General features: G+C 33.7%; 2 protein-coding genes and 1 non-coding gene across 6 annotated transcripts; 2 read left to right on the top strand and 1 right to left on the bottom strand.

The window, feature by feature from the left end:
• Positions 1–826: 826 nt before the first annotated feature.
• AASS (aminoadipate-semialdehyde synthase) lies at positions 827–71,855 on the top strand. The gene is made up of 24 exons (XM_052000171.1): positions 827–987; positions 13,044–13,271; positions 17,371–17,547; positions 19,902–19,986; positions 23,242–23,309; positions 23,407–23,553; positions 25,061–25,139; positions 25,736–25,863; positions 27,494–27,642; positions 29,455–29,577; positions 30,211–30,322; positions 32,590–32,649; positions 32,769–32,836; positions 47,759–47,880; positions 48,129–48,255; positions 50,751–50,861; positions 50,965–51,073; positions 53,015–53,155; positions 56,386–56,550; positions 59,709–59,804; positions 63,237–63,352; positions 64,820–64,908; positions 68,277–68,453; positions 69,622–71,855. The coding sequence occupies exons 2-24, from the start codon at positions 13,059–13,061 to the stop codon at positions 69,738–69,740; spliced, it is 2,781 nt and encodes a 926-aa protein (XP_051856131.1). The 5' UTR covers positions 827–987; positions 13,044–13,058; the 3' UTR covers positions 69,741–71,855.
• Positions 71,856–85,570: 13,715 nt separating this feature from the next.
• On the bottom strand, positions 85,571–331,932 carry PTPRZ1 (protein tyrosine phosphatase receptor type Z1). Of its 4 annotated transcripts, none has more exons than XM_051963555.1 (30): positions 330,687–331,932; positions 272,187–272,249; positions 198,375–198,554; positions 190,714–190,865; positions 188,019–188,114; positions 187,075–187,141; positions 185,070–185,227; positions 184,095–184,245; positions 170,655–170,839; positions 166,972–167,098; positions 157,535–157,578; positions 147,166–150,700; positions 141,893–142,037; positions 127,042–127,133; positions 120,878–120,963; positions 117,666–117,686; positions 117,367–117,463; positions 112,837–112,919; positions 111,655–111,789; positions 110,690–110,824; positions 106,919–107,082; positions 104,658–104,793; positions 97,660–97,806; positions 94,497–94,590; positions 94,103–94,176; positions 93,020–93,148; positions 91,212–91,358; positions 88,877–89,019; positions 87,917–88,052; positions 85,571–86,473 (listed from the first exon to the last, which is right to left on the bottom strand). In XM_051963555.1, the coding sequence occupies exons 1-30, from the start codon at positions 330,742–330,744 to the stop codon at positions 86,333–86,335; spliced, it is 6,921 nt and encodes a 2,306-aa protein (XP_051819515.1). In that variant the 5' UTR covers positions 330,745–331,932; the 3' UTR covers positions 85,571–86,332. The 4 variants fall into 4 exon arrangements, with proteins under 4 accessions (XP_051819515.1, XP_051819517.1, XP_051819516.1 ...); XM_051963557.1 differs by having other exon boundaries at positions 149,746–150,700; positions 330,687–331,915; XM_051963556.1 differs by lacking the exon at positions 117,666–117,686.
• LOC127539548 (U6 spliceosomal RNA) lies at positions 116,003–116,105 on the top strand. The gene has a single exon (XR_007947976.1). It is a non-coding gene; the product is annotated as a U6 spliceosomal RNA (small nuclear RNA).
• Positions 331,933–576,716: the final 244,784 nt, after the last annotated feature.

Genomic DNA, 576,716 nt, shown 5'->3' on the forward strand with positions numbered 1-576,716 from the left:
TGATCTCCCACTGCAGCCAGGGCCATCTCTAGTCATCCTGATCTATATCTAGCTACTAAAGGCAAATGTCTGTGGAGGATAGAGTGAGGCTGGTAACCTTGCATAACAACAATTAAAAACAACAACAGATAGTATAAAAACTAAGTTTCTAGGCCCTACCAAACTTCACTTTCCCATCTGCAATTATCTAAAGCTCTTAGTCTAGTCACAAAGGATACCTGGGGTATGAGCTGGTGTTCTTTATAATTCATTTTCCCTTGGGCATATGCATAGAATCACAGATCTAGAAAGGATCTTAAAATGAAGGTTCAGTGGCATTTCTATTTTGAGGTGAGTTCAGGTAGATCATGATTTCCTCAATCAAAACAATCCCAGGTCAGGAGCTAAGGCCTTCTCTCTGCCATTCCAGGGTCCTAACTCCGACAGCTTGTGGCGTCTCTAAACACTAGGAACTCTCTTGCGCCCGCAGCATGTTGAAGGTAATGGTCAGGGAACAAACTTTTGGAATTGACAGTAAAGAGTAATATTTATGCAAATATGCGTACATTTTCTTCAAGTTACTAGGGACTGCGTTTTTTGAGTTCATTTCTACTAACGTCATTCCCAGAGTCTTGTTTCACTGTGCCAGGGACTGTAACAAATCTGATCAATAAGAGCTGTGTCCCCTAAGAACAGCGACCCTGGGAGCAAAGCCCGCTGGTCACAGATCCAGAAACCGGGAGGGTATGACATAACACCTGGTAGTGCCTCCAATTGGTGGAGGAGGAAGGTTGTTCCCTTACTGTGAGAGTCGATTGGTCGTGGGAGCAAGAGGCGTGGCGTCCCACAAAAGTTCAGCAAACATCTCCTCCTATCCTTTTCCCTCCCTCCTCTCAACTCCCCCCCCCAAATTTGTTTCTTTGAATTCCAAGCTTTCAAGGCAGAGATTAGAAACTACCGCGGGGGCTCCCAGTGCACGCCCCAAAGTCTCGAAGTTCCCAAAGCAAGGTAAGGAAGAGATGGTCCCTGAAACAGGGACAGGATCGGGATGAGGACGGGGTCGGCCTTGGGGATGCGCTCTGAACCTCAAGATGAATGTTCCAACTACAGCCCTAGGAGAGGGAGCTGGAAAGTTTAAGAGTGGCTACTTCCAGTCTGCCCTATGTTAGCCCCCAGTTCAAGGTATCCAAAGGGGCGCGCTCTTCCTTTTCACTTTATCCCTATAGAAGGAAGTGATCGGAGAAGAGGGGAGATGTGTCGATAACACGTGGCCTGTTTTCTACTTCGAATATTGTATGTGTGTTTGTGTGTGTGTGTGTGTGTGTGTGTGTGTGTGTGTGTGTCTGTGAGAGAGACACAGAGAGAGAGACAGAGACCGAGAGAGACAGGGAGGGCGAGAGAATAGGCACTGTGTGAGAGAGACATGGGGAAGGCTAGTGAGTGCACTTCCTCCATCTCAGTCTTGGTTATTTTATTTCTTTTGTTTCTTATTGGGCTGAAAATAACTTTTTTCTCTCGTGACAGTGTCTTTCCTCTTGCCTTTTTGCTTTAACTTCTTATCGGGAACATCCTGCCCATTTTGGATTCATCCATTCTTTTCGGAGGCAGGGGAGGAAATCTGGTCCCTGTTCTTTCTTATTTTTTCTCCCCTACCCCACTCCATGCTTCACTTCCCTTTCCTTTCCCTGTCCTGTGCCCAGACCCAGGCCAAGGAGTGAAGAGGTGGAGAATAAATTCCCAATCGGATGAACGGAATTATATCACTTATGCTAGGATGGATGAGGTCAAGACTTTCTTATTAGGACCGAATGGCTTTTAAGGGTTTCAAAGGTGCTCTGTTCCTAAAAGGGTTTTTTTTTTTTTTTTATCCTTTTTATTTACCAGGATAAATTGGAAATTGATTGAATTGATCTCTCTCCCCTTTTTCCCCCCTCCCCCCATCCATGCTTCACAAAGCTGCGAGACAAATTCTACGGAAGCACAGCTGGAAACTTGCCAGACTCCTTTGCTCCCAAACTTCCTGAATTCTTTATTGCCTCTAGAATTCATAGGATCATGAATTTAGACCTGGGAGGAATTTTAGAAGTAATCCTCCTCAATCACTTCATCTTGCAAAGAGGTCAAAGCAAAATACAAACTTCTTAATCTGACATTGAAAGCTTTCCACAGTATGACTCAAAATTACCTTTTAAAACCTGCGCTAGCAATCCCTCTCCTTACACGCGGTTTACTTGCAGAACCAGCTCATTGTGTTCACCAAACTCACTCAGCATTTATCTCCTATCCATTTTACTTAGAATCCACTCCTTTTCAGAATCTTTAATGTTTTTCAGGATTCCATTTCCTATATAAAACCTTTCCTGATCCTACTTGGTTCTTAGTGCAGTGTCCTGTTTTGTGTTATCTTAAATTCACATATTTGTATGATACAGAATCAAGGAATCTGGATTCGATACCTAACTTTACCACTTACTCTCTGTATGGTCTTGGATAAATTAGTTAGCCTCTGTGACTTCCATTTTCCTCTTCCATAAAATGAAGAATCAGGCATAGATGACCTTCAAATTTCTTTCAAGCTAAGAATATATATTTGCATTAGAATTTAATTCCTTTGAGGGCAGAGACTTTTCTGTTTTTTTTTTTTTTTTTTTTCCTATTTAAATGCACAGTTCTTTGCATGTAACTGGTGGTTAACAAATGTTAATTGGACTGAATTAAGTTTTCAATTGTATTTCCCTAGTTCATTTGAGGACACTTCTTTCAGGTGCAGAGTTACTCCTCTGGCAGTTGGTATTATGAGCTGAGTAATTTCATTCTGACTGAGAAAATTTCCAACTGTTATTGTCATCTTTTGCTATCATCAGACACAACAAAAGGAAACCACCCAGAGTTCTATTCTGGATAGTGGAGGCTTCTTGCATAATTTTATTTCTCCTTTCTTTTTCTGAAGTATTAACAATGATTTTTTTTGTATTTATATTACATACATTTCTGAACATATCCTATTTCTTTTCCCTTACTCATTATTCCCTTCTTTGTCACAAAAATAAAAGTTCAGAAAAACAATCAACACAAAAAATTGTATGTAATATACTCAACCTATAGTTTCTCATCTTTGCAATGGAAAAAAGGAAGTATATTTTCATGTCCTCTCTTGGACAAAGCTTATTCAATATAATGACACAAACATTTAGTTGTCTATTATTGCTCTTTGTTTAAATTGTTGCAGCCATTACAGATATTATTTTCTTGTGTTCTGTTGTCATTACCCTGAAACAGTCTGTGTAAATCTCATATTTTTTCTTCGTTCTTCATATCCATTCTCTCTTTCACTCTAGGAATATTCTATTACATTCTTTACCATAGTTTGTTCAGCTATTTCCCAGACTATGGATGAGATGGGGAGAGGAACAAAAGCTGACACTATAAACCTCCTTGCAGAGGGAGACAAACAAGCTGGACTGCATGCTAACTCCCTTCTCTTTACTCCTTACACAGGAATGTCCTTCTATTTCGAAGTTATCCATCTCTGGCCAGAGATAGATGGAATCAGCTTTTGTCGAGCTTCCTCTTTCATCCACATATCAGTCCCAGTAGTTTTTTACTGGAGCATGCATTTGGAACTGATAGAGACCTTTTCATCCCTACCTCCTAGATGGCTCACCTACCCTAACCTCTAATTGAGAATTTTGCCTCGTATTTTACTGGGGGAAAATTGAGACCATTTGCTAAAAGTTTCATCTTTTCTCCTCCTTATCTCAAACCATGCAGATGATATCTTCCATTATCTCCTCCTTCACTACTATTTCACATCATGATGTAGCCTTTCTTTTTGCCAAGGCAAAGCCCTCATGATGGTACAAATTATCTCATTCCATCCCATCTTCTCTGTCACATTGTTCTCTTTATCATCCCCATTCTCTCAAATATTTTCAGTCTTTCCCTATCTGCTCGCTGCTTTCTAACTGTCTACAACTAAGTTCATGTCTCCCCCATCCTCAAAAAACTCACAATAGTTATCATCAGTTATGTTTCCCCCCTTTGGTAACTAAACTCTTTGAGAAAACAATCTACAGTAGGTTTTTTCACTTCCTTTCTTTTTATTCTTTTCTTAACTACAGACAAACTTCCAATCTTGTGGTTCTACGGAAACTGTTTTAATTCTATCAGTGATTCCAATGTTACCCAAACTCATGGACTTTTCTCAGTCCCTTTCTTTGACTTCTATGCAGGTTCTGATACTTTTGATCACCCTTTTCTCTGATGCTCTCCAGGTTTTAGTGATGCTATTACTCTCTCCTAGTACTCCTTTAGCTATCTGATCTTTCTTCTTTCTATTTCACTATATCTTTATTCAGAGTCTGCTTGCTGTGTGTGTCCCATGAGGTTTTTTCTTGGGCCATCTTTTTTTCTTCCTCTATGCAATTTCCTTTGGTAATGACATCTGCTCTAATAGGTTCAGTTATCATTCCTATGCTGATGATTTTTCAGATCTACTTATCCAGTTCTAATATCTATCACAATATTCAACCTTCAACCTACAATTAATTATTAGGCATATTGAACTGGATGTCCTATAGACATCTTAAATGCAAGATGTCCAAAATTGCACTCCTCTACCCCTCAAAAAATCCTCCCCTTAATGCTAACTTCACTATACTATTGAGGCTGTTATCCTCTTCCACAGTCATCTAGATTCAAAACCTAGGTTGCATATTCAACTCTTCATTCTCTCTCACCACCCATATCCAATCCACCATAAAGTGATGTGTTATTATAGTTAAGATGCAAATTTGGGATGAAACTAGAGAATAAGTGAGATTTTGGGGACCAAAATTTACTTTGGAAGTTAATGTGGGTGATGGCACAGACAGTAAGAATATATATCAATAAAACAAGTATTTTTGAAGAATATAGAATGTCAGAGACAGTTTTCTAGCAAAAGCTTGAAGCTAAGAATGCCAGAAATCAAATCCTACCTCCGAAATATATTGACAGCATAACTATGGACAGGCCATCAAACCTCTCAGCTCTATAGACAAATCTCTAAATCTCAGAAAAGCAGATCTGCACTGGCCCTCTCTCAGCCAAAGGCTGAGGAAATTCAGAATCTCTTCTCATTGGGTTGTACTTGCCTTTCTCATTGCTATTGGTTATGTTTGTAGGTAATGAATTAATGGCAGCTGGCCATGTAATAACATTTTAAATAGCACAGAAACCGAAAGTAGAAAGCTTGTACATTCTGGCTGCTTTAACTAGATCTCAAGAAGAGACAACAAGTAGGTATGTCTTTGGGGAAAGGTGATGAATTTTCTCAATTCATCTTGTCCCTGTTTTTCCCTTCCTACTTGCCCCTCACCCCGGCCAAGTCACTCTTCTTGATCATCTCTGCTGAGGCTTCTTAGCACCTTTGGTCTGATCTCTGGCCCCAGAATTCTCAAGATTTGGGAAGGGTCTTATAGCAGTATAGATGTTGAGCAGTTATCTTCCTTTCCCCATCTGTTTTACCTAACCACATAGGCTTCTTTAAGGAAGTCCCCACTCTCTCTAAACTAATGGGAATGGAAGAAACACCAAGCTCTTTAGACTTTTAAATCCTCTAATTTTGTTATCTGGAGAGGGTACTATATAATATGTATTTATTTATATAGATAGATAAATAACTATTACAAAATAAGTTGTGAGGTTGAGTTTGAAAGTGGAACACAATAAGAAATGAGGGAGGACAATCAGAAAATCCTCATTAAGAGATATCACTTGGGCTGAGCCTTGAAAAGAGAATGTTTCAAGCTTAGGAACATCATGTGAAAAAAAAAATGAAGAGGAGATGGACTCTCCCATGGAAGGACAGCACAAAGGCCAATTTGGATAGAATATAGAATGCTAGAGGGGTAGTGAAATTAGCCTAGAAAGAATATGTTTGAAATAGATCGCAAAGAGTTTAAATATCAAACCACAAATTGCCTCTTATATTTCAGGTTAATTTGGAGCCATTGAAGCTCGTGAAAGCTCCTTGAAAGGATCCATGTATTAAGAATATCAAATAGTTTATTGTCATCATAGATCTTGAGTAGCATCTCTCTTATAAACCACCCTTTTGCTTCTGATACTGCAACCACCCTGGTGCAGGCCCTCATGGCTTCTATTTTGACTATTGCAATACCCTGCTAGTTGGTCTTGCTTCTTAAAATCTATTCACATTCTTAATTCATCCTCCACCCAGCTATCAAATTCTTCTTCCTAGAGATCAAGTCTAGCTACATTAACTCCAGACTCTATAAAGTAAACTTCAGTGGATTTCCATTGTCTCCAGAATCATTTGTTAACTCCTCTCTTTGGTTGGAAAGCCCATCATAACCTGCCTATTTTTCCAGTCTGCCTACATTGCATTCCACAAACTCTCTAATTTCTTTGCTATCCTTCCATGTCAATCCAACAGTTATGAAACACCTACTGTGTGCCAGGCACACATTAAACCCTGAAGATACAAAGCTAGGAATGACAGAATTCAAATCCTGCCTCTGAAATATATTGGCAATATAGCCATTAAACCTCTCAGCTCTATAGACAAATCTCTAAATCTCAGACTGAGATTGATTTTTAGGAATTTACAATCTAAGTGGGGATACAACAAGCAAATATAGACAAAGCTAGCTACATGTGGGATAAATACGGCCTAATTATCAGAAACTAACACTGAAATTAAAAGGAAGACTTCCTGTAGGGGGGATTTTAGTTGGGATTTAAAGAAAGCTTGAGAGTAGAAGTGGAGAAAGGAAAGCATTCCAGGCTGGGGGGACAGCCAGAGGCAATGCCTGGAGCCAAGAGAGGGAGCTTTTTGTTCCTGGAATAGCCAGAAAGATTAGTTTCACTGGATTAAAGAATGTTTGTTGGGGAGTCAGGTCTAGGAAGACTGGACATCTATGAGGGAGGTTATGAAAAGTTTTAAATGTCAAACAGAACATTTTGTATTTACTCCTGGACACAATAGGAAGCTAATGGAGTTTATTGAGTAGGAGATGATATGATTAGACCTATATTTTAAGAAAATCACTTTAGGGACTAAATGGAGAATGGATTGGAGTGAAGAGAGATTTGAGGAAGGCTACTGGAATAATACAGGTGTAAAGTGATGAGGACCTATACTAAAGCGGTGGCAGTTATCAGAGGAGAGAAGGGGATGCATCTAAGAGGTGATCTTGGCTGCCTTACTAGTACTCCTTGAACTTTCACTGACTATCCCCCACATCTGCAACTTGCACCCTTCTTATTTCTGTCTCCTGATTTCTCATTTCCTTTAAATCTTAAGCAAAATCTACCTTTTGTAAGAAGCCTTACCTAGACCTCCATAATGTTAAAGTCTTCCTTTTGATATTACTCCACATTTATTTGTGTGTGTGTGTGTGTGTGTATTATACATAAGTTGTTTGCATACTTTCTTCTCCCTAAATTGTGAGCTCCCTGTGAGGTCATGGATTGCTTTTTTTTTTTTTTTTAACTTTTCTCTCTCTCTCTCTCTCTCTCTCTCTCTCTCTCTCTCTCTCTCTCTCTCTCTCTCCTCTCTCTCTCTCTCTCTTTCTCTCCTCTTCCTCCTCCTCCTCCTCCTCCTCCTCCTCCTCCTCCTCTTCCTCCTCCTCCTCCTCTTTCTTCTTCTTCCTTGTTCTTCTTCTTCCTTCTTCTCACAGTGCATAATAAATTATAGCTTGCTATACTCCGTTAGTAAGTAAATTAATTAGTAAGTTACTAATGGAGTATAGCAAGATCTAAAATGAGATAAAATATGCAGAGGCACTTTAAAATTGATTAATTATACAAGTATCGCATCCCTCCCTCTTCCCCCCCCCCCCCCCGCCATACATATTTAAACCTATGCCTAAAAAGTGGTATTGAAAGAATCCCAGGTTCATTTGTTTTGTGAGTTTATCAATGTATTTGTTCACAAAATAAAATCCCATCATTTGAGAAGGGAAAAAAATTCATACTGTACAATAAAAAGATGAATGTAAGGCAAAACTTAACATTTTCAAAACCAGTCTTAGCAAGTTTTGGAATGTGGATATGATTTGGACAAGTTTCTGGTCATCACTATGCTCTCTGAATGGGGTGGAATTGGGAGTGGGGGTGGGGAAGCTGCATGATTTGAAAAGCTTTTGACTACTGTCCTTTCAAGGGTAAAACTTTCACATCTCAATTGCCTCCTCATCTATAAAATAAGAGGTGGTCTAGATTATTTCTAAACTATCCCTCCCATTTTGTAGGTGAGGAAACTGATTTTTTTGGGAGATCCTGTCAGTCCAGCAGGTGGGATTTGAACACCATATTCGGCATAATTGATTCCTAGGATGGATACTATTTCCACTATCTCAGATGCATCTTTTGCTATAAAAGACTCTTCTCACAGGGCAATTTATATGAGCATATATGACAAGCTTTGAGAATGGATCTTTTTGAAAAAAAGAGAGCACTAAAGAGGAAATAAATAATAGTATAGTAGAGATATTCATGCTATTCAAAAAAAAAAAAAAAGGGAAACCATTATATTGAGGCTTTCTTATGTATTCTTTGCAGTTCCTAGGTGTTTTTATCTGATTGTGCCTGCCGGAGTAGGCCCTCCAGCAGGTCGTAGATTAGCATCTAAAGCCTAAGGTGTAGGTGGTTTCCTGAGGCATATAGAGACTAATTTCCTTCATTCCACAAACAGTGGTTAAGCACTTTTCAGAATGAAAAGAAAGACAAAACAAAACAAACAGTCTCTACTCTCCAAAAGTTTACTTTTCACAAAGGGAAAAGAGATTACTATTCAACTAAAGCTATTCCTTTGAGATGGAGTTCTCCTGACTCCAAGTTCAGTGTTTTATTAATCATGTAAACCTGACTTGATATTTTCTTCAAGAAAATGCCCTGAAGTTTTTGTTTTTTGTTTTGGGGGGTGGGGGTGGTCAAAGCAACACTTTGATACTATTTCTTGGAAAATTATCTTTGATAATCTGCTGAATTAATTCTTACAGAAGAATACAATTTGGATTTATAACACCCTTTCTATCTGCTGTCTCAGCTGATATCCCTGTCTAATATTTCACTAAGGGGTGGGGTGGGGGGGAGAGGGATGTTGGAGGTGGCAGTGGGAGGGCAAAGGATATTTATTTTTGAAGAAAGTTTCATAATGCCTAACCCGTCCACCAGGTCATCAAAGTGTGGGTCCTGAGGCTGGATATTTGTCTGTGAGGCTATTGCCTGAAAAGGGATGGGGTTAGAAATGAGGAGGGAGACCAGTTGAGGTGGAGCAAAGTCTCAGTTTAATGAATGAAGAGGGTCTAATTAAATATGATTTCTGAGTGGGGGGTTGCAATGTAAAGAATGTCAGACCACAGGTGTGGCAGACATCCTGGGGTATACTGTTATCTAGATCCTGGGCGGAGATGACCGATTTCTTGGGACACACATTATCTTATCTCAGGAATTTAGGGTGTTTGCTAACCGTAGTTACGTTCTTCTTAGCTCTTTGTCTCCTGTCTCCAAGGACATGGTCTCTGGCAAATGCCCTCAGCAGCCACTGAAATATATAGGACTGCTTGCATCTATTCTACGTTGCAATAGACTACTTAAAAAGATACACATCGTATTAAAAAATACCAAACAGATTTCCCAGCTTCTCCATCCTTAGCAACTCTTACTTTTTTTAATTGATATATTTTGTTTTACAATTATCTTTATTTGTGTATATATCCCTTGGTCTTCTCTAACCAGAGTCATAACACAGACGTAAAACTATAGGAAATAGTTCAGCAAACCAACTAACATTTTAATCTTCTTTGAGAGAATGAGCAATATCCCACATTTGGAGTCCCCCATCTCTACAGAAACAGCGATTAGCATATACAGTTTTCCCTTCCACATTACTTCTTTCCCAAATTAAGTTTTGATACATCACAGCTTAGCATAAGAAATAAAATGGGAATTTTAGGGGAGTTTTGTGGGAGTGGAGGATGATATGTGATGGCCAATAGACAATGCAGAAAAAGTTTACAAACTCAAAACTATATAAATATATATGTATGGAATTGTATAATAACACATTTTATCTTTTAACACCAATTTAGACTTCTCTGGTACAAAAGGGGAGCCAAAACTTTTTATGAATATTTTCTGGATCGTGGGGAATCCCATCCACACTCCTAAGCTCTGCAATGTGGAAAGGGATAATTGTACTTTCTCAACTTTTTGTGTATAGCTAAGCATGGTCATTAAAACTATAAAGTGCTCAGTCTTTCCATTTATATTGCTGTAATCATTGTACAAATTGTCTGTTTATTTGTTTGCTTCTTTTCATGCTTCTCTGAATTTTTCACATTTTGTAGAACCATGACTTTTTTGTTTTTGTTTTTTATTTTTCTTTTTAAAAGTTTTATTCATATCTTTTTGTTTTTGTACCATAGTCATTTAGCAAAATGTTTATCCTTCTTTTTTAAAAAAAAAAATCTTCTGAATGTATGTTTATCCTTCCTTAGGTTCCTATGGAACCCTTCCTTGCAACAAACTAAAACATTTAAACAAAAGCAACTAACATAGTTGCCATAACTGGCAACATATGCAACATTTGATATCTCTAGTACTCCCTACTGATAGGAAGACATTGGGTTTCACCATTCTCCTTGAGCTTGAAATTGGTCATCATAAACAGAGTTCCAAGTCTTTCATTTTAAAAGGGAAGGAGTTGGGTGATGATGATAACAACTAACATTTATATAGTACTTTAATGTCTGTGAGGGGCTTACTACATTATCTCATTGGATTCTCACTATGGACTTGTCTATGGCCGTAAGTTAAGGAACTGTATCCTATAATTCAATTCTTCTAGCTTATAAGCCAATGCATTTTTTCATTACTTGTTATTTTTCTTAATAGTATTTCTCCCTCCCGCCTCATACAACATTCATTTTTGTAAGACTCCATAGAATCATATTTTTTGGCCACTTTTTTATTGAAGGTCATTCATTTCTTTTCTGGTTTCTACACCAGATAGTATCGCTATGAGTGCTTTGGTGAGTTTTGATCTCCTTAGATTTTATGCATAGCAGTGAGATCTCTTGGCTCTACTTTTATATGGGCATTTTAGTTTTCCTGGATCCTTGAAGACTATGCCAACAGAAGGCCAATGCTGGTACTAGAATCTATCATAGTAGGACTTTGCGTACAGACCCAGTGCTGATCAGTATTATTCCCTGTCCTATCCCCCAAGAAGTAGTTTAGCTAATTATGGAGAGCTTTTTCACAATGGGGGTAGGGAATGGAGAAGGGAGGAAGAGAGAGAATCTGGAAATCAAAGTTTTATTTATTTTTAATTTTTATTTGTGTGTGTTTTCTTTTTCTTTTTTATTGAAGTTTTTATTTTCACAACATATACACAAGTAAGTTTTCAACATTGATCCTTGCAAAGCCCTGTATTCCAAATTTTCCTCTCCTTCCCCCCTACCCCCTCCTCTAGATGGCAAGCAATTCAATATATATCATACATGTTAAAATACATGTTAAATCCCATATATGTAAATATATTTATACAATTCTCTTGCTATCCAAGAAAAATCAGATAAAAAAGGAAAGAAAATGATTAAGAAAACAAAATGCAAGGGAACAACAAAAAGAGTGAGAATGTTATGTTGTGATCCACACTCAATTCCCACAGTTCTCTCAGCGTGTAGATGGTTCTCTTCATCACTAGATCATTGGAACTGGTCTAAATCATCTCATTGTTGGAAAGAGTCACATCTATCAGAATTAATCGCTGTATAATATTGCTGTTGCTGTGTACAATGTGGAAATCAAAATTTTAAAAGCAAATGTTAATAATTATTTTTTTACATGTAAAAATATTGACTTAATAGCTTTATTTTTTAAGGGGGGTGCCTTTTAGTTCATATCCCATTGACTTCTGGATATGTCTTCCTCTTCATCTCTCCATTAAATTATGCCTTTTAACAGAAAGAACAAACAATAGAGGGAGGGAAGCAATTTAGCAAAACCAGCCAATACATCAACCTCATCTAAGAGTGTAATGTAATATTTCATATAAAGAGTGCTTCATTTCTGCAATAAAGAGGAGGAATATTTTCTTAACTCTGGGTCTTAACTTGTTTATTATAATACAGGGTTATTATCTTTATATCATATTTTAGCTGACCTACTTTGACTTGTTATTTAATGGAACTAAGAAAATTAGCTCTTACAGTTTTTTGTCTTTTATAAAATTTTTAAAGGGTCCATCCTATATAAAATCTTAAGCTGCTATGATTATGTATATGATGAAATCTTTTCATTGGCTTTAAAAATAATCATTTAAAAGGAATATTTAGTCATTTACATATCAAAGTTGTGTGATTTCAGTCCCTACTCCCTCCTCCTCTTCCCACTGCAGTCAAAGATATCTGTGGTTTATTATAAACTGATTAGATTTGGGATTTTTAGAACTGATTCTTTTTATTAGAGTCTCCAGATACTGATTTTAGTTGTGCTTAAGATAATTAACATCTTGGATTATTTTGTTTTACGGCTTCTTAATGTTTTTCTATAACTTCTGTCTTTAATTCATTGAAACTGTTTAATGGCTATTTGTTTTCTTATATGTTATAACCAACAGTTTAAAGCAATTGTTTTTGGGTGTGCCACTCTAAACTACAAAAGTTTAAGGTTTTCTTAGACTTCATGATGACTGTAAAAAGTAGTATCCAAAATTTATTTGGTAAAACGGTTACTGATGAATGGAAGCTAATTATATCACTAATACATTCCTCTGCTTTGATGGACACATCCCCTATATTAAATATTTAGGAGTATATTAGGTTGTCGGACTTGACAACCAGGCTTGATATGTAGAAGGCAATTAATAAATACTTAATGACTGAGTTCTGTTTGGATAAACTTGACAGTCTAAATCCAATAAATACACATTGATCAATTTTGTCATCATGAGTTTGTTTTATTTTACTGCTAATTTCAAAGGTTATTACAATTGATTGGTAGCTGCTTTTTCCTGTTCACTTTTATGCTAATATATTTACAATCATTAGGTTTCCTCAAGTTTTATGATGTTTCGAGTACTCAGGAGCAGACGATGTAGGTTGAGCATCATCCACTTAAAACGCCTTCATCATAAGGCTGTGCTAGCACTCAGACGAGAAGATGTAAATGCATGGGAAAGGAGAGCACCTCTAGCCCCAAAGCACATTAAAGGGATCACCAATTTGGGATATAAGGTGCTTGTTCAACCTTCGAATCGAAGAGCCATCCATGATAAGGTAAATATTAATATAACTATAATGATAGCTCACAATTGTTTGGTACTTTTGATTTTGTGATAAGCCTCCTGTAAATTATCTCATTTGATCATCACAACTTCTTTATCAAGAACATACTACAAGTGTTATCTCTATTTTAGAGATAAATTGAGATTCAGAGTGTTTAAGTGACTTGCCTGTGGCTTTGCTGCTAGTGAGATCAGAATCTAGGTATCTTCCTGAACATATTTAGAATTTCAGTCACTTTCTATATGATGCACTATGATAGGGACTAGTGATATACAGAAAAAAATGAAAATCTCTGCCTTCAAGGAGATTAAATGATTTTCTTTTGAAAAAGTGCAGATGAAAGAACTAACAGAATCTGAGTAAAACAATGATTTAAAAATAATAATATTTTCTACAATCTGAAATTATTCCCTTGCTTTAATTAACAATAATAAGATTTAACACTTATATAGCACTTTAAAGCTTAAAAAGATCTAAAATTGTATGTTATTCTATTTAACTTTAATATATGATTATCTGTAATATAATATTGTATATTATATATAAATATAACATTTTATGTATAATTATCAACAATATATAGCATAAATTATATGCTATAATTATGTATAAATCAAATTATATATAATTCTATTTAAAATTCTATGTGATTGTGACTAGAGTCCATGATTTCATGAGAATTTGTCAGAATACTATTCTTTTCATCCTATCTAGTCTTACTTTTTAGCACAGTAGCAAGGTGCTATAGATTCTTGAATAAAGGTGACATAGATGCTTACTATTTATTCATCATGCCCTTTTGAGAGTGCTTTTTGAGTACTGGGGATGGATTCATTTTGAGCTATCAACACTTTCTTGCCTGTTTCATTAGTGGTGTATGGCTCATATTTGCAAAATTGCTATTCTATGGCCTAGAAATAATAAAGCCAGCAAACTTAAATGGAGATCTAATATGTGACCTTGGTCTCTTTAGGACCCTGTTCTAACCACAGATGATCAAATATTAGGATTTCCTATGATTTCCTTGATGTAAGGAACTTCTGAGTAAGGAATCCTCTCCCTCAAGGTCAATTGGCATCGTTTCTGCAACTTAAAGGAGGTGTCTAGCAGGGCTTCTTAAACTTTTTCCATTCACAACTCCTTTTCATCTGAGAAATTTTTACATCACCCAGATGACACAGGTATAAAAATAGCTATGCAAATCAAACATTTACTGATAACTAATCATAATTTCATGACCCCCACATTCAGATATGTAACTCCATATGGGGTTGTGATCCACAGTTTAAGAAACTTAAGTCTAGCATGGAAGTTGTGACTTGTTTATAACTGCATAGTCAGTATGTATCAGTAGTATTCGACCCCAAGTCTTTCTGGTTTTGAGTCCAGCTGTTTAGCCACTATATATTCCATGTGTCCTCTTAAATAAGTAATGTATTGGAATAAAGAAGAATAAAAAGAAACACAGTATGTGAAAATGTGACCTTAAAATAGATAATAAAGAAGTGGTAATCACATAGCTCAAAAGCAGTTTTCTATTTAGAAAAAAAAGGTTTTACAAAGTGACATTCTCTGCTCATAGAAAAATATGATATGCTCCACTAATGAATCTTTAATTTGATTTCTGCAACAATTTAGTTTATTTGCAACTTTTAAAGAATGTACATTTATGTAGCTAGAAAAAAAAACAAACTAGTTAACCTTTGTGAATTAGAGTTGAAAATAAAATATTTTTGCACATTATATACATAAATATATGTACATGTGTGTAAAAATATATTTGTATATGTGCCTGTGTATAAATATATGTTTGAATATATATTTGAATATATGTATATATATCAGTATATATATATGTGTATGTGTGTGTACTTATGTATGAACAGATTTTTCATTTTTTTTTGTCTCTGAACTTATAAATCTTGAACCTAAAAATGTCTAAAGATTTCTGTTTAATTGCAATGTTGAAATCAATCATTATGAACAGTCTACTGAGTGTTTATAAAACATTTGATGCAAGAAAATATAAAGTATAAAACAGTCTTGGGTCTCAAGTAGCTGATGATACAGAAGCAATTAATGATACCAGGTAGTATCACATGGGATGCTTTGGGATGTCTTTTGTGTTTATAGTTTTCTTTCCATTTCTACTGTTAATATTCTTCTGGCCTTCAAAATTTTTGCATCTCCAATCCATTCTGCATAAAGTTCTCAGATTGTTCTGCCTAACTAAATCCCTGAGGAGACAGGTAAGAATAAAAGCTTCAGTAAATTACCATTACTTGCTTGATGAGCTAAAAAAACATTAGAACATTCAATTTGACTCCAACTTACTTTTCCACTCTTACTTCCTTCAAATTCCAACAAATTGAATTATTTGCCTTTCCCAAATATATCTTGTGTTTGGCCTTTGTATATACTGTTCCCTTCTGCTTGGACTACTCTCCTCAGCCATCTTTCCCTTTCAAAGGCTTACTTGTTCTCTGTGTTTCAACTCAAATGTCACCTCCTTCATAAAGGCATTTCTGATCATCCTAACCACAATGACTCTCTCTATCTTCTGAATTCCCATAATAAAAATGGAACTACATTTCAGAGTAAAAACATGCTACTCTTGGGAAGGACACATTTGTTGGAAGTTAAAAGCCACAAACCTTGCTGCTTCCCACTCAATGAAAGATATGGACTCTTCAGCACACATACAGGAAGACAATTTATTCTAAAAGGAAGCAGTAGAAATGCTCAGATCTGTTGATGACAAGAATTAAGATCTTTGTTCAGAATTAAAAAAAATGAGAAATGTTTCCCTTTAAAAGAATAAACATTAGCCTTATGGCATGATTAATATGATGACTCATATTCTAGCATTTCTTCACATGACCTGTCACATTCAATCTAGTATATTATAAATTCCTTAAAAGGAGGACCATGTCTGATTTGTCTTTGGAGAACTGGCCAAGTCTAATAAAAGAGTGCTGGGTGAAATGGCTTTGCTACTAATTAGCAGTGAGAACTTAACAAATTCCCTCTCTGGACTTCAGTTTCTTCATCTGCAAAATAAAAAAAAATTGGGAATAATTATGTCTAAGTTTATTTTGAGATCTATAGGACTTTGTGGTTTATATTTCACACATTGCTTAAGCACAATTTCTTGCACCTAGTAAGTCCATAGCAAATATTTGAAGAAGTGAAACAGTTGTTAATTATCTATATCAAGAAATTGCTTAAAATCTCCCTGGGCCTCACATCTTTCATTTTTAAAATGGGGAGAGTTGTGTTAGATAATCATTGAGGCTCTTTCCCATTCTAAAGTATATGCTGCAGACAATGAACTTCCTTTCCCTAGGAAGAAAGTAGAAGTAAGATTTCCTGATTCCAGGTTTAGCATTGAACCGCCTAGTGATTCCTAGCTTCAAGCTTGATCAAGGTAGAGTCATTTCTTTGTATTAAATAAAACTGCAAATATTGTTCCTTTTGTCTTTCACTACTACATCTAAGTGTCACAATAATAACCACAATTAATAACTGATTCACATAAGAGAGAGACTCAGTTTTAATGCTTTTATGGACTAAAAGTTACAATCACATTAAGCCCTTCTTAAATTGCACAATCAATTTAATTCTTCATAACAATGACAGTGAGGTATCATATTTGCACATCTGAAATTTACATAAAACATATTTCCTCCTTAACACTTTGTGAGATAGGTAGAATAGCAGTACATTTGACAGCTAAGCTAAACACTGAGGCACAGAAGGTAAAATGATTTATCCAAGATCACATATCTATCATGTGTTAGAGTGAGAATGTGATTCCAAGAAAATCTGACTCTAATTGACTTTAAAAAGGACATCATTTTGCCTTTCACTACTGAGAGTAATGAAACATTTATGGACATAGCATTATTTCTTGCTTTACCTAACAACCTAAGAAATAGTTATTATGCCACTTATTTTAATCCCCTTGAATCAATAAATCTTAACATTTCTACTGCTTCAGTGATAAAAACTTTTGATTTTCACCCTGATTAAGGAAAAAATTGCATGCAACAAAGAAATGTAATATATTTTCCCCAAAATTTTTTCACAGGAATATGTCAAAGCTGGTGGCATTCTTCAGGAAGATATTTCTGAGGCATGCCTCATTGTGGGAGTTAAGAGACCTCCAGAAGAAAAATTAATTCCTAGGAAGACTTATGCATTCTTCTCTCATACAATAAAAGCTCAGGAAGCAAATATGAACTTGTTGGATGAGATTCTAAGACAGGTAATTAGTAATTCAAACAGACAAATCTTTTTTTTTAAATGTTATTGATATCTTTTTTATATTACCTAAATATATTGTACTGTCATCTTTTTAGATTGCCTAAATCAGTTTTAGAGCAGCCAGGAAGCACAGTGCCTAGAATGCTGGACTTGGAGGCAAGAAGATTTCCTAAGTTTAAATCTGGTCTTAGATATTTCTTATCTGTAGATCTCTGGGCAAGCCACTTAACCCTGTTTGCTTCAGTTTCCTTATCTGTAAAATGAGTTGGAGAAGGAAATGGCAAACCACTTCAGTATCTTTGCCAAGAAAACCACAAACAGAGTCATCAAGAGTTGGACATGGCTGAAAAAATGTCTAAACAACAACAAAAAATAAATTTAATGAAAAAAATTTTACCTTGCTTAAATTGCTCCCAATCTTTCTCCCCTCTCCTTTGAGAAATTCAATCCATATACCCAAGAATATGTTTTTTTTTTTTTAAACAAAAAAGAGGAAAAAGAGAAAAATATTAGTAAAATCTGTCAAAACCCTGAAAAAGTTTGACAATATATGCATTGTTCCACACTGAGGATCTCTAATCACTGTAAAAAAGTTGGAAGAGGTATTTTCTCATATTTCTTCCTTAAGGTCATGCTTATTCTTTGTAATTCTGAAGCATTTACTTTGGATTTAAGAAAAAGTAAATCTTAATATTACATGCTAATTTGAGCTCCTTGGTACACCTAGGAATTTTTTTTTTTAATTTATAGAAAAAAAGATATATCTATTCCTAATATCCTAGAATATATTCTAAGTTATTTTTTTCTTGGAGTAAGGATTTATCACAATGTTAAAAAGCACAAGAAGGTTTATTGCTTTCTTATCTTTGTAGTGATTATAGAAAAGAATGATAATTACTTTTATGGCCAACTTCCATAGTCTACTGATTAAGTATTAGTAGTTAAAAATCTTAGAATTATAGAGCTTTGATTGGTCTTAGAACTCAATTATTTTTCTTTTCTGGATGAATAAACTGAGATCCAGAAAGATACCACTTTGTATGTCATTGTTAAAGGTGAAAAGTACAGCATTTCTGCCTCAAATTCTCCATTTATTGGGGTGATAGAAAAATGTAAAAGCCATTTAAAATGTGCATATATTATTATCTGAAAATAAATTGGAGTTGGGCAAGCATAAGAATTAGTAAAATCAAATACATATATATATATATATATATATATATATGGTTTTATGTGTGTATGTGTATGTTTGGGTGTGTGATATCTACACAAGGAGAATAGGAAGAACTTATAATAACTATTAATTAAAATTTCATTCATGGGAAATTCAAGGATCTGGTTATTTTTTACTTGTGGCTGAGTCTTAATTTGGGATTTTCTTGGCAAATATACTGAAGTATCTTAGAGATAGTAAAGTAATAAAAGACAAGGAAGAAAGTTTGGGGATAGAAAACACTTCTTCATATTCCATGCTATTGCTATTGAAATTATTTGGAAAGATCATGGGATGATCAATTGTAATGGACATGGCTCTTCTCAGCAGTATGGTGATTCAAGACAATTTCAATAAATTTGAGATTCCATTCAGGTCCACATGGGAACTAAGGAGACTGAATGTCAATCAAAGTATAATATTTTCACCTTTGTTTATTTGTTTAGCTTTTTAAAAAAATTTCTCCTGGGTTTTTTCCCCTTTGGGTCTGATTTTTCTTCTACAATATGACAAATATGGAGATATGTTTTAAAGGACTGTACATATTTAACTATATCAAGTTGTTTGCTGTCTTGATGAGGAGGAAATAAGAGGAGAGAGAAAAATTTGCAACATCAAATCTTATAAAAGAAATGTTGGAAACTATATGTGTATTTGGAAAAATTACTCTTGAGGAAACAAAGAAATTATATACCATTTGATATTATGAGACTAGTGACTTAATCATATTATCTGGTGAGACTTTGTTTGGGACATTTTTTATTATTCTTTCTTTATGTTAAGATAAGTAATGTTAGCTATTTCCTACTTTGGTTAATGAACTTAGGAAGAACATTCCTTTTCTGATTGACTTGGTTATTGGAATGCCCACTACTGAGATGTCACTTTTAGAATCATTATCTCTTCTTGTATCATGTGGGTGCCATTTATCACATTTAGGCTGACTCATGGTCTCTTGCTATGGTTGTATCGTGACTTGGTACTTTCTAAAATCCTTTCTTGAAACCAACTTGACTAAGAAATTTATATTAATAGGCCCAGAAATATTTTTTGAGGAAAAAATAAACTGTTGACTTATCCACTTGTATGGCATGGCCATTAAATTTGAACTCAGAGGATCTGACTAGTTATTTTTTTCTTAGGAAATACGGCTTATTGATTATGAGAAAATGGTTGATCATAAAGGAACACGTGTGGTGGCCTTTGGACAATGGGCAGGTGTGGCAGGTATGTATACTAGGATTTTCAGGCACATTTGATACATTCTATATTGATGAATGTGAATGTGCATGTTTTTCAACAGTTCAACAAGCATCTTAATAAGCACCCAGCATGCTGTACAGTAGGTACAATGCTAAGCCCTTTTGCTTATAATCTAATAAGTGAGAAAACATGCAAACAACTGTGTACAAATATATGTAAAATATAATAAATAAATTTATATAGTATAATAAATAAAAATAAAATATAAAATCTATGTAAAGATATCTATAACAATCTATAGATTAGATATAAATCTCTATAAAAACAGAAATTTACATCTATTTATAGATTAGTAGAAATCTACATAAGATAGAAATCTATATCTCTATATATCATCTATCATATATTCAATATGAATCGGAAACAACCTTGGATAGGAGACATTAGCATTTAGGGTAACTAAGAAAGCCATTTTGCTGAGATTTTAGCAGAGGTTCAGAAAAACCCAGGGAAGCCAGAAGATAGAGATTAGAGAGGAGAGAAATAAAAGTATGGGGATATCCGTGAAAACAGAACCTGGAGATGAAGTGTCATGTGGGAGAAACATCAAACAGGTTAATACCATAGGATCTTAGAAAAAGGTAGAGGAGACTAAAGTGTGAAAAGACTGGAGAAGTTACTTGACAAAAATTGCTGGGAAAAACTGGAAATTAGTATGGCAGAAACTAGGCATTGACCAATATTTAACACCGTACACCAAGATAAGGTCAAAATGGGTTCATGACCTAGGCATAAAGAATGAGATTATAAATAAATTGGAAGAGCATAGGATAGTTTACCTCTCAGACCTATGGAAGAGGGAGGAATTTATGACCAAAGAAGAACTAGAGATCACTATTGACCACAAAATAGAAAATTTTGATTATATCAAATTGAAAAGTTTTTGTACAAACAAAACAAATGCAGACAAGATTAGAAGGGAAACAATAAACTGGGAAAACATTTTTACAATCAAAGGTTCTGATAAAGGCCTCATTTCCAAAATATATAGAGAATTGACTCTAATTTATAAGAAATCAAACCATTCTCCAATTGATAAATGGTCAAAGGATATGAACAGACAATTCTCAGACGAAGAAATTGAAACTATTTATAGACATATGAAAATATGCTCCAAATCATTATTAATCAGAGAAATGCAAATTAAGACAACTCTGAGATACCACTACACACCTGTCAGATTGGCTAGAGTGACAGGGAAAGATAATGTGGGATGTTGGAGGGGATGTGGGAAAACAGGGACACTGATACATTATTGGTGGAATTGTGAACATATCCAGCCATTCTGGAGAGCAATCTGGAATTATGTTCAAAAAGTTATCAAACTGTGCATACCCTTTGATCCAGCAGTGTTTCTACTGGGCTTATACCCCAAAGAGATCTTAAAGAAGGGAAAGAGATCCATATGTGCAAAGATGTTTGTGGCAGCCCTGTTTGTAGTGGCTAGAAGCTGGAAAATGAATGGATGCCCATCCATTGGAGAATGGTTGAGTAAATTGTGGTATATGAACGTTATGGAATATTATTTTTCTGTAAGGAATGACCAGTAGGATGAATACAGAGAGAACTGGCGAGACTTACATGAACTGATACTAAGTGAAATGAGCAGAACCAGGAGATCATTATATACCTCAACAATGATATTGTTTGAGGATGTATTCTGATGGAAGTGGATCTCTTCAATAAAGAGAGCTAATTCAGTTTCAATTGATCAAAGATGGGCAGGAGCAGCTACACCCAAAGAAAGAACACTGGGAAATGAATATAAACTGCTTGCATTTTTGTTTTTCTTCCCGGATTATTTATACCTTCTGAATTCAATTCTCCCTGTGCAACAAGAAAACTGTTCAGTTCTGCACACGTATATTGTATCCAGGATATACTGTTACCTATTCAACATGTAAAGGACTGTTTGCCATCTGGGGGAGGGGGTGGAGGGAGGGAGGGGAAAAATCGGAACAGAAGTGAATGCAAGGGATAATGTTGTAAAAAATTACCCTGGCATGAGTTCTATCAATAAAAAGTTATTAAAAAAAGACTGGAGAAGTAAGGGGAGGTCAGGTTACTAAAAGTGAGAGGATTTTCTTTTTGATCCTTGAGGTTTAAGGAAATATTAGAGTTTATTAAATGGGTGATGGAGGATTGGGAATGTGACGTGGTCAGACCTGTACTTAGGGAATATCATTTTGATAGCTGAGTAGAGAATAGACTGTAGTAGGGAGAGCTTTGAAGCACAGAGATCAACCAAAAGGCTATTGCAACAGTGCAGTGGTGAGAAGTGTGTGTGTGTGTGTGTGTGTGTGTGTGTGTGTGTAAGTGTAATATTCATGTTTCAGAATTGTCCCCAAAATTGCTTGGGATTGTGTTGTTGCTTGCAATGTTGAAAGTGATGAGTAAAGCTTTTATATAAAAGCCCATGTTTCAATGGGAAAAATGAAAGAATAGCAGTGACTATTTGATAGCTTTGGGTGAGCTCAGCTAAAGAGGCTTCAGCTTGCTCATTTCTAATGCAAGTTCTTAAGAAGAGTTCTCATTTTGAATGCAAATAGGAATGAAGGGATGTATAGTTTATGGGAAGGAACATACAAGAGTGGTTCAAAGAAGCCCCTATATTTAAGAACACAGAAGTTAAATATTTGCATCCTTTGGGCTTAACACATTGTGTTAACCCCAATGTGTTCAGTGATAGTCTCATGATATTATTACAACTTGAAGTTCAATAATAAAAGAATCTTGTTTCTTTCAAATTAGTAATGTTCTCATGAAATCTGTTGGCTGCATTTTTATACTTGTTACAATAGAAATGGAATATTTTCTCTTTACTATACTTATCTTATTGTTTTAAAACCTATAGTCTTCTCTTTTCACACTTCTGCCTCTTGTAAATGGCCTCACGCTTTGTGAATGGCCTCACATTTAGGAAACTACCTTTTTAAGCATGAAGGGCAAACTTCTATTATGATCATAACTAACTAACCATTAAAATTATTTTACTTTACTGAAATTTGATCAAATGAATGCATGAATGAATGAATATTGGGTTTGTAGTGGATCCAGTATTTTTTCTAAATTTTGAATTTGTAATGAAAATGAAATTCAGTTCAACAGACATTTATTAAACACTTCATATAAAACATTATGCCAGGAGTTAGAGGAGAAAACTACACTGTTTCAAAAAATAATTTCCCCATCTTTTTTATTGATCTTACTCCAAAATAGGGATGATCAACATTTTACATGGAATGGGCTTAAGGTTTCTCGCCCTGGGACATCACACACCTTTTATGGTGAGTTCTTTTCTTCTTCAAAAACCTTTTTTATACTTTGTGAAAATAAAATGTTTCAGTGTATAGACTAATGTGAATCATATATATTTATTTTCAGCATATTGGTATGGCCCATAACTACAGGAATAGCAGTCAAGCTGTACAAGCTGTACGTGATGCTGGCTATGAAATTTCTCTGGGATTGATGCCCAAATCAATAGGACCTTTAACATTTGTGTTCACTGGCACTGGTAATGTGTCTAAGGTAAATTCTAAGACTTTTTTTTTGCAGCAAAATATAGTTGGAATATATCTTAATGTCCTTAGCTAGTCTTACCTTATGTATTTGGTTGAGGCAGTGGATAGAGCAGCAGGCCTGGAATCAGGAAGGTCTAAGTTCATATGCAGCCTCAAACATTTACTAATCAGGTGATCTTGGGCAAGGCACTTACCTGCCCCAGTTTCCTCAAATGTAAAATGTGAATGATAATAGCATCTACCTCCCAGAGTTGTTGTGAGGATAAAATAATGTAATAAATTATTATAAAGCATAGAACCTGGAATGTAATAAGTACTATATAAATTTTATTATTATTATTATTGTTCATTATTAGTGGCTTAGATAATTATATTGCAGGGAAACCAGAGGATTCTACTCTCTCATTTTCCCCATGATTCTAGTATTCTTTTACAAATATTTTACAATTTTGAAGATCAATGATTCAACCCTATTCAAAGTTCTTCCTGATTTTGTCAAAAGATTCCAAGATTCTTGCGGGTTATATTACATTACAATATTAGTATGACAGTCTTTCTAGTTGGTCTATCATATCAGTAACATTGTTAAAAGTTACATTGAGGCACTCATTTCCAAAGGCTACAATCTGACAATACAATTCCAGAGAAGACCATCTATCTCATTAGAGTCAAGGGTGATTCTTGTGATATTTAAGTACGTATTTCTCCTCTGGGAAATAGTATTAATAATTTTTCTCTTTCATAAGTGTTTTAAAAGAAAACGTGTACAGAAGGGATTTGAGATTTCCCAGGAAAAGTCTAATCTATAATTTTGCTAATTACAAGTAGAACTTTTTTCAAATAAACACATAGTTTTTTTTTTTTTTTTTTTTATTATGACATCACTGTTTTTCTACGAGGTAATTACGAAAGCCTTGCTATTTCTACTGGGGGAAAAAGCAACATTAAATGGGGAATTAATAGAAGTTATTTATTGTACTCATTCACCTCAGAATCTCTATGACTATCATAAAATACTTGAGGCATGTTTTTGACCAGAACAGAATGAAATCTGGTGTTCACTCTTTATCAAATAAAATATTATTGATTGCATCATAGGCTAGTATTAAAGCTTGCAAAGATTTCATTTGATCCTCATGGGAACTTCAGGAAATACTTTTAGTTTTATTCTCATTTTGCAGATGAGGAAACTGAGGCAAAAGTTAAGTGACTTTTTCAAGGTTACCCAGCAAGCTAATATCTGAGCAGGATTTGAATTTAGGTCTTTGTGACGCCAGATCCACTGCTTTTATTCATTACGCCATTTAGCTGCCATGTTGTAGTTTAGGTTTCAGAGATGGAAAAGAAATATTCATGGAACCAAAAAAAAAAAAAAAGTATTCATGGAACAAAACTGACTTACCTTTGTATGTTTTTTGTTTTTTTTGGGGGGGTAGTTCTGGAACCTTGGATTTTCATTGCTAGTTTTAAACCTTTTTGGCTTATCTGATTGATGCTCATGTTGTCACTGACAGGGTGCACAGGAAATCTTCAATGAACTCCCTTGTGAGTTTGTGGAGCCACATGAGTTAAGAGAAGTTTCCCAAAGTGGAGGTAATGGAGAGTTATTCCTCCTTCTCTTCCTCTTCTTCTTTCTCTTTCTCTTCCTCATTCTTCTCTCCTCTTTGTCTTTCTCCTTCTCCTCCCCCTCCTCCTCTTCCTTCTCTATCCTCTTCCTCCTTCTCCTCCTCCTCTTCCTTTTCTTCTTCTTCCTTCTTCCTTCTTTCTTTTTCATCTTTCTTCTCCTTCTCCTCCTCTTATTCCTCCCATAAATCCCCTTGCACTCTATATTCAACATGAAAGAAAAAAAATTCTGAACCTTATCATGCATTTAAAAATTAAGTTAAAGATTAATTTTTATAAGGAAAACATTCAGTATACAACTTTTGTACCCAAAACTTGTTTTCTTGCTTTTACACATTTAAAAAAAAATTACTATAGGAATATTTTAATATGTTAATATAATCATTTACTGAATATTCCTCATAATCCTTTAACAGATTTTTCTCCATATTTGGCACCTCTGTACTATACCATGCAAATATACTTTGTGTATATTTATTTTTTTATTGTGTACATCCTCCCATTTTACTGTTATAAGTCATTGTCCCACTATTATTATTTTTTTACGTTTTTCCCTCCTCTGCCAGATCTCAGGAAAGTGTATGGGACAGTGTTAAGTCGACATCATCACCTTGTCAGGAAAAGAGATGGGGTATATGACCCTGTAGAGTATGACAAACATCCTCACCTCTATACATCTCGCTTTAACACTGATGTGAGTATTCTTGGCTCTGTTCTTTCTTGGCTCTGCAGATATTTTGTTTTTGCTACGAGGTAGGTAGTTTTAGGTGAGAACAGTTAGGATTATATCAGTTTGTCCAGATTATCAATTAATTAAAATATGATGACTCTTGAGTCCTTTAGAATTAGCCAGTTAGCATTAGGAATCCTGAAATTTTCTTTGGTATAGTTTCTGAAGCTTCTGTCTGCAGGACTCTGTCAAAATTATTTGATTCAGTCTTTCTACCTCAAGATCATCCCATTGTATTGTACAGCCTTCTGTAGTCTGTTTGGGCTGGGTAATTTTAAGCATGGTATTGATGATACAATCTGTCATGCATTCTTCTGCAGATACATCTATTCCATAGTTGCAAACTATATTCCTAATTCAAGTCAGCCATGTCATCAATTATGTGGTGCACTGAATTAAAAATAATGAATGTAGGCCAGTGTAAACCCATTTGTAACAAAGGGAATTTTACAAAATTCCCCAATTTGAAATGCATGATAGCAAGAAACTAGCAGCATCTTCATGTAAGAAGACTTGTTTTTATATTTGTGACCAATGACAAGAAAGGATTGTGTGAGCAAGTTTTAGCAGTCTTGTGTTTATAGAAAGAGGAAAAAAAATATTCAGTTGAGGGATCTTGTAGAGAAAAGCTCATTTTGAGCTTTGTTGAGCTGTGCTTGAGATGTTAAATTCTTGAGTTATTATCCAAGTCATGTAGGATATGACACCAAATTCAATTTCTAAATGAAAGCGTTTGGAACTGAAATATTCTAAGGTCAGACTATTACCTCCCTTTAATGATGATTGAGTGAATATGGAATTTTCTGATTGTAAATATTATGTATGCATGCATCTAGCACCTTTCTCTGTGGAGCTCACAGTGCTTACAGTTGTTATCTGATTTAATCTTCACAGCATCCCTGTGAGGAATGGGGTACATATTATCCCCATCTTGCAGGTAAGCAAAATGGAGCCCAGAGAAGTTGAGTAGTACGATTAAAACTACATATTCTGTGGCATTACAGGCAGAAATACAATACCAGGCTCTTTATGTAAAGGCTTGTTCTTTGCCTACTAAATTACAAAATGAAAAAGGACCCCAAAACTTAATTTCATGGGGACCTCCTTTTGCCATCTGGGATACGATAGACCCTATGTAGTTTATTGTCTGTTACTATGAAGGAATGACCAATGATCTATCAAAACTAAAGAGGCGTTAAGAAATAATGTCAATAGTTATATTATCTAGTTTAATTCTGGAGAAGAATTGGGAATATGTATTCCTCTCCCTTTTTTGAAAAGATGGGAGATTTTGGATGTGGCATTTTGCGTACATTGTCATACAACTGATGTTGATTGCTTTTGTTAAACCACTTGTTTCTTTCTTGAAAAAAAAATTTTTTTTGTTATGAAGAATGACCCTTGAGAATGGGAGGGATAAGAGATATATTTGCAAATGAAGGTGATATGAAAACAGAAGATGTCAACAAAAATAATTTAAAAATAATTCTTAAAAACTAGTTCCTGAATATATTAATAGTTTGCATCTAGCATAATCCTATGAGTATAGATTACCTTTTATATCTCATAGAGTCTTTTGGGATTTACTTTATAGATTGCCCCATACACTACTTGTTTAATTAATGGAATCTATTGGGAGCAAGATACTCCTCGGTTATTGAGCCGGCAAGATGCCCAGAAGCTCCTTGCACCAGTTAAATCCTCAGTTATTTCTGTTGAAGGTTGTCCTTCCTTGCCCCATAAGTAAGTATATATTTTTTGTTTTTTATTGTTGGTTTTTTATTTCTGTGAACTAAATTTACAAACTGTTTTAAAAATGTTTTATTTTTAATTTATAATCCTCCTTCTTCCTCCCTTCCCCAGAAAGTATAAGGATCTTTTTATACTGCAGAGCTAATGATTTTCTCATTTTAGCTTTCATTGTTTACTACTTAATAGTAGACAGGACCTTGGATCCTCTAGCTCTTCAATTTACAGGTAAAGACATTGAGGTCCATGTATTTAAAAAATGATTTGCCTATGACAATGAAAGTGAAAAACAGCAGAACTTCCACTGAGTTCCATCTTCTATCTTCAAATTTATATAGTATGACTATGAACCTAGGGCTAAATTATTTTAATAAATGTTTATTAAATATTCACAGTGTCTAAGATCTATTTTAGATAATCATGTTACTTGACTTCTCTGGGATCCACAGTTTATAATAATAATGATAATAACTAATAGCTATTCTTGTGCCATTCTAGGTACTTTAAGGGATAAAACAATACAAGATAGGATCCCTGCCCTTAGGGAAAGTGAAACCGACATCCGCCTCCAAAAAAATAACTAGCACAACATTATGGCCAATATTAAATCCTAAATGAGTTGTTTATAATATAAAAGTTAATGCTATAAAATAATAATAATAATAATGATAAATGCTATAAAAGATAAAAAGGGAAGTGGCTTGTAGACTGGACTGCTTTGAGAAGACATCATGGTATAGTTAGAAAATGATTTGGGTCTTAGTGGAAGTTGGTTTGACATAAGGGTGAAGGAGACTCCTGAAGAGTGAGGGGCCACTGTGAGCAAAGATGTGGAAGTAAGAAAAATAAAATGGGTTCTAAGAATGCTAGATAGACTGATTGAAAGAAGGATTGCATAAGGGAATTGTGGGACATAAAGCTCAGAGGACCAGGTTTCATTTTCTTTTTTTTTATAATACACTAAACCAGATAGAAGGGTTCTTAAATGACCCAACTGACGTGGATATCAGGGTCAATGGGTCAGAGAGATAGATAAAAGGAGACACTAAAGGGGAGGAACAAAGAAAGAGATAGAGAAGAAAAGAGGAAATAACAGTAAGGAGAGAAGAAAATAGAAGGAGAGAAAGAAGGAGGGAGAGAGACAGACAAACAGAGACAGAATGACAGAGACAGAGAGACTACAGGGAGAGACAGAGACACAGGGAGACACAGAGACAGAGAAAGGGACAGAGAGACAGAGAGAGACTGAGACAGAGAGAAAGAGAAATAGAGAAGAGACAGAGGTCTGTTAGAAGGCTTTCCCTACTAGTGTATATGTAAATCATTCTTCATTGAACCCACATTACCAATAGGACATGAAGATGTGATGAGAATGTTTTATCAAGATGATTTGGGTAGTGGTGAGCAATATAGCTTAAAGAGTCAGGTATCTCACAACCAGCACCTAGCACAGTATCTGGCACGTAATTGCTTGTTAAATCCCTTTTTGATTGATCTAAAGAAGTATGGCTAGGAACTGTTCTTTTCTTAAAGTTAATTCTAAGGGAAGGCATGATTCAGTTCTCATTCATTTTGGTTTTTATGAGGCAGAATCTCCCAGTAATCTTTTCTTCAGTTAGTTTTTTTTGTTTGCTTGTTGATTGGTTGGTTAATTGGTTTTTTGTTCTCCTCAGTATTAAGTGGAAAGGATTGGGAAACATTAGAAGTTATCTAACTCTTTGCTTTTGTTGTTCTTATTAATTTTTTGTTTTGATGACAACTTTCAGATGATAATACAGTAAAACTTATGGACATCCTCTATTTCAGACTTGTGGCCATATGTGACATCTCAGCTGACACAGGAGGGTCTATAGAATTTATGACAGAATGTACGACAATAGATAGTCCCTTTTGTATGTATGATGCTGACCAGCATATTATTCATGATAGGTGAGTTTATTTAAAATCTTTTGAATTGGTGAAGGGAGTGTGGGCATATATTTAAAACATTTCATTTAGGTTATTAAAACACAAAGAGAAAATCATCCAAGTGCACATCATAGCACTTGTTAGTGTTGATGTGTGTTCCTTTGATGACTAAAGGCTGTGAGAGTTTAAGAGGTAGTAATTTACATTTATTCAGTGCTTTTAAGATTTAAAATTTGAAACACTTTTTAACCTTGTGAGTTAGATTAGAGGAAATTGAGGTTCAAACAAAAAAATAATTTACAGGTATCATCACATGGCCAGTAAGTGCTGGGTCTGGGATATTAATCTAGATCTTCTTATTTCAGGTCCAATGTTCTCTATGCCAAATCATGCTGACTTTTCTGATATTCATCCATATATGTAAATATCAGGTTATCAAAAATGCAATCCTTTCAACTTTTAAATACATAAGCAATGGGAGATTGTTGTATTTGTTATTTGTAGTGGATGATACTACTTACTTTTATTTTTGTGCACCATATACATAGTTTTGTGCTAGGACAATATATTATGGTATTCATACTAATGTGAGGAGTGTGATAGAGTATGTTGGTCAATTTTGCATATATAAATTAGTCAATTTGCTTCTTCTAGCGTTGAAGGCTCTGGTATACTTATGTGTTCCATTGACAATTTACCAGCTCAGCTCCCAATTGAAGCTACGGAATATTTTGGAGACATGCTTTTTCCATATGTTGAAGAAATGGTAAGCAGAATGGTAAACTCAACAGTGAAAATATCAATTTTGAGTGGAAACCTGAGATAATGATTATGGTCCCTTTTTCCATCTAAGAACAATTCTGTAATTCTCCTTTCTCTTTTCCACTTTTGCTTGCAGACATTGACATTAGTAATCTTCTATTTTAATTGTTTTACTATTGATATGATCATCTTTGTTTTCAGAAGTTGTTTTTCTCTGATGAAGAATGTACCTTTGATCTACAAAAGTCTCTCTCTCTCTCTCAATCCTCTTTCTGTCTCTGTTTCACTCTGTGTGTCTCTTTGTCTGTCTCTTTCTCTATCTCCCTCTTTCCCTCCTCCCTTCTTTTCCTCTCTCCTTCTTTCTCTCCTTTGACCTTTCTCTCTCCCTACTCTCATTATCTCTTTCCCTCACTACCTCTCCTCCTGTTCCTGCCCTCTCACTTCTCCTTTTCTCCCTTTGACCCATTGGCCCTAGTATCCAGGCCAGCTGGGTCATATAAGAACCCTTTTTATCTGGTTTAGTGTACTATAAAGAAAGAAAATAAAATTGCATCTTTTTCCTTAGTAATTCATTAAGTGACCTTAGTAAATAGTTGGCAGAGATTTTATACCTTTGTTAGTGGACAGTGTCTGGAATATCATAATAATGCATAAACATTTATTTTGGCTAGAAATATCCTTACCACCTCCCAACCCTATCTATTTTTATGTTAAAATTTGACAATAATAGTTGTAAATGTTTTCTGGTAGAACTTTGTCTCTGGCAATAATATACTGAGATTCTTAACCTCAGAAGGTAAAGAAGTTTTTCCTTAAATATTGGGTATTTTTTCATTTGAGCTGTAGCTCTTGGGACCTACCATTTTAAAATGGCAGAGTGTTAGTAACAAAGCTAAACTTGCAGCTTGTGTCCTTCCTTCTTTCTATCAAATATATATTTTCTCCCCTTAAAAAAAAAAAAACTCTCAATATGCTTTACATGTACAAAAATATTAAATAGAGATCTGGGTAGGATTTATATGATTAAAAATATGTTCTTATGGTGGCATTGGAAAAATGGAAGGGGAGTGACTAAGGTCTATTAGCTAGATAGGATATCATCAGAATGACATGGTGGTCATTTGTTTCTTCTCAGCTTTGCCTTTCTTTTTACTGAAGTTCTCCTACATACTAGGCAAACTCTTCTTTGCCTCAAATTTTCTTACCTTCTTTCTCTGTCCAATAAAAATTTCCATTTTCTTGGAATAGACATCTGAGATATATATTCTAAAATAATTGGTTATAGAAAGAGTGCTTGTTCAGACTTGTGTTTCTATGTCTTTTTTTTTTTTTAATATTAATGTAAAATGGACAGCATATCTTATTTTTTCCATTATTCATTTAACTTAAAAATTAAGTTAAAAATTAAGATTGTATTGTTTCTTCCCCAAAGCTGTTCACCACCTCTCAACTCTTTATCACCCCCCCAATTTGGGAGGTATTACAAAATTAGATCTTAATATGGGTTGCGGGAATACAAGAAGGCCTCCTTTTCTCTATACATTAACTATATAGTTAGTGCACTATTTACTCCCAATTCTTGAGGATAGAGTGCTTAGGATTTAAGTAGCTAAGATTTTTGGATTCAACTTGAAGCTGGAATAAGTTGAGAGAGATAGATTTGGGGGCTGTAGTTTTGTTTTCTGAATCTTTCTTGCCAGTTTTTAGGAAGGAAGTGTATAACTACCTACCCACAATGCATTAGTCCTATGGCACTAGGTCAAGAATTCCATTATTTGGTTGAAGTATAACCTTATTAAAGCATTTAATCCTTTCCTGATGTCCTATTTGTATCTGTCTAGGAGTGGAAAAGAAGCAGGGCATTTGGAATATTTAAACTGCCTGATTGGCTGTTCTCTGTACTAGAAAGGAATAAAGCTGGCAAATAGTGACTATTGGCTGGACGAAGCAGTAGCCAAGATAAGTCCTGTGCTGCTATTTTTAACAAGCTTAGCGTAGCTCATTTAACCAGTCGAGGATATTTTTTTTTACTGTAAACTCTGCCTAGAATGGAGGCTGTGAAATTACCATAGTTTCAGCTGGTAGTTTAAATTTTGGAATTTATGCTGAAACTACATCTTCTTTAAGGCAAAGTTGAATGTTCTTAGGAGTCAGAACATTCTGTGCTCTTTAGAAAACATGCTTTTCCAAATTCCTTTCTTCTTTGACAGATATTTCTGTGCACATGCCAACACAAGGAAACCTTCTTACCAGTTTCATTTGGCCTTTCAGATATTATCAGATGCGACTCAGCCTCTTGAAAGTCAGAATTTCTCTCCTGTTGTCCGAGATGTAAGTTGTGCAAATGTCTTTTTTCCCAACTGAAACTCCTTCACTCCTTATCTAAACTAGTCTAATATTTTAAAGACCAATTATCCTGAAATAATTACATATTTTTTATATTCTTTTAGGCAGTGATTGCATCAAATGGATCATTGCCTGATAAATATAAATATATTTTGAAACTACGGGAGAGCAGGTAAAGTATTGTCCAGAGCCTCTTCTTTTTTCGTCTTATATTTTAGATTTATTGACAACTTCTACTTTTATGGGAGAAATAGTTTGACACAGGAGAAAAAAGAAGGTTGAATTTGGATTCAGGAAGGATATGGGCTCAATCTTGCCTCTTCTCCAAAAAACAGAACCGTGGAAAAATTATTTAGCCTTTAATAACTTAACATGCATTTCTTCATATATAAAGCTGGGCTTAAAACCTGTATCATCTATTTCAAAGGGTTACTTGGAGGCTTAAAAACAGTAATGTACATAAAGCACTTTAAAAAAAATTATACTTTATTTTCCCCTAATTATATGTAAAAACAATTTTAACATGTATTTTGTTTATTTTGACTTTTAAATTGTATCTTTCCTTCTCTCTGTTACTCCTTCCCTGAAATGATAAGCAACCTGATATAGGTTATAGATGTGCAATCATGTTATACCTTTTTTTGGAGAAAACTCAAATGAGAAAGAGAGAAAGAGTGAGAAATTGAAAATGAAAGAAAGAGAGAGAGAGAAATTGAAAAATAGTGTACTTCAGCCTGTGTGCCATAATGCCATCTTAATTCTTTCTCTGGAAGCAGATAGAATTTTCATTATGAATTCTTTGGAATTGTCTTGGATCATTCAGCATCAGTTCATATAAGTCTTTCCAGGTTTTTCTGCAATCATCCTACTCATCATTTATTTAAAGCAAAATAATATTCTATTAAAGTCATATAACACAACTTATTTACCCAACTGATGGGCAGTCCCTAAATTTCTAATCCTTTGTTACCACAAAAAACCTGCTATAAAATTTTTGTACAAATAGGATTTTTTTCCTCCAGCGATACTACTACTAGATCTATATCTCAAAGAGAATTCATAAAAAGGGCAAATTCATGATCCTGAATTTTGAAAGAAAAGATTAATTTTTTCCTATCAAGATACTAAAACTTAAAAAAAGCCAAATCAATTAGAATATTTTTTATCATGAAACATTACCTTTAGTTTTATTGCATACTATAAAACCAGACAAATTAAAGCAAAGGGAGGAAATCAAATGCATAAAGAAATAAATGACTTAAACTATATTTGGTATTGGCCATCCATGTTATTTTCTTGGATTCATGCTCATATTTTTTACTCTATCTCTTTCATTCATGTGCCACTGTAGGAACTGATTTATTAGTCTAAATCCTAACTCCCATACCTTCTCATTTGGTGACATTTTAAAGCCTGTTTTCATTTCTTTTTTTTTTTTTCAACACTTATAATTTCTCTGAGGTCTGAGCACACATCCTATGTACTATAATATAATGAGAAATATGTATGTTGCTTAATGTTCTTATTTAGTAATGTTATAAGTTTTTAGTTCTAAATTCAAGTTGGTTAAATTTTATTTTTCCTTTTATCTATTATTTTCTTATCTTTCTCTCAGATTTGACTAGCTCTGAGAGAACATTAAGATCATCTATCATTGTGTGTTAGTGTTTTTCTAATTCTCTCCCTTCCTTTACCCACTAAAAAGGCAAGAAATACAATATTCATTACCAGTGCATTAGTGTACCTGTTTTCTTATATCCCCTCCAACATTTCTTATTTTTTTTTCTGACATCTTAGCCAAACTGATGGGTTTAAAGTGGTGCCTTAGAATTGTTTAATGTGCATTTTGCTAATTATTAGTGATATAGAGATATATTTATATGATTAATGGTAGCTTTGATTTATTCTTCTGAAAACTGCCTATTCATATCTTTTTGACAATTTATCGATTAAAGAATGACTCCTATTTTAATAAATTGACTCACTTCTTTATGTGAAACCTTTAACCTAAAAACTTGTGCAAAATTTTTATTCCCAGCTTCTGACTTTTCTTTTAATTTGGTTGCATTGATTTTGTTTAAAATAAAATTTTTTTCAATCAAAATTATTCATTTTACCTCTTGACAACCTCTATATGTCTTACTTAGTCATGAATTCGTCATCTATCCATGTATTGGATAGGTAGTTACTTTTATATTCCACTAATTTGTTTTTTATGTCACCCTTCTGGTCTAAGATGTACTCATTTTGAGCTTATTTTGCATTGTTGTATGCTTAATTTTTGCCAGATTATATTCCAGTTTTCCCAGCAGTTTTTTGTCAAATAATGAGCACTTGTTCTAATAGTTGGGATCTTGGGATTTGTCAAATATTGTTATAGTGCTCATTTGCTTATATTGTGTACCTGATTTATACCATTTATCAACCACTTTATTTCTTATCTGATAGTATCAAAATGTTTTGATAACTCCTGCTTTGTAGTATAGTTTGAGATATGGTACTACTAGGCTCCCTGCTCCACATTTTTTCCCCATTGATTTTTTAAGTTATCCTGACCTTTTCCCCCCACTCTAGATGAATTTTGCTGTTATTTTTTCTATCTGTTTATATTTATTTAATTGGGATGACACTGAATAAGTAAGCTAATTTAGGTAGTACTGTCATTTTATTTTATTTGTTTGCCTTATCCATGAGCAATTAATATTTTTCTAAATTATTTAGTGCTTTCTTTATTTGTGTGAAGTATTTTATAATTCTGTTCACATAATTCTTGGATATGTCTCAGTAAGTAGCCTCCTAAGTATTTTATAGTATCTGCAGTTATTTTAAATGGGATTTCTCTTTCTAGCTCTTATTGCTGAACTTTGTTGATAATATAAAGAAAGGCTGATGATTTGTATGAGTTTATTTTTTACCCTGATAATTTACTGAAGTTGCTAATTATTTTTTTTTTTTAGTTGCTAATTATTTAAACTAGTTTTTTAGGTGGCTTTCTAAGTCATTCTAAGCAAACCATCATATCACTTGCAAAAAGACACAGTTTTGTTTCTCCATTGTCTATGTTTTTTCTTAAATTTATTTTTTATCTTATTGCTATCTCTAGTATTTCTAGTACAATATTAAATAATAATATTAGTAATCATATCAGTATCCTGTTATCACCTATGATTTAATTAGAAATGCTTCTAGTTTTACAATGTTTTTGGTTTTAGATAAGTAGTGCTTTTCATTTGAAGAAAGGCTTCATTGATTCCTATGCTTTCTAGTGATTTTAATAGGAATGGGTGTTGTGTTTTATCAGAAGCTTTTTATTTATCTATTGAAATAATCTTTTTTTTGTTGTTGTTATCGCTCTTAATATTGCCAATTATGCTTATTTTCTTAATATTGAATCCATCACGCAGTAATGGTATAAATTTAGTTTGGTCACATTGTTTGATCCTTGTGGTAAATAGTAATGTCCTTTTTAAGTATTTTATTTAGAAATTTTTGCATCAGTATTCATTAGGAATAGATTTTATTCCCTGTTTTTTTTTTTTTCAAACAGCTTATATAGTATTAGAACTAATTGTTCTTTAAATATTTGGTAAAATTTAGTTGTAAATACAACATGTCCCAAAGATTTTTTTTTTAGGATATTTATTTGTGACTTGTATGTGTTATTTTTCCTAAGTCAGGATTATTTAAATATTCTATTGCTTCTTCTGTTAATCCTGTTAATTTCATATTTTTATAAATATTAGTTAATTTTATTAGGATTGTCAGTTTTATTTGCAAATAGTTGGGCAGAATATCTTCTATAATTGCTTAAATTTCATCTTCAGTGCATTCAATCATTTCTTTTTTGATACTGGTAATTTGTTTTTTTATCTTTCTTTTAAAAAATCAAATTAGTCAGTGATTTATCTATTTTATTATTTGTTTTTCCTCCATAAAACAAACTGTTGACTTTATTTATTAATGCTAATATTTTAAAAAATTCAATTTTATTAATCTCTTTTGATTTTCAAGATTTCTATTTTGGTGATTTGTTGTTTTTTCCTACTACTCTTCCCCACCCTACTTACATGTTCCTTTCTCTTTCTCTTTTATTGATATGTTTAGAGATATAAGTTTTACCGTCAATATTGCTTTGATTGAATCTCAGATTTTTTTGTTGTTGCTTCATCGTTGTCATTGCCTTTGTGAAATTATTGATTATTTTTATGATTTGTCCTTGACTACTCATTGTGTAGGATTAGGCTATTTATTTTATAAATTTTAATCAATGCTTAAAGTCCCTTGTTTGAGTATAACTTTTATTACATCATGACTAGAAGTATGCATTTAAAATTTCTGCTCTTCTGCCTTTGTGAGATTTTTTATGGTCTAATACATAGTGAGTTTTTGTGAAGTTGCTATGTACAAATGAGAATTAGGTATAATCTTTTATATGCCCATCTATTATTTTCCAGAGATCTATTATATTCAACTTTTCTAAAATTCTATTCATCTTCTTAACTTTTTTCTTGTTTGCTTTGTGATTATGAATGAAGATATGCTTAATTTTTTTTGGAGATCCTTCCAATATATTGACTCACTTCCATGTGTTCTGTTTGTGTAAACTCCTTTCAATTGCCCTAATAATGATAAATAATGATAAAATTCTTAGGAGTTATGTATATCATCTTCCTATTCAGTAATGTAAGCGGTTTAATCTTGTTTAATGCCTCATTCACTGTTTCCCTTTTTATGCTTCTTTTAGAGCCTTGTGTTTGAATATCAAATTTTCTGTTCTGCTCTTTTTTTCTTCCAACAGGAATGCTTGAAAGTTCTCTGTTTTACTAAATGTACAATATACATTTTCCCCTGTAGGATTATATTTAATTTTGTTAGGTGGGTTACTTTTAGTACCTGAGCTCCTTTGCTTTCTGTAATATCATAGTCCAAGTCCTCAACTTCTTTATAGCATTAGCTGCTAAGTTTTATGGATTCTGACCTTAGCTTCACAGTATTTGAATTGTTTCTTTTTGATTAATGGCAGTATTTTCTCCTTAAGTTGGGAGCTCTGAATTGTATCCTGAGAGTTTTCATTTGAGAATTTCTTTCAGAAGGTGACTGATGAATTCTTTCAATTTCTACTTTGCTTTCTGATGCTAAGATACCTAGGCAATTCTCTTTATTATTTTTAAAAATATGATGTGTAAATTGTTCATACTTTTCGTTTTCACTTGCAAAAAGACACAGTTTTGTTTCTCCATTGTCTGTTTTTTCTTTTCTTTTCTTTTTTTTTTTTAATATCTTTTTATTGATAGAACGCATGCCAGGGTAATTTTTTACAGCATTATCCCTTGCATTCATTTCTGTTCCGATTTTTCCCCTCCCTCCCTCCACCCCTTCCCCCAGATGGCAAGCAGTCCTTTATATGTTGAATAGGTTACAGTATATCCTGGATACAATATATGTGTGCAGAACCGAACAGTTTTCTTGTTGCACAGGTAGAATTGAATTCAGAAGGTATAAATAACCCGGGAAGAAAAACAAAAATGCAAGCAGTTTATATTCATTTCCCAGTGTTCTTTCTCTGGGTGTAGCTGCTTCTGTCCATCTTTGATCAATTAAGGCTCTCTTTATCGAAGAGATCCACTTCCATCAGAATACATCCTCAAACAGTATCGTTGTTGAGGTATATAATGATCTCCTGGTCCTGCTCATTTCACTCAGCATCAGTTCATGTAAGTCTTGCCAGTCCTCTCTGTATTCATCCTGCTGGTCATTCCTTACAGAACAATAATATTCCATAACATTCATATACCACAATTTACTCAACCATTCTCCATTTGATGGACATCCTTTCATTTTCCAGCTTCTAGCCACTACAAACAGGGCTGCCACAAACATTTTGGCACATACAGGTCCCTTTCCTTTCTTTAGTATCTCTTTGGGGTATAAGCCCAGTAGAAACACTGCTGGATCAAAGGGTATGCGCAGTTTGATAACTTTTTGAGCATAGTTCCAAATTGCTCTCCAGAATGGCTGGATGTGTTCACAATTCCACCAACAATGTATCAATGTCCCTGTTTTCCCACATCCCCTCCAACATTCCACATTATCTTTCCCTGTCATTCTAGCCAATCTGACAGGTGTGTAGTGGTATCTCAGAGTTGTTTTAATTTGCATTTCTCTGATTAATAATGATTTGGAGCATATTTTCATATGTCTATAAATAGTTTCAATTTCTTCATCTGAGAATTGTCTGTTCATATTCTTTGACCATTTATCAATTGGAGAATGGTTTGATTTCTTATAAATTAGAGTCAATTCTCTATATATTTTGGAAATGAGGCCTTTATCAGAACCTTTGATTGTAAAAATGTTTTCCCAGTTTATTGTTTACCTTCTAATCTTAAAGATTGCATTTGTTTTGTTTGTACAAAAACTTTTCAATTTGATATAATCAAAATTTTCTATGTTGTGGTCAATAGTGATCTCTAGTTCTTCTTTGGTCATAAATTCCTCCCTCTTCCACAGGTCTGAGAGGTAAACTATCCTATGCTCTTCCAATTTATTTATAAACTCATTCTTTATGCCTAGGTCATGAACCCATTTTGACCGTATCTTGGTGTACGGTGTTAAGTGTGGGTCAATGCCTAGTTTCTGCCATACTGATTTCCAATTTTCCCAGCAATTTTTGTCAAATAATGCATTCTTATCCCAGAAACTGGTGTCTTTGGGTTTGTCAAACACTATATTATTAAAGTTATTGGCTGTTTTGTCCTTTGAACCTAACCTATTCCATTGATCAACTAGTCTATTTCTTAGCTAATACCAGATGGTTTTAGTAACTGCTGCTTTATAATATAATTTTAGATCTGGTACAGCTAGGCCACCTTCATTGGATTTTTTTTTTCATTAATTCCCTTGAAATTCTTGACCTTTTGTTTTTCCATATGAACTTTGTTGTTATTTTTTCTAATTCATCAAAGTAGTTTTTTGGGAGTCTGATTGGTATAGCACTAAATAAGTAGATTAATTTAGGTAGTATTGTCATCTTTATTATATTTGCTCGCCCAATCCAAGAGCATTTAATATTTTTCCAGTTGATTAGATCAGACTTAATTTGTGTGGAAAGTGTTTTGTAGTTTTGCTCATAAAGTTTCTGATTTTCCCTTGGCAGATAGATTCCTAAATATTTTATACAATCAGTAGTTACTTTAAATGGAATTTCTTTTTGTAACTCTAACTGTTGGGTTTTGTTAGTGATATATAAGAATGCTGATGACTTATGTGGGTTTATTTTATATCCTGCAACTTTGCTGAAGGTGTAGTTTGTTTCTAATAACTTTTTGGTAAAATCTCTGGGGTTTTCTAAGTATACCATCATATCATCAGCAAAGAGTGATAATTTTGGTTTCTTCATTGCCTATTCTTATTCCTTTAATCTCTTTCTCAACTCTTATTGCCAAAGCTAGCATTTCTAATACAATATTAAATAGTAACGGTGATAGTGGGCAACCTTGTTTTACTCCTGATCTTATTGGGGATGGTTGCAGTTTGTCCCCGTTACATATGATGCATACTGCTGGTTTTAAATAGATGCTACTGATTATTTTAAGGAAAAGTCCATTTATTCCTATACTCTCAAGAGTTTTTAATAGGAATGGATGTTGGATTTTATCAAATGCTTTTTCTGCATCTATTGAGATGATCATATGGTTTTTGTTAATTTGATTATTAATATGGCCAATTATATTGATAGTTTTCCTAATATTGAACCAGCCCTGCATTCCTGGTATAAATCCTACTTGATCATGATGTATTATCCTGGGGATGATTTTCTGTAGTCTTTTTGCTAATATCTTATTTAAGATTTTAGCATCAATATTCATTAGGGAGATTGGTCTATAATTTTCTTTCTCTGTTTTCAACCTACCTGGTTTAGGTATCAGTACCATGTCTGTGTCATAAAAGGAGTTTGGTAGGACTCCTTCATTCCCTATTTTTTCAAATAGTTTATAAAGCATTGGGGCTAATTGTTCTTTGAATGTTTGGTAGAATTCACATGTAAATCCATCTGGTCCTGGGGATTTTTTTTTAGGGAGTTGATTAATAGCTTGTTCTATTTCTTTTTCTGAAATGGGACTATTTAAGCAATTTACTTCCTCCTCTGATAATCTGGGAAGCCTATATTTTTGGAGGTAGTCATCCATTTCGGAATATCTGGTTCCAGGCCCTTTGATCCTTTAATGTTGAGGCAGCCAGATCTTGCGTGACCCTTATTGTTGCATCTTGGTATTTGAACTGTTTTTTCCTGGCTGCTTGTAAAATTTTTTCTTTAGTCTGGAAATTCTGAAGTTTGGCCACAATATTCCTTGGAGTCTTTATTTTAGGGTCTTTTTCAGAAGGTGTTCAATGAATTCTTTCAACGCCTATTTTACCTTCTGGTTCTATTACTTCTGGGCAGTTCTCTTTGATGATTTCCTGTAAAATAGTATCTAGGCTCTTTTTTTCATCATAATTTTCGGGTATCCAGATCTGTTGTTTTTCCCAGTAAACTGCCCCTGCAAAAGCCCCGAACTGCCTGATGTGGCCACAGGGCTAAGGTAAACTCTGCCTGAGTCACTTCCGGGTTTGAGGGGTTACAGTCAGATCTCGTTAGGTTCTGGCATATTTTAGAGTATCCTCTGTTTTAGGAGTTAATTTCTCTGCCAGTTTACTGCTGTGTAATCAAGGCAGAGCAGTCAGCCTATAGCAGAGTCGTCCCTATAACTTCTCTAGCCACAGAGATCATCCCCGCCCCTGGTCTGCTCAGTACGCTAGCCTCTCCCTGCCTGTGCTAATCTGTTCCTGGCCCCTCAGGACAAACCTTTCCTGGCGAGCTTCCGAATCGGCTGGTAAGTTGTAGTGCTTCTTATCTTCATGAATTTAAGCAGTGAAGAGTTATTTTTGAGGCTGGATTAAATAGTTGGTTATGAGGGTAATGAGAGGAGCTAAGAGAGTCGTGTGTGCCTGCTCCACCATCTTGGCTCCGCCCTATGTTTTTTCTTAAATTTATTTTTTATCTTATTGCTATCTCTAGTATTTCTAGTACAATGTTAAATAATAATATTAGTAATCATATCAGTATTCTGTTTTCACCTATGATTTAATTAGAAATGCTTCTAGTTTTACAATGTGTTTGGTTTTCGATAAGTAGTGCTTTTCATTTGAAGAAAGGCTTCATTGATTCCTATGCTTTCTAGTGATTTTAATAGGAATGGGTGTTGTGTTTTATCAGAAGCTTTTTATTTATCTATTGAAATAATCTTTTTTTGTTGTTGTTATCGCTCTTAATATTGCCAATTATGCTTATTTTCTTAATATTGAATCCATCACGCAGTAATGGTATAAATTTAGTTTGGTCACATTGTTTGATCTTTGTGGTAAATAGTAATGTCCTTTTTAAGTATTTTATTTAGAAATTTTTGCATCAGTATTCATTAGGAATAGATCTCCTGGTTCTGCTCATTTCACTTATCGCTCTCCTTTTATTTTTAGTATCTTCCTTTTGCTGTGCCTTTTTTTTTCTCCACAAAAATGTCTTTTTACCCTTTCTAAGGGAAAACCTACTCCTAATGTGCAAATTCTGCCCAGACAAAATCTATTATAAAATTTTGTATCTTACCGCAGATATAGATTCCCTCTTGCATGGAAATGTTCATTCTTGTTTGTCCATAAATTCTCACACAGCTGGGAAGTGTCAAGTATCTGAGACCAGATTTGAACTCATGTCCTACTGAAGTCAGGGCTGGTGCTCTATCTACTGTGCCATCCAGCTGCCCCTATTATTTCTATTATTGAAAATTCTTAATAAGTAATTTTTACCAGTGGCAACGAGCAGTTAGTGCTAGTGTGAATAAATAAATGAAAAAGTATTTATTAAGCACTTACTATGTGTCAAACACCATGCCGTATGTTGAGGACATGGAAAAAATATTATAGTCTCTGATTAATGTTCACACTATGTTAGTAGGAAATAACACATAAAAGAAAATTTAGCTATAGGGTAGGTAAAAATGCACAGGAGTACTAAAGGTTCAGTGGTGGGCCAGATGTTCAACCCAGAACTACTTAAGTAAAAGTTTATATCTATCTATCTATCTCTACACACACACACACAAACACACACACACGTATATATGTGTGTGTGTGTGTGTGATAACAATAATAGCTAACATTTATGTAGTACATATTGTGTGCCAGATATTGTAATAAATGTCCAACAATTTGTTTCTCACAACCTTGGAAGATTAGCCCTGTCATTTTCCCCACTTTACACATGAGCAAACTGAGGCAGACACAAATTGAGTAACTTTTTCAGGATCTCACAGTTAGGGGGTTTCTGAGGCTAGATTTAGAACAGAGCTCTTCCTAATTCTAAACCCAGCACTCTATCCACTGCACCGCCTAGCTGAGTAATTAAGATGATACTGCCTATGGCCCACAGAATATAGAAGCAGGGAAGAAGGTAAGACTTAGAGGTTCTAGGAAGCAATGGCAGGACACATGAAAAGGTCTCTTGATTCTCCACCTCAGTAGGAGTAGTGTTGATAACTGCCATCTTACCCAAACCCTGGGGCAAGTGAAGTATTCAGAGTAAAGGGGAAAGGAAAACAAGGTGACTTCCTTCAGTGATGGTAGGTCTTCCTATGGCCAGGTCTTCTTGGATGGGTTCCAGTTATAGTAGGAGATTGGGGAGGAAGCCAAGCAGGACAGAGCAGCCTTGACTTGGGGCCCTTCCAGAACCATTCAGAATGGACTCCTTGTTAAAAGCAAGATTATGGCTACACAGGACTATTAAATTAACACAGGATTGTGGTCAAATTCTGCCTAAGACCTCTTCTACTGGAAAGGAACTTGCATAATAGTTCAAATTTCCTCAATGCTGATTTTAGGAATCAAAAGAATTAAGAAGAATAACTCAAAAAAAGCACTTTTTTTATTGGTGAACCGATCTGGCTTGTTAAGTGAGTTCACTTTCCCTTATATGGTTATCTTTTTCTCTATCTTGGTAGCTCTTAACCATATATGGTTTAATAAGTAGATTTGTGCTCTCAGGAAACAGAAATATTAAAATCGATTTTCTTCGCTAACTGCTGTCTGCAGTTAATGGATAAATAACTCTTTACTAGGCTAATTTATAAAAGCAAATACAGTCTATATCTTGGAAATATTGTGGCTTTGGTTCCAGATAATAAAGTAAATACCTCAATAAAATCACATGATTTTTTAAAATTTTGATTTCCCAATGCATGTAAAAGTTTTGTGTGTAATGGTATTATTTCTAAAAACAATTTACATATTCTAATTTAAAATATTTTATTACTAAAAAAATGCTGCCCATAATCTGAACCTTCAGTGAGCTACATAATCTTTTTGCTAGTCAATGGTCTAACTTCAATATTGATGGCTGCTGACTGATCAATGCGTTGGTTGCTAAAGGGTGGAGTGACTGTGATGACTTCTTAAAATAACATCACAATGAAGTTTGCCACATCAGTTGCCTTGTCCTTTCCCTTGAACTCTTATAGGTCATTGAAGGGTTATTAATTGGTCTATTTTTAATATTATGTCTCAGGAAATAGAGAGGAGAGAGACGAGGAGGGCAGGCTAGTAAAGAAATAAAACATACAGATTTATCAGTTAAGTTCACCATTTTATATGAGTGTGGTTAGTGTTGCCCCCAAATAATTACTGTAGAAACATTAAAGATCATTGATCACAGATTACCATAACAGATATAATATTGAAAAAATGGAATATTTGTGAGAATTACCAAAATGTGAGACACAATATGAGCACGTACATGCTGTTGAAAAAATGGTGTCCATAGACTTACATGACACAGGATTGCTGCAAATCTTCAATATGTAAAAAAAAAAAAAAAATGCAACATGCACAAAACTCAATGAAAAGAGGTATGTCTGCAGTAATTTTCATGCTTAGATTGCAGCCTGATCTTTTCGCAAAGTTATGAGCAAAGTTATGACACTTTGTCTTGAATTCTGGCTCCACTATTATGACTTCAGCGGTATGACTTCTGTCTATACTATTTAACCGTAGGAGATGCAGTGATTTAACTTGTATAAACTATACACTGGTAGGAGAGTTAGTGGCTAGAGCACCAGACCTGGAGTCACAAAGACTTGAGTTCAAATGTGACCTTAAATACTTACTAGCTGTATGACCCTGGACAAATCACTTTGCCTCAGTTTCCTTATATGTAAAAACGAGTATGATAATAATTAATTGTAAAGTGATTAACACAATTTTTGGCCATGGTAATTGCCATGTAAATTTAGCTATTATCATCATTGGTAGTAGTAATAGTATTTGCTTTACTTATTTCACAGGGCTTTGAAAATCAAATTAAATTCTTTGTGTGTGTGTGTGTGTGTGTGTGTGTGTGTGTGTGTGTGTGTGTGTATGTGTGTGTGTATGGATATGTGTATCTATACCCAGATCTATATGCAAAAAATGATGTGATTTTAAGTAGTTATTATTACTGGATGTTATTATCATTGTGTGATTCTAAGTTGCTATTATAATCCCTGAATGTTATCACCATTGTGGTGGACTGACACTACTTGTTAGGTGTTACATAAGGCATGTAGTTGTATAATATTTGTGAAAAAGTAGCTTCATGCTGATCCTTTTCCAAGATCAGAAGAACAAAGATTTCCCATTGCACAGTATTTTCTTCTATGAATTATACTCATCAACACTGACTGTAATATCTTCTAAACCAATTGCATATTCAATGTGACCAGTTTTTTTGAAGTGCCTATGTCCCTGGACATGTATATTATTAATACAAGAACAAATCTGGTTTCTAGCTCTTCTCATCATCTTTATGTAGTTGAATTTTGATATATCCATGGGTTGAATTTGGAAAAGAATTTACTGAATACAAGAGTTAGTAGAAAACTCTTTGGTTGAAATTGCATATTAATGTTAAAATAATTAATGATGCTGTATTCTTGACTTGAAAATTGCAGATATTGTCATTTTTATGTATAGCAAAATATATTTCTAAGTATTGGGTGGCTGCTTCTTCCCCCACTAAACTCATTCTGTGTTCTTATGATCCTATTATTAATAGTTCTTTTTCTGGAAAAGCTTTACAATTATCCCTTCTACATCATGACTTTCCCCATTGCAATTTCTGTATATTGTGAGTTGACATGAGAAATTAAATGGGAATCTTTTAGTGATTTTATGGAAGTCACAGACAACATGTGAAAACCAGTAGACAACACAATTTAAGTTTATAAACTCAGAAATGTACATAATATATGTATCATAAAATATCAACTAAATTTTACAAGATCCCATAAAGAATAAAAATAACAAGAAATAAAAGAAAATCATAAAATAATATTGTAAATAAAATAAAAAAATCAGAATTCCTTTCTGATGAAAGGAAGGTGAAGAATTTCATACAGAGTTTCCAAATCACATCACTACCTACATAGAGTTCTGGACTTGGAATCCAGAAGTGCTTTGGACATTTACTAGCCATGTGACACAGGGCAAATTACTTGTCTTTCTCTCTTCTATCTGTAAATGGGGTTGACGATAATAATAATGTACCTCCTATGGTTATTGTGAGGATTTAGTGTGTTAATATTTATAAAGTGTCATATAAGTGCCAGCTATTATTATTATCATTAATGGTATTCTGAGATATCTAGAAATAGACAAACAATGGGAGAGCTGGCCAGGAGCTAATGATCTATTGTTTCTGGATCTGTGGATTTTTTCTGGATAGGCAAAGATTACTTAAAGAATTCACATAGGTTCTGTCAAATTTCCAAAAGGTATGAGTAGATTTTTAGAGGCAAAGACTACTTTGAAAGACTTAAAAATGGTATTATCCTTGATAGTGTGTTACCCTTCCAAAGAATTTTGGATAAATGCCTGAAAAGGGGGAGAGCATTGCTTTCATAGCTTAGTTACAATGATAAGATGGGCTTCAAAGAAGCCTTATTGTTACAGCACAATGTAGATCCTGAATTAGGAATTAACAGAGAAAGGAATTTCTGCTGCTGGCTTTGGGGTAATAATAAAACCTCACCTTAAAACAGCTGAATGGTTTAAAACAAAATTTGATGTAAATGACTCCTCTTTGAAGAATGAAAATAATAGCTAACATTTATGTTATCTCAATTGATCCCATTGTAACCTTGTGAGGTGAGTGATATTAGTATCTCCTGTTTAAAGATGAGCAAAATAAAGCTGAGAGTGAATAAGTGGCTTGCCCAGATTGCATAATTTATAAATAGCCAGGGCAGGTTGCAAATTTGGGTCTTCCAGTGCTCTATGAGTTGCACCACCTACCTATCTCGGATTGTCAATAGACAAGAAACCAAATGTTTGTCTAAGGGTAGCTGAGAACTTTTGAGAGAAATTAATATTATTATATTACATTAATAATTAATTATTAATGTTTAAATCCATACATTTCCTTCTATTTGTACTAAGACCCAAGTCCTAAAAAGGTCAGGGAGTTTTAGAAGAGTGTAAGAGTAAGTTAATCTTCCTTCCTACCTGGGCAGGGACCCTTATTTTTGCCCAGTCTGTAAACAAAAGCTAGCCTCAGCTACATTTTCCCCCTGGACACATCTCCTAATCCATGATCTACTCCATTAGAATTTAGAGCAATCTAACTCATAAAAAGAGAAAACTAACCAAAAAGGTCTAGGTAGAAATGGTTTCTTTCTCCAGATTTCTGGGGGCTACTGAGTCTCATGATCAAACCATTTTCTTAGAGAAAGTGAAGACCTTGAGCTCACCTCTGCATTAAATATCCCCCATTAAAAGTTGAGTTTGACTTGTTAGGAGAGCTAGAAGAAACACATCTGATTTAAGGCATTTCTTCCCTGAGGTCTTTGATTACTAAGAGAAACTACTGACTCTCAACTTATCAATTATTAACTAGCCTAATTAATAGATTATTAATTACCTGGAAATTCTCTCTTGATGATTTTATTCACTCTATAATTCTAATCTGAAAGTGTTCTTCTCATTTGAGTTTAATAAACTTTCTTTCTTCTTCTTTTTTTTTTTTCCCCAGGGAGCGTGCACAGTTGCTTTCAATGGACAGCAAAAAGAAAGTTTTGCTTCTTGGAACTGGTTATGTGTCTGAGCCACTATTAGAATACCTTTCTAGAGATGACAGCATTGAAATAACAGTGGGTAAATAAACATTCCCTTTTACTTTTGATAATTTCTTATCACATATATATTATATGAATCCATATACATGTACAATATGTATATGTGCGTATGTATATGTGTTTGTATATACTAAATGTGTGTACACATATGTGTGTATATGTGAATTCCTACTACTTAAACATTTTTTTGAGAAGTCACAATGAATTTTATGAGAGGAAAACAACTAATCAAAAGAAATATCTTGAAATGTTTTGTTTATCAAATAGGCTCAGATATGAAGAATCAACTTGAGCATTTGACCAAGAATTACAAAATTAACCCTATTGTTTTGGACATTGGCAAGCATGAGGAGAGATTGGCCAGCTTGGTGAAAAAACAGGACCTTGTGATCAGGTAGTATCCACAAACAAATAAGGAAATAACTCCATACTTTTTTTTTTTTTTTTTGCTGAGGCATGTGGGATCACACAGCCAGAAGTGTTAAGTGTCTGAAATCAGATTCGAACTCAGGTCCTCCTAACTTCAGGAATGGTGCTCTATCCACTGCACCACCTAGCTGCCCCTCCATAGATTTTAATAGTTTGTTTCTCTTTTTGCTCAGAGAGGTTGGATGGAAATACAATAGAGCTGGATTTGAGAATCTCAAACCTTCAGGGTATTGTAAGGGTTTTTATAACACTATAAATTGTAAATAATTATTGTTATATTTATATTGAATGCTTAATATTCTGTTTAAGCTCAAAATTACAGAATGAGAATCTGAAAGGGATATTAACCAAATAATCAGCATTTATTAAATACTTATTATATGTCAGGCATTGTGTTTAATTTTGAGGTTATGATGGAAAAGGAAAAGAAAGACACTGTCCTCAAAAAAGCTTGCATTCTAATGAGGAAGACAACATGTATATAAGACATATACCAAAAAAAACAAAAATAGAAGGAACATCACTTTAGAGGAGAAAGCCCTAACAATTCAAGGGATGGGGAAAGCTTTCTGCAGAAAGTGGTGTTTGAGCTGAATCTTTAAGGAAGCCAGAGATTGTAAGAGGCAGAAGTAAGGAGAGAGCACATCAGATTTTAGAGATAATCAAAATCCACCCTTATTTTTAACAACCTAGATAACTGAGGTCCCAAAAAGCTCAAATATTTTGTTTAGATTCACATAATCAGGATTAGAATCTGGATTTTTGAGTTCCTACCTTGAATTCTTTCCAAAATATCATGCTGCTTTTATTGCATTCCTCCTAGATGGTAAGAACTGTAGAAAGTTAATTGTGCTCAGATCTTAGCTTAAAAATAAAACTGAGTAGAATGAAGTAATGTAAATTAGCTATCGGCCAACAGTGTTGTTGTTCAGTCATTTCTAGACATATTCTACTTTTTGTGACCTTGTTTAGGGTTTGTCATTTCCTTCTCCAACTCATTTTACAGAAGAGGAAACTGAGGCAAACAGGGAGAAGTGACTTGCCCAATAAGTGTCTGAGGCTGCATTTGAACTCAGGAAGATGAGTAAACCTGACTCCAAGCCCGACACTTTGTTTACTACACTTCCTCACTGCCCCTGTTTTTCAATAAGCTGAGACTGTTTGGGATGTTCAACATTTTTCCTCTACACAACTGCCACACTGATATCCAATTTTCAGTAGCTTTCTGTTGACTCCTTTTGTATATTCAGTATTCTAGGATATATATATATGAAATCTAGTTTAAAATACAATAATCCTCATTCTGGCAGATAAAACTCTGCAATATGTGAATGCCACTTACATAGCTTTCTTCCATTCACTCTCCATTCTTGTCAAGCCAGACTAATACCTCTTTCCAACATATGTCACTATCACTTCTTTCAGTGCTCTTTACAGCAGGTCCAGCACTCTTTCTTGCCCCTGTTTCTTAGAAATTAACACCTTCCTTCAAAACTAACAGATCAGAATTCATCTTCTACATGAAACCTCTCCTGATCCCCATCAATTAACAGTACTCTTTCTCTTGGAAATCAGTAATAATAGCTTATATTTAAATTTTCATTATTTTATTTTACAAATTTATTTTATTTTTACAAATATTTTTACACTTTTTTTTTTGTAAAATTGCAAAAATTTTACAAATATTGCCTCATTCAAAGCTAAAAGCAACTCTATGAGACCTTAGGAGCTGTCATCTTTATTTTACAGATAAGTAAATTGAGGCTGAGAGAGGTTGAATGACTTGCTACTTGCATAAGTGTCTGAGACAGGATTTGAATTGGGGTCTTTTTGAGCATTCTATCCACCATAACACTTACCTGACAAAGAATTAGATTACTTGGTATTTATTGATCTTTGTGCATACTCTTCCACCTTCTCCAAGGACAGTTAGTTTATTTGGTATTTACTGATCTTTGTATATATATATCCCCACATCTTCTCCAAGGACAATTTTGTTTTTGTCTTTGCATTCTCAAAAGTTAGTTTGGTACTTTGCACAGAGAAGTATTTAATAAATGTTTGAATTATTAAGTACTAAAGGAGGAAGAAATTGCATGCTGGCCTGTGGTACTTGCCTAGAAGCAAATAAAATCTTTGCTTTGGGACATGTCAACAACGTAAGAATCACATCTTTGAAGCAAGTACCATTGGATCTGTATTTGTTGGAAAACATAAAGTTTTTGGTAAAATCTCTTAATTCAGAAAGATTAAAAAAAAAAAAACCCTCCACTGTCTATTACTCTTAAAACTTGAATATTTGGAACAAATCTTTTTTTTTTTTTATTCATAACATTTCATGAATCTCTAAGTTCTATAAATAAGGTGTCCAGTAATTAGAAGGTAGAGTGCTAATTTCTAATGAAGAAAGCTGTTGCAATATCATAATCAGGTATTTTCCCCTCCTCTTTCCTTTTGAAGCTTGCTACCCTATGTATTACATCCTGTTGTGGCCAAAGCATGTATTGCCGGCAAAGTGAATATGGTCACTGCTAGCTACATTACACCAGCCATGAAAGAATTGGAGAAAAGGTAAGTTTCCCAAGTATTCACTAAAATGGGTAGCCTGTGGCCCCACTGAAGTATTTTTATATTACCAACATTTTTTCATTTCTTGTTTTTCCAATTCTTTTAGTGTGAATGATGCCGGCATCATATTACTTGGAGAGCTGGGATTGGATCCTGGCCTTGATCATATGTTGGCCCTGGAAACAATTGATAAAGCTAAAGAAGTAGGAGCCACGGTAAGTTTTATACCTCTAAGATTTATTTAGGAACCTTAACTGACTTTGTTTCTTTCATGTAAAAAATACCCCAAGATGATGATATGCTTTTCTATGATATTATCATGTGGGATAGATTTTATGAGGCTAGATTTTCAGATAAAGTGGGGCTGGGGTTAGTATATCTAATTGGAACTAAACTGGTGCTCTGTTTAGCTTTGGGATTAACATATGACTAAATAGTTGTATTTTTGTAGAGCACAATCGAATATGATGAATATGTTGACATATATAGGAAGAAATCTCCATAATTTATTTCATTTAGCTTTAAAACATTTAAAGTTAAGGTATATGGAAACAGAAAGAGAAAACATGTGGCAGTGGAGTGAATAGCAAGAAGTGAATAGAATTTCTTCTTAGGAACCTTCAGAGTATAGTAGAAAAATCACTGAATTTAGAGTTATAAGACCTAGATATTCATCCCTGTTCTGTTTGTCTAGTTTTAGTCAAGCCATTCTTTGATTTTTCTGGGCCTCATTTATCTTTAAAATTAGGGGAGTGGACTAGATGATCTATAAGAACACTTCTTTCTTTAATAGTCTCTAGATAGGATATTTAGCTGCTGAAGGTGGTATATGTAACTTCTCATTACTTTGTTTATGAGGTAACATGATGATGGATAATTTAGATTAATATTTGTAGTCTTTTGATAAACTCTAAAAATAACATCACCTTTATATATCACTTTAAGTTTTGCAAACACTTTCTTTTCAGTAACTCTACAATATTGATAGTGTATTAAAACCATTTTCCAGATGATGGAAAGGAATGAAAATTAGAAAATTATTGGCCCACAGTCAAATTGTTACTGAGTTTTATCAAAACTTAAACTCAGAATATCTGAATCTAGCCCTTTATACAATAATGCATTTATATTTCTGCCTCCAGGTCTAGCGCTCTATCAACTGATCTACCTAACTGTCTCTTAAAGTTATCTCAGGACAAAATTTCCATCTGACCTTCCAGTAGCTGTATTTCATTAATTGTGGGCAAATTCATAGAAATTTTTTTCAGTATATAATCTGGAAATTTGGAGATTTGTAGAACTAGGTTCATGCTGGAATGTGTGATTATTAAAGTGATTTTATTCCTGATAGCACCAGTACCAGAATAGATCAAAATTATAAAAGTGAACATAAATGTAACAAACACAGGCTTTGATTAGACATAGTCAATTGAATCCTACAAGAGCAAAAAATTCTATGAAAAGAAAATTGTGTTAGGAAGTGGTATAGTGGAAAGAAAGCTAGATTTGAGACAAAGAACCTATATTAAATACTGGCACGTACTTATGTCCTGTATGACCTTTCTGATTAGTTTCTTCATCAGTAAAATAGGTAGAATACTTTCCAAAGTCCCTTTTAGCCTGGAGTCTATTCTCCTTGGAATCCAAGATGATCAAATCCCAGGCAATGAACCATTTGTAGAGAAATATATTTTCCAACAATTTTTTGGTGCAATGGAATAGTTTAGAAGGAAGTGGGCTAATGTTTGATATACATGAGAAAAAACTTTTTGATAGACCAAATCTATCAAGTGCCTTCTGGCTTTCATGTACTAATTATATTATTTTTGGTCAGAGTTTTAGACAAACACTATTTAAAGATGATTAATCAGTTCTCAAGATCATGATGTATTTATAAAGATGAGATATATTGTAGAATTTTACCCCAATCATTATTCTTTGTACTCAAGACTTATCTGCTCTTATAGAATACCTTTCTTTTACCTATGATGGTGACAAATCAAACTGAGTATGAATTGACCTAAGGTAGGTATTTCTGAATAGATAAGACACAAGCTCAATAGCTTATTTTGTTTTGGTTTAATTGGAATTGTTTCTGCAATACAATTATTTTATTTAACTTGCTGATAATGCGATTTATGTAAATTCACTTACAGATTGAATCTTACGTCTCCTTTTGTGGTGGTTTGCCAGCCCCAGAGCATTCTGACAATCCTTTGAGATACAAATTCAGCTGGAGCCCAGTTGGAGTCTTAATGAACATCCTACAACCTGCTAAATATCTGCTTAATGGAGAGGTGAATCAATACTGTTAAAGAGGTCAAAATATCAATTGATTGAGTTGCATTAGCCTACCAGTTGATTTTCTGCCCCCCAAGCTTTTCAATGGAAGTTTTATTATTTAGTATATTAAGGCAATTAGGGAGGATCCTTAGTCATGAATGCTAAAGAATATTCAAATGGATTAGTTTCTCAACTTGGGAGCAATGTCCTGTGAACAATCCATTTAGCCTTAATAGATATATTACATATATATAGCTGTTTAAATGTTACCTTCCCCATTAGAATAGGGATTACTATACTTACGGTATTTAGTACAGTACCTGGTACATATTAAATATTTAACAAATGCTTTTTGATTTGACCCAACTTCACTAAATTGCTTAATTTAATTTACATGAATGTAAACCCAAATCACAAGCATATAGTCAAAATTCAGAGAGCATCATAACCAAATACTTGTTTGCTCTAGGTAATGAAGATCATTTCTTTTCTTTTTTTTTTTTCTTCAGCCAGTGAAACTGGCTTTTGCAGCAATTGCAATTGCAGATAACAATCCCTCCATAATTAAGTTAGTAGATAAATCTAAAGTCAGCTAGGTCACACAGTGGATAGAGTGCTGGGTCAGGAGACAGAAAGACTCATTTTCTTGAGTTCAAATCTGGTCTCAGACACTTACTGTGTGTAAGTCACTTAATTGTATTTGCCTTAGCTCCTCATCTATAAAATGAACTGGAGAAAAATGGCAAAGCACTCCATTATCTTTGCCAAATCAAGCCCAAATGAGATCACAAAGAGTCATTCATAAACACACACACACACACACACACACACACACACACACACCCCACACACAATTGCCTAAGGCATCCTGAAATTAAGTGGCTTGCAGTATCAGAGATGCTGAAATTTGAATCTAAATCAAGATTAGCATTCTACCCATTATTCTAAGGAATTTAGGACTAAATAATGTTCCACGACTTTATTTTTATCCTACTCCCTCCCCTTTTACTTCTTAAATCTGAAAGAACATTTGCATTTGAATATTTAAAGTATCCATGGATGTGCCGCTATATAAATATTTCCTACTCCACTATTTTAATTGATGATTCCATTCAAACCTAGTTCAACAAAACAGCTTATAATATCTTCTGAATTTTGGTTGGATGCTTGTGATTGGGTTTGCATTCATGTAAATTAAATTAAGCCATTTAGTCAAGTTGGGTAAAGTCAAAAAGCATTTGTTAAGCACTTAATATGTATCAGATACTATACTAAGCACTAAAAGTATAGTAATCCCCACTCTAATGGAGAAGAAAACATTCTAACAGCTATATATATGTACACATATACATATATATGTAACATATTTTAATGGGAAATAATCTCAAGAGTTAAGGCACTAGCTAAAATTGAGGAAGAATGGTCATTTATAGAAGATAGGATTTAAGCTAAGATTTAAAGGAAGGCACAGATAAGGCAGAGCTAAGGAGAGAGAGAATTCTAAATATTAGAGAAAATTAGTGAAAAGGCATGGTCTGCAGAGATGAGAAGTTGCATCCAAGGGATAGTGACTTTAGAGCATCAAGTGCCTGGTGTGTGTCCTGCTCTGGAGTGAGACTGCGGAGGATATAAAAGTGTATGGCTTTGTTTCCATTTTCCAGGATTTTACAATTTTCTTGAGGGTAGAGGATATACTTATGCCTATGAAATTGCTTTGTGTGTCGTAGTTTTTCATTATACATTTGACAGGGCTGATGATTGATTCTGGAACTTTGAAAATGTAGGGGTTAATTTAAATGTCTGACAATTGGGGAATGACCAAAATGATTGGTGATTGTGTCAGTATCCTAAAATACTAAAATGCAATTAAAAAGGACACCTGTGAGACATGAAAAATATCAACAAATTAATTAAACACATAATGTTTATAAGGCACTATGGTAAATGCTAGAAGCATAAAGATGAAAAATAATAATCCCTACCTTGAAGGAGCTTGTAATCTAATGAAAAGATATATGAAATCATATGAAGTTATTCTGCTTTATTCATGCAGAACTAGAAGATCATCATAAAAATTGACTATGATTATTCAGAAAGATAATCATATGGATATAAATGAAGCTGGATAAACAAAAAAGATGGAAAGGATCCCAGAAGGAATGACTAACTGATAAACTGTTAGACCCATCTGTACATTGAGGTCTACCTATAATTTAATTAGTTTTATGTGAAAGATTAATTAGTTTTGGAGTTGAAAATTGTTCACAATCAATTGCTTTGGAAATTAACTACAAATGCTTTAGATGCAATTAATCTCAATGGAAAGTGCTCTGGATCTGGAAATAAAAGACGAGTTCCAATTCCATTTCTGCCATTTACTATCTCAATAGTTTAAATCAGGCAATTTGGACTTTATTTTCCTCATCTGGAAGGTGAGGGCTCTATTATCATTTAATGTTCCTTTGATCCCTCAATTTATGGTTCTGTATTGTAAATCCCAACTGTATAGTGGGATTTGGACCTATCTGCACATTGAAATCTGTCTTTATAATTTTGTTTCATATAAAAGATTAATTTGTTTTGTTATTGAAAATTGATTACAATTACTTTTGAAGTTAATTATAATTAATTGCTTTAGTTATTTTAAAAAATCAAGTTATAATAAATTTCAGTGGAAAGAGCATTAGATTTGGAAATAGAATTCTATTTCTGACATTTACTATCTCAGTAGTTAGGGGCGAGTTATCTGAACTTTATTTTCCTTATCTGGAAAGTGAGAACTTAATGTCGCTTGATCACCCAATTTATGGTCCTATCATCATTTAGTTGTAAAACTCAACTGTCAGTGGGATTTAGAATGACCACCATTAATGTGACTGTGGGAAAGGAAAAGTGATAGCAGAACCCTGGTAAGAGAAATATTGTTATAATGGAAAAAGCCTTTAAGAGGAGCCAAGAGAATCCTGAGTTTGAATAATAATTCAGATACTTGCTAATTGGGTGACATTTGGGAAATCTTTTCACATCTCTAAATCTTCAATTCTTTATTTGTAAAATGGAGACTATTATTGTAATATCTAAGTCTCAGGATTGTTGTGAGGAAAGCACTTTGTAAAACTTAAAACCTGTTACAAATAATGTGTTTTTGTTCGTAAAGAATGTGACTTTAAAATAGCTTGTCAAATTTAATGGATTTGTTAATGGTATTTTTGGTACTGACTTATCCATTTTTAATTTTCATCAGGTGATTGAAACTGGTGGATCATCTTTTCTTGATTATGTTACCTCCATGGATTTTTTCCCAGGATTAAATTTGGAAGGCTATCCTAATAGAGATAGTACCAAGTATGCTGAGATATATGATATTCAGTCTGCTCATACTTTATTGCGTGGGACTCTAAGATATAAAGTAAGCATGTTTTTTTAGTGTTCAAAAATGTCTAATTGTTACTTATATATATTTTGCCATTGGTGATGCATTAACATATGTTATCTACATATGACATAGTGGATCGAGAGCCAGTTTGGAAGGCAGGAAGGCCTGGCTTCTAGTCCTGCCTCATGCATATACTGGCTGTGACTTTGGCCAAGTCATAAATTCTAAGTCTCTGAGAAAAATAAATCATAGGGAGGACGCCAATCTATTTTGGTAGAAGGAATTTCTTTCTGTGGCAGTTCCTTAAAATAAATTTTCCTGATTCTATCCACTATCCAACTAGTGGCCCTTTTCTTTTTTAATAGGAGAATCCTGAAGTTTAATTTCAATAACCATTTTTAAAGGGGCAGCTTGGTGGTTCAGTGAATACAGTGCTGAGCCTGAAGTCAAAGACTCCTCTTCATGAATTTAAATCTGGTCTCAGACATTATCTGTGTGACTCTGGACAAATCACTTGATCCTGTTTGCTTCAGTTTCCTCATCTGGAAAAGGAAATGGAAAACTATTCTAGTATCTTTCCTACAAAAACTCAAATGGGGTCCCAAAGACTCAAATATGACTGAACAAAAAAACCAAACCCTTTTGAAGACTATTAAAATATAAACATTTTTTAACTTGGCGAAAAGTGGATATTTATTAGTAGTAAAGAAACTCCACAAAAAGCAACTCTACAGTGTTCATCTCCAAAAAATGGATGTCTCCTTTTGTGATTTGTGTGAACACCTCTCTGCAGGGATTATATATGCTTCACATTTCTGATTTTTTAGTCCCATTTATGTCTTTTATGTCATTTCTCAAACATATTAATACTGCAGGTTTCTTATACTTACAGGTAGCACAGACTGGGCAATTTTACTCCTGTGTAAACCGTCCATTCCTGCTCCTGTCCAGAGACAAAAATAAAAAAATTTCCTCCTTGAGGCCTTTTATAAGAATCATCATTTTATCTGCAGTACAAGATGGTGGTCTTTCTTTTTGTGCAGCTGGATTAGGATCTAGTTTCATAAATACCAGTCATGAGTTAACAAAAGTGACTATTTTCAAATCAATTCAATTTGAGAGACATTCTATTAAGCACCTACAATGAACAAACCTAGCCACGATCTCAAAGAATTTTATATTAAAGGTCAAAGGGGAAGGGAGAGAAGAGGTAGCCTGGGGTTCTTAAGCCTGTTTTCTTTCATGGACTCTGTTAGCCATCAACCTATAGACCTCTTCTAAGAATGTTTTAAATGCATAAATAAAATACTGTAATCCTCTGTAATTCTACAGAGGAAGCCAATTATATTGAAATACAATTGCTGCGTGTGTGTGTGTGTGTGTGTGTGTGTGTGTGTGTGTGAAAGTTCATAGTCCTTGGGTTAAGAACTCCCAACAAAAACAAAAAAGAGATAATTTCAGGAAGGAAAGAATGTACTTTGGGAAATAATCAGGTGGCACTTCTCAGATGAGGTGACACATGGTCAGAAACACTTCACAATCTTTCTCTAGGCAGAATTTTCAAATTTACTCTAAGGGAAAAAAGGACAGGAACAAGCACGGAGGCAGCGCTACTATGTGCCAGGTACTTTGTAAGACATTTGCAAATGTTATCTCATTTGAAATAACAAGACTTGTAATATTGGTGCTTTTATTATCCCTATTTTATAGTTAAGAAAATTGAAGCAAGCAAAGTTAAATGACTTGCTCAGAGCAATACAATTAGTGCCTGAGGCTTCATTTGAACTTGTCTTCCTAATTGCAAGCCTAGTTCTCTATCCGGGATGCCATCTTGTACTATAGATAAAATGTTGATTTTTATAAAAGGTCTCAAGGAAGAAGTCCTTGATCTTTGTCTCTGAGCATCTAAGGGTGGGTGAGGTAGGGAGAACAAATGGACTATTTGCACAGAAATGAAATTGTCCAGTCTGTTCTACTTGATAAAAGACGGATAGTAGGTATAAGAAACAGTAGCATTAATATGTTTGAGAAATGACACAAAAGACAGGCATGGGATAAAAAAAAATCAGAAATGTGAAGTATATAACCTATATAGCAAGGTGATATACACAAGTCACAGACGGAAACTTCTATTTTTTAAAAAGATAAACACAAGTGGTCCCTTTAATTCATATCACACATTTACCAAACTGATAAGTTTGCTTTCTTAAACCTGGCATTACATCTTCTAAATATGTACAAGCTATTCTACATGCCTGGAATTTGCTCCCACTTTGCCTTAAAATTCCTAACTTCTGAGCTTCAGTTTAGATGCCCCAACTTAAGAAGGAATGAAAAAGGTGTTTATTAAGCATTTACTATGTATCAAGTAGGTACAAATAGAAAAATTGAGACAATCCCTCCCAAGAAGACAATACATAAAAGAAAGTTCAATGGCAGAGCAGATGGAAAGGGCTGCAAGTCCTAAGGGGCACCTGTTGGTGAGTTGGCCAGATCCACATTGGGTCTTTAGCTAGTTAATATCACAGTGCATGGGGACATCAGAGCAGAGAAGCAAGGCAGATCGAAGGATCTAACAGTTTTCCATTTCATCAGAAGGCATGAAGTTGTTGAATTCCATCTCAAAACTGTTGAGACAAAAGGGGGAAGGCAGGAGAGGAGAGAGCACTTTCAGTGGTAGGGGCTCTTTCTTGGATGGATCAGAGAAATGCTCCAAAGAATAGGGAACCCTTCCATGGTAGTTCTTTCCACTACTCAGCTATCTTATGGGCAGCCTTTGCAGGTTTTGTTCTATTTAGTTCTGTTTGATTCAGTTATGTTGCACCCATTTATGTAAAGGTTGCTTCTCTATCCCAGTCCCAACTCCTATCCCAAGTAGAAAGCAAGCTTCTGGACAGGGATTGTACTTTTGATTTTTCTTTGTACATCCAGCACCTGTGACAATGTCTTACACATAAGAGAAGCTTGTTCTTTTTGAAGAATGAAAATAAAGATTCTGAGAGAAAGGGATTGGGAGAGAGAACATTCTTGAGAGCTGAGACTTGTGCACTTACAAGGACATCAGAAGCTGGACACAGTTCATTCAGGAGTGTTGATTTTTTGTTTAACAAGTTTGGCAATTTCTTCAAATAATGATTTTTTTTCTTTTAAGGAGAAGCATATCATACGTAACTTACTCTGTTTTGTTTCAGGGATATGCCAAAGCTTTGAGTGGATTTGTAAAATTGGGCCTAATAAATAGAGATGTATACCCTGCCCTTAGTCCTGAAGCCTCACCTATCACCTGGGTAAGTATCTGGTAAGTTGTGTATAGTCTACAATGGCTGAGTCACACTTATTTATGTTCCATAAATGTTTGTCTTTCCTTTTTATTGACAATGAATTCAAAACTGAAATCAAACCAGGTGGGAGAGAGGGGTAAGATGGGAACAATGCTTCAAAAAAAAAGTAGAAAAAGTGGAAAATTAACCTCGCATATTTAGTGTTGATATCCAACTTTCTCCATTGACATTAGGGGAGGATGCTTGTTAGTCTTTGTAAATTCTAATGTGCCATGTTGCTCCTAACATGGTTCCTGTGTAATCTCCAATTAGTTCTAATGTCTTTCTGGATGAGAGGTGAGGAACCTCATATAGTTGGAAACAAATATCTTCCAGGATTTCAGTGATAGACAGGCAGAGCTAAATCCTTTTTGCAGTTATGGTTGATCATGGAGCCAAAGACATTGTAGTTCAATTTAATGAACTAGGTCTGCAGAAAATGAGGCACACAGTTGGGATTAAAGCATTATTTTTTCTTCTTGACTTCCCTTTCTTATTTTCAAAGCAAATTGATTGGGCCCATGGACACATCATAAGAAAGCATTTGTTGAAATACACTTTCTGAAAAATGGATACTAATATGACCAAGGTCAACATTTTTCTTATTGTGGTCTATTTAATTCCCAAGGTTAAATTTTTATAACCCAGTCTGGCCTTAGTTTCAAGTGACATAGCCATTTCTTTTGAGATTCAATTTTTGTTGTGTTTCCAGTTCTTTTAAAAGTCTAGATTTTTTTCTTTCTTTCCTTTAAAAAAGTAATGCCTTTGATTTTTATGACATGCTTTTTTAAAAATAAATCTTTCTATGAACTCCATTTCCTTAATTAAAAAATGATGGCCTAGTTAAGGAAATGGAGTCCTAGAGACAAAACTGATTTATTTCATTGATTTATGTTATCTTTTCATCAATTTCCTCTCATCACTTTTCCATAGCTAGATCTTCTTTTGAGTTTTGGGTTTGTTTTTATTTTGTTTTGTTTTTTTGGTGGACTAAATATGTACTTTCTGTTCATAGTCAATTGCAGCCTAAGAGACGATTTCCCTGGGGGTAGGGGAGGAAAAGAGAGATGTTAAGCTTAATAAGTTGTTGAAGAGCTATGAATATTACTTATTCTTTCTAATCTTTTACCATTTTTTGATTTTTTGACCTTCATTTTCAAATATATCTCTCTCTACTTGTAAAAAAAATTAAAGGGGAAAAAATTATTCAGCAAAATGAACTAATGCGTTGTTTGTGTCTGCTATTGTATACAGTATATGAAAATACTTTTCCTCTCCTACCTCTGCAGAGAAGAGACAGAGAAGTGTATTTCCACAGCTGGACTAACAATCATCCTTATGTTGAAAATTCACTTTTACTTTTTTTATTTTTTGTGGTTACATTGCTGTAGTCATTATGTGTATTGTTTTTTGTTTTATTATCTTTATTCTAAATTTAATCAACTGGGCTATTCCTACTTTTTTCTTATTAATATTTTTTAAAAGATGAACTTAAACTTATATATTCAGAACATAAAAGAATTCCAAATGAAACCATGAACTTCCATTTCATACTGCTAGATTTCAGAAAAGACTGTAATAAATTTTACTCATTGCTTTCACCTCTCACTTAGATGTGCTTCCTTCTGAATTTCTTTCTGTCCTGTTTTGAACACTTAAAAAAAAAAAGTTACTGTACTCTAACCCCTTTTTTGGTCATGATTATTACAAATCCTCCCCTCCTTAGATTCCCTTTCCTCATCTAAAAATCAAGTGAAAGTTTAAAAAGAAAAACTTAACAGCTTGTAACAAATATAGACACTAAGCAAAATAAATTCACACAGTGACCATGTCCAAAAATATATCTCTTTCTGAAACTTGAACTCATTATCAGTATGTCTAGGGAAGGGTAACATGCTTTATCATAGGTCTTCTGAAGAGATGATTGGACATTGTATCATTCAGAGGTGTAATGACCGCGTATTTAAAATCAGCCGGAGTTAGGAATTCAGGTTAAGGGGAAAAATCTTCAATCTTTATTGAAGTGAAGAGGTGAATAAGGATTGCGATAGCAATATGGGCAGCTGCGACAGGAAGCCAACTAACAGAGGGGGATCTGAGCTGAAGGGGTCTTTCCAATGGCAATGCAATCAGTCTCTCCTTCCCCTTCCTCTTCCACTCCCCTGCCTCCATCCACCAAAATCGTCATTTCCTATACAACACATCAGGACTTACACAAAGAGTGGGCGGGGGCCATTCTTTCTCCAAGCTTATATATTACAAGAGTATGGTCCAATTACTATTTAGCCTCATGTGCTTGGGACCTCAAGCCTCAGCCCATTACACAGAGGTGTCTTTTTTTAATGCTCAATTTAAGTTTTTAAAATTCCAAATTCTCTCCCTCCCTCCTACCCATTGAGAAGGCAAGCAATATAATACCTCTCATACATGTGAAGTCAAACAAAACATGTTTCTATATTAGTTATGGAGTTCTTATGTTTTTCAAAATTTTTATTTTACAAAATTGCTATCCTTTTATAAATTGCTCTTCTAGTACTAGTCACTTTAATCTGGGTCATTTCTACAAAAAATTCTCTGAAATCATCTAAAATAGTTTCTGATGGCATAATAAGGTTCTGTTACATTCATATGCCATAATTTATTCAGCCATTCCTTAGTCATCTAAGAGACAATTTAAGATATCCTTTTAAATTGTAATTCTGTTATTTTATTTTTGTTACCCTTTTAATACCATTTTCATGATCAGAAAGTATATTTTGCTCATGTATTCCTACCTTTTCAACAAGACTGGGCCTTTTCAACCAACCTGGCCTTTACTGCTGGCTAATAATAGCAGCAACTTTCTACTGTCCTTGCTCAAAAGAGGGGATATAGGAATATAGGAAATGTAGGAATGTAGGAAATGTAGGAAATATTTGAGAGGAAACATGACATAGATGAGGGAGTCATATTTTGGAGCGAGAAGTCCTGGGCTCTAGTTCTGAGGCCTTGCATAAATTATAATTATTAAATTTTCAAGACTTCTGTTTTATTAACTGGAAAAGGCAAATAATAATAACCACTCTACCTACTTCAAAGGATTATTGTGAAAAAAAAATAAGATTTTTATTATATGTCATCTGCTTTATTAATGGTAAAGTGCTGTACAAATGTATATTATCATAGCAATTAAAATTCATGGTATTTTTTCTTCACAAGTTATTTTTTTAAAAACAAGAAATAGTAATCATTTTTTGTTATACAGATTTTAAGAATTGTATGTTTTTTGTATATAAATACATGGTGAGACTTGTTTTTTTTGAAATGTAACTGACAGAAAGTGCTTGGAATAATTAATCATTCAAATTTTTCTAAACTTAAACATTAATTTAAAACATATATGCTTATTTTTGTAATCAGAAAGAACTGCTCTGTGAATTGGTTGGCATTTCACCTTCCTCCTCTCATGATGTACTAAAGGAAGCTGTGTACAAGAAACTGGATGGGGATGACTTGCAGCTGCAGGCAGTAGAATGGTAAAAGGCTTTCTGTGCTCTCTTTTGGTGTTGGCATTCTTTGGTGTTAGCAAAGAATTTGAGACATTTATTTTCCCTTTGGATTTGTTGTTCCAATATTAGGAGGCTTCCCTTGGTCTACCACATTTCATCTCATGATAAATTTGAAGCAAAAAAACAAAAGAAGAGAAATGTCTGCCATGTGGTTTCCTATGTAGTTTCTGAAAAATATCAGCTGAATTAATTTTCATTTTGATTTATTTCCCTAAATATTTGCTGGTGGCAAATTATGTGCAAGGGCCTTTGTTGTCTTCTCCCAAATGACTTTCTTTAGTGTTTATTGGCATATATCTTAGTTAAAATTTTAGGACAGTACAACTTAGCAACTATGTCTAATATAGTCTATCCAAATTCTTAAGATGTCTTTATGTGAATGTTGGATTCAATTTGCGCCAACTTTCCTTCCAGCCCTAAACTGTATGAGTTTACAAATCTCCAAACAATATACAGCTAGTATTCCTTATTTGTATTCAAGGAGGTTCTGAGGAGGCAAATTCTGTTTTGAACAAACTGATTTCTTCAATTTGGCAAAAGATTTTTAAAAAGCAATGTCATCTTGTAACTTTTTCCACTCAACATAAAAATCAATCAATTCAGTCCAATATTCTATAGTTTGGGTGGAATTGAAAGGTGCTATGACATAGTAGATGGAGCACTACACTTAGAAATCAGAAGCAATAGAAAATGTGGGATTGTATTCCACATCTGACCTCCAAATATCATTTAAGTTGACTTTCTTAGTTTCAAGCTTCCTCACTGGTAAAATGAAACAATAACATCTCCTTCCTAGAGTCATTGTGAAGATCAAAGAAAATAAATGATGTAAATCTTAAAGAATTTTATTTTTTCAATTCAAACCTGATTTCATTGGTGGGGGAATTCCCTCTACCAAATGAACACTGGCAACCATTGCAGAAGTTATGTCTTAAAGAGTTCTCTGGAACACTTAAGAAATTAAGTGACTTGTCTAGAATCACACAAACACTCGGTGTCATTTGTGTTTAGTCATTTTATTTCATGTCTGACTCTTTGTGACCTCATGTGAAGTTTTTTTGTCAAAGATACTAGAATAGTTTGCTATTTCCTTTTCCAGCTCATTTTATGTTTGAGGAAACTGACCAAACGGGATTAAATAACTTATCAGGGTCAGCCAGCTAGTAAGTGTTCCAGGTCAAATTTGAACTTTCTTAGTCCAGGCTGGACTTACTTTTCACTGTGCAATCTAGCATCCCACTATATGTCACAGGAGAAACTTAAACCCATGTATTATTGACTCCAAGACTGATTCTATCCACTAGACTATGCTGCCTCTCAAAGAGCTATTTACATATTTGTTATTGCTGTTGTTGATGATGGATGTGATTAGAGGAATCTTAGTAGATGTAATTTTGAAAATGAACTGAAGAAGTTTTCTTTCTTTTCACACAGGTTTGGGTTACTTGGAGATGAACAAGTCCCTAAAGCAGGGTCTCTTGTGGATGCATTCTCTAAACATTTAGTGATGAAACTTTCCTATGGTATGCAATATCATGCTTCCTAAATATTTGAAAATGTAGGATCAGTTAGTCAATAAATATTTACTGAACACCTGTTATCTTCCAGGCCCTGAAGAAAGCACTGGGGATACAAAAAGAAAGTTCCTTTCCCCAACATTACAATCTAATGAAGGAGGCAAGAAAACACATATGTGCAAATAAGTTATTTATAGAATAAATAGGAAATAATTAAGAAGAAAAAGAAACTAGAATTAAAAGGGATCTTCCTATATAAGATAGGATTTTATCCTGTCAGTACCCAGAGAAGGAACTGATCAAGTCTGAATACAGATCAAAGCATTCTCTCTCTCTCTCTCTCTCTCTCTCTATTTTTAACTTAATTTTTTCTTGAGGGTTTTTATTTTCATTAGGGTGGGAATCTATGTGTTCTTTTACAACTTGACTTTTATGGAAATGTTTTGCCTAACTTCATATATGGTTTCTTAATTGTGAGTGGGGATAAGAGAAAGAACCTAGAATTCAAATCTTAAAAACAAATGTAAAAAAATTGTTTTGAATGTATCTGGGGAAAATATTAAGTAAATAAAATTTTTAAAGAAGATAGGATTTTAGTTGGGACTTGGTGGAAGTTAGGAAGCAGAGATGAAAGAAAGGAATCCTTTCCTGGCATGGGGGGTCATCAGTGAAAATGGCCAGAGGTAAGAAATGGATTGTTTGTGGAGCAGCAAGAAGGGTATGTAGTGGGAAGTGAGGTGAAAAAGACCTGGAAAGTGGAAGAGGGGAGACATGTAAGAAGGACTTTGAATGCCCAATATAGGATTTTGAATTAAATCTTAGAGGCAATAGGAAGCCATTACATTTTATGCAGTAGGGAAATGATATGGTTGAACCAGTGCTTTAGGAAAATCACTTTAGCAAGTAATGGAGGATGAATTAGAGTTGAAGATACTTGAGAAAAGAAGAACTACTAACAAGGGTGTTGAAGCTTGCACAGGGGTAAGTATAAGAAAAAGGAAGAGGATGTATTCAAGAGATATTGCAAAGGTGAAATCAGCAGGTTTTGGTAAACGATTGGAGATGGGGGTGGAGTAAGAGATAGTGAGGAGTTATAGATGGCATTTATGTTGTGAATTTGAGGAACTGGAAGCTTAATATTCCCCTTGATAATTATAGGGAAGTTGGGAGGAAGAGGAGATATAGGGAGAAAGATAATGAGCTCACTTTTGAACATATGAAGTTTAAGATGTTTACTGGTCATTCATTTCAAGACAATTGGAGATGTGAGAATAAAAGGTCAACAGAGAAATTGCAGCAGTATAAGGAGATTTAAGAACTATTAGTATAAAGATAGTAAAACAATCCATGGGAGCTAATGAAATCACTAAGTAAAGAAGTATAGAGGGAAAAGATGTGAGGGCCCAGGAATGCATTCTCTGTGCAATGCTTATGGTTATGAAGTATTACCTAGATGAAAATCCAGCAAAGGTGTCTGAGAAGAAGCAATCTGATATATAGGAGGAAAATCAGGAGAGAGTACTGTTTTGAAAACCAAGAGATAAGAAACTCTCAAGAGAAGATGATCAACAATATCAAAAGGTGCAGAGGGGTAAAGAAGAACGAGAACTGAGACAAGATCATTGGATCTGGCAATTAAAAGATAATTTTGGAGAAAGCAGTTTCAGTAGAATTATCAATTAGGTGTTGGATTGCAAGGGTTAAAAAATGAGTAAGAGGAGAGAAATTAGAAATACATTTATCCCTTCCACATCATGGAGTTTAGAGCCATGGTGCCCCTGTGAACTGAAAAATCTTAGTAAAATTTTTTGGTCCTCCTTTTGTACCTGAGAAGAAATCTGAATTTTTTCTTTTTCTTTTATAGGATATATACAGTATCTTTTTGTAAAACTTGGGTTAAGTATTTGTTCATTGGCTCTGTGTAATCTTCTGGCCTTTACATATTGACTATAGCTTCCACAAAACTTTTTTAAAAATCCCATTTAATTTCTTATGTCAACCTGCTTTATATTGAAACCGCAATGGGAAAAGTCACAATGTGCAAGAGCTAACTCTATCTCTTGTAGACAGCATTTTCAAAGAGTTTAGCAACAAAGAGAAGAGGAGATATAGGACAATAGTGGGAATTGAAATATCAAACATGGACTTTATATGTTAGACTACAAAGCTTACAAAAATCAGGGACTGGATTAAAAGGTTGGACTGAGGTAAGAAGAATAAAGGGGTTCATATAAGGGGGGAAGTGATTCAGGTTATTTTTTAAAAGGAGAAAAAGAAAGCAAAAGTATAAAAGAGTTGAACTTGTGATATGAAATATATGATTAGAATAAAGATATTTATAATCTTATTGTATTCAGCCTTGGCCAGACAACATCTAGAGTACTTTGTTCATTTGCACTTCATTTTAAGAAGGGATAATGATGAGCTAGAGCATATCTAAAAAAGAGAACTCGGGAGGGAAAGGATCCTCAGAATAATTTCATGTAAGTTGAAGAAATTGATTTTGTTTAGTGTGAAAAAGAGAAGACCTCATTGGAATAACTGCCTTTAAACATATGGAGGTTTGTGTTGGGAAAGAGATTTGATTTATTCTGTGCGACTCCCAAAGGATAGATTTAGGATCAACAAGTCAAAACTATAAGGAGGTAAATTTAATTAAGGTATGAGGAAGAAATTCCTAATTATAGCTTTTTGAAAATAGAATGATTTTCTTTGTGAGGTAGGGTGCTCCCTGTGATGGAATGTACACAAACGGAGGTATTGGAGGTATTGTAATTTTTGCCTTGAATATGACTTTCTTAAGATTTTCACTGTCTCTGAAATGTCAATTTATTCACCAATAACAACTATTTATTAGGCTCCTATTAAATTCAGTCATTATGTTAAGTGCTAAAGGTAAAAAAATTAAATATGAAACATTCCATGTCCTTGAGTTTAAATAGTAACGAAGCAGAAGGAAATGCAATATGTACACTGATACATAAATATGAAGCATATATAAAGTCTATATAAGTTATTTTGTGATTGGGAATAAAGATCTGAAACAGAATATCATTAATTCAACATACCTGTTAGAGAGTCACTCAAAAGGGTATTAACAAAAGTCTTTTTGAATTTGTGGCTATGCTGTTCTGATATTGATTTGATTGTCTTCTTTGGATAAAATTAAATGAATGGAAAATTAGTTTTTACTTCTTTATTGGGCTAAAACATCAACATAAATATTTGTTGAGGTAGAAAGTGTCTGAAAGAGAAGGGAAGTGAAAAAAGGAAAGACAAACTGCCCACCCATTGAATCCCTTATAAAACTGCTCAAGTTAAGCTGTGAAATGAAAGCTATAGAAGATTTGAATGGGATTTTTGTTGTTTTTAAGGTCCTGGAGAAAAAGATATGATTGTAATGAGGGACAGTTTTGGAATACGACATCCTTCTGGTCATTTAGAACACAAAACTGTTGATCTTGTGGTATATGGTGAAGTCAATGGATTTTCAGCTATGGCTAAGACTGTTGGTTTGCCAGCAGCCATGGCTGCCAAGATGATCCTGAATGGTAAGCAGTATTCATTGTATGCTTGAATCAGATGTAACATCTTTTTTTCTTTTCTTTTTTTCTTTTCTTTTTTTTTTTTAACACTATTTTATGTTACTCATTTGTTGGGCACATGTCCATTATTTACCAGATAGAACACCAAAGTTACACATTCAAATTACTGAAGAATTTCAGGACAGTCGAGAATTATATAATTAGATGATTTTTTTGTCATAGTTGCCTGCTTTATCAACTCTGGGGATTAGTGACTGAAAAATCACAACTATAGATATTAATATTTCCTTTCCTTTCATTATATTGGTTAGTTTTGCTGAATAGTTCCTCCCCTTTTTATTCCTTGTTATAATGCATATTTTCATTTATTTTGATTTTAGAGGGGAGAAGAAAATTATGGTAAATAATATAAAAACAAAAAATACCAACAACCACAAGATTCTAATTATCTTTTTACTTCACTCCTGAACAAGATCATTCAACTAGCTAAGCATTTGTGAATCGAATATCTATTATATAATAAAAATAACTCATTTATATAATGCTTTAAGGTTTACAAAGCATTTTCTTCATGACTTACTTATAGATGAGACATCATATTGTTTATCTGGATTTGTTGTGAGTTTTTTTTTTTTTATAGATAAGGAAACTGAATCTTCAAAAGGTTGAGTTATTTGTTCATGGGTATATAGCTAAAATAAAGTAAAATTGATTTTCCCCCCAAGCTGAGTAGAGAATTGCTTAATGATGTATGGAGTCATTGAAAGTTATTCTGAAAGGGACCAAAAGAATCAGACTGATTATATCATTAGTATAGTGCCTAACACATAGATATTTGATATATGCTTATTTCCTTTTCTCTCTTTTTTTTCCTTTTTCTGTATGGATCATCCTAAGAAGTACTTATGATTGATCAGAGAGTGAGTGATACTGTCAGTAGCTAACTTTAACTTATCACTGCTCTGCCTAGTCATATGATTAGGTTCAGCCAAAAGTTCTATTACCTGAAACAAGTTTCCTGAAAGTCTTAGTATTTAATTTGCCACTGTGGAATTTTCTTTAATCATCAGGCATCCAATAGTTCAACTTAAGTTTTAGTAGAAATGTGCTTTGTTTATACAGTTTCTTGCCCCTGTTTCCAAAATATTTATTACACTTTTTTTTTTCCTTTCAGGTGAAATTAAAGCAAAAGGCTTGATAGGGCCTTTTACAAAGGAGATCTATGGACCAATACTGGAGCGTATTAAAGCAGAAGGCATTATCTATACAACTCAAAGCACCATTAAGCAGTGATTGGGAATAACCATGTAATTATATCTATCAGACATCAAAACTTGCCAAAGGGCTCCAAACTTTTTTCTCTTTTAAATAGTATTTTTTCCCAATTAAATACCAAGACAATTTTTAGCATGTCCCTACCAAGACAATTTTTAGCATGTCCCTTTTATAAGATTTTAAGTTCCAAATTTTTGTCCCTTTCTCTGCTCCCCTCTTTCTAAAATGGTGGGCAATTTGATATAGATTATGCATGTGCTATCATGTAAAACATATTTCCATATTAATCATAGTTGTGAAATAAGAAATAGATCAAAAGGAAAAAAAAACCACACAAAAATAATGTAAGAGAAAAAAAAGTATGCTTCTATCTGCATTCGGAGAGCATTAGTTCTTTATCTGGATATAGATAGCATTTTCAAAGGGTCCCAAACTTTTGAGCCATAACCACACTTCCCAATGTATTATTTTTTGGTATAATGCACCATCACATATTTTTGATTGAGTGAAATGAATAATATTTATGAAAATGTAATTCTATTTTTCATAATAATTCTTTGGTACATGAGTCTACTAATTGTAAAGGAATTTAATTTTTTAACCACATATTGTTCCTGTATATATATAAAAGTGAAGATAAATGGACTCTTTATTAATTTATTGTACATTTTTCTTAATATCTTAGGAATTCATTTCTCTAAGTATGTGACCATTAGAATTTTTAGCCAGAAAATGTTCCCTGTTTGCAAGCATATTTTTATATATATTTTTTCAAGTCTACAGAGTTGGCTTTAGATTGCTTTACCTGTACCTATCAATGAAACTTTTAGATAATAGAAGTCAATCTTTCTTTTAAAATTTTATATTCTCAGTATAAACAACCCCTGAAAAGAAAGGTACACAGAAAGATCAGGGGATTTCTCACAGTCAAACAATCATTTAGTAGCAGAGTCATGCTACAATTCATGTCTTATAACTTCTAGTCCCTACTTTTTCCTTTCCTCCATTATGCCTACTTCTGAAATGTTTCACTTTGGGCAATTCTCTGTTGAGTTTAATTTCTAATGCAACTATGAATATTTACATGTTATTATTTGGCCATTGTACAGTAAAGATGCGGTAAAGAGAGCATTCTAAGACACAAATTCAGCTGTCCAAGAAATTGAAGTTTTCATTTTGTGGCTTTTCATCTCTCCTTCCTTCTCAGTGATGGGACATCCTATTTTAATTACTATTAACATACTTTTTTCCTTCTCTTAATGCTGTGCATTAATTTTAAGAAGAGGCTTTGGCCTAATTTTAAGCTCTGGATCAAGCTTATTTTTGTGGAATGTGTGTAATTAGTTGCCAATTGGTTGTAACTTTCTTTACTTTTTTATCCTATGGTGGAAGATTTCTTTGGACCTCTTGGGTGATTTCATTCCTCATTAAAAAATATTAGCACCTAAGTTTGCATGGATGGAAAGCCAAAGATAAACATGGAAAAATATATTAAATGTAAAATAATGAAGAAAGAATGATTTGTTTAATAGGTCTGTTTCTTATTTACATACTTATTTGATTTAGATTTAAAAAGTAAAGTTATACTTTTGGATCACTAATTTTAATTTTCAGAATTTCTATGTTCATTTTAGTATTTAGTATAATTGCATTTTAATCAATTTTTTTCTAGATATACTTAGATTAGTTAGATATGTCATTGTTACTAAGGGAAATCATGTCTCTCATGTTTTGGAATATTTAAAACCATATCCATCAATGAAACATTTTTTTAAAAATGAAGTTTAGTTCCTTTATTCTCAAATTCAAATACCTTATAAGGGTGTAGGGTGGGGTGTGGCTTATTGATTTCTTTTCCCCTTAGGTAAAAATGTTAGTTTTCTCTTCTAAACTATAGGCATAAACACAACTTTATATCTGCTCACTCAAAACCCAACAAAAGTACTGATTTTTAAAAACTTTTTAGTTGATTATTTGAATTTGTCCAAGAAAGTGTCCAACTCTTTTAAAACAGAGTACTATTTGTTGATGTCATCCAGCATTTGTTTTAAGAGACAATCCACATGAATGAAACCTGTAAAGATAATGATGAGACTGTACTTTGCATGGAAAATAAATGTCTTTAAAATTTAATACATGCTTGAGTTATCTTTTGTTTCTCAAAATTATTGATTGTTTGAGTAAAAGTTTCTAGGAGAGTTTTGATGGAAAATGTTTGTTTGAATTGTGATTGTTAAAGTATATACTACATGAAATGGCACAAAAAAGAAAAAAATATTCCTAAATGCAGCTCTTCATGTGAGCTGTGAAATACAAACATTTTAGTAGTTTGACAGCCTTAGATGCTAATCCACTAAAACTTGCTAATTGCAAAAATTCTTCAGAATACTATTTTTCCAATCCAAATTACATTGAGCAATGGTAAAATATGTTTATATCAGATTGATAAGAATTAAAAACCAGGGAGGATCGTATTGTAAGGAAGGTGACTCAGCATATAGATTTTAAAGAGAGAAGCCCTTTGGAAGTAAAATTTTACCATTGAGGTAGTTGGAAAACTGTTCTAGAACTAATTTGATTTTTCAAACTGTAAAAGAACTGCATTGAAAGCATTACATAATTGTAAAATTCTTGGGGAAAGATGATGTTACCTATGTATTTGTTAATCCATTGCATTAATAAAATTCAGGAAAGATGATGTTACCTATGTATTTGTTAATCCATTGCAGTGTTTAATAAAATTCAGTGTTTCCTTTATAGCAAAGTCTTTGGGCCTTCCAAACTCTTTTAATATAATGGAATTTTATTTTAATAAATACATTGTCAGAAACAGAGTGCCTAGTCTAGCACAGTGCCTGGCACATAACAGACACTTAAATACTTATTAATTGATTGAAATGACATTTCTTAGTTTCATGACAGAATACTGCTGACTCCCAGCTTCTGTAGAGCAAATTAGCAAGGGAAAAGAAAAGCTGTCATAGACACACTTTCACTAACACATCTGCCCTCTCCTAAGTATGTGTTGTTGTTATTTTATAAACTCTCTTCTATAGTACACAATGAAGTAAATTTTCAGTTTCTTTAAAATTTTTGTATGTCTTAGACTCAATGAACCTTCTTCCCCTTCTCAATATTTTTGCCACCATCACTGATGAAGTTAAAGTTCTGCAGGGCTGAGAACTATTTTATATAAATTTATTTCAGAGATTCTTTGTGAGTGATTTGGCAGTATATGTGGAGTTTTCTATAGAGCAGACAAGAATGGTTACGAACTTAGAGGAAAGAGAGGAATTGAAGGGTAAATTCTTTTATTAAGTCATGTCATATCTTGATGACTTTCATTTGCCTTAAAAACAGTTTTGTTGTGGCTATTCTTGTTTTTAAACCTGAATTATCTGTTTCAAAGATTGTTTTAGAGGAAATCTCTTTTTGTGTTTGTAGATCTTAAAGTACCATATAAACACAAAATTTCAAATTTTAAGTCCTTAAACTTTATCCCCAACCTCTGTTCTTTACCACCCACATATTCTATAATGCCCTCACAACTTTTCTACTGAAGTTTTCTTTGGGTTTCAGCCAAGTAATTGACAAATCTGCACCATCCCCTTCATACCCCTAGTTTTTATCCCTTTGTATCCCTGCATCATTCAACTCTTTATCACCCCTAGCTTGACATTTTCTCCCGTGCCTTCTGTTATGCTTACACTATACTGGTTTTCACCCAAACCCCTTATCCTGAATTATTCTTCCTCCTTTGGAAGCTTTTCTTCACTCTGCCTTTCTACTCACTCACTCTTGATGTCCCCCAAAATTCTCTTCTTGATTTTTTGCTTTTTTCTCCATTTAGTCTCAGTTGTCATTTGTTGATCTGGCTTTGATGTTATGTGCATCTCTGGTATTAACCCCTCTGCCAAACTCCAGTCCTACTTGTCAAAATTCTCTTAAACAGCACCATCACTTTATTGATTTTTAAAAAAATTTTCCTTAACCATGCCTTTTAAAAATTATAGCTTTTTATTTACAAGACATATGCATGGGTAATTTTTCAGCATTGACCTTTGCAAAAGCTTCCATTCCAACTTTTCCTCTCCTTCCCACCACCCTGACTCCTAGATGGCAGGAAGACCAATACATGTTAAATATGTTAAAGTATATGTTAAATGCAATATATGCATATATATTTATGCATTATCTTGCTGCACAAGAAAAATCAGATTTAGAAATAAGGTAAAAATAACCTGAGAAGAAAAACAAAAATGGCAAGCGGACAAAAATAGGAGTGGAAATGCTATATTGTGGTCCACACTCATTTCCCATAATTCTTTTACTGGGTGTAGCTGTTTCTCTTCATTATTGAACAATTGAAACTGATTTGGTTCATCTCATTGTTGAAGAGAGCCACTTCCATCAGAATTGATCATCATATAGTATTGTTGTTTAAGTATATAATGATCTCCTGGTCCTGCTCATTTCACTCAGCATCAGTTCATGTAAGTCTCCCCAGGCTTTTCTGAAATCATTCTGCTGTTCATTTCTTACAGAACAATAACATTCCATAACATTCATATGCCACAGTTTATTCAGCCCTTCTCCAATTGATGGGCATCCATTTGATTTCCAGTTTCTAGCCACTACAAAAAGGGCTGCCACAAACATTTTTGCACATACGGATGCCTTTCCCTTCTTTAAGATATATTGAGGATATAAGCCAAATCTGCATGAAAGCTCTTTTTGGATGTAAGCCCAGTAGTAACACCGCTGGGTTAAAGGGTATGCACAGTTTGATATCTTTTGGAGCATAGTGCTAAATTTCTCTCTAGAATGGTTGGATGCATTTACAATTCCACCAACAATGTATCAGTGTTCCAGTTTTCCTACACCCCCTCTAACATTCATCATTATCTTTTCCTGTCATCCTAACCAATCTGAAAGGAATGTAATGGTATCTCAGAGTTGTCTTAATTTGTGTTTCTTTGATCAATAATGATTTGGAGCATCTTTTCATATGGCTAGAAATAGTTTCCATTTCTTCATTTGAAAATTGTCTGTTCATATCCTTTGATCATTTATCAATTAGAGAATGGCTTGATTTCTTATAAATTAGAGTCAATTCTCTAGATATTTTGGAAATGAAGCCTTTATCAGGATCTTTGACTGTAAATTTTTTTCCTAGTTTATTGCTTCCCTTCTAATTTTGTCTGCTTTGTTTGTACAAAACTTTTTAACTTGATATAATCAAATTTTTCTATTTTGTGATCAATAATGATCTCTAGTTCTTTGGTCACAAATTCCTTTCTCTTCCACAGGTCTGAGAGTTAAACTACCCTATGTTCCTCTAATTTATTTATAATCTCATTCTTTATGCCTAGATAATGAATCCATTTTGATCTTATCTTGGTGTACGGTGTTAAGTGCAGCACCATCACTTTAACATTCAACTCAATATGTCTAAAATTGATCATTTCATCCCAATCTGTTTTCTCACCCTAAATTTCCTCTTCTAGTTAATATCACCTTTCTTTCAATTACTCAATTTTGAAACCTTGAACCCTTCTTCACCTTGCCTTCAATGCTTTATTTCTACAACATGAAAAGTATTTAATTAAGATATCTAAATAGTGAAAAACAAGATAATTGAGTAATAGAGTTATTCTGTGTTCCATATATATGCACAGATGTAAATACTTTTAAGGCTTATGGGGGAATAAGACTTATGAGAGTATATATATATACACACACACACATACATTTGTTTCATATACTGACACTCTGGTCCCCTAGTGGCTAATCTTTTAAAATGTTTCTTTGATCATGTTAGTCCCTTGTTTAAAACAAAACAAAACTTTAATCCTCCCCTCTCTCCTTTCGTGCAACATAAAGAAGAAATTCCTTAGCCAAGCTTTCAAGGGATATAGAATATACCCTTATATATAGAATATAATTCCACAAAGAATTTTTCATTCAACATACATTTATTGAGCACCTGCTACTTTGTTCAAGGTCCTATATGTCATGCAAGGTGAATGTCTTTTCTTGAACTTAAAAGTATGGAAGCTAGGATAATTTTATAAATAGCAATAAGAAAAGGCCCAGTGTAAAAAAAAAAAAAAATTGAAGTTATAGACAAGTTACTGGAAGAGAAATCATTCCTAAGTAGAATTCCTAAGTATGATGAAAGTTTTCATAGAAATAAAAGAATCTAAGATTTAGAATTGTAAGAGATTTTAAGGGTAGCTAGGTGGCAGTGAACACAGTACCTGGCCTGGAGACAGGAAGACCTGAATTCAAATCTGGTCTGTATGATCCTGGGAAAAGTCACTTACCCTTTTAGCTTCAGTTTCCTCATACATAAAATAAGCTGGGAAAGAAAGTGGCAAGCCACTTCAGTGTCTTTGCCAAGAAAACACCAAAAATGGTCACAAAGAGTCAGAAGAAATTGAAATGACTAAACAACAATCAACAATAATGTTAGAAATCATGTAGTAGCCAAGTTCAGTGCCCTTTCCACTGCAACAGGCTGCTTCACTATTGTTGTTTAAAGCTGAATCCTGAAGGAAGGCAAAGGTATGAGGGGGTCTACCATAAAGGCTAGAAAAGGCCAGGTTTAGGAAGTGGCACTCCTGGATTAGATGGGAAGGGATCTTGGGAAGGAAAAATAGGACTTGGAAGAGAATTTAGGAAAGACATAACCAAAGCAAACAGGTTCCAGTGAAGAGGCTGTCCAAGTGCTAGGAGATAATCAAGAGAATCCAGTGCCCCTGGATAATAAAATATTCAGAAAGATAAAAGTGGTGATGCTCTTTTGTTTTGAATGTGTTTTTAAATAACATATTATTGGACTTTGTTTTTTAATCAACTCCATTTTATGGGTAAATCTATCCCATATGTACTTGTGTTTTTCCTTTTATTCTGTTATCTAGTACTTTTTCTTCTCTATATTGCTCACTCTCTTTATAGCAGGTTCTTCTGCTTTATTTTTTTTTAAATTCCTCCTTTTCACTTTCTCTTTAACCTTAGAGTTTGTTTTGTTTATTAAGAAGATCTCTCTAAATCTACTTTTACTTTTATACTCTCCTCTCTCCTTTTTAAAAAAATTTCTATCTCTGTTGAATTGAATGAATTCTGACACTAAACTATGTGTGTATGATCAATCAATTAATAAACATTTAGTTAGTGTCTATTATGTACCAGACAGTGTGCTAAATACTGGAGATACAAAAAGAGGCAAAAGATAGTCCCTGTAAGGAACTTATAATCTAATGGGGAATACAACACTGACAGATAGATAGATACATACATACATGCATAGATACAGTAGATAGATTTAGATAAATACATAAATAGATACATACATATATATACACACACACACACACACACACACACACACACACACACTTCCACATAAGCAAGCTATATGTGGGAAAAAATGGAACAATTAATAAAAGAAAGGCACTGAAATTAAGAAGGATTGGAGAAGACTTCCTGTACAAAGTGGAGTTTTACTCAAAAGAATTCAAGGAGTTCAGTAAGTGGAGTGAAGGAGGGACAGCATTCCAAATGGCCAGAGAGAATATCTGTGGCCAAGAGATTCATGGAGCATCAAGGAAGCTAGCATCACTGGATCAAATAGTGTTGAAGAGTAAGATGTAAAAAGACTGGAAAGGTAAGAAGCAGTTAGGTTATAAAGGGCTTTGAATGCCAAAGAGAGTATTTTGTACTTGCTCCTGGAGGCAATAAGAAACTATTAGAATTTATCGAGTAATGGGAGTGACATGATTGGACCTGAGTTTTAGGAAAATCATTTAGTAGCATGTATGTGTTCTACCTTTTTTGATCAGTTTGGATAAAAGTGAAGTTTAAATTATGATTGTTCCTCATATTCCTCCTATATCTCAATAGAATTCTAGAAATCTTTTATCTTTAAGGATTATTGAATGGGACTAGAAAAAAGAATACATGTTTTAGTTTTATTATTATTTTATCTTCTGAGAACTTCTACTCATGAATCCCATCTGCATCCAGTCCTACCATGTTTTTGTAATTTTTTAAAAGATGTAATTTTTTATATCGAAGTCATTTATCCATATCTCAACATGTGGTGATGAGATGTTTGTTTAAACATAATATCCATTATACTACTGTCACGCCACCTTTACAAAAATTAATGTCTCAGAATATAAAAAAATTCACAAACAAATGCAGAAAAGCAGAAATGTTACACACATGATTTGCAGATCACAAAAAGCATTAAAAATAAACTGAAGACCAACTAACTTAATTCTAAAAAAAGAGCATCAAAACAGAAATAGGAAACTACATATCAATATCCTTTATATACTTGATACAACATTTTAAAATATTATATTAGCAAAGAGATTAAAACAACGATGTACCATGAAGATTGTACATTTTAGCTAGGTGGAATTTTTGTTACTATCTAAAAAAAAATTGATCAGTGGAAAAGATCACAATAATCAGAAACAAATGAATCTAGTAGCCTTTTGTTTGATAAACACAAAGACTTCTATTACCGGGATAAAGCCTCATTATTTGATTAAAAATTCCTGAGAAATTTGGACAGTAGTATAATGGATATTATGTTTAAACAAACATCTCATCATCACATGTTGAGATATGGATAGGTGATTTCGATATAAAAAATTACATCTTTTAAAAAATTACAAAAATATGGTAGGACTGGATGCAGATGGGATTCATGAGTAGAAGTTCTCAGAAGATAAAATAATAATAAAACTAAAAATCATTTGCATAATCAAATCCAATACAAATAAGATTTAAAAAGGAACAATTAATTGGGAAAATATGGGCAGCAATTTTTGAATAATTGTCAAATTTCTAAGACATGTGAGAAGCTGATGTAAATTTATAGAAATAAAAGCCATTTCCCATTTGATTAATGGTCTAAGACATGTGCAGGCAGCTATCAAGAGAAAAAACCAAGACCATCTATAGGCACATAAAAATTCTCTAAACTTCAAAAAATTAGAGAAATGCAAATAAAGCAATTCTGAGTTCCCCTTTACATGTATCAGATTGATAGAAATGACAAAAAAGAAAAATGACAAATGTTGGAGGACCTGTGGGAAAACAATGACTAGTCCAGCTGAACAGGAGAATAGAATATTTGGTGCAGATATATGAGAGAAAGCTGAAATTGTGAATGCCACCTTGAATGACAGGCAAAAGACTTTGAATTTGATTTGGTAGAGAATAAGGATGCATTTAAGGGTTTTGAGCAGAGGAATGATATGATTAGATAAATGTATTCAGAAGATAAGTCTGACAAAGGTATACTCATGATGGAATGATGGAGATAATGGAAGTGTAGAGATTTGTTAGGAGAAAGAGATAGCATGGGAGTAGTGGTTGGATAGTGTTTTAGACTTAAGAAAAGCTGGATTCAAGTCATCCTTCTTATGCATACCAGCTATATGATCCCACACAGTCCTTTAATTTCAGTGCTCAAGGTGATTCACTAAGACCCTAAATTATAAAACAGGTTACAGGTCTACATTAGTAGTAGAAGAAGTTTTTTCTCCAGAATTCATTAGTGAAGTTACGTGATAAAATGAAAAAACAAAACAAAACAAAACCCCTAAACTTCAGGGAAGAGGTCACAAGGACTCAGATGATCTAGGGTGATAGTAGTGAAGAAAGAAATAAGAAGCCTGAAGGAAGGAATAACACAATGAAGAGTCATCAGAACTTAGCCTTCTTACCCTTGTTCTTCCTCATGTTCTTCTCTGGCTGTTACAAATGTCTGGAAGGTACTCCCTCCTCAGTTTGATTTCAAAATACCTAGGTACCTTCAAAAATCAATTGAATTTGGACTTTCTAAATGAGATCTCTCTTGATTCTTTCTATCTTTTCCCTTTCCACTTCTGCCCCCAATATCAGTCAATAAATATTTAAATGTTAACTTCTTAAATGCATCTAGAGTCCAGGAATTCTGCTTAATGCTGGAAAACAGTAGTACATTAGTAGCAAAAATAGTTACTGCTCTATATATTCTTATAGCTTTGAAAACACTTCCTTTATTGCCTTTTATTATGACTTGAGAAGAAGAAATATACCCCACTCCATTCCAAAGCCTGTAGAAAACTGAACAACTTTACAGAGTCCAGAATTAATGGAAACTGCTTTTCACCAAAAAAAGGAAATATTGCCTCAATGTCTAACCAAAGGAAAGACAGGATGATGTCCAAATCACAGGCTTTAAGACCGCTGTAAACTAGAAGAGCAAAATTACTTCAACATGAAGAAATAGGAAGGAATTTCCATTCAGAATTTAGAAAGCAAAGAACTTCAGAACAGGATGAAGAAGTCTCATTTTTAGTTTCTCTAAAATGATTAAGAAATACATATTTACTCCTGCCTGACACACTTTCTAAACTTTTTCCTTCAGGAAAGTGAGTAGGGCAAAAGCTAATATCCCAGGAAATGGTTTGCTGGTAGAAATTACACTTAGATCTTGTCCAGATAACATCATTCTTCCCTGTCTACCTGAAATGACTGGTATGATGATTCACCTGATTCATCCAATGAACAAGATTAAGTTACCAGAAGGAAGTTCTTTTAATCCTTATGGTTAAGGAAGAGATTCAGTAATTCAAGTTGAGACTATTTGAATGTTAATCAAAATCTATATTTTAGCATATTATAACCTTTTCCTGCTTCATGATTCCTATAAATGTTATTTCAAAATGTTTTAGAGTAGAAAAATATATTCAAAAGACTGGAGGTGGAGAGGTTGGACCATGCCAGTTTAGAAATCTTTCTTTAAGTTAGAAAAGCTTGGATTTTGGAATCATGTTGATGGGGTAAATAGCAATATGTAAGTGGGCTCCAGGAAGGGATATGAGAAGATTACTTTGTCCTTAAGTGGGCTTTTGGGGAACTTGTTGTACTTACATGACTATCTTTTTAAAACTTTTTTATTATCTATTTTGAACTGAATCCCACAGTTACTATATATAATCAGGAGGTCAAGCTATAGACATCAAATCCCAAGGTTATTTTGTATAAACATTCCTTAAAGATCAGTTGACTTTTGGAAGAAAACAACTAGAATATTAGTATACTTTGCTTTGAGTTCTTTCCTATAAAATGTCCCATTTTTCCCCTTGTAAATTGTAGGTTCCACTAAAGGAACTTTGTCTACCTTGTGGCACTATAATAAACATTTTGCTCTTTGTCTCAAAAATGGGCAAAGACCATGAATTTTTTCTGGATGATCCCCTATTTTCATGCTCTATGTGAGGAACAGTCTGCTGACTCAAGCCATCTTTAAGTGAAGGGACAAAAACTTTACTAGGATGCCATGAAGTAGGCAAAGTTCCCTAGTGAAACTTGCAATTTACAAGGGAAAAGATGGGATCTTTTATAGGAAAGAATGCAAGGAGCAGTAACTAAGATGCCATCAGTGTCAAGTTAATAAATCAGGCAGATATGTTTCTAAAATGGAGAGCATGGATAATATAAGTATTTTCTTTGACAAGAATCATGTGGTAGATACAGATCTTTTAAAAAAATTTTATAAAGCTTTTTATTTTCAAAACATATACCCAGATACTTTGACAACACTGACCCTTGCATACTTTGTATTTCAGATTTTCTCCTCCTTCTCCTCCCACTCCCTCCCCTAGATGGCAAGCAGTTCACTATATGTTAAACATGTTAAAATCATACAGTCCTTTAAAGATATTTTTGCTATCCAGCCTGTAGTCCAGAGTTCTGAGTTGTCTCAGGCATTTAAATTTTCCTCCTCTATGTCTCACCAATAAGTTTTTACATGGCTCATTCTTTTTCATGGATACTAGATTTATTAGTGGAAAATTATGAACATTTTATGGGTGGGCTTATTTTTAGATTATTTCTAAAATCCAGGTTTACATCTTTTAATTTATTCCTTATATCTTCTATTTAATATCATGTTATGATGATTTTTGTTTTTGCTTTCTTGTTTATTGAATATTTCATGTTTAAGAGTTAATGATGTTTGAACTGGTTTATGTAACCAGAGAATACACTGGTAGAAACTCAGGAGTTAATTCTAAGTATAGTTCCCTGACATTAAGACTATTCCCTGTCTCTCCATAAGCCCCCTTAAACCTGGCTCCTAAGCTTATTACCTTAACAAGCTCAGAAAAAAAAGAAAGAGATGCTTGTGCTACACTGGATATCATATTTTCAATAAAATCTATACAATTTAAGTAAGTACATCTAAAATAAATATAGAAGAGATAGAATGTAGCTTTTAAGTTAAAGGTACATACCTACTTATGAACAGGTTTGTCTGCCCCATAAAATGTTAACTCTTTGAATATAGGGACTGTTTTGCAGTTGTCTCTAGCACTAAACACAATCCCTAGCATGTAATAGGTCTTAAATAAGTCTTGATTAAATAAGTCAGTACAAAAACTGGTACTGCTCCTACAGAATAGAGAAATAAATTAACAAATTTAATAAGACACTGAGAAATAAAATGATAGAGCAGTGGTTCTATTCTGGACCTCTTTGAATCTTGACCCTCTATCTGATTAAGGAAAAGCAAAGTCAAAGACAACTTTGTGGCTTTGAATTAGGAAAGTCTGGGAGAATGTCAAGGCAAATGAAAATTAGTGAAATCAGATTGAAGAGTACAGGAAAAGTGGGGAGAAAGCTGTATTAGATTGTTGATTTTAATTGCTAGAGGGATAGTCAAGGAAAAATTTATCATAAAAGGTGGAGCACAGAGCAGAACTGAAGATATAGTGCCATCTATATATAGATGACAGTTGAAATCATGGGACCAAGTGAGATTGCAAATGGAGAAGTAAAAGGAGTAGTAGAGGGAGAACAGAAAGCCAAGAACAGACTTTTGACCAAGACCCATCTTTACAATCTGAAGAGTAAAGGCTTTTGGTGAAATAGGAACCTTTAGGGAGATTTACGAGGAAGAGAAGAATATTGGAAATGAATTGAAAGAAATATCCATATGGAAAGGGTGATGAAGAGTGTCAAACATTACATAGAAGTCAAGGAGGATGTTTGACTGAATAAAGGTCACTGGGTTTGCAATTATTTTATTAGCCACCTTTGAGAAAATAATTGCAATAAAATAGCAGTGAGTTAAGGCAGAATGAAAAGGGTTGAGAGAAGAGTAGATAGTGAAGTCAAATTTCACTGATCATGCCTTATTTTTTATGCTTTACTATTTAATGCATCTATGGTAGAATTCTAATGTTGTACTAATGAAGAGGAGACCTTTTGTACAGAACATTTCACAAATTAGCCAGTGAGTAGATAGCAGTATTTGAGGTTTTTAATAACAGGAAATGTGTTATCTGTTTTGACAGGTTTCATCTAAGTTGGTTTTCTTTTTCCCCTGAGGCTATGTACTCTGTTAGAGGAAATAAAATTTTAATAAGAGTTTGCATTTATGAGCTTATTAAGAGACATCTCTCACTTTTATTTTATAAGAACTATTTCTTAGAGAAATTATTCTGATCCTTCAAGCATGTGAACTATTTGGGTGAAGGTATGGTAAACCTCCAAAGTACAAATTCTGATATACATCTAATTGTATTACATATGTTATATAATTATATAGTATGCTAATATGATTATATTAACCCAGTGTTGAACTTATATTGTAATTACATTAATATCATATACTCATATGCCATCCATGAATGACACATGTATATTATGTTACCACTATAGAAAATGAAAATGATCAAGGGAAATGGGCCTTTACAATAATTCTCTAATATATATAAGTACCAGTAATTTATTTAAAGTCTAGGTTGATTATACCTTCTTGGATATTTTTGGTTGGAATTATAAAGTATCTTGAGATTATTTAAGACTGAAAATGATTTATTTGTAAAAAGTATCTTTTCTGAAAACGACCTAGTTTACTTTAGATGCTTGCTGGTATTACAATAAAAATACAATTACAAAATAGCTTTGGGCTAAGTGTTTATTAGAATTAACACACTTTTATTAAATTTACTAAATCCATCAGAGTTTGAGGAAGATTAGCAGTGATAGCTTGCTTTTTGGTTATTTTTTCCTAGTTAAAAACCAATGTGGATAAGTAAAAAAGATTATTCTTAGGACTTAGGTTTTAAATAATTTGTCATCATGATAAGATGATGAATGAGATTATTGGAATTGATGGAAGGAATCTTGGAAGAGTACCAGATTTCTTGATTTTATTTTTTTCAAGACCATCTGTGTAATTGTTTTATGTTTTGGAGAGGGAGGATCGAGAGAGACTTCTATTTCTGGAGTGGGAGTCCTTTTTGCCTTCTCCATTGCAGGGTTTAATTACTATAGTTTGTCTATGGAAATACTTAATTATTATACTTGTTAACTGCATGATTATTTTTCCTTGTAAAAGGTGCAGTGAGACACTAATAAGTCACTGTAAAGGATAAAAAAATCTGTCTATTCTAAGAACCGGTGTTTCTGGGACAAAGGATAGGGAAAATTAGTAGACAAGATAATTAAGATAACATGTAGTCCTGTTTCAAATCAGCTTGTGATCAGACTTTGTGGGTGGTGAGAGAAGGACTACAAGAGGATTAAGAAATGAGGTTAGAAAAAAGCAACCAGGAATTCAAAACTGACCTCTTTAGCTTCAATCCCGGACACTGAGAAATAAAATAATAGAGCAGTGGTTCTATTCTGGACCTCTTTGAATCTTGACCCTCTATCTGAGTTTTTAAATGCCTCCTTAACTTCTTTTTAATACCTTTATGACTATACTTTTAAAAATTCAAGTAGGGGAAAATTGTTTTAAGGATTTAAGGAAAATTAAACTGTGGCTCTTCAGATAATTAGATGTCCTCTAAAAGGTTACTGGCAAAGGGGATGGATTACATTTTCTAAATGTTTAGTGTAAGATGTGTAATTATTTGTATTTGGAATTCATAATAAACAATTTATTTCCCAGAGGAAGTGAAGTTTATCCAGGTCAGGAGGCTAGCCAGCAAAGAAATGAATGTTTAGTGTGACCTATTAATTTAAACTCTCAGTAAGAAAAGTGCCTTTTGTTTCTAAAACGTTATCGTTATTCAGTCATGTCTCACTCTTCACGATCCCATTTTTGGATTTTCTTGGTAGACATACTGGAGTGGTTTACCATTTACTTCTACAATTCATTTTACAGATGAACAAACAAGATTAAGTGACTTGCCCAGGACTATTCAGCTAAGTGTCAGAATTTGAACTCAGGATTATGAGTCTCCCCAATTCCTAGTTCAGTGCTCTATCCACTGTGCCCCTTTTAAAATAATAGTTTCAAGCTTTGCTGTAAGAGCTAAGTTTCAGGACCTAGAATCTACCTTTTAGCAGTTGCCATTACATTCTAGTTGGGTGCTAGTTCTATTTGGGGAATGGGTACCACATGAATTATCAAGGTCTTTTTGTTACTACTTGCACCTTCCATCTATGTTCTTCACAAGTCTTATTTCTGAAGATCCTCTAGTTCTAGATTCTCACTGTTTCCTAAAGCTTTGCATCTCTGGTCCTGTTTTATTCTGGAGTATTTATTTGGGCCTTCCTAGTTCTTGTCTACCAACATGGCTTCTGACCCATTGCTTATTCTGCCCCTTGTTTACAGCCTGCCTATTCAAATCTGTAATTGAATCTTGATATCTCCCGAATCCTCTACCTTATTTCTGTTTCTCCCATACTCACAACCCACTGCTGCCTACTGATCAGTGTGACAGTATTTAAATGTGAAGTGACTACACTATTTATATTTATTTTTGCAGCACTGTAGGTAAAAGCAATTTAAATGATGCCAATTAAGATGTTAGTCTTATAAAAAGTCTCATTTCAAAACAATTGTATTTTTATTTTCCACAAAAAGTTAAAATTACATGCTGGAATATGATTAATCACTTAGCTGCACAATAAGATACCAGAAGACTTTAAGTAAAAACAGAAAGTGAACTATATCATTTTAACAATGCAAGTACACAGAACTAGAAAACTGACAGTAGTAAAATATAAAAATCTACAATTATAAATATAAATTTGGTCCATGGAATAGTTACTAGAGCAGTATTTACAGTAAGTTTCAGATTATTTCTACTTTAGATGAATACTGCAGATGTAAAATGCTGAATATTACAGAGAACAGTGTTTTATTTACAAAAGACTATATTAAAAGTTTAATTTCTGGCAAACAATGAAGATTGCTACAAATACAGCCATAAATTTGACCCTACAAACAAAAGTGTTTATATCCTTGAGAACTCCTAGTATCTATAAATTTAGATTTTTCAGTTACAATCAAACATGATGGTAGGAAACTAATACTGAAAATAAAAAACAACCCACCACAATTCTGTTAATAGAAACACTGTAAAATTCAGTTGATTTAGTTCATACACAACAAATGGATTACAAGAAATCTTGCAAAAAGGCACACATTATTAATGATGTCAGTTTGGCAGTAAGATCATACACCATCAAAAGTATTCTTGCTTGATGGGAAGTAAACAGATGACGTTGCAATTGGATAAATTTTCCCATATAATTTAAGGATGAAAACAATAATGCTCAACTGTAGGGACTGTTTCGATGGGCTAAACTAAAGACTCTAAGCTCTCTGCCACATTTCCATCATGTAAAGCTGTGCCATTGCTGTCAAGTGATGTGGAAGGATTTTCTTCCTGCCTTGTGCTAACCAGACTGAGGATAGCTTTGTACAAAAACTGGTACTGCTCCTACAGAATAGAGAAATAAATAATAATATAACAAACAATATAATATGATATAATACAATATAACATATGATATATGTTGATACAATACAATGCAATGTAAGCTAATATGATATAATATAATGTGAAGGCAATGCAACTGATCCTTAAGAAGGACTAATGAGACTATGCCTAATTCTTTTTAAAATTAATTTTAAATTTTTTTTTAATTAATGAGAACTTTTTTCATCTTTCTATCTCCCTTGCTCCAGGAAGAAAAAAAAAGGGGAAAAATCCTTGTGATAGACTTTGTTAGCAATTCTTTTATCAAAATAAATGACTTGTAGTTGGAGGCATATTAAACACAACTCAATTTTGTCTCAAGTTTTCATAAAATCATGGAAAAATACTCACATTTTTAATTGATGGCTAAGATCTGTATTAAAATCTCATACTTGAGGATTTAATTGTTGTAAAGTACAAAATCAGTGGGACATGATAACTTTCATTTGTCATATAGAGAGACACAGTGACAGAGAGAACAGAGAAAGAGAGACAGGATAAAGAGAGACACACATAGAGACAGAGATACAGAGAGAGAGATTCAGAGAAAGATATAGACAGAGACACAGAGACAAAGAAGAGATAGGGAGACAGAAAGAGAAAAACAGAGAGACAGAGAGATATCTTGGGCTTCATTAAGAGAAACATAACTTCTAGGAATAAGGTAGTAATAGTACATCTGAAGTCTGCCCTAATCTGACTATATCTATAGTACTGCATTCAATTTTGGACACAATAGGAAAGACATTTCTAATGTTGAAAAGCATCTCAGACAAGAGAAGCTACAGGAAGGAAATAATATCTGTATTCAAGTATTTAAAGGGCTATTAAGTTTAGGAGGCCTTAGATTTGTTCTGTTTGACCCAGAAGTCAAAACCAGAACCACTGGAGGGATGTTGCAAAGAGGTCACTTTAAGCTGGTTGTCAGGGAAACAAACAAGCAAACAAACATCCTAACAATCAGTGTTAAACCCAGAAAGAATAGACTGCTTCTTCAGGGGTAGGAGAGTTATTTCAAGTGAGACTAGATGCCTGTTTATTGGAAATATTGCAATGATAGGATTCTTTTTTAGCATGGGTTGGATTAGATGGCAGCCAACGAACTTGTTTCCAACTTGAAAAATTTGTGATTCTACATATATGTTTATATGTGTTCTCTTTGATAGGAAACATTTCTTTCTTTCTCCTTTTATTTTCCAATTTCTCTCAAAAAATAAACATTAAAGAAAACTACTCAGGAAACAATACCTGTCTTATAATCTAGGAATCTTCTCATTTTGTCCCTAGGGAAACAAATTAATTCCTGCCACTTGATGCCTTTGAGAATTCTAAGTTTCTAAAACATCTAAGATCTTAAAAGGCTGGTCATAGAGTTTTAAATAACAAAAATACACATGTACTTACAATGTCCGTAAAGACACCAGGTCTCATCAAATTTATCATCTTGGCTACATGGTAAACATCCACAGAATTCTCCTTTTCTAGTTGGTGCATGAGGGTTGTTAGTGCACAGAAAGTTCCTGCAGTCACTCCTCCATGCCTTTGTGGAAAGGAAAGCAATCAAAAACATTATTTAAAAGGTATCAAGATGTTATTTTTCACAACACACTAGGGATATAACCTTGATATAGAAGCATCAAATTATCTTTCTTCATATATTTGCTTTTGCCATCTTATACAGAGTTATGGTCTTAAATGAAAATCCTCACAGATTAAGTGGACAATGGGGACATTCTATAGAAATGTATGGGTTTTTTATCTTGATACTGTGGGAGGTATAAATGAATACAATCTGATCTGGATAGTGGAAAATCGGCCACCTAAGAATGTTCTCATTGATCATGATTGTATTTGCTCTGAACACAAGCATGCTAAAAATCCATTATGGAGGAAAAAGACAAAAGAGTATATATTCTGAATATAGGCTCTATAATTAATTTTATGTGAAGATTAGATAGCTTATCTTTGATAAGGCTTTTTTTTTTTTTTTGGTGGTTGTTATCAAAAGCAACTGGTATAAAAAAAACTATTCAGTAGATAAAACATGAAATCGTAAAATCAGATGATTATCAAAAATACTATTATTCTTGATTTGATCAGAATTCCAAGAATTGAATCTTAAGGCAGGTGTCTCATCCCTTTCATAATATGGAGGCTCCAGGAAGAGCAGGGGAACAGGAGGGCCTTGCAAAGAGAAATATTCCTTTCCTTTCCTTAGAAAAGTCCCCACTTATGCAAATCATATATGGAATATATGTACATGAAAACATAATCACATTAACATGAAGACACAATTGAGTATACAACTATATTTCCATTTCTAAAGAAATAGATATAAAATATATTTTAAAATTGAAGACTTACTCGTCATGAACAATCATGGGTCCATCCCTATTGGAAGCTTCTTCTTTAATGATACTTATAAGCTCAAAAGTTTTACTAATGGAACTATCAGGATTTGGCCATTTGGGACACTGAAAATGTCTCACTTCAAGTACATAATCATCCTATTGAAAAGAGGACAAAATTACCATCTTTTGTGGGACATTCTGATTGTTATTTTATCATGAGATATTGACACAAGTAATTGTGATAAGATAATTAAATCACACTACAAGAGAGCTGTGGGAATAGTTCATTTTGCATATTAATAGAATAATATCTTTACTTCTAGAAACTCCATGTATGTATTAAAGGAATGAAAAAAATAATTAATCCCCAAGTGAAGCCCATGGGTAGACAATTCAAGCTAACCCTAAACTGAAGGTTGGCTGTCTCTTAGCAAAGGATTGTAAATTAATCCAGGTTTTAATTACAAAGATAAATCTAAAATATTATTATTTATTTGGAAGATAACATTGGTATTTTTGAGTTACAGTGATTCAAAGGTTTAGGATTAAAATAATATGTGTGGAATTTGAAGGGAATGAAAGGGGCCTTATGGAATACAGAACTAGGAATCTCGAGGCTTTTATATACTGGAAATAACATTCTGACACAGCTTGTGTTATGTTGGCAAAAATCACCGAGAACCAACCACCACCTTCATATTATCAATGGAGTGTAGTCATGTTGGTCAACTGGACAAGTAATTGATATTGAGATTAGATTAGGTTTTCCAATGAGCATATCTTAAATCTATACCATGGACTTCACAGCACTTCTTGTACACCTACTATGCACCTTGGTACCTTTGTCTTTTTTTTTTTTTTTTAAATAGTCTTTCTTATGCCTGAAATCCCTTTTTCATCATCTTTGTCAACTGAAATCTTGTTTATTCTTCAAAATTGGGTTTAAATAGGACCCCTCCAGAAAACCTTCCTATATACTAATTCTCTAAATGACCCTCTCTCATCTTGCTTTAGTCTGCAGTCACAATTATTTGAGGCAATCAGTTGGTATAGTAGATAAGTACTGGACTTGTCAAAACCAGGAAAACCCAAGTTCAAATCTTGCCTCAGATGCTAGTCATGCAGCAGTAGGGCAAGTCACTTAACAGCTCTAAGACTCAGTTTTTCTCTTTACTAAAATGGAAATAATAATAGTTCACAAGACTGTTGCGAATATCAAATGAGATAATACATGTAAAACAGTTTGCAAACCCCAAAGTACTATATCACTATAAACTATAATAACAATTACTATGCTACATTTTCATAATAGACTATAATCTTTATTAGGATATGGACAATATTTTAAATTTTGTAGCATCTTCCCAGTAGACTGCTCTGGGCACACAGCTTGATAAGTAAAGTGATCATGATTTATTTTGTCTTATAGCTCTTTGTGAATAGGCTGTGTCTTTCTACTAGATTATAAATTCCATATGGGCAGAGACTTTGTCTATTTTTTAATCTCCCCTAATAGCATTGTGTTGTGTGTAAAGTAAGCACTCAATACATACATTGTTGTTGCTATTCAGTCATCCAGTTGTGTTCTACCCTTGATGACCCTTTGGATCACAGAACACCAGTACTGTCCATGGGATTTTCTTGGTGCCAGTTTGTGATTTCCTTCTTCAGTAGACCAAGAGCTTAAGTAATTTACCCAGAGTCACACAATTAGTAAACAGTTATCGCTGTTGTTTTGGTCATGTCTGACTCTTCATAACCCCATTTCATTTAGGGTTTTCTTGGCAAAGACACTGGAATGATTTTGCCATTTCCTAGTTCATTTTGCAGTTAAGGAACTGTGTCAACAGAGTTCAGTGACTTGCCCAGGATAATACAGCAAAGAAATGTCTGAGGCCAGATTTGAACTCCAATCTTCCTGACTTCATGCTCAGGTACTCTATCCACTGGGCTTCTAGCTGCTTTTAATATAAACACAATTGTACCCATATGTACATATATATTATATATATAGTAGATATATGCACTTAATATACACAGATTGACTTTTATGGAAATGTTTTACATGACTTCATATGTGTCTTCTCAATGAAGGGGGTTAGGAGGGAAGAAAGGAGAGCATCTGCATTTCTAAGTTTTAAAAAACAAATGTCAAAAATTGTTTTACATATAATTGAGGAAAAATAAAATTCTAACTAAATAATGAACACATGCACTTATATATTACATGTATATATTAATAATCGTGCCTAGATACACACATATGTACAGGTATATATATACTCAGATAAATTAAATGAGAGGATCTGTTCCCATACACTTATCACTTGAAGATACATCTTTAATACCTGTGTAGCTTCTAAGATAAAGTCTTGAATGATAAGTTTTTCTTCATTAGAGAGACATTTGTGTTCTTCAGCAATCATGGTAACCTTAAAGCTCTCACAATTTATAGGCTCATCCTTATTTGGCCAGTAAACAAATTCATCTTCAGCCTGTAAGGAGTGGAAAAGTAACAAGATTTTGCTGCTTTATTTGTAGATCTGGGGGCACTAGTCCACAGAAAGCCAAGTAGTATTAATAGTGCATCATTTATATAAATTTTTCATGTTCCAAAGGTCAAAGTATGAAATGAAGCTAATTGCTTGAAGAAAAAATTCGTCTCAGCCTTTGCTTCTGAATCCCATTTTAGCTCTCATAAATTTCCCTATCTCTAAGGTCATAATGACATGTGCAGAATAAAACAGGACTTAAGAAGATGCAGCACTTGACAGTTATTTAGGGACAAGCCACACAACCTTGCCATTTTATTTCCCAATCATCTTCCACACATTGACACATTTGCTGTTACTGTCAACAATGGCAGAATATGGTAAAGGGGTGCCAGTGGCTCAGTATTATCTGAAGAATGTAAAACTAAGTGAAGTAGGAGCAATGAATCTCAAGGCCCTCTAAAGACACATAAAAATCCATAATTACACACCAATATGTTTTCTCACTGTTGTAAAGAAATAGGCAGGATTTCCTTAAAATAACTCAGGAGATGGTAAGTGAAAGCTTCTACTTTTCTGACACACAGAAAACGATCTGAATTTTGATAAATGTATATGTACATGTATATGTATGTGTGTATACATATATGTGTGTTCTATGCCCTAAACTGCAGAAGTATATTTCTAAATTATTTCAAATGAGATCTATAGGGAAGGCATGTGGGTATGGCTAAGTGATTTTCCAAACAATGATGTCTCATTACCTCAAAAAGTACCTTTGAGACTAAAAATTATACCTTTAAAAATTCATATTAATTTTTAAAAGGCAGTAGGGAAAAAAACTGAAGTATAACAAAATATATCTTTTAATACTTTTAATACTAGAGAGAAGGTATCATAAAGTCCAAGGAGTAATAGGGAGTATTATAACTCCAATGACAATATTCCAAACTGGAAAAAAACAAAAATAATAACAACCAATCAGTATAGATGCGATATGCTTAATCAAAGTGCTGCTTTTTTGTATTAGAATGTTAAAAAGTTATTTATTTTCATTTTAAGACTTCATTCTATAGAAGACAACGAGATCTGTGAGGGTAAGTGCAGTTTGGGCTTTGTTTTTGAAATTTTAGAGCCTAGCATAATGTCTTTTATATAATCAGTGTTGGTTCAATTCAACTGAATTGACTATTATGTGCCAGACACTGGGCTGGACTCTTGGGATGTCAAGGCAAAAATAAGGCAAAACTTGTCCTCAAGAACTTTACGTTTTAAAGGGGGAGGGGAAACAACACATGATATATTCAACACAAAATATACCCAATAATTTCTGGAAGAGAGAGCAATTCTTATGAAAAGGGAAATTGTTGACAATATAATCATTGTTAAAAGAGGGCATAGTTGAAAGGCAGGGTAGTCTGGGATATTCATTGGTTCTCTTTAAAGATGAAAGATGAACAATCACTCAATCAAAATCCTGGAATAAGGACAAGGGAGAGATAGGGCTGACATACATGGTTATGATGGAGCAGTGAGTGGTGACCAAAAAGCAGAATTTTGGCCCAAGAAACCGACTGAATTAATGCTGGTTAATGTTGTGGCAAACTGTTTGAGATGCTAGCTTCCTTGTAATCTGGGCTATCGAAATGACAACAAAGCCTTACCATATTCTGGCTCTCTGGAAGCATGACTATGAGCTGGGCATTATGATCCCATATCATCCTCCAGAAGTCCTTAATAGTGTGAAGTAGGGGATGCTGTGTGATGATGAATTCATTGCTTTGATAATAACCCTACAAAAACAAAAAGTCTAGCTGAGAAGGCAAGTCTGACAGCTAGAAACAAAAACATACAAATGAAAGCAATATGGCAGTGCTACTAGTTGAGGCTTATGCTTTATTCAGTTTGAGAAAATTCATGTAAGAGAGAAATTTTTTGAACATGATAAATATAAGAAAGTCTTTCACATCACATCAACCTTTATTCAATATTAGAGTTTTTATGAAAGACCAATCTAGAGAAGGTGATGCAATAGGGGAAAAAGCAGGGTGAAGTCTTTGAAATAATATTGTGGATATTATAAGATATTTGAGGGGAAAAGCCAGTATTTATTTACAACAAAAGATCTGAGATGCAGCATTATAATCAAAACATAAAATGCTTGCTACCACTGTTTCAGTTACAATGCTCAGTAACTTTTGTCTAAGAAGACCAGAATTGTTTTCCACTTTCACTGAAATACAGGCCAATTTTGTCATTCCATTTAGAAACAGCTTTTATATATTCCCAAGTGAATCTAGAAATAAAAATATGTCCAGGACTCAAAAGTATAGGTCTAAGTGATATTTAATTTGATGATGATTGAAATGTTCCTATTTGTGCTATACACTTTGCTCTTTTAGGTGACCTGATCCTAATCAGGAGTCATACTTGACATATCAGATGGTAAGAACCAGGGCTGAGAGTGAAGAAATGTATGTAATTCTTATAATCTCTTTCTCTTACACACACACATACAGTTAATATCTATTTAGCTTTTTGATTCTAGATACTGCTATCTATGGCAATGTGCTTCCAGAAAGGTCAAGAAGCTTTCTCCTGGATCTCCTCCCTCCACCTATTAGTGTCCTTACCAGGTAATCTTGCTCCAACCTGTGTACACAATGTACACCCCATCTCCCCACCCCTTCTCTGGTCTACTAAGCACAGGCACTAGGGAAGACTCAACAGCAGCTCACATGACTTACCATGATATAAGAGGCATTGATGTAGTCTGTGCCTTCCCCTGTCAGTGATGAAATGCCAACCCTTGACCTTTCCACTGTAAGAAAAAAGTTCAGTTTGAACTAATTTGTCCCTGGAGGCAGTTTCACTTATTCTGATGATTTTTAAGTGAAGAAGACTCCCGCAGGTAATTGCTCTGGGTATCTCACATGTTTTCTTCTTTCTAAAATGGCTACAATCATTCAACACTCCTTTTTACTAAATACATCAGAAAAATTAGAATATTCTGCCTCAATGTAGTCGTGGCGAGCCATGTTGATTCTAAGGGAGTTCTCAAAGTATCTACAACCCAAACCATTTACAGACATCATCCTATAAAAATTAGTTTAATTCAATACTGAATGTGCTAACACCTACCAGGAATGATGGATGAAGTTCGGTTCTTCTCCCTGTTACACTGTTTCAGGGCTGTAGAGTAATCACACTGCTGTATATTGGACTGACTCAGAAGCTAGAAAAAAATAAGGCAAAGGAAGAAATAGGATTTGAAGGCAGAAGTGATTCAATGAAAACATGAAATGTAAATACACCTGGCTTGCCTTTACTGAGCGTGTCCAGCTTTAGTGGATAACCTCAGGCAGCTAATTCTTTGCTGCAGAATCACCCCACACAGAGTAGGAAGAAGCAGAACACAGGTCTCCATTTGAATTCTGTGAGCAAAGATTATCCCCCTGTAGCCTTTGTGCTCTCCATGATTTTGGTAATGTTGGTCCTTCCCCTCTGCTCTCAACCTATACTGTAGTTTGAAAATCAGTTGGGTGCTATTAAATTCATCAAATTCTGAATATGAAATTGAAACAGATTACATGGTTTATTTTAGTTTATAGCACTGCTTGGAATTAAAGAGGTAACACAGAGTAGATAGACTCAGACAATCTGAATTTAAATTCTGATTTCTGTTATTTCCTCCCTATATGACTTTGGGCATTTCTTTTGAGTTCTCTGAGCTTCTTTACTTGCCAAAAAAAAAAAAAAAAAAAAAAAAAGAAAAAAAAGAAAAGAAAAGAAAAGAAAAGAAAAGAAAAAAAGAAAGAAAGAAAAAAGAAAAAGAAACAACAACCAACAAAAACACTCTACAAGAATTTGGATGAGTTGATCTCTGAGGACTCTTTCAGCTCTTATTTCCATGAATCAGGGCCCTTGAAATCATTATTATAGTAAAAAGCAATTTTATTATGCAGGTAGAGCTGTAAGGGGAGAGAGAGATACTATTCTGACATTCTGTACTTTTGTTTGTTTCTGCTTTGAAAGGAAACATGGATTCACATATTTTATAATAAAAAAGATTCCCCCTTTTTCTTTCCTAGAATCCTATCTCAAAAGTCAGATCTGCAATTTAATATGGAATGGAAAAACCTTTATTAAATATTCTCAAGAGCTTTCCATTCAAACAAAAGGTGAAAACACACAAAAAGGACTTAATTAGCCTCAACATGGGCTTTGAATAAGTAAGAATTGCGTTCAATTCCTTCCTTTGACATTTATATGTTTAATAATGCATTATTGATAAATTGGTGGAAAGAAATCTGCCAGTGGATGTAGATGTATTTGCAATGAGGGTCCTCTTTGAAGTCTGGAACTAATCATCTTAAATATACTAGATGAAACACTGCAGTTGACCACGATGTAGCTCTTTTCAAGAGGTAGAAGGGAAAGCAAATAGATTAAGGATGATTTGTTCTCCAGTTGTCAGGAGAAATAAGTGAACTTGCAGAGTTCCACAGAAAGAGACCTAAAAAGTCACCTCATTCAACCCAAACCTCACCCAGCCTTTGCTTGAAGCTCTCTTGAGGATGGATCTTCTATTTTTAAGAGGAGTCTATTCCATTTTGGGCCAACTCTACATCTAATTGCCTTGTTCAGTTCTTACACAAGGAAGATCTTAATTATCATTACAATTTCTTAGTAGACTTCCTCAGCAGCTAGTGAGTTCCCCTTCCAGGAAGGTCTCCAAGGAGAAAATAGGTCATTTCTTGTCAGAGATATAATACAGGGAGGAGAATTTTGCTCAAGTATTGGTTAGCCTTAATGTCCAGTCAAGAAGTCTCTCTGAAATCATATGATTTTGTTGTGAGAATAAGGATTACTAAGGATTCAATTTTGAAGTCATGAACTTGTTGATTTATCACAAGTCTCACAAGTTCAGTGATTCTGCTTGAGTATAGACTCTATTTCTCTCTGTGAGGTGAGAAACAACCTTTCCCAAACACCCAAAATTTCCTTTGCCACTAGACAAACGTAAGAAAGTAGCTTAATCAGGAGAAGACAAATTTCAGAGGAGTTGGATGGTGGACAATAAGTATGGATAATTTTGTTGTTGTTGTTGTTTAGTCATTTCCAACTCTTCATGATCCCATTTGGGTTTTTTGGGAAAAATACCAGAATGGTCCTCTATTTCTTTCTCCAACTCATTTTACAGATGAGGAAACTGACATAAACAGGATTAAGTGACTTGCCCAGGGTCTCACAGCTAGTTGTGAATTTGAATCCTAGACCTTTTAGACTCCAACTTAATAACTCAGTTGATGAATAAGCATTTAGTAGGTAGTGCATTGTAAGCCCTGAAAATTCAAATCCATTCCAGTATCAGCTACCATCATATTCTTTTTGTACTAAGATTTGCTTGAAAATTTGCCATTTCTCTATGAAAGATTCTATGTTCCATTAAGGCAAAGAGTACAGCCCACGTCTTGATATGTAGCTCTCTTAGCATCTAACACAATATTTTGCTCACAGTAGATACTTAATAAATGACTATTGAAAGGGATATAATCGAGGTTCTAATGAATCTTCCAAAATGTTCTTCTATCCCAGGATGTTTGAATTATAGGGCATCCAGGAGTGCCAATATGTTGGGCAGAAAAATAAAATAAATAATATTCCATTTTCACTTCCCACTAACCCCCCATCCAACTTATTCCTTTGTTTCCAGTGGAGAAACCCAGAGTTTGAAGAACATGTTGGGAGAGGAGATTCAATAAAGAAAGTTTGTTCCCTGACACAATGTGTTGTGATAGGGTGCAGTGTAGAAGTCTGGGTCTGAAGAAGCTATTATTCTAGTAAAAAAAAGACAGACTAATTCTTGTCACTATATTTTGAGTCAGTCTCTTCATGGGATGTATGGATTTATTTTTCTAAGAGGAACATGAATAGCCACGATCTTCGCTCTTATTGTAAGTGGTCTGGTTCTTTCAGAAGTAAAGAGTACTTATAAAGTTGATATGACAGGTTACTCTCATTCCATCTATTCTTCCCTGTGCCCCTCTTTCCTGGTCTGACTTGGCATTTATACAAGTCTGACTAAGGTTTCTGAAAAGAACTTTTTTCTCACACAAAAAAAGTTATGGAACTCCTTGAAATTGTCCCCGCGTCTCTGTTCCAAGTTGTTAAAAATGAAAATACAAAATACACGCCAATGATACTTAGTCCATGCTGGTGGCCTTGGAGATTAGAATGGTAGGAGACAAGAATATGGTGACTTTTTTTTTCCTTTGATAACTGGGTGTCCGTGAGTACTCACCTTGAATTGCTTCTCGAGTCTCGTCTTTCCTGCTGGTCCAGGAATGAGAAGAGCATTGACATAGGCGTGCATATGACTGTCCAGCACCTCTGTTTCTTTACTAAGTATGGCTTCAACTAGTGCATCATGAATGAAGACGTATTGTTCCTGGAAAAAACAATGCAAAGCACCATTATCTTGTGCTCTCCCTGTACTTCCACAGTGTGCTTCATCTATGGAGGACAAAGGCTTTATAATTTTTTTTTAAAGTTTGAAAATGAAAGCTCATAAGATCTCTTGGTAGGAAGTTAGATACAGGACATCGGAAAAGACAGGAGAAAATATTACATATTCTTTATTCTTCTGCGTTCTCTTCCTACTTTTTCTATGTCATAAATGGGACAAAAATAATACCCTCTCCAATTTTCTCCGACCACCCAAATTTTACTCTTCTTTCCAGACCCTTTTAAAATCCTACTTCCTCTATGAAACCTTCCAAGAGTCCTAAAGTTCTCAATGATCATCCCCTTGTCTCAGATCTTGAAAAATTTATATTCTGAACTGCATATTTTAATGTTTAACATTTTATCTCGGCTTGTGTGTGTGTGTGTGTGTGTGTGTTTGATCTTTTGTTTCTTGCTGAGGCAATTGGGGTTAAATGATTTGCCCAGGGTCACACAGTTAGGAAGCATTAAGTGTCTGAGGCCGAATTTGAACTCAGATCCTCCTGACTTCAGGGCCAGTGATCTGTCCATTGTATCACCTAGCTGCTCTTTTGTGTTGTTTACTCACAATTTTGTGCAGTTTGTTTTAGCCAGTACCACTCTTGACATTAATATGCTTAAAGACAAGGACTATAGCATAAGCCTAAACACATACTAATAAGTACAGCTGTTAGAAAGCATTTTAAGTCTTACCAAGTGCTTCATATATATTATGTTATCATACTCATAATTCTGTCAGATGAAAACTACAGATATTATCTGTTTTTATCTTTATCATTATTTTTGTGTGCATTCAATTTTTAAATTATTTTAAAAAGCATATACTTTTTAAAATTTATTTTTTTTAGAAAAAGTTCCAAATTCATTCCATTCTCTTTTCCTCCAACCCATCTGTGAAAGGTAAGAAAAACAAAAACTATAAATTGAAAAAAAAATCCCCAAACCTATAAAATCTGTTACATTGATGAAATAATGGACACTCAGATTGGATAAGTTGCCCAGGCCACCCAACAAGTAAAAGTCAGAGGTTGGAGTTGATACCAGGTTTCTCCTAATTCCAGGTCATGTAAACTTTCTATTATACTTACTGCAGATATAAACATTTGCAAAATAATAAGGAAGAACACTGATTTTTTTTTTTGGGGGGGGGGAAGAGGAGGCAAGTTTGCACCCGTGATTTTACCAATATGTAAAATTTTTTATTTGACAATTTCCATTGGAAGCCATTGGAATTTGCCAAGTAATGGGATAATCTAGTAAACTAGTGCTTTAGAAAAATCATTCTGACAGATGATTGAAGGGTAGATTGGTGTGAAAGGAGACTCTAGATAGTCACCAATTGAAAGGTAGATAGTTGATGAGGGCCAATAAAACAGTACTTGTGTGAGAGAAGGTAAAATAGACGGAATATGAAATTAGAAACAAGATTTGGTAATAGATTGGATCGAAAGGATCAGTGAAAGTAAGAAGTTAAGAATGACAAAGAGCTTGTGATTACTGGGAGTATGGTAGAGCACTTAATAACAATAATAGGAAAGTTCAGAAGAGGAGAGGACTTTGAAAAAAGGTAATTATTTAGATATGCTGAGTTTGATAAGCTCCAGTATGAGATGTTCAAGGCAACTGGTCATATGGGAGTGGAACAGAGGAGAGAGAGATACTAGGATTGGATACATAAATCAATTGGTAACTAAAAGCATGGAATGTGATAAAATTGATGAATGAGATGATAAAGAAATAAAAGGGGAGGAGGAAGGAAGAAAAAAAAAGAAAGTTACATGATAACTATCATATATTTAAAAGGAACAACAAGTTGTATCTAATAGATTTGCCATGTCATATGCAATCATCTACTAAATTATGGAAATACTTATCTATTTCATAAATTAAAAATAAATTATTTTTTTTTTAAAGAGAAGAGGGCCCAAGGTACAGAAGTCCACAGAAGTTGGGAGATGGATTTTTTCTAGGGCAAGTAGCCTGAGTCCAGAGCTCAAGAAAACCTTGGGACAGGCTGGAGATGGGCAGAAACTAGGAGATGTTTCTCAGGGGTCTTGTCCTAGGGAGTACAAAATGCTGTGCTGCCAGGGATAGAACAAAGGATGGAAGTGATAGAATTTGGGAGGCACTTCCCTATCTTTTCATTTACATAGCCATGCCCTTATATCAGGCCCTGTTCACTTTTAGTGATTGTTTGGGGTATTATAGCAGCCTTCCAACTTCCAACTTCCTACTGGTCTCTTGTTTCAAATCTCTCCCCACAATAATCTTTGACTTAGCTGCCAAGACTTTAAAGCACAAGATCTGATTAAATCACCCCTCCCAGAAACTCAATAAACTCCAGTGGCTTTTTATTATCTATAATCAAATAGAGACTTCCCTCTTTAGCATTTGAAGTTATTCATAACCTTGCCACACTCCTACTTTTTCATCCATTTTTTTCCACATTATTTTTCAACTTCACATCTTATAGTGTAGACAAATCAGATTACTTACTATTCTTCACACACACCACTCTTCCCATTTCCATGCCTTTGTACTGATTGCCTGCCCTGCCATGTACTCCACTTTGTACACACACACACATACACACACACACACACACACACACACACACAATGCAAATATACTGTGCCATAAGGGATAGACTGTCAGGTCTGGAGTCAAGAAGACTCTTTTTCCTGAGTTCAAATCTAACCTTAGACTCTTGCTTCTTATGTAACCCTGGTCAAGTCATTTTACCCTGTCTGCCTCAGTTTCCTTATCTGTAAAATGAGCTGGAGAAAGAAATAACAATGCACTCCAGTATCTTTGCCAAGAAAACTCCAAATGAATTCTTGAAGAGTTGGATAACTGAAACTATTGAACAACATTCCATAGTATATGTACAAATTTGTGTGTCTGTATATATATATTTTAAAAAGATATCAGGGCAAAGATAGTTTTGCTTTTGTATTTATATCCCCTGGCTCACAGTTGATCTGATAAGTAGTTAATAAATGCTTGAGTGATTGATATAAATTGAGAGGTTGGTCTTTTTGTAATGCCGGAGAAACTGAGGCAAGATAGAGATTAGAGAGTTTTTAATAATTTATTTGAAAGGGAGAGATTGTGCTGGGGGCATGCTGAACCCAGGGCTGAGGTCCAAAGCATCCAGAAGCTAATGTGGGCTTGCCATTAGTATATATACACATATGGCTCTAAGCTATCAGGGGTAGACTGAGGCGGGGCAGAGTCAGAGCACTGAGAGCTGGAATGGACTATCAATCTGGTTCTGACAGGGTGGGGGAGGCATTCTGATAAATTGGGATGAAAGAATGGGGAGAGGCAACCAATATTCTGATGATGTCTAAGATAGAAGGTCTTTCTCCTTACTGAATCATCATGATTAGGAGAGAGGGATGGTATTGCAGGATTGAGCAGAACAATTAGGAACTGAGGCAGGACAATTTAGGGAAACTGACTCAGGACAATTAAAAGGGAACTGTGGCACAATATCTTGTCCCTTTTGGAGGATTAGAACAATGGTCATTACTATTTCAAAAAATGATTCATTCAGCCTAAAAAATAATCCATGGGTAGACCCAGTATTCAGTCTCAATTCTTATTAACTAGCTATATGGTCTTGTCAAATTACTTAATCTCAGTCAGGCAGGGGGTGGAACTAAAATGATGGAATGAAGCCAGAAGCTGCTCGAGCTTTCAAAAACCACATGAAACCAAGCATCTGAATGGATAAACCGAGTGAAGACCTCTCATGGGAATGTGGCTTTGAACTATGCCCTAAGTGACTTGAGACTGCAATAACAAGATAGTTAAAAACCTGTAAGTATTTGATTGTCTTGGATGAACATTTCCCTTCCTGTTTCCCCCCCTTAATTAGCATTTAAATACTTTTAAAAAAAAGTGTTGATGGCTTTGGGAATTTAGATAACAATTCTCTCATCCAAGAATATGTGCTTATATAGCAGTTCTCTAGGGAAATTTAAATTAAGAGTTTGTTATTTACTAATATTCTTTTGTTTCTGGGATAGACTTCCATGTTTAGAATGAAAGCCTAGACTCCCCCAGACAATGGGAGAAAAGGGACAGAGTGTGTGTATGTGTGAGGGTCCTTCTGCATTCAGGTCTATTTAATTTCATCTTTTGCAGTTTCTGCTTTTCACTCCTCTATTGACACCTTGTCTGTTGGGAATTGCCCTTTCTTGTGAGATTGTAATAAATCCCTTTTTGCCTTTTATTTTTATCTTGAGTCTCTGATTTTAATTGGGTAAGGGTCACTGTCCCATACACCTTTGAAAAGTCTGATGGAATGAAACTACTCTCCAGCTCAATATAAATTGGAAAAAAAAAACTTCAAGAAAGGTCAGTCTCACTGAGGTAAATGGTGAGACTCTGGAAAAGCAGGGTGATAATCACAGCAGATCAGCTACTGAGACTCTCGGTTCTGGTTCAATAAAAGAGCAAACTAGTAGGGCAGTCCCCATTGCACAGGTAGGGCAGCACCCTGTTTACCCCAAGAGCAGAGCTCGACCATAAAAGTTAAAAAAGAAGAAATACCAAAAGAAAAAGAAAGAAAATCAGTGGGAAACAGAAAAGAACTTTGACCATAGAAAGCTACTATGGTGATAGGGAAGACCAAAACACCAATTCAGATGAGGACAAAATGTCCACAGAGGAAATCACAAAGAGTGATATGAATTGGTCTCAAGCCCAAAGAGGCTTCTTGGGAGTGCTCCTAAAAGACTCATAAAAGGCAAATAAAGGAGATAGAAGAAAAGATAAGAAAGGAAATAAGAGGTATGCAAGAGAAAGTATGGAAAAGGAAGGTAATTCCTTAAAAATACAGTTGGTCAAATGCAAACAAAAAAATCCACTGAAGTAAACAATACCTTCAAAAGTAGAATTAACCAACTGGAAAAAAGAGAGATACAAAAGCTAACTGAAGAAAGTTATTTAATTTCTTTGGGATTTAACAATCAATAAACATTTATTAAGTGATTTGTGATTTATATAATATATATATATATATATATATATATAAAAGTGAGTTTGATTAGGTGATTTCTAAGTATTCCCTCCCCAGTTCCAATCATTTAAGAAATTGGAGACAGCTGGGTAGCACAATGGCTAGAACACTGGACCTGGAATAAAAACACCTGAGTTCGATCTGATTTCAGACATTTGCTAGCTATGTGATCGTGAGCAAGTTACAATCTCTCTCCGCCTCAATTTCCTCATCTGTAAAATGTATATAACAACTGTACTTATTTGAATTTGAATTTGAATAAAGTAATATTGCCTACCCCATTAAATCCAAATTCATCATAATTTAGAAATGAAAGAAGTGAAAGAAAGAAAAATACACTGGTTTGATTCTATCTCACACCACTGGTCAGTTGGTAATGTAAACAAGTAGAAAGAGCAATGGGTTTTGAATCAGAAAAGTAGCTCTCAAATATCTTGTCTTTTCTACTTAATAGTCACATGACTTTGGAAAAGTCATTTAATATTTTGGAGCCTCAGTTTCCTTAAATGTAAAATGAGGTTAGACTAGAAGGTCTCTCAAAAGCAGCTCAGTGGCACAAAGGATAAGGCACTGGGCTTGAGGTCAGGGAGACCTGAATTCAAATCCTAGTCTAAAAGCTGTGTGACCCTGGGCATACCACTTAATCCCTTGTGACTCAGTTTCCACATTTGTAAAATGAGCTGGAGAAAAAAATGGCAAATCTCTTCAGTATCTTTGCCAAGAAAACCTCAAAGGGTGTCATGAAGAGTCAGATATAACTGAAAAACAAACAACAAGATCCCTTCCAACTTTAAATTCTATGATGTTTACTCAATACAGTAGAGAGAAAGAAGCCATGTTGAGGAATAGCAGTTTACTGCTCTTTGAATTATGACCCTTGCTGGCAAACCATTGCTAGGGCTTATCTCTGAGTTGTTGTTATTATTGCTTCCTGTAGATCAGTGGTTCTCAAACTTTTGTTTTCAGTATCTTTATCCTATTAAAAATTATTGAGTATCTCTCCAAAGCGTTTTTGTTTATCTGGGTTATATTTATAGACATTTACCATATTGGAAATAAAAACTATTTTTGAATTTGTAGACCTTCTAAAAGGTTTCAGAGATCCCCAGGATTCTCTAGACCATTCTTTGAGAACCACTGCTGTAGAAGCAATGAATCTGTACTGATCCACTTTCACCCCTACAAGTTAGGATAAGGAAAAGCCCAAAAAAGAATTAACTCCATTGTTACTCATTTAGTGTTGTGCACAGTGTTTGCAAACAGAGGATATAAGTGATTATCATACAAAGTCATACTGCTGATATGTATCTGAAGTCACATTTAGATTTAGAGCTTCTTGACTCCAGACTGTGTTCTATCCACTGAGCCCACCTAGCTGCCTCTGACTCTGGAATATATGTTCACAAATCCCACACTAGATTAGATTAACAGTTTATCCAGCTTGGATAATTTCTTTTCTGATAATGGCAAAAAGAAAAAAAAATCTGTTCTTTAGTGATGTTCTGCAGTGTAGTAGAAAAGGGTTTAGTCTTAACTAGACTCTGGGTTTGAATCTTATCTGTACTTATCTCCCATATTTTTCCAAAAGCTACCTGTGCAAGTCATTTAATTCTTGCAAACCTCAATTTTCTTATTAGTGACATGCAGACAATAATACATTTTTTTCCTTATTCCACAAAGTTGTTGCCAAAATGTGCTTTGTAACCCTTCAAACATCATGGGAATATAAACTATTATTCAGAAATACTGAGATCATCCTTTCTTACCTCCGTCTGTACCAAGTAGTTTCTTTGTGAGCGTATGTGTTTCAAGAATCCAAATATGTTGACAGTTCCTTCGTGTTGGATTTGTTGCAACATGCTGTCTAACACAATGTATGTGCCTGTTCGTCCAACCCCAGCACTGAAGGGGACATAAAAACAAAGGAACACTTCAGAGAGAAGCATGGAAAATGAATTTGAACATAGGTCACAATTGGGCTGAAACTAGATGAAACCCATGAATGATTTAGCTATCCACCATCAAAAAAGATTTAGCAATATGGACAAGCCTTCCAAATCCAAATGGATCATTTCACATATTTATACAGAAATAGTTGTTTGAATATGTCTACAGGGTTTTTTTTTCCTACAGGAAACCTGATTCAGTTTATCATGGTGAGTTTTTTTTTTTAAATATACTTAGAGAAAATAAAAGCTTTAGTCTCATGCAGTACTGCTTTGGTTTCAAGAAGAAAAGGCCCATGTGTCAATATTACCAGGAAGATATGGTTGTGAAGGTTTCGGTATTAATAAAGCGTGGAATTTTATAAGCCCTTCTGCTGAAAATGTCATTTCAGTCAGATCTCTGGAAATAAAGCCGAACTCCAAGTCATTTATAAAGGACCATTATCTATTGACTCCTTCAGAACCACTGCCAGAGGGACAGATTTATAGGAAAGGCTTCTTTTCAAATGCTCCCAAGAGGATGAAGTGCTAGAATGGAAAATCAGCACCTGTTCATACACAATAGCCTTCTACTTCTCTATTGCTCTGAAACAATCCCTGACCTTCAGAGCTATTTTTCAGGCATTTTTCTGAGTTTCTTCAGACTAGCTATCATCAGAACATCAGATTAAAGAGATCAAATAGTTCTCTCAAACTTTTTTTTTTTTAAGTCTTTTCCTGAGATCAGAAATCATAAATAGCTAAGTCATGGTTCAAAAGGAAATCATCACTGCCTTATGAAATACCAATATCTTCTCATCAAAAATAGCACAAAGCCTGGGTCTTAATGTTTACAGCCGTGAAGCAGCAACTGAAAAATAAGCATGGAGAATCAAAAAGATTTATTTTTTTCTTCTTGCTAACAAACTATCCTACGTATTCAGAAGTACTGGGAAACAAAGGGTCCTTAAGTAAAAATGAAATTTGTATACAGAAAGCCTAAAAAAAACCCAATATGGCATATTGGAAAGAACTCTTGAAAAGGAACAGGAACCTCTGGAGTTTTTAGCTCCAGCTCTGCTTGGGCAGCTCATTCTCCTCTGTGCCTCAGTTTCTTCATATAAGTTCTTTAAAGAAATAGAGGTGAACTCTACACTATAAATTTCTTGAAGGAAAAGAAAAAAGTAGATAATAAATATAATCTATTAAAAACAGATAATATATAAAATAAAATAGATAAAAGATAAATAATAGATAAAATAGATAAAAATTTTGTATTTTGTTATCCCTTTAACTCCTAGAACAATGGCTTATACATGCCAGTCACTCAATAATTTCATTAAACTATGCAAAAAGGATTTATTAAGAATCTAACAAGACACTGTGCTAGGCAATGGTGATATAGGGTGATATAATGGTGATGTATAATGGTGATATAGCCTGCCCTTCAAGGTACTTTCCATCAGAGGAATATAATAACAACATGGAGAAGAAACACAAATCATGCTTTCAGCATGTGAAAAAAATAAACCTCTGTTTACTCCTTGGAGTATCATCTGAGCTGGTCCTTGAAGGGTGATACAAGGCATTCCAAAAAATAGCAGTGAAATGGAAAACACTGCAACTAAGTGGACAACCAGTGCAAAAGCACCAAGAAACAAGAAACCAGGAGAACAGCAAATAGGCCAGTTTACCTAGAATGTAGCATGGCTAAAGAGAATAAAATGAACAGTCTGGAAAAATAGTGACTCCTCATGGCACAAAAGCTCTGACCCATTCTGTTTCTGACCTATGCCAGTGTGCCCCTTTGTAAGCATTTTGGTACTGGACTTAGTGTAGTCACCTAATCTGCTTTAGCCCTAATGTAATTCAGAATGAATTCAGAATGTACCTCTAATACACCAGCTTCAGTCTCCCAAAGATTACAGGCAAGTGTTGATAATGGAAATTTAAGAGATCATATATTTTTACTTATGAATTTCACTGAGTGTAGAAAATCACATATTTTTGAATAAAATTTTATTGAAACAGCTTTCTTTTTATGAAACATAAGTAATCATATAGTTTCAGAATAAGATATTTTTATTGCTTTTAAAACTCACCTACAGTGTACAACAACAGGTCCCACTGCATGTCGTTTAGCATGTGATGCCTTCCGTACAAATGTGAGCACTGGCAAAGTATACTCTGGGACCCCCATGTCAGGCCATTGAGTATAGTGATACTGGGTTACCAAACGGCCAGTTGGTCGTCCTTTTTGGGAACCCTTAAAGAATAAATAAGGGTTAAAAACAATCATATGTACAATGAATTACTTAGCCCAGACACTTCCATTTCTCTTTCTAGGAAACACATTATGTCACTTCATATATTTGCTGAGGAGTTGGTTTCTGCCTAACTCAAAATCTCCCAGAACAAATACATATAATATTATATTAAATACATATAACAATATAATCACTCGGTGTTAATAAAATATTAAATTCATTGTAAAATTGCACCCACTCTAAGTGATTCCTTTGTGAGCTTTAACTTTTCTTTTGAACCAAGAAGGAAACATGATTTCTGAACTAGCAAATTAGTCGTGTTCCTGGGTGCTTTAAATAAGTAAACCTTGCTGGAGTTTTCAAGTTCAAGAACAAGAAACAATGCAAGCTGGAAGCTGCCTGTGGAGCATTCAGTGGCTTGTCTTTGCTAGGTATCTTTGAAGGAGAATTACTTGACTACTAGGGGGCACTGCATCCATCAAGGAGAAGAGACAATTGAGAAAGCCACAGAGAGAAAGGCAGTTACTTAAAAGAGGAAGTAACTTTAAAGAAAAGAACCCCTAGGCAACAGAGAAAAGAGTTGAATCAGAAAACAGAACTGATCTTGAGATCCCTGCTGAGGAATATGTTCAGTAAAGATAATATTATACTCAAAGAAAGCTTTGTGATCACTATGTTAAGAGAGAAAGGACAAACTTAATTGCTTTGGCCACATGTGTTTCTTTTACATGTGATCTATTACTACTGTATTTTAAGTGGGAGTCTATCAATCCCAGGGTTTCTGTGGTTTTGTGGCAGAGTGTCAAGATTTATGTGAGGAAATGTTTTGTAATCCTTTTTACTATACCAATTTAGTAAATGCTGTTTGCTAAGAGCTAATTGTGTCCACAGGCTGTTTATAGGAGCACATGGACTGAGTGTTAGGATGCTAGAACTCCAGGGTTACAGCTAAAATCAAACTGAGCAACCCATGAACTAGAGAGCTAACACATGACTCTGAGCATAAACTGGAGGAATAGAACCGAAGAGGGGAGACTCTTCTGTTTTCTTTCTAGATTGAACTATTCAAATGATCCCCTAAACCTGCTCTCTTTTCATTGCTCTCTAGGTACAGGAAATACTTCTCATTATTAACCCTTTGCTCCTTGTCATTTTCCTCATTCAAGGTCCTGCCTAAATGCTACTTCCTCCATGAAGTTTTCCCTGATTACTCCCTGCAAGATACCATATTTTCTCTCCTTGTATCTCTCACAACACTATGAGCCTCTCCTGTGTCTCTTTTATTCTCTTTTTTGTATTATAATACATGTTTTTGTGTATATTGTACCAGGTCTAACTAGAATGATAATAGCTAGCATTTATATAGCACTTTAATGTTTACAAAGTATTTCTCATGTTAACTCACTTTAATCTTATAACAATCTTATGAGGTAAGCGCCATTGTTATCTCATTTTATAGATGTGAAAACTAAAGCTGAGAAATAAACATAACCTAGAGTTACACAGCTAGTAATTGTCTGAGGCAGCATTTGAACTCAGATCTTCCTGACTTCAAGTCTTACAACCTTTCCATTACAACATCTAGAGGCCTCTATGAACTTTTTTTTTTAAATACTTTTTATTGACTTTTTATTGAATAATTATTTTTATTAAATACCCATGCCAGGATAATTTTTTTACAACATTATCCCTTGTACTCACTTCTGTTCCGATTTTTCCCCTCCCTCCTTCCACCCCCTCCCCAAGATGGCAAGCAGTCCTATACATGTTAAATAAGTTACAGTATATCCTAGATACAATATATGTGTGCAGAACCGAACAGTTCTCTTGTTGCACAGGGAGAATTGGATTCAGAAGGTATAAATAACCCGGGAAGAAAAACAAAAAGGCAAGCAGTTTATATTCATTTCCCAGTGTTCTTTCTTTGGGTGTAGTGGCTTCTGTCCATCTTTGATCAATCTCTATGAACTTATAAATTCCATGAGTTTAAGAATTATTAATCTTGATATTCTCTAGTACCTTTTGTAGTACTTTTTGCACAAAGTAAATATGTAATAAAGGTTTATTATATGGATTTCAATGGTGCTTTATATAAATTGTCAAATTTGGAAAGAGATCAGATGTGCATTCCCTGAAGCTCCCTTGCTTCTTTTATACTCCAATCTTTTATGTTAGATGCTGGGATTTGGTTAGGATTCTGTTATGATCATAACTCACCCCGTGTGGTGAACTGGTCACAATCTTATGATGAATTCCCACTGCATTTCCCCATTTGTAGAACTGTATTGAGTGAACTCAGTGTTGATACTGCTCTGAAAACCTTGGCTAGTGAGGATAGAACAAGGACTTCCAAAGCATTCAAGTATGCTATTCACTACTCTGACTTTTTTCAATATTAATTTAATTTTATGCCCATTCACATTAAAAAAAATTAAATATAGCAATAAATAGAGAGCTGTTCATACCTAGAGTTTAAACCTCACAAAGTGAAATCTTTATAAGAAAATAGCCATCAGTTCACATTGATAGACTGACTTTCTAAAGTATCATTTATAGTTCAAAGAACAAGGGACAGCAGCACTTTGAAATTTTTCACATTCATTTCATGTGTGCATACTTTGTTTCCTACAATTAGAATAGAAACTTTGGAACTACTTCCCATACTTTTATAACCTCCATGTTGCCTAGCACAGTGTTGAGTAGTTATCAGTAAGCAACTACTGAATTAAATGGCTTGATTATTCTCCACTAATCTCCATCTAGTCCTTTCTGCTTTGATGACAGGAAAGAGAAGGGATTCTTAACAGAAGTTAACACTTAGGCAGTCTTGTGAAGCCAATGTACCCATCCTTGGAATAATGCTTTTCAATTCATAAAATAAAATATTACAAACGATTACAACAAATGAAAACAAAAGATTACAAAGGAAACCAATTTTATTGAGATACTGCTATCAACTCAAATCCAACCTTAGACACTTAACACTTACTGTGTGACCCTAAATGCTTTGGAGAGAGGAGAATTACACTTATCAAAATATTTTAAAAAATATTCACAACTCCAAGTGAAGAACTCCTATCCTCTTATAGTTTTCTATGTTTCTGCTGGTAGAAGTAATATTTTGATAATGAGCAATAAATAGCAAATAATATTCACTGTAATGTCTACTGCATCAAAAATTATGTAACCCCTGATTTGCAATTGAAGGTTCACTCTTGGCTTCTCAAGGGGAAACTTTTATTGATGATTGAAAGCTATATACTAATCCAAATATTTATTGAGCCATATGTATTTAGTCTAAAATTTTCCATAATAGATTTCTACATTCAAAAATTTATTTAAATTGGCACAGCAAATATTTCGTTATTTGTTATGATCAAAATGCTTAGTATGTGAAACATTTTGGTTAATGGATGGTTAATAATATAGATTATGTATGGTTTGACTTTTTCAATGCATTAGAAAATAATAAAATCTGCTAAATACTCAAATTATATGAAAATTAATCCTCATTTGATGATTAAGATGGTAAATAAAGGATTATGGAAGTACTTTAAATAATTAAAGAATTCTGCTTGACTGAATAATCACTTGTACTGAACTAACCTTTTTTATCTTAGTATTTCTAAGAGTAAAGTTCCTCACAGTGTAATAGGCAAGTACCCGAACACTCTTCTGTGTGACCAAAAAGTTTCCATATTCTTCACTACCATCAACAGGCCAGTACTGATCACATTTCCTCTGTAACAAATGAAGTAGAGTTATCATTTTGGTATTTGTAATGCTCAATTTTAAAGTAAGTAAGAACTCTAAGAAGTAACCAGACATGTATATACTCATTACTCTTCTAAATCTTCTCATTTCTAAGGAATATACTAAAGACCTGTGAATTTCTTAATTTAAGAAACTTCCTATATGAGAATAGTATCATTTTATATACTTAAAAGTCTAGATTGTTTCTTCAGAGTCACTCAACTAGTATATGTCAGAGCTAGCATGTGAATCAGATCTTCCTCATTCTAAACCCAGCATTTTACACTGTCCATTTTCACATAAATCTCACATTGAAATCAATTACAGAAGACAATACAAAGCATTGGAACTTGGAGATCAATGTGGGATCATGGAGATAGTGCTGGATGTAGAATCAGTGGACCTATACTAGAGAACTTAGACAACTTCTAAAATCCTTTCAAACTCGACATCTATGGTCCTACAATCCTAACTAAATAATTTGCCTCAGTTTGCATAATTAGTGGCTATTTAGGACTAGAACCTAGGTCTTATGCAATATTCTTTCCATTCTATCACATTGTTACTCAAGCAATTTTATTTTTTCCTAATTATAAGACAAATATACAAGAAAATATTAAAATCAGATAGATTTCTAATAATAACTTTTTGTTCTGTGTTCTCAGCATTTCCCTTTTAGTTATGACATTTGTGAAAAAAATTAAAAATACAATGTTGGTTCATTTCCATAAATTTTTCTATTTCCTAACTATGATTCTGTTTCATCTCAGTCAAGTGAAAAGCTTCTTTTAAAATACCACATTAAGTGATTTACATACCCTTCCTTTTTCAACTAAGTTGGTTATCATTACAATCACTTCCACATTATGTTCCCATATCATTCTCCAGAAATCTTCTGCAGTGGATTTTAATGGGCCTTGAGCTGCAATGTATGCTTTGGGTCTATTGTAACCCTAAAAGGAATAAATGATCAATGTTAGTACTAGTTTCTCATTTTTGTTTCCTGCTATAAGACTTAGTGATGTTGCTATTGTTGTTTTGTAAAGATGAAGATGGAAGTACATTTATAAAACCTGAAAGTTCTTTGGATACTGTGTATCTTTGTGCTTTATTTATGAATACCATGTATGCATTAATGAAATTCTAGGAGCTTCCCAGATTTAAACTTGTTTTTATCTCATACAATATAGGAAGCATGAGCCCATTTGTGAGATCCGACTCATTTTCCTATGCTTTATTGAATTGATCTTAATTAGAGCAGTATTTAAGGTTCTTGGCATTTGAAACAATTTGGCATTCCCTTTCCCCCCAAATCTCAATGTGGCTACTATTAATATAGTAGATACAGTTACCTACTATATTAATGGAAGTTGAGTATTTTGCTGAGAACACCCTGTTACCTAATACCATCTTGAAAAAAAAAGTTTCCATAAATCAATCTCACCTCCCATGATGGGAGTGTATACTTAAGAATGCTTAAGGATAAAAATGACTGACAAATTAGACCAATAAACTTAGAATAGTTTTTCTCGGTTTTGGTCAGCCTCCACTTAATGTATTTAATGAGGACCTACTATAGTAGATATTATGTGTTATAAGAGAATTATAAGAGATAGACCCTGTATTCTAGGAGAAAGAAAATTAACATTCTCAGTAAGTGTGAAATTTACAAGTGGGGATGAGCCTCATCTTGCATTAAAAACTTATGTCAATTTTTCTAAAAAAAAAGTTAAATTTATTTATCATTTATATCTTTGAGTATAATATTTTAATAAGAGCTCAAATAAGTAGAGAATTGTGCTAGTACTATATTTAATAAATTGATTAGATCTTATTTCTCCTTTTAATTCCACACAATTCAACAAATACTTATTAAGCAAGCACTGAGGAAATTTGAATTGAGGATTAGAAATGGTTCCTACCTTCATGGAGCTTATCAACAATTAAGTTTTAAGCATAATTTTTTTTGTAATGTAGTTAAGGAAAAAAAGTATACTTACATCTACATAATTGGCATTGATGTAATCAGTCAGTTTGCCATCTTTTTCTGCAAGTTGTGCCAGTTTAACCCTGCTATGATCATCTGCAATAAAACAAAAGTCAGAGTCAATTTTGCAGTGGAGCAGGCTGTTGCTCTTTAGGGAATAGGAAACTAGCTGGTGCAATGGACAGAATGGCAGGCCTGGAGCAGGAAATCCTGAGTTCAAATCCTGTCTCAGACCCTTAACCCTATACAAGTAAAACCCAAATAGGGTAATCAATGGTTGAATGAGATTGAATTGATGTTAGTACAAGAAATTGATGTTTGTTTGCTAGATTTTGTAAATGAATTTTCACATCTATCTGCACTGTGCATAAAATTCCCCTGGATGTGTAATTCAGCTCAATTCAACAAGTATTAATCAGGTCCCTACAATGTGAGGTTACGGATACCAAACCCATTGAAAACAATACTTGCATACAACAAGCTTACATTATTCTTGGGGGGGTGGTGGTGAAAAATGTAAGAGCCAAGGAAGCTTCATGAGTGGAAAAGTGAGCCTTTGCTTTAGAAATATCACATTGACAGCTGTGTGGAAGATGAAATGGATAAGGGAGAATGAGAAAATAAAGAAAAGGCTATTATTTCAATAAACCAGGGAAAACAATGAAAAGAGATTATGACTGCAATAATACAAGCAAAAGGATGTAAGATGGTCCAGCAAATGATGAAAAGGATTGGCCAGGTGAGATAGTGAGGTGATAGGATTAATAGGATGTAGTAACTGGTTACATATGAGAGTTTAAAGGTAGTTTCACAAAAAGACTGGGAAGTTTTAGTTTTTATGCAGAAGTATTCCAGAACCAATATCTGTGACTTTGCCCCTTTCTCTTCTTTTTTCAAAGCAAAAAAAACTATCATTTAATGTTTTTTATTTCTCTGCCACCATTTTGTAAAATGAACTGGAGAAAGAAATGGCAAACCATTCTAATATCTTGCCAAGAAAATTCCAAATAAGAGTCACAAAGACTCAGGACTGAAACAATTTGATCGATAACATCAATTGTTGCAGTATACTGAGATGTCTGGAGGAGTTAGGAAAAAAAATATTTAGAATAGATTCAGAATGATGAGAGAATCTAGAAACCATGTCATAAGAGAAATGGTTGAAAGATCCAAGAAATTTAATGGAGAGGAGAGAAAATGTAGGCTAACAGAGCTATGTTCATATATTTGAAGGCTTGCCTGTCACACGGAACAGGTCTTGGCTTTTGTATGTGTTGTATTAGAAGGGAAAATGAATACTGATGGGTAGAAATAACAGAGAAAACTGGATCCAGCTCACTGTAAGAGAGAACTTCATAATCATTAGAGCTAACAGTGCCATAATCTGGCTCAACACTCAGCAATCTGTCTTTGGATGTTTTTTGGATGCCTGTCTCACAAGGCTTCCTGCCTTGGGTGGCTAAAGTAGAAAAAAAAGAAGAGAGAAGAAGAAGCTTTTCTGAGAGAAACAGATGAAATGAAAGGTCCCTTCAAGTGAAATATTAGGAAAAGGAAGTATGTATTTCTTGAAGGTAAAAGGCGGTATCCATTTAGATTACAGAGTGGAGATCTTGGTTAATTAAACTATAATCACCCCAAAGAATGCAAGATAATTCAATTTTCTAGATAAATGGATTTTTTGGATAACTTTTTATTGACAGTACATATGCTTGGGTAATTTTTTTTTTTTTTTACAACATTATCCCTTGCATTCTTCTGTTCTGACTTTTCCTTTCCCTCCCTCCACCCCTTTCCCTAGATGGCAGGCAGTCTTATACATATTAAATATGTTATAGTATTAGATAAAAGGATTTTGACATGAATCTTGGATAAGCAGAGAAATGATCAATTTTGGAGAAAGTATCAGGTTCCTTTGTGACAATTTCAATGAGCAAGTCAAGTCTAAAGACTGTCACTTTTTTTTTTTTTTTTTTTGGAGATGGGACAGTGAATATAGACAAGGCTATAACTTTGTTAATAGTGGTAAATGTACTATGATGAAAAGGACAGGCTGTTCTGGACAGGGAGATATAAGTGAGAAGAGGAGGTTGTGGTTAACTTCTTGGCACACTTTTTTTACATTAGAAAAGATAACATCTATAATAGGTAGAGAGGATAGAGATCTGGACCTATGATTTCACTGGTATAGGGAATTTCCAGGTCAGGAAACTAAGTCAACCAGTTCAAGTTAGCACCTTTTCTGCAATTTATAGTTTTAAAAAGTTATCTACAGAAAATTTGGAACTCAAGATTAAAAAAAATATTATATTGTTTTTAAATGAAATTGGAAAAATATTATTATTACTACACAAAGAAAATTACCTAGAATGTTGAGATGTCAAGTGATCTACCTAGTGTCACAGACCAGTATGTATTAATGGCAGAAACTGGTTCTTGGTAGTTTCAGACCACTATACACTGTACTACTCTGTGACTCCATAGTTGGTATATGGGCTAGCCATATCTTATGGATGTAGAACAAGAAATCATGAATATAATGTGGTCATAGCTTGTGTTTCAGACATGGAGAGAGTAGAAAAAAAGGGTACCATTTGTAAAAAGGAGGTTCTATTGTAATTTTTGTAGTAAAGAAAGAATCTGTCTACTACATTATCTTCGGGAGAATGACAAGAAAGGAAATCAAGTATTGTGCCAGTTTCACGCTTCTAGAATGGAAAAGGAAAATGGAACTAAAATGATAATATCCTAATACAAATAAAAGAAACCATTTTGGGACTAATAAGAAATGGATGGCAATGCTTTAGAAAGAGATGAAGAAAAATAAAATAAAGGGATTTCAGGTGATGGTATGAAAAAAGAGGGAAGTCTAAAAAGAAAGGGATGAGTCAGAGGCAGAACAGAGTCATGACCACTGTCGCTATAAAAAGAAAAGAGTATTAGGCATGCTACGGGGGAAATCATCCCTTCTAAAATCCATAGAGGAAAGCAGAGTAGTAATAAAGGGAGGAAAAAGGGCCAAGAGAATGAGGAAAAAGAGACCATTATGAAAATACTGAGATATTTAACATGTATTGGTCTACCTGCCATCTGGGGGAAGGGATGGAGGGAAGGAGGAGAAAAATTGGAATAAAAGGTTTTGCAATTGTCAAAAAAAAAATACTATGAGAATTGGATCTATAGAGCTCACTTCAGCAGCATATATACTAAAATTGGATACAGAGAAGATTAGCATGGCCCCTGTGCAAGGATGACATACTAATTCATGAAGATAATTGGATTATCTTCCAAAACTATTAAAGGACTAGAGAAGGACAAGAAAGGAAAATAAGGAAAATGCAAATTTGATATTAGCCAATAGAAGATAAATAATTTTTTTTTTTTGTGTGTGAAAGTTTTGGTTTGTTCATTGAGTGATACAGAAGGATTGCAAATATTTTCTAAAAATGAAGAAAAATTTTAAAAATTCAATGGGAATGTTTGCAAAATCATTTAAAAAAACAGAGGCACTAGTGTCCCAGTTTTCCCGCATCCCCTCCAACATTCAGAGGCACTAGTAAAGATAAATTTGGCCCATTATATTTATTTCTTGGGAATGTTCATTATGCTACATATTTTAGAAAGCATAAATAAAAGTATTACTGACAGTTTATTGCTTAAAATTATATTCAGAATTATTTTATATTCTGTATAATATTAAAAATCTGTGATATTCTCTTGAATTTTTTTCAGTTCAAGATTTTCTTCCTCCCCTTCCCCCAAATTATCTCCTACCCATTGAGAAGGCAAGCAATTCAAAACCCATTATTAATTTGAAATCCTACAAAACAGATTTCTGTATTGACCATGTTATGAAAAAGAAAAAGAAAAAAAAGTTTTGATTTACATTCTGAGTTTTTCATCATGAATCCTTTAGAATTGTGATGGGACATTGTACTGATGAGAATTTCTAAGCCTTTGACAAGTGATGATCTTTACAGTGTTACTGTTCTTCTGATTATGTTTACTTGGGTTTGTATTAGTTCATATACAATCACAGATTGCCAGATTGATACTCTGGCTAACCTTAGGTTGTAGACAAAAGATCTGCTGTATTAAGTAGCATATATTCAATTTAGATATAGCTTTATAATCTACTTCACTAATATATGGAATTATATGTAGTCTAAATACAGCTTGCATATATGCAAATAAATGAAGGGATTATGACCATAGTAACTCTTTTTACTTCTTCAAATCAATAGCTGATCCATAACTCAATACATCCATTCTAAAAATAAGCCATCTATAACTAACTAACTGTCAGGGAATTGCCTAAGACATTTTAAGTTAAATTATGTGGTTAGGCAAGATCTACTATACTGCCCTTTCCTGAAATGCAGCAACAGTAAAAGTTACAATGTATTTCATATATATATTTATGTATATAATATATAATATATAATATTACATATTATAGCTGACTGTCAGGTTGATGGTACTGTATTAAACTGGCATTTAAAGTTTTAGACAATCCATACAAATTGGTCAGGTACAAAATACTTACAAGCAACGATGTTTATATATCGATTTTTATTCTTATTGTCTGGGTGGTTAGAGCTGTCTGATGTGATACCTAGGTCAACAGTACAGCTCTGCACTTCCTGAAAAGAAAATGTATATATGCAGTTTCAATAGATATTCAGTAAAACAAAGTGCCTTAAAATGTAACATGGAAGCCAAAATAATCAAAATCTTCTAACAATTTTTTTTCTATATCTTACAACTATTTCTTTGCTTAAAAAACAAAAACAAAAACAAAAACAAAAAACAAAAAACAAAACATGCAGTGAAACAATGCCTTACCTGGTAAAACTCTTTCAGTGTCTAATGAGGGAATGAATGCAAAAAGAGTAAAGAAATCAAATTCCACAGCACACGACAAATGAGGAAAAAAAAGTGTTCATATTAGGTTTACAATGGAAAACACCTACGATCATGCAATAAATACATTTGTCTAATAGAAACAAGGCTTCAAACAATTGCATGCAAATAAAAGCACTAGATAATTTAGAATTTAAAGTAATATTTTTAAAAGGAAGAGTAGGACAAATGATGACTTCTGAAAATGCAGGTGAGAAAATTACATATTCCATGACCCTTCCTTTAGTAATATTATTTTTGTAAGTAATTTGTAACTAATTTAATTTAACTATACATAACATAATTTTAAATTTTTAGCTATTTTTAATTTCTTTACATTGTGTTCAAATGGAAAAAAAGATTTCTATAGTGTGTTTTTAACAGAAAATTACCTAGTTCCTTCAAAAAATTGAAAACTTGTTAAAAGACTTCAGAAGTCTTCAGAAGAAGACATTTTCAGAAAAATGGAGGGAAGGGAGAGAGAAAAATTTGAAACTCAAAATCTTGAAAAAATGAATGTTAGAATCTTTCTTGACATGTAACTAGTGAAAAAAAATAAAATTCTAATAAAAGAAAAAGCCCTCAGTATATCAATGATACTACATTATTTTGATGTAGTTTCTTATTTTTCCCCCAAGTCTATCATTGGTTACTACTTATTTAATTTGAGAAAACCTATTTAGCTTTCAAACCTATTTATCTTTGTATATCAAAAAAAGCTGTTATGTGGAAAAGGTAGTAATAATAGGACTTGTTGCTTTTGGTAAAATAAGAAGCTACAGAAAGAAACTGAAAAGAAATTTTGATGATGGAAAAAAAACAACTATCTGAAATGACACTATGAATAAGTGGAAAGGTCTCTTTTTTTTAGGGAGACAGTATGTAGACTTCAATTTTAAGCTAAGGCCAGAGAAATACTTGTTATATATGACATTGGCTGTGGAGGTCAGAAATGTTTTAATTAGGTATAATAGCTAACATTTATATAGCACTTAGTAAGTGCAAGTCATTATGCTAAGTATAGGGCACAACTATATTATCTATGACTACCCATGCACACACATAAATACATAAATATGCACACATGTGCATATATATATAGGCATATAAATGCTTATACAGACACATATATATGTAAAGACATGCATAAATATATATGTATATTTTTCTAGTCCTAGTTTTTTCTTATAAATCTGAACATGTATTTTTTCAAAGATGGTCTAGATATAAATTCTAGCTACCAGTTTGCATTAAACTTTATATATATTTATGTAACTGATCATTTATAACTAAAATGATTATTTTTCTTTAAAAAAAGTTAGTAAGGCCCAAATGTAGTATTTGCCTCATTATAAAGGAGTTTACCCATTAGAAAATCAAGACATTTCCGGGTGTGGAGAAAAATCGTTACTTGAGGCTTAAAAACAATAAAGTCAGGCACACAATTAAGTAATCATGGTTATGAATAAGTTTGTTATTTAATAAATAAGTTTCTTAAATTAGTGCTAAAAACAATGAAATACATTTTTCAAATATGAGTTGAAAGTGGTTACTTTTTAAAATCAATTCTTTTTAAATGAATAAATTAAAATGACTTTATTGCTGCATGAGCCTTGAAAAACTTGTTTATCTAACCCTGGGTCAAATCTCATAAACTGCTACTTTCTATATATGGGCCATAACACATGTAGACATCCATTAATATAAATTTGGGTGTCTTCTCCCTATAGCTTAGTACAATCTTGGACTTTTTCTATTTTTTCACTAAATGCTTGTATGTTATCTAGACAACATCTGGAATATTGCAATAATGATTTAATTTAAGGAAAGGTTTATATAGGTCTAGCTTACAAAAAGGAAATGCTCTACCATGGGAATATGTGGGATGATAATTTGAAATTTAAAATATTATGAATACAATGATATAAATTATCTTCATTTATCTAAGGACTTTTCCAAACTCCAGTATTGTGAGACACTCTTGATTGTACAATTACAATTTAAAATTTATTGTTAGGGTTAAATGGACTCATTGTTTTTCATTCAGTGAAAAGAGGAAAATACTTGCAACTATGAAATTATTGCTTAAGATTTCAGGTTCATGATGTCTCTTTCTAGATATCCCTACTCCACCATCAATTGAGTCTGCTAAAGTTCACATTCAATGTAGATGGCTAAATGAGTTCCTTTAGTGGTCATTATCTGGACACTTGTCTGGAGATGACATGTTGCTCAGGGCTGATCAGAAATTAGATCAAAATTTTTGTATTAAAATAACTACTTTTAATGGTTCAATGAATAGATTACTGCAGTACTCTGATAATGCATCAGTATTCTGATAATCAAGCTGGAACAAGTGATAAATTTGAAGTTAAAAGAGATCCTATCTCAGATATTTACTAATCAATATGATCATTGGTTTTCTCATTTGTAAAATAGTACTAATAATTCTCATGGTGTTGTAAGGATCAAGTGAAAGAAAGTATCTATGTTCACTTTGAAAATCTTAAAGTGCTACATAAAAAGTCAGCTATTGTTATTTTTATGTAATTATATGAAAAAAACTTTACTAGTTATAATGTTCAATTTTGAAATTTGTTTTTTTCCTTGGGGATGATCCATAATTGTATCTCATACAGGGGACTTGTGTAGAGTCAAAAGAATAAAATTAGTGTAAGGATAGGTAAATGGTATAAAACCCTGATATTCAGTGGCTTTTAATAATTTTACTATTTTGGAAAATTAAAAGGAAAAAAATTTAACAAGAACTTAGTGATTCATAAAAACCAGAGAAGACCATAGTTTTATGAAAGAGGACAATCTATTTGTTAAAATTTCTAGTCATAAAGTAACTTAACAATTTGCTTTCAACTTTCCCCTCTAGGTTTTGCTCTTGAAATTAGCTTTCATTGGTTCAAATAAGCAAACAAAACTGAACCAAAATACAAAGAAACCAGAAACCAAACCCTCCCAACTCTTTGGACACTTTATTTTATGTCAAGAAGTGGCACATACCTTGGATGGCTTAATAAATTGTAAATCTATTAGTTTTCCCTAGAATCAAAATACTTCAGCTAGATCTGTAGCAAAAAGCAGTTAAACACTAATTTTTATAGGTTTTGTATCAGATTTTAAGATGTGCATTGAAAACATACCTCAAATTCTTCAGTAAAACCATTACTTGCATGTAAATCTGCAACATGCTTTGGAAAGTGTTTTATAGGAATTGCTCCAACATCATCTATAAGGATGAAGAACACAAAAATGAATGATTGGTGAAGGACAACAAACAGGTGAATATTTAGATGCATATCTATGTAATGTATAAAGCCATCTTAACTCATGGTTGTTAATATTGTTTTTCCCCTAAAGTATTTTTTTTTAATTTTTATTTTATGGTGATTGTCATTCAATGAGAATTTTAATGTCTAATTTAACACTAAGCCAAAAACAAGATTGTTTTCTTCCATATTTGCTATAAACACAATCCCAGAATTTCAGAAATCTGATGGGCTCAGTAATTTTTTTCTCAGTAACGTTTTCCAAACAGAGAAATACTCCATAATTAAAGTCCATGCTATAAATATCACCAAAAGCTCTATTTTTTTTTTTTGCAGAAAGATATTTTCACAGAAGCTTTCCTTTAATTCTAGTTGAAAACTCTTAAATAATTCCAAAAAAGATTTTGTTCAGAAATAAAGTTTATCATACATTAGAATAGTCATAATTTATAGAACAATACCACTTGTATAGAATTGCAGAATTTAATGTCTTGTAGCCAAATATTCTGATTGTTGTTTATATTTGAGAACATTTCTTTCCTTCTCTACATAAATACTAGAAAACATTTGTGTGCAGAATATTCATTAAGGAAAATGTCAAAAACCTTTGGGACTTTTAATCTGTAAAATTCCGAGAATTCTAAGTTGAAAATATGCCATGTAAACAAAGTCATTTGATCTGTTAATTAATTGTGAAGGGGCCAAATTATTTTAACTAGCTCTGTGTGTTTTTCCCCCCTTCTGGAGTGCCTTTCTTAGATTAAACATATTACAATTTCACAGTATGCGATTTCACAAGTGATATCTCCGACAAGGAAACATCAAACACATTTCACCAGAAACAGTTATTTACATCAACAGATGTTCAGCGTTTAGGCCATCTAATATTTTTAAGCTTCAGTTACCAAGAATTTGTTGATTTCTTTTAATCAGGATCCATCTGTTCTCTCTCTTAGATGAGTGGACGTGAATACTAAAATTGAATTATCCAGTCAAGCTTAAGAAAAACTACCCAAATGTGTAATTCCACTTTCACACCTTACAGAAAGATTCTGCCAAGAAATATGTTTTATAATTAAATAGGAAAACAGTAATAACCAGTCATCTAAATCATAAGCCTTTTCGTAAAGATCTTGAAGAAATGAAAGCTTTCACAGAATCACATATTCCATTCTCTTATAAATAAACAAACTTCCGGTTTATTTTATTGGTTGGCCTGTTTGCTAGAGGGATAAAAAGGCTGAAAGACCTTTTCATTTTCTAATTTCACTTTTAGGTAAAAACTTACTTACTGAAAGAACACTCATTTCCTTTTGAATGTCAGTGGACTCAGTGATAAGCTAAATGTGGATTCAAATAATTCTAAAGGTCCTAAAATCAAAGAGGCTTTAAAATTTAACTCAATTCAATGGAACATTTCCTACTTTGTACAAGAGAGATTTTGACACAAAAGTGATGATTTTTTGAACAGATCTAACAAATCTACCACAAAAAGTAATTTAAGTCAATGCAAAAAATATTGGATTTGGGATCAATGGATCAATTTTACTTTCAGGCCTCAGTTTCCCTATCTATAAAAGAAAGGAAAGAGACTAGATGGCCTTTAACATCCCCTCCAAGACTATACTGATGTTCTCTTAAATAAAAAGTTCTTCACCTGGGTCCTCTGAACTTTTAAATATTTTGATAACTGTATTTCAGTGCAATTAAACAGACTGCCAATGGGATTGAGTGATACAACAAAAGATTGAGAACCTCTTTGTTAAACTGTCTTCTTATATACATATGCATCTGCCTAAAAATTCATTCAAACATATAGCTAAACATAAACATTTATATTTGTAGCTAGAGAGAACAATTAAATTTATAAATATTTATTTATATATCAATTGATAACAATGATAGTCCATAACTATCTTAGAACCATTATGGTTCACAAATAAATGCAATTGTGTTTTAATTTTCACAATTTTGTTTGCATTTGGTAAATCTTCATATTTCACGAAAAGGGAAGAAGAAAGAAATATTTATTAAAAATGTGCTGAGTTAGTTTAGAGGTATAGTGGATAGAGCAATGGCCCTCGATTCAGGCATAATCTGGATACTTAACACTTAGTAGCTATGTAATCCTGGGGAAGTTACTTAATTCCAATTGCTTTGCCAAAAAATTTTGTTATGGGTCAGGCACTGTACTAAGCACTTTATAAATATTATCTCATTTCATTCTTATGACAAATGTAGGAAGCAGATGCTATTATTGTTTCCATTTTAGAGTTAAGGAAACTGAGGCAGACAAAGGTAAAGTGATTTGCTCAGGATTATACAACTAGTGGTATCTGAAGTTAGGTTTGATATCATTAGCTCTTCCTGATTCTAGGCCCAGATTTCTATCTACTTTACTACATAGCTGCCTAGGAGTCCAAAGCTCAGTCATTGCATTTGTGGTCCAAAGGAACCAATCATATAATTATACTTTATATTAGAATCCTGATTCATCAACTTACTAACTACTCTTTCATGCTGTAGACATTAAATAATGTGGACATTACTGAAAGCCAATGTTGTATGGTGGAAAATCTTAGTGTAATAAGTCATGGGGGTTGAACCCACATTGTGAGACTAATTCTCTCATTTAATCTCTCTGACACTCCCTTCTTCAAGCTTAATATGTAGATCATTCTAGCACTTTTTAAATAATAAAAGGAAATAGCAATGCAAATTATTATTATTGCTGTTTGGTTTTTAGCCATAATTATCTATACAAGTTGGTGTAGGTTTATAATTCATAAGTGCATATGTGTACATACACTTTATTTGAATTAGTCAGTCAGTTCTGTCTCTATAACTAGCTAATCTGAATGACTTTGGCCAACCCAAACCTTTTTTTAAACTGTTCCCAACTGTAAAATTGGACATATTTGGACTGATATTTAACATCTCTACCTTAGTCCCAATGCTCTAATTCTATGATCAATATACAATATATCAGGGCAGCAAAAAAAAAAAAAATCCTTCCATAATGCCACATTGTTTTGCCTTTAGTAGAAATATGCAATAATTATGTTTTATCCAGAAACAGAGTACAAAAGTAAAACAGTAGTCAGGCCTGGAGGGAGGAAGCTCCAAGTTCAAAGTTGACCCCAGACACTTACTAGCTGTGTGACTCTGGGCAAGTCATTTAACTTGCTTGTTTCAGTTTCCTCATCTGTAAAATGGATATAATAATAAACCTACTATGCCAGGGTTGTAGTGAGGATTAAATGAGCTAATTAATTATGAAGTACTTAGCACAGCACCTGGCATATTGTAGGTACCATGCAAGTGTTAGTTATGATTACTATTATTATTACTAATTGTTATTATCATTAGTAAGAACTGATTTCAAAATCAGAAATAACTGCACTTAAATTCTGTTATCCAGGACAAATCATTTAACCTTTTGGTATCCCCCAGGAAGCTCCTTAACATAACTTGTAGAACAGGTCACAGTCTGTGTTAAGGACTTTCTTCCCTAAAAATTCCTGATGGAGATTCAATCTAAAAAAAATCCTTACAAATATTTTACACACACCAATCATCTGTGATTTTATTAGAGTAGGCACTTTCTCTGCACATGAAGATTGTGATCTCTCCATCACTTAGTAAAATGTTTTTTGTGAGCTTCTTTGGCTGATGGAATGGATAATATGGTGACTACTTTTCTGGTAAAGAGCAAGAGTTTCAGTAATTAAGTATGATGATTCTTGGCAAGACACTCTCTTTTGGAGTGCCCATAACTTCCCAACCTGATAAGATCTGGTTTATCTTGTGCTACTCTCAAACTTATATTTCATAAGCCTAATAGTGCCTACATAGTGCCATGATTAGGCATCAGAATAAGGTTTTATTGGAGATTCCTATGTAGCCTATTGAAAATTACTGACTTTTGAAGTCAATTCTCATCACTGGGAAGATTTAATTTTATATTAGCATCTCAATGCCATTCTTAATTCTATTTTTGTCAAAATAAACCTCATAATCTATTCATTACATGTTTTAAATATTTCTCCTGGGCTAAAATGTCTTTCTTACATATTAGTTTGATTAACTGCTATACACCAACTTAATTTAGAATTCAGATAGCATTATCAACATTGATACACTATTATAAAAATTTCCTGGTACAGATCTACAAGAAACAGGACAAATGAGAATCTCAGTTTAATTATATAGAAACGCCTATTAAAAATAGGAGAAAACTAAACAACTTGAGTTTATACATGAGTCCAAAATAGTCTGGGAAGTTTTTTTTAACTTTCCATTATCCCAACTATATGAAAGTTTTTAGAGGATTTTTAAATGGCTTAAATCAAATGTTTTGAATTTAAAGATCATTGCAGTATAGTAATGTTCACACAGACAAATTTCCCAGAGGTGTGAATGATGATTAATGTTTTTGCTGTTCATCCCCAATTCCTAGATCTTTTTTTGTCTTCTCTTAGGCTGTGCTGTGGAAAATGTACACAGTGGGCGAACAGCACTTGAAAAGTACTAATGCACACATATAAATGACCTGGGGAGCAAAGCAACTAAATTCAATTATATTATGAAAATCTGTGTGAAATTAGACAACTGAGAATGATTCTTCATTTTGAGTTCAATCAAGCACAATGATGAATTGTCCCTGAAAAAATGTCAGATAAAATTCTAGTCTAAAAACTATTTTTTAATTTCCATACATGCTATAAGAAATTTCTTCTGGTGCAAGTAAAGAAGATGGTCTTTTCAAAATCTTGGCCATCTACATCTCTCTATCCTTCTTCTTCAAAGGGGATAGTTTGTGACTTCAATGGAACTTTCCAGAGATGTCCTGAGAACCTGGGTCATTTTCATTATGTGACTTGAAAGTAAAGTTGTTTCTAATAATCAAAATATATTTACTTAGTATAAGGTTATAATTAGCCTGAATTCTTTATTTCAATTAAACAGGAGAAGGCAATGTGCTTCCAGAGTAGAGATGTGTTTTTAAATGTCATGTATAGCCACAGGTAGATAAATGAGAGCTGGCTGAAGTTTAATTCTGAACATCTTTACACGTGGTTGATTTTATGACAATGTGCATCAAATACTTCAGTGAGTCAACAAAAAGGCAGGGCTGAAAATTAATAAGAGATAAAGAAATAACAAAGATAACATTTGCTACCTTTGCTGGGCATTAGAAAAAGAATGATGTTTTTTCTCATTCCCATCCCTTGGTTATTGAGATTTTGCATAACAACAGGCTATGACTTGGGACACACTGAATTCCACACCAAATAAAGAAGTTTCAATAAAATCAGTGCTTAGAAAAATCATGTACATTTCCCCCTCAGTTAAAAAAAAAAAACAAAAAACAAAAAACAACAACCGTATGCTTTTCTATATTTCATTTCTTTATTTCCCTTCCCCCTCGCTCTTTTCCAAGGATTTTTTTTGAAGGTGGGGGGGAAAGAAGGGCTAGACAACTATGCCACAAAATCGAAAACTATAGTTACAGGGTTTAAATTAAGGTGTTTTAGGTGCTCACTACATAGGGCCTTATCTGAATTTTATTAATGTTAAATTTTAAATATTACCAAGTAATATACTCCTCATTTTGGAAGTTTTAAACTCTTTAAACTTTGAGACATTTTCCATACTGGCCTATTCTTAAAAGCAATTAAGTCATTTCCAGAATAAACACAGGTGACTACAAAATAAAATGACCTTTATTTTTCTTATAACCTCTCATCCATAATAAGTACTATTGATTTACATTGAACAGTTTTTTAATTTTTTAATTTCCTATTACACTGCTGCAGTGATTTTCAAAATGAGACAGGTAATATATATATATATATATATATATGTATATATGCTGAAAATAGTAACCATGAACTGCTGGTTATATTTTACGGCTAAAAAATAATAAATACTTCAAGATTATTTGACAATGCATTTGTCAAATTTGTCAAAGCATTTGACATTGTAGTTTTCTTTCATCATCAATAATTATTCACACAATAATTCAAAAGCATTACCTGAAATAGGAAAGATGGGTGTTGGAGGTGTAGAAATGACTCGAGGTGATGTACTATCTTCTAAATAAAAATGTGCAGTCTGAAAACATTTCCTAGAGAGAGAAGTTAGAGCAAATGGAATCATGAAATGTTTAAAATAGAAGAGAACATCTGGATCCTTAGAAAGTGATGACATTTCAACTCAGCTTAGCAAGCATATATTAAGTATGCACTGTTGTCAAGCATTGTGAACAATATATATATATATATGTATAAATATATAAAACTAAAAAAAAAACTTCAAAACACTTCTTAAATTGTACTAACAAATGCACTATAGAGAAATAGAATGGACTGAATGGTATTGTCGCTGTACCACCTCCCCCCACCCCCGGCCATTCATATTATTTTTACCTGTACCAGATGCAGAAGAAAGAGCAGAAATCAGACATATTGAAAGAAGAAAAGGCACTTGAAACTGTGGTACTAAATAGTACCTTTGTAGAGAAATGAAATCTCTCCCCAACCCAGCAAATCAGTCTTCCACTGAACTTCTATAATGGATCCCCTCCACTGTATAGGAACAGAAGTGAAGCTGGAAAGATGGTCTGAAATAATTTCTCCAGCATTTCTTGAGCCCTTTTCTATTTCAGATATTTAACTGCTTGTAAAATGAGGCATGCTGTGACTAAGAGGAACTGAGAGATCGCAGTGATACCATTTTGCTAATAATAATAATAATAATAAGTAGCCTCATATCTAATCTAGGCTAACATGGCAATGCCAGATACAAGCCAAGGAAATCATCAAGAAGCAGGCAACTAGAAGCAGGGGAGTTTTTCTTTCCAACAGATGCTAGCCTTGTTGATGAGGGGTTTAAGAATGAATACAAATGGAATCAGCTGCAACTCTGACCCAAGATGTAACTTGCATCTATTTTCATTCAGATAATAAGTAGCATCTGTTTAGAGCAAACTCCAAACTATTGAGAGGGGTAAATAACCAACTGCTGCTTTAAAGCAATGTAAAACATCCTTAATTAAAAAACTCAGATAATTAAACCTGTTAATGACACTCTTTGGCATGGCTTATTTAATTTATTTGAAATATTTTTTGCAAGTGGTTAATTTTAAATAGAAATATATGTATAAGTGAAAATAATAAATAACATTTATGAAATTCCAGTTTTAAGTATATAATGGTCCTAGTAGCTATTTTTAGTGACTTCTATATAGCTTAGCCTAATTTTTTTAAAACTGTAACTGGTTATTTACTCATCTTCTTAGCAATACACGGCAATGACATGCATGTGAAAAAGTAGAGAGATAGAGAAGGATAAACCTTTCAGGGGGAAATGATCCTGAATATGGATAAAGGGGAATAGAAAACAAAAAGGACTTAAAACTTTCCAGGGGTAATATGGCTTTACTTTTTCTCTAAGCTAGTGATTCACAAACCCTGGTTTCCAGACCCCTATACACTTTAAAAAATACTGACTATTCTCTAAAATAGCTTTTGTTTTAGTGGGTTTTATCTTCTGAGATTTACTGTATTGGAAATGAAAAAAAATCTTTGTGTTATTATCAAAATAGTTTTGACCTCAGGGATCCCCCGAAAGGAACTGGGGGACTTCTAGACCATACTTTAAGAACTACTTCTCTAAAGGAAGCATCCTAACTTCCTATTACTATTCCTCAGTAAGGCAGTTGGTGGCTTAGTGGATAGAGTGCTGGGTTTGGAGACAGAAAGACCAGATGTCAAATATAGCCTGTGATACTTACTAGCTCTGTTTGCCTCAGTTTTCTCAATTGTAAAATGAGGCAACAATAGCATCAACCTTGAAGGGTTGTTGTGAGGGTGAAATGAAATAATATTTATAAGAAAGTACTTAGCACAGTGGGCACTATATATTCTCCTCCCTTCCTCTCCCTTATGCGCCATACTTTTCAGATGTTTCACCAATTTTAGACTCACTCTAAGTTTTCAATATTACTCTTGATCTGTGTTAATACAACTTGTATGTTATGTCCCAGATTTGTTCTGGATCATAACCACATGTAGAGTGTATACTGGCTCTGCCTGGGTAAACTAGAATAGATGGGACTATTGTTTGCTATGATATAAATTCTACTTCCAATAATGCAGCTTAAGGTGTTACTCATTTCTTTAATAATCATACTGTGATGATGAAGGACATTAAGCTTGGCTAACTGAAACCCAAGGTCTTTTTCATACTATTTTGAAGTCAAATATATTTACATTTAAATAATTGATTTTTGGATCAAAATGCTGATGTTCCTATTTATTCTTGTTAAATTTCATTCATGTTGATTTTCTTGGTGTTACATTTTGGCATGACACATTTGACTCTTGATTTTATCAAACAAAAAATAGAGAGGAGTAAATAAGGTACTGGGGAGGGTTCTGTGGTATTCCCTACTTCTTCTAGGTTACCAGAGTAATTTAGATAGTCTTTCTGTATAAATAAAGGTGAAAAAGAAGCAGTTTTGAAACACTGCCCATTAATTTCATAAACATTCATTGAGTTTCCATTGAACTTGGGAGTCCCAAAAGGAAACAAGAAAGGCAGTCCCTACCCTTCATAACCCCTTATTTAAGGATGAACAAGTCATATGCAAATAGTAGATTAGTTTGACTGAAGCAGAGGGGCTGTTTAAAGAATTGTGGTAGCAATCCCTATGCCATTTAGTGAAGGGACATAGATATTGGACAATAAAGTCTATATCTGATAGGCACTGAGTCATTCATAACGATATTAATATTAGTTGAAACAATTTAAGGCACTGAAGTCATTGTTGGTCATATGATTAATGTTAGTTGAAACAATTTGCATGCTAAACAATGAAGCTCATAACACAGCATATTGATTTTTTTTAAGGAAAATAAAAACACTGAGCAAGTTAAAAAATAAACCAGATATCCAAATCAATGGAATTATTCCCCAAATTCAGAGTTTCATCACCTCTCAACTGGAATAATTTAAGTCTCTTAATTTATCCTCCCACCTCAAGACTTTCTGTAATACCTTCTTTTTTGGCAAGACATGTTAAGTGGCTTGCTCAGGGCCACACAACTAGTAACTGTCAAATGCCTGACGCCACATTTGACCTCAGGTCCTCCCAACTCCAGAGCTGGTGCTCTATCCACTGTGTCATTTAGCTGTCCTTCTATTATCCATTTTCCACTCGGGTACAAAAGTATTATTTCTAAAACACAGGTCTGACCATGTTATTTCCTTGTTCACTAAGCTGCACTGGCTTTACATCTCAAAAATAAGATATAAACTCTTCCCTCTAGTATATAGAGCCCTCTCTAGTATAGAGTATATAGAGCCCTGGCTCCAATCTATCTTGTAGCTTTATTACAATATTAATATTCTTCTCATACTCTATGGTTTAGCCAAACAAGCCTTCTTTCTATTTCTCTCTTATAATATCATCTCTCACATCCATGATTCTACAAAGACTCCCTCATGCTTGTAATATATTTCATTATCTATAGCTTTTGAAATCTCTGATTATCTTCAAAACTCAGCTTAAGAGCCACTCTATATCTCAGTTTCCAGTGACTTCTCATCAAATTACTTTGTATTATTTTCTACATATTTGTATGTGTACCTTTCACAAATGTCCTAAAGCAGTAAAATATTTTAATCATCAATGAAAAAGTTACCTATGTGTGCTTTAAGTACTGTCTTTAACACAGAAAGCACTTAAATGCATGTGTATTGATTGAGACAGTAGATGAAATGATAAGACCCATAAAGAAGACTTATCAGTAAGGATGGGAATTTAAAAATACTGCTGATTCATGGCTATGTAAAAAACATATTATTATTATTTTTAATCTGATTATGTTAATAAGAGAATCAAATTTAGAGATTGAAGATCATCTAGTTTAACTTTCTTATCTTGTAGATGAAGGATGTAAACCCAGAAAGATTTTATATCTTGCCACAGAATTGGCTAAAAAGTAGCAGAGCCAATACTGAGATCTAGGTCTTGTGATTCTAAATCTAGAGAAAAGATAATTAAAGGATAGATTAGTCCAGAGCCACTAGGTGTCATAGTAGATAGACTACTAATTCTGGAGACAGGAAGACTCATTTTCCTGAGTTCAAATCTAGCCTGGGACATCGTTTTGTATATATATACAAAACGATGTCCCAGGCTAGATTTGTTGACAAAGAATAAACTAAAGAATGTCCATCAACTGAAGGATAGTTGAACAAGTTAGGCTTTACTATTGTACCATAAAAATGACTAAAAGTATGATTTCAGAAAAATCTGGGGAGACTTGTATGAACTGATGCAGAATGAAGTGAGCAAAACCAAGAGATCCATTTATACAATGACAACAATATGGTAAAGACAACTTTGAAGACTTTAGGACTGATCTGAATAATGACCAAGCATGCTTTCAGAAAACTAATGATGAAATGCCATCCAGATAGATAGAGAGAGAGAGACAGAGAGAGAGAAAGATTCAGAATTCTGAATGAGACTTCTTTAATATACTTGACAAAGGACAAATTTGTTTTTTATAAGCTACACATTTTGTAAACAGGATTTTGGTTTTCTTTAGTTGGAGAATGGGAGTAGATTAGAAGAAAAGATGGCAGATTTTAACTGATTGAAAAAAAATTTATAAATATGATATTTAAGATTTCACAAAAGTTCATTGACATGTAAGTCCCTGTTATGAGATCTCCCAGAACTTTACTACCTCACAGAAGTATATAGGAGTAAGATGCTACTTGTTCCTGAGAACTAATTATTAAATTTTCAGTTTGAGCATGTACCTTGGAAATTGGGCAAGAGTTATAAATCTGGGCTTGATTTGCTGTTTTATTAATTGTCTAGAAATAAGAAAGTAATGGAGAAGATATTAATCATTCATTTTAAACATAAGAGCATGTAATATATATGTTTTTTTTTCCTGGAGAGCCAGTTGTTAAACATTACCAGTATACCCCTGCTTATGGCCATTCTGTCTACTCTAAGAATTGTTGTGAGGAAAGTAATTTTAAAAAGTTATAATTATTGGGGTTTTTTCTTATGTGTTTCAAAGATATATTCTCAGAACACTTTAAAAATTAATAGGAGTACATGTTTGTATATGTATTTATTGATGTATAGAAATAGTGTTACCTTCTCAAAATAGAAGAAACAGTGCAATGAAGAGGAAAGAGCAGTAGGTTTGGAATCAGATAATATTACTTTAAGTGCAACTGTTGCTTCCATCCTGTGTGATTTTGGGCCAACTCTTTTACTTCTCTGGGCCTCATTCCTTTCTTTAAGATAAAGAAGTTGGAAGAGATGATCTTAAAGGCCTCTTCTAGCTCTAAATATATGAATGGAAGTTACTTATCCATTGTACTTTATCATTTTCTCATTTCTCCACTCCAAAATAGACCATGGATATCATTGCTAGCATTGTTTTTTGTCTTTGGGATTGGAAAGATTATTGGTTCTTATTCAAAGAGTATGAATCAAACCTAATCATGCTTATATCTGAGTATTGATAGAAGAATTAAATATGTGAGTTTCAAAAGATCAGTGGAAGTAATCCCTAGATTACAGCAGGCTGAATCTGGTCAGCCCTCTGCCACCTCGCTATCTATAAATGAATTACAAACTGTTGTGTTTAATTTGAATCAATAACATTTTCTCCATCATTTTAAACATTCTAAACAATTAACAAAATAATAACTCATTCCCTGATTTGTCAATATTTGCCTATTTCCAAGATGCAAATGTACACTGAAAATTTAATAATTGGCTTCTTCATGCATGAATTCCAGACAAAAACCTTATAATGTATGTGGTTGAATCTAACTCATATTTAACAAAACTTGAGAGGTGGGTACTACAGGTATTATTATCCTCATTTTACAGAGGAGGGACTGAGTCTCTAAGATGTTAAGTAACTTGTAAAACAATCTAGATTTGAATCCAGGTTTTTCTGATTTCGTGTCAAAAGCACTTTCTACTAATATCCTCTGCTCCTTAAAGATTTGTGCATTATACCTTAAGGAAAGTTGGAGTGGGATTTGAGGTAGGATAAAAGAATTAGCATCCCTCCGACTTTAGAGAAAATCTAACTCTTAATTATTTCATTTTTTTGAATGAGGAAACTGAGAATCATAATCAAGGTTGTACATAAGTGGCAGCGCCTGGATTCAAGATCACATTTCAATACCTTCATCACTTTAATATCCTATAATCCTATAGTATAAGTGAATATGTTTTCCCTTGATTTTGTTTCTGCTTTAAAATTTATACCCCTTTCTCCTTCTGAACAGCCAGTTATGCATTGTTTTTTGCTGAAGACATTTCACATCTTTTCAATGAGGGATTGTCACATGTAAATTATGCCCCAAAACATCTGGAAAACTATTTCAAAGCATATTATTTAATATATAAGAACATTCAACATCGATATTCCATCTGTTCTGTATAAGTAGCAAACATCTTCACGACTATGTGCTAAGTGTTGATAACTATGTCTCCCGCTAATTATCACCAGGCTATGAAGAAAAAAGTGATGACTGTTTTAAACTTGCAGCCATAGGTCCTATCAATCAATGTTAACCTGATTATTTAATTTACACCTTTTCATCACAGAAAGCATTTATATCTAAAACCTGGAAATATGAAATTCCTATTACATTTTTGAATACTTGTAAAAATATGAAACAATAATCAATGTGCTGCATTTGTTATAAAGACTTTATAAAACTTCTCTGTAAGGTCTTGTTCACTTTTATAATTTTCAGCTTCTAGAAAGTGGATTTATGATGAATCTAACTTAGAAGATTGTTCTTAAGTGTAGGTGAAAGTCAAGAGTTAAGTAGTCAAGTAGAATAAAAAAGAGAAAAATACTCAAGTCTCTTCATACCCACATTTTATACCTTATAAATCAGTTTCAAACATCTCCATGATTGCTACCCATGACAGAATGAAGACAATCCTTTTATGGGTATTCATTCTTAGCCTAACAACTACTATACTCTGACAACATAGGGGATTTTCTTGGGGGAAATATTGGAATGATTTGTCATTTCCTTCTCTAGTTTAAGTGACTTTCCTGGAGTCATATAACAAGTAAGTTTCTGAGACTGAATTTGAACTTGGTTCTTGTTGACTATAGATCCAACATTCTATCCAATGAACCACCCTAGCTGCCTCCGATATCATCATTTACTGCTTATCAAATTTAATTGGTAAAAGTTTTAATTAATCAAGATATATCAACATACATTTATTACATTTCTACTTTGTGCCAGGCACTGTACTAAGTGTTAGGGATGCAAAGAAAAGCAAGAAATAGTCCTCAAGGAGCTTACACTCTAACGAAGGGATCAACATACAGACAACTGTGAACAAGTAATATATGAGAGAATAATAACAGCTAACCTAATTAAGAAGCTTCAGTGCACTAGGCTATCTGCTAGATAATGAAGAAAAAATAAAGATAAGAAGGACAAGGTTCCTGCCTTCAGGATTATAATCTGGTGGGTAATAAACATATAAAGTAACTGTCACAATGGCAGACAGATGGCAGTGACCCTGAAGTCAGGAAGACCTGAAATCAATATGACTCTGGACAAGTTACTTAATCCTGACTGTACCCTTCAAAAAATAGACACAAAAAAGTAATTGCCACAAAATGTAAGCATTCCAAAGGAAAGAGAGATGACTTCTGGAATAAAGGGAGGAATAAAGGGAGGCCCTCAGAGAAATGATTACAAAGACTTTCTAATGGTTTCCCTTGCATTTAGTTTCTCCCCTCTTCAGTCAATCCACCATGCTAGGTCTTGAAGAACAGATCATGGGATCCTAAATGGGATATATTTCAACAGGTGGAGAAGTGGGTATGACAGTACGATAGTCCAGTAGAAAAGCAAAGGAATGTTCTGGATATGGGCAAAATTATAGTTTGGTTGTAGTATATAATAAGACTGGAAAGGTCTATTGGAAGTATATTGCAAAAGGCACTCCATGAATGGAAGCCTGAAGAATTTTGACTTTATTTGGTACACAACAGATATATAAAACACTTTTCAATCAGTTATTTTATTTGGTTGTCTCAATGATTATTAGAGATAGCTGGATACATAGTGCAAAGGAGGAGTTAGGAAGTCCTGCCTCTGACACATACTACAAATAAATTACTTGATCTCTTAGTAAATCAGGTAATTCTCTAAAACTATTAATTACAGATTTTAACGACTAATCAGTATTGATGAAGATGTTACCATAGTGGGGAATTTCCCTTCAAGATGAATCATAGATCAGAGCCAATAATGAAAATAAAAACAAAAAATTTCAATAGAATGATATTTATATGACTAATTTCAGATTTGCTAAGTACACTGCATATATTGCTTCCTGTAACCCTCACAGCAACCAGATGAGGCAGGAACCACAGATATCACCCCCATTTCATATACAGAAAAACTGAAGGTTGAAGAGGTTGACTGGCTTCACAGAATTGTAAGAGACATCTGAGGTCATCAAGACTAAGAGAGGTCAAGTAATTTCCATTTCCAGGATGACACAAGACATAAATCCAAGCACAAGGATCTGAATCCAAATCTTCGGATTCCAAATCCACATGAAGAGCCAAGGATGAAATCTGAACCCAGGATTTCTGAATTCCATACCTAACATTCCTTACTGACTTCTGTGATATGGGGAAAAGATTTCAAGTTTTTCAGCAAAGGAGCACTCAGATCATAGCTGTAGAGAAGGAAGGTTATTTTGGGTAGCAGTGATTAGAGGGGGGAAGGGATGAGTAGGTGGAGGGACAGAAACTGTCACAGAAAAACCATTTAAAAGTCTACAACAATAGTTCAAGGGAGAGATAATGAGGAAAGGAGAGAGGTAATTTGGCTAGAGGCTCTGGGAACAGAAATCTTAGCCCTGAAGGGAGAGTTATTCAGCACCAAAAAATCCCCAGGGCTTGAAAACCAATTCTATTTGGGGGAAGGAGGAAGCAAAAAGTCATAAGTCAAAGATGACTCCTGGTTTCTCCATGTTACCATTAACAGAAATAGGGAAATCAAGAGTAGGAAAGAATTCAGGTGGAAAGATATTGGTTTTGCTTCAGGCCTAAGTTCTTGTTGATGTTAAATCAATTTCTTCTATAAAATAATTTCATCTTGTACAAAGAGAGCAGCTATCTAGAACAGAATTCATTATCTTTCCGTATTTCTATCCAAGACACATCAGCCTTCTAGTCACATAGGTTTCAATCTAGAAATCATTCTCAACCCTTTACTCTTACTTATCTCACCTTTTTATGTTCAAATGACCAAATCTTGACCATTCTCCCTCCTGAATAACTTTTAATCCTCTTTATAATTATACCAACCTAGTGTAGGCCTTTATTCCTCATAGAAATGATTACAAAGACTTTCTAATGGTTTTCCTTGCATTTAGTGTCTCCCTTCTTCAGTCAATCCACCATGCAGTTGACAAACTGATAATCCTAAAATGTAGATCTGATTATGTCATTCCTCCACTCAAAAAACTTCATTGGCTTCCTAATGCTTTCTCTGTTTGGAATTTATAGCCCTTTACAATTTGATAAAACCGTCTCTCAAAGATGATTACATAGTAATCTTTTATATGAATTGTAAATTCCAGCCAAACTGGCCTTGTTCATATTCCCCAAACATGATGTCATTTCCCACCTCCATAACTTTGCCCAGATTGTCCTTGGCTCTCTCTCTCTTTCCCTCCAACTCCTGGAACCCCTACTTTCCTTCAAGGCTCAGTTCAAACACCATCCTCTTCAAAAGGCCTTCAATAATTCCCTCAGTTATTAATCCCTGCCTCAAAAGACCATTTAAAAAGTTTATGTTTGTTTTTATTGGCTTAATCTTACCAAATCTATTTTTGTAATATCTCTCCTCTCTTACTAACTTTTCTCCTCTGAAATTCATCATTCTAGTGCACGTCCCTGTTACCTCACATCTAGATTACTGCAAAAGACTGCTAGTTGGCCCCCATCCTCGAATATCTCCCCATTTCATTTTCCATTCAGATGTCAAATTAATTTTCCTAAAGCACAGTCTAACTATGACCCCCTTTCCCCTTCTACCCACCATTCAATCAAATCCAGTAGTTCTGTTTCCCCTCTAAGATCAAATATAAAACCTTCAGTTTAGCTTTAAAGTTCTTCCTGACCTTCCCCTTCCTATCTTTCCAGGCTTCTTAAAGGAGGAGATTAGGTTGTGAAGAAATTTAAATGCCAAACAGCATTTTGTATCTGCTCTTGGAGGAAATAGGAAGCTACTAGAGTTTATTGAATAGAGACTGATATTTTAGGGAAAATCTCTTTGGTGACTGGCTAGAGGATGCAGGCATTGAACATGAAGCAAGATTTGAGGCAGACTAACCCACCAGCAGACTACTGCAGGTGTGAGGAGATAAGGGTCTGCACCAGAGTGATGGCAATGTCAAAGCAGATAAAGGGGTGCATTGGAGAAATGTAGCAAGGGTGAGATCAATAGATTTTGTTAGCAGATTGTGTATGGGGGAGAAAGGTGGAAGATAGTGGTAATTTGAAGATGACACTTAGGTTGTGAGCCTAAGGAACTGGGAGAATGATATTGTCTTCTACAATAATAAGGGAGATCATAGGAAAGGGTAAAGATAGTAATTGAATCCATGGGAGCTGATGAGATCATTAAGTATAGTACAGAGAGAGAGGAGAGAAGAGGATTCAGGATAGAATTCTGTGGGACAATTTGTGGTTAAAGGGAGTGATGTAGATGAAGATCCAGCAAAAGTGACTGAGGAGTGGTGAGATAGGAAGAAATTCAGGAGAAAGTGGTATCTGGAAAACATATAAAGAAGAGAGGATCAAAGAGGCTGTAGAGAGATCAAGGAAAATGATGGTTTGATTGGCTTCTGCAAGAACTAGTTCATACCACCTTTACTGCTAACACATTGAACTTATTTAAGATAGAAAAACTCAGCAAGGACATATTTACTAAATGAATCAAATTTTATCTTTTCCCAAATATTTTATTAATTTTACTATCACTTTGCTTGAAAATTTTCATATAGATGTATGTATGTATATATACATGAATAAATGTGCATTTACACATCTTGTATAATACATATATAATACATATTGCATCAATGTTTTATATATATATATATTGTTTCTATATATACATGTATTAGTTTTTGGCTAATGTCAGATAATAAAGACTCAGAAAAGAAAGTTCTTGCTACCAAAGTAATTGACAACGTCAATTGGTTTAATATCAGAAATTGATGTTTTATCAGTGAAAATGATATTTAAGAAAGGGTTTTGCTTACAAGCAAGAATCCTTGCCTAACAATTGTGGGACCTCTCCATCAGACTTTCAGCTGATTTTCCGAATGTTGTGTCTCTTCCATTAGCAAATGAAGTGTTTGAGAGAACAAGTCATCTTATTTTTTTTATTTGTATCTTTGGAGTTTATCACAGCATGTTGCACATAGGCTTCATTTAGGTATTAACAATGGAGTAGTTCTATAACACTACTTGATAAAGAGGATTATTTAGTTTAGAAATCTACTATCCAACTCATTAAAAAGAATTGTGGTGGTGTCCAATCAATCAACTTTGACAGACAAATCAATGATTAGTTGGTTTTATATCTTTAAACAAAAGATTTGTATAGATGTGAACTACTTTAGTAAAAGGACTGATCAGACCAATTTTGCTTTATCTTAAATAAGCCACATTAAAATACAGCATGGGCAAATCACTTTATTCAACAGATGAATTCCTAAAATTTTGTACGTAAACTCAGTTTTGGCAGATCAGTTCTTTCTGGATCTTACAGGAGCTTACTATTTAAAGAAACTCTATTGGAAATATTTCATGTAAATTTTCTTGATTTTTTAAAAAATAAAGTATGTAATTTATTTTAATCAAGCCATAGTTTCCCATGCTGGAAGAAATATTTGAATATGGAAAAAAGTAAAATCAAATTAATATTTGTATCTACATGGGGATGGGGAAGTGGAAATAAAATGTATTTTTAGTTGTAGGCACTTTTTTGCTTAATTTCAAGGCAGAAACACATGAATGAATCTATTAAAGCATAATGGGAGAAGTCTCCAGCATATAAGTTCACTAGTATGTAACACAGAAGATAAATTAGTCTATTGGAATTTTGTCCTATTTTAAATGTTAACCTTCTCTTTGGTTATTTGTGTATAAGTAATGCAAGATCTGATTTACTGACACAAGTCAGCAAGGAAGCAATGAATGAAAATAGAATTGGCCTGTAAGTTAGGAGACCCATATTCAATCTTTATAGTTACTATTATATATATGACCTTAGACAAAGCATTAAGTGATTTAACTTTTGTAAGTTAGTTTGTTCACAGAAGCTAAAGTTCTTTTAGGGAAATCAACCCCAAAGAAACTCAAACAGAATCAAGTTCAAGAAGTAAGAAAAAAGAAGTTGGGCAAGATATAGCTAGAAAGCAGTTCATGTCAAAAAGAATGATGTCTCAGTATACTGTTGGTTTAATAAAAGTTAACAGTGTGATCCAGAAGCCTTAAAAGTTAATGTGATTTTAGGCTGCATTACAAAGCAGAAAAATCACTTCTAGCTCTTATTTTGTCACATCAGGAATAATGGGTTTAAATCTGGATACCACATTTTAGGAAAGCCATTTGTTAGCTGGAAAATGCACATAGGAGAGAAAACATAATGGTGAATAGCCTTAAGTATAAATTGTCATATGAAAATCAATTGAAGGAATTAAGGATGTATAATCTAGAGAGGAAAGCAATAAGAGAAGGGAATCTATAAGCTGTCTTCAGATATTTGAAGGGTTATTTCATGGGAAATGATTTAAACTTTTTCTTCTTGCCCTCCAAAGAAAAACTAAGAGTTATGGATGAAAGCTGTAAAGAATACATTTAAAAAAATAAATTAGTCATTCAAAAGTAGAAAATATTTTCAGGAGGAGGTAATGGGTTCTCTTTCTTTGGGGACCTTTAATTGAAAAGTGGAAGATGACCTCTTGTTAAAAGGTAATATAGAGGGTATTATTGTTCAGTGATGGGTTGGTCTAGATAGTATTGGAGGCTCCTTAATAAAGCAGATCCTATAATTCTGGTCTGCAGAAGTCATATATTCATGAAATGATTTGAATAACATGAAAATAAAGTCCTTGTAATTGTATTTCTTTGAAGTGTAGAGGGAAGATAATACATCATATTAATATGGGCAAAGATAAAAATTAATTAACGTATAGGATTAAGATGACTACTACTTGAATATTATATTCCACTTTTTAAAATAAGTATAAAATAAGATTTATTTTTAGCAATGCTCTAACATAACTAAATACCTACTACATAAGTATATCATTCTCATCTCTATCTCCATGACTTCCATTAGCCTGATTTTCCTGCCTTGTATGTTTCCTCATCTCTTTACTTATCCTAATCCTCCTTGTCCATTAAGACACAATTCAAATTCTCTACATTTTCCTTGAAAATCTCAATCTTCTTATAAATTCGAAAGACTTCTCCTTTCTTGCTACATTACTTATTGTCTACTCCAGACATTTTGATGTTTAAAAATATACTTTCTTATATTTCTCTATATGTCATGTATCAATAAGGAATTTATTACATATGCCAACTGAATTAGAAGGTAAGGCACCTTGAAGGCTGGGAGCATGCGTTATATTTCTTTTGTATTCTTAAGTTCCTTATATATTGAAGGCATTTAATAAATATCTGTGGAGTGAAATTGAGATGAACAATTCTGGAAAACATATCAGAAATGGATATGTCTATTACAATATGAAGCTATAGAAAAATGAGAAAGAATGAGTTAACTATACAACTTCAGAGTAAAATGTTCTAATTTACCAATCAGTGAAATATATCCATCTTTCTGAGTTTAGCTATAGTATCATTCCATACAAAGCCTTGTTTTAATATATACTTTGATATATACATACATACATATATATGTATGTATGTATATATCAAAGTACATATATATATATATATATATATCCCTTCCTCCTTCTCTTTATATACACACATACACACAGATATAGATACAGATATCTTATGGCCCATATCATATTCCCCACTCAGAGCTATGCCATCTGTGTCTCTCTTTAGAGTATACATAATTTAAGATATGATTTGTCCTTAAGAATCATAATACAGTATAAGAGCTAATCATCTTTCCTTTTTAATACATCCCATAAAGGAAAAAATGCACCCAAACCCAGTTAGTCTTAGACTTTTCTCCTAAATTCAGTATTGTCCTTCCACTTTAATTTTAGCAAACTAATACTTTTTTCTTTATGAGCTGATATATAATTGAGTAGTTCTTAATTATGTATATGATAAAACTCATGCAAAACAAGGGATTACAGTTAAATCACTATATGTTGCTATTTCTATATTAATTTTTCTAAAGCATGTACTTAAAACATGTAGTTGGTTAAAATTATTATTGAGATTAATTTTAGCAATGATATTTTCTTGTCTGTTACTTGTCAACATGAAAATGTAATTGTCAAAATAATTCATCTAAAACAACCAGAACCAAAGCTCTTTAATTTTACCTTTATCTTCTTACTTTAATTATGGAAATCAATCATCCCCTTCATTAAATCTTTATGTACACAAGATGGCAACTTGTTCATGACTACTCTGAGAAATAATTAAAGTTCTGAGAAAATCTACTTTAAAAAACCTTTCACATCTGCTTATAGAGCATGCTGTAGTAAATCATTATTTCACTAATCAGAACAAAATCCGAATTATGTGCAGTATGGAAAATCAGATAACTTACCTCCAATAGATGAGAATACCCACTAGAACCACTAGACAGATAAAAGTCAGGGCTGATACGATCACAAGAGGAATAACTGTCTTCTTCTCTGATTCCAAACCCTCAGCTAGACCAATACGAGATTCATGGCTACTATTACTTGCTTCTGCAAGTCAGAGAAAATTGAGACAGTTTATACTTAAGCACAAGGAAAAGTCACAGAATTACTGAATTGTAAAACTATATATTTCTACTTACCTCATATGTTTTGACTCTATAATATCATGTTAGATGAATATGTTTATAAATACATTTATGGAAAGAAGACAATAAGTAAAATAGACTTCTTGAACAGAAGAAACATGTTAGCCCAATAGTAAATGACATATCACTTTCTTGGAAACTACAGTTTGTATATTTTTTACAAAGGCAATTAAGAATTCAAGAAAAGTATCCATTCCTAAAACAAATTTAGCAAAGGTTGCAAATATTTTTATTAAATCATTAAATATCTTTACAACCTCAAAATTATTTGCAATTATTTCTCTTTTCAATTAAATCAAATCTTAATGCAACAACACTTCTTGAACTGACTGCTTCACTTTATTTAAAATTATCTTGACTTTGACTAATAGACTATTTAAAATTTTTATTATGAGATCCTTCTCTTTCTATTTTTCCTTTATCAAAAAACCCAAAGTACTACATGTGAATTGAAGAATCATGTAGTCCCAATAAATCACTTTTAGTTTAAAAAATACTAAACAATAAGAATATATAAATCCATTCTTCACATTAATTAAAAGGCGTGAAAAATATGATACTTCTTTTGTGACTAGAGTTTATACACAAAACTATATTCTCACCTGTATTATCACTATTACATGGAAATAATATTTCACTGATGTTATGGTTACTTAATTCCCATACTGTAGAATGAAATTGAGCTATTAACAGTTCTTGCCTTATATTTCACATGGTACTTAGTAGGAAAGAAAGTTTAAGAATCCACTGAACCCTTCATTAGAATCACTTCCTCAAAGATAATGGATTGCACTTCTATTGCATGGGGAGCTCCTTGACCTGATACATATACTTGGAAAAGCTCATAAAAGAAGTAATTGGTTTTCATCATTCAATAAAACTGGCATAGTTGATGTTTCCCTAATGATCATCATACTACCAGAAATAAAGTACATGGGGAATCAATTTAATTATAAACATTTTAAGGAATACAAAATTAAAGAACAAAGCCAAGAAATAAAATGTGATCTTGAAGTATATCAAATAATACTTAAGAAAAAAGAAAACTCTTACAGTACTATAGGAGTGGTGACTTGATATTGTTTAATTTTAACAGGCTCAAAGTTTGATTTTTTTTTTAATTCACCACCTCCCAAAGGAAAAGAACTTTTGCTGACAAATATCACATGATGCTCTTATGTAGGAAGAAAGAAAATATAACCTAGGTCTATATTTAAATTGTAGTCCTTTTATCTACAAGAAATAACAGAGTATATGACTACTTTCATAGAAAAACGACATTGACATTTATAAAAAGCCTGCATATTAGCTCAGTTTGTGGCAATCCTTTTAAATAAGTTTTCTAGCAAATTAATTTTTTAAAATCATTTTTAACATTACTGATATTTTGGTTCTATCTGATGATGAAAAAAGTTCAAGTTATTGGGCTGTCCCAATGCCAATTCTTTGCCTGTTTTTTTCTTCTTCAGCCCTGCCCTCACTAACTAGCTATAGAATTTCAGTTTCTCTTATGGTTAATATGCTTAGCCCATTGTGGAAGGCATAATTCTTAACTACTATTCATTTCCATAGAAAAGAATAATGGACTGCTGAACTGCTCAATAGGATGCTCAACCAGTTAGATAATTTGGGGAATAGAGTACTGATCCTGGAACTAGAAAGGACTGCTCTTGTCCCAGACATTTAATTAGCCCATGATCCTGAGCTAATTACTTAAACTTCTGTTTTCTTCAGTTTCTTCAATTGTAAAAGGGGGCTACCTTCCAGCCTTCTTCTGAGGATTAAAAGAGGTTATATTTGTAATTTACCACAATGTCCATCTGATGTACATTGGACTACGTGATTAGTCCTCTTTTTATGATTCTGAATAAAAATATTTAATATTGGAAAGGTGAATCTTAAGATTGTTTTTGTTTTTGATGTTAGAGTAGTGATATGTGACAACATATACAAAAGACAGAAAAAAAGTAAAACATTGAGCTATGTCACCCCTAACTGTACCAAAGGACAGCATTTCTGTTAATGAGGCTAGAATCATTGGCTGGTACGATCACAGTTACTATATTCTCCCATTTTAGACATTTGATTAGATTGATACATAACTCATGATTATCAATTTTTTTGGAATTAAATGACAAGAAAAAAAAATTTCGACTCATTTTGGAAGTACCACTTGGTCAGCTATTGAATTGTCACAATAGAACAGCACTATGTAGAAACTAACTTATTCAGTATTTTTAAATATCTGAATGTTTTGCCAACTTATTCAAAATGATTTTTTTTTTACTTTTCAACCAGATTATTTTGATATTTTGGAAAAACGACATTGACATTTATAAAAAGCCTGCATATTAGCTCAGTTTGTGGCAATCCTTTTAAATAAGTTTTCTAGCAAATTAATTTTTTAAAATCATTTTTAACATTACTGATATTTTGGTTCTATCTGAAAGGTAATACCACAATATGCTCTTTGAAAACATATATATAACAAGATAAATATATAAAAATATACACACACAACAATGCAACTATTCAAGATATGAAATGCTTAGTCAATCAGAATGACACTTAATAATCAATAGATATCTTTCCCTGCTAAATGTAACAGCTGTTTATGCAAAGTAAATTTAGCTTATTTGATATCTACTCATTATTTTATCAAGGAAATTGGAAATTCATTAATAACCAGTTGGATAATAAATGATAAATACTAATACATGAAATAGTCTTTGAAAATAAAATGTAAAATTGGAGTCTTAGGTATGATAATTATATATATATATATATAAATTATAAACATGGTGAAAAAACAAGGACATATTTGAATTTTGGATATTATTAGAAGAGAATATTACTTCTCTGAAAAACTTCTGTTGGGAACAACTGTGGGCTAGTTGTGTCATACATGTAGAATTCAATTCCAGATATAACTATATGACAAATTTTTACCAAAAAAGGGTTCTTTCAAAAATTTAATGTCTTTTAACTTTAATCACTAGTATTAGATCATACTATATAATACTAAGTTGATAATAGAAATTATGTTCCACTTTTCTTCTCATTGGTGGGTAAATATCAATATAATAATTTTTATCAGCAAATTGTTTTCAGAAAGTCATTTAAGAGTGACTAACTGGTTTGTAATTGATCCAGAATGGTACCATATCTACCTGTCAGGAAAATATATTAATAATGAATGATAATCTAAAAAAAAAAAACCAAGAAATAGATGGATTCTTGAAATTGTCCTCTAAAACTCATCTTCTGTTTAAGCTTTGACAACACGACAGAATTTGAAAATTCTGAAACAATCAAATTGAAAAAAAAAAAAACCCACATTAAAAGCACTACAAAATTTTCAGCTAGAGAGTGCTCCACCTATTAGCCCTAACAAATGCACCAAAATATCTCAATTATGAATTCATTATAAATGTAAATGTCAGAGTTTTAACTGTTGAAATTTAAATGTAATATTAAATAGGCAAAGTTTGATTGCAGAGAAACCTCATGACCAAAATGTACCCACTTTTAATTGCTGCTGTTGCATTAAAGAAAATATGCAACATAATTTAGTGGACGAAAATAACATAGAGAAAAATTCTTTAATGAGGTTGACGTCTAGGTGCTGGGTTATAAACAGAAGCTATTAGTAAGTCAAGCAACATGTTAAACAGTATTTTTTGAAGTACTGTCAAGATTTCAAATCTTTTCATTGCTAATTACAAATAATGTTCCCTTAAATTTAATTAAAGCAAACTATAAATAACATGATCCCTTTGGTGTAATTAACTTGTATCCTTATGTGCATAATGAACCTATTTTTTTTAATTCTTAAGAAAAATGTGTATTATGTATGTTTTAAACATGTTTTTTTAATCTAACTAACACAGCAATTATTACAAAATTAAAAAAATTAACTTTACAGAAAAAACATTCTTTGATTTTTATTTTTTATATGATTATGATCATATCACTGATATATGAATGCCTTCAGGAACACTAGGTAGAAGGGAATGGTGCAGTATTTTGTTGCCTGATACTGCCCTCTTCAGGCAACACTGAGAATCAACCAAAGAGAATGTAAAAAATTTTAAGTTACTGTAACATGCTATTCATTTTTTTTTTTTTAATGGCTCATTACAGTTTAATCCAAAGAAGTCAATTTATTACTCATTTTTGGAAATTTATGATTGTCTTATGGCTGCTTAAAATAATTGTGTAATCATTTTTGGAAGGGCTGAAGGATATTAGCTAATCAAGATATTTTAGACCTAAAGGCTTCTAGGATAAAATTTTTAAAAACTGAGAATTACAAAGAACATTGTTCTAAAATTTCTGAAATAGTCAATCTTTACAAGCTTACTTAAATATTTAAATTTTTGCCTATATTGACAGTTTGACAGCCATTCCTTGGTAGATGGTATCATGGTTTGTAGTAGCTTAAAAACTTAATTAACTGATATGTAACATTCTTGTGGTCAGCTTCTCCAAATGGAAGGAGATTGGTCCTCAGATAAAGACCCAGAGTCTAGGGTTTGTACCTCTACATGGAGTCATTCCAGCTTGTTAGGAACTATACCAATTTGTGTTTCACTAGGATATTCTTGAAAAAACTTGATGCTAAGATGCATCATTGTAATGAATATTGATATTGTTAATTAGTTGAAATTATTTTGAATCATATCCCATAATGCCCAGCTTATTTCATAGAGTATGAAATGTTGAGAAAGGATTGCTTAAATTAAATAATTTAAGCTATTTTGGGCAAATGAAGATAATAAAAAAGCTCTGATTATTTTTTAAATATAAAGATCATATTCTGAAAACTAAAGAATGTTAGATAATAAAAACAATAACAAAGTGCTACTTTGACACTTTTGTCTCAAACCCAATTTGTAATTTGTCTTGAAAATATATCAGATTATCCTTCTTTCTGTAACATACAATGGCTCTAGTCTATCAGTAGAAGGAAAATAACACAGCTAAATGTTGTATGAAGTTACAACACCGAAATTGATTCATAAACTAACCTGCCTCGGAAATGTTGAAGACAGATTGACCATTAGTAACAGATGTAGCTGATGCCTGTGGTGATCGAGGGGTTAATTCTGAGTCACCTGCTTGCTGGGTCCCTTCAGTGTCTCTCTCATTTAGATCAGGAAAACTGAAATCTGTTGAAGTCTCATTATCATTAAAACTATCTGAGGTACTTTGACCAGAGCCACTCTCTTCATCACTTGTAAAAATAGACAAAGACTTAGATTCTGAGGTATCAGAAAATTGGGTATAACCAGTCTGAATAGAATTTCCCACTGTTGTTGCATCATTGTGTTTTGGGGGTATCCTGTTTATTGATGTGAAATGTTCATGACTTCTCTCCATGTCAGGGTTTAGCTGACTATCTGAGACTGAACCTGTTGTTTTCATTTCTTCTTCAGATTTCTCCAACGGCAAATACGGGATTAGATTACTCTGATCCACAAAATTGTTCCCTTGAGCATCTGAATCATCTACTACCTTTTCCTGAGATTCTCTATATGGAATACACGAGATACAATTTTTTACAGATATACCATCATCATAGTCATCAATTTCATCACTATCATCCTTATCATCATTACCATGACCACCGCCAACTACAAAATTAGCAACAGACCTGGTACCCAAGGTTAACTCAGGAGTTGTTTGGGAGGGAACTAAGAACCCAGCTATAGTTTTAGTGCCTTCAGTGGTAGGAGAGGCAGCTGTAACTGAGACATATGCATTTGGGAAAGGAAGAGCAATGTGATCAATATATTTATGCGTATTGGAAGCAATCAATGTTATAGCAGCTGAAATACCATCAGTAAGGGAACTAATTGTGTTATAGTTAGGAAATTCATTGGAAGAAATGGGCTTGCTTATATGAGAACTTGGCAGTGTATCAGTGGAGAAGTCAGGAGTTGCAACTGCAGGTTCAACTGTGGGAGAAAATGCACTGGTAATCCCCACATCAGTAGACTGAAACCAGCCATCATTACTATACACAGAAGGCTCAACTTGGTGTGATATTTCACTTTTAAGTAAAATGGCTGTGACATATTTCTCATTTGCATGAGAAATGGTTAAACCTTGAAGCGAAGCAGTGGATAGGCTAGAGGTAGGTGATAATACATCAGCAACTGGTACAGAGGTAGAATGCTGCATGTTTTTACTCGAAGCAGAATCAGATGCCATTGGATGCAATATTGAAGAAGAATTTTTATCAACCATGGAGGTTTCAAGCAATATTGGATCACTAGGCACAGCTGGGACAGTTTTAAGCAGAGTGCCAACATCAGAGGACTGAAAGGAAGTTTGCAGCAAGGCTTCATTGCTTAGGGAAGAGGAGGCCTCAAAAAACAATGGCTGTGTTGGAGACAACATTTCACTAGAAGCAGCAGCAGAGAAAGCTTGCTCTGAGATTGCACTAAACATAAGCAAAGTGTCGCCAAAAGCTGGAGATGTAGCATGCAAAGATTGTACTGAAAAGTGATTTTCAGAAATGTGACTAATTTCAGGACCAAAAATCTTAGGACTGGGAAGAGAAAGAGACACTGGAAAGATTCCCTCTATATCAGAAACAGGAACTGAAGTTTCCTGTAAAGATACATTTGGTTTAATTACACTGTCATTAGATGTAGGGAGTTTGGACAGCATCGTACTCTCAGAATGGTAAACTGTTTCATTAAAAGAGGAAATCTGCTGTACTGTCTCATCTCCATCACTTTTATGAAGCAGCTTATTAACATCACTAAACACAGATGTTGTATATGTAAATTCATTTATGGAAACAGGTGAAGTAATGTTAAGTGCTGTCAAGCCATCTGTGTCAGGCAAAAGGAACTCTCTACCAGAGTATGCTCCAGACCAATCCGTGTCACTATCAAGACCCTTTGTAAGCTCCTGGAAAGATTCAGTTTGGGCTATAACAGTAGGCTTAAGCATCAGTACTTTGTTATGGCTGCTAAATAAGGAACCCTGGTGAATGGAATCATGCACAGATACTGTAGCATCATAGGAAGCAGGAAAAGTCTGGAGGGAGGCTTTATCAGGCAAAGCATAAGCAAGTTCAGATATTGTAGAAAGTACATGCATCTTTAAATCACTGCTGGATGGTTCGACTTGAGAAAGCATACGTGTTTTATTAAGGGCACCCAATTCATTAGCAAGTACAGATGTCTCTGAAGTAGCTTGAGCAGTCTGATGTGACATCACATCAGAATATTGATCAAGACTGGGTTGTAATAATGAATCAACCTCAGCCACTGGCGAAGAAGCATGCAGGGACACTTTATCACTGGCAACAGCTGGAGGAACTTGTGGAAAGATTTGAGAGACTGTATACAGATGGTGAAACACTTCACTACTGAAGGAAGCAGAGGAATATGGAAGCAAAGGTACATCATCATAGGAAGACAAAGTGGATTCAAATGACACACCGACACTGGGAAATACAGGTGTAGCATGCAAGGTCAGATCACTACCTGAAGCAGCAGGGAGAGTAGTGTCGAGCATTTGATTTTCAGACAACAAAGGGGTGACTAGAGGAAACACTTCACTACTGTAGGAAGGTTGGAGAGGTATCTCACCATTGTATCCTGGCTGAGTTGTCTGAGAGAGTATATCACTGGCAGCAGAAGCAGATTCGTGGTGGCCAGAGGTCGGAGAGAAAGAATGAGGTGTTACCTCAGTAGGGAAGTAAGCAAAAGTGGAATAAGGGGGCATTTCCAAATCCACAGCTGATGTATCCTGGGACACTAATGGGCCGATGGAAGAAGACATTGTAGCGGCTGCTGATTCCTTATTAACTGTATCAGTAGAACTAGTTTGAGATAACTTCTTATCTAATGTATCATCAGGATTAGTTGCCAAATCTGTCATATTATGTAACCATACATTTCCATCAAGGGAAGAACTCTTCAAGGATTCTTCAGAATCAGATGAATTTGAATCTTTGGAAGTATTTTTGGTGTATCCTGGAAGAAGGACATCATAGGAAATGACATATCCATGAGACACATTCTCTGATACAAATGGCACAGCTGAAGTTGCAGGAACAGATCCTGAAGAATCATCACCACCAGATTCAAACTGAAAGTTGGTTAATAAACTATCTTCTTCACGACTATCAGTTGACGTTTCTTGGAATTCATATATTAAGATAGGTGAAGAATCTGAAGTTTCAGAGGAACTAATTTGTGAGAAGTGACGAGTAGTTTTAGAACCATCATTTGGAGATAATGAAGTTGTTTCTACAACATCAGTAATATTCTGAGAAATCCAAGAAATATCTTTCTCTTGGGCTGATAATTCAGTCACTGGTTGGTAAGTACTGTAAAAGATCATATTATGGCCATCCCCCTCTTCAGAGAATTCACTCTCTTCTGTTAAATACTTATTGGTTTGGGCAATATTGGGCTTTGTCCTCATTTGTTCTCTTTTGAAGTTTGATGCAGTAGTAACTTGGGGTTCCTTTCTTGTGACACTAGGTGTACTTGGATTTACTGCAGTTTCTGGTTCCATCTCTTCCTCATCATCTTCTTCCTATAAAAAAGTAATCAAAAATTCAAACTTTTAAAAAGAATACCTAGAAAATAAGAGAAAAACAGTAAATAATAATATATCCATACACTTTGCTGTGAAATATTTATTTACTATGTGATTTCAGTTAATGACTTCATATTTATAAACTACCATCATAGTGAGGTTTTGACTTAATAAATTTTATATAATGGACTTCCTTTTAATTGAAGAAACTAAATTAATGAACACCACAGTTTTTAAGAAAGATGGCATTTGATTATATTAGCTGAGGGTGTTCTTTAATAAAATATAAATTTATTTTATCTCCATGATTCTAGTAGCAAGTAAAGAAGTAATTAATTAAGTGAACCATGAGATGTCAAATAAACTATTTACTTCTGGACATAATATTATTATAAATCAATGTTGGCTTGTATTTGTGTCAGAATTAGGCATTAAGTTATGGGGTAACAAAACAATTTTTATCAGGAAACCTATAAAGCAGTGGTGTCAAACTCAAATAGAAATGGGGACCATTAAACTTTGTATAAGGATCCACTCAGGATGCATGCATATTGACTTAAAAACTACAAATTAACATTATATATAGTCTATCTTTGTTTTATTATTTTCCAATTACATTTCAATCTGGGTTAGGTTACAGGGCCTGAGGACTGTCTTCAACAAAATCTGATTTAGAATATCAATGTGGTACCTAAACTGAGGTTCTAAAGATGATTTATGAGAACATACCTCAAGTCACCTAGATACATATGGGGATCATGAATGCCAAAGCCTAGACTCTGTTGTGATTGAAGAGGGGGATTTCTGCCTGAAAGTTGATAAAATGTCCCAAAACACTTTGTGCTCTTGTAGTAGATTCATATTGTGAATCTAAACTTATGTGATCCAAAAAAACAAATAAATAAATAAATAAATTAAGGTATATTTTTATTACCCAGACTCATGGCATCAGGTATCTGCATGCCAAATAATGTATAAATCTTGATATTTTACGGTTTCTAATAACTTTGAAATAGATGCCTTGGTCATAAAACTGAAAGAAAGAGTTGACCTGGTGGCAGTAAAATCTTAAGTTTGACAAAGGGATTGGATGCTAATTTGACCAATATATATACAAACACACAAAGAGATGCATTCTATTAGGAGTGTTGTACAATACTAGACTTAGGGCATGGTTACCTAGGTTCAAGCTTAGCTTCAGATATTTACTACTTTTTTGTCCTTAACACTATCTACTCCACAAGGCTTTTATTCTAAAGTTTGGGGAACCTTGAAATTCTATATGAATTAATTTGTTCAAAAAGTAAGTTTGTTAACCTAATTACCAATGAAATATGCATAGTAAAAAGTGTTGACAATATTTTTTTCTTAGATATTTGTGGCAATACTAAAGTCCTATTCTAAGGCTTCATCCTCTTCACAGAATTAAAATAGGATTTTGGAATTATGCCAGCAGAGAATAAGTATTAATACAGCCATATATGTACTGTATGGCTCATTAAAGTTTCAGAATCACAAATTTTAGAGAATTTCATAATAGAATGTACCATAGTAGGACTAACTTTTTGATCATATTTGAATATGTGGAGGAATTCCAATCTCTATTTGAGACAAATAGAGATTCTTAAAGAGCTGATATAAATGTTAACTTTACCAGTAAAGGCATTCTGTTTTGGAATCAAAATTATAAAAATACAGAACCTCAGAAATTGTTTAGGGTAACCTTCTTCCAAAAGCAAAAATACCTTCAATAATATTGGTAAATGAACACATGTAGTCGTAGGGATATCACTACCTTTCAAAGTAGCTTCATTTAATTTTTGCCTAACTCTAAATGTCAGAAAGTTTCAAAACCTTCCACTCTCTACCATCATCCTTTCTATCCAGGATAATGTACTTTACACTTTGGTCAAACTAGATTATATGCTATCCATTTTATGTATCCCAATTGTGTGTGTGTGTGTGTGTGTGTGTGTGTATGACAAATAGGGGAATAAAGTCACTGCTTAAATATCTCCAGTGAAGTGGGTACCTACTTCTTCCCAAGGCAGGCCAGTGAGCTGTACTTTTGCTTAGTTCTAACTGTAAAAATATTTTCCTTACATTAATTCTAAATTTATTTCTTTATCATTCCCATCCAGAACCTAGTTCTGTTCTCTGGGATGAGATAGAACAAGTCTAATGATGTTTCTTTGTGACACTCTACAAATAGATGAAGAGAAATGTCATATATTTCTCAAGTCTTTTCTTCTCCAAGCTACATATCCCTTCTTCCTTCAATTTATTTTCACATTATGCAATTGCAAGATTCTTACCCATGTTTGTTCTCTTCCAGATTTTCTCTAGTTTATCAATGTTCTTTCTGAAATGTGGTGGCCAGACCTGAATGAAATATACCAGAGGAAAGGTATACCCTTTCTCTCAAGTTCCCAGATTTCTCAAGGCAATAATAGACCCTTTCTCACTTGGGCCTTGTATAGCACTTTCCTCCATTTTTATTTACTTGCATATCATTTTATATTACAGGTATCTATGTATTCTGTGTTATTTTTCTATTAGACTGTGAGTTCAGTAAGGGGCAGGGACTATCTTATTTGTTAATCTCAAAGAAATTCAGATTTCATCTGTCCAGCATAGAATATAGGGTATTTGTTGCTTTTCTTGATTTGGAACCTATGCACCTATTGACACAGCATAAACTTTCATTAGTCCCTTTTAGCAGACATGTCATACTATTCAGGTGGAGTTTGTGGTCAATGAAGATCCTCAAACATTTTCATAAAAAATATTGTTAAATGAATTCTCTTCATTCCTTATTAATATAATTTAAGTTAAAAAAAGTGCCTTTATGTTACCCATTCATTAAATTTATTTTTGATTGTGTTGCTCCATGACTCCAACCTGTTGTGATCTTAAAATGGTAATTCTATCATACAAAGTATTTATCATCCCTTCCAGCTTTTTGTCCTTCACAAAGCTGACTGTCATGCCTTCTATATCTTTATATGAGTAATTGACAAAAGTATTTAACTGATCAGAGACAAGGAAAGAGCACTATGATTAGCAACAAGAACCCTATCTTTTTTTTTTGACTGCTGATAATTCAATAATCTGGTTATTTAATCAAATATAAAATTAGCTAATTTGTCAACATTCATCCATAATCATATTATTCCAATTTATCCACAAAGAAATTAAGAAATGCTCTCTTGGCTGAAATTCATAGACTCTATTTGCAATTTCCTATATGCCAGTCTAGAAAACCTATCAAATTATGAAATAAAGTGAAGTTTAGCATACTTTTTCTTTAGTAAATCAATACAGATCATATTTCCATTTTCCATTTCCTTTTATTTCCATTTCCTTTATTGGTCCTTCTATCTTATAAATAATGAAACTGTGAAGTCATCCAGATCAAGCCAGATCTGGTAGCAGAATGAAACTCACATGTTATAACAGTTGAATTCTCCTATCATTTTATTTTGTCTTGGACAGTTTTGTGCTCTATTTTAGGAAGATTATGAACCAAATTTTTTTCTAGCTAGGTGGTCTCCAGTGAAAATATGTCTCTCTTTTTTTCACGTTCACCTAGTTTCTATTCCCATTTCCATGGATTCTCATACTTGCATATCTTCTTAATATATAGTAATACTACCCTTTTTCTTCTTTTAACTATCTATTTTGTATAATTGCCACATTCTATTCATCAATCATTTTCTACCAAGTGATATGATATGTTTGTGATGAGATTGTAGTAACCTTTTGTAGTTAAAAGTAAAGTTCACTTAGTTTATTAACTCTATTCTGTGTTTTGGTGACAATCGTCTTGAAATATTCTCAATCATTTCCTATTTTGTTTCTTCTTGAGAATTAGATATTATCCTACTGCTAGAGAGTGAATTCCATAAGGATAGAGACTCTGACTTATTTTAAATGATTTTTTAATTTCAAAGTTATCTAGATATTATTTATTCAGCATTCCTCTCCTATTAATGTCTCTTCTAAGTTACATCTATTGTCTCCAAGTATTTGATTTTTCTATTTTGTTGACATATCTTTCCATTTTTTCCTCTGAAATTTCATTTCATTTTTTATTTAACCTCTTTCAGGTATATTCTTTCACATTAATGTCAAAATACGCAATTTTGACATTATATAGTTCAATAAAGGATTTTAAAAATCCTGAATAAAAGCTAAGATTTCACATCTATCTTTAACTGGAGAAGTGGGCATAATCTTCCAAAGTCATGACCTTCAACATCAAGATACAATGAAAATACCCATATATGTCCAAGTCTTTCATTTTCTTGCTCAGGATTTCAGAAATACTAGCTTGATGTCAGATTGTTCTTTCTCTATTTCTCAAAAGAATGGGGTTATAGTTATAAGTAGGTAATCCTAGTATATCTCAAATCCTGCTTTAGAAAGACATTATACCTCTCAGGTATATGGGACCTATATACAAATATCACCCTACATTTCAGGAAAATCACTAAATACCCTGATGCAACTCCTCATCTTGAATATGATAATATGACTCCTAACACTTGCTAGGATTGGTGCATTATTCTTACTTAGTTTTTCAATGAGCATAGTGTGCCATTTCTCCTTCTTCACAAAATCTGGATTTATTCTCTACTATTATATATTATATTCCAACTATCACACTCAGAATGTATATTCAATGGGATGAAACTTCTCTTTCTCCTCTCTTTTACTTTCCTTTACTCATCATCCTCTTCAATTACTTTACTTTCCTTAAATCTCATTTGAATTTTTTTTCTTCTTCCCTTCATGGATTCATCTTCAATCCCATCAAAGAGAATGGAGAGGAAATTTTCAAGTCTTTTAGCCTTCTCACAGAGAAACTAGCCCATATTTATAGCATAATTAATGCTGCAATTAATATTGTAAATCAATGCTGTAATGTATCCATCTTGGAAAGAAATACAGACATAATGAATACAAATGCAACAGTTCATACATCATGACTAGGCAGATAAATCATACATTTTCATGTGGCTTCCTCATCAAAACCACCTATTTTAATTTAATGGTTTACTTTCACGAGAGCTAATCTGCTTTGCAGTATTGCCACAAATGTTCAATAAAATATAATACTATCAAAAAAGATAGTCATACTATGCATATTGTACACATTTAATGGCATAATGTATGTAAAGTATTTTGTGAACATTTAAGTACTATATAAATATAAGCAAAAGGAAACCTTTTAAACTTACTTTTTGAGCAATTCATGACTGTATGCATGCACAGATGGGATATTGATGACTAAAAAAATGCTAATTACTGCTATAAATTTAACAAATCAAGAATTCAAGATTCTGTTTTCAGTTCCATTGTTGGCTGAAAATCCTACAATTTAATATATTAGTATTAGAATTTTATAAGATTATTTAGACCCTTACTATGAAGTACAAAAATATAAAATTATGATTTATTATGAAAATGCAAATAGTAATATTCATTAGAGAAATACTATAGCACAATGAGAAGAAGACTATCTTTGGAATCAACAAGGTCCACATTCAAGTCTTGTCCCTTGCAAATACTGATTGTGGGAGGATGAGCAAGACAGTTCAGGTCTTCAATGCTTTAAGGTAACTCTCTAAAAGTAATTTATAAATTAATTACTAGTTTTTATTTGTAGAAGGATTTCCTAACTGGTTTCATGGCATTGCAGGGGGAAAAAAATAATTTACTAGCAGGTCCCAATTGCTACAATAAAAAGAGAATATTCTAGTCCAAATAAACCAATGATTGGAATTGAGTACAATATAAACATAATGAATTTTCTGATTGTTTTGTTTTAGGAAAAAATGTCTTTTCTGAATTTTAATGAAGATATGTATTTAGATAATTGATCTCACTTTATGCCTATGAGATATGTATATTTATGAATATATATATATATATATACACACAGACACACAATTCATACCTACACCCACATATACATTCATCTATACATGCATACATATCTCTAGATCTATATTTATATGTATCTGTCTGTAATAGAAGAGAAAGTACAGAACTATATTAGGAGGAGATGCCTCATTTGGCATACCATTTGGCAAGTTCCTCTTAATCAGTGAACTCATACCCCCATTTCCTATTCCTATCTCTGTATTTCTTAAGTATTTCTCTTCCTAATTTTTAACTTAATACAAAAATTATTAGTATCGTCATGACAGCATAGTTCAGAAAATTCAAAGTGTTCTGTAAGGAAGTTGTTGGTCTGATATTATAAATTTACTAAAAGTAACACATATAATGGACAACTTGTACAAGCAATAGAAATACTCATGGCTATTTATATATAATGTGAATTTATATACTAATATATTCTTGATCACATTAGCTATTAAGGCATCTGATATACCACTGTAAAATCATCTATCTAAATAATTGTTAAGATATTATAAGCCAAAATATGTTTTCCAAATTTTAAGAAGGTATGAATTGAGAATAATAATCTAAGTTCAAAGTTAAACATTTAACTATGTTATGGCTATTTTTATATATTACAAAAATAGTTTTCTTTTTAATGCTGGTGACAGAGATATGAATAGTTCCTCAAAAAGAAGAAATGAAACCTGTAACTGTCTTTTGTAATCTGAAGTGGACCTATTCTTACTACAAATAATAACATGCACAATATTAACTGATTTCAGATAATGAAAAATGCCTTTAATTATTAGTTTAACAATTATATGAATCCTTATCCTTAACTGAAAATTTTTGTTTTTTTACATTAGATTTCTTAAAGAAAAAAGATGAACATAAAAATTGACCTTGAAAAAAATATACCTTGAATAATTCTCCTGTTTCAATGAATTCAGGAAGATCAAACTCTAAAATTAAAAAATAATAATAATAAGTATCACAACTCCCAATTCAATATTTCAATCTTTTGAGCTTATATTTTGTTTGTAAGAGGGGGTAATAATATTTAAAGACACAGAATATTTCACTATTAAAATGAAAAAGCCAAAATTTTCCATGTAAATTTCCATGTTTATATAATAATGCATTAAAAAATCATTCCCTCAAAAAAATTCCCACTCTCAGTGTGGCAAATGGATAGAAAAGGTGATGATATGAAACTGCTGTTAAGTGTATAAGAAAACCAAAAGAATATTTTTCAAGTAAATAAAAGTAAAGAATTACTTTCACCCTAAGTAATGTTTATAAAAAACTTGGTTTGTTTATGTACCAGAGCCTTACTGGATAAGTTATTCAATTAGTTATATAATTTAGCAAACCTTTTCTCTTTTCCTAAATTAAGAGAAAATTGATATTTTGCCCATTATAAGGTTTCCCAAAGTCACCATGATTATCTTAGCAACCATAAAGTAACTGAGGCCATGTTTTGAGTTCTGAACACTGAAAATTTAAGTGAATTTCAAGATTCAATACTATAAAGTATTGAAAAAGCATCCGGGTTTAAAACCTGTTTTTGACAATATATAAGCAAACTACTTAATTTCTTTGAACCTCAATAAGAAAGAAATAATAAATATGTGTGCTGTATACCTTTTAGATTGATGAAAAATAATTGTGTAAATGTGGTGTTATTCCAATTATTACTAAACCTCGGAGACAGTAAGAATGAGACCCATTTCACTTATTTTATATCAATAAAAATATACAGGTAGTACCTCTACATGCAAAATGGAACAATTAAGTTCAAAACAAGATCTTATCAGTCTATCAGAATAAATACACTTTTATTAATAGACACTCACAGAATTGACAGTTGTAAGCAAGCCATAGAACTGACAGCATTTATAAGAACATGGGAGCTAGTCCTCCTTTTTTTTTAATTGAAGAAAAGGTCATAATTGCCTAAATCATTGGGAAGCTAGTAGGCATTTCCTCATTTCTAAAGATGCCAAGAAATTGGTAGTGAATGTTATTAGTTTCTCTTTTTCAGCTTAAAGAAAAAAAACCTGTCTTGACAAAGAGGGCAATAATATAGAATTATTTTTCTCTTACTCCAAAAAGTTTTTAATAAGCATCCTGTTCTTGCTTATCCCCATCCACCCCTGCCATCATATTCTTTTACCTGTTGACCTCAAATTCCTGATCCTAGAGTGATTGTTATGACTTCGAATAATTTTCTTATTCCCTTTTCCCTTCTTTCCTTACCAAGACACTATCCTTTTTTTTTCCCCTAAAACTTTTCCAGAAGGTTTCTATCTCTTCATTTACTCCTCTCATCTTCCACCTTCTCCTCATGTTTTTATGTCTTTTTTTCTTCCTCTTCAACTTGCCTCCACTCTGGGAGGAAAAAAAATGACCAAACTCCTTTCACATCAATGTTTCTTTTAGTGATGTCATATTTCTATGCAACGTAAGATGAGAAGCTGCAACTGAATAATAGTTTACTTTGACTCCTCAGAATTTAGCACAGTGCCTTATTACAGTGTTCAGTATTTGTTGAATTGAATTGGATAATAATATTTTAAGAACAACAATATATATGTATAATTGAATAAAGTTATAAAGAATGTTTAAAATTTTCTTGAGTGACATTTTATGTATTAAACAGTCTAAAGTGAAATGCAAATTCTACTAAATATTCCAATAATAACTTTAAATTTCTAACAAAATTAGTATTGTTTATGTGTTATAAAGAAAAATGAATTACATTAATTTTCATAAAGAAATTTTACCTATTAAATAATTTTTGAAAAATATAAACATTTTTAAAAAGTTGAGAGGCTTGCAAATATGAAACAAAAAAAGTGTTCATCCTATCCCGCCCCCAGATAACATGTAGGTAGTAATATATCAATGAAGTAAATATTTTCAGTTACTTACCTGGTGCATATATTGTTCCTTGCCTTTCACTATTTCCAAAGCCATTAAACACCACCCACACCCTCCCATCCAAGAATTTATGAAGTGACAAAAATGCTTTAATTAAATATTTTTTTCTTTTGTTAACATCAGTGATGATACAACTTGGGAGTGGACTTTTAAAAAATGTTATCCTTTTAACTTCTGCACTTCTAACATATCTATGTCTTTACAAATTCCAAGGAACCTTGAAATGTGTTTTCAAAAAGAATACAATTCATTGCTCAGGTAATTTCTAAGAAGGCTTCCTAAAAAAGAATAAAGGTTTGCTGGGAAAATTACAGCAGTTAATTATTCTTATAAAATAAGCCACAGAAATAAATAATTAAGCCTCTTTAAATCAAGAATTTGATTCATATTTAAATAATTTTTAAAATTATATTTTACATTTTAACACCATTATTTAATGCTGAGTGATGTATTTGTTATATTATTAGAAAAAAAGAATAATTAATCTTACCTCTTTTTCTGATGATTCTGGGGAAAAATAAAATCATGACAACATTCCCTGGCTTCTCAACATGTTTAGAGTAAAATCTCAAAATAAGTTATTTATCAAAATATAAAAAAAAACACATTTTTGGAATACATTTTGGAAGAAATCTTTCATAGGAGAAGGGTCAAGTACCAAGGATGACAGTCAAGGGATGGCTCACCAAACTAAAACACCTCCTATTTGGAGGTCAAAGACTTGATTAGGCAGCAGTGCAGCTAGCTGGACCAAGATGAAAATGGCAATCACAGGACTGCTGATTCTGTAGTTCAGTAGATCTGCTGCTACATCATGAAGAGTAGTGACGGATTTGACTACAGAAATAACTTTGTAATATGATTTTTATGAGTATGGAAAAATGTTTATTAATGGAAATAATGCATTTTGCCATTACATTTTTAAAGTTTATATGTGGCTTTATATTCATATTGCCAATCTACACTGTGTTTTAATTACTTTGAAAGTTTTGCTAAAAGGGAAATTTACAATACAAATTATAGAGCTATATTAACTAATATTTATGACTTGATAAAAGTGATTTTCCTCAGGTAGTCCTTGAAATGTTTGACTTTTTTGTTTATAGCCATAAAAATGGGCAATATTTGGGAACTCTGGTTCCATTTTGGGTAATACACAAAGGTTTACAGCTATTTCACTGTGGTATACTTTAAGTTCAAGCTGGCTGTCAGACTAAGACAACCACATGTTGATGAGAATAAATTCCCTACAAAGCATCTAAGACAAGTTTTGTTTTACATGACCCTGTACTTTACCTCAAAAATAAGGGAACAGATTAGAATTCACAGATGCATTGGAACCACCCACCCATTCAGAGATCCTCTGCATTAGACCTTTGGGGGTTAACTTTAGGCTAAAATGAGTTCCAAAATACCATACCTGAAAAGTCTGGGACCCTGAAGTCATAACACAAGTTACAGGAATTCAAGGTAACAGCATCTTGAGACTAGATCCGACAATAATGACCTGCTAGCAGACTCTGATCTGCTAATTCTCCAGAATGTACAGATTAGCACTTATAGTAGTGTGACTTTGGCATTCCTTGGACACTATTATAATGTTATATAATGTAAATGTCACATAGGTCTCAAGTTTCCCCCACTTCAGGAGGATAAATTATAATAACTTTAGAATAATATATTTCTATAAGACACTGAATAAATAAAATTTTAATTTCTGTATCCTACATAATTCTCCTTTTGATTTGTGGCCTAACTGAAATAAAACTAAGTGTTCATTCTGATTTTGTATTTTGCTGTTTGTAAAACTGGATTTTCAAAAAAAAATTCTAACATGTTAGTAACACATCAACATTCCATAACACAAAAAGCAACACTGATGAAGGTTGGCAAGCAAGGCTTATTTAATTGTTTGAAGGTAAGCCAAATTTTACAGTGCAGAAGTTAAAAGCAAATGTTGATCGCAATGTCTTCAAACTGTGATTTTCAATAGCATTCTAAAATAAACACCAACAATATAGGGTGGTACAGTCAAGAAGGACAGATGTGGAGTGATTTAACAAAGACAATCTGTGTATACTTGCAAGCACATGTTAACAGGAACACATGGTGACCAAATACACCCATGCATTTAAATTAAACACATATAAACAAAGCTCTGAAAATATGTATTCTCTACAACCTGCTCTGTATATTCAGAATAGTTCTAAATTACACAACAACAAATTAGCAAAAGAATCTTAGTTACTAGTGAAATGAAAATGCTTATGGTTTCTGGGTTCAAATGCATCAGTTCATATGAAAACAGTAAAGAAAGAAATACATGATACCTTTTAAAAGATGGTTGACTTTCATTATATTTTTAAAAAGTTTTGCTTTTTGAAATGAAATTATGCATTCAATTTTATAATAAACTTAAATGTATAAACAATACTTAATGGACATGGAATTTGCATAAGACAACAACATATGATTAAAATGCACAAGCCCCAAACTGGCCAGACTACTCAGAAATTTAAATGTGAACTCTTCGAGGGCTGATTCTTCCACTATATATCTTTATTGAAAACAAAAGTTTTTAATGTATATGAAATCTAAGCTAGAAGGAGTAAAACAGACCAAAAATGACTTCTACTATAAAAAACACAAACCAATAAAACACAATAGTTATAATAAGGTAAAGTACTTCTATAATAATAACAGTACAATTCTATAGTGCCTTTTACAAGGTTACTGACTGAGATTAACAAAATGGAAGGTTACCAATAGCCTAAATGGCAGTATGAAGTATAAAGGGAGTTTTTAAAGCTGGAATTAACATTAGTCAGATAATCCTAAAATAAACAAATATCATAGACACTCATAACTGCTATATAATACTGCAGGGTTTAAAATTCTTATATATTTTATGGAAATAATGTTGAAAACAAGACAATTTGAAATACTACAGTGCAATGTATAATTAAAACTATTGCAGATGCTAAGGAATGTGATGCATTTTGTGCTGATGAGGTCTAAATATAATAACAATAGCTAGCATTTATATATTGCTTAGAAGTTTGCAAAGTGCAATAAGAATAGAAATACCCCAATGCTCAGTAAAGAAAGCCTTGCATTAAAGGTAACAGGATAGAAAAGGTAAGGAAAAAATCCAATTTAGTTCATAAAATTTTGGCTTTTTAGCAGGTCCCCACAAAGAATTAATCATCCAAAACACATGCCATTTCTTAAAAGTGAAATCATTTTTAGGTAAATGTTTTATAGGGAAACACACAGAGACACAAACATAGACATTAGATGATGTGTCCAAGCTACCATTTCAATATGGTGATGTTTGAAACTGTCCAGATCCTTTGAGTAAAGAATGAAGATTAAGTTGCAATATTCATAATCTTGTATGAAATAGTATTGTAGACACAAGCACAGAACTTGCCCAGGATTCAGGAATCTTGTAGCTTATTTGAGCCAATACAAACTCAGTTCAAAAGATCATTCAGAAACCACTCTTCTACAGAAAAGAAATATTTGACCTCGCTGGAGGTTTAAATGTCTAGCATGATGAACATGATATGTAAAAGCATAAACACAATCTCAATTTTTAAAAATTCTTTGAAAAAATATATATGAATTAAAATACAGTAGTCTGATAGAACTCATGACATTTAAATTAAATATATAATGAAGCAAATCTGACATACTTTAAAAACACACAAGGGAAGGAAAAATTTTACCACATGAAGAATTTATCATTTCATATCCCACTGACTTATATGATCTCCATAATACTGCTATTCGTAGTACTATTTTAGGTGGTCTAGTAAACAGAACTTTGTTAAAAATGGTTGAGTTATGACAAATTAACTTGATATACTTAATTTTAAATATTTTATACTCAAAACATTCTTATGTTAGAAAAGAATATTAAAATAAGACAATAGGAAGGATAATCATGTTCCCATGGTCATAGTTAATTATAAGAAAAGTGTAAATACAACTTCAAAAAAAATTGCTCTAATACTCTAGCAGTAACAAGGCAACAATCTTAGGTGAGAAAGCTAAGCAATAATTTGGAAGCTTGTGTATTTTAACATGTACAATGTCCGAACAAAAACACACTGTTTACTGAAGGAGTTATTGAATTAGCTAGCGTGATCACTGGAAGAATGATTAGTGAAAATGCAGTCAGTTTAAAACAAGGAAGTTATATTCTTTGCCATATGTATTTAGGAAAAACAGAGCATCTAATTTTTCCTTGACATGAATAAAACTGAAATTTGACTCTTAACAGTTTTCAATTTTCATCTAAATGAAAAAATCCATTCCAATTTCAGTGGGAATCTCATCCTTAACATATTCATTATAAAGATGACCAAAGAACAGGTAAAATTTGAATTTCACTGGTTTAACACTATACTAAGTAAAAGAAATGATCTAATTTACCTCTGTAAACATAAAATTATGCTTGCCAGCTTTGCTTTTCTTAAATAACAAACAGCAAGGGAATACAGTCATTCAATGTGCTTCAAGAACAAGTCTGCTCAGATTTTCATTTAGCAACACCATGCAAAGAAAAGCAATAACATGCAAAGAAAGTACAATTAGAAGCAAATATTAAAATGAAATTTGTTCTTGGTTGGAAGAATTCAATTAGGAAAATTTTAAGAAACAATAATAACTGCTATTTCAACCAGGGGAAAACACTCAGTTGCTTTGAAATAAAAAATTCAAAATCTATCACATGATCTTAACATCATGTATTTACTTACTACAAGATACTTTTAGGGCTAAAAAAAGAAAATTAAAATGAGAATTTCCTTTAATAACACTAAATTAAAGTCTTCACTTATACAACAACTTCTATTTGAAGACATTACATATCTCACAAACATGAATTATTACCATTATTTCAAAAAATGAAGTGCTATGGTATTATAATTAATATAATTTGCTTGATTTTTTATTGTTGTCAGTGACAGAGTCAGAAATTAATTCCATGCTCCTCAGGAATAAATTTCTGCTGATTTTAATACTAGATAATGTATCAGATCTCAAGAAAGCAAGCTGTTATCCCTCCCCACTTCCATCCCATTGATTTTTTTCTTTTCTTTCTTTTTTTTTTCTTTTCTTTTCTTTTCTTTTCTTTTCTTTTCTTTTCTTTTTTTTTTTTTTTGCTGAGGCAATTGGGGTTAAGTGACTTGCCCAGGGTCATTCAGCTAGGAAATGTTAAGTCTGAGAGCAGATTTGAATTCAGGTCCTCCTGACTTCAGGGGTAGTACTCTATCCACTGCACCACCTACCTGCCCCATCCCATTGATTTTTAAGAAGAATTTCCTTAATAATTAAGTGGACCAAAGTCATTTAAAAAAACAATATCACAATTATCTGCTCATTCCATACAAAAATATGCATTAATACTATACTGGTCTAACTTCAAGCATCAGGGACCATTTAAAGGAAATTCATTTATTAAGATGCTTTTTATGATGCTGTTTTGAAGAATAATCATATATTTGTTTAAGAATATCTTCCTGAGAATTGTCTTAATAAATAGTGACTAAGGAGTAGGCCCCATTAGGAAACTCAAGGTGTGTAATTCACACATACTTATGAAATGCAAGTGTGTTATATCTTACTAATAGGCAATAATTCCTAGCTCAAACTTAAGAGAGCTCAGTTAAACAATGAAAAGCTTTTGTGGATAACAGATGTGTAAAGATGACCCTAATTAACTAATTTGCTAACAGTTGCAGCCTATTTATTAATATATTAACTACAAGTTTTGGGATGCCATTAAAGAAAAATTTCAATGAAGTAAAAATTTAAAGTGAATTAATGACAATAAATTCCATTTCCTATCTGCCTGGGCCAATGGTCTCCAAACTTTTTTTTCTTTTTAACAATGAAACCTCATAAGTTAAAAAAAATTATGAGCATGTACTCTAAAATATCTATATCTATTAATTTGTAAAATTTAAGATAGAAATAAAAAGATGAGATAAATATAAAATCTTTAATGCTAATATTAATAGGGATTCACTAGAATTTAGTGAATATGGAAGCCCTTTGAAAGCTCTATAAATTGGAGTACTAAGAGACTTGAAGCAGGGAAATTCATTAAGAATTTATTGTATTAGTCCAGGTAACAATGAGGACCTGAACATTGGTGGTATTTATATGAGGAGAAGGAGGATGAGAATAAATATATTTTAAAGCACCTACCACTTTACAAATGTTATCTCATTTGATGTGAATGAGAAGGGATTGAAGCCAGAAAGGCTGAAGAGGTAGGAAAACCCCTCCAGGGGTTTGGAAACTTATTAGATAAGGGGTGGAATGATGCTAGCATCCACAATATAAACAGAGAAATTTATAAGAGAGTTAGGTTGCGGAAGGGGATTTGTGATATAGATGACAACTTTAACATCCTAAGTTTAGAGCTAGAAGTGTCCTTCTAATCTAAATCCCCTTATCCCCATTTTACAGATGAGATTTGTCAAATGATGCTAAATGACTTGTTCAATATGACAAAAACAGAAAAATGGGAGGGAATCTAACTTATTGGCTACTAGGCCAGCATGAAACGTCAGGGATCTGCTATCGTCTTGAGGTGACCTAAGAAACAGGGTGTGCAGATGCTGACAGGGGTGGGACAATGTTGCCTGTTGTAGGTCAAGGTTGTGTTATATATGTACTGAAAAAAATGGCTTGTGATGCGGTTATAGGGGATGAGGAATAATGGAGCAATAAAAATACAAGGAGTCATTTGGCTGTGTTGGAGACAATCTCACAATGGCTTATTAAGCAGAAGAATGATGGTCTCACCATATATTCTTTAGGATGATTCTATGACTTCTTGGTGGTATATAATGTCTACTTTGGAGACTATTGGCTTGTGCAGTGGTAACAAACCTCAATAATCCAATGCTTTTTTTAATGTGAGTTTAAGCATATATATAATCAGTCATTATTCACTAGCAGAGTTTCCTCTTTAGATCTTTCAATAATTCAGACTTGCCTTTTTAACCTCCCCCGGTTCAAATTTCCTTCTCTGGGTGAGTCTCTCTTCTCCCAGATTTCCTTTTTATCTCTGAAAAACTCTTTATTGGGTAGGGCTCCTTACCTCCCTGATTCTCATAAATCAGGTAAAGCAGGAAGGAGTGAGCAGAAAACACAGAAACGGAAGGCATTCTAAGGGAAAGCAGATCCTCCTTTATGGATAGGACTTAAAAGTTCTGTGGCTAGCTACCTGTGGATTGGAAAATGAGGGGCTACCAAATGAGTTGGAGTCAGTTATATAGAGAATATAAAATGGTGGAGGAGTTACATTTTAGACATACTTGTAACACAATTGTGTAAGGAATAACATGTTTCTTTTTAGTTAAAATGACAACTGCTCTCAAAGTAACACTTACCTGTATCATCAGAAGGCATGTCAATAACCAGTTGGTCACTGTACTTTCCATATAAACCATTAGTGCATACAGCTACAATCTGAAGAACATAACTTGTATTGGGCAGCAAATTATTTAGAATAGCACCCTAAAAGAGAAATGTTGTTTATTATATAAGCGCTCATTTTAACTCATTTTTGAACATATTAGATAGTTTTACTTTTAAAAATTTTCATGTTAGCAGTAATAGCAGCCAGCCTTTATATAGCATTTTAAGATTTGTATTTGTGTTGTAGACATATGTTAACTCATTTGATCTTCACATTTGATCTCACCCTATGAGGTAGGTGCTATCAAGTTGAGAATTATCTAGTGACTCCTTAAACACTGGTAATTTTTGAAGACAATAGAAGACTGAACTTGTGAAATTTTCTAATAGCAAAGATACCAACAATAAGTGTGTAGAAGAGTTAATGAGGGGAGGGATTCAATTTACTAAGGAGGAACAGCTAGTTCAGTTTTCTGGATAAGGCACTCATTTTCTAACACCTCCAAGTATTTATTGAATTGATATTGCACTATCCTGTCCATTCCAGGACATGGACACAATCTTTTTTTGTTTCACTATTCTAATCTTGTCAGAACATATCTGAAGTATCACATTTAATTCTGAGTGATGCAAAATTCTGGGGAGGATATTTATAATATAGATAATCATCTAAAAGTGGGTGATCAAAGATTATGAAGACTGTCAAGATCATGCTATGAGAATAGGAGGAAGGAGGAGACATTTGACCTAAAGAAGAAATGATTTGAAGAAATACAATAGTTGTCATTAAACATGAAGGATTAGATTTGTTTTGCTTGGTTCCAGAGAAGGACAAGAGATAAGAGATAGATAGATTTTGATTCCTAAAAAGTTAACATTTTCCTAAGTATTAGAGCAGGCCCAAAAGTGGAATGGAGTGCCATAAGAAGAAAGTGGTAGATTCCCCATCACTGATGGTCTATAAGCATAGGCTAGATGACCTCTTGTTTGGGAAGTTGGAAAACATATTCCTGGAAAGACATGTGTTGGATTAGATGGCCTTTAATATTCTTTCCAACTTTGAGAATTTATGATTCTAACTATAGCCTAGCTCTGGAACTTAATTTCATTTTGTCCACAGGGCAATATCCAAATGCGATATAAACCATACTACAACTACTATTGTTATTACTATACCTTTTGAAAATCAAACATATATATATATATATATATATATAGTATATATGTATATTGAAAGATAGAACATATCTTTCAATTGGCTAGAGTGAGTAAAATGGAAGAATTATCTAATTGTCTGTTGGCATCTGGCTCAAGAAGAATACAGAGTATGAAGCAAGAGTAATAGTTGGAGTTCTGGAGACTGGCATCAGCTAATGATTCATTATTATCCAACTGGAAATTAACCCTAGTTATAGATTCCATGAAAAAAATAGATAGTATGGAACTCCACTGGATGGTATAGGGCAAGAGTAAGGCATTATTAATTATAAAAAATAAATATAGATTAAAAAAAAGTGATTCATTTAAAATCATTTTAGCAGGCCAAAATTGATTTTTATTTTGAATAAATAAAGAAGATATTACATGTTTTGTTTTAGAATGTTTCATAAATAATTTTATTTTATTTGCTTTTAAATAATGTATAGATATTTTTATAAGTATATATGTACACTTACTTTAAACTCATGTTTTTATGCATTATTATTATCAAGTATAATTAATCAAAAAATTCTGAAATGAATTTTTACACACTAATAATACTTATAAATCAGAATATTTTAAATATTATTTGAATAAAAGTAAATTATCCCTATTCCTATGAAATTTTAACAGGTTTTAAAAGACTTTATTGGGAATATGTGAAAAAACTATACATGGTGAATCTCTCTCATGAAAGTATGCCCCTATATTTTTTCTCTGAATTTGGGTCTGCATATTTCTCTTTGTAGCTTTTTAAATATGTGTATATATGTATATGTATATGTATATACCTATCCATCCACATGTGTGTGTGTATATATATATATATACACACACACACACATATCTATGTCTATCACTAAATGTATCTGCCTCCTTCATGTGTTTCCTGTGCTATTTTCTCCCTTTAGCTATAATAGATAACTAAAATATATTTTAAAATATATTAGTCAACTGAATAACCTTTTGTTCCTTTTCTTAAATTTAAAGACAGAGAAATGTTACATTTTGTATTTTCTTTACAAATCGATAAAATAAACTTACTGCTTTATATATGTGGCCTTTGATTATTATATTTTTCTGGATCATTTACTTTTGATGGAGAAGGCTCTCTGTTCCTGCTCTATATGAGACTATAATTAGCTAAGCATCATCCAGCTTTTCTCACAATTTACTTATTTACATAAGCAGATACTTATGTATAATCTATAACATGTAGATATACTACTTTATTATTGAAGTTTGAGTAATATTTCTTTATAACTATATTCAATCAGATTTTTCCCAATGTGCATTCAAATCCTGCTGGGGAAAATTTTTATTTCACTTTTTTCTTCCTTAGGACATAAACTAGAAAAATAAGCATTGAAAATTTGGACAATTACTACCTGGACATTAACTGAATATGTGTGGTACTTTTACAAGGATCATTTAATGCTTAATGTGGCACAATATGCCAGTAACATAAAATACAGAACTATTATACTCATCATAGCTCTGGAAAATTGAATACCATATGTGATTACATTAACTTGAGGAAAGTTCCCAATGTGAAAACTTCTCTATCAAGCTAGACAATAATCCATCTATAACTTAATAGATAAGGAGATAATTCTTAGATAGTTAATTAATAGCTAATAATAGCTTGCATGCCTAGAGTCCCACATCTGATAAATGTCTGAGGTTAGATTTTAACTTTCTCACTCCAACCTAGCTATTCTAGCCATTTCTATCTGTGAGCTGTCCCAAAAGGTTAAGTGATTTGCTTGGGATCACACAATTAGTAAGTGCCAGATTTGTAGCAAGCAGCCTTTTTTGTTTTAGTGGCAAAGAAATGAAACCAAGGAATATCCATTGACTGGAACGTATCAGAAGACACTATGCAATACAAATGTAATGGAACACTATGAGGTCATATGAAATGATGAAAGGAATAATTTTGGAAGACTTATTTGAAGTGATGCAAAGTGAAGTGAAGCAGGACTGAAAGAACAATTTATACAATAATAGCAACATTATAAAGATAAAATCTTTGAAAGGTCTAACTCTGATCAAAATAATGATCAGTCATGATTCCAGAGGACTGATGATGAAGAATGATGTCTACCTACTAAAGAGAAGTGGGGGTGATGGACTCAAAGTTCAGAATGAAACAAACATTTTTGGGACATGACCAATGCAGGAATTTGTTTCACTTGACTATGCATATTGTCATGACAAGTTTGTTTTCCAGTTTTTCCCTCCAAAAGGGACCCAAGGGTGTAGGTGAGAGAGAAAATAAATACATGTTAATTTAAAAAAATAAAATAGTTCATAAAGACAAGATGGTTAAAGTCAAGGATCTTTAAGTTAAAAAATGTAGCTTGTGTAAAATACAAAATTTGAAAAGAAAGCCATCGAAAGTCACAATATCACAAACATATTAATGCATAAAAATAAATGAGTATACAGTTACCAAGTCTTGATACCCATCTGTCAGAAATTCATGCTTAGTTTGGTCTTCTCCCTCTAATTGCTGATAAAGGACTGCAAATTTTTCAATCATGGTATCATAAACCACTCGTGGTCTCTCCCATGTGACAAGGAGGCTGGTAAAGTTCTCTGGATCAGCTTGGATATTTTCTGGTTCGGAGCTGCAAACTTTAGAAAGAAAATAATAACATATTTAACAATCATAGAATTACCAATAGAATTATCAGCCCTTCAAAAAAGTAAAGTATATTTTACCAAAGATCATATAAATATTTTTATTTCTTCTGGTAACTCCAATAGATATTGTTTATTTTTATGTATTTTCAAATAGGGTAAAAAGATTATGAAAGAGAATAGTGACTTTTAAATTTCAATCTCAGCTACAAAAATTTTGTTTGATGATTTTTGGTCATATCTGAAAGAAATTTCAAAAATTAGGCATTATACTTACAAACAAGAAAAAAACAGCAAATTATTTTTTAAAAAGATGTAAGTTGCATATTTATAAAAAAAAACAGATTATAGAATGTGACCTTACACAAAAGGAATGGTGCATTGTTTCTCATCTTTTAGTAAATTTCTTGCCCCTTCCTAGAAAACACGTTTAGATGTTCTTGTAGAAGTACATATATTCACTTCTCTCTGATTCTGTGACTTCATTTCTCCTCCAATCTATGCCCTTTCTCTCCATCATTTGCATTTACTAATAGTCTATTCTGGTACCCAGTTTTCTTCCTTGCTTTGAATCTATAAGTTTGATGGATAGTAAACACTAGGATATGCTGAAATGATTATAACACACTTTGGGTATTCTCTGATGACATACATATCCAGTAACAAGCTCATTACCTTCAAACCCTTTTTCAGAGGGCACCTCTATAGCCTGAACATTTGTAACCTTCCTGAATGATCTTCAAGCTTCTAATTATATTGGATATTCATCAGAGATTCATAAGTTAAGAGCAGGAAATGAACAGAGGAGATATTCCCTCGAATCAATGTTTCTTCAGGCCCAGGTGTTCTTAGATAAATGTCTATATGGTAGCTCTGCAATTTGATTTGCCTGGATAGGTTCTGGTCCTAGGGAATTTTAGTCAAGTCTAAATTCTTATTACCTCACACCAGAATTCTGGGGAAATCCCAGGTTTTGAGATATTTCACTAGAAAGTCCTTTGGCAATTGAGGTAGGGTAGCACAGGTCTGTAAGCCTAGCCACCAGGAGTCTGAGATAATGGATCACTTGAGTATAAGAGGTTTGAGTTGCAAGAGGGCTAAAGTCCATTGAATGTCCATAGTAAGTCCAGAATCAATATAACTAGTCGTATGGGTTGGGGGCCACTAGATTGCCTAAAGAGAAGTGAAATGGACCAGTATGGAAAGGGAAATATCAAAATTTCTATGATGAGAAATCATAGAGAAACTGGTCCATGTTGGCTGCAGTATTTCCAGTCTGAGCAGGGGCTAGAGGTGGGATAAGAGAAAAGAGAGAAAAGTAAGAACAAAGAAAATCAGAGATAGAAAGAACAAGAGAGAGGGATGAAAGAGAGAAGATGACAGACAGAGACTAAGAGACTGGGAGAGATGGAGAAACAGAGTCAGAGAGTATTTTTTTTACTCTGCCTTTCTTTAAACTTCCCAGGGGCTAATCTGGGCTTGACCAAAGGCTTGACCTGAAATTATACACATATAAATTCAGAACAAGAAAAAGATTCAAAATAAAAAAAAATTAAATGTAAGGAAATTAGAAAGATTAAGTTTGTAGGTGAAACAAACCATGAAAATAAACCAAGGCAGGAGCCAAGGGTCTTGAATAGAAATTGACAAGCTTTGCAATATGGTAATTTGGGCTTCCACCCCCCCCCCCCAAGAATGGAAGGATAGGAAACATAATTATGGATGACTTTAAAAGTAAAACCCTAGAATAGGGGAATTCTACTAATTTGTTTACTTATCTTTATCTGATATACTAATATTTCCAATATTTGAATAGTTGACATCTGTCATCTGTAAAAAGTTTTAACTCTCCTTAGTCTCCTAAGTGTAAAATACTACTATCTCTAACTTCCTGGTAACTCATAATTAATTAGCCAACATTTTGGGGCAGTCTGCTTGTCTATTGGTTTTGCCTATGTTGCTTCATCTCTCAGAAGTAGAACTGACACTGAGTGCAGCAGATCTTTTTTTGTGTGTGTGGTGGCAAGGAACTGAAAATTTAGTGAATGTCCATCAGTTGGAGGAATGGCTAAGTAAGTTATGACATATGAATGTAATGGAATATTATTGTTCTATAAGAAATAATTAACAGGGTGATTTCAGAAAAGCCCAAAAAGACTTAAATGAACTGATGCAGAATGAAGTGAGAAGAACCAGAGAACATTTTACACAGTAACAGCAAGATTATGTGATGATCAATTCCAATAGATTCAGCTCTTCTCAGCAATATAATTTCAATAGATTTGGGATTGAAAATGCCATCTGCATCCAGAGAGAAAACTATGGAGTCTGAATGTGGATCAAAGCATAGTATTTTCATGTATATTTGTTTATTTGTTTGCTTTTTCTTTCTCATGATGTTTTCCCTTTTGATCTGATTTTTCTTACACAACATGACAAACATTCAAATGTTTAAAATTATTATACATGTATAAACCATATCAGATTGTCTGCTGTCTTGGGGAAGAGGGAGGTAAAAAAGGGAGAAGAAAAAGTTTGGAACTCAAAAATCTCACAAAAATTAATGCTAAAAATTATTTTTATATATGAAATTTATAAAATTTGAAAAAAAATACTATTGAGGAAAAAAAAGAATTAACACTAAGACTCAGAGGGCAAAGACAGTAGTTAAAACATAGGCATCCTCACTATTCTTGGTTCATTAGATTCATTTGTATACTATCAGTAAATCTTAGAACCAGATCAATTGCATATGAAATCTAAGCTGGCAGGCTTCTATGTGAGTCATTCCTTGCTGGACCTTGTGCTCTATAAGTGCTTGAGACCTTTGACATAAAAACAAAACAAAACAAAATAGAACAACCTCCTTCCCCCTTACACACACACACACACACACACACACACACACACACACACACACATACACAACCCAGAGATTTGGTTGTGATAAATCTTTATCACAAAGTTAGAAAAAGCTGATACTTACCATCAAATGTGATTAGACCCTATCCAATTTTAGGAAAAAAAAATTAACCTAAATTGAGGACGTGCATTATGCTTTTTACAGATTTGGTGGGATTAAATGCTTTGGATAGATTACCCAAGATTGAGCAATTTAAAAGTAAATGACATAATCAAAGTTCATTAAAATAGTTTCAGTCCCTCATTGTAATATTCATTCTTTCAACCTATCAGAGTTGATTCCCACCCCCACTTTTCCAAGGGCATGATGTCATCTTCAATTTTCATAGTGTCACTAATCTCTTTTATTAACAAAATGCTGGCATTATTAATAAAATAATTATCTAGAAATTAGTTTCAAGCTTTTTGAACACACTTACTAACATTTCTTGACTCAGTTTTCTCCTTTGTAAAAGGAGGGAGTTAGACTAAATGAATTCTGAAATATCTTTTATTTTCATTTCTATGATTTTTAAACAATATTTGTAAAATATTAATTTCATTTCACAAACTGGACTAAGCAAGTGATTTTATACTTGAAATAGTTCAAAATATTTGTTTCATTTATTGCTGATCTAGATGAATAAAAACTACACAAAGTCTCCATGATTCCTTAAAATTAAAAAAATACTAGAAATTCATCAAAAAAACCCTACCAATGTAGTATGCAAAGAGGAGTTTTGTAGTATATCCCTTAAATGTGCAAATTTGGAATTTCGTGAATCTAAATGAAGAATATGGCAATATATAAGGAAATCATGCCTCTGAATCACTGCAATTGCTTAGATGACTAGTTCTCTTAAAGTGTGATGCTAAAGAAGTGAGACTGGTTCAAGAGTATTTGTTTTTTTGCAAAAAAAAAAAAAAAAAGGAAAAAAAAAAGAAAAAAAAATGATATCCCTAAGACCATCTTTTAAGGTCACACATAAATTTGGCCAACTCACTAAATCACTAACAAATCACACAGAGAATTGCATGAATGAAACTAAACAGTTTAGAAAAAATCTACAGGTATGACTGGGAGCAACTGAAACCCAAGAGCTAACTGATAAATGTGGGTGCAGCATCCCCTGAGAAAAAAAAGATATTTACTTGTAGAACTACATTTAGTAGAATGAACACAAGAGGGCACTCCAAACTAACGATTAGCTTTTTGTATAGCCAACTGTTGATTCTTTAGACATATCCCCAGCAGTTACTTAAATGAGACTGTCAAAAACTAAGCAACCCAAAAATAAATGTGCTGCAGATATAGATGACGTACAAATGAGTAAAAATGGTAGATTGAAGATTTTGTGTATTTTTAAATTCAATGTCAAAACTAAGGTCTTTATTTTGGGGAGAAAAGGGTGACTTTTGTGTATTCCTGTAGGACAATTCTTTTATCATTATGAAAATGATTTTTGTTTAAAGCACATTAAACTGTCCGTCAATTCAAATAATTTAAAAGCAGACCTGAGTATAGGAAACACTGGGTTTAAGTCTCATTGGAAGTATATTCCAATTCTGAATCTATGAGTCTATGATATTAAGTTTAAATCCTGGCTTTGTTCCAAGGTCATCTTGCAATGTTGAGCAAATTTCTTCATTATTATGGGCTCCTGGGTAGCTAGAAAATGAAGGGAACTTTACTGATAGTCACAACCGAGGTCTTGTAATTTGAAAATATTTTGATGATTTCAATAGTTGTTTTTCTTTATAATTCTAGATATTTCAGCTCATGCATTTAAAAATGTTATTCAAGAAGGGGTCTATCATTCCAAGGAAGTTTATCACACATACACCAAAGGCTAAGATTGTATATCTAAGGTCCCTTCCAATTTTAAATCTTGGGATATTGCTACTGAAGTCCAGCAGGTGGCACAAAGAAATCACTATTCAACCACATAAGAGATTTCATCTAAAATTGGGGGTGGGGGGTGGGGAGAGGAGAGAGATGCTTCAGTCTTACTCCTAATAAATTCCCAATTCCAGATAGCTGTATCATATTGGGACATCCAATTTATTTTGTTATTGTTAAGTCATTTCAGTTGTGTTCAACGCTGTAAGTTTTCTTAGCAAAGATCCTAGAGTAGTTTGCCATTTCCTTCTCTAGTTTATTTTACAGATGAGGAAACTGAGGCAGTAGAGTTAAGTGACTTGCCTAGAGTCATATAGCTAATAAGTGTATGAGATCAGATCTGTACTCAAATAACAAGTCTTTTTGATTCCCTCTATCCACTGCTCCACCCAGCTGCCCCAACACTTTTTGTAAGTAGCGCCATATCTTGAGGATTTTAAAAATGTATATAACAAAAGAATGGTGGTGAGAAGATCAATAAGTACACAATCACCACATACAGGTTTATTTGCAAAAAACAAAATTTCCTTTAGTAAAGGAAGTTAGAGCAAGGAATCAGAGAACTTGATATCCTAGGATTTAGAGATGATAAAATCCAATCTTTTCATCTTATAAATCAATGAATGGAAGCCTATCAAAATAAAATGACTTGTCCAAAATTCTACAGGCTTTGATCTCAGATTTTCTTACTCTATATCTAGTCTCTTCAGTTGGTTTTCCATGCTATCCCCCCATTCTGCCACTATCTACTTATATGACATTAGGCAAGTAAATATTTCAAAGCTCTAGTTTCTCCATGTGTAAAATAACAGAATCAGCCTAAAAACTCTATGTTTTGTATGGGACTACCTGCCATCTAGGGGAGGGGGTAGAGGGAAGGAGGGGGAAAGTTGAAACAGAAGTTTTTGCAAGGGTCAATGTTGAAAAATTACCCATGCATGTGTTTTGTATATAAAAAGCTATAATAAAAAATGTAAAATAAAATAAAATACGTCAATTAAAAAAACTCTGTTTCCTTCAAGCTCTAAAATTCTGTCATCTATGAATGTATAGCACAGTCAATTTACCTCTTTTGAATAATTTTCGTTCTTTCCTCATTACCTTCCTAAGCTCTCCAAGGACAGTGGCTATGTTGGTATTTTCCCCTTTTTTATCTCCCCTTCTAAGTACCTTGGACACAGTAGGCACTTAATAAATATTTGCTGAATTGAGTCTATTCTTGTCTTCTCTAGCAAAAATATTTTCACTGTTGAAAAGGAAATGCTCTTGAAGATAAAGGTCAGGAAGGGAGATCATAGCTACTGCACATCAACAGTTACGCCTCAGGCTATTACCACCTTAGGCTCTCTGACAAATCTCACAGGTTCTTGATATTTAATGCATAAGCGACCAGGAAGCCTAGTCCTCAATGTCCACATGAAAAGTCTATAAATATTTTTGTAATCTTATTATGACAGCTTCTCCCCATGTAGATGAATTCAAAGAAGGTCTAAAGAGGCTACTTTGTATTTAAGTGCTGCTTTTAGCATTATCTGCACATCTATTTAAAATAGTGAAAATTATACATACTTTTGGCTAACACAAAGAGCTATGATTTAAGGGAATTTATTCTTGCTATCACCTGTGAATTTGGGGTACCTATGTCCTTGTCACATAGAATTTCCAGTTCAAAAGACATTCACTACATGCCCACTATACTGAAGACATTCTACTAGGTACCAGGAAATACGAAGATGAATATGATAATTTCTGTTCTCACAGAGATTTCTAGTATAAATAATAGATAGAGTTCAGTGACTCACACCCATCCTGTCTCTTCATCTTTATCACAACTCTGTGGGGGTGACGGCTATTTCCAATATTACTGCACATTTCATAGCTAAAGAAAATGAAACTGGAGCTGAATGACTTCTTCAGCATTACATTCAGTAAATGGTGAGAAGTCAAGATTCAAGTCCACAAGACTAGATTTGAATTTACAGGTTCACATAACATATATGACAATTTCAAAATATTTTGTTGTGATGGTTTTTCTAGTCATGTTTGCGTTATCTCATTGTAAACTCACAATGAGTTTTTCTCATTCTACTGTACAACTTCGCTGCCCCTTTCAAAATACTATTCTGTCTTTATAATTGGAATAATAGCCTAATTGGTCTAATAATTAGTCTGAGTCTAAGCTGAATCATGGGAATCATTATATACCATTGTAGGAAAAAAGAAAAGAAAATATTGAGGAAATAAAAAAGACAAATTAGAAAAGAAGGAACTAATTAATTAGCCCTACTATATGCCATTCATTGTAGATGCTAGGGATAAAAAAAAAATAATCCTTGTTCTCAAGGAGTCTACATTCTGTTACGGGAGAAAAATGTTTATATATAAGTATATACAGATTAAATATAAAGTAAATATAAATTACTTAAATGCAGGTAGATAAGAAAGAAGGACGCTAGCAGCTGGGGGTGGGGAGGATGGTCAGAAAAGACTGTACAAAAGGCAACACTTGAGCCAAATCTTAAAAAAGTGAGGGAGTCTATGAGGAAGAGGTGAGAAAGGGAAGTTTTCTAGGCCTGGAAACATAGCAGAAGCAAAAATAAAAATGTAAGGAAGATAAAAGAGAACAGACATACTTATGATGGGAGTAGTGGAGAAAGCACTATTAACTGCTTAGTGTCACTAAATAGGACTCAATTATTATTTACTACTAATCTAAGTGTTAGTCCAGATGTAACATAGCACTATATTGAATGTAATCTATAAACATGTACTAATGTATTCCTACCACACTTTTGTAAAGTTGATGGACCTCTTTTTCAATACCAAGCAGATACTTGGATGACTTTTACGAAGGGAACAACAAGATTTATGGATCCATGAGTTAACAATCATTGAGGTTAAGCTTTCTCCTCACGGAGTAGTATATCTTAATGAACTGAAACAAAAAAAATCAATATAGATCTTCAAAGATTGTAAATGTCATAATCAGAAATGATGTATTTCTTAAATGAATTTCTAAAGATCCACATCATATTTTTAGGTAAACATTGCAAAAAAGAAAGAATCCTAGGGGCTTAGAGATATGAAGGGATTTAACTAAACATAAAGTTAATCACAGAGCTCAGATTTCAACACAGATCCTCTGCTCTTTTCACTATATGAGCAATGCACCTTCTTTTCTTGTTATGTATTTTATATCTTTGATGTTATTTCTCCAAAAAAAAAAAAACAACAAAAAAGAAACCTTGTGGGTAACATTGTGAAAGGAAATGACATCTATAAGATATCTTTCCATTAAAAAAAATCATTTGTATTACTGAGTCTTCCCAGATTATGGTGCTGAGTCTCCCATATGGGAAGTTAATGGCCTTCTTGTTCCTTGCTTCCCTTCCTATACTCTTTGATTTAGTGAAGTTTAAATTCTCAATTTAAATAAATGTTTAAATGATGTTTCTAAATCCCTTACTGTTCCTCATGCAAAATACTCTGTCTGTTGATACCAAAGTATTTTCCATGGCTGTCCCACATATTTACAATGTTCATCCCCAACTCCTGGCTTCATATAAGTTTCAGCTAAAACTCCATCATCTACAAAACAAAACAAAACAAAAACCACACACTTTCTTGCTCTCCTTCCCTTTGTGATTATCTTCAATTTATTTCATGTACATCTATTCTGTATGTGGTTGTTTGCATGCTGAGTCCTTAAATATAATGCAAACTCCTTGAAAGTGGGGTCTGTTTTATCTTAGTACCTCCAACGCTTATCACACTGCCTGGCATATGTGGACGCTTATGAAACTTGGCTTTTGCTCATCTAAAATAGTATATGACATGCAGCTCTTTTAAGAAGGCAGAAGTGGTAGAAATAGTCGTAGTCCTGAAAATAATCTAGTCTCTCATATTCTTGCCCCAATGAACGCTAATTTCTGGAATTCACAATAGCTCTGAAGGCAGCTGAGCATTTGGTATACGGCTGCCACTGATAAGAGTGCTAATCTTTAGATTATGAAGACCTGGACTCATCATGGGCAAGTCACTGAACGTTTCATAGTCTCAGTTTCCTTATCTGTAAAATGGAGTTATAGAGTTGAAGATATGATAGACTATACAAGTGTTTTTGCAAATCTTAAAGTGCTATGCTGATTTCAATTATTTATTGATAGTCAAAATAATTTCATGGAAGGCAGTATTTGCATACTTTTATGAATGCTTTTTCCTATTAACTTTTTGAAGAAGGAAGCAATCCTAAAGAATAATCCACAATAAAATTTGTAGCTGACCGCAGAAAATTTTTGTATTCTGAAAAAAAGTACTAGTATCAAATTATTTTGCCTGACTAGATTACATGACCAATTGTCAAGAATATTGGGGAAGGAATTTCTATTCAGGGAAGATAATAAATTTTTCTTTACCATTTTAATTCTATCTTAGTTTACTACTATTATTTTCTCACACATAAATATTTTCCCCTAAAATCCATCTCAGTAGTTAAAAACTTAAGGATGGCTAAAGAGGGATAAATTTCTTTAGAAGGTTCCAGACATGATTAGATCCCTCAAAAATTCTTCTTACTTCACTTTCTGAATGTACTCCCACATCCCCTCTAATCCCTCCTTCCTACCCCCACACTGCCCTTTGATAATCAGGGTAATGTTACTTCTGAAGCCTGCTTTCATTTCAGTTAGCAAAAGGTAAAATTTCCTAGCCCTATACATGATGAAACTTTAAAGTAGTTTAAAAAAATAAATCTCTTATTTCTAAGTTATGCAAGAAAAGTCAATTTCCTTCTATTTTATAAACTGCAGTCTATAGTTGTCAAATAATCTATAGAATTTTAGAAAGCTTTCCCTTATTCTTAAGACTAAGCAAAAGGCCAAATTGTTTAAAACCTATTTTGTTGTTCCTTTTGGCAAATATACAGGTTCTCATCATTTTTGTGTTGATACTTTGTGGGAAGAAAACATACCTCTATGGTTCCAGGGCAAAAATGACAAAATTCTATGACAAATCAGAATAATGGTAACTTACATTTTAAACCCAAAAAATAAAAAGCAGCCAGCCATCTAACATAACAATGCTTTCCTATCTCTGAATTTCCTTACATTCTCACACTCACCAATCATTAATAAAGGTGTTTTTAAAAGAATATAATAGTATTCAATTAATTCATTAATTCAATTAATTCAAAAAATTCAATTAATTTATTTTGTTTATTTTGTTTTAGAAAAGAACCTGGCTCAGTTCTGTTCCATTTTCCATTAATTAATATTCTATTATTTACTGGACAGGATGTTACAGTGTTCAGTGTTGCTGGTGGAGACGTAATTGAATTTCCTGGCTTTGGGGCAATTTAATTAGAAACTTAATGTTGCATTAAATGTAGCTATTCATCATTGTTTTCACTCTCTCCTTTTTTTGGCAACAGGAAAGTTATTCCCACAAATATCACATTAAAACAATTAACCTGTGTTCTTTTAAAGACTAATCTTTGAAAAACAGACGATTATTAAAGTAATATTATACATGTCAAAGGCATTTTTTATGGAGCTTAAAACGAAAGAAGAAAAAAATTCATTTCCAAGGACAACTTTTGGAATCAGTTCTAAGTCCTCAAGGAAGGCGCACTTCAACTGTTTCACTAACTTTATAGCAAATTCCGGGACAAACGAAAGGTTAAAAATAAAAAGATCAGTTACATCTTGTCTGTTATTTTAAAAATAATGTCTGTTGTTTGATGAATTTAAAATAACAAAAATAATTCTGAAAATATTCCCTTTTGTGTAATTTTTCAATCATGATAGATGACACTACCATGCTACCAATTTTAATCATCTTTGGTTTCTCAAAACAAGACTATTATCAAACATAGGATTCTGAGAGAGTATGGTATATTGATACAGGCATAGGCTTAAAGTTAGGATTCAATTCTTTTTGTCTTACATGACATGGATCAATTTGTCTGTTTTTTTAACTCCCTGATTTCTCATTTATATCCCATTATAGGCTCTCACTTTCCACTTCTTTTTTAAATTGAATTTTATTTTCAGGTCCACAATCTCTCCCTCTCACCTCTAAATCCTCCTATTATAGATCCCTATATTAGCCATTTCTAAATCTGTATTCTGGGTCCATAATTTCTATCAGGAAGTGGATACCATGTTTTATTATGAACCTTCTGGAACTGAGGTTGGTCATGGATTAATTGGGTGTTTCTCAGGATTTTCTCTTTAGCCTTCATTTCTTTCTCTACATACTCATTCATGGGGATTTCATCATTCACAACACTTTTAGATTATGAATGTTATGCAGATAACTCATATCTGGAATTTCCTGTCTCTCTTAAAGTCCGGTATTAGAGTCTTTTTAACTACCTTTTGTATTCTCCACTGGGATGTCGCAATAGCACCTCAAATTCAACAAGTCATCAGAATGATAAAGTAGAAGAGATTATTTGAAATCAAGAACTCAGAGAGACTAGAGTTTAAGTGTACTCTCTACCATTTTCTAGCTCATAATCTTCGGCAAATCATTTAACAGCTTTAAAAATTTTAATTTCCTTAGCTATTAAAAAATGTGAATCATAATAACCTCATAAGGTTCCTACATGCATCCATACTCTGGCCAAACTAAATGATGTCTGTCAGTCCTCAATTTTTGACACCCTTTTCCACTTGAATAATCCTCCTTCAAGTTTTTGGGACACCATTCTCCTGGTTTTCCTCCTACCCATCTGGCCACTCTCTGTCAATCACTTTTGCTAGGTTTTCTTATGTATCAAACCAACATGACATGGGTGTTCCTCAGGGCTCTATCTTGAGCCCTCTTCTCTTTCTGCTCTGTACTATTTCTCTCTTTCTGTCCTGGTGATCTCATCAGCTCCCATGGATTATATCATCGAATCTGTTCTACTGATTCTGAAATCTACTTAACCAGCCTTAACCTCTCTGCTGACCTCCCATCTCTAACTACTTTTTAGTTACTTTAAATTAGATGTGCTATAGACATCTGAATATTTCCCAAACTGAACTCTTTATCTTTTCCCCAAAACTTGTCCCCTTGCCAAACATTCCTATTATTGTGAAGGACACATCCCACCAGATTCACAAACAAGGTGCTTCTCAACTCCTCCCTTTCTCTCACTCTCCTATATTCAATCTGTTGATTTAACCTTTGTCATACGTCTTGCATCTGCCCACTTTTCTCTTCTGACACTGTCATCAATTTAGAACAGGCTCTGTTCACATTATGGCAGGACTATGGCAATAGCCTACTGGTTGATTAGCCTGTCACATATTTCTCCCTACTCCAGTCTATCCTCCACTCAGTCTCCACATAGATTTTCCTCACACACAAGTCTGACATATTACTTTTAATCTTGTTTCTGCTCCACTCAATAAATTCTAGTAGCTTCCTATTACTTACAAGATCAGATATAAAATTTTTGATGGTCAATTCCTTTAGAACCTGGCCCCTCCAACCTTTCAGTCTTATTACAACTTACATCTCTTCTCTCATCCTCTTATTCTTCAATCTGGAAATATTGGCCTCCTAAATAAGATGCTCCTAAAATAAGATCCTTTTCTGTCTCCTGGAATTTTTGTTGGCTGTCCCTCATGCATGGAGTTCTCCTGTTGTATTCTTGGCTTCCTTCACTTTATCCAAGCTAAAATTGATCTTTTATAGGAAGTCCTTCCTCAGTTGGTCATTTTCGATTTATCTTGTATTATAGCTATATATCCTATATTATTGTCTTCCCCAATAGATTGTGTGTTTCTTGAGGATAGGGGCTGTCTTTTGCCTTTATGCAGAAGGCCTAAAACACAGTAAGTGCTTAATAAATGTTTGCTGACTGACTTAATTAACTAATTGTAGCTGTCTAAACAAATTTTTCTTAACTTCTGTTTTGGAAACTTTGAAATATTCTCTACTTGGAATTCTGTGAATCTCTGTACATCAATATTCTACCTTCACTTGAAGCTCTATTCCAAATGCCATCTTTTCATAAAACTTTTCCTTATTGTCTCAGAAAAAAATTATTTATTTTCTCTCCCTTCCTTCCTTCTTCCTTTCTTCCCTCCTTCCCTTCTTTCTCTCCCTTCACTCCTTCTCTTTTTTTCCTCCCTTCCTTCACTCCTTTACTTCCTCCTTCCTTCTCTTCTTTCCTCCCTTCCCCCTTTTCTTTCTTTCCTTTTTGGCTATGTACCTTTTTTTTTAACCCCACCAGGCACACATTAAACTATTATTTACTGTAATCAAGCTATGGTAGACATGTCTTATCTCCTTGAAGGAAAGGACCATGTATTTTTTATTTCTGGAAATCCCAAAAGGCTGAACTTCATTCACAGCCCAGGTTTACTAAGTATTTGCTCCTGACTTTTATTTACTTAAAATAATGTTGGAATCTCTGTGATCAATAGAGGGTATGAGGAAAAATAACTACAATACCTGTTTCGTGGATCTCTTCTTCTCCTGTATATGAAGAAAACACCTGCCTGGAGAACTTGTACTGCTGTTCTCGGAAATTATTTTGCAGGTAATCCATCAGCATGACATAACCGGACTGCTGCATGGTAAGAACTTCACAAAAGACAGCCAACTAGAAAAAAAGGATCAAACAACTCAAGATAATTATTGGAAAACCCCAAAGGAAAGAAACATCATACTACCTTCCCCAAGCCAAAATGAAACATAAAACTTCCTTGAAGTTTGACTCTACATTTGAAATTAATTTAGAAAAAGAATCCTTGAATTATTTTATCTTTTTAAAAGCCTAGAATCTTTAAAACTTTACAGAAATCATCTTATCAATATATGTTTTCTTTTCTTAAAAAACAACAGCAATAACATTTTGTTTTGAAACAACAGATACTTCCCACTAAATCCCTTATAAAATATAGTCTCTCGGGAAAAGTTTGTTGATTCTTAACTGGAATGAGAGGGTGCTTTAGTTCTAACCATGTTAACTAACATTGACTACTGTTTTTCTGTGGTGATGTCATCTATGTTATTATAGTCATTGTGACACACAAATTTTCCAGAAAAAGTAATTTCAAGTCCTGTGTTCCCATTTTTTTATGGCTCCATAAGATTACCACTGGTCACTGAAGAAAGAAAGAATAAAATGCTATCATCTACCCCTCTTTCTCATATATTGTGTGAACCATAGAACTTGAAATTATACAGTATAGACAAAAGCAGGAACTCGGAAAAATTACATGTTAAAATTATCATACTTGAAATAAAAAGCAAGCTGTATGTAGTAGTGATTCATAACTTCATAGAACTTTTCCTTTTCTACTCTGTATATGGAAATGTTTTGTTTTATTTTGTTTGTTGATTTGTAAATAAAAAAAATTAAAAAGAAAGAATATGGTATACTTCCAACATATCACTTCATAACAATTTGATCTGCAAAATTACCTGGCTTTCAGAAATGCTAATGGGATCTTTAAAGACAACCCAGTTAACTGATTCTGTGCAGGGAGGAATGGTCAAGGATCCATTGTAAGTGTAATACTTGTCTGTGGAATTTGGCAGAAGATTCAGCAAAACAAATGGATCTAATGCAGCTTGTTTTCCTGCAAAGCAATAATGTAAATTTTTGTTTTGAGTTCCAACATTGGTTATTACTAAAATAATCACAGCTGCTAGCAAAACAGAAACCTACAATTTAATAATCATTTGGTTGAAATTATAATTAAGTTACAATTACAGAATATATTAAATTAGAATTACAATATATAATTAAAATATATATTCAAACATGGGGATAAAGCATTTCCATGAAAAAATCCCATGTTTTCTTTGGACTCTCAATTCTTACATTTTTAAATACAAAGTATCAACAATATTCCAAAAAGAATAAGTCAGTAATCTAGGCAGTTATTTCTTATAAAAGTATTAGTTTTTTCTAACTCTCATTTCTTTATTCTGTAGGTTATTACTACAAAATATAACATTTAAATAAGCAAGAAATGCACTATTTTAATCTAAATATAAGAATGAGGCTGAATTTTTGAAATAACTATGTTCTTCTGGATATCTTAGTTTAAAAATGAAAAGAATAAATCAACATGCTTTCAGATACAGTGATTAGGCTATGAAGAATAAGATATATCCTTTATAAGTATAACAACATTTTTAGGTTCAGGCATTCTAACAGTTTTCCCCCTCAGGCTAGATAAAATCTGTTACTGTCTAAATAGAAAAATGTGCCTTCTGTAACAGTCATGGTTGACTTGGGCAGCAGTATCTTCCAATGAAGAAAGCAGGTATGGAAAGATCCTTTTATCTCCTATTTAATTTTCCCTTTCATAAAGTAAAAGCAGCACCCCAATAGGTCACATTTCCCTGACTACAAAGATGCTTGGTTAATTTAAGATATCACACAAAATTGACAAAGATGAATCAATCCTACAGTACGCTTCGATTCTAAAGATAAAGTCTTAGATGTTGAGTTTTATTCTTGATTTGAAATTTGAGAGCTTCCAGATTACTATTTTTTTTTTTATATTTTATCAGTAACTTTTAAAATGTCAGGGCCTAATATGCTATGCTAGAGTTCCATGAAAATGGATAACAAAATAATAATGATGTCTCTTGTAGTTTCAGAAGCTGGTAAGTAATCAAATTATTAAATTTGATTAAACAAACAATTGAATATGGTGATAGGCACTGTCTTTGTCTCCTTTCTCTTGTATGACTGATCCCTTAATAATGGCTAACACTTACACTTTTGCTTGTTATATTATGGACTAAAAATTTCTTGCTGTGTGTAGCAATCAATTTGATAGTCAAGAAAGTTTTCAATAAGCTCTTAAGTTTAATGATATAAATGCATATTCTATTTCAATCTCTATGATAACTCTCCTTCTTAAATATTCTCTCTTTTTCATATTGAGGAAAAGTATTTTTCCACAGTTTTATTTGAGAACTTAATTTTTATTTGGAGAAGTTAAGTCATTCAGTCTTTGATTGAAAATTTGTATTTCACAGAAGTATTTTGTTCAATTTAGAAGCTCAAATCTCTTAATTATACACAAAACTGATATGAAATATAGAAGCAATAATTCAAAATACAAAAGCATTATTTAAAGAATAAAATCAATAAAATGCCAGGTTCTTCCCTCCATTAGAATTTTGTGACTCACATTTAACAGATTGTTTAATATAAGTTATTCTTAGAAGCTGAAAATATATTCTTAGCATAAGTCTAGTTTAAAATGTATAAAATTTGTACATTTGGAAAAAATAAGGATTTTCTAAGTATCTGAAGAAATTATGCCTTCTGTGTACACTTATATATCTTCTCTGTGTGTATATATACACAAAATCTTTGAGAGTATATGTTTTTCATTAAAGCCTTAAAAACATCAAAGACATCATCTGGAAGATATATACTCCTCTAAACTGAATAGTAACTTACCAAAACGGCTAACATTGTCCACTCCTTCAATAATTGCCTTATAATCCATATTCTCTTCTACTCCAACCTGTTAAAGAAAAGTGATGTTCTAAATATAGTTTTTTTCAGTGTTAGCAAATAAGCATTTATTAAGCACCTATATTGTCTTCCAAGCATATAGTTCTATAAAAGCAGATTTTATTTTAAACATTAAAAAAATTGTGCTCTAATATATTCAAATATATCCAAATAAAACTTAAGAAAAACTTTTGATTATTAATGATGATTACTATATCTGAAAGATCTATGATTTTGACAGACTGAATAACTTGTGTTTAGGAACTCCCACCAAGACTGACTATATACAATTTAGTAGGAAATTCCTACAGAGTTGCTTGAGGTATGTAAATATGAAATGACCTGCCCAATATCACAGAGCTAATAAGTGTCAGGGAAAAAATTTGGATCAATCTCTTCCTTACTTCAAGACCTCTGTTGGACCACGCTGACTCTAGAGTAACTATGATACAGTTATCCCTTCCACACTACAACTTTTCTCATCATAGTTTCAATATATCACTGGTTGGCATAAGAAATTAAATGGAAATTTGCAGGGAGTTTTGTGGAAGCTGAAAACAACATGCAAAGGCCTATAGGTGACACAGAAAAATTTAGAAATAAATATTATGTAATATCAACATATTTTATCTTTTAATTTTATCTTTGATCTTTTATTTCCATAATAATTCAACATCTTCTTTGGAGCAAAGGGAGGACTAAAATTTTTATGCAGATTTTCCAGATCACAGGGGTGCCAGGTCCTTTATCCCCCATGATGTGAAAGAAATAACTGCAATTGATAATAAAATCTTACATTTATATATGCATATAACATTTAGTATATCATATGATACTCACAATAACCCAGAGGAAATAATATAGTTCTATAACCAAAATAACATTACCTCAAATAAAATGGATAAAGCTCTTAACTTTCCTTTCCCTTTAACTGCTTCCTCAAAACTTTCAAACTGATCCGGGTCAAAGCAGTAGATTTGCATCTATAAACAAAACAATAAACTTTTTAGCTCTTAGAAATAAGTTACCAAAGTTGATAAACAAACTAAAGAGAACTGAAGTGTCAACTTGCAAAAGGCAAATCCACAGGAAGGCCATGAGCTTTAGAGTGACAGAGATTAGTTTCAAAATACATGTGTGCATGCAACCATAGTCGTCAGCTTTTATTTAAAAACCACAAAAGGCTTACTCTTTTACATAAAAGTCAATGTAAATTCTATGACCTGAATATAATAAATATTTTATGCACTGAATGAAAGACTGCAGATTGTAAACTGTTCCCTAGTGATAAGTAAGACTCATTTGGAAGCTGATTAACATGTTCGGGCCACAGAATACATTAAGGAAGTGACTTACCAGAGTAAAAAATCAATTTATATAGAAATCTTGGAGAGAAATCAGCCACTTGAAATAGTCTAGTTTTTAGTACACTAAAATTTTATTTTACATCTGCACAGAAATTTTTATAAAACATATTCATCATTTCCAAGACTTTTTAAAGGGTATAGAATGAATTTCCTAGAATTACAATGCCATAGATTTTGAGCTGGAAAGATTTCAGAAGCTGTTTTACAGATTGGAAAACTGAGGCAGAGCCATAAAGGGCTTTTTCAAGGTCACTTAGATAAGTATCTGAGGCAAAATTTAAACCCAAAGCTCCAATGTTTGCCCTCCATCCACTACCTACTCAACTTTCACATGGTCTTCAAAACTGAATGATGCTGATGAGATACTGATGTCCTGCTGGCCCAGTCTTAACTATGTTGAGTTATTGCATTTATTCTAATCTCTTGTAAAGTATATATAAATTAAGAGCACAGAGTCTGAGTAAGCACAGAAAGGGCCAAGGAATTAGGTTTATTTATCGCCTTTTATGAATTATTTTGGCTGTTCAGAGTCTTTATTTGTTTATTTCCAGAGTCACGACAGTAATAGGTAATGATGACTAAACAAAGGATGGCTAAATTCCATAAAGATGATGTGGTATATATAACTGTAACTTTTAAAAGAAAGGAAGTTATTGAGTTTTTTTTTCCAAATAGGTATTAGGGTAGGAAGAGGGAGAAGGTATATATGTTAAAAGCTCTAGCAATAACTTACTCTAAGGAAATGTAATACATGAAAAACAAAATTATTAGTTTAAAATTTGGAAATTTTAATTTCCATAACAAAAAATGTCATGTTGCTTATACACATGAAAAGATTCAATTCAGTGACTCCATAAGTATTGAATTCTCTAGTGTACTTAAGCGCTTACATTTCATTAATTATTTGGTAGAAAGGCTAACAGGTCACTATACTCTGATGTCATTTGAGAAGATATCAGATGTGAAAATAAAGACCTCTGAAATTAAAATGGTAAGTCAATGAGTGCAACTGATACCTGTTACAAAAATTAAATTTACAAGAAGTATTTCAGGAACATATCTACTGTGTAAAGCAAAGAATTCTAGATAGCAAAAGGTCTGCCATCATTGTGTCACTATTGAAGACAGTAATGGAGTAAGATTGTCCTAACAGAAAAACAGCCCCTTGATTGAAAGTTGGAAGCTGCATTCATTCTTTAGAAACATGAAAGTGTTATTTTTAGGTTGCTTTTTCTTCTACATAGTAGGTCCTATAAGTGATTTCTTGGAGCTATGGTAGAAAATAGCACTGGATTTGGAATGTTTACACTGACTCTGACATTTACTACTTATGTGATATTGAACAAATAATTCTACCTCATGGTCTTTAGTGTCAGTTTAAAAAGGAATAGTTATAATTGTTGTAATTTAGCCATTTTCAATTGCTTCAGTTGCTTTCAATTTTGTGACCTTATTTAAGATTTTGTGGCAAGGATTTTAGAGTGTTTTACCATTTCCTTTTCTAGCTAACTTTACAGATAAGGAAACTGAGGCCCAGGGTCATACAGCTAACAAGTGTGTGAGTATGGATTCAAATTCAGGTCTTCCTGATTGCAGACCTGGTTCTCTATCCAGTGGTTCTCAAAGTCTGGTCCAGAGCATCCTGAGGAATATCTGAAATCCTTTAAGAGAGTCTACAAATTCATAATTGGTTTTTATTTTTAATGTGATCAATATCTATAACCCACATAAACAAAAACTCTTTGGACAGATCCTCAATCATTTTTAATAGGATAAAGATATTGAGAACAAAAGTTTGAGGATCATTGGATAGAGTTTATCCAATGCAACACCTAGTTACTCATCTTGAGGTAGGCAGGTTCTAATATTCTTTCCAACTCTAAATCTATGATCTTAGAAATTAAAGTATTTAGAAAGATCTCTCTAGTCTTAAGAATTCTTATTTTAAGAAGCGTATAATTCAAAATCATATCAAAATCTCCTTTTCTTGAGAATTAATGGAATCAATTTATTTGGAGGAGAGAAAGTGAATGAAATAAAGATCTATTTTCCATATATAAATGCATTGTTTTTATTTCCTCTGATATAAAGTTGTTTTACATAGAAATTATTAGACATAAAGATTTCAAAAATAATTTCTATGAAGCACAAACCATTGGATAACTAAATATTTACAAAAAGGAACAGTATCAAGTATAACTATGATAGTTGTTACCTCAAGTGGAAATTTTTGTCCTTCTAAACTATGTTCTGAACCATCAGATGACATATTGCATTTTCCCCAGTGAAAAGTTATCTTGCTTGCTTTGAACATAGTTTCAATACCACCTCCACTGAGACGGTAGTCATTTGTCAGGTTTATTTCCACTAAGAAGGAAAAAAAATCAATACAAAGTTATATCCAGGCTTTTGACAACCAAAGACTATGTTTTAGAACAAATCTCTCTCATATTTAAGTTGTATCATTTTATTTGTTCACAAATTTAAAATGAAACTATTTATTAGATTCAAAACAATTCTATCAAGTGACAATTTTGGAAGTTGAATTATTAATGAAGACAAAACAATCCATATACAGTAATCACAGATTCTATTAATTTTCTATTACTGTTTTTTTGAAGATAGGAATCATCCTATGTTTCCCAAAGCCTCCCTTCTCACATCCCTTTTCCTTACAACTCTTAAGGAGAACAGATAAATGAGTATTTGTGTGGTTTGGGGGAGATCAATTAATTTCTCTGGGTCTCAGTTTTCTTTTCAAAGAAGTGGAGAGGTAAGCTAGGTAATATTTAAGATCAATTATAGATCATTCTAGTTAGTCCTATAAAATCTTCATTTGGCTCCCCTTCCTAATGAATTTATTGGCAAGAAGGAAGGGGGAGCAAGGGAAAGCCAGGCTGCAGCAATTCTTCCTGTTTTCAACCTATCCCAACCATAATGTCACTCTATTTTTTTTTACCATTCTCCTCACTAACCTATTATTAGCATATAAGGAGGAGGGATGGAATTGAAGAAAGAAGGAAAATAAACCATGTTTTCCTGCTCTTTATTACCCAGTCTTAATATCCTCTTTAAACCCATAACCTTTACTTTTCTTACTCCACACCTTCATTTACCCTCTTATTTCATCCTATACAATCCTGTACAATTCATAAGTACAATCCTTGTATTGAGGAAAGCCATCCCAGTTCATAGCTGCCAACCTAGCAGAGAGAGGGCAGAAGAGAAAATTCCCAGATTCTTTTGCAAAAAAGTAATCCTAGCATTCCATGTTGGAACTCCATGTATTTATAAACAGAAATACTGTGAAACACGGTGGTTTTGTCATATAGTACTATTAATGATAGTATATTTCAATTATACTATAGATTAAGCTTAATAGTACTTTTAATGATATAGTTTTTATATGCCATTCTTTGTGTTAAATAATCGAACTTTTTTTTTAATACAACTGGATTGACAGCTGGAAATTACCTATATAAGTATAGTATGAATCTGAAATCCTAGAGTTCAAAACTGAAGGAAACTTTTAGAGATTACTCTTTACATGTGAAGTTTTTTACAGTTAAGTCAAAAATGACACGTATGCACAAATTATCTACCTAACCCTCCCTCCCCCCCCAATGTTTACCAATAGTAAGACTCTTCCAAGACTCCTTATTTCAATTCTGAATTGGAAAATTTATAAATTCTTCAGAGGAAAATAAAACACCAAAAACAAACCATAAAACCACAGCATTGATTAAATGACTGTAAAACAGAATTTAGGTGGCCAGAAAAAAACAACCCTCCAAAAAAGATGCTCCAGTAATTTAGGTAATAGAAAGATGGATTATAGCACAAGAAAGGTGATAGAGAAATGTTATAGAGAATGTTAACTGGTCCATAGTAAACTAGATGAGAAAGGGAATAACTAATTGAAAATACTGATTGGTTAATTTGGCAGCAGATTCTTCAAGTCCCTAAAAATATGAGTAAATAACTATCTGTCCAGAGAAGTTAGTTATAAATAGGTTTAATTCAGGTCCATGATTTCTTTCTGTTTCTTTAAGAACTGCTTAAGTAAAGGGACAGGAGAGAAACTGAACCTGAAAATAGAATAAAATTCAATTTAAAAGTTTTTTTTTTAAATAAGTGATCATCATTATACACCACAACAAGATTATACAATGATCAATTCTGATGGACATGGCTCTCTTCAACAATGAGATGATTCAAACCAGTTCCAGCTGTTCAGTGATCAAGAGAGCCATCTACACTTGGAGAGAGGAAAGTGGGAACTGAGTGTGGACCACAACATAGCATTCTCACTCTTTCTGTTGTTGTTTGCTTGCATTTTGTTTTCTTTCTCAGTTCTTTTCCTTTTTGATCCAATTTTTCTTGTGCAGCAAGATAACTATATGGATATGTATACATATATGGGATTTAACATATTTTAACATATTTAACATGTATTGGACTACCTGCCATCTAGGGGAAGGGGTGAGGGAGGGAGGGGGAAAGTTGGAACAGAAGGCTTTGCAAGGATCATTGTTGAAGAATTATCCACGCATATGTTTTGTAAATAAAAAAGTGATCATGCATAATGTTATGCCAGTTCTTTTTTATTATCCTGACCCAGGCCTGACTCAGTTTCCCTGCTTCCCAGTCCTGCAAAACTGCCTCTTCCTCTTTATCAGAATATTTGATAAGGATAAAAGATCTTATGTTTTAGAATATCAGAATGCCTTTCCCCATCCCAAGTATCAGAATGTCAGATGCCATCTTATCAAGATGTCTCTCCCCATATCTGGGGTGCCTCCCCCTATTACGTCATCCCCCTCTGGGGAGGCTCACCCCACCCTGTCAGAATCCCATTCCCACTCTCAGCACCCTGACTCCGCTCCCCACCTCAGTCTACCCCTGTGTCTGAGCCATGTGTATATAGGTCTTTGAGAATTCTCATTGTTTGCTGGATTCTTGGAGACAACAGTCTCATTCAGCCTTGGGACCAAGCCATGGATCCATTTGGTCCCAGTAAATCTCTCCCATTTAATCAATTATTAAATACTCTCTAATTTCTATCTTGCCTCAGTTTCTCTGGCATTATAATACTATAAAAAATCTAGACCAAAAATTAGATTTTATATAATATTGGAAATCTTCATTTTTTTCTTAAATGATTTTGTGCATATAGACAAATAGACTGCTTTCAATTCATCATAGGCTGTGGGATTCAGTAAAATACGAGAAAGATAATATTTAATTCACCTCACATTTTGGGTATAATGGATAGAAAAATGAGGTGATAATTAGGAGAGTTAATGAGATGAGTAGAGCTGAAGGGTTGGGAAACACAAACAGTACTTTCCCTATAAGATACACTAACAAGTTAGACCATCTGAATATAGATACCCCATCCAAAACCATGTTTTTATTTGCAAAGTAAATATGACTATATCTTTGAATATTATATTTTTGCTTTTAGCCCAGTCCAAAGACTTGTATTATAATTGCTCTTTAATGGCAATGAAATCTAAATAAGTCACTTTTTATACACTACTTTAAGATCACTAAAAAGCTTCCTTAAGTGCTTTAAAATCCCTAGAAAACTTTTCTCACAACAACCTTCCTCACAACAAATATTATTGTTAAGGACAGAGGAGCTATCTTTTGTAATTTCAATTTGAATATAGGAGAAGAGGTTAAAATTGAAATAGTTGATATGGATTCCATTTGTTTTACCTGGAATCTCTATATTCTATTTGTATAGCTACAGATATAAAAACGACAGAAAATAAACCTTTTGCACTGTATACCTTTCCTCTATGCGATCTTCCTAGACCTTTCTTTCTTTATTAATCTTTGATTTTTCTGGGCAGTACCTAATATTCTTAAACCTTATACTATCAACATTTTCCCATCTTTTATTTGAAACCCTCAAGACCACAACTAATGCCTTACTAATGTCTTTCTGGTTTGCAAAACTAATTCATGATAAAGTGATCATGGTTGATGATGGCATTTTTGTGTTCTACAAAAATTAATAATATACTCATTTTTCTCTAATTTAAAATTTTACTTTATAGCTTTCTGAACTTGAACCAACAAACCTTCCCATATACAAAAAAGAATAGAAAACAGAGTAGTATGTAAAACTATAAATCTCCACTGCATATAGTTTGTACTCATTTTTACAAGTACATAATAAATTAAACACAGTAATTTACAAGCTATCCTTGTCTCTGTATCTCTCCAAACATCCTTCTGTACTCTCCTGTTCACTAAAGAAAAATAGCTCTCTTGGCAACTTGGTTTTGCTGATGGTTTATCTACATTCTTAATTTTAAAAAATAGCTTAGAGTGTTATTTAAAAAACATTAGAATTCAATGGCTTCTAAGCATAAAATGCCTTTGTAAAAAGGAATGACTACTTAGAAGTGAAAATAAGAATCGATGCCAATAGATACCTGGGGTATAGGCTTCTAGGCGAAGGAACTTTTTACAATATTCTATTAATCATTCAGGATGATCCAATCTATAAGAAAAACTGGCTATGTCTATGAATATAAAATACTCTTATTCTACTACCATTTTAAAGTAATAACAGGAAAGCTGGGAACCTGATTTCTCAAAGTTCATTGCTTTCTTTTGGTATTTAAAAAAAAAAGATCCCAAATGACCCCCATCCCAAGAAATAAACCTTTTTTATTGAGATAGGAAGCCTGACAAATCACTATTGATCAGATAAATGCAAATTAAGACAACTCTGAGATACACTACACACCTGTCAGACTGGCTAAGATTATAGGAAAAAATAATGATGAATGTTGGAGGGGATGTGGGAAAACTGGGACACTCATGCATTGTTGGTGGAATTGTGAACGAACCCAACCATTCTGGAGAACAATCTGGAATTATGCCCAAAAAGTTATGAAACTGTGTATACCCTTTGATCCAGTAGTGTTACTTCTGGGCTTATATCCCAAAGAAATACTAAAGAAGAGAAAGGGACTTGTAGGTGCCAAAATGTTTGTGGCAGCCCTGTTTGTAGTGGCTAGAAACTGGAAACTGAATGGATGCCCATCAATTGGAGAATGGCTGAATAAATTGTGGTACATGAATGTTATGGAATATTATTGTTCTATAAGAAATGACCAGCAGGATGAATACAGAGAGGACTGGAGAGACTTACATGAACTGATGCTAAGTGAAATGAGCAGAACCAGGAGATCATTATATACCTCAACAACGATATTGTATGAGGATGTATTCTGATGGAAGTGTATTTCTTCGACAAAGAGATCTAACTCAGTTTCAATTGATCAAGGATGGACAGAAGCAGCTATACACAAAGAAAGAACACTGGGAAATGAATGTGAACTATTTGCATTTTTGTTTTTCTTCCTGGGTTATTTTTACTTTCTGAATCCAATTTTCCCTGTGCAACAAGAGAACTGTTCGGTTCTTCAAACATATATTGTATCCAGGATATATCGCAACATATCTAACATATATAGGACTGCTTGCCATCTAGGGGAAGGGGTGGAGGGAGGGAGGGAAAAAATTGGAACAGAAGCGAGTGCAAGGGATAATGTTGTAAAAAAAATTATCCTGGCACGGATTCTGTCAATATAAAGTTATTATAAAATAAAATTATATATATATATATATATATATATATATATATACATACAGAGAGAGAGAGAGAGAGAGAGAGAGAAAGAGAGAGAGAGAGAGAGAGAGAGAGAGAGAGAGAGAGAGAGAGAGAGAGAGATAGGAAGCCTGAGGTGGTGAAGTGAATGCAAAACTGGGAATCAGAAAACTTGAGTTTTATCAACTCTGTAGTTTATTAGCTGTATCAATTAACCAATCAATCAAAAATCATTTTATTAAGTACTGACTATATGATTGGCACTGAGTTTACCAAGACAAAAAAAGTCAGTTAGTTCATGCCCTCATGGAGCTTATATTTTATCAGGGGAAATAACATTTATACATATAAGTACACACAAAATATATACAAAGTAAATGCAAGATATTTTTGTGATGAATGGTGGGAAAAACATCAGTAAGTAGAAATTATGATTGGGAAAAGACTAAAAGAACAAGTAACATTTTGAGTTGAAGACTGAAGGAAGCTAGAGATTCTAAAAGGTGGTGATAGGGAGGAACAGACAGGAGATTAAATATGTGTGTAAAAATAGTGATTCTCAAAATACTTTCTACCTCACAGCAAAATATTATTTTTTGCTATACCAAATACCAGCATGATATAGGAGAGTTCAGAGACTCATATGTGTGTGTGATTACAAATGCAAATTCTATATAATTTAAGGGATACTCACAATGCGATTCCAAATGCAGATTCTATCAAATTCTCAGTACATCTGAAAACTGTAGCCATACTAATGGTAGTAGGACATACCCTTTGAGAGCCATTGCTGCACAGTATGTGAAGGACAATAAAGTGTAATTTCTAGGAAGAAGACTGGAGCTGGGTTGGGAACGTCTTAAACAGAAAACAGAGTAGTTTATATTTTATCCTAGAGATAACAGGGAAGCACCAGAGATTTCTGGTCAGAAGAGTGATATGATCAGCGCTGTGCTTTAGGAATATTACAATTGGCAGCTATGTGAAGAACCAGTTAGTTAATCTCTCTGGACATCAATTTCCTTATATTCAAGATGAAGACTTAGAAAGATGATCCCTACGATTATAACATAATATTTTTCTATAATATTCTCTCTCTCATATATATGTATATATGCATATATGTATATGTATGTATATTCATAGGTAGTAACAATAGTAGTTTTGTGGGTCTTTATCAAAGGACTATATAAACTTTCAGAGTGTCATTTAAATGTGTTATAATGATGATCCTTCTTTAGCTGATTTTTTTCTTTTTCTTACATCTCTGTGTTTTCTCTATAGTTCATTTAGCTATTATAATAAATCTGAGCTTTTAGACATCAGGGTGAGATCAGCAACACCTATCTGACACTTTAGGAGAAGGCTCTGAATAAATGATTTCCAACACACCAGATGTTGATATTTCTAAATCAGAGAAGCACTTTTCCCCCACCAGGAGTCCTTGGTGGTAAATCTGACATGCCAGTCAACTGATATAGCAAGCTTACTACTCGATCCAGGTGTGGGTAGGATGCTATGAATAAAATGCTAAAGATGTAATTTATTCCTTTGTTAAATGATTTTAAGACTAAAACTATAAACATTAGATATATGACAGCTGAAAGGTAAGTTATCATAAATTTTTTCCTCATTTCTGTTGGTGGTACTTTTTAAATCCTTTAAAAATAATGAAACGTAATTTACATAAAATAATTTATGAATACTCCCTAGGCATAGTATTAAAAAAAAACCTCATAAACAGAGAAACACTGGTAATTAACTTTACTTAAAAACAGAGAACTTGTTAATCATTATTTTTCATTTCTAAGCACCTAATAAAGTGGGATATCAAGAAGACAAAGATAAAAGACACTACCACTCAAACAAGGAAATATAGATGGATTTAAAGTGGAGCAATTATTTAGAATATATTGTTATCCTGTTATTTTGATTGCATTCTTTTTCATAGTCATCCTTATTGTCCTCATTGAAATGCTGAAATTATTATTTATCTTCAATAATTGCACATTCCTGCATTTCATTAATGATGTGATAATTTCAGCTATTTTATTTTTTATATTAAATTTTCACATGCTATTTACATTTTAGATCTTGTCCAGGAGGTTTGGTGGCTGTCACCACCTATCTCTTTCTAGCTGTTATAGCTGTCTTTTTAGCCGGAAAAAAGAAAATAAGACAAATTAAATATTTTCCTGTCCCATAAAACAACTCAAAAGGGAGCAAGCATTAAAGCATTTTACCTGTTTTTCCAGTGTTATGAATGAAAGTGTCTTCCAAAGATGCTTTATCCCAGCCTTCAAAGTTAAATTTCTTAAGATTTACATTGACTTGGGTAAGATCTTCATCAATGTTAATAGGGGATTGTTTAGGACCATTGCATGTTGGATATTTCTTTCCCCAATTCTTTTGATTCAGTGTTCCTAAGAGAAAACATTATAAGAAGTTAAATTACTTAAAATATTGCCCAAATTCAAATTCATACTTTACAAAATAGTTGGTTCATTTTGTAAAACAAAATTAAAAAAATACAACTCTGGCTACACATAGTAGATAATGGAGTTCTTAATATTAATCTGAAAGTTTATACAATCTTTTAGCAATTGCTTTATTTAGAATTTTTGCATCCATATTCATTTAAGCAGAAACAAGAGAAGATGGTATACATTAACAAAAATCTCATTTTGAAAACAACTTTGACTAAGTCCTTTTGGCTACTATAAATACCTAAATTAATTTCAAAGGACATGAAAGAAGACACTATCTGCCTCCTGAGAAATAGTTAATAAATACAAATATAGAATTTTACACACACACACACACGCACACACACACACATTTGTATCTAATGGTAATCATCTTTAAGTGCGGAGAGGAAAGAAAAAAATTAGAAACTTCATTATATATTTTAAAAGGAAAAGCAAGTTATATATAATTTATCACTTCATATGTAATCATAGATTTTTTATTATACTGTGAAATAGAAATGTTTGTTTTATTTCATAAATTAAGAGAAAATGAAAAGTTAAAAAAAGTTTATGGAATATATATATGTATTCATAATAAATATGATGTAGACTAATAATAATGGCTGTCATATTTTGCTTTAGGGTGCAGGGGTCCTCAAACTACGGCCTGCAGGCCATATGCGGCAGCTGAGGATGATTATTCCCCCCCACCCAGGGCTATGAAATTCCTTTATTTTAAGGCCCACAAAACAAAGTTTTTGTTTTTACTATAGTCCAGCCCTCCAACAGTATGAGGGACAGTGAACTGGCCCCCTATTTAAAAAGTTTGAGGACTCTTGGTCAGATACAGCATCTTATTTGGTTGTTATTTAATTAATTTGATTTATCTTATTTTTATTTATCTTTGATTCTCATAACAACATGTGGAATAGATGACTACAGGTATTATTATCTCATCCTTTTTTTTTTATTTATTTTTTCTTTTTTTAACCAGGGGAGAAAACTGAGGTTTTGTCAGATGAGATGACTTATTGGACACACAGCCCAATGTGTGTGTGTGTGTGTGTGTGTGTGTGTGTGTGTGTGTGTGGTAGACTTCAGACCCAGATCTTGTCTAACTCCAATTTTAGTGCTCTTTCCAGTCCACTATGCTGTTGTTTGATCTGTTCTGATATTTCATGACCCAATTTTGGGTTGTCTTGGCTAAGATTCTACACTGGTTGGCCATTTCCTTTTCCAGGTCATTTTATAGATGAGGAAACCAAGGCAAAGAGGGTTAAGTGATTTGTCCAAGATGACACAGCTAATAAGTGTCTAAGTCTTGATTTGAACTTCAAGAAGATGAGTCTTCCTGATTCCAGATCTGACGACTCTATTAGTGGCAAACTTGCTCCTACTTTGCACATATGTTCTAAATACAATAAAGTATAGATAATTTAAGTAAGGATAACTAAGTAAAAAAAAATGAAGCCTATACAGTAAAATCCAAATATCGTGATCACACTATCCTCAATTAATAGTTTTAATATATAGAACCCAGGACACGTTGGTGTAATCTGAAAGTCTCTATTTGGCTAGGATCCAGAGTTCTATTTCCCCAATATTTTCCCCTAGAGCAAACATACTACTGGTCTATACTTTTAAGTGATTTTATTGCCTTCAAAAACATTCTCGTTTATTATGGAAATTGCTATTTTGTCAACATATCTGCTGGATTTTTTTTTTTAATTTTTTATTTAATAATTACATTATATTGACACTCATTTTTGTTCCGATTTTTTTTCCCCTCCCTCCCTCCACCCCCTCCCCTAGATGGCAAGCAGTCCTTTATATGTTGGATATGTTGCAGTATATCCTAGATACAATATATGTTTGCAGAACCGAACAGTTCTCTTGTTGCGTAGGGAGAATTGGATTCAGAAGGTATAAATAATCCGGGAAGAAAAACAAAAATGCAGATAGTTCACATTCGTTTCCCAGTGTTCTTTCTTTGGGTGTAGCTGTTTTTTTCCGTCATTTATCAATTGAAACTCAGGTCTCTTTGTCAAAGAAATCCACTTCCATCAAAATATGTCCTCATACAATATCGTTGTCGAAGTGTATAATGATCTCCTGGTTCTGCTCATTTCACTTAGCATCAGTTCATGTAGGTCTCTCCAAGCCTCTCTGTATTCATCCTGCTGGTCATTTCTTACAGAACAATAATATTCCATAACATTCATATACCACAATTTACCCAGCCATTCTCCAATTGATGGGCATCCATTCATTTTCCAGTTTCTAGCCACTACAAACAGGGCTGCTACAAACATTTTGGCACATACAGGTCCCTTTCCCTTCTTTAGTATTTCTTTGGGATATAAGCCCAATAGAAACACTGCTGGATCAAAGGATATGCACATTTTGATAATTTTTTGGGCATAATTCCAGATTGCTCTCCAGAATGGTTGGATTCGTTCACAACTCCACCAACAATGCATTAGTGTCCCAGTTTTCCCGCATCCCCTCCAACATTCATCATTATTTTTTCCTGTCATCTTAGCCAATCTGACAGGTGTGTAGTGGTATCTCAGAGTTGTCTTAATTTGCATTTCTCTGATCAATAATGATTTGGAACACTCTTTCATATGAGTGGTAATAGTTTCAATCTCATCCTCTGAAAATTGTCTGTTCATATCCTTTGACCATTTATCTTTTTTTTTTTTTAATTTTTTATTTAATAATTACATTATATTGACACTCATTTCTGTTCCGATTTTTTTTCCCCTCCCTCCCTCCACCCCCTCCCCTAGATGGCAAGCAGTCCTTTATATGTTGGATATGTTGCAGTATATCCTAGATACAATATATGTTTGCAGAACCGAACAGTTCTCTTGTTGCGTAGGGAGAATTGGATTCAGAAGGTATAAATAATCCGGGAAGAAAAACAAAAATGCAGATAGTTCACATTCGTTTCCCAGTGTTCTTTCTTTGGGTGTAGCTGCTTTTGTCCGTCATTTATCAATTGAAACTCAGGTCTCTTTGTCAAAGAAATCCACTTCCATCAAAATATGTCCTCATACAATATCGTTGTCGAAGTGTATAATGATCTCCTAGTTCTGCTCATTTCACTTAGCATCAGTTCATGTAGGTCTCTCCAAGCCTCTCTGTATTCATCCTGCTGGTCATTTCTTACAGAACAATAATATTCCATAACATTCATATACCACAATTTACCCAGCCATTCTCCAATTGATGGGCATCCATTCATTTTCCAGTTTCTAGCCACTACAAACAGGGCTGCTACAAACATTTTGGCACATACAGGTCCCTTTCCCTTCTTTAGTATTTCTTTGGGATATAAGCCCAATAGAAACACTGCTGGATCAAAGGATATGCACATTTTGATAATTTTTTGGGCATAATTCCAGATTGCTCTCCAGAATGGTTGGATTCGTTCACAACTCCACCAACAATGCATTAGTGTCCCAGTTTTCCCGCATCCCCTCCAACATTCATCATTATTTTTTCCTGTCATCTTAGCCAATCTGACAGGTGTGTAGTGGTATCTCAGAGTTGTCTTAATTTGCATTTCTCTGATCAATAATGATTTGGAACACTCTTTCATATGAGTGGTAATAGTTTCAATCTCATCCTCTGAAAATTGTCTGTTCATATCCTTTGACCATTTATCAATTGGAGAATGGCTTGATTTCTTATAAATTTGAGTCAGTTCTCTATATATTTTGGAAATGAGGCCTTTATCAGAACCTTTAACTGTGAAAATGTTTTCCCAGTTTGTTGCTTCCCTTCTAATCTTGTTTGCATTAGTTTTATTTGTACAAAGGCTTTTTAATTTGATGTAATCGAAATTTTCTATTCTGTGATCAGTAATGGTCTCTAGTTCATCTTTGGTCACAAATTTCTTTCTCCTCCACAAGTCTGAGAGATAAACTATTCTATGTTCCTCTAATTTATTTATAATCTCGTTCTTTATGCCTAGGTCATAGACCCATTTTGATCTTATCTTGGTATATGGTGTTAAGTGTGGGTCCATGCCTAATTTCTGCCATACTAATTTCCAATTATCCCAGCAGTTTTTATCAAATAATGAATTCTTTTCCCAGAAGTTAGGGGCTTTGGGTTTGTCAAACACTAGATTGCTATAATTGACTATTCTGTCTTGTGAGCCTAGCCTTTTCCACTGATCCACTAATCTATTTCTTAGCCAATACCAAATGGTTTTGGTGACTGCTGGTTTATAATATAATTTTAGATCAGGTACAGCTAGGCCACCTTCATTTGATTTTTTTTTCATTAATTCCCTTGAGATTCTCGACTTTTTATTGTTCCATATGAATTTTGTTGTTATTTTTTCTAGATCAATAAAATATTTTCTTGGAAGTCTGATTGGTATAGCACTAAATAAATAGATTAGTTTAGGGAGTATTGTCATCTTTATTATGTTCGCTCGGCCGATCCAAGAGCACTTAATATTTTTCCAATTATTTAAGTCTGACTTTATTTGTGTGGAGACTTTTTTATAATTTTGCTCATATAATTCCTGACTTTCCTTTGGTAGATAGATTCCCAAATATTTTATGGTATCAACAGTTATTCTGAATGGAATTTCTCTTTGTATCTCTTGCTGTTGGGTTTTGTTGGTGATGTATAAAAATGCTGAGGATTTATGGGGATTTATTTTGTAGCCAGCTACTTTGCTAAAATTATGAATTATTTCCAATAGCTTTTTGGTAGAATCTCTGGGGTTCTCTAGGTATACCATCATATCATCTGCAAAGAGTGATAGTTTGGTTTCCTCATTGCCTACTCTAATTCCTTTTATATCTTTCTCGACTCTTATTGCCGAGGCTAGTGTTTCTAATACGATATTAAATAATAATGGTGATAGTGGGCAACCTTGCTTCACTCCAGATCTTACTGGGAAAGGTTCCAGTTTTTCCCCATTGCATATGATGCTTACTGATGGTTTTAAATATATGCTCCTGACTATTTTAAGGAAAAGTCCATTTATTCCTATGCTCTCAAGTGTTTTTATTAGGAATGGATGTTGGATTTTATCAAATGCTTTTTCTGCATCTATTGAGATGATCATGTGGTTTTTGTTTGTTTGGTTATTGATATAGTCAATTATGCTAATAGTTTTCCTAATATTGAACCAGCCCTGCATTCCTGGTATAAATCCTACTTGGTCATAGTGTATTATCCTGGTGACAATTTTCTGTAATCTTTTTGCTAATATTTTATTTAAGATTTTAGCATCAATATTCATTAGGGAGATTGGTCTATAATTTTCTTTCTCTGTTTTCAGCCTACCTGGTTTAGGTATCATACCATATCTGTGTCATAAAAGGAGTTTGGTAGGACTCCTTCAATCCCTATTTTTTCAAATAGTTTATATAACATTGGAGTTAATTGTTCTTTAAATGTTTGGTAGAATTCACATGTAAATCCATCTGGTCCTGGGGATTTTTTCTTAGGGAGTTGATTGATAGTTTGTTCTATTTCTTTTTCTGAGATGGGACTGTTTAGGATATTTACTTCTTCCTCTGTTAGTTTGGGCAAGCTGTATTTTTGGAGGTATTTTTCTATTTCATTTAAGTTGTCGAATTTATTGGCATAAAGTTGGGCAAAGTAACTCCTAATTATTGCTCTAATTTCCTCTTCGTTAGTGGTGAGTTCTCCCTTTTCATTTTTAAGACTAACAATTTGATTTTCCTCTTTCCTTTTTTTAATCAGATTTACTAAGGGTTTGTCTATTTTGTTGGTTTTTTCATAGAACCAACTCTTAGTTTTATTAATCAATTCAATAGTTTTTTTACTTTCAATTTTATTGATCTCACCTTTTACTTTTAGAATTTCAAGTTTAGTGTTTGACTGGGGGTTTTTAATTTGTTCCTTTTCTAGCATTTTTAATTGCAAACCCAATTCATTGACCTTCTCTTTCTCTATTTTATACAAATAGGCCTCTAGAGATATGAAATTTCCCCTTATTACCGCTTTGGCTGCATCCCATACATTTTGGTATGATGTCTCATTATTATCGTTTTCTTGGGTGAAGTTATTAATTATGTCTATGATTTGCTGTTTTACCCAATCATTCTTTAGTATGAGATTATTTAGTTTCCAATTATTTTTTGGTCTACTTCCCCCTGCTTTTTTGTTGAATGTAATTTTCATTGCATCGTGGTCTGAAAAGGATGCATTTACTATTTCTGCCTTACTACATTTGAGTTTGAGGTTTTTATGTCCTAATATATGGTCAATTTTTGTATAGGTTCCATGAACTGCTGAAAAGAAAGTGTATTCCTTTCTGTCTCCATTACATTTTCTCCAGAGATCTATCATATCTAGCTTTTCTAGTATTCTGTTTACCTCTTTGACTTCTTTCTTATTTATTTTCTGGTTTGATTTATCTAATTCTGAGAGTGCAAGGTTAAGATCTCCCACTATTATAGTTTTACTGTCTATTTCTTCTTGCAGCTCTCTTAGTTTCTCTTTTAAGAATTTAGATGCTACCCCACTTGGTGCATATATGTTTAATATAGATAGTGCTTCATTATCCATGCTACCCTTTAGCAAGATATAGTGTCCTTCCTTATCTCTTTTAATTAGGTCAATTTTTGCTTTAGCTTGATCTGAGATCAGGATGGCTACCCCTGCTTTTTTGACTTCACCTGAAGCATAGTAGATTTTGCTCCAACCTTTTACCTTTAACCTGCATGTATCTCCCCGCTTCAGGTGTGTTTCCTGTAAACAACATATTGTAGGATTCTGGCTTTTAATCCATTCTGCTAACCGCTTCCTCTTTATGGGGGAGTTTACCCCGTTCACATTTATGGTTAGAATGACCAATTCTGTATTACTTGCCATCTTGTTAACCCCGGTTTATGCTTTCCTCCCTTCTTTCCCCTTTCCCCCCTTCCAAGTATTAAGCTTGTGAGCACCCTTGCTTCTCACAGCCCTCCCTTTTTAGTGTCCCTCCCCCCGCCTTAGAGTTCCTCCCCCTATCTTACCCCTTTCCCTCCCAGTTCCCGTATTCCCTTCCGCTTAGCTTATTCCTTCCCTTTCCACTTTTCCCTTCTCACTTTTCAATGAGATGGGAGAAGTTTCACCATAGATTGAATATGTCTTAAGATTTTTCACTTAAAGCCAATTCTGAAGGCAGTAAGATACCCACTATATTCATCCCCCTCCATTCTTTCTCTCAGATATAATAGGTTTCCTATGCCTCTTCATGAGATGTACTACCCCCACTTTACCCTTTTTCTGGTACAATGTCCTTTCCACATCAATTTCTAGAACAAGGTATACATGTATTCTTTATACATCTATATAGTCAAAATATAGTTCCCAAGATTAATCTTTACCTTTTTAGATTTTCCTTGAGTTCTATATTTGTAGATCAAACTTTTTGTTAAGTTCTGGTTTTTTCATCAGAAATAGATGAAATTCGCTTACTTCGTTGAATGTCCATCTTCTTCCCTGGAAAAAGATGCTCATTCTCGCTGGGTAAGTTATTTTTGGTTGCATACCAAGTTCCTTAGCCTTTCGGAATATCATATTCCAGGCCCTTCGATCTTTTAATGTGGATGCTGCCAGATCCTGGGTGATCCTTATTGTGGCTCCTTGATACTTGAATTGGGTTTTTCTAGCCGCTTGCAATATTTTTTCTTTCATCTGAGGGTTCTGGCATTTGGCCACTATATTCCTTGGTGTTTTGATTTTAGGATCCCTTTCAGTGGGTGATCGATGAATCCTTTCAATGTTTATTTTTTCCTCTGTTCCTATGACTTCTGGGCAGTTCTCTTTGATGATTTCCTGGAAGACAGTGTCCAGGCTCTTTTTTTCATCATGTTTTTCTGGGAGTCCAATGATTCTCAGATTGTCTCTCCTGGATCTGTTTTCCAGGTCTGTTGTCTTCCCCAGAAGGTATTTCACATTTTTCTCCATTGTTTGATTTTTTTGGATTTGCTTGACTGATTCTTCTTGTCTCCTCGAGTCATTCAATTCCACTTGTTCAATTCTGATTTTCAGTGAAGTATTCTCTTCACTCACTTTTTTAAAATCTTTCTCTAATTGTCCAATTGAGTTCTTTTGTTCTGTGGAATTTTTTTCCATTTCGCCAATTTTGTTTTTTAGAGAGCTGTTTTCTGTTTCCAGTTCACTAATCCTATTTTTCAAGGATTTTACTTCTTTATCCACTCTCTCTTTAACTGACTTCTCCAGGCTCTTTTCCCATTTTTCTTCTAGCTCCCTTGTGAGAGCCTTTTTAATCACTTCTATGAGGTTCATCTGTGCTGAGGAACAGATCTCCTCCTTTGGGGAATCACCTGGGGACTGCCTGTTTTTAGTCTCCTCAGGATTTAGAGTCTGCTCTCTATCTGTGTAGAAGCTGTCAAGGGTTAAAGTCCTCTTCAGCTTCTTGCTCATTCTGTCTATTAATCAGAGACAAACTACCAAAGAAAAACAGAAAAAACTGGAGTCTTTCTTTGGGGGGGGGCTGGGTGTGTTATCGAGCTTCCTCTACAGACTGCAGGGGGCAGCAGTGAGGCACTAGCAGGACTGTGCTGCGCCTGCGCTCTGAGATCCCAAAGCGTGCTGAGTCACTGAGGGGGGGGAAGGAGGGGGCGGCCAGGTCCTGAGAGACTCCAGCTGTTTGCGGTTGTGTTCTTCAGCCCCGGTGTTTTTAGCTTCTCTGCTGGGCTGTTGACTTGCTGCAGGTTCCAAACCTGTAGCAAAGCTCTCCCCGCAGAGACGGCTACGATCACTCCCCACCCCCTCTCAGCTCTGCTCCCGTGCTCTCACTGCCGCTGCCCGCCGCCTGCGCCCGATCTAAAACCACCCCAGCCCTCCAGTAAAGACAGACCTTTCTTGGCGGATCTCAAGGATGGCTTCTCTTGGTAACTATTTGTGGGTTTTTTTCAGTCAAGCATTGATTCAGAGGCTTGTAATGAAGTGGATAGTGAGAGAAAGCGCGGAGCTTATGCAACTGTGAGCCTCCTGTCCGCCATCTTAACCGGAAGTCTTGACCATTTATCAATTGGAGAATGGCTTGATTTCTTATAAATTTGAGTCAGTTCTCTATATATTTTGGAAATGAGGCCTTTATCAGAACCTTTAACTGTGAAAATGTTTTCCCAGTTTGTTGCTTCCCTTCTAATCTTGTTTGCATTAGTTTTATTTGTACAAAGGCTTTTTAATTTGATGTAATCGAAATTTTCTATTCTGTGATCAGTAATGGTCTCTAGTTCATCTTTGGTCACAAATTTCTTTCTCCTCCACAAGTCTGAGAGATAAACTATTCTATGTTCCTCTAATTTATTTATAGTCTCGTTCTTTATGCCTAGGTCATAGACCCATTTTGATCTTATCTTGGTATATGGTGTTAAGTGTGGGTCCATGCCTAATTTCTGCCATACTAATTTCCAATTATCCAGCAGTTTTTATCAAATAATGAATTCTTTTCCCAGAAGTTAGGGGCTTTGGGTTTGTCAAACACTAGATTGCTATAATTGACTATTCTGTCTTGTGAGCCTAGCCTTTTCCACTGATCCACTAATCTATTTCTTAGCCAATACCAAATGGTTTTGGTGACTGCTGCTTTATAATATAATTTTAGGTCAGGTACAGCTAGGCCACCTTCATTTGATTTTTTTTTCATTAATTCCCTTGAGATTCTCGACTTTTTATTGTTCCATATGAATTTTGTTGTTATTTTTTCTAGATCAATAAAATATTTTCTTGGAAGTCTGATTGGTATAGCACTAAATAAATAGATTAGTTTAGGGAGTATTGTCATCTTTATTATGTTCGCTCGGCCGATCCAAGAGCACTTAATATTTTTCCAATTATTTAAATCTGACTTTATTTGTGTGGAGACTTTTTTATAATTTTGCTCATATAATTCCTGACTTTCCTTTGGTAGATAGATTCCCAAATATTTTATGGTATCAACAGTTATTCTGAATGGAATTTCTCTTTGTATCTCTTGCTGTTGGGTTTTGTTGGTGATGTTTTTTTTTTACTTTTCAAATTTTTTTTTAAACTTTAAAATTTACATTGAAATATTCTGTATTTACACACCTTAATTTCTGAATATTAATCTTCTTAATTCAGCAAGCCATTTCTTTGAATGAATTGATTTTAAAAAGGATGAATTAAAAGTTCAGTAAGTGCTGGATGAGGAGCAGCTAGATGGTTCAGCAGATAGAACATTAGGTTTAGAGTTAGGAAGAACTTAAGACCAATCTAGTCTCAGATACTCAACTGTGTCAGTCACTTGACTTCTGCTTGCCTTAATCCATTGGAGAAGAAATTGGCAAATCACTCCATCATCTTTGCCAAAAACAAAACAAAACAAACAAAAAAACTGAGATCACAAAGAGTTGGATGGGGAGATTCTGAGAAGATGGCAGAGTAGGTGGGTAAATTTGAACTTTCCAAATTTCCCCCACAAATAGAACTTATTTGTATCTTAGGGCAAACATAAACTAGTGAAAAATCAAGATGACTTAAAGCAAAACAGGGGTTCTCCTGAGATAACCCAAAAAGACTCCAAAACCAAGGTTTAACCAATATGAAATACAAACACCTCTGGGTTACTCTACATTAAAAGCTAGCAGGAGACATTGAAAAAAAAAACTAGTAAAATAAAATAAAATAAAAACCATCCAAAAAAGGCTCAAAAAGATTATGGGGGTGGGGAGCTAACCAATTAGAAAAGGAGATACAGTCTCAAAACCAAAAATAACACTGAAAATTAGAATTGGACAAGGAGAAGCCAGTGAAGCTATAAGACAAGAAATAAACAACACAGATTACAAAGAATGAAAAAATAGAACAGAATGGGAAACATAAAAAAACAAATGTTCTGGAGAACAGATCAAGAAGAGAAACTGTAAGAATAATTGAACTGCCTGAAAGTTGTGACCAAAAAAAGAACCTTGACACAATAATGCAAAAAATAATCCAAGAAAATTGCCCTGGAGTGATAGAACATGTAGGGAAAGTAGAAAAAAAAAAATCCACCAACCACTACCTCAAAGAGATCCTTTATAGAAAACATATAGGAACATTATTCCCAAATTTCCAAACCCCTACATCAGAAAGAAAGTATTACAAGGAAAAAAAAATCAAATATGCTGATGCCATAATTAGAATTGTACAAGATTTATCAGCAGCCACAATAAAAGACTGTAGGTCATGGAATCACATTTACCAGCAATCAAAAGACCTAGGCTCGGGGCCCAAAATTCATATCCAGAAAAATTATCTATAATATTGAATGAAAACAAATGGACATTCAACGAACTTGCAGATTTTCAAAACTTTTTTTCAACCAAACCTGAACTCAATAGAAAATTTAACATATAGGAACCAATATAAAAGACCAATTTCAAGGAACTTAACATGACAGATTGTTTATGTTTCTTTTACATGGAAATGCTTAATAGGTTTAAGATTGACATCAGCAATAGGGTAGCTTGAAAGAAAGATTGAAAAGGTGATTCAGGCCAATTCCAATAGTTTTGTATTAGAGAGAGCCATCGAATCCAGAGAGATTATTATGGCAAGTGAATGTGGAGCACACACATACACACAGTATTTTCACCTTTGTTGTTGTTGTTTGCTTACTTGTCTTTTTTTTTTTCTTTCATTTTTTCCTCTTTTGATCTGATTTTTCTTGTGTAACAGGATAAATGTGGAAATATGTTTAGAAGAATTACACATGTTTAACTTATATTAATTAGAATGCTTGCTGTCTAGAGGAGGGAAAAAATTTGGAAAATAAGGTTTTGCAAAGATGAATGTTGAAAACTATCTATGCATGTATTTGGAAAAATAAAAAGCTATTATTAAAAATTAAACATTGAGGCAGAATTAAGGCAAAGATAGTAATTATGTTACACAAATGAGGTGCAGACAAAGAATAGACACATTGTGGGAAGAAGGATTCCTAGTTCTGAAAACCAAAATACAATGGGAATCAATTAAATAGGCAACATGACATATATACCATGAAGGGTATAGCACCTACAGAATCTATAAAGAAATAAGGGAGGAGGAATGGCTAAAGGAGGAAGCAAAAGGTAAGGAAAGAAGAGAAGGGAGGGATTCATGAGTGAGGAGAGGAGATTAAGTAATACAAAGGCAGGTTAAAGAGCAGAATTATAGCAGAAAAGTTAGCAGGGATAGGAAAGATATGTGTATGGGTGGATGCTGAGTGGGTGGGTATATGTGTGTGTGTGTAAATATCTATATATGTATACATAAATATATTCTTGCTTAACTATAGCCTCTTGGAGGAGGTGGGGAGAGATGAAAGAGGGGAAAAAGAACAAATCAAAAACAAAAACAAAAACAAAAAAATAACTGTGCAGTAGAGAGCAAAAGAACAATCTACAGGGAAGCAAAGAAAAGATGGACACTCATAAATATAATTTCTTCTACTATTATATATCCTTTCTTGAATTGATAATTTATTGTTATATATTTTGAATTCTCCTTGATGTTCTGCTGGGCACATGACAATGTTCTGTTTTGTTTTGTTTTGTTTTCCTTTTCTGTTTTTTATTCTTTTTTAAATAAATGAAATGTTAAAAAATAAAAATAAAATAAATAATAAACATATTTCTATCATATATTTATGTCTTATGTAAATATATTATTTTATATTTCTATTATAAATATAATAAAAAAATAAAATTTTATACTAGAAACATATAAAGTATAAATATTAAAAAACAAAATAAAAATGACAAATCACTGCTTGTGACTGAATGACTGAAAAAAACATACTATAAAGATACAAATACAAAAGTAAGACTTTCTGTGCCCCCAAGAAATAGTTTAAAATCTAACAGAGAGAAAGTATTCATATTTGTAACAAAATATAAGAAATTAAGAGGGAAAGGAATTGGGAAAAAAGTTCAACAAAATTAACCCACACACCAACTACCAGTAAGCTATGCAATACCCACACCAATAGATCTTGAAATCTACAAAGAGGAAAAGAGTACATTTCCTTTTCTCTTCTTTTGGGCCACGGTTGCTATTATAATTACTCAGTATATAATTTGATTGGGAGAAGATAGGGCAAGGAAGGGGGAGTTATTATTATTTCCATTTCCATTTTTGCAATTCTTGTATATAGTGGGATAAAGCCATGAGAGTGAATGAGACTGTGAAAGGGCCAAAGGAAAATCAATTACAGAACTTGAGGAAGTCTGTATCTCGGGTTGGGAAGAACAAAAAGAACAAGAAAGGTAGGAGAAAAAAAACTATTGGCAGGCTAGAAGGCAAAGATTTAGGAGAGATGCTATCATGGAAATCAAGAGTGGAAAGAGTATCTAGGAAAAAATATGGTGAAGGGCATCAAATGCTGTAGAAAGATCTTAAGAAGTGAAGTGATCATTGCCGAGGCAATATGTGTAGCAGAGAAAACACTGGACTTTAAGCTGAGTGTCCTATGTTTGAATTTTTATTGTACCACTTGACTATCTTTGGGAGCTTCCATTATTAAACCTGTCTGGATTTCATGTCCCTCTTCTGTAAAAAAAAAAAAAAGTATTGGATTACATGGTTTCTAAGGTCCCTTCCTGTTCTAAATCCTTTGATATGGCAATTGGAAGGTTATTATTTTCCTTAGGGAAAATAGTATTAGTAAATGAATAGTAGCCTGAAGCCAGATAGAAGGAAGCTGGGGGTGGGATGGGAGTAATACATAAATGAATATTGAAATACAATTTTAATAATAATAATAGCTAATGTTATATAACTTTTATTATGTTCCTGGTGCTGTGCTCATCACTTTGTATAATTATTATTACATTTGAATCTCACAACAACTCTGGGAATTGGGTGCTGTTAATGACCCCATTTTATAGATGAAAAAATTAAAGCAAACAGGATTAAGTGACTTGCCCAGGCTCACATAGCTGAAAGCCTAGATTTGGTCTGAGATTTGTACTCAGGTCTTCCTGACTGCCGGCTCAGCCCTCTATTCAGTGCTTTCTATGTGTCATTCATTGTGCTAGATGAAAAAAAAGTTTAAGAAAGGGAAAAAAAAAACTCCTGTCCTCTAAATGTTTACATTCAACTATATACTGGGTGAATAATGAAAGCAGTAAGTGGATTACCGATGGAGAGAGGATGTCAGAAAAAAGAGAAGGCTGTGTGGGTATATGCATACTTAAAGATAAGAACTGAACATTATTTTAATTAGTCAACAAAAAAGCATGTATAAAATACTTAAAGAGAAGAACTGAACATTATTTAAATTAATCAATAAAAAAAAGCATTTATTAAGCACTTACTCTATATGCCAGGAGATGAACTAAGTGCTAAGGATTCAAAGAAAGGAAAAAAAAACAAGGGACTTACATTCTAATAGGAGAGACAAACAAAAAGGTACACATCGATATATACCCCATAAGCCATTATAATCTTAGAGGCAGAAAAACTTAAGGTTTAAGAGAGGTATGGATAACTAGAGCAAAATTCTAGAGAAGAGGAGTGGGATAAAGGCAAAACTGGACAGGCAGGACTGTGGCAGAGAAAAAGCTACCTCATTCTTAAAGACTGAAAGATGCAAAAGGAGAGGAACAGAGAGGGCACTTTGAAGGATTACAATCTTGTTAATAGAGGATAAGCAGTCTTGTGAAATAGCATAAGAGTGACAGAGTCAGGAGACCTAAGAGAGGTTTGAACTGCTGCTGGAGAGGGATGTTATAGGAAATAAATAAGAAGTGAATGAGAAGGTTGCTTGCTATACAGCAGTGAGCACCCAAATAGCATAAATTTGTAGAAAATCAAGCCAGCGAGAATTTTATGATTTCTTCTTTGAGTACCTGTAAGTAAGAAAGGAGAAGGTAGATACAGTGGGTTATACAGTGGTGGGAATTAACATGGCAGAAGTGGAAGGAATCCTGTGGGGCTTGAGATTTAAGAGCAGAGGACAGTATATATCTCAAATGGCTATGTAGTGCTCAGCAATAAGACTGGTGTGAAATGACATCCTAAACTTTTGAATGCCATGCCATTTTCTTGATATGTTTTAGTGACCTCGCTAATTTATGAACTTAATGCTTGTAAAGTGATCATTAACACTTCCACTCTTAGAAATAACTTTCAAATTCAATGTACACAAAAAATTTACTTTAGGGCCTCTCTATAATATGAGACAGTACGTTAAAAATGCAGAAATGAGCATTTCTGGCTCTAGTGAATAGCTATAAAAATATCTGTAGTAATATACTGATTTATGCTCTTGTCAACAGGAGACACGGTCCACTTCTTGCCATCCCAATTTGAATGCAAGAGAAACACAGACTTTGGCTGTAATTGACAAGGCCCCTTTGAAGACTTACAAGTCTTAGCATGGTTCCATGAATTCTGAAAAGCTCAGGAATAAATAAAAATAAAGGAGCTACTATCTACTGACACTACTACAAAGAAACAAAACAAACAAACAAAAAACCCCAAGAGACTCTAGTCACATTGCATAAAACTGAAAAATATAAACAATAATTAGAAATCTTTTAGATTTCATGCTATCTGCCACTGCAGGCAGTGTAACAAAGAAATAGTGGTTTAAAAGGTAATAGTTTTTGTTTCACAATTTCAGTTACTAGAAATTAAATATGAGATAATGAATCACAAGGGAAACTGAATATCAAAAGAAAGGTCTCCATTGCAACTGACTTGTTAGGAAATCAGAAATGTCATTCTATTTTGAGCTGAAAACACTTTCAAAAGAGTTGCCTAGTTGTTGCCAAATTATTACATTACTAAATGATGCAACTAAGTTTTAGTTTATGGGTTAAGCTGCCATTTAAAACATAAAAGAAACTCATGAGAATTTCCAAGTGGGAACATCTTCATTGTTTGCTCTGATTGAGGATTACAATTCAGATAGCTACTATTACAAAGCATTAGCATTGCTACACGCCCTCCTAGATAGCAGAATTTGATATATTATAATTAATGTTAAATCTCTAATTTTCATGGTGAAACTAAATAAATAAAATGAAAAGAAAAAAAGGTATTTTTAGATGGAAAAGCATTTCAACTAGGGAAACAAAATGAAGAGATGTAAGTTAGAGGAGAGTAAGTTAGGAATAAATTAAATGGAACCACATTCCATCATCATCTTGTTTGATAATACAAATCAATAAAATATGATGAGTGAGCCATTGACACTTTCCCAAAAAGTAATCATTAATAGATTGATGTCATTTGAAGAGATGTCTCTAATGCAGTTCTCTGTGGATTTGTCCTTGGTTCTATTCTAGTAATCATTTTTTATTTGAATCTTGAATCAGGGCATAGATGTGATTAACAAGAAAAATTAAAATGATAAAATGCTTGTATGGATAGCTAATACGTTTACTGACCAAGACACAATTAAAAGATCTCATACAGTTGACTCTTAACAAGATGAACATTAATAGAGCAAATAAAAATTCCCATACTTTGCTTCACAAAATCAACTGTAAGATCCTAGGTTGGAGCAGTATATATTAGATAAGGAGAGAAAGAAAGGGAGAAACCATATTACTGCTGGTCAGATGAGCTATGGAACAATCTATTTTATTATATATATGGTATTTTAGGAAGGATATTGGTAAACTAAAGTATGTCCAGGACAGCAAGCAAAATGGTGAAGAGTCCAATATTTTGAGACAATGGAGGAACTTAAGAATTATCATAATGCAATGGATATGACAGTGGATGTAGAATCAAAAGCTTTTAGTTTGAAATATCAACTCTGCTGAGTCTGGGTGGTAGGGATAAGTTATTTAAACTCATTGGAACTGGTTATCCTTTGTAACTGAAGAGGACCAAAATGACATCACTATGATGGGGTCAGTGTACAGTATATCCAACTGTAGTTGATCAAACTAGTACTAGCTTAGAAAGCCCTACCACAGATAGATTTATGTACAAAATAAACACTGGATTAAATAATATGTATGTTGCCTGTGTCTTGGAAATTAGTTAAATCAGCAGAGTGCCCAGGTCATGGAGTTAACTTCCATGACTTCAAATCCATTCTTTCACACACTAATTAGCTGTGTCATCTTCTGCAAGTGGATCCCTATTTTCCTTAGTTTCCTTATCCATAAAATGAACTGATGAAGAAAATGGCAAACTGCTACAGTATCTTTGTCAAGCAAATTTTCAAGGGGGCCACAGAGATTCTGAAATAACTGAACAACAAGAGCAAAGAAGAATAAAAGATTTGGGGAGATATAACTTCTATTGTACAACATAAAGGGCTATCATTCAGCAAATAGGATTAGATATGTCCTGCTTGACCCCTAAGTGCAGAATTAGTGATTGCAAGTAGAAATATATGGGAATATGTGGGAATTGTATGAAAATATAAATATAAAGAATATGTGGGAAAGCATTCTTAACAATTAGAGTTATCCCAAAATGGAAGGGGATAGTTCCTTGAGATGATTCTATTCATTATGAGATGTGTTCAAATACACACTAAATGGCCACTTGTCATGGACAAGACTCCACACAAACATAGATTTGACCTGAAAGATCTTTAAAAAGTCCCTTCCAAATTCATAAGATATAAAATCCAGCAGTTTGGACACAAATAAGGAGAAGAAAATGCTGCCCAAACATGGACGTGCAAGTTATGAAGTTTCAAAAATATAGCAAAGGCAGGAAATCAATTTAGAGGATCAGCAACATTTCTTCATAACCAAAATGTTCAAGATGTGCTCAAGGATGTAAATGAGCTAAAAGTGGGATGGTGTGGGGGTAGGTAGATAGGTGGGAAAGGAATGAATTTTTCTTCCAGGCCAAGTATTTATAGAGGAGCACACCAAGAATCTTCCCAATCCCAGATTTTGTTTTAAATGAAGATAGGTAAAGGTACAAATTTAGTTTTAAATATACATGTTGTTCCAGATCTAATAAACCAGATACAAATTACTCTGATTTTATGACATGTCCCTCATAGTTCTGAGGTTGTTTAGGGAAGGGGTGGTCTTTTCCACCCTCATCCCTTAAATCTCTAGGATATGGTGAAAGATCTTGGGCATTGTCAAAACTTAATAAATGCTTTCTTAATTATACTCTATTTAATTTAATTGATGCTTTTTAGAAAGAGTTTTTTTTAAGTCAGAGAGTGGGGTCAGAAGTAAGCTATAAGCAGTTGGGAAATGAAGCAAAATTAAGTCTAAATGGATTTTCCTAAAACTTAGGTGTGAAAAAGAGGAGATAGCTTCGAGGAGATGACAGAATCAAGTTAATTTTTAAAAATTTAATTTTTTAATTAATAAAAGTTAATCTCTTTTTAAAATTCTCTCCACATTTTGAAGGAAAACCTTTGTTAACAGATATATAATCAAGCAAAACAAATTCTAGAATTATCCATAACCAAAAAAATATATTTCAGTAAGCAGTCTGAGTCTGTCATCTCTCTATTTCATCAGTCTCAGTAATTATGGTTGTTTGTTGCATTGGTTAGTGTTCTTAAGGTTTTTAATTTTTTCGCTTTTCTAGTGCTGATATTATTGTAAAAATTATTCTGATTTTGCTCATTTCACTGTGTATCAATTTATATAAATCTACCCAGGCTTCTCTGAAGCTATCCTCTTCAACAACTTATGGCACAAAAGCATTCCATTACATTCATATGTTACAAATTATTCAGCCAGTCCCAATTCAGCCAGATGCCCAATTAGGCATGTCTTTAGAGTTTCCAGTTCTTTGCTACAACAAAAAGAGCTGATATGAATATAAAAATATTTCTACTTGTGGGTCTTTTTTTTCTTTGTTCGATTTCTTTGAACTATAGGCTGGTTAATAGTATTACTATGTCAAAGAGTATGTTAGGACAGAGTTGGGCATATTTGGAGCTGGCAGAGTTGTTTGTAGCTAGTAGTGCTGAAAGACCAACTGATGAGAAAAATGAGAGAGAGACAGACACAGACAGACAGAGACAGAAAGAGAGAGAAAAGGAGATAGACCTCATTCAATTTCTTGAATAGATGGGAAGAAGATCTTTCAATATCTTGAATAGATAGGAGAATATGAGATCAAGGGCAGAAAAAGAAAGATTAGCCTTGGCAGAGATAAAAGGAACCTCCTTCTCAGAAGAAAATATGTAATGTTCTGAATTATGGAATAGAAAAAAGAGACTGGACTCAAAGAATGGTCTTAACTTTTTCAATAAAGTATGTGTGACAAGGTCGGGAAGTATCTTTTGCTAAGAGGGGGAAGGTGAAAGATTGGTGAATAAGGCTTAAAGACAAAAAAGAAAATGTGACAGTTCCTTTAGGGAATGAGGCAGACAGAGATAACAGAAGAATAAAAAGATTTCTGTACAGCAGCAAAGGGTCAGTTAAAACAAGCAGCAGAAATTTGTAGCTGGACCTAGTAGGCACTTTTGTGTGACTAGCTCCAGCAGATTTCAATACTACTTGAACAAAAGTAGATATAATGGATAAGGAGGAGGAAAAGGAAGTAGAGGAGAAGGAAGATTGACAATGATATAGAAATTCAAGGTTTGCAAAGGGCCCTACATGAATGATCTATAATACAACAATCCTTGTCATAGAAAGTATTGGTATTGTCTCCATTTTACAGATGTGAGAGTAATCCAGAGTCGGTACTAGCAGAGTATGAACGTCACTTTGATAAAGCAAGTGGCAGGTGGAGAAGTGGCGATTCAAGGATAGAAAGCACTATAAAGATAAATTGTCTAAGAATGGAGAAAACTTTAAGTGAAGTTGTGAGGCCAGAGAAAGGCTGATGGACTAGGAGAAGAGAAAAAGATCCATTACCCAATCATTATGCAGAAAATGACGAATAAATCTAGGAATTGTGAATAAGTAGAAGAGATGGAAAACTATGAAATTATCAGAGAAGGGAATTCCAGAGATGTAAATAAAGTGGGCAAAAAAAAAAATCATTAAGTGATGGGCAGATCATGGATATATTCACCTCTTTATGTGGCAGAGGTTGAGTAAAAGTGGAGGTCATATATTATAGCAAAGCTTTTTCATACTGATAAGATTTTGGTTCTTAAAAGGAACATACACAACACAAGATAAATATATCATCTACATCTATTCTAGTCACATTATTTTAAAAGACGATATAACATTATACAAGAATAAAAGCTATCCAGGGCATAGTTTTTTAAAATCAATTATTGTTATATTATATCATATCCCACCTAATCTGATCCAAAAATTTGGTTATCTATCCCAGGGAATTCAGAATCCTGGTACCCGTCAGCTATGGGAAGGTAAGGCTGTTGTGGGTCAGTACTAGAGAGACTCAGAAGGTGAGAGGAAAACTGTTTCCATCCTTATCCTCCAGGCAGCAACCAGAGAATATATAGCCATTATAAGATCAGTACAGCATGGCTGTAACAGAATTTAAGAACCTAACACTGATAACATTGAGAAATGATGAGATCAGAGTTCAAAAAATTGGTCCATATTCTGACATTTAAGGCCCTATTTAATATGCCTCTAATCTTCATTTCCATTTAGTCCTATTCAAATAGTTCAAACAAATTAGACTCTGAGGTATAGTTGATTTGCCATGAATCTGATGTGCCATCACCCCATCTGAAGGCATTGCCTTCTTTGTTAAGTCTTTCCTGATTGCCCACAGATGAAAAAATTGTTGTCTTCCTTATCAAATTTTCATAGAGCATTTTGTCTGATTTCCTTTTTGTTTCCATTATACCTTAATTTATATTCTATTTACCATTACATATCAACTCTCCCCAATAAAAATACAGACTTTCTGAAAGCAAGGATTGCCATTTTTCAATCCTTATGAACACCAAGGACAATGACCTGCATTTAAAAAGCATACCACATGTACAAGGGCTTTAAAAATATTTTTCCTTCTTAGTTACAGAAATGAAAACAAGGTCAAGATATTAATATCAAGTAAGTAATGGAGACAGAGTGGATCAGGGTCAGGAAGAGTGAGAAAAAGCTGATAGATATTTTTCTCACTTAGGAAGCTAAAGTCTCACAGCACTTTGTAGTACAATAGATAGAGAAGTGGATCTGAAGTCAGGAAGATCTGAGACAAAATTGGGCCTCATTCACTTTCTAGCTGTGTGATCTAGACCAAGTCACATAACCTCTAATTCCTCCATTAAACCTCAGCTTCCTCTACTCCAAAATCTCCTAGAGTTGCTGTGAGGATCAAAAGGAATGCTATTTGTAAAGAGTTTAATGCAGAACCTAACCCAGATTAGATACTACATAAATGGTAGATCTATGATTTAGAAATGTCAGCTTGATAACTTTATGATAGGTTAGAAAGAAGCAAGATTACATTCAAAGAGAGATCATTTGGGAGATCAATGAAATGTTGTATATGAGAGATAATGAGGGCCTGAACTATGAGGGTGTGATTAAAGAATGAATATTGATGGTTTTGAGGAAGTTCCTTCAACAAGATTTCACAACTATTTGGATTTGGAGTGAGAATCAAGAGTCAAAGATGACTCAAAGTTTGAGAAGCTGGATGACAGAGAATGGTGGTTCCCTTGTCAGAAACAAGGAAGTTGGGAGGAAGGCTGGGTTTAGAGGTAAAGATAATGAGTTTGGTTTTGTGCATATTAAATTTGAGATGTCATTGAAGAATGCAGGAAGAGACTTCAAGGAGGCAGTTGGAGCCGTGGGGCTAGAACTTAGGAGAGTAATGAGAGGTAACTACATTAATTTTGGAGTCATCTAAATAAAGATGCTGACTGAATCTACAGGACGACATGAAATCACCTAGAAATTGGCCAGAGGAAACAGAAGGCTCAAGAGGTAGTCTGAGGTTCATCCAAGTTTGGGGGCAAGATACGGATATTGCTCCTGCAAAGGAGACTAAAAAGAAATAATAAGATAAATAGAAAGATTATCACAACAGAACAACTCCACAAAGACCTAGGAGGAAGAGAATACCAGAAAAGGAGAATTTAATCAAAAATAATAGTTGTTGCAAAGAGGGAAAGGTTGGCTGAAAAAAAAAAGGCCATCAAATGTCTTTAATTATCAAAGATTCATAATCAATCAACTTTCTTTAGCCTAAAATTTCAGTCTTTTACTGAAGGGGTACTCTGTATTCTATGTATGTACACACACATACACACATACACACACACACACACACACACACACACCCTGAAAAAAAAAGAGATAAGGAAGATGGAATCCAGCCTAAAAAAGGAATCAGCTTCAGGTAAGGCTAAGTTTGGAGTGTAAATGGTGTCTATATCACTTGAATTAAAGCCTTTGCTTTATTTATTCATTTACTAATCAACCTGTTTATATTATGACCTTGAGTAAAGGCATTTAAGTGAAATAATTAAAGAGGGAAGAAAAGAAAAGGGAAAAAGAAAAGGGATAAACACTGTAGGAAGGGATTGAGTGAGATTGAATGACACATAACCATTTAGAATCTAGGATAGAATTGTTTTGTTATAGTTGCAAGGCTGTTGGGGTAGAGGGTATACTGTTTGTTTAGTACATGAGGACTGGCTCACCTATGATTTTATTTGTAAAATTTATTCATTTATAAAAGTACACCCAAGTAATTTAGTATTAAAACATATTTTAATATTATTATTAGAATATAAAGGGATACAAGTTTCTGAGTCTGTGGGCCATCCATAATGTTAAACAGATCTCATTGGTTTTTCTGACTTGGCTTTTATCAGTGAATTTCAAGATCAGATCTTCCTGGGACCCAGTGCTTATGAAACTGAATTTGCTACTATACCCGTATCCTCAGAAGATCCTTTTTACTACTGATTTGGTAGAAACTATTGGGGGGGGGTGTTATACACATAAATGGTGTATTATTTTTTCAAATCTTTACCTAAAACACTAAGCAGTGGGTGTGTTGGCAAAAGGAAGGCAAGAAGCAACCTGTTTCTTGGCTTCTTGCTTCCCAATTAGGCTCCATGGACTAGATTAGATATTTTGTAAATCCTACCGTCCTATCATCTAACTATAGCTAGGGATACAGTAAATGAGGCTGCACCTTTCATTCATTTATTCACTTAAAACACTTTTTAGGTATCTATAAGGTTCAATTAAATGTGGTAGACACTGAGGGGATATAATAAAGGTGAATTGGTGTTCATCCTTTCTTTTTGAAAAGGACCAGTGACATCATGGAGTGATGTCTTGACTTTATAAATGAATTGGATTTAAGTGATGCAGAATTGCACAGTCGTCACCCTTAAGGTCTTTTCCAGAGTCATCAAAATCCAATAGCAAGATAAAAATCAGGAAGACTGGTGATGGCCTGGGATGCAATGGGTGACCTTAACATTTTCAATGTCTGACCAAGTTCTAAGTGCTGTCATATTTCAGCTGCTTTCATGGCCACTGGAACAAATTGTTCACATCTGTCCATTCCACTGGGGAGAAGTCTTCATATGCTTGGGGTAGATATTTCTCAGACTCACAAATTTGAAGGTTTAAGGTCTGCTAGTTATCCTCAATTTGGTTTAGCCCATCATTCCAGACTGTAAATAAGAATACTATGGATCCCAAGGAAAACACAAAGGAGGGAAAAGGATCCACATGTGCAAAAATGTTTGTAGCTGCTCTTTCCAAAGAATTGGAAAAGGAGAGGATGCCTATGAATTAAGGAATGGCCGAACAAGTTGTGGTACATGAAGATAATGGAATATTAATGTTCTATAAAAAATGATGAACAAGATGACTTTTAGAAAGACCTGGAAATATGTATATAAACTGATGCTGAAGAAAACAAGCAGAACCAAGAATACATTGTACACAATAGCAGGATTGTGTAGTGATCAACTCTGAAAGGCTTGGTTCTTCTCAATAGTTCAGTGATCCAAAGCAATCCCAAGAGACTTGGGACAGAAAATGCTTTTTGCATCCAGAAAAAGAACTAAGGAGGTTGAATATAAATCAACATATGCTATATGCACTTATTTTTTCTGTTTTTTTAATCTTTCCCATTTTTTCTCTTTTGATCTGATTTTTTTCTCCCAACATGATTCATAAAGCAGTGTGTATTAAAAATAAATAAACTTAGTATAATAAAAAATAATACTATGGGAGTTTACAATTTATTGGGGAAAAAGGGGTGGAGAGAGTAAAGGCAAGAACCTAAACAATAAAATGAGGCACAATATGATGAAGGTTATAGAGATAAAAATAAAGTACTATAGAGGCTTGGAGGCAAAAAATAGTACAACCACTTGTGGTTATATGGGGAGGTTCAGACTAAGCCTTATGAAGGCGACATCAGAGCTGGCTTGTAAAAGATTGCTAAGCTAGAGAATGACAGAAATGAGGGTGGGGTAGAGTGGGAAGAAACATTCCAGGAAGAATAATGCATCATGAATGAAAACACAGAAGGGGGCAAGCCTGAAGTGTTCAGGTAGTAGCAAGTATTTCAGTTTATTTGTACTATAGCGGACATGTAAGGGGAGGAGAGCTAGAAAGGGCAACTACAAGTCAAGGTACAGTCATTTTTGAATACCAGTCTAAGGAATATAAATTTAATTCTGTAGGCAAGGGGGATCCAATAAACTGAGATTTATACAGATGAATATAGAAGTAACAATGATTACTTCTGAAGCCATCCTTTATTTTCACAATCATTCAAATTTGATCCTTATATCAGTTCTTATAAGGTCACTCGGTAGAAAAAGGGAGTGTGTGGGGCAGCTAGGCGAAGCAGTGGATAGGTCAGGAGGACCTGAGTTTAAATCTGGTCTCAAACACTTAACACCTCCTAGCTATGTGATCCTGGGTAAGTCACTTAACCCCAATTGCCTCGGCAGAAAGAAAAAAAAAGAAAAGAAAAAAAGGAGTGTGTGATGAATTTATTAAAACAATGTAAGATTCCTTAATGTAACCATCACCTTTAAATTTGCATGTTATTCATATGCTATGTCATACCTTTTATTTCTTATTACCAATACTAAAGAAAAACATATTTCCATTAATCACCAAAATGAAATAACATTTGACCAAAAGACAGCTTAGCATGGAGGAAAGCATCAGATCAAAGTTAATATTACAGATTTTTTAATTCTTGGAGGAAAAAATAACTTAACTGAGTGGGAGTAGGTAAGAAGAAATAAAGAAAGAGAAATCATTCTTATCTCTTTTATCTCTCTGCTCTCTCCTTTCCTTTTTCATTATTCTCTTTAATGAGTTTTTCCTTTCATTATTCACTGAATAAGAAAAAATTACAGTGTGCTAAAAGTCAAGCAGAAAGAATGTAAAGCAATTTTTCAGAAACTTTAAATAGTTAAGACTTCAAAATCAATTGCTTCTTAAACCTATCTCCAAATTACAATTGCTCGGCAAGGTTTGGCTACTAAAAGTCATCGATTTGGAATAAGGGGAACTTGGAAATTTTTCCATTCCAAAAATCCTCAAAAAATCAATGAAGAAAAACATTGTTTTTCATACTATCTTGATTGTTTTTCCCAGGTTTTGCAATTAAGGATATTTATATTTTCTACAGTAAACACACATGAAGGATACTTGAGAAAACAGAAGTCGAAATTCAGAATTAGCAGGCTCATAACTATTTTAACAATGGCCTGCTTAAAGAAATTAGACATATGATCTCATATGATATAAGTCAGAGCCTTAATTTTTTTAATTTATACATTTTCTTTTTATGTTCCCTTCATTTACAAATATCTTTCCACCTCTCCTACCCATAAAACCATCCCTTACAACAAAAAAATAAAAGAAAGGAAAAAACCTAACAATTTAGCAAAGCAAACACATCAAATGAGTTGACAAATACAGGATTTCATCTGCACATTTCCCAATATCTTCAAAGAATGGATTTTTTTTGTCACTTCTTCTTGAGAACAAGCTTAGTCATTATAATTTGATAATGTCCAGTTTTGATCTTGTTTTGATCTTGTTGTAGTCTCATCTGATCCCATAAGTACAATTATCATTATCACCTCTAGGAAGATGATTCCCATACCTATAGATCTAGTCCTAGTCTTTTTCCCAGTATAGCTATGGTAAACAGTAGGGTATACATAGAATGCTAGGTCTGGAGTCAGGAAGATTCTTCATGAGTTCAAATTCGACCTCAGACTCTTACTAGCTGCTTGGTTCTGGGCAAATCATTTTACCTTGCTTGCCTCTATTCTCATCTGTAAAATGAGCTAGAGAAGGAAATGACAAACCACTATATTTACCAAGAAAGCCCCAAATGAGGTTGCAAAGAGCTGGATACAACTGAACAACAACAAAAGTTTTTCTTGTATGTTCTTGTCTTGTCTACTGACTTGTACATTTTGAACTGGATGTCCCATAGACTCTTCAAATTTGACATGTTCAAAATAGAATTTATATTTCTCCTCAAATACATATGAACTCCCCTATTACTATAAATTTCATATCACCATTTTCCAGAACTAGATTGTATCCTCAGAGACACTCTACATTTCTAATTCTCATTCATGCCATATACTCAAATGGCCAAATCTTTGCCAAATCTTCTAATTTTTCCCTTCAAAATTCCTGTCATTTATATTCTTTTCTCTCCACTCACACAGTCATAGTAATTTAGGCTCCCATTACCTTTCAACTGGACTAACTAAACAGGCTTCTAACTTCAAGTATCTGCCTCCTCCAATCCATCTGTCACATAGCTAACAGAAGGATTTTAAAGCTTAATTCCAACCCAAATAACTCTCTTCTCCTGCTTCTCAATAAATTTCATTGGTTCCCTAGTGACTTTCATGATCAAATTTAGTCCTAAACTTGAAGACAGAAAGGATCTGAAAAGTCACTTAATTCAACTGCCTCACTTTGTAAATGAAACCAGGATTGGAGAAATTAAGGGATTTGTCTACATATACACCAACAATAAATAGCAATGATAGGATTTGAACCAGCATCCTTTGACTCTAAAAACATTTTTGTTTCTACTGTACTATGATTCTTGTCAATTAAAAATCATTTCTTTTACAGATAAAGTTCTTTACAAAGCTGGCTCATCCTTACGTTTCCAATATTCTTACACTTTACCCTCCTCTGTGAAATCTATAGTCTGTCCTTAATGGACTACTTGATATTCCTTTCACAAAACACATCCCATTCCATCTTTGAGATTTTGCACAGGCTGTCCCCTGTACTTGATCTACTGCCTCACTGCTGCTTTTAAGAATTACTGGCTTCTTTCAAAATACATTTAAGTACCACTTAAAGTACCATAGGAGGGAATACCTGGTCTGTTAAGCTGTTAAAGCTTTTCCTTCTAAGGTTACCATACATCTATTCTGTATGTATGTATGTATGCATGCATGTGTACATATGTATGTGTGCATGTAATCTTTCCCATTCAAATATAAACTCCTTGAGAGTAGGTCTGTTTTTTGCCTTTTTTATCTTCACACCTGACAGTCTATGAATACAGTTAAGTGCATAAAAAGTGACTGTTACAGTACTGATGATGGGTCATTGTGTATATTAGGTTTCTGGATTTGCTTATATCATTCTGCATCAGTTTTATGTCTTCCTATGGTTCTCTGCAGTTTTCACCCTATCCAGTTGCAATGCAGTAATATTTCATTATATTCATACACTACAATTGATTCAGCTATTCCATAATAAATGAATACTTAAAACTAGAGTTTGATCTGTATCTACCAGTGCAAGATTCTTTTCAGAATCTCAAAGCAGAATAAAGAGAATAACAGATATAATAATAAATCAAATAATAAAAATAAAAACTAATAAAAAATATTTTTAAAAATATACTTTTATAGTGAATTTAAAAATGATTGATTAGCATTTCACTTCAATTAAATGTAACACTATAGGTTTTGTAGGAAAATGTAGTAGAATTAAAATCACTGGAAAATTGAAAGAGAAATTATTTTGGAAAAAGGTCACTTTTTTTGGTTGTGCTTTTCCCTACAGCTACAGCTGTCATACCTCAGAAAGCAAGCTTAATAAAGAAAGATAAAAATTAAATTATGACTGAATCATAGTCTTTTAGTGACTTTGTGTCATCCTAAAAAGTTATCAATAAACAGTTTTGTTGGAAAAAGGAGGAATGTTATCTTCTTTGCTGTAAACTAAACAGGACTATGTCTACATGTAAAAACTGATTTGGATTTGACCACAGACCTATCCACTAGCTGACTGGGCAGCTAGTGGATAGAGCTCAATGGAAAGAGCACTGGACCTAGATTTAGGAAAATCTGAATACAAATCTATTCTCAGGCATTTATTTGGGCAAGTCACTTGATCTATGTTTGCTTAAATCCTCAAAATGACAAACTAGTCTAGTATCTTTGCCAGGAAAACATAAAGACAGTAAAATCCACAGGGTCAAGAATAGTCAGACATGACCGAACAATAATTGAAATGACCAGTCCTATCCTTTAAAAAGAAAAATAAAGCCAGATCTGCAAATGGTTTGGCCATTTCACTTTGGAATAGTAAGTCAATCACAAAACCACACAATTCTCATAGCCTTACAAATCATTCCAATGGCAAAAGCAATTTGTCTACAATCTAAACTCATTTCAGATGGAGCACAACTTCAAACCTTTTCAATTTCTAACTCTGTTTGTTTAAGATTTCACCTCTCTTCAGCCTGTGCCCTCTCAGAACAGCAGTTAATCTTTGCTGGCTTGGCTGATATCTTAAAACCAAGTGGGTCCGTAGCCGTCAGTAGGGTTAACTGTCAATTAATTTGGAAGAGTTTTTGTTCTGGACAGAACATTTCAGAAGAGCTATTTAATACAGCAAAGCACAAACAGCATGAGGGACAGACCTGCAACTTTCTCCAAAGCTACTGCTGGAATTTAAGGATATATCCTAAATTGACAAAATTGTGGCTCTTAAATTAAGATTGTACCTGATCAACTAAAATATATAATGTCATTTATTTTGTGACTTGCAAAAATAAAAACATAAGCTGAAAAAATTGTTGAATTCATACAGCATATTACATATATTAATATATGTCAGATATAAATATATTAATATATGTGTAGCAAAATGACCTGCAGTTGTTTTTTATATATATAGCTATCACATGTAAGTAACTAATATTTGGGATAACTGATAAAATCAATTGCTTTAAAAAACAAATGATAATCACTTTTAATATGAGAATACTTTTTGTGGAATTTAAAAAAATAAATGGCCAGAAATAGAAAATACTACAGGACTTGAAATAATCCTTGAAATAAATAAAAGTGAGGGAAAGATTCTTATTTTGGTGATTTTAAGTTCAGCTCATCTATAAAAGTGATACATATAAAACATTCCTCCCACTTATTCATTTATTTATTTATTTATTTATTATTTTTTTATTTTTTTGATTTTTGCTTCTAAAACCAAAATGACAAATTGGAGTGGAGGTATATAAAAATAGTCAAAGTGTGAGGCAAAGGAAGAATAAAAAGGAAGATTCAATCCTTTTCTTCTTAACTTCAAGTCTTAGTAAAGGAGTGAATTTGGTTAGAGTAACAACCTCATAGATTCCTGCTACCTGCCTTGCTGCTGAAGAGGAAGGACCAAACTGATTCTAGGTGTTTCTGAAAGCATCACAGACTTAAAGTGGGACAGAATCCAAGAAGATATTTCATTCAAATACTTAATTATACTGATAAGGAGACTGTGGCCCAAGAAATGAGATGCTCCAAGCTCATATAGGTATTAAATGATAGAACCAAGATTTGAACACTGATTGATAACTGAAAGATAGACGAATACGTAAGTAGACAGAGATAGAGAAATAGGTAAATGAGACACAGAAATAGAGAGATAAACAGAAGTGGATGGATGGATGCATGAATAGATAAACAGAGAAATAGATAGATGAATAGAGATGAATGGACAGATAGATAAATAAAAACAGTGAAATGGACACATGGATGAATAGATGATTGAATGGAAAGATAGAGATAAAGGGAGGGATAAGATAAATAGAAAGAAATAGGTAGGTGGATAGAAAGGTAAGTGGGTAGGCAGGTAGAAAGAGAAAGATAAACAGGTAGATGAATTTTGAAGGATAGAGAGATATAGAGAAATAGATTGATGAATGGGTAGATGAGCAGAGAAAAATACATGAATGGATAGAGATGGATGGATGGATAAACAGAAAAATAAATTGGATAGATGGATGGAAAGATAGACAGACAGATAAATAGATATAGGTGGAGAGAGAGAAAAATAGGTAGATGGATGGACAGAAATATAAAGATCAATATAGACAAATAGGCAGGCAAGATTTATTAAGTGCTTACTATGTTCTAGGCATTGAGGATACATAGAAGAAAAATAAGGAATCCTTCCCTACTTTCAAGGAGCTCATATTCTAATAGAAGATAAAACAAAATGGGGAGTTGGAAGCAGAGTAGGAATGGTAGTGAGGGAAAGTGTTGGAAGGAATCAAATGAAAAAAATTTGTAAAATTGCTAGCATGATATTTGGCATAAGTAAGTATTTTATAAATGCTTATTCTATTATTTCCTTCCTTCACCTCTTCCTCTACCTTCCATTCTACTTCCTTCAGAAGTTTCAAATTAAAATACCAAAGATAACAAGAAAAAGTGGAATAACATACATCAGTCACTTGGTCAAAGCATGTTCTAATTCACATGAATTTAAGATATAAATACTAATAATCATGTAATCTAATGGGAGATGGATTTATAGTCAGTGAACCCGAGTGTGAATCATGAAGTTGTTACTTGGCCTGGATGCTGGCAAGTCAATTATTATTTGAGCCTCAGTTTCTTCATCTATAAAATGAGGGTTGTTATCAATTGCGATGATTTTTGTCAGCAATTTCTAGCTTCAAATATTTTGTTTTTCATCTTCATAATCCTAGTTTACAATACTGGCTGAACTAAAACTAGAGTGGTATGATCAGAGAACCAAAATTTAGAATTTATAAAAATTCAAATCATGAAATCTTTAAAAAGTAGAAAAAAACTATAGATAAATTTTCCTGCTTGTTAAAAAAATTTTTTTCATCTTAATTATGTCTTGCATTTTTAGCAACTTAAATTAGAGAATTGACTTGAAGATATTATTTATACCATTTGCTCCAGGCACAATTCTTACTGCTTGCCCTGGGTGTCAAAATCCTTAGCTGTGGGATTTATAATTAGACAACTATCAGAAACCAAAATGAGTTGATCTTATTAAATTACCTTCATTTGCAGAGGCCAGAAAGCAACACAAATATATAAAAAAAGGAAATTATTTGCTTTTGGAGCAACTGCATAGTCAGTATTATTACAATATCTCTATGGTTTTGTCAAAAGGAATCAATAGCATTCTAACGTTTAAGATTTACCAAAAAAAAAGTACCATGGCTTTGAATAAAGAATTAATTGCAATACTTTTCTTTGGACTTAATCTATTATTAATCTGCATTCACAACTTCCACTAAATGTGAGGGCAATCAATCTGCCAAAAGATTACAGAAGACCATGCTCTTGGCCATGGAGCAAGGCCATCTCTTCTCCTTGCCAATGTCTGGCAGTTTCTGAACAGCTAATGAATCATGAAGAAAACATTGAACATCCTAATGAAGGTTTTAAAAGTGAAGGAAACATCTGAAAAAATGTTGATTTTCCTCTTGTAATATGTTTATATACTGTACCTGTCTCTTATTTAGGGTAAGAAAATAAGGAACAAGGGAGCTATGATACAATTCTCAATCATGAGTGTACCTTTAGCTCTATGAGTGCATCCTTTAGTTTTTGTCAAAGTACTTCTTTTTTTTTTTTATTAAAGTTTTTTATTTACAAAGCATATGCATGGGTAATTTTTCCAACATTGACCTTTGCATAACCTTTTGTTCCAAATTTCCCCCTCTTTCTCCTCATCTTCTCCCCTAGCTGGCAAGTAGTCCAATACATGTTAAATATGTGGAAATACATGTTAGATCCAATATATGTATACATATTTTTACAGTTATCTTGTTGCCCAAGAAAAATCAGATCAAGAAGGAAGAAAAAGAAAAACTGAGAAAGAAAATAAACTGCAAACAAGTAACAAGAGAGAGAATGAGAATGCTATCTTGTGCTCCATCCTCTGTTCCCATAGTTCTCTCTCTGGGTATAAATGGCTAACTTCATCACTGCACAAGTGAAACTTATTTGAACCATTGCAATGTTGAAGAGAGCCACGATCATCAGAACTGATCATTGTATAGTCTTGTTATCCTGGTTCTGCTCATGTTTTTTTGTTTGTTTGTTTGTTTGTTTCAATTTTATTGATATCTTCTTTTATTTTTAGAATTTCAAGTTTGGTATTTGATTGGGGGTTTTAATTTGCTCTTTTTTAGCTTTTTTAATTGCAAGCCCAATTTTTTGATGTTCTCTTTTTCTATTTTATGCAAGTAAACATCTAGAGATACAAAATTTCCCCTTATTACCACTTTGGCTGCATCCAACAACTTTTGGTATGCTGTCTCATTATTGCCATTCTCTTGGATGAAGTTATTAATTATATCTGTGATTTGCTGTTTCACCCATTCATTTTTTAGGACGAGATTATTTAGTTTCCAATTTCTTTTTGGTCTATTTTCCCCTGGCCCTTTATTGAATGTAATTTTTATTGCATCGTGGTCTGAAAAAAAAATACATTTACTATTTCTTCCTTTCTGCATTTGATTTTGAGGTATTTATGTCCTTATATATGGTCAATTTTGTGTAGGTTCATGGAACCTATATATGTTCATGGTTTCATGGAACTGCTGAGAAGAAAGTGTATTCCTTTCTGTCTCCATTTAGTTTTCTCCAAAGACCTATCATCTAATTTTTCTAGTATTCTATTTACCTCTTTAACTTCTTTCTTATTCATTTTGTGTTTTGATTTTATCTAGTTTTGAGAGAACAAGGTTGAGATCTCCCACTATTATAGTTTTGCTGTATATTTCTTCTTGCAACTCTCTTAACTTCTCCTTTAGAAGTTTAGATGCTATATCACTTGGTGCATATATGTTTAATATTGATATTGCTTCATTACCTATGGTACCTTTTAGAAAGATATAGTTTCCTTCCTTATCTCTTTTAATTAGATTAATTTTTGCTTTTGCTTGATCTGAGATCAGGATGGCTACCCCTGCTTTTTTTTTACTTCATCTGATTCTACTCCAGCCTTTTACCTTTACTCTATGCATCACTCTGCTTTAAATGTGTTTCTGTAAACAACATATTGTAAGATTCTGGCCTTTAATCAAGTCTATTATCTGCTTATGTTTTATGGGAGAGTTCACCCCATTCACATTTACAGTTACAGTTACACATTTAATTCTGTAATTCTTGCCATTTTATTAACCTCAAATCATATTTTTCTTTTTTCCTTTTCCCCTTTCCCTCCTCCCCAGTATTTTACTTATGAGCACTACTTGCTTCAAGCAGCCTTCTCTGTTTAGAGACCCTCCTCCTTTCTTATACCTTTTCCCTACTATTTCTCCTTTCCCTTCTATTAAGTCTACCCCTTTCCTTTTCCCTTTTCCCCTCCCACTTTTCTATAAGATGAGAGATGTGTCTTGGTGAATCCAAATATATCTAATATTCTTTATTTGGGCCAAATCTGATGACAGTAAGATTCACACAATATTTGTCACTCTCCCTTCTTTCCCTCAATTATAATATACTTTCTTTGCTGAAATGTAATTTCCCTCATTTTACCTCCACTTCTCCTCTTTTTTTTTCTATTACAATTCACTTCCTAATCTCTAGTTTCTTTTTTATATTATAACAGTAACATCAGATTATACATGTACTCAATGTATACTCATAATAGAAATACAGTCCTCAAGAGGTTTTTCTTTTTCTTTTTACCTTTTTATGCTTCTTTTGACTTTTATATTTGGAGGTCAAATTTTTTGTTTAGCTCTGGTCTTTTCATCAAAAATAAATGGAGTTCACCAGTTTCATTGAATGTCCATCTTCTTCCCTGAAAGAAAATGCTCAGTTTATCAGGGTAATTTGTTCTTGGCTGCATTCCAAGTTCCTTCACCTTTCTGAATATCAAATTCCAGGCATTTGATCCTTTAAAGTGGAAGCTTGCTAGGTTCTAAGTAATCCTTATTGTGGCTCCTTGGTATTTGAATTGTTTCTTTCTGGCTGCTTGTAATATTTTTTTCCTTGATCTGATAGTTTTCAAATTTAGCCACAATATTTCTTGGGGTTTTAATTTTGGGGTCTCTTTCAGGAGGCGTTTGGTAAGTTCTTTCAATTGTCATTTTACCTTCTGATTCCATGATATCCGGGCAGTTCTCTTTGATGATTTCCTGAAAGATAGTGTCTAGACTTTTTTTTCATCATGTATTTCAGTGAGTCCAATAATCTTTAGATTGTCTCTCCTAGATCTATTTTCCAGGTCAGTTGTTTTCCCAAATAGGTATTTTACATTTTTCCCTTTTTTTTTTTCATTTTTTTGGTTTTGCTTGACTGATTCTTGTCATCTCATTGAATCACTCATTTTCATTTGTTTAATTCTGAATTTTAGAGAATTATTTTCTTCATTTACTTTTTTTTTAACTTCTTTTTGTATTTCTCCAATTGAATTTTTAAATGAGTTGTTTTGCTCTATGGAATTTTCTTTCCATTTCACAAATTCTGTTTTTTAAGGAGCTATTTTCTTTTTCTGTTTCACAAATTCTGTTTTTCTGAAAGTTGTTTTCTTTTCCCATTTTATCCAATCTATCTTTTAATGAGATATGCCTTTTCAAACCTTCTTGCAGATTTTTCATTTCCTTTCCCCATTTTTCTTCTAGCTCTCTTTTAAGATCCTTTTTAATTTCTTCTAAGAGAGTCTTGTGTGTTGGGGACCAGGTTATATTGCCTTTTGAAGATTCATCTGAAGACAATCTGCCTTTAGTTTCCTCAGGGTTTGAAATTTGTTCTTCCCTTTCACCATAAAAGCTGTCTATCATCAGAGTCCTCTTTACTTTTTTACTCATTAAAAAAAATTAAAAAGTTAAGGTTTGCCTTTAGGGTAGGGGAAGTTTTCCAAGTGGCAGCAGCTGATTCACTCCCAGTCCTGGGTGGGCATAGCCAGGTCCCGTGAGATTCTGGCATTTGAGGATTCACCATTGATCTTTTGTGTTTGTGTTGGATGTTTTCTAACTTCTCTGCTGATCTACTGGCTTGCAACCAGGGCAGAGTAACAAACACTGCTGTAGATTCCTGTGGATTCCTCCTCATACATTCTCTCCCACACAGAGTCTGCACTACCCCACAGAGTCCACACCAATCAGGACTCTGAGCTGTCTGTGCTTGTGTTTATACTCAGATGCTTGCGATAGTTGCTTCCCTCCCATTTCCAATTGAAACAAATTTTTTCTGGTCTGTTTCCTCCCCATAGATTCTCTGTCATCTGGAGTCTGCACCATCCCATGGAGTCTGTACTGGCGTTTATACTCAGTTGTTTGTGCTTCACTGGCCTCCCTCCTGTTTCCAGTTGAAACAAACCTTTTCTAGTCTGTTTCCTCCCCGTAGATTCTCTGCCACCTGGAGTCTGCACCACCCTGGGCCTCTTCACTATTTGCGCTGGTGTTTGTATTCAGCTGCTTGCACAGACTGCCTCCCTCCAATGTCCAACTGAAACAGACTTATTCTGGCTATCTTCAAAATTATCTTCTGCTGATAATTTGTTGCACTCCCAATGTTTGTGGGTTCTGCCAGTCTAGAGCTAATTCAGAGGCTGGATTTTGTAATTAGTGTGAGGGTGGTAGAGAAGGTCAGAAAAAAACATGTGTCATCTCCACTATCCCAAAACACTTTTCTTAGTTTCTTTCTACTCCATTGTTCAATTTTATTAGTTAGTGATGCTAATTTTTGCAATGTTTCCAATTTAATCTTTAAAAAAACTGTTTAAATACATTTTATTGATATATTTTGTGTTTATATTACCTATCTTTCTCAACAGAACTTTTTACTCTCTCCTCCTCCAAAAGCCATCATTAATAACAAAGAATTAAGACAGGAAATGATTCAAGAGGAAATGATTCATGAAAATCAATTAACATATTGGAAAAATTTGACATATGCAATGTTTCACACCCAGAGTCTTCTACCTTTGCAAAAAACCTTCTAATTTCTCTTCTTTGAAGGAAGAAGGAAAAGGCTTGATCAATATAATTTCCAAAACATTAAATTTCTATCCAATTCAACTCTGGGCTAGTTAACAATAACTATATAACTATAACATCATAAAATATATTCTTAGACCAGTCTTTTTTTTTTTTTTTGAAATCTGTGCTGTTGTTCACAAGGGAGACTAAAAAGGTTAGCATCATAAAATTAGAGAATATTCATCAGATTTGTAAATGGCACTAATCTCAGAAAGACAGCTAATATTTTGGATAACAAACAAAAGAATCGAAAAATATCTAAATAGGTTACAATAGTCAGTTAAATTTAACAAGTCATAATTTAACAGGAAAAATGTTCCTATATTTAGGTAAAAAAAATCAACCTTGAAGATATAGCATGGCAGAGGTATGATAAAACAACAGTTTGTATGAAAAAGAACTAAAAATTTTAGTGGTCTTTAAGTTCAATATTAGTCAACAATGTGAAATGTCAGTCAAATTTATATGATATTAGACTTTAGTGTGTTGTTTTTAGTTATTCCAGTTATATCTCACTGTTCACATCACCATTTGAGGATTTTCTTAGCAAAGGTAAGGAGTAATTTGCCGTTTCCTTCTCCAGTTTATTTTCCAGATGAGGAAACTATGGTAAACATGATTAGATGACTGCCCTACTATCACACAACTAATAAGTATCTGAAGCCAGTTTTGAATTCAGGAAGATGAGTTTTCTTGATTCCAGGCCCTATGTGCTCTATTCACTCTGCTACTTAGGTGCCCATTAGAACTCAATAAGAGGATTAACTGTTAGCATGAAGAAAGTCATACTCTGTCTTGTCTAGACTCTAAGTGGAATACTGAGTTCAGTTCTGTTCATACTTTCTATTAAGGATGTTGACAAGTTGGAGAAAGTCCAAAAATGAGCAATGAGGATGATGAAGAGACTGGTGATAACACCATAAGAGATAACTTGGATGAATGGGGGATTTTAAATCTGGAAAACAGAAGAACTGGAGGAATATCATGACTGTTTGATATATCAGAATAATTGTTATTGGAAAAGAGGGATTAGACTTATTCTCTTTGATCTAAGAGTAGAAATGGAAATAACAAGTAGTAGTTACATTAGTAGATATAGAATTGATGTGAGATATGTCAATTAAATTGCTTTTTATGCTAAATAAAGCATAACAAATAAATCTGAGACTCTTTTAAGCCTTAGAAAATACAGGGATCTATACAAATGTACATATGTTATACACACACACATAAATATATATCTAGACATATAGAGAAAGAGTCTAAGAAAAGTTAATCCAATCCATTATATATTTGAAAAACTATGTAAGAGGTTACTTGATCAATAGCATAAAGAATAACTTCATTATAATACAGTGCTTTAAAGAGATATCTTACTGGACAACAAAATAAGTTAAAATCATCAAGGATCCATTTTCTGGGTTGTTCATATGTATACAATTCCTTAAGCTAGGAATGATATAGATTATATAGAGGATAATTAAAAAATTAAAAAGTTAGCTTTTACTCCAAATTTCTTTTGCTTTTCATTTACCTTCTTTTAAGATCATCACGGTTCTTTGAGATCGAGGGAAGGTCATTAAAAGAGATCTCATTTCAGGGAATTACTCATGGTATTGAGCACCAAACTGTATTTTAAAAAATAAGTAATTTGCAAGAAACATTTTAACAAAAGAAATAGATTCTGAAGGGGAGAAGATAAAGGATTTTTTTCAAATTAAAATCAATAATAAGGTTGAAAATGAGAAAATGAACAAAAAATCACAATGATAAGTAAGTCAAGTTTCTTTCATTTTAATGGAAAATTTGTTGCTCAGCTGTTAAGTCAACATTTCCTTATACATTATAATTTTAATCTCAAAACAGTATATATAGGCTGAGAATGAGGTCATTCTGTTGGCCTTTATTTTTTAATCTTTTAAAATTTTCATGTTCTGTTTACTTTTTACAAAAGTTAGACACTATATGCACAAAAACAGAATGATTAAAATATCAATCTTTCTCTTTATTCCTATTTTATTTATTATATTGTTACATAAAGAGAATGTTTTATTTTAAGACCTAGATTCAAATAATTTATGAATTAGGAAGGACTTCAGAAGGTATCACCTATTTTATATAACTCATACAACACATCTAAGAGTGGCCATCCATCATCCACTGAAACAAGGAACTTAGAATCTTACAAGGTATTTTCTTTCTGCTGGGCCAAAATCTTTATCCTAATAATTGCACACTTGTCTTTGCTTTGCCTCTGAGAGCTAAGTAAAAATACCTTAAACATAGTTTGATTTAGAACTAAAAAGAATTTTACAAATCATCTGGTTCAAACTCCCTATCTATTTTATAGAGAAGGAAATTGAGGTCAAAAAAAGTGTACAGACTTGGTCATCAAAGCCCTTTGTGCATTTGAAGACAGTGATCATAGCCCCCATTTTGCCTTCTTGAGGATAAACATCCTCATCATCAAGATTAAACTCTGTTCATAAAACATTGGAGCTGGAAAGAATCTCAGAATTCTAGTTCAGGGCTCTTTAATTTTTTTGTATGTATCATAGACTTCTTCAGCAGTGTGGTAAAGCATATAGACTCCTCAGAATTATATTTTAAAGTTCATACAATAAAATCCATATGATTGTAAAGGGAAATGATTATGTTGAAATATTGTTACCTCTATATGCATGTATGTATGTATATATATATATATATATATAATATATATATATATATATATATATATATATATATATATATATTATATATATATATATACAAATATGTGTCTGTGTATGTGTGTAGGGGGTGTATATGAAAACAAATTCCCATCATTGGGCTAATAACTCACCTCCTCATCTAAAAACAAGCACTGCTAATAAAACTCCCTTGACCCTCCAAAACCAAACTCTAAAATCCAGAAAGGGGAACAAGTATCTGACACAGAGTGTAGCAAAGCTAAAACTAGAATCCATGTTTACAGACTCCTGCGTTTCAAACCTATTTTACAATGAGCATTTATAACCAATTCTTAATAGCTTGTTGGTCATTTAATATATTCACTTAGCACTTAAAAGTAGTAGAAATATTATTTTGGGTTTTTTTTAAGTATTAACTCTAAATCAAACACCAACTAAAATAAACATTTCCACTTAAGAACAAAAATGACTGCATACAAAATCATGAATCTCTACTATGAACAGCTTCTTTTTCCTTTAAAAATATATAATAAATTCAACATGCCAATTTCAAAGCTATTCTGCTTGTCTATGTTTCCTCCTGGTCTGGAAGAAGCACTGTAAGTATTCTTTCTTACCAATATCAGAAATAGACATGTGAAAATTAAAATATATAAAGATATTTATAAACCTTATAATACAATATATAATTTATAATTATTTATGAGATTGAAATTCATAAAACATAAATTAGTGGGCTATTATTTTTATTATAAAAGGTTACTGTAGCATTCTAATAAAAAGCAATTTCCCTTAGTATATCAAAATATTTTCTTATAGAGGCCAAATGACCACAAAACTTTAAACTTAAAAGAACAATAGCAAGATTTATCACAAATAAAGGAAATCTCTAAAATTATGGTATAAATTAATGGGAAATATAATTTGACCCATACCTAATCTTTCCAGAATCATATCTATAGATTTTTCCCTTTTTTTAAATCCTATGATTAGCTTAACACCATAGTTTATACAAAATAGCTCATTAATTAATGCTTATAGATCTGACTAGACTAATGAGAACAGAAAATGACAAGCCTGTGGATTCAGAATTCTTACCTTTAGTCTGTAAGTATATCTAAATTTTTTCTAAAAGTATATTTACAAGTATAACACAAATTCCATAATATTCCCAAAGATTGTTGTCATAAAAATATACCTCAGACAAGATTCATTCACTTGTGTTATTTTTTGTTCTCACTGTTACTATCATTTTAACATTCATTACAACAGTAGACATTCAAGGTCTAAACATATTAATTGGTAGATTGAAAAATAAATAATAATGCTTTTCTGAGCTCACTTTTTTCCCTTTCCTTTATAAAAGGCCAAGAGCATGAGACTAAGAAAACTTTCATTAATAAAGCTACTTGCATCAAATTCAAGCAAGTGAATCTTTTTGGTGATATAGAAAAACAATCCACTTAATAGCTGTTGACAGTTAATATTGATATTCACTCCTAGGCAAGTGATAAAAAGCTATTGATTCAGTGATTTGCTATCCAACTGTTTTCCTAAAGTTATATGAGAGTAATTTCACTTTAATTTATAATTTACATGTAATTATATTACAATCACAAAGCAGATCTAAGAAGATAATTAGAATGAAGCATTTTTAAAAGAAAACTTTATTTTTCTTGCTTTTTTGCAATATTACTAATATGAAAATATATCTTGCAAGACTTCACATGTATAACAGGTGTTACACATTGCTTGCTTTTACAATGAATGGAAGAATGTTTAGAGAAAGGAGAGAATATGAAACTCAAAATTTTAAAGTAGAGGTTAAATATTGTTTAAAGAAGATAACAATTTCTGTTTTTATTATCATAGGACAAACATTTCAAAATGCTTATACCCTCATGTTTCCATTATAGATATACAATCCTTTCTAAAAACAAGACTGCTTGCAGTAATATAGAGGGTAACAATTACCAACAATGCATTTAAAAAGCATGACATATACTTATCCGTTTGGGACTCTTTTGAGAAGAGTTCTTGTATAATATATTAAGTTTTCATTCTTGTGAAAATAATCCTTCAATTATCAATCAACAAATACCTAAGAGCCTACTATGTGCTAAGTAATAGGAATACAAATGCAAAGAATTAACACCTCTATGATTATGACTCCCAAAACCACATTTTTGTCCTAATCTCCAATACAAATGCAAAAAATTAGCACTTTTATGATTATGACTTCCAAAGCCACATCTTTGTTCTAATCTCCAATCTGTAGTTTCAATTGAATAGAGGCTTTTTCACTGGATACCATAAAAATCCAACAAATAAAAAACCAATCTTACTATTTTACCCATAAATCTTGTTTTTTCCTAATTTTACTATTTCTGCTGATGTCATCACCACCTGTCCAGGTACTCAGTCATTTGACTTTCCTCTCCTGTATCCTCTGACTGTAATCATTTATCAAGCCTTATGCTATCAGCAATATATGTCTCACATGCATGTTTTCTCTATTCATCTTCATTGTTTCCATCCCAATTTTGGTCCAAATAATGTCTTACCTCAGCTGGCAGTTCTGCATTTTATCTGTCTCCAGGCTTTCTCTTCTCCAATCCAATGTTCATGCTGCTGCTGAAATATTCTTCTTAATGTGTAATTCTGAACATGTCACCTCCCTCCTCAAAAGTCTTAAGTAATTTCCTACTACTTATCAAATAAAATTTTAATTTGCTACTTGAGCACTTAAGGACCTCTATAATCTGTCATAATTCTATCCTTCCAGCCTTATTTCATATCATGCCTTTTCCTGCAGTATAAACTTTGGCTAAGCTGTTCCGTTATTTCATTTTGAATCTTCTCCTTGACTCTCAGATTAGACCTAGAGCTTTAAAAATGGGACACAGCAATGAGAATAAAGCCCTAGTTAACTGTTACTTATAGAAATATGAGCCTTATATATTGGTAGAATCATTGGTAACATTTATATAGTGCTTTGTATATACCAGGCACTGCACTGTGAATCATTATCTCATTTGATCCTCATGACAACCCTGAAGATAGATACTATTATTATCCTCTTGTTCAAGAGGAGGGAATTAAGGTAAGATGACTTGCCCAGGATCATACTGCTAGTAAATAAGTAAGAGGCTAAATTTGAACTGAAGTATTACTTACTCTAGCCTAGCACTCCAGCCACTGCACTATCTGGCTGCCCCAATTTTTGCATAGAAGAAAAGAAAAAAGATTGAACAAGAGTAAATAAGAAAGATGATAGGGAAATAGAATGGCTGACCTTCAAATAATTATATTATCTGGAAGAAAAACTAGATTTATTTTGTGTAATTTCCAAAATACAATTAGCATCAATGATCTGAAATACTGAGAAGATTTCAGTTCAGTATATTGAAGGAGGCAGGTAGGTGGTGAAGTGGATAATATATCCCAGTCTAGGGCCAATTAAAGTCATTTTCTTAGGTTCAAATATGCCTTCCAACACTTGCTAACTTGTGTAACCCCGAGCAAGTTACTTAACTCTGTTTGTCTCAGTTTTTTCATCTGTAAAAATGAGCTCAAGAAGGAAATGGCAAATCAGTCCTGTATCTTTGTCAAGAAAACCCCAAATGAGGTCACACAGAATCAGATATGATAAACAACAACAATGTTAAGGAATGTTTTCTAAAATTTAGATATATTTGGAAACTAAAATGGACAGTATTATGAGATAGGACATTTTCTAGTTACGATAAAAATCTTTCCAATTTGTAATGGATATTCTAGGTAGCTATCACAGTCCATTAAAATGTTATATCTGGAACAAGAAAGACAAGTTTAAAACACACTTCAGAAGCTTACTGGCTAAGTGACTCTAAACAAGTCACTTAGCCTCCTTTGAACTTACTTTTTTTTCCTCATCTGTAAAATGGGATAGTAAAAGCACCTACCCTTAAGGTTGTTGTGAGGATAAAATGACTTAATATTTTTAAAGCTCTTTGCAAAACTTACAATGCTGTGAAAATGTTAGTTGAGTGGTTGGTTAGACTGGGAAATTAATATGTTCCCATTCAACTCTTTTGAACTGGATAGGTACTATTACAAATATCCTTTTGATAACATATTAAAGAGTGTATCATCTAGCATATTCATAAGGTTCAAGAGTGCAAGCATGCCAAAAAAAATTTAAAATACTATATATCACAGTTGGAAGATTCCTGACCTTATTTTCTTGGTGAGATGAAGAGACTTTAAAATAAGGTACAATTACCTCTATATATTGCCTCTTTCCTTCAACTCCTAAACTTTGTTTCCTAGGCCAGGTGTGAACAGTTCTACCTTTCTTGCTAATCTAGTTCTCCCCAGGAGCTGTTAACAGTAATCAGTAGTAATCAGTGAATTCATAGACTCTTAGCCAAGCAGCTGCTTCCTGGAGTTCCCTTGAGTGAAAAAGTTCTGCCACAATAGAATCTCAAGATACCAAAGCCATGTGATGGAAGCAGAGACTCCTTTTTGAGGATGACTGGGAAGGCTCTTCTAATCACAGCTAGCCTTTTGCAGCTAGGTGAATACAGTGAGTAGAGCACCGGTCCTGAAGTCAGGAAGACCTGAGTTTAAATCCAACCATAGGCACTTGCAAGCTGGTGTGAACCTGGGCAAGTTACTTAAACCTAATTGTCTCAGTTTCCTCATCTGTAAAATGAGCTGGGGAAGAAAATGGCAAACCATTCCAGTAACTTTGCCAAGACAACCCAACATGAATGAAACAACTAAACAATAAAACCAAGCAGTGATGAGCCATAAGCCTGGCATGGGATAGAAGAAGGAAATACAATTTTATTATCTGATATTTGGGAGAAAATGGACAAAGATGAACATAGAGGCCCTATGAATTTAAGACCCAGAGTTTGTAACCTGAGGAATAAGAAAAGTTTTGGCAATGCTTACAAGGGAAAAATGTGGCTTTCAGGTCAAACCTATTTATAACTTTGGTCAAGCTTAAAGTTAATGGGAGAAATCAAATGTTGGTTAATAGGACAGGTAGATCTTCTTTGTGGCTGAAAATGAAACTGGGTTGCTTTACTATTAGGGTCTTGGACTTTGTGATTGACTGAGACTGCTCATTAGCATGGGGGAATAAAGTTTCTTTCAAAAGGGCACAACTCAATTTCATTCCACACATTTGTTACATGAATTAATTCTGGGGATTAGTATATTATAATAAAATAGTCATATGGAGATATGTTATTTTGGTAGATGTCATATTTGTTTTGATTTTAGCTGAAAAATTTCCCAAAGTAATGAATGTTTATTCTAGTCCTGTGGGCATAATAAAAACATTCCCATTGATCAAGTTGAATACTCTGTAGGTATATATGTACGTATATGCACTAGCATGTTTGAATGTGTGGATAATTTGTAAGAAGGGAACTTATGCCACAACTGTATTTCAAAGGGTTGAGTCTGTTCTTCCCATGGAAGAGGAATAGGGCGTTAGAGGGAGCTGTCCATACCATTAGCTAATCTAGAAAATCAGCTAGCTCTGCATATTGGAAGTTAAAAGACTATATTTTCTCTGTTCACTGAGCATCACAATTGTGAAATTCATTTCTTGAGTTCAAATATTTGCTTTGACCTACCTATTATAAAGATTTGGTTCCAGATTACTGATTCTGCCTTCTTATTTGTAACCTGCTTATTGCTTTACCACAATTTATAAACAAGCCTCTTAGTTTATGTTTTTTCCAAACAATCAAAATTGATTCATTCATACTCCAACTCCTTGCATCTACAATCCACTTGCCACTGGTCCCTTCAATTGTCACATCGGACAATTTCGTTTTTAATGTCATCTATTTCATACATAATGTGCCCTTGCCTTTGGACTTTGGTGAATTCAGTCTTTCATTCTTGTGAGCTCCCTGAAATGGATTCTGGTCTTCCTGCCATTAACTTTAATAAGATACTGATGAAGAGCACAGCAGCACATCTGAGTATTCACTGCATGATCTCACAACTAGATACACCCTAGCATAGAAGCAGGAAAACCAATTAATGAAAAAGATGTAAAAAGCACCTGCTACATGTGCTAAGCACTGGGGATACAAAAATAGGGAAAAGACAGTTCCTACTCACAAGGAGATCATGATCTAATGGATCCAGAAATCACAATCTTAGGGTTGAGAATACTTGTGGAGATGTATGATAGATTAATAGATTTAGCATGATTCTCAGGTTCTTGTGGCAGAGGGTACTTTCAAAACTTTCAGATTACAATGCTTTTAATAAGGAGGTGAACAAAGGTTTTAGGTAGGCAATCAACATCAACCATATTCTCTGTTCCTGTTTGCTTCATATCCTGATCATGGAGATGCATTTACTTTTTAATTGTAACTTTTTATTGACAGAACCCATGCCTGGATAATTTTTTACAACATTATCCTTTGCACTCACTTCTGTTCCGACTTTTCCCCTTCCTCCCTCCACCCTCTCCCCAGATGGAAAGCAGTCTTATACATGTTAAATATATTATAGTATATCCTAGATACAATATATGTGTGCAGAACCTAACAGTTCTCTTATTGCACAGGAAGAATTGGATTCAGAAGGCAGAAATAACCCGGGAAGAAAAGCAAAAATGCAAACAGTGTTCTTTCTTTGGGTGCTTCTGTCCATCATTGATCAACTGGAACTGAATTAGATCTCTTTGTCGAAGATATTCACTTGCATCAGAATACATCCTCATACAGTATCATTGTTGAAGTATATAATGATCTCCTGGTTTTGCTAATTTCAATCAGCATCAGTTCATGTAACTCTTTCCAAGCCTCTCTGTATTCATTCTGCTGGTCATTTCTTATAGAACAATAATATTCCATAACATTCATATACCACAGTTTACCCAGCCATTCTCCAATTGATGGGCAGTCTTTCATTTTCCAGCTTCTAGCCACTACAAACAGGGCTGCCACAAACATTTTCCCTTCTTTAGTATTTCTTTGGGATATAAGCCTAGTAGTAGCACTGCTGGATCAAAGGGTATGCACAGTTTGATAACTTTTGGGACATAATTCCAGATTGAGATGCATTTTCTTTTATTCTTTCTATAGATAATTCTAAATAAAATCTTCACTAATCCTTGCCTGACTCCAGCTGACCCCTCCTTGGAAAAAGGTAAATGTAAATCAAGTCAACTTAATGTGGAAGAGATCCAATATTTTGTCAGAATAACTAAATAATATAAATAAGTAACTAAAAATACAAAACCCCTTAAGCATGAAAAAAATTAAAAAAAATATAAGATAAAATGTCCACTAAAATAAGCAAAAAATTAATGCTACTCAATAAGTCTCAGATGTGATATAGTTTGGGGATAATCAACAGCATATAAACCTAATTCCACTTCACTGTTTGCCTACTACATTAGAAAACTTCAATGTATAAAAATGAAATAGGCTATTCTGCATTGGAATTCACCATGATAATGTTATAATGATAGAATTATTTAGTCCGGGATTTGGAACTTAAACTCTAAATTCCTTTTACCAGAATTTAAATTAAACAATAAGAATATGTAAGAATTTTTATTGCAATTTTCTTTGCAATTTATGTCATTGGGATTCTATGATAGAAATGGAAATTGCATAGGTAAACATAAGACTACAATTGCAGAACTCCCAGTGTTGTTCTTGTTTGAAGAATTATTTCTCAGGAAAAAGTATTTTAAAGTGATAGTCATAATTATCAAGTAAATGACTTTTATTTCTGCCATTGGACAAATCAGATTAAACAGAGGTGCAAAAGGACATTGTGATCATTATATAGATTTATAAATATTCTAATTTTATACAAACATGTAATAGGAGCTTGAGAAATAATGAAACTTAGGAGATTTGTAGTTCAGATGAATATCTGAATGACATACATTCCCTTTCAGGACTGAGAAGGATTTGGAACTATTTCAATTTATAAGCTTGAAAGAGGATTTGAATCCTACCTGAGGAAGCTGATGAAGAGGAAAGAAGTTGCAGAAACAGCCTCTAACTAGAACTTAATGAGCTAAGCTAGAGTTAGTGACATAGGAGAGAGAGCAGAAGAAGGCTGATCTCTGCAGATCTACTAACCCCAACGATCTTGAAATACAGGACCAAAACAAAAGCTATCTGTTATACTCCAACACTTCAAAGACTAAATAAGGCTTTCCCCCAAAGTCTGTTCTTTCTCTAACTTCCCCTCCTCATGTCTGTCAGTAAAATACACTATAATATGCTTAGATCAATTCTTCTACTTAATGATTCCTGTATTGTTACTTTGCTTCAAATGTTCAGTGACCAAACAATTGCCTCATTTAAAACTAGGACAGAGAGCCAAACTTCAATCTGAATGCTATTTTTTTTCTGAGGGCTCTGAGTTATTGTTACTGTGTCATCTGATAAAAATTCCATAAAATGGCAGGGAAAGGAGTCATTGTAAACCAATGGGCATTATATTGCCCTTAGGCCAAACATGATCAAGCTGTTGTAATGTAATGACTAATTAAGTCTCTAGTCACTGATGTGAGGAAGGAATGGAAGGCAGGGAGAAAGTTTGTCAAGAAAAACATGAGAGGAGTATATTTGGGTGAGATTCAGCTCCACCGCCTCCCAGAATGAAAGAGGAAGTAAAAAGGACCGTATCTGCTGCACTATCTACTGTTGTTGCAAAGAAAAGTAATGAGATTTTCTAAAAAAATCTCCTTCGCCTCTGTCCATAGTGGTTGATATACAGGAAACTAGAATTTAAAAGGACAGCTAACAGCTAGGATTTTGATATGTTTTATTCCTCTAATACTTATAAGTACAAATAGTTAGAAAATGTTGATTGAAGATTTAATTTGATCATTTGTCTAAGACTTCCAATTCAATATAACAAATACTGGGTACTGGTCTTATAAAAACTGCTCTCAGGCAGTTTAGATTCTTTAAGGTAGGATGGAACAGGTAAATATTATTATCCTCATTTTGTAGAAGAGGAAGCTGAAGATTAGAAGGATCAAATAATTGCCCACTTGAACACAGGCTAGTAGCTAGTAAGGTTCTCAGGCAATATTCAAAGGAAACTCCATGTCCAGCACTCAGAGCTAGTGACTTTATTAGCTAACTATAATACAAGGCTAAGAGTGATAGGGACAAAGGTGAGATCCATACAAAATGCTATAATGCTATTATTTAAGGAGGAGGAAGACTCTTCGAATGGGGAAAACAGAACCCAACATTGAAGAAGTAGACTTCCTCCTTCCTACCTTCCAGGTAGATGTCTGAAAAATTAAAAATGAGAAATAAATGCATTCCAACAATGGTGGAAGAGGAGGTGTGTGTTTGTCTTTGCAAATGGTAGAACATGACATGATGAGTTCATGGAGAAAAACTATAATTCACTTGGTTAGAAAGTGGAAAATGTAAATTGGAATAAAAAGAAATTAAGCTGGAAAGGATGATGTAAAGGCCAAAGGCTTAATTGCTAGGCAAATGAATCTCCATTTCATCCAGAACAATAGTTAGCCACTCAACAAGAGAGTAACAAAGTCAGATCTGTACCTTAGGAAGACTATTTTATCAGATTTGTGACAGATACAATGGCAAGGAATAAGTCCAACTACAGACAAAGAAACCAATTAAGGAGAACATACAAGTATTCCAGGTGTGTGGTAATTAGTGCCTAAATTGGAGTGGTGGTGATACTGAATAGAAAGAAATAGAGATCGTTGAGAGATGTTGAGCAAGAGTGAACAGGACATGGAAATTTTATTGACTTATGAGAAGAGATGAGGAAGTAGGAAGAGTCAAATATACCTTCAAGATTTTCAAATTGGTGATTAAAATGATGGTGGTCTCATCAAGAGAAGCAGAAATGTGGAAGAAAGGTGAATTTAAGAAGGAAGAGGGGTTAAGTTTTTAACATGTTGTGAGTGTAAAGTACTCAGAATTGCAAAAGTCAAATATCCCAGTGGCTAGAAATAGTATTGGCGCACAGGGGAATTGTGAGCTATAAATATATATGGATTTGGAAACTATTTGGCAAAAGTAATAACTGACCCCATAAGAGCTAATGAAATTTCTTATGTCACATAAAGTCTCCAAGTTTCAACATCCTCATCTATCCAGAAAGAAAAGGATGGACCAAATAATCCAAGTCTATTTAACCTTTTATGATTCTACAACTGTGTGCTTAATGCTTTCAGAATGACAAGAGAGACACTGTTGAATATGTCAGTAAATATGTCAGCTTGGAAGAATTAGCTATACAATGATTGATAGGAGCATTAAACTGCAGGATCTCTGAGAGTTGAGATGAATACCATGGCACATACAGAATATGGAATACAAAATGCTTGATGACAGGGCATAGAGAAATAGATACCAGCACCTAAAACCATACAAACCAGGCCAGTTTGGCTGGACGGGAAGCATTCATTTTCAATAGGAACACAGCCCCAAGCTAAATCTTTTAATGCTTTATCCCATTTCATTTATGGATGTATCTGTGGTGCTATCTAAATCCCAGTACAATAATTTATGAACACAAGAAAACATACAGTACATTTTAGAGACTCCTGTCCAAGAGGAAACAAAATAAAATAAAAAGGTTAGGATATAAAGAAGAGTTCATTCCCTATGGGTGTTGGATAGTCAGGGTTTTATTAAAAAATGTACGAAGGGGATTCTGTGCAGGATTATTTTCTAATATAAAATTTGGTCACATAATTTATCTATATTGTAAATACATACATATATATAGCATCAAAGCATATACTCTCAAAATTTTATGAAATATAGCTGACACTTAGATAGTTATAAAATTGTTAAGAGCCTCGGGGGACTATTTAAGTCAACATCCTCCTAATACAGGAATTCATTCAGCAAAATCCCTGATAGATCAACATCCAGTATTTGCTTCAACAACAAGGATTAGACTATAAGCTTGTTGGCAACAGGGACTGGGATCTTATTTATATTTGTAATTGTCTTAACATTTGGCACAACACATTGTCTATAATAGGAAATACTTGGGCAAATACACGAAAGAATGCATGAATTCATTACTTCATACAAGCATTCTACTTTTAGATAGTTCTATTAGAAAGTTATTACAGTAAGTAAAAATCTGCCTCCTTCTATCTTCTATCTGCTAGCTCTCTAAAAGTTCTCTGCCTCAGAATAAAAATTACTAATCCCATATTAATTTCCTACATTTTACTTTATCTGAAGGGCAGTTAGATGGCTCAAAGTACTGAGACTAAGGAAAGAAAACTTATTTTCCTAAATTCAATTAGGGTATCAGATACTTACTAGCTATGTGACCCTGAGCAAGTCACTTAACCCCATTTGCCTCAGTTTCCTCATCTGTAAAATGAGCCAGAGAAGGAAATGGCAAATCACCCCAGTATCTTTGCCAAGAAACCCCCAAATGGGGGTGATGAAGAGTTGAACATGACTGAAACAACTGAACAAAAAATGAAACCAAGAGAAAACAACAATCTCCAAACTTTGCTTAAATAGCATTATGTTCTTTGGATGTTCTTGTATTTTAATGGAAAAATTACTTTGAATTACTTTTTAAAATTACTTTTAAAAATCTGTTCAGTCACAATTTTCTTCCAAAAATGCTATAGTTGTATCAATGTAAGTATATAAGAAATTATGCTGTATCACTTAATGGGAGCTGCATTATTCTTTTAATATCATGAGACATTCAAAAGATAACTTATTTAAAAAACATATACTCTTGACAAGGTGATTATAACATTAAGAAAAGAGAGCTGCTTTTAAAATGTAGGTTTCATTATTTAATAAGTTTTTCTTAAATATTAATATTTTCTTTTAAAAAAGGGATCTTTTAAAGAAAAACCTCATCATATTTCTCAGGATCATATTTAAGGCTAGCAGAATCTCAGAGGTCCTTAGGCTAAGACTCAGACTTAAAAAAATATATTTAAAGAGCTACTGTACACCAAATTAAGATTTACACTGTCAATGTAGCAAATAATGTTGAAAACAACACTGGCTATCTAGTAAAAACTTGAGTTTTTGCCCTAAATAGGCCAATATCCAAGCTATTTGACTTTGAGAGAACTATAGGATTATATATTTAGAATAGGAAGAAACTTTGAAGGTTATCTAGTCCAGGCCTTCTTAAACTTTTAATACTCACAATCCCTTTTCACCTGAGAAAATGTTGTGAACCCAAGTATATAGTTATATAAATGGGTATACAAATCAAGAAGCTTTGATCTAGTCCAGAAGTGTCAAATTTCCAGTTCTGTAGACTGTAAAATGCCCAGAAAAAACATATTAAAATGTAATGGGAATTTTTTAACCAAAAAAAATTTAAATACAATATAAGGCAGATGAATCTTAATTTGTGGTTTTCTAAGTTTGGAGGCAGCTTATAACATGAGCTTTTAGCTTCACTGATCTAGTCCAATTATTTCATTTTAAAACTGGTCAACTGAGGGACTATATAGCAGAAATAGCCTCTCAACTTCTTTATCTATAAAATGAAAGGGCTGGTCTAGAAAATTTTCTTAAGACTCCTCTTAATCATACAGTTGACAATTCTTTCTAATTTGTTGCCGTTATTTAGTCATTTCAGTCATGTCCAACTCTTCATGACCCCATTCAGGGGTTTTCTTAACAAAGATATCATTTCCAGGGTGAAGTGACTTGCCCAGCTAGTAGCTGTCTAAGACCACTAAATGAACTCAGGAAGATGACTCTATCTATTATGCTGCCTATGCTTCTTTCTTCTGTATATTGTAGTTTCCAATAAGTGAAGCAATACATTCTCTTAAACCCATCACATCCTTTAGGAATTCCCTATAATAGTTTTACAGCACTTTAAACATCAGTCAGAAGATAGTACTAATAGATTTGTATAGTAATCCTTGGATCACTAAAGAGAGATTCTCTAACACTCCCCACAGTAGTAGTTCCTAAATTTCTCTCTAAAAGTTCTCAAATTCTCTCCACTCTCCCTTTCCCTGTAGGTGATATTATCTCCTACTTTACAAAGATTATTAAAGCTAAAGTTGAAAATTATCAACACGAACTCTCTCACCTCTTCTCCTCCTTACCCATCTTTACCTATTCTTTCTGATCATGGAGGATATAGGAGGATTTCTTGGCAAATATAACTCTGTCTGCCTTTGAGTCCAAGCACTCTTATTTCTTTTTGGATCTGGCTCAAGTGACCATTTCCTATTCTTGTTTCCTCTCAGCCCTCATCATCAGTCTAGTCCTTTCTACTAGTACTTCAACCAATCAATTATTATATTCATCTTATCCTATAAGTAAAAACATAAAATTCTGACTGATCCTGCTACCCTCTCAAAGTATCATTCTCTGTCTCTCCTCTGGCTTTCTGCTAGACTTCTAGTTTATAATCATTCCTACCATTTCCTCTGTTAAGTCCCTTCAATCTGGCTTTGTAATACTGAAGTTGAAATCATTAATGACTTCTTAATTTTCAAATTATAGTGCTCATTTTTCTTGACCATTCTGAATTTGATATTAAAATATTTTCCCTTTCTTGACACTTTCTTCTGCCTTCACTTCCATCTCTTGGGTTTTCTAACGGTGTGACTGTCCCTACTCATTCTCTTGGTTCATATGCTGTCTCTAGCTTTTTGATTATCACCCATGAATTGGTCTTCACCATTTCTCTTTTTCTTATTTGGCAGTCCCAATGATTTCCATGGCTTCAGCTTTCACCTCTAGGCAGTTGACTCCCAAATATATATCTCCAATCTGTTTCCTGTGCTCCAGTTTCACACTTCTAATTAGCTATTGAAATTTTAAACATAGATGTTCTATGTTAATTAAAGTTCATAGGATCATAGATTTAGAGCTTAAAGGACCTTTGGGAGCATCTCATGGAACAGTGAATAGAGCACTGTATTTGGAATCAGAAAAACTTGAATTTAAATCTCGATTCCGAAGCTTACAAGTTATGTCATCCTATTTAAATCTTTTAACTTCTCTGGGCCTTAGGATCTTTATTAATAAACTTAGAGGGCTGGGATTTGAGGGTCTCTTTAAGAATTTCATAGGTTATTTTATTTGGATCTTTTTCTCACACCAATCACACTCAAAGTTGTAACCATATATAAACATGTTCTATCTTGAAGACTATACACTACTCAAACAGAAAATATGGCTTTTTAATCTTCGTATAACTATATCACTGCAGAATCAACACTTTAAAATTGTGGTGCTGAAGAAGATTTTTGAGTGTCCGTTGGACAGCAGAGGGGTCAAATCAATACTTAAAGAAATTAATTCAGGTTATTCACAGGAAAATCAAATACTGCAGATGAAGTTTAAATACTTTGACCACATAATGATAAAATGGGACTCCCTGGAAAAGACCTTGATGTTGGCAAAGACTAAAATCAAAAGGAAAAATGGATGGCAAAGGATACAATGGATTGACAATGTCTTGGAAATAGAGATATGAACTTGGACAGATTTTGAGAGATAGTTGAGAATAGGAGGGACTGGTGTCATATGACCATGAGGTCACAAAAAATCAGACATGACTGAACAATTGAAAACAACCCCAATCCTTAGAGCCTAGTCTAGTGCTTTGTATATGGTGTATACTTGTTGATTTTTTAAAAAAATGTATTGAGTACTTTTTCAATGAAAGTCTGAAAAATTGACTACAAATTTGGTATTTTAAAAAGTGAATCATATACTTATGCCCTTACACTTATATTTAAATATATATTTCCAGAGGAAAAAAATGTTACTCTTGCTTAAAACATGTTGCAACTTACAAGACAGTACCATGCACTGTGGAGCACTTGGGATCTGAAAGTATTCTTCTAACTTCTCTTACATAAACAAATGGCAACAAAAATAATCAACTAATCATGAAGTAGACAATAGATGCTGACAATATGCATTGCTACAAGACTGTGGGAGGTTTGGACATATAGCCTCACAATAGAACAAAATATGAATCCAGATTACTGTAATTTATTTATTTTTAAAGTAATGCCAGATTAATTCTTTTTTTTTTTGAAAGGATTATTAGAGTAGTAGACCAGGAAAAGCTATTGCTAAAGTTTACACAGATTGTAGAAAAGAATTCAACAAAGTCTCATGACTATTCTTGGAGGGTGTGGGGGGAAGGAGGAGAATAGCAATGTGGGCTCAGACAAGAATAAATTTAGTTGAGTTTGGAAATTAGTGAGTGGCTATACTTAAAGAAGAGTTATTAATGTCTTCATATCAAAAAACCGCAGAGACCTCTGCTTGCCTCTGTGCTATTCAATATTTTTATAAATTTATAAGTATTTTTATGAAAGCAGAGATGGCATGCTTATCAAAATTATAGAAAGCACAAAGCTAAGAGAAATTGCTAAACATATCAATATTTAAATATGTAGTCTAATCTAATAAATTGAAATAGCATAGCAATAGCTATAAAGTTTTACACTTGAGTTCACAAAAGCAACTTCATGAATGAAGGATAGGAAAAGTATGACTAGAAAGAAATTCGTGTAAGATCTGGAAAATTTACATAGATCGTAAGCTCAATATTGTGAGTCAACTGTGCCATTCATTATGGCAGTTAAGATAGCTAATGTAATTTTAAACTGCATTAATGAAGCAAAGAATCCAGGGGCAGGAAGAGATAGTTTTGCTATTCTCTCTACTCATCAGATATCTGAAATATTACATTCAATTCTGAATAAAATCTACATCCTACAAAGATCACTGATAAGCTAGAGAGGCTGCAGGAAACATAACTACGATGTTGAAGGGCTTCAAGTTCATGCTGTATAAAAAATTGGCTGAAGGAAAAGGTTTAACCTGAAAAAGAGAAGACTTAGGGGAGATGTCATAATTGTCTCCAAGTATCTGAAGGCTGTCATGTGGAAGAGGGAATAGACTTGTTCTTCTTGGTCCCAGAAGGCAAAACTAGGTGTGGTGGATAGAAATTGCAAGGAAGCAAGAGGCAAGTCTAGGCTTGAGGTCAGAAAAAAATTCATTAGAGAGCTAATCAAATATGCAGCATACTGCCTAAGGAGACACTGGGCTCCCTTTTACTAGGGCTTGGCCTAGATAACCACTTAGTTGGATATGCTATAAAATGGTTTCTTATTGGAGGACAGATTGGCTGGGATGGATGACCTCTGAGGTCCTCGTCTAACTCTGAGATTCTGTAGTTCTGTGACAGGGAGATTTACATGCCTCCAAGTTGCTAATGCTCCCCACAGTTTTCCTTCTAGCCCTGGCTGTGACTCAGTTCATCATCTATGAAAAATTAGGCAAAACTGGATAATTCTTAAGCATTTCTGAAAGCCACTGTAGTTAGGTGGTAGGGCTTGGAGATAGAAAATGGAATTCTAATCATTTCCCAGGAATTATAAATCAATGAGACAATGGATAAGTTATTTTATAACTCAGTGTGCTTATCTGTAAAATGGAGATAATAGCATTTCAACTTTCTCCACAGGGCTATTGAGAAGAAAATGTTTTGTTTCATTAATATGAGTTATAATTATTATTCTCTTATATGTGGTTATTATCTTGAACTGATTTCATAAAGGCATCTTGTTATTATATGTAGAAATTTCCCCAAGAAAAGATGGGAGAAGGTTATTTTTGTATTGGAATGACCAAGGTGAGGTAGACATGAATACTCCAATACAGAGTCCACTTGATACGCCCCTAGTGACTAAAGTGACTCTATCTTTATCCTAAGAAGCAACCATTCTTTGCTTTACAGAAAAGCATATGTATCACCAGACTAACATGAATATCATCATGACTAACATGAATACCATCATGACTAACATCTTCATTAAAGTCCTGTTCTGATGTGGTAATAGAAAGTGGAGTGAGTAAAATCTTATTGAACTAGAAAGGCTTCAAGTATGGACTTGATGGGACCCAATGACAAAATCCCCAGCAAAAGCTAGCTGAGGACCTGAAATCTATTACCATGCTGATTAACTTAACTTTTAATACTTCTCAGTTGACTTTTTTCCTCTAACCTTTGGGCTTAAGGGCAAAGTAATAAATCCTGCCCCAAACCATCTTCACTAAGGGCTCGAAACTCTGAAGAGAATTTTGCATCAGCGGCTCTCCTTGGTTTTGAATGCTCCCTCATCCTTTTCAGCTTCTTTTTGCATGTTGTTTTCCTCCATTAGATTGCAAGTTCCTTGAAGGAAAGGGCTATTTCTGATTTTCTTATTTATATCCTAATGGATATCAACACAATTGGCTCATAATTAATGCTTATCTTATTCCATTCCATTACAACCATCATTATCAAGTATTATCATCAAATGATGATCCACTATATCTTATCTTCCTTGTTCACAGAGGAGGTCCAAGTAACAGCAAGTCTCTTTTCATCTAGGTACAGGTTTAAAGGAAAAGGAATCTCAGTGGAGAGGAGAGTTCTGCCTTTTCCATTTTCTATACATAAAAAAGAAAAGTGAAGGTACACTCAGAATGAGAATGATAGTCAACATTTAGATCTTTTAATGTCCTAAGGTCTTTGTTCATACTCTTAAAACACACCACTGAGTTCATTTTTCAAAAAAGAACATAAGAATCAGAATATTACATTCATGCTATATAAAAACCAGTAACTTCTAAAGTTGGTATTTATTAACTCAAAATTACTGTTCAGTTCTTGTTACAGGCTAAGTCACAGAAAAAGATAAACCTATAGTTGAACATTTGTTTTCCTATTAATAAGCAACTTCAATATTCAATATGCTATTAACATAGGTTAAATTTTCTTCCCAAGGTATAGATGAACAGATGTTCCAATTAAAAAATAATGCAAGCAAAAAGTTTTTATCATAATATTTCTCATTCTAATACATCAAGGAAAATAATTCATCTAAATAAATGTCTACTTTATAAATAGTTCTTGAAATAATAAATAATCACTATTATTGTTGTTTAATGAATTTCAGTCATGTCCACCTCCTTATAATCCCATCCGGGGTTTTCTTGACAAATACACTAGAATGATTTCTCATTTCTTTCTCCAGCTCATTTTAAGATGAGGGATCTGAGACAAATAGGATCCCAGAGTCACACAGTCATATAGCAAATATCTGAGGTCATATTTGAACTCAGCAAGAATAACCTTCCTGACTCCAGGATTGACACTTTCTTTTATGACATCTAACTGCTCTTAATAATAATAATAATAATTAGCATTTATATAGCATGTTAACATTTGCAAAACACTTTACAAATATTAATGCTTTTTAATCACACAAGGATTCTGAGAGGCAGGTCCTATTATCATCCTTATTTTAGGGATGAAGAAACTAAGGCAGAAAAAAAGTTAATTTGAACTCCGACCTTCCTGACTTCAAGAACAATACTCTATCCACTGTGCTGCCTATTTTTACTTTGCTGAATCAGGTAGAATGTCATAGATACCTGGATCCAAAAGCAAACTACTCTGATAAGGAGAAGGGATTCTTTTTAAACTGCAATAAGTTGTTCTCTATGAATGAATACAGTAGAGGCAGAGAATTTTTCCATTTGAGCAATCTCCTCTGTGGGTTAGGAAGATTTATTATTGTAAAGTCCTAGTTAGAAGGGAAAATAAGATCCAAAGAAAATAAAATTTTAAAATGTCCACCTCTCAAATCAGTTAATAAATAGCAATTACTTGTAGTCCATGGGTTATTAGGGAAGGCTTAGAACCTTTCATTCCTATAGATATCTATCTTGAAGCAGCATTTCTTGAAATTCCCTATAACTATTATATGGATATGTTTATCTTTTAATGAGAATGCTCTAACAACAAATACCCAAGTAACACTTTAGGGGCATGTCATGAAGGCAGTAAAAGGACAACTCTTAAGGCATTCTCATGCATTCTAACCTGAGGACATCACAGTTGGCATCCACTAATGATTGTATTTATGCATGAAGAGTCACTGAACTATATATACTTCCTCTGTAATATTCTTATCTAGGCTTCTATTAGTACCATTATTTTTCTCCCTTATGCCTTAGCTACTCCCCTGTGGATAACTGTAATCATACTCAAACTGCAGTCATCACTAGTCTAAAAGCCAGACTGGTGTTAGAAAAAATGTGAATCTCTAGTAGAAATCCAGCTCTAGTGAGTGGAGATGTAATTTGTATCCTTAGCAGTTAAACAAAAATTCTTGTGGAGTTAATATATTAATATTTTATTAGGAATTTTAAAATATGATCATAAAATGTAGTGCTTGATGCAAAGCTTACTTACCCTGGAAACTGATTGAAAAATGATGTTTTTTTTAAACAACATTAAAAATACTTAGCACTACCATACCTTAAAAAGTTTTGCAAAGTATATTTAAAAATAAATTTAAAAGCCAGTCAAAAAAGATCTTTCAAGAAAATAAAACCCTCAAGTATCTAAGAAAATTAGTTTTTGCTCCTCAGAAAATATGAACAATACTAGATGTAATACTTTTCTAAGCCTTGAAATAGCATGCAGTTGAAACATATGATATACCTCTACAAAATGTAGACTGGGTTTCAGCCTAGATTTGTTCCTGGCTATATCTGTATGTGAAAAGTAGGAATTTAGAACAAAAAGTTAGGGATGGACAAGGATAACCTGTGGGCTTCACCAGTACTAATTCCTGATCTCATCTATTATTTTATGAAACATACCAAGAGGATATAGAAGTTGAAGAAAACTGTGGTGTTTCTGCCCTACACTATTTTTTTGATTGGTGTTAAAAAATGAGGATTTTCTAATTCTAAGTCGGACAAAGTCTTGGTACAGAGACCTCACTTCACTTGGCAAGAGGAAGGGTAATTTTAAATGCAGGCCTGTGAACCCTAATTAACTGACTGTTTCATGTTTCATTCATTTTCAAAAAAAAAAAGTTTAGCCTCCTACTTGTCTCTTCTTATAAAGAGAAAGCCACTCTTATAGTCTCATGTGTGAATGTGAGTAGGTCTGCCATTCTCACTTTAAGAAAAAGCCTCTGATATATATATATATAAAATTAGTTTACTCCTCAGAAAATATGAATGATATTAGATATAACACTTTTCTAATCCTTGAAATAGCATGCAGTTGAAACATTTGATCTACCGCTACAAAATGTAGACTGGGTTTCAGCCTAGATTTATACATATATATATACATATATATATACTTTGAAAAATCAGATACAACTTTCTCTTATGGAGAAGAGTTAACACCTCAGTTGAAGACTAGAACTGAGGTCTAATGAATAGCAGCCTTAAAAATAAATGAGTGGGTACATAGAATTCCGAATTCCTCTATTTTTATCTGCCTGCATTTTTTATTTCCTTCACAGGTTAATTGTACACTATTTAAAAGTGCTTCTTGTGCAGCAAAATAACTGTTTTGACATGTATACATATATTGTATTTAACATATACTTTAACATATTTAACATGTATTGGTCTGTCTGCCGTCTGGGGGACAGGGAGGGGGGGAAGGAGGGGAAAAACTGGAACAAAAGGTTTTGCAATTGTCAATGCTGAAAAATTACCCACGCATACAACTTGTAAATAAAAAACTATAATAAAAAAATAAATGAGTGTGAATTAAGAGATGTAGAGAATGACAGAAATGCTATATTTAGTGTCAGATATATGTGTCGTCCCTCAATGCTTTTGCCTTTGTCACACATACTCCCTACATATTTTGACCCTCAACATGTGTGTTAGCTACATCTATTTCCTCCATGGTGCTCACTGCTCCAACATACCATGTGGGATCTGTAACTCCTTCCCAAAATGGTGACTGTATAAAGGAGAGGGCAGGACCCAAGTTTGTGGTAGAAATATAACTTTTGTTGTCATGCTACTTCTTTAAATGTCATTGCTTTATATCAACTGTGTCTTTTGAGTAATAAAAGTAAAAATATTAGTGAGAGACAGGTTAGCTTTTCTGAAAGCCTCAAAAAGTGTTTCATGATGCTACAAAAATAAGACAAATCAGTATGTTGCATTGGTAAGTAGGAGATGGGGAATAATAAAAGTAATCAGAATTAGGAAATAAGTCTTTCCTTGGAGATCTTTAAGGACAGGAATGTTGTTCTGTGTAAAATCCATTCCCATAGTATTCTGGTAGAAATTAGAACAGTATTTGGATTTAATTATTTAGGTCAATCCTTTAGCTAATTTCTTTTAGGAGCAACAAGATTATACACGTAGCTGTGAGATTCTGAATGATTTTTAATTTTATTGGTAATTTTCCAATTTATTATCTTCTAATGGACTCTTATGGAGTTATACAATTTTATGGATTTTACAGATTTAACCAATTCAGTTCAGTTCAACAAATATTTACTAAGGTCCTGTGCACAAAACATGTCATGAGGGAGATAGATAATTATATTGTGTAATTTGTCATCTAGTTTGGATACAACTATGAAATAAGAAAGAAAATGTTAAGACAATCAAAGAGATGAAAGTAAGAGGAAGCATATTAGGGAAGATTTTGTGGAAGAAGGGAAATTGGGAGGTGGTTTTTAATGGAAATGAAGTTCAATGAACTTCAATTGAAGTTCAATAGAACTTCAACATGTGGAATTGGGAGGAGTTGACTATCCCCCTTAAAATCACATTTTTGAGAAAGCTACATATCCAGGCAAATACAATTTCTTTTTTCCTAAATAACAATCAGGAATTGTTAAATTAACAATTACAAAAAATAGTAAATACTTTTCCTTTTAAGAACTCAAAGTGCTCCCTCCCCCCACATTTTGTTGCCTTTATTAAGAAAATTGTCTAGAGAGGCACAGCTGATCATCAGCAAAACCACATCTTAACATTTCTGGAGTCCTCAATTTTTACTTTGTGTTCTATTCACTAGCCTGCCCCAATCTCTTTTATTGTCTTTCTTCTTTATGTGCTCAAATGACCCTTCAGCAATCTGATTTTGAAAAAAAAAAAAAAAGATAAAAGATGGGAAGGCTCTTAAAGCCTTCACAGTAAGATAATGGAATCACTTGGAGAACATTTAGAAAACTAAATTGCCCTTACACGTTCCATTGATTTACTGCTGATTTAGTGTTTGTTGTTTTCAAGACTATTCTACTTGAAAGTTCATGGAAGCCTATTTTTCTTAATGATTGATTCGGTCTTGGGTTCTTAAGCTGCATATGAAAATATGGCTTGTGCATCTACCTTAGATAAATGGGCATGAATTTATTATACCGAATGGATGATAAATAAGGGTTCACCTACCTCATGACAAATATACAGTTCTCTTGCACTGCAGAAGCAGTAGCTGGATGTCGGTTCTAATGTTGTCCTAATTTGCTTTTTAACTATTCCTTGAGTCTGATAGACATCATTAGTGATCGTTTACAGATTTTTAATAGATGCAGTATTTTTGATCATGTTAGAAGTAAAGGAATAAATTAATCTTATTCTCTCATCAAAGGATTTCAGAAAGTTTGTCTAGTCAAGTGTTTAGAAGGAGATAATATATAGACTGGTGTTGTTCACAACCCCCTCTTACTGTTCAGAAGTCTATTTGCAGACTTTAGGTGATTAATGGATATTTAGATTTGGCTATCTATCCGACAGCTCTGCTTGTTGCAATTACTAAACATTAGGAGTCTAGAAAATGGTGTGAATTTATCCATTAAAGTAGGATCAAATAAATATCACTCCTTGGATCTCTGTGGTTTCCAGTTTATCTAACCATCTTGCAGAGACAGTCATGTATAATTAAATAAAGGCCAAATACGTGAGAAACCTCTGAATCATATGTCAGGGCTTCATTTTCTACTCAATTTATTTTCAAAAATGTTGATGGCATTAAAACATGTCATTATGACTTTGGAACACAAGTCTTCCTTTTTGTGCTTAACTACTAATAGACAATCCACTGAGAAACAAAGAAGATGAGGGACCAACCAGCAGAAATTGTAAATAAATTTGAATTTTTAGGGATTTTTTGTTGTCATTTTGTTTTGCCATTGAGTGAAGAAAGGAAGGAGGGAGAGAATTTGGAACTAAAAATAAAATACAACTGAATTAAAATAATTTTTAAAAATCAAAAATCTTTTTTTCTCCTTATCCCTTCCTTCCTTCCTTCCTTTCTATAAGGATTCTTTATTTTTTTGTGTGTGTCATAGATGCCTTTAACATTCTAGCGATGCTTACAATGGATCTCTTTTTAGAACATATTTCTAAATGTATTCTAAAAATTATATAGGATTAAAAATGGGAAAAATGGAAAGAAAAATGTATTTTTCCTACTCCTATTCACTAACCTCCTGGTACCAAAATCTCTGCAGAGTTCTCCTTACAGAGAAACACACACACACACACATATATATATACACACACACTTGAACACATACATATACTCTTTCTATAGGTATGCTACCAGAGGTAGCTATGGCACAGTGGATAGAGCACTGGACCTAGAGTCAGGAAAACTTGAATTCAGATTCAGCCTCAGACACTAATAAGTCTCTAATCCTACAGAATCACTCAACCTCTTTTTACCCCATTTGTTCAACAGTATTTTAAAAGGAAGAGCTGAATAATAAGCATGTATCTCATAGTATTGTTGCAGGGATCAAAATGCCTGGCATATAATAAGTGTTTAATAAATGCTTAGTCCCTTCCTTTCCTTATCATCTTCCTGTCTTGGCCCACCACCACATACCTTTATGTCTAATAGAGATAATTTTCCAGGATAAATTGTCTTTATTTTAAAAGAAAATGAATCAACATTAAATTGGATTCAATTATATCACCCACAGGTCAGAGAGAGGACTCTAATAAATCCATAGAAGAACACTGGTGGGAGAAGAATTGAAAAACATCTATGCCCATGAATACAAGTGTTAGTCTGTGTTTCACTTCCTATAAGCATGTATTTGGGGGCATATCCAGGCAGTGCCTTACCTAGGTATCTTTTCCCTTTACATTTCTTTTTCAAGACCCTTTTAAAAATAGTATAGAAAAAAATGATGGAGCTTTGGTAACGCAGATCCTGGGCTATGGGAGAGGCAATATCTATAAGATGATTTTTAGCCCAGATTGAAAAGACAATATGATCCAGGAACATGGCTACTGCAAAAGTGTTAAAAAGCAAACAGAAATACTTTCCCCATCTTCAGAGGAATTCATTTTAATCTTAATCAAATGTTAATTTTTAGATCAAGTTTTTGTGAGTATATTCCTGGGAAGGTGTGATTATCACACATTAACATTACAATTAATAACAATTTACCAACTAAACTGCAAAAACAATAACAAAAAAAAAACTATGCAAGAGTTACATTCAAGTTATTGCTATATGATAGATAGGACACAGTCTGCAAGAAGACACAAAGATTTTAAGAGCCATGATCTTTGCCCTCATGGAGTTTACATTCTAGCAGATAGCTAACAAATACGATTTTTTTCTCCCTACAAATTTTTTTTAAAGTACAGCAATATTGGAGTGAGTAAAACTCTGCGACTTTCTTTTATGTAGTCTACCTGCATGCTCTACTTCAAAATGTGTATAAAACTTCTTAACAATGAAAACAATGGCTTAACAAGTTTGCTAAGAAGTAAGTCCCTAAACTGGTAGACAACTAAGAGGGAAGGTAAGAGAAAATCAAATAGAAGCAGATACTTATTAAATATCCATTACAAAGTAAAATTTTCCACAATGAAACTTCTCTATAAAACTAAAGAGATGACTAATATTCCACTAAAATAAAAACTAATTAAAATCAATCCTAGGTTTGTTAAGGCAAAAAATATCTGGGCTCTGAACATTTTTGATTCCAAAATCTAGACCATCAGTTTTGTTGTTTCTGATAGTTACACCACAAAAGAACCAAATGCAATCATCATTTTAATGATTTAATTTCTGGGGGGAAAAATCCCTCGTTAATACCTTTTTTAAAATTAAAAAGTGGCTGTGATGCTATAATGATAAGAATTCCTAAGACATAAAATTTTATCCCTCCTATGTCAGAGGACAAAGCTGGTAACTGATAGGTTCAAATCTGGCCTCAGACTCTACCTAGCTGTGTGATCCTGTTTGCCTCTGTTTCTTCCTTCAACTGTAAAATAGGTATAATTACATACATAATGCTACTTCAAAAGGTTGTTGTAAGAATTAAATGAAATTAATATTTGCAAAGTATATTTCAAAAGTATATGGCCTGCCATACAGTGAGTATTTACATAAATCTTTTTTCTCTTCTTTACCCCCATTTTCTGCAACTATCACTATTTTGTAGAAGCTGATTTTTAAAAAAATGTTAATGAAAAATCAAAAGAGAGTCAGGATGCTGAAATCCTATGGTTAACCATTTAATAAAGTCAAAAAGAACTTCAGTGTTAAATTTAAATGCTGATCTTTAAAAAAAAATACTTATAGAAGTCTCCAGGGGCCGGCAGATATAAGATGTTTCTAAAAGTCTAAGGACAGATTTAAGACTTAATAGTTTAAATCTGCCCTAGGATTTTTAGGATGCTCTATATTAGGTGGGCAAGGGTTCCTGTCCTTTCATTTAGAACATTTTCAATTTCCAGTTTGTCCTCACTGGTTATAATTTTAGCAAGTTCATCTTTCCAACTGCTCTTTCTATTGCGTTATATTCAGCATGTGGCCCACACAAAACTATAAGTTACTGTTGCTTGAATTAGCTTCTGTACTGTCTGTGTGTAGAGTATGGTAATAGATCAAAAGGAGTAGTTACAGAATTGTTACTAGCCAGGAAAATCTGGGCTATGCCCTATGGTGCTGAATTTAGAATACAGGGGAGGAAGGAATAGTGAATAAACATTTCATAGCTCCTGCCACAATTCCAGGGGTTGTGCTAAGAACCTTACAAAATACTGTCTTATTAGATCCTCACAATAATCCTGAAATGTAGGCGATATTGTTAATTTCCATTTATAGTTGGGGAAACTGAGATTAAGTGACTTATTTGAGATCTCAAAGCTTGTGTTTGATGATGAATATCAATTCAGTATGCTCCGAATACCTGCAGTCCTTTAGTATTGTAGAAATAAAAGAGTTTAGCATTTAGGTAATATGAACACTTTATTTCAATACTTTCTTCTCACTTTCTAGAACTTTTATGAAAACTGACCATGACTAGGGCGCAAAGTTATTGCAAATAAATGTACAAGAGCAAAATAGTCAGCCATAATGCAATAAAAACAATAATTGGTAAATTATGTTCAGAAAAAGAGATACAGGGCAGTTTTAGGAGAGAGGACACTCGGTCTTTAAATAACAAATAGAGGTGATTATATTTTATACTAGAGGCAAGATTGAATAAGAGAGCAATTGGGTAGGAGGGAAAATGGAGTAGTCAAACCTATGCTTAATCACTTTGGTAGCTATGTGGAAGATTGAATGAAATGGGGAGAGACTTGAGGCAAGGAAAGCAATTAGAAGGAAACTAATAGTGCAGGGGAGACATGATGAGGTCCTGAACTGAACAGATAGTAGCGTTGTGAGTTATCAAGAAGAATGTACATGAGAAATGTTGTAGAGATTAATTTGGCAGTCGATGGTGCTAATATGGTAGTTACATGCTTATTCCACTAAGATGAAATATAAAAGGTGTTTAATATCTTAAAATATTTTGAAACAAATCTCATTATTAAATTTAGTCAGTCTGCTTATTCAACTGAACTGAAATATAGAAGATGTTTACTATTTTTAAATATCTTGTAATTCTATTCCATTATTAAATGTAGTCAATCATACTATAGAATCATACTGTCATTTCCAAGGCATGATAAATTATTTTAAATGTCCAAAATATCATATATGAATAAAAGAGGCCTAATTCTATTTTCCTAGAAAATAATTATAAAATGCACCCAGACAAAACCCTCACATTTCAACACAAATTCATAAAACCTAGATATGTTATCAAATACATAATTAGATACTATCTGGACTTTCTTTTTAGTCACATGAAACAAATAATGAATTTTGGAAATTAAGTATTTATTGTATGTGAAAAATGTGAAAGGCCCGGGACTTCATAGGCAAATTACATAATATTGTTTCAACCTTAGAGATTTATAAAGAAGATTGGGCTTGCTTCTAAATCAATTATCATTCACTTTCCCTCTTGGTTAATAAAACTTTTTATCTGGCAAAGTCCCAGATAAATATGCATATTCTGTCCTTACATTTTAGAACACAATACTGTCAAGTTACCTGAAATGTTTAGTTATTCCTCACAATTCCACAAAGCTGGAAATCTTGGCCTTAGAGAAAACTTGGATGAAAGTAAGGGAATAATGAGGGAGTCTGGAAATCCCAGCACTCAAAATCAGCACCAGCAAGGATTATAGTGCGTTAATCTCTGTTTCTGAGCTTCTCAAACTAAGAAATTTACCTTTAGGAAATAGTCTAAGCATTTTTACTCTCACCATAATAAATTTCTTGCATTTCTTTGTTAAGTTTAGTCTAGTTTATATCAATGATGACTTCTTGATATGTCCCTTTCTCTTCACTCACGTGGCTACCACCATGGTTCAGGTCTTCATCTCAGTAAAACCATAATGGTCTCTTAACTGTTCTACCCATTTTGAACATTTACTTAACCAACCATTCCCAATGAAGCTGACAAAACAATTTTATAAAGGCACATGTCTAACTGCCACTTTCTCATTCAAAAATTCAGAATGACTTCTAATTGCCTCTAGGGTATTACTATTCAGCCTGGTAGTTAAAACTCTCCACCGTCTGCCTCCAATTTACCTTCTAGCTTTCTATATATTTTAAGGTCTTTTTTTTTTTTTTGTTATTTTGAACTTGAAAAACAGCAACAAACATAAACATGTCTATATACAAAGAAAAGTAAAGAAATTCTATGTAGAGAAGCATGAATCTCTATTACTTTTGGCTTGGTTTTTTTTTTTTTAATTATATGCTAAATAAAACATATTCTTTCCAAAGTTGTCCTGCTTCTCCATGTCTCCTTCTGAATTTCCTTCTGTTCTCGCCTTTGAATTTTAAAAAATGCTTCATTGATGTTCTTTTCTTTCTTTTTTTTGGCATCACTATCACTACCTTCCAAAAATAAAAATTATAAAAATTCCTTTTAACAAATAAGCATATTAAGGCAAAATCGACCCACAGACTTTTTGTTTTCAAAAATATTCACAGCCTATGTCCATTTTTCTACTGTCAAAAGATAGGAGGATTCATAACTCCTCCTCTGTCATTGTGGGTCACCATATGGTTAAGAAGTCTAAAATCTTTTTAACTAGCTAAATGCAAAAAAAATGATAGTTTTCATCATTCATCTTTGCAAAACCTTGTGTTCCAAATTTCTTGCCATCTTTCCCCAGAAAGCAATCCACTATAGGTTAAACATGTTAAGCATATCTTAATATGCATCATGCTCTGTGACAAAAATCAGATCAAAAGGAAAAAAATACAATAAAAAAGCAAACAAACAACAACAACAAAGGTGAAAATACTATTCTTTGATCCACATTCATTCTCCATAGATATTTCTCTAGATGCAGATGGCTCTTTCCATCACAAGTCTATTGGAACTCCCTTAAATCACCTTACTTGAAAAGGGCCAACTTCATCACAGCTGATCATCACATAATCTTGTTGCTGTGTACCAAAATCTTTGATAATTTACAATACTGTAGTTATTTCACTAACTAAGCTGGGAGAAATAGTATTATCAGTGGGATCTACCTAAGAATGGCTCTGACTTCTAGCTCCTGGACTGGGTATCTTCCATTCGTCCAAGAAGAAATTATAAACTGCAATTATATGATAAATAAAGCACGTGAATTGGTTTAAGCAAGCCTGATCTTGGTCCTTAAGTACCTGGCTTTCTCTTCTCATTTGTTTATTTTCACAAGCAAGCTTGTGCATTTAAAAGTTCTGGAGAGCTCAGGTTTCTCAATTGATGCTGACCAATAGCAAGCAGAGTTTCTGCACTGAAGAAGATCACAAGCAAGAAGATGAGCTATGGTTTGGTTTGACAGAAAATATGAACTTGGAGGGAATTGTTTGGATAGTGCAGAATCGAGGTGAAATATTAAATGCCAGTCTTATAAACTGCTTCATGTTTTGATAGTTTTCTATATTAAATTTCTATGAGAAAATAACAGTAATTAGAAGTTACTCTATCCTGTCTGTTTTGAGAATTTGTTAATGTTTCCTCATGAGTCTCTTGTATTCAGCATTTCTTTGGCGTGGAAGAAATAATTATCTATTTTAAAATTTACATTTAGTACCTTTCTATTGCCCATTCTTGATTTTGGGATGACCTTAGATATGAGTCAAACCCAACTGTTAAGTGATGAGTCATTTTTCTTAAGACCATGAGTTTTCCACTTGCATTGGTAGGAGTTGCTACATTGGGAATTCTCTACACATATGGATTCTAAGTTCCCTCTCTGAAAAATTGCTCATGAGCCTTTGGTAAGAATTGGTGTGATGGATACAGTTTCCATTTATCTTAATGTTTGATGAAGGGGCATGTTAAATAATTGATAGGATGGGAACTCATTCCTAAAAGGTTATAGAGAATATTAAGATGAAGAAGGGGCCTTAGAGATTATTTTGTGAGAGGCAAAATTGCTTTGGACTTGGATTTATAAAAATATGACCTCCAATCCTGCCTTCAACATTGACAACCGGTCACTTAATTTTTTGAGTTTCAATCTTCTCAAGTGTAAAAATAGGAATCATAATAGCAGCAGTACCTAGCTTTTAAAGTGTGGCTCCTGTATTAAAAAAAACACTTTGTAAATCCTTAAAATGCTATATAAATGTGTTGTTATTTTTTCATTTTACAGATGAAAAGTTAAAAGGACTAGACAGATTAATAACTTGTCCAAAGTCACAGAGCTAAGTGGTTTATGGTAATTTAAGCATTGTTATTATCTTGTAATAAGGAAGGTCATTTAGCAAGCCCTAGCTTTGTTAGGATTTGACCCTAGCATAGTCAAAGACCTTACTATAAGAAAAGAAACACAGAACATCTCACTTGATAGTCTATGTCTATATGATTTTAAATACAGCTAATTTTTAACAGAATTAGAAAGACATTAATTATGTAGGCAAAGTTTAAAACTAATAGATTATTAATTATCATCATTACATACATACAATGTAATTATATTATTGCAATTCAATTACATAATTATAGTTAATAATAGATAATTGGCTAATAATCCATTTTTAGATAGTAAACTCTGTAAGGGCAAAGCTTATGTCTTATTTCATGCTTATATTCTTCACATCACCTGATGTTTGAGTTTTATTTGTTTTTTTCTAAACTAAACTAAACTAAAACCTTCAAAAAGAAAGAAGTTCTAAGAAAAGAATTGTATTCTTGGTGCTTAGATCCAAAATTTAAAAATCCAATCTTTTGTCACAAGTATGCCAAATTCATCTTACTCATTTCAATCCTATAATCACCATGAACCTACTTATTATCACTTTTAAAACTGCCTGTCTTCTCTACTTACTAGCCCAGTCATTTCTGAATATAATTATAGCATACATCCTAAAGAGAAAAGGCTTTATTTTTAATCTATAAAAATGAACCAAAATGGTACCACCTAGATCCTTCTCCCTTTCCACCCTGTATTTCCCCATCCATCTAATCTCCTATTGAGATTTACATTGTTGCTGCACACACTATAATTATGCAGTAACCTATTGTAAAACATTCCGTAGTAGGAGAATACATGTTACAATGATGTTCATATTCAAAAATGGCTTGGAGTAGATTCATTAGCCCTCTTTGAGATAGATGCTGTGCTGCAGTTAGTATTTATAATTAATAGAGTGCTGAAAGAGTGCCCTTGCTTCCCAGGGCATTAATCCTGAAAATGTTAGAGGGAGAAGGCAGCCTTAGGGATCACGCTTCAGAAAGGGTCGAGTTAACCTCTATTGCATTTATTAGTTTATTACTGATGGGATTTGTCAAAGGCTGAATGGGAAACAGGTAGTGAAGCTAGATCTAGTCTTTCCATGTCTGCTGGCCCAGTCTTTCTTGCTTGAGTTGGGGTTTTTGCTTAACCATCTGACAACAACTGAAAATGAATTCAAATTCAAAAAAAGAAATTTAGAATTGGTTTCAAAGCAATGCAATTAGGCTATGTAAGCTGATAAGCACAGTGAAAATAATTCTGATGAGGGCTGACTGGTGGACCCCTTTTTATTTGAGATATTTTGTAGATAATGTTATTTGCTATTTTATATATAAGCAAATGGAAGGGCATAACCTTGACACATCTCTTAACTTCAGGGCCTTGGTTTTCTCAACTACAAAATGAAGGGGTTAGATAGGAGAATCTCTAAATGTCTTTCCAGTACTAACATTTTCAGCTTCATGACTTTTAAAAAAATCAGATAATAATTTTATTGATATAAAGAACTTCCACTGAAAAAACTCTATACACATGTAATCTGACACCTGCTCCAAAATTTATAATCTTAAAAGAATTTTTTGAAACCCTATAAGGTTTAAGTAAATTTACCAGGATTACACAGCCAGTCTAGTCTCTCTCTGAGACAGGACTTGAAACAAAGTGGACTTTCTATCCATCATGCATGCTATACCCACATACCCACATATACCTATGTATATATACACACATATATACACATTTACATATAGATGTGGTTTATATTTTGTACATGTTTGTGTGTACATACACACATATATAAATGTGTATGTATATATACATATACAAGTACACATACATAGATTGACATTATTGACAGAGATATCTCTTGTTTTTACATCATCTTCACTTCCAAATATTTGCCTTTTTCTCTACTACCCAGTAAGCCACTCATGAAGCACAATCTATAAAAGAAAATAATTTGACAAGCCTAAAAATCATCCTGATAGTGTATGATTATTTCCTTACCTTTCAAGAAAAGGGAGGTAACATTTTAATGCTATTTTCACTATTGTTTTACTAAGATACAGAAGATATGATGTTACCCTTTGTACAAAATCCCAAGGCATCCATTACACACTATATATTTTTGTTACTTTGACTCTAGGAAGCTATGTTTTTTTCCCTTTTTTAAGTTCCAGAGAATAATAATTAAAATGATCAAAAGGATGCAGACTTCATATAAGGACAAATTAAAATATATCAGTGTTACTTTGGAAAAAAGCTTAAACACATATAGTTAAAATTTTTAAAATATGAACAAATACAGATAAAAAAAGTATACAAATTTACTATCCAAATGCTAGGAATGAGTAGGGTGATCCTACTGACCTTACAGGAGATATTTTAAAATATGATAAAATTAAATATTACTTTATAAATCTAGTAATAAAGACATAGAGCATGTTATGGCCAAAATGTTTTTTGTTGTTGTTTTGACTAATAATGTCTAAAGTTCCTTTGAGTTCTTTAAAAGTACTGTGTTACTATGAACTTATTTAAATGCATCATCAAATGCTTTTTCCTAAGAAATGTTTTTTGCAAATCTATTAAGAATTGATGAAATCTCAGAACCTAAATCATTCATTACATTTAAAATTAGAATGACTTAGAATCTCTGGACTCAACATGAAGTTATTTGATGAAATTCTTTCATATTATGCCCATGTAATTCCTATTAACTCAAAGGCTGTAAAGAATACAAGATGAGGTAGTGAAAAATTTCTTTACATACCCATTATCAATAATAAGAAAAACCAAATGGCAAAATTATATGAGGGAAAATAAAGATGTGCAAGAAGAAAAAGAATATCCCTGAAAACCAAATAACCTATATCACACAATTTTGAAATTTGAATTACTGTTCCATGTACCACATGAGTCACAACTCTGGATGGATAAATTAAGACTGGATTGTTGTTGTTGTTCATCCTTCATTTTCAGAGGATCAGTCTCATCATCAGAGGTGATGTCTTGACTTGTGAATGACTGGGATTTAAGTGAGACAGAATTGTGCAAAGTCATCATCCTCCTTCTCTGCTACTGAGTCATAGAAATCCAATTGCAAGACAAAAGTCAGGATGACTGATGAATGGCCCTGAATGCAGTGGATGACCTTGATGTCTGTGAGACCTGACCAAGCCCTGAGCATTGCACAGTTCCTGTTTCAGCTACCTTCATGGCCATGGGAAAAAATTGTACTCATCTGCCCATTCTGCTGGGGGAAGTCTCACACGCTCTCCCTAAGTCACTGACAGATTTGAAGCCTTTTTCAGTTACCCTCAATCTGGTTTAACCTGCTGAAAGGGTTTTACTGGTGTGGCTCCTGAGCATGCTACAGCTTCTTGGAGTCACAATGGAAAGTCAGGTGAAGATGGACATCAAAGGTGGGTGAGCAGCCCTGAAAAAGATTCAGCAGCCCAAATGCCAGAGCTACTAATCCTCCCTAAACATCTCATATGTCCCTAAGATTAGAGTAAGGAGTTTGAAAATGAACTGGCTTGCAGGTTTCATTAATAAGTAACCGAAAACAATTCAAACACCTCACTGTAGTACAATCTGGCTTCATCTTACATATATAATAATATTGCCTGAAAACCTCTTGTCCAGTTGGGAATCTCAGGACCTTCCTCCAACATGACATCCAGTCATCTCAACTTCATTCAATAATATAAGTTCTCACATTAGGTGTCAAGTAGGGAAGTAAGCAGAGTGAATATAGACATTAACCTGGGAGATGAGTTCATGGGGACAATAAACCAACAGGTATAGCTGTGTAGCCTTTTGTATTCTGTTTAGCACCTATAATGCTATTCCATTCTATAAGTTGAACCATGGTGTTTTCGGTATTTATATCTCTTTCTGTATTTGAGAGGAACTCTTATGTAGTATATAAGACTGGGGTGAGATCAAGTCTTTTGGAAATCCTATCTCAGATACTTATTGGGGATATAGAAGTCAAAGTGGCTAGAGTGCTTGGAATCAGAAAGAAATGAAATACAATTTTACTTCAGATACTTAATGGCTGTATAAACCTGGGAAAGTTATTCCATTTATGTGTGCCTCAGTTTTCTCATATGTGAAATGGAGATTATAATAATCCCAAACTCTCATATTTGTAAAGCTCAAATGAGAAAATTGTAAAGTGCCTATTTACACAGTACTATAAAAATTACTTATTATTAATAGCATTAATATTATTAATAATTGGGGTTCGAACCTCCAAGTTTCTTTCCATGATTCTGATCTTGATTCCTTTTTACTGTGCTTTTACAACTGTATATATTTTAATTCCAGCATCATAAGTGAAATTATTTTCTAACATACATTTTTATGTCTTTTGTCTTTACATCAATCATTTCATGTTCTTAGGGGGTTCTTAGAACCCAAGTCACTGCAATTTTCTTTGGGCTCCCCTCCCTAAAAAAAGCAAGAGTCACTAATACAATGATTATAACACTGCCTTTGTGATCTCCTATGTTTCTTCCCTGACAGTAAATTTTTGTTCAATAGTCTATAAGTTAATAGTGTATAGCCCTAGACATTTCCCAATTCTAACAAACCCAGCTACATGAACTCAGTGGAAAGCATTTATAGGCATTTTCTCTCACAAAGTTATTCCACAAATATTTGTTAATTTTTTTTAATGTTATATTATTTAGTCCCTTTTAAGAAAAAAATTATATCTGCTATTCTGTCTATTCTACAGAAACAAATAAAAAGAGATCACAAAATCAAAATCCTACATTCAATATAATAACTTAATACAATTTTTTAAAAATGGCTATGCTCTGAGAATTTATTGTACTTACCTGTATAAGACCAATCAATCTCTTCCACCAGTTTTCGTTGTCGGTAGTATCCATAAGCCCAATCTATAAACAAGAAAAATATATAAATACTGAAGAACTTATTATATATACCATGTGGGTCACAACTCTATGTGATAGAAAACACCATAACAGTCAGGTCCCTATTTACCAAAAAACAAAAACACACACACACACACACACACACACACACACACACACACACACAAAACCTCCTGATTTACAAATCATCCTTCTTCCCTACCACTATACTCCCAACCACTACTAGTGCTACCAGAGATTTTTATCTTTCCAATACATGGGATATTTTCTGAGAATAACTGAAATCTCTAAAGCAAGCAAAAACTCTTAACTTTTTTCTGATAAGTATCTCCTTCAGCAGTCAGATGAGACCTACAGATCTACAATTATTCAGAATAATGAGACTCTCTTTGCCTTTTCTTTCCTTCCTTTTCCTTTCCATTAATAGGTTAAAGCATCAAATTCTGGAAAAATAGTGGGATGGGAATCAGGAGATCTGGAATCTGGCTTTGATTCTACCACTAATTAATTGTGTGATTTTGTACATGTCATTTAATTTCTCTGAGTTAATTTCTTTATCTGTAAAATAAAAGGAGATTAGATTAGATGAAATCTAAATGAAAGCTTCGTGGAGTTCTAAAATTAAATGACTATGATTATGTGAAATTCATCTTTGGCATATTTGTACATCCTTATAAACATAAGGATATACAAAACCAAAAAATAATTCTGAGAAATAATTATTCTCTTAATATGCATCATTTTACACAACAGCTAGAAAAACAGTCCTAAAACCAATTGATAAATATATATTAAGAGACTGTTATGTGCCAGGTAATGAACTAAGTACTAGGGATACAAAAAAGAGGCAAAAGAAGTCTCTGCCCTTAAGAAGTGCACAGTCTAATGGGGCACAAAGACCTTGGTCTGAAGGAACTAATAATTTAATTAGGGAAGAAGGGGGGGAAACTGTAGAGGGCTGGAACTCTGGAGAAGTATACTTGAAACAAGGTGTTAACTCAGTGGAATTGATGAGATGATGGTTCTCTAGTTCACATATATACTTAGTACTTAGTATGGTGATATAATAGTTTTCTAGTTCATACATACATAGTATGCTGTAATGATGTAATTGTAATAGCACATGTAAGGGCTAAAAAGGACTGGAAGAGGGAAATTCCATTTTTGGCCCTCCTCCTGGTGGCTCTCCTGCCTCCTGTACTCCTGCACTAAGATCAAAGCTAGTCCCAAGGTCCTCCAGAAAGCTAGCCCAAACATTACAGGAAACAGCATATAAACGATGATGATATAAGGAATAAAGTGATAAATATAAAGGAAAACTCCAGAAGTAATAAGAAGTTTGAGTACAGGGTGATCACTTTTATCTGTGTATATGTCTAGGTATATATCAAGGGCAAGGTGGCAGGGATTGAGGTGATCAAAATCTTATGGCTACAGGCAGAAATGAAAAAAAACAATACATTAAAATACACAGAAGAAAGCAAACAGAAGTTCAGAAGGGAATAGAAACTGGACAGATTTATTACTCCCATATTAAATTTAATGTACTCATTAAAATACAAACTAATAATAGTTCACAGCTTTACAAACAATTCTTTTTCTATATCAAAAGGTTTATATTTTTTGATGATTGTGATGAGTATTAAATAAGTAATAGAAAATAATTTTTAAAAAAAGGAAAAAGCGAAGTTTTATGGAGAAGGTAGCTGAATTTGACCCAAGAGTATAATAAGGACTTCATCAAGCAAAGATGGGGAATGGGAAAAGGCAGAAAAAAGATATCCATGTCAGTCAGGGAGAGATGTGTGTAGGATGAAAAGGAAGGGCAGAAAGTATAATGTAATGTTAATGCAATATAGTATTTTTGAAGGTGATAAGGATGACATAGGTCTGAACAGTTAAAACTGCATATTATTTGAGGAATGGCTTGAATACCCTGGTATTATGGTTTAAACTTCATCCAGAAACTAATACAATCAATAAAGAGTTTTGTAGAGTAGAGTTTCACATATATACTGTGCACTACTAGGGCAGCAATGTAGAGGTGGGTAGAAAGGGGACTAGAGAGGGCTAAACTGGAAGCAGAAGGAGCAATTAAAAGATGTTAATGGAGAGAGGATGTGAGGACAAAGATGGTCACTGTAGTGGGAGTGGAGGGAGGAACCTAAGTGGAAGATATTGCAGGAATAGAAATAACAAGTCTGGGCAATTAATTAATGAGGTTAAGACAGAAGCAAGGATCAAATATGATTTTAAGGTTAAAATTTGATTGATTGGTGGACTGTTGGTGAAAAAGAGAAGTTATTTTTTCAGAAGGGATAAAGGCAGATGGGGAGTAGAGGAAGAGAGAGAAAGAGATGTCTAGTGAAATTTTAACATGCTAAATTTGAAATTAGTGGAATTAAAAGAGATTAGAGAGATCAAGAAAGTTGTTAGAGCACTGAAAAGAGGCTGAGGACATTGACATAAATTTTGGAATCATCTTCATGTAAGTAATTTTTAAGACAATAAATGATGAGCTCACTCAGAGAAAGCACATAAAGAAAAAAGAGCATGAAAAGAGAGAACAAAAGAAACAACCATGGGAAACACTTACTTAAAAGACCCAGGAGAAAGAAGAAAACCAGAGAAAACGAATGAGAAGGGGGAATCAGGGAAATTTAGGAGAACCACAGGAATACAGTATCATTGAAGAAACAGGGTAAGAAGGTATCAAGAAGGAAATAGTTCCCAGTGTCATATGCCACAGAGATTAAGGAAATTGAGGCCAGAAAAAAAAGAGCATTGGCCAAGAAATGTTCTCAAGGAATAAGTACTTGTTTGAAGCAGAAATACATTATCCATATTCATTTGAAAACTTCTTCAGACTTCCTAAAATGAAAATCAAAGTAACTCCAAAATGTTATTTTACACAGAGAATTAAAATGATAAAGTCCAATATTGGCAGGGATGTGGCAATATAGGTACTATTCCACTGCAAACTGAGATACAAACTGATAGAATATTTTGTAAAGCCAACTGGAATTCTGAAGTTACAGTTATAAAAGATTTTAGATGTTTTGACCCAATGGTTCTACATCTAGGATTATATCTTAAGGGCATTATTTAAAGACATACCTGTACAAAATATTCATAGAAATTTTATTTGTAATAACAAAAAGCTGGAAATAGTTCATTGTTGAAACAATGATATCTGAATATAAATGGAATATTACTGCACCACAAGTATGAAGAAGTGAAAAAAATAGGCAAAGATTAATATGAAGTGATGAATGAAAAAAGCAGAATCAAAGAAAAAGATAGACTGCCTACTAGATGAATAAAAAAAGACAATAATAACATTTGGGGGGTGGGGGTGGAGGTGATTTTATTGGCATAGAGAATTCTCCAAGAAAATGCATTCTAAGAATACAGATCAGCAACCAACAACTGTTCTGAAATTTATGGTCTTAGAGAGTTTATTGTTTGGGGCACTGAGTTTAAGTGATTTGCCCTGAATCACACAGTTGGTGATTGTCAGGGAGTGGAATGAAAACTCAGGTCTTCCTGATTCTGAAGCCAGTCCTTTTTCACTAGAATACGTTGCCTCTTTCATAACAATAATAACAATAATTCCCCCCTCCCAAAAAAAACACAGTAGAGAAAACAAATAAGACATTTTTGTATTATTTTGTTAAAGTTAACATACATTAAAAACCCAACTTAATAATAGAGTTTACTATTTTATGTAAATATTTTTCTACTTTTGTTTGTGCATTTAAGAGTTTTAGTTTTATTGATGGCAAGTTTGGAAATGGGATAGATGATGATGATGAAGAAAAAGAAGAAGAATGACTTTGAGGACTATAAAAACAACCTGTATATTTTAATTTGATTCTTAGAACAATCATTAAGTAAGCTCTATTATTATTCCCCATTTTCAGATGAAAGGACTGAAACAGGTTAAGCAATTTGCCTAGTATTATACAGCTATCTCATACAAAATTTGAACTCATGGGTGCAGCTGGGTGGCACAGTGGATAGAGCACCAGCCCTGAATTCAGAAGCATCTGAGTTCAAATCTGGTCTCAGACACTTAATATTTCCTAGCTGTGTGACCCTGGACAAGTCACTTAACCTTAGTTGCCTCAGGAAAAAAAAATTGAACACATGCCTTCATGATTCCAAGTCTTCTACTCTATTCTATATAGAATATAAGCTAGACATGTGATTTCACTGATTGAAAGATATTCCTTGGAAAGAAAACTCACTCTATCCATGCTATCTGCCAAGTTCCTTAATAAATTAAAGTCTTAGACAGTTACTTAGATCACTGTGAAATTAAGTGAATTGCCCAGGGCCAGATAGTCAGTACCTGTCCAGAGGGATTTGAACCCATCTCCATCCTTCATTCTTTGCTGCCTCACAAGTTTAGAATAATTTCAGAAAATTTGAAAATGTCTGTGTGAAGATCAGGTTCTTCATCTCTAAAATAAAGGGGTTACAAAGACTCCAGCTTCTGGGATAAGAATTCACTATTTGACAAAAATTGCTGGGAAAATTGGGAAATAGTACAGCAGAAACTAGGCATTGACCAACACCTAACACTCTATACCAAGATAAGGTCAAAATGGGATCGTGATTTAGACATACAGGGTCATACTATAAGAAAATTAGGAGAACAAGGTGTAGTCTACCTCTCAGATATATGGAGAAGGAAGGAATTTATGTCCAAAGAAGAACTAGCATACAGTATGAAATGCAAAATAGATATTTTTGATTATATTAAATTTACAAGGTTTTGTACAAACAAAAACAATGCAGATAAGATTAGAAGGAATGCAGAAAACTGGGGGGAAATTACATTCAAAGATTCTGATAAAGGTTTTATTTCTAAAACAAATCAAGACGTGACTCAAATGTATAAGAATACAAGCCATTATGCAATTGATAAATGGTCAAAGGATATGAAAAGACAATTTTTAGACGAAGGAATTAAAACCATTTCTAGTCATGTGAAAAAAGGTTCTAAATCACTATTGATCAGAGAAATACAAATTAATACAACTCTGAGATACTGCATCTCTCAGATTGGCTAATATGACAGGAAAAGATAATGATAAATTGTTGGAATCCTTACTAACTGCTAAGTAATTAGAGTTGATCTAATCTTACAAGAAGTTGTTTTGGCCAGAACCTGAAACAAGGTACTAAGTAGAACTAATCAAGACAAGGCTTGTGTTCCCACCTTTACTCATTGGACTCCACAAGTATGCTAGCTTCACAAAGTACACTTTCTAACTTCAAGAGAGTTCACACCTCCCTTAAAGTCATTGGGCCAGAGAGCACTATGGGAGAAAACCCATAATCCCATTCTCTCAGAAGAGGCAGATAAAAAGCCAGCGATGAAGGATCTAATACATTTTTTCCTCTTGGCTGGCTGATCGCGCTAGACTCGAGAGAAACGACTCTGCTGCAGAGAACACTTTTGGGATTTCAGTGGAGCTACACCAGAAGCCCTCTCTCCGCGGCAAGTTGGTGCTGGGCTCCCCAGAAGGAGATAAGAGAGATCTTCCATCTCTATTGGAGGCAGAAGAAGGCAGAGGCAGAGGCTGAAGGACAGAACCTTTGGATTTGGAGACATCCGAAGGGCTCTAAGCCTCTAAACCGGCTGTGCTCTGAGAAGAACAAACTCCAACATTTGAACTCTTAACATTTGGATCCCTTACCTCCAGGCACAGTAGGCTTGACCATTTCACCTTCTTGTATGTACAAAACAGTGTCCATCCACACACTGATGTGGGAAACTGGGGAATGTGTAGATAATATCCCAGTCACTAATACAGGTAGTCAATGTGTGACTTATCACCCAGGAGACGTAGTAGCATCAGGGTTACTCATACAGAATCCTAATAAGCAGCCTCGTGATAGTCACCCAGGTTCTGACTCCAGACCACAAAAACCAGAAATATACTGGACAGCAGCAGTAACGGCTGACCGACCTATGCTCACTATCTATATAAATGGCCTACCATTGGAAGGATTGGTAGACACAGGTGCGGATCGTACAGTTATTAGAGGTGCCAGTTGGCCCAGTCACTGGCCAAAGATTAAAGCAGATACCTATATGTCTGGAGTAGGAGGATCAATAGCAGCTGAAGTTAGTGCTGCCCCTATGAGATGGACTTTTGAAGGCAAAACAGGAGTTTTTACTCCTTTTATAGTTGAAAAAATCCCCATCAATCTGTGGGGAAGAGACGTTTTACAACAATTGGGGTTAAAAATGAGTACTTCGGTTTTTTAAGCAGGGCTGCTGTTGAAGGCCTGCCAACACTTTCACCTATTCCTATCCAATGGAAAACTGATACACCAGTGTGGATAGAACAGTGGCCCTTAAGTAGCGATAAAATTCAGGCCTTATTAGATATAGTACAGGAGCAGCTTGAACAAGGGCATTTACAACCTTCTCTAAGTCCTTGGAATTCACCAGTGTTTGTTGTAAAAAAGAAATCAGGAAAATGGAGGATGCTCACTGATTTAAGAAAAGTGAACGAACAGATGGAAACTATGGGAACTCTTCAGCCTGGACTTCCATCTCCTACTCAGCTTCCTAGAGAATGGCCTCTTTGGGTTATAGACATCAAGGATTGTTTCTATTCCATTCCTCTGGATAAGGAGGATATGAAACCAGATAGGCAAACTGCTTGGGGGAGAGGATTTGCTTGCATCTCTACAGGTGGAGAAGGAATCAGATGGGTGCCTACGAGCCGCATTCGCCTTGTCCATCGCAGAAAGATGGAGCAGACCCTTGAAACAAAGGAGAAGACCCAAGAAATATCGGGTGGTTCTGTTGCTGATTGTGCTCATAAGAATTATTAGATTCCTGGCACATGAACTAATGGACAATGGAATCCTATTGGACTGTTTCTAGGACTTATGGACATGTGTAAATTTTCAGATTGATTCTTGTTATTTGTTACATTACTACTAGCCTGTGTTATATTGCTATGTGCTCATGTAAATTATGTATAATGCCTCCCATATTGATGGATTTATGTATACCATGTATATCTGTTACAAAGTTCTGGCCCATATTGATGGATTTATGTGTACCCCCTCAGAAACCCCCTATGTTTTAAAACAAAAGAAAGGGGGAGATGTTGGAATCCTTACTAACTGCTAAGTAATTAGAGTTGATCTAATCTTACAAGAAGTTGTTTTGGCCAGAACCTGAAACAAGGTACTAAGTAGAACTAATCAAGACAAGGCTTGTGTTCCCACCTTTACTCATTGGACTCCACAAGTATGCTAGCTTCACAAAGTACACTTTCTAACTTCAAGAGAGTTCACACCTCCCTTAAAGTCATTGGGCCAGAGAGCACTATGGGAGAAAACCCATAATCCCATTCTCTCAGAAGAGGCAGATAAAAAGCCAGCGATGAAGGATCTAATACATTTTTTCCTCTTGGCTGGCTGATCGCGCTAGACTCGAGAGAAACGACTCTGCTGCAGAGAACACTTTTGGGATTTCAGTGGAGCTACACCAGAAGCCCTCTCTCCGCGGCAAGTTGGTGCTGGGCTCCCCAGAAGGAGATAAGAGAGATCTTCCATCTCTATTGGAGGCAGAAGAAGGCAGAGGCAGAGGCTGAAGGACAGAACCTTTGGATTTGGAGACATCCGAAGGGCTCTAAGCCTCTAAACCGGCTGTGCTCTGAGAAGAACAAACTCCAACATTTGAACTCTTAACAATAAATATTGGAAGGAATGTTGGGAAAACCGGGACAACAGTCAGAGAGCTATGGGAACTGAAATTACTATTATTATAGAATGCCCTCTATGAATTTGGTATTGAAGTTCAGGAGAACCTACATGATAGCCTGAGAGGAGTAGAAGGCTCTGGGGAAGACTGATTGATTGGTTTCAGGACTGAGGGACATAAAGAACACATGAACATGTCTGAAGTGTGAGGGAAAAAACAGTAGAGAAGAGAAAAATCCCATCAAAGATGGGATATTTGTCTAAACAAGCTAACATTTTTTTTTAACCAAGAAAAAGGAATAAATTTTCCTGTTACTAAAGGGAGATAAAAAGAGGATGCTAGATTAAAAATGTTGAGGTGATTAGAGGAATAAAGAGGGAATTTGAGAACATTTATGTTCCCTGATGAGAATGAAGGAATGGTAGCTATGGAAATGTGAAAAGTCAGTAAGAGATAAATACAAACATTGTTTCCCAATTTATTTTGTCAGGGTAGATATTTTATAAAGCTATCCCTAGCAATGAAACCCAGTGGCCTCCATGGTTAAAATGGTTTTCCTTGTTTTGCACAGGAAGTTCATCAAAGATAACAGAGCACTTCGATTGACTTGACTATAGACATAAACACACACGAATGTGTATGTTATATATGTGTATGTGTGTGTGTGTGTGTGTGTGTGTGTGTGTGTATTTCCCCCTTTTAATTTTTAACTGGTCACCTTGTAGACGAAGGAATTAAAACCATTTCAAGTCATGGTTGAAAATAACTTCACCTTTTAGAAAAATTTCCTTTTAGTAAAGACATTTTGCTGATTTTACAAGTAACAGGAATAATTGAAAGTCAGCTCTTGCTTTAGACATGCAGAGAGTAAAGCTTTCAAAGCCGCATGGCAAATGTGGACAGAATTCAACTTTCCATGGCATTTGACAATGAGTATTTGTTTTTTTCTTCCTTTTAATTACTCTTATTGAGAAAGTTTTAAAAATACAGAAATCCCAGGTGTTAGTTGCTCTTTACTTTCTTCCTTTATGTATTATTCTCTTAATTGTTACTTCAGACACTCCACTGGGCATTCATATGTTAATTATGTATGTCCTGGGCATGAGAGAGTACCCTCACTTTAAAAAAATTTTTTAGAGTTCTGATAGATGAGTAGTGATAGCTTCGATGAACAAGAAAAAAAGATGCAAGATTCTCTTTTTTTGTTGCATTATATATTTTGAAAACTAGTAAATCCCATATAAGCAGAAAAGAACCAGTAAAATGTTTGCACATTTGAAAATCACTCAGTCACCAAATACAAAATTCATAATTTTCTTTTTTGCAAAAAAAGAAAATAAAAACCATGCACCAAATGTTATTTCCATTTTTCCCAGATAAAATTATGGCTTCTTTATTCTTTTAATTAGTTTTTCCCCATTTAAAATAATTAATTTTTGAGATAATAAAGTAAAATTTCAGCAATAACCATAAATTTAACACACAGCTGGAAAGTATATAATTTATGTAATGTCACAAACAATTTTCCTACATTATTTTGATACTACTACTACTACTTACTACTATAAAAAAGGAGCAGCATCTGAATAAAGTTAACTCTTCTAATTTCATGACAAATAAATATTTGACTTAATATTAAGTTCTTTAAAATCCCCTTTCAATCTATAGTTTTATAGCTCTATATTAAGATACAATATTTTCAAATACTTTTGATTTCTTTATGATGAATATTACTGACTTTAGTTCCTTAAAAACTAAAATTATTCAAGTAAAAATTATTATTACATAATTCTCAAGCTTGAATATTTTATTTTAGCACAAGTATGCACAGTGCATAATAATATTTTCATATTAATTAACTGCAAAGACATTTCTAAATAGAATTCTGTTCTTTCTTTCTCTAAGGCTATTGATTGTAGGTGGCCTTGGAATTCTTTCCACAATCTCTTTGCATAATTAAGAGAAATTCATTTGGCTTATAACAAGGTTCTATTTAGCAAACTCCAGTTCAACTAGGTGTTGTTTGCATTTTATTTAGATCCCCATTATTGCAGCAAAGTAAAAATATTTTTTCTAACTGAAAATTTTCTCCACAATTGGTTAACAATTTCAAAATCATGCATATTGCTAAAGTATAGTAATAATTCTTCTCTTTTAACCTTATGATTGTTGTGAAGTATTTATTCAAGATCCTTACTGGGCCCTAAGTTAACAAGCTTCCTAAGATCATTCCCCCTGTCCACAGAAAGCCTGCAAATAAAACTCAGATTTCCCCATATGAATTCTGGAGCCATGGTCCACCCATCAGGACATGCAGTTAGTTTCTTTGCTACGCAAGCACTCAACTGCAGCTGATATAACCACTAAGTAAGCCATTTTTGGCTAAGGATATAGTAATTTACAAAGGATAGAAATACTATTGTGCTTGCTTTTCAAAAAATATTTTCTGAAAATTCAAGTAATAAACAAGTTTTCTAGAAAATAACTACATTTCAATTCTTTCATTTAGTAGAAATAATATAACATGACAAATTCAAATGAACAGCAAAATTAAACATTTGAACAGTTTGGTTGCTTAAAAACAATATCAGATTGGGTATTAGTTTTAATTTTAAAAATCATATGATTATATACTTCTTAAAATGATAAAGAATCATATCTTTTCTAACCAGAAGCACACACCAAGCCTCTGCTTTATCTTGCTCAACAATACATTTTCTTCGTCCCTCCATATGGATCTGGTATTGCTGAAGATCTCCCCCAAAATGGTTACTATTATTTTCTGTTCTTCTAAGATAGGGAAATAGATCCTCAGAGATATGAAGAAATGTTTAATAGAGAATAATGTATAGAATATGTTAAAATTCTATATCTAGTCAAGTCAACAAGCTTTTATTAAGCACTTACTGTGTGCTAGGCAAGCATAGAGGATACACACACACACACACACACACACACACACACACACACACACACACAAACACTCTTCATCCCTTTTCACATTCTAATGAGAGACACAGAATTTGAATAACAATGTATTTAATGGTTTGATACACTACAATAGGAAGCAACCTCAAAGGGAAAGCAATGAGATGGAGAATGAGGGTGGGAACCTGGAACAGGTTCTTTGCAAGTAACAGGATTTGAACTAAGTCATCAAATTGATTATTACAAAATAGCCAATCTCCTTTCCTCCTTTCCCAAGCACACCAGGTGTTTGAGTTCATTTTTAGGGTCTCCAGCATTTTAAATGTTGCTTGGACAATACAAGTGCCTGTTAACCTTCTGATTAATCATCTCCAGGTATTAAGTAATCCCATGGGTGTGAGGTCATGAATGAGTCTACTCTAAGAATTACATCAGAATTTCTCCAATGCCCAGATAACATCTGGTGGGTTTAGAAAACTAATCCTCTAGGATGGTAAAGAAATCAAAGAGGAGCTTCCAGGAATTAGGTTCCTAACAGCACCAAGAGAGATAGGTTATTGTAAAGACAGCAGCAACCAGATAGAATCTTTACCAATTCTAAGGTATGAAGACTTAATCAACCAATCAATAAACATTTATTAAGTGCTCATTAAGAGATAAAAGATGGTTTCCGGTCCTCAAGGTGCTTACAATCCACTGGAGGAGACAAGAGCTAAACAAATATGTAAAGCAAGCTCTACAATGGATAAATAGAAAATAATGACAAAGGTATTAAGAAATTGGTAAAGATTTCCAGTAAAAGATGGAATTTGGTGGCTGAAGGAAACTCATAGTTGGGCATTAATCACTTTAAAAAATATATGATGCAAAATTATTATCAGCTGTAGATATGTATGGTGTAGGCAGTCTATTTCTCCTCTATAATATTCTTATTTATTAAGTTATATGATTAAAATAATGAAATGACTCTTGTGGCACAATAAGACTGTTGTTGTAAGGGGATACTCAGACATTTACTGGCTATGTGACCCTAAGCAAATCACTTTACCCTTTTTGTCTCAGTTCCTCATCTGTAAAATGACCCAGAGAAGGAAAGGGCAAACCGCTCCAGTATCTTTGCCAAGAAAACTCCAAAATGGGTGATGAAGAATATGACAAGACTTAAAAGCACTCAACAACGTTTAACAGGTAAGAAAATCCCTCCATTATTGCAGGGCAGGACTTATTATGCCAATTATAGAATTAAAAAGTGGTCACAGGCATGGGAGAATTAAGTGTCTTGCCCAGGATGACTGAGTTAGCATATTTCAGAGGGTGAAGTTGAATTCAGGGGTACCTGATTCTAAAGCTAGCATCCCTTTCCAAGATGCCATGCTGCCCTTCACATACAAATAAAATTATGAAATATACACTGCATGTTAGTGAAAATAAATTACACACTAGTATTAAAGTGGGATTAAACACCCGCTACATAAGAAAATATGGAGGATTTTCTCACCAATTCTCTAAACAAGTGAACCTGCCAAAATGATGAAATTGAGAATTGTTATTTTTTAGCTACTTTCAGTACAGTTATCAGCTAAAATTATTCACTAAGCTACCATTTATTAACTAGCTACTTTATGCAAAGTACTATAAAAGGTGCTAGGGGAGATACCAAGATAATTATAATGTTCTTTTTGCCCATATGGAGCTCAACCAGTCTACTACAAACAACTTAAACCAAAGAATTATGGCCATAAACTTGAATATTTTTCAAACTATTTGGGAATGGGAGGGGACAAATCTTAGTTAAATCAGTGCTCATTTTAAAATGGAATTTATTGATTAAATTACTTAAATGGAATATGTTTAAAAAACTAAAGTCAACTTAAAAAAAGGAATATTTGTATTAACACCAATTAATGAAATCAGATCTAACCCTAATTCCCAGTAGTGTTTAATTTAGAAGACTAAGCTTGGAGAAGAGCCACTTGCTAAAGACCAGGCTCTTTTCCCTAATGTTTTATAAGTGAAATTAATTTAGATAACAAATTATAATATACTTTTAAAAAATTAAACTTTATTTCTTTCTAGGATACTTAGTGTTGAACCTGGCTCATATTTGGGACCTAATAAATCTTGATGATTGGTTAATCAATATGTTTAAGAAAAGAAAGACTATAAATATGCCTTTGTTTAAACAGGTCATTTTCTACTTAGAAAATATAGTATGAGGAGAATGTAGTATTTTGTAAAAGCTGCTTTGGTCTCCCATAAAAAAATAAAGAAACAAACAACAACAACAACAAAAACCACCTTTCCTAAAAAGACATTGAAAATGAATAACACAGGTTTATTCACATGTATCACAGATCACATCAGCAAAATTTTTTTCATGAGCAAAACATATGTTTTTCAGTGCAGCTGACTTTACCAATATGAGCACATGGAGCAAAGCACAGATTGTCCCATCTCAGCTGTTTTATTTTTCTCCATAATATCAATCAGGATCTTTTCTGTGAGAAACCTGCTATTTACTATATTGATATGATATCAATGATAACTTTCACTGTCATTAATTACATATATGTGAAGTGCAAAGAACCCTGAGGAAAGGTAAACATTAGAAACTCAATCTTTGTGGCTACTGGCTACTGGTTACCACCAGTAACTCCCAGGTTACTTTTGGCCTTGTGGTAACTCAGCATTGAAAGGACTTGACCTTTTGATATGACATATTGAGTCCTGGGTGGCTCCTTGGATCTCTCCCGACCCTGAGATAGCATCAGAAAGGTTAGATATTTCATCAGTTAAAAAGAAAAGATGATTTCCAGCTTGCTTATTTGTATAACTACTATAAGGTAACTCACTCTCTCTAGACTACATATTCTGAGACCTTGGATGTCTATTTTGTTGGCTTGGAAGCACTCTTGTGAATTCAAGAATTCTGGTCCAAGGAATGGGGCTAATCAATAGCATGGAAAGTTTCTACTTCAGAAATTATCAGAAGACATCGATTTTGTTGTGAGAAACAAAGTGAAATGCAAAATGTCTAATCAGCAATCCTGTAAACTTTTATGTTCTGATGAAGTTTACATACAAACTACCTTCAACATGTTTTAAGTCTTTCTGTCACTGAGTTATCTTTTAGCATTTCTTTTATATATAGAAAAAATATCTTGTAAAATACCTGTCCCATGTGTTATTTATATTTTACATTGTATACCTTTCTACTCTCTCCTTTGGGATGTCCTTAGACAGAGCATCAGCCTAAATTATTGTTAATTTCCCCCCAAGGAATCTGGAGGGAAGGTTTAATGTGCCAAGGAGCATGAGAAAGAAGAGGGTAGTTCTGTCTCATTAGAGTGAGGCTCCCTCAGGACACAACTGAAGATGTACAATATACATGGGTTTAGAGGAAAAGGGCCCATTAGGATGAGGTTGTGGGTTCGGTGTTCCATTCCCTTGATTCCAGCAGTTGGCTTCTTAATATTAGAATTCAAACGCCACTGAATTTTTTCAATCACTAATATTCTAATTCTAATGCCCACAATATCTTTTTTTTTTAATCAGTATAAAAAGTTGAACTATATCTCAAAGAGAAATCAGTGATGAGCAACCAGAAATACAAGTAATAATATGGGTAAAGAAAGACATTGGCGAATAAAAGAAAATCATAGTAGATGGTTTAAAAAAATGGGAAAAATGAAGAGAGGTAAAAGAAAAGATGTCTGGAAGAAACTAGACAAAAGAAATGGAATATTATATTCAACTGAACAATAAATTGTAACATACTTAAACTGCTGCTGTTATGACTCAGGCTACTAATTCTTTAACCATCATAAAAGCATGGGAGCACAATTGCCTCTTCTCAATTTATATTTCAGAAGAGGAAACAATATAATAATATATACATATGTAATAATAAGCCTATCATTAAACATTCCAAAGGAAAGTAAACATAGGAGTCAAATGAAATAATAATAGCAATCAGATCACATTTAAGAAATCATATCCACATATTAATCAGGACAATGATTTTAATCATTTAGATATTCAAAGATCTATTTCCAGAAAAAATAAATTATCAAATTGCATCAATCAAAATGGCCCAAAACACCAAATCAGCCCAAACCTTTTACCTCTGGGTAGAACTCAGTAGCATTATTATCCATAGGTACTTTATAATAAGTAATAAAGTTCAAACTTGTGAACTATTCATTTGTTCTAAGTATAAAAATTTCACATTTAGATATTCTAACATTATCTTAAAATATTTATGGTACATATTTTTAATTTGTTATTAAGTATGTCAAAATGTTTAGTCTGTTCAAAGTTACAAAGATATTCTTTACTTCTTACCATTGTACATGCTGTAAAACCCTTGTACTCATGTAGTTTTTAATGACCTACATAAAAGACTTAATTATTATCTTTAAGAAAAACATGAAATATTAAACAAACTGATCTTTTTAAAAATGTCTCTTGTTCTGTTATTTTTAACTTGCTACTTTTATTACAGTACAGTATAGTACCATTTATAAATTTTATTAGCATCTGATTCTATTTGTCATTGCTCATTAAAATAGTCCAAACTTACAACTTTCACCAAGAAACCTTCACTATTTCTCACTATCAAAATTCAAAGTGAAAAAAATATTGATAAAAATCCCACAAAAATTGGAGTTCTTTTTTATTAATACTTAGAAGAGTTGCCATTTTGCTATTCTTTTAACTTACTATAAATCATTTTTGTTTTAAAACAGTTTTGGGATCTTAGTACAGCTAATTTATTTCAACAACAAAATGAAGACACATATTTACTTTATAAGGATACTTTTTAAGAGGAAATAATGTCTGTGTGTATATGTATATATACACACACACACACACACACACACACACATATATATATATATGTTCATTCATCTTTTGGGTGGAAAATTACCACACAGCAACTCAGATAATTTTATTAAATTAACTTAAAATTTGACTTTTCCACAAAGAAACAATATCCCAAAGAACAATGGAATTTTAGTCATGGACAAAGATAATTTTAACTGGAAAAGCTGCTAGATTTAGCATCAGAAAGCCAGAGTTTGAATCCTGATCTTAATTACTTTCTGTGCCATCCTGGGCAAGTCACTTTGATTCTTTTTAAGCCTCATATTCCCTTTGTCCCTAAGACAAGAAGGTTCTATTAGACATCATCATCTATGATTCTATTTTGATTATGTGACAAAATGGCAGTGATGGTTCATTTGGCTGTTTTAAACTTTGCTGATAGCTAGTGGTGTTATTCGCTTTAGATTAGAAGAGACAAGCTATAATGAAGCTATAACCAATCTATAAAACCATTTATATACTCTGACAGTGAAAATGGAAAACTAGAAACTTATTTTAATTTTCCTGAATGAATATGCTATAAACTCTCACTAATAAGAAAGCATCTCTCTCTGTAATAATGTAAAACATAAAATAACTTAAATGTTCATTTCAATTAATGTCTTTTCTTTACTTATCTAGTCCTAGCAACACTCCTCTAGCTCTACATGTATGATTTCTTCTTTCTTAGCTTACATCAAGCTATAATTATCAATCTTTAATCAATTTATGATTATTGATTGATGATTTTAAACCATTCTGTTGATTTAAAAAGTTATAAATTCCTTATTCTTAAATTTTTGGAAGTCAACAAAACAATAATCTTTAGTCTTTGGAACTGCTTTAAGTAATTGACTGCCAATTTATAAAAATATGTCTTGCTTATGTTACCTTGTAATATTCTTCATGTACATAAATTTCTCATAACCCTTTGCTTTATTGGTGAAGATATCATTCTAAAAATAAAATATCAGATTAAATTCTTTATTTCATTTTTGCCACACCTGAATACCACTGCTATACAATTTTACTTAGATAATAAATATTCTTTATTGTTCTTTGTCCTTCATTCTTGAAGGGGCCATGACAGCAGAAAGGTGATGCCATGATGTTCATGAGAGTCAACTTTAAGTTAGAGAGGGATATGTAAAATCACTAACCTTACTTTCTTCTCCAGAGTCATCTAGGTCAGTTGGCAAGGTATAGATCTTGGCAGACCTTGGCCTTTTTAAGCTAAGGTCTTTAACAAGTCTCAGTTTGCTTGAGGTAAGTGTCCATTCAGTAATTAAGACAAAGTAAGAAATGAGACAAAGAATGGCCTCTTTTACTTAGAAAAAAAGTAAATAATCTGGGGGAGGGGGAAACTCTCAGAGTTTCTCAAATAGCACAAGAAAAGAGGATTGGGCTTCAAAGATATGAATTCAAATTCTCCCCTTTGCCTCTTAACTTCTGTGAACACAAGCAAGTTTTTAATATCTGATTCTCAACATCTTCATTTGTAAAATAAGCAGTTATGTCCTCTAGCTTTACAAGGAGGATTTTAATTTTCCTTTAAATAAGAACTCATTTCAGCCATCATTTAAAAACAAAATTTTCTATGTGTACATATTATATAACTGGGTGTTTATAAACTCAATGATATTTAGAAACTCCCCAAATACCAAGAGAAAATCTTCAGTTATTTGAGATGGTCCAGAAATAGAGTGATTTAATTAAGGTTTTATGGCTCAATAAAATAATATTTTTCATTTTAAATTTTGCTGCTTTATTCTTCCTTCAATTCTCTCTTATTTCCTCTTGTCTGCTGACCCTGCTCTTCTCTCCTCACCTTCTCCTCCTTGATTCCCCATGTTGAGAAGCCCCATGACACTTATGAACCAAGAAGCCTGGCTATTTTAAGACAAAGCTGTCATAAATGATGTAAGTCCTTTAAACTTCAGTTCTTCTGATAATGGAATAAGCCAATCATATTCCTTTTTAAATGTGGCTTTTCTTTATGACATAGCTTTACTATAACCTCTGTCTGAGACTTCTGAGTTTCCTATGGTGCTGGTTATTTAAGGGTTCATGCTGCCTGACATAAAAAAGTGTGGCTGGAACAGGAGCTTAAAATATTGTTCCTCTTTTATGCAAAAATAATGGACCTGGAGACTCTATCCAAGTAAAGTTACATTTTAAACAAAAATCCAAGTAACTTTTGCAGCGGTTATAATTTATGGATTTTGAAATGGTTACTTCAAATAGAACATCTGCTTTCTCTCTATAAGTTTATAGCTTTGTGAGAAAGTCAAAAGATCTACACAAATTATTAGACTGTTTCAGTCTGGTTCGGAAGGAGGATCTTATTGGCTTTTTGCCCCCAGGTTAACACACAATGGACTCTTAAAATAATTTAATAGTCTTGCAGTATCTTGTGACTCCAAATTTTACCCAAAGTATCTCCCTAGTAAAATCTATAAAAGTATAGCTGTAGTAACCTAAAGAAACCAAATTACCACAACTAAAATAAAAGTGATAATCTGTAACAACTAAAATGAGTTTTTACTCTAAGAAAAATTCATTACTTGGAAAGGAATCACATTAGACAATGGAAATGGATACTATATATGAGTAATAATATGATTTTGTCTATTAAAATGTGGTTCTTACAAGATTTTCATGACTTCCTATTATTTTGGTGACTACATGCTTCCCCATACTCCATCTTTTGACATAAATTTTATAAGTGGCAATACTTATTTTGTGTGGAAAGCATTTTTTATATATTCATCATATTGTTCTGCTTACCCTGCACCTGACAGAGTGACTAGAACAGAGGTGCTTAATCAATGCTTGCTGATTGATTGCTATCCCCCAAGAGATGTTTTGTGATAAATATGGCCATGAAGACTAAGCTTGGTGGAGGAGGAAGCATAGTGTTTAAATAACTTTTATATGGGACCTCTGCAATTCTAAATATCAAAAAAGTGGACAAATTAAAGAAAAGCAATAGTTAATAGTTATAATGGCCTCAACCTGCAGGCTAAAATATAAGCCTCAGAGCATAAAAACTGGCTTTTTATTTAAATAAAAGCTACACCATTTTAATAGCATCTGAATAAAATGGAACTATAAATTCCTTAAGGACCCATATTATTTTATTCTTTTATTTGTATTAAGGGCAGCTAGATGCCAATGGATCAAGTTTAGAATTTTAAAGCCTTCTCTTCTTTATTTCAAATCTAGTCTCAGGCACTTATGAGCTGTGTAATCTTGGCTAAGTCAAAAAACTTTGCCTCATGATCTCATTTGTAAAATTAACTAGAGAAGAAAAATATAAACCCTCCCAGTAACTTTCTAAGAAAACCTTAAATGCAGTCCTAAGGGGTCAAACACAACTAAAATAAAAGTGATAATCTGTAACAACTAAAATGAGTTTTTACTCTAAGAAAAATTCATTACTTGGAAAGGAATCACATTAGACAATGGAAATGGATACTATATATGAGTAATAATATGATTTTGTCTATTAAAATGTGGTTCTTACAAGATTTTCATGACTTCCTATTATTTTGGTGACTACATGCTTCCCCATACTCCATCTTTTGACATAAATTTTATAAGTGGCAATACTTATTTTGTGTGGAAAGCATTTTTTATATATTCATCATATTGTTCTGCTTACCCTGCACCTGACAGAGTGACTAGAACAGAGGTGCTTAATCAATGCTTGCTGATTGATTGCTATCCCCCAAGAGATGTTTTGTGATAAATATGGCCATGAAGACTAAGCTTGGTGGAGGAGGAAGCATAGTGTTTAAATAACTTTTATATGGGACCTCTGCAATTCTAAATATCAAAAAAGTGGACAAATTAAAGAAAAGCAATAGTTAATAGTTATAATGGCCTCAACCTGCAGGCTAAAATATAAGCCTCAGAGCATAAAAACTGGCTTTTTATTTAAATAAAAGCTACACCATTTTAATAGCATCTGAATAAAATGGAACTATAAATTCCTTAAGGACCCATATTATTTTATTCTTTTATTTGTATTAAGGGCAGCTAGATGCCAATGGATCAAGTTTAGAATTTTAAAGCCTTCTCTTCTTTATTTCAAATCTAGTCTCAGGCACTTATGAGCTGTGTAATCTTGGCTAAGTCAAAAAACTTTGCCTCATGATCTCATTTGTAAAATTAACTAGAGAAGAAAAATATAAGCCCTCCCAGTAACTTTCTAAGAAAACCTTAAATGCAGTCCTAAGGGGTCAAACACAACTGAAATGACTAAGCAATAATTTGTTTTCTAAAGCTTAACATAGTGTTTGACACATAGTAGGTACTTAACATTTAACTGAATAGGAATTTTTTTAAAAATAGTGATACTGTGTTATTTTATATATATATATATATAATATACATATATACACACATAAATATATGTGTTTATACATATATATGTAAATATATTTATATTCACTTGAACCCATTTATTAATTTACAATGTAAAACTTAAAAACTTAAAAAAAAACTTTAAAAATTTTAAAAAAGATATCCTCCTTTACAGATAATCACTTCTAAAAGTCTTCATTTATTTACGCATTAGCCTGTGTTATCTATTATAAAAAGTGACTTATGGTATAACACACAAGTGTTTCTTCAATATATTAATAAGGCCAACTAGCTGGCCAAATTGTTTACTGCTGTGGAGAGGAAAGGGGGTAGTTTTGCTACAAAAGTGTGAATTAGGAAAAAAAATGTCTCATCAAACAAAGAGATACAAGAATGTTTGAAGATCATTTAAAAATCTTAAATCCTACTATAGGGAAGAGTACAAAATGATCTATTAGTTTGATTGAAGTCAATTTTGCTGAGAAATATATCTCAGCTTCCCCAAAAGACTTAAACCAATAGATAGATAATCAGGAGGAAAAAAAGTGATTTTACCAGTTTACATTAGCTGACTTTTCAATAGTTGGAGTCAATTGAGACAATGGTTACAAAACAATGAATTTTATAAGTATATCAAATACCATTTGTTTTGATGCCTTCATACTGTAAGAGCTTTCAGACAGTTCCAGCAAGGTTCTATTTATTCAGAAATCAAACTTTCAGCAACTTCAGTTATCTAGAACACTGCCATGAATCCAGAAGATGTCTTGAAATAAAGAAACTAGTTACAATAAAGTCCATAATGTAATAGAAAAGAACTGTGGCAGCTTGCACAAAACTCCATAACTCTTCTCTAGGGAGAAGAAATCTTTTAAGAAATCATAGTATCATCCACCTGCAGTAATGCTTATAGAATGGCCTCTGCTGTCCCAAAGGAAAGGAATCAAATGGTCTCTATTATTAATTCTTCCCAGAGATTCTTAGATTCTTTCCTGCAGGAATTTCTAGTCTCTTGAAGCCCAAGAGAAATCTCTTCCTTGAAATTTAAGGAACTTTTCTGAGTCAGAAGAAAATGGAGGGAAAACTTGATAAATTGTCAATGAGTCTATTTAGCAGCAGGGTTGACAGATATCACCATTTGTCCTGTTCACATATGTTTCTTGGTGTATTTTTTAAGTATTTATGTTTTATTCAGAAATTAATAAACACCAACTAAAATGAACATTTCCATATATACCACAGGAAAAAATAGGACTGCATACAAAACTGTAAGTCTATTATGTAGAGCTTGCTTTTCTTTTAAAATAATATGATAAATTTAACATGTAAATTTTTAAAGTTGGAAACAAAGCCTTCACAGTTTGTCACTCATTCATTTATTCATTCATTAAACAAATTTTTACCCAGTGTAAACATTGTAAACAGTGAAAATTACCATGCATATTCATTATAGAGTAAATATTTACATAAATATTTGTTGAATAAATGAGGGACTTGGAAAAATTCTATTGACCTCTCTCTTTTTTCAATTATTTTACATTTGATATAGGCCAGCTAAAGGAATATTGCCAGAATTAAGTCAAAGAAAGTAAGGATAGAAGAAAGGATCATTGGCTTTCACAGAAATATTGGAACTAGAAGGAACCTTGGAATTTATGCAATCTAGTCCTTTCTTTTTGGGCTTACTGTACTTAAAGTTGCAAAATTAATTAGTAGTGAAACTAACTAGAACTCAGATCTCCTCTTTTTCAGTTGGCTCCTCTTAACATTATACTATTATACTATGCTAACAATCTAAAATTCCCCCTCCTCCTACATATATGAAGCAACATGGTAACTGAGAGATCATTGGTGACTCTGATTTCTGTTTTGGTAGGATCAGAAGGAAGGATGAAACAGGCTAATAAGAAATCTGTGCCTACAATTTTGACAATAAAGTAAAGATAAGAGATTGGGCTCTATTTTTAGAGGTATCAAGGCTGAGGGAAGGATTTTTTTTTTATTATAGATTTGTGTTTGTTTAAGGGGAGATAGGAAAGAATAAATTTATATGAAGAGACTAGAAATGCAAGAAAACATGATCTAATTTATGGGGAAAGTGGTTGACATGAGCAAGGTGAATACAGAAGGACAAGATGACAGAATGGTCTATGCTGTATAGGGCTTCTGGGAGTATCACTGGAATGATAGCCATGTTGTAAAAAATACTCTTGCCAACAAATGTGTATAAAGTAAAAACTTCTCAAAATTGGAAACACACTACATTAATTTCACTAAGAAATGGCAAAAAAAAATGACAAAAGAGATAGAAGGATTGTCTGGGATCAGAGGACCTAAGGAAATGAGCACTATAGTGTATTATCATTTAGTACAGAAGCAAACAATTCAACACCCTTCATTTGTTTCCAGATTGTATCACTGTGGAGCAATGGAATACAATAATTAATGTTTATTATGATGATTCTGAGGTAAGAAGAAAAAATAATTAAATCATATTGAATAGAAATTGTTGGATAAAGGAGAACAATGTTTAATTAATTTTTAGAAATATTTCTACAAAACATATTTAAAAGAAAGTGTGACACTTAAATTAGTAAACCAGTCAATTTTAATTATCTAAAAACCTCATGGGCAGCTAGATGGTGTAATGCAGAGAATGCTAGGTCTTAAATCAAGAAAACTCCTCTTCCCAAGCTCAAATCTGGCCTCAGACACTTACCGACTGTGTGATCTTGGATAAGTCACTTAATTGTTTCCCTCTGTTTCCTCATCTGTAAAATGGGCTGGAGAAGGAAGGGCAAGCTACTTCAGTGTCTTGCCAGGAAAACCCCAAATGAGGTCATTTAGAGTTCAGACATGATTGAAATGATTGACAAGTATCTCATCAAAAACCTCATATTTGTGATATACCTGATGATGGTGGATAAATGATATATTAAGCTGTTGTGCTGATATAAAATCAATAGTTGCAAGATATCTCAAAACTTTTACTTCAGTTTTGGACTTTGGAGGCATTCTACAAATATTTAATAAGCCAAAAAAAGTTTAATACTAACAATAGCTTGTATTTATAAAGCAATTATGAGCTTCGTATTATGTTTTACATAGTATCCCATTTCAATCTTATAACAACCTCATGAAATTCTTGCTACCAGGAGCTCCATTTTACAGATGAAAAAACTAAGGGTAAGAGATTGTCACTTGTCCATCATTACATAACTGTTTAAGTATCTGAAGGACACTTAAAAATCTCTGTTTTTCCGGATACCAAGTACTATTATTCACTAAGATAATAAGTAAAGAAAATAATACTAATAATAGTGTTCATTAACATGTAAATTTAAATTACCAACTGAAATTATGTTTTACAGGAACATTTTGATTTTTAAATTTTAAGTGTCTCATAATTCATGATTTTCCAAATGTATTCTGTTCTAACCAGGTTAATGTTTGCGATATAATAAAGCTGACAATTACAAAGTATGGTGAAGTTAGAAAGTATTTTCATTATCAGAACCCTATGAGGCTGGTAAAACAAAGATGATGATCTCTGTTTTCTAAATGAGGAAATGATATTCAGAAAAAAACAAGGGACTTGTTCACTATCACAGCATTGATAGCAAAGCTGAGTCTCAGACCCATACAAGCCACTAAGTACAACTATTCCCTTTTATTGCCATGACAGTAGATTTGATATAAAATAACTTAACTATATTGGAGTAAAGCTATCTGTTAAGCATAAGGTATTGAAGTCTCACGTGTATCAATGTCTTTTAATTTTTTTCTAATAAAGTAACAAAAACAAGGAATGCAAAACAGAAGTAACACAGGATGTTTAACAGCAAGGATGTGATGTACTTTCTTATAGAAAATTTCAGAGAAAAAGATCATTAACATTTTTTCCATACTCTCCAATCTAAATTCCTTCATGTTTACATTTTATTCAATAGGATTGCTGTTAACCAGAAAGAGTGCTTGAAGAGGGGGAAAAATTAATAGATGATTTCCAGTTTTAAAGAACACAATTCTTTGGATTCAAGGCATGTCTTTACTGCTTTCCATGAAAACAATCGATTCTTTTCATGGCTTAAGGCCATTGTAACTTCTTCCTCACATCTAAGACATTGCCATGGACACACATTCAGACTCCTTTTATTCTCCCTTGGTCTCTAGAAGTTTACATTAGCGTACAGAGAAAGATGGCAGTTCAAGCTTCTTTTAGGCGAGAAGATTAGTGAAAAACTAAAACAAAATACTCTCTTGTATGTGAAAATCTAGTTTAACATTAATAATAAAAAGAACACTGGCAAACTGATTTCTACACAAGTAAGGAAAATACTCTCATCATTCAGATAATGTCAAGTATACTATATAAAAGATTTATGATGGAAAAGAAAATTTATTTTTCCTAAGTGGGCCAAGTTAAATAGGACTCAACAAGTTTGTTCCTCTTTTTACTAAGTCTAGACTATATATAAGATGATGTGGAAAATTATATTATTTTCCAGTGAATAAATTTTGTGGACAAACAATCTGGATAGTTTTATGGCCAAAAGAGTCATATATTCCCCTCTATTTCCCTTGCTCCTCAATACAAACAAATTTGCAACCAGGGGCTGTGATTTTTTAAACAATTTAAAAATTATCTGAATAGTTGTATCAATTTTCCATTTTACTCTGCCTGAGAAAATAGTATGGAATCTTCTCTCTTTCTATCTGTTAATAACATTAATATTGTTCTAACTGCTTTTGAACCAGGGAATGGGAGAGAATTTCCTAAATGGCTGCTCTTCAATTGGATAGCATATATTTTCTATCTTATATGTCCATAATCTTCAAAGTGTTTTCCACGCTATATTTTGTCTGCAAAAAAAACAAGTGAATCACTATTAGAATAATGAAATGCAAGAGCTGTTTAATTATCTGTCACATAAAAAGCTAGTTATTTTAAAGAATAACATGAAACCCACTCCACCCTCTCTCTCTTAGTTAGGCTTGTAGAATGGATTAATGCAAGGAAGTTGGATCTGGAGTTAAGAAAATCAAGTTCTACTCTTGGCTCTGAGGCTTACTGGCTATGTGATTATAGATAAGTCACTTGACATTTCTGAGAATTAGTTGCCTCAACTGTTAAATAAGCATGATAGCACTTACACCACCAATATCACAGAGTAATTACAAAGAAATTCAAAAGGATGAATTTAATGTACTGTACCTCTTTCTATTCAACTAATAAAAGAATTGCCATACACTGATATGTACAATACCTCCCCACACATGCACAATGCCTGTAGTATACAAGGCTATGTCAGTTACTTCAAGATTCTGCTTCAAGATATAAATTTTATTTTATTTTATTTAGATAATTAAAAGGAGTTGATTATGTCAAGGTAGCAACACATCGACAAGCTGATCAATGAAAATCGGCCAAAAAACAAATTTTAAATATAATCTGACAACTTTTCCCTTTTCAGAAAAAATTCTTAATATGATTCTAATCAATTTTCTGAAGAACATATTCACATAGTTTTATCTACAAAATAAATATAACATAGTTACAATTTCTGAGTATTAAGTAATTATGAACATTGAATGCCTGATAATTCATTTCAACCCACTAGCAATAGGAACAACTAAATCTTTAATGGTTTCCTTCTCTATTTATATTTATGGAGCATTTTCATGTATATAAAAAAAGAGCACTGTAGTTAACTATATTGGAAATTTGGGATGTTTATAATCATGTTGTAAACTACTAACAGGCAGATAAAATACCAAGCAAGATATAGCAATAAGTAGGAAGAACACAGTAGCTCTTCATAAGACTAGTCCTAGGTCTGCTATTAACTGTGCAACCCTACATATGTTATTTAATTTATTTTCCTCATCTATAAAATAATGAAGCTAGTCTGGATCATCTCTAAAGGCCTGCAATAGCCCCCTATGTCTGTGATTTGTCTCTTTTCTTGCTTCATACATTTCTTTTTTTATTCCCAATATCTTCCTTCTTTCTGCTAGGGGTAGGTGGAAAAGATAAAAAAAAAAAAGAATCTAGAATGTACAAAATCCTAGAATATAGGAATTATTCCTATACATAATGAACATTTCCCTACCTGGTCATTAACTAAGATTTTTGAGTGGGCTTTGGAGTGGGCCTAAGAAGAAAAAAAGGTGGGGAATGAGAGGGAAGGAATGAAGAAGGCAACTAATAATGGGAGAGATGCTCTTTGCACCTCTTTAGAATTTGTAAAGAGAATTTAAGATGGAGTATGACATCCTCTTTTATGTTCCCCACTTCAAATTCTGACCCTTAAGTGTCTACTACAGTGTTCTATTGATAGTGAATGTCCAATAAATGTTTCTTGAATGGTGTGCTAATTTGGCACACTTGCCAATAGGAAATGTTAAAGTATGTCCCTCAATTACATTCACAAAAAAAAATTCAAGCTTAATTCTCTGGAGATTCATTTTCTTTTTTTTATTAACTCAAGTGAAAACATTTAGAATAGAAGGTGTTGTTCACAGTATGGAAAATTTCCATAATTTATAATTATAGCTTAAACAAAGTATTTAAAGAAGTTTATTTCCTTAAACTGACAGGCCACAATATAATTACTGGGTATAATTACACACACAATAGAATGTTTTCAAATGTCAGTAGACTGCTTTCAAGTGCATAGGTAAAATAGAGAAATTTGGTTAATTCCCTACAATCCATGTTTGTTTTAGCTAAGTATAAAATATACAGATACACATGGCTTTCCTTCATAGCAAAAAATTTAGATATTAGAATGATATATTTTCCTAAAACTGTTAGCAATAAGAATCAAAAACATAATTATTTTGGCAGAACAATACTATTATATTCAATATACTGATATTTGTGATGAGACTCAGTCTAACAGAGTGGCTGTTCAACCACCATGGCCAAAAGATCTGGATTCAAGTTCTAACACTGTCCAACTGTAAGTAAATCATTTAACCTCTTGCTAGTTCAGGCAGCCATTTATAACTATGTTATGAATGAGTTATTGAGGAAAATTCCATACTAGTAGTTACCTACATTGATATATCACAATTTCATTCCAATATTGTATAAATATGCACACATATAAAGAGTTATATGTTTATACTCACATATGTTTTTCAATCATATTCAACTCTTCATCTGACACCTATTTGGCATTTTTTTGGCAAAGATAATGGAGTGGTTTGTCATTTCCTTCTCCAGCTCATTTTACAAATGAGAAAACTAAAACAAACTGGGTTAAGTGACTCTTTGAAGAGTCATAAAGCAAATAAGTGTCTCAGATTGGTTTTGAATTCAAGAAGAAGTCTTTCTGTGCTCTATCCACAGTATCACCTAGCTGCCTATACTCATGCATGTATACTCACAAATCAAGTATATATTCAGTGAAATAAACATTAGGTCTAAGTCATAGTACTAAGCACTGGAATTAATAAAAAGATATGATTCCTGATTTCACAGAGTTTACAATCTAATTTTGAATATATTCTTTATAGTTAAACTAGATAACTCAGTGGATAAATCACTGGCCTTGGAGTCAGATAGAGTTGAGTTCAAATCTCTTAACAGTGTGATCCAAGTAAATCACTTACCCTCTGTCTGATTCAATTTGCTCATTTGTAAAATAGGAATAATAATAGCATCTACCTCCTGGTCTTGTTGTAAGGATAAAATAAAATAATATTTGTAAAGTGCTTAGTACAGAACTTGGTACATAATTCGTATTTAATAAGTGTTTCCTTCTTTCCTATAACTGATCTAAGATCTTGATCTCTAAAATTCCCTTCTCTGAACACCTCTGTTGGAATCTTTACAAACTGCTAACTCATTAGAGTTGATAGATTATTGATCTGCTCTTACAAGAAGATGTTTTGGGCCAGAATCTGAAACAAGGTACTAAGTAGAACTAACTAATACAATGCTTGAGTTTACACCTTTACTCATTGGAATTCACAAGTATGGGGGATTCACAAAGTTAACTGTGTAACTTTGTGAATTCACACCTCCCTTGAAGCTCTTAGGGCCAGAGAGCACTATGGGAGAAAACCCATAATCCCATTATCTCAGAAGAGTCATCTATAAGCCAGTGAAGAGAGATTCATTTGAATATTTTCCACTTGGCTGGCTGGTGTCGGAAGAGAGTTCAGCTGGATTGGAGAGGAGCACTCTGGTGCAGACACAGAGCACTTTGGGAGATTGAGAGCCAGAAGCCCTCTCTCGGAGGCAAGACAGATTCAATTTGGAGCTGGATTGAAGGCTGAAGAAAGCAGAGGCAGAAGCAAAGGACAAAACTGCAAGAGCTCTTGGAACCAAGCAGAGAGATAGACCTCTAAGCTAACCGGGCTATATTGGAGATAATAAAAGATCTGAACTTTTATCACCTGGCTGCATTTGGGGTAATTATTGATCTGAACTGATACGAAGGCTGCCTCCAGAAAACCTCCCTGAGAAATCTGCTCTTTCTCCCAGAGAGAACCATCATATCATATGTTATTTTAAAGAAGAAAAACACCACATACCACCTCATGTTTTCCTAAATCACCTGTTTCTCCCATTTCTTTTCTCCTTCATCAAATATATTTTTATCATCATTATGACTCAATCACTCATGACTTTAATCATTCCAAAAATCTATCATTCATGTCCTATCTCCTTTCCTATTTATTCACCTTAAGTCAATAAATATCTACTGTTTACTATATGTATAATGCTTTTTTTTTAAAGATGTAATGATTTAAAAAAATGACAATCATGACCTTCAAAGAATTTACAATTTATTTGGAAGATGAGAAATAAATAAAATTCTTACAGAAATTTAGAATGAGAAAAAAAATCTCTAGGAGATCATAACTGAAAGCTTGCAAACTTCAAAAGGAAAGATATCTGCTAACTAAGAGAAAAAAAGAGAAGGTATCATTAAGAGGTGACATTTTAATTATTCAAATAAGTGAAAAATTCCAAGAGGCTAAATGTGGAAGGAATTACTTCCAAAAATGGGGTACATAAGACAAGATTGGGTAATAGCCAAATATTCATCCAATTTGTCTAGAATATAGATTTCATGGAGATGAGTAATATAAAATATAGTTTAAAAGATCATGCAGGGTCACATGTATAAGGTCTGGACTGATATGATTTCAAGAACAGAATCTTTCTCTACCCCTCGTTTTTTACTTTGCTGACCATCCATTATATCTCAGTCTTAAATGGACACAGTCGAAAAAAAGTGCTGAGCCTGCACTCAAAAGCCTGGTACCAAAAAGATTCATCTTCTTGATGAATCAAATCTGGCCTCAGAGACTTACTAGCTTTTTGAGGATGAACAAGTTATTTAAATCTGCTTGCCTCAATTTCCTCATCTGTAAAACAAGCTAGAAAAAAGATATATCAAACTATTCCAGTATCTTTACAAAGAAAAACCCGAATGGGGTCCTGAAGAGTTGTTCATGATTGAACATTTTAGAAATGAAGCACATTTCTTTTTTAATGAGAGGTAATTAGGTATCTGGAACTTATGAAGATGAGTCTTCCTAACGCCAGGTGAGGCGTTCTCTGTACTGTGCCACATCTCCTAAGAACTCCATTTCCTTATTTTCAAATGTTCATCTCTATCTTCACCCAGATATCCTATTAGTTCCTTAAACTCAACACAAGATAATTCTTTTTTTATACTCCTAATTTCTGATAGATGAAACCCCTCCCTTTCTCTCAAGCTCCTAAAAGCCTTCTCAGATTCCACCAAGCTAAAAATGATCTTTTACCCTAAAAATTTTCATACCTTTTAGGACCTTTCTTTTGTTTTTATCACAACTACAATTTTGATATTAATTACTTTTTTTTCTCCCCTCCCCTTGAGGGGAGACTCCTTCCCCCTGAGATGCAAGGACATTATTCTCTCTGGGTTATCCTCACATGTGTCAAATTTTTCTTTTTTCTATCTCCTTCCTTCACTATTCCTCATCCTTTTTTTAAATACTTCTTGATGTTCCACAAGTTCTGTTCTTAGTTATATATTTCCTCCTTTGGCAATCAAAATGACTTTTATACTTTTAACTACCATTCATATCCATTTAGATGACTCTTAAAACTGTATTTCAAAGTTTAAGCTTTCTTTCTCAGTTACAAACTGATATCTCCAACTATTTATATGTATTTATCTGCCTGGTTGTCTCAAAGGAACCTAAAATTAATCAGTTATATTCCAAGTTCTTGCGCTAACAAGATCTTCCTCAGATTTCATTATGTATATCATTATTTATCAATAACATTACATATTCTTGGTAAAAACCCTTTGTGAACCTCACATGAAAACTATATGTAAGTATTACTATTGAACTAAAGCTCCAACCTCAACCTGGAGTTATAACAGGTTCTAATTTATATTTGCCATTTTAAAATAAAATACACACATATGCCTATATATATGTATATATTATATAACTTTGTATCTATATGTTTCTCTTTTCATATACATATATAAATGATCTGACAAAACTTTCATTTACATTTAATTATATCTATTGAAATTTTCCATTTCAGTTAAATTTATTCCTCTAACTTCCTTCAATTTGTGCATTCATATCTTAGTGCTTCTTGCTCTTGCATTTCCTTTCTGCCTTTAACTCTTTTCCTTCTCTGCTCTCCCACCTCTCTATTTCTCAAAACCCTACTTTTAATCAAATTAGGGTCAAAAGTCCACTTGTTCCATGAAGGCATCCCTGGGATGGCCAAATTCCCTGCTCTGAATGCCTCTAGCATTATGCAAAACACTCATCTGACACTTAGCCTAAGCAATTTGAGTTTTAAAGTATTTTTAACATATCCATGTTATCTCTCAGAGGAAACCCTAAACTCTAGAGCATAGAAACCAAGCCTTCAGCTCTTTAAAGATGCAATACCTGGCACATTGTATAATAGGTACTCAATAATTGCTTTTGGTTTTGATAATGATGGCATATTTTTTAACTCATAAACAAATATTTGTCTACAAGTTGAAGATCTCAGAATTAGAAAGAGCCTAACAGATCTAAGCCAACTCATAACTGTAAAAGAATACCTTAACTCTGCTTCTCTCCCCCTAACGATAATATCTAGCCTTTAATTGAAGACCTCCAGATGTGAGGACCTCCACTCCTCTTAAGAAAGCACATTCCAGTTTTGAAAAACTTTAATTAGGAAGTTTTGTCTCTATTGCAGAATTTCAATACGCTTATTTTTAAAAGTTGGTGATTTTCTTTGCAAAAATTCCTAAAACAATGTAGAATATTCCCACAAAACTATAAGCCATCTAAAGATCATCTTCAAATTTCCAAATGCCAAAAGCACATGGCTCCTGATATGGCCTGAAAACCTAAGTTCCATATCAAAATTAATTCAACAGATATTTAGCATCTAATTATGTGGAAGACGCTTGCTAAAATAACAGAAGAGAAGCAGAAATTGTGATCAATTTTACAACTGTTCTCTCAGACTCAGAGCTATAAATGATCTTAGTGACCACCACAAATATCAAAAAGCAAAGAATGAGAAATCTATAATATATAGATGACATCAAATCAGTAAACTTGCTCAATTTGAAATAGTGAAAATATACTCCTAATTCTCATGACCTTCACAACCTTCTCTTGAAATCTAGGGAAAAAACTTGAAAACTTCTCAATCACTCTCAGTTTCCAAAAACAATGCCAAATCCATCAATAAGAAGACACACAGTCTATAATTTGAGTTTCTTAAAAAAAAAAAACCCTCAATATTTATTTACAACATGAAATCCTAGTTTGATGATTCCCTATATCTAATATTATTATACTACTTCTTATATTGCTACACAACAGACAAACATGTTTGAAGACAATGATCCTCAAACAAGTTTTGGCTATTTTTTTTTTTAATCATTGAGTTGTTTTGACCCCTTTTGAGGTTTTCTTGGCAAATAAACAAGAGTGCTTTGCAATTTATTTCTCCAGCTCATTTTACAGATGAGGAAACTGAGGCAAACAAAGCTGTTTGCTCAGCGTCACAAAGCTTTCATTTGAGGTCAGGTTTGAACTCATGAAGAGGAGTGTTTCTGACTTCAAACCTGGCACTCTATCCTACTGTGCCATCAAGTTGCCCTGTTTGGGGATATAACAATTCTTACATACTATCATTAAAAGTGGTGAAGTGATAATACAAATGATAAATAACAAAATTTGCTGGTATGGCTAAACTACAATAATTTCTCTGTTCAGATTACTGCCTCTACATATTATAAATCCAGAGATATTTTAAAGTAAATTTTAAGGGTTCAAGTTTAAATTTTTGCCCTTAGAAACTGGTAAAATACTTCATGATATTTTTCTACCTTCTGCTATAGATTTCTTATTTTTTTGTTGTTGTGAGAATCAAATGGGATACTGTATATTTATAAATAACTGCTTAAATTTTTAAAACATAATATAAAGCACTATGTAATTATTCTTATTATTTTTAATTAATTTGAAATCTCAAACTTTATAACAACTAAAATTCAAATAACTGATCTGGTTTGTTTCATCTAGATTTAAAACTAAGAACCTTGAAGAATGAACAGAAATCAAATTTTCTATTATATGATGTGTGTGAGAGAATGAAGGAGAGAGTGAGAAAGTGAGAAAATATGTATGTACGCACACACACACACACACAGAGGCCATGTCCAAAAAAGTGTCTCATTTTGTAGATTTTGTCTCTTATTTTTCTGTAAGGAAATGAACATCACTCTTTAATATCGATCTTTCAGAAGTTTAGCTGATATTTGTAATGATCAGAGTTCTTAAGTTTTTCCAAATTACTTGTCATCACAATATTGTTGTTGTATTATAAATTTTCTGCTTGTTCTGATCACTTTGCTGTGCATCAGTTTGTATAAGTCATCCCAAGTTTCTCTGAAGTTATTCCAATCATCATTTCTTACAATAAAATAGTACTTCATTATATTTATATATCATAATTTGGTGTACCATTCCCTAATTTTTGGATACTTCTTAGTATCCAGGTTTTGTTTTTGCCACAACTCCCTCCCCGCCCCCCCCCCCCCCCCCCACATATACAAATGCTACAAATATTTTTATACATTTAAAATCTTTTTCTCTTCCTTTGATCACTTTGGAAGTGTGGACTTAGAAGTGATACCATTTGCTGAAGCAAAGAATGTACAGTATTTAGTAACTTGTGGGGTATAGTTCCAAATTACTTTTCCAGAATGGCTAAATCAATTCACAACCCTAGCAACAGTAAATCAATTTTCCTACTTATTCTCCCATACTTCCTCCAAAATCAGTCATTTTCCTTTTTTGTCAATATGCCCAATCAGATGAATATAAGGCAGAATATCAAGTTTGCTTGAATTTGCATTTCTCTATTATTTAGAACTTTTGTTTCATATGGCTATAGATAGCTTGAATTTTTTTCCTCGGGAAGAAATAGTCATATGCTTTGATCATTCATCAACTGGACAATCTCTTTACTTGTTAATGCTTTTTTTTTCCTTGGCTTTTATGATTCTATTTTACTGTTCTCATTACTGTGCTTATTCCCTATTCTCTCGATGATTTTTATTCTTCCTCAAATTCCCTAAGTGTAAAAGGAATGTCACCAATAAATTAATTTAACTGAAAATTCTCCTCTCTTAGCATTTAAAATACTTTAGAAGTTGTTTATTTTAAAATCAAAATTATAGGCCTATCACTTCGCCCATCTAATCAATGTTTCTCTTCCTCCTCAAATCTAATCAGGTAAACTCTGGCAATATTTCTGGCATCCTATCCCGTCTATTCCCAATGCTTTAACTTAGCTCTCTATCCCCTGTTAGCTAGACCAGCTCAATAGTCTATTAACTGATCGCCTCATCTTTGTTTTCCCATCTTCAATATATCTTTCATACAATCACCAAAATAGCATAATCATATCACTACTCTGGCTCAAAAATGGACAATGGTTTGCTATTTCCAATAAAATAAAATACAAAGTTCTCATTTTGACATTATAAACTTTGTTCATTTGACCTACTTTTCCAGCCTAACTCTACATCTATTTTATGTACTATATCTCATTCAGCCTCCTACCTTCAGGAATTTTAATCCACCCTTCATACCTGGAATAAATTCCTGTGATATGGCAACATGTTGAAATTTGCTCTTTGCTTCAATTACTCCAGTCACCTTTTCAACAAAAGAACCCCCTCTCACAATAAAGAGTAGATCTAAGCCAAATAAAGCAAATAAATTCACTCAAAGAATATGGGTAACAAAATATGCCTCACTCCTCACCTTCAACCTAGCCCTTCTCTACTGAATGAGGAATACTTCATTATTTGGACACTGACTTCACACTTAGTCACTGCATTGATCCAAGTTTTAATTTCCTTCAAGTGTTTTCTTTCATGTTATTGTAGTTGCCATACTATTATTACTTTGTTCTGATGTTCTGATGAGTTCTGATAAATCTTCCCAAATTTCCCTAAATTCTTCATATTTTTTGTTTCTGTGTAAGTAATAATAATTAATTAAATTAAAAAAAAAAACAATGGTTTATCCATTGCCTAACCAATGTACAATAAATATTTTCTTAACCTTAAAATAGGTCATCTATTTATTTATTCCTGAAAAGAGAACATGGCAAAGAAGAGAAAATAATGGATATGTAATCAAAAGGTTATTCTTGTCTCTGTCATGTTACTTGTTATATTGGAATTTAGAATCTTTCTGGACTTTATTCCTTCTTGTAAAATGGGGTTAATAATATGTGCTTTGAAAACTCTTAGGGTTGTTTGAGAAAGCAGATACAATTTCTATAAAATCATTTTCTTCAATATATGTAATCATAACATGCCATATAAATATAAAGTGTTGTTATTAAAATTCCTGAAAGAGCTAAAAAAAAAAAAAGTGGGGGGAGACTCAGAAGCCTTCAAGCATTATGATCTAAGAGCTCTATACTTATAGGTTCTACCATTTAGCAAAATATAATCTTGTTTTATTAGCACTAAACTAAATTTAGATTTAAATTGAGTTTTACTTTACTCCTGAACCCTACCTTAAATTACCACTTCACTATTTTTAGCTCTTTTCTCTCACTTTTAAGTATCCATTATGAACATAAAATTAAATTATTGAGGCTAGTGTTTTCATATGAATATGAGCTAAGAAGTCTCAAAATTGCTGCTTCTTATGACCAATATTAATTTTAGAAGGGGAAAGTCCTTTCTTTGAGAGTCTAAGAGACTGGCAAGTTTTACACATCAGGACAAGCAATATAAAGTTTATTGAATACAGCAAATTTAGGCACCAGATTTTTTTGTACTTGATGTCCTTAATACCTCCTTTCCAAGTCTAATATCATTGCAAGGTGTGGATGAGAGTAAAATAATCTGCCTGCTTATTCTTTCCTGAAGTCATGAATCCAAAGTAGGTACCAGCTCTCCCTCAAAAAGGAGATGATAAAAAAGGGAGATCAAAAAGAGGATGATAAACCATCAGATCTCCTGTATAATTTGTTTCATTTTGCCTTGTTTGACCTTTAGTCAAACTTGAGATTCAGTTTTGTATTCTAGTTTGAATCCATTTCTGAATATGTTCCCACACATTGTGTTTCAATTGTATTGCCTACTCAATTCACCTATGCACACTGTTCAAATTACTGAGCTTGACCCTTGGCTTGGACCTTGATATAGGTTTTTAATCCCTGTCTCTCAGGTTTCTGCTTCAGAATTAACCTTCTGTACTTGAGGATCACACACACTGATATGGTTTTCCCATGCACTAGTTTGGTATTTTAGAATGTAATGAGAAGTTCAATGACAAGGCAAGGGACTGGAATTACCTGGCAAGGCACGATACTACATTCAGCATTATCGGCTGCTATCAGACCATTAGACATATAAACAATGTAAAAACAGACATATAATACATCTGTATTATAACAGATACAGGTTATAAACAATCATTTCTAGATTTTACAAGTCCTGATAAACAAGTCCAAAAGTCATATATAATCATTTAATTTTTATATTACCAAGTAAAAACTAAACCACAGGAAATTTTTAATTAAAAAAAAAAAAGAAATCCACAGGTAATCTTAACATAAAATAAATATGAACATGCATTTTTAATTGAAAATATCATTTTCAGAGTCAGAGATTTGTAGGCAAAAATGTTACAAGTTATGAATTAAAAGAATCACAGAAAATATATGCATTCTAAAATAAGCCCTAAAATCCCAGGGCTTGATGTTTACAAGGAACAACTGAATTGAGTGGGACATCTAGTTATGGATAAAAGTAAATAAAATCAATTTGTATTGAAACCATGAAGTGAAATTCCCTATGGCATTTTCGGTGACGACAAAGAAAATAGGAATGTGTTAACTGTTGGAAATTGAAATTTAATTGGTCAAGTCAGAAAAATAAAAGTAATTTAACTAAAATGGGTCTGGTAATCTGAAGTGAAGAAATTAATATATGTCAGAAAAAGAAATCGCTAGACAATGTGCTGTTGACACTTTTTTGAAAAAAAAAATCTATAAAAACTAGCCACTTATATTAGAAAGGCAGAAAATGTATACTTAAAATACTGCTTCAGTTAAAGTCAGTTTTTTTATTTTTCCTTTTATGACAAGGTAGACAATGACCAGTCATTATACTCTATGAATTAATTACAAAGGTGTGATTACCTTGAGGGTATGAGAGTACCCTCAGGATAATGAGGCTAAGAGAGAGGGTATGACTGGGAAAGGAAAGAATAAAAAATAGATACATCTGGACCTAACTTCCTACTTGATCTAACTTCCACTTGAAGCAAGTACATCATTCAGGCCATTAGAAATCCAGAAGACTCAATAGTTTAAGTAAGGGATATCAAAAGTATCAGGAGGTAAGAAATAGATGACTGAAAGGAGGGAGAACCATAGTCTCAACCTAATGCCTTCCATTCCTAGAAAGTCAATCTTCATGCCCATTAGTCTGGTATTCTTGCTATGTTGTTAATGTCTCTCAACCTTTCTTCATCAGAACAACCAATTCACACAGGAGTGATATTGTCTCTTTGAAATAATTAGATTTTTAATTTTTAAAAATATATATATTAGGCTCACAAAAATGTAACTATTAATGTAATAAAGCTTATTTTTTTGCTGGGAGGGCTAAATGGAGGCAGCTAGATGATACAATGGATACAGCACTGCCCTTGGCCTAAAGAGGCCCTGAATTCACATCCCGCTCCCTACACTTAAAATCAGCATGACCCTGGGAAAGTCACTTAACTTCAATTTCTCCCTCCTTCCAAAAAACCAAAGATTGGATGACCTGTGAATTCTCTCCCAGGTCTAAATAGCCATATAATGATAGGCCTTCAAGTAGAAGTTTAATTAAAAAAAAAAAATCCACTATTCTGATATTTTCTATGGGAAATTCCTATTTGGGCCTAGCTGACCCTCTGAGGTACTTTATGATTCTCAGCTTCAAATTCAGAGACAGAATTTGAACACAGAGTTCCTGTATCTCTAAAGCCTTTATTCTTTCTACTATACTACTACTATGAAAATAAGGATATAAAAATATCCCTAAAACTTTAAATTAAATTTCCAGTCTATTATATAGAATAAGGGTCTCTATATTTATAATTTAAGCAAATTTTTTATATTTACATCTATATTCATATAGATCAAAGATTGTAAATATTTTAAATTCTGTTCATTTAAGGTGGAATAAGTAAATTATGTAAACAGAAATGTTGATGATAATTAGTCAAGAATGTTGTTTGTTCTTCATTTTTGAAGATCACATCATGGGATCACATTCTTGAGGATTGGATTTAAGTCAGGTAGAGTTGCACAAGCTCTTCAGCCTCATTCTCTTTCAGGGTCATCCAAATTCAATGGCAAGGCAAAAATCAGAACAGCTGATGAAGGGCTGGAATGCAATGGATAACCTTGATGTCCTTGATGGCACCCCAAGCTATCTCCACAGTGTTAGAAGAAATTCTCATCTGCCCATTTCTTCAAGAGAGAATTTTTTACATACTAGGATAGACATGTCCCTTACTCACCTATGCTATTGAGGAAGTTGATTACTCTCAACCTGGTTTACCTCATCTTGCCCAGAAGGATTAATTGGATATGGCCATTGTGCATGCTACAGTTCAGTTATATAGTGTCCTTCCTCTGAGAATGCCTTTAAAAATCATTGAATAGATGGAGCTGCTACAACTTGGCAGACTGTTTTTCTGCAAGTTTTCTAATGTTTTCAGGTTGATCTAGCCATGTCAGAAGAAAATTCTTCTGAAGAAAGTTTTCCTCTTAGAATTTTTTTTCTTCTAAAACTCAGCTACGTTTCTTTGTTTTGTGAACAGTATTTTTATTCCTCGAAGGTCCCTTCTACCCTCTCCCTCTTCTCTCCTACCACACACCCCTTTCACTTCTTTGGTTGAATTTTATACAAGATTTATAACTTCAGCACATTATTTCTACTTGGCTCTGCCCTCATTTAAATGAGATTATTTAGGTTTGGATTAAATCTTTGATTAAGGCTGTTTTGAAAGCAAGAGGAAATTATTGCACCACACCACTGAAAATGTTAATGCTGACGAAATCTGATTGCTCCATGCCCTCAGGATTTTTATGTGGCAGATACTTGCAAACTTATTACAGCTTTCCTTCAAACAAGATTATTGCCACCCTGCTTTAACTCTCCCCAAAAAATTAAAAAAGAAAAAAAAAAGATAAATTCTACTGTAATCTGAATCATTGTTCTTGGTTATTTCCTGAACCCTATATGATCTAATTTTTTTATATGAAACAATATTTCTTCAGACACAAGCCAATGGGAATGCATCTGACTTTGATATGATGTTAGTCTCTGTGATTTTGAACATTCACACACAAATTTGTAGTCACTTCTGGACCAGATTTCAATAGTGTACTGCAGGATGTCATTCTCACTAAACATCTGTATGACAGTAATTATTTTCCCAAGACGGCTTTTAAAAAATGTATTTGTTAAATTTATAATGATTGTTGCCTCCCTCAGGACATATTAAAATCCCTTTAAAAACAATTAAACATTTGAAAAGAGTTTCTGAATTTTCTATCATGAAATAAATGTCAAAAATTAGATTCATTCCCTATCAATGTTTGGATGTACTAAGCAAAAAATAATGATTTTTGGATAGGCAAGCTTTTATATCTTTTAGTACATGCTGTTTCTATTTTTAATCACAATAGGCTTGTTTGCATGATAATTATATTATTAGATCAAAGGATTTAGAGCAGGAAGCAGCCTCTTATATCATTTAATATAAATACCATGTGAAGAGGGAAGAAAGGAAAGAAAGATGTCAATAATGTGCCATATGTACTTTATAAATAATATCTTATTTGATCCTCATAACCTTCCTGTGAGGTAGGTGCTACTATTATTGCCATTTTATACTTAAGGAAACTGAGGCAAACAGTGAGTTAAAACTTGTTACTCCCTTGTTAAGTAAACATAAAATTCAGAAATAGTACACCCTTGTTAAGTAAACAAAAAATTCAGAAATATAAGGCGAGGGGGAGGATAAATGAGAGGAGAGGGAAAGGGAAGGGAGAAGAAACTCTGCTATTTGAACAAATGTAGATTTTACAAATTTGACCTTATTTACAACTTTAAGTGGACATCATTTCTATATTCCAACATTAACCTCTTATGATTCTTATCCCTCTTTCATTTACCTCTCTACCAAAATATTCATTTTGTATTGTATTATATACTAATTGATAGGAAATAGAGAGAATAAGAACTGAGTTCAAATCATGTGCAGCTACATTTGATTTGTGGTTTAAAAAATATGTGGCACCTGATATTTATTATCTTAAGTTATCAGTGCCTTAGGTAACTCTATACAATTATAAGTTAAAATGGAGTTACTCAATTGCATTGATAGAAGTTTCTGTCTGGGAATTCTCTATGTTGATAAAACCTAACAAAAAAAAAAAAGTCACCATTTTCATAAATGGTTGTTCAATGAATCATCCTTAAATCACCTCAGGCTTATATTTTCCAAAACAGATTCTAGAATGCTAGATTTGGAATAAGTGAACCTGAGTAGATCTGCTTCTTCCTGATTGTGTGAACTTGGGCAAAGATCTTGTTCTCTGGGTTTCAGTTTCCTCATCTGTAAAATGAGCTTGTTGATCTAGATGATTCTAAGATGCTTGCCAGCTCCACATCTTATGAGTCCAACTAATTGTATTTTTTTAAAATCACTCCATTTTGAAAATCTTACCACCACTTAAAATGCTTTATCTATATTAAATGCTTAGTAGAGGCTTGTAATTTTCCTCATAATTTGTCAATAGATTTTATGCCATCAAGTTAAAAATATCATTAAATTATAAATCTTTGTCAGAAATTTTTGTTTAAGAATATTCCTGCTAGGCTATGAAATAATTTGATAAGACCATGTGAATTTCTCCTCTCCCATTTCCATAAACTCCAATGCTCCTTATGACCTCCAAAATCAAATAAAATACAATTTCTGGTTGCTTTTAAAGTCCTGCATAAGCTGATTTCTTCTTCCTTTTATATCTTATTCTACCTTCCTATTCTCCATCAAATATAATATCTGATACATTGGCACTGTCCTCCTTGCTAAATCTCACACAAACCATTCTATAAATTCTGGACATTCTAGAAATTTCTTTCTCCATCTTTGCATCTTACATTCCTTGAATTCCCTCAAGTTTCACCTAAAGTCCTATCTTCAGCAAGCAACCTTTCCGAGACTTCTTTAATCTTAGTACCTTTCCTCTGAGCTTATCTCCAATTTATCCTGTAATATAATTATTTTTATAATTTCTCCATTAGACTGTGATATCTTTGAGAATAAGGATAAAAAAAAAAAAACTTTCTTTGTATTGCTTGAAACACAATAGGTACTTAATAAATGTTTCTTGATTGACTTAGGCTCTGAAGAGTGCAATGGCCTACCCAGAATCATAGTCTATGTGTAGGAGAGGTAGACTTTGAATCTAGGACTTCCTTCTTGAAAGTCAGCAGCAGTTTATCAATTGGGCCAGGCTTTCTCTCCTTTGTCAATTCTATAGAATATCAACAATTCCTTTGATGAGATCTCTGGTTTTGCCCTTTCCCAGTCACTCCCAAAGCTACAGCCTTTGTCCAAGCTCTTATCATCCCAATTACTTTATTACTAGCTTTGTTCTTATTATTTTCCTTGCTTAGCATGTCCTTCCCACTCTCCTCAGTCTACTTAAAACGAACTTTTTCTTCACAACCCAACCCAATTTCTTACCTTCTCTCTGAGGACAATTTCCCCAACTATTCCAGCTCACATTGTTTTTCTTTTCTCTGAACCTCTATATTTGGTTTGTAATTAAAGATACCCTCACATTAGAAAAAGTTTTATTCCGTTTTTTGGTGATTTTCAAATATTCTTCTTTTTCACCAAACATTTAATGAGCATGGAAAAGGACTACAAAGATGTATTAGAGCCAGAATATGGCAATCTCCTTTGAACTCTAAGCTAAAAAGTTCATATTTTATATGATAAACAATCGGGAATGACTGAAGATTTTCTAGCCGGTTACAAGGTCAAGTGCCTGTAGAATTACTTTGACAACCATACAAAGAATTTATTGGAGAAGTTAGAGAATTGAATTGGGGAGACTAGTTAGAAAATTATGTGAATGGTCTAAGAACTAAGTGACGAAGACTTTAATTGTCTTTAGTATGATTTCTGAGGAGAGGAGAGATGTAAAAGTTATTGCAGAAGTAGGATCAATAGCACCTGGCAAAGGACTGCAATGTGATTCCAAAGTTTCCCATCTGGTAACTGGGAGAATGTGGGATCATTAAAAAATGGTGAAATGTTAAGAAAGGAGAAATTCTAGAATAAAGAAGAGTGTTTTAAAATATAATTCAAACCTGAAATGGTTTTAAGCACAAAGTACATACCTAATAAATGGTTTTTAATTCATTAAAGCTAGTTCTACAATTTTTATTTATTTTAAGGACTTGAAGTATCAAGAATTTTGACTAGTAATTAAGGGGATATGATTTACATTTTGAAAATCACAAGTCCACGTTCTTTAAAATGTAAAAAAATAGAACAGTATCAATCCCTTAGCTAGTTATTAGTAACATATACACAGGTAATCACTGAGCTCAAGATACACAGAGCTTTCTGCAAGGTTTGAATCAGACAGGATCTCATGTATTTCAGATAGTTTTCTGTGTAAAAAGGATAAAAGGGTGGGAGAAATGCTCTTGGCTAGGACTAGCAGCAAAGAAGAGGGGATGATGGAAGGATGTGGAGGTATTAGTAAGAGGGATCCGGTATCTTTTTGTTTCATTAAAACACTGGCTTGACAGGAAGCATAAGAGAAAGTTACCCATAGAAATGATGCATCCGCTGTACAAGCCAAAAAGTAGATTCTCCCACAACCCTTTAGAATAGGAGAACTTAAAGTTCCCTTTTTCTCAGGTTCTGGCTACAGCCATCTTTCCTCTTCTTGCATTCACTATTATTCTCTATTCTGATTACTTATTTTCTTTATTAAACATTTGAATGCTAACAGTAAAGTGATGTCCTGAGAAAGTTGTTGATGCTGGCCTGCCAATTTAATTCACCACCTATATGAATACTTGGGTTGAAAATGTGATTTAACTAACTCATTTATTCCTAAATTCCCTTTCTTTTGCTAAAAGGATAAATTGTATTTAGGGGTACAACAAATTACAAATGCTGGCACAGTTACACCAAATGGGTAACTGGAGGAGATGGTGGCAAGGATCCCTCTTCCAATTCATGGTTTTGTTTGTTTGTTTTCAAATTATTTTTGTTATTGTTGGCAATAAAGTGAAAGAATTGGGACGTGGAATAGCATTTGATTTCAGATATCCTACTTTATTTATCTCTTATTTACTTCACAAAATAAAAGCCCTCAAGGGTTCTCAAGAACTCATTCAATTCAGTAGCTCGGCATCATGAAAGGTTAAGTCAAGGATTTAGTTCTTAACATAGGGTCATAGACAATTTTTAAAATGTTTTAATAACTGTATTTCAATATATGTGATTTCCTCTGTAATCTTATATATTTTAGCTTAAAGAACACAAATAAGGTAGGCTTAAACTACCTGGACTGTCAACTGTAATTTTATGAAAGATTCCTCCAAAACCTCTGTATGTTTTAAAATAGAAATAGATTCACAGAAGTCTTCTCTTGTTGTGACTACATATAGGAAAAATTAAATAACTTTTCTTGTCTGTAAAGTGCAAATATTCTGAAAAAAATTTCCTCATCACCTCAGTCTTTTAGAATTCTCAGTTTTCTTAATGAATGAAAGGTTTTCTCAAACTATACCCCCCAAACCACTCCCCCCAGCTTGTTAGTACTGTCTTTTCCATCAATTTGTCATATAAATGCTTACTTATTTATTTACATAGCATATTCTTTCATAAACAAGGCATGGGCTTTTTTTGTGATTATTTCCCCAGAGTCCAGTACAATGCCTTCTCATTGTGGGCATTTAATCAATGATTGCTGCACTAGCTCTAAACACTCTATTATATACATTGCCACCTGCTTGCAAACAGTCCATACATACTTGCCTAAGATTAGAAATAATTTATGCAAAGGGAATAGTAAAGAATTTAGCTGCATGTACTATTAACTCAATGAATTCTAAAATGTAATTGAGTTGATGAAAAGATCTTTCCAGCCAATAGATTCTGTTGTTTTTTGTTTGTTTGTTTGTAGTTTGTTTTTTAAACAGCAGATAACACTGTGAATTATGGTAGGAATAACATTGCTCCTTTCAATTATTTTGTCTTCTCTCTTTCTTAGTCTCCTTTACAAGGATGCCAAAAGGATTAACGTTTAACAAAAATTTCTAACAAAACTACACAGTTTTAGCATATCTGTCATAACTGAATGCAATAAATGAGCACAATTACTTCTACACAAAGGAGAACCTATCAATCCTTTCTTGATGACCTACTTCCATGAAAGTAGCACCCTCCCTCTCTTTCTATCTCTCTTCTCCCTCCCTCCATCTACCTGTGTCTCTTTCTTTTTTCTCCCTTTCTCTGTTTTTATTTTTCTGTCTCTTTCTTTTTCTCTTTCTCCAGTAGCACAACCACCCCAACAAATCTCTAGCATCCTGTGTGTCAATCACATAGCTTTACCCAAGAAAGTCAAAACTCCCTGGGTATTTAGAAAAGAATATAGCTAGAGGAAGGTACATTTTTCTCTGCCAGGTTACACAAATCAAATCTCATAGTTGAGAATATGATTCAGAAAAGACAGGCACTTTGTCTACAGAAAAAAAGAGCAGTTTCTCAAATCTTTTCATTTGGGCTTCTCTGTCACTACCATTATTGAGAGGAATAATTCCTAGAGGAAATGTATTCATAATCAATCAATTATCAAATACTATATATGTCAGGCATTGTATTAAGCCAGGGATGTAAAAAAAGACAAAAACAAACCATCTGAATAAATGCCACTAAATCTAATGCAAATTAACTTGTATTAAAATATATGTTAGATTATAAATATATTTTTGTAAACTCAGATGCCAAACACTGTGAAGACTGTCACAAAATAATAGAGAAAATATTTGTCTTTTTTTTCTTTTAATACCCATTATCAAATGAAATTTAAACCCTTTTCCTTTTGACTTGGCATAGAAATAATTCAAAGCAGCAGATCATACTAATACATTGAACAAAAAACATAACAAAGAAAGTAGGAAAGAAAATTTAAGTAAATAAATACCATACATTAAGTAAGCCTCAATCATGGTATTCAAAGGAAAAAAAAGCCTACAAAAGATAAAAAGTAACCAATCACCTGAAAATTATTTTAAATTATTCAAACTCTCACTGTTTTTTTTTCTAATTTTGTCATTTGATTCATTTATCTTTAGAAATGTTATGTCAATTATAACAGTGATGATATAATTGGTTAAATCAGTACATCAAATTTCCCCTGATTAGTTATTAATTCATTTTCTAGAATATTATATGTGACTTTTAAAAAATTTACCTTAAAGGCTGAAAGTTCTTGAGAGAAATCTTTTTGTTGTTGTTAGTTTCCCCATCCTCATCCCAGTTTGGTGATGAAACCATATTTCATTCAGCCCAAACCTTAGCATATCACAGGGAGAATTAATAATCTTTTTCAAAAAATGTAAATGAGCTAAGTTATATCTCAAATTCCATTTGTATTGAGTGCAAGAAAAACAAAGTACTTCAATTACCAAGATAAATTAAATCCATTTATCTAGATATAGATAACATCTTTGAGAGAGACTCTTTTGAACATTCATTATTTGAATGTAAAAGGTTTAAAAATGGGTACAGTGGTGCTTTGTCTTCTATGTACCAACCAAAACCAACAGATTGACTTTAGAATAATAGCAACTTATTCTTACAGCCAAGAAAACAACCTGGAGTGCCTTGGATAAAGGTAAGTTAGGATCCCAGGAGAGATAGTACCATCACCACATATGCTTTCATTAAATGGATATTGACATAGAGAAGCCCCACTCAATTAAGTAGGGTAGATCCCATTTACTCTGTTCCCTTCAGAAGTTAACAGTTTATCAGATCCAGTTCTAGCCTCTGTCTGCTTTCACAATCCTGAATTGGACAGTATCCAAGAACCATGGGAACTAACTCAAATCTCTGCCTTTTAGCACCTAGGGTTGCTTTGATCAGCAAATAACAGTTGCCTGATGCCAACATTAAGTTAGGAAACAAAGACAAACCTACCCTAAGAAAATTACATATCATTTTTAAATAATAAGTGGTTCTGAATATTAGTGATTCAGAGAAAAGTTGTAAAGTAATACAACAATTTACATTTGTAGCTTTCTGAATAAAAGTTGTTAGATACTTTTTCAGTGTGGATAGATGAGAGTCAGGGAGAGAGATTGAAGACATTTCAGTACAATGAACAAACCTTCGTATCAAAGCTTTTTAATTCATACTAGAGATAGTAAACCAAAAAAATATAATATAGGAACCCTGTTTTTAAAATAACTTGTAGCCATACTGTATCCCTGGAAGAAGTTCTGATTAAAAATATGAGCCCTTTTCCAGCATAAGCTTGGAACCACAAAAAACACTGCACAATATCCTGAATACAATCCACTCTTCTCTCCTCTTCTACAGCTGTATTAGAATATCAGTCTCCAAAGAATTAAAGTTGATAGCCATCCAGAGAGAAATTGAGAGGGATTTGGTGGGTATATGTAATCTGCAATGTATTACACTGGGCAGTTGCTCAAAACCAATGAAAGGATATGATCAGAGAGCCATATGATCAGAAAGAGAGCAAATGACCAGAAAGGATATCATCAAAGAATTAGATGACCAGAAGAGAAAGACTAGAAATACAGTAAGAGCAAAAAACAACCAGATGGGCAATCTGTATTCCACTGGTAGCCTCCCAAAATGAAAAGAAGCAGAAGAACTTCAATATGTTGAATTGTCTTCCCATAGTTGATTTATTGGAGAATTATTACCAAATATTACACAGAAAGGGGCATGAATTGGTTGTGATCCTAACTGTTCTAAAACATACAAACATTAATGAGAATTAGAGAACTGAACTTGAAATTAGGAAGATCTGAGTTTAAATCTACCTTAGATCTTTACTAGGCAAGTCATTTAATTTTTCCAGCCTAAATTTCCTCATCAATAAAATTAAATTAAAAAAAATAAAAAGCACCTACTTCACAGTATTATTGTGAGGATCAAATCAAATAACATATATCTAGTGCTTTGCAAACATTAAAGAACTATTAAATGCCAATTATTTTACAAGATTTAATCTTACAAGATTAAAAAAAATTAAATGAAAGTGTGCTTTTGAATCCAGTAACAAAAAAAAAATGCATCACAAAGCCCCTGAGTTTGGAAGTAAATAGGTTGTGGAAGCAGTTTTTGACAGATCTATCATGTGTGCTTTGTCATCAATGTATCCCAAACAATCTCCTTTCATAGTGCCTTTTATTTATATAATTCTTGTCTGAGCCACACAAATTGGTACTTGATCATAAACTGACTTTTTCTGAGCAAGTTCAACTAAATTATAAGCTATTCAAGGACTGGAACTCTATATCAAACTTTTCTATTCCCTGTATCTCTCAGCCTATTTCTATATACATTTTAGGGACTAAAGACATGCCTCTTTAGTTAAGCTGAAGTGAATTTGCATTATTCTTCTCTTTATGGCGTAAAAAAAAAATGCAACTGATCCTGGAGGCACTTTGTATGTTTCGTAGGAAATTACAGAATTTTATCCCCATGACAGGTAGAAGCAAAGTTCAGGTACTCTTTCTGGTAAATCACCACCCAACTTCCAAAGGAAGAACTCTGTGAGGAACTTCTCTTTTCTATAAATTGGGACTGGAAAAAGCCCGATCTGGTTCTATAGTTTTGTGTGAGAAGTTACAGAGAAGATACACAGATTAGGCCAGATAACCTCTGAGGTTCCTTCTAAGTCTTAAAATCAATTATTTTGATTGGGCTAACAGTAACAAAAGAAGTTATCTATTTCTCTACTAGGATCTGTGGCCAGATGCACTTTCCAAGATAGTGATAATCTTGAAAGAAGCATAAAAAGCATTTGGACCTTGTGGTAAAGTTTTTCCAACTGGGAACCTAAGCTTTCCCCAAAACCTAAGGTTGATGGAAAGGAATGAATACAGATAGAGTGGACATCTTTTGTGTGTAAAAATACTTAAAAAAACAATGACTAACAAACTAAAGAAACTGTCATGATTCTGTGACTTCTGGCACAGTCATACCTGAGAAAATAGAGAAAATATTGGAAAGTATCAAGGATGTAGACTTTAACGACCGTGTGATACATTGTTATCACTTCTCCCTTGGTGCATGCTGCGCTTTATGACTTCTGGCAGCTTGTAGTGAATCCCATTGCATGAGATTCTCCCCAAGGATACACATGATACCAGGAAAACAAAGATACAGAAGGAAAACCAACAAGAATACTATAACTATTGTGTCACAAAAAAAGTCTCACGTGGCTCTTTTGCTCACTACCCCTTGACAACAGTAAGTCATCTCTTCAGTATGAGGGTCGGTTTGGTCTAGAAGCCCGGGCTAGCTTTGTTTTCTAGAGTGTGGCTACAGTAGAAGATTATTTGGTTTATTGGCAACTGCTGCCTCCTTCTACCTCCAAAGATCAACTATTTTGATTGGGCTAACAGTAACAAAAGAAGTTATCTACTTCTCTACTAGGATCTGTGGCCAGATGCACTAACTAAAAATCACCACACCTAAATATGAAGAGGAAAAGATTAGGTGAGTCACGGAACAAACCTTTGAGAGCTGTGTCACTGCAACTGGATGGGGAAAGTCGTGTGTTACATGTAGGAAAAAAAGTCGTGTGTTACATGTAGGAAAAAAGCCTCCGTGGAATGAAAGGAAATATAGGACAGTGGGAGTGGGGTGGTGGAGAAAGTTTATTGTGAATGAAAACTAAAGTTAAGAAGAAAGAGAGATAGAAAAGGAAAATTCCATTTTAGAAATTCCATTAGGGCAAAATGCAGTATAAAAAATTTATTATGATCCATCATCACATATTTTTAATGTGCAAAATAAGACAACATAATTTTTAAGTACCCACAATATATCCTGAAAACAATACCCATATGTTTACTTTAATTGAAATATATAATAAATAAACTTCACTATAATATTTTGGCAAGACTTCCTCCTAAAACAATTAACTATGTCTTTTAAATAGACAAAATTCTTGCATCCATCAAATATATATATATATATATATACATATATATATACACACACACATATATATGTATGCATTTCTATTTCATACTCATACATACACATTTAGAATGTCTACTTTTACATTAAATAGGCAAAGTATCACAGTATCTAATAGCCTGACATTATTTTCCTAAGCTACCAGTTTCAATGATTCATCAATTTAATACTTCATTTACCCTTAATTTATCTAAATAGATGCAGCGATCATATGAAAATGATGCTATATATACTTCTCATTTAAAAATGAGACTTAATAAGGTGAATGATATGAAAATTTATTATAAGGCTTAATTAAGCTATTGTTTTCTATTTTGATGCTTTTACAGAAAATTCAAATTTTAAGTACATTTACAGTCATGAGTTTATAAAAAACAAAGATGGTAGCCATTATACAAACTGAACTTTCTGGATATGGAAGAAGCCTTTGATAGACTTCTGATGTGGATGTTGAGAACAAATTTTTGTTCACTTTCAGAGGGCCAAAGTCAATAATAAAAAAAATTCAAGATAATTATGAGAGTAAATTCATTTAGGTGAGTACTTAACAAAATCAAAAGGTCCAGTTTGTTTCTAAGAAAATGTTATTATTCATACATTTAGAATGCTATTCAGATATTTCAAAGTACCACTAAGAAAGTCAGTGATTCAGGATTCAGATTATATGCAAAGATTAACCTTTACTTATTATGATATCTTGTTGGAATCCGATTTTATAAATGTATATCTGTTTCAAAGTTTGGGCCCAAAACATCTTCTTGTAAGATCAGATCAATAATCTATCAACTCTAATGAGTTAGCAGTTTGTAAAGATTCCAACAGTATCTATAATATAATAGGTACTTAACAAATGCCTTTTGATTAAAACTTTTGCTTTTTCTTTTAAAAATTATATTTTCAGTTCCAAATTCTCTTCTTCTCTCCAGTCTCTCTCTAATCTAAAAGGTGAGAAAAAGATACCTTTATATATATATGAAGTCATGCAAAACATAATTCTGCATTAACATGTTCTGGAAAGGGGAAAAAAATAAACAGGAAAAAAAAAAGCTAAAACTAATTCCATCTGCATCCATTAGTTCTTTGGAAATGTATAACATTTTATATCTTGAGTCCTTTGGAGTTGTGGTGGATTATTATATCACTGATCAATTATTAAGTCTTGCAGTTGTCTACAATTTTACTGTAATTGGATGGATTGTTCTGGCTCTGCATACTTTACTTTCTACCAGTTCAGATAAGTCTCCCCATGTTATTCTAAAGACATCCCCTTTATTATTTCTTACTGTATAATAATATTCTATCACATTCATATACCAAAACTTGTTCAGCCATTCCCCAACTGATAAGCATCTTCTCAGTTTTCAATTCTTTGATACCACAAAATATTTTCTATGCATTATGATATTTGTGGAAATGTGTACAGAGGAATTGCATATATTTAACATATATTGGATCATTTGTCAACTGGGGGAGGTGATGGGGGGAGGACCAAAAAACATTAGAACATAGGGTTTTGCAGGGATAAATTTCAAAAATTATCCATGTATACATTTTGAAAATAAAAAGCTTTAATTAAAAAAAAATTATGTGCATTAATGGGTAAATGTTAGTACATACAAGTCCTTTTTCTTTCAATTCCTAGGCTAAAGAGTACTCATGGTTTTATATCTTTTGGCCATAGTTTTTAATTTGCATTTCTCTAATATTAGTGACCTAAATGTTTTTTTTAAATGACTATTGATAATTATTTCTTCCTCTGAAAACTGTCTAATTGTATCTTTTGACCATTTATCAGTTGAATAATAGATGTTATTTTTATAAATTTGGCTCAGTTCTCTACATATTTAAAAAAATAAGACCTTTATCAGAGAAGCCTTTTTTTAACCACCCCCAAACTTCCTTTTTTTTCTTCTATTTTTGGCTGCATTGCTTTTGTTTGTGCAAAACCTTTTTAATTTTATATAATCAAAACTATCCATTTAAAAATCTTCCCTGAACCTACCTCTGGGTATCTCCCTACTTATGGGATTATTATGAAAGTCAAATGGTGACATAATGAGAAGATTTAATGAACATTTTCCCAGTGACAGTTATTTTGCTTTAGGATGCACTAAAACTTGCAAAGAATATTACTTTTAGAAATATACACAATGGCCTCTAATAGCAACAAGCAATCAGAAATAGGTACCATAAGCTTTGCTTAAAAAGTCTTAAAAAAATGACAAAAATATTGCCTTTTCCGATATATTAATTAACTATATATACTAAATTGTTGTTAGTATTTTTATCAATTTTATCAATCAGATATTTTACTTGATTTCAAAATAAGTAAATTTTGAAATATGGCAATTCATTGAACAAACTGGCAAATGATACTTCAGATTCTAAAAAGAACAAGACAATATTGACATTAATATCTTTAATTTTATTCAAACCTTTCCTTAATATTGGTTCTAACTTTATTCTAATCTGTTTGACATGAATATGTAGCCTGGCAGGCTGAGGAAATTGATAGTTTCAAATCTTATGATTTTGGGCTATAATGTTTAAACTTTTAGCATCCAACAAGTGAGTATGTGTGAGTGAGAGGCTTAAAGAGCTAAATAGGAGGAAAATTAAATGGACAGAGTAAGAGAAAGGAAAGAAAAATGGAAGAAGACAAGAGTGAAATGTTGGGTCAAAATGGGGAAGGAACAAAGAATCTATTTTCATAATAGTGGAATTGGGTTTTAATTTTATGGAACGTTTTAATACAGCTATTCCTTTTTTCCTATAAACTAGCTATTTTATTTAGTCACTAATTATAACTCTTTAGAAAGCATATATTGACCAAGATATAAAGTTTGATCTTCTAAAATGGGAAATTAATTCTATATCCAAATATATAGCTCGTTTTTAAAAAAGTTACATGAAAGATATATGCTTACTAGATGAATCTATAAGAAGAAGAAACCAATTTTAAATAGGAAATTGATATTCACATTTCCTTTAATTTTGATCTGTACCTATATATTTCTAATTATGTGATATTCTGCTATCTATGCAAATAAGGAATAGGAAAAAAGAAAAGCCACAGATTTTTAAAAATTGGTTTTAATTAAGTTTTAACTTCTCCTAGCAAACTTTTAATCATTGATGCTGACTGATCTAGGTTTATCTGTGTGCTCTTGTTCAACCTTAAGAGAACAAACTAATAAAGATTAAAATAAAAATAGGAAAGGATAAGCAGCAGAAAAAAATAAGAAGCAAAAAAAGTCTAATAAATAAACGAGTGGTTCTCAATTTTTGTCTGTAAATCCTCTGAGGAGTCCCAAATCTCCCATTCTTTAAATTGCCTCTGGACTTGCTCTTGCAGGCATACACAAGTACATGCCCAGACATACAATTTTGTTTCTTTACCTATTATTCCCTGTGATTTGATCTCTGGAGGTCATCTTGAGCTCTGGGAAAGCCCTTGGAAAGGAATTAATTTACTGTCATGACTTTTAGCTATTGTAGAAGTCCACCGCTTAGAAGTACCTTTGAAATGATTCTCTCCCAATTTCTGACTTATTATTCAATACATACAAACACACCCACTTTTTGGGACTCTTCATATGGTACCTAGGTCATTGGCCCATGATTCAAATAACCAAACTAAATTGCTGTGATGAGCAGGCTCCTACTCATATGGACTAACCACTTCCAATTAATATCCCCCACCAGTATACAACTTAAAGTGCAATAACTGGAAAGCCCCTTTATATACCTAAAATTTCAAATATTGTGTGGGAGATTTTTTTCAGCCTCTACTCAGCCAGGATCCAGACAATGTCTCTGAATACAACTCTTGGGAAAGTTGGCTGGAAAAAAAACTGGCTCCAGAAAAGGATTATGGTTGGGAGGGTTAAAATTAATATAGGCCCAGTATCTGGAGGCAGAGTCAGAACCAGAGTTGTGAGGAAGGAAGAGATGGTAAAACTGAAGTTAATTAAATCAATCACAAATGCACTGTTGGAGGAGAGGAGTACTTATTTCCTTGTGGATTCATTAAGTTAGTACTCTCAGTGACCCACTGCCAGTGATAAATATTTAACAACTGGTTTTCTGGGACAAAAAAAGGACCTAGAACATACTTAAAGATAATTTTCATTATCAACATTTTTTATCATTTTCAATCAGCAAAATAGTAAATCAAGCTCTGATGTATAGGAGTAGCAGATTTTTTTTTTTTTTTATACACACTTAAAATTTAAGTCAGTTGAGTCAGGGCCAAGGTCCAGTATGCTTCTGCTTCAGCATAGGATTCTCACAAGATTTACAGTAGTCTAGATAATCCACAATGTGTCTTTTGAGACTTGAGCTTCCATTCACCCTTAATGCCACCAGAACTTCATCTCTGCTTAAATTTCCATGGAAAAAACTCAACATCATTATATTTTTGAGTATAGTTAATGTGAACTGAATCCAGAAAGAAATTCCATACTTACATAACTAAATATTTCAGGAGCATTAATTTTTCCCAAAAATTAACAGCGGCCATATTGTCTTCAGTAATTGAGGGGAAAAGTACTGGCCTTTATCTGAAGTCCTAAGTTTGTTTCACCTCTAACATTATTACCTTAAGGATTATGAGCAAATTATTTCATCTTTTTTGTCATCAAATTCTTTCTCCATAAAAGGAGGATAATGAATTAGATGGCTTCTAAGGTCCCTTCTCAAGGCAGTCCAATAAGCATTTATTAAGTGCTTACTATTTGAGGAATACAAAACCCAGTAAAAAGCAAGATAGTTCCAGTCCTCAAGGAGCTGACATTCCAATGGGAAAAGATAATACATAAAAGGAAAACTGAAAAAAACATGGAGGTATGAGGTTCTAACATTGAACAAGAAGGATAAATCCAGAGAATCATGGATCACAAAACTGAGTTCCAAGAAGAACTCATCAATGGGAAAAGGGACCTAAAGGAAGGAGGCAACTAGGGTATGATAACATGGCCTCCCAAAGTAGAGGTAATGGTAGCTCTCAATATATGTTTCTATTTGCTTAATTTAACCTTAATATTGTAACCCCATTGCTATAAGCTATAATAAAAGTTCATTTCCATTTTCCTGATATTTGTACAATTCTTGAAATAAGCTCCTTGAAAATGTTAAACTACTGGTGGAAAATAATGACTGGGTACATAAATATACATAAAAAGCCTTATGGGCTTCAGTTTACTCATCTTTTTAAAGAGGAGGCTAAACTAGATGGCTACTAAGTTGGTCTTCCAACTCTCAAAATTTAATCCTGTGAATAAATGTGTTAAGTAACAAGATACTGTTCAGTAGGTATTGTTTGAAATGACTATTTTAATCCTGAGCTTTCTCAGTGAATAAAAGACTAACAGATGGTTGAAAAAAAGGTTAATCTCTTTAACTAGAAACCTAAATTAAGTATATGTGAAAAATAGAAAATTTGCAGATTTTCAATGTGTTTTAGAAAATTGAAAGGTTTTTTTCAAGTAATGTGGACTAACCTGGAGAAAAAAAATCAAAAGAGATTTTGATTATATTTATCATCATCAATCTCATCATCTAGGTAGTAAAATCTTAGTGTGGAGACCAGGAGCTCTGAGTTCAAATCTGTTGTCAGACATTTACTACCTATGTGATCCTAGGCAAGTTAAGTCACTTAACTTATTTTGTTTAACTCAGTTTCTTTTTCTATGAAATGTTGTAATTTAATAATAGCATCTATCTCCCAAGGTTGGTTTGAAGATCAATTGAGATAATAATTGCATAGCACAGTGCCCATCATAAGTCCTATATAAATTTCAGCTAACAATAATATTAATAAAAATGGTGAATCTAGTTTGCCTTCTTCATTAATCCATTGCTTCTAACAACTTTACAAGTTACTGCTTTCCAAGAAAAAAAATAAAAGAACAAGAGTACTTCCAGGAAAACCTTGATTTTTTTTCACAAAGGCAAAAACAATAGCAAAGATAGTTAATGGGCATGGAATTCTCAATGAGAACTCAAAATTTCTAGAAGAATAAAAAATAAGAGCAAAATAAAACATATCAGTAGAATGACATATTCTGATAGAGCTCCCTTAATGTATGTGTAAAAGGTGTCAATAGCAAACTTAAAAAAAAAAGACAGTTACCATTATAGGAATTTTCAATATTTGTACCATGAACTTGAAAGTATTTTAAGAAAAATGAAATGACTTTTCATGTTTACTTCTTTATTTTGTGTGTGTGTGTGTGTGTGTGTGTGTGTGTGTGTATATACTTAAGAAATAGCCCAAGTTGAGATGCATATATTATTAAATTCAATACTCCCTCCTGGTTAAGTGAGGCAAATAATTAGTTTTTCAGAAGAGTAGAGTGTCACTTGATATCATGGCACAATGGCCATGAACAAATGAGTTCATTCTCATTTCCAAGTATTAAGAGGTGATCTATGCACTGGGGAATATCTAGTTCATGAAATATTTGACAATAATATTCAGTAACATTTTATAATTAATAAGCAGCTTTTTCCTGGTATTTGTTTAACAATTTACTTTGAAAATTTTGAAGTTCACTTTCTGTCACAGAAAGGTAGCTTCTAAAAGTAAAATTCTATCCACTTCCTCACCTCTTAAACTTTTATATCTCTTTCGTGAATCATTTAAGCCAATTTATGGTAAAAAAACAAAACAAAACAGACAAACAAAAAAAAAAAACACTGCATTGTTTCCCAAATAATCTGTTCAGAGGATGAAATTAAATGAATAACTAGTTGTGTTGACCATCTTTTTTTTTTTTTTTAAAAAATCTTGTCTTCAGGAAACTTTTTAAGTGAAAAGGCAAACTTTCTTTTAAACAGGATTCAAAGTTATTTGAAGAACATTCATACTCTTCACTTTTAGTTTCTGTCTTGTTGAGATACTGCTTACCTAACAATATTGGTTAATAGTTACCATGCTCTTTGTGTTATTGTTGTGACATGAATATTGTAATAGTATTATATTAATATTATATTCAGGTATTAAAGGTCAAGTCTCTAAGGTCACATAAAATATAAGGTTCCAATTTATCTAAAACAAACAAGATCTTGATATTCTGATTAAGCTGATTTAATCAACAACTCCAAATGGTCTTCAAGAGTGAATGTCTTAAGAAACTCCCTAAGTAAAGAAATTTATTTTAAGTTTGATTGAAATAGCTGGATGAGTGAAATAGTCATATTTTGACAATCTGTATATTGCATTGGAAGTATAAACTTTCTAAAACTATGACAAATCAATCTCAGAAAAGCTAATAAAATTTTTAAGTTCTTAAAATTTACACTTAGCACTCTGAACTTCTTGTTTTGTATTGGGTAATCCTTGCTAATAATTTGATCTTGGCTTTGTTTGTACATAGGTACATACCTACTCAGTTTTCCTACAGAGGCAAAAATAGTCTATAGGGACAGCATGGAAACTGACTCACATGCCAAGTTTTCAAGATAAATGTTCAAAATGTCTGGACATTCTGGACAAAGGAATGGATACAATGATGACTGCCCTACCTCCTCACCATCTACTCCCATATCCCTTCTTTCTCTTCAACAGTTAATGTCTTAAAATTTGATAAGGTTATGAAGGTGACAATACATCACTCAGAAATACATCTGAACTTCCATTCTACATGGGAAACATATGAAGTTGGTCAAATAAAATTACAGATTGTAGTTTAAGCGATGATTAATTGAAATGGAGTCTTCATTTGTGAGCTGTGAATCTGCATAGTCATCAAAACAATAACCCCATTCAGCACAGTATGCAATCTGCCTCTACTCTTCAAAAGGAATTAATACTGAAATCAAGTCATCCATCACATTTGGAGCTTCTGACCCCTCCAGGTCAGGGCATAGAACAATAGTAAAACTATGGGGAAAGGGGATAGTAAAGTAGATCTTTTCTTCATAATTGGTTCAAGAAAAGCAAATGGTGATTTCTACTAAAAAAAAAAGGAAGACAACATTATATGCCTACATAAAAACAAAAAAATGATGAACATTTATACTTTTTACTGAAGTTAAAGAATTTACTTTGTGAATGAGCATCTGTATAATCAGAGACCAGCAGGCTCTAAATAATGTCTTTCTCTTGTACAGAACATGACAACCCAAGCGGAGCATATTGTTCCTGGGGGATGAGCCACATGCTTGCATGCTTACTCTCTGACAACAATAAGTTTACATTAAATAATGAATGATGACCTTATATGGGAATTTCCCATCTGTAATAAAAAAAAGGAAAAGAAAAATCAACAGGTGAAAAATTGATATCTTCTCTTTAAGATGAACCATTTTAATGAAGCCATCAAAAAGACCAATAATTCTTAAATGCCATCTCTGCATATCACAAAGTACATTTGAATACTTTTCATGAAGTCTTTGGAAATGAAATTATTTTCAAGTCTGACTATATTCAATTACTCAAGCATCATTTCATTTGCTTTCTAATCATTCTAATTATTAGAATATGACAATGATCTTTGTTTATAAAGGTTTGTTCTGACAGGAATGCCATCTGAAAATATGAATTAATGCCTACTTTATTAAAATAAATTTCAACAATTAGCATAAATAAAACAAATTTTAAATGGCGAACTCAAAACTTAGCTACCACCAATTTTTAATATTTATTGCACAAACTGACCACATCATAACTACCCTATAGTTTGTGATTGCAAAAAGTTTTTATATTGGAGGTGGTGGGAAAAACAGTTACACACTTCTTTAATAATCAGAAAATTTGTTCTGCCATCCTACTCATTCATGATTGGCAGAAATGAAATCTGGAACACATTCAAAATACTCTATTGGCTGTTACAAGAAGAAGATTTGAGTTATTTAATAAATCCTAGTAAAATGTGAGTGTCGTTTTTGGAAGAAGGAGTGGAGAAGAATGAAAGATGGATAAATTACTAAAGGGAATAACAAACAGCTTTCTGTGGATAATACACTTTCTTTCAGGCTAAATAGCAGCACTAACATAACTGTCAGCTGAAAATCGTGTTTTGTGTGTATGTTTTGTCATATATGATTTAAGGAGGGATTTTTTTTTTTTTTTGGTAACTGCTCAAACATGAAAGTAACTAAATTAAAAGTATTGAAAACACCAAAGAGTCAGGTTGGTGCTTGTTGCCAGATACTATATTTTGAGTTACAGGACTTTTATGTTCTCTATATATGAGCATTTTTTTTTCTGGCAAATATATCAGGCAGGGGTTTGGAAAGTGGATGCCTCCTTGGCAGTATGAGAACACTTGTATATTTATTTATTTATTAAGGGATTGTTGGATTATTTAGTCTCTGTGGCTTTTAATAGTTCTTTCCAGACTTCACCAAACGGGAAGAAAGGCGGGTCAGGGAGAAAGGAATGATTCTAGCCCAAGTATCTCTTCAAGGGGTCAAGAATCACGCCCTTTGGACAGAGGAAGAGCAGAATTTCTGGGAAGAGTTAGAAAGAGGAGGAAGATGAAGAGGAGGAGGGGACACATTCCTATCCAGGAGGTTCAGAGACACAGTACGTTCCCAGTGGGAGCAAAGTAAACCGGTCCTTTTCTTCTGGGGCTAAGTGGAGGCAACCTGGCATTGAACCCCTCTCCCCCTACCCCGAAACGACCCCCCGAGAGGAGACCCTCACCAGCAGCCAAGCCTATCTCACTCACCCAATCGGCAGATGCAGAAGAGCTGAAAGCAAGCGAGGAAGAGCTTGGGAATGGGCATTTCCAAACCGTCCGGGCTCCCCACGCTGCGAGGCTCCTCTTCTTCCCGGGCGGAGGAAGAGAAATTGGTCTTTCTTATCCTCCCGTCTCTGGATGAGGGGGGACGCGGCGGCGAGGAGGGGGGAGGTCTGCAGGTTCAAAGCAGGCAGAGGGAGAGCCGGGGCAGCAAAAGGGACTAAGTCGTAGCGCAGGGGAATCCGGTAATACTAGACGTGGGGCATGTCAGCGTGTGGGAGTTCTCGCTCTGCTTCGCCAGCTGCTGCTGCTGCCGCTGCCACCGCCGCCGAGCCGGAGAGAGGAGCAGCAGCGTTACGCCGGTGCGTGCGTGTGTGTATGTGTGTGTGTGTGTGTGCCAGAGAGAGAGTGTGTGTTTTTGTGTGCAAGTGTGTACGCGCGCGCGCTCCGCGATAGGAGAGAGGGGGGCAGAAGGGAGCGCGCCCCGCTTTAGATAGTGGGTGGGGGAACGCGCAGTGCATGGGCTCGGGTACTCGAGTTCAAAAAGTGATGGAGACAAGTGTGTCGGGGGCAGCGAGCTTACGTGCATGTACGCCCTCATTTCTCGCAGGACATCTTACTCCTGGGGGATGCTGGATTCCCTCTTACCACCCCCAACTCCCCTCGGGCCCAAGGCTCGCAATTTAGGAGAAAGAATCTTTCTTCTTTAAGCTTTTTATCGCTTGCAAGACTCCCAGATTGCCCTAGGCAATTACAGACATAGCACGCTTTCAATTTACGAGTGCCTTCCTGCATTGATCAATAGTCATCTAGGATTTATTGAGTACCCACTGTTTGCGCACCTTCGGATTCTGTTCAATTCCCACCTTCTGAGGAAAGTGTTTCCGAGCTTCCTCCCCTCATCCCCTACTGCTGCTATCATCTCTACCATTACCTTTTATGTAGTATAGATTATCTTCTTTGTATAGCATTTATACAAGTTTCTTTTTTTTTTCTTTTTGTTTGTTTATTTTCTATCTTATCTCCCAAGTTACAATGCTAGCTCTTTAAGGAATTTTCACTTCTCTTTTTTCCTCTGGTTCCTAGCACTGTGCTGGGCGCTTCTTAAGTACTTAATAAACTCTCTTTGATCGGACATGATTCAAAGCACCTTTCTCTTTATTTCTGAACGATGTCATCACTTCCTTACCACAGTAAACCCAGAGCACTGCCGATCCCTTCTAACTATCCTCCAGCCTCCGGTCATTCTCTTCCCCAAACTATCTAGGCCACCTCCACATCATTACCAATTAAATAAGTCATTCACTAGAGCAGTAAATCTGATGATTTAATGGATAGAGCACCAGACCTGGAGTCAGAGTTCCAATAAGGCCTCAGACATTTACTAAATAGGTGACCTTAAGCAAGTCACTTCACCCTGTTTGTCTTAGTTTCCTCACCTGTCAAAAGAGCTGGAGAAGGAAATGTTAGACCACTCCCTTATTTCAGCCATGAAAACCCCAAGTGGGGTCAAGAAGAATGGTACAAGACCTTACAACAACAATAGTTATCACACCCTCACCAAACACTTGAGACAATGCTTTTCTTGGGTTAAATGGACTGAAATGTTATCTGTGCAGAGAATTAATGACTCCTGATTTGGAAATCCCCTCCACTGATACAGATTACTCACCTATAATTTACAATTTTAGAGAATTACATGGGAGGGACATTTAAAAATAAGATTACTCTTCTGCAAAGGTACAGTTATGTGTTAGAGGCAGGATTTGAATCCAGGTCTTTCAGACCTCAAGGCCAACCCTCTATCTAGCATATGTAGTACTGCTCAGGAATAGTTCTTCATACTAAATTTTTCAGGCAATAATTATTGGTTGTTTAATAAGATTCAATTCAGTAAGCATTTATAAAATGTGTCTAGATACTATGTGTCTAGATACTATGTTTGGTGCCAGGATACAATGACTAAAAAAATAAATAAAATTTGACCCTCAAGGAGCTTACATTCTAGAAAGAATTCCAAGGCATTGGAGGGAGAGAAAGCTAAGGCAAATGAATAAATGTTTCAATGCTGAGGCAGATAATATTAACTCTTTTACAACTTAATCCTTGGTCTTTGAGACTTGCTGCCACAGAAAATTATGCCATTTACACCACTACCTAATAGTGAGTGATTCCATATTCAGCTTGATTGGTCTCCATAAGTAAACTTTCTAGCTTTACTTTCTAGTCAGTGACTTCAAGACACCATGCCACTAGGAAATAGCAAAAAGAGCATTTTGTTGGAACAGGGAATCATTCATTATTTATGGTCAACTAAAAGATGTAGTAGAAGCTCAAAGAAGAGAAATCATTATAGATTATAGTAGTCAAATACAGTTTCTTGGAAGTGGAGGTGAGACTTCAGCTGGACCTTGTAAATGGTCCAGATTTTTTTTTAAAGTAAATATAAGACAGCCTTGAATTCATTCCACAGAAAGTTCAAATGACACAAAGAGCTCAAGGAATCCTATAAACGGATATGAAAATATGAAGTATTTGATTCTCTTCCATAATATTTTGGGATTGCTGATCAAAGCAACACTCTTTCCTATTGGCCTTTTGCCAAGAGCATAAGGGGGAGGGGTGATTCTCAAATCTCTTCATTTCCCAAATCACCTGCCCAATCCCCATACTTTCAAAGTTGGGAATTCAAAAAGCAACTCCAAGGCAGATGTTGCCCACACAGTGTCCTTTTTTGACTATAAGGTTATTAACAGATCATGCTGCTCAGAAAATCAACCCTCCCCCCCCATTATAGAAGGGGATTTCAAGAATGTTATTCATGTGGTTCCACATTAGTCCATACGTGAAGGCACATTTGCTTCTGTCAAAACTCTATTGTATGAAGTGTTGCAGGCCAATTCTAATAGACTTGTGATGGAAAGAGCCATCTGCATCCAAAAAGAAGACTTTGGGGACTCAGTGTGGATCACAACATAGCATTTTCATCTTTTTTTGGTGGTTGTTGTTTGCTTGCTTTTTTTTTTCTTTCTCTTTTTTTTCCTCTTTTTGATCTGATTTTCCTTATGCAGCATGATAAATATGGAAATATATTTAAAGGAAGTCCACATGTTTAACATATATTGGATTAATTGCTGCCTAGGAGAGAGGAATGGGAAATTGGGAGGGAGAAAAAATTGGAAAACAGGATTTTGCAAGAGTAAATGTTGAAAATTGCAAGAATGCAAATTCTTTGCATGTATTTTGAAAATAAAAGCTATTATTTTGTAAAACATTCTAATGTAGTCCCAAGTACTGCTATCTGTTGCGTTGGTGAAGTACAACTTCAGGAGCTTTCATTTCAGACCACATCAGTGAATTCATGTAACTCATTAGCTTTGAATCTGCTTTCTGAAGAATGAAAAGTCCAGAAAACAGAAAATAGATGAATGGGTGGGATTTAGCTAAGAGAGAAATTGTAGAAGAAAATTCCACGTGGAGAAAACAAAATCAAAGTTAAAGAAACAGAGAATTGGGGTTAGACAAATATGATAAAGCTTTCTTATTTTTCATTTACTGCCCTGCCTGGTTTCAATTCCAATAAATAAGATGCCTCTCCCAGGATCAGCTCATTCTAAATTCTACTACTGAGCTTTGATTGACATCCTCTGATTGAAGGGCTGCAGTGTGGAATATCAAACTCCTCCCAATGCTATTCTTTATCCAACAGAAACTGGACTCAGACCACAGAACAAGATTCCACCACTCCACCCAGCTCTCCTTCCTCCCTTTGTATGTTTTCTCCCTCTTTACATTGTAAGCTCCTTGAAGGCAGTGGCTGTCTTTATTAATTCTATGTTCAGAGTTTAGCAGAGTGCCTAGTACATAATGAGCTTGTCATTATAGTATATTGGATTAGATTGGGCCTTGAAAAATCAGGCAGAAGAGTTGTACTTGAAGTGGCCAGCAATAGAGTCCCTCCTCCCCCTTTTTTTTGAAAACAAACTTTAGAAGAGAAGTAATGCAGTTTACATGGGGGCAAGGAGATTGGAAGACATATACAAAGCCCCATCTGCTCCCAAAGTATGCCTTTTAATTGGAGTCCGAGTGTCCAATAATAATTCTCTCAACAGTGCAGAATTGCTATCATCAGAGTCATTGCTTTAAGACACAAAATAACTAGCTTTATCTCTAGAAAGCCATTGTTGAAATGTATGTAATCTGAGAAACAGGGGAATACAAGACATAAGTGTTTTTTTCTAACCCTCTTTCTCCACTTCATTAGCACAGATTAATTTTTCAGCTAATTGCCATTTTGAAGGGTGAAGAAGTCAAGTCTTGAGAGGAGGAGACAACAAAAGAGTTTCCACTGAGGGAAAGAATCAGAGATTATTAGATCCTGAGAGATGGAGGAAAAGTTTGATATCACTTAATTGACTCCATTTTATAGATGAAGTAACTAAGATCCTTAGAGGTTAAGTCACACGTGCAAAGTCACATAGCAGGAGTATGGCAGCCAAAAATGCCAAATGACTGTATGAAGGGTCCTGGCCTCTGTGGCTAATCAGAATAGAACATTTTCCAATGTACTTTATATGGCGGCTAGGTGGTATGGTAGATGGTGGTCTGGACCTGGAATCTGAGTTCAGATCCAGCCTCAGACACTTCTCTGTGTGACCCTGGGTGAGGAACTTAACCTTGTTTGCCTCAGTTTCCTCATCTGTTAAATGAGCCGGTGAAGGAAATGATAAACCACTCCAGTATTTTTGCCAGGAAAACTTCAAATAGAGGCATGAAAAGTTAGTCATGACCAAAAACAAACAAACAACCCCCCCCCCAAAAAAAAACCCACCAAAACCCAAAAACTCAACAGCTGTAAAATTTTGTGATTAGGAGTAATGGAGACAAAATGAAACACTAGGGAAGGAAAATCATGTCCTAAAAGATAAGACGCCTTGGAAAGGAACTATGGTTGAGGAGAAGGATCAAATACAGTTTTTATAGTTTAACTAAGAAACCTACTTCAGCTCAATAAATATATTCAGTTATGTGTCATACCTTTACACCTGTAGAATTTTATGCCAACTTTCAGAGCCTAACTGTAGATCAATGAATGATAATTTACTTCAGCATATCTGATTAGAACATTAACTATATCTTGGTAAAGTACATTTGGTTCCTGTTACAAATGATTCAAAGTACTTTGCAGACTTAAACTAATATGAAATCGTTAACTGTGGGAATGCCTATATTTCAATTAATAAGTGATGCTCTTCCATTTATGATGTAAACTTTTAATAATGACTAGCATGAAAAGACAGGAAATAGTATGTGTATTTAAGACAACAAAGGTATATGGAAAGAGAGAAATCAGAAGGAAGATCAAAATCAGATATCAAAAATATCAGACAGAAATAGAAATCACCTATACCAAGTTAGTATTTGGTAGAAATTCCTAAGTCTGCTCCCCCATTTTTATGGAAAAAATCAACTATGTCCTGTCATTGTTAGAAAGTTGAAGAAGAATCATCACTTGTCTATCCTATGGAACATTTTAGGAAATTTCCTGTTTCTTCTAGGATGTTTATCTCTATCACAGACTGATTGTGAAAGATGAAAAAAATACATATTGTTCATAAAAATAAAATAAGTTGGTACAATTGCTTCCTCCACCTTCCACCCCACAGTAGTTCTTTGGTTCATATATTCCAAAGAAATACTATTAAGGACTTGGCAAGTTGAAATGAAGATTAATGCTAAAATTCTTCACACAACAACTGTGACATATGAATGATGTTGATCCCTGGCTTATAAATGCTTATTTTTAGTTTCCTTCTCTTTTCCCAGGAAGATCATATTTGAGCAGCTGAGATCAAATTGAGTCACCCCATGCTTTGGATGAATGGTGTGGAAAATATATTGACTAAAATTTGACAAGGAGTGATTGCCTTTTTACAGATTAAAAATATTCAATTCTTTATTATAAGCCTACTTGTCTGAATCTTTTATTCAATAATTTTAAGCCCTATCTTTCAAGTTTCAATAGATGACTATTTTTCTTTCTTTCTTTTTTTTTTTTTGGTGGGGGGAGGATTTTTTGGTGCACAGTGATGTCATTCTTATTTGATTGTCACGGTTTAGGGACTGATAATCCTGCTGTACTCTGACTTGATTGGACTACATCTGGTATATTCTGGAATATTTTAGGAAGGACATTAATAGTTTGGAAAGTTTCAGAAAAGTTGGTTAGAGAATGATTTTGAGATCATGCTATGTGAACACTAGTTGATAAAAAATAGGAATGTTTAGTCAAGTGAACAGAAAACTTAAGAAAACTGAGTAGGTGTCTTTAAGTACTTGAAGGACTGTCATAAGGAAGAGGGATTATATTTATTCTCCTTGTTTTCAGAAGACAGGAAGAGGAACAATTCATGGTAGAAGGGTATCTTGAATATGGAAGATATATAATAAATGCCTTTTGAAGTGAATTGAATTCAAGTTGTTGAGTGGTAGATTTAGGCTTGACATAGGGGGAAAACTGCCAGAAGCTATTAGAAATTGGAATTGGCTACCTGGAAAAATTATGAATTTACCTTTAGGCTTGACATAGGGGGAAAACTGCCAGAAGCTATTAGAAATTGGAATTGGCTACCTGGAAAAATTATGAATTTACCTTTTACTAAGTTTTCAGGCATAGACAACATATACATTTATTAAGTGCTTACTATGTGTCAAGAAGTTTAATTCTGAGGATGGAAGTACATTCCAAAACAAAGACAATCCCTACTTCCAAGGATTTTACCTTCTTTTTTGGGGGGGAGAGGGAGACACTCATAAAAAGTGGGGCAAGCCATGGAAAAGGTATCTCCCTGGGGACATGATAGAGGAGTCCTGAAGACTCAGAAGTACAGCAAGACAGAAAATAAAGTATGGCCTGCCTTAACCTTTATTCAAAATGGAGGTCCCCAGAAAGAACTTAGCCATGGGAGAACAAGGCCAGAATGACAGAGGGATATTCCAAGGTCATAAGACAGTTGAGACAGGGTAGTTAAATCCAGGACAGTCAGAAACACAGCCTATAGATCTTTAGGAAGAGGATAAATAATTAATTATCCAGCTTGCTTTGGGCAGGGAAAAAGGGGGAAGGGGAAGTGTTTTTCAGATACAGAGCTAGATGGTATCTGATATCCCTCCCATCTCTGGGATTCTGAGATTGTGTGACCTACTTAAGATGTATGTAATATAACTTAATTTCTAGAGAGGATGGAATGTAATTTCTCTTTCTACAATACTATTGAACCCTTTTATTTGTATATTTACCACTGTTGGTCTTTGATTTTTTTTTCTGAAATAAAAATCCCTTCCTATCTACATCAAGCTCATTTTTTATTTTTATATTTCTTGGAAGTTTAGTTACACAGCTTGTTCTAGTCCTTATCAGCCTTTAGAGTATAAAAGAGATTGGAGATTTTTCACTGAAATAACTAAAACTGAGGATGCCATTTCCCATATAGTCCATCAAAGCGAGGGGGTAATTATGCTTGAGTGGCAAAGTGATGATAAGTTTAGACCCAGAGTTCAATATCTTTTTGCACTACCATACAATTTACATAATGTGACTGCCAAATCTAAAACCATTAACTTCAAGTGATGTGATTCGGTCAAAAAGCTGTCTGAAAAAACGTACACACAAAATATTGAGATGTTCTTGATTTCAAAATTACTAAGCTATTAGGAAATATCTTCAAGAGACTCTTCTGCAAATTAGAACTATAGCCTTATTAGAAAAGCACATTACAATGGAACAAATGCTGTACTAAAAACTAACTGACAAGAGTTCAAATTCCCACTCTGCTATTGGCTAGCCCTGATACCTTGAACAAATATCTTATCTGAGGCTTAATTTCTTCATGTATAAAATTTGGGATAAGACTATATAGCCTCTCTGTCCTCTTCTAAATCTACATCTTTTTTCACATTTAAATATTTATTCAATTTAAAAGAAACTATAGGAATAATAATCATGAGAATTTCCCCTTTTTGAAATTTTTTTTTCTGTTTTTCCTCCCCCTTTCTTATTCTCCCTCACTCATTTGCTCTCTGCTTTTTTTCTCCCTCTCTCTCAAATGTAAATTACGTCACATTCCATGTGTCTCTTGTCAAACAGTTTGATTTTTCATTATACTATCTTAGTTTTGGGTCAGGCTTTTCTTTCCTGTCATGTGGATAAACTCTATTTTTATTAAGCCCATTTGCGGTCATCTGGGGCCTCTATGTCCTAAATTAAACTTTTTATTCAATAGTCAAATCCATTTTTGGCTCATTCAGTTTGTTTTGATTCCATCTGAATTGCATCTTGCACATTATATCCTTTAATTAAGTGGCCAATATTTTCTTCATTTGGGTCATTTCTTTTCATACTTCCCTTGTTTGTTCTTTGTTTTTCCTTGAAATTTTTTTATGTTTTGAAAGAGTTCTTTCTTTAATTAATGGGAGCTAAAATATAAATTTTTCAGTGTTAGGTTGTATCATGACTGTTATTGCTCTTCTCTGATGAACTCATAATGAGATAAGACAATTAGATGAAAAAATACGTTAGTTACAAAATTAATGTGTTGATAAAAGGAGCCAGTTTTAGAATTGTCTGGACTGTCCTATATGAGCTAATTCTTTTTAGTCCAAGAAGTGGGTATATTGGGAATAGCACTGAATTCAAAGTCAGGAAGCCTAAATTAAAATCCTAATTTTGCGACTTACTGTCTATGGGATTGTGATCAAGTCAATTCTCTTTCGACCTCATTTTCATGATTTATAAAATAAGGGGATAGGGCCAGACAACTTCTGATATTTCTTTTAGCTGCAAATCCATTATCAATGACCTCTCAATATCTTTTTGTCTTGTAGCTATTCCATTCCTAGATTTTTCCCATATAATAGATTTTGGTCCTCCTTTTTCTGTTTTAGTAACTTTATTGTCAGTCAGTCACAACAAACGAGTTGTTATTCACTCATGCCCAACTCTTTGTGGCTCCTTTTGGTGTTTTCTTGGGAAAAATACTGGAGTAGTTTGCTATTTCTTTCTCTAACTCCTCCTACAGATAAGGATGCTGAGGCAAAGAAGGTGAAGTAAGTGACCTGGCCTAATGTCACATAGTTATTGTGTTGTCTGAGGCCATATTTGGACTCTGGTCTTCTTGACTCCAGGCATGGTGTTTTATCTAGTATACCTTGCTGCCCATAGTATCTTAAGCAATTATAATGTACAAAGACATCTCTGTATTAAGGATATCATCAGAAAAAAAAGTTTTGTTACCTCGGTAACCTGAACAAAATAAGACATTTCAGTTTTATCAGTAGCTCCCATTTTAAAAAAATCAGCATGAAATCAAACTCTTAGTTTTTGTGTAAAAATTCTTCTCAAACTATCATTTCTTTTTAGGATCTATAAAGGAAAAGGAAAGAACATGTGAGAAATAAACTTCTAAAATGGACTCAATTTTTTTTCACTACATTTTAAATTGAGAGTTAAATTGGAAATTCTAGAAAACTCCCACTTTTCTTGTAGGATAGAATAAATTATAGGTCCCCTCGAAAGAGAACTGTCATTCACAATAAGAAAGAGAGTAATTCTAAAACCCACCATTTTTTACTTTTAATACAGCATGATATGATGCTAAGAGGAGCTACTAGGGAGTAAAGATATTTGATTTTAGGAGCTGTAATTCCAAGAAGGAGGTATGTGACCTTATACAAGTTCCTTAATCTTTATGGATCTGTTTTCTTCTTTGTGAAGTGTGAGGATTAGACAAAATTAGTAGATTATTGCTTGCCATTCTCTTATTTTGTCAATATAATTTATTAGATTAAGACATAGACTCAAATGAATTTATCAATTTACACATTCCTTCCAAAAATGTATATCTCAATTCCCCCATGCCTGTTTATTCTATGCATCTCTTGCTCATGTTCTCCATAAATCCTTCACTTGGAGTCCACTCAAAATCTGGAGGCCTTCTTCATTTCTCCTGACATCACAACTATTTCAATAGAGCACTCAGGACAATGATTTGTTATCTCTCATCCTCAATACACATCCATTTTTTCCTAATATATATTTTTCTTGATATGTTTTACTCCTGTTTTATCATAATTCTTATTAATTATATATTTTAGCCTGCTTACTTACCATATACCTCTCCATTGCCCTCAGATCCATATTCACTTTCAGTTCTTTGGAGACTGTTACATTCCATATACTTGGAGTTATATTATAATCTCAAAGAATACATACAAGTAAGTATAATATGATAACAATAGGAGAGGTACAAATCAGATGATATGAAGGGTCACAGGAAATAAAAATCACTTTAAGTTAGTGGCAGAAAGGAAGAATTCAATTCAACAAAAACTTATTTAACACCTATTTGTTTATAAAGTACTGTGATAAGTACTGGTAGAGGTACAACGTTAAGATAAAGCGCTGTATTTATCCCTGTTTACTTTATAGCTAATAGAAGGATATGACACATAAAGGTAACTATAATACAAAATAATACTGAGAAGTGAATCAAAGAGGCACAAAGTGTCATGAGAGTTTTAAGTAAAGGAGGTGTTATAGTAATGACCCCACTTGGCAGAAATATGTTAGTTTTAGTTAGAGCAGAATATATTGAGAGAACTTTTATAGAATAAATCTAGAAAGGCAGGATTACACCAAATTCTGGAGGTCTTTGAGCACCAGTCAAATTAGTTTGAACATTATCTGGTAAGCAATAGGGAACCACTAAAGGATATGTTTGTTTTGTAACCAAATCTTTGGATAAGTAAGTCCAATAGCTATTTTAATAGAAACAGAGTTCGAAGTAGAGTGCACACATTTTAGGGTTAGGGTTAGGGTTAAATGGGACAGTAGGCATTGGATTAAAGTTCAAACAGTTGCCTTAACAATCTCTTTCAGTCTTACTTTTTTCCCCTCTTAAATGGAAATAATAATTACACAGTCTATGATAATTATTATCAAATGATAAAACATGCAGAACACTTTTCAAACCTTAAAAGAGCTATGTAAATGTCAGTTATCATTATTAGATGGAGATGGAGGAAAGGAATAGAGAATTGATTCAATGAAACCCATTAGGAGACTTCATAATAATTCAGATGGGTAGTTATAAGAGATGATATTAGATTGATAGTAGTAAGAAGGTAGAAGAGGATAGAAACAATCAGTTTTCAGAAGAATGAATCAGTTATCTATTACCATATTTAAAACACACTTTAAATCACTTTTGATTAGAGAAAGGCAAATTGAAACAATTCAATTTGCCTATCAGAAATGACATACCTATCAGAAATGACAAATGCTAAAGAAGATGAGGATAATGGATGGATAAATGAATTGTTGGTAGACTAGTGAACTGGCCCAACCATTCTGGAGGAAATAGTCAGAAGCAAAACAGATGTTTGAGGAGGAAAAGGATAAAAAAGAAAGAGAGAAGGATAAACAGTGGAAAATGGAATGGAGGGAAATACATAGTTAGTGATCATAATTATGAACGTGAACAGGATGAGCTAATCCATAGAATGGAAGGGAATAGCCAAATGGATTGGAAACCAGAATTCAACAATATGTTGTATATAAGAGATACACTTGGGACAAAAAGACACATAAAGTTGAAATAAGAACTGAAGCAAAAGTCTATTATACTTCACCTGAAGTGAAGAGGACAGTGTGGCAATTATGATCTGAGACAAAACAAAAGCAAAAATAGGTCTAATCGAAAAGATAATTAGGGAAGTTGTGATTTGCTTTTAAAAGTACTATAGATAATAAAGTGATATAAAAATTTCTGGAAAAGTATGATTTCTCAAATATATAGAGAATAAAATCAAATTTACTAAAACAAAAGCCATTCCCCAAAACATAAGTGGCCAGAGGATAGAAAAGCAGTTTTCAGAAGAAGAAATCATTTATTACCATATAAAAACCACTTTAAATTACTATTGATTAGAGAAAGACAAATTGAAACAATTCTGAGATTATCTCCTCACATTTATCAGAAATGACAAATGCTAAAGAAGATAAGGGTAATAGGTGGATAAATGAATTGTTGGTGGATTAGTGAACTGGGCCAACCCTTCTGGAGAACAGTCTGGAACTATGTCCTATAATGGAACAATCTGGAATTATACAACTCTGCTTACTGTTTGACTCCATCAATACCACCACTTTGTCGGTACCTCAAAGAGATCAAAGAAACAGGAAAAGGACCTAAGTATAAAATATATATTTATAGTAACTCTTCTTTGTGAGAACAAGGAATTGGAAATTGAAGGAATATTCCTTAATTGAGAAATGGCTGAATAAGTTGTGCCATATGATCATAATTGAATAGTCTTATGCTACAAAAAATGATGAGAGGGTGATTTTAGGAGGGGAAAACATAGCAAAACCTATATGAATTAATGCAAAGTGAAATGAGAAGTACTGGTGACCCAGAGAGTTGAAATAATTTACCTAAGGTTACAGAAGTAGAATAGGTCAACTATGAACCAAACTAACTGAAGAGCTAGTCCTTTCTCCATTGTACTGTACTGCCTCTTTTTCATTTGATACAATATGTTATATTAGATAGAATATTTGCCTGGTTCTAGGAAGTCTTATGTTTATAACCTGCCATGGAAAGTCACTAACTATGAATGCTTGAAGGTCATTTAATTCACATGTACCTCAGACCACTTCCAAGGATTTATGTGATGAGTCATAGAGAGCTGACAATTTGTGTAAGTGGGGGCAGATTTGAACTGTACTGAAGTTATATATTATTCATGTATATCTTTTTGTAAAGTCTCAATGAAACATTGTTATTTATCATTTTCTATATGTATCAAACACTTTGCTAAATGATTTGAAAATACAAAAGAGGATAATGAGATAGCATCCCTGCCTATAAAAATTGTACACTTTTGTTGGGGAGTTGAGAAATGCCCATGTGAGACAAAAAGAAAATGAGGTATTCACACAGGTATTGGTGTTCAGATATAGTTCAGTGCTAAGGTACAGATAATTGGATAACAGGGTCACACAGTCAGGTGCTAATTGTGTGGTTGTGCAAGTTATAAATAGAAAAAGTTACAGAAAGGATAGATCAATGCTGGCAGGAGTTCTCAGGATAAACGAGAGAGGAAGCTACATTGGTCTGTCGCTCTTTGTGTGTGTGTGTGTGTGTGTCTTTTCCTGCCACTCTATGATGTACCTTGCATGTTTATTTTCCCTTGTGCCTTGGTATATGATGAGCAGTAGAATCAAGAAAAGACATAAATATTCATCACTCCTCCCCATCCCATTTTCTGTCACTTCTTTTTTTTACATATATGGGTTTCAAAATGTGCCTTTCTTTGTATATCTCTAGAATTTGCTCCCACTATATCTGTTCTTTCATAGCATAATAGTGTTAGAGTTAAGAGGAATCTAAAAGATGATAAAGTCCAACCAATCCTTTCATTCCAAGGAAGAAGGAACTATAACACAGAGAAATTAAGATGTTTATTTAAGATTATATAGGATTAAAGCAAGAATTTGAATTTGGGGCACAGCACTCACATTTGAAAGGAATCTCAGGGGCCAGATTCCACAGAAATAAGAATTCTCTCTTTGTCATACCCCAAAGTGGATATCTAGCCTTTGAATCTTATAAAGGGGAACCCATTCCTATCAAAGCCCATTCTGCTTCTGAACACCTCTATCTCAGGGGATCAAATAACACAATTTTTGAAAAGCACTTAGCACAGGGCCTGACAGGTAATAGGGTATGAATAATATTTTTTTTTCCTTTTACTATGACATCCATAGGAAATCCTCCATTCCCCTAAAAAGTTCATGGATAAATTTCATGGATACTGTGAATTAATATGGAAAAAATACAATTTTATTTTTACTAACCTCTTAATTAAAATTAGAGTGCCCCCCCCTTTTTTTTTAGCTATGAAGCAATTAAGTGATTTACTGGATAGAGTGCTTGGGTTTGGAGTTCAAATCCAGATTTATATACTTACTAGTAGTATAATCCTGGACAAGTCACTTAATTTCTGTCTCAGTTTCCTCAACTATAAAATGGAGGTAATAATACCACCTACTTCCCAGTGTTGTTGTGAGGAGGAAGTGGAGATATTTGTAATGAGCTTAGCACGGTTCTTAGAACTTTTTTTTTTTTTTTGTGGTTGTACAGTCATTTCAGTTGTGTCCTATTTTTTGTGACTTTTTTTAGGGTTTTCTGGGGAAAAGAGTAGTTTGCTTTTCCCATTTTCTTTGCCAGCTCATTTTATAGCTGTGGAACTGAGGCAAAGAGGGTTACAAAGATATTAAGTATCTGAGGCAGTATTTGAACTCAGCAAGATAAGTCTTCTGACTTAAGTTCCACTATTCTATCCACTGTACCATCTCTTTGTCCCTCCTGGCACAAAGTAGATGTTCAATAAATATTTATTGGTTAACTGCTTTTTCCCCCTTTCTTTCTTCTTAAGAATTTGGACAACAGATTTTGTCACTTCTAGCAATTGTTTTTTTATTCTAGCCTGAGTCAAATTAGAACAAGTATAATTCTTTGAAAATAATTATTAAATCATCCCTGAGTCTTTTCTTTAGACTAAACAACCCATTCCTTCAACTAGTCTTCATATGGCATAAAATCAAGTGTCCTATTGGTGTCCTTCCCAAAACATTGGGCCTATAATTAAAAATAATCAGAATTTTGTTCTTTTCCTGTTCCATGATTCCCTTACTTTTCTCCAAAATCTTTTAAAGATAATGTTAACTACTAGCAATCCTATATGGAAATTTTTTCCCAGTGCTCTTAGCATATAGTCAAATGATTTAAAATTATGCTGAGAATTGACTTCATATTGGCCATATTTGTTTTATCTTTTTTGGTCCACCCCAAAGATTGTTCATCTTGACAGAGAAAATGGAAACAAATTAAAATTGAGTAGCTTTGTCTTCTCTTTATGTTCTTTTAATATCTATCCATTTATTCCATGAGTGGTTCTATTGCATCTTGGACCATTTCTTCCCTCCAAAAACTCTTTTTTGCCATTCTTAGCTTGACTTCAACAGTTTCAGCACTTTAGCTTAGCATAATTAATACTATTTTTACAGTATTTCAACCTTATTTTTGATTCATTCTCTTGTTCCTATTCTTGTTTCCATCTTTCCATACTCTCCTTAAAATATGTTGGTTGGGGTGTTACTTGTGCATTCTACATTACTTTTCTTGTAGAATTTTTATTTTTTTCTTTTCATTAGAATTGTTTTCAGAATTTCATTTCTGAGAGCTATTCATTTTTCCTGAACTGATTTCTACCTTGGAATTTAACTGCAAGGTGTTTTATGTCTTCTTTTCCTGAAACCTTCGAATTCCACCCTCTCAAAATCTAGGAACATATCGGACTATTTCTAGCTTTACTTTTCTCTAACAGAAATCTGAAGCTAGATGATGACTTTCCTCCCAAGACTCCTATCATTTCTATTTCAGCAATCTCTTCTATACTATTTATGAGAATCAGATCCAGAATAGAATTTCTCCTTGTTGGTTAGTCTACCTTTTCAAAGATGGTATTATCATTGAGAGGCACAGTGGATTAATATGTTATACAGAGGCTTCAGCATCAGAAAGACCTGGGGTATATTTGTGTCTCTGAGACCTACATGCCTGTGAGCAAAATCTACTTGACCTCTCTGTGCCTGAGGCAAATCTCAAATACTGTAAATTCCGTGGCAATTGCAAAACTTCTGGAGACAGGAAGGATTCCCTGGTAGCCCCTTAACACCAATGTAATCCCAGGGTCAAGAGTTCTTATTAACTTCTATTCAATAGAAAAAAAGTTTAAGTGATTTAAATGATGCAGATGTTTTCATAAGTCCTTTATAGTTAATGAGTATTTATAATAGACAAAATAACTTATTTGCTTAAAGCTGTTCTTAAGAGAATCTTGCTGTTACTATATACATTTTGCTCTTCATTATTTTGTGCTCAGCATTTTTTATAACACAGTAGTATACTATCACAATCATATACCACAACTTTTTTTAAAACTTTTTTTAACTTTTTATTGACAGGACATATGCCTGAGTAATTTTTTACAACATTATCCCTTGTATTCACTCCTATTCTGACTTTTCCCTTCTCTCCCTCCACCCCCTCCTCTAGATGGCAGGCAGTCTTATACATATTAAATATGTTATAGTATATCCTAGCTACAATATATGTGTACAGAACCGAACAGTTCTCTTATTATACAAGAAGAATTGGATCCAGAAGGTAAAAATAACCCGGGAAGAAAAACAAAAATGCAAACAGTTCACACTCATTTCCCAGTGTTCTTTCTTTGGGTGTAGCTGCTTCTGTCCATCATTGATCAATTGGAACTGAATTAGAGCTTCTCTTTGTTGAAGAGATCCACTTCCATCAGAATACATCCTCATACAGTACCGTTCTCCTGGTTCTGCTCATTTCACTCAGCATCAGTTCATGTAAGTCTCTCCAAGCCTCTCTGTATTCATCCTGCTGGTCATTTCTTACAGAACAATAATATTCCATAACATTCATATACCAAAATTTACCCAGCCATTCTCCAATTGATGGACATCCATTCATTTTCCAGTTTCTAGCCACTACAAAAAGGGCTGCCACAAACATTTTGGCACATTCATGTCCCTTTCCCTTCTTCAAAATCTCTTTGGGGTATAAACCCAGTAGTAGCCTTGTTAGATCAAAGGGTATGCACAGATTGATAACTTTTTATATACTACAACTTTTTCAAGTCATTCCTCAGTTGAAGGACATCCTTACAATTTCCACTTCTTTGACACCACAAAGAGAGCTTCTGTAAGTATTTTAGAACACGTGGATTCTTTTCCATTTTTTGCTAATCACATTTGGAAATAGAGCTAGTAGTGGTATTGATGGGTCAAAGGGTATAGGTAGTTTAATAACTCTTTGGACATAATTCCAGATTTCTTTCCAAAATGGTTGGATCATTTTACAATTCCCAATGAATTAGTGTCCGGATTTTTTCACATTCTCTCTGATATTTGTCACTTTTCCCTTCTATCATTTTAATTAATCTGGTAAGTAGAAAATGGTATCAGCTTTCTTTCGTGTGCTATTCTTTGCACTCCACCCTGCCTTTACCCTGTTTGAATATAAGTTTCTTAAGGTCAGGGACCGCCCTTGTTTTTATTTCTATTTCTATCTCCAGGACTTAGTTCAGTATCTGGCATAGAATAAGTGCTAGACTTTAGCTCTTTGATACTGTGTAGAAGCATTCATTGTTTTTGATTCTGTTGTCATAAGCAGTATTTTTAAAGAATTATGCAAAAGCATTATATATCATTATACATTTAAACATTACAACAATCAAATAAGATTGAACCCTTTTAAAAAGCATTAATAATTTCAGAATATTGCTTACACATGTAACTATACAGTTTTTACATGGTGTCATGAAAGGGTTTTGATATGGAATTATTGTTATGCTGCCTATTACCCTTAAGTCTTTTGGTAAGTTATTCAGCATCTGGGCCTGAGTTTCCTCCTTTATGCACTGAAAAATTGCTGTGGGTGATTTTGCTTTTATTTTGATTATAGATTCACTCACATTAAATATTTTGGTCACAAATAAGAAGATGGTAGTCATTGAAAAAGACCCTGCTGTAGAAAAAGATTGAAGGCAATATGTGTGCAAAAATGTTTGTAGCAGCCCTTTTTGTAGTGGCAAGAAACTGGAAGCTGAGTGGATCCTATCAGTTGTACAATGGCTGAATAAGTTATAGTATATGGTTGTTATGGAATATTATTGTTCTATAAGAAATAACTCACTTAGGTGAAGTGAGTAGAACAGCAAAAACAATATTATATGATGATCAATTCTGAAGGATGTGGCTCTTTTCAATAGTGAGATGATTCAGGTCAATTCCAATAGATTCGTGATGGGGTGAACTATTTGCATCCAGAGAGCAGGCTGTGGGGACTGAGCGTAGAATCCAACATAATATTTTCACTTATTTATTGTTGTTTGCATTTTGTTTTCTTTCTCATTTTTTTCTTCTTTTTGATCTGATTTTTCTTGTGCAGCATGACAGCTGCAGAGATATGTATAGAAGAATTGCCCATGTTTAACATTAATTGGATAGTTGAGGGAAGAGAGGGAAAAATTTGGAACACAAGGTTTTGCAGGGGTGAATGTTGAAAATTATCTATGCATATGTTTTGAAAATAAAAGTCTTTAATAAAAAAAAAGAAAAAAAGAAAAAAGATTGAAGGCAAAAGGAAAATGGTGTAATGCTGGAGAAACTGAGCAAAATAGAGATTAGAGAGTATTTAATAATTTATTTAATGGAGAGATTTATTGGGACCAAATGGATTCATAGTTTGGTCCCAGGGCTGAATGAGACTATCATCTCAAAGAGTCCACCTGTGAATGTCAGATACAAGATTCTTTTATAGGGTAACAAGAACAATGACATAATGGGGGGAGGTACTGGAGAGGCTCCTGATATTCTAATGACATCTAAAATGGATAAAGACATTTATCCCACCAAACATTAAGAGGGAATGATTATAGCCTAAGTTCTAAGACCTTTATCCTAACATTAAGAGGGAATGATTAATACCTGAGGCAGAGTAACTGAATAGGACAATTAGGGAAATTGGGTCAGAACATTAAAAGGGAACTCTGGCACAACATTGGGACACCAAAGGATGAGATGGATAGATAGTGTCAAGGAAACAAGTATCATGAACTTGGATGAGCTTCAAGAGATGGGAGAGGATAGAAGGATCTGGAATGCTTTAGTACTATGGGGTCATGAAGAGCCAGATGCCATTCAAACCACTGAACAAAACCATAAATTGACCTTTGCAATGTCATATTCTCCTGGTAGAAGGAGTCAGTTTATGTAATCTTATCAGAATGATGTCAGAATTCAGATCAATGAAAATATCCATCAATGATTAACCAATCAAGAGGGCTGATGAACTACATGTATCAACTTCCTCTTGGTAAGGAGGTAATAGGGTACAGATCTAGAATAAACCATTTGCTTGATGATCAATGTGTCTTGTATTTAACTTTACTTTTTTGTTACACTAGAGAGTTCTATTTGGGATAGGACACTGAGAAAGTTTGGAAAAACTCGACAACAGCCCTCAAATATTCTAATGAATCTGCAACTTCATTTATAGAGATAATCCCACTAATGATACAAATCATAAATATTATCTATGACTTCATTTCTTATATCAGTCTTGTTTACATTTTCCCATCAGTGCCACAGTGTGATCATGCTACAAATAACTCAAAACAAGAGAAAGGCAATTTAAAACAATTTTGAAAGTTTACTTCTTAAACATAAAATGGCAAAGATGATTTTGATAATCAAACTAATGGATAGAGTGTTAGAACTGAAGTCAAGAATACATGATTTCAAAATTGATTTGAGATACTTTTTAGCCATGTGACTATAAGCAAGTCACTGTTTTCCTCAGTGTAAAATCTGTAAAATGGGGAGAAGAATGAATAGTGCCTATCTCCCAGGGTTATTGTGAGAACAAAATGAGACAATATTTAAAAGACACTTTGCTAACTTTAAAGTACTATACAAATACCAGTTATTTAATGATAATAATAATAATAATGAAAATAGAATTTATTAGAATCATTTCTCACTTTCTCTTGACAATGAAACACACTGATGTTTGTTTCTTTTTATTGCCACCTAATCAGCCCTGCTTCTTTGGGTATTATACATTTCTTCAGTGCCATCTATTACTATATTCTATTTCTTCATAATTCTTATTGTCTTTTGATTTCATTCTGTGGTTGAGACTATGTTTTTATATTGTCATTCGTGATTTGCCTCATCATCTGGATTCCTTTGGATATGACTTAGTTAGATAATTTTCCCTGCCCCAGACTTCTTTTTTTTAGAATTTTTATAGTACTTTAAATTTTATAACATTTGACCCTCACCACAATAGGTAGGTGCTATTATTATTCCAAGATTTCCAAATGAGGAAACTGAACTTGAGAGAAAATGTGATTTGTACAGGATTTTACAACTAGTATCTGGGGAAGTATTTGAACTCAGGTCTTCCTTACTACAATTTCACCACTGTGTATCTACATTGCCACTGTCAAGATCTTCAAACCAAGACACCGCTCTCTTTTAATTCTCTTTTTGCTATTAACAGACACCTTGTTTTACAGAACTGAGGCACAAAAAGCAATTTGTCTTGAGCTTATACACAAACATCAGGTGGTCCCTGAATTTGATCAAATATCTCTATTAGCAGTCATGAAGTCTTATTATGAACTAGTCTCATTATTGTTACCTCTTCATTGTCAGGGCTGTGTTTCACTATACAACCATTGATATATATATATATTTGTCCACACTAAAGAGGGTCTCCTATTTGGAGGAGAGGGTTGTTTTATACATACATACACACACACACACACACACACAGAGACACAGAGAAGAGAGAGAGAGAGAGAGAGAAAGAGAGAGAGAGAGAGAGAGAGAGAGAGAGAGAGAGAAGGAGGGATAGAGGAAGAGAGGGAGAGAGAGACAGAGAGAGAAACAGAAAGACAGACAGATAGAAACAAAGAGAGACAGAGACAGAAAGACAGACAGACAGAGAAATGAAAGAGATACACAGAGAGAAACACAGAGAGAAACACACACAGAGAAACAGAAAGAAAGGGGAGAGAGATGGCGGGAGAAAGAGAGAGAGAGAAAGAACCAAGAGACAGAGAAAGAGAGGGAGAGAGAGTGAGGGAGAAAGAGAGAGAGAGACAGAGACATAGACTCAGAGACAGAAGAAACAGAGACAGATTCCCTTATTCAACAGAATAAAGAAATCTTTTTGCTTATAAATACTGTTAGTTCTTTGACTTTTTTATCTTATTTTATCTTTGGAGTTAATTGTGGTTTTGATAATGTATTTGAGTTTCCCTTTTTTTAGAGTTAGCAGCTTGCAGAACTGCTGTGGCTCTTTGTCTATTTGGTCAGCGTTGACACCACTTAACTACTATCTCTATAACAATAATTATCTCAGTAAACTTTTAAAGATTCTTGTCAATCTATAAACAATTGAAGATTTTTAAGGAAGGAGAATGGCATGATTGTATTGAGCTATTTTTTCATTGACCTTCCTTTTCCTACTATCCCTAAATGTGGACATTCCCCCAAGGATTAAATTTTAGTCCTCTGTTTTTTTCTATTCATTTTCTCTTCCTTGGTGAGGTCATAGTTCTAATGATTTCAACTGTCACTTTTATGTTAATGATTCTCAAATTTTAAAATGTGTATAAAACTTTATAATGATAAATAATTTGTAAATGTTATTTAAATATGATGCATAATATATAATAGTTAATATAATTTATTACTAATATCACTAAATCCTTATTTGAGCTCTATTTCCATTTATATAATTATTATTATATAAATATATAATAAATATATATAAATTATATAATTATTATCCATGTATATTATTATTTGGATTTCTCAATATCTATTCAAATTAAGACATCTAAAACCAAATTAATAATCTTTCCAAACCCCTAGTACCTCCTTTGCCTTCCTAGTTCCTATCAATAGTACTATGATTCTCTCATTCACAAACAAGACTTTGCAAGTATATATACACATGGCTCTCTATGTTAGTTTCCTGAGGAAGAAAGCAATTGGATTATTGGGCATATTCCATCAGTAGTAAGAGGTCCAGCTTCCAAGTCAGGAAGAATCAGGTTCAAGCACTGATTTTGCCACATAGTAATTGAAGGACCATGGGCAGTTTATTTAAACATTTTTTATTCCCAGGAAACTCCCCAAAACCAAAAGGCCTAAAATCATTGCTAAGAGAGGAGGTGAAGAAGTTTCTTCACTGTTTTTTACACTGATAAAAAAAAATAAGCATTATACTCAGCACCTGAGTTTTTGTTCTCACCATTGTGTCCTAAAAATTTCATTTCTTTCTTGGTTCCTGCAAACCCCTCCAAAGATAAGATAAGGAAATATCTCAAATATCCCAATATTCTTTACCTCATGCTTCCCTTTGTGCTTGAAACAACACTGCTTTGGCCCATGATTAAATGGCATGTCCAGTATTTTTCCATTGAGTTTACTTTGCGTATATAAAACTACTTTTGATCCAGGTCTTTCTCAATGGATCGGTATCATTTCTCTCACCATTATTTTCTAGGTCTACCAGAATTCTGGGAGACAAACTTGATGATAATTTGGGGGGATTTTTGTTTAGTCATGTCCAACATTTTGTAAACCCATTTGGGCTTTTCTCGGCAAAGAGACTAAAGTGGTTTACCATTTCCTTCTCTAGCTCCTTTTACAGATGAAGAAACTGAGGCACATGGGATTAATTGACTCCAAGAGACACTAAAAGTGAGCAGGGCTAGAAAATGTTTGGGGCAGATTTAAACTCAAAAAATGAGTCTTTCTGATGCCATACCTAGTACTTTTATCTTCCTGTGCCATTCAGCTGCCTGAACTCAAATCTAACCTGCAAGATTTTTCAGATGTCCATCTTCCTAACCACCCCCAGCTCCCAGTCCCAGCTGCTAATGTAATCCTCTGAATGTAATTTTCTATCTACTATATATTGCTCTTATGTGCTTAGTTATGCTGCTGTCCTGATTAGAAGGGAAATTCTTTATAATAGACATTATTTTGCTTTTCTTTACACATATACCTGCATATTTTATCCTGAAATGTTAAGTAACTTATGGGTAGAAGGGTGTCATGGTCAGACATAATTTTGGGGGAAATTACTTTGACAATTGGAGAATAGATTGAAGTACATAGAGTTAAGGCAGGGAGACCCATGAGTAAACCCCAGAGCAATCTCTAGCTGAGAGGTTATAAATTAGGAAGTGAGGGGTGACTGTAAGAGTAGAAAAAAGGGGTCATAGAAGATAAATTTTGTGAAGGTAGAAATGTTGGCTATTAGGGATGAGTCAGAGTGAGTAGTTGAATATGACACTGAAGTATATATTCAAAACTGTTTTTTAAAGAGCTCAGGGGGGAAAATGTCAAAAGCTCCCTTTTAGGTATGAGTTACAGCAGCTTGTAACACTTTTTTCCATAAAGCTTTTAAATGCTGATCCTTCTCTGCAGTTTTTCTCCAAAAGGATAAAAAAGAGAGATTATGAGGGTAAAAGGAAAACCCTTAACACAAGAGTGAATAACCTATGTTACAAAATCAAATTGCTTCTGGGAATATTTCCTACTCTTTTCACCTTTTATAAAAAAGTTGGTTTTATTTAGCCTTTGAGACAACCAGGGCATGAACAGTATTTCTCCTGGTATTTATAAGAGCACCAGTTACTTTGCCAGGGCCTGATAAATGAAAATAATGTGTTTAATTGACTCTTTTGATCTTAACACTCTTAACTCAAGGCCATATTTAATTCATTCCACAGTCAGAATGTGTATCATGGAAGGCTTGATTCTGGGAATAGGTGAAAAGCCCAAGTACGGCCCTCTAGCTCAGTTTAAGGACACACTGTCCTTTTTTCTAATGTTCTCTTGAGATAATGCAATCCCAGTTACATTACAAATTAAACTGACATTCTACATTTTCATATACTTTAGCCAGGATTACTTTGTAATAAATATGGTTTCTTCCAAACTAAACTCTTCTTGAGTTGTTTTCTGAATTCCCAGTTTTATAGCTACCAAATGATAGTATAAATACAGTTCCCATTTTTCCTTTTTGTATCAGATTTCTTTGTGTAGGTATTATATTTTGAATTCAATGATAAGTTTTATGAGAGGAAGAGATGATAACTGAATCATTTTGTATTTATTGGTTCCTAACATGCTGCTATATATTTAGCACGCGGTTAATATTAACTGAATTGAATTGAATTTACTTCAACTGAGAAGCAGAATATTGCACTGGAAATAATGTTGAACTTAGAAAGCTCCGAGTTTGAATTCAGACGCTTTCACTTATTGTCTTTGTGAATTTGGGGCAAATCACCATCTTCCTGAAACTTAGTTTCCATATCTATAAAATAAATAGGCTTGGAGTAGATTATTCTTAAGGTTTCTTGGAGCTCTAGAGTTATGATCCTAGGAATTTATGTGTACCTTTTAATTATTTATACATACCTTGTATATAAAACTTGGGAAGGTAAGTAGCACAGTGGATGGAGTGCTTAGCAGCTATGCATCTGGGAAAGTCACTTAATCCTATTTGTTCAGCTCTTCATCTGTAAAATAACTGGGAGAAGGAAATGGCACAACATTCCAGTATTTTTGCCTAGGAAATCCCAAGTGGGGTCCCAAAAAGTTGGTATACAACTGAACAATGACTGACCAACAACAAATGCTAAACTAATTTTTAAATTCAATTTATTTCAGCTCTTCTAGTAAATTTGTGCTGATATTTTAAAAAATCAAGGATAGAACACTATATTAAATTTTATAAGATCATATTACTAGGCATGTTTCATAGTACCATGAGCCAAAATAATAAAATAATCATCATTTTACTTGTCAATAAATAAATTTTATTACTGCTTCCAGCCCCACAGCCATAATCAAGGAGAGAAATCATTTTGGAGAGGGGGTCTACCTTACTTATTACTATTAATAAGTGCTGAACAACTTCCACAAACAAGCAGATAGATGCAGGAATCCTTTGTGTGTGTGTGTGTGTGTGTGTGTGTGTGTGTGTGTGTGTGTGTGTATGTGTGTGTATTTATTTTGTCTCTTAAGTGTATCATGCTAAAAAATATTGCAAATATAAATCTATTTTTCTATTTGATGAAAAAGAGAACATGTTTTTAATTTAATATCCTTCAGATTCCCCTTCTTGGAGGGATAATGCTGTTATATTACTTCCAATCCTTCCCCCAATCCTCTTACTCATACACTCAAGCACAAGTATAATTGTGAGTATAGAAAAATCACCTCTTGGTGCTGCTGTGCCTAGAACATCTTACTTCCTTGGGGCAGGCAAAGGATACAGTAGATATAAAACTGAATTCAAATACCACCTCAGTCATTTTACCTTTGTCTTCTTCCATTCCTCAACTGTAAAATGAGGATAATATTTACTTTTCAGGGGTATTATGAGGATAAAAATATTTGTAAAGTGCTTTGGAAACCTTAAAACACAATATATGAATGCTGTTAATATTATTACTACACAGAATATATTTATCACATTCTGAATTTTAGTTTATTACAAATGGCATTAGGAAAAAACAATCTGTTTTCTATCTTGTCTCCATTTTATATGCTCAATTATCAATATTTGACATAACTATCAGGAAAAAATATTTTAAAGAGTTATCACCACATGGTGATAGGAAACAGTAATTTTGCTATTCTCAAATTCAGTGCTTATTTCAGTGTTCTTAGTCAAGAGGGTAAAAGATTTGGACTTCCTCTGTCTAGTTTATCTCATAAGATTGAAGCTTTTTCTTTTCTTTTCTTTAGGTTTTTTTTTTTTTTGGTAGGCAGATAAACAAATGAAAAATAATAGGAAAAAAATGCCAACATTATCCAGAGTTGAGCCATCTTGCCAAAAGCATGAGAAGAATAAACTGTCATTTGGGAGTACCAGTGAACTGAATCTGTAGTCTGAAATTAATCCTCTTCTCCCCTTAAACAAAGGATTTTATTAATGATATGTCATAATAGGAAATCATCTAGATTTAAATACAGCATTAAGTTGACACAAAAGAGTATGATCTATAAAAATGCTTTTTACTAAGGCTCATGGTAGTTGTAGAGATGGTTACAACTGTACTTATCTGTGACTTATAACAAAAATGGTGTCTCACTTCACAGAAAGAATAATAATAAAAGCTAACATTTATATAGTACTTAAAAGTTTGCAAAGGACTTTACATCTATTTCGTTTTATCTTCACAACTATCCTAGAGTTAGGTATTATTATTATCTCTGCTTTACAGAAAAGGAAACTGAGGCTTTGTGGTTAACTGATTTGTTTAAGGTCACACAGCTAATAAGTGTCTCAAGTAGGATCTGAATTCAGTCTGACACCAAGTTCAGTATTACCAAATAACCAAAAGAAAAAAATCTCCTTTATTTCACAAGTGACCAGTTTCTTTAAAGATTTGAATAATCCTATTATATTGATCTAGAAGGTAACTAAGTTTATTCCATCTCATTTTACCAATGACACAATTCAGGATCAGAAAATCTTAATGACCAAAGCATAATAGTTCATGTGCTAGGCTTGAATCCAAAAAGATTTGGATTCCTATTTCACCTATAATGCATACTAGTTGTATATCTGTGGATAAGTCACTTAACTACTCTGAGCCTCAGTTTCTTAATCTGTAAAATGAAGGATTTATTCTAAATGAGTAATATAGTCTTCCAGTTCTATGTCTGTCATCCTATGAACTTGACCAAAGTTGCAGAATTAGCTCCTGATAGAACTGGGACTGGAATGCAAGTCTCCTTTCTCCTAAATCTTGTGTTCTTCCCACTCCACTAGTGCTTCCCCTTCTATAATTTATGACTTTATTATTTTGAATTGACAGCTTCAGGAAACAAGATGTGCTTCTCAGTAGCAACCAGTTTATTATTAAAATTATATTGTACCCAGTTGGAAATTATCTCTTTCAGTACTCTGCTCTTATAGTGCTTTGGACCACTGATTGCATTTATTTTTTTAGTGACAGTTATTTGTAAATGTGCATTATCTCTTCTGTTAAACTATATTCTTAATAAGATTTTATTTTCAGGATTTTTTCCAACAATTTTTAAAATTTTATAAGGTAAAGGGGAAAGGCATGATTATATACAGTGGAGAGGACCAAATGTAATCATGTAATGAAATGTCAATTCACCTCATATAAATAGTCATCAATAGTAACTAAAAATATAACTAATATAGGTTTGCCCTTTGATAGAAAAACTGTTGAGGGTGAAATGAAGCAGACTTCCCTAGCCCCTAAGGGATTTAGATAGATAGATTAAATCTTATAGTTCACTAAAGTACCATTTGCTACATGTTTTGCTGTTGCTGTTCTTTGTCCTTTTTCTTTTCTTTTCTTTTTTTAATATTTATTTATTTAAAACTTAAATAAAAATAGAAAAAGAAAAAAGGCAGAAATTGTCAATTCCATTGCAGAACATGAGAGGATTTAAAATATGAAACAATATATTTCTATTTCAAGGAAGTATATATAATATAATACTCTACATTGTATTCAGAACTGCCCATCTTTTCTTTGCTTCCTTATAGCTTTTCTTTTGTTCTCTGCTATGCATTTTTTACATTTTTCCTTTGTTCCCCTCACATTCTAAGCTGGCTATAGTTAAGCATGGAAATATTCATATATATTTACATATATGTATATCAACACATGTAATATACATACTTATATTAGTGCACTTTTATACATACATAGATCATACATATCTATATATGATCAAATACATTTATGTAAGGTTGTATTAACTTGTTTGTCCTATATTTCTCTGAAGGAAGATATCAACATATTTTATAGATCCTGTTAGAATTCTTACAAGGTGCTAAGTCAGTGGAATTGATAGAGACAATGGTTGTTCAGCAAGGTGCTTAACAGTTCTCTAGATGTACTTACTACTTATTTAAAATCCCACAAGATTCACACCTTTAAGAGAGCATATATAAGGAGGAGTCCACTAAAGGACAAGCCCACTAAGACACAAGCCCATCTCAGAGGCAGAGACAGATTCATTCCATTTTCCATCTTTGTGCTGGTTGGAGACATTCAGAGGAGGAAAGGCTGAAGCTGGAGAGACAAAGGACTAGCGGCAAGAGCTCTCGGAATCAAGGAGAAAGAGAGAGAGACCTCCAGGAAAGCTAACCAGGAAAGGAAGGAGATAGTACTTGGAAAGAGAAAATAAAGTATCTGGACTTTAACTCCTGGCTGCATTTGAGGTGATTATTACTTTGAACTGAAACAAAGGCTGCCTCCAGAAGCCCCCTAAGAAACCTGTTACCAGAGAACTTTATATTTTAGAGAAGAGAATATTACATTTTGGCACCTGAATGTGGGACTGATATGACCCTGACTTCAGTGGAAAATCCTCCAATTCCGATTTCAGTAGAAAAGTCTCCTCAACCCAGAAATTAGGGTAAGTACAAAAACAGACAAGAAAACTTTGTTAAAGGGCTAAACTAGTATTTCAACCAAAAAGGGGCAGATATTTAGAAAACAGTCTTATTTTCCAATTCAAGGAAAATGTGTAGAGAGCATTGTCAGATTTATGAAAAGCCATAGTTTGATTATAATTTGAGAGCAGATCACGGAACTTTTAGAAACTGTATAGTACACATCTCCTGGGTTCTCTATGGAAAAGGAATTGGATCTAGAGGAGTGGAAATTAGTAGGAGAGCAACTTTGTCAATTCTACAATAAAAATGGACCTGACTCAATTTCCAAAGACACATTTAATCATGTAATTTAATACAACCGGCTTTAGGAAATTTTATAAATGTTAGAATAAGGAAAAAGAAGAAAGATCAGGAGGGGGAAGTGCCAACTAAATTAGGTGAAAAGGATGAAGAATCAGATAAGAATGGACTTAAGTACAATTTTGAGTGGGAAGCTTCACAGCAGGAGAAATTAGGACATTCCCCATACCCTGACTTACCTCCCTCAATTAACCCTTCATGGGTGGAGGGAAATGGAGGAGGGGGAAAGGCAGTAACACAATCAGCACCACCTATGAAGCAGCCTATGACAAGATTACAGAAAGCATTGGTTAAAGCAAAAAATGAAGGACAGGATATATTTGATTTAAAAATAAATGTATGCCCTGTGATTGAAGAGCTTAACTCTTCAGGTCAAAAAAGGAGAAGATACACTCCTTTGATTTGGAAAAAATTAAAGATTTGAAAAAGGGTTGCACTCTTTATGGGGCTACATCATCTTATGTTAACATGTTACTAGATAGTTTGGCTTATGAAATCCTAACCCCTAGTGACTGGAAATCCATAGCAAGGACATGTTTAGAACCTGGACAAAACTTTTGTGATATTTCTTTATTATTAATTATATCCCTGACCCTTAGCAAATGTAGGTGCATACTAAATATTTATTGGATTGGATTGGGTGTTAGGTAATGTGTCAGCAACAGCAAAAATTGTAGCATATAGGAAGAGGAGTAAGATATAACTAGTTTGTGAAGATGGTTGTGAAGGACTTTAAAAGTCAGACAGAGGATTTTATATTTCATCCTGGAGATAAGATAACCACTCAATTATTGTGAAGAGTAAAAAGGCTAAGTGCTAGAGTAGCAGCATAAAGGTCAAGAAGTTTGAAGAATTGATCAAAGAATAAATGATATTATATATTAATTTATATATATATATATATATATATATATATATATATATATATATATATATATATATATATATATATATATAAAATACTTCATGATTTATAAAATACTTTAATTTATAAAGGCAAATTATACAGGAGCTTGTGGAATGATTTTCTCCCATATTCTCTTTATTCCCTCTAGCCCATATCCATTAGGAAAAGAAGTCACTGCTAGATTTTCATCTCTCATATATCACATATTTTTACCCCTTATTTTTAACTATGACCACAATGTCATTGAAACTGGTCTTGATGGCAAATAGAAGATAGGGAAGTTGAATAATAACTAATGCTTTTTTCACCAAGTGGAAAATAAGCCACTCATTGGCTTCTTTCCTCTTTCCCACCATTTCTCTCAAAGGTGTAGACCATATATTTATTTGTTCTCTGAAATAGGAGGAATTTTAAGAAAGATGACACCAAGTTGCCCAGTGATGATTTTAGATGGGGAGCTTCATGACAGCTAGAAAATAAATTATATAGAGAAATTCCAGGTATCACAAAAATCTCACTTATGATTTATCTTTCTTTTATCACCCCCAGTTTTCTGAAGGAAGCAATTATGTGAAGAGGGAGGAAGGAACAGAAGAAAGGAAGGGAGAAAGTAAGAAAGAAGGAAGGGATGGGAAGATGAAAGAAAGAGAGGAAGAAAGAAAAAATTATTCATTCACTAAGCAGATGTTTAGAATCTTTCATATATTTTGGAAATGAGAAAGGTCTTCTAATGTTTAATTATGGAAAATATCTGTGTCAGAAATGTTCTTGCATGAAAGTGGATACTTAATTACAAATTGAATGGCTTCTAGGAATAAAATAATACTGGAGGATATAGCAGTATCAAGTGGGAGAAACTTCAGTATGACAAGATTTTGGTAATGCAGAGTAATTGGAAGGGAGTTAGTATGCATTAATAGAAAGTCTAAGCTATAGAACAACCTTTAAAGAAATGCAGCTCTATTATTTCCATGTTCAAATGAAAAATAAATTGTTGGTGTAGAAACTTTGTTTTGGCTATGTTAACAAAGAACTATCCTATTAGACTTGTTTTAAATAATATACATACATCATTTGCGATTGAAAAATTGGGCACAAGTATTTTAAGGCACATCTATCATCTAAAACCCTATCATGTTGTGCTTACTATTAATCTCTTTCTAAAAATCCGTTTCTTTCTAATAGTGTAAGCATGTGAAGATATTCATTATTTTTGCTTTTCATTGTGCTTATTTGTGGATATATCATGACCTCTCTCCCATTACAAAGGACATGAGCAAAGGGACCATTTCAGATTTATCATGTTTTATTGTTTTCTGTGAACAGAATGGCTTTTGTCACTAGGTAGGTATTCAATAAAAATCTGTTCAAACAAAATTGATTTGAAGATAAACTTTGATCTTACTTTTTTTTCAAACAATCATAAAGAAATTGGGTGCAAATTAATGAAGTATTACTCTATAGAAAAAAACATATTTGTCCATTTCTAGTGCCAAAAATAAACATTTTTTGCTCGCTATCATCTATACTGTCAGAAGGAAATAATTTTTCTTTCTTCCTTAAGATAATTTTTTCTTCATAATTGGTTTAGCTTCCTAATTATTGGTTTTGTTTATTTAGCAAACATAGAATTGAATTTTGAGTTATCACAAAGTTTGGTCTATACACTATTATGTTAGTTTTTCCATATCAGTAGGAATAGAGATCATTATCATTATGATCCGAGTTCATGTTCCAGCTCTGTTATTCCTATTATTCCTAGAGGACAAATCACTTCTCCCCTCTGGACTCCTAAAATGGAGATGATGATAATAATACATAGATTACAAGGAATGTTTAGAGGTAGATGAGGTATCTCTACACACCATGGCATCTCTGGTCCAAACTCCACTGCTGACATTGAGGTTATGGGAATCTTAATTCCTTTTAGAAATTGGCTAACAATTTGACTTTTCATTCAATGGGGACTATGAATTATTCCCTTTTCCACCCTAACTCTTTAAGTGGTAAGAATGTTTGGAACCAACTCCAAAATTAGGAGCATCCATCATCTCCCTCAACTCCTAAGGGAATCTTCTCTATTTCTAGGAAGCAGTATGTTGATGCTAAAATGCCACCTCTCCCCTAACTACATGTTTTATGAATTTATGAATGTCACAATTCAGAAACTTTGTTTCTTAGAAAGTAGGGATAATATATTGTCTTAGCTTCAAGGTAATATGAAAAATAAAAATACATATGTACAAACATAATTTTATTAGAATTAGGAATTTATTAGAATTGAGAGTATATATTTCTTCATAGTTGGAATCTTGAAATAGACCCAATGTCCTTTTATTTTAAGTCAACTAGGGCATAATGAGACATGACTTATCCCAGGTCCATTCTTTGCTCACCAGAGAAGTTATTTTATAGAATGTAGTTTTCAGACATCCTCTATGAATACATTATGGTTTGGAGAATGGTAAGAGAATTTGTTTCATATAGAAGGTATATTTCTATACTGTGCCTTTCTCCTTTCCCCATCAATCTATCTTTTTCTAGACTAATGACCCAATCATCTCTAATTGTATATCTCTTTCTTGTCATTTCTATATGTGTATGAGATCCATGAAGGAAAATATCTAAATGTTTCATCTCTTCCAGTGACTACATAATACTCTGCATATAACAGATGCTCAGTGAGTATTTGCTGAATTTGTTTCAATTCTATGTCTTGAATATAGATGAATAAACAAAAGGTCTGTGATGTTTTGCTAATGTGTGGAACTTCCAGCACGAGAGCTCTTTCCACAGATGAAGAATGCTGCCTCTCTGTGACTTAGTAAATAAGGCCTGGAAAGTCACCTGAATCACAGAGAGGTTAAATAACTTGCTCAAAGTAGCACATCTTGTGTTAGAAAAGCCAGAGTTCAAATCCTGCTTCTGCCAGTTATTAGTCATATGATTATTGGTAAGCCATTTAAAGTCTCTGACTCAGTTTCATCATCTGTAAAAACAGATATAGTAAAACAATTAGAGTCCTCCTTTGTAAAGCATTTGTGAAATTTAAAGCCTTATGCAAATGTCAGCTATTCTTATTTTGATTTAGTACAGAATTTAAGATCTGAATCCAGGAACTCTGGCAGGGTTAAGAGACAGAAAATCAAGTAGAATTATCCACTTACATAAGATGCAGGGTACAGGTTCATTGTCAAAGAGTCAAGATGATGAAAGCGAGAAGAGAACAATGTGGAATAGTTGATAAAATGCTGGATTTGTAGTTATGAGTTCAAATCTCACTTGTGATATTTACTAATTATATGAAGTTGGGAAAGTCACTTAACCTCTTTCTATGGTCTTAGGACCATAGAACTGCCTGCCCAATAGCTCAAATGTAAACAAAGCAAGATTCAGAATAATACCAAAAGATTGGTACTGAACTAACTTAAATATTGGTTTCTTTTGTTTTGTTTGTGAACTTTTACATTTATTTTAAATAAATACAAAATGAGAAAAAATTACCATGTACTCTGCAGCTCATAATATAAAACAAATTTCCATTTCAAAAATAAATGGGGATAAATTTCCATTTTCAAAAAACCAACATAATAAATACTACACATTGGTTTCAAAGCTGTCCAGCTTTTCTTTTATCCATTGTAAGTTTCTTTTGTTTTCTGCTGTGCACTTTTTACATTATTTTTTCCCTTTCTTCTCTCCCTCCTTCCCCACCTTAAAAAGGCTACAAGTAAGCATGGCTATCTATACATAAATATCTACAAACATACACACACACACACACACACACACACACACCCCTAAAAACACTCATCTAAGACTGTACTATATTTATTTTTAATTGTTATATGTTTCTCTTAAGGTGGATAGCATCTTCTTTTATAAGTCCAAATCTGTTTTTCAAAATCAACCAGCTCATCATTTGCTGCACCAGAGCAATATTCCAACCCAATTCTATCCTGTTTGAGAGACTGAATATGAGAGACTAAATTTCTGCATTTATTTTATTCTTAACTATATCGGTTTTACTTTGACAAGAAAATTTTAATTTAAAATAATCAAAATTATCCATTTTTTACTTCAACAATGCTCCTAACTTATAATATAGTTTAAGGTCTGTTACTACTGTATCTGCTTTCTTTACATCACTTTTTCTCTAGTTTCTTTGAAGTTCCCAACCTTTTATTCTTCCAAATTAACTTTGTGATTATTTTTCTAACTTGGTAAAATAATTTTTTTAGTACTTTAACTGGGATGACATTGGGTTAGTTAGGTAAAATTGTCACTTTTATTATATTGGCTTTACATGAACAATATTACTTCAATTAGATCTGAGTTTTTATATATGAAATAGTTTATATTATGTTCATATAGTTTTTGTGTCTGTTTTGGCAGGTATATTCTCAGGTATTTTGTACTATTTAATTATTTAAATGGCCTGAAATAATTTTAAATAATAATACTGACACTGCTTTACTTCTCCCCACTTATTCATCAACCTATTCATCCCTCTAAGAGTCCCTTCCATATTCTATCCCTTTACTCTCTTATTTCTTTCAGAATTTATAAGGCTTTTCTGCCTTTTTAGATATATTATTTCCTCTTTAACCCATTCCCAGTGAAAGTAAGACTAGCACTAGCTGCTCTTTATCTTGCCAGCTTCAGTATCAATTTTTTCCCTTTTATGCCTCATTTGTATGAGATAATTACTCCCTTTTATTTCCCCCACAGTTTTATTTTTTTAGAATCACACCATCATACTCAGCTCAGTGCAAGCTCCCCCACCCCATTAATAATGACAGTCATAAAAGTACTGATAATATTTTCACATGTAAGAAGTAAACAATTTGACTTTATTGAGCCTTATAATCGGTCTTTAATGTTTACTTAATATTTCTTCCGGATGTTATATGTTGAATTTCCCCTTATGTTCTACTTTCTGTCACAAATATCTGAAAGTCTTTCAGTTTGCTAAATGCTCTTTTTTCCCCCTCCAGTTTCAAATTACCCTTGATCATAATTGCAGCTCTTTTGCTCTGCAGAATGAAGTATTCCAAGAACTATGGTCCTTCGACAATTTGACAGTCCTCATTGAACAAGGAGTGACTTTTTAATTCCATTATTTTCCTCTGAATATGAACCCAGATTTTCACTTTCCCCATGGTAGCTCTCTATAGTTTGTTTCTTTCTCCTTAGTTTACTCATTTTTATTTTTGTTTTAAGCAGCTATTAGTGTAATTAAATTCTGAAATGTGGGGAATGATGCTTCAAGCATATTTTCTGAGGTCTGTTCCGGGGATCAACGTTTGGCTCTCCTCTCCATTCCTTTGCCCTCTTGTCCCACAAATGATTTTGCTCCCCGTGGTACCTTAAGTGGCTGTAAAATACAGCCATTCTCTTTGCCCTGGAGCTGAAACCAGGGACTTTGTCCTTCTGACTTGTCCACAGCCAGCAGGGTCCTTTCCCCTCTGTCACTGCCCTCCTCAGGTATGTACCAGATGCTTCTCCCCCATAGCGGCAGTCTAGCCCCTGTGGGTCTGACTAGAATATCTGTGGTTGACCTCCCTTTACTGTGGAAAGTCCTTCAGACTTCTCAGCTGTCAGATCGGAAAGTTTCTAAGGCTGAGAGGCTCCCTCCCAAACCCCACTTGCACCAGGGTTGTTTGTTGGTTTTGCCGAATAGACATAGGTATCTTTACTTCACTCAAGCCTAGAGCCTCCACCCTAGAAGTTTGTCCTGGTGTAGAGGATAGGGAAAGAGCGAAGTCTTCTCAAGTTGTCTTAGGGAAACAAATGCTTTTCCCTGCCATTTATTTCTGGTACGCTACGTTCCCTCTGAGATGATGTTCTGTCTCTTTTTTTGTGGAGAAAATTTGAAGAGCTGAAAGATTTCTGAAAAACACAGACCATTGGCCTCCTCTCAAAGTGAAGGTGATCAAAAGTTACACACCTGATTGCTGGGGGTGAGAATAGGGTGTTTCCCTTCAAATCTGAGTCAAGCCCCAGCTGGTGAGAATCACATCATGAAGTCAGAAGATCAAAATATTCCTCAGAGCATGTTGTGAAGAGCAGCCAACTATGATTGAATCTGGGAACACTCCTGCATACTGATTTGCTTCTATCTGATACTTTACTGATATCCATTGTGAAAAAAAAATTAATTTGGAATCATAAGATTATTACTGACACATACTACTACCAACAAGAACCATTGGCACCATAAGACTGTCAATATGTTTTTTTTCACAACAATCCCAGTTTGTGGGCAATGTAGGTATTTTTGGTCACTTTTTCCAGATAAGAAAACTGGGGTTCAATGAAAGTAAGTGTCTTATTTTATGGGTAAGAGGAAGCATACAGAACTCTGAGAGTTAGTATAGTGAGTCCTATAGCCACCTATTCAAGTTCTATATAATGATGCTCTAGTCAAATGATGTCTCTAACTAGTTCTTTGGTGAGAAATGAGTATATTCCATCCACTTAGCTATGTGGATAACTATAATGGCTCCTGATGATTTGAATTCTACACTGCCAGTAGGCTTCTAGTCTAAGAGCATTCCCCTTGGTGAAACTCCCAAAGACTAAAAGAGTTTCAACATCAATGGGCTAATGGGAATGCTGTTGTAGCTAGCTGAAATAAGCTATTAGTTTTGGTTTTACATCTTACAGTCGAGTTACAGATCTCTGAAGATGAAGGAATCCCTTAGCAGTGATGGACCCAATTGGTCCCCACTACATAGGGATCAAATAACAAAAAAATGTGTAGCATAATTTGTAAAGCAAAGCAATATATTCATGTAAACTATTCATTCCATTTATTCAACAAATATTGATTGGTGTCTACCATGTACCTAGAACAGGTAAGTGCTAGAAATACAAAGACAGTTTTCACCCTCAAAGAGTTTACATCCTTCTAAGAAAAAACAATATGCTCACAGAAGAAAAAATGCAGAATATACACAGAAAAACTGTAAAATAATTTCTAGTAGAGCAGTCAGTATTAACAACAGAGATTAAGAAAATCCTCATGCAAAAAATTGGCATTGATTTGAATAATGAAGAGATAAAGAATTTGACATTCCTAGAGTTGAAAATGAGGAGAAAAGAGCATTTCAGGTAGAGGGAGAACTTTTGTAAAGACACAAATGCAAGAAAGAATATCATATATGGGGAACTGCAAGTGGGGCAATTTGTCTGGAATATGAAGTCAGTCTGGAAAGATAGGTCGAAGTCAGAACTTGAAGGGATTTGAATAGCAAATAGGTAAATTTGGATTTTATCCTAATTTGAATAAAGAACCACTGAAGATTCTTGATCAGGATAAGATAATTTTACCATTTTCTATTATTATATTACAATTTGTTATACTTATTTATTAGTATATTTGTATATTACTATAATTATATATTATTATTACCATGGTCTACACTATGTAATTATGTGTCTGTATATATATTATATATATACATACACATATGTATATAATCACATAAATATATAATCTTATGGATATACAACCACATAGATAATCTATATAACCAATTTTTATTAAGCTAATACATGACTAATATTCATTATCAATAATTTTCTCAGTGTTAGCATTTTTGATCTTAGCTTAAAAGTTCATTCATAAAATTGTACATGAGGATAGGGATTAGACCTCTTATTTCATTGTTTTAGGGAATTTTTGACTACATAAATTTCACCTATAAATGTAGCTTATAGTTTCTTATAGTTTTAGAGAGTTGAATACATTAAAGGTTCTCAAACTACAGGTTTAAGCACATTTATCTCATTAGTATGCACATTTGCTTTTCTCTTTAATAAAATAAAATAAAATAAAAATGGTAAAATTATAAGTATACCAAAGAATTGTTTTAAAAACTGTTTCTTTATGATTTCTTATCAGAAAATGTTTGAATTGTATATCTATTTTATATACCTATATACTTGAGGTTGGAAAAAAAATTTTGGGGGGTGAAAAGGTGTTGCAAGTGGACAAAATTTAAGATGCCCTGCAAAGCCAGCATATGTCAGAGGTAGAAATTGGACCCATTTGACTCTATCAGTACATCATCCAGCATGTCAATAATTGATCTTGGACTGATGAAGCAAATGTGTAAAAAAAAGCATAATTTCTTCATTTGCTGGTTTGACGCATCATTGAATCATCACCAATCAAATGAGCTACTGGCTTGACATCTAAAGTATCAACACAGACACAATCAAATTAAATCTGATCAATAACTTCATCCTAGATTTAAAACTATGTGAAATAATCAGACACAGAAAAAGGATGAGATGTGGAACCTGTACTAAAGAAGCTTATAATCTATGCCTTTTGTGGATACAAATGCATATTAGCTATTTGAGGACTTCATCCAAAATATATACAGACATCTTTATGCTCACATATGTTGCATTTTTCCTCTTGGTAGATATATGCAGAAACATTTGAGCTGTTAGCAGGAAACATATGTCTTTACTGTTATGATTCACACAAGAATGCTTTTACTATTTTATTTTATTTAAGTATTATTCCATGAATGTCCAGGAATATTACAACATAATTATGAGGTTGTAGTTCCAAATAAAGTCAATGTCTTCTTTATCATACTATATGACAATTTGTCATTAAAATTGTCATTCAAGGTAAGTGATTTATAAAATGTCAGGTTGCAGTCCTCTACCTTTAGTGAATGAGAACAAGTTTAAAAGCATTTCAAGCAATTTTACAGCAGCTGGGCCCTGAAATTGGGCTAATCTTCAAGATAATCATTTTATGAATCAAATCTAGTGAAAATAATAGATGTCTTAAAGTTGTCATGAAGCTTATCATGATATGCTACTATAGGGAAGCCTCAGTTTACTATTCCTATAAAATAGATGTCAACATTTTCTTGAATATAGAAATGTAAATGTAAAAGTGATACTCTATAGATGGCTACCTAGGGCAGTGTGTAAAGACCAGATTTGTATTCAATTGCTGTTTCCTCTACTTCTAAACTGTGTGACTTTGAAAACAGTCACTTAATCTCTCCAAGTCTCTCTTTTCTCATATATAAAATGGGAGCATTAATACTCACTACCTCACAGGATTGTTTTAAGGAAAGAAATATATTAAAACAGTCTACTAATTAAGCCATTATTATTTTAAAATAAGTAATCACAAAATATTGATTTATTATTCTAATTTATTGAGTTAATAATATAATAATTATTATAATAGTGGTGCTATTTGTGCCTTGATGTTATTGCTTTAAAAATTGGGAGGGGGGGAAGAAAAAAGAAAAAATCAGAAATATTCCTTTTAAAAGAAGTAGCTGTTTGATCTTAAGCAAATCACTTAACCCCAATAACCTTGCCGAAAATAGTAATAATAATAAAGAAGCCAGTAAAGATATTCTTTCCATAATTTAACTTTACTATGTCAATAATTTTAAAGATCTAATCAATATGAATATGCCCTCTCTTAATGGAGAGCATACCTCGATTCACCCTCTCTCCTCCTGTGAGATTATTGTTCAGGTCCTCTAAATTCTCCTCAGAGGATGTCTGCAGTATGCTGAAGGTCTTCCTTTGGGTCTCTGAATATTTCAGGGGATACCAATGTATCATCCAAGTCATCAACCTACCATCCCTCATTTTTGCTAACTGACCTGGTCACTCCCTCTTTTAATCATTTATTTCTTGGATCATATTCCTTGTTATACTTTTGTGTATAATTCAGCATTATGCTGCAGTCTACTTATGCCCACCATGCAACTTTCCATTGTATAATGAAGAAGCTATAGTTCTGGGTGTTCAGAGATTCATTGTGCTTCAAGATATACAACATTATTGGAAGAAGGTTTGGTGTGATTGTCCACCAGGTGATGAATTGTTTTGTCTATGCTAACTTGGGAGATGAAGAATGAAAAACAAATAGTCCCCAGACCTCCTTTTCCTTCTTCACCTTCAGCAATGATGTTCATAGAGTAGCAAAAAAAAAAAAAGGCAAGGAGTACTGAGAATCACTATTTCAAACTTAGTGGTTAAATTTAATTGTTTTTAATCTGGGAAAAATATATGATCAAACTATATTTTTATAAAGGAAATAAGGATGAAATATGAATTTCTTAATCCTATAAATTTTGTGATGATTTTATATGATATGATACTTTATTTTCCTTCTAATTACATGTTTAAATTATTTTTTAACATTTTTTTAAAGTTTTGAAAATTTTCAAGTCAAATCTTTTTTCCACCCTCACCTGCTCCCTTCCCTCCTCCCTGAGGTGGTAAGCAGTATGATATAGGTTATACATGTGCAATCTTGTAAAATATTTCCATATTCATCATTATGTATAAGAAGATTCAAATGAAAAAGAAAATGAAAGAAAGTAAAAAAAAAACATGCTTCAATCTGTATTCACACAGTACTACTTCTTTCTCTGGAGGTGGATAATATGCTTCATCATGAGTCCTTTGGGATTTTCTTGGATCATTCATTGTATCAGTAAGAATAGCTAAGTCACTCACCATTGTCTACTGTACAGTATTGCTGTTATTGTATACAATATTCTCCTTGTTCTGTTCATTTCACTTTGCATCAATTAATTTGAGTCTCCAAGTTTTTCTGAAATCATCATGCTTATCCTTATAACATAATATTACATCACAATAATTTATCATAGCTTATTTAACCATTCCCCAATTGATAAGCATCCTCTTGATTTCCAATTTGTAATCACCAATTTTGTGATAATTTAGACACATTCTCATTCCTCAAGTATAAAGTTTCTATTGAACATTGTATGAAAGAAATATGGAACTATATGAAAATCTGAAAGAAGATGGTATTATTTTCAAGTCACTTCACCTATTTTTTATCTAGCAAATAGAATTCATTTTTAGACAAAAACATCCTGTGGTAAATTAATATTTGTTATATACTCTTTGCTTTCTAAACAATTAAAAGTGACTCAAATAATAATACCTTACTACTTGGTTCAAGAATGTATTACACCCAAACCTTATTTTCATCAGAGTTTTAGATAGCAAGTAACAATGATTATTGGATTTTGTGATTGTTAAGGATTTAATAGTTTAGAATTAGCAAAGAGATTAGCAAAAAATAAGCTTTAGAAAGAAGGTCAGGCCTTATGCTGAAAAGGCATTCTGGTAGCGTCTGTCAATTATGCTTTATTATTCTGACTTGCATTTATGTGAGGCAAGGTAAAGAACATGTTAAATAGGGCAATTACTCAATACTGATTGAGTAATCATAGAGTTTAGACAGTTTCTGCATCAAATATATTGTCTGACTGCACAATTTTCTAAGGCAAGTAAGAAGTTATAGTATGTTATTAAAAGAACTGGAAATATGTTTTCTAATGGAAACAGGAATTTAATTTGATCCTAATGGAAATATTATATAACAAAAGTTATAGAGTTATAGAAGTTATAGAAAAGATTATGTGGGGAGATGAAAGGAAGAAAGTAAAAAAAATGCTGTTTTAGAATAATATGTATAAATATAGAAGAAATAGTCGATAAGAATCAAACATCAAAGTTTTACCAGACTTACTATCCCAAAGTCAGTTGAAGACAGAACATTGGTTAATATTTGTGTACCTTTCTGTTTATAAGAAAATTCAAATACTATATGCAAAGTAATAATCATCTAAATGGCCTGATATTGTTTTAAAAATAGAGAAGTCAATATGCTTAACAGATTATATAAATATCAAACAGAACAGTAAATAGTACCATGGTGTTCAATAAACATAAACTCCCTAAATACTAGAGTTCACAATCTGACCAAAAGAAAATAGAGAAAACACATATGTAAAATAAGTTCAAAAATAGTTTAGGAAAAATTCATCTTTATATTATATGACAATAAAAACTCAAAATGGATACTTGACCTAGCTATAAAAGATCACATGATGTTAAAATTAGAGGAGCAAGGAAGAAATTACCTTTCACCTCTAGAGATAGGAAAAATTCATGACCACAAAAAGGATAGAGAGGCTTACAGGAGACAAAATGGACAATTTTGTTTACAAAAATTAAAAAGGTTTTGAAAAACAAAGCCAATACAATTCAAGTCAAAAGGAAAATAGTTAAGAGAAAAAAAATCTATGCGGTAAGTTTTTTTCTTCCTGAGAATGGTCCAAATATAAAAGAAACTGATTCAAACTTATAAGAGCCATTCCCCAATTGATAAATGGCCAAAGGATATGAAAAGGCACTTTTCTAAGAAAGGAATTCTAATGACCAGTAATTATATTTTAAAAATCCACTCTAATAATTAGAAAATTACACTTCAAAACAATTCTGATGTTCCACCTCATGCTTATCATACTCACAAAGTTGCCTCTCCAAAATGTCTAATGCTAAAGAGGCTACAGGAAACAGGCACAGTAATATACAGTGAATGGAATTGTGATTATCCATGATTTTGCCCCCAAAGTTACTAAATTGTTCATATCTTTTGACCCAGTTATTGATACCACTATTAGGCCCATACTCCAAAGAGACCAAAGGAAAAGGACATATGCTTAGATACAAAAATACTTATGGCAATATTTTTTGTGACAGCACAGAACTGGAAAGTAAGGAAGTGCCCATCAGCTGGGAAATGGATGAACAAAGTATAATAATAGAAAGTAATTAAATAGTGGGCAGCTAGATGGCCCAAAAAATTGAATACCACTACTCAAGTCAGGAGGACCTGAATTCAAATTTGGCTTTAGATACTTAACACTAGGTAGATGTGTGACTCTGGGCAAGTCACATAACCCCAATTGTCTTGCCAAAAAAAGAAAACATAATTGTATACTTTTGTGTTGTAAGAAACAAGAAAAGAGATGGTTTCAGAAAAACCTGATAAGATTTATATGAACTGATACAGAATGAAGTGATCAGTACCAGAAGAACAATTTCTACAATATCAACACATTAAGATAAACAACATAGAAAGACTTGACTTGATTCATGTAGTGATAACAATAATTCCAAAGAACTGATGATGATGCATTCTTATCTTCTGATGACAGAAAAGTGATGGACTGAAATTGTACAAGAGGATATATTTTTAGATACGAGTACTATGAATTTGTTTACTTGTTACAAGGGTTTCATTTTGTTTTTCCAAGGAAGCAGATGTGTTGCTTCAAATATATTTGCACCCATGTTTGTCCTCAATTCCTCTTCTAATGCTGTTGGCAAAACAGAATCTTCATGGTACAATGTAGAATTGTGTAATATTATGCAGAGTGCAGAATTACCCTGAATTGCATTTAGAATAAAAGTTAATTCAGTAAAATAAAACTGCTAGACAATGTATATAAAGTGAACAGAATGTTGAAGGAACATAAGAAGGGCATCTGGTGGAAAAGCTGGAAAGAGAAATTACAGTCAAAACACGACAAGGTTTAAAATTCAGGTCATATTTAAAAAGAATCATGAATAAAACCTGCATTTCTCATTCTAAAAATGTTTATGATCTAGCTGCTTTATTGTCCTCTAAAGATGGATTAAATTAAGTTTTTAATAGCACTTACAGCTTTCTCCATGCTCCATCTTATCTATTTGCTTTTATTTGCTTCCTTTAATTCTTTTGCTAATATTTCCATTCTGGTTCCTTGAATTTTATGTAATTTTTTCATACTGATTTTCGTAGACAATACTAAAATATTCTTTACCAAAAATAACCTGTACAGTAAATAATGTCTCATAAAAAGTTAATTATTAGCACCTAGATAGCAATTGCTTTTTTATATACCCGTAGGCACTTTCTTAGGGATCTCCTATGCCAAGCTATGTAATAAGGAGCTCATGAGCTAGATAATGAAAGTGCATATTCTATAAAAGACGTTATTATTGTTAATAACCATGTGCTTTCATTAAAATATGTTACATATAAGAAATAAATCACCTATATCCTTGACTCCAAAAAACAGAAATAGTAAAAAGGATAGAGAGATTAGGAGATTTTGGTGCTTTTTACCTTTCTTTGAGCAACTACTTTTTCATGGGAAATTTTTTAATTTAAGCGATTCATTTATAGAGCCCAGACTATCAGGGTTATGTGCTGCTTTTATGTATGTACCTGCTTCACAAAAGTCCTATTTTGTTGTTCTAGCTTAGTATAAAAGTGACCTTGGATCCTTGAAAACAATGCTAAGAGAGAGAAACTCTGGCAGGTTCTGCCAACATATTCTGTGATGGCAAGCCTAAGGAGAATAAGCAATGTTCTCCAAAGGGTCACTGGAATTTCTATTGTTGAGTGTAGGGTGGACTCTCAGGCCAGTAACATGACTCCCAAGATGTCAAGTGAACTAGATTGAAGTGGATGCTTTTCTATTTATAGAAAATTATTTCTATTTTCTATTCTATTCAAATATTTCCTAGATCCTAATTGTCTACATTCACTGTCAGAGAGCTTGATATGTAAAGGCATTATGTCATCTTCAAAGAAGAGAATCTGATATGTAATGATAAGATCACATAACCTAGATAGACTGGAAGTAGGGGGCAGACCTTGGAGAATTTGGCTCCTCGTTTCCTTTATCCTTTTCTTATTTCCAATTGGAAAAGAGGATGATTACCTTTGTCTAAGCTATCCCTTCTGGTGGGCCAAGAGAGATGTCTAACCTTCTTGCTTTTTCTTGCTGTCCTGTATTTTCACTGATCTCAAGATGAGCTAAGAAACAACATGACTTGGCAACATCTTTTTTCCTTTGTCTTTGTCTTTCTCTGTTTTTCTCTCTGCCCTTCTCCCTTCCTCCCTCTATCTCTGTCTCTATCTTTCCTTTTTCTGTCTCTCTTTCCTCTCTGTCTCTCTTGGTCTCTCCTTTCTCTGTCTCTCTCTCTCTTCTTCACTCTCTCCCTCTTCTTCTCCTTCTCTCTCCCTCCCCACTTTACCCCCTCTCCATCTCTTTCTCTTTCTCTTTCTGTCTCTCTGTCTCTGTCTCTTTCTCTCCCTGTCTCTGCCTCTCTCTTTCTTTCCTTGTCTATTTCTGTCTCTGTCTCTGTCTTTTTGTCTCTCCCTGTGTCTTTCTGTCTCTGTCCTGTGTCTCTGTCTGTTTTTATCTGTCTCTTTCTCTGTCTCCCTCTCTGTCTTTTTCTTTATTTCTCCACCTCTCTTCCTTTGTCTGTCTCTCTGTCTCTGTGTCTCTCTGTGTCTCTGTGTTTCTCTCTGGCTCCCTCTCTCCATCTCTCTCTCTCTTCTTTCTCTGTCTCTGACTGTCTCTCTCATAGGAGTTGGAAGTCCATACAACTGAGTATTTAGGTGTGCTTAAATGGGCTTAGGAGAGATAACCCAATACTATATGTTCATAAGAATAATTGTGTGATTTGGATTTCTGCTAAGGAATCATTTCCATTCTATGGATGTGGTTAGTGGTATATTGGATAAGATGCCTGGCTCAGAGTCAGGAAGATTTGAGTTCAAACATGGCCTCTGATACTTCTAGTCGTGTGATTCTAGGCAAGTCATTTAACTTCCATGGATCTTAGTTTCCTCACTGTAAAATGGGGATAATAATTGCACTTACCTCCTATTGTTGTTGTGAGATCTAAATAATAGATAATTGTCAAGTGCTTAGCAATGTCTGACATGTAGCAATCACTATAAATATTAACTGGTTATAGCTATAAGAATAATTTTAGTAGATTAGTATAGTCATTACCTAATTTAAATCCTATAGATCCTTATTAAAGTTCTCTGTACAACAAAACTATGTGATTATTTTACAAGGTTTTGCTATGTGGCCATGTTCTGACCAAAGATTAAAAACACCAAGGATCCTGAAAAAACAGTGGATTTAGGGACATAATACTTAACTGGTTAAAATCAACTTTGTCATTAATTCTAGGAGCTTCTTGGTCCATCTTTCATAATCTTTCTTGTCTACAATCACATTTATGCCAAATAAAAGCCATATATTTCAAAATGAGGCAGCTTTCTCTTTCAAGATTTCTGACTTTTCTTTTGCAAACTGCTGGGTTTAGAAAGCTAGTAGCTATTTGCCTTCTTTGCTTGTGCATTGGAAGACTTGAGTTGATTTACTCTCCTCTCACGATCTATGAGAACTGGTTAGTCAACCATTTCTGAATTTACCTATCAAATCAACTAGCATTTATTTTTCTAACTTTTCTGTCTCCAGAAAGTTCTCATTTAGCTACAGTTTTAAATCTCCATTAACTATTATCCTGTCCTCAGTCAGCAACTGAAGAAAAAAAGCAATTAAATAGTCTACTTCTCATTGTTATCTGTTATCATTATCAACACCATTCAACAAGAACAGTTGTCCTCTTTAATCTTTGGTCTTTCTCTTATTAAAAAAAAACAAACTTTTAAAGAAAACACTTTTAGTTGCCCTTTGTATTTATCAATTCTCTTTGCTATTTCTGGCCTTGAGTGTTTTTCATCCCATTCCTAGAGGATTGTACTACTCTATTGTATTCATTCTCATTTATATGCCCTTGCTTTTATCTCCTATACATTAAAAAATTGAGTTGATGAACAAAGCAGAAGACTCCATTTTCTGTATCTCTTTAGAGAGTTTCTGATTTTTCTCTTTATCGTAATCATCTGGTTGTCTCTTTAGAATTTCATTCTTGAGAGTTTCCTATCCCTCTGGGACTTACTTCCTGTATCGAATATAATTGCATTCTACATTTTTGTAAAGGGAAAAAGGATTTATTAACATAATTGAAATATCAGCAAAGGTTAGCAAGTTATGTCCTTCCCTTCCTCTGTTTTTAAGACTTTCTTGAGATTTATTTATGTGTTGTGACAATTTGAATAAATGGAAACTTCTTTGTGGAGGACATGATGGGGGTTTAAGAGTAGATTAAGGGATACATGTGCTCATTGTATATCAAAAGTAGAAAAGGGTGCACATGCTTAATTCCAGAATCACAATTACTAACCAAAAAGTGTACATGTGTCTGTGTGTGCATGAGTTCATGTACATGGCCAAGGGCAGATTTATAGTAGTAGTAGTGTTGTGGGGAAACATGGTCTTATATGCCCTTTGAAGCTGGGAAAGAAATGCAAGGAATTCATTAGGTCAGGTAGGAGTCAGGATTTAGGTCCTTATATTGAAAGGGATCAAAATAAAAGTTATATAGTTGTATGAATGGCCCTTTTATGTGCCAGTCAGGTAGGGCTATGAAACTGCCTAACAATAGTGATAAGGATATGATGACAATTCCTGGGACTTATGTGATCTCACTAAAAGATCAGTGATATTTCTCTAAAACTGCAACAGCACCAGTGGGACAAGAAAGAAGTGAGCAGAGGGAGACAGCAATGGCTAACTTTGTAGTTTTATAGATGTTAGCTCTGGAGGCAGAATGAGCACCTATAGCAGGAAGCTGTAGACCACAGAAAAGGATTGTGGGAGGTGAACGGGATAATAGCAGTGAGGCACTTCCACGTGTATGGAGATAGAACCAAAAGAACTCAGACACAAGAGGATTTTCTAGGCACAAGACGGATGGGACTCAAGGCCTTTCTAATCTCCAAACATGCATTTTCTGGAAACTTTTTCCCTTCATTATGATCATAGCAGTTGCCAGAGATTGTGCTTATTTGTATAATGCACCAAGAATGATCTGACTGAACAATTTTCATCCATTATTCACTTTGTTATTTTATTCTAGTTAAAAACATTGCTATATTTAGGATTCCCACCTGGTCTATTAGCAAAGTAGGGATCAGATGGGCTCTTGAACCACATTTTCTCCACATATTGAATCCAAGTAAAATGTGATTTCAGATTTTAGTGGGATGTCCATTATTCAGTCATTCTTTGAACTCTCTGAGTTCATTTTCCATTTTTTTCCAAAAATAGAGTGCACAACAAACTATGTCTGACTACTCATTTTCTGTTACAAATTCTATGAAGAAATAGTTGCTTGCTTTTGTAAAAGAGTCTGGTTATTTCTATTTCAGAAGTTTTTCTTTATTTCTCTTCCTTCCTCTCCTCTTTCCTTTATTTTCCTCTCTTCCTTCTTTTCTTCCTTCCTCCTTTTTCCCTTCCTTTCTTTTTCTTTTATTCCTTATTTCCTTCCTTTCTCCTTTCTTCTTTTTTTCTTTCTTTCTTTCCTTCTTGCATTAATTTTTTTCCTTCTTCCTTCCTTTCTTCTTTTTTTCTTCCTTCTTTCTTTTTTTCTTGTAGTGTGATAAATAGTGCAACAATATTTCTTTCTTTCTTCCTTCCTTTCTTCCTTCCTTCCTTCTTCCTTCCTTCCTTTCTTCCTTCCTTCCTTCCTTCCTTCCTTCTTCCTTCCTTCCTTCCTTCCTTCTTCCTTCCTTCCTTCTTCCTTCCTTCCTTCCTTCTTCCTTCCTTCCTTCCTTCTTCCTTCCTTCCTTCCTTCTTCCTTCCTTTCTTCTTTTTTTCTTCCTTCTTTCTTTTTTTCTTCTTTTCTTTCTTTCTTTCTTTCTTTCTTTCTTTCTTTTTTTCTTTCTTTCTTTCTTCCTTCCTTCCTTCCTTCCCTCCCTCCCTCCTTTTCTTTCATTCTTTTTCTTCTTTTTTCTATCTTTCTTCCTTCCTTTCTGCTGTCTTTTTTCCCTTTTTATTTTCTTCATTCTTTCACTTTTTTCTTTCTTTCCCTTTCTTTTGTCAAGGTAGCAGTTTCTTTTGTTACTTCCTCTCCTAAAAATGAAATCATTACTCAAAAAGTAATTAATTTAACATTGGTTTGCTTTTTGGAGAGAGAGGGAGAGAGAGAGAGAGAGAGAGAGAGAGAGAGAGAGAGAGAGAGAGAGAGAGAGAGACAAAGAGAGAGAGAGAGACAAAGAGAGAGAGAGAGAGAAAGAGAGAGAGAGAACTTCAGCAATTGTTCAGTCTATAATCAGTAAAATATCATCATGATCCTTTAAAAAGTTTTTTTTAATTTTTTTTTTATATTTTGAGTTCCAAATTTTCTACCTCCTTTCTGCTCTTCCCCCATCCATTGAGATGTCAAACATTATAATATCAATGATAGATGTGATGCCAAATGCATGGTTCTTTTTCTTCCTTTCCTTCTGCATTTTTCTGCTTGTTTTCTTCTTTGATGTAATTCTTCTATTCTTTCAAAGAGTACTTAATTCTTCCTGCTAACCTGGAAAGGTATGATGTGTTCCTCTTACCTTTATCTTCTCCTCTAAGGTAAATGTAATGGGCTGAGGCTTGAATTGATGCACTGAGGTCCCAAGCACATGAGGCTAAATAGTAATTGGACCATACTCTATTAATATATATGCTTGGAGAAAGAATGGCCCCTGCCCACTCTTTGTGCAAGTCCTGATGTGTTGTATAGGAAATGATGATTTTGGTGGGTGGAGACAGAGGGGCATAGAAGGAAGCAGAAAGAGAGACTGCTGGCTGTCTTCTTGACACAGCTGCTCACATTGCTATCGCGACCCCCCCCCCTTCACCTCTGATTCCCCTTCACCTTCGATCCTTCATCACCTTCACTAAGAATAAAGATCCACGATTTTTCCCTAACCTGAATTCCCGACTCTGTCTGATTTTAAAATATGTGGTCATCACAGGTAAAGGCAAGCATAGTCTTCCCTCATGCGTTGGTATTTTCTGATGCTTGCAGGTTACTGCAAAAATCTCCCATCCCTCCTCCATTCTTGCTTTGGACAGATCCTTGTTCCTCTGACTTTTGTTGCAAGAACAGATAATCTTTGGATTAGCTAAGAGTTAAGAAATGTTCATTGGAACCTTATTTCGGATAGTTTGCCACTTTTTGGGAAATGCAATCTGTTTGATTTCCTTTACCTGAAATCTTTACATTCCTATTGTACTCTAGCCTTTCCATCAAAAAACATAAACTAAGCACCTACTATGTATCAGGATAGGTGTTAAAGATACAACTATAGCATCTAAGAGAGAGGCAAAAACAACTTGATCCAAAAAAGAAAAATAACTTGATAATTAAATCTATCTACTTTGTTTATCCCACTAGATCATTATCACTGTATTATTTCCTACCAGACCTTTTCTCAGCTGCCTAATCACTAATCTGTATAAATTCTGTATGAACATGTTTTCTGCATTTTGTGAAGGCATTTTCCCATGAAAATATGAGGAAAAAAGAGGCTTTTGTAGATAATTTTCTACACACCCTCACAACCACAAAATTAGCAAAGATATGAAGAGAAATTACTATTTGTCTCTGTTTTTGCTTGTTGATTAAAAAGTATTTAATTTATTAGAACAATACGTAGTCTTAAAGACTCTCTTCTGTCAAAGTGCTTCTCATGTATATGAAGATCATATAAAATTCCATGACATGAAATCACAGAAATATCTTTGGTCAACTATCCTTTGTATATCAAAGTCTAATTAAGCATAAAATAAGGAGGTATATATAATCATCAGAATTATTCAAAAATGCCATAGAGGATTTCAGAGATCCAAAAGAAAAAGAAAAAAAATCTATATTTGGCTACTGAACTCAGATGTCTCTGGAGAGGAAAATGAAGCAGGTAATCTTGCCCAACCCTCCCCCACTTAAATCTGATTCGCTTGCATGTCATGACATCACTTCCCTGATGTCATAGTCCTCTTCAAGAACAAAGGCCAACCACTGCAACAGAGGATTTACAGAAACCCAGTGGGAAATTTCTTGTAGATTGTGAGGTCCTCTATGAATATTACTAATAATGACTTGTAGTGTGATAAATGGTGCAATAAACTTTGTCGAAGATGTATCTTGCAGAAAAGGAAGAGCATCAGTCAGTAAGGGACTGTGAAATAACAAATAGAGCTGAGATCTGTGGAAAAAATCGTCAAAATATGAAATTTAAAAAGGATTTGTTAAATACTTAGAATTTGCAAAACATTATGCTAAGTGCTAGGGAAATAATATAAAAACAAGACAATTCCTGGAGATAACACATATTAAGAAGGCTCAACTTCATGTCAAATGAAAGGTCCTGTCCTAGTATACAGCAGCAAAAAAGATTGCAATGGATTTTATGGAATATTTTTACTCCTAAAATCATATGTCTTTCTGATGAACTGTTTGGCAAATGTTTAGTAGTGAGAATTTACTTTTTCAGGCCTCCAGTATTTGTAGTTGTTGAGGAGGCAGAATTGCAGACTGTCAATCAATCAGAAAGCCTTTATTAAACACCTGCTACACATACCAGGCATAGTAATTAGCACTGGAAATACTCCCTGAAAAAAGGCAGAAGGAAGTTCCTGCCTTCAAGGAGTTCACAATCTAGCAGGGGAAATAACAAATGAACAATTATGTGTAAGCAAGTTATATTCAGGATAAAAAGGATATAGTTAAAAGAAGATAGGCACTAGAATTAAGGGCTCAAGAAAGACTTCCTGCAAAAGATGGAATTTTAATTGGGATCATTGAAGTCAAGAAGCAGAGGGAAATTTTTTGAGCTAAAAAAATGTAGCATCTTCTTCATGGAATATCAAGGAGACTGATGACACTAGAACAGAATACCTGGGTAGGAAGAAAATTTAAAAAGAGTATAGTACTAAAGTTGGGATGTCAAAAAGGAGGATTTTTAATTTGATTGTGGAAATGATAGGGAGCCACTGGTCATTGTTGAGTAGGTGGGTGACATAGTTGGACCTGCACTTGAAGAAAATAGCTTTTATTATTTTCTTCAAGTGATTGAATGGAGGGAGATATCAGAGAGGGGAAAGACTTGATTGAAGTACTAGCAAGCTATAATACTAGTCTAAGTGTGAAGTGATAAGGGCCAGCACCAGAGGAGAGAAGTTGTTTTCAAGAGATATTGCAAAAGTAAAATCAATAGATCTTGGCAACAGGTCATATACGGGGGATTAGAGATAGCAAAGAGTTGAGGATAGCTTTGGGGACTGGGAGGGTGTAAATTTGAGAAGGAATAAGATTTGGAGGAAAAAACAATGTATTCAGTTTTGGCTACATTGGGTTTAAGATGTCTGTCTGAAAAGCAGTTGGAGATTCATTATTGGAGCTGAACAATAAGATTGAGTAGGATAGGTAGATTTGAGAATCATTAGCATAGAACTGCTGCCATTACTAGGTCCTTTCTACATAGAGGTTGCTTCTGGAATGATGATTTTGATCAGGAAACAGAATTATTTATCTAATTGCTTAAGTGGGAACACTGGAACTCTGGGAATTCAGCCCTCTTGGTGTTGGTAAGAGGGAATAATGTGAACAAAACAGGGCAAGGCCTTCAATGATTAGGACAGGTTCTTTTTTAGAAGATTTCTGGAAAGACATGGACAAGGTTCTTAAAGGATAAGGAGTGGATAGCTTATAATTATTAATTTTAGTTTCAGTTTCTTCATCTATAAAATGAGAATAACAACAGAACATATATTACACGGTTGTTGTGAGATCAAATTACAAAGTGATGCAAAGATCTTTACAATTTTTAAAGTATTTTATTATTGTAAGTTATTGATCATAGAAAATTCATTCTTTCCATCTTGCTCAGTGAGGTTCAAATGGAAATAATCCTGGGATAAGCTATTATCAAGTTTTTTAATGCATAAAGTTTTAAAATTATTGCAAAGGTGGGGAAATAATTGCTTTTTATAGTTGAATAAAAGTATTAGGATTTAAACTCATCTTCTATAGCCTTACTAAAGGATCCTTGATACAACTCCTGTTTGACTTTTCTACTATGTTTTACTGTATTTTGAAAGCAAATTGTTTCATGCAGTTTGGAGATTACTAATATTTGGCATAGAGACATCTATTAAAAACATATTCAAATTTTTATGAATCATTGTTTCTCTGGACAATTGTGGACATGAGGGCAATTTATGATGGTGATTTAATTCCAATAAAGTTTACTGGTTGACATCTGAAGGATATTTTAAAGTCTATATTTGAGGTATGGTGATTTGACCATTTGGTACATGAAAGAGCGTGAGTTTATTTTGATTATGATAATTTATGCTCCATTGAAGTGTTATTGACAAAGCTATTTCCACACATTTAAAATGAACCATACTATTTCCCCAAACTCTGGCATATATTATATATAAGCATGGAAAATTATAGCATTTATACCTATTGTAGGAAAAAGTTTTCTGAAGAAAGCAAATAAGAGTGATAAATAATATTCATCTTCTCTTGGTAAGGATATAGAAACAAATCAAATGATTAGATTACAGCTTTGCCCCAATTCAACTTGATCAAATGTTTCTTAAAACACCAATTACAGATAAATGAAAAAAAATTGGTGGCCATCCATTTGAGTGATCCAGTTTATATATGGGAGGTACTTACATTTATTTCTAGTCATCAGTTCCACATGATTGTAGTCCACATGTTTGGAACTTAATGAAATCACCAATTTAGAGGTAGATGAGAAATTGGAGATTCATGGCTCCAACCCCATCATTCCATAGGAAACTAAGGCCCTGAGAAGATAAGTGAAATATCTAAGAGCATGCAAAATTCACTTGCAGAATATTTATTTATTATTTTTTGTTTGTTTTTATTAAAGCTTTTTTATTTTTTCAAAACATATGCATAGATAATTCTGCAACATTAGCCCTTGCAAAACCTTCCACCCCCTTCCCCTAGATGGCAAGTAGTCTAATATATGTTTAACATGGTAGAAATATACGTTAAATCCAATATATGCATACATATTTATTCAATTACTTTGCTGTACAAGAAAAATCAAATCAAACCAGAAAAGAAAATGATGAAGAAAATGAAATGCAAGCAAACAACAGAAAAAGTAAAAATGCTGTGTTGTGAACCACACTCAATTCCCACAGTCCTCTCTCTGGGTGTAGATGGCTCTTTTCATCACAAAGCTATTGGAATTGGTCTGACTCATCTTATTGTTGAAGAGAGTCACGTACATCAGAATTGATCATCATATAATATTGCTGTACTTGAAGAATAGACTAATTTACCACTTAAGCCTATGATTCCTATTTAAAAAAAATAAGATGGACCTTGGAATTATCAATCAATAAATATTGGTCATTTTCCCTTTTGTATTGAAGCTTAGAAAAATGTATTTTGTAAAAAAAAAAAATAAATATTTGGTGAATTGAACTTAAAAAATCATAATATAATTTAGATTATAAAATGCTCCACTGCTTAAAATATAAGTTAAATTGTTTTTAACTTGTATTTTTGGGAAATACATACATACATATATATATATATATATATATATATATATATTAAAAGTATGAGTTACAAAGCTTTGTTCCAATTGGTCATTGGTTGTGTTTTTTACTTTTCTTTTTTATTAAAATTTTATTTTTTAAATTAATATAAATTTATTTTTCCTCTCCTCCCCCCCGCCTCCCCCCCCACCTCGCCCAGTAGAACTAGGAGACAGAATAAAAACGAATTCTTTGTAATAAATATGCAGTCAAGAGGATGTGACCTTATTATCAGTCCTCTGGACTCAAGTGGATAATTGGGTTGATTATAATTCTTTTGTTTTTAGTTTTCACAAGTGAAGGTAAGCAGAGCATTGACACAATTTTAACTTTCACTTAAATGTGCCACAGAAATGATCACCTTTAATTAAGTATAATTAACATTAATTTACAATTGTCTGACAAAAGTATGGACCTGGGTGTGGCATATCAAAGTTGTATTTATCAGTATATTAACTAGGCAGAGATGGTCAAGTGCTCTATTGAATATATTCTCTCACTCAATTTGGTGCTTGTCTGACCAGAGACAGATAAACTTTTGTATTCTGTTCTGTGACCCATTACTTGGCAGTAATGAGGGAATAGCTTTATTTTTGTGATATACACAATCACACAGTCCTTCATTTATTTCATCTTTGCACATTTAAAAAAGTTCTTTCTTTAAAACACTAAATTTTAACCTAAAATCATAATGAATGAATTATATTACACATAAAAATGGGCTAAGTAAGTTTATGCTAATCTTATCCATTTCTAGTGATAACTGTTAAATGTTACTGATTCTTTTGGTTAAATTATATTTTCTATTATCACTAGAAGGGGATTGCATGCAACAAAATTAAGAATCACTGTCAAGCATTCCATCTCACTTGTCACGATCAGTAAGTCAATAAAAATTCTTAAGCACCTACTATGTGCTAGGTATTGTGCTATATGTTATGGAAAGACAAAAAAAGTCCATAGATTAGTAAACATACAATATTATACATGATAATCAGCAGAAGATACTAGCAGCTGATGGAATCAGGAAAAGTTTCACATAGGTAGCACTTGTGCCAAGTTTTGAAGAAAACTGGACATTCTAAGAGAAAGAGGAGAGGAGGAAGCACATTCCAGGCAGGAAGGAAAGATCAGTGCAAAGACACAGAGATGGAAAATGAATGTGAAAATTTATGATTCAAATGTTATAACAACATTTCATAATGGTTGATTAATGTCATATTTTCAATATATAGATAAATTCATCAATGACCTGCAATTTTGTAGCTAATTTTAGTATATGGGATAGAATAATTTCTGTGTATACTATGTATATGCAAAAGTAAAATTTATGGATGTCTTCATATGCTATAACTGGAGGATAAGTTGGAATCAGTCATGGAAGGATTTTAAATACTAAACAGAAGAATTTAGGAGGAAATAGGGAGTCACTGAAGTTTACCAAGTAAGTAGTGACACAATCATACCTATGCTTTAGGGAAAATCATTTTGGTAGCTATGTGAAGGAAAATTTCAAGTGAGAAATTGAGGCAGAGAGATCATTTGAGAGGCTACAACAACATCAATGGTGACTGGGTGAGAGAAGGGAGCAAGTGCAAACCTTCTATTGTGAAATAAGATTATATGTCCTAATTAAAGATGAATTTCATTTATGTGGCATTCATTAAATAGTCCATATGCTAGATTGTAGAGGGTTACAGTCAGTGGGGAAACTCTGCGTAAGGTATAAGACTCTTCAACCCAGAGGAAACCTGCTGACAATGTCTGTTTCGGCTCCCCATCTCTCCTAAGGGCTCTCCCCCTTCCTGAGAAATCAGAGGGCAGTGACAACCTGTTGTGTGATTGAAGCAGAGTGATACCAGGTGACAAAGAGCAATACCAGGTGTCAATTTACATACAATAGTAAGTTGTTTATGTGGTCCCAAATGCAGTATATACTTGGTGCATGCCCAGTGTTGTTTTTGTTACATAAGGGCATGAGGGTATAAAAAGGAGAAAGTCCTTGGAATAAATGAACTCTGTTTTTCCACCATCCTCAGATGTTCTCCCTCATCACTTCTTCACTAGGACGGTATATTTTAATCATCCCCGCATGAGGGCTCTAGATAGCACTATATGTTTTGTCACCCCAACTTGGGGGCTCTAGAAAGCAAGACAAAACACTAGATAAATATTATAAATCTCTGGATAAGATCCTTTTTAAAAGCTCTTTACTTTCTTATATTTCTCAGATGTTGTCATCTAACATTTTTTAAAGGATATAAAAGAAAAATATATTTTCTTATTCATTACTAAGGTAAGAATACTGAATTTTGTTCTTACAGCATTCATTCCTAGATTTTATAACTTGATAAATATCTAAAGTTGTTTTTAATGATTTAGAGAAAGTGGAGTAATAGTAAGGGTGGCAATAATAATACTTGATGGTGATAACAATTATTGAAAAGTTTATCCTCTCCTCCCATATTGTTCATTGGACTATTAAAAGCATCACTGAATTATCCATTCAAATAGAGTTGGGGGCAAAAGCATTCATGATTGAAAGTAGATGCAAGTAATTCATCACTGAAAGCATAAGATTCATATATAGGTTTCATTCATTTTGAGGTTATTCAGATTATTGTGACAAAATAAAATATCAGAGCCTAAGGTATCACTTGTAGCACTGATCTTATAGCAATTTTTCAGAACTTTTTATTGTTTAGTATGGAATATCCAACATTGAAGTTAACCAATTATTAAGTACTATATAGATGGAATTGTGTTTCTTGCCTTTGGAGAAAATGATGATGCTTTGATTCTTTGGACATCTTGTAGTTATAGTAAACTTTCACAATCTCATGCCATAAGGGAACTCAGAGCTTCCCAATAGAAACTAAGATCTCTTGGCACAATTCCTGTTGCTTAGTGAAAATCGTTTTGCAAGTCTGTCATAGTTCAAATATTTTCACAAAAGTTCATGATTTCCCCCACATGTGGTGAATATCATAATTTTAATATAAACATCAATATATCAAGGACCTGGAATTCTGTAACAAATTTTAGTGAAAAAAAAGAATAATTTCAAAGTATACTCCCTCCCTCTCTCTCTCTCTCTCTCTCTCCTCTCTCTCTCTCTCTCTCTCTCTCTCACACACACACACACACAGTAAAGAGAGAGAGAGAGAGAGAAAGAGAGAGAGAGATTTCCCTCATAAGTTCTCACTATAAGATAAATCAGCAGATGCCTCTCATTTTTTAATTCATACTCATGAGTTGAAGTATTTTTAGGAAAGGATCATCTCAGAGACATCAATCACAGATACCATTGCTATGTCTCTTTCATAAAAATTCATTTAAGAGATTTGCATTTACATATGTACATGGCCTAATTTATTGATGATGATCATTTTTCTTTTACCTTCAGATAGGTGAGTAGGAAGTATACAAGAGTTGACAATTCTTCAATGACTGCTTAGCAAAGTCTGCTGATTTTGAAAGCAGCAAAAGTCTCACCAAATAGAAATGCTGTTGCTTTTAAGTTGACTCCCAATGCCAATGGGCATTTGAAAATGAAACCCAGTCATGCCTTTCTGCCTCCTTAATTTTCTTGTTCCCTCCTTTCTTTCTCTCAAAAAATTCTCTTGAATCTTGAGTAGGTATGAAATAACCTAGGAGATTTTTTCCTCCTGATTTTGTGTAGTCTAGAATTCTGAGAAGGATAGTTAAGATGTATCCCAAGTTTGGAGTTGGCTGTCTAAAAGATTCAACCAGATGGAATGGCACCAGGAAACTTTAAAATTTTATTCCATTTGGGGAAGGGGATGAAGAAGGTGCTCTGGTTTATTTTAGGCTATCGAAATCTTACTTGAAACTATGATATCCTTAAGAAAGTAGTCCAAATCAATTAGCCCAATCTTCAAAATTGAATTGAAAAAAGTTCCCTGAGTTTGGCAGAGAAGCTTTGTACATTAATAAAATATATCATTGTGAGGAAATCAGGAAACCATAGAGGAACAACGTGAAGACAAGAAGTAAGATAGCCCATTTCTGAAGGAACTCTGATTCTATTTGGTAGATATCTATATCTCTATCTCTATCTACACACCACACACACACACACACACACACACACACACACACACACATATATGTATATGAGAGAGAGAGAATGAGAGAGAGAGAGAGAGAGAGAGGTAAATGGTAAAGCCTATTGGTATCTCAATCATACTGAAAGAATTATTATTGTTAATTTCCTGCCCATCAAAACATGTGAACAGCCACATCTGCCCTGCAACTAGAGGACTGGATGGGTCAGGGTCTACAACTTTGGGGAAGAGTAGGGTGGCCCAGAGAGTAAGAGAAGAACAGATGCGTTAGGTTTCATCCTATATGGAGTGATAATAGGGGAAACATCATGATTTGGGAGAAGGAAAAAAGAAGGGAGCATTGGTAGGAAGTTTGGGATGCCAGGCAAAACCTTGATGGGATCTGGATGGATGAAGCAGTTCTTGATAGATGAATAGTGACAGAAAAAAAGATATAATATTGTGGGCAGGTACAACATACCTAATGTCTTATCAGAAAAGAATTAGATAAGGAGTTTGGGAAACTGATCGCACATCTGAAATGGAAACATAGTATTGATATGATGAGGAACTTTAATTATCTGGACTTTTCCTGGAGCCTTCCTTTTTCCAAAAACAAAGCAGCTGGCAAATTTATGCCTTTATAACTTTAAAAAAATAATTTCATCTTTCCAAAGATGGAAGAAAAGACAAGTACAATTGCTATTCTTTTCCCAACTCTGACCAATAAGGAGGAAATTTTATCAAAATGAAAATGATATAAACCTTGGCAGGAAGTTAGTCAAATTCCTATATAACATTGTGACAGAGGAAAGAAGTCAGGTATATTCATACATCTGATATTTAGAGAGAACAGATTTCAGAAGGTTCAGACAAAGAATAGGTAGGACTGAATGGTCTGATACTTAGTAGTGAAAATTATACCAACGGGATTGAATGTGGAATAAAATTCTGAAGACAGAAGCAGAAATGATTTCAATGAGGAAGAAAATGGAAACTTCCTAGAGAGAATGATGTGGCCTCATAGGAAACCCAGCTAATTCAAATTTCGGAAATATGTGTTATGACACAAGTAAGCACAAATAACTAACTGCATGCATAAAAAGTATCACAGTCCTATCAGAATAGTGTATGGAATGCTAATATCTATAATGAACTAATTTTGACAGGATATGGGTAGTAATATGAATAATGGACAGAAAAGGATTCTGAGAAGAAATTAGACAAGCAGGAGAACCAGGAGAGAATAATGTCATTCAGACTTAGAGAGGAGAGTGCTTAGGAGGAAAAGGAGATCAGCAGTATTAAATGCAGCAACAAGGTCAAGAAGAATAAGGACTAGAAAATACCATTAAATTTGGCAATTAGAAGGTCATTGAAAACTTTGGAGATTAAATTTGAGTAATAAAATCAGAAATGAGATTTCAAAGAACTAAAGACTGAAAATGAGGGGGTGGAGCCAACAAGGATAGACAGCTTTTTTCTAGAAGTTTGGCTAAGATAAATAGGAGAGATATAAGACAATACTTTAAGGGGATGGTAGTATCTAAAAAAGGTAAGGTTTTTTCCTTTTGAAGGAGGAAAATCTAGGGGAGAAAAGATTATCTGCAAGAAGAGTTAGCAATGATAAAAACTGCAGATATCAGGAAGCATGAGAACAGAGGAAAAAAAGGTCATTGGATTTATCAGTTATGTTGCAAGACCACAGTGTAAATTGAAAATATTAATTACTTGAAGTCATTTAAGAATGATATTTATGAATCACTTAGTAAAATATTAGCTCCATTTGTTTATTAATGGAACTGTTAATTATATGATTCATGATTGCTATAAAAAAACTGGCTCTCTAAGGTCTCTTCCTGATGTGACAGTCTGATTCTCTGAATTAATTTTTTTTTAAATTTCAGCGTAATTTGAGGTCTTCAATGTAATTTGTTTGTAGGTGAATAAGGGCTAGGATTTTTAAAATATAATTCAAGAACTCACTATTAATTTATATGTAGCCAAGGTAGATGTGTTAGAGGATGAAGTAATTTCCGACTATTATCAGAAATCTCTCTTACTGAGTATGCTGACAGTCTAAGCAGAGCTTTCTGCTATTTGCTATGGTCCGGTGCCATGACAACAGATGGAATTCATGGCTGAAAGGGAAAATTCTCCCATTCCAAAGTCACTTTTAGTAAGAATCCTCAAAGAAAAAAATTCTAACTAGTAGAACTTGAATTAAATATTGAATGTTAGTGACTATGTGTATTTATAATGTATACATTTTCTCTCATGGACAAGATTCAAAATATTTGGGGTATATTTAAAAACAAGAATAATTATTTCCAAAATGCTTGACAGCGACAGAAAAAATTCTAAATTTTTAAAATGAAGATAATAGCTATGTTTACAATATGTTTTTAGCTCAGAAACATTTTTTTGATTCATATCCTTATAGTTCTGTGGTAAAGATTTTGAAATTTTTTTGTAATTTTATGCAGAGTTTCTAAAAAATAAATCAAGATTCTACTGCCAGGAGGATGGAGAGAAGAACATATAGATTCAATATTTTTCAATTTTAAGGGATGATTAATTATGGATTTTTTCTTTATTGATACTTTCAGTATGTAGATGAAACTTTTTAGAACATATGGATCATTTGGATTTGCAATGCAGGATAAGAATTTTAAAAACTGAGTAAAAGATAGCTAGCCAAGTTTCTCACTAGTCTGATATATAAAATGTAACCTTTAATTCAAGCCAGACAGAGGGAGCCTCTATTCTATCTTCAGGCTACTGTGAACAATAGATGGGGTTGACTTGGCTCTGGTGGCCACTTTTTTGACTGGGATAGTAAAGATCATTAGTACAATTGTTTTTGGTAACTGCATCTATGTCATAGCAAATCATTAAAACAATTCTTAACTGTAAAAGCTCAATGCTGAACCCCGCACTGTGGTCTAGAAATGATCATTTAGTAAACATTTCAAACTATAAACATCCTAAATAAATAAATATCCTAAATTTTGATATAAAAACAACAGCTATGTCTACAACATGCTTTTAGCTCATATCTTTATAGTTTATAGCAAACTACTAAAGTAATTCTTAATTTTGTAGCCCAATTCTGAACCTTGTCCTATGGTCTAAAAATAGTCAATTAAAAACAAGACCACTTCAAACACTAAACTTTTATTCAACATTTACTATGACAGAAACTGTGCTAAGTCTAGTCTGACAAATGCTGAATATAATAGAATTGTTTGTGGTTTATGAATTTTATACTCTTATTAGAACATCCCTACAAAATAATTTCTGGTCACATCCAACAAGGTGTTGGTCAGCCAAATACTTCTTCTTATTGCAGCTTGTATCATTTTATGAGCATGAGTTCTTTGGTGTAATTTCTTCCACTGGGGATGTGACAGTGCTGCTGGGCCTAGGGGTGGGGGTAGTTCTTGTATTTAAAAAAATGTGCCCTTTCTCAGTCAACCAGTCAACTAGTATTATGAGTGAAAAGCTCTTTGTCAAGTGTACAGACATGTTGTATTAGGCTTATACATATATACATATATATGTATAAAATACATATATATGTATATGTATATATACACACATGCATTATATATATACACACACACATATATAGATGTGTGTGTGTGTGTGTGTGTGTGTGTGTGTGTGTGTGTGTGTGTAGTCCTGGTTGAATCTTAAGGTAGAACATAGTGACATATGAAGTTTTTACCTCATCTCAACAGAGGGAAAGGGGAATTGAATAAGCATTTATATACTCCTCCCATGTGCCAGCTAGGGGACAGCTAGATGGTGCAGTTATAGACTGCTAAGTCTGGTGGGGAAAAGATTCATCTCCCCAAGTTCAAATCTGGCCTCAGACATTTACTAGCTGTGTGGCCCTGAGTTAGTCATATAATCCTATTTGCCTCTGTTTTCTCATCTGGAGAAGGAAACAGCAAACCACTCTAGTATCTTTTCCAAGAAAGAATCAGGTATAACTGAAAATGACAGAACAACAAAATTATGGCCAGGCACTGTGCTATGGGCTGTACAAATATTCTTTCATTTGATCCTCACAACAATTCTGAGAGATAGGTACCATTATTATCCTCATTTTGCACTTGAGTAAACTGAGACAAATTGGGATTATGACTTGCCCAAGATTCTAAATCTCTTTAACCAGCAATGCAAAACTGGTGCAACATCAATTAAAAAAAAGCAAACATTCTACAGAGGCTTGAGAAGCAGAGAACAGAGATGAGAGTGCAGAAAAACAGAGAATATGAGGAATTTCTATTTATCTATGTGGCAGTAAACCATCTAGCAGGATAAAAACCCAAATTAGAATAAACAAGTGTAAGAGAAGGAGTTACTCTCCCTAAGCTGATATGGCCAGTGGGGAGAAAGAGGAAGGAAAGTTCCTTTCTCCCACCCCTCAGAAACAGAAAGCCTATAGGTCATTAATATAATGAATGACTAAAAAGTTACGTCAAAGGAAGTTATTGAAACTCTAGCTTCTGTGCAAAACTAGAAAGTGGCACTGTCAGATAAGATCCACAATTATTGGCTCAAACTCTTCCCAGAGGTGCATAAATTACTAACAAAGTACCTTGCTAGCTTCCTTTCAGATGTGAATCTGATCCCACTCTTTTTAACAGAAGGCATCACATGTCTGTTACTGAAAGATCAGAACATCAGTGACCTCTGCAATGATAGGCCAATTAGATATTTATGTATTATATACAACATATTTTTAGCTTGTAGCACTTTGAAAAGCTATAAACACAAGAAAACAGTATATTGATTGAGGACAGAAAAGGGAAGATATGTTCTCAATAAGATAATAAAGAACAAATTATTTATTCTATTGGGCAGGTAGGTGGCACTTGGATAGGGGGAGGACCTGCCTTCAAATGCAGCCTCAGACATTTACTACTGTACTGGGCAAGTCACTTACCGCTGTTTGACTCAGTTTCTTCATCTGTAAAGTGAACTGGAGAAAGAGATGACATATCACTTCAATATATTTGCAACACAAACCCCAAATAAGGTCACAGAGAGTCAGACATGAATGAAACCTGCTGAACTACAGCAAAAATTTAACTGTATTACCAACTAGCTATGGCTTCCAAATTAAAGAGGGAATCAAAAGACTATATTTTATTAATCATATAATGTACTAGGAAATATCATTATATGACTTCTCTGAAAGATATAATAATGAGACAAGGTCATTATCATAAGAAATGATAGAAGAATTATCCTTAAGGAATACAGAGGAAAGAGCATAGCTCTGAAGTCAAAGGTCTGAAATTGTGATCTTGCCTTTGTTGTTTGTGTCTCTAGGTAACTTCACACACACACATGCACATAACCCAGACTTATACCTATGTACATTAAAAGACTTTATAGACCTCAACTTCTTCACCTGTTAAGTTTGAACCAGACAATTTTGAAAATTACTACTATCTCTGAACCTATTTCTCTATGATCCTAATGAGCTGAACTTGATGGATAATACATATATGCAAAAAAACTGCAAAAATTTTAATCCACCTTTCTCTAAAATATTAAAAATAAAAGAATAATAACAGGATAGTAATTTTTCATAGGACTACATCTATCAGAATTCTATAGAAAAATATGAGAATGAGATTAAAAAATAACTTGCATTTATATAACTGCCTTATAGTATACAGATCACCTTCATATATATTATTTCATCCTATTTTCATTAGAAAGATAAAAATAAATTGAAAAGGAAAAATAATAAAAGGAAAAAAATGTGATTATTTTCCGATGAGTTTAGAGCTCATGATCTTTGACTTTTCTAATTTTGAAGATTCCCACAGTTTATAGAGGCATATATTTTAGTATCTAAATGTTTTCTAACAATAAAAGCAAAATGACACATCACAAGTCTTCAGGAAATATTTGGCATAATAGTAATGCCAGAGAAAGTTGTCCAGATAGATGCTTTATTTTAAATATATATATATATATATATATATATATATATATATATATATATATATATATAAATTAACCCCTTTAACCTTTTGCTATGGGATCTCAGTTGGCAACTCAGTCACTTCCAGTAAAGTCAGATAGTGAAATCTCCTGTTACTTCCTGGAATCTAGCCCCTTTATCTCAAATTTGTCAGGAAGAAGCCCTCAAAGAGCCTAAGTCCCTAACTCTTTATTTGGAATTCATGTGTCTCAATCTCCTCCTGGAAAGAGACCCCCACCTAGATGTTAGGAAGTCGTTAAGAATTCATCTCTATTCAGGCTTTAGTCTTCCTGCCAAGATTGCTAATGTGGGTGCCAAACAACTCTCAGCTGTAATGAATATAGATTTGGACTGTTCTAAAAAGGCTTTCTCAAACTATAAGTCTTCATATCCCATTACAAATCCTCTGGATTATCCGGTCCCTTATCAGATTAAATTTTGAGTTTTCCTTTGGATTCACTAGTTAAACCAACAGAGAAAAAAAGTTAATGTCATATTAACAATACTTAGAAGTATATTATTATTCCTCCCCTAAATATTGTCTCTCAACAGCCAGGCTACAATTTTGTAACTTCCTTTCAGATGAGAGTAGTGATTTTCAAGGAATAAATAACTTTTTTTAGTGGGGTCCACTATTCTTTTTTTTTTTTTTTTGTAAAACTATCATAGTATATGAAAGTTGTGGGACATTTAAAATGTAGACTTCAGGCATATCATATTGGAGGAAGAAACATTCCACATAACTGTTAAACCTTAGTAAGATTTGGATACAGTGACCATTAAGTTGCAAAAATGGAAGATTTCTTTTATGTTTATCATCTTTATTTATATTTGGTCCATGAAGTCAAGTTTTTTTTTTTTTTTTGGCCATTCTTTGCATTTTCAATGAGTAGCACAAAACCTGGCATTTAATAAGTACTTAATAAATGCTTGTTGACTGACAAGATTGACAGATTAACTGACAACTGTATCAGTAGTCTATACCAAACTACAAAGGCTTCGAGTAAAAGCCTAGTAAAGAACTGTACGTGTGTGTGTGTGTGTGTGTGTGTGTGTGTGTGTGTGTGTGTGTGTGTGTGTTGACAATTGGCCTTGGTGACCTCTGGAAAAACTTAGTAGAGGCAGAATATTTTCTTTTAAACTATAAGAATTCTCAAAGATTATTTTTTAACTTATACAGTGATGCATCAAAAGATAAAGAACCCAGTAAGTGCTTTTTGGGTTGAGGGAAAAATTTCTTGAAGGATAAAAGTATGTGAATAATTATGTATCCAAGAATGATTAGAGAAATAGCTTCCTCCAGTGTATGTCTTTGCTTTAAAGGGGTGAGTATTTTGTGTATTTCTTAAGTGGCAATTTTCTTGAAGGAGAAAGATATTAATGTGTATGGTTATTTTTCCTATTGTTGTACCCATGAGTCTAAAACCAACAAACACCCTTTTAGTTTAATGTTGGGATGAAATGAGGCAAATTGCTAAATATTTAACACAGAAGGTGATTTACTTCGTTCTAACAGAATAACAATTTGTAACTACGATACAGTGGCACTTAGCATCTCAAGACATAGCACCCCAACTCATCCAACCTTCTCATCTCCATCTAAAAAGACATCTGGAGATTCATAAATAAATCAAGATATGGTAGTTGGAATGGTCTCAGGTATCTACCAATTCTGAGAGTCCTTAACTATACCTGACTGGGACCTTTTATGTCCCCAGTCCAGAAAGCTGCAATCAGGTTACATGGGATGGGGGGTACAGGGAGGGAAAGAAACTGTGTCAGGGTCTGAGAAGCTAAAAGATTACTATATTGTGAAAGTAAAATATACTCAGATTTCTGTCTATTTTTCCCTTCATCTGTTCCAAGACAGGTACACATAGGAAAAAGCATCTTCCTGTATCAGAAGGGTACCTAGCTAATGATGGAAACATATTAGATGCAATTTCCAAAAAGAATGGAGGGAAGTATTTTGTATCCCTAAAATTGTATAACTCATCCTGCCTCTTGACATTTGTTGTTTATTTCATTCATGTCCAAGTCTTCATGGCCCAATTTGGGATTTTCTTAACAAAGATATTGAGTGATTTGCCATTTCCTTTTCCAGTCCATTTCACAGATAAGCAAATGGAGGTAAACAAGGTTAAATGACTCACCTAGCTCCATGTAACTAGTAAATATCAAGGGCTGGATTTGAACTCAGGTCTTCCTGACTTCAGGACTAGGGCTCTATTCACTGTACCACATAGCTACCCCATTACATTAGACTAACATTTACTATGTACATAATCTTGAGACAATTGGACTACATGGTTTCTAAGGCTCCTTCTGTTCCTAGACCTATGGTTCTATTTATCTTCAAAGTTTACACTAGTCAAATTATTTCTTTGAAATTGTATCTTCTCTTATTGTCAAAATAAGAGAATTGAAGCACATCATTTTTGCATTAGAAACTTATAGACTGGATATCAGTCTATGAGTGTTTGGTCATGGATGAAAGAAAAGAAAAAACAAAATCATAATCTTATCCAAATAAGAGAATTGAAGCACACTATTTTGCCAGAATGGTAGCCTATAGATTGGATATTAGTCCATAAATGTTTAGTCATGGATGAAAGAAAAGAAAAACCAAAATCTTTTTTTTCATTTCTTATTTCTTAGAAAAGGTAAAATGAAATCACTGGGCATTCTGCAGACTGAGCAAATGAGACAGCATTCAACCACCAGATTGAGGTAAGAAACTGTATCATTAATTTATTTATTAATAAATAAAGTATTAAATAAATAAATAAAGGAGAGGTAGGGATGCTCATTGGGCCAAGTGGAAGCATTATATGTCTTGCAAAGTCAGTTTGCATTAAGGTTACTTAGGAAAATTACATGCACATTTGCTTCTTCTGTGTGACTTCCATGAACCCACATTCAGCAACTCTGGTTTCCTAGCAAACAATGGAACATTCAGTGCATACGTGAAGGAAGAAAGTACACAAATAAGATGGGAGGGCACCAAATGGGAAAGAGTGGAAACCTTGGCACAAAAAGGGAAAAGAATGTCAATTCATAAGGCGGGTGTGAAAGTGAAATCTGCTTCTATGCCTGCTACAGTATAGATTACACAATTGCCACTTACTTGGCTGATAATCCATTGGGGCACTGACCTTGGCAGCTTTATAGATGTAACCTTTTTGTGAAGAGGAACTGTTCTTAAACAATGTCTCCAATATGTTTGGCACAAAACCTCTTTTTTTCAGGGGAAAAAAGGAGAGAGAGCATATTTTATTTTTCCATTCCCTTGTTCCCCACCCCAGCCCCCTTTTTGCAAAACGACATATTCATTGCATGTTGTGGAAATTTTTTCCATATAAGACTGACTGTGTGCATTGCTTTGTTTTCTGTGGTTCTTTTTGAGGACATGTAATAATATATAATTATATCCCATAACCATGTCTTTTGTTATGTGTCCTGTATTTCCCTTCAAGCATCCAAGGCTCCAGCACAACTGGCTCTTTTCAATGACCTTATGCCCAAGTAATTTAATTAGGCTTTCTCTTTTAGAATTGGGCTAAAGCATTCCCCTGTATCATTGTGACCTTTCTTTCACCCACAAACCCTACCCTATAAATATGTGGGTGGGAGCATTTAGAATGAAATAGTGGCTCCTATTCTTGATACTACCAACTGTATCATTCATTGTAGCACTCTGTGTTAAAAGACTACTGCTCAGATTAGTGCATCTTAATAATAATAGCTTATAGCATTTCCTATTCATATTTATTCTTCACAATGATCCTGTGAAATATTTGTGATATTCATTATTTTAACATTGTTATGTTACATAATATAAATAATTGTTACATTGTTATTCTTATAACCTCTATTTTACATGTAAAACAACTGAGGCTCAATAAAAATAGACTTTCTTAGCTACTAAGGCAGGATTTGAAACCAGGTCTGACTTTTAAAAATACATATTTTATATATATATATTTTACTTTTTGGTTATACATGTATACTAACTTTTTAAAAATACATTTCTTTATGAGTAATGTTGGGAGAGAAAAATCATAACAAAAGGGAAAAACCAAAAAAGAAAAAAAGCAACAGAAAAAGAAGCAAACATACCACATTGATTTACATTCATTCTCCATAATTCTGTCTCTGCATGCAAATGGTATTTTCTATCCAAAGCTTATAGGTATTGCCTTGATTGAACTGCTGAGAAGAACAAAGTCTTTCATATCATTGTGTGTACAATGTGGTTCTGCTTGTTTCACTCGCATCAGTTCATGCAAATCTTTCCAGGCCTTTCTAAAATCAACTGGTATATCATTTTTACTATAACAATAATATTTCATTACCTCCCTATACCATGTTATTCAGCCATTCCCCAACTGTTGGACATCTAATCATTTTTCAATTCTTTGCCAGCACAAAAAAACCTGCTATAAACATTTTTGGATATGTGGGTCCTTTTCCCTTTGTTATGATTTCCTTGGGATACAGAGTCAGTAGTAGCACTGGTAGGTCAAAAGGTATGCATAATTTTATAGCCTTTTGGGCATAGTTCTAAAATGCTCTCCAGAATGGTTGGATCATTTCACAACTCCACCAACAATGAATTGATGTACCAGTTTTCCCACATCCCCGTCAACATTTATCATTATAGTTTCTTGTCATCTTAGCCAGTCTTAATGGTATGATGTGGTACCTCAAGCTTGTTTTAATTTGCATTATTTAAAGCATTTTTTCATATCACTATAGATGGCTTCACTTTCATCATCTGAAAATTGCCTGCTCTTATCTTTTAGCCATTTAACAATTAGGGAATGACTTGTATTTTTATAATTTTGATACAGTTCTTTATATACTTTAGAAATGAGACCTTTATCAGAAATATTGGCTATAAAATCCCCCCCCCCCAGCTTTATGCTTCCTTTTTAATCTTGTGTTGGTTTTGTTTGTGCAAAAACTTTTTAAAATTTAATGTAATCTAAATTATCCATTTTGCATTTCATAATCTTCTCTAGTTTTTCTTTGGTTATAAATTCCTCTCATCTTCCAAGATCTGATAGTTAAAATATCACCTTTATGACCAAATCATGTATCCATTTTGACCTTATTTTTGTATGGGATGTGAGATGTAGCTCTATGACAAGTTTCTGACATTATTTTTCAGTTTTCTCAACAATTTTAGTCAGTCAAATAATGAGTTCTTATCCCAACAAGTCTGACTCTATCTAAATCCAGTGCTCCATCCCCTGTACTGTGCTTATACTCCTTTACTGTGTAAATGATGAAGAGAAAGTCCTTTTTTCAAAGGTAAATAGGAAATATTTCATAGTTTTACAAACCCAATAATTATTGTTAGGGGAAGGAGAAGAGAAAGAAACAATAAGAAATTAAACACGTTGAGAATTAAGGATGTGGAAGAAGTAGGAACATTTCTAATCCTGGGAGAGAAATTTTAGGAGTTTTCACTACTGTGCATACATAACAGGTTGCCAGCTGAGACTAGTGTTAAGCTCATTCAAAAAAAAAAAAAAAAAAAAAAAGAAAAGAAAAGCTCTACCAGCCTCTCCTTGCATAATGAGCCATTCATTAAGCCTCTTGGTGCAGATTCAGAAAAGGCTTCCCGCCTCCCTCCCCCCCCCCAATACAGCTGCCATTATAGCTCAGTAATGAATCACTTGACTCTTTATGGTTCGACTTTTTACATTTTTATTAGAGATTATCAGGCATGATTGATGATTCCATGCAACTGGTAGAAACACAAAAAAATAACAGTGTAGGAGAAAAATCAGAGAAAGAAAAGGCAAACTCTTGCTTTAAAGAGCTTGATTGGCAGAAGCTTAATGATTAAGTTGTGGGGACTGAACAATGAAAAATTATCAAGTGTTGAACTTGTGACTTCACAAGTGCCTCTGTCAAAGCAGATCAACTACTCTTCTGTAACCCGGAGTATGAGCTCCTCAGATCAGGGTCATATGCCCCCATTTGTCAGAGGAAGGCCTTGAATTCAAGTTTATCTGATCCCAAAGTCAGGCCATCCTTTACTATATCAAATTATCTCTTAATATGATTATCTTAAACATCAATTGTAATAGATAGCTAATGCTTAAATTCAAGGAAAAGATATTCTAGATGATAAATAAGAAACTTGAGAAACCTTCCAGCTCAAACAATCATCTATGTAGGAAAGCTATTCAAAATAGAAGACTTATCTTCAACTCATTGATTTGTTCCAATTTGACTAGAGATTTTTTTGATTTATTCTAAAAAAAAATGGGCTATTATTCCTTTAAGCTACTTGCCTAGAGAGAAATGCCAGACCCTTTCATTTGAGAAACAAGATAAAATATTGTAATATTCTTTATTATTACTTCTTGCTATATCACTTACTACCTTTAATTGATTCTTCAGAAATATTAGATTAAATGAATAAATTTTAAAATCTACTCTTTAAAGCTCAACTCATCACTTCTTCCAATGAAGCCTTCCCTGATTACCTTCAGATATTACTTTATTTACTCCTTTTCTCTTGCATTCATTACATTCTATTTTGTACCATAGTTATTTGTATACATGTCATATCATACTAGACTGTAAGGTTATTATTAGTGTGAAGATCCAGCGAGAAAACGGGGACACTAATACATTGTTGGTGGAGCTGTGAATGGATTCAACCATTCTGGAGAGCAATTTGGAACTATGTCCAAAAGGCTATAAAACTATGTATACCCTTTAATCCAGCAGTGTTTCTACTGGGCTTGTATCCAAAAAGAGATCATAAAGGAGGGAAAGGAACCCACATGTGCAAAAATATTTATGAAAGCCCTTTTTGTAGTGGCTAGAAACTGGAAACTGAATGGATGCCCATCAGCTGGTGAATGGCTGAATAAGTTATGCTATATGAATGTTATGGGATATTATTGTTCTGTAAGAAACGACCAGCAGGAAGATTTCAGAAAGGCCTGGAGAGACTTATATGAACTGATACTTAGTGAAATGAGCAGAATGAGAAGATCACTGTACAGAGTAACAACAAGATTATATGATGATCAATTCTCATGGACATGGCTCTTCTCAAATATGAGATGGTTCAGGCCAGTTTCAATAATCTTATGAAATAGAGAGCTATGTGCACCCAGAGAGAAGAGTGTGGAAACTGAGTGTGGGCTACAACATTGTATTTTAACTTTTTTGTGGTTGTTTGCTTGCATTTTGTTTCTATCTCATTTTTTTCCTTTTTGATCTTTTTTGTGCAGCATAATTTTGGAAATATAGATAGAAGAATTGCACATGTTTAATATATATTGGATTACTTTCCATCTAGGAAAGGAGGTGGGAGAAAGGGAGGCAAAAAATTTGGAACACAAGATTTTGCAGGGGTGAATTTGAAAATTATCCATGCATATATTTTGAAAATAAAATGCTTTAATTTAAAAAAAAAGAAAATAAAAAATTGAAAAAATGGACATTCAGTGTCAAGTCTTTATCTTCTGAGAACTAAAACAATGTTTTGTAAATAGTAGGCAATTAATAACTATCTACTGAGTTGATTGAAATGAAATAGCACTGGGGGGGGCAGTAAGTCTTATTAGAACAATATCAGAATGATCAGCTAAATTATGTTTTGTGACTACCTCAAACTCAGTCTATTGTACTATCCTTCTGGATGGCCTCCCTCCCTCAAGTCTCTCCCCTATACCAGACCATCCTCCACTTACATGCCATAGTAATATTCCTGAAATGTAGTTCTGACAATGGCACCTCCTCCTCTCCCAACTTCCATTCAGTAAATTCACAGTAACTCCTTGTTACCCCCAGGATCAAATATAAAATCCTATGTTTGGTACTACAAGTACCTTATAAGTTTCCCTTCTCCTTGGACATTACTCTCCATGCCCCTGCATACCTTGTGATTCAGTGACATTGGTTTTCTTTCTATATCTTATACAAGATATCTTACTCATCTCTTGATGTTGAATTTTCACTGGCTGTTCTGCATGCCTAGAATTCTACATTAGGGAAACTCAAAACACAGCAAAAATTTTGGGGAATATGACAAAAATTTGTTTTGTTTCACTATATGTTTGTAGCAGGGATTATGTTTTTATTTCATTCTCAATTACTGGGTAGCGGGGTAAGCAATGGGGAAAGAGAAGGTAAATTTTTGTTATGTAAAAATACATTTAAAAATAAAAGTTCTGGGAAAATGAGACAGCAATGTGGAAGAAATCAAAATTTAAACCAACACCTCATATCTTATACCAAAATAAACTCTAAATGGATATGTGGCCTAAATATAAAAGGTCACATCAAAAACAAATTAGGGAAACCCAAAAAAGTATCTATTAGATCTATGAAAAGAAAAAATGTTCATAATCCAATAAGGAAGAAAGCCTAATGAATTCAGGAATGGACAGGCATTCAGTTGCTACTATGGTCTCCAGCCTAGAGGTTTTGCTTCACTGGGCAAATAGCAAAGCCATAAGTCAGGAGACTGAGAATAGGAATAAGATAGAGACATTGCAACAGGTGGTAAGAAAAGTCCAGATTTATTCTATTGCTAGTCCATAGAAGATGATTCCTATCACAGAGAGGAAAGAGCTAGATAGCTTTCACCACCAAAAAAATAACAAGAAAGTTGTAAAAATCTTAATAGCAATTTGATGAAACATAGGAGCAGCAACTGAGGGTGTGGTCTATTGACAGCAGAATTCCATAAGCTTGGGGAAGTAGTATCTCTTCTTATTCGGTGACCAATTGAATTGTTTACTTGTTCTACATAGCATCACTCTTTGGTGGCACAGTGATTAAAACACTAGTTCTAGAATAAAAAAGACCTAAGCTAAAATCTAGCCTCAGATATTTACTAACTATAATGCTGAGCAAGCCACTTAATACTCATTTGCCTCAGTTTCCTCAATTGTAAAATGGGATAATAATTGTTCCTACCTTTCAGAGTTGTTATGAAGATCAAATGAGATAATAATTGTAAGTGTTTAGCACAGTGTCTGGAACATAATAAATACCCTACAAATGTTATCTACTATTTATTATGTTATAATTATTATTTATCATATTTATTACTTTATTATATTAGCTAATATTTATATCAGATGGCTGAGATGAGAAGATACTCGTATATAGTAGCATAAAGATGAATTCTGTTTTTTTAAATAACTTTTTATTGATAGAATCCATGCCAGGGTAATTTTTTACAGCATTATTCCTTGCACTCACTTCTGTTTCGATTTTTCCCCTCCCTCCCTCCACCCCCTCCCCCAGATGGCAAGCAGTCCTTTACATGTTGAATAGGTTACAGTATAAGATGAATTCTGTTACAATTTATTCTTTGATACAGATATGATACAGATAAAGGGATGAGGTTCCCAAAGAAAATTAATTAAATAGAAAGAATATATACACCATCTTCTTTCCCCAGCCTGCCATATCCTATGATTACTTTCCTTAGGGTCAATTAAATATTATCTTCTGGATGTGGCTCTATTATAATGGCTTCAGATTTAAACTATGAGTCTTCCTTGGCTATTTGGTTGTAAGATGATTAACATAATTTAAGCAGTACATAGAAGCTGCTAAAACTTGGGCAAATATTAGTATCAGTGGAAATAGCCACCCTGGGAGTTAGGGGAAGAGGCCCAGAGTCCAGTGATAGACTAAGAGCAATACTATCTGCTCCTAGAGAGAGCTCTGGGTGTGGATCCTGAAAAATGAGGTTGATAAGAAAGCAAAAGTTGGCTTTGCTATTTGCCCAGTGAAGCAAAACCTCTAGGCTGGAGACCATAGTAGTAACTGAATGCCTGTCCATTCCTGAATTCGTTACGCTTTCTTCCTTATTGGATTATGAACATTTTTTCTTTTCATAGATCTAATAGATAATTTTTTGGGTTTCCCTAATTTGTTTTTGATGTGACCTTTTATATTTAGGCTAGTCTACGGCAGTGTTAATAAAACTGTACATGGAAATTCAACATCAAGGCAGTATTCAAAATTGTCCTTTTTAATCTTCTGTGAATCACTCTATCATATATTTGGACATGATCTCTTCTCCTAATTTAGATCTATAGATTACATATAGACCTAAAAGATTATTTTTTTCCCCTTTCCCTCCAATTAGCTTATGATATTACCTTTTCTTCTAAGCCATGTTTCTGTGTGGAGTTTAACATAGTATATGGTATAAGATGTTGGTCTACACTTAATTTTTGCCACACTTTTTTCTGATTTTTTTAGAAGAAATCAAACAGTGATTTTAAGGTTAACAAAAGCAACTCTCATAGAATGTTTCTGTCAAGTGAGAAATCTGGCACAATATTTTTTTGTTTGTTTTGAGTTTTAATCTACCAATGATCATACAAGGTATCTAGAAAGTATCATAGAAAGTCATAAAAAATAATGAATAATAATAACATAATGAATACTAGAGTATGCTATGTTAATGTGATTATGTTCTTGATTGGCAGAATAGGGATGTGGTTGATCTCCAAGGTTGCTATTAAATATAGTTAGTTCTAAGTAACAAGTGCATGTGTATGTGTATTTGTGTATATGTACTTGCTGCATGCATTCTACTTGCCCTTTGAAAGCTCAAAGTTCCACAATCAATAATAATTGTAAAATCAGCTAGAACTGAATTTTATTTGGGTAAATTTAAATTATTAATGAAATCAGAACTAACACATCTAGGCCTCCAGAGTCAAGGAGAATGAAAGATCAATGAATAGATCTACACACATACAGGAGCATACAATGTCTATAAGACTGTTTATTTGCTATTTGTTTTCCTGTAAGCTTTTCTGCTTGGAGAAAATATGGAGATAGAATTTATGAATGGAAACAATGTGGTTCAATGAACAAACCATTGACAAGAGTCAGAAGACCTGGATTTAAATAAAATTCTGATGTCATGTTAGACTTTCCTGGGCCTCAGTTTCCTGAGTTGTACAATGAAGGTGTTGAGCCAGATGGCCTTTGATATCCTTTCCAGTTTGTTATGACAAACTGGTCTTATATTAGAACATGCTTTCCTAATGGGAGTATCAACTATATTGTACCCAACTTTCCTTTCAAACTCTTGGTTGTAAAAATTTCCAAATTAGAAAGTTACTTAATTGAATGAGTTTTGTTTTTTGAAAAGGTTATGTTTCATGAAGAGAACTTCAAGACCATTTCAGAAACCAATTTCTATTCTTCTTCCAAAAAATGAAGTGGAAAAAAAATAAGAAGAAAAACTTCTTAAAATATAATTTTCAAAACAAGGCTTTTATATTTCCATAAACGCCTACACAATGTGTAATTTGTTTTCATGAGTGGTAAATTTACATTTGTAAGGAAAGATAAGTACTTAGTGTGTTTATAAAATGAAAGATCTGGGTTTTGATCTCAAAAATCTTTTCCAACTCTAGTGTTCTGTAATTTAAAAAATTCTATTTCTCCAATTAATTACCTAATTTGTATTTTCTGAAGAAGAGATATAGAAACCTCAAAAGTCAACAGTACTAATAAAATCTTGGCCAAGGAGAATTTCCAGGAGGACAATCTCTTTTTCTCCCAAGGTACCTGTCATTTCTATATACCAATCTGCTTTTATTGGTCAATAAAAATCTAAAAAAAAAAAAAAGAAAAATGAGTGTTTTAGGTCAAAATAAGAACAAGAAGGGATGGGTGCACAAAGCTGGAGAGAGATTGCCTAATGTTGAAAAATGAAGTACAGAAAGCAGTATTTAACTCCTGTTTTTCATTTTCTTTTTTTTGTAAGGTTCTGGTTAACTTTCTGGAGGTCTTGGGACCAGCCTTCTTTTCAGCAGAATAATCACCATGAGAATAGTCAGGGATAAAGTCCAAAGTCTTTATTATCTCTTTTACAGTCTGACTCCTTCACCTGGGGCCTGGGCTAGCTTTCTGGCGGCTCTCTGGAAATGGGTCTTGGTTTCAGTGGAAAAAATGAAGGAGACAGGAGAGCCACCAGATGCTGGTCCAAGATGGAATCTCTGTGGCTGAGTTTGTCCTCAGTTTATATACTCTATTACATTACATCATTACAGTATGCTGAGTATAAACCAATCATTATATCACTAGGGAACCATTATTTGTTGTAAGATTAAATCAATCATACTGAACTAGAGAACTCACATGCTAAACTAGATAACTGTTGTCTTATCAATTCCACTGAGTTAACACCTTGTTGTAAGAATCCTTGTTTCAAGTATATTTCTCCAGAATTCTGGCCCATTACATTTTTCCTTTTTTTAAATTTTATTAAAGCTTTTTTGTTTATGAAACATATGCAGGGGTAATTTTCCAACATTGACCCTTTCAAAACTTTCTGTTCCAAATTTTCCCCTCTTTCCCCCCACCCCCTTCCCTAGATGGTAGGTAGTGTAATACCTATTAAATATGTTAAAATATATGTCACATCCAATATATATATATATATACACACACATATTTATACATTTATCTTGTTGCACAAGAAAAATCAGATCGAGAAGGGAAAGAAAAACATGAGGAAGAAAACAAAATGCAAGTAAACATCAATAAAAAGAGTGAAAATGCTATGTTGTGGTCCATACTCAGTTCCCAAAGCCCTCTCTCTGGGTGTATATGGCTCTCTCCATCACTAAACAATTGGAACTGATTTGAATCATCTCATTGTTGAAGAGAGCCACGTCCAACAGAATTGATCGTCATATAGTACTGTTGTTGCCGTGTATAGTGATCTGGTTCTGATTTATTTCACTCAGCATCAATTCATGTAAGTCTCTCCAAGCCTCTCTGAAATCATTCTGCTGGTTGTTTCTTACAGAACAATAATATTCCATAGCATTCATATACCATAATTTATTCAGCTATTATCCAACTGATAGGCATCCACTCAGTTTCCAGTTTGTTTCCACTACAAAAAGGGCTGCCACAAACATTTTTGCACATGTGGGTCCCTTTCCCTCCTTGAAGATTTCTCTGGGATATAGACCTAGTAGAAATACTACTGCATCAAAGGGTATGCACAGTAACTCCTGTTTTTCTTTTTTCTTTTTCTCTCATAAGGAGAATGATCATGAAAGCACAATTTAGGGATGTAGGATAGCATAATAGATAAAAAGATGGTCTTGAAGCCTGGAAGACATGAATTCAAGTTCTGATAATAACATACATTAGCTCTGTGACTCTGGGCAACTCTCTGAGATTATAAAGTTCAGGAAAATGATAGAGTGTGTTGACAGAGGGAGTTTCTCACTTGAATTCTCTGTGGCAAAAACAGGCTGAATCTATCCCTGTCCCCTAAGGCAGAATTATAACACAAATTAAGCGAAAAGAGATAAGCAGTTTAGCCAATAAGCACTACAAAAAGAAGTGGCAAGAAGATAAGTCAGAGCTTTCTATTTGTGAAAGGAAAAGGATGGTTTTGCTGATTTATTGTATGATGATTTCTGGATTATGGAGCCTGGGCAAACCTTAGAGGACAGATTCCTTAAACCTGAATGTATAAGAAATGTCTGGTACAGCATATGAAACAATGGGAGACGAGATCAACCAGGCTAGCTTTTTGATTATGTGTCCAAGGAGTCCTCAGATACTGTATTGAACTCTTATAGCAGATAGTTTTCTTGCCATGACAGGGTTGTTAGTTTTCAGGGACCCATAGAGGGATGTACTTCTTGAGTACCCCATCTCTAACCAAGTTTTCAATAGCTATGAAGTAGGCCAGGTCTGACCAGCCAAATCTCTTACCTCAGCTTGAGATTGGAATGAAATGAGGCACTTGTCTCTCACATGGAAGAGTGAACAAGAGGAGGTTTACTTTGTCATAGCATGAAGAAAGATATTTAGAGTGAATAGGAAAAGAATATTCAGTAAAGATGTCACATTGATTCAATAAGCACAGCTCCCCTGTGTTGGTGTTGGTTATGTTCCCAGGTTTACCAGTCAGAAGCCACAAAGAAGCTCTCCATATTCTGGCCCTTTTTAATTCAGCTGACCAGAAAACTATGTCAATAATCCAAGCCTTTAGTTCTCTGGGACAAATAAGTCTAAGGGACATTTTCATGCCCATCTAAGGAAAATAATTAGCATAGCTTACATATTAGAAATCATGCTACCACTTACACTCATTTAACATCAACAAATCATGTCAATGTGATTTTATTAAAAACCTGTTATGTAGCTGCTACTTCCCTAAGGACTCAGGATATAAAGAAAGGCAAAATTCAGTCTCTGATATGAAGAAACTCACAATATAATGGGAGAGTGAGTGATGTAGGAAAACTCATACACAGAATAAATTGGATATAATCATAGTGGAAAGGCACTAGCATTGAAGGTGACCAGGAAAAGCTTGCTGCAGAAAGTGAGTTTTTGTCTGAGGCTTGGAAGATTCCATGGAAACCAGGATATAGAGATAAGGGAGGGAGAGAGAGAGAGATCAATCTAGAAATAGGAACTCTTTAGTAATGTGCTGGAGTCAGTTCAAACCAGCTTTGAGACCTGGTTATTAAACTTTCAATATGATGATTTATACTTAGGAAATCTGCAAATACTATAAATTGAGGCTTGATTTATTGTTTTGTTGCTTTGTAGAATTAAGAAAGTGATGGAGAAAAATTTTAACACAAATTAAACTTAAAAGTGTGTTGTGGATATGTTTTTTGGAGATCTGGTTGTTAAATATTTACTACTTCCTTATGAAAATGGCAATGAAAAGACTCAGAATAAGTGTACTGTATGGAGAACAGTTAAGACACCAGTGTTACTGAATCATAGAATAGATGGAGAGGAATAAGATGGAAAAAAACTGGAAAGGTCATATGTGACTTTAAAAGCCAGAAGATTTTCTATTTGATCCTTGAAGATCAGCTAGCAGGCAAGGTTGGTAGTCCAGGTATTATGGATGAGAAAATGACCCAGGAGAGTGGCAGTATCAGAAAAGAGAAGGGCATACATAGGAGAGATATTATGAAAGTAGACTCAGTTGGATTGGGCACCAAATTGATTATGAAGGTGGTTAAAGATTCAGTCAAGGAAATTGAAAACAGGTAAGTCAGACAGGAAGGAGTTATTGAGGTATAGTTAGGAGGACAATTGTAGAACAAAGCTATTTCTGTAGTTATAATAGTAAATTATCAAGACATTTTGAATGATTTTAATATAAACGTGAGGGATTCTACTAGAGGAAAGTTTTTAAAGACATTAAGGCTATATTTTATGCAATTAAATATTTTTATAATAAAAATGAATAGAGGGATTTTATATTTTCTATACCTACCTATCACTTTTTCATATTTTCATCAAAATATTATCTGAATATAGATAGATCATCTTCATACAGATTTTTACAAAGATGAGAAATGTGTTAGTGGGATTGATAGTTACTGATTTTCTCATTTCTTTTTTGGAAAACAATATGGTCACTGAAAGTTTTATTCCTTTGCCGTCTTTGTCTCCATAACATAGGTGGTTAAATTCCAACTTAGTGTGTTGGAGATTTGTCCTTTCTAGCACAAATTTCCTTAGTATGTACTTGTTCTTAATTAGCCATTCTGCCTACTTTATCTTCTAAATGCAATTTTCTTCCTAATATAGAGAGCATAACTGAGGCATTGTTTGCATATGTATTATTTCTCAATTAAAACACTCATTAAACTTTTCTGAAAAAAAAAAGAATTTACTATACTTTATTTCTTTTAAATTTCATGCCATAAGTCTATCAATGGGCTCTTTTTTCTCTAGTCTCTTTGGATCTTTATATTTATAAAAATCAAGTTGCTAAAGAAGAAATATCTGAAATAAATGATCATTTATTGCTCTTTTTTTCCTTGAAAACTTTTTTTCTGGAATTGCATACTCATTATCTTCTTTCTTTCTTTTTCTGCAGACTCTGATGCAAAAACATTAATAACTAATTTAACAAGGTAATGATAGTAACAGTGTATCAAGATATTTTGCTGTTAGAAACTATATACCATTTTAATTTGGTAGATTCCAGATTATTTATTAAGAGAAAAAGTCATTAATGATGTTTTTTCTTTATGTAACTACTCCATGGGAAGAATTATTATGTGACTTGGTTTTAAAAAACACTACATAGAATTCTCAATCCCTCTATTTTTGTCTGTGTGCATTTTTGATTTCCTTCACAACCTAATAGTACACTATTTCAAAGTTTGATTCTTTTTGTGCTGCAAAATAACTGTATGGACATGTATACATATATTGTATTTAACTTATGCTTTAACATGTTTAACATATATTGGTCAACCTGCCATCTGGGGGAGGGGGTGGGCGGAAGGAAGGGAAAAATTGAAACAAAGGGTTTTGCAATTGTTAATGCTGAAAAATTGCCCATGCATATATCTCGTAAATAAAAAGCTATAAAAAATGTAAAATTGGGGAAAAGAATGCCAGTATAAATTTCTAGAAAAAGAGAATAAATTTTCAATAATGATTGAACCCCATAAAAGAAAGTGAAAAAATCTCAAAAATCCAAAAATAGTTGAAAAATCTCAAATAAATTTAATTGTTAAATTAAAAAATTAAGAAAGAGCTCATTTGCATCTATGGACTTAAGTTATTCCTATATAAAATGGGAAAATTGTATTAGATAGACTCTAAAATCTTTTATAAGTCAGTTCTTATTGAGAAATCTAGAATGATGATACATGACTTAGAATAGAAAGGAAAATCCTTAACAAAATAAAACACACATCATAGAGAATGATTGCAGCCAAGTCAGAAGACAGAAGATTAGAAATGAAAATAAGATCTAACTTTACAAAGATGATTGACCTGGAAGTCAGAGGTCAGAGAGAAAAAGCTAATCATAATTGCACTTTATGAAAAGCATGATAGAACAAAGATCTTGAATACCATATTTCATATAGTCCATATAAGTGCTTAGTATTTTTTATCTCAACTCCTACTCTCAGTTGGGATTATTGCCATATCAAAATTATATTAACTACATCTATGCCTCAGTGTTCCAGGGATACTCTCTGAAGAATTGTGGGAGGGAGTTGACTAGATGTCTTCTGGATCTTTTGAAGCTTGAATGATCCTTCACCAGACAAAAAGCATGGAGGAGGGCCAAAACCAAAGCTTAGACTCTCCTCCCACTATTCCCCTGAGTGCTCATGGATATTCTGGGAAGTCATCCTTCAATTTCTGGAAATTATTTCCTTCTCATCTCATTTGAGAAAATTTATAGATGATACCTGGAACACAATCAAATATTCTTTGCCTGTCTGAATATTTCTATACAACATTATTCTAGTTAGAACATTTAGAACTTAGTAGAAAAATTGTGCTTTTTACTTGAATGAAACATGTTCTCACATAAATAAACTACCAAGTTTATTTATGGTTGTACCCTACTCTTACATGTGACATCATTAAAGATTTCCACGAAGTATTAAAATGGAGACATAGAATTTGTGGGTTACTTGATCAAAGGAAGCCCAACTTTAACTCACCTATGTGATAGTTATATTCCCTAGTTTCTAAATCAAAGTTAGAATAATTCAAGTGACTTGGAAAATTTGGCTTATCTATTTATGAACTTAATGTAGAATTGCCTGGAATTATTCACCAAAAGTGAGAAAAAGAAGGAAAAAATTAAAAATGTTATAACAAAAAGCAAAGAAAATTTTCTTTTACTCAAGGATAACCAATCCTACAAAGTTGAGCATAACAATAAAGGGGAAAATACTCAGGCATTTGAATTCAACATAGACAAATCTAGAAAACATTTACCAAGTGCCTAGTATGTGTGAAATACTATAAAGATAGTGGGGATACAAAGAAAAGAAATAAAGCAATCTCCCTCTTCTAGAAACCCCATTTTATTGGGTCAAGTTTACTTTACATGGTAAAATAAACTTATTAATATATGTAGATTTATACAAGTGACCTCAAAGAGAGTAAGTACAACAGCCATGGGAATCAGAATAACCTTACTATTATAGAAGATGTTTCCTGAAAGTGATAAAGAAAGATAGATAATTTAAGCGATTAAAGGAAGTTCTGTTTGTGAAAAGGGTACAGTTGGGGACGGAAGAATAGTTTTAAATCAATTTGAAAGCAATGTATAGTTCTTAAAGATAAATTAAATGAAATTGCAACTAGAAAGATATTGTGGAAGTGTCTAAATAATGGGCTGGGAATTTTGGATTTCAACCTAGTGTCAATAAGAGTGGCAATGAGGATTTTTAGTGTAGAGGAGACACTATCAGATCTATGTTTTTGGAATAATAATTTGGCAGTTGAGAGTAGATTGAAGAGTAGAACCAGAATGAGGGAGATCAGTCTAGAAGTTTGTTGACTTTTAAGTACTTGAGGAAAATCAGAGCTAGACAGCATCTTTAAATGACAAAAACAGTGTACTATACTCTCCTCACCCCCTCCAAAACCTTCACAAAATAATGAAGCTAAACAATTTTGAATGCCTTGAAATATCTTGGCTATGATCCATTGTTTATATACTGAAATGTAGAGACAGGAATCCTATTCTTTGGGAGTTCCAATATATTTAAAAGTCATTGAGGTAATAAAGAAACACAGATATAAGTGTTGAGTATTCAAAAACAATTCCCAAGAAAAGGATAGGGAAAGGGGAGAAAAAAGTCACTTGGTATAATTGAGAATGGGAAGAGGAAATGAAATAGAAAGCACAAGTCTTATGAATGCTTGTGTTCAAACTATAGCTAGTCTATTTTTCCAGCTCTCACCTTTTTCCTCCATTTCTCCCTCACAAGTCTTTAAAACCAGCTGCCCCTTCAACTAGCTCCAGGGAAATGATGGCAAAAGTATACTTTCTGTATTTCAATTTCTATGCAAATATACAAGGATTTGACTCATATGTAGAAAGCCTCTAGTGGTATCTTCTTATGAAGAGATTTGTGATGATGTGGAATGGTAAATTGGAAAGATAGTGGAACACAGGTGGATGTTCTATATAACTGGCTTTGAGCTGCTAACCACATGGTTAGGTATGAAGGTATCTTCAAAAAGTATTAGACTCTTTGGCCATTTTGTGGGGATGAATTCATGAATGGACTTGTTTGCTCAAAACCTCAGGGACTGGGGAGAAACTTGGGACTTTCTCCTTACTGAGCTCATGTGGCCCAGAAGAAATGTGCCTATTTGCCTGCCTCTGCATTTATTCTTTTCCATTATAGGCAAAAGGAATGGACTTTCCAGTCATATGAGTTTAGAAAAATAAAGAGGGCAGGCAACCTGACATTCTGGCATTCCAGTGTCTGTGTTTCCAGCCAGATCAGCATGGATGCCCCAGTGGACAAGGAGTAACATTCAGGCATGACTTTCAGTAACTAGCCCATCAGTGGCTGAGGCAGGAGCCTGTCTAGCAGACATGCCATATCTTGACGCAAACTTGTTGAAATGGATGTCACGTAGGAATTAAGCTAAAAGTATGTCACCTCAGGTGTTGAAAGGAAAACCTATAAATGTTAAGTGATTAAATGGACCTGGGACACTAGTTACTGCCACTGGGGGAAAAAAGAACACATTCAGGGAGGATTCCAACAATGGAAAAGAATACCTCAACTCTTTAGGGTACTACAGAACTCTGAAGGAAAGTATAGTCTTCCTGGCTCTGAGAAAATGAGCTAGAGTATACTAGTTACATAAATATTTAATTAAAAGTGCTGCTTTTCTTTTTCTTTTATTAAAGGCCAGCTTTAATGAAGTTTAATATTGTTAAAAGTAGAAAAGTGACTTTTCAATAAAGCCACATGATCTTATAACTTTTCTAAGAGCTGTTGTGCATTCCAAATAGAAGAAACTGAAGTATCTATTATTAATTGATAACTATGACATTCCAAAAGAGAAAACAGGCAAAGTGCTGGATTATGAACTGTGGAAATTTCATGACCAAATCAGTCTGGGTTAAAAAGAAGCAGTCAATTATATTGGTAAAAAAATGTGAATAAATGTATCATCAGTCTTCATCTCTGAAATCTTCTCCTGGGGAAAATCACATTCACCATCATCATTCTTGTCACTCTGTAGAAGATGAGCTCTAAACAAGATTTGCAATCTCTCTGTCTCTTTGCTGATGAACCACAGCAACTATGTTGTCGCAATTCATCCATGTTATAATGTCTTTTTCTTGCAAATCCTTGGAAAATGACTGTCATATTTTTTAGTATAATCTCAGATGTCTGCCACCTACCCTCCCCAACTCCTTTTACTGATAGTTAAACTTTCAAAACTTCCTTGTTTATCAATCCATTATGTTTGATGCCTATCCTTTTAAATGAGTAATTTGTCAATACTGTAATGAGCAAACATACGTTGGTTCTATTTTAGTGGTTTGGGATAGCATTGAGATGAGAGTTGTATTGACCTCCTAAGATTCCCCCTTCCTAAGAATTAGTGATTAAATCTAGGAGCTGGATTCCAAATAAAGATAAGATAGGGTCTTCATGATCATTTAGTCTACTTAGTCTGAGTTTAATCTGTTATCTGATGAGGTTTTGCTTAGAATGTTGAGGGCTGCTCCCCACCTCAACAATGGTTTCTTATCTAATATCAGGCAAGAAAATGGAGTAAAATTAAAATGGACTGTGCCTTCAAGGAATTTCCATTTTCTGGAGCTGTAGAGAGGCATTTACATATATGGAGAAAATTAAGTACAAAATCTATAAAAATTCCCCCTCAAACCCATTTTTTTGTTTGGAGTAAGTTAACTAAATGGGCCCAGAACAGGCTTGTAGTAGGAAGTGGCATTTGATCTGAGTTTTGAGAGAAGTTAGGGATTGTAAGGGATTGCTTTCCAAGCATGGAGGTCAGATTATGCAAAGACATACGTAGTTGAGAGATAAAATGTTGTGAATAAGAAATAACAATAGTTCATTCCTATGTGCTGTTTCTCTCACTTTGTTCTTGCTTCACTATTGCCTTGTTTTCATCTGTTTTTATGCCTTTTCTATAATGTACTTCAATTTTATTTTCATCTTATTTGGTTGTAGGAATAATACCTGTCTCAAAATCTTTTTCTGGCTCTGCAATACAAGCATAGAAACTTGTAATAGCTTACAATTCACCTTCTTCTTCTCCATCTCTTACATATTGTCCTCCAGAATCTGGACAGAATTTCTTTTACAACCAACACAACAATAACAACAACAACGACAATCTTAACTATCTAAATACTATGGACATTCTATCTCACAGCAAGTCTCTATGATCTCAAGATTGTCCTCCAAAATTTCCATGATAATGTTCCTGTGAGGTAATCCTATATAAGGCCAAGGTAGTAGTAATCATTTGTATTTATACCTCTTATCTCTTGCCATATTTGGTTCAAGGAGGGGACATGTGTCATGGGATGGCTGAGCAATCAGTCCATAATCTTAAACCCACCATTCAGATTCATAATGATTAGAGAAAAGACAGGAACTGTCATTCCTCCCCACCTAAGCAGTCATCAATGAATCTATCATTGTGGTCCTAAAATGTGAGAGGAAAAAGGTCAGTCTATATAACTTAGAGAAGTTTTAGCCTGTCCGAGAAAGGGTAGAGAATAAGGGCTATAATGAAATTCTTGCAGGAGTACAAAAATAAATCCAAAGCGGTAGTGTTAGCCAGAGAAAAATCATGGTATTTAAAAAGAGGTGGTCTATAGCAGTTGAACTTACCATTAAGGTAATATTAATTACACTTGGTTAGTTGTCAGCTCCTACCAATTTTTAAAGTAGGGGATTGAATTAGTCTAATCTGTCTCATTTCTCTGGTGGTCTTCTGCTATAATTAATACTGGCTAACATCCCCAGTCTTCCGAATGGAAGGCAGCACATAAGCTATTTAAGGGGAAGAGACTAATTTTTGTCTTCCCATCTCCAATCTCTAGAAGAGATTGCGTTTCCTAGGAAAGCACCTGATTAAATGTTCATCTGAATGAAATTGAAATCATCTCAGAAATGGACATTATATGCCATTAGTAAGTTATAGGTCATTTGTAAGTTAGGAACTTCCTGTGATAAGAGTGTAATGTCCTTTTATATCAAATAGTATAACTGACATCAAATTGGATTTGTGAATTACTGAGGGAATAAAAGGAAATAACCTGGAGTTATCCTGTTTTTGCTTATTTTTATCATAAGATGTGTTTTTATCATATATAATTTTATTATAAGATAATAATGCAAGGAAAGATGAAATATTCCATGACAATTTTTCGTGTACTTGTTGATATTGTTGCCTTTGGAAAAATATACCATTTTAAGGTCTAGATGAAATCTAATACATTACAGGAGAAAACAGGCAAGAATTTCATAGGTTAAGAATGTAAAAAGGAGGGGACTTCCAGCCAAGATGGCGGAGAGGAGGCACATAGCTGTGTAGCTCCGTGTTTTCTCTCACTATCCATTTCATTACAAGCCTCTGAATTAATGCTTGACTGAAAAAAAACCCACAAATAGTTACCAAGAGAAGCCATCCTTGAGATTCGCCAGGAAAGGTCTGTTTTTACTGGAGGGTGGGGATGGTTTTAGATCAGGCGCAGCGACGGGCAGCGGCAGTGAGAGCACGGGAGCAGACTGGAGAGGGGGTGGGGAGTGATCACAGCCATCTCTGAGGGGAGAGCTTTGCTACAGGACTGGATACTTTGCTCCGGCAGCAAGCCATCAGCCCAGCAGAGAAGCTAAAAACACCGGGGGTGTGGGGGGGTGAAGAATACAATCCCAAACAGCTGGAGTCTCTCGGGACCTGGCCACCCTCCCCCCCCCCACAGTGACTCAGCACGCTCTGGGATCTCAGAGCGCAGGCACAGCACAGTCGGGCTAGTGCCTCACTGCTGCCCCAGCAGTCTGTAGAGGAAGCTTGATAACACCACCCAGCCCCTCCCCCAAAGAAAGACTCCAGTTTTTTCTTCTGTTTCTTTGCTAGTTTGTCTTTGATTCTTTGACAAAATGAGCAAAAAATTGAAGAGGACTTTAACCCTTGACAGCTTCTATACAGATAGAGAGCAGACTCCAAATCCTGAGGAGACTAAAAGCAGACAGTCTCCAAGTGAATCCCCAAAGGAGGAGATCATTTGTTCCTCAGCACAGATGAACCTCATAGAAGTAATTAAAAAGGCTCTCACAAGGGAGCTAGAAGAAAAATGGGAAAAGGAGAGGGAGGCTTGGCAAGAGAGTCGGGAGAAGTCATCCCACTCAGTTAAAGAGAGAGTGAATAAAGAAATAAAGTCCTTGAAAAATAGGATTAGTGAACTGGAAACAGAAAACAGCTCTCTAAAAAACAAAATTGGCGAAATGGAAAAAAATTCCATAGAACAAAAGAACTCAATGGGACAATTAGAAAAAGATTTTAAAAAAGTGAGTGAAGAAAATACTTCATTGAAAATCAGAATTGAACAATTGGAATTGAATGACTCGAGGAGACAAGAAGAATCAGTGAAGCAAATCCAAAAAAATCAAACAATGGAAAAGAATGTGAAATACCTTCTGGGGAAGACAACAGACCTAGAAAACAGATCCAGGAGAGACAATCTGAGAATCATTGGACTCCCAGAACAGCATGATGAAAAAAAGAGCCTGGACACTATTTTCCAGGAAATTATCAAAGAGAATTGCCCAGAAGTCATAGGAACAGAGGATAAAATGACATTGAAAAAATTCATTGATCACCTACTGAAAGGGATCCTAAAATCAAAACACCAAGGAATATAGTGGCCAAATGCCAGAACCCTCAGACGAAGGAAAAAATATTGCAAGCAGCTAGAAAAACCCAATTCAAGTATCGAGGAGCCACAATAAGGATCACCCAGGATCTGGCAGCATCCACATTAAAGGATCTAAGGGCCTGGAATATGATATTCCGAAAGGCTAAGGAACTTGGTATGCAACCAAAAATAACTTACCCAGCTAGAATGAGCATCTTTTTTCCAGGGAAGAAGATGGACATTTAACAAAGTAAGCGAATTTCACCTATTTTTGATGAAAAAGCCAGAACTTAACAAAAAGTTTGATCTACAAATACAGAACTCAAGAGAAATCTAAAAAGGTAAAGATTAATCTTGGGAACTATATTTCGGCTATAAAGATGTATAAAGAATACATGTATACCTTGTTCTAGAAACTAGAGGTGGAAAGGACATTGTACCAGAAAAAGGGTAAAGTGGGGGGACTACATCTCATGAAGAGGCAAAGGAAACCTATTATATCTGAGAGAAAGAATGGAGGGGGATGAATATAGTGGGTATCTTACTGCCTTCAGAATTGGCTTTAAGAGAAAAATTTTAGACATATTCAATCTATGGTGAAACTTCTCCCACCTCATTGAAAAGTGAGAAGGGAAAAGTGAAAAGGGAAGGAATAAGCTAAGTGGAAGGGAATACAGAAACTGGGAGGGAAAAGGGTAACATAGGGGGAGGAACTCTAAAGCGGAGGGAGGGATACTAAAAAGGGAGGGGTGTGAGAAGAAAGTGGTGCTCACAAGCTTAATACTGGGAAGGGGGGTAAGGGGGAAAGAAGGGAGAAAAGCATAAACAGGGGTTAACAAGATGGCAGGTAATACAGAATTGGTCATTCTAACCATAAATGTGAACGGGATAAACTCCCCCATAAAGAGGAAGTGGTTAGCAGAATGGATTAAAAGCCAGAATCCTACAATATGTTGTTTACAGGAAACACACCTGAAGCGGGGAGATACATGCAGGTTAAAGGTAAAAGGTTGGAGCAAAATCTACTATGCTTCAGGTGAAGTCAAAAAAGCAGGGGTAGCCATCCTGATCTCAGATCAAGCTGAAGCAAAACTTGATCTAATTAAAAGAGATGAGGAAGGGCACTATATCTTGCTAAAGGGTAGCATGGATAATGAAGCACTATCTATATTAAACATATATGCACCAAGTGGTGTAGCATCTAAATTCTTAAAAGAGAAATTAAGAGAGCTGCAAGAAGAAATAGACAGCAAAACTATAATAGTGGGAGATCTTAACCTTGCACTCTCAGAATTAGATAAATCAAACCACAAAATAAATAAGAAAGACGTCAAAGAGGTAAATAGAATACTAGAAAAGTTAGATATGATAGATCTCTGGAGAAAATGCAATGGAGACAGAAAGGAATACACTTTCTTTTCAGCAGTTCATGGAACCTATACAAAAATTGACCATATATTAGGACATAAAAACCTCAAACTCAAATGCAGTAAGGCAGAAATAGTAAATGCATCCTTTTCAAGAATGTAAAAAGGATTTCATGGTTGAAAGGAATCTTCTTATCATGAAATGAGAACTCCATTAAAGAATTGAAGTATAAGTATGCAAAGCATTGTTCCAGGTACTAGAAAAACATAAAATTTAGATAAAATAGGATTTTTTCCACCATGGAGCTCAGATTGGGAGCACTATGGTAGCAGATATGGGGAATAAAAAAAGAGTTATTAGATTGCTAGTTTCTTGACAAAATGGATTATTTGAAATTTGAATATCTTTCACTGATAACACAGAACTCTTTACTCATAAATAAAAGCCAAAACCCCATCTTCATTTTTGATTATAGTTTGAAATGGTTTGCTTTTTAGAATACATGATTCCATTCTCTTTATTTTCTCATAACTGATGAATAATCCTGTTTTGTTTAAATGAGTGTTTCTTAACATTTCAAGGGATTTTCCTGATTTCTTACAAAATATATTGTTTGTTGAAATTATGAAATGTAACCTTTACCTGTCTTGAAGTTTCAAGAATAGTGTTTTTTTCTGGAAGCAATATGATTCAAATATCAGTGCTTTGTTTTTTATATTTTAAAGTTTTTATTATAATTTTATGTGTTTTATTATCTGTATAGTTTTCTTATATTTCTTCCTACATAAGATTGTTTTTGGGCTTTTTGATTTATTCTATTCTTAGAGGTAACCTATTAACCTGAAGTTATCCCTATGTACCTTTTCTGCAAGATAATTTTTGGTTAAGTACAAAAAGCTTTGGTTTAGACAAAAACTTCTTAAGCTAAAGGGTCATGAGCCCATATGAGGTCACATAACTGAATGTGGAGATAGTGAAAATTTTAGCAATAGTAAAAGGTTTCTGAAGGAAATGACCAAAATTTAATTCTAAATCAAACCTATAATGAGTTTAAGGTTTTTCTGGCAGCACTTGCCCATATTGCATTGTGGGACTTTACTGTTTAGTTCTAAACACACAATGTGTACTTTGTAATGCATGGGCACAAATGCTGTCAAAAACACCTTAGCTGAGATTTAAGATGTAGTCACATAAAAAATGCATGGGTGAAAAGGAGTTATAAGCGGGAAAAGTTTAAGAAACTTAGGCTTATAGAAGGCTTTGAATAAGTGATTCAGAAAAAAATATATGGAAATATTGTCAGGATAAATATTTGTAGAAAAGTAGTAATTTATCTTTGCTGATAAATAAGTGAGGCAGGTGTAATCTGATTCCAAACCACGTACATTTGGTTTCTTAGAATTATAATTTCAGAATTAGAAGGAAAATAATGTCACCTACTCTAATGTGCTCTTTTTTTTTTTTTTTTACATGAGGAAACTTGAGACCTAAGGGAGTCCTCTGTAAGATCTATAGGTAATAAATGTCAAAGGAAGGATTTGAATTCACGTTTTCTGATTTTAGAGACAATGCTCTTTCCATTGTAGTGTCCTGACACTTCTCCTGTTTTATTTCACCTTCATAAACATTTGTTCCAGTTAACCTAGATTACTAGCATTTCCCTAAAATTAATATTCTATTTCTAGTTTCCATGAATTTGCACAAAATCTTCCTCATGTGTACAAATCACTCTTACCTTATTTCTCAGTCTTTGAATTATTGCCTTCAGTCAAAGCCCCAGGGCCACTTCCATAAAGACTGTCCTGATATCCATATTTTTATGTATTCTTTCCCTCATTAAACAAATTATATATGCTCAAAAAGTTTGTTTCCTGCTTCCATAACAGAGTATATGTGATTTGAGGGCAGATTCTATTTCTATTTGATTCTCTCTCCAATCCCAAGCACTGAGTTATACTTATTAGATATCCATTTAATAAATATCTTCTTAACTGAATTGAATTGAATTTAAAGGGAGCTGGATTCATATCAGTAGCCCCAGGAGTGAGTTGTGGGTTGGCTTACTTGATGTGTGAGCTTTAGGAAAGTTATTTAACCAGTCATAGCCTTAGTTTAGCCATTTGTAAAACAGTAGATAATATTAAAATTAGCTACTGCTTAAGTTTGTCTGTGGCCTCAAATGAGATGGGTGCCTTAACATATACTTAAAGTACTTTGGCAAATAAAAAATACTGTGTAAATGTCAGTTATAAATTTTTAAAATTGCAAATCCAGAAAACCAATAGTTCATTGAATGAATCTAAAGCTTAACAGAAACAAATATGGGTTCTTCCAAAGCAAGTTTCTATTTGACAGCAATTGGAATTTTTCAAGTGAATTCGCTAGATTCAAGAATTCAAAGTTCACTCTCCTTCGCACTCAATTTTAAAAGAATTTCCCTGGATGCTCTCTTGATGGTTCCAATTTCAGAAAAATAGCCTATTTACCCTCAATAGCAATTTTCTTTGGGTCAGAAGAAGCTTTTGCTATAGATGCTGGTAAACAGCTTTTGATACTGATAGCAGTGAATGGTGTATAATTTCTGTTCAGTTCAAGACTGAAGACTACAGTTGTGAAAAAGAATCCTTTGAACATGAATCCCAGGACACCAAAGCAGTCCTTAGCAACCCTGACTGAGAGATGACTGACTAAAGGTCAAGTTCTAGTGTTAAATGAATAATTTCTGAACCATTAAAGAGGAAAAGACCAATGACAGCAGCTTGATCCTGGTTCCATCAAATGTACTTTCATTAGAGTCAGCCTTAGGCATATGCAACAGGTGCACTGGGATCCTACCACACCTTTACTCCAGCATGGATAATTCCATACATGCCTTCTATTATTCTGTTTAAGTCTGGATATAGAGTGATGACGTGGCTGTGTGACTCAACCAATGTGTTTGGCAGAGGATGAATTAGAAATTCTGGTAAGGGAGGACAGGGAAGAAAGGAGTCAATTGTTTGCCTAGCAAACAATTTCCTGGGCTACCACTCACACTGAAGCTAGCTACCTAGTATAGGTTATGGTATCCCCCAAAAAAACACATTCCCACTATCAAGTAACTAGACTTTTCTCAGAAGGTTTAGGACCTTCAAGTACCCTTTCTGCCCAGTCTATCTCTTGTTCCAGTGGGAACTTGGGAATTGTGATTGCTTTTTTTCTCAGGATGAGCATGCTGCAAGAGCTTCTGAACTCCCTTTTTTTCTTAGATGTGTAGAATTATCAGTAATTTTTTTTTGTTGTATCCAACTCTTTGCGACCTCATTTGGGGTTTTCTTGTCAAAGATACGAAAGTGTTTTGCCATTTAATTTTCCATATGAGGAAACTGAGGCAAACAGGATTAAGTTACTTGCCCAGGTTCACATAGCTAATGTCTGATGTCAGATTTGAACTTGTAAAAGTTCCTGACTTCCTGGCTCCAGGATGGACACTCTATCTAATGTGACATCTAGCTGCCTCTCTATGGAGAACAGAAGTACCTGAAAGATTCCCTTTTTCATGGGCATAAAGTGATCAAAGAATCTCCCAAACATTTACTCATCATGAGTTTTCTTAATAACTATGCTGCCTTTATACCCAGAATTAGACCTGGTCAGGAAATTAGGAATTTCCTCATTAGACCCAATTTCCACTTGTGGATCCTGGGATCAATTTGGTAGGAATCCGACATTTTTGTCTTCTCTAAATGAAAGACTGACAATGAAGCATCCTATATTCCAATGGCAGTTTCCTAATTAACCCATTCTAGTTGCAAATCATTCTAATGGACACATGAGTATATCATAGAGACCTCTTTGGAATTATATGGTAAATTAGCCTTTACCAGAAACCATAGCAATTCTTGCTACAGAAGTTAGTCTGCTCCTATATCCTATATGACATTTCTTTCTCTCTGGTTATAGGTTTTTAGGAACATAGTTCATCTGGTTCAAACACCTCATTTTACAGATGACAAAATTGAAGCAGAGATAGATTAAATGACTTGTCATATAAGGTTGACCCAGGATCAAAACTCAGAACTTTTGATTGTGAATTCAGAATGAAGCTTCCTGCTACAGCTTGTGGTTCTTTTTTTCCATGCCCTACCACTTCACCTTTATTTTTCACATGCTTCTTAATTGCTTTCTGGCATGATTTATTTACAGTGGCATTACCACATCTCATCTTTTTTATTTTTAATTAGCATCCTTGTTGAATGTAGTTTGTTACTTTCTCTTTTTCCCCAGTATACTATAGGTTGGAAAATTTTTGGGAAACATTTCTCTAGAAAGCAGAAGGAATACACTGGATATTAAATAGTATAATATGTTCTGATCCTAAAATAGAATACTACAAGCCTAAAATATTGCAAAGATGCAATTATTTCCCCAAAAGAAATTTAAAGTCTTGTAGTATATTTCAAAAATTCATATCTATACATCATGAAGATATTCTTTAAAAGCACAGTCAAAAAGCTCTGGGTTTCAGAAAGCTTATCAACAAAAAATGGCATTGATTTTTGATTTTGCATATATTTCAAAAATTCATATCTATACATCATGAAGATATTCTTTAAAAGCACAGTCAAAAAGCTCTGGGTTTCAGAAAGCTTATCAACAAAAAATGGCATTGATTTTTGATTTTGCATACACGTAGGAAATGACAAGTTAGCCACATTGGAATATTTTTCTTCTCCCCTCCTTCCTTCTCTATCTCCCTTCCTTTCTTCCTCCCTCCCTGCCTCCCTCCTTCCCTCCCTGCCTCCTTCCCTCCTTCCCTCTGTCCTTCCTTCCTTCCTTCCTTCCTTCCTTCCTTCCTTCCTTCCTTCCTTCCTTCCTTCCTTCCTTCCTTCCTTCCTTCCTTCCTTCCTTCCTTCCTTCCTTCCTTCCTCTCTCTCTCCCTCTCTCCCTCCCTCCCTCCCTCCCTCCTTCTTCAAACAATGAATGTCAGCATTTTCTCTGCAACTTACAATAAAAGATGGCCTTCACCAAGGAGAGGTTACATGACTGCCCAGGATTACATGGACAATTTGAGTTGGATATAGAGTTGAATTCCATTCATCCCAGCTCGGAGGCCATTTCTTTATCTACTATACCATGCTGCCTCTTGACCTATTGTTATATCAGCAAAAATATCTTCTTTTAGAGAAAAATTTTCAGCCATTATAATAAGACCTCTCAAATACCCTAGCATAAATCATTTTACCTTATCTCCCATAGGAAATGATCCCACCTGATACTCCACCCGCTCTTTATCTATTACGCCATGCTGCCAATCTGTGGGAATCATTTCTTAATTAAATAATTAATATTAATTAAATAAATAATCACCTGCCTCTGTTCATTTGCAACTTCTACTAGTTAGAGCAAAAACCAAAACTAACACCAAGTTAAGAGAAAGGATATTAAAAAAAATCATTGCTACAACCCCACATAATTGAACAAGTTATCCACACCAAAAAACAAAAAAGAATAAATAAGGGATATGTTAATTTCTATAAGAAGAATGTCAAAAGAGATCAGAAGCCAGGTTAACCAAGCAAACACACTATCTCTTTGTGAAATTTAAAGATATACCAATCAGTATTCAAGTGAAAAGACTGGATTAGAACATACACTTATTTGTAACACGTTACTGAGAATAATGGTGTAAGGTTATAAGGAGCATTACCTCATAAAGCAGTGGAAAATAGTGAAGGGTAAAATATATCTTCATAACTAAGCCAGAGGACCCCAATTTTATTTATAGATAATATTGAAACTGCAGATGAAAAAAAATGAGTATTTTTGTAACAAACATTTTTCACTATTAATGATAATGGAATTGCCACATTTAGATGTCAACATCTCACTCTTTTATATGATAGAGGATGTAGACATATAGTATATAAAATGCTTTAAGACTTAGTGCTTTAATATTTTTAATATGTATTTTTCTCTGAACACTTTTTTCCTTCATTATTTTTCTATATTGTTAAACACATATGTGATTCTACCCTTTTCCTCTTTGATTTTTTTTTTTGAAGGAACCAGTGTTTATCTAGTTTAACTTAAAGGTAAAAGGAATTCCTATTATAATACACTCTAAACATTATCCAAGTCCTCCAGTTGGCCTAACATCTTTGGCACCAATGGACTTCAATCTCAGAACTTACTATAATGATGTATCCCATGTCTATACAAACTAGAACTTTTTTTAGTCTATTGTTTTCTCTATCCTCTATCCATCCTATCTACTGGGTCCCTCTTACCATACTCTGTCCTGAAATCATTTATATTCAAATTGTGTTTTGTGGTTTATCCAAGGCTTTTTTTTCTGTTTATAACTTTTTCCCTATTATGATATAAGTATTACAAATATTACACAATGTATTCGAAAAGCCTTAGTGTAGTTTTAAACTGCACTACAACTTTTGGGATATTACTCTTATTTTACAAATGAGGAAATAGGTTCTGAGAGAGGAAATTATCTGTCCAAGGATATATGGCTAGCAAGCTGTCAAAAAGGACTTAAAATTAAGCTTTCATTTTCCAAGTCCAAGAGCCTTTAATGCTTACTCTCAAATCCAGCATTGACAGTATATGTATATTTATATGAAAAATAATTCTTTAATTTTGTTGTCAATATCCTCATCTCTATAGTGAATGAATCCTACTCTTATCAGAAGTGGCTCAAAGAGGAAATAACATACATATTCAATAGGGGAAATGGAAATCTATCTTATCTTGCAGGAAAATAAGAGGGAAATAAAATGTGGGAAGCGGGGAAGGGCAATAAAAGAGAGGGCATTTTGGGAGAGGGAACGGTCAGTACCAAAACACTTTTTGAGGAGGAACAGGGTAAAAGGAAAAAGAGAATAAATGGAGGGGGGAGAGGGGGAGTATAGCTAACAATAGTAATTGTAAAAAAATTTTGAAGCTAGTTTCTCTGATAAGGCCTCATTTCTCAAACATAGAGGTAATCGAGTCAAATTTATAAAAAGAGCCAAGTTCTAATTAATAAATAATTAGCCCAATTATAGCCCAAAGGACTACAAATTCACGCATATTCTTTGATCTAACCATACCACTACTTAGCATGGATACCAAAAGAGATTTTTTCAAAAGGGGAAATGACTTATATGCACAAAAAAATATTCATAGAAACTCTCTTCTTAGGACAAAAAATTGGGAATTGAGGAGATGCCCATCAATTGGGGACTAGCTCAATAAACTGTGGTGTATGTTTTTGATGAAATAGTATTGTTCTATGGGAAAAAATGAGCAGGATTCTCTCAGGAAAAAGAAACCTGGAATGTCCACCATGAATTCAAGCAAAGTGGAATGTATCGAATACAAAATAATAGCAATGGGGTGGGATGGCCAACTTAAAAGATTTTGCTCTTTTCAGTAGTACAATCATCCATGACTACTCTAAAGGCTTATGATGAAAAATCCTATCCATATCCAGAGAAGGACCTAAGATTGAAGCATTCTCTATTTCTCTATTTTTTAACATAATTTTTCTGAGATCTATGTTTTCTTTCATGACTTTACTTTTATGGAAATGTTTTGCATAAATTCATATGTGATTTCTTAATTGTGGGTAGGCAAAAAGGAGAGAACCCAGAACTCAAAAATTTCAAAAACAAATATAAAAAAATTCATATAACTGGTGAGGGGGGGATATTAAATGAATAAAGAAATGAGAAACATCCACACTTCTATTAATCAAAAGTCTGTATAGTCAAAGCTAAGTTTTTGGTAGTAATATATGTGATAATTAAAATATAAGGAAAATTGAGAACCACAGAATCAACACTTTTAATTGTGACAAAAGAAGATGAAATTAATCACTACCTAAAGAAATTAATTCAGACTATTCACTAGAATATTTATACTGAAGCTGAAGCTTAACTACTTTGTTCACATAATGAGCAGATGAGACATGCTCAAAAGATCCTGATATTGGAAAAGATTGAAGACAAAAGGAGAAAGGAAAGGGACAACAAAGGATGAAATGGATAAATAATGTAATTGAAGCAATGGACATGAGATCATCGTAAATGGACTGCAGGAGATAGTGGAGAACAGAAGGACCTGTTATGGTATGGTCCATGAGGTTCATGAACAGTCAGATACAAGTGAACAACTGAATAACATTAATTAAGCAAGAAAGAATTTGAGAGTTGCTATCCTCTGTCTCTCTTTATCTCAGTAGAGTATATTTATAATGAATACTCTGTAAAAATTGACAATAATGGCAAAAGCTTTTATGTTAAATCAGGAGTCATATAAAATCAATAGAATAGATATGGTCTTGGTCCTCTAGAATCTAATAATGTTGCTATAGATCAGTGAAGAAAGCAATATAGAGACATATTACTATATAAATCATGGGGAAATTGCTGTCTCTATGAGATTGAATTTTCTCATCAGTAAAATGTCTTCTCATAGGGTTATTTGAGGTTCAAATGAGATAATATGTGGAAAAGAATTTGCAAACTTTAAAAATGCTATATAAGTTTTAGTTATTATTTTTGATAAATTATAAATATTATCTATTTCTAAGTACTAGCAATGGACAAAGACATAAGACTAGAAAAAACTAGATATGTCCTGGATCTTTCATGACTTTGGACAAATCATTTAACTTCTTTACAATTCATTTTCTTGCTTGGTTCTACCTTAATGTAAGATTATGTGAATCAGATGTAACAAATTATGAAAAATGATGCATTCTTTGCAAAAAGCACATAGTGTAATACGTAAGGTTTTATTATTTTTATCCTCTTGATGGAAAAACTGCTATTTCAAGAGCCCTTTGAAAGACATGAAGGTGAGAGCTTGGTGAGTGGAGGAATATTCTAATTATGATACAAGGTCTCAGAAATGATGTCAAAAGTTAGAAGCATTTATAGAAGAATACAGAAAATTTAGAAAAGAATATAAAAGAATACAGTTTATGGCCACAGAAAAGATTAAAGTGTTAAAAAATGGAATTTTTGAGGAAAGGTTACAGGAAATTGGATGAATTTAGCCTGAAAATGAGAAGATTTATGGAAGACTTAACAGTATTTCGTTTTATGTCAGTGATTATATAGGGAAAGATGACCAGCTGCTCTTTCTTTTCTGAGGAAAGAGGCCTACCAAAGAGACCAAAAAAGTATAACAGGCATTTATGCCTGTTACATATAACTACAGAAGGGAAAATGTGAGAAGTACGAGAAATGAAAAATCTCTGAAGGATCATATCTAGCCGAAAGATACTATTAGCATAGAGGTATGTACACATTTTACTATATAATTTTACTACAAATCTGCATTTGTACTCTGTAATAGTTTATGTATCTGAAAGACAGACATCTGTGTTGATGTTATATACTAAAAAGCCCCTAAAAAGCACAGCTATAATTTAATAGGAAGATAGATACTTGGCATATAAACGTATTTCATAGAGCAATGCACTGTGGTAGAAAGAACTCTAGTCTTGGGATCAAGAAAGAGCTGAGTTTGAATTCCATCCCCAATTCTTTCTTGCTGTGTGAGAGTGGGGTAAGTCACTTTAAGCCTTACTTTTCTTATTTGATAATAATAAAAAGAATATTAATACTGATAGTGCCTTTCTCATTAGAGAACTTTGAGACTCAAAGGAGATGCTTATAAAGAATTTTGCAAACCTTAAAGTGATCTATAAATGTGATCAGGAAAAGTCATGATTATTTCCCGATTATTCAGAACCTGGAAAATTAAAGAACTAATTATTATCTTAGCATTTCTGGCAAGTCTCATTAGATTTCTTGGATGATAAGAAAAGTACCTTAATTGGAGTCTTGTTCTAAGTGTTGAAATTTAAAGTACTAAGTTCTCAACCTAGGTTTGGCCAGACGGTAATCCTGGCATGGACCCTAGCTCTTGGACCTCTGGTGGCCCATTGTTCTGACCTTTTGAAGTTCACAAGGTCATAGCTAAAAGGTCAAAACAAGCCCAAAGACACAGAGAGGTCCATGTTTACAGACATATGTTAGGGTGAGAGGCAGAAGGCTGAAGGCCCCTCCTCTGATAGTATTGTTTTTCTCACCATAACGCAGCCTGGTAAGAAGGAGCTGGAGTAACTAGCTTGATTTGGGTTTAGTAACTGTTATAAGCACCTAGATTCTGATTGCTTCATGCATCAATGAATCATTTCATCACATGGCTCTTAGACCAGCACCTGGAATTGGTTATGCTCCAAACTTCTAAATAGATACCCTAGGGTCCTTCTATTTAAGGACTGTCCCCTCCTCTATACCTCGATCCCCAATGTTACTTTTGCTTGCTTGATTTGCTAGCCCTCATTCCTCCATATCCTTGATACTCGCAGGGAGTCTTCAAACTTTTAAAATAGGGGGCCAGTTCACTGTCCCTCAGACTGTTGGAGGGCTGGACTATAGTAAAAACAAAAACTTTGTTTTGTGGGCCTTTAAATAAAGAAACTTCATAGCCCTTTGTGAGGGGGATAAACGTCTTCAGCTGCTGCATCTGGCCCTGGCCGTAGTTTGAGGACCCCTGCCAGAGCATACACTCTTACTGTGTCACAGATTCCATACCCATAGGTGTTGGTGAGCCAGCATTTCTCATTCAATCTCATCCTTGCAATGAATTTGTCTTCAGATGATTTAATGTCTTGTTTGTTTGTTTGGTTTGGTTTGGTTTTATTAGTGAGGTTTAGTGAGGAAAAATGCTGCTTATAATTTCTCCCTTAGATTATGAAGCAATGGAGAAGGTGACTAGGTTAGTCCTGTCATCACTTCCCCCAGGGACTTCAAAATAACTTTAACTATAAACTAAGAGCCTTGTTTTATATGGGAAGAAAATCTGCCCTTAGGAAGCCACGTTATTATAGCAAAGTAGTTTATTTCCACAAGTAGTTCTTCCCTCTCCAGAGATAACTATACAACTCATCTCTAAAAAGCTTTGCTGGGAAGTGGGGGGCTGGGGAGGAAGCAGGGAGCAATGAGGGGAGTCTTTTCACTTCTGTGGAAGATTGACCTCACTCTCCCCTTGAATAAGTTACTCTGTGGTAGTGCCAGCATTCATGATTCTCCACAACCTGAGAAAACCACGGCTGTTTTCATCAGAAGCAGACCCCAGCTGAGGAGCAGATTTGCCCTTTTGCATTTTCCCAGAACTACAGAAATGCAAAATGACCTGGAACTAGGCAATAAGACTCAATACAGTCCTTGCATTCCTTCCTCTCCACAATCATATTAAGGAAAGAAACAAGAAGTTACTATTCCTTTCCTCATTGAACACTTCAAGCATAAAATTTAAATATCTGGAGGATTCATTAACCCTTTGGGTGTTTAGTTTTTATTACACTGAAAGTTATTGACTACTTGGTAATTATTGCCTTTAAATGAAACTTTTTAGATGAGGAGGATCTCAGTGTCCCCACCACCACCACCAACAAAAATCTGTCTGATTTAATTGAAACTAAAGAAAGAAAGCAATTCAGCCAAGAATTTTTTTTTGCTTTTTTTGCTTAAATGATGAAGCATATTCATAAGTGTTTCAAGAGTCTCCTTAATGCATATTTTATAGACTCGGAAAGCATTTGGAAGCTCCACATTTTGCTTTATTTTGGATTTTTTAAATGCTAAAATTGAATCTGTCTTGACTGGATTTAAAGGAATATTAGCTCTCTCCTCACATATTCTGTCTGGTCTTCAGAGAGTGGGCCATTGTGTCTAAGTACAACAGTTTCTTTAGCAGGGCTGAATCTTAGACACTAAAGACAGCCTCTTCTCAATGGGGTTACTACAGGGAGAAAAAGAAATTTTCAGTGCATCATAGAAGGGACAATCTAATCCTCTTTGCTGGTACATCTGCTCTGGCAGTTTTGCTCTGTGAATCAAAAGGCATCCTATTAATTAAAGTTCTTCATTTCTTCCATTTTTATTCAGCTTCTGAAATGTGACCAGTATTCATATACAAAAAAAGTTTTAGCCCACTTTAGACACAAATATCCACCAGAAGGGTATGCACTTTGATTTGTTGTCTGGTTTCCGCTGACTATTCTTCCTTTTTTATTTTTTTATTTTATTTTTTTTTTTAAGAAAAAGACCTTCTCCTTTGGCAAAGTGCAATACATTCAGCAAGCCTTACAAAACAAAGCTTTCAGTTCTTAGTCAGCAACAAACTCATCTTTGTTCATGCAGCTCTATTAGGGAAAGAAGGCCAATTTTATGCAGGTTTCTATGGTCCACTTCACAAAAGCATCTATCTGTATGCAAGCTATCTGGCAGACACAGCCGCCTATGAGATCATCTTTTTCAGCAGTCACCAGCTGCAATGAGGATCTATTAAAGAAAATCATAAACTGGTTTATTGAGTGGGTTTCCTCAATACCTCAGGTTACAGATTCATACATTGTTGAGTAGACAGTTAATAAAGAGACCCATTGGTTGCTGTCATATTTTATAACTTAGCCCCTGGCCTGCCTTTGGCTATGTTTTTGAACCTCGGATACATGTGATACCTGATGTGTCTTGAACCAGAAGTGATGCATGATTGCTTTGTCCCTGGGATGTCGACTGTTTCTTTACAGAACCTGCTCCTTTCTTTGAAGAACATTTACTGAGATAATCATACATTAGAACCTCACAGAAGGTGTCTAATAATTTGACATATTCCAGGGAAAAATTGATGCTATAATCTCCTTCTTAAAAGAGAATATAGACATAAAAAGAATGTATAATAATTACAGGGAATTTATATTCATCTTAAAATTATAGTAAACAAAATCAGCAAATAGCAAATAATATACAAAGGGCTAGATTTAGGATCCTGAGCTTTTTTTTAAAGAGTGTACTTACTTTTTATGATACTGAAATGCAATGTAATTTCATTCTCTGTTCATTGAAATATTTAGGCTAGTGTAATAGCTGAAGATAACTGAAGCCATTCCTTTACTTTAAACTTTTATGGAGTGGGGGGGAGATATTTGATGACTTAATATAAAAGTTCTTAGCTTTTTCTTTTTTTAACACTTTGGCATTCCATGAAAGATAGGGAATCTTTTCAGAATAATGTTTTTAAATAATTCAAGGAAATATTAAATTTCATCAAGGGGGTGGTGAAAATGAATATCCGCTCCAAATTCATAGAATTTCTGAAAACCTATCTATGGACACCTTCTCCCCTGAGGGAGAGAGGAGTTCTGCAAACCACAGGTTAAGAATACCAGGTTTAGCAATCCTTGTGACAAGATATGGATAACTACATACATTTATGAACACATAAACCACACAGAGGCATCAAAAGTTTTATGGCCAAAAGTCTAGCCATATTTTTACAACAAACTATTTTGTTAGTGACAATAGAATTATTATACTTGGATACTAATATCTCAATTCTTAATAAAGACAACATGAATAAGTAGAGAAGGCAATTAAAAGGAGTCCCATCTATGATCTTGAACTCCTTCATTAAAGAATTTGAGCCTTAGAACTCCAAAGAGACTAGAGGGTTATTACTAAGAGATTAGAAACTGAGTGTTTGTTCAATGTACAGAATATCTTCACAGTATCTAGAATTCATCCCTAGAATTACTGACTGAGGTTAGAGAGTAATGCTTAGTGTTTTTATAGCCTAGGACAAGAACATCAGAACAATAACTATGGTGAAATATCTGAGCTTGAAGATACCATTGCCTTCTGGGAATTGATTCTTGTTTTTCTTCACTCCTACTATGAGCTAGGTATTGGTGAAGTAGTTTTTACAAACATTATTTTATTTTGTCTTCATAAAAATCTTGTGAGGTAAATGTTTGTGGCAGCCCTGTTTTTAGTAGCTAAAAACTGGACAATGAATGGATGCCCATCAATTGGAGAATGGTTGGGTAAATTGTGGTATATGAATGTTATGGAATATTATTGTTCTGTAAAAAAATGATGAGCAGGATGAATACAGAGAGGCTTGGAAAGACTTACATGAACTGATGCTAAGTGAAATGAGCAGAGCCAGGAGATCATTATATATTTCAACAATGATATTGTATGAGGATGTATTCTGATAGAAGTGGATTTTTTTGACAAAGAGACCTAACTCAGTTTCAAGTGATCAATGATGGACAGAAGCAGCTACACCCAAAGAAAAAACACTGGGAAATGAATGTAAACTGTTTGCATTTTTGTTTTTCTTCCCAGGTTATTTATACCTTCTGAATCCAATTCTCCCTGTGCAACAAGATAACTGTTCGGTTCTGCACACATATATTGTATCTAGGATATACTGTGACATATTTGACATATATAGGACTGCTTGCCATCTAGGGGAGGGGGTGGAGGGAGGGAGGGGAAAAATCGGAACAGAAGTGAGTGCAAGGGATAATGTTGTAAAAAATTACCCTGGCATGGGTTCTGTCAATAAAAAGTTAATATAATAATAAAAAAAGAAAACTAAAAAAAAATCCTGTGAGTAAAGTGCTGTTATTATCTCCATTTTATAATTTAGATAAGTAAGACAATTAGAGGTTAAGTGAATTGCCCTGGATCACACAGCTGCTAAGTTCATAAGGTTCATTTTGAACTCAGATTTTCCTGATTGCAGATTTGCATTCTATCCATCTAGTTACCTCGGTAATAAAATAGCTATATTTGTCTCTTTTATTCTGAGGATTTTAACATTTTGTTTTCCTTGAGATTTTATACTGTCACATTTCTCAGACTTTTCTATAGAAAGTGGGGCAAAGAGAAAGGCCAAATTGAAAACATGAGTGGAAGATAATCAATGAATGTAGAGAGGATAGAAGAATCAAAGGGAGAACAGGATTTTTGAGTGGGTAACAAGATATCTACAAGAGTTCCCAAGTATGACAACAATGATTGGGGTGGAGAGAATGATGATGTCATCTCCAGAAATTGAGAAAGGAAGGAAAATGACACGAATAGATGTTCTACAAGAATGATCTAGCCCAGATGCTATAAATGGATAGAGTTCACTATTGATTAGATAAATGCAAATTAAAACAACTTTGAGGTACCACTTCATATTTCTTAGATTGACTAAGATGACAGGAAAAGATAATGATAAATGTTGGAGAGGTTGTGGAAAAACTGGGATACTGATGCATTGTTGGTAGAGTTGTGAATCCAACCATTCTGGAGAGCAATCTGGAATTATGCCCAAAGGCCTATAAAAGTGTGTATACCTTTTGACCCAACAGTATATTTAACCCAGCAGTTCTATTTGAACTGGATCTGTATCCCAAGGAAATCTAAAGGAGAGAAAAGGACCCATATGTTCAAAAAATGTTTGTAACAGCTCTTTCTGTGGTAGCAAAGAACTGGAAAATGAGAAGATGCCTATCAATTGAGGAATAGCTTGAACAAGTTGTGGTATATGAAGGTAATGGAATATTATTGTTCTATAGGAAATGATGAGCAACCTGATTTTAGAAAGGCCTGGAAAAATTTACATGAACTGACATGGAACTAAACAAACAAAACCAGGATTACATTGTACACAATAACAACAAGAATGTGTGATAATCAACTATGAAAGACTTTGTTCTTCTCAGTGATACAAGGCAATCCCAACAACTTCGGGTAGAAAATGCTATCTGTATACAGAAAATAACTAAGGACACTGAATATAAATCAACACATGCTATGTTCACTTGTTTTTTCAGTTTTTTTTTTATCATGGTTTTTCCCTTTTGCTCTGATTTTTTTCTCCCAACATGATTCATAAAGCAATGTGTGTTAAAAATAAATGTTAAATGTTTAGATAGAGTGAATGTTGGGATAGATCAATAAATCAATCAACAATATTTATTAAGTGAATACTATGGACTAGTGGGTAGGCAAATACAATGAATGACACAATCCTTACAAGGAGATTTTATTTTGAGGGAGACAAGTAAATACACACACACACACACACACACACACACACACACACACACACCGATGTGTGGATACATACACACATATATATACAGAACATTAAATAAATAAATAATACACAAAGTTAAACATAAGGTAGTTTGGGGATGAGGAGTTGAGAGGATCAGGAGAAAAGAAGGAAAGAAGGAAGGAAGGAAGGAAGGAAGGAAGGAAGGAAGGAAGGAAGGAAGGAAGGAAGGAAGGAAGGAAGGAAGGAAGGAAGGAAGAAAGGAAGGAAGGAAGGAAGGAAGGAAGGAAAGAAGGAAGGAAGGAAAGAAGGAAGGAGGAAGGGAGAGAGGGAGGGAGGAAGGGAGAGAAGGAAGGGAGAGAGGGAGGGAGGGAGGGAGGAAGGGAGAGAAGGAAGGAGGGAGGGAGGGAGGGAGGAAAGAGAAGGGAGAGAGAATAGGACCTTGGACAGAACCTTTGGGGAAACTGCACAGTTAGAGGGTAGATAGAGAAGATTAAGGACTATGAACAGGGCTTTGGATAAACAGCAACCTCAGGTACTTCAAGTATTTTGGCTGGATGCAATCTACTAGAGAAGATATGGAAGAAGGAGGGAGAAAGGATAAAGAACATATGAAGAATGGTTTGTCTTGGTAACAAGAAGAGCCACTTGATTTTTTTTTTTTTTAACCAAAAAATAGGGCCAAAGAGAGTAGGAGATGATGACATTGAATTTTGAGATGAAGGGAATGGGAGAAAAGGGAGAACACTTTGAATGGCTTCAGTTTTCTCAGTTAAGAGGCAATGTCCCTGGGAGTAAAGGAGAGTACTTTTTTCTGAGGGAAAGATATAGAATGCTTAAAGGAGAAAGAAAAGGCATGGAATAGCTTCTGTGCGGAATGAAATATGAAATCAGGGAATGCAATTAGGGAGAAATGGTGGCAATAACATGAGGGTCCAGTAGAGGTATTGAGTATGAAGGAGTATTACTCTTCTTCCTCTTTTGGGGAAGGGTGGGGCACTAAAAAAAAAGCTGTATCAGTTTGGGGAAGTGTGAGTAAGCATGTGGTGTCTTGATACAGATTAAGCACTACTTTCTGTTAGGAGATCTTCCTTAGATTCTGTATCTAGCATATATGTATATCTTTATTTACATATCGTTTCCCTCATTAGCATGTAAATTCCTCGAGGACAGAAATTGTATTTTTTAGCTTTTCTTTTTATCTCAACATTTTAGCATAATGTCTCACAAATAGTGCTCAATAAATGTTTATCAATTGGTTGATTGGGAAGAATAAAGTTTTCTTGAATGCTATAAAATAGAAGGATCATGAAGTGAAAAAGTCTAAGAACAAAGAGAAATTTGATAAAGATAGAGCTGCTATCAATTATCTTGAAAGTTGGGGTCTAGAAGGAGACCCACAGAGATAGAAGATTGAGGAATGGAGTCTGGGAAGAGTTTTAGCTTAGGCAGAATGCTTTCTAAATCACAGTGATTTGAAGAAAAATAGAAAAGCATTTGTTAGCTAAAGGATAGTGAATTTTCTCACTTCTTCTTCCCTAACCCTCAAATTAACTGTTCCTCATGGCCAAAGTCTTAATTATGCTTCTTCTGAGCATCAGTTGTTTCCTGATCAGTCATAACTTTCCACTTACTGCCCCTCACCACTTATACTGCTCACTTCTCCACCTCCTCTGAGTTTCGATCAATTAGTAGTGAAAGCTGACACTCTTATTCTGCTCTCCTCAGCACCAATTCTCTGCTTAGACATCACAAGAACCTTTATTACTTGATTCTTACCCTTACATAGAGATTCCCAGTTCTTGATCCTCTTATCTGGATAATTCAACGTTGGTAATGTCTGAAACAAAAATCCCTTCTCTTGTTATTTTCTTCATACTCTCATGGCTACCTACTATAGTCATAACCATCCATAGCCTTTTCTCCTCTGTCTTCTTGTTCTATTTGAACATCCTATTGTGGGTGACAAATATTTCTTTGTTTTAGATAGCTTTCCTTCATACTTTTCCTATTTTCTGGTACAAAGCTTGCTCCCTCCTGCATCCCTGGCCAGAAGAAACTACAACTCTGGTCAGAATTTTTTAGAACCTAGTAATCCTTCTCTCAGCTATTTCACAAAATGGTCCAAGAGAAGTTCCTATTTCACTATCAGTGTTTTAACTTCTTCTCCTTTAAATTTCATTTTAATAATCTACATTGCCTGGTCCCAGTTTGGTTGCCATAACTATTGGCTTTTGGGTAACTTTCCTTTCTTTTTCTCTTTCATAAGACATGAAGCACTTTTTTTTACATTTTTAAAAGAAAGAGACTTTATTCTATTTTAAGGTTCATAAAGGCTGCTGAACAGATATAGGAATGAAAAAATTTTTAATAAGTTCTACTTAGAAAACTTAATGATGTATATTGTGAGAACTGGGGAAATATCTCCATCCTGGAACAACCAAAGATATCAAAAAGCTGTGAAACTCTTTTTTTATATATGTTAAATCCAATATATGTATACATATTCATACAATTATTTTGCTGCACAAGAAAAATCATATCAAAAAGGAAAAAAAATGAGAAAGAAAACAAAATGCAAACAGCAACAACAAAAAGACTGAGGATGTTATGTTATGATCCATATTCAGTTCCTACTGGTTTTCTTCATCACAAGATCAGTGGAACTGGACTCAATCATCTCATTGTTGGAAAGAGTCATGTCTATCAGAGTTGATCACTGTATAATCTTGTTGTTGCCATGTATAATGATCTCCTGGTTCTGCTCATTTCACTTATGTTCCTTCCTTTCTCAAGGAGTTCAGTACCTAGGTCATAGTTTTCTACACCCCATTCCCTACCCTCATTTTTAGGAACATTGTACCATTCCTTCAAATAGCCTGGTCTCCTGATTCATCTGTGTCCTTTATTCACAAAAGCTGTTTTCATTCTTTCACAGACACCCATGGCAACAACACAACTTATATTTTACCATCTCTCAAAACTAACTTGCTCTATGATCATGAACTCTGAAACTTCTCTTTCTAATCATAACTTCTTCCTCCTCCATTACTAAATCTGCCTTCAAAACCTGTTCTTTGGATTCACTGTCTTCATAATCCCTGAAGAATCCTCCTTGTGTGTCTCCCCAAGAACAATGGAGAGACATAATAAGCTACAACATATCACCAACAATCTATTGGCTATAAGTGATATAAAAGATATTGTTCAAGTGATATATGACCATACAAAAAGGTCAGCTGATCACCTAGTGAGGGTGATGGATAACAGTTTAGTATTTACTAGTCAGATTTATATGTCATATTAGGTGACTTAGATAGAAGAAGCTTCTCACAATATCAGACTTTTTCTTCTCCCTCCATGAACAATTATAGAATGATATGAACAAGAGTCATACAGGAAAGAGCAAGGACCACTGGAGGCAATACTCACTTTGATGAAATAGTAGGTTCATTACAATGTTTAAGAAGTGTGGTCAGATGTAATCTGAAACTCGCTGTTTAGAAAGCAATTAGGAAACATAACTAGAGAACATGGTATTCCCTTTATAAATCCTGAAATCTTTATTGAGTTCAGTTTTTTATGAACGCTTTGGTTTTGTATTCCTTATGCCTTGAGTTTTTCAGGATAATCAAACAACTATAATATAATTTGAATCTGAAGCCTTCGATCTCTAAGCAAATTGGAATCAAGAGAATACTTATTCTTTCTCAATTTGCTATTATTCTTGAAAAATGACCTAAGAACAATTTGATGACTGTCTAATTTTTGTAGTTGCATGCTAATTTTTCTCAAGAAATTGTTGTCTTCCTTTTCAATTAGAGAAATAGCTCATTTTAAATTTTCTAAGTAGATGGGCTTTTGTTCCTTATCTTGAAAGAAACATCTGTAACACCTATATGATTGAAACAGGAGTTCTCTATATTCCAAAAGATTAATGCACTATTCACTAAGCTACCATATGATTTATCAAATGAATGTGCTTTTTTGGTGATATGCAGCTAATAATCTATACCTGCAATTTGTCTGCAGTTATATTGTGGTGACAATCTCTTGAAGATAGAAATTTTGTTAAGTAAGAATGAATTCTTTGAAATAAATCTTTATTTCTCTTAGAATTCCTGAACTGTTAAGCTTCTATTTTCAAACAGTTGATGGGTGACATTTAAGATTTATGGTAAGATTTTGGATGTCTGATGTTTTATGAACATGAGAATAATTTTTATCTTTTTATGCACCTGAGCGAATCTACTCTTCTGATTTGAAAAACTTCCCCAAAGACATAAAAGGCTAGAGTTTTATATATCTGAACCAGTGGCACTGAGAAAGGAAACAAGCATTTATTAAGCACTTGTTATGTTTCAGACACTGTGCTATTGTTTTACAAATATCTCATTTGATCCTTAAGTGCTGTTAACCCCTTTTTACAGAGGCAACTGAGGCAGACAACAATTAAGTGACTTACATGCCCAGAGTCACTCAGCTGGTAAAGGGCTAAAGCTGAATTTGAACTTAGGTCTTTCTGACTTTAGGTCTATGATTACCTAGGTACTTTATCTTAAAGAGAATTTTATGGGTGAAATATAAAAGGATAGGTAACTCCTGTCATTTTAGTCAGATACTTATTTCAGTGAGAGGCAGCACTGAATAGTAAATAGAGAATTGGTCTCAGAGTCAGGAATCACTGGTTTCAAATCCCACCTTTGACATTTATTAGTTGCATGAACTGGGGCAAGTAAGTCATTTAATTGCTCAGTGTCCCCAAACAACTGTAAAATTATAAATCGTTCAGAAAATACTGGTCTACCTATGTAAAGAAAGTTTTCTCTCTCTTAATGTTTTTTTTATCCTATCTATGAAATCCATAGTTCTTGTTCCTCTCCTTATCCTAAAATTCATCATTAACAATAAAACTTAAAGAAGTCCTATTGAAATTGATGGGAATTAAAGTACAGAAAGTAATTACCTTAACTATTACAGAATTTGAAAATTGAAAAATAAATGTGATTGATGGGTCAATCTATTGACTTCAGAATCTATCTGAAGATTCCCTGCACTGAATTTCCAAGTCACTTTTCCTGCTTATGGAATTCAGTAGACTTGCTATGTTATTATTGTATTTCCCATTGAGGGTTTGAGTATGCAGCAATAACACAGGATATAAGGAGCGCAAAATTTAAAATGAGAAGACCTGATTTTAAATTCCAGTTCTGCCATTTATTATTCTTGGCCAAGTGAAGTTAGTGGTGTGTGCCCAAGTTTCTGTTCCTGTAAAATGGGAATTATCATATTTACATTCTCTGCCATTGTAAAGTTATTGTGTTACTCAAGTGAGACTGTTTGTAAATGGCTTTGCAAAATTTGTAAATGTCAGCAATTATTAGGATGTTAGTATTTTGATATTAAAATACAAATATAAAACTGACTTTACCATGATAAAGTGGTGATAATAATTTATAAGAGAAGGAAAAAGAGGCATAGGAGAAAACAAGAGGAGAAAGCAAAGGAGGAAGGAGAGGATTCTATTTATTTTTCCAGTTGACTTTTGAATGTTGCTCTTGCTCTTCATGTATATCTTCTTTTTTACCTTAGATAAATGTTTTTCCCCAAAGCAACACTTTCCAATAGTGAAGGGAAACAGTCTATGCAATTAAGATTGTTATTTTATTTTATATAAAATTTGATTGAAGTTGAGTGACTTTTCAATATAATATATAGCTCAGTTGTCATCATTTTTTCTTCATGCCTTTAAGATTTTTGCATCAAACTTGGCTACTTCATATTTTCCATCACTGATAGTTTATTCAAATTATCATTTCCCTTTTAAATAATATTATTTTAAAGGATTGTACCTTTTTAAAATGAACGCTATAAGCTTTTGGGACCAAGTTACTCTTATCTAATTCTATTCTCATATATATAACACTCTGCAACCATAGAAAAACATATAAAAAAGAAAACCACCCCAGTTTTAACTTCCTTCTTCCTATAGAAATACCCAGTCATAGCATTTTAGATTAAAATATCTAGATAGTTAGCAGTACCAGATCTCAAACTACACTATGAAGCTATAAATCATCAAAAAGTATGCAGGGTTAAAAAATAGAGGATGATCAATGGAATAGATTAGTGCATGACATACAAAAGCAAATGAGCTCAGTAACCTAATTTTGATAAACTCGAAAACTGGGTTACCTAAGCAACAAGAAAAAAGATTAGATATTTTCTCTGATCCCCACAACCTTTCAAACCTCTCTAAAACAGAAATTATGCATCAGGAATAAAACAACTTCAGGCATCTGGGTCTAGGACACCCAGAATCCCAAAAAAAAATTGGTTTAAAAAATCCAATCCCAGGAACATTATTCTCACTGACCCTGAAGGCTCACTCAGCACCCCTACCTCTTTTTTCACAATATTGGCCATAAGGCTACATTAGCAGACCCAAGGACATAGCACTGGTTTACTCAAAAGCTATCTCTATACTCCAGTTTCTCCCTGCCTCCTCCTTTTCTGTGCCATGAACACAGTTTTATTGACACAGTTGTTACGAAAAGCCTAATGTTGAATAATCATTTTCTGCTGAGGGATTACATATGACTAGCTCAAATGAATCATACAAGATAAATTTACATGATGATTCCCTTTTAATCTCTAGGGTAGGAGAAGGGGAAGGAGGGGGGGAAAAGAAAATTTTATATTTAAAAGCAATCAATCAAGTTATAAATAATAGATTTGAAGTTTCATGTGCTTGTTTTATTTCTTAAATTCAGAAAAAAATGGGCAAATGTCCACTAATTTTTGTCAAGCATCAAAAGCAATACTAAAAACCATACTTTAAAGAAAAAAGGACACTTTATAGTTTTTAGAAAAGAAAGTTTCTTTGTGAATGTCAAGATTATAGGAAGGATCTTCAATTTGTTTTACATTAATTAGCATATAGATAGCACTTCCCCCCCTCCCTCAAATTTTGCCACTTGGATCAATTCTGAATTTTGGTGAGGTGCCTGTCAGTAGCTAGCTGGCTAATTTATGATCCTAAAAAGGAAGGGTGGGGCAGAGATAGTCAAAAGTTTGAAAAACTCAAGATTCTTTGAAAACATAAGATCATAGAGTCTAAAAGGATGCATACAGAAAAACTGACAGTTGAGAAGAAGGATTGTGTTTGGTCATAGAGCCTTAAAATCATTGAGAAAATGAATCCCCAACTCCTACCTGAAAGCTGATGCAGATTTTTCTCTATTCCCAATGTTTACTATTCTTAGTACCTTGGGTCCTACCCTTCACCTTAATATCATGCATCATAACTAAATAGAGCTTGTATTCTCTGTAGGGGAAATTACCTAGACTTGGTATCTAAATACAGATTTATGTCTAGACCCTTTCTTAACATTTAAAACAATCAAAGCCTAAAATCATAAGTGTGAAAATTATTCTAAATTATATTAATTCAATGCTATACCTTGGGATGGTAATTTCATGTTTTATAAGCATGCCAATGAAGAGTGTAGCTTCATATTTTTAGGGAAAAAAAAGAGAGGAAAGGAATAAGAAATTAAGTGAGAGGTAAGGTGGAGGCCAGTGGAAGGAGAGGGGAGAAAGATAAGCAGAGAAACAGATGGGAAAAAAAGTGTGTGTGTGAGAGAGAGAGAGAGAGAGAGAGAGAGAGGAGAGGAGAGAGAGAGAGAGAGAGAAAGAGAGAGAGAGAGAGGAAGAGAGAGAGAGAGAAGAGAGAGAGAGAAAGAGGAGAGAGAGGAGGGAGAGGAGAGAGAGAGAGAGAGAGAGAAGAGAAGAGGAGAGAGAGAGGAAGAGAGAGAGAGAAGAGGAGAGAAGAGAAGAGGAGGAGAGGAGAGGAGAGGAGAGGAGAGGAGAGAAGAGAAGAGAAGAGAAGAGAAGAGAAGAGAGAGAGAGGAGAGGAGAGGAGAGGAGAAGAAAGGAGAGGAGAGGAGAGGAGAGAAAAGGAGAGGAGAGAGAAGAGAGAGAGAGAGAAAGAGAGAGAGAGAGAGAGACAGCGCACTAAAATGAGATTAACAAGTAATTGGGAAATATTCAACAATATAAATGAAAATATAGTAAACAAATAAGACAATCAATAAATAAGAATGTTATTATTAGTTTTCTAAGTCAATATGTGCCTGTAGGAATCTTTATGCATGTTTTAATGGACCCCTTCTATTTGTATTTGACATCAGTGCTCTATGGCAATCAAATTATAGTTCCAGATTCACTACCCTAACTCCAGCTGTCAAATTTATACATACATCAATATGACTATACCAGGTACAAGAGAAGATAATAAGAAATGTGACAAATCCTATTTTTTTTGCATCCAAATAAATATTGTTCCTTTTAGACAAGTAGTCTATGCCAGTAGAAAAACCACATAGAAATGGGCCAGAAAACCACACAAAGGAACCCTGGGGGAGGCATATTGATTTAGGAAACCACAGATTCTGATGTAATCCTCATTACAGTGTATGTTAATACCATCGTGTGTTAATATGTTCAATGAATTGAACACACATTAGAAAATATATTCTATTTTGTTTTTATTTTGTTAAATATTTCTCAAGTAATCAATAAACATTTATTAAGTTCCTCCTATGTTCCAGATACTGTGCTAAGTGCTGAAATTACAAAAAGAGGTGACAAGGACCTTATAGTTTAATGGGCAAGACAACATGCAACATGGAAGACAAATATGTACAAAACAAACTAATACCGTATAAATAGGAAATAATTAAAAGGGGATTGGATAGGTTTTCCAGTACAAAAAAAAAGTTTTTAGTTGCTATTTAAAAGAATCTAGAGTAGGCAGTGGTTGGAACAGAGGGAGGAGAGTGTTCCAAAAATGAGGGATAACTAGAGAAAATGCCTAGAGTCGAGAGAGGATGCATTTTGTTTGTTGAAGAACCAAGAGAATAAAGGACTTCCAGAGTGTTGAGCCAATTCTCTGATACTTCTGGTTTAAGCCATCACACCTAAGGCACACCACTTGTCTTGTAAAAATTGCCTGAATTGTGTTTGGGGCCAGAATCTAACAGGAATTAATAACCTTATCATTGGGCTGCCTATCTTTCTCCAGCCCAATGATGAATTAGCTGATAGCTAAACTTATGGGAGATAGAATTAATATGTAACAAATAATAATGAAAACTATAAAGATGTTAGAGTTAAGTGCTAAATTGTGTTCAAGTAGGAATTTTAATGGAGAGAAATAATCCCTATTAAGGACACTTGTTATGCTCTCCCAGGTTCCCAGTGACTCATTAAAGAGGGTAAATTGGGTTAGAAAGTAGGGGAATTGAAAAAAAGAAGAAACTAAAAACTGAGGGATCCCTTTCTGATAACTATGGTTAGACTATGTTCTTTACATGTACCTTCATTACCTGTAAACCACAAAAGCTGGAATGAAGAGATTCCTATGCAGCTTGATTTTATACTTGTTTATGGGCTATTCAAATGCTTCCCTACTAGTCAGCTATAATAAAAGGGCATTAAACCAATATTGTATGGGATGGTCAGGCATGAGCAGGTTGTACTCTGCGTTACAGGAGGGAGAAGCCGTGAGATTGTAGATCCAATGAGGTATTGAAGCATAATATGCCACGGAAGTGTATACATGCCATATGCTTCAGGGAAATAAACAAGGAATTATTCTTGTTGCCAAGTAGAGACTGAAAAATAGGGGCAAAGAAGTACATGGATTTTTTAAAAGGAATATTCCATTCTGATTTTTAAAAAAGACAAAACACTATTAATAAGTTTTGTTCAGTTTGTTTGACTCTTTGAGACCCCATTTGGCATTTTCTTGGCAAAAATACTAAAGTGGTTTACCATTTTTTTCTCCTGTTCATTTTAATAGATGAGGAACTGAAGCAAGCTGAGTTCAGTGATTTGCTCACGGTCACACAGCTAGAAGTGTCTGAGGTCAGATTTTGAACTCAGAGAGATGAGACTTACAGTTTTCAGGTCCAATACTCTATCCACCATGACAATTGTCTGCCCATTGATAGTTTTTACATCAATTTCATTTACAAATTTTCCTTTTCCTCTCTTTCCCAGGGAAATATATCTTGTGAAAGAGAATTTTAAAAAAGAGAGAAAAGGAATTTATCTAAACAAACCAACATATCAATATAGTTTGACAGATACTCAACATTGTTCATTCAAGTTCCTCTACCTCTGAAAAGAAGGGAGAAGGTGAATATTGTCTTTTCTTCTTTAGGAGTCAAGTTTAACTATTATATGTGCAAAATATGCAGTTACAAGTATTTTTTTCATTTACATTGCAGTGGTCATTATCTACATTGTATGTATATGTTGTTGCTCACTTCATTTTTTCCACCCTATTCTAATATTTAAAAGTCTTCATTTGAGATCAAACAAACTTACCCTGAGAAATATAAGTAATCAGGACATCTCTGTACATCAGGATAATAGAAAATATTTCAGAGGAAAGAAATGTTTGGATATAATGGAATTACAAACAAGTGAGATATTCTGGCTTTTTTGGGGGGGCATATTTGGTCTAAAAGTACAATTTTTCTGAAAAAGCTTAGTTGGAAAAACAAATATAATCACTGACTAAATCAGAAATAGTTCCAAATTCTTTTCCATTGATACTAAAGGTCTAAAAGAGCAATTATGAGACTTAGAGTAGCTATAGGATTAGAAAACAAGCAGCAGATGATGGTTGATAGACCATAAAGGAGCAGCCTTGCCTAAAAATTTTAATATAAAGTACAGTAAAACCCTAAATGACATCAGCTTTCTTCGTTATTCTTGCAAACAGTTTTGATCATCAGAGTATCATCACTGTTGGCACCAGGTAGAGCTTAATATCTATTTTTAAAAGCTTTCTTTCTTTTTCTTCATTGTGACCAGTGTGCTTATAAATGGCAAAGCGCCAGGCCATGGAGGATGTTGAATTTCCCAGTTTTTGAGTGGAAGAATTAGGGAAAAACATAAATATAAGAATTCACACTTGAAAAATAATCCTTTCAAGAATTCAGTTACAAAATTCTCTTGGCAGAAATAAAAGCAGAATTAAATTAAGGAGGAATGCTTGGGGTTGGACTGCATCAATATGAAAAAATAAAAAAATATGTTAATGACACTCAAATTAAGTCACAGATACCAATTATACTGCCAGCAAATTACTTTATAGGACATGACAAAATAAAATTCCACTAAAGAATCAGAGGGTAATCTTAAAGGAAATAATATAAAAAGTAGGAATGAAGCAAGCCTAGCATTATAATTTTTCCAACTATTCTACAAATTCTATGACTAATCCGAATTATTTGGTACTGATTAAAACTTTTTAAGATGACAAATGGAATTTTTTAAATAAGTAGGACTTCAAAGTAATCCAACATGGTCTTTAAAGACATCAAATGCTGTTGGAAAAGTTTGACATAAATTAAGTATAGACCATTATCTTATACCAGAAATCATAAATAAGTATTAAATGGACAAATGGCCAAAACATCTCACCTCATCTCGTTCATTCTGAAGAAAAAAAAACTTAGAGGAGAATAGGAGAAAGTACCATGCATTTCTATGGCTAGAGTAAAAACTGATTTAATTGGATGATAAGTGACTATAAAAGATAAAATAAACAATTTCAAGTACATAAAGTTGAGAGACTTCTTTGAGGAATGAACATGTATAATCTATATAAAATTGCTTATCTATTTTAGGGAGGGGAGTGAGAGAGAGGACAAAAAATTTGGAACTCAACTTTTTAAAAAATGAATGTTACAAATTGTCTTTACATATAACTGGACGAAAATGAAATATTATTTTAAGGAGCAATCAACTAAGGGAGAGGGAGGAATCAAGAGAAAGGAATATTAAAGACAGCAAGAAAGAAAAGAATATTCTAGAAGAGGAGATGGAAAATAGTGTTAATGCAAAAGGGAACTCAAGGAAGATGATGGCTAAAAACAGGTAATTGAATTTAGCACTAAGGGATCATTGTAAATTTTTTCAGAGATCTGTTTCAGGAGAGTGTTGGATTCAGAAAACTGATTGTGGGGATCAGGGAAAACATTATTTGATAAGGAACTAAAAGCAAAATAGTGTAGTAGACTGTCCTTTAGGGCCTGGTCAGTAAAAGGAAGGAGAGACAGCTTGAGGGGATGTAAGGGCTAAATTAAATGTTTGCTTTTTTTCCCCTAAAGAAAGGGTTAACCTACATTTATAAGTATATATCAAAGATGGATGGAGCCAATTAGAAGGGAGACACTGCGATTGATAGAACAGAAAAAACATGATAACAGGGAAAGCTTTGGTTAAAAAAGGTAGGGAGCATGTAGATTTAAGTAATCTATAGTAGACTACGATAGGAACTGACCTTGAAAAGGATGAGACTGTTCCTCAGATTCTAGAAAGGAAAGGTGGAGATAGGGAGAAATTTGAGATGTGAAGTAGCAGCAATAAGAAATCTTCCAGTTGATTTTGATTTTCTTAGTAAAATAAGAGACAGAACTCTTGGCTAAGAGAGAGCAGATGACAAAAGTTTGGCTCCTTGAGAAGAAAGAATAAGATTTGGAATGGTAACGTTAGGGACCAGGATAGTGAACCAGGCAAAAACAAAGGATTCCTATGTAGCAGAAGAGACTTAATAAAATTAGAGAACATGAATTTAAAGTGGTCCCAATTCTCTTAGTTAACATGATTCCCTAAGCCATTATCAACAACAAGAAAGAAGGAACAAAGAAATGATGAGGGGAATAATTCAAGGCTGATGAACTTCATTGATAATATAAAAGGTCAAGGAATTCAAGGACTAAAGACAATATAGATGAAAAATCAAGGAGAGCATCAAAACTATAAAGAGAATAAAATGAGATTAGATTAGGATGGATTAGAGGAACAGAAAGGAATCAATCGAGTGGAATTGAAAAGGAGTTTGGATAATAGGTTCAGAAAGAATGAAGATGAGGATAAAATGGAATAGCGGGAGATTATGATCAGAGGAAAATGTTAAAGTTCAAGATCATGGAAGTAGAATATTTATGGATAATGGTGAACACTGAGTATGGTTGAGATCAGATGAAAAATACAACCTCCTAGGAATTGAAATGGTTAAAGAGCTGGAAAGCGAAGTTGTTCTATAGAATAACTCCAAAAACTATTTAGATGAGGGTATGAAAATAATGAGTCTTTATTGGTCTTAGAATCAGGAAGATCTGAGTGTAAGCCCTATTTTGTATTACTTGTGTAATCATAGCAAGTCATTTAATATTTTGATGTTTCAGGAATTCCTCAATGAGTATAAGTTCCATTTAAGTGACCAAACTGCATTGGTGGAGAGTTTTATAACTTTCTCATTCCCCTGCCCCCACCTCCCACTTACAAACACATATAATAAGGCAGGAATAAAATTGGAGAAGACTATAAACCAAGTACTAAACTATTTGAGAATGGAAGAAATGTTATGTAGAAGGTGGTAGATTACATCAATAAATTATCTGAATTAATAGATAGAGGTGAATGAAGAGACTCTCAAAGGAGAGAATTCAAATGATAGTGGAGAAGGAAAGGAGAGAACCTAACAAAGAACAGCTGGAATCTTCCGGACCCAGTATGTCTGGAGTATGGTAGACAGAGCAAACTGTAATGGGGAGGGTAGTCAAGAAGGCAATGTGCTCTAGAGATTACCAAGTTTCTGTGAATGTCAAATGGATCACCACTGGTTCATGTAATTGTGTATACTTAGTGCATAGGCATTTGAATTTATGGTAAGGCTTGATCACTACTTTATGCTTTTTTCTGAGTTTAAGTTCTATATTTAGTGAATAATTCAACAGAATAAAATTTCTAAATTAGAGATTTGGGGAAATATTTATTTAAATAACTCATTTTTTTCTTTTTTTCTAGAATTTTTTTAATGCAACCAACATTTATGGAAGAGAAAGGTAAAGGGGTAGAATTCCAAGTTCTGATAATTCTGATGTGTGTTAAATCTAGGAATTTGTATCAGCAAGTACCTGATGATCAGGGACACAAGGCCAGACTAGGAGGTCACATTTGGTACCAATTCCATGGTCTTAAATCATGATTGCAGTAAGATAGAAAAAAGAAGCAGTGATAAGCTCCATCCAGAAAATAATTTCCATATGGAATATGTACCCAGATACCAGCTTCTAATGACTCTTTCTTTTTTTTAGTACTTCTAGTGCCTTAATGTTTGTTTCAGATCCTTTCTCAGTTCTGAAATCAAAAAAGTTGAGATACTCTAATGCTTCTGACTTCTTGAAGATCCTAAAAGTTCCTTCCATTCCTAATATAAAGCATAAAATAAAAATTTTTAACATTAAACAGCAATGAAAGTTGTTTATTTTTTCAAAAGGAAGGACCACAAAACTTATTTCCTTTTCTAAGAAACACAACTGAAATGACTGAAATACAAAAAGAACGTGAAAATACAGGGAAAGCAAAAGGTGAAGTCTTTGGTCTGAAGAGGAAGAGGATATTATGAATATTAATATTCATAGAACTCTGGGTCCATTCTGAGGATTTTGTTGAAAACTTTAAGTGTATTGATGTGTTAATAAACAATTAGGTATAGTAGAGAGCTGGCCTTGGATTCAAGAAGTCCTGGGCATAAGCCCCTTCTGAAATACTGGCTATGGCAACTCTATAAGGATAAATTGAAGAGCAGATATTACTTTGCATGAGCACAATAAATTTCCTTCCTTATCTGGGAGTTTCCATGCTAATAAAATCATAATTTTGTATGCTCACAAGCACAGGTATGCCTTGCATTTATATAGTCTATACTTGAGTAAAAATATTATTGTTATTGTTGCCATTTACCAAAGCAATATTTATGTGATAACAGATTACTAAAAAATTGCACTAAAAGACTTATCAAGCCTCACCAGCTCATTTAGGAAAGTAGCCATTGAGAAAAAAAATTTTTTTTCTCTTCTAATATTTTAAATGAATTAAACAAAGAGTGTGAAAACATTACAAAAATAAAAGGTCATATATCTCTAGAAAAGAGGTCACAGTTTTAAAATGATGACTTTTATACTAGCTAGCCAGATGATATTAATTCAGCAAGAAGTTTAAGGACTTTTTCATTCAATGAAAGTGGTGAATCATTTATTCCAATATGTTAGGATGAGATTGTCTTCTTTACATAGCAATAGGGACCAGATATGTAATTTTACCAGTATAGGGAGCTCCTTGATAAGGTTTCCATCTACCAATGCAGACCAATACTTTCTCTGCAACTGATAGTCACAGAGAATTCCTAAGAGACCTGGAAGGCTAAGTAAGTCATTTACTCAGCTTAGCACAGTTCCTTTTAAGGGGCAATACCTGAATCCACCTTCTCCTAGTTCTAAGACCCACTTTATCCATTAAACCACACTGTCTTCCTTTATATAATAATTTGATATTATCAGCAATCCTTCATAAAGTCCTAGTCCAATTTCTTATCATTTTGTCAGCAAGGCTGGCTTGTCAAAAATGGCATTAGTGGAATAGAATGTTTGTGATGAAAAAGCTACAAGTCTTGTCTCAGAACAGACTGAGCCTGCTGTCAGAAGAGCAGAACAGCTGAATGCAAAGAGACCATTACGTGATGAATTCTTTGGTCCTGGTAAACCACAAAACCAAAAAAAAAAAAAACACAATGTCCCTCTCTCCTATGTGAATCCCATTATGTTTTTCTAGTGATTGATTACCCCATAGTTCTAGAAATGAGGCATAAGGTGCTGAGAGGCTTTTAAAAATATTAACTTAATTGTTCATGTTTTAGATTTGAGAGGACTATTCAATAATCAATTACTTAATATATTGCTGGAAGGACTGAATTATGTCAATATTAACACCATCATAGTGAATCAAATCACAAGACAAAAATGTTGCTTCTAAATGGAAGTATGGGTTCACGGATTCTGCATGGAGAGGTAAATAAAAGAGATAGAAATGATTTAATTAGTACCTAAAGGCAAACTATATATAAAATACACATACAAACATAATTTTGTCATAAAAGATGATACTTGGTCATCTTGCTTTCCTTGGGATGCTTTATGATTATAAGTCTTGGAATACTGCAAAGATTCATCAAAGTTGCAGTAGACAATAGAGAAATATATGAGTTGAAGTAGAATATGTACAAATTCCCAAGGATAGAAAATGCAAAACTCATCAAATAACTACCATTTAACTACTATACCCCAAACTGTGCTGTAGCTGGGGGTATAAATAAAAAGAGATATAATCATTAATCAAAAGGAGTTTACATTTTAATGGGGGAGGAGACATGAATTTATATCACATTAATATAAAGTGAACAAATACAAATATATATAAACTAGTAAAAACAATAGCCTGGGAAGAAGAACACTAGCATCTGGGAAAATCAAGAAAGGTTTTAAGCATAATATGATGCTTGATCTGCATCTTAAATGAAGAGAGCAACTCTGTGAGTCATAGGTAAGGAAGAAGTGCACTTCAGGAATTTGGGAGAGCCACTGAAAAGAAGGTTGGCATGCTGAGTATGTCATTTGGGGAATAGAGAGAATGATTACTTGCTTATATAATCAATCCATAAAAATCCTACTATGTGCCAGATCCCAGTGTATGTGCTGGGGATACTATTACAAAAAAGAAAGACAGTTGCGGCTCTCAAGGAACTTACAATTTAATTGGGGAAGACAACAAACAAAAGGAAGATGAAAAGTTAATAAGGATGAGTGTTGTAAAGAGTAATATGCAAGGAAACTGGAAATATAGGTTCAGGTAACGTTTTATAAGGGCAGATGGGTAGTGCAGGGATAGAGTGCTTTGCTTGAAGTCAGAAAAACTCATCTTTCTGAGTTCAAACCAGATGCTTACTAGTTATGTAGCCCTGAGCAAGTTACTCAATTCTGTTTGTTTCCTCATCTGTAAAATGAGAAGGAAATGGAAAATCACTCTGGTATCTTTGTCAAGAAAACCCTAATGAGGTCACAAAGAGTTTAACATGACTGAAGTGACCAAAAACAATAAAAATTGTAAAAGGCTTAAAAAGCTAAACAGCTTATATTTTATACTGGAGACAATAGGGAGCTACTGGAGTTTACGAGCAGGGGAGTCACATGGTTAGATATGTGCTTAAAGGTAAGACATATTGTAAAAATGTGTGAAAGGAAAAGAAAGTGAGTTGGTCATAGATTGAGAATGAAAGATAACAAATGGAAAATCTGAATGTTGTAATGTTGTCCATAAAATGTAAAAAAGAAAGGATCCCAGTACACTGGATAGATTTTCTGGGGGTACATCTTTGAGAAAAATTAATAAGAATCATACAAAACAAGAAAGCATAGCAGTACTGGCTGGGTTTTAAATAATATTTTAAGGACTGCAAACTGTCATATGTTATTTTATTCAAAACTCATGACAATCTTGTGTGACAAATCCCCTGTATATTATTAACCCGATTTTACAGATGAAGAAGTTGAGGATCAAAGAGATTAAGTAACTTGTTTACTGTTACCCATCTAGTGTCAGAGGAAGAATTTAAATTCATGTAGTCTTCATTTCAAGTTCAGCATTCTATCCACTATCCCAATGGCAATGATGGAAGAAGTCCCTACACTCATGACAGATTCCTTGAAGTTTTGACAATTTTGAAATATGTAAAAAATGGTATCATATAGGATACTTGGAAAATATGAGCATGCATTGCTCAAGCAATTCCCCAAAATATAACAATGAAGCAGTCTGGGAGATTTGGGAGTTCTAGAAATCTCATTCTTATAGTTACCACTTGGTCACAGAAATTATTGATATGACTGACAGAGTAGATGGGAAAACAAGAGGGGTGTAGTAAAAAAAAAATCTTTGGTTTTGGGTTTGGGTTTGGATTCAAATCCTACCTTGGATGTTTACTATCTCTATGATCTGGACAAGACATTTAATCTCTACTTTTATGCCTAAATATTTTAGCTTCAGGGAACACTCTAAAATAAATTTTACAGGTAAAAATCAAAAGTGTTGGAAAAAAGTGTATGCATGAAACATTTGTAAGAATAATTTACATTATTGTTTTCTCCATAATTTTCCTAAGTCTAGACAATTAAAAAAATAATAAATCAAGACAGTCTGTAGCATTTGTCAGTTTCTGAGGTGTAAATGTAAATTGGTAATTGAGAGCCTATATGAAGTGGTTTCCAGCCTACCCAGCATGATCAGGGTAAATTTAATATGGCTAGCAAGTTCAAGAGACAGATTAGTAAGAAATATACAGCAGAAGAGGGATTGTGGTTGAAAAAAAATATTTTGGATATTAGATTTAGGAATTTATATTTGATGCGAAAATCACTGGTAAACCACTCTAGAGAAGAGATATCATAAAATGGATACCTTGTATTTCTATGTAGGATGGATTAATGCAGAGACTGAAAGTATTGAAAATAATTCAAGTAGTCCAAGGGGAAGACTTACATTTGGGTTTTAGCAAAAGAATATGATTGTCAACTGTTGACAGATAAATTCAGAAGAAGAAAGTCAAAGATAACATTAGCCATCATTATTAATATAAATATCTCCAAACTTTTGAGCCTAATGAAATAGGAATTTGGAGGTATCATGAAGATGGAAAATGATTGGGATTTCAAATTGGGGGATAAAGATAATGAGTTAATTATGTGAAGGCAATTTAGAATAGTGGATAAAGCATCTAATTTGGAGATCAAAAATCTTGGTTCAAGTTCTTCCTCCAAGAATGTATGACTGGACAAACTACTTCTTTTCTCTGACAAACCCTCTAAGCATACATTTCCGTAACTGAAAAAATGAGGATGACTCATGTTAACTACAGGATTATTATGAGTCTCAATTGCAATGTAAAGCAACTTTAAACTTATAAATTACTGTACAAATGTCATTTTTATTATGACTTATCTAAGTTTCAGGTGTTGGCAGAATATCCACAGTGAGATCTCCTTTGGCAGTTGTATGTGTATATGGCTGGGGTGAAAAGATAGAGCTTGAGTTTTAGATTTCATAGGCTTATAGAATTCAAAGCTTAAAAAACACCTTTTGAAAGTTATCTTCAAATAGCACATATTTAACTCATATTGTATTACTTGCTATCTAGGGGAGGGGTAAGGTGGAGAGGGAGAGAGAAAAATTTGCAACACAAGGTTTTGCAAGAGTGAAATATTGAAAACTATCTTTGCATGTATTTTGAGAAATAAAAAGCTATTATTACTTTTAAAAATAGAAAGTGATCTTCATAGAGATAATACATAGAGGTATTAATTGAAACTGTGATTTGGGATGAACTTTATGAATAGCTAAATGTAAAGAGAGAGAATTGAGTAAGATAATCAAGAACTGAGCTTGGAAAAGATCTTAATTGTATAGCAAAAGTTTTAGGAAACAACAAAAGAAAAAGAGAAAGATTGATCACAAATAGAAAAAACAGAAGATTGCAATGTTATGAAAACTAAAAGAAAAGTTCTAGGAGTGCATCATTTCAGATGAAAATTTCAGGTATTTCTGATGCAAAACAGAAGCCATAAAAAAGATAATGTATGTTTATATAAAGTACCAGAGGAAAGAAAGAGAATATTTTGAGAAGAGGAGAGAAAAGAAACCTGTTTTTTTTCTTGTCTTTTCAATCCTGTTATGAGCTAGAACTCTGTACTTAAAACAAGGATTCTTACAAGGTGTTAAGTCGGTGGAATTGATAAGACAATGGTTATCTAGTTTAGCATGGTGATTGATAGTTCTTTAATTTTGTATATATACTTAGTACTTAGTATAGTTCTACAAGATTCACACCAATGATAATGTAATTTAAAAAGAGCATATAAAGCTGGAACAAATTCAGCCAGTCAGAGCCAGAGAAGACGAGAGGACTGGAGGTGGGAGCTCAAGCTCTCCAAGCCAAGGAGAGACATTCACTCCATCTCACACCACTGTGGTGGATAATCTCCTGTATTTCCCTCACTGAGACCAAGGCTGGTCTGAAAGGTTCTCCAGAAAGCTGTCCAGCCCCAGGCAAGGAGAAAATAATTTGGATTTTAACACCTGGCTATTCTTGTGGTGATTACTCAATTGAAACGAAGACTGTTCCAAGACCCCCAGAAAACCAAACAAGAACACTACACAATCCCTAGAAACACTTTATTAGCAATTTTTTTTCTGAAAAAAATATTAAGATTTTTTTGAGTGATGAAAAATGGTTATGTTCATAGCAAGCCTTTAACAAATATTTATTTAATTGAATTAAATTGAAATGTGTTGATACCTATCTATTAACATAGTGCTCCCTGTTTTTTATTCCTTTAAAATGGTTTTAAAAAATGTATGTCATTCAAAGATTTTCTTATAAAACTATCATTTCAATTATTATTTTTTTAGTAGTAACTCCAATATGTCTCTTAAATATGATAGCAAAACATATTTCTATCATGGATCATTTCTACTTTCATAAGCAGAATGTAAATTGATCCAGAGCCTTTGCTGGTAGACTGCCTCTTCTTGAGCAAGAGAAATGGCTCTGGAAATATGGTGTGAGGATAAAAGGGATCCTCAAGTTTAAAACTATTAAAAATTACTAAATTAAATAAAATTATTAAAAGTTTAAAACTATTAAAATTATTAAAAACATTTTAATTTCTAATACAATGTCAATAGCTATAACCTACATAAAGAAAAGCTCTATAGCATGTATATTTGATGTTTTTAAGAGTGTAAGAGGATACTACTGTTCAACCTCTAAGAATCATTTTTACATTTTAAAATATAACAAAACTTTATTTAGAGGAATTTCCCTTTCTATTTTGCCCAATGCTGCTTAATTCCTTGTACTTGTATAGTTAAAAAGAATTAGGATTTGAAGTCAGGAGAGAATTGGTTTTGAATCCTGCTTCTGGCACTTAATAGCTCTGTCAACAGGAACAAATCATTTAATTTCTGAAACCTCTTTCTTTCTTTATAAAATGAGGAAGATACCTGTGAAATGAAAGCTACATTTCCCAAAAGTGTGTCTGTAAATTTTTAATTTCTTTATCAAGTATTCTAAGAATACCTGTTGACCTTCCTATAGATGCTTTAAGTGAACGGGCCCTATCTTTCAAAAAAGTTCTTAAGCCTTTTCAAATTTGTTATAGTCCACTATACAATAGTATGCATTTAAGACTGACATTGCATAGTTCATTGTTTTGAATGTATCTATCACTCTGAGCTTTTCTTTCAAGATTTCAGTAAACATCTTAGGAGATTTAGCTATATCCTTTTCTTTGATATCTTTATACCTCATGTGTTTTGCCTGCAAGAGGTCAACTTATTGGTAGTGATTGCCCTTATAAGTTGGTTCAATGTAATCTCCAGATTCAAACTTGAAGCCTTAAGAACTGATTTGCCTAGACACACATTAAGAACTTTGATTTATACATTTTGATATGATTGGGAAAAAATTCCATAAAAGAAAAGTGAGCTGCTTAGTGCATTTTTTTTGGTGGAGTCACATGAATTAATGAGATTCATGTTCATTGCTTAATTAATTCGCTATTTTGGTACAATTCCCTTTGTCACTTGGAAGACATAGTTCCTCTCTGTATGAGAGAATTGATAATGTCTATAAGTCCAGGAAGAATCACAATGGACTTAAACCATCTTGCTGAGAATCTTATACTTTTTTTTATCAATTTTTTTGACATTGTATTGCATGTATATTTTAAACATGTTTTCCATGTGGAAATCAAATACCTTAATATTCTCTCTGTATCTGGATTAATCTTACATATTTGTAATATAAGAAAAAAGACTTGAGTATGGATAAAAAGGCAGCATAATGCTATAATGTTTGTTCAGTTATTATCAAATTGATAAAAAGTTACTCTGTATACTTCTAAGACTCCCTGATTCAGTCTTTTTGCTCCTTGGCCAATATATTGGATTTTAAAATAAGTGTTTATATGTACATTGTTTTATCAATACAAGCTGTAAATGATTTATGTAAGATATAAATATAAACATTATTGACCTACATTTTAAGGAGTCATTTGTGTTCTCATCTTTTGGTAGGAGATATATGATGCCTTTTGTTAAGAGAGATCAGACTTATATATGAAAAGAAATTGGTAAATGGCCTTTATAGTAATTCATATCCCACTGGGAAGCACTTAAGATAATAATTATGGATCTCATCTGGCTACTTAACTTTAGGGCTTTGCTGAGAAGGGAGAGTTTTAGTTACCACTCTTGATGTTTCTTTTCTTTCACTTATTATATTAATGGTATTAATGACATAAAATTTCAGTATTTTATTTGATCCAATTTTCATTTTCATTGCATCCAGCTTCTTGTGATCATGTAGATCAGAAGCTTTTTATGTATTCTCCTTCTTTGAGGAGTCTATTTTATACTGATTTCTTTACTTATAAAGTCTCTGTAGTGAAGTTTTTGATTAATATTTAATTGTTCGTTATATTCTTTGTAATGCTTTGCCTTTATGTGCCTTTATACTTTATCATTTTTATTTTACTTTGCATTGCTCATCAAGAAAATCTAAAATTTCTGATATGATTTTGTTTTGTGTTGTTTTTAATTGGGTAACATGGTCTTCTAGTATGCATAATAATGAGGTAGTGCTGTAACCTTCCAATGCCTCTCTACAAATCTTCTATAGCTTTCTCATGTCACCTCTAGCACGATGGAATTTGATGCCTCTTTTATTGATAGACCCATGGTAATTTTTTACAGCATTATCCCTTGTATTCACTTCTGTTCTGATTTTTCCCCTCCCTCCCTCCACCCCCTCCCCCAGATGGCAAGCAGTCCTTTACATGTTGAATAGATTACAGTATATCCTAGATACAATATATGTGTGCAGAACCAAACAGTTTTCTTGTTGCACAGGGAGAATTGAATTCAGAAGATATAAATAACCCGGGAAGAAAAACAAAAATGCAAGCAGTTTATATTCATTTCCCAGTGTTCTTTCTTTGGGTGTAGCTGCTTCTGTCCATCATGATCAATTGAAACTGAATTAGCTCTCTTTATCGAAGAGATCCACTTCCATCAGAATACATCCTCATACAATATCATTGTTGAGGTATATAATGATCTCCTGGTTCTGCTCATTTCATTTAGATGCCTGTTTTAATGATTATTCCTTAATAGTGCCACCTTTCTTCCTATAATATTTACCATTTATATATTATATACTACATATATTATTGTATGTAATTCAAGTGTTTTTACACTGTCAAATCCTGTGGGATATGAGTGTATATGTGTTTTTTTGTGTGTAGTTATATATGTAGTTATAATACAGATTAGCTTTTAAAAATTACTCTGTTTTAGTATATTTAGCCTGATAAATGGAGTCATGGAACCAAATTTAACAAGTATTTTGTAATTCTAATCTAATTATGATCTTTGTTTTTCAAAATCATTTGAACAATTGGTATTGTTTTCATCATTCATTTAATTGAATAAAATTAGTTAATGTGAAATGAAGATATTCAATAACTTGAAGTTCTTCAACTTTTCCCACTTCAGAACTTTTCTTTCTCAATTCTTTGTTTCTGTGTGTATGTGTCTCTCTCTGTCTCTCTGTCGGTCTGTCTCTCCGTTTCTCTCTTTCTGTCTCTTTTAATTTAGGTTTAAGGATGAATATTTTTAAATTTATTTTTCTTAATGGTTGTCATATTTTGGGTAACAATATGTTGTTAATGTGACTAGAAGCTAACATATTGTTGACATAAAAGTAGAAAGAAGCCTAACCTATAACTGGTGAGCTCTATGAAGAGTTGTTAATAATGTCTTACAATTTATATTTTTAGTCCATTCCATGTGTACTTATGATCTAACCAGCTTCTTTAGTGAACCATTTATACTGAAATATTTCTTACAGATCAAGAATTGGTATTTCTAATTTGTTCTGTTGTAGCTTGTTTTCTATTAGAACTTGAATGAGCATTGCTCCTTTTTCTATCAATCAATCAGTAAACATTTATTAAGTGCCAACTATATGCCAGGCACTGTGCTAAAAGGATACAAAAAGATACAGAAGACAGTCCCTGCCCTCAAGAAGCTTATAATATAAAAGGAGAGATAATATGTAAACAAATATATACAAAGTTATATACAGGGTAAGTAGGAAGTAACAGGGTAAGTAGCAAAGGAAAGGGACTGAAGTTAAGAGGGGTTGGACTTTCCTAGACAAAGTGAGATTTTAAGTGGTACTTAAAGGAAGCCAGGAAGGTTAGGAATCAGAGTGAAGTAGGGAAGCATTCCAGGCATGGGAGAACCAGAGAAAATGTTTATAGTTGGGAGATGGAGTGAACAAGCTAGGAAGCCAACATAACTGGATCAAAGGATCAATGGCTTGGGAGTAAGGTATAAGAAGACTGGAAAGAAAAAAAAGAAAGGGCTAACTTATGAAGAGGATTGAACGACAAAAAGAATATTTTGTTATTTACTCCTGGAAGCAACAGAAATTCATGAAAGTTTATTCAGTGGCGCGGTTAAATGATCACATCTGCATTTTAGGAAAATCACTTTCATGGTTGAATGTTGGTTGGATTGGAGTGGGATAAGGCTTGAGGTAGTCAGACACACCAGTAGACTAATGTAGTATAAGATTATGGGGACCTGCAGTGATGTCATAGTTGTGTCAAAGGGAAGAAGAGAGAATATACAGATGTTGCAAAGGCGCAACTTGCAGACTGAAGCAATGGATGATATATCTAAGTGGAGAGAGATAGTAAAGAATCCAGATGAGCCTGTGAGTCTGGGAGGATGGTGTTGCTCTCTATAGTAAAGTTTCTTTTGGATATATTTATCTGAAAATACTTATTGAACATCTAGTTCAAGATGTCTAAGGGGAAAAAAGAGTGGAAACACCTATTTTAAATGGCCTTTTTGAGGAGTTTAACAACAAAGGGTAAAAAAAAGAAATACGATGATAGCAGGAATGGAAAGATGAAGTATTTTTTAGGGTAGGAGAGATATAGAGATATTTGTAGATGATGAGAAATGATTCAGCAGATAGGGAAATATTGAGATTAAATGAGAGTAAATAATAGAGAGGGTAATTGTTGGAGAAGATGGAAATTAATGGGATCACTTGAACAAGTAGAGGGGTTAGCCTTAGTAAGGAGTAATGTCATTTCATCCTGTGAAAGGAATAAAAAAGAGGAGAAAGTGGCAGAAAGCATGAGTGATGGAAAATGAGAAAGGAGAGAAGAGCAGGTTTGTAGCCAATGATCTCATTTTTTTTCTATAAAATATAAAATGTTTCTCAGCTGAGAGAGGTTGAAAGAAAGGAAATGCTAAGGGAAGTTTGAGTGGGGATTAATAAGGTTTGAAAGAATCTCTTTAGAGAGTGGGATTTAAAGCTGTGTAACAGTTTCTACTGGATTCGGACCAATTCCATGGTTTTTTCCACTTTTGTTCCACAGGATGTGTGTAGAAGTGAAGGCAATGAAGAATGGGAGTGAATTGGCTGGGGATGATTGGTGATAAGGGGACTAGAGAATTCAACATAGGAGGCTAGGATAGAGTTCACCAAGGAGTCAAAGAGGGAAGAAGAAATGAGAAGACTAGTTAATAGAGAAAAATTATTTGTTATTTCCCACTGCTTATCACAATTCCTGGCTTGTAATAAATGCTTAATGTTTGTTGATTGGGTCCAACTCACTTTGCTACCCTTCATACCAAGGTGATTGTGATAGTCTTGAAGAGAGCAATCCTACCACCCTGTGCTTCCTATCTATTCCTCAAACTCTTAGGAACTATTTGATCACACTGAATGTGCTATCCCTGACTGTCACTGCTATTGTCAGAGTTCAACTCACCAATGTTTCAAGGTTTCTGCCAGGTATTTCAGCTACTTTAATAGTCAAAGAAATAAGTAAATAGCTACTGAACAACATCCTGGCTGGTATTCTTCTATTTTGTCCCTTGTCCTCATTAATAGTAGAGATGACAGGTTGGATTTTGAGGAGTTACTCTTGTTGTTATTGTTAATATTATTATCAGTGATATTATCATTTTAAGTTTGTGTAATATTTTGACCACAGAAGTAACATCCTAGGATTTTAAAGAGTACATATGTCATTTATACTCTGACAATCTTCCAAGATTTCTAGAGCCAATAAAAAAGCAGAACTGATACACACTGATAAAGATACTTGAATAATCTGTCCCGATACAAATCAGGTACTAGCCTTCATTTATCTTTTAAATTACAATTTACAAAAAAAAATTAAATTTAAATTTATCTTTTGAATTTCCCTTCTTTAGGGGAGGGACTCTAAAGGGGAAGGGATTTTCAAAGGGGGAAGGCTGATTGAGGCAAGTTGTGTTCATAAGTTAAATACTGAGGAGGAGAGAAAAGGGAAAAGGAAAGAGGAAAGTAATTTGGGGGTAATAAAATGGCAGGAAATAGAAAATTTGTAGTTTTAAGCATAAATGTGAATAGGGTGAACTCTCCCATAAAGCAGAAGGGGATAGCAGACTGGATTAAAAGCCAGAATTCCACAATATGTTATTTATGAGAAACACATTTAAAGCAGAGTGATACATACAGAGTAAAGGTAAAAGGCTGGAGCAGAATCTATTATGCTTCAGGTGAAGTCAAAAAAAAAAAAAAAAGCAGGGTAGCCATCCTGATCTCAGATCAAGAAAAAGCAAAAAATTATTCTAATTAAAAGAGATAAGGAGGAAACTATATCTTGCTAAAGATATAAAATAATGAATAGATAGATAATGAAGCAATATCAGTACTAAATATGTGTGCACCAACTTGTATAGCATGGAAATTCCTAAAGGAGAAGTTACGAGAGGTGCAAGAAGAAATAAAAAGTAAAACTATAATAGTGGGAGATCTCAACCTTGCACTCTCAGAATTGGATAAATCAAACCATAAAATAAATAAGAAAGAAGTTAAAGAGGTAAATAGAACACTAGAAAAGTTAGATATGATAGTTCTTTGGAGAAAACTAAATGGAGACAGAAAGGAGTACACTTTCTTCTTAGCAGTCCATAAAACCTATGCAAAAATTGACCATATATTAGGACATAAAGACCTCAAATTCAAATGCAGAAAGGCAGAAATAGTAAATGCATCCTTTTCAGAATATGATACAATAAAAACTACATTCAATAAAAAGCCAGGGGAAAATAGACCAAAAAGTAATGGGAAACTAAATAATCTCATCCTAAAGAATGAATGGGTGAAACAGCAAATTAATAATTTCAGCCAAGAGAATGACAATAATGAGACAACATACTAAAATTTGTGGGATACAGCCAAAGTGGTAGTAAAGGGAAATTTTATATCTCTAGATACTTACTTGCATAAAATAGAGAAAGAAAAGGTCAATGAATTGGATTTGCAACTAACTAAGCTAGAAAAAGAGCAAATTAAAAGCCCCCAATCAAATACCAAACTTGAAATTCTAATAATAAAAGGATAGATTAATAAAATTGAAAGTAAAAAAGCCTATTGAATTAATAAGTTAAACTAAAAGTTGGTTTTATGAAAAAAAACCAACAAAATAGATAAATCTTTAGTTAATTTGATTAGAAAAAAGGAAAGAGGAAAATCAAACGTTTAGTCTCAAAAATGAAAAGGGAGAGGAAATGAGAGCAATAATTAGGAGTTATTTTGCCCAACTTTATGCCAATAAATTTGATAACCTAAGTGAAATGGAGGAATACCTACAAAATATAGATTGCCCGCATTAACAAAAGAGGAAATAAATTACTTAAATAGTCCCATTTTAGAAAAAGAAAGAGAACAAGCTATTAGTCAACTCCCTAAGAAAAAAATCCCCAGGACCAGATGGATTTACATGTGAATTATACCAAACATTTAAAGAACAATTAACTCCAATACTATATAAACTATTTGAAAAAATAGGGAATGATCTACCAAATTCCTTTTTACTACACAGATATGGTACTGATACCTAAACCAGGTGGGATGAAAACAGAAAAAGAAAATTATAGACCAATCTCCCTAATGAATAATGATGCAAAATAAAATATTAGCAAAGAGATTATTACAGAAAATCATCCCCAGGATAATACACCATGACCAAGTAGGATTTATATCAGGAATGCAGGGCTGGTTCAATATTAGGAAAACTATTAGCATAATTGACTTTATCAATAAACAAATTGACAAAAACCATATGATTATCTCAATAGATGCAGAAAAAGCATTTGATTAAATCCAACACTCATTTCTATTAAAAACACTAGAGAGCATAGGAATAAATTGACTCTTGCTTAAAATAGTCAGTAGCATCTATCTAAAACCATCAGTAAGTATCATATGTAATGGGGATAAACTGCAACCACAATAAGATCAAGGGTGAAAGAACACCACTATCACCTTTACTATTCAATACTGTATTAGAATTGCTAGCCTTGGCAATAAGAGAAGAAAAAGAGATTATAGGAATAGCATAGGTAATGAGGAAACCAAATTATCACTCTTTGCAGATGATATGATGGTATACTTAGAGAACCCTAGAGAATCAACTAAAAAGCTATTAGAAATAATCCACAACTTTAGCAAAGTTGCACGATATAAAATCCACATAAATCATCAGTATTGTTATACATCACTAACAAAATCCAACAGCAAGAGATACAAAGAGAAATTCCATTCAAAATAACTGTCAAGAGTATAAAATATTTGGGAATCTATCTGCCAAGGGAAAGTTAGGAACTATGTGAACAAAACTACAAAACACTTTCCACACAAATAAAGTCAGATCTAAACAATAGGAAAAATATCAAGTGCTCTTTGATAGGTCGAGTGAATATAATAAGGATGACAATATTACCTAAACTAATCTATTTATTTAGTGCTATACCAATCAAACTCCCAAGAAACTATTTTACTGACCTAGGAAAAATAACAACAAAACTCATCTGGAAGAACAAAAGATCAGAAATTTCAAGGGAACTAATGAAAAAAAAAATCAAATGAAGGTGGCCCAGCTGTACCAGATCTAAAATTATATTAGAAAACACTGATATTCAAAACGATTTGGTACTAGCTAAGAAATAGACTAGTTGATGAGTGGAATAGGTTAGGTTCACAGGACAAAATAGTCAATAACTATAGCAATCTAGTGTTTAACAAATCCAAAGACCCCAGCTTTTGGGATAAGAATTCACTATTTGACAAAAACTGCTGGGAAATTTGGAAACTAATATGGCAGAAACTAGGCATTAACCCACACTTAACATTGTATACCAAGATAAGGTCAAAATGGGTCCATGATCTAGACATAAAGAATGATATTTTAAATAAATTAGAAGATCATAAGATAGCTTATTTCTCAGCTCTATAGAGGAGGAAGGAATTTCTGACCAAAGAAGAACTAGAGATCATTGTTGATCACAAAATAGATAATTTTGATTATATTAAGTCAAAAAGTTTTTGTACAAGCAAAACTAATGCAGACAAGATTAGAAGGGAAGCAATAAACTGGAAAAACATTTTTACTTTCAAATGTTCTGATAAAGGCCTTAATTCTAAAATATATAGAGAATTGACTCACATTTATAAGAAATAAAGCCATTCTCCAATTGATAAATGGTCAAAAAATATGAATAAACAATTTTTAGACAAAGAAATTGAAACTATTTGTGGTTATATTAAAAGGTGCTCCAAATCACTATTGATCAGATAAATGCAAATTAAGACAACTCTGAGATACCATTACATACCTCTCAGATTGGCTAGGATAATAGGAAAAGATAATTCTGAATGTTGGAGGGGATGTGGGAAAACTTGGACATTGATACATTGTTGGGGAATTGTGAATGAATCCAACCATTCTGGAGAGCAATTTGGAACTATGCTCAAAAACTTATCAAAGTTACCTTTGATCCAGCAATGGTTCTACTGGGCTTATACCTCAAAGAGATCTTAAAGGAGGGAAAGGGACCTGTATGTGCAAAAATGTTTGTGGCAGCACTTTTTATAGTGGCTAGAAACTAAAAACTGAATGGATGCTCATCAATTGAAGAATGACTGAATAAATTATGGTATATGAATGTTATGGAATATTATTGTTCTATAAGAAATGACCAACAGGATGATTTTAGAGAGGTCTGGAAAGACATGAATTGATGCTAAGTTAAAAAAAAAAAGAACCAGGAGAGCATTATACACATCAATAACAAGACTATACAATGATCAATTCTGATGGATGTGGTTCTCTTCAACAGTGAGATAATTCGAACCAATTCCAACTGTTCAGGAATAAAGTGAGCCATCTACACTCAGAGTAGTTCTCTCTCTACTCTCTCTCTCTAAGTTGGACCACAACTTAGCATTTTCCCTCTTTCTGTTATTGTTTGCTTGCATTCTTGTTTTCCTTCTCAGGTTTTTTTTTTCTCTCTAGATCCATTTTTTCTTGTGCAGCAAAATAATTGTATAAATATGTATGTATGTGTCTACATATATGTATATTATATATAGGATTTAGCAAATATTTTAACATATTTAACATGTGTTAGACTACTTGGCATCTAGGGGAGGGAGTGAGGGGAAGGAGGGACAAATTTGGAACAGAAGGTTTTGCAAGGGTCAGTGTTGAAAAAATTACTCATGCATATGTTTTATAAATAATAAACTATAATTTAAAAAATAATTTCCCCCCTTTAAGAAAATGGTATGGTTAATTTCTAGACATTTCCACACCACAAGTTATGAGGAAAAAACTGCAACAAAAATATGATTTGCAAATTATGTTTAATGAATTATGCATTTCCAAATGCTATTAAGATGACCATATGCATACTTGTGTGCAACAAAATTCTTATCATTGAAAAAAGACCTTATGTGCTTAAATATTGTCATCTATAACAAAGAAAGCACAATTAATACTTTCCATTATTCTTTACCTGAAAGACCTTCATTGTTATAAAAATTTATCAAATCAATATTCAAAATTATTAAGTAAATGCAAATGCCTACATACAAAGTAGCATAAATGTTTTATCAAAAAATTTGATATCTGATCATTAGGAAAAAGAATTGACAAAGCTCTAATGAGAACAATATTGTCATTGTCACATGCTGTCAAAACCAAGACTAGAACCTATGTTTTCTCAATCCCAGCTTACTGCTATTTATACCACATTGTAATCCCAAGCACCATTGTCAGTTACTGAAGATGCCCAGTTCAATTTTAAAATATTTAGATATAAAGATGTAAATACATGAAGAGCATATAATTGCATAAGCATAATAATTGTATGATATTATAGGTAAATTTGAGTGCACTGACTGACATTAAATGAATCGATTGGAATCTACAAGTACGTTTATGAGGTGATTTGAACCCGACTTGCTGATTATTCATTCTGCCTTACTTTGGTATTGCCTATATTTTGACACATATTAAGACCATATTTCTTGTAAATGGAATCATATTTATCCATTTTCTGGTAAATTTGTGTAGATGCAAATTTGTCTATATTTTGTTTAGATAAATTCAAGAAAATGTCTGAAATTTTGAAGTCTCCTAAATCTTGACATCAGATTGAATATCTCTCCTGATGTAAAGTGATTATTCAAATATTTTTTAGGACTGAAGAAAAGAGAAATTCTGTGACAGAAAAAAAAGGCAGATACCTTCAAAAGAACAAATATATTCAGGCTATATGATATGAAATGTCTGGCAACTAAAATTTAAAAAAAAATATTTGCATGAAATCCATAGTTTTATTTGAAGGATAATTCAGTTCAAATTCCATTACAGCATGGCACATTAAATAAAAATTTCTGTTTTCAAGAAGTAAGTTGTCCATGTCAACATTTCAAAGTTTGTGGATGGGAAGTTTCATCAATATAGACATTCCTTTCAATGATGTATACTGAAGATCTGCTGTGACGTAAACTGCTCTCTTTGAAAGTTACTATAGTTTAAAAAAAAATCATAATCTGAAGGTCAAATTATTAATGAGTTTCTCAGAACTTAACTAGGCAGTTTCAAGATGGTAAGTAGTCCACAATGGGATACACATTTGAAATATTTAGCAATTAAGTAGTACACTGGGCTATAATCAGGAAGAATCAGGGAGACGTGAGTTTTAAATGTGAACTCCATCACATATTAGCTGTGGGATCCTAGGCAAGTCATGTAACTTTTAGTTGTCCAATTTCTTGAATTATAAAGTTGGGATAATAATAACAGGCATTTTCCAGGGCTGTTGTGGGGATCAAATGAGATATTTGTAAAACACTTAAACTAACACATAAAAGGTGCTTAATTAAATCTTTCCTCCTTTTCTCCTAGTTTGCCTGCCTGCCTTCCTTCCCTCCTTCCTTTCTTCCCTCCCTCTTTTCCTTCTTCCTTCCCTCCTTTCCTCTGTCCCTCCCTTTTTCCCTCCGTTCTTCCCTCCCCTCTCTCTCCCTTCTTTCTCCCTCCCTCCCTCCCGCCTTCTTTCCTTCCTTTCTTTTTCTTTCCTTTTTTCCCTTCTTTCCTTCCTTTTCTTCTTCCTTCCTTTCTTTTTTCTTTTGGTCTTTCTTTTCTTTCTTTCCTCCCTCTCTTCCTTTCTTCCTCTCAGATTATTTGGCTCCTGTACTTTCCTGACACAACATGTAAGAATTTCTTATCTCCTCAAAAAGATGGCAGAGGTAGCATTACTACAAGATTTTAGTTGTACTTTTTTCAAGTAATATTATGTAAAATAAAATTTCAAGAAAAAAATGTGAATAGTTCCTTGGAATTAGATGGCAATAAAATTTGATAAAGAGATACGTAAAGAATGACCAAATTGTCATTATCATTCAGGCCAATTTTCTTTTTTAATATGCTTATCTACTTCCTCCACATTTTATCCTTTGCTGTGAAGAGAAGATTAAAGAATCATAGAATTTCACAACTGAAAAATAGCTTTTCATTTAATGTATGACAAAGTGAAGAGATGGAATTTTTAGAGTTGATAGGTGTTTTGGAGATCCCTTTAATTGAAGTCTTCTTGTCCAATTTAAGAATTATTTCTATGTATTTTAATCATAACAACACTATTTGCTTATAATAGAAATGTATTAGACATAGTACTGTAGGAAAAGCTAATATCAAAAATTATGATTTTTGAGTAATGAGAAATTATGAAAAGAGTAGAAATGCTAAAAGAGGAAATAGAAGCATTTAAGGTGGAAAAGAAAAAAAAATATCAGAAGGAAACAACAACAGAATGATTTTGTGATAGAATCCAGGAATTTTATCAGGGAAGATTGGAAAGGATAACAGTTATTTTTATAGATGAATTTGTCCTTTGATCCAATGAATTTGAGAAATGGGCTAATTTTGATTTTACAAATAATTATTCTATTGCTACATTTGAGTTTGGAGCTCTGATTTTTGGCCACAGGACATAATGGAATTATTTTTCCATTCAAAAATAATGATTATTTGCATTTTTAACTGAAATCATAATTTAGTAAAGCTATTCTTATAAGGAGTGTGGATTTATTATTTAATTTAAGACCTTAGAACTAGAATTACAGAAATCAGAAAAATCATTAAAAATGTTTATGTATAATGAATAATTATTTGTGGAAAGACAATGGAGATTTATTTTGATGTATGGCCATGGAGTTTTCCTTTAGTCTTGATTCATTCTTACACACAATAGTTTAGATAAAATTCAGTGATACAACAGCAGTTATACAACAAGTGCCTTGTCATCTTGGTAAATATATCAGTACTTGGGACAGGTGCAGAAATGATGCTGAAAGAAGTGATCTGAGTCTGCCCTAAAGACAGTGAAAAGCTTCTTGAGATAAGCAATATTGTGCCACTATTATGGATGGTCATGGACAACATATGATAGGGAATGTGAGAAGGAAGAATGACTTTTTTGTTAATGGTAAAAATCTTAAGTTACTGTGGAACCTTATAACTTGTTTAGTTGGTTTTCAGTCATATCGGAATCTTTGTGATCCCCTCTGGGTTTTCTTGACAGATACTGGAGTGGCTTGTCATTTACTTCTCCAATTCATTTTACAGATGAGGAAACTGAAGTAGAGTTAAGTAACTTCCCAGAGTCAACTAGTAAGTGTTTGAGGCCAGATTTGAACTCATGAAGGCATTTCTGACTACAGATCCAGCATTCTAGTCTTTGTAACTGCCAACTTTGTAGCTGCCAGTCTTATAACTTAGAATCAGATAATCCTCTAGTATTTTGGGGAAATATGGGTAAATGTCAGGTCCTGGGATTCTTACCTGAAATGGGTATGTCTTTCTTAGAAAGGGAGCTATCTTTTTTAGATTCATATTTTCTTATCCTCTGGGCATATTGTATACTATGGCTATGTTTGGTTCATTACTATTGATTAGACATCAGTTTTTAGTTGTTAAGTGAGTTCATGAAGATAAAACTTCTCTAAAAATATATAGGTTATATATGAATACATGCTAGTCTGAGATATTAAACATAACTTGAGAGCCTTGGATATGAGAAAAGAATTGGAAATGTAATTAAGAAGTATACATGATATCATGAATATGTTGATATCACTATCATCCTTGAATAAAAACTACATTTTAAAATGTTTATATTCTTATTTTCAATGTTGATTTTTCATCCAAATTTTATTACTAATAATAAGCTTCCTTGTATATTTTGACTTGGCATATTTCCCACTGAACTGCTGCTTTCCAACTCCCATAGCTCAGTGTTTGCAAAAAAGTGTTTGTTTTTATGAATGTCTTTATGTCTTCCAGTATTCAATATAGGAGGGCAACAACTGATGTGTTAAAAGCAACTGCACTCAGATTTTGGGACAACTTGTAATAAGTGGCATTTATATAGGGCTTTGAGATGTGCAAAGTGCTTTTTATCTTTTTTCTAATGTGAGCCTCTCAACAGAGTAGTAGATACAACAGGTATTATCTTCATTTTACAGATGAAGAAATGGAAGTTTGGATGCATTGTTAACTTGCCCATGTTTAAATGGCCAATATGTGTCTGAGGCACTATTTGAATATAGGTCTTCCTGACCCAAGCCTAGAACTCCTATTCTATTCTACTTTGAATGATTGTTTTGATATGTTTAATATGTGTTTTAAGAGCCATTCATTTATTCATTCATTCAATAAACATTTCTTAAGCTCCTACCATGTGCCAGACATTATTTTATTGCTAGGAATGACACAAAAACAATGCCTGGCTTCAGATTTGGTTTTTAAGATCAATATTAAATGAAGGGGAGGGAACCTAAAATCAAATTGTTGCTTTAGTGACTTTGAACAGACTAAGAAAGTGGGAAATGATAACACACAGAGAGAAACACCACCTCCACCTGCAGCAACAATAATGACAAACATATCGACTGTGAACTTTGAAGCAGTCCTCTATTAAATTGTGAGATACAGAAGGTCAGGACCCTGTCTTATTTGATCTTTATGTCTTCTACAATGGCCTGAACATGCTCTTTTCTACAAAGAAACTCATCATAAGAAAAAGCAGACATAAGCTCGAATGGCATTGCAAAGCTTTTCAAAGGGCTATGAGTCACACTGACCATTCCTTTTTTAAAAAAGTTCTAAATCCTATGATAGAAAGATTCTTGTAAAAATGTGCTTAATTTTCATTATATTTAACATTTAAACTATTGCTTTAAAAAAAGATTCATTACAAAAATATTTCAATCCTATGAATTCGGGAAGATCTGAGTTCAAATGTGGCTTCAAACATTCACTAGCTGTGTGATTCTGGACTTAATATCTGTTTGCCTTAATCCAGTGGGAAAGGAAATGGCAAAATACTCCAATATTTTTACTAAAGGAAACCTCATATGGGCTCATGTAGAGCTAGACATGATTTAACAAAGACAAAATCTTGTAAATAGAGTGTTTAATGTTTATTATATTTAACATTTAAGATTTAATTTGTGGTATAGTATAGTTACATTTTAATTTCACTATATTTTTCTGTACTTTCCAAATCCCTTTTATTTTTTTCCATTACAATCATCAGTTTCATTGGATGCATTTCTTTCAAGAACCCATCCTCTCCTCTCCTTCCTAACTGGGAATTATGCCAACTCAGTATCTGATTCCTGATTTCTTTCTATTTCATATCATGATGTGTTATAGGCAGTTATGACTAATAATAATAATAACTCAAGTTGATATTATACTTTATGATTTGTAAAATACTTTACATAGGTGATCTCATTTGATCTTCACAATAATTCTATAGGGAAAGCTCTACATGTGCTTTTTTTTTTTTTTTTTACAAATTTTTACAGATTTACAAATGATGGAAACAAGAATCAGAAATGTTAGATAATTTGCCTATTATTACACAATGAAACTTTAGAAATGGAATTTGAATATAGATCTCTGAACTCCAAGTCTATTACTCTGTTCATGAAACAATTATATGAATCAATGCATGATGAATAAGACACTGATACCCAAGGTAATGTGATTTGGTCTCAATTATCTGTTATATACAGAGGAATATATGTAACCATGGTGTTTAAGACTTTATCATGATACAAAATGCTCAATTCCACCAGTGGTACCTATCAATATAATGAGACTGACTTCCTGCTTTCAAACATATTCTTCACAATGTTGGGAAATGTGTATTTTTAAAATAAAAGTAAAAGAGGAAATATGCATTTAAAAATGCCTAAATAACTATTATTCCAAACACATCTGTAAGTCTCAGGGTAGTTTATAGTCTTCTATAATTACTATATTTGAGGAGCTTCTCCTCAAATCTTATTTTTCTCCTTTTCTCCTGTTATTATATTATCAATGACTTGAATAAAACCACAGATGGTATTCTCATCCAATTTACAGATGGCAAAAACATGGATGAATAATTAACACACTAGATTATGAAGTCTAGATTCAGAAAGATCTTGTGAGGTTAGTGAAATACAGGAAGCCCATCATCCTATAGTCAATATCTAGGACATAGGAGAAGATGTAAGGGATTTCCATTAAGGATTTCTATATGCTTTTTAATTTTAAAAGTGTCAAAATGACATCTAGAAAACAAGAAAATTCATTCAATTTACAGATGGCAAAAACATGGATGAATAATTAACACACTAGATTATGAAGTCTAGATTCAGAAAGATCTTGTGAGGTTAGTGAAATACAGGAAGCCCATCATCCTATAGTCAATATCTAGGACATAGGAGAAGATGTAAGGGATTTCCATTAAGGATTTCTATATGCTTTTTAATTTTAAAAGTGTCAAAATGACATCTAGAAAACAAGAAAATTCATTCAATTTACAGATGGCAAAAACATGGATGAATAATTAACACACTGGATTATGAAGTCTAGATTCAGAAAGATCTTGTGAGGTTAGTGAATTACAGGAAGCCCATCATCCTATAGGCAATATCTAGGACATAGGAGAAGATGTAAAGGATTTCCATTAAGGATTTCTATATGCTTTTTAATTTTAAAAGTGTCAAAATGACATCTAGAAAACAAGAAAATTAATGTGAACCCAGATCTGCCAATTTGACTATCCATATTAATAGCCTCTTTGATCCTAGATTGTCTGGAGCTAACAGGAAGCAAGAAATATAGATAAGAGAAGGCAGTGGTATAGGTTCAGGATGGATGAGGAGATTTGCCAGTTCCAGAATAAGCGCAGTCTCCTTAGACATTAGAGCACTCACTATTTGATTCATCTCCCTAAGGTGAAGTCCAGGTGCCAGAGTTCACATCCTATAGAAAGGTAGTGGAGTACATGCCCAGATCCATTGGAGATGCCACAGGCCAGAAGCCCAGAAGACTCCTCTGAATATATCCTTATACTCTGAACATTAGGAACTTTGCTGATTCAAAATATAAATCTGAAAATACTTAGAATTAGTCAAAATTTCCAAGGTTTTTACTTTATTAGCCAAGCCTCATTTGTGAGTCAAAGTAAATCTATAATTCTAACTCTCCTTATTACTTCTTCAATAAGGTAAACTTGATGTTAAGTCTGTTTCAACTCAAAGGTTCTTGAATTTTATGACTCATAAGGTCTGATAAGTATATATATATATATATATATATATTATATATATATATATACATATATATATATATATACACACACACACACATATAGAGTATGTATACACACATATTTGTGGGCGAATATGTATGCATATATTGAGAACTATTATATCCAGAACACTTTTAAATAGAGAAGAGAGAGAGAAAGAGAGAAATACAAAGAGAGAAAGAGAGAGAGAGAGAGAGAGAGAGAGAGAGAGAGAGAGAGAGAGAGAGTTGGGCATATAGATATCAAGAGCACTTCTCTTGTCCCCAGGTTAGAGAGAAATCAGGATGCGTTATGATTGCTCTGGGAAATTGGTGGATTTGTTGTCATTGTCAGTGAGTTGTTTCAGTCACACATGACTCTTTGTGACCTCCATTTGGATATTATATATTATTTTGCTATTTCCTTCTCCAGCTCATTTTACAAATGAAGAACTGAGGTGGTAATGTTAAGTGACTTATTCAGGTTCACATAGCTAGTAATTGTCAGTGTCCAGATTTGAATTCAGAAAGAAGAGTCTTCCTGATTGTAAGTCTAGTAGTTTATCCCACTACACTACCTGATATGGTAAAAGAATAGTTGAGAGAGAGAGAAAAAGGAAAAGAGGAAGAAAGAGGAGGGAGGAAGAGGGGGGGAGAGATGGTGGTAAATTTGATATTAATGGGTGTTATGAATAAACCTCTGATTTACAATTTTTGTTAAGGCATTCCAAAGGTGTAATTTTTCATTATGAAATTTGGTAGCCCTAGGTCCCTCAGCTAAGCATCAACAGTCTTGTATAACCTTCTAGTACCATTAATTGGTTGATAAAATACTTTTTGGAGTTTTCTGAAGCTTTCTTTTCATCCTTAATTCTAGCTAAAAGACTGCATGGCTATGAGTCAAAAAATTATCAAAGTCACTTAAACTTTCTGTTCTTCAATTTCATCTCTTAAAATATAGGGATGATTATGTTTTACTATCTACCTCAATGAGGTTGTCATTGGTCAAAGATTTTGTAAACCCAGGAGAAATAAATATTAATAACCAATATCTTGGGGAGATTCAGAGGCTCTTCCCTTTTTCTAAATTCCTCATTTTAAAAAATGTTCCCTTTTCTTAAAGGTCATTATTGATAATGAGATTGCATTGACTTTTCTGGGTTTTGGTCAGATCCCACTCAACCTAGCAAGGAATTTAATCTAGGCTTGAGAAGCCAAATGTGTTTTATCCAGGCTTAGGTAGGGTATACCTGTACAAAATTTATATTGATAGCCTAAAGCCCTATGTGGTCTGGTATAATGATACTTTCCTATCCAAGAGATAATTAGCTCTTCATTTAAATATGAAACCAATTAGAGTTGATTGCTATTTGATGGATCATCCACTGTTTTGAAAGGTATATAAACTGTGAGTATGAAGACATGATTGCTTTTGGTCTTAGAGAGATGGCCAAATGACCATTCTCTTATTAGTTACCTGCTGATCTTATTAATAAAATGAATAAATTACCCAGAAACTAATTCTAGAAACTTTTTAAACCTCACAAACCCCTATAAATGTGAATCATCATCATTAGTTAGTTATTTTCTTATCATTTACTATCATTAGTAGAAAAGACAATATTAGTAAATAGAAAGCCTCTCAGAAAGAAAAAGACCTGTATTCAAGGGCCACCTCTGACAATTACTATGTGACCTTAGATAAATGACTTATCTTTTTTTAACTTTTCAGTGTTTTAATCTGTAACAGTAAATTACAGAAAATATTGTTAACAAAATTATGTATGTGAAAGTGTTTTGTAAAATTGAAAGCATGAAAAACACCATACAACTAATAAGATAAATATGATAGTCTTCTCTTTTCCCTTGCAATACATTTTTGATTCATTTTTACCACTCTAAATTCACTGTCCTTCTAAAAAAATGGGGGAAATCATGTCAAGCATACACTTAGTTTTTACTCAATAAATACTATTGATTTTTCACATATTTAATAGTTATGAGGAAAATAGAAAACTGAAGATTCATTAAATGTATTATCTTTTCTAAAGTCTTCATATGTTTTAGCTGTTGTTTAAAGGGAAAAAAACTCACCCTCTTAAGACAAGGACATTTTTTTTTGGTGGGGAATATGCCCATGAATGATGAGGAAAAAAATGATGATGGTTATTGTGAAAGATAAAAGTCTAAAATAAATCCATATGTGAAAGTCATAATGATATGATTCTGTCCAATCTTTCTTTTCACTGAGTCATTGCCCTGGAAAGTGACAAATTACTTGACATAGATATTTGATAGAAGTCAATTAATCATAAATCTCCAATCTCACACAAGCTTGCACAGTTCTGTCCTTTCTTCTTCATTTTTCCCCTCAGGCCTTAAATATTAGATAGGCTAGAACTATTGTGCTAGTGGGGTTTCTGCTCTTGCTGTGGCTCAGTGAGGAAAATGAATGATTCCCTTAGCACCTAAAATGCTGTGGCTGAGAAAGTTAGAAACAAAAAATCCCTGACTCATGGAGGGAGGAGCTCTCCCCAAATGAGTGGTTTTCCTTTAAGAGAAATGAAATGCCAAATATGTTGTGACAGATGTTTGTCTTTGGTCAAGTATACAATGTATGTAAGGTTACATAGTAGTCATTGATGAATAGGTTGTTATGTAAAAAGGAAGCATGGAATGAAATTGCTTTGGTTTTTTTCCCTCTTTAATTTCTGGAATCATTTGGCAAATGTTCACAGTGACTGGTAAAAATGTAAAGAGATATCTTACTTTTAGGATCATGGATTTAGCTCTTCAGAGGATCTTAGAAGGCCATCAAATTGAAATCCTTCATTTTACAGAACTTTAAGCACAGAGACTCCTATAAATATAGTCTCAGGGTCTACTTAGTCAAGCAATAGGGGAAAAAATCATATGATATGGAAGAAAATGGCTTCCACAGTATCAGTCAACTTCAGTTTCACTACCAGAAAGTGGTGAATTCTTTGCATAGCACTTGGTACCTTGCTCATGCCCTTACTTTAATTTTCATAACTACCTACAATTCATTAGCTGGGAATGGGTATTATCTAAACTTTGAATCACAAACATGGTCTACAATAATGCCTGATAACAGTAGATATTTAATATTTGTTTTTGTTATCTGAGTTGTTATTGTAGAATATAAACTCACCTGTAGCTCCAAGAAGCTATATCATACGTAGCACTTACTGTTAGTAAATCATTTCCATGTATAAGCTAAGCCAGACTGAGGATAACCAAAAGATCTCAAATTTGTTAAAGTTTTAGGAATATATCTACCTAAAGCATGTAAATAATTTTCCTAGTGGAATGGATAGATGAGAACAATTTGTTCCGATGGCCATGAAGGTGACTGAAGTAGGCATTGTGGAGTGCTTAGAGTTTGATCATCTATCAAAGATGTTAAGGTCATCCACTGCATCCCTGGCCATCATTAGTCATCTTGACTTTTGTCCTGACATTGGATTTCAATGACTGGAAGAGAGAGTGAGACTGATAACTATTTGTAAATAGTAGACACCTTATTAATTCTTAATGAACAAATGAAAGGATGAATAGTTTACCAGTGGGATATTATACTCATTCACATATATGTCACACTCCCTTTACGAGAGCCTTTAGGGCAAAGACCATGTTTTAATTTCTTATATGTCTTTTATTATTTGGCGCAATTTGCTTCATAGATTGTGTATTAAACAGCGAGTAAATGAAAGAATAATACTTTCTCCAGTGTAATTTTTCCTTTTTAGGGTGTGCAATAGAATTATTTTGTCCAAAGTTCTGTTCCTCGTGACATTGGGAGCTATTAGAAAGTAAATGAGATTCCAATAAGAGTCTGTTCTGTGGGTAGCTTTTCTAAGTATTCTTTAAGGGGAAGAAAAAGTGAATAAGTTATATTGAACCTGCAATAACATAGCATCAAATATTTACTCAATCAAGTCAAACAAAAAACTAAGTTATCTTTGACTGGATGAAAGAAGAAATCGTTGAAATATTTAACTATCAATTTAATCAAAATTCTTACCATTTTGGTCCCATGTGGATTGAAAAAAAAATTGGGGGAAATATAAAAACATGGAAAGAAACTTCAATTAAAGTAGTTTGAGAGCTGTTGCTTTATATCATTCCCCTCTTTCCAGCCATACTCCAAGGAAAAGGGAATCCATACTTATAATTGCCAGTTCTCCTTACTCCTTTTTCCCCCTTTTATTTTGGGGCAACTAGAGCTAAGTGACTTGTCCAGGGTTGTACAACTAGTAAGTATCTAAGTCCAGATAAGAATCAGGTCCTCCTGACTCCCAGGTGAGTACCTTATCAACTGCCTCATCTCACTCATTTCTCAACCCTATTCTAGCTTCTTATTTCATCATTTAACTGTAACTACTCTCCCCAAAGACAGCTAGATGACATAGTGAATAGAGCATCCAACCTGGGGTCAGGAAGACCTGATTCAAATCCAGCCTCAGACATTTATGAGCTATAAGGATAGTCACTTAAGCTTATTTGCCACTGTTTCCTCATCTGTAAAATGGAAAAGGAAATGACATATTAGTAGCTTTTCCTAGAAAACTCCCCAAAGAAGTCACAGAGTCAAGATATAACTAAACAACAAGCTCTCTCTAAAGTTGTCAATGATCTTTTAATGTCCAAATCTAAATGTGTTTTATCAGTCTTTATTCTTATTGACTTCTCTTTGCCCTTAATTCCTGTCTCCTTTTCTATATTTTTTCCTCCCTATTTTTTCATGACACTGATTTCTTCTGGTTTCTTCCATGTGTCTTATTTGCCAGATATTCATCCATATCATATTGCCTCAATTTCCAAATCTAAAAGTCTTTTCAATTCTCATCCTTTTTAATCTTTTTGGAACTTTGACCTCATTGACCCTATTCTTCTGGATACTCTCTCCCCTTTAGGTTCTTATGCTATTGCTTTTTTTGCTTCTTTTCTTTTATCTCACTATTCTTTCTCAATTTCCTTGGTTGGATCTTCATTCTTGTGATAGCCACTGTGAGTGTCCTACCAAACCTCTGCTCTGTGTCCTCTTCCTTTCTCTCTCTATGTATTATTTTGATTGCAGATCCAATTCCCTTTCCATTGTACCATTCTGTCTTCTAAATAATATTCTTAATATTAAGAATTTACCTTAATTCCTTAATTCCAAAGGTATAGAATTTACCTTTGCATCATCTCCAAACAGTATGCTAAACAAATAGTTTTGACAAGATTACAAAGAGCATCTTTTAACTAGTTAAATAATTTTTGAGTGTTTTAGCACATTAGCTGCATGCAAAAGGAGGCTGTTAATCATAAATAAATAGTATTTACTTATTAATGTCTCAATAGTCCCTTTAGCAGATTGCCACCTCACCTGGAGTCTGCTATGAGTAATCAACAAAGAAAAATAGATTCTGAGTTGGAAAACAATAAAGATATTTTCAAATAACATATTTTGGTTAAAAGCAATAGTTTAAAATCCAAATAATCCCATTAAACAATATTGATTGATCCTTTGCAAAATATCATGACACCTGTAGGCTATACAAAGTTGAAATGACAGAACCTGCCTTTAAGAAATTTAAAATCTAGTGGTTAAAAAAGGCTTCACTCCATTTAAAATTCTACTCAATAGGTATTTTTAATACCTTCATTTTTTCCTAAATTCTTATTTAAACTTTTTTTTTTACTTTGTATTTGGGTCCATTTGAAAATGTTCATCTTTTTAACATTTGATTTAATATTCATCATTAATTAATGGGAGTCCAGGCAGTCCCAAGTTATTATCCAATTCTTATTTCTTCTAGTTACTTTTCCTAAGGTAAATATTTGGTACTTCCCCATCATCTCTAAACACACACACACACACACACACACACACACACACACACACAAACTCCTTAGCACCATTAACCAGGCTCACAACCAACATGTCATTCTCAACTACTTTCTCACGTCCACCTCATATATCCAAACTGTTACTAAGTCTTATTAATTCTATCTTCATAGAATTTTTTCAACATTTCCCTTTTTTTCATTTACATATTCATACATGGCCTAATCCCCAATTGCTGCTTATCTAAATTATTGACACGTATTTCTACTCTTCCTGCTTCAGGCCTTTTCCAATTCTAGTCTATCTTCTACTCAGATGCTGAAGTAATTATTCTAAAAATGACCGTGTCACTCTTCCCTTCTACCCATCATTAAACAAACTGGTTCCTAATTTCCTATTGCTTCTACCGATAGAAACCACCTAGAGAGATAACCAAATATAAAATTGTTTGTTGTTTAAAGTCCTTCTTTAATATTTCCTTGTACTCTGTGACCCAGTAACATTGACTTTTTTGTCCTTAAACAAAAATACTAGTTTGTCCTTTCCTTTTCTAATCCATTTTTGTAGATAAGGAAAATGAGGAAATAAGGGTTAAGTGACTTGTCCAGAGTCACACAGTAGGTGTTTGAAGATGATGTGGTAAAGATGATGGTCTAACATTAATCTCATAAGACACGCCTCATACCATCAGCAACATTAACTTTAAGGGTGACAATATAAAATATGATTGAAGAAAAAATCCCAAAGGACATTGTTTCTGCTAACATAAAAATAATAAATTATCTTCTAAAAGCCTTTCATATGTTAAATAGAAGAAGGATAAGTCCAACTAAGCCTAGTAGAGACGATATGACTCATTATAGTTTCCAATAATGCATGTAGTTAAATGAGATGTCTATGGGGAGCTTCATGTGTTCTTTATTACTTGGAAAGCTCTCATTAATATGTTATTTTCAAATTTAACAGACTCAAATAACTACCTGGCTTTCAATGCTTTGATGTGATCACAATGGGTACCCATAGTTCCATCCTCAAGAATGTACCGTACAATCTTAAATTTAGAGCTGAAAGACAGCTTCTAGTTCAATCCCTTAATTTAACAATAAGGACACTGAAGGACATTGAGTGTAAAGAGCCAGGATTTGGAGCTAGTTGCTATATTAATGGTTTTCTCTATAGAGACAGCAAGCTGATGCTGTGGATAGAGCAAAAGCCTGGAGTCAGGAAAGCCTGAGCTCAAAACTGGCCTCAGATATTTATCTGTGTGACTTTGGACAAATCACTTAAGGGGAACAACAGAGAACAAGTATTTATTAAGTGCATACTATGAGTTTTCACCATGTTAATAGCAAATATTACCTCATTTGCTCTCACAATTCTGGGAGGTAGTTACTATTATGGGCCAGAACTCTGAACTTGAAACAAAGGATTCTTACATGGTACTAACTCAGTGGAATTGATAGAGACAAATAGTTATCTAATTTAGCATGGTTCAGTATGATTGATTTAATTCTACAAAGATGTTATGGGCCAGAACTAGAAACAAGATATTAAGTGGAATTGAGGAGACAATGGTTAAATCTAGTTTAGCATTGATTTAATCCTACAAAAAATAATGGTTTCCTAGTGATATAATGATTGGTGTATACTCAGTGTGGGGCATATAAGCTAGAAGCTCTCAGGGCCAGAAGGACAAGCGCACTACAAGCTCTTGGAGGCGGAGATAGATTCGTTCCATCTTCCACCTTTGTGTTGGCTGGAGGCTGAAGTACAAGCCTTTGGATTCAGAGACAGTCGGGAAGATTCAAAAACCAGAGAAGGCAGAGCTTAAGCTCTCGGAACCAAGGAGAGAAATAGGCCTCTAAGAAAACTAACCGGGCCCAGGAAAGGAGACAAGACTTGGAAAGAGACAATAAAGGGTTTGTACCTTAATCCTGGCTATACTTGTGATGATTTCTGAACTGAAACGAAGGCTGCCTCCAGAGACCCCAAAGAAACCTCAACAGAAAATATTACATTTTAGAGAGAATAGTACAAATTACTATTATTATTCCCACTTTACAACTTGGGGCAGGCAGATGACACAAAGAATAGGACACTGGACCTGGTATTAGAAATCTGGTAGGAAGATCCAAATTTCAGATTAACTAGTTGTGTGACCTAGGCAAATCATTCTGCTTACCTCAGTTTTTTTTTTTTAATCTGTATAATGAGAATAATAATAGCACATCTCAAAGTGACAATCAAATGAGATTTAAAATAATAATAATAATAATAATAATAATAATAATAATAATAATACTAATAATGTGCACAGTACCTGGCACCTAGTAAGCGCTACATAAATATTTGTGATTGTTTAGATGTTTCAACTATGTCCAGCTCTTAGCAAAAATACTGGAGTGGTTTGCCATTCTTTTTCATGTATAAATGTCAGCTATTTATTATTGTTATTTTAATTATAATTATACTTGAAAAAATTGAGGCACACAGAGGTTAGTTAGGTGATACAGTGGCTGTAGCACTGAGCCAGGAATCAAGAAAGTATGCCTTCAAATTCAACCCCAGACGTAATCTATGGATCTGGCCAAGATACTTAACTTCTGTTTATATCAATTTTCTCAGTTGTAAAATGAGAATAATCACAGTCCCTACAGGACTGTTGTGAGAATCAAATGAGATTTTTTTTAAAAAGCCCTTGGTACAATGTTTGACGCATAGTGAATGCCTAATAAATGTTTCCTTCCTTGTAAGAACTTTAAAATGCTATAAATGAGTATCTTGCTATATGCCTTTTAACTTCAACTTATTTCATGGAGAGCAGAAGTTTGAAAATCATTCCATTTTCTCATTCTAAAATTGGATTTGGCATTGACTTGTTTAAAAAAAAAAATTAAAAACAATCATCCCAGCTAGGGTACTTCACCACAAACCTTGAATGTGAATCATTCTCATTAAAAAAAGAGAAAAATATCCTGGACACCATCAATGTACTAAACAATATAATCTAATCTTCCCTGGGGCTTCAAATAGTCCACTGTGAGGTTGGTAGATGAAGGTACTTTCCTTTTCCTGGCAGATGGAAATTAACTTGCAATAATAAGTTTCTTATTTTTGCAAATAGAGCCACAAGTAATGGTGATGGAGGGTTGTGAATCTTAACACAATGTGAGCTATTCATAGGAAAGGTGCTACACAAACCTCATTAATGCACTAATTAGCTAGAATGCACTGTAGCAAAAGCATTTATTTAATGATGCAAACTGGAAAGTCTAATAGCCAGGAAGATGAACAAAAGCCTCAAGGAAATAATAAAATGTTTGATCTCTCTCTCCTTTCCTTTCCTTTTCCCCTCCTTCATCTCCTCTATCTCCCCACAAAGAAATAGTCACAGTGCCAATGGAAATACCAATGTTTTACGGAGGGGACAAAGCTTGGTTTTTCTTTTCCTGAAATTTTTTTTTATGTTTCGTTGAACATTTTCTCAAACCTCCTTCCTCTCCTTCCCAAAAGAGTAAGCAATTTCAGATGAATTATATATGTGCTACCATATACAACAAATTTCCATATTAGTCATGGTTGTGAAAGGAGAAAGAGAACAAAAGGAAAAAAAACTTAAAAAAGAATAAAGTAAGTGAAAAAATATGCTTCAAGCTGTTCAGAGCCCATCAGTAGATAGCATTTCCCCTCAAGAATCCTTTGTATATTTCTTGGATCATTGCAGAGAAGTGGTGAGTCATTCATAACTGATCATCATATGATGTTTCTGATATTGTATATAATATTTTCCTAATTCTGCTCACTTCACTCAGTTTATACAAGTCTTTTCAGGTTTAAAATCTTTATATTCATCATTTCTTATTGCACAAATAATACATTCATATTCCTTAGCAATAGTTCAGCCATTCTCCAATTGATGGGCATCCCACCAGTTTCCAATATTTTGTCAACATGAAAACTGCTGCTTTAAATATTTTGGCACATGTAGTTCCTTTCCCTTTTTAATGATTATTTTTTTTGGGGAATACATACCTTGTAATGGTATAATGATATCGAGATCAAAGGGTACACACAATTTGGTTGTCATTTAGGCATAGTTCCAAATTACTCTCCAGAATGGTAAATCAGTTCACAATTCTATCAACAATGCTTTAATGTCCCAATATTCCCACATCTTCTCAACAGTTATCATTTTCCTTTTTTGTCATATTAGCAAATCTAATAGGTGTGAGGTTTCAGAGTTGTTTTAATTTGCATTTCTCTAATCAAAAGTGATTTAGCTTTACTAAATAGCTTTAAAATCTTCATCTGAAAACTGCCTTTTTATATTCTTTGGTCATTTATCAATTGGGAATTCCTTGTATTATTAAAAATTTTGCTCTTTTCTCTATTTGAAAAATGATTCTTTTACCAGAGATACTTGCTATAAAGATAGTTTCCTGGCTTTTTGCTTTTCTTCTAATCTTGGTTGCATTGGTTTTGTTTGTGCAAACGTTTCACATTTTAATATAATCAAAATTATTTATTTTGGATTTGTAATGCTCTCTCTCTCTAGTATGGTCATGAATTTTTGCCTTCTCCATAGGTCTGACAGGTGGGCTATTTCTTGCTCTTTTTCTCCCATTTTAATTTTGTCTTAGTATATAGTGTGAGACATTAGTATATACCTGGTTTATGTCTTATTATTGTCTACTTATCTCAGAAATTTTTGTCAAATAGTGAGTTCTTATCCCAAAATGTGAAGTCTTTAGTTTTATCAAACATTAGCTTATTGTGGTCATTTACTATGTCATCTTGTGTAGCTAACTTATTCCACTGATCCACCATTCTATTTCTTAGTATTGGATAGTTTTGATGATCACTGCCTTTATAATATAGTTAAAGATCTGGTACAGCTAGACCACCTTTCTTTGCATTTTATTAATTCCCTTGATATTCTTGACCTTTTGTTCTTCCAGATGAATTTTGTTATTTTTTCTAGCTCTATAAAATAATTTTTCATAGTTTCATTGGTATGGCACTAAAATAAGTGGCTTAGTTTAGGTTGAATTGTCATGTACATATTGACTTGTCCTAGTCATGAGCAAGTGATATTTTATGATTGTTTAGATCTCACTTTATTGGTGTGAAATGTTTTGTAATTGTGTTCATTGCTGCATTTGTCTCAACAACTAGACTCCCAAGTATTTTATATTGTTTACAGTTGTTTTAAATGGAATTTCTTTTTCTATCTCTTGTTGCTAAGATTTGTTGGTCATATAAAGAAATACTGATCCATTATTCTATCTCATTCCATTTTACAGGAGAGTTTACCCCATTCACATTCACAATTATGATTACTGTGTATTTTATTCCACTCTATTTTTTCCTTCTATTTGTCCTCTTTCTCTCCTTTCAACCTTTCCCTCTTCACTACTGTTTTATTTCTGTCTACCACCTCCCCCTTTACTTAATTTTCTTCCCTTCTACTTCTCTGTTTTGTGGGATCAATTTCTATATTCAACTGATTATGTGTGTTATTTCTTCTTTGAGTCAATGCTGATGAGAGTAAGATTTAAACAATGCCCATTGCCTGCCTTATCATCTTTCCCTCCACCATAACAGATCTTTTGTGCCTTTTGTGTGAATTGTGTGAAATAATTTGTCCTATTTTACCTTTCTTTCTTTTATACCCAGTACATTTCTCTTTCTCATACCTTAATTGTTTTTTATGTTATTCTCTCAAATTCATTTTATACCTTTATCCTCTGTTTATGTATATTCCTTTAAGCTGTACTATTAGTGATACAATTTTAAAGAATTTAGGTATCATCATCCCATGTAGGATAGAAACAGTTTAGCTCTATTGAGCTAAACAATTAGCCCTTATGTTTTCTTTTTCCTTTTTTACCTATCTATGCGTCTCTTGTGTTTTTATATTAAAAATTAAAATTTTGGTTTATTCTGGTCTTCTCTTTATGCAAGCTTGAGATCCTTCTATTTCATTGAATGACCAATTTTTTTTCCTATTGATATATTTGTTTAATACTTAATTGACTGCATAAGTGATTCTTTCTTGTAGTCCTAGATCCTTTGCCAGAATATCATGTTCCATGACCTTTGATCTTTTGATGTTGCAGCTGCTAAATTCTGAGTAATACTAATTGAGGCTCTCCAATATTTCATTTGTTTCTTTCTGGCCATTTGGAGTATTTTTGTATTGATGTGATAGTTCTGAAATGTGACTATAATGTTCTGTGAAGTTTTATTTTAGAATATATTTCCTGAAGTGGTCAGTGAATTCTTTCAATGTCTATCTTGCCCTCTGGTTCCAGAATATTAGTGCAGTTTGCCTTGATAATTTCTTCCTTTTGATTTCTTTTTGATTATGGCTTTTAGGTAGTCCAATGATTCTGATATTGTCTCTCATGGATCTGTTTTCCAGTCATTTTTCCCATGAAGTATTTTCCATTCTCTTCTATTTTTCATTCTTTTGAATTTAATTGATATGTGATTTCGTACAGAGTCTTTAGCTTCTGTTTTTCTTAAAATTAGCTTTTGAGGAGTTATTTTCCTCAATTTTTGTACTTTATTTTTCTTTTGGCGAAATCTACCTTTTGAGCAGCTGTTTTCTTTCTACTAGTTATTGTCTTTTTTTCATATTGTCTTGCATCACTCATTTCTTTTCCTAATTATTCTTCTATCTCTATTATATGATTTTTAAGCTCCTTTTTGAGCTCTTCTATGACTTCTTTTTTGGCTTGAGACCACTTCCTGTTTTTCTTTTGGGATTTTGTCATTTTTGTCTTATTCTGAGTTTGTGTCTTGATCATCCCTAATGACAGGTATGATCTTATCATAATAATAATTTATTATGATCATAATATCATATTATGATCAATTTATGATGATATCATCATAATAATTTTCCATGTTCAGATTTTGTTTTTATTGATTTTTGTCATCTTTTTTGAAAATTTTCCTTTCTTTTAAAATTAAATTCTGCTCCTGGGGTAGAAGCAGCACTATCTCAGGTTTCTTGTGCCAGGGACTATAGGCCATGACCATTTACCTGGCACTTCATTAAGGTTGCCCTGAATGTCATGAGTGAACTCTCTTGTCTAGTGTTAATGCTAGGGTGAGATGGGGCTGCTGGGGGCTATAGGGGTCTCGCAGCTTATCTGGTGATGAGCCCAAGTCCTAATACTAGTGCCTGGCATGTGTTGGGGCAGATAGACTATTTCTGCATTTTCTCAGGAATGCACTGAACTTCAGCACATGGAGATTTGGAGGCTGAAGGTTACCTGAAGCACTTGATGATTCCCTGAGTTAGAATCTGCCCATTCCCTTGACTATGCTGAAGCACGTGATGAGGAGGGATCCTGCTGTTGACATTTGCATGCTCCATCTCTTAGGGTCCACCACTGATTTGCTGGGATACTTCCCATCCTGGACTGCACTCCTTCCTCCTCCCCCCTTTTAACAGAGTGAGACAAAGCTTTCCTTCAAATCTTTCAACTTTCTTAGATCCAAAAATTGTTTCACTCCATCTTTTTTGCTAGTTCTACTGATACAAGATTTGTTTAGAGATGCTAATAGAGGTGAATTTGGAAGAGTTATTGTGATTTACTGCTTATTCTGCCATCTTGGTTCCCAGAAGTAGATCACCTAAAGTTTGATTTTTAAAATCATATTATATGAAAATTAGAAGACAAGGAACTGCTTTGAGCTTTTCAATTAAATGGGTTTCAAGTTTTCCATTTTGATGGGAGACCTAAGTTCATATCCCAGCTATGCAAGATGTGGGGTGTGTGTGTGTGTGTGTGTGTGTGTGTGTGTGTGAGAATTTTAGAAAGACCATCTCTGGGCCACTGTTTCCTTACAGAAAAATGAGAGTACAGAACAAAATGACCTACCTGCCTAAGTCTATTATTGTATGATGTGTGGTTATCAATACATACTCCTCACAAATCTATATGACTCTTGTAGTTTTTTTTTTAAATACATCTTTGACATTTTATGATCCCTCCTTAATTCAGTTCATAGAGTCCCTGTGTTATTATTATTCAGTCTTTTCAGTCGTGTCTGACTCTTTATGACCCCATTTGTAGTATTCTTGGCAAAGATCCCAGAAATTTCATTCGCCAGATAATTTTACAGTTGAAAAAACTGAAGCAAACAGGGTTAAGTGACTCACCCAGGGTCACACAGCTAGTAAGTATCTAAAGTCTTTTTTGAATTCATGAAGAGGAGTCTTCTTGCTTCTAAGCCTAGTGCTCTATCCATTACATCACCTACCTTCCCTAAACAAGATTCACCTTTAAGTAATCTAAATTCCTTGAGGAAAGGGAATGTTCCCCATTGTTTTTGTTTTTCTTTTTCACTTTGGGTCCCCAGTTCCAACCAAATCCTAGAACATAGTAGTCACCTAATAAATGTTGGCAAACTGAATTTGTGGAATGGGAATGATCATAGGTTTTCAGTTTTTTGCAAATTATATGTGTGCTGATCTATTTTTATTTGTTTGAAAACAGAAAACTTAATTCCTTAAATGTTTTGTTGTTTTCACTTAAAGTGTTCCAGAGTTAAAAAGAAAAATAAAAAGATCCCTGGGGAAATGAAGACCATGCTGCATAGTCCTTAGCCTCTAGAGTTCAGCCTTACCATGGAACAAAAGGTACATTTAAAAACCCATTTTATTATCAACATGGTAGAGGTGTTGGTGGTGCTCAATATTTGGTGCCTCGTTAAGTATGGAAGTGGGAACCCTGGACCATAAATGTTCCTTACTTGTCAGTAACATCAAATATCCTCTTGGAATGAGCCAAGACCAGATGCTGCAGCCCTATCAAAACAAGAAACCCCTGAAGTGTTACTCTGATAGCTTGCGTGTGTAGTCATATGCAGCTCTTTTGCCAGAGGCATAAATTATTCAAACAACCAAAAAGAGAGAGAGGAATACTGGAAGCAAATAAGCTCCAGGAAATAGAAAGCAAGTAAAGAGTGACAGACCTTGCTTGCGAAGTTGAGCCTTTATTCATGCTCTATAATTCTTTTAGTGTATGCCCTGATCTTTAGAGGATACCTCACCTTGGAACACTTACATATAGAGCCATGTATGTACAGGCCAAACAGAACAAAGCTAGGAGATGAAGGAGGAGCAAATAAAGTTTTCTAGTTGTGTAAATCAAATATGATTCCATATGTTAAACAACTATGACAAGGAGAACTAGTAAAATATATGTGTGTTCACATATATGTTTATATTTATTAGTCAATTAACATTTATTAAATGTGTACATGTAATCACATGCTATGTTCACTTCTTTTTGTTATTTTTTTTCTCTCCATTGGTTTTTCCCTTTTGTTCTTATTTTTCTCTCCCAACATTATTCATTAAGCAATGTGTCTTAAAAATCAATCAATACATTTTTTTGGGGGGGGGGAGGAGAGAAGAAAATGGCGTGGGCAGCTACATGGGGAAGTGAGTAGAGCATCAGCCCTAGTGTCAGGAGGACCTGAGTTCAAATTCAGCCTCACTTAACACTTCCAACTCTGTGCCCCTGGGCAAGTTACTTAACTCCAATTGCCTCAAAATATAATACTAAAAAAAATATAATTCTAAAAAAAGAAGTAAATAACTGAAAAAGTTATGGTATATGAATGTAATAGGATACTATTGTTGTATTAGAAGAAACGAACAACCTGATTTCAGAAAAGCCTGGAAATATTTATATCAACTGATGCTAAGTGAATTTAATAGAAATAGGAAAATATTGTAAATAGCAACAGCACAATTGTAGGGTGATTTACTATGAGAGATTTAGCTCTTCTCAGCAATTCAGTAATCTGGGGCAATTTTGATAAATTTTGGGTGGAAAATGCCTTCCACATCAAGAAAGAGAATTATGGAGACTGAATGTGGATTGAAGCATACTATTTTCACCTTGTTTGTTTTTGTTTTGTTTTTATATCCTGTAGTTTTTTTCCCTTTTATTCTTATTTTTATTTCCCATGTGACTCATGTGGAAATATGTTAAAAATGAATGTACATGTATAACCTATATCAGATTGTTTGCTACTGTGGAGAGAGGGGAGGTAAGGGTGGGACAGAGAAAAAAATTTAAAACTCAAAATCTTACAAAAATGAATGTAAGTAGCAAAAATAATTTAATATTAAAATAAAACTGAAAAAAGAAGTAAATGAAAAAAGTGTCTATATATATATATCAGTACTATCACACTTTAGATGCATTCTCACTTGGGAAGAAAGAAAAGTGTAGAGGGAGGGAAGGAAGGAAGGAAGAAAGGAAGGAAGGAAGGAAGGAAGGAAGGAAGGAAGGAAGGAAGGAAGGAAGGAAGGAAGGAAGGAAAGAAAGGAGGGAGGAAGAGAGGGAGGGATGAAAAGGGAGAGAGGGAGGGAGGGAAGAAGGAAAGCTTGTGAGGAAGGGAGGAAGAGAAGGAAGGAATTATCCATTAATCTCTACTATATGCCAGAAACAGTATTAAACCTTAACCGAAGGCAGGTAGATGCTATTGTTTCCCCCATTTTACATCTGGGGAAACTGAGGAAAGCAGAAGTGACTGGCACAGGAGCAGTTACCTTATAAGTGTCTGATGTAGGATTTCAAAACAGATCTTCTTTATTCTAGATCTAGCAGGATCTCTACTATACCACTAGTTATAATATAAAGCTGTCATTGTTTTTGCTGCTGCTGTTATTTTTCAAACATGATTTTTAAGCCTATTTCACTGGTATATTCCTAATGAGGAAATTCCCTCTGCCAAGAAAATTTTCAAGTACTCGGCCACTAGGACTAAAGTCTCAGTGACTTATTTTCTGGATCACATAGCTAAGAAGTCAGTCCTGCTACCTGTTTCTGTATTATTATCATTTGCAATTTACAGATAAAATAACAGAAATTCAGAAAAGTTTAAGAACTTACACAGGATCACATATTGAATGTTGAGAAATGGGATCTAAATAGAGAGCTATCTTTCTTCAATCAAGCTCTCTTTTTACTTTTGTCAATAACTTTGGAGTGAAGAATGAAGGGCTACACACTACAAGAGAGATATGAAAGTAAAATAATAAATATGATCTAAAGAAAAAGTGTAAAGAATTATTATTATATTATAGCAAATATTTACGTAGTACCTACACTGCCAGGTGCTGTTCAAATATTATCTCCCTTAATCCCCATAACTTGGGAAGTAGGTACTATTATTACCTGTAACAGTTGAAGAAACTGAGGCAGAAGTTGCCTGAGGTCTCTTAGCTGGTAAATGTTGAAGGTTGGATGTGAACTCAGGTTTTCCTGAATCTGGACCCATCCACTATTCCACCTAGCTACCCAGATACACGAATATTATCATCAAATGCTATGGAGAATTGATTGAGTGATTGGTTACATTTGGTTCTAGGGAGTGGAGGGTGAGTGGAGAGGAGCATTAGAAAAAACTCTATGCAGAAGGTGAAATAAGAATAGCCTGGGAGAATAGCTGGGATTTTACAGGACACATAAAGGGAAAAGATATTACAAATAAGGAGAACAGCATAAACAGAGCATGGGACATATTTGGGAAACAGCAAGCAGAGCAGTTTGACTGAAGAATAATTCAATTTGATAAACATGTTTAAATTACCCGTGAACTGATTCTTGGGTCTATTCTACTTTCTATCTGCTATAACCACACTGCCTCTCTTTCATTTTTCCAATTACACATGAAAACAATTTTTAACATAAATTTTTATAAAATTTTGAGTTCCAAAATTTATCTTTCCCCATACTTCTCCCCTAAGATTATAAGCAAATTCACTATAGATAATATGTGTACAATCAGGTAAAATATATTTCCATATTAGTTTACATTACCAGTCCTATTCTTAGTCTCTTCTTTCAGGACATTCTCTAAACCACAAGAATAATATAAGGAGATAATATTTGTAAAGCCCTACATACATGCTAATTATTGCTACTGTTATTTTATAACTATTATTGTTGTTGCTTATTTTTATTTTTTTTACTTTCTCACCAGAAATTCAGTATAGTGGCCAAGACCTTCTATATCTTGATCACTCTCAGTATTTCTCTCTTCTCATGATGAGTCCCAAAGTACATTGCCAAGCTCCCAAACTCCCAATCACTCTCTCTCCTTCCGCACTTGTAGCACACTCAGACTGGCTTCCAATTATCTCCAGATGATGGATGATGGAATTCTGGCTGTTCGCTGTTGCTTTTAGCCAACTACCAGTAGACAATTGCAAGCAGTGCCCCATAACAACCCCAGTAACATCAGAAGGTAAAAGTAAACCTAGTAGCATGACAACACAGGCAACTAGATGGTACTAGCTGGGTCTGGAATCAGGAAGATTTCTCTTCATAAGTTCAAATATAGCCTCAAACACTTACTAACTGTGTGACCATGGCTAAGTCACTTAAGGCTGTTTGCCTCAGTTTCCCCATCTGTAAAATGAACTGGAGAAGGAAATGGCAAATCACTCCAGTGTTTTTGTCCCCAAATGAAGTCACAGATAATTGGACAAAATTGAACACAACCCAGTAGGAGTGACAATACATTCCCTTCCAAATCCTACAGTGTCCCAAGATAGGAAAAATCAAATTATAAATTTCAGAGAACTATAGATCCCTTCACTTGGAGTTCACTTTGCCAATGACATCACAGGTCTGTGTGTTTAGTCTTTTTTTTTTTTTTTTTTTGCTGTTGTTATGACCTCCATTTGGAATTTTCTTGGCAAAGACACCAGAATGATTTGTTATTTCCTTCTCCAGCTCATTTTACAGATGAGGAAACTGAGGCAAATAGGGTGAAGTGACTTGCTCTGGGTCAGACAGTTAGTGTCTGAGACCATATTTCAACTCAAGATGAATCTTCCTGAGTGCAGGTCCCATACTTTAGCCATCTGTGCCATTTAGTTGTCCAAAGTATTATTTAAATGTTACCTATTAATATAATTGTTACCATCATCATCCATACCTAAGGAGATCTCTCCCCCTCCTCAGAACTCTAGTTATATTCAGTTATATTTATTATTGCCAATACTTATTCACCTTGGAGTTAACTTCTAGTTAAGCTAAATCCTGCCTCAGACATATCTTAATTGTGTGACAAACATTTATTAAGCACTCGTTCTGTGATGAAGAGCACTATATTTGAAGTTGAAGAGGATGAAAGTTTAGAAAAGGGATGAACAGAGTCTGATAGGATCTGGTAGTGTGATTTTCTCAATATAGAGAGTTTCTAGATGAGGAAATTCCCTCTATCAATGCGCAGGGACAATTTTTGCTACTTTGGAAATTTTGCAGTTCCTAGAAGAAATAAGAAGCTAAATTTCTCCAAGGTCACACATGTCACACTCCACACATACTTTCTGATCCCAGTGTTGACTTTCTATTCCCTATACTTTGATCTTTTTTTTACAATGGAAAATGACTCAGTTCCATAGCTCCCTTTCCCACAGGTCTCTTGTATGAAAACTGCATTGTAAATGAAGCACTCTATAAATGTGAGATATTATTAAAGACAATTTCTTACTGACTCTAGGGCTTAACACTTTTAGGGGACTAAATTGACCTTTCTTTCCCCCACTAAATATAGGCTGTAGAAAGAAGACATCATCATTTTTCTAGCATCTCATTTGTATTCAAAAGCAATAAATGCAAACTAAATCCTCACTGAATAATTTATCTTGAAAGCTTTAGTGCTTTGATGTATAAGCACAAAATAACTGGGATGTACAATATGATGAATCTATTCCCAGGAGCTGCTGTAGCACAGGAAATTTAAACATATTAATGCTTTTCTGGAAAGATACACAGGAATTGAACACAAAAAGATTCAAAGAAAGTTATAGATTTACAGTGAAGATATACCTAGTTACTTTGGCACAGTCAGTCATTATCTTTGGCCCCCAACCATTGGCATTTGACTTTGAAAGTCAAGAAGAAAGTTTTCTGGCAAAACACTGATCTACTGCACATCGATGCACACGTGAATGGTGTAGAAAGCTTTTGTAAAGACTGTTGCTTGCATGTATAACCTTAAAAAGATTATTTGCTGACTTGGAGAGAAGAGAAAGGAAGGAAAAAAAAATTGGAACTCAAAATCTTTCAACAATGAATGCTGAAAATTGCCTTAACCTATAATTGGAAAAAATACTATTAAAAAAATTCTAAAGATTGTTGCTTAGTTGTTTGCACAGTTCATATTGTTCCTCTCAATAGCATGTACATCCCTTGAGGGCAAAAACTGTTTTGTTTGTGTTTTTGTTTCATAACAGACATAAATGTGTGCTGATTCATCAATTAATGTTTATGGTCTCAATAGATTCGATATTCTATATAATTATTACCTCTGATTGTGTGTATCACAATCATTCCTGCCTTCTCAGTTCTTATCCATGTATTTTCATAATTTACCCAAGGTACCAGCAAAACTTGCTCTTATTATGTTTATTGTATTATTAATTTTTAAAACTCCACAAATGACTACAAAATGGGCACTGGGAATTGTCCAGGAAGCACTAACAAAGGATTCCTAGTGGTGCCATTTCATTGTTAGGAGAATTGAAGGATTGGGTTGTATATCCCTTTTTATTGTGATAAGAGTGAGATCATGGATCCTATGGGCATAAGAGAGATTTTTCATTGGGAAATATATTAAACATTAAAATCACATGTTTGCAATGAACCTTCAATTAATAACCACATAAAGAAAGAGTTGCATATATCATACAAATAAAAATCTAGTAAAAGGAACATGACCATCAAGGTCAAATTATTTCAATAAAATAAATGGATCTGGTCAAGGCTTAGGACAAAGGAACTGGGGACAGAGGAAGACATGAGGATGTCTCTGTGTGTTCCTAAAAATGCCTTTCATGGTATATAAATACAAGCAAGGATGTATACACTTGAGTCTGGTTTGAAGTAGCATGTAGTGAGTAAAGAATCAAGTTGTACCCAATGCCCATATCTTAAAATGAACAAGTAATTCTCTGAATATATAGCCATGAATACAGGAGGGGTAAAAGCTAACACTTTCATTCTTCTCTTGCATCAGGAAAAGCAAATTACATAAGATCTTTTAATTCTTTTTTGATCTTATTCAGATTGATCATATAGATAAATATATAAATGTATATATATATATATGTATGTGTATATAGGAATTGGTATATATGTGTACACACATATATGTATACATACATAGACACAGACATTTATTCCCACATGAAAGGCCTGCCTCATATTTGCTCAGGATTGCTTTTTAGGATCAGTTTTGAATAATGAAAAGTATGCATCTTGTTCTAGTCCAAATGATTCCATCATATATACAAGTTTGAGTAAATTAGGATGGTCTATATTTGCAATCCTATTCAAATTTATTTATTCATAGCAGAGAAATGCTAGAGGAAAGAGCTGAGCTTTTTTATTCTCTCCAGATGCGGTGATGAGGAGATTGGTATGCATTGAAACAACTCAAGGTAGCCTTAATTATTATTCCGACCTCTTCTGCTTTCATTTGCATTATTAGCTAGAATTAGTAGTTGAAATATCTTGATAGTTAACATTTATTGATGTGACTTCGTTGTTGGGAGGGGCTTACAAATCACCCAAAAGCACTTCCCCACCACTCCCCTTCTTCTCTGACCCCAAACTTGGAAGCCATGTGATAAAAAGAGCATTGGACTTGGTCAGGTAGGTCCCAGTTTCAGCCGTGTTTCTCTTAGTTGTCTGACTCTGAACAAGGTATTTCATTTAGGTTCCCTCCTCTGAAGAATAGGGAGAAGACTCTGCACAGCCTTCCTTAAAGGGTTGTGTGAAGGTTTGATTGATTAATGTATTGGATTATAGTTCTGCCACTTAATAGCTGTATGACCTCCAGCTGAGTCATTATAGGTAATCTGAATCTCACTTTATTTATCTCCTTTAAACTGATCATTCTTAGCTTCCCAGACTGCCTTTGAAGCTTAATCCAAATCCCAACTTCAATAAGAATATGGCACTTCTATTCTTCCCCCTGAGACTTCCTTCCCTTGGTTCTGTGTCCATGTTCACTTTTTTGGTATCTATTTATAGGCTTATAAATAAACAAATATATTTACATATAAGTAAATAAATGTTATATCTCCAGATATCTTCTCCTCTTTGGAGGCAAACACTACTTTTGTCTTTCTTTTCATCCCCAGCATTTCATACAGTTCCTGGCAAATAGTAAATGCTCTGACTACCTCATAAAATTGTTATAAGGGAAGTATCCTGTAAACAATAAAGCATTATATAAACAGGACCAATTGTCTTATTGTTGATGCTATTATTATTCTTAAGGTCATAAAAATAGAGCAGGAAGGGACAGTGGAGATAATCTGTTCCATTTTTACAGAGGAGGAAACCGAGGCATAGGTAATAATAAATGGCAGAATGAGGATTCCAACAAATGTCCTCTGCTTCCAAATCCAGCGTATTTTTCCACTGTTCCACAGGGTCTCCCTGTTGTTATTGTATAAAGCATTATGTTAATAAGAACTATTTTTATTCGTTTTAATGAATATTATTGCACTTGAAACTTTAGGAATTTATTCTCTAAAAAGACAAATGGCATGTTGCATCACTTAAAAGCATAAGACAATTGTGGCCTGGCAGGAGATGTCACTCTGTGCCTAGTACTTTCCATCCCCATCTGAATGTACTCCATCTATCTTTTAGACTCTGAAATTTCTGACAGTATTAGGTAACAGAATGGCTAACAATGTGATAGCCTGCAAAGTGTGGTCCCAGGCTGCTTCCCATAGGGAATCCACTCCAGGTACAGAATCTTCCCAGTGGGAAATCACAGTATGGAGCCATGAGCTCAGATTCTTCCTGGGATGCCAAGGTTTAAGCCTCCAGATTAGTGATGAGGCAAGTGGCAAGAGTGGAAGGAGTCTGAAATTTTGGGAGAATTAGCAAAAAAGATGGAATTGGAAACAGGAGGTATTTGAAGTTGGTTTCCTAGCAGCATGAGACCCATGAATGAACAGGATGGTGGGGCATTTCATTTTCACTGAATGAAGGTAGTCTTTGGGAATTTTGAGAAAATTTTCCTTTTTTTTTTCTTTTTCTAGGACATTATTACATATGCTCATCTGTGATGGATTTTACTGAATGTTGTCTCTGCTTGCAAAGAGTATCTTTTAGGTTTTGTCCCTTCAGTGGTGAGAGGACAGAAAATACTCTTAAAATTGGAAGGCTGAGTAGCTTAGTGATGTGTCTAATAAAGCAGAAGCACTTCGTCTAAGTGGTGCCTTCAGGGGCATAAGTTTCCAATATAATAGATCAGAGGGCAACTTGTTGGGCTGATAGAAGAGGTAGGTCTTACTTGAAAGGAAACATTCTACTCTTGGGATGAGATTCCTAAGATACTTCACAAGTTTTGAGGGAGATTTAAAATTTGCTATGTTGTTACCACAACGCCCACTTTTACCTCCATATCATTATATTCTTGTCTTTTCATCACAAGTTCTCTTCATATTGTTTTTATTTTTACTTTCAGAGACATAGGAATGAAAATTCAGAGCTGGAACTGATCAAGTCCAAACCTCTCATTTTATACATCAGAAACTGAAAGAGGTTAAGATCCACCTAGATCAGTAGTGCTCAGACTTTTTTTGTGTGTGAAACAATTGGAATTACCCAACTTATTCAGGGTCACACAGCTACTAAATGTTACATGTTTGAGGTTGGGTTTGAAATCAAATCCTCCTGATTTCAGAGCCAGTGCTCTATCCACTGCACCCTCTTGCTGTCCCCAGTTCTCAAAATCTGGTTCTCAGTATCTTTATACTATTAAACATTATTGAAAATCTGTCCAAAGGGGAAGCTAGGTGACTCAGTGGATAGAAGGCCAGCCCTGAAGTCAAGAAGACCTGAATTTAAATCTAGGGTCAGACACTTAACACTTCCTAGCTGTGTGATGCTGGGCAAATCACTTAACCCCAATTGCCACAGGAAAAAAAAAAGACAAAAAAGAAAATCTGTCCAAAGAGTTTCATTATTGTGGGTTATGTCTATAGATGTTTATCACATTAGAAATAAAAAACTAATTCTGATTTGTAGACCCTATGAAAAGGTTTCAGAGACTCCCAGGATTCTCTGGACCATAATTGGAGAATCATTGATGTAGCCGATAAGATTCTGAGCACAATTTGAACCCAATTCTTTTTGATTCCAAATACGGTATTCTATCCACTACTCCATGCTGCTTCAACAGGGTGGTTGAGAGCTCTTGTCACTGCTTTCATTCTGCATTCCTGAGGCAGATGGCTAATAGTACAGGAATGGAGGCAAAGGGAAGATGCCTTATTGTGTTCGAGGAATAGTAAGTAAGCCAGCTGGCTGCAACATAGTGTGAAAAGGAGATTGATGTACACTAAACCTGAAAAAAATAGGCAGGAGCCAGATTTGGAAGATCTGCCAAACAAATATTTGCTCTTAAAGACAATTGAGAATCACCAAAGCATCTTGAGCAAGAGAATGACAAAAACAAATATGTTTTAAGAATATAATAATTTCTCAAGTTTGTATTAGGTGGATTGGAGAAAGATGGGAGTGGCAGGGATGCCAGGAGAGATGAGTAAATGAATTAATAGAAAATTTATTAATTGTTTACAATATATCAGGAATTGTTATAAGTCCTAAAGATATAATGTACAAGCAAGACAGGTAGATGCTGTTTACATTTTAATAAGGGAATATAATATCAATAGCTAGAGTTGGAAAAGGGGAAATAAGTACATATGGAATAGTGTGAAGATGGCCAGAAATGTGTGTGTAGGGTCTGAGACCAGGATCAGATAAGGTAAAAGAGCATGAACTAGGGTTACAGAACACAGTTTGGGAAAGAAGAAAAGGGTGAATGGGATGGTGTTGCCATTCAGGGCCATCCATAATATTGTTTTGATTTTCTTTTCCCCTTTGTGTTCTCTAAATTCAAAACTAAAGGACTAAAAACAAAACAGCCCAGTCCCATCCCCTATATCATTAAAATGAAAGCTTCTTGAAGACAGGGACCATTTTTACTTTTTCTTTATATTTTAGCACAGCACCTGGTAAATAGTAATAGTTTAATAAATGTTTTTGATTGATTTCCATCTACTCCCTCTTCTCAAGCTGTATTTTCCCCTATATAGGACTTTATTCTCCTAATAGGCCATACCTACATTGGCTTCCCTTCTCCTTCTGTTGAAGTCCCCTTTCCTTCATAGTTCAGGTGATATTCCAATACTTCCATAAAGCCTTCCCTGATTTCTTTGATTGAAAATAGTCCCTCTCTTCTTAGATTTCTTATAATTATAGCTATTTGGACTGATCCTTTAAGCTCATCTCATTCTCCCTTATATCATAATTATTTTCTTTTTAATATACATCTTTCCCTTCTCTTTTATTAGAAGTTCTTGAAGAGCAAAGTATGTGCCTATGAATCTATCATCTCTACCTAAAGTAGTGCCTTTCACAAGTGTTGTTATTCAGTTCTGTCAGTCATGTCCAAATCTTTGTGATTCCTTTTTTTTTTTTTTTTTTTTTTTTTGGCAAAGATACTTGTTGGAACTTTACAAACTGTTAAGTCATTAGAGTTGATAGAGATAATAATTATCTAATTTAGACTATTACCAGTCACAAAATAGAAAATTTTGATTATATCAAATTAAAAAGCCTTTTACAAACAAAACTCATGCAAACAAGATTAGAAGGGAAGCAACAAACTGGGAAAACATCTTCACAGTTAAAGGTTCTGATAAAGGCCTCATTTCCAAAATATATAGAGAACTGACTCAAATTTATAAGAAATCAAGCCATTCTCCAATTGATAAATGGTCAAAGGATATGAACAGACAATTTTCAGATGATGAAATTGAAACTATTACCACTGATATGAAAGAGTGTTCCAAATCATTATTGATCAGAGAAATGCAAATTAAGACAACTCTGAGATACCACTACACACCTGTCAGATTGGCTAAGATGACAGGAAAAAAATGAATGTTGGAGGGGATGCAGAAAAACTGGGACACTGATGCATTGTTGGTGGAACTGTGAATGAATCCAACCATTCTGGAGAGCAATCTGGAATTATGCCCAAAAAGTTATCAAACTGTGTATACCCTTTAATCCAGCAGTGCTACTACTAGGCTTATATCCCAAAGAAATACTAAAGAAGGGAAAGGGACCTGTATGTGCCAAAATGTTTGTAGCAGCCCTATTTGTAGTGGCCAGAAACTGGAAAATGAATGGATGCCCATCAATTGGAGAATGGCTGGGTAAATTGTGGTATATGAATGTTATGGAATATTATTGTTCTATAAGAAATGACCAGCAGGATGAATACAGAGAGGCTTGGAGAGATTTACATGAATTGATGCTAAGTGAAATGAGCAGAACCAGGAGATCACTTTACACTTCGACAACGATATTGTATGAGGATGTATTCTGATAGAAGTGGATTTCTTTGACAAAGACTCAATTTCAATTGATAAATGATGGACAGAAGCAGCTACACCCAAAGAAAGAACACTGGGAAACGAATGTGAACTATTTGCGGTTTTGTTTTTCTTTCCAAGTTGTTTTTACCTTCTGAATCCAATTCTCCCTGTGTAACAAGAAAACTGCTCGGTTCTGCAAACATATATTGTATCTAGGATATATTGCAACATATCTAACATATATAGGACTGCTTGCCATCTAGGGGAGGGGGTGAAGGGAGGGAGGGGAAAAATCGGAACAGAAACAAGTGCAAGGGATAATGTTGTAAAAAAAAATTACCCTGGCATGGATTCCGTCAATATAAAGTTATTATAAAATAAAATACAATATTTAAAATTTTAAAAAAATTATCTAATTTAGCATGGTTCAGTATGATTGATCTGATCCTACAAGGAGATGTTGTGGGCCAGAAGAAACAAGGTACTAAGTAGAACTGATAGACAATAATGCTTGTGCTCACACCTTTAGAGTACTCATATAAGCAAGAAGTAGTTAAGTACTCATTGGAATTCTACAATTATGGGAGATTCACAAAGTTAACTGTGTAACTTTGTGAATTCACACCTCCCTTGAAACTCTTAGGGCCAGAGAGCACTCTGGGAGAAACCCATAATCCCACTCTCTCATAGGAGATCATATATGAAGCGGACAAAGGCTCAGTCGGGAGTTCAGCTGAATATAGATTGAGAGGGGAGCATCAAGTGAGTTCAGCTAAAAGCCTTCTCTCGGAGGCAAGAAAGATTCATTATAACTTTTACCGTGGTGCTGGCTGGAAGCAGAAGAAAGAAGAGGCAAAGAACTAGTGGCAAGAGCTCTTAGAACCAAGGAGAGAGAGAGAGGCCTCTAAGAAAGCTAACAGGGCTATATTGAAGGACACAATAAAAGATTTGAACTTTTAGCACCTGGCTGTATTTGGGTAATTATTACTTTCAACTAAAACTAAGGTTACCTCCAGAAAAGCTTATTTGCAGATGAGAAAACTGAGACAAATAGGACCCAGTGACTTGTCCAGGGTCATATAGCTACTAAGTGCCTGAGGCCAGATTTTAATTCAGAAAGATGAATCTTGAATAAGTATTTAATAAATATTTGTAAAGTCAATACAACAATTAAAAGTATACCTTGTTTAAAAGAAAGATCTTTTTTAAAGGAAAGGGGCAAAGGCAGAAGGTCAAGCATTTTTAAATTGAAAATGGAAGAGTGATATTAAATGTTTTGGATCATGAGAATGAGAATTGATGTTTCTCTGAGAGTATAGTATAAGCAACCCAGACTCATAGAGAATTTGGATATAATTTCCTAATGTATATCACACAAATTGAAATAAGATCTCTTAATAAGGAAAACATCAACTATCCAGACATTAATAGACTCTGGATAAATCTGAAAGAGGGTCTAGAAATGTTTTAATTCAACTCCATTATTTAAAACAGTAAACTGAGACCCAAAGAGGTAAAAGGACATGGTCAAGATCACAGTTAATTTCTGAAGGACAATGGATGTTTTATTCTGATAAAAAGCAGAACTCCCGACAGAGTTTTTGGCTGAGCTCATTGAAAAATTTCATCCTTTCAAGGTTAAGAAAGGAATAAAGAAAACTATTATTCTGGACTCAATCCCAAGAAATAGAGAACTGGCTTATGGATCAAAAATGGCAGAACTTTGGAATAAATATCATGTAAAATAGTGTGGTGAATCTGAGATTTATGTCCCCCTTTAAATACTGTTTGTCCCTTAGTCACTTTAGCTCTGTGTGCCTCATTTTCCTAGACTGAATGGACTCAATAGACTTCTAAGGTCTCTTTGAATCTATGGATTTAACAGCCTGAACAGTCAGGTAAAGTAATGCTGTGCTTGTTAGATAGTTATTCTAAAAGAATAGGTTTCTAAAGGTAAACAGAATTATGATCACTCAGAAAGGGAAGACAGTTGAAGAGGAAGGTTTTTTTTTTTTAAAAAAATGAAATTGTGACAATATACTTACAAATAAGCATAACGAGTATAGAAAAAGAGGCATAGAAAAACTCCAATATGACTTCATAGTAATTTCTCTGATGAACTCAGATTTTAAAAGGGCACAAACAAAAGATGTAGGGAGGGGCACATAACTCAGGATGAATACAAAAGAGTAGCACTGAATTGTTAGAAGAGAAAGGCTAAAGGCCAGAATGAGCTAACTTGTGTGAAAAACACAAATGTCAACAACAAAAAACAACTTTTAAAAGCTACTCTCAGAGGCATAGGAAGAAAGAAGAAATGCTTAGATGGATGTAATAATGTTAACAAATGACATGTAATAGCATTCTCTCTCTGTTGTTATTTGCTTGCATTTTGTTTTCTTTCTAAGTTTTTTTTTCCCCTTCCTTCTTGATTTGATTTTTCTTGTGCAGCAAGATAATTTTATAAATATGTATACATATATTGGATTTAGCATGTATTTCAACATATTTAACATGTATTGGACTATCTGCCAGCTAGGGGAGGGAGTGGGGGGAAGGAGGCAAAATTTGAAACAAAAGTGTTGGAAAAATTACCCATGCATTTGGTTTGTAAATTTTTAAAAAATTAATTAAAAAAACAAATCAAAAAAATAAAATAAAATAAATAACATGTAAAATAGAACTACTCCATTCCTGTTTAGTTTCAAGAATCCTGAAAGAATTTATATATTTAGTCATGGAACCATGTGTCTTTAAAGAATGGTGACTTATTGATTGGTAAGAAATCAGTAGACTAGATAAGGATAATTATGATACTATTTTTAAAAAGAAAAATGGATATACTAGAAATTATGAATTAGCAAGCTTGTTGGATCTAGGGACAATTGTAGAATAATTTATAATAACTTGGAAACTTGTTCATCCTTTGTTCTCAAAGTCAACTAATGACATCAGGAAGGTGACATCCTGACTTGCAAGTGAATTGGATTTAACTAAGGCAAAGTTGTGCAAAGTCATCAGCCTCACACCTCCAATCATTAGAATCCAGTAGCAAGACATAGGTCAGCATGACTGACAATGGCTCAGAATGCAATATAGGACCTTAGTCTTTTTAAACTAAAGATTTTCTAGGTTTCAGTTTGTCTAAGGCAAAACTCTCCTGTAATTAAAGACTAGGCAGATAAAAGATTACCTACTTTGCCTTTATAAAAGAAGCAATCAGGGAGAGGAAATCCCTCAGATTTCTGGCCAGAACAAAAATAATTAGGAAGTAGTAAGTACAAGGAATCATCATGGCTTCACTAAAGTCTAGTAATGTCAAAAAAAAATCTTATTTCTTTTCTAATAGAATTATCAGAATTATCTGAATTATCAGAAAGGCCTCTGGCAAAACTATTCTTTTACTCACTAAGGCTCATTGCATTTAGAGCTATCTGTGACTTCTTTATATATCACTTCTAATTAACCATGAAGTCCTTTCAGTTCAAACTCTGAAACATACCTAGTGTTCATTCCCTCCTTATCGTCCCTACCAGTTGACTTCTCTAGCTTAGGCCCTTATTATCTCTTGCCTAACTATTGTAATATGCTCCTAACTTGTCTCCCTTCCATTAGTTTCCTCCCCTTTAATCCAATCCTACATGTTATTATTAGCTTAATCTTTCTGATGCATAATTTTAATTATGATACTCCTCTACTTAAAAACTTTCAGTAGCTTCTCTTTGCCTAAGAATAAAGGGTAAGACAGCACAGTGTGATGAAAGGTGTATTAGTTTTGGAATCAAGGAACCTTGTTTCAGATGTTGACTGTGAAGAGTAAAGATGTTTACTCGTTGTGTGACAGATGACAATTTCTTTAGAATTCAGTTTGTTCACCTGTAAAATGAGAAAGTTGGATTAGATGCTAGTTAGTTAAAGAAACTTTTATTGTTACGTCAAGCAATGTGATAAGTGACTAAGTGACGGAGATAAAAATAAAGGCAAAGACATAGTCCTTTTCCTTAAGAATCTCATCCCAGTGGGGAGATGGTCTGCAAATGAACAAGATATGTAAATTATAAAGAGAAGGCAATATCAGAGGGAAGGCACAAGCATTGAGAAGAACCTGAAAAGGCCTCTTTCAGAAGGAAGATTATGAGATGAATATCATGGAAGCCTTGGAAATGAAGCATTCCAGGGATGGGAAATGACCAATAAAAAGTCATGATGATGGGAAATAGAGCATTGTGTGCGAGGAATAGCAAGTAAAGCCTGGGTGGCTGGATTGTGTAGTGTATGAAAGGGAGTAAAGTATAAGACTGGAAAGGTCAGAAGAAGCCAAGCTATAAGGAGTATTTTAGATGAGCTGTAAGGTCAATTCTATCACAGTCTGTGGTCCTGGAATAGCAGACTGGCATTGTAAGTACCCACATTTTGTCTGGGTCTACACTTTCTGATTTATCCCACACTAGTCTTCCTTGTATATTCTAGCCAAAGGCAAAAATTTAATATGCTACAAGCATGTCTAAAATCTTTTGCCTCCAATAATTATTCATTCCATCCTCTATTTCTATAATTCTCACCCCATCTGTGACTATTGAAATCCTACCCATTCTTCTAGGCCCATATTATATGCCCGTTTAGGACTGTTTTGTTGTTTGCTTTTTTATACTTAACAATTTCATGATCTCAAGAATCAAATACAGTTCTTAAATATACTTGTCAAGTTTATTTCAATTGAATTGTCTTTCTATATCAGCAAGATGAAAACAAGAGCTGAATTTGATATCAGAGGACCAGAGGTTTAAATCTGGTCTCTGCTAATTATGACCTAGTTGACTTCAATCAAATCACTTAAATTTCTCTAGGTCTTCATTTCTTCATCTATAAAATGAAAGTGTTAAAAATATGATTACTAAAGATGCCTTCCAAGACTACGTTTTATGATCAGTTTAGCCAGAAGTGATCTCATCATCTTAAAAATCTTCATAGCAACTTATTCATACCTAACTTATGTACTTATTATAATATATTTTCTATTATAGTTACTGGCACATATGTCATTTTTATTATACTTCTTGAGGTTAGGTTTATTCATTGTTGTTTTCTTCTGTGCTTAGAACAAGTTTTGAAAATACAGGAACTTAATAAGTGTTTGTTCAATATCTATATTTAGTTGCTAGTTTAATAATGTTCATATTCAATCTGAAAGTAAGTCTCTAGTAACATTCCCTTTTATTCAAAATCTTTGTCTAGGACTTGAATTAAGACATAGAAATAGGATGATTGAATTTGCAGCTGACCAAAAATTAAAACGAATAGCTACTAGTTGGTACATAGAGTAATAAGGTTTCAATAAGATTTCAAAATGGTTAATTAATGCACTTAACAAGAAATTAATTAGAATTAACAAGAAATCAAATAGAGACAGGCAGTTTCAAACTTAGATTTAAAACTCAAACTCATAAAAATAGAATGAAGAGTATTTAGGGGATAGAAAGCATGGGTAGAGAGCATTTTTATGTGAAAAAGACCTGGAGATTTTAGTTGACTGCTATCTCAATATGAAGCTAATTCAAATCTTAAGCTGCATCAATAGAAGTGCAATGTTCTCAGCAGGGAAGGCAGCCTTCATTCTATGCTGGTCAGACCACATCTGGAGTATTGTATCCAGTGCTGCATAACCCATTTGAAGTGAGACATTGACAAAATGGAGTACATATAGAGAAGGGCAACCATCCTGGTGAGTGTTCTGGAATGGTTGAAGAAATGCAGTTATTTAACTGGAAAAGAGAAGAATTATGGGGCCATTATAACTGTCTTCAAATATATGAAGGATTGTGTTGTAAGACAGGAATTTTACTTTTTTGTAACTGCAGAGCACTGAAATAGGATCAATAGACTGATTTATAGGGAAGCAGGTTTAGGTTCCTGCAAAGAAGAAGTTACCAACATTTTTGTTGTTCATTCATTTCAGTCATGTTCAATTCTTGATGAGCCCATTTGCGGTTTTCTTAATAAAGATACTCTAATGGTTTTCCATTTCCTTTTCAATTTCATTTTACAGATGAGTAAACTGAGGCAAACAGGGTTAAGTGTTTTGTTCAGGGACATACAGCTAATAAGTATCTGATCTCAGATTTGAACCTGGGAAGATGAGTCTTTCTGACATTAGGCCTAGAATTCTATCTACTGAGCCACCCAGCTGCTCAAAGAAAAGCCTTGCCAATACAGACAAATAAGAAAGAAATGTTTCAGTACAATTAGAGGTCAGAGACATAGCTATACCTTGTAGGGCTAAATCACAGAAGAAAGCCTCAAGATAACTGGAGAGTTATGTCCCATATCTTGGGAATGAGGAGAAACTAGAACAACCATATGGTTGTTCTATTGTTACTACAATTATGGTAGTAATTTGGAACAGAAGTATTTTGATAAAAGTTTAACAACTGGTTCTCATATTTTAAGTTTTATTTGCATAAATAATATTTTCTTCTATATATTCTTAAGTCTAGATAATTATTAAAATGATTTACCAAGTTCTAATTTAGCACATATGCCACTTTCTGGGGTGTAAATATTCACACTCAATATTTAATGATCAGTTTTTATAAGCTTGTATGAGTTTGTCCCTGACCCAGATTCAGAAACTCCAGGACCTAATGTTCTATTCTAAGTTGCCAGAGTTGGTTCTAAGAATCTGGCACTGGAGACACTTTTAAAATAAATAAGCCTTCTTCAGAGATTTAGGGGAGAAAGTCCTAAAACCATAGGCATAACCTGGGAGCTATAAGTAGTAGGGCAAGCCCAGGTGAACAAGGTTTGGATTGAGAAGAATTGAACATCCTTCACAAAAGCATATCTAAGATGGAGTCCCTCCATAGCACAGAGCCTCATCCCAGGAACTAAGGCTAGAGAGAAAACCTCAAATACAGAGCTATCTTTGTTACCCTCAAAGAGATAGAGTAATTCTACTGAGACTTAAAGAGAAAAAATGGGCCAAGATATAGGAATATCTAGATCAAATGCAGAAGAGAAAAAAATAAAAATAAACCTCTGGCAATAATAATTAGAAGAAAAATACATAGTTTAGAATAGAAAATTGCAAGTTTTACTTAAGTAAATGTATTCCATAAAATTAGAACAATTCAAAAAGAAAGGGCAAGAAAGAGTACAAAATCAAATAACTGAAAAAATAGAAAATATAAAATGTTTGCCATCAAAAAAACTGATGGCAAGTCATAATGGTTGATTAGGGGCAGGTACCCATTGTACTTTGACCTTTTGATCAGGTCACTTCTTAGAATTCTGTGTTCAGCATTTCATTTTAAGAAGAATTTAACAAGAAGAGGCAGAGCCATAATGGTAAAGAAAAGGCTTCAGCCTCTCCTAAACTCTCCCCCAAACTCCTCCAAACACCTTTAAACATTTTCTCAAAACAAGTTCGAGAGAGAGAGAGAGAGAGAGAGAGAGAGAGAGAGAGAGAGAGAGAGAGAGAGAGAGAGAGAGAGAGAGAGATACACAGACAGAGAGACAGAAAGGGAGGAGAAGATAAAATAGGATAGTAGGAAGGAAGGAAATAGATAGTAATTATCGCTGTGATAATAAATTTCCAGCAAGTTTCTCTGATAAAGACCTTATTTCTTAAATATGTCTCAAATATGACCTATAAGAAAAAAAGAATGCTGACTTGTAAAATAGCCAGCAATTTCTTAGATGTCTCTCCTAGAGAATGATTTTATCCTGGTAACACATTATTCACCATCAGGTAGGAACAAACAAAATCACCAAAGTCAAATGATACTCTCCAGCTCAAGCTAACAAAATAAAATATATAGAAATAAAAGCTATTCCTCAGTTGATAAATGGTCAAAGGATATGAACACACAGTTTTCAGATGAAGTAATAAAAGTTATTTTTAATCATACAAAAATTCTCTAATATCTTTCATTTACTGATGATAGAAATGCAAATTAGAACAACTCTGAGCTACTACCCCACACCTATCAGATCAGTTAATAGGACAGAAAAATAAAATGGCAAATGTTGGAGGACAAGTGGAAAAATTAAGACAATGATGCACCACTGATGAACCTATATATTGATTCAGCCATTCTGGAAATTTGCCCATTTGGAAATATTCCCAAAGGGTTATAAAGCCACAGAAAACTCTTTGATCAGACAATACCACTACTATGTCTGTATCCCAAAGAAATTTTTTAAAAAGGAAAAGGACCTATAGGTACAAATATATATATAGTACTCCTTTTATTGGTGGTGAAAAATTGGAAATTGAAGAAATGTCCATCTAGGAAATGACTAGACAAATTGTGATATATGATTGTGATGGAATATTATTGTGCTTTAAGAAATGACAAACAGGATGATCTCAGAAAAACTAGAAAAACTTACATTAATTGTTGTGAAAATAAAATGAAAAGAACTAGAAGAACACCATATACACTAACAGCAATATTGTTTGATGATCCATTATGAATAATTTAGCTCTTTTTAGCGATACAATGATCCAAGGCAATTCTGAAAGACTTATGAAAATGCTATCCCTTTCCAGAGAAAGAAGTAATGGAGTCTGAATAAAGATCAAAGCATATTTTTTCTTCACTTCATTTTTCTTGGGTCTTTTTTTGTCTTTTTTTCTTTCGCAGCATGACTAATGTGTGATTTATATATGATTGCATGTGTCTGACTTTTGTCAAATTGCTTGCCTTCTCAATCGGGCAAGACAAGGGCAGAGAAAGAAGAAGAGAATTTGAAATTCAAAATTAAAAAAAATGTTAAAATTATTTTTGCATATATTTTGGGGAAAATAAAATACCAAATAATTAAAAAAAAAACTTGATTAACTGGAATGCATCCGAATGATGGTGGCAAGGATGATAAATAGACCTGTAGGTTATGTCTGTTAAAGGCACTGGAGCTGTCCAGCTTAGAAAGGGATGGAAAAAGACATGATGGTTATGTTCAAGCATTTGATGACAGTTTAATATGAGGGAAGATTTTCCCCAAAGTAGAATGCTGTTACTCAATTGGAATTATACATTTCTAATCATTAGAAATTTCTAAGTGGAAGTTGAATGATCCCTTTGTCAGAATTGTTCTAAAGAGAATTCCTGTTCAAGTATCTTTAAAACTTAATGGCCTCTACTTCGAGAGTCTATAAATTTTTATCAATTTGTAAAAGCAGGTCCTGCCCTTCTTCTCTTAATGTCTAGTCTTTTTTTTCCCCCTTCTTTCTTCTCTTCCTGAAGAGAAAGGAGAAAGGGTAGAAAGAAGGAGGATCATTACTTATTTGAAGAAAAAAGATTTCAGTATTCCCCTTTCTCCCATTCTGGTTACATAGCAGGCTTTTTATTATTATTATTATTTTTTGGTATAGGTCTCAATCCTTCTTTCTCTTCCCTAGACATCTCTGACCCCATTCCCCCAAGGTTCTCCATAAAATTGTCTTCATCATGCTAAGAGACAAAATTTCTGGGGTGGGATGTTAAGTAAGGAACTATATTCCCCCAGGAGAAAAAATTGACCTAAGAGAAAAAGAATGTTGTAAAGTAGCCAGCAACTTCCCAGAGAGCTCTCTTAGAGAGCCATTTTGCCCTAGTAACACATCATTCACCCTCAAGTAGGAACAAACAAAATCAACAAAGAAAAATGACACTCTGGGGCTCAAGCTAACAGCACCCCTGCCATTTTAGGGACAGCTGGCTTCTTTTTTCAGGGCAGAACTTAACCTGACCTGGGATGTATTAAATGGGAGGCATTGCATGCACTAGGAGGCAGAGAGACAGTTAATGCCAGTATTGAGCTCTGGGGAGAGGAAAACAGAAAACTCTTCCTGTCAGGCAATGAAGAGGAATATGGGAACTCCTGGGGGGAAACATGAACCCCTGGCAAAGCAGCTCCTTAGGAGGCGGAGAGAACACTGTGGGAGTCCGAAAGCCCATACACACAAGTTCTTGCACAACTGAGATAGGAATACAGGCAAGTGAATCTTTTGAATCAGTTTCCTAGCAACATAGGGGTAATGTAATTTGGGGCATTTTGTTTTCATTCACTATAAATAGTGGCTCCTGAAAAGAGTCTGAGTAAGTAAAAAAAGGGGATGGGGGTGGGAAAGAAGAACTCACTGGTGGCTCATACTTCACTTTACTTCTGGGTTCTGATAAGGAAAAGGAAAATAACCAAATCTACCTACTTGATAATATGTCCCCAAAGTCCATCTTTTCCAAAAGTTAAATATCAAAGGGGAAGAAATGAGAGGTCTATAGGACTATCTGGGACAGAATTTTGAATCAAACAAAGACAGGCATTGTCATCCCTAGTCTATTGGTTCTATGCCCTTTGTTTTCCTCAAGGATACCCCCTTTTTGAAAATACCTTCGATCTCAAATGGGTCTGTAGGCTCATTAACTCAGGTGTTCCCCTCAATGAACACTGTAATTGATTTGCGCCTGATCCGAATGTATGATTCTTGTCCATAGTCTCCTAAAAATTAAATACCTGACTTGAAAGGATTCTAGTGGAATACTCTTCTGCCTATCATTCCTTATTCTAGACACAAGACTTTCAATTCCTTGAAAATATCTCTTACTCCTATAGTCCTTAAAAGTTCCTTATTGGTTCCATGAAGCCAGTTCATACCTACCATGTACCTCTTCACTATCTTCTGTATGGTATTCATTTTTAATTTTTAAGAGATAGTTATGTTCTATGTGTCATTTCCATACATCCACAGATCCTTTACATTAAGCTGGAAAATGATTGATAATTCTTTCAGTGTGATTCTTTGTGAGTCATTATGTACTATCTATAATATCTATGCTTGTGAGCTGTCGTTTCCATATTTCAAATTATCCCTGTCAATCAACCTGAGACCTTTAAAGAAGAAACCAAGATTTTCCCAGAGCCTAAAGGCCAGGAGAAACTGGTTATTTGGAATATGTTGGAGGAGTGGTGTTTGAAGATAGAAGTGGAGGAATGGAAGTTGAAAGGGGTCTCCTTTGTACCTAATCATCCCTTGATTCCTGTCTACTGGTCCTTCACTGAAGAACAGAGATGTAGAATCAGAAGTCATATAGCCCAACTGATGAGCTGATAAACCCTACTGAAAAGCAGTCAGAGATTGCTGCCATCAAGAGAAGTGAGAGTGGAAGGGGGACCAAGTTCCCTTGATCTGTTTAAATTTTGATGTTTCAGAAGGCTGTGAGTAGGAAAGTAAGGGGAAGCAGGGAACTGAAGTGACACTTGCAAACGCTACGATTACATATACTTACATTGACAGCATTGGGGATATTTGATAGTTCCAGGTGGTGGTGGCTAATCAGAAGTAAATTCACTTAATTCATTGATTGTTTTCAGGAATTCTTGGGTATAAGTCACCCCAAATGACCAAGAGTTGTTAACCTTTGGCAGTCTGGTGAAATCTATGGACCACTTCCCTTGGAAGCAGCTAGATGACCCAGTGGAGAGAGCACTAGGTCTGGAGTCAGGAAACCTAAGTTCAAATATGGCCTTAAACACTCATTAGCTGTGTGTGAACCTGGGCAAATCACTTAACCCAATTTGCATCAGTTTCCTCAAGTGTAAAACAAGAAGGACATGGCAAACCACTCCACTATCTTTGCCAAGAAAACTCTTATGTATGGGCATGTAAAGAGTTCAACATGACTAAATGACTGAACAATAACAGATGAACCCATTCTCAGGGAAAAATGCATAAAATAAAACACAAAGGAAATAAATTAAACTGGAGGATCATCATTATATATAATTTTAAATCCATGAGCCCTAGGTCAAGAGCCCCTGCTATAGACTAGTTAAGGGTACCCCAGATCTAGAAGCAGAAGAGGATGTGTAATCCACATGGTTAATAGTTAAATAGTTATCATTAGTCCGGTGTTTTAAGGTTTTAAACATTATAAATATTATCTCATTTAATCTTTACAATAACCCTGAGAGGTGGGTGTGATTATTATCCCCATTTTACAGGTGAGGAAAGGTTAAGGGGCTTGCCCAGGATAGCTGTCACACAGGTAATATCTGAGGCTAAGATTTGAACTCACATCTTCCTGACTACAAGCCCAGTGCCCTATCCACTGTGCCATCTAGTTTCCAGATGGCAATTCTTTTAGCAGGAAAGTCATATTTTCCTTCTCTTTTGTTTCTTTGGTCACAAAGAATCTAGATAGAGAAGCCATGCTTGTATGATTGATTTTGTTTTTGTTTTTTCATACTCATATGATCAAAGTCCATTGAAATATAAGAAGCAGCATAGTTTGTTTTGTTTTTTCATTGAGTAGGGGCTCAAACCATTAATCACACTCGATAGACCCACAGAGAGTCACATCTGTGGCCTAATGAAGTGAATCCTTGGAGAATCATAGTGTGCCTACTGAGTCAGTTTGGAACTGTCCAGTGTTTATTTCCTTTTGTTAGCACACTCATGGCCTGCAGTAACACCTGGTCAATTATGACTCTAACATATAAGTATTCGACCCTAAATGCTTTGTTGCTATTGCTATTATTCTGCTGTTTTTTAGCCACATCTGATTTTTTAAAATTTCATCTGGGGTCTTTTTTTGGCAAATGTACGGGAGTAGTTTGCCATTTCATTCTCTAATTCATTTTACAGATCAGGAAACTGAAGCAGAGTTAAATGACTTGCCCAAGTCACACATCAAGGAAGTATCCAAGTTGACTCCAATCCCAGAAATTTATCCACAGTTTTAAGTTTTAGTCCAATATTACCAGTCATCTATTTGGAATCGCTAGCTGTTGTTTACACATCTCCAACTCAAGATGAATTCATTGTCTTTTCTCCAAAACCCAGGTCTCTTTCTAACCTTGCAGTTTTGATGAAGGGCCTCCAAACATTTCCATCCAGTTTTATATTCTTGGAATCCTTCTTGACTCTTCACTCTTCAATAACTATTCTTTTACTATAACATATCCTACAAACATCTCCTTCTTTCCATTCACAAGTCAAAAATCCTACTCCTGTTCTCATTGCTTTTTTTTTTGATTTTGTAAAAGCCTCCAATATGGTTTCCCTGAATTCATCTCTTCTCTTTCTAATCCACCCTTCTCTCTGAGTTTTCATATTGATTCATGATCTTAATAATTACAGAATACTCTTTATTGGTTCAAATGACATCTCATCCATGCCTTCTTATCCAGTGCAAATCTTGTCTGTCGCCTCCCACAGAATCACCACAGAAAATCCACCCTGAAATGCTGGAATCTCTCCTCAATTTCTTCTGACACTAACAGGTTAACAGTAGAACCCTCTGGCTGTCCAGTAGCTCTCATTAATGCCTTGTGACCAGCCAACCTTCGCTCCCAATCATATAATTTTCCTTGTTCCATGTATTGCCGTGGTTTAAAAAAATCATGACAAGGACATCAGTGGATTGGTGTATGTTTCTGTTAATTAGGTACCATGGTTCTCAGAAAACAAAATTGCTTAGTTATGCAGTTTTTTGCAGCATAGTGCAATCTGCCAGATTTCTGTTCCACTTACAAAGCTTCAGGAGCTTAAGATCACTTCCATGGGAGCAAGACTTCACAAAAATCATCTCTCAAACATGGATATTTCTTATGCTCTAACCATGTCACTCCTCTGCTCAATAAGCCTGACTGGCTCCCTGTTGTCTCTAGTAAAATAAAAATTCCTCTATAAAGGCCTTCATAATTTTGTTCCCATATATCTTTCCAGAATTATTGCCTTAGATTTCTAGTCATCTATTCTATAATAACTGGTGCAATTGCCCTCTTCTCTATTTTCTGTGTATAACATTGTTTTCTGTCCCCATGACTTTTCATACAGCTTTTTTCTTTTCCTTGTCTCCTCATCTTCATCACTTAGAAACTTCCTTCAAAGTACAGCTCAAGGAACAGGTCATGTGTGAGAACCTTCCTCATCTTTCAAGCTGCTAGTGCCAAGTTCCACCAATGAAGCTATTTATTTACAAAAACTAATTGTGTATGTAAATGTTATTTCTCCCAGTAGAATGTAATCTCCATTTGGGCAGGTACTTTTTCCTTCTTTGTTTTTGTATCCCCAGCTTTCATCATGCTGCCTTGTACATTTCAGGGTCTTAATAAATGTTTTATCAATGAATCAATGGAGTTTTAACTAGGGGTCAGTAAATCTAGCATATTTTCATTACCATGCTAAGTGGGCTCAGTTCTGAGACTGACATCAGGAAGATATGAATTCAAATCTGGCCTCAGACACTTACTAGCTTCATGAACAAATCACTTGATTTCTATTTGCCTCAGTTTCCTCATCAGTAAAATGCAAATAGTAATAGCACTTGGCTCTAAGGCTTGTTTTAAGGTGCTTAGAACAGCACCTGGGCACATGTAAGTATTACACAAATGTTACCTATGATGAAAATGATTTGTAGGATTGTAAAAACAAAAACAAACAAACAACAAAAAGCTGAACTGAGCAAACTTATACCTGCCTGCAGTTCAGTACTTTTTCTTAATTCCACTGGACAGTCTGATGATCAGCATCCACTCCCTCATTCCTCTCACTAATCATAGACAAGCGATATTTATCCATGGCACACTTATTTTAAATGATTTCCATCATCAGTGAGAAAAGCAAGTTTCATTTGATATTAGAAATGAACTTTTCGAATCATATAGTAGGTGGTCAATTAATACTTAATGAACAAATGGTTGAATTTTGCATTTAACTTTGGATAAAGAAATAGAGTGGTAGCCTTAAGCGAACCAGGGCTAGTGACCCGAGGTCCTGCTACGAAGAGATTCAAGCTCAGCAATTCTCTTCTGAGTCATTTTCCTCAGCTGTCAGATCTGAACAATGACACTCATCAACTTTCTAGAAATGTTACAAGGATCAACTAATGAATCATAGGGATACATTTTTGTGAATACAAAAATACTTTATAATGTTTAAGAGACCCAATTCTATGGTCTATTACAGATTAGCTCTCCATTCTCCCTTAAATCCTCTACACACACACACACACACACACACACACACACACACACACACACATGACTCCATTACCTGTAGGAAGAGGAAATAGAAGTGATAAACAGACATTAAAACATCATATAGGTGAGAAGCCTAAAGTGGAAAGAGCTTTGAAAATTAATTGGAAAAGGAATAAATAGGTTTTTCAAATCCCAATGATGCAGTAACCTACTTTTAAAAGATTATTTTGCAATAAAAATTGGTTAAATCTAAAATACTCTCCTTCACTTTCCTCATTTTTTAAAAAAGGGTTATGTTTTATTCAACAAGATTTAACCTACTTGAAATTCTTATTCTAGTTCCTACAATATGTCATATTAATGTGGCCTGTTTTGCTTTGCTTGATACAAGAACCAGCTTGTAGTGTAGCACAAAGTGTTTTTTTTTTTTTAATACAGTTACCTGCTTGGCTCATCTGTCTACTCTTTCATCACTATCAAAGACATTTTTTGTTTAGAATTGAAGTTAAAAGGAAAAAAAAGAGGTCAGAGGGAGTTGAAGAGGGCCAGGATTATGTGGAGTGGGCATGTTAAGAGCAAATATTAACAGCGTGAATTGTTTTGATATCCCGGAGGAAAGCAGAGGTGGTAGCTTTTTATACTGTAGTAATCCTTTTAAGGAGGTCTGAGAATACTGCAACTAGTCTTTGTTTCCTCATAATTTAGAGATTAAACATGAGAGATTGTTGTTTGACGACTTCTAAATTTACTTTTTCCTGTTGCATGGCTTTCTGTACAACTCACACCATTCAATTTTTTGGTTCTGGTGGTTTCCTTCTGAATTATTAGAATTCTACTCTGATAAAAAACATGAATATAGGTTCTCAAAATTAAGTGAAGATATTTTTATCAGCAAAAACAATAATAGGAATAGGGATTGACAATGTATATTAATTGGTGTAGGGAACTTCTATTAATTCAGGTTGCCATCATTGCAATTTGGAGTAAGAGATAGTTATCTAGAACTCTAAGTGGCTCAAGGACTTGTCCAAGGTCATATATATATAGCTGTCTAATAACTTCCTCTATCAGAGTATCATTTTGGCAATGCAGAAGCATTCCTGGGTATTTCAAGGATATATCAGCAATATACAAGCCTTGACATGCCCTACTAAGCTAGCTTCAAAGGAGGGACCAATAAGGTAATATAGTTCTGTCAGATGAAAGCAATCCAATGTTATTACCAGTATGACCTCACAGCAATGATTTTTTTGAGATGGGGAATGTTAGAGGGGGAACAGAGTAATTCTAGAAGATCATTAATCAATCATACAGAAGTTGAGAACTGCCTTGATAGGGAGTCCCTACATCAAGGAAGTAATTTAAATTTTTACATTGTCTTTGGTAGGATTCAACATACTTGAAATATGATTCATTATTTCTAATATGTCATATTACAATTATGACTTGAATATATTTGCCCATGAAAAACAGGATTAGCACAGATTAATATAATTCACAGATAATCTCTTCTCACAGATTAAATATCCAGCTTTTGACTAAGATCATGTATATATCTGTCCTTATTTTTATATGTAATATAATATATACAGATAGATTGATGTAATTTAACATTTATAAATATCTATAATTACATATATATGCATATTTGTTTTTCATGTTTATATGTGTATTAGTATATGAAGTGATATTTCAGAATGAATTTTTTCCAAAAAATTTCATACTGGTTTTCTGATTCCACATGCTGTCTAAGCTATTCAGGATTGAAAATCTATTTTCAGAACATGTGTTACTAAAGCTTCTTTAATCTGAAATCTCAACAGAAAGAGTTTCAAAATTCATATTATTTTGTGAAGGGATGTTTTTAGAGAAGTCCTGGCAGCTCCCTTCTTGAAAAAAAAAGAAATGTATCTATGATAAACTTTTAAGGTTACTCTGCATTATTAATATTAATATTTTCTCTATCACTTTTAAAAGTCTAGTCAATCAACAAAACAACAAACCAAGTTCTGATTCAATGTTGGCTGATTTTCAAGGTATAAATGCTCATGCTGAAAATCTAGCAATTGTCAGTTTGAGCTGGCACCAACCCATCGCAAGATATTTTTATAAAAAATGTCAATGACTGATTCTACCAAGTGCTACTTCTCATACAAAAATTTTTCTTCCTCTAATTGCTGATATAGGACCACAGCTTTAGGACTGGGAAGGACATTACAGGTCATGTACTCTAGCCCTCTCATCTTAAAGATAAGGAAATTGAATGCCAACAGTAGAGATTTGCATCCAGGTCTCCTAACTGCAAATCTAACTCTCCTTCTGCCATTCTGCTTGTCAATATTTTCCCCTTCTCCCCCCAAATAAGTGCTTCATATTTACTTTGTATATCTTTTGTATTTAATTATCTATATACATGTTTCCTTCTATCCACCCCACTCCAAACGTTTAGTAGAATATAAGCTCTGAAGATTAGAAGAAATATTGTTCTCCAATGAAGATCAGGAGAAATATTGAAAGCCTCACTAGTTTGGAGGGACTCGCTGCTCAGGAGCCGAGGTTGTTATCATCCCTACCCCTTATCAAGGGTCTTTAAAGCAATAAAAATAACGGATTTTTCTCCCTGATGTTGGCTTTAAATCACAATTAGGGATGCTGAGGGGTTCACAAGGAAAATACTCTTCCAGAATTTTATCTGGTATTTGTTAGCCATTTAAGAGTCAGATTGATGATGCAGCTTTAATAACGCTAACTCCTCACCCTAACCTCCTTAAATACACAATTTAGGCATTCAAGGTGATGAACAGGTTTTCTTGGGCTAGGCTTTACTTCATTTCCTATTGCCCTAGAAAAGGGAAAGTGATTTGTACAGATTTAAGGTGTGGTGATGATGAATAGAGCCTTGTGTTTGCACCACACCTATCTCTATGGCTTGTGAAGGTCTTACCTGCTGAGTCTCTTTCAGCTTCTCAGCTTGTGGTTAGGCTTCAAAATGGAAAACTAAGGCTAAGCTTATTATCTCTGTTACCCCTGACTGCTTCTGTTACTGCTGAACCTCTGAATGACTACATTTATCCCTGTAGAAAATGGATTTCATAATTGGAGGACTAGCAAAGATATTGAGAGGCCATTTAGTTCACCCTACAGCATTTAGGAAGAATTGCATCTCTCTGTGGTCACAATTATAATTATTTTTCTGTATTTCTCTTCATTTTTTTTTGGGGGGGGAGGATTACTGGTTTTTAATATCGAATTTGGGTGGGTGGGTTGGTATTGTTTTCCTCCCTCACTGTCAAGAATCAAAATAAAATGAATGATTCTGGGAATCTCTAAATAAGCCTTATATAAAAGTGTGATTCTCCCAAGTGAATACATCAATTTTTAAAAATTTAATTTTTATTGATGTATTTCATCATCTTCATTCTGAAGAGAAGATTAAATACATCTTCACACTTGCTCAGAGAAGTGGGGAACAGAGGAAATGGGAACCTGTTTGGATCTATTGGGCCTGAGGAAAAGGGGAGTAGGATCCAGTTGAGGCCAGTTCTTTTCCCCAAGAAGTCACTTGGGACAGAGATCAAGAATGGTGATAATTGAATTGTACATTATAGGAGGAAGCTAAGGAAGCTTCAAATTACAGCCCCTGGAGAAGCCATCACCAAAAGAGCAAGAGTCAGGAAGTGAAAAATAGGGAACGGTAAGGGGAAGAGAAGGTGTCATCAAATGATCTGAACTGGAATTTGAAAAATTGGTAAGATTTCAACAAATAAAGAAGGTCAGTCAAAAAGAAAGAGGGTACTTCAAGAATAGAGCCGAAAATCAGTAAAGGCACAAGGAAAGGTAAGTAATCTGACTGAAGAAGATTGGTACTATACTGGGGAAAGTGTTAAGATAAGAAAGTCAGTTGTATTATATAAGTTTGTAAGTTTGGAATGAGTGACTAGTGGCAGAGAGGCTAGTCAGGTTCTAAAAGTTCACTAAAAAATAATAAAGGATCAAACAAGAGTCCTGGCAGGGAAAAAGCAAGAAGTTGAAGTCAAGGGACAGAGCCCAAGAGAATGGGGAATTGGATGGAATGAAGGAGTCAAAGATGACATCCTAAGTCAGGATGGCTGGAAGAATTATTAAATCATTAAAGTAACTGTGAAATCAGAAGTTGGAACCAGTTTATAGTTATCCTGTGCTTCTCCCCAAAGGAAAATTGGAAATTATTACCAGATCATAAATATAACCTCTCTTGCTTTTTCTTTCTTTTCCTCTCTCCTTATTATCTTTCTTTATTATGTGTTTGGTATAAATAAGAAACCTGAATCCATTTCCAAGAGACTTTTAACTACAGAAGATTAGTACATATTATCATAAGGTCCATATCTAATATTATTCAGAAAAAGTCACTTTCTTCTCTCCTCTTAGATCATATCTTAGGATTAGCAGGAGTTTTGGCTCTGGGACTTGCTATCTACTGAGAAAGATTGTACTTCCAGGTGCTAGATTCTTTGACTCCTCTTGGAACTAGCTCAACCCAACCCTCCAATGAGTGCTGCCAAGTTCTTCTGTTGAAAAATTATTACCAGTAAAGACTTTACATTCCAAGAAGCACAAGGGAAAAGAGAAGAACAAACTTTGTCCTCAGATCTGATTATCAGAGGGGGAACCAAGTCACTTTTTATAAGTTTTCAGGATATGACTGATCCTTTAGGCAACCATTTATTGTAAGTTGCTTGTGTTCTTATTGCTTACATTCATCTAGAGGACTAGCAGGTTATCTGGTTAATTGAAGATCTTCATTTAATTTCTTTATCAGGCTAAATAGTTGAAACCAGAATGAATATATTTATACCTATATGTATTTATGTATATATACATATACATATATACATATATGCGTGTATACACACATACTTAGGATATGGTTTTTTATCCTTCATCTTCTTTTTAGTTTAAAACCTTTGATCAGATTCTTAAGATTTTAGGCAAATATATATTTTATCAACTCTCATTAAGTTCAATCTATCCTTGTCAAAGACCTACATTTTTAAGCCAAATTCTAGAGATCCAAATCTGGTTTTTAGGCATTCTCCTCAATTATCTATTTACTTGTCATTTCTCACATTCTCTTCTGAAACCTCTCACTTAAATCTGTAATGATAATTAAAAAAAGAACATTCATGTCCTGAAGGTCTTCAATTCCTTGCTCAGAATTTCTGAATATACATGTCTCTCTCTCTCTCTGTCTCTCTCTCTCTCTGTCTCTCTCTCTCTCTCTCTCTCTCTCTCTCTCTCTCTCTCTCTCTCTATATATATATATATATATATATATATATATATATGTGTGTGTGTGTGTGTGTGTGTGTGTATGTATGTATCACACACACACACACACACACACACACACACACACACACCAGTCAGGAGAAGATGAAGTAGAAATTCTGTCTTTAGGTGCACATATCACTTTGTTTTCACAATACAAATGGACCCCACCCTTCATTTTTCCACTTCAGGGGCTCAATTCTTTCATTTTTATATTCTTCCCTCAGGATTGATTAGTAACATTCTTCTGTGGAGGACATGCTGCTGCTTCCTTAGAAGGTCCAAGAAAAAGGACTTTTTAAAAGTTCCCATTACTTGGAGGAAGCTAGTCGAGCAAGATTTGAATTTAAACTTGACCTCAGGACACACTGCACAACTGAACAACAAATCTTTTACTTATCTCCAATCATTCGGCCCTGCTTTCTGTTCCCTTTTCCCTGTTTCCCTTGTCACATTCTTCCACTATCTAACTTCTTGACACAGATCAGGAATTTCTTTTGCTTCATGAGCTCCATTTTTTTTTTATCTTGAAAGCCTTTCATTTTTAAAGGAAAATTTCCTTTTTTATATATAATAATATGTAAAAGAGAAGCTTTTTTTTACCTTCACTTTTACATTCACAGCTATTTGGCCATGGCAAAAATAGAAACATTGCCTACTCTATACAGGTCACAGATAAATTCTGCTTGGCCTCCATATTTGCTAGAAATGAGATCACCCATTTGTTGGTCTTGTTATGAGTTCTGGTGGCCAAATCTGTCAATTTCTTTTTTAACTTAAATTCATTTGTTTTATATCTCAATAAATATGAAAAAAACTCATACCTTCAAATAAAAAAAAATAAAAGATTATAAAACCACTGAAAAGGTGTGTGTGTTACAAACTGTATAATTGAATATCAACATCAGTGAAACCAAAGATCCAGTGAAGCACTGAAATGATGAAGACTATAACTTAAGATTTTTTAAAAATTGAAATGAAATTTCATCCTTTTTGGAATTCTGATAGATTGCTCTCTTCTCCTCAAGTTTGTCTTTTTGCATGTATTATGATCTACCTGAATTTTATTATAGTTATATGATCTTAGTTGTGGATCTGATCTTTTATGTTACCATACTTCTATCCAATTTTCCCAAAAGTTTTATTAAATGATTTCCTTCCTCACTGTTTTATATTAGTCAATTAGTTAATTATATTAGTTAATTAGTTTTATATTACCTACTATGGTAGGTACTTAATAAATGTTTATTGGTTAATTGGTTGAATTTATATTCTTTGATTATGTATAAGTTATTGTACGTTTGTGGTTCTACTTCTGGATATCATTTTTGTTCAATTTATCCATTATTTTAAAAAATTGTTCAGTATGGTATTAATAATTACCTTTGAGATATAATCATGCAAGATTTGCTCCCTATTTTTAAACTCTCACAGTGCTTTATGATTTTTTTTTTTTGTTCTTCCAATTAAATTTGATTATTATCTTATTTCTACAAAGTTGCCTACTGATGTTTTGGTTGGTACTGCATTCAACATATAAGTTAATTTGGGTACAGCCATCATTTATATTTTACTTGTTCCAACTAGTGATTTAAGGATCTTGGATAATTCAGTTAGTTTTCCAAGTCTTAGTTGTTCTGAAGTTAAATGAGCCTTTTCTCTCTAAATTGCTCAAAATTGTTTTAATTTTTAAATGTCCATTTTTGTTTTAGGAAGTTTTTTTTTTTTTTTTTTAACATGGATACCTCTTTCCTAGTTCCTGGTAAGATTTACTTTTTCCTTGAAACAGGTCTCTTGATATGTTTGAGTAAATTGAATTTTAGGTTGGTTTTCTTTTTTTCCTTTTTAGTGTTTGATGATTTCTGAGGATTTTAAATATATTTTCTATTTTCAATATTTATAGGGAAATTTTTTGTGTGATTCATGAAATGTAGTTACAGATTCTTTTGTACTTCTTAGAGTTTGGAAAGTCAAATTATCCCTGTTTTCTTTTTTCTTTTGATTGGTTATCCATATCTGACATTTTCATCTGCATTGTTTCCAAATATTTTCCAAGGTAAGTTAATTTCTGATTGTGTATTTAAGTAGAGGCAGATAGATGGACTGTGGATATAGCACTGGGCCTAGGGTCAAGATCTGAGGTTCAAATATGGCCTCAGAAACTGCTGTGTGACCCTGAGTGAGTCTCTTCACCCTCTTTGCATCAGTTTCCTCATGGTGTTGGTGTCAGTGGTAGAGGAAGTAGATAGAGGATAGAATGTGAGCATTATCTTCAGATATTTGAAAGATAATTGCGTAGAAGAGGAAATATATAAGGTCACAAATTTAAAGTTGGAAAGAACTTTAGAGGACATATAGTACATTTCTCTCTTTTTTTTCAAATGAGGAAATTCAGGCAGAATGAGGCTGAAGTGGAGCTAGGTGGTGCTGAATATTTGTAGCTCTTGTTGTCCAGTTATTTCAGTCACATGTGACCCCATTTGGAGTTTTCTTGACAAAGATACTGGAGTGGTTTGCCATTTCCTCCCAGCTCATTTTACAGATGAGGAACTGAGGCAAACAGGATGAAATGATTTGCCAAGGGTTATATAGCTAGTAAGTGTTTGAGACCAGATTTGAATTCATGAAAGTGAGTCTTTTTGACTTCAGGTGCAACATTCTACCTGCTTGCTGTATTACCTAAATAGAATATGCTATGTATATGTAATATACATGAAAGATAGTAAACTATCTTTCATGTGAAGTATTCAATTAAAAACTTGGGTCTTATAGAAGAGATTCTTAATGAACCCAAGTGGAGGAAGGAAAGCTGGATGATTTTGATTCACAATACTTTTATTTTCCACAAGGCTTTTATTTTTATTCAGACAAGATAGTTTGTTTTCCAGACAAAACTGTTTTGTTTTTGGACCAAATTTGATTTGATGTGGTGATGTTGGTTAGAGGTTCCGGGCATAAGAAAAAGAAATGGCATCTAATAATTTGAATATTTCCAGTCTGAGACTTCTGAGAGGAGTTCCATGTATCTGGGAGGAATAGGAAAGACTAAGAAATCTATGGTAATACTTCTTTCTTTCAAATTACATTTCTATCACCAAGCAGTTACTTAACTAAGAAAAAGTAAAACTGCTTTGAATGACAAAATAAATTTGAGCGTAAAAAAAACATAAAATCAATGGACAGGGGCTTCAAGAACTGAAATCCCATCTAGCTACTAAACAATTTCTGGATGTTAACAGTATAAATATGCCATAATTTAATTCTATGAGGATTATCTTCATGACTATCACACTTCCCTATTGCAGAAAATCTCATTTATATTTTCCTTTTGACTGCTCATGCATTTATAAGGGCAATCGAAGATTAAGAGGATTTAATTACAAATTAAACTCTTTGTTTCTTTTAAACTGATTTCTATAGTTGAGAATTGAAAGAATGTGTGAATGAAGGAAATAGTGAAATGTGGAATAGAGAAGACTCAAGGGCTTCTGTCTGACACTTTCTAGGGATGAAGGGGGATTTAGTGTTTGGAATGTTAAAATTCATTTTAATTCAATTCAACCAAGATTTACTAAGTACTTACAATGGACAACTACCATGCAAAACACTGGGAATACAAAGACAAAAATGAAATCATCCCTGCCTCCGAGGAGAGCATACTAAAGAAGGATTCCATGCTAAATTATCACAATTCTATCTAATTGAAAAGTGAATTTGAGTTATACAAACTTGTTATTGTACAAAAATAGAAACTCTAGTATTATATAAAATTAATGTCAGAATTCAACCACTTACAAATTTAAAAATGACACAAAACTCAGAGGGATAACCAATAGCTTGAGTGACAGAGCCAAATGTTGACATGTTTAGAATATTGAGCTGAATCCAAGAAAATAAAATTTAATAGGAATAAGTTTAATTTTTTTCAATTCAGAAAATAACTTCACAAATATTTGGGAAGACATGGTTAGACTACAGTTTGTCTGAAAGTGATGTGGTAATTTTAGAGAAATCTAAGCTTAGTATGATTCAACAGTGTAACATTGTGATCAAGAAAACTGTGACCATGGATGTGCATTAAGAGAGGCACAGTTTGTGAGGATACATAGATACTAATCTCAATATACTCCACTTAAATAAGAACTCATAGCTGGATAAATGATTGATTAATAGAGAGGCAGAACATTTATTAATTACTTTCTATGTTCTAGGCAATGTGTTAATTGCAAGAGATATAAATAAAAGCAAAAAAAAAGATGGTCTCTATTCTCAATTAGGTTATGTTCTAAAGGGGAAAGATAATGCTTAAAAGAAAATACTCCCAGGAGCATATAGTAAGATTACTATAGAAAATGGGATGGATTGTGAAGCCCAGTAAGATATTAGGCAAAAAAAATTTACCTATAAGAAAAGAGGAACCGATGGCAGACCCAAATTTCCAGTAGAATAGTGAGTTCATTAGAAAGCAGGGGATTAATGGTAAGACTTGGGGGTCTAGCATATATGTTCTGAGGCATTGTGTTCAATTTTAGCATTAGCTGAAATTTTAGAGAGAAGATTGAAAACCTGGTGAGAATTGAGGAAAGACAGCCAGAATGGTAAAGAGACTATATTGTAGCATGAGGTATATTAATTGGATAAAACTGTCATTCTTTGCAAAAGATATTATGGAAACCTAGAGAATAAACTAAAAAGCAATTGAGATAATTAACAAAGTTAATTATCAAAGTTATTGGTTAATTAACAAATAAGTAATAAAATTAATTAACAAAGCTTTAGCAAAGTTATCAGGAAATACAATAAATCCACATAAATCATCAGCACTTCTACATTGTACCACAAAGTTCAGCCTGAGATAGAAAGGGAAGGTCCATTTTAAAATAACAGTAGATGAAAACAGTTACAAAACACTTTTCATACAAATAAATTGGAAAAATATTATCTTGAGTAGGCTGAGAAAATAAAAATGACACTCTTACTTATATTAATTTACTAATTCAATGCCATACTATTCAAACTATCAAAAGAATTTTGTAGAGCAAGGAAAAAAATAATAAGATTCAACAGGAAGAACAAAAATCAAGACATCAACTTTGATAGTCTTATTAATTATGGATTAATAATTATGGATTAATTTTGATAACATTAAATTTAAAAACTTTTCTATAAATTCCATAAATAATGCAGTAAGGTAAGAAAGACAATAGAAAACTGATGGGGGGCATATTTATAGCAAGTGTCTCTGATAAAGGCTTAATTTCTCAAATATATGGGGAATTGAATTACTTTTTAAGCATTCATGGCATTCCTCAATTGATAAATGGTTAAAGGATATGAACAGTTTTTAGAAGAAGAAATCAAAATGATGTAAAGTCATATGAAAAAATGTTCTACATCACTTTTGATAAGAGTATATAAGTTAAAACAACTCTGAGATATTACCTCATACCTATCAGATTGGCTAAGATGACAGAAGAGGAAAATGACAAATATTGGAGATGTGTGAAAATGGGATACTTATGTACTTTGGTGGAATCGTGAATTGATCTAGTGGAATTGTGAATTGATCTAGTCATTCTGGAGAAAAATTTGGAGCTATACCCGAAAGGGATCCAGCAATACCAGTACTAGATCTGTATCCCAAAGAGATTTTAAAAAGAGGAGGGAAGGAAGAGATCTACTTGTACAAATATATTTATAGTAGCTCTTTTAGTGTTGGCAAAAATGGAAAATTGAAAGGGTATCAAAATTTCAATAAAGACATTTCTGTTTTAAAGATCTCATAGCTATTTTGGTGACATGAGCAAAGAGTATTCTTCCCAGTGGGTATGCCTCCCATTTCAGTGAGGATTTACAAAGAAGGATATTTTCTTTTACTCATGTTTTGATGTGACATGGTAAAGCAATTGTTCAAGAGTTTTAAAACTTCATGGTGAAATAATGCAGCAACTTGGATTCAACACATAGAAATAAGAAAAGTCACCTTTTAAAAAAGTAGTTTAATTCACATTTAACAGCTTCTCATTTTTCTTTGCAAGTTTCTTCACCAGTCACTGTTTCTTATTAAATTAGAATTTTAATTTGGTAACACCTCACCAAGCTCATGTAATCTTAATGGAAGGTCTTACATATGAGATCAGATGTAATTGCTCTAATTAATTAATTAGACAAAACACCACTTATGTGTAACAATGGACTTAGAATTGAGTTGAAATTAAAACTTTAATTAAGGCAGTATTTTTAAACTGCTTGCTTATTTTTGGGAAGAGGATGTATATGATTATATAGTACACATACATGCATATACATATATATATTCCATTTTGGATTATTTTAGTAACAAAATTTCATGGTATCTAACATTATAATAATATCTCCATATGGGTCTAAAGCAAAATTGTGCAACCTTTTTTCTGGAGTTAATGATGGAGAGAGAAAAATGATCAGTTAATCTTAGAACAACAAAATATTTAATATAGCTTTTTAAGAAAAAGGAATGTAAAAGATTTTTCTTACCTCATTGTAAAAGAAATAGGAATCATAAATATTTGTTCAATAAATGCAACAAATGCTAAATGATGTGCTTCTCTGCTATATTGTATTTTAAGGAGAAAAATGAAAAAGAAGAAAAGGCAAGGGCACAAAGAAAGATTACTGGGAGAAGTACAGAGTCAAATGTAATCAATCTCCACTAAAGAGGAGAATTTTATGCAAATGGGTTTGAGCTTGCCCCTATTTTCTAACACTAAAAAAAGGACATAATGTGTAAGTAAAGCTTGATCTTGAATCTAGTAGTAAAGATTAAGTACATTCTTAGGTGGACAGGTAGGTAGCACAGTGGATAGAGAACCAGGGCTGGAATCAGAAAGATTCACTTTCACGAGTTCAAATCTGACCTTGGACACACATCATCTATATGATACTCTTTGCCTCAGTTTCCTCATCTAAACAATGAGCTGGAGAAAAAAGATGAATCATTCCAGTGTCTTTGCCAAGAAAACCCCAAATTGGGGGGACATGAAGATCCAGACATGATTGAAAAACAAGTAAACAACAAACATTCTTAGGAAAGTCCCTAAGTTGAGCTTTTTCAGTGCCAGTTCTCCATACTTCCAGGTTCCCTTTTTGAGTCTTGACCCTCTAAGTCCTGAAACTCATCATTGTCCAGCATCTTTTCCACTTGGTTGAGAAATTCCTCAGATGTTGTTGTCTGCAACCTATGCTGTTTTTGTCATTACAATCCAGACCTAGTTTAGGAAATCATAATTATCATTTGTCATAGTGACAGTCACTTTTTTCCATCTGCCATTCTTCCAAAATCGTTTCTTCTTACCAAGTGATTCAAGTTCTTCTTTCCAAAGTCCTCTGCTTTACTCCAGTCACCACATTAGGTTTATTTTCTTTGTACTTCTCCTTCCCTTTCCCTTCCCATCCCCTGCCCCATGATGATGAGGGAGTGGGCATAAGCAAGCACATATTCATGGAATTTATATGGTCTAGGAATGGATTTGGAGAGCATGCATAGAAGGATACTTGTACCCATGGCATCCGCCAGCATTGCCAAGGCAGTCTTTCAGGTGTTATAATTGCACTGGGCTCTGGAAGTATCATCCCTTTCTTGGACATCACATCATCAAGCAGGTCTCTAGCTGTGTTGTGTTTGAGCTACTCTCTGCTACCATCTTCTGGGATGCTGCTATTTAGTTTCTTTGGTCCAACCCTTGCCCTCTGCTACCATGTTTTAGAGCAAACCTTTGGACCACATGTACTACAACATTAACCAAATCGGAGCCAAATAGATTGAAATGCAATTGGGAAATATTTAACAAAATAAAATTCAAATCTGAAATCTGGTTTACACTGTTTGTGTCACCGTAAACAAGTCACTTATCATCTTAATGCAATAGGTTAGTGAAGTCAAAATCAAACAGGAAACAGAACAATAACTCTCATGTAAGAATCCTTTTGGGCCCCAAATTGACTTGGAAAACCACATTTTAGTGTTATCTGTTTTCTATAGCATTTTTCTTTATATCATTAAATATATCCCAATTATATTTTAATCTGGTTCAAGCTATACTCATATTTGACAGTTCTGTTCTTGGTGACATTCAAAGACTAATTTGTAAAAAGGTGTCAACTTGTTGTTGAGAGACTTTCATCATCCAGAAACTCCCTTCATCAATGAAATCAGAGGACTAGTCTCTCTCCCTATCTCAAGCCTAAATCTGCCTCTCTGCAGTTTCCATACTGTGTTTCTAGAGTTTTATTATAACTTGTCCTCATTTCCATGTAGAACACATTTAATCCACAAATATTTAAAAATAGCTAAGCTGTCTCTCCTAAATTGTTTCTTCTTCATATTAAATGTCCCTGGTTTCTCAACTGATTCTGACAATACTTCTTTTACAATCTATGTTATCCTCTTCTGGACATGTCTCAACTTCCAGTCTCCTTCTTCAAATGTGGCAGTCAAATATGAACACAGTACTACAAATGCGGTCTGAAAAGATCTCTTTCTACTATATGTGCGTTTGCAATCTTTATTATGTGAAAAAAGTTCTAGGAGATTTTTCTAGAATGTCTGGATTTTCATATGTTTAAACTGTATTTGGGATCAGGTGATCTATATTTTTCAGGTGAAAAATAAAGTTACTGTGGTTATTCCACCCTCAGATTTTCCAGAGTGAAAAGCTAATAAGAAAGATGTTTCAGAGGATTAACTATATTTCTACTTCAGCAAAACTGCTGGCATTAATAATATTGTTTGTACAACAACTTTTCTTTTTCAATATTCTGACATCAAATTGCATTCACTGAGGTTATTTTATCTTTTTTAAAAGATAAAAAATCATTTCTTTTGAAGGATTGTCCATCAATTGGGGAATGGCTAAACAAAATGTGATATATGATTATAATGGAATATTATTTTGCAATAAGAAATGATAAGTAGGATGATTCAGAAAAATACCTGAAAAGACTTACATAAATTGATGTACAGTGAAGTGAACAGAACCAGAACAATGTACACAGAAACAACAGTAGTGTTTGATGATAAATTGTTCTATATAGCTATAATCAGCTATATACTGATCCAAGATAATCTCAAAGGCCTAATGATGAAACATTCTATCTGCCTCCAGATATTGTTGAATACAGACTGAAGCATACTATTTTTCACTTTATTCCATTTTTTTCTTTAGTTTGAGTCTTCTTATACAAAATGACTAATATGGAAATGTTTTTTTAAATTATACAAACAGAACCTGAATCTGATTGCTTATTATCTCAGGGGAGAAGGGAGAGACAAGCCGAGTGAGGCTTTTGGAACTCAAAACTTTAAATAAAAATATTTTAAGAATAATTTTCTGCTATTTCTTAATGATAGACTTAGAGTTTTCCCACAAAATTAAGAAAAGTAGAGAAGAAGAAAAAAATTAGCGATGGGAAAATGAACCATTTCAAATAATGTATCAAATCTTAAAGATTATCAGCACAATTCTTGTGAATTTATGAAAATCTGAGGTACTATGCATGATGGTTAATGAATTGACCTTAGAGTTGTAAATATTTGTATTCAAGCTTTGGTACTGAGGTATATTAATGTCTCAGGTATCTCTACAAGATTGAGTTACTTATTTATACCAATAAAGGGAGATCCCTACACCTAAATAATCATAAATATAAATAAAAAACAAATAAAGAGGGTTGAAGAATGTAGTTAAAAGATGAAATTATGTTATTATTCACATATGACCAATTTAGGATTAAACAAAAATCATACAATTAGAAAATCCCAAGACCTCCTTTTTTTTCTGATTCTAATACTAACAAAGGCTTTCAATTAAAGCCCTATCTCATCCTGAACTGCTGACCAATTGCTTATACAGCATTAAATCTCCACTATATTGTTTTGTCTTCTTATAAATTGATGACTAATGCTAAACTATGTGTAATCAGGTTTTTATCCAAGACGGCTTTACATATAAATATGGTATCTTAACTTTTGGGTGAATTTGGATTTAAGAGAGGTAGAGTTGTTTAAAATCATCATCTGACTCTGTTCATGAATCATCCAAGTCCAATGGCAATTAAAAAGTCAAGATGACTGGTGATGACTCCCTGGAGGGGATGACTTTGTTATTCTAAGCATATCACAGCATCTGCTTTAGTTGCTTCTATAGCCACTGGAATGCACCCATATTACTGTGGAAAGTCTATACATGCTTGGGATATCCCAAGTATGTGTAGACATACTCCTAACTTACTGATGGTTTTGAGGCCCATCAGTTAATTTCAATCTGGTTTAGCCCATCTGCTGAAATAGTTTATTGGGGTGTGCTTATTGTGCAAGCTACAGCTTCTCAGAACCACTCTAATCATCAGTGAGAGAAGTGGACATTGCAGCAAGTCAGAGATTTCACTCCACAATTGGCAAATTTGATGAGTGAGAAATGATCAATTTTAGAGAGGCTGAGAACTGATTCAAGTATTTTAGAAGAAATTTGGAATTATATGTAAAACTGAGAAGCCCAAAGACTAGTACTTAACATAATGGTATATGAATGTATTATAATATTATTCTATGATAAAGCTTGTTCTGATACATAAACCAAGGAACAATAAAATATAGAAAGAAAACTATGGACCAATATTATTAATGAATATTGATTCAAAAATTTAAACAATACCCAACCAGATTACAAACAGATTACATTTTTTCCAAGAAATCATTCTTTATGATCAATTTTTTTCTAATGTTGAACCATCAACACAATTAATTATATTACAAATCAAAACATACAAAACCACATGATCATTTGGAAAGATATGGAAAAAGTCTTTGAAAAGTATAACATCCTTTTATGCTAAAAAAAATCCATAAATGTGTATACCTTGAAGAACCTTTTTTTTTTTTTTTGGCTGAGGCAATTGGGGTTAAGTGACTTGGCGGGTCACACAGCTAAAAGAACCTTTTTCAATAACATAAAAAGCATCTATTTAAAACCAAAAACAGGCATCATATATATCATATATAATGGAACCTTTTAAAAAGCAAACATAGCAGGGTAGCAAAGATGCCTACATTCCCTACTAAGATTTGATATAGCTCAAGAAACACAAGCAATAGCAATAAAATAAGAGAAAAAATTAAATGATCAATAAAAAGAAGATAAAACTGTACTTCTTTGATGATGATATGATAGTTTACTTGGAAAACCATAGGGAATTAGCAAAGAAAATAATGGAGATATTAATATTTTCAGCAAAGTTATAAACTTTGAAGAAAATCCTCAAAAATCAATAACATTTCTATGTGATTAGGCAAAAACAAAAGAGGCAATAATAGAAAGAGAAATCTCATTCAAATAATTATAAAATGTATATCTCTTTAATGGAAATACCTACAATATAAAAAAAATATCAACAGTAAATATAACAAAATTATAATACCCCAAACTTGCCTCTTCAAAGAATTGGGAGGTCCAAAGGTGACAGATTGAACATGTTTTCAAACTTTTCCAACATAGGAAGCAGTTGTGTGGACTTCCTCCCCACCAAAAAAAAATGTCATCTGTCATGATTCTTGGGGAGAGGAGGAAGTATACATAAAATACTATGATGCAAGAAAAAGAATATATCAACAAAAGCTTATTAAAAATTTTTTTTAAAAAAAGTATTACTTTGCTGTGAGAAACAATGATTATTAAAAATATGGAAAACTACGAGACTATTGTGAACAAATGTATAATAACCAAAATTAAGGAAAACAACATAATAATTTCAATAATGTAAATGAAAATGACAAAATTAAACTGAATGATTTATGATTATAATGACCAAGGTTGACCTTGAAGAAAAGATGACAAAATATACCTTCCTTATTATCTTTTCACTAAGTTGATGTTTTGATTATTTTTTATTGATTTTTAACATTTATTTTATATCCTTTATTACATTCTCTGAGTGAAGAAGAAATAAAGATATATGCAACAATAAAAGTGATATAAAATAAAAAATATCAATAACAATTTAAAAAGTAGGTAGCACAGTGAGTAAAGTAGGATGCCCAGAGTCAGGGAGACCTGAGTTCAAATTTAGCCTCAAACACTTACTAGCTATGTGCTTACTTTTCTTATCTATAAAATGGGCAAAATAATAGAATAATTCTCAGGGTTGTTGGGAAGATAAAATGAGATAATATTTCTAAAGTACTTTATAAAATTTGAAGTACCATGTGATGATGTTATTATCATCAAAAATTACCTATACTGTCTACGAAATATGATCTTTTAATGAACTAAGGTTTTATATATGTATATAGGCATTACAATTTCAAATCTGTGAGTACCTAAGTAACAACAAAATTACCAGAAATATCAGCTAAACTGAAAAAAAAAATTCCTTTCCATTTCCCCAGAATGAAATAGATAACTTTTTCTGTTTTATTGTACAATAGTGACAATTTTAACATCTTCCATCATATTTTTAGGATACATCCCCAATTTAACTGAGGCATCATTTTATTCCTTCCCCCGGTGAACTATGGCTATTTTATTGTATGACACAGCTGCTATCATACATGGTGCCAACAAAACTGCACAGTAGTTTTCAAATAGAAATTGAAGTGCACCTCATCCAATTGAAGTGACAGGGAATGTCGGCAGACAGAATGTAATTACTCAAGCTGGAATTTGTCCAAAAGCCTGTAGATGCCAGCCAGATGCTCTTATGTATGATAGTTTCTAGATGGATTGTGTGCCATTTGCTTATTAGTACCTCTGAACTCTAGTCTTTCCTGTGCTGTTCGAGCTTTTAAAGATCACTCATATTTTTGAAGTACATAGGCATAATATCAATGGGTCATAGAAATGTTAATTTTCCCTCTACCTTTTCTGCTTCTCTAAGTTAATGACACCTTAAAAAAGTAATTAAATTTTACAACTGCTCATCATGCCTGAACACATCTTGTAATTTCCTATTTCTATATCATGGCTCACATTTCCCCAATTACTGAAATATCATCCTTCCTTTCCAACTATCACCTACAGAAATAGTGCAAGTGATAGCTTTCATGGAACCTTTCTAAATCCTATTCCTTCTTCTTTCCCCCTGCAATAAGTGATATCTTCTTAGGAATCCTGCTCATCTTATTTCATTCATGCCTCCCTTCTATACATATTTTCTTTGTTGACAATGATTTTGGGAGGAATAACATTTCTTATCTTCTCTAATCTAATATCCATTGATGACAGGTTTGAAGTCCTTTTTAATCTTGTTATTTCTACCACCAGTTAATTCAGTTGCTTTTTAAAAAAGTTTTATTAATTTTTTATTTTAAAAATGTACATTTTATTCCTATTTCATATATATGTACATACACTCATATATACCTATATATTTATCTATGCATATACACATATGTCTGCTTATGTGAATATATGTATGCATATATTTATATACATACATATGATGTTTCATTCTAGACTCTAAATCCATCACCTTTTTGTAACACATCATATTTCATATTGATCCTCTATAATTATCACATTTCACCACATTTTATACCACAACTTGCTCAGCCATTCCTCAATTTGTAGACATCTTCTTATATCCCCAAATACTAGTTTGTTGTTGTTTTACCCGTGATACGAGCTGCAATAATTTTTTTTGTACATATAGGAACTATTCCTCTTTCTTTGATCTCTTTGGTTACAGACTTAACTGGTTTAGCTAAGTCAAAAGAAAAACATTCTTTAGTAATTTTTATGTATAATTCCAAATTGTTTTCCCAATGACAACTTCACCAAGAATACATCAATATGCATGTTTTCCCATAACCCCTCCAACATTTGTAATTTTCTCTTTTTTTAGCTTTGCCATTCTAATAGGTATGAGGTAGAATCTCAGAATTATTTTAATTTGAACTTCTATAATTAGAATTTGAATGCTTTTAATAGCTCTTTTTTAATAACCTATATTTCTTCAGAACTTTTAGAACATTTATCAATTGATGAATGACTCATCTTATAAGTTTGAATCAGTTTTTTAAATATTTTGGAAATGAGACCTTTAATCCTCTGTAATGGGACCTAGCATGCCACCTTTGCATACTCATTTTTGAAACTCCCATCCTGGGACTTGAATGGTCTTGACTAATGAGTACAAATTTATCTAGTCAATCCCAGATCATACTACATTTTACCTAGTAATTTCCATCTCTATTTCCCTTCCTTCCCACTCCCACTTTGATCACAGTAATCAAATAACTTTACTTTTGAAAAGGGAGTGTGAATTGACTGATCTATGCATAAACTTGCCATTCTTGTGATTCCACAGACCAAAATTCCCTTGGCCACCATTATCAATATATGTTTTTTCTTCATTAGAATGTTAGCTCCTTGCGACTGTTGAACTTTTTAATGAATATTCTAGCACATAGCAAACTGCCTCAAACATAATGAAAACTTTTTTTTTTCCATACAATCGTTTACCACTACTATCCCTGCTCCCATGTACTAAAGTAGCTTCCAGCAATTAGTAAATGTGTGTCAAATAAATGAATGAACCTAAAGATAAGCAGAGAGCTGTGTTGAAGTGCTCAAAGAGCAAGAGCAGCATAAAGATTAGTATATATTTGTGAATTTGACCCTGGGCAAATCACTTAACCCTGTTTGCTTCAGTTTCCTCATTTTTAAAATGAGCTGAAGAAGGTAATAGTAAACCACTCTAATATTTTTGCCAAGAAAAGCCCCCAATAGGGCCATGAAGACAGACATGACTGAACAACAAATAACTTTTAGGAAACCCTGAGTTTTGAGGTAAAGTATAATATGATGAGAGAGACTTCTTATAGAAATCATACTACTTCGTTATTGTCATATAGCTCAAGAAAAGTAAAAGAAGAACCACAAGCAAGAGATCTGATTCCCAAGTTTCTTGCTATTTCTAATAGCCCAAGCATTCTGAAGCATGAAAATTCAGACCACCCTAAAATATCCTTTTAGCATTCTAACCATTTACATACTTAATATGTGCACTCCTATATGTGGAGGAAAAAAAATAATTGTCTGTCCTTTTTATTGGTCTTTGTTCTCTTTGTTTTCTACTTCCTCTCCCCAGCTCAATGGGCTTAAATAGAGTAAAACTAATCTCTTTTCCACATGACAACCCTTCAGATATTTGAGGACCCCTTGAATGTTTTTCTTCCACAAGCTAAAAATACTTAGTTTCTAAAAACAATCTTCATATATCCTCACTGACTTTCTCTGCATCAGCTGCACTTGTAAGTGAACATAAACATGTCACTCAGGACATAACAAAATGTTCAAAATGCAGTCTGATCATGGTAGAATCCAAGACATTATTTTTATTAAAATAGCCCAAGATTGCATTTGCTCTTTTGACTGCTGTGCCACACTGGGCCATAAGCTCCCAAAAATCTCCTAATGCTTTTTTTTTTTTTTTTACATAAACTGTTGTCCATTATTCCCCCAAATCCTGTCATGTACTTGTTGAACTGATTTTTTTCTTTAACCTAAACACAAGACTTTATGCTTAACATTAATAAAATTTGTCTTCTAAGATTTGGGTCACTGAACATGGATGTCAATCTTTTGGGATTCCAATTTTGTCATCATCCAACACATTAGCTATCCCTCTGAGTTTCCTGTCATTTGCAAATGTGATAAGACATCCTCATCAAATTCATGCTTCTAATGTTGCATTACCTTCCAGTCATCTTTCAATTCTCTTTTTAAAATAAGTATTTCACTGATACATATATGATGTTCTATGCCATCTTCCCAATGGATGAGAAGAAGGTAAATTTTTTATTCAAGACAATATATTGATAGTATGGTTTTAAAAAAATTAAATAGAATTCAAACATCCCAACTAACTTTTTCTCATTTGAATCCCTGGACCACATATTTTCCCTTTCACCAGATAAGCTCATGTTTTAAGAATGAGAGGAATGAGACTGACTGAGCAAGTCGATTAGTTATTAGAAGTGAATCCCTCTCCTTTTTTAAATATGCACATAACTAGAAGTAACATGATTTAGTGGGAAGAGAAGCTGGAGACTAGTGCTATTATACTATCATAGATTATAATTATAATATTGCTTTAGATAAGCTCTTTGAAATGAAATAGTCCCTTTAATTTTCATTGCCCCAAATCTTCCATAGGAATGTCATATGGCTACTTTTCTGATTAGTTGATCAGTGAAGCAAAAGCTTAGTCTTACCCAGATGGTTTTTATGATTGCCAGAAAAAATCTTCACTGCTGCTAGCCTTTGATTTGCTGCCATTTTCCAAAATATTCTCCTTCATTTTCTCCTTTACCAAGCCAATAAACTACAAGTCACATCCTGAACAACTTGTGTTCATTCTTCTAGTTCCTTTGAGATGTTTGTTTATATAATATGTAAAAATAGTAATACTCATCAATTCAAGAACTTGTACTTAGTGTTTTGAAATTAATCATAACAAGGTTACAAAGGACTATGTAAATACTGAAAATAAATTAAGCAAGGAAGAAAAAATAAAATAAAAATCAATGTTTGTTTGACTGTCAGGTTGGAGCTCAGAAGAGAGGTTAAGACTATAAATACATTATCTGGGAGTCACTTCCATAGGAGATGATTGTTAAAATAATGGAAGTGAATGTGATAACCACGAGAGAAAGTGTAGAAAGAGGAGAGAAAAGGAATGAAATCAGATCCCTGAAGAACATCTACCTTAAAAATAAAGAAAAGGATGAAAATCCAATGATAAGTGACTAAAAAGTTGGAAAAGAATCAAGAGAGTATAGTGCCTCGGATGCCAATGGAAGAGATAATATCCAACAGTAGGCCATAGTCAATGTATCAGAGTTTAAAAAGGATGAATGTTGGAGAAGGGAGAAGAACTAGCTTTTGGATTTAGAGACTGACCATTTGTGATCTTTGAGAAAGCAAATTCAGTAGAATTTTAAAGGTAGAATCCATCATGGAAGGGATTGTCAAGAAAGGCTACATTCCTATTCCTCAATTCAGATAAAAGAAATGGGATCCAAAGCAGAGAGGAGGAAGTTGGAAAATCAAACTTTACCAGGAATATATGTAATCAGTTAAATTCGAGTCTGACAAGTTACACCTTTCTTTCATTTTCACTGTAGCAAATGTAATTAGCAAATATTCTAAAAATGTCTACTTTGAGAAGGGAGTGAAATTGGAAATTTAAGTGAGTTATTTGGTTGGAAGTATATTAATCTACTTCTCCAGACTTTAAACATTGATCTTAGAGACCTAAGATAAGGCTGAAAAGGCCAGGTGTTTTTTATACCTGCTCTGTGTGAAGTAAGCTGGTGTAGCTCAAGCTTCAAATGCCACCTAGTGGCTTACACAAAGCACCCTACAGAAGTTGGTTAAAGTCACTACCCAAAATACAACCAGTACTGTTTTTATATATCCTTAATGTAGCATACATAAAGTATTTTTTTTAGTATTTTATTCAGTATTTTCAGTATTTTTCAGTATTTCAGTATTTATTCAGTATTTAGTCTTGGACCAAAATATGTGTTTTTCATTAGAAACCTCTCAGTTATAAAATGGCCTAGAGGCTGTAATTTTAGCAGATGTATTATATTTCCACAGCATTAAATAATTCAGAATCTATAAAGGAGGTTAATAGATGCCATTATTGAACACTAATCTCATACCCCATAGGTAAAATAGATATTGATTATTATATAATGATCCATCAACAGTATAATATGCTTGGCCTGTTCAGGTAGTGTAACAATAATAATAACATAATAACCAAAATTAAGTAGTACTTAATTTTACAATTCTACAAAATTTGTAATTCTACAAAGTTCTTTATATATGTTGATATGTCATTTGATTCTCAAAAACATGCTGTCATATGATATTATTATCCATCTTATAGAAGGGAAAACTGACATATTCAGGATCACAGAATTAGTCAGAATATGTGGATTCAGGGCTTTCTGATCCCAAGTCTAGCATTATATGTTATATGATACACACACACACACATATACACACATGTACAGATACATAAATATATGTGTATAGAGGCATGTATATATAATATCCATCATACCAACTAGTTACCTTGAACATGTATTTTTCTTTTAAAGATAATTACCAACCTTTTTTTCTGCTTTTGCCTTTAATCTTTCCATAGAGAAAAATTTGAAGTCTATGTATTAAGATAGTTTCTATCTAATTTAGCTTGTTTGTGCTACTTGTGTCCACACTACAAAATATCCACTTTATAATATATAACATGGGGCTATTATGATCACTTTGTTACCTTAGAGCTACAAGAGAGTTTTATTAAACTTAGCCGTTTGTTGTACTGCTCCATAAAGATGTGTATTTTCCGAGATTTTAAGGACAAACATGCTTTTAAGGTCTACAGTGTTGAGATGCTGATTGCTATCTGCCATCCCAGCTTATCCTGCCCCTTCTATAATGAGTTTCTTGAAGCAGCCCCCTCCAACACTGCTTCTAATTCTTAAGTAATAGGTAGTATGACATAACTGTTCGTCAGCTGATTTGAGTTGTCACTTGTTATCTCTATTGCTTTAGGAAAGTTATTTAACTTCCTCAGCCTTAATTTTCTCATCTGTAAAAATACACACATATATTCTAGATAGCATGAAGGTCCTTTCCAACTTTAAATCTGTGATTCGTCAATAGGATTCCCTATCACTACTGTTTTCATCAATGACACTGCTGACTGCTATTTTTGTCAGTCATTGTCTTTCCTTTTCTTCTAGGTTTCTTTCCCCCTGTCTTTTCTCTCTCCTAATGCTTCTCCCATGATTCTTTGGTTTTATGCAGGTTGTCAATTTTTCTTCCCAGCTTTGTAACTAAAGCACCAAACACATTGCAATCAGACATAACCATTGTATGGATGACTATTTTGCTGCCAAAGTGTCTTTGTCCTCAGAATTTCTTGATTGATTCTGCACCTACAAGCAAAGAATTGATTTCTAGATAGTCCCAGTGTTGCTATAAAGTCAGTCATTCAATGGAAATGTATGGCACGGAACAAAAGAAACAGAAAACATGGTTCTCACCATCAAGAAACTTATACACTAGTAGAGAAGAATGGAAACAGAAATTAAAAAGAGATATTAAGATGTACTTTATTAGAAAATAATACTAAGGACATTAGATTTGAGGCTATACATGATTATGAAATGTAGAACCCTCATGTAGAGGGGTTCAATGTAGGAAGTTGGTAAAAACAAAAAAGATATATATTTTTTGAATTGAGCAAAAGACACTATTGGTAAGGATTGTGAGGGCATACTCAGAGGTAAAAAGAAAAAAACAAACAAGTGTACATACAACATGAAAATATATTAATTTGGTAGGGAGCTATGTAATATTTCTTAGGCTTCTCTTGCTCTTATCAGATTGATAATGTAAAGGGACCTGTGAATTTAAAATGAAGGCATTATGTTCATACAAAATATTTTACTTAAAAAAAGATTGTTTCAATATCAACATTGGATATATCATTTTTCTTGTCAAAATATCTTTGTTCTTATAGATTTCCAATAGCCACTTTTCTGGAAGCCTACCATTTAATGTTATTAAGAGATGACACTGTACTGAGCTTGGAGGTAAATATGGATCTCCTATTATGCTGGAACTGACAATGGATGGCTGGGTGTGGCAGCAGGATAACTATCCTAATTCAGTCAGCAAAGAGCTCTAAGGCATATGAAAAAAATGATTTTGTGGACAAACATTGTCATTCAAGATAGAGATAGAAACCAGACTGATGTCAAGATGTATTTTGGTAAAGGTACATAGATTTTAGTTTTATTCAACTACAGTCAGTATGCGAGATATTGAGTAGAATCATATAAAAATAAAAATTCATTAGGGTGAAACTCCATTTTATCATTATTTTACTTAGTGATTTCCCATGAATATTGTTAAAATTCCCCAGAAGGGCAATTCATTCTTAAATTTACTATTTTCTGACTTGAAATATTTTCTTTTCTGGTTTCATTGCCCAGCATTCTAATGGCACTCAAATGAAATAAAACATAACATTAAAAAGACCTGTACTACCTGGTTTCCCAGGCAATTGGCCATCTGCATGGATAGTTCTGGCCCTGTGCCCTGAAAGTCAACTGTATTAAGGTGCGTCAGAGACCCAGAAAGCAAGTGTGTTCCAGATGCCTAGAGAAGACTTGGCTTGTATCACCCTGCAGTTCAAACCTGTGACTGTTGACAGAAGGATCACAGTTGTTTTGGCTTGCATGAATGAAGTCAAGAGAAGGCAAGCATTCCCCCAAAGGGATCAAGGTTCAGACTTCATTGCACTTTATAGAGTAAATTCAGAAGCCTGAATTATACCCAGATGTGATCCAAAAGGAAGTGCTGACAACATAGCACAGGTGCACCATGTTTCTCTTGGCTGCTGCTAGAAACAAATCAACCCCTGAGTGGATTTTATGACCCTGGGCTCCCCCAAAGTGTAAAAGCCCTAGGCTCGAGGAGGAGTGGAGCTGTTGTATATGCAGATGGTACAGCTGCAACAAGGACTACAAGCCAGAAGGGAATCCCTGTAATTACACAGTACATTAATGTGAAATTGAAAGTAGACTTTTCCATCACCTAGAGGCAGCTAGGTGGTATAGTGGATAGGGCATTGGTCCTGCTGTCATGAAGACTTGAATTCAATTCCAACCTCAGACATTAACTAACTGTAGCAAGTAATTTAACTTCTGGCTACCTCAGTATCCTTAGCTGTAAAATGATGGTAATAATAATAATAATATATCCTTCTTTTGGTTGTGGTGAGGATCAAATGAGATAATTTATAAAGCAGTTCCTGCCCCATATGAGGCACTTAATAAATGCTTGTTTCCATCTTTCCTTGCATCATTCCTTGCTTCATCAACAATTTGCGATGATTCTGGGGAGCAAAAAGAAGCCCAGATAAAATAGACATTCTTCTAAATACTCTAAAATTGTCTTTTATCATTTACAATAGAAAACTAAAAAAAAGCTTGCCTGCTAAAATGATACTAAATCAAATTTTATACCAAATGTACTTTAATTTCACTATCATAAACTGAAACAACATCTGTTGCATATAAAATTCAGACACTCTATGGATTAGGCAAATTGTGAACTTTAGGAAATGTGGAAAGAGCAGTCTTTTGAGATAAAGAGCAATGAAGGGCAGTAGTAAGCAACCTGTCATTGAGATGAGCTATGAGATTTCATTGTCAATATTTGATGTGGTGGAAAGAACATTGAATTTGTAGTCAGAAGACCTAGCTTCAAATCCTAACTCTTCAATTAACTGCCTATATGAAATTAAGCAAAGCTCCTCAATTTTCTCATATGTAAAACGAGAAGCTTAGATTAAATTATCTCTAAAATTCCTTTCAATTCTAATCTTGTTATGGACTTTTGAAATTAAACACTGTGCATAGGGGAGTCCTAAGTTACACTATTAAGTAAAAGAAATTTGATTCTAATGTCCCTCTCTACATTCTTCCAGTGTTTCAATGACCTTCATGTTGTCTCTACTACCTGTGATATTACTCTGTAGCAATTACAACCCCAACAGTCTGTGGAGATCATTAGGAATAGTTAGATCAACTACTCGTCTCTGAAATAGAATGTTATTCTTGCTGGAATTTAAAATATTTACATTAAAAGTTAACTCTCATCATTGATATCTTCAAATTTTTGCCTCTGCCATTGGCTCAAGTCCACAATTTTAAAGGATCCAAGCACCCAGTTCCATTTAATCACTCAATCGTCAGATTTGCTTTTACAAAGGAATATTTACTTTTAAGCCATAGCAAGAATGAACACACAGATATTTATACACATACACAAGTGGGAGGAGAGACAAGGAAATCCCACTACACACACACACACACACACACACACACACACACACACACACACTCATTCTCTAGAGCAAAGAGGTAGATTTGCTTCACAGTTTTACTCAGTTCCTATGAAACATCAATCCCACTACGTTTCAAATCCAAAGCACCTCCACCTGGAGGACAGCTTAGGACATTGGTTCCTCAGGGCTTACTCGCTAAATTGGTTGCAATAACCATCCTAGAACCTTAGATTCCAAGATCCCCCATGGCTCAAGATCCTAGATCAGGGATTCCTCTGAATCTGGAAATAAAAGAAATGAAACAAACCCAAATCCTAAGAATATTTCTTAGAACCACAAAGACTAAAGAGAGAGAAGGTGGCTTTCACACCTTTCTCACTAGTTTATTGCACAAAGTGTTTGCTGTGAGTAAATGAATCTTTCACCCCTGGATTCCACCATTAGAAATAGTAATAATGTACTTCAATCAAGTAGATTTTAAAGATACCAGGAGGTAATGGGAAAAATCTGTTCCCAACTATGTAATAGGCCAATTCAGAATATTTTCTTACAGAAGCAGGACCCTGGTATTTCCCACATGAGTATCTCCATCTTAGTTGAACCAGTAAGAATGAGTTGAAAGAGGCAGGCTGACATACTGTTACAAGTCTATTATAATAGCTCAGGGGAATGGTAATAATGTACTAGGATGGTGCTGATGGCAAAATATGTGACAGACGCAAGAGAGAAATAATAGGACTTGATAAATAATTGGATATAAGAAGTAAGGCAGAAGGAAAAATCAAAGATAACCCAAAATTTCAAACATGGAAGACTGGTAAATTGTGGTACCCCTGAAAGAATTAGCAAAATCATAGGAAGGAATAGATTTCAGTCTGAACCTCTTCTGCCTTATGTATCTGGGCAAGACAGCCAAGGGCACAGAACAACATCCACCTTATTTATGTTTGCTCTTTTTTGATGTTTGATGAATGAATATCCTGAGAATAAATAAGAAGATTCTGGGAGTTCCCTGAACAACAGTGGCAGATGGTAGGAGAAGCATTTGTCTTGGGAGTAGAGAGACATACTGAGGACAAATAGATGCTGAGAGGCAGTAAACCTGAGGAAAAGCCATTTTAGAGAATGTGATCCCTCATGGCAGGAAACTTAGTGACTAAGAATTCAGAGAAGCACAGAGCCTGGGAGCCAGTTGAAAGGTTTTCCTTACAGAGAATATAAGGGAAATTTGTGAGGACCTACAAAGGGAGAAAGGAGATGTGAATTACCCCCTTTACCATAATTTTTTGTCATGTGTGTGCCTTGCTATTGTTGTACTCAATATCTGAACCCACTTTTCCCATTAGTAACATTTGTATTTCTGGGAGAATGATCTCCAGATGAAGAAGGGAATGTTTTTCTAACTCTACCAGCTTAATGTAATTTATATTAATAAATGCCTTGGCTAAAAGTTAAACCAGTAAATATTATAAATAAACCAGAGAGTTCCCTTAGATGTCCTTAAAAACTGTTTGTAATGACTTTATGATATTAAAGTTAGAGAGATAGGTGGGAAATAGGGAGAATATAATTTCGCAAAAACCAAAGAATTTAGGAAAAGTTTGTCGGAAGTGTCAAATGCTAGAGGAAGTTCAAAAGGCTTTAATTAACTTATCTGATACACAGTTTTCTAAACTGAAATGGGGAGGAAAGGGGGCAGGAAGGAACTCAGATGATCTCAAGGAATCATTCATTAAGGTTCATTGACTTGTGAATATTATATATTGCAACACAATGATCCTAAAGATGGAGTGGGGTATCCTATGCATATGAAAGAATCTCACAACATAATTTGGTATCCTTTACTCAAGTACTTCCAAAAAAACCCAAAAAAACTCTTAACTTAAGCAAATTGCTCTAGTTGCAAATTGCAAGAGGCCTTAACTAATTGAATTGTGTTGCCACTGATAAAAGCTCTATTTCTATGAATGGTCTAGGACCTAATTAACGTCAGAATTTAGAGTCTCTAGCTTTTCTTTTTACCCTGTGACCCTTCTGTGGCGTATCCACAGGCAACCACATTGAGAACTGGGGACATTTGCCCTACTGTGAAGCTTTAATAAGGAGGGGTTTGAATCATAATCCCCCAGGAAATTTTAATTAGCTTAGGGTAAGTATGCTATTCACTATAGTCAGGAAAGAAGGGGAAGAGAATCCTCACACCCCATAGAGTTAGACTATTTTGCAAAACTAGGATTGCATAAAATGAAAAAGAAAAGGTTAAAGGTGAAAACACTTTTATTGGTCTTAGATGTAAGCAGAAGTTTCACAATTATATGTTTTTCATAAGAAATCACTTGACCTCTGAGGAGCCACTTGAACAGCGGCACTCAATTTCTACATCACTTTCATACACTATGCATCATATTTGAGAGAAACCAAAAAGGAAGGCCATTTGAGAAGGATTGAGGTGTAGTTTAGGTACTTTTATGATAGCTTCTAAGGCAAAGATCACATCATTCTCTTGCTTAGAATCCTATAGTTCTATGATCAGCAGGATGATTTCAGAGGTTTGGAGAGACTTGCATGAACTGATGCTAAGTGAAGTGAGCAGAACCAGGAGATCATTGTACGTGGCAATGGCAAGATTATGTCATGATCAATTCTGTTGGACGTGGCTCTTTTCAACAACCAGGTGATTCAGGCCAGGTCCAGTGAGTGGTCTTGTGATGGAGAAAGCCATCTGTACCCAGAGAGAGGACTATGGGGACTAAGTGGATCACAACATTGTATTTTCATCTTTTTTGTTGGTTGCTTACATTTTGTTTCCTGCCACATTTTTTCCCCTTTTTGATCTGATTTTTCTTGTGCAGCATGATAATTGTGGAAATATGTATAGAGCATTCACATGTTTAACATATCTTGGATTACTTGCCATCTAGGGAAGAGGGTGAGAGGAAAGGGGAGAAAAATTTGGAACACAAAATTTTGAAAGGGTGAATATTGAAAATTATCTCTGCCTATATATTGAAAATAAAAACCTATTATTTAAAAAAATAAAAAAGAATCCTGTATTACTGTATCAATATCTTCTGTTAAAAATGTACGCCTCCTGAGGGCAGGGACTGTTTCAGTTTTGTCTTTGTGTCATTAGCAGCTGATAAACAGTGAGTATTTAATAAATATTTGTTGATTGATTGAATAAAAGAAAAATCTTCATCCTGGCACTCAAAGTTCTTCACATTATGGTTATAATCTGTTTTTTCCAATTTTATTATCTATCTAACAATAAGTAGTAGGTGCTGTTCATTTCTAATAAAATAATAGGTGTCAATTTCAAGATTAAAAATATTAAGGTTATGATTCCAGGTTTTATATAATTTGATGAGTAAACCAAATATTTTCCAAATTATCATTTCACTAACATGAATATTATATATGTATCAAAAATAATTGGAGATATTTTCCACATAATAGTAGCCAATAGTATATCACTTCACAATGTCACTGAATACAACATAATGAAATCCTGTTAAAATATTAATTTCACTGCTTTCCCTCTAGGATTATCTCTAATTACTTTGCCTATATTTTATGTTTACATAATTGTTTGCATTTTGCTTCTCCCATTAAATGTAAGCTCCTTGAGAACTGTTTTTTGTCTTTCTTTCTATCTCCAGTCCTTAGGACAGTGCCAAGCAAAATACTTAATAAATACTTGCTGACTTGACACTGTGAAACTCTAGGTTTTACATTTTACAGTTTTGTAAATGAGTTTCAGCTCATTATTCAAAATGTACATTATAATATTGTCTCTGATCAAGAGGCTGTATAGAAAATACAGTGGATACTAAGTGGGCCTTGAACTTAAGTAGATCTGGGATCAAGTGCTCTCTTTCACACATAATCCATTTAACCTCTCTTTGCTATTGACTCTTGTCTAAGACTCTATGTTGTGGAGCAATTACTTCCCTTCTTTTGTAGATGGTGTTTCCTCCGCTTTTTTACCAATGAAATTATAGATCCAGTTCCCATTTCAAATATCATTTCATTCAATGCCATCACTTAGCAATCCAATGGATAACTAATATAAGCTGGGACTGAAAGCAAAATATTCTGGGAGCAGCATTAGAGTCCCTCATTAAAACATAGTTTTGGGAGATGTTTTTACCCTGGTGATTAAAGAGTATGATGCTAAACTCTGACTTTGGTGTATTTCAGATTGACAAGGATAACAGGAGATCTGAATAACATCTTTCATTCCAAAGTAAATATTAAATAAACTTATTTATTAGACCAAATCTGGTTTTTCACTACTTGGGAATAAGGCTCTTATTTCTCTCATCATTTTTCTATTTCAAAGCTAATTTAGCACAATTGACATTTATTATTGAATGAAAATGGCAAATCCTTTAAGGGATGATTTTTTTCAAAGAAAAAATGTCTCTTTGGGAATACATTTATTGGTCTGATTACAGCAAAAGTTACTTTTAACTAAATGATTACCAATTCCCAGTCAATGACCCAAATATTTATTCCTTTGACAGACTTCTAGTAATGATATACTTTATAATTTGTATATTTTATATATGTGTAATATAATAATGTAATTTACATGTTCATGGACTTTTTATGTACATTCATTTGATTTTCTATCTAGACATATACCCAAACCTTTTTGCAAAAACTATTTTTGTACTTTTTATACTTTGGACTCTAAGATCTATCCACTAATCCAAAACTCTAGTCTTGCATTCATTTCTAAATTGCCTCTCAGATATCTCTTTATGGAGATCTCTCCTTGATTTCAAATATAGTTCAATCTGACAAACTTTTAATAAATGCTTATTATGTTCACACAGGTAAAACAAATACATGTATCTATATATACAGAGCCCATGTGGCCCAAGAGCCTACATTCCATTGAGAAGAACATTACATGTACACAGAAAACTATAATTTAAGGTAAGTGATTGTGGAAGCAAAGATGAGATCCAAGGAGCTCTAAAAGAAATATGAGAAAAGATCACTCAATCAACAAATAAACATTTATTTAGCACCTACTATATATCAGACACTCTGTTAGGTTAAGAAGCTAGTCCATCATATTAGACAAAAAGAGGCTTGTTAGTCTTAATTCTGTCTTCTCTTTTAGTAATGACTGTAACTTGTATGAGGGTGTTATTGAGTCTGCCCAAGGATCAAATAACTTTAATAGATTTGTGTTTATATACTATATTTAACGAATGTTTTGTCAGGATCAAAATATTTTAAAGTTTCAGTTTTTTTAATTGTTAAAATGTTTTGCTGTTTTTAACAATTGTATATAGTCTATAAACATTTCTAAACAGGACATTAAGAATTGATTGAAAAATTATTAACTCTAAATTTAGAGGCAATTTAGAAAAACCTGAGTTAGAAATTACTTGGCAAGTCTTTTAATCTCTTTAAGTTTCAATTTTCTAACCTGTAAAATGGGAATAACAATATAGCACCTCTCTTACCAAGTTGTGAAGATGAAATGAGAAAATGCATGTAAAATGTTTCACAAATCCTTAAGACTACATAAATGGCATTATTATTATAAAAAGGAGAGTTTTAATTGAAGGAAGACTGTAATGTGATAAGCAAATTGAAAACCATTCCATATTGTGGATTGATTAACAGACCTAGGAATATTTATTTTGGAGATGAGGCGGTATAAGGAAGATATCTGCCTGAATTCAAGTTTTTGAAAGTTTTGCATGGGGACAGTCATTATACTTAAGATCTCATAAAGCAAAAAGGGAAATCGATGGAAACAGGTAAGTAAGTTTGTATTTGGGATAAGGAAAAACTTCCTCAAAACAAAAAGCTGTCCAAAAGGGGAAATGAGTTGCTTTAGAGGACTGCTTCCCTCTCAGTGGAAATCATGAGGGATACATTGGGAATTCTTGTATAGGTATGAGTTAGATTATATGATCTCAGATGTTCTTTCCAAATCTGAAATTCTATGATATAGCCAAGATTGTTGTTGTTGTTTTCCAAATTGAGGCTTGGAGAATTATTTGATTTGATTGATTGTAGGCTTGTGTGGAGAACAAGAAGTAGGTTGGACTTGACACAATCTTTTTTGCTCAGATTTGGAGAAGAAAAACTATGGTTAAAGGAAGAGTTTGGGATTCTAGCTGTGGCTCAGGAAGCCTCATGCCACATTTGGAGCCCCTGGGGAGACAATTAGAGCTAACAGCAGGATGTTAATGTCTTCCCTTTGATAAAATGGAAGTGGGCTGGTAGAACTAGAACAGACTGGAATTACCCGCTTTGATACCAGGCCAAGTTGTAATGTAGCCCAAAGATTTGTTGGACTTACTACTAGTAGCCTATCTCCTAGATCCCTTCCTATAAGAAAATGCTGAATGAATTAGCCAAGAAAATAAATTCAAGTATAAAATATTTTACATAGAGATTAAATACAATTGATTTGAGAGGAGAAGAACCAAACTGTGTCTAAATCTTGTGGGGTTTTTAAAATTTTCTTCATTTAATCTACGTGTCTGGTATTATTTTTGTTCATTTTTTCCTTCTCCAAAAGGCCCTTTTGCTAGGTGATGCACGTTTCTCTCAGTTATCTAGATTTGGACTACAATTAAGTTTCTCTAAGAGATACCACCATCCACCATACTAGCTCTCTACATTGTTTCACAGTCTTTTACATATTTTCTTCTATATGTCCTTCAAAAACACAATGAATCCTGGATGGTTTTCTCTCAAAAAGCCTAACAGTATCTGTAGCCGCCTGAAAAGAAAATTAATTCCAGGAATTTTTCAGTAATTCATGATTGTCGGTTTGAACCCTATTTAAAAATTCTTTTGGTATATTCTTGACTATAATTGTATAAGATATAAGGTTCTTTAAATATCCTTGCAATGATAACTTTTGGGAAACAGCAAAGATTTCCCAAACCTAACTAACAAATTATTCAGCAAAAGTGAATATACAAGAACTTTACAAAATAAATACAAAAACTTTTACAAAAAATTAGAAGTCACTATAATAAGATTTGACCTCTGCACATAAAATTACTGAGTTGTTTTATGTCAATATACTTTACAAGTCAAGAGAAGGGTGTCCTGGATAGAGAAGCTTCAGTTAAGTAACACCTATTTTTTAAGTCTCACCTTTGAAATCCACTGATTGAGCAACACTAGTAAAGAAACTTAACATTAATTTACTAGCCAATATCAAAGACTATAATAGTTGTTTGTTTATTTATTGGTAGAGAAACTTTTTTCACTCAAAGTTCCTTGCACCAATGAAAGCACATATTTAGATAAAAAAACAAAATTCTGCCTCACTCTTCTAGTAATGAGGAATGGAAGATAGTCTTCAATTTAACTTGACTGTATAAATCAATCTAGAGTAGCCTCATGAACTTCTCTAGGACAATATAACTTAATAAATAAGTGGCAGAAATCAAATGCTTTTGATGACCAATGAATATATTGTAAATATCTTATTCTTTATGACCATCAATAAATATATCTGTTATATTACACTAAGGTTTGAACACACATTATCTTTCTGGAAGTGTTTTATTGGGGATAATGGATCATCATTTGCATGAAAATCAAGAAGGCAGTATGGTACAATAGAAAATTTTCTGGAATTGAAGATAAAGGACCTCCATTCAAATCCTGTTTTTCCCATTTAATACTTATATGAATTTTAGTAAGCTATTTGACCTCTGTATAAAATGTTAAAATACATGGCTTCTAAGATCCCCTTAGAAAGCAGATGGTGCAATGAATAGAGTGCTGGATCTGAAGTGAGGAAGATTCCTGTTTTATTGAGTTCAAATCTGCTCTCAGACACTTATTAGCTATGTGAACATGGGTAAGTTACTTAACACTTTCTTTATCTGTAAAATGAGCTAGAGAAGGAAAATGTCAGATCATTCTAATATTTTAGCCAAGAGAACCCTAACCCTAAGTTGGTACTACAAAGGGTCAGACATACCTGAAATGAATGAACAACAAACAACAAAGCTCCCTTCTAGGGCTAACTCCCTGATGGGATTTTGACTTGTGAAATCAGGCCAGAATATTACTGTAAAGGGCAGGAATAATTATTTGCATAGTGAGTATTTCTAGGTAGAAACAGGATCCTACTCAATCTTAGTATTTCCCCCAAAACTACACACAGTGTTTTATACTTTGTTGTTGTTGTTCACCTTTCATTTTTGAAAAGTAACAATGTCATCATGAGGGTGATATCTTGACTTGCACAGGAACTGGATTTAAATGAAGCAGAGTTTTACAAAATCATCAGCCTCCCTCTCTTCCACAATTACAGTAGTCCGATGGCAAGACAAAAGTCAAGGTGACTGGCAATGGCCCGACATGCAAGTTTTAGCATCTTTGATGTCTTGAACAAATTCTAGTAAGTGCTCCACAGAACCTGCTTCACTCGAATGCAATTACCATTGAAACAAACTATTCTCATCCATCCATTTCATTGGGGGGAACATCTTCATGTCCTTGAGGTAGATGTCCCCCTAACTCACTGACAGTTTCAGGTCTGTTCATTACCAAGACAGACTGTCTTATATGGCCGCTGTACATTGAGACAACTTCTTGGAGCCAGAAGTAAGAGTTGAATCCACCAAAGGTGGATGGAAAACTCTGAAAATGTCTTGGCAAGCCCTCACACCAGGGGTGCTAGTCTTCCTTGTAGGCACTTAATAAGGATTATTAAATGGAACTGAATTATTCATTAAATAGTTAAGAATACACTTGACAATCTATACTTTAATTTATATGATAACTAATGCTCTTAAAAATATTCAATTTTTATTAATGCATAGGATAATATCTGAAGCTTTTAATTAAGTAGAAAAGCAAACCCCTTAGTGCTATAAAATGGAAAAAGGAAATATATTATTAAAGATAGCTGATTCATTAATAATAGCACATGAAAAACAAATAAAAATAAAGTTTGATGCCCAAGTCATCTTAAGTCTCTAATGTAAGCCTGACTCATCCCCATTTTCATTTTAATTAACTATTAATATTTACCTTTTTGATATTTTATGATGTTTGTGACTTCTGAAGAAAATTTGCATTATATTATCATGTTAGTGACAAAATTTCCCTGTGAACTGACTTTCTAAATGACCTACATGTTGCTTTCCTATCAAAGATATAGATATGTTGACCTGAAGTAAAAATAGTTGTTTGAGGGGCAGGAGGGGCAGAGTGACAAATTGCTGTAGCCATTCTGGAAATAAGAATCATTAGGATGGGGGAGAAGAAAAATAAAGGATTAGGAGAAAAGTTCAATGCATACATCAAGAGGGATAAAAGAAGGATAGTGCTCTGGCAGTAATAGTTCAGAATGGTTGCACCTTGTGAAGACATGAACTACTAGAGCTTGAAAGTGAAGAAATATAGGAACAAGATAATTGGAAATATGGGAAAATAGTTGCTACTTTATGTCAATTGTTATGCCCTGGAGCAAAGCCTTACTCACTTCATGCTAGTTACAACTCTATTTCTTGTTCTTTATCTCCAGGTTCAAGATTATTCCAGAAAAGCAAACCTTCTTTCACATTAATTTTGATTCTTTATATTAGCTATCCTCTCTGGATGGAGTTTTGATCATAACCACTCAAAGGGAATACTGAACTTTATGATATATGACAACTAACTTGTCTTTTGGCAGAGAAACAAGAATAGTTCCTATTAAGGGGAACATGAGAGTTCTGAAAGGAGGCAGCTTGTGAAATTATGAATCATATAGTTTTGAAACATTTATAAATGAATGAAAATGCCCAGCATTGACATGAGTTATGAGTTTCATTATGGTGGCTGTAATTTCTTCAGCTTTACCTCAGAGGGGCACACAGTTCCACAAGAGAAGAAGAAAGACCTTCATCAAGTTATTTTTTTTTCATGCTGATAACTGGAAATGCTCTATATGAGAAGAGTTTATGTTGTCAAAGCAGCATACAAATGCTTCCTTCTTCCAGGAATCTCTATGATATATTCATAGAAGTTCATCATATAAAGTGTCAATAATTACTTTTTTCATCTATTCAGTAACATCTATAACATAGTATTAGTCTTAAAAAATAGCCTGAAGTTCAAAGGGATGGTGACTTTTCCGTGGACACATAATTAATCTGTCACAGTCAAGATTTGAATCCTATTCTTGACTCCAAGACAAAACATAATCCCTTACCACCCAAGTAGTTCACATTTCGTTTACAAAGTACTCCCCTTATATAATTCTATGAAGTAGGTAATAAAGATATTATTGATTTTTCCTTTTTATAGATAAGAAAATTGAGGCTTGGAGTAGTTGAGTGATTTTTGAAAATGAAAAATCATTTATTTATTATTTATTATGTGCCTATCCCTATGCCAAACATTAATGATGCAATTAGAAAAGTAAGATAGTCTCTGCTCTCAAGGAACTTTTGTTATTCTTTAGTGACTTTCCCATTGTCACCAAGCTAGTAGGTACATCCATAGTGAGGTTCAAACTCATATCTTTCTATACCTACTATGCAAGCCCCTTTGAGTCAATCTATAAAAGAGAACTATCAACCCACTCTTGGACTTTCCTCCTATTTCTTTTGAGTCTCTTCTGAAGAGAAGGTAGGCACAGCAGTCTGGGAGGATGCAGAAGATTTCTGTCTCTGAAAAAAAATGTTCTAGGGGTCTTCCCTTTACACTTTCAAAAGTCCCTTCTTCTAATTGGTAATTTTTTCCTAGAACCTCTATTTTGATGAAGGGCTTAGTCATCCTTCATTGTCTTATATAATTACCATACCTCTATGGATGCATATTTCTTCCTGCTCCTCCTGTATTAGTATTTAAAGTTTTTAAGGGCTATTTTAAGGGCTATTCGTTTATATTTGCAAGCCTATACCTTAGCCCTGTGCTTGTTGACTTGTTGAGAATAAATTACTTTATCCAGCAGTGTTTTTACTGCATCTGGATACCAAAGAGATCATAAAAAAGGGGAAAGGACCCATATGTGCAAAAAAAAATTTGTAGCAGCCTTTTTTGTAGTGGCAGGAAACTGAAAATTGAGTGAGTGCCCATTAATTGGAGAATGGCTGAATAAATTATGGTATATGGTATTTGTTATGGCATATTATTTTATTAGAAATGATGATCAGGCTGATTTCAGAAAAACCTGGAAATACTTATATGAACTAATGCTAAGTGAAATGAGCAGAACCAAAAGAACATTGTACACAGTAACAAGATTAAGTGATGATCAGCTGTGATGGATTTGGCTCTTTTCAACAATGAGGTGATTCAAGGAAATTCCAATAGACTTGGCATATAAAGTGCCATCCACATCCAGAGGAGAATTATGGAGACTGAATGTAGATCAAAGCACAGTATTTTCATCTTTTTATTGTTGTTGTTTGCTTGTTTTTTCTCATGATTTTTCCCCCTTTGATCTTATTTTTCTTGCATAGCATGATAAATATGGAAATATGTTTAGAAGACTTGCACATGTTTAATCTATATAAACTTGCTTGTTGTCTTATGGGGGGAGAGAAAAGGAGAAAAATTTGGAACACAGTTTTGCAAGAGTGAATGTCAAAAACTATCTGCATGTATTTGGAAAAATAAAATACTATTTTGAAAAGTTTTTTGGATGGGAAAGAGTTGGTGGGCAGGGTGGGAAATGCATGGTAAGCTCCTTTCCCAGATGATTTGAGAGGAAAGTTCCAAGACTCAAATTCCTTGCAAACTTTGGTCTTTCTTCCCTCCGTGAGCTCAATTCAGAGACCTGAGAACTGAAAAAGAGCTATTCCACTGCAAGAAATGACATCTCTTTTAGGGCAAGGTTACGGTGCCAAGAGTTACTGCTTATGGATAAGGCATAAATAGATGTATCAAAAAAGGGAGTCCATTGAAAATATTTGTTAGCCTCCAGAATGGAGAAAGGAGAATCCAAATTTTCCGGGCAGCATGATCCCAGAATTCTAGCACAGAAAGGGAATTTCTTTGTCAGGACCTATCTAAAGCCCCCTATTGCCTTTCTTGTCTTCTCACACTTTATTCCTTCCATGTATTCTGTGATCCACTGACACTGATTTCTTGAATGTTCTACAATGTTTTACATATCTAAAAGAATAAGGTCACAAGATGACAAAACAGTAGACCTTATTTTGCACCCAGACATTACTTTGATTTGTTCAGATAGTATAACCCCAAAACTTGTTTGCATTTCATTGCATTCATTACAATAAATATGTAAATAAATTACAATTTATAGACTAAATCTGACTTTTCATGATCTCATTTGGGGGGTTTCTTGGCAAAGATTCTGGAGTGATTTGCTATTTTCTTTGTAAGAAGATTATTTTGGGTTTATGAATAATTTCAGTTAACATTATTAAATATCAGTTTTGAAACTCCCACTATTAGAATGTACTGCCTTGGTTGGGGAATGGCTGAGTGCAAATTCAGCTAGTACATTATATCCGGATGACCTCAGTCCCAATGTCAGACCATCAAACTCAGTTTCACATCCTTTCCATTCTGCTCCTCAATCTCGCCATCTTGTCACCCCAACTCCCTAAACAATAATCAAACTAATCTTCCATTATTCTTGGAAATAGTATGCCGTTAATTGTCCTGTAAATTAAAACACTGTCCCTGTAACTCCCCAAATACTCTTGTCCCAGGCTACCACTCTCATATCTATGTTGTATCCTCTTATTAGAATGTAAGTTCCTCATAGTCAAGAGCCATTTTACTCTTGCTTCTGTATATATAGTGTTTAGCATAATGCCTGGTACATAGTAAGTACTTGATTGAAAACCTTTTTACTTTACTTATTTATTGGTATGGAAAACAAAACAAGATTAGTTAAGTTATATTACAATAGTAACCAAAAAAAAGAGATGTCAGAACAGATAGAAATGTAAGAAATAAGAAATGCTCAGACAGAACAAGAGGATTGTTAAATGATGATTTCTAATTAAGTATCAATGACTAAGTCCAATTGGTATCAGATTTCTTAGTAAGACAATGTGAAGTGCTTAAAAAAAAAATCTTACATTTTTAGCTAATAAACATTAACTTTAAAGGGTTGTTTGCCCTGCTCAGTTTCTTAAAATGTCTGTTTTTTTCTATTGATAGTACAAGGGAAAACTTTATCCTAGCTCCTGTCAGAATTCAGTTCAACAAACATTTATTGGCAGGATTCAAATTAATAAGATCTTATCTCTACAAATGAGTATAAATATAAAAATGATATATTTCCATTTAAGTCCAATCCCTAGTTAAATCCTGTCTTAAGGCTATGTATTCACATGGCTTATTCCTAGGATCTATTTATTAGAAAATTATTTCCTTTCAAAAGAAAAATGGCTGGAATAACTTACAAAGTTCTTAGAAGAAATTATTTCCAGTAAGACAGTCGTGTCATATACTTATGGACCCAATTCCAAATATTATTTGGTTCTATCCTTACTTCAACTTATGCCAGCCCCAGGTGTTCTTCTATTGCTGTACTTTCAGCCTTTTAATCTTCTTGCCTCATCATTTTTCCCTAAATCAATATTCAACCTCTGACATTGTGCAAAACTAAATGAACCATTTTTCTTTTTTTCATTTTCTTCCCCATTCATTCGGTTGCACTTGGGGGGAAAATGTTCGATATTCTGAAAAACAATTTAGAAAAGAAGTTGCTAAACTGTTCTTATCCTTTGGTCCAGTGATTCCACTAATGGATATAAATCTCCAGGAGGTCAAAGACTGCTAAAAGAGCCTTTATATACCAAAATATTCAAAGCAACATTTTTTAAGAATAGAAAAAAAGAAACATCTGGAAGCAAAGAGTACCCACTGTTGCTTTTCATTCTTTGTTCTTGAAGTGGATCAATCACTGGTATAATGACTACACTTAATATTGCAATGAATATAATGAAATATTATTGTAACATAATAAATGAAGATGTAGAAATTCAGAGGAACATGAGGAAGCACAAACTGATGAAAAATGAAGAAGGAAGAAGGAGGAGAACAATATGCATGATGACACTAATGTGGATGGAAACAATAATAAAAGATATAAAAACTCAAATTTAATGCAATGATCATCCTTTGTTATAAAAAGACCAAGAATGAAACATTCCCCTCCTCTTGGTAGAAAAGTGGTGAACTGCAGGTGTGGAATATTAGATAAACTGCAAAAATGTATTCATAATTGTTGTTGCTTAACTGTTTTTCTTCATTACAAAAGAAGATTGTTGGGGGTAATTATTAGGAAGTAATATATCCCTTCCCCAAAAAAAGAAAAGACAAAAAAGGAAGTAGCAGCATCATTTAAAAAAAAAAACTTTTTTGAAATAAAGAACCTATTTGTTCTTCAATGTAAATAATTGGAAATTTGTATCATGCTCTATGACACTCTGTATATTAATTTGTTTTTAATATGATTATCATTTCATTATACAGTTTCTAGACTATCAGTCAGTTGGTAAAGTTGTTTCATGTCACTGGACTCAATTCAGATGATTGTTTCTTCACATGATTTCTAATTCATGCCAGTAAACTATTTGTTGTAAAAGATTCTCTACTCATGATAGCAGTTACAATGAAATAAGAGAGAGTAGAAAATAATCTGAAAACTCACTTTATGGTAGATGATAAACCTATTTTGGCATATGTAAATCATGGAGAATAAGTGCATATAACATATAGAAAATTAAAATATTCCATTTCTGATCTTTCTAAAAACTTGATTTGTTAGATTTATTTTCTAATCAAATTGGCCAAATTCTCCTGTAGCCCAGGTCTCCAACCTTTTCCTGGAGAAGATGTTCTTTTGGTTTCCCTGGAAATAAAAGTTGCTTAACAAGAAGCAAGGGGTACTGAGAGTGTGGTTGCTGCTGGGCCCCTTCTCATTTGAAATTCTCAAAAACTAGGAAAGAAGAAACAAAGGTTCTCCATGTTGAGAGAAACCTCAAAGAGGCCCATTCATACCTGAACAAAAAAATATGTTCTGTAACATATGCAACATTTGTTCAGCTTGCCTTCATGTGTATATCTCTAGGGAGCAGAACCATTACTTTCTGAGGCAATCCTTTCTGATTTATAGTTATAAAAAGTTATAATAGATATAGTTATAGACAGTTACAATTTTTAGGAAGTTTCCCTCTCATTATATCAAACTGAAACCTGTCTCTCTATAACTTTCCCATAATGTTCCAAAATTTTGTTCCTATATAATTTAAACAGAATGAGCCTAATCCTTCTTTTGTCCTTTGACTATAAAATGGGAGTAATAATAATACCTATTTCCCAGGGTTATTATGAGGATCAAGTAAATTGATATCTGTAAAACATTTAGCACGGTGTCTGGCACATAGAAGATGTTTAATAAATACTTGTCTCCTTTCTTCTTAGAATTTTTAAACTATAAATGCTACCTTTCCTAATTCTGAGAATGTAAGTGACCTGTTATTACTTTCTATAAAACACATTCATCTTTATACATATGCAACTTTAATCATTAGGTAAGTATCCCCCACTATATCCTAGGCATTATTTTAAGTGCTGAGGATTCAAAGAAAAGCAAAAACAGATTCTGCCTTCAAAGAATTTATATTCTAGTGAGTGGAGCAACATGTAAATTAATAGGTATCTACAAGATACATTCAAAGTGGATGGCAGAAATGTTAAAAAAAAAAAAAAAGCAGGCTGTAGCAGTTATACTGGACTGACTAGGGAGATTATCTGAAGAAGATGGTATTTGAGCTAAAACTTAAAAAAAAAAACCCACAAGGATTCTAAGATCTTTTCTATTAACAGATATTGTTATGTAAAGCAATAGATAAAACACTGAATATAGTCAATAAGACTTTAGTTCAAATCTAGCCTCAGATACTTCCTCATTCAGCCTCAATTTCCTCATCTGTAAAATAAGGATAATGACTGGATCTAATGTCCTGTGATTGTTATGAGAATAAAATGAAGATTTTTTGTTGATTCTTAAAAAAATTGTTTTTAATATTCTTTTTTAATTGTAAGTTCCAAATGTCTCCCTTCCTGACGCACTGAGAAGACATACAATGTTATCAATTATACATAAGAAGTCATACAAAACATATTTTCTTATTAGCCAATTGTGGGGCATTCCCTCAATTTCTAATTCTTTGCCACTACAAAAGAATTTCTATAAATATTTTTGTCTCTTTCTTTGATCTCTTTGAGATACAGATGTAATAGTGTAGCTGTTTTAAAGGATAGGCATAGTTTTAAAGTTATTTGAGCATAGTCCCAAATTGTTTTCCAAAATGGTTGGATCATTTCACAAATCTAGCAATAGTACATTAGCATATCTATTTTCCTATATATCCTCCAATATTTATCATTTTCCTTTTCTGTCATGATAGCTATTCTGATAGATGTGAGGTAATATCTCAGAATTGTTTTCATTAGCATTTTCTCTAATAGTGATTTAGAGTGTTCTTTTCATTGACTATTGATAATTTTGATTTCTTCTTCTGAAAACTCTTTATTCATAGCCTTTATTCATTAATGGGGAATGACTCCTGTTTTTATAAATTTGGCTTAGTTCTTTATATATTCGAGAAATGAGGCCTTTATCAGTGAAACTTGCTGTAAATTTGTACCCCCCACCTCCACTTTCCTGCTTTCCTTCTATTTTGGCTGCATTGGATTTGTTGATGCAAAAGCTTTTTAATTTCATGTCATCAAAATTATCCTTTCTATTTTTGGTGATCTTTTCTATTTCTTTTTTGGTTATAAACTGCATTATCCATTGATCTAACATGTAAACGTTTCCATACTTCTCTAATTATGACATCCTCCTTTATGTCTAAATTATTTAGCCATTTTTTACCTTATTTTAGTGTATGTTTTGAGATGTTTGTCTACATGTTTTCCAGTTTTCCTAGCAATTTTTGTGAAAATGGTGAGTTCTTGCCCCTAAACCTTGGATCTTGGGGTTTATCAAACATTAAATGGCTATGGTTGCTTACCACTGTGATTGTTTACTTAATTTGTTCCACTGATTCTCCATTCTGTTTCTTAGTATCAGGTAATTTATGAAATAACATTCTTAAAGCACTTTGCAAACTTCAAAGAAACACACAAATGTTAGTATTAGGAAATTTATTATTCCCCCTTCTTTATAGAACCTTTATTAGATTACTATGTAAAATCACAAGGAGAATGTCATTAAGTCCCTTCATATGGCTTTTATGCTTGTTCTGAGAAAATAACCCAATAGCATTTTCCTGGTGTTCCTGTTAGACCTTTAAGAGTCATTAGGACTTTAAGAGATGAAACTTCCTGCATGGCATCATATTCATATCATTTATCAAGTTTTAATTGTTTTGTTTTATTTTGTTTTCTCCATTAAAATCCACTAAGAATATCTCTCCTTTTCCAAATAATATCTTTATGAATTAGTGAGTATTTAAGATCAAACAATCCTATATACAGGGCTTCACAGATAAGATTTTCTACAACTGCTTGTTAGGTAATCTTGAGTAAATTGGGAAGTTTTCTAATTTCATACTCTCATTTCCCTCAGCTAATATGACTGCCCTCAAAACTCACAACATTTTTGAGCTGCAAGTTGAGGGAAGAAATACCAACTTGCTCTATACCAATTACCATTCTAGAACCTATCTATGAAAGAGAGAGAATATTTCCAACACACCTAGAAATAGAATATTATGTATACAAAAAGGGAATATTGGGAAGCCATTTTCACAAATGTAATTCCACCTCAGTCTGGGAAACTGTGATAGCACTAGCTCCTTCTGGAAGCAGGTTTGAAGAGCTATTGCATCCCACTTCAGGACTTCCTTCTCATTTTAGGATTTTCTCTATAGGTCTATGTGCTCTAGATTTTTAATTAAATTTTCTTCCTCTTGAGATCTTTAGTAGTGGTGTTAGCTTTATTTTTATTTATATCCCCATTTCACTTTCTGTTTTTCCCCTCATGAGGTATTCTCTCATGACTAAATTCCAAAGCTGCCTCAGCTCATACAGTTTGGAGAATATACATTTTTACTGGCCTCTGTTCATGTTCCAATTACTTACTTGGGAGACAGGACTGGCCCAAGATAAATTTCAGGGTAGCTGTTCACACTGGGACTGAGATCTGTCTTAATTACAACCATTTTCTTTCTTTTTCTGGCTAGACTGAATCAAACACACACACACACCAGCAATTTCCCTATCCCCTTATTCCTCACATGACTAGGCTGAATCAAAGTCTGCCTTTCCTTGCAGCACAAGGGATACTAAGCTAAGTCTGTGCAGCTGAAAGTATATCCCAATACAGATACAAAGCAGAGGATTGTGGGCCAATTTTGAGATTCTGGAGAGACAGAGTCAAAAAAACAGAGACACAGAAAGAGACAGAGGGACACATACAGAGAGAAACAGAGAGAGACAGGCAGAGCAAGAGACAGAGAGACAGAGAAAGAAAGAGAGACAGATAGACAGATAGACACGCAGAGATTCTGTCTCTGAAGGATTGGGTAAAAACTATGGGAATTGAATTAGTTCTGCAAAAACATTACATTATGTGAATAGTATTACAAAAGGAAATATATTCTATAGTTTACTTTGGTTTCTATGAACATTTATCAAGCACTTATTTTTAAAGCACCCAGCATTCTAGGCAATGGGAAAAGCTTAGAGTGATAGGCCACATAAACAAATAAGTGTAACTATTTGACATCTTTGGGGATCACCTAAATGAAGTTTCACTGAATTTTCCAACATCATGGTAGGGTTTATCATTATTTATAAATGTAGAGAGACGCATAACTTGTTTAGGGACAATCTGAAAGTTATACATATCCTAAACACCACAGATGGTTATCATTTAGGATAGACAGCACAGTCACTAGAAAAATTTATTTATATACAGACATTACTTGTTAACGGGCAAGGTTATATAGGGAATGTATGTACCAAAAATAGATGGCTATTTGCAGCTGGTAGAAAAATTTCAAAAAATAAGTTAAATGACATCTTCAAAATAGCTATTTCCCAATTAGTTATTGAAGCCATTCTTGGACACCTCTACTCACATGATTACTCTGAAATAATTAACATAGAGAAGCAGACCCTGAGAAGAAATTAGTATTGTTAATAGCTGCTTTTTAAAAAAGACCTGAGGTTCAAGTGCATAATATATTTAACCCTAATTTCCTAATAATATTAATGGAATCTACTGGAGATGAAGTTGTGGTTTATCCCCTCAATGAAGGTGAATAACCTGTTGCTCAAGCCATTTGTACACTCTCATCAATAATCTCAACTCACACATCCTGAATTCAGTCCTAGGGATTCATTTCTTTCATTGGAGTTTTCTAGAAAAAAATATGTATTTTCATTAATATGGAGGCATAGCTCTTTTCCAGTTTTCCCTAAATGTGAGTAATTGGGAGAGTCTCCAACTACCTTATAAACATTCTGTGATTGGATCACTCTTGTCTCACTCTGCAGAAAATGCATAAGTTGCAAAAGACTTACAGGACTCCTTTAGCAGATTCATAAAACACAAAAACACTCCAACATCCTATCTCCTTTTCCATAAGCGAATTTCACTCGGGTTAACAGCTTCTTGCAGCCACAGGTGAGAGTTGGTGAAGTTGGACCTGAAGTGGATGATCAGTCCTGAAAAGGGTTTGGCAAGTCCCCACATAGGAGATGCCAGTCCAAGATAGTCAGCCTGAGAGGACACCTGTAACCTAGTAAGAAGGTGAGATGCAAATCTTTTGACATGCTAGTGTATCCTGCTTTTGCACAGAATTCTATATAGCCTCCCCAACTCCCAACACCTGCTACTATTCTGTAGTTTTGACTGAAAAGTAAGCACACTTTGAAGACTTATTGAATAAGCAATCCCTTTCCTTTTGAATATTCGAAACTCACAGACTTTGTTCCCTGAGTAGGATTCTGTGTAGGAACTAGATCTATAATCCTCTTCTTTTTTTAAGGAACATACCACTATCAAGGAATCCCCTTCTCTCTTAGAAAGTCCAATTACTAAATGCAAGGAGCTCTCAAACTTGTGTCACTCTTATGGAAACTCCCAGTGGTAGCATTGTCCAGGAAATCTCCTTTTCTCATTAGAAGGGTAGACTTCAGCATTATATTGTTTAGGGAATTAAAAATCCTCCCTCCTTCACATGGGAGTCTGATTTTCATGAAAAATGTCCATAAACTAGCTTTTCAAGATGAGTCCAAACATACTGCTGGTGTTTTTGTTACATGTTATCATCAAGTACTCCTAAACGAGAAGAGATTGGAAAGAAGTTCATTATTATATGTCTCCTCTCTAAGAATAGCAACTGGTGCAAGGGCATGCTAAGTTGCTCATCCACCTTTGGTGTCCACTTTCACCAAGTCTCACCTGAGGCTCCAAAAAGCCATGGCATATACGGTGGCTATACCTGATAAACTGTGCAGCAAATGCACAGTTAAATAAGGTTGAGGGTAACTTACAGACCTCAAGCCCATCAAGTGAGTTAATGGGATGTTTCGTGCCAATAACCACAAAAGTAGCTGAACCCGTGAGGTGCTTAGAGCTTGGTCAAACTTACAAGATGCCAAGGTCACCAGTAAGCTTGATTTTTTGTCTTGCCACTGATCTTCGATGAGTGAAGCTGATAACTTTATTTAACTCTGCCTCACTTAAATCCAATTGATGCTCAAGTTAAGATATCACCCTGTGACATCAATGATCTTTGAAAGGACAACTAGCAATTACTGTCTACTTTTCTTGAGAGAAGGAGGAAAAACTACATGGCACTGGTTTCCCAGATTCATTTTATGTGGTGTTCTCTCTTTTCAAAGATCAAACAATGAAATGACTTCATAATTCACTTTTAGAGATCATTGGAAGGAACAATTTCTTAGACAAGAGTTCAAACCCTCAATCAACCAGTCATCTTGGTTTATCTGTGATCTCTCAGATAGATGCTGCTGATGGCTATATTTATACTCATTTGTCACAGGAACAATCTCTCTCAAGTAATTTCATTAAGATGATTAGGGAATCCAATAGGAAATCTTCCCCAGATTTCCCTCTTAATCTAAATTGTAGAATTGTATTTGAGATTCTTGTTCAGATAGGGTTAGATTAGATGAGGTTTCTTACAACTTTTCCATGAGTTAACGGGAACTGAACTAATGTATGGTCTTCCATGTTGTTAGTTTTGTTACTCATAATAACCAAGATTATCCTTTAATAAACCTGGTGTATGAGTTTCTTTCCCTCCTTTCTAGTACAGATACATGAAATAATTAAGAATTTAAATATATATGATCTATCTTTTCTTTTTTCTCTTTTTTTAAATGTTAAAAAAGAATAATTGGAAAACATTTCAAGTGACTGTTTTTATGTTGCGTTTATGTTGGATGCCAGTTAAAGGGACCAAGAGGAGGATTTATATTTGTATTTGTCAGTAGGCAAAGAAAAAGAATGCTTAGACTCCTTTGCTTCCAGCAGCCATTAAAACCTAGGAAAAGCCAAAGTGCAGGGCATGTGTCTTTTTCCTAATTTACTTAGGCCTCTGCTGGATTTACACTTTGGTAGCTTTCAAGTTTTCAATCAAAGGCTGTTTTTTGAAGCTCAGCACTATCAATACATCAAAGATGAAAGACTGCAAAGGACAATGTAATAACACTCAAAACGTATCTTTTTGGTAAATTCACAGCTTCCAAGTGGATGCAGTCACTTCACTAAAGCTTTGACATAGAGAACAAGTTAACAAAGACCACAGATTTTAATGCTGTCTAATTGAATGTGCATTTATCTTCACAACATTGCTCCCTATCCTCTTGTTACTCCCCCCCCTCCCCGCCCCCACCTTTTGATGCCCTTTACTCTGCTCAATCGCAGCCTTCAGGGAAGAATACAGGTTGGATTGGCCCTTTAACTTTGGAGACAGCATGGTGATTAGCACCTACCAAGAGAGCACACCCTGCTGTCACCAGAGCACATGCTGTTCAAATGATTGTTTCTGATGACCTTTCTCTAGGGTTTGAATCTCAGCATTATTAACAAGCTATTTTTAATGTACAATGGTCAGGAATAAAAAAATTATCCATAAAAATAGTGCTAAAATCATTTAATTATGTTATCTTCATTTTCCATCAGTGATACTTCTTGGTATCAATTCCATGAAGCTTACTCGTCCCTCAAGGTAAACTCATCACTTGAAATCCCATCAATCACGCAGATTGAAACATTTCTCAGACCTTTCCAGTTATCCCTCCCCTCTAATAGAAGAGCTGAAAGGTGGAATGAGAAATTCCTCCCAAAACTTTCCTTTATAGAGAGCTCAATATCTTACAGGGGACTCCATTTTCCATCAGCTATTCTTCTTAGTTTGACTCAATAAACATCATACCTCTGAGTCAGGTATCCCTTGGTACTCCTCCCCTTTTCAGTTTCCCCTTGTATATCATCTTCCTCCATTTGATTGTAAGGTGCTTGCAGGGCTTAGTCCTTAGCTGGGTGCCTGACTCATAGCAGCAGTTAGCCAAATATTTGTTGACTATTTCACACAGTAAGCTTGGTATATGTCAGCATGATTTTTCTTACAATGTGCTCTCTCTTTCTCATTCTTTCTCTCTCTCTCTTTCTCTCTCACTCTCATTCTCTCTCTCTCCCTCCCTCCCTCTCTCCTTCCTTCCCTCTCTCTCTCCTTCCTTCCCTCTCTCCTTCCTTCCCTCTCTCTCTCCTTCTCTCTCTCTCTCCTCTCTCTCTCTCTCTCTCTCTCTCTCTCTCTCTCGCTTTCTCCCTCCTTCTCTCTCTCTCTCTCTCTCTCGCTCTCTCCCTCCTTCTCTCTCTCTCTCTCTCTCTCTCTCTCTCTCTCTCTCTCTCTCTCTCTCACACACACACACACACACACACACACACACACACATATATAATCCAGATGTTTATTTCTATCTGGATTATATCAGTGAAATTGCAATTTAGTAGATGATTTTTGCATGTTTTTGAGGTCCAAAACATTCATCATCCAGTGATCCAGTTGTGATGAAGCTTTTGTAAAGTTACAGACAGCATATATATAGATCATCACAGTCTATTCTTCAGGATCTGCCAAAGATTGTTATTCATAGGCTTGTTTTTTTTTTTTTAAAACTCAGAACTCATAACTGCATGAGGAAGCAGTAAAGGGAGACTTTGGTGAAGGGGACATGGACACATTCATGGATGGATCACATCAGAAAATACAAAGTATATTGGTATTTAGTATATATAGCACATTATTTCTCTTAATTCTCTTGTATAAAAAGAGCAATTTACTATAGATGACATATATATGTTATGATCTCTCTCTCTCTATATATATATATACATATATATTATAGAAAATATTCTCATTTTTCTAATTGTACTTATGTTGCATTCCACAAATCAAGGGAAGTTCTAGTAGAAAAGTATCTTCATGTTGGCCCGCAAAACAAGTTCATCTTCTGGAGATATTGAGTCAAAGGGACAATTAATCATCATAATAGCAAACTCTTTATTAAACAGAAAAAAGAGTAAGCATATACATTGACAGGTACAGCTCTCCAGGCCCTTGCACACAGTTGCACACATCTATTTCCAGGAGCTATTTTGGGTCATATCATCTTCTTATTTTTATCCATTCTCATTTGGACATGATTTTTCTCTTTGCTCCAATAAACCAATGGACTGACCAGAAAAACTTTACTGGTCACATGAATGATTCATATATAGCAAGCAGGTCCTTTCTTGCTGGTTAAAATATGGGACAATTTTATATTGTACAATGATTTCCCACTCTTCTTGAAGAAAGTATTCATGATATTTGAAACTTTTATTTTTGTGCTTTTTAAGCCTGAACCATATTTTCCAACTGATTTCTTTATGTCAGTCAACAAGCATTTTTAAACCACTATATTGATCTTTGAGCTGAAGGCACCAAATATTGATTTGGTTTGGAGACTCTAATAGAGATCTAAATAGAATTTTTACAGTTTGCCAACCTAGAAGATGCTAAACTGCAAATACTTTTGTGTTGATCTTTTTGCCTTTTTTTTTTTTTTTATCACAAACACTGTAGTATTAGAGTGTCTAATGAGGTGTCTCATGAAATATTTCACTTCAAGGCATCATTTCCCTTTCCAAGAAAATATGACTCATCTTTCCATTTATAATTTGCTCATGTCTTCTGGTTTCATTTGTAGTAAAAATGTCAAGATTGATATGTTCAATTCCTTTCCAACTTGTTGTTTGTTGAAGAATAATCTTATCTTTACATACAAAATTCAGAGGTTGGATCTATCTTTGATTTTTACTGAAGTAGGGAACTCCCAGATGAAGAGATTCCCATTATAAATGGAGATAGACATCTTTGGAACTACAGTCTTATAGAGCATCCTGAGTATTAAATAATTAAGTGACATGCTTCGGATGTATCAGAGGTAGGAAGACTAGCTTTCTATCCACTATCCTGCCTCTCATTCAGGATACCAACAATTAAGTTACATTTTATTGATGCTTATAATTTCTTCTAGAATATAGCCAAGAATTTGAGGGAGGGAGAAATTTTTTCCTTTCCCTTCAAGGAGTAACTAGTGGCAGATTCCAGAGTTAGGCACTGACCGACTAGAGGATATTTCTTCAAGAGAATATTTCTTGGAGAAGGAAAAGAATAATCGTTTTGGCCCCTTAAACTGAAGGACTAAAAACATATCATGGTGAGGAAGGAGAGAGGAGATAACAAGAGAGATGAAAATGTCATTTTTTCACTTACAGATATTGCCATTCAGACAGCATGGATCCAATGGGAAGAGATTAATTGTAGAGTAACCTCCAAAGTATGTTCTGTGGAGAATCTAAACTATGGTACCATGACTCTTGGAGAGGATTACATAGGATTCTAGGGGAAAATGACTTCCCTAGGATATCAAAAAATGTCCTAACACTCCAAAATTCAGTTCCTTTCCAAGCAGAGCTGATGGGCTATTTAGTTTTTTTGTATGCTTTTTAAAAATTTATTGGCTCTTATGATCCCTGTATGTCTTCTGAATTGTTAGTCGGGTAAAATCAGAACTATTTCATGCCTGACTTACAATTTTTTTTCAATTCATTATTTATTTATTTATCTGCATTTTATTTTGCATTTTTTTTTTAACCATGGAAAGTAATCCTTGAGTGTTTTAAGTGAGAGCTAAAATCCTATGAATCACATTTGGAGAACTAAGGCATGAGCTAACACACTTAGTACTTAGAAGACTTGCCTAAATTTGTTCCAGGTAAGAACAAAAAGCCAAAGAGAAAATTACTTTAATGAGATCAGCTCACCACCAACATCAGACCTTATTAATGTACATGCAGTCTTGACAGCCATAGGTATTATTACAGAGAAAAATGGGTTGTTATCTAAGGAGAGGGTAACTAGAAATCACAGGGATTAGGGATTAGGAGTTAGAAATTTAGCCACAAGATAAGGGAATTATTACATATGGAAAAGCAAGCTTAGAAACTAAATAAGCACAGCAGTTCTAATTAGAATTCTAATACTCAATCGCCTTGGGGTGACGGGATCTGCCAGGTGGAAACTCTTCAGTAGTCCAATTTTTTGTGCATTTCATCAGCCAAGACACTGCAATGGTGTTAAAAGGGGGTGCCAACCACCAACCAGCCTTCAGCACAATTTGTAAGATGACTCAGTGATAGATGAAACAATTATCATGTTTCTTTCCTTCTCTTTTAAGGATTATGTGTTTGCTTGCTTTGTTTGTTCCCAGATTTCTTTGGGATTTTTCCCTGCAACTTTCATACTTACTTAATTTCCTCAAAGGTTTATGGTAAAGAAGTTGGAAGTCAAGAATCTGGACTTTCAAAGATAAGGAACCACTTTCCCATGAAGAACAATAAGTAAGATTTAGAATAAATCCCTTCTGACATGTGAAAAAGAATCCTAGGATCTAATTTATAACTTTTGGATATAAAGCTTTTTGGATCATACCTTTGAGGAAAGCAAATTATGCTTAGAGTTTGTACTGCATCATTTCATCCAAATCAAAAGACTATCATTAAGTACTTAGCAACCCTAAATTCAGTAACCTTACAGGCTTGAGCTCTGTGTATGAAATTTATACTAATAGATTACAGTCATACTGAATTGAATTGAGGGATAGGAAAATATACATTTGAAAGAAGGCATAGGAAACCTTCTGGATTTGGAAGTAAAGACTTAAGTTTAAATCCCAGTTCTACCACTTTCTCACTTTAGGTAAGGAATTTTCCTATAGACTTAGTCAGTTTCCTATAAGACCTGCAGAGTCCCTTTTAGCTCTAAATCTATGAGTCTGTGATATATTTTCAAATGTTGTTGTTTTGTCATTTTTAGTCATGTCCAACTCTTTCTGGCCCTATTTGGGATTTTTCTTAGCAAAGATACAGGAGTGATTCGTCATTTCCTTCTCTGGCTTTTTCCCACTCCCAGGCAACTACTTGTAGCAGTTCCCATGTACCATTTTCTACTTCATGGCTTCATGACAATTCAGACAACTATCTCAGTATTCAAAACTCAAAACAATTGTCAGTTGCAGAATTTTTAACTTAAATTACAAAATCCCATTAACCACAACTTAGGATTTAAATGGCTTTCCTTATGTTTCCCTAACAATTGGCATTTCATTGATATTTGAAGTTACATCTTTAAATAAACCACCCTATAGAGTTTCATAATAGCCAACAATTTTTAAATGAAAATTCACTATTATAAACTTAAAATTATTAGCTGTTTTATAACAAAATATCTCATTAAGTATTTAACAGTTTTCAAATACCTATTTTTATCACATCCTTTTAAAATCTAATTCATAATCTAAACAATATCTGGATCAAAAAGAAAGTTTTGTCTAACAGCATTTCTGTTACAATGGTTTCTCAAATTTTACAATATAAGAGAATTTAGAAATACAACATAAATATCATGTATTTATACATGTATAACACAACAATATCATGTATTTAAAACATGAAATTTCAGATGATATCAATTTAGTTAATTGAATTTCCAAATAAACCCATCTGAAAATTTTTAATTTTCCTACCTTTTGATTCTATACCTATTTTATAATTATCAAGTATAGAACAATTACATTCAATTAAGGAAATAATAATAATGTAGTGTTTAGTGTTAAGCACTTTACAAGTTATATTACTTTGATTCTCACAATAATGTTAAGAGGTTTGTTCCATTTCTCTTTACAGTTCAGAAAATGGGGGCAAACAGAGATAAGATAACTTGCTTGAAATTACAAAGCTAACAAATTTCTGCAACTGAAGCACAATTCAAGTTTCCCTACATTTTTCTTTTTTTAAAAATTATTATAGCTTTTTATTTACAAGATCATATATCTTGTATATGTATACCTATGCATGCATGGATAATTTTTTAGCATTGACCCTTGCAAAACCTTCTGTTCCAACTTTTCCCCTCTTTCCCCCCATCCCCTCCTCCAGATGGCAGGTAGACCAATACATGTTAAATATGTTAAAGTATATGTTAAATACAATATATGTATACATATCCATACAGTTATTTTGCTGCACAAGAAGAATCAGACTTTGAAATAAGGTAAAATTAACCTGAGAAGGAAATCAAAAATGCAAGCAGACAAAAACAGAGGGATTGGAAATGCTATGTAGTGGTTCACACGCATTTCCCAGATTCTTTCACTGGGTGTGGCTGATTCTATTCATTATTGAACAAGTAGTTTCCCTACATTTTTCAGCATTAAAAAAAAAAGCAAAAAACAACTTATATTTGGGAACCTGGTCTGAGATGAGATTGACAAATAGGATAAGAGGAGAAAGAGGTTTTGAATTGGGGGTGGGGAGAGGCAGAGGTACACAGGAGATCTTTGGTTTAAATAATCTTTTCTCTTTTCATGGGCAAGGAAGAGTTAATGAGAGGTGGCTATAAAGTGCAAAACATTTACTTTTTGTTTTTCTTCACTTTTCGAAGTAGTTATCTTCCTTCATTGCCCTAATATAATGAAGCTATCAACCTTTAGAATACCTCCAAATGTACTTTTAAATTTTTTACTGTGCATAGAATGGGGTAAATTTTGGAGATCCTGATTTTAAAACTCTTTTTTTGAAGAATAAATTTTAGTTTTCAAAACCAGCTACCAATACTCAGTCAAGAAATGTTCATAAGTTTTAATCACAGGACACAGGAAAAGGTACTTTTCCTATTACTTTTCTAAAGCATACCAAAAAAATCAATATTCAATATGCCCTTAAAGAGTGGCATCTAGTCATTTTGTATGAGCAGAGTTGACATAATGATATATAACCATGATAGAGGGAAAGGGGGGTGGGGAGAGAGGGAGAGAGAGAGGGGGGAAGAGGAAGAGGGGAAGAGGGAGAGGGAGAGGGGAAGAGGGAGAGGGAGAAAGAGAAGGAGAGGGAGAGGGAAAAGGAGAGGGAGAGGAAGAGGGAGGGAGAAGGAAAGGGGGATGGGAGAGGGAGAGGGAGAGGGAGGGAGAGGACAAATAGATTTTTTTTCCTTCTTCTGGAAAAAAAAATATACTCCCTGAATTAGGAAAAAAAAATATATTTCCTGAGAAATGACTTTGTAAGGATGGGGTCTAATAGATTACCTACTCAATTAAAAGTGATTATCCTTGTTAGGTAAGAATTCTTCTTGATGGTATCAGTTAATCAAAGCTGACAGAGAAAAGGACCAATATACCTGCTTGAATCAATCAAAGCTATTTTGTGAGACTTGGTTATGTCCTAATGAGTTTGCTTGAAAGGAAGGAACATTATAAGAACAAGGGAGATATTGTGAGGAACTGTGAGCATAGAGCATGGAACAAACATTACAGTCCAGCACTACCCTGAAGAACAAAGGCAAAGCTGAGTTAAAGCTTAGGAGAAAAATATCAAGGAAGTTATGTTTCATATCTCAGATCAGAATCTTCCCCAACTTCTTCAGTGCCTATTTATCCACAGTCACTAATAGAATTCATTTTCTTACTCAATGTTTCCAGTAAATTGAATTTTTCTTCAATCACTAAGTGTCCAAAAGTTAATTAGAGGTGGATATGAAAATAAAGTTAGGCAGCAATCCTAGACTCTGCTTAAAATTTAGGAATTTTCCTGACAGTAAAGTGTAATTGTGAAAACTCATATCAATTCATCTAAAATAAACTTCCTAAAGTTGAAGAGGAGAAAATCAGGTGGACCTTAGGGGCCATTATATTGCTCCTATGCTTAAATTGAGCTAGTTATTGCCATAGGGTATTATTGCACATCAAAGGTATAATAAAGGAAAGCATGTGAATCTGATTTGTTCCATTCATTTCCAAGAAGATATATCCTTGGGGAATAAAAAACGCTTTCTCAAAAAGATTTGCAATACCTATAAAACACATACAGAGAAGACAAAACATTGGAAAGTTTTTTGGATATGGACAGTTACCAATTAGAGTTGAATCAACATGTGTCACTATAGAATTGAATAAAGGATCATATATTCTCTCTAATTCAAAAACTGCTTCAGCTAAAAGAATTTTACATTATGATTACTAGTTATTGCCTATATCAAATTAAAAAACACAAATTTAATTCAAATTTATATTGATAACTTTGCACCCAAGGAGCAATGTCTGCCACACATGGGCCCATGATTATTTGAAAGAAAGAAAAATTAATAAATCATTTTTTCTGGGATAAAATGTCTAATCTTAGTTGAAATATATTTAAAATGAATAGAAGAAAGCATAGCAAGTTCTTAGAAAACTAGGATAAGACCAAAAAAAAAGTGTGGGAGAGGAAAGGTACTAGACTAAATTACCAAAGTGAAGGTCTACATAGTCATTGTGTCAACTTCATTGTTGTATGTGGGTGAAACCTGGATACCCTACCACTGCTACGCCAGAAAACTGAATCACTTTCATTTGAATCATCTTAGGAAGTTTCTGAAGATCACTGACAGGTAAGATTTCACACTAAGATCCTTTCTCAAAGTAGACTGCCAACCATTCAAACTCTACTGCAGAGAGCACAACTACCTTGAACTGGCCACATTGTTAGAAGGTTAAATGTACACTTGCCAAAAAGACTATTTTGAGAACTCATGGTGATCAGAAAAAAGTGATACAAGAACACTCTTCAAGGTCTCTTTTCAGAACTTCAGAATGGATTGCATGATGTGGGGGACACTGACCCAGGACTCTCCAGCATGGCGTGCCCTCAGAGAAGGTGGTGAATTAGCTCAGAAGAAACTTGAGATATATATAAAATTAGAGAATCCACTCCAAATATTCATATGGACTATTTGTATCCAACCTGTGGCAGAGCATTTCGAGCTTGTATTGATCTAATCAGCCACAGCTGAACTTGACTTTCACATAATGTTATTATTTTGCTCCTCTTTGAAAGCAAAGGATAACAACCTCAGTGCATATATTTATGCAAGAATGGAGATCACTTAAAGGAACAGTCAATCATAGTTGTCTGTTTACAGCATAGATGAAGATTTAATTAACAAGATACTGTTGGACCTCGACACCTCTATCTCTAAGCCCAGTTCTGGTTCCATTGAATTAATGTGTGGATCTATGGTTTCACTAGCTCAAGAAATTCCTTCTACCCACAGCATGGACAACCAGACTAAGACTTGGTAGTTAAGTACTGGCAAACCCACCCAGACACATAGAATCTAAATGGTTTGTATGGGGTCATACCTACCTGGATAGTAGTAAAGTGTGCCGGAGGTGGTTCATCTAAGCTTGGCTCCAAAGCTGATCACTAAATTTTTGGTATGAGCATTTACACCTCAAAAATCAGCAAATGCTACAAATCATAATTTGATCTGTTGTTTTGACTTAAGAAAGTGGAAGGGAAAATTAATAATACAGATTAAACTTAAAATCCTATACATCATTTTGTTGTTTGTCTTGACTTAAGAAAGTGGTGAGAAAATATTCATGATGCAGAGTAAGCATAAAAGTATATGAAATATTTAATTTTACACCCTTGGTCATCTACCTAGTAAACATTAAAAACAGGATTTCAAACCAGGTCATCCTATCACTGTGCTATAAGCATTCTATCCACTGAGCCTCTCCTTGATTAATGGTCTTTCTGCCTATTCCTATCTCTCCCTGTCTTTCTTTCCTTTACATTTCTTTAAAAGAATTTTTTAAAATGCACCAAAATACATGCAACCAACATGAAGTATACCATATCTGATTGAATCAAACCATACTTGATTGAATCAAAGATGATTTCCCCAGACTATTCCATTGGTTCTCATTCCATTAATAGTTTCAACTCTGTGTACAAAATTGTTTTAGGAATAGAAGAGAGTCGAGCTAAAGGAAAAAGGAAATTGCCCTTCTTCAGCTCCTGAGGAAAATTAGCTCATTGTACCTTTTTTGCAGAATTCCAAAAACATACATATTTACATATATATGAAGAGATTTCTCTTTATTCCATTCAGAATAATTGAACTCTTTATTAAGTATGCATGGTGCAATAGAAAAACATTATTGCAAATTGAAATCTCTCCTCTTCTTGCTGATGTAAGTTTCCCTCTTCTTATTTTGGAAAGGATGTATGGATGAATGAAGCAGGCTGGGTATGTTAACAAAGGCAAATGAGGAAAGAATGGAAATGAGCAAGAATTGAAAACAGAGATCACACAGTCAACCAGAATTGTTAATCATACTTTCATTCTTTTCTTTAAATATTTGAGATAATGAAACTTCTAAATTGTAGAGTCCAAGGTCATAGGGTAATGAGATTTAAAGTGTATGCTTATCTGGAAGGACTATTCATTCTAGGTTTTTTTGGAGAATTGTTGTCCCTGTGACCCTTGCATGTGGAAACACACAGGATGAGGGATTACAGAGTATTCAAAAAGTCTAAACAAGGGGCTTTACATACTACAAGATTGTGCCTACCGGGAGAGCTCAGAAGCACCTCAAATTAAGGTGAAATCTTTGAAATTGTTCCCTACTTTGGTACATTGTGAAGATGAGGACTTTGTACAACTGCCTCACTTAAATGCAATTCCACACAAGTCAAGGTATCCTTATGATTTCATTGTTCCTCTTAGAAAACAAAGGACAAAAGATAAACAACAAAGAAACAGGCAAAATGATAGCTTTGGGTAGGAAAGAAAATATGCAAACTTTAGCCAGTGATTTCTCAGTTACATGAAAGGTTAGCTTTATCAGAGCTTGTATGAATAATAGCAGCACACTGAAAGCAGGAACAGCTTTCGCTTTTCTTTGATTTCCTAGTGCTCATCACATTATTTGTCATTATTTTCTCTAGCTCATTTTACAGATGAGGAAAACAGAGGCCAATAGGGCTATGTGACTTGTTCAGAGTCACACACTTAGTATCTGAGGTTAGATTTGAATTCATGAAGATGAGTCTTCCTGGTCCCAAGTCCAGCACTGTATCCACTGGCCCCCTAGTTCAGATCAATATAATAGGAAAGAGATTTATTCAATGCCTATTATGTGAAAGGCACTATATTAAATATTTCACAAATACTTGAAACATTTCAATGTCTCTTGATCCTTTAAAATTTGTATAACTTTACATATAATATTTCATTTAACAACCTTAAGAGGCAGGTGTTATTTTGTCTATTGTAGACTTATAGAAAATGAAGTTCAGAGAGTTTTTAAATGTTTCACCCAACATCATGGAGTTAATAAGTGTTGGGGTAGAATTTGAACACAGGTCTTCCTGACAACCAGTTCAGTGTGCTATCCCTTTTATTACTGTAGAATCTGGGGAGGGGGCAAGCCCCCGCCTTCCCTAGAAGACATCAAAGATGCTGATCTCCTTACACTTAAACCATAATTTAGGAGTCTCTATCATTGCATTTTGATAGTCAGAGGGCATAACTAGTTTAAGCAAAAGCATTAAGTAGCATCATTATGAAAAAAATAACAATTAAAAATTCCTCCCATAAACCTGAGACCCCTTCTTCCATGAATAGACAGATCAGCTATGGAAAGAGTGGACACACTTGGAGAATATCTATGGAGAAGCATGTGTATAGGTTGCAGTCGTGGCTGGGGCACATAGATACATGGGCAACTCACATTTATAATGTGTAGGATATGGATGTATTTTAGAGATGGCTCATTGGGCCTGTTTCTTGCTGCTGGTTATAAATCTCTTCTAAATATGACCCCACTGGATTCATAATTGTGGAACTTTTTTTGTCTTCCAGTTTCAGGCTTTTGCAAGCATTTTTAGCTCTAGTGCTATCTCTTTTTCAAGCAAAGAGTGGGCTCTTCTATGCTCTACTAAATACAAAAGCCAAAGCTTTTGTATGACTCCTTTAGAAAAGCAACTATCCTTGCCTCAGGCATAAAATCAGTGGGCTTAGGGGCTGGCTGTGGGTGGGGGAGAGAACAACCTTCTCAGCTTATTTTTCTTTAGAGTGGACTCTGTTCCTTTCCAGAATCATGAATTAATCCCCTTTCATCTCTATTGGGAGATTTTTGTTTTGTCCTTTGTGCCAACTTCCCCATAAACTACAAAGCAAAATTTTCCTAAGTAACCAATTTCCTTGAAGCTTAACTTGCCTTTAGACAAAATTTCCTCAGCTTTGGAATCTTTGTTCTCTAGGGACAATCTCACTCTAGTTTATGATTAGCTTGCTGTTAACAGGCAGTCTTAATGTCACACATTTGTTCGGATTTCTACTTAGGAATATTCCTGTATGAGTTGCATCCAATCCTGTATCTCCAGGTGATTACCTAGATATTCCAAATGGGATTTCAAAGGCATCTAAAACTCATCAAATCTACAGCAAAACTCATTATCTTTTCCCCAAGACTCACTCCTCTTTTGAACTTCCCTATTTCTCAAAGGGGTGGGAAGAGACATGTATGGGTTGTTGAGGAGAACTAGAACTTCTGATATGAGGGTTTGCTTAAATAGTTTTCAAGGTGACCCATCAACCTTTGATGTCTAATTGCCATTCAATTCTTACCTGTGGCTCCAAGAAGCTGTAACACGTGTGATGTCGAAATCCCAGGTAAAATCATCTCAACAGAAGGGCTACACCAAGTTGAAAATAACCACTGAAATCCAGATGTCTACCCCAAGTAGGTGAAGACTTCCCTTGGAGGAATGGGCAGATGAAAACAATTTGTTCCAATGGCCTTGAAGGCAGCTGAAGCAGATTCTGTGGAGTTTGGTCACCCATTAAAGGTAGCAAAGTCATCCACTGAATTCCAGGTTATCCCCAATTATCCTGACTTTTGATTCTGAGAGAAAATGAGCTGACAACTTTGTGCAACTCTGTCTCCCTTAAATCCAATCCACTTACTGAACAAACAAAAAAAGCAACAATAATTCTGGCAATCATCATCCCTCCAGTCTTCCTATCTTACATCCTTGGCATTTGCTTCAGTTTCTTTCTCTTGTTTATCCCATGTATCTAGTCAGATGCTAAATATTGCTATTTCTACATTTTTTGTATCTGTCACCTTTTCACTATTCACACAATCATCATCTTATCACCTCAACTCACCTGTATTATTGCAATATTCTCCTCATTAGACTCTTCAAATCTCTTTCCATTAAATGAAGGAAACAAAATATTAAGTAATATTTCATCATATCATGTCTCATCATATCACTTCTCTACTCAATAAATTCAAGTGGGTCTAATGAAGCAATATGAGTATGAGGCATTCAGGTGGATTAAGTGCTGGAACAGAAGTCAGGATGACATGATTTCAATGAAGCCCCAGTCACTTGTTAGACATTTGGACAAGTCCCTTAAAAAAAGAAAAACAACACAAAAATATTAGGTCCTCAATTATAAAATGGGGAT

This window comes from Antechinus flavipes, chromosome 5, assembly GCF_016432865.1.
Source record: "Antechinus flavipes isolate AdamAnt ecotype Samford, QLD, Australia chromosome 5, AdamAnt_v2, whole genome shotgun sequence".
Classification (NCBI taxonomy): Eukaryota; Metazoa; Chordata; class Mammalia; order Dasyuromorphia; family Dasyuridae; genus Antechinus; species Antechinus flavipes.

Excerpts from the sequence above, each read along its gene's own strand:
- AASS (XM_052000171.1), top strand. The coding sequence starts at position 13,059 with ATGATGTTTCGAGTACTCAGGAGCAGACGATGTAGGTTGAGCATCATC. Across the intron at positions 32,650-32,768 it reads TCTCTCCTGTTGTCCGAGAT|GCAGTGATTGCATCAAATGG; the intron begins GTAAGTTGTGCA and ends ATATTCTTTTAG. Across the intron at positions 47,881-48,128 it reads CAGCATTGAAATAACAGTGG|GCTCAGATATGAAGAATCAA; the intron begins GTAAATAAACAT and ends TTTATCAAATAG.
- PTPRZ1 (XM_051963555.1), bottom strand. The coding sequence starts at position 330,744 with ATGCCCATTCCCAAGCTCTTCCTCGCTTGCTTTCAGCTCTTCTGCATC. Across the intron at positions 185,228-187,074 it reads GGACAATGTTAGCCGTTTTG|GAAAACAAGCTGCATTAGAT; the intron begins GTAAGTTACTAT and ends ATTGCTTTGCAG. Across the intron at positions 88,053-88,876 it reads CCCATGATTGTTCATGACGA|GCATGGAGGAGTGACTGCAG; the intron begins GTAAGTCTTCAA and ends CTTTCCACAAAG.